Source organism: Prionailurus viverrinus, chromosome C1, assembly GCF_022837055.1.
Source record: "Prionailurus viverrinus isolate Anna chromosome C1, UM_Priviv_1.0, whole genome shotgun sequence".
Lineage (NCBI taxonomy): Eukaryota > Metazoa > Chordata > Mammalia > Carnivora > Felidae > Prionailurus > Prionailurus viverrinus.
The window spans coordinates 1354151-1885689 of NC_062568.1; the positions used below are offsets into that span (position 1 = coordinate 1354151).

The window sequence follows — 531539 nt, forward strand, 5'->3', positions numbered from 1 at the left end:
CCCACTAACAAGGATAACCGAAGACCAATTTCCCTGATGAACATGGATGCAAAAATCCTCAACCAGATACTAGCCAACTGGATCCAACAATACATTAAAAGAATTATTCACCACAACCAGGTGGGATTTATACCTGGGATGAAGGGCTGGTTCAATATCTGCAAAACAATCAATGTCATACATCACATTAATAAAAGGACAAGAACCATATGATCCTCTCAATAGATGCAGAGAAAGCATTTGACAAAATACAGCATACTTTCTTGATAAAAACCCTCAAGAAAGTAGGGATAGAAGGAGCATACCTCAAGATCATAAAAGCCATATATCAAAGACCCAATGCTAATATCATCCTCAATAGGGAAAAACTGAGAGTTTTCCCCCCTAAGGTCATGTACAAGACTGGGATGTCCACTCTCACCACTGTTATTCAACATAGTATTGAAAGTCTTAGCAAAGGCATCCAAATCGGCCAGGAGGAAGTCAAACTTTCACTCTTCACAGATACTCTATATGGAAAAGCCAAAAGATTCCACCAAAAACTGCTAGAGCTGATCCATGAATTCAGCAAAGTCACAGGATATAATCAATGCACAAAAATCAGTTGCATCCCTATACACCAATAATGAAGCAACAGAAAGAAAAATCAAGGAATTGATCCCATTTACAATTGCACCAAAAACCATAAAATACCTAGGAACAAACCTAACCAAAGAGGTGAAAAATCCATACACTGAAAACGATAGAAAGCTTATGAAAGAAATTGAAGAAGACACCAAAAAATTGAAAAATATTGCATGCTTTTGCATTGGAAGAACAAACATTGATAAAATGTTGGTACTACCCAAAGCTATCGACATATTCAAAGCAATCCCTATCAAAATAACACCAGGAGGAGGAGCCAAGATGGCGGAGCAGCATGGAAGTCTTTTGTGTGTCTCGTGTCCATGAAATACAGCCAGACCAACACTAAACCATCCTGCCCACCTAGAAAACTGATTGGAGGATGAAAACACAACAATCTGCACAACCTGAACCACAGAATTCAGCAGGTACGCGGTGCGGAGAGGTGAACTTGGGGAGAGAGAAGCCGCGGGAAGGGAGGTGCTTTTGTGGGTGGAGAGAGGATGGAGACGGGGTGGAGGGGGAGAATACGGGAAAAGCACCCTTCCCCAAAAGCAGCTGGAGAGAAAGTGGAAAATGGGAAACAGCCGCAGGGACTAAACTAAAAAGGGAGAAAGGAGAAAACAGAGGGTTTAAATTCCATTAAGACTGTAAACAAAGGGAAAGCAAACATTGCAACTCCGCAGCTCCATACCTGGCGGTGCTCTGGTGGGAAGGGCGAGTCCCCAGGAGCAGAGTGGGGTCCGGGAGGTTCTCGGGCCACACGGGGAAGAGCGGTTCCACTGCTGGAAGGGCATTTGGTAGAGACTGTTGAAGCAACCTGGTCCCGGCAGACCCCAGAAAACGGCCACATTCGCTGGTGCGGGGGCAAGGTCGGTAAGGGTGAAGCCTGGTGCCAGAAGTGTGTGGTGCTTTTCCATAATCCCTGAAAAGCTGCTGCTACGCTATCTCGTGAATTTTTTCTGGGGTGGGCTGGCCCCTGGCCGCAGTCTCGGGGCACCGGCAGCAGCAGGGTCCCACAAGCGTTCCTGGGCGCAGCTGACATTCGGCCATTGCTCATTCGGCCGGTGCTCGGTGAGACCCTCCCGCAGAGGGGCGGAACGGGTCAAAGCCGCGGTCCTTCGGAAGTAAGGGGTCGGGGAAAACAGCCGCGTCTGAGACAGGACTGGGGAGAGAGGTGCTGCCTGGGACTAGGTCACGGACAGCGAAGAAGCCGGGAGTGGACGAAAGCTGAAGACAGAGGACGGTTGAGCGATTGCTGATTGCAGAGAAAATTCCCATACTAGAGACTGAGGAGCAGGGAGACGCCATTTTCAGCCCCCCGCGCATGCGCATACGCACCTAAGAGCGCCGCAACCCTCCACCCCAGTAGGGTAGCAGCGCCATCTAGTGGAGAACGGAGCCAATACACTGAGCCCTGCCCAGCTGACTAACCTTGCTCTTCAAGAACACAAGTCTCACCGCCGGGTTAGTTTATGGACTATAAAGCGCTACATAGTCTGACTTCTAGGGGAAAACGAAGTAATTTCAGTCCTATTTCAATCTGTTAGCAGGTCCATCTATTCAATTTTCTGTCTTTCTTTTTTTTTTCTCTTTTACACTACTTTTCTTTGTCTTGAATACAAAAAGAGAAAAAATTCATTTTTATTTTCAATTGTTATTAAAATATTTTTCTTTAATTTTTCTACTATATTTTTTACTTTTGTGTAAATTTTTTTCAAATTCTATTTTACTTCCATCATTTTATTTTAATCTACTACAGTGTATTCACTTTTTCAAATTTTCAAATGATTTCCTTTTTTTCCTCTTTTTATCTTTTTCATTTCTTTTCTTTTTCTTGAATACAGAAAGAGAAAAAATTCATTTTTATTTTTTATTTTTATTGAAAATATTTTTCTTTAATTTTTTTCTACTAATTCTTTACTTTTGTGTAAACTTTTTCAAATTCTATTTTACTCCCATCATCTCATTTTAGTCTACTTCAGTGTATTCATTTTTTCAAATTCTCAAACAATTTCCTTTTTTTTTCTCCCCCCCCCCCCTTTTTTTCTCTAATCTGTCAAACCACTTTCAACACCCAGACCAAAACACGCTTAGGATCTAGAATCATTTATTCTATTTCTGTGTGTGTGTTTAATTTTTTTAATTTTGATATTTTTTAATTTTAATTTTTTTACCTCATTAATTCCCTCTCTCCCTTCAAAATGACAAAATGAAGGAATTCACCCCAAAAGAAAGAGCATGAAGAAATGACAGCCAGGGATTTAACCAACACAGATACAAGCAAGATGTCTGAACCAGAATTTAGAATCACGATAATAAGAATACTAGCTGGAGTCAAAAATAGATTAGAATCCCTTTCTTCAGAGATAAAAGAAGTAAAAACTAGTCAGAATGAAGTTAAAAATGCTATAACTGAGCTGCAATCACGGATGGATGCCACGGCGGCAAGGATGGATGAGACAGAACAGAGAATCAGCGATAGAGAGGACAAACTTATAGAGAATAATGAAGCAGAAAAAAAGGGGGAGATGAAGGCGAAAGAGCACGATTTAAGAATTAAAGAAATCAGTGACTCATTAAAAAGGAAAAACATCAGAATCATAGGGGTCCCAGAAGAGGAAGAAAGAGAAATCGGGGTAGAAGAGTTATGTGAGCAAATCATAGCAGAAAACTTTCCTAACCTGGGGAAAGACACAGACATCAAAATCCAGGAGGCACAGAGGACCCCCATTAGATTCAACAAAACCTACCATCAACAAGGCATATCATATAGTCAAATTCACAAAATACTCAGGCAAGGAGAGAATCATGAAAGCGGCAAGGGGAAAAAAAGCCCCTAACCTACAAGGGAAGACAGCTCAGGTTTGCAGCAGACCTATCCACAGAAACATGGCAGGCCATGGCAGTCTCCTTCAAAATAGGAGAGATAAAAAGTTGCCCAGAGAAAATAAAAATTAAAGGAGTTCGTGACCACTAAACCAGCCCTGCAAGAAATTTTAAGGCAGACTCTCTGAGGGGAAAAAAGATGGAATAAATAGATATATAATATACATACAAACATATAATATATATATTTATACATATTATATATAAACATATATAATATATATTTATACATATTATATATATATTTATATATATTATAGACATGTTTGTATATATAATATATATATATTTATATATATATATATATATATATATATATATATAGCAACAAAGATTAGAAAGGACCAGAGAACACCACCAGAAACTCCAACTCTACAAGCATCATAATGGCAATAAATATATATCTTTTAGTACTCACTCTAAACGTCAATGGACTCAATGCTCCAATCAAAAGACACAGGTAACAGAATGGATAAGAAAACAAGATCCATCTATATGCTGTTTACAAAAGACCCACTTTAGACCTAAAGGCACCTTCAGATTGAAAATAAGGGGATGGAGAACCATTTATCATTCTAATGGTCAACAAAAGAAAGCCGGAGTAGCCATACTTGTATCAGACAATCTAGACTTTAAAATAAAAACTGTATCAAAGAGATGCAGGAGGGCATTATATCATAGTTAAGGGGTCTATCCACCAAGAAGACCTAACAATTGTAAACATTTATGCGCCAAATGCGGAGCACCCAAATATATAAATCAATTAATCACAAACATAAAGAAACTCATTGATAGCGATACCATAATAGTAGGAGACTTCAACACCTCACTCACAGCAATGGACAGATCATCTAATCAAAAAATCAACAAGAAAACAATGGCTTTTAATGACACACTGGACCAGATGGACTTAACAGATATATTCAGAAAGTTTCATCCTAAAGCAGCAGAATGTACATTCTTCTCCAGTACCCATGGAACATTGTCCTGAATAGACCATATACTGGGACACAAATCAGCCCTAAGTAAGTACAAAAAGATCAAGACCATACCGTGCATATTTTCAGACCACAATGCTATGAAACTCGAAATCAACCACAAGAAAAAATTTGGAAAGGTAACAAATACTTGGAAACTGAAGAACATCCTACTAAAGAATGAATGGGCTAACCAAGCAGTTAAAGAGGAAATTAAAAAGTATATGGAAGTGAATGAAAATGATAACACCACAACCCAAAACCTCTGGGACGCAGCAAAGGCAGTCATAAGAGGAAACTATATAGCAATCCAGGCCTTCCTAAAGAATGAAGAAAGATCTCAGATACACAACCTAACCTTATGCCTTAAGGAGCTGGAAAAAGAACAGCAAATAAAACCCCAAACCAGAAGACAGGAAATAATAAAGATTAGAGCAGAAATTAATGCTATTGAAACAAACAAACAAAAAAGCAGTAGAACACATCAATGAAACCAGAAGCTGGTTTGTTTGTTTTTTAAATTTTTTTTAATGTTTACTTATTTTTGAGAGAGACAGAGACAGAATGCAAGTGGGTTAGGGGCAGAGAGAGGGAGACACAGAATCCAAATCAGGCTCCAGGCTCTGAGCCGTCAGCACAGAGCCCGATGTGGGGCTCGAACCCACAGAGCTGTGAGATCATGACCTGAGCCAAAGTCAGATGCTCAACTGACTGAGCCACCCAGGCGCCCCCAGAAGCTGGTTTTTTGAAAGAATTAACAAAATTGATAAACCACTAGCCAGTTTGATTTAAAAAAAAAAAAAAGGAAAGGACCCAAATAAATAAAATCAAGAATGAAAGGGGAGAGATCACAACCAACATGGCAGAAATAAAAACAATAATAAGAGAATATTATGAGCAATTATATGCCAATAAAATGGGCAATCTGGAAGAAATGGACAAATTCCTAGAAACATATACACTACCAAAACTGAAACAGGAAGAAATAGAAAATTTGAACAGACCCATAACCAGTAAGGAAATCAAATTAGTAATCAAAAATCTGCCAAAAACAAGAGTCCAGGGCCAGATGGCTTTCCAGGGGAATTCTACCAAACATTTAAGGAAGAGTTAACACCTATTCTCTTGAAGCTGTTCCAAAAAATAGAAATGGAAGGAAAACTTCCAAACTTATTCTATGAAGCCAGCATGACCTCAATTCCAAAACCAGACAGAGATCCCACTAAAAATAACTATAGACCAATTTCCCTGATGAACATGGATGTAAAAATTCTCAACAAGATATTAGGCAACTGGATCCAACAATACATTAAAAAATTATTCGTCACGACCAAGTGGGATTTATACCTGGGATGCAGGGCTGGTTCCATATCCACAGAACAATTAACGTGATTCATCACAGCAATAAAAGAAAGGACAAGGACCATATGATCCTCTCAATAGATGCAGAGAAAGCATTTGACAAAATACAGCATCCTTTCTTGATAAAAACCCTCAAGAAAGTAGGGATAGAAGGAGCATACCTCAAGATCATAAAAGCCATATATGAACGACACAATGCTAATATCATCCTCAATGGGGAGAAACTGAGAGCTTTCCCCCTAAGGTCAGATACGAGACAGGGATGTCCACTCTCACCACTGTTATTCAACACAGTATTGAAAGTCTTATCCTCTGCAATCAGACAACACAAAGAAATAAAAGGCATCCAAATTGGCCAGGAGGAAGCCAAACTTTCACTCTTCGCAGATGACATGATACTCTATATGGAAAACCCAAAAGATTCCACCAAAAAACTGCTAGAATTGACTCATGAATTCAGCAAAATTTCAGGATATAAAATCAATGCACAGAAATCGGTTGCATTCCTATACGCCAACAATGAAGCGATGGAAAGAGAAATCAAGGAATCGATCCCATTTACAGTTGCACCAAAACCCATAAAATACCTAGGAATAAACCTAACCAAAGAGGTGAAAAATCTATGCACTGAAAATGATAGAAAGCTTATGAAAGAAATTGAAGAAGACACACACACACAAAAAAAGGAAAAAGATTCCATGCTCCTGGATAGGAAGAACACATATTGTTAAAATGTAGATACTACCCAAAGCAATCTACATATTCAATGCAACCCCTATCAAAATAACACTAGCATTCTTCACAGAGCTAGACCAAATAATCCTAAAATTTTTATGGAACCAGAAAAGACCCTGAATAGACAAAGCAATCTTGAAAAACAAAACCAAAGCATGAGGCATCACAATCCCAGACTTCAAGCTATACTACAAAGCTGTAATCATCAAGACAGTATGGTACTGGCACAAGAACAGACACTCAGATCAATGGAACAGAATAAAGAACGCAGAAATGGACCCACAAACGTATGCTTTGACAAAGCAGGAAAGAATATCCAATGGAATAAAGACAGTCTCTTCAGCAAGTGGTGCTGGGAAAACTAGACAGCGATATGCAGAAGAATGAACCTGGACCACTTTCTTACACCAGACACAAAAATAAACTCAAAATGGATGAAAGACCTCAATGTAAGACAGGAAGCCATCAAAACCCTCAAGGAGAAAGCAGGCCAAAGCCTCTTTGATCTTGGCCACAGCAACTTCTTACTCAACACGTCTCAGGAGGCAAGGGAAACAAAAGCAAAAATGAACTACTGGGACCTCATCAAAATAAAAATCTTCTGCACAGCGAAGGAAACAATCAGCAAAGCTAAAAGGCAACCAACAGAATGGGAGAAGATATTTGCAAATGACATATCAGATAAAGGGTTAGTATCCAAAATCTATAAAGAACTTATCAAACTCAACACCCAAAAAACGAATAACACAGTGAAAAAATGGGCAAAAGACATAAATAGACATTTCTCCAAAGAAGACATCCAGATGGCTAACAGATGCATGAAAAGATGTTCAATGTCACTCATCATCAGGGAAATACAAATCAAAATCACGATGAGATACCACCTCACACCTGTCAGAACGTCTAAAATTAACATCTCAGGGGCGCCTGGGTGGCGCAGTCGGTTAAGCGTCCGACTTCAGCCAGGTCACGATCTCGCGGTCCGTGAGTTCGAGCCCCGCGTCGGGCTCTGGGCTGATGGCTCAGAGCCTGGAGCCTGTTTCCGATTCTGTGTCTCCCTCTCTCTCTGCCCCTCCCCCGTTCATGCTCTGTCTCTCTCTGTCCCCAAAATAAATAAACGTTAAAAAAAAAAAAAAAATTTTAAAATTAACATCTCAGGCAACAACAGATGTTGGTGAGGATGCAGAGAAAGACGAACCCTGTTGCACTGTTGGTGGGAATGCAAATTGGTATAGCCACTCTGGAAAACAGCATGGAGGGTCCTCAAAAAATTAAAAATAGAACTACCCTACGACCCAGGAACTGCCCTACTAGGTATTTATCCAAAGGACACAGATGTGTTGTTTCAAAAGGGCATATGCACTCCAATGTTTATAGCAGCACTATCGACAATAGTCAAAGTATGGACAGAGCCCAAATGCCCATAAACTGATGAATGGATAAAGAAGATGTGGTATATATATACAGTGGAGTATTACTCAGCAATCAAAAAAATAAAATCTTGACATTTGCAACTACAGGGATGGAACTAGAGGGTATCATGCTAAGCGAAATTAGTCAGTCAGAGAAAGACAAATATCATATGAATTCACTCATATGAGGAATTTAAGATACAAAACAGATGAACATAAGGGAAGGGAAGCAAAGATTATACAAAAACAGGGAGGGGGACAAAACCTAAGAGACTCCTAAATATGGAGAACAAACAGAGGGTTACTGGAGGGGTTGTGGGAGGGGGGATGGGCTAAATGTGTAAGTAACATTAAGGAATTTACTCCTGAAATCATTGTTACACTAACTAACTAACTAACTTGGATGTAAATTTTAAAAATTAATTAATTAATTTTTAAAAAACGCTCAACTGACTGAGCCACCCAGCCGCCCCTACACAAGACAGTTTTTAATTTTGTGAAAGAGAGTAAATTATGAGGCTCACCAAGAAAGTTTAGAAAAGTAGTGAGTATGGGGCTTGCCCTACCACATATTAAAACCTACTACAAAGCTACTATAAGCAAAATATGATACTGGCACATGAGTAAACAAATAAATTGAGAGAATAAAACTGAGAGTTCAAAAGTAGCTGCAAGGGCACCTGGGTGGCTCAGTCGGTTGAGAGACCAACTCTTGATTTCAGCTCAGGTCATGATCTCACAGTTCATGCGTTCAAGCCCCACACTGGGCTCTGCCTGTCAGTGCAGAGCCTTCTTGGGATTCTCTCTCTCCCTCGCTCTCTGCCCCTCCCCCATTCTCTCTCTCTCTCTCTCTCTCTCTCTCTCTCTCAAAAAAAAAAAAAAACTTTAAAAAGTAGATGCTAATAAATATGTAAATTTAAAATATGGTAAAGGTGCACTTCAGCTCAACAGATGAAGAATGGATTTCTTATTAAATGATGTTGGGACAATGGACTATCCATTTAGAAAAATAATGAAGTTAGATCCTTACACCATGTAAATTCCTCACGTAAAAAATATAACTATTAACACTGGAGGAATTAAAAACACTAAGACATAGTATGGAAAAAACTTTTCCAAGGTCGTAAAAACAATGAAAGTCTGAGAAACCTGTCACTATTTAGAGGAGCCACTAACTATAATATTTTATTCTGGATGGTATCTTGGAAAAGAAAAGGAAATTAGGTAAAAATTAATGAAATCTGCATATAATACAGACTTTAATCATAACTTATCAATATTGGTTCATTCGTTGTGACAAATGCATCATAAACAGAAGTTATTAACAATAGGAACCTGGACGCAAAATATATGGGAGTTTTTTCAACTACTTTTTGCAACTTTGTTGTAAATCTAAGTCTATTCTAAAATTAAAATTTTATTTTTAAAAAAGGAGACTCCACAGACTGGGAGAAAATATGAAAAGGTGTTCCACATCATTAGTCATTACAGAAGTCAAATTAAAACTATAATTTATTTGCAAACCTATTAGCATGGTTAAAATTTTTTTAAATTAATTTATTGTTTCTAATTTTTATTTAAACCTAGTTAGTTAACATACAGTGTGATATTGGTTTCAAGAGTAGAATTTAGTGGTTCATCACTAACATATAACACCCAGTGTTCATCATAACAAGCTCCTTCCTTAATGCCCATCACCCATTTAGCCCATCCCCCCACCCACCTCCCTCCACCAACCTTCAGTTTGTTCTCTATAGTTAAGAGTCTCTTATGCTTTGCTTCCCTCTCTCTCTCTGTTTTTTTTCCTTCCCATATGTTCATCTGTTTTGTTAACTAAATTCCATGTATGAGTGAAACATATGAGTTATTTGTCTTTCTCTGACTTATTTCACTTAGCATAATACCCTCCAGTTCCATCCACATTGTTGCAAATGGCAAGATTTCATTCTTTCTGATGCCTGAGGAATTATATGTGTGTGTGTGTGTGTGTGTGTGTGTGTGTGTGTGTGTGTGTGTGTATGTATGTATATATATATATATATATATATATATATATATATATATATTCTTTCTCCTTTCATCAGTCAATGGACATTTGGGTTCTTTCCAGAGTTTGGTTATTGTTGATAGTGCTGCTATAAACATCAGGGTGCATGTGTCCCTTCAATTCTGTATTTTTGTATCCTTTGGCTAAGTACCTAGTAGTGCAATTGCTGGATCATAAAGTAGTTCTATTTTTAACTTTTTGAGGAACCTCCATACTGTTCTCCAGAGTGGCTGCACCGGGTTGCATTCCCACCATCAGTGGAAGGTGCATCCCATCAGGTGCATTCCCACCTTTCTCCATACCCTCGCCAACGTCTGTTGTTTCCTGTGTTGTTAATTTTAGAGCACGGCTGAAATTTGGAAGATGGACCACACCAATTGTTGGTGAGGGTGCGAAAGAGCTAGACCTCTTGGATGCTGCCAGTGAGACCTTGCCATAATTTGGCAGTTTCTTGGGAATGTAAACAAACATACACCTGCCATATAACCCCAAGTTTGCCATTCCTAGGTATTTATCCATGAGAAAAGAACGCATACTTCCTGAATTGCTTATATTTTCCATTTTCCATATATGGTGAAGTTTTGACATCTTAAAAAACCTTCCCACACTTTCACTAGCACTAATTCTTAGAGATAGCAACGTGCCCAGCCCAGTGCATGACTTTAATATCCAAAGTAACCAATCTAGAACCATAGGAGGCAATATTCCCCTGCCATAATCATCCCAGGGCTAGAGACCAGGTAACCAAGGAATACCCCTATAGCTTATAGCCTACCAAAAGTATTCACACTAGGCAGTCCTAAGCTGTTTGCCCTGCCCTGCCCTGCCTTGCCATTCCATGGCCTGGGTCCTCCCCTGGCTCTTCTGCCTCCTGAACAAACCTGGTACTTCCCCCACGTAGCCCTGCATGGCATGCCTGTTTTCTGTAGGACTTGTGAGTATAATACACTTTGTTTTCCTGAGCTTCTCCTGTGTCTCCTCTTGTGGCCACACCTAAGAGAACACCATATAAGAGGACGCAGAACTCTGCCATACACAAAATGGCATATTGTGGAGTTATTTCTAGAGCCCTGTATCATGAGCCCTGGAGGGTGAATGGGGTCATAGCTGAAACGTCAACAATATTCTGGTCTCAAGGCTGTTGAACACAATATGCGATAGTGTTATGAGATATGGAGCCCTATGATCCCACAGAGGACAGTTAGATCCAAAACCCTCTGTAACTTCCTGACACTCCTGGGAGTTGCACATGCCCCCTGCAGGCTTTCACTAAGATCCTTTGTGTTCTCTTCCAAGACTTTGACACCCTCTAATACTTATATCTGATAAAATATAAAATAAAAGCTACATACAATCTAATGCTGCTGCTGCTGCTGTCTCACAGGGGCAACCCTGCATGCTCGCTCAGTCTAGTGTCTGAGAACTTTGTCTTCAGTGTGCGGCCACAAGTGGCCCTCTAACAGGGACCAGAAGAGTCTGACTGGTTCCTGGCCACGTACCTCGTCTCTCAAGTCTGAGGAAGGGAAAGGACGTCCACTCATCCAGGTGGGAACTATGGCACTCAATGCCTGTGATGAGATGATAAGAACATCCCTAATCTCTTCTGTTCCAATCAGGCGTGCAGAATCCCTTTTCTTGTTTCTTTTCCTTTCTCTTTCACGTCTGAAATTCTGCTTCTGCTCATCTGTCCAAGCTGACAGGCTTGAGCTCTTTCTCTGCCCTCTGGCCTTTTATCTGCCTCCAGGCTTCTTGGCAACACCTCACCTCTTCTGCCTTCCCCTCCCCCTCCACCTGTTTCTACATCATCTCAGGTACCACCTGCATAGCTCACTCCTCTACCATCTGGGTGTCCCTGGCACCGTGGGTTCCTCCTCTTTCTTCCCCTCACTGTCCAGGAACAAATAACACCCCCTTGGACCTACACCACCCACTTCAGATCTCCCCACCAATGTCCCAGGTAAAAATTGACAATGGTGAACAAATTTCTTGATTTTTAAATGGACACAAATGCAGCATATTTGGTATTGTATTTAAAGTAATTTAAGTTTGTTGGTTTAACTAAGACAGACCTGTCTTTAGAATTATCAACATTAAACGTAAACCTTTTTCTACCTATGTTTACTGAAGGTCAAATAAGCTCGTGTTATCTCTGTTGCAATTTGTTAACAAAAAGATGACTTAAAATGATGGTTAATTCTGTCTCAAAAGTTTTCATGGGTAATTGTTGAGATAGCTTTCAAGGTTTTTGGTAACCTGAAACTTTATGGTTTTGTTTGGATGATACACTAGATTAAATTCATTGGACATTTAGGCCTTTTCCAGATTGGATGGAATGCTGAAACGCTGATTATTAAACATAGGTTTGTATTTTTAACTTATTGCAGAAAGACTAAGGATATTTGCATCTGTTAAAAAAACATGCTTTGTGCTTAATTGATTCAGAAATTTGGCATCTAAAAAATTCTTTTTTTTTTTAATTTTTTTTTCAACGTTTTTATTTACTTTTGGGACAGAGAGAGACAGAGCATGAACGGGGGAGGGGCAGAGAGAGAGGGAGACACAGAATCGAAAACAGGCTCCAGGCTCTGAGCCATCAGCCTAGAGCCTGACGCGGGGCTCGAACTCACGGACCGCGAGATCGTGACCTGGCTGAAGTCGGACGCTTAACCGACTGCGCCACCCAGGCGCCCCGGCATCTAAAAAATTCTAATGCAGCAGACAGTTCACTATTGGTTACTACCTACTTTTCACTGGAGACTAAGGTTTCTAAGAGTTAAAATTCTGCCAAATGTAATTAAGACTGACGGAAATAAGGAAAGCAACTCTGCATGTAGAAAAGAAGGAGATATGTAAAAAAGATATAAGAAATGGGAACACATTTTTGTTGAAGATAAAGTAATTTTGTCCTAAATGAGACTGGCTATTTGGAGAGAAATGGCTTGGGACAAAATCTAAATGCAAAGGAAAGTTGTAGACATTTCATGAAGGGAAATCTTTGGGAAAAATTTTTTATATGTGGTTCAGATGGACTAGGGTTGACTTTATGAAGCATGGAGCCATAAAGCCCCTTGGAAATGTTGGCCCGATACCTTGCTTACTGAGTTCCCAGCAGCCTTACAAGGTGATAAAGAATGGCACTTCCTGGCAGGTGCAGAAACCTCAGGATATCTTGGTAACCTCACGAAGAGAAATTCACCCAAATCTACAGGTATTGCAGGCATGTCTGATGGCAAGTATTTGGCTTGGCTCCTGGCCTGGAGAGACTACTAAAAGTTCAATCTAGAGATTCCTTATAAAAAGTTCCAGCAAAGCAAACATTAAAAGATCTATATGACCAATCACCGTTCTTGCTAAGCTTATGTAAACAATGAGGCTGAGTTTGTTAAAAACTGGACTTGTCCTACAAACAAACTGGTCTTGATTTGGCTGTCTCTGGAAATGAGGGTTTTTAGAGAGAAAAACTATATTTCAATAATGCACATTTATGGATGTTACATTCTAGTTCTGATTGTCTTTAAATGTTTGTTGTTTGCCTAAACTAGACAGCTTGAGGTAAACTTCAGAAAAATATCCCAAAACTCACAGATAGACAATCTTTGTGCCCGTTGCTCTATGGGCCATTCAAACAGATCGCCACAGACATTTGAATTACAAGACCCCCCCCCCCAAAAAAAAACCCAAGAACCAAAAACCAAAAAACAAAACCATCTCATTACCTCTGCCTATTCACACTCCATCTGAGGATGCTTCAATACTGACATCTAAAACTTCTCGCTGGCAGACACTGGGTTTACAATTTTGCTCTAACCATTAACCCCTATTGTTCTTGTTTCTATTAAAGTGCCTCTTATTAATTACTTGATTGTTTACTAAACAAGACAGAGTCTTTATGATGGTTAACACCACCTACTACACAATGAAGGCCTTAAATGATTCTCAAAATAACATTCTATTATTAAACACTAAACTAACTCAAATGCATTAAACAGCCCTACAAACTAAAATGGCATTAGATGTTTTAAGTGCTACACAAGATGGAACTTGTACTCTCATAAAAACAGAACACTGTGTACACATTCCAGATTACCACAAGAATACGTCTAAGGTTTTAACTGACAAATATATAAATCAGTCCTTTAAATGATCCCTCTCTTTCCTTTAATAATTGTTTAAACTCCTAGACTAAAGAAAAATTTTTGCAACTGTCAAAGGACTCTTGTTTGAGCTTTTTCTTTTTGTTATTTTAATCGGGTTTTGCTGTTTTTTCCCATGCCTCTCCACCTGATGCCAAGACTCCTTCACTGGCACAACTTCAAGCCAACAGATGATCCTTTTGGCTCAAGAGAACACTCATATTATCAAGTCTAGATACAGCTGCCTGAGCCTTTCCTAACTCCTGTTAAATTCTCAACTGGCCAACCTTGGCCCATAGGTAGGGACATTTCTACACCCGCTATTCATCAGGAAGAAGCTAAAGAGGATGAGACCTTCCGCCTTTGACAGCCTTAAAGATTTAAGGGTCAAGGTTGTTCAGGGGGCAGAAATGATGAGGGAAACAAAGGCAAGAGAAACGTAACACAAATCAAATCTCCTTATAGCTCGCAGCCCACTGATACATGCAGAGTGTGACCTTGCTCAAAGAACTCATGGCTGCCTTACTTCCTTAATGTTTTTGTTTTTTTAGAGACTAAAAGTAACCTTATCTTAACATTAGCTAGCCCCTCAAGATCCTGAAAACCTTGCTTTCAAATTCCTTAGAGACTTATGCTATCCCCAGCCCCCACTTTATACAACAAGTCCTGGGATCAAATGCATGGATATCTTAATCGGGTACTCGATTCACCCCTAAATGTCTCCATTGATAACCTAAAAACTAGGTTACAAAAACAATTACGAGAGCTTCAACGGGAAAACCAACAAGCAGTGATTGATGCTGTCAATGACTTTTCTCATTGGATCAACCCCAAAAACTGGTTCTCTGCGTTCAATCTTCATTCTTGGTTTACTACTATTATAGTATTAGTCATGATTTTGTTTCCCATTGCAGTCTTCAAAATGATGACGTCTCTCTGCTTCACATCACCTAAGGTGTTCTTTGTCGATACCCAGATGCTCGCCCCTTCCTCTGCAACCCCTGTTCCTACAACCAAAAGACAAAAGCGGGGAGACGTGGAGTTATTGCTAGAGACTATATTGTGAGCCCTGGAGGGTGAATGAGGCAGTAGCTGAAACGTCAGCGATGTTCTGGGCTCAAGGCTGTCGAACGCGATAGCGTTATGAGATACAGAGCCCTATGATCCCACAGAGGGCATTAGATCCAAAACCCGCTGTAACTTCCTGACACTCCTCGGAGCTGCACGTGCTCCCTGCACGCTTTCACTAAGATCATCTGTCTTCTCGTTCCATACTTTGATACTCTCTAATACTTATATCTGATAAAATAGAAAATAAAAGCTACATGCAGCCTACTGTTACTGCTGCTGCTGTCTCCGGAGGCAGCCCTGCATGTCTGCTCAGTCTAGTGTCCGAGAACTTTTTCTTCAGTGCACGGCCACAGCATGTGAATATTCACAGCCACTTTATTTGCAGTGTGAAGAGCTGGAAACAGCCCAAAGGCCTATCAACAGGTGACTGGATAAACAAATTGTGGTATGTCCATAAATGAACTGCTTCTCGACAGTAAAAAGGAATGACTTCCCGATACATGAAAGAACAACTACTCTTTTATCCTAGTATTTCAACCCACTGTCTTGTCCTCTCCACTTTGGTGACCACTGGCCCACTCTGTATAAAGTGGGCATAAATGGGGGCGCCTAAGGGGCTCAGTCATTTAAGTGCCCAGCTCTTGACTTCAGCTCACGGTTCGTGAGTTCAAGACCCATGTCAGGGTCTGTGCTGACAGCATGGGGCTTGCTTGGGATTCTCTCTCTCCCTCTGTCTCTGCCCCTCCCCTGCTGGCTCTCTCTCTCAAAATAAATAAACTTTTAAAAATTAAAAAAAAAAAAGTTTGCACAAATGTTTTCCACGAGGTCAACAGGTGGTCGAAGACAGTGGCTTTCAAAGAATTTGGGTGAGGATTCACAGAGATAATTTATATATAACATTCAAACAGTACACAGATATGGATCTCCTCATGACTCTGTTTTTTTCCATCTAATCCCATCCTATGCTATTTCTTTTCTTTTCTTTTACCTCTGTCTCCTTTTAAATGTTGATTACAATCCCCTCTGGATAGAGTTTATAACCCACTAATAAGACATGACTTTCAGTTGGAAAGAACCTTTTTAAAAAAATTTTTTAATGTTTTATTTTATTTTTTGAGAGGCAGGGAGAGACAGAGCATGAGCACAGGAGGGGCAGAGAGAGAGGGAGACACAGAATGCAAAGGAGAGCCCAGGCTCTGAGCTGTCATCACAGAGCCTGATGTGGAGCTCAAACCCACGACCCGTGAGATTGTGACCCGAGCTGAAGTTGGACACTTAATCAACTAAACCACCCAGGTGCCCCATTGTTTGAAAAGATTCTTATTTATGGCACTGCATAACAAATACATTGTATAGTAAATGACACGGTGTAGATAAGGAAACTCATAATATGTTAAATAAAACTGTAAGTTTTTCAGGTCAGGGTCTTTTACCTGATGCCAACCATTTGGGGCAAAACTTCCAGAGTATTTGTAAAAGTAACTATGAATCTTGACAGAGCTGGCCTTAAGCGATTACTGCTTATATCTATTACTATATCTGTGGGATCTCTGTGCAGTTTCTGGCTGGGGTGGACCTCTAGGTGTGGTGTCATTCCACTGTATGCAGGATGCCCTGTTGGAGAATGTCTGTGGGCAGCACCCAAGAGGAAGAAAAACTTCCACCCACGCGCAGAATCAGGAATCTTGGGGGTTGGACCATAAATCGACTAACCTGGTGTTCTCCAATCCATGAACCAAAAATTCTCCATCCTCTCACACCCAGGTTCCTGCCTGTCCCCTCCCTAATAACAGCACTTAAGGCTCAGATCTAGTTCCTGATCAGTAGGATCTATGGAAAAGGCCTAGGTACAAACGTCTATCCCAGCGCTGTCCCCTAGAAATACAACATGAGTTACATACATAGTTTTACATTTTGTAGTAGTCACATTAAGAAAACAAAAGGAACAGGTAAAATTAATTTTAATCATATATTTTACTTAACCCAGTATATGCACTATATGATCATTTCAACATGAAATCAAATAGGAATGAGATGTTTTATATTCCTTTTTTCATACCAAGTCTTTTAAACCCATGCTGAATGGGGAGCTTCCTTGGGATTCTCTCTCTCCCTCTTTCTCTAATCCCCCTACTCTCTCTCTCCCTCTCTCTGTCTCTGTCTCAAAATAGATAAATAAACTTAAAAAATTAAATTATTAGCTTTTAAAACATCCTTTGCCACTATTTAAAGTTTTAGTGAAGAAAAGATTTTAGATGATTACTTGAAAACAAGTATGTAGCTTTGTAGCTCTGCCCATTGCCTGGACCTCCGGCCGACACATCAGCTGTTCAACCCACCCTGGAGACAACCTGTTCCATCTGTAGACATCCCAGACTTTGGGGAAGCTCTTTCTTATGCAAACAACTCAAAAACTTTTCCCTGGTCCTGATCTATATATTCTGGAAGTACAGATTAGACTCTAATGGCATTCAGATCCTACTTCACTAGCTTCTAAAATTTAGTCTATCCAACTCGCGATTTCCCTACATGACCTCTTCCTTCTCTTCCCAAGTTTCCAGGCTCAGTAATGATATTTCCATCTACCAAGTACTTCAGGTCACAAAGTGTACAAGCCCCACCATTCGCCCCATATCAGACAGGGCTCAATCAGAGAAGTGAAGCCACCAAAGATACATATGGTCAAGGATTTGTTACAGGGAATTGATTTTATACTAAGTGGGAGCTGGTTGGACGATTTCTATAAACAGTCCTCATGTCTGATGCTGGAGCTTAAGGACAGCAGGGTGGGTCTTCAGAAAGGGTGGATGGGCGTGAAGTGGGGGAAAGCAAAGACAAGCTGGGACACACAAAAATGGGCTGAAACCCAGAAGAAGGGACTAGAAACCTGCAGTGTGCTCAGTGCCTCCAACCTTGATGACCGGCGGTCCTGCAGGAGAAGCTCGCGTTCTTCCTCACAGAGCTAAACACACCTGTTCAGGCGTAGGAGGAGCCAGGGAAGGAGCTCACAGGCGACAACTTGTGGGAGCCACAAAGTCACCTGTCCTGAACATCCGCACATAAGAAGACAATAATGGCTTCTGTCTCCCTTCCACCCTGTAATTTCAGGCAAAAACATCGGGGACACATCCTAACCAGGAACATCCAAGGAAGGGAATTCCAAGAAATGAAATCCAGCCTGACCCGCCTGACTCATTACAAAGCCACCACACAACCCATCGCCGCGTCCTGTCCTACCTCCAAAATAGATCTCCGATCTGCCCTCTCCCGACCTCCACCTCCACCATTCTGCCACCATCACTTGCTTGGATGCTGGGAGTAGCCTCCTGACTGAAGGTCCTGCTTTCAGTCTCACCCTGAAGACAGAAATCAGAGGGGTCTTTTCCAACATCGATCACTAAGCTATCTCTTGCATAACACCATTGAATGCCTTCCCTTGGCCAAAAGGTGCTGCATGAGCCTGGCTCCCATCCACCTTTTTTTTTTTTTTCCATCCACCTTTTTTAACCAACTCCACTTATTCCCTTCGCTCAGCTTGCTTTCTGCATCTGGAACACGACAATTTCTTTCCCACCTCAGGACCTTAACATTTGCTTTTCTCTCTGCCTGGAGTCATCTTCCCTGGGCTCTTCATTTGTTAGCTCTCTTCCAAGAAGTCTACTCTGAGGACGACATCAGAAACAGCCCCCACCCTCATGCCAGCCACTCACTTTGTCACATCCCTCTATTGTCTCCCTGGAGCCATTTATCACCGTGCACAGCTCTCAAATAGCCTTTTCTCAGTTTCCTCCACTCAAAATTGAGCTCCATGAATGTAGGCACCTCGATATGTCAATCTTATTAATATTACATCTTAGATATTGAGCTAGCCCTGTGTTTGCTAGTGAATGCTTATTAAATATAGTTGATGCTTAGGAAATATTCATTGAAGAATGAGTGAAGGAATGAAGGAATGAATGGAAAAATAAAGGGCAACTCATCTCTCCTTGCCACCCTACCCCACCCCCACCATGCTCTTTCATATCACTCCATCTCATAACACCTGTTGCTGTCTGATGTGATCATGTTTGCTAGCTTTCCCAGTACTCTCGGTGGCCCAGATAATGTCAGCTGCAGCGAGAGCTGGCTTGTCAGGTGTGTCCATCGCTGGAGGCCAGCACACCTGCAGCCATGCCCAACACCCACAACCGCCCAGAGCGCACTTGCTGAGTGAAGGCTGAACTGTAGCGTGTGGGCCTGATCTGTGCAGGGGCATGGAAACAGGAGATCGAATCTAGTGGGGGGGGGGGGGGGAGAGCTAGCAGGACTGTGGTTTGAATGGGGTGGAGTTATAAGGACGGGTGTAGATTCAAGAATGGCTTCTGGGTTTCTTGCACAGGCAGAGGGAGAGGTGATGGGATCACTCACTAACACAGAAGGGAAGTCGATGGGGGCAGGGGGAATGGGGAGATGGATTTAGACCCAAAGGTGCCCACTGGATTTGTAATTGGAGGGTAACTGCTGCAGGGGCGACAGGGCAGATACGGCGCAATCCTTGAGTTGGAGACACTGACAAAATGATCATACGTGACTTCGCGAGATTCACGGGTTACAGGAGTGTTACACATAATCCCAAAGGCTTAGTGAAAGAAAATGTCATGTCGTGTTTAGAGAGATGTGGAAAACTTAATGGATGAGTCAGGGTTTGAGATGGGTTTTCATTGGAAGGGAGTGAAGGGAGGATCGGAGAGGACAGATATCCCTCACAGAGAGGACAACGTGAAGCAGGTCACAGAGGCAAGAAGGCAGACAGCACATCTGGAACACTTTAAGTAGAAAACAGGTGAGTAGTGAGAAATACAGCATGAAGGGTGCTGGGGCCACAGTGGACTACGAACATCACAATGAGGAGTTTCTAGAGTAGACACTGGGGAAACGCTGAAGCTTCTCGATAGGAAGTGTGACCTCAGGGTGGATCTCCTAGTGACATGTAGGATGGGATGGATAAAATGAGATTCCACTGAAAAGGCGGTCATCCTAATGCAGGTGAGGCTCAGGGAAGGTCTGATGGGCAGAGGGGGGGCATAGGAAATGAAAGAAGTATTGTCCAGGCAACACAAATGGTCAGATTCATGGACAAAAGATGAAGTTTCAAATATAGCTGCAAGACTCTGATGCTGTATGAGAAGGATGATGGTGTTAAGAAATCATTCATTTATTCAACAAATATTTATTAAAAGCCTGTGATGAGCCAGGCACTGTTGAGGTGGCTGGGATACACCTCTGCGGAACCAAGAGCCTGTGTCTTCACGGAGCTGACCTTCAGGCATTCATTCTGGGTCAGGGAATGGAAGTTTGAGGACTATCTACTTTTAGGAAAAGGAGGACGAAGCACAACAGACAAGGGAGAAGGAGTCAAAGGGCAGAATATCGCAGGATAGAATATCATGGAACCAGGGAGCAGAGTCATGAAGAGGAGGCTATCAAGGGGGCAAGGTTACCCAGTGATGACTGATGATAACAGGGAACGGCCATTCCCACTGTGGTTTCCTAATCTTAACCTTTAGCTTCCTCCCGCTGGTCCTCTGTCTCTGGTTCTTCCTCTATGAACACTCCCTGAATAGTGCAGCCACACTCATCTCCCTAAAATGTTCCAAGTACAGGGGCACCTGGCTGGCTCAGTTGTACAGCACATGACTCTTGATCTCGGGGTTGTGAACTCAAGCCCCACGTTGTGTTTCGAGATTACTTTAAAACACTAAAATCTCAAGAAAAAAGAAAAAGTTCCAAGTACAAATCCCTTAGGATTTACTTTGACACCCGCTTTGCCATTTTATCTATCACTATTGCTGTTCTCAATCTCTCAGACCTTCCTGCTGATGTAAAAACGGTGTTCTCCCTGTCTTCCTCGTTGATTCCTGGATGGAAGCTGGATAAGAGAAAGAAGATGCCAGAAGTAGAGCCTGAACAGGCTATTGAAATAGTCCACACTGAAGGTCTCCAAGGGGACGAGAGGGAAATTTTGAGGTTTTTACGTACTCCTGGGTATGCTACTTAGACTTGGTACAGACAAAATAAACACTGAGGATGTCATAAAGGTTTACGGTTATGTGACACATTTTTCCATGAAAGAGCGTGGCAAACTTGAAGCCCTACAGTTTCCAATGTGCAGGTAACTGGGAAATTAGCCATGCCAAAAGATTAGTTTGGATTGCGAAAAGCAGTCAATATAAGCTCTTAAAACGTGAACGCACGCGTGGCCGGCGGACCAAACTGACCCGCGCACACCTGAACAGATGGCATCTCCAACGTAGCCCTCCCACCACGACTCCAGAACTCTGCGGGCAAAAGACTACATTGCCCATAAGGCGCCGCGCGGCGGGCCGGCGCTCTCGCGGGGCGTCCTGGGAAGCGTAGTCCGCGCGTTGCATAAATCCCTCACGCTCCGGGCCGCGAGACAGCGGCCCACGCAAGCATGGCTGCACCCGGTTGGGGCGCGTACGTTTGTTTCGACCGTGGGTCTGGGCCGGCTCGTGGGGCTGGGCTTTAGGCAGTAAGTGAGGCTGGCGGCCGGGGTTCCCGGCGTGGGGACGTGGGAGGCGCACGGACGCTGTGGGTGGCACACCTGAGGTCGGCGAGGCGAGGGGGTGCCCGGGCGGCCTCGGGACGCGGCGCCCTCCTGGCGTGGCGTCAGCGGTGCGCGGCCGCGGGGACCCCTGTCTCTTTGCGCCCCTGGGCTCCGTGGTGGCGTGCAGGGCCTGAGGGCCTGGCCTCGGGCCCGGCGTGGGGGAGACCGGAATCCAGACCACGAATTCGAGGCCGGACGTTCAAGTTCCATTTTTTTGTGCTTTTTTTTTTTTTTTCTTCTTCTTCTGAGGAACGGGTTGAAAAAGGAATATATTGCATTTCAGCGCTTCCTGTCCCTTAGCAACTGTGCTAGGCGCTTTGTATTTCTCATCTCCAGGTGACCCTCCTCCACTCTCGAGGTGAGACCTTGAGCGGGTCCTGTAGGTTCCCAGACCTAATGTTGGCATCACTGGATACGTATTGGGGGGGCCTTTAGGCTCGTTGGTTTTAATGGCAGTTTTTTCTCCCAGTGAACCTCCTTCCCGCCCTCTGGCTTTGGGACCATGTCCTAAACTGCCGTAGAGATGAATTTGTTCCATTTAATTCCTTCGAGTGGCATAACTTGGTACAAGGAGTGTGAGAAGCTGAGATTTCAGGAGGTGGTTGAACGTCCCCGGGCCCTTATTAACTCGCAAGAGTCTAGGATTGGCTTTGCCACCCCAGCAGTAGATAGGGGTTAATGAAGGGTTTTCTTTCTTTTTTTCACTAGGGATTCCAGTATGCCTTTTTACTTTTTTTATATACATGTTTTTGTTTATTTAGAGAGAGAAAACAAAACGGGAGTGGGGGAGGGGTGGAGTCTCCAGCGGGCTCCAGGCTGATGGCTCAGGGAAGAACCGACCTGGGGCTGGATCTCACGACTGTGAGATCATGACCTGGGGCGCAATCAAGAGTCAGACACTGAACTGACTGAGCCAGCCAGGTGTCCCTCAATATGCCTCTTTTAAAACAGCTATTATTTATTGCGAGCCAAACCCTGTGCACCAAGTGCCTTTCTTAAATTCTCTCAATTGGTTTAAAGGACCTTGAGTGATAGGTGGTATCCCATTGTCTATGTAAAGAACACAGGTTAGGTAAGTTGCCTGCGGAAACACGGGCAGGGTGTCGTAGCAAGGATGAGAAAATCCAGGTCTTGCAGTCTCCAAAACCCCAAACTACTGGATAAATTTTGTAAGGAACGATTTAAAAGAGACATTCCCAAGCATAAGATAGGGAGATGTGTGGAAAATGTGTTTTAAAAATAAAAGCATTCGTGTAACCTGTCTTTTTTTTTTTTTTTTTTAAGGGTAGTATTTAGTGTCACGATGTTTGGGGATCTGTTTGAAGAAGATTATTCCAGTGTGTCAAGTTATCAGTATGGAAACGAGAAGAAGTTAAAGACCAAGGTTTTGGAGCCACCGGCTCCTAGAGAATTCACCAATTTAAGCGGAATTAGAAATCAGGGTGGAACCTGTTACCTCAATTCCCTTCTTCAGACTCTTCATTTCACACCCGAATTCAGAGGTATGCTGTGTTACATGCATTTGATTAGTCAGTAATATGCACCCTTGTCTCTACTTGTAATCAATTGTGCAAAATTACAAAAGTATCTTAAAGTTGCATTCCACAGCATGGGTGTATTACTGCTGCTGAAAGACGTAAATTGGTAATTCTCTCTGTAGAGAAATGTGAAGCTTACATTATCTTAAATATATTCTGTGTGATCACGGTAGTTTTTAGTAACAAAAACAAGGCAATGAATTGCTTTTCTGATTCCTATAATTTAAAATACCACATAAAGACAGTTTTGTCGTGAGTGCCAGCCTTCATTATTGTTATGCTATTTGTATTTTTAAAATTAAAAAAAAATTTTAATTTCACTAAAGTGATACTCAAGTTACCTAAAACAATTAAATCCTGCCTTTTGGAGCAAGGACGGGATGTCCCATTATCTACACAGTCCACAAACGTTTATCTGCAATTCTGAAATCCAGAACATTCCAATAACCTGGTCTGAACTTGTTTAGCCTCAGAACCCAACCACATGTGAGGCTGTTTATAGTCTTAGCTGTCTCACTTGGGTGGATATTCATACATTTATTCCAGGAATGTGAACTCCTTAATTAATGGATACTGTTTATCCCAGATCCTGCTGGGGATGTAATGTTAACATATATAATGCTTTCTTCTTATTACCTTTCTCAAAGCTGGAAATTCCAAAGACCCAAGATGTTAGACAAGGGACTATGTGCAAGGAACAGAAACACACTCAATTAGGTCAATTAAAAGGGGGGTTTACTACAAGAATATAAGGGAATCTCCTTGAAACCACTTACAGGGAGCCAGCCTGACCTCACTGGACCCTTGATTTCTTGCCACTGTATTTCTCTTTATGTTTGTACCATTCCCATCTCTGCAAACTAGCTTCCTCCACAAGGGTCTTAGTCTCTTGGTTTCAGTATGAACATTACCTTCACGTGGCCCCTACTGGGGCCTTGAACCACACAGCTGCATGACTGTGCCTCAGCTCTCCACAGTGTCTCCTCATGCTGAGGACAGACAACCTGGCTCATCCTGGATCCAGTATCTCATCCCCCACTTCCCATCAGTACCGAATTTAGCAAAATTTTTTGACATTTTCTGTTGCTTCTTAGCTTGGAAAGACTTCCTGCCTCCAGAGATTTAGTAAATATTTACCATCATCCCCTTCCCAGGGCCATTCTAATGGATGAAACTGCATGTGGGATTTCAGAGTGGAGCCATTTGTCCTTGACTCCATCTTCTCCATAAACATATCTCCCTAATGTATGCAGTTATTCCACCATTAGAGATTTTCAGCATAAATTTCAGCAGATTCCTAGGAGATTAAAGTCTTTCAAACTTTAATACAGTTGCAGTAGAAAAGTAGCCTTGAAAAGAGACTGAGGAAGGTGATTGGTGGGCAGGCAGTCCAGGTCATAGAGAGGGCACCTGAGCAAAGATAGGGCTGAATGGAGATGGCCACTGAGCAAAAGCCCAGGCCATCTTATTCTCAGCAAAGGAGGTCACTGGCCAAGCACATATCTTAGTGTGGACTGTGCATTCCTTATACGGCTTAGCATGGATCCTGATGCCTACTGAAGAGGAGATAACAGTTTTAGAAGGGGTAGGAATTGGCAGAGTACTGAGGGGAGAATAATTTTGGAACCTTCTGGCACAGTGTCTTGAGTAGGGCTGGATTGGTTTCCACTGTACTGGTTCAGGGTGATGGAGAGTAGTGGGAAATGATCAGAAAAGTCCTTGTATGGTTTTATGCTTTAACCTTTAGGTTTGTAGCTCATTTCTTCCCATTTCCTGCCTGGAGCTCAGAAGGAATGTAGCATTCGTAATAGTAATCACCTGGGCAGCAGTGGTCTGCAGAGGGAAACAATACCCATCCCATCCATTCTCTCCCTGGAGTAGATCAAAGTGTCCTAGTAGGGGTTCCCATGTGGTTTGAATGTAGACTTCCCATAAGATTCAGATATGCCCCATTGAGCGACATGCCTAGACTTGGGAGTATAAAACAGATGTGGAGATTAGCACTCCAGGTAAGGTCACTACCATCTGTTACTACCCTTAACACAGAAAAGACATTGTTATACTAAAAACGAAGGGTGTGATCTCAGAGATCAAGGTGGTCTTTCTCTTCAAAGATGGTTGAAAGCCTCACATGTGGCTTGTAAATGAACATGTGATACTTTTATATATTGTGTGTTTCCTCATGTGGCTTTTGGGACCCACTGCCATAGCCAATAGAAAACCCTCAAAGATTTCTGATATTACTGTTTGTACTTTCATAAGCATCGTTTTCCTTGTGTAGATCTTCCCTAATGAAACCTTAGCATGCCACTTTATAGAGTCAGTGGTTAAAAGTAATGTTATCAGGAAATAAAATGTATGGAGTCACAGTATAAACATTGCCACAACCATACTTCAGAATCTCTAACTGATTTTATTTACTGGAGGCTTTGGCTTTCTAAAACAGTTTTCTAAAATGAAATAATGACGTATCTCTATCACTGATTCTACCTTTTTGTTTAGAAGCCTTATTTTCCCTTGGCCCAGAAGAGCTTGGCTCATTCCAGGATAAGGATAAACCTGACGCAAAGGTATTAAATCTGTGATTTACAGGTGTTTTGTGGGTTTTTTTTTTTTTTTGGAGTATTGAGGAAAATTTTTTTTTTTAATGTTTATTTTTGTGACAGAGACAGAGCATGAGCAGGGGGAGGGGCAGAGAGAGAGGGAGACCTAGAATCCAAAGCAGGCTCCAGGCTCTGAGCTGTCAACACAGAGCCTGACGCAGGGCTCGAACTCGTCAACCATGAGATCATGACCTGAGCCAAAGTCGGAGGCTCAACCGACTGAGCCACCCAGGCACCCCTGAGGAAATGTTTTTCTGAGTAAGGAATTAAGTTCTTTGCTCATAGAAATCCATAATTTTATTAATTACTGAATATTAATCTTTATTTTAAGAAAAGTGATTTGGCTCATACACCGTACTGGTAAGGGAATCTTCCTCCCTAAAAAGAATTATTTCTCCAAATATAGTGCTGGAGCGGCTTTATAGACACAACCTGATCAAGAAGATATTCGCAAATGACCCACACCAGCCTACCAAAAAATCTACCTAATACATATGTAACAACAACAAAACTTAGACACTGGTGCTGTTTTAATTTAGTAGTCTGGAAATAAGCCACGTGAGGAATTGGTTTATTAAAAGTGCATTTCTAATCGTGTCCCTCCTTGCCTAAACACCATTCAGAAGTTTATTGCTTTCAGGCTAACATCTGCACTTCGTAATAGTCGTCTTCTGTGATCCAGCCCAGTTCTTCTGAGACCACCTGTGTTGCGAAGAGGCAGTTTTTACCTATTTCCTTTTCTTCCCCATCTCCTGCACGTCATACTTTGTAACATGTAATAAAAATGTGGCGGCAATGATGTCAGATTGCCATAAAGGTGTCTAAAGTAAGTGAAGTCTTACTCTCACTTTAGATACTTAAGTCCAGTCTGCCCACGAGGCTCTGAGCAACATTCTCTGCCTGCCCTAACCTGCCCCACACCAGATAAAGCAGGAAGCAGATGAGGTGGGTGCAGCCAGCCCTGTGAGGTGTCCGGACTCCAGAGTGAGTGAAAATCGTGACTGGAAAATTCCTCCTGGGGAGTGTGTCTCTGAGAGATTTTAGAGAGGGAGTGAACTAGTAGAGACTGAAACTGCTGTCAGTAATCGGGTGGTTTCTTAGAACTATTTGGGTGTTAGTAATGATCGTGTACCGTGTCGAGGTAGAAAACTCCAGATAGCTAAAGCTTTTTGGATTGAATTAGAATCTTAATAAAAAAGTGAATCTTAGTTCACTCTGTGTAATAGTTATAAACTTCCTCCTGGTTGAAGTGAATGGACTAGGAGAAAGGAGAAAACTGGTTTGCAGTTCTTTTAAAGCTCCCTTGGGGCGCTTTAAACCGACTGGGTGGCACAGTCGGTTAAGCGTCCGACTTCAGCCAGGTCACGATCTCGCGGTCCGGGAGTTCGAGCCCCGCGTCAGGCTCTGGGCTGATGGCTCAGAGCCTGGAGCCTGTTTCCGATTCTGTGTCTCCCTCTCTCTCTGCCCCTCCCCCATTCATGCTCTGTCTCTCTCTGTCCCAAAAATAAATAATAAAAAAATAAAAATAAAAAAAAAATAAAGCTCCCTGCCCCCAACGACACTTAAAGGACCTCATTTAGAGATGCAGACCTCATTTGCTTCTCTTTCAGGTTCGAATCATCCCTTTACAGTTACAGCGGATGTTTGCTCAGCTTCTGCTCTTAGACCAGGATGCAGCGTCCACCACGGACCTCACTGACAGCTTCGGGTGGACCAGCGATGAGGTACGAAGGTCAGCTTCTCCAAGGAACAGAGTTATCAGCAATAAAGAGTAAATGTTGGTTTAATAACAGTATCTGACTTCCTTTCATTTTGTCTTAGGGTCTCAAGAAATAGATGAAATATTTGCTTTTCACGTTCAATAATTACAAGCCAGAAATCTATTTCTAGACACTTGCTCTATGCAAGATTTTATGAATGGGTGTGATTTGGCTTCGGAGAGAGGGTTGTGGACACGGAGAGGACACAGGGAGACTTGTACCGTCCCTGTCCTTTATATAGTCTAGTTGAGATCATGGTGTCTATTACATGGAGATTCTCATTTATGTAACAAATTGCTAACCAGCTTAAAAAGCGGCCAACAACAATTCTGTCTGCCTTGATGGCATGCCTTTGTGTTTGAATCTGGGTTTTCTCATTGGAACATTCGCTTCAAGGAAAATGGTGAAAACATTCTTAGCTAGTCTTTTCATTTTTCTGTCCTGCTTCCCTCCTGACTCCTCATTTTCTTCCCGTATCCTACTGTGTGTGCACGTTCTCTCGTTTTCTGTTGGAGTTTCTAAAGGGTACTTCACTACATGCAAACACTAAACATGTCAGCAGCGAGTAAAGGTGCTTGTTGTCGATATTGATGAGCTGTGATTTTTTAATGGAGTAGATGTATTCTTACGAGAGACAGGTGTGGGAGACTATTGCAGAATTTAAAGAGGCAATGACCAGAAAAATGTAACATTGCCTTCAAAAATAAACTTCGAACTGTGGTCTTCTAATGACGAGCAACTCCTAAACCAGATGATGCTGTGAGGTTGAAGAGGTACGGCTTGGGTTTTGAAGTGAAGTGGGGTATTACGCAGTTAAGTTTCTGGGTTAGAGCAGGCGCTTAGGGTCAAGTCCTTCTTCTTTCCTTGTTTTAAAAATGACAGCTTTGTGGGACGCCCAGGTGGCTCAGTCAGTTAAGTGTCCTACTCTTGGTTTTGGCTCAGGTCATGCTCTCTCAGTTCGTGAGTTCGAGCCCCACATCGGGCTCTGCGCTGACCGTTGCAGACCCTGCTTGGGACTTCTCTCCCTCTCTCTCTGCCCTCTCCCGCTTATGCTTGCTCTCTCTCAAAATAAATGAATAAACTTAAAAAAATAATAATTATAAAAACATTTAAAAATGACCACTTCGTTGAGCTATAATTCACATGCCATAAAATTCACTCATAAGGGTACGAGTCAGCAGCTGTTCAGTATGTTCACAGACTTGTACAACCATCACTGCAGTCAGCTTTAGAACGTTTTCACCACCCCAAAAAGAAACCCCATACCCATTAGCAGACACTCTCCCCCCAGACCCTGGCAACCACTCATCTACTTTCTACCCTTATGGATTTGCCTGTTCTGGACATTTCACAGAAAGGGAGTCACACAATATGTGATCCTTTGTAACTAGCTTCTTTCACTTAAATCATGTCTTCAGTTTCGTTTGTGTTGTTCACATCAGCACTTCATCCATTTTTATTGCCAAGTGATATTGTACAAGAGGGATATGCCACGCTGTGTTTCAATCTAGTCATCTGCTGATGGATTTTCCTTATAGATCATGAGCTGCCACTGAGTTGCTGATTTCATACTCTTAAAGCAGTGAAAACCTTATTATTTATTACTTTCTAAATAAAACCTCTCAGGAAACCCTCTAGGACTGGTAGAGAGGGACTCTGAGGCACCTTTTGCAGCCTCAGAATTATTCAGAAACAGAGCCTGCAAACTTCCACACGGTCCCTTCAGAGCCAGTGATACTGGAGAAATTTACATGCTCTAGTATCTCAAAAAATCAAGAAAAAAGATCCTGGAGGGGCGCCTGGGTGGCGCAGTCGGTTAAGCGTCCGACTTCAGCCAGGTCACGATCTCGCGGTCTGTGAGTTCGAGCCCCGCGTCGGGCTCTGGGCTCATGGCTCAGAGCCTGGAGCCTGTTTCCGATTCTGTGTCTCCCTCTCTCCTGCCCCTCCCTCATTCATGCTCTGTCTCTCTCTGTCCCAAAAATAAATAAACGTTGAAAAAAAAAATTAAAAAAAAAAAAAAAGATCCTGGAGCCCACTTCTTGCTCCAGCTTTCATCCACTTTATCAGCTTCTTTTCACTCCCTCATGGTCTCTACTTCTGCATCTTTCATTTGTCCCTCTACCTCCTTTCTACCTTCTTGTCCAAGTCACTCATGACATCCACGGGCCAAGTTCCAGGAGACACTTCTCTGTTCTGAGCAGGCTCTCGAGAGCACTCCCTGCTCCCCCCCTCCCCCCTTAAAGCACCAGCTTCTGCTGCTTCCTGTGACTCTCCCCCGGCCCCGGCTCTTCCTCCTCTGCTCCACTTCTGAGTGTTGGCGTCCCCTTGGCTCTGGATTATCAGTTGTGCTTCAGGCGCTCGGTGTGTTCACACACAGCTGCATGACCCCTGGTGGAGTGAAGCAAGTTGCTTCAGAATTTTTCTCAGCGCTGTGTTAGTTGGTCTGCATGTGCAAACAGTAAATTCTGGTTCTTTTCAAATGCTGGTAATTCGGATCCCCTGATGTAAGGGAGATTTCGCTGTGCATACACTGCCGGCTCTTAGACACTGCTCTGTGCCTGCTGTGTTCTCCCTCCTCTCCTGTGGTGTGGCCGTGTGTGTGGTTTCCCACAAGAATGAAAGCACTTTCCTGTTTTCAAGTGAGTTGAGTTATATGTACACACTGAACACCCCTGTTCATGTTTTCATTTTGTAGTGAAAGTAAAAACTGGTGATCTCTTCACCTGCTCTCCGTTTGCTTAGCCCAGTCATCCTTGTATTTGATCAAGGCTTAACTTCGAATTTCTAGATAGATCTTATGTTTTGTAACTAATACCACTTTAAAAATCTGTTTTTAAAAACCTGAAGCACAAAATCACATTTAAAAGTTACCTGTTTTATAGGAAATGAGGCAGCATGACGTGCAAGAACTGAATCGAATTCTCTTTAGTGCTTTGGAAACTTCTTTAGTCGGGACCTCCGGCCATGACCTCATCAATCGTCTGTATCACGGGACCATTGTTAACCAGGTTGTTTGTAAAGAATGTAAGAATGTCAGTGAAAAGCAGGTGAATATATATACAAGAGTGTTTTAGTAATAAGTTATATCATAAATTATAATTCACATAATTAAATCTGTGATCTGTAATACCACATGAGGATTAAAGTGTTTGTTACTAGAAATAACTTTATCAGTTATTTTCTTTTACTCCAACTACACCTAAATCCTGAGTTTATGATTCAGATTTCTTCATATAAACTAAAAGAAGCAAATATCTTAAAACGTAGCTTTAATCTTTTCTTCAGTACTCTAATCTTTAGAAAATAGATTTGGGGAATGTTTATAGGTAGAGATCTGTGGCCTCATGAGCAGACCCAATTTCATGGTTGGTTGGAGTATTGTAACAAAAGTTAATTAAGGAAGTGATAGAAATAGAGAATACTAAAGAATGTTTACATTGACAAACACCTATAATTAAATATTGGATTTAGTTTATTAATATTCTTCAGAAAATTCATTTGTATGTGTGAGCTTATGTTGTCCATTTAATCTACTTGAAAATTAGATATTGGAAATTTGCTCCTGTAAATATAATGTCTCTGCTTGCTTTATAAATCTTATGCAGCACATAATTGCATCACTGAACAGTTATCCCTTAATAGCCTCTTTTTATTATGGCAAGAGTTCTAGAAAATTGCTGTATTTGACTGTATGAGTAAAATATTAAATGCCATTTTCTAAATGTTGCATTAATTGCTTCTTTGGATATATGTATATATTCTTTTCCTTTTTTTTTAATGAAAGAGTTGGGGTAAAAAAAAACCTTTTTGGTCCTTTTTGCCTGTGCTGATAGAGGATTTGGTCAGCTTAATTTGGAAATATGAAGACTTGTGTGTCTTTGGATTACCATATGATTGACTTAACTACACTGTAATAATTCACAAAATAATTTTAAGACATAATGTACATGAAGGCACCTAATAAGTTATAGACATCAACTTTTCATAGGTACATATTATAAACTACATATAGATGTTGCTTCTATTCCTTTAGATTTCCACCATGAGCTAGTTAGTACTGTTATTTTACAGTCCCTGTAATCCCTTAGGGCAATGCTGTTACACCCACAGAACTATGTATGATTGAAACTGATCAGATTTCACGTGTTTAGAAGTTGTAAGTAAGTTGCAATTGAAATGCAGTTACAGCAGACTTGACAGACTGCTGTTTGCAAAATACTGTCCTCGTTTCAGAAAAATACCTTTTATGCTGGCTCAAAATAATTAATTTTCTTACAACTCCTGTAAACCAGCCCTAGCAGAAGATGAAGAAGCGGGGTTTACATTAGAGGGTCCAGCCCTGCCTGTGCCATTCTAGCCTAGAGACGAGACAGAACTCGTAAGCACTGAACACATACGCTTCTCAGTCCAGATGTGTGTTCAGTGGCTTATTTCCAACTAAAGTAAGTTTCACTGTAGCTGCCGGGAACTTACAGACTAGTTCGTGACATATTTTAGGCCAAATTACAATTTGATTTAGGGTAATATTGTGTGATGAATTTCACAGTATCCAATCAGGCCATCTGTCCCCTCATACTACGTACAGTGTTTTAGGGAAAAGTTATCTCTTATTCCCAACATATGTAGGAGTTGGTGATATGTTTGTGAACCACTGTGAAATTGTTTTCTTTCAATATGACATTCATGTGTGTTTCAGGAAGACTTCTTAGATCTCACAGTAGCAGTCAAAAACGTATCAGGTTTGGAAGATGCACTCTGGAACATGTATGTAGAAGAGGAAGTTTTTGACTATGACAACCTGTACCACTGTGGGACTTGTGACAGGCTGGTTAAAGCAGCCAAGGTAAAGACAGACACCTGCCTTCTCTTGGGCGCCCCCTCCGCACTCGGCAGCACCAAGGTTTGTCAAGTGAAGCCAACTTGCGTGAGACAGTCTGGAGGATACACAGGAAGCCCCTAATTGCAACCGAGGAGTGAAAACACCTTTCCATTCCACAGATCTGTATTTAATTTTTTACAGTAAAGCATTTTTTTTTTAAGTTTTCAACCCAACAGTTCTCACAACTTCTTTCCCTCCCAAGAAAAATATATCTGTACCTCAGCATTTCTTAAAAACACCTTTTTTTTTTTTTTTTTTAAATAGACTGCCCATATCCTTGCTTTTGGCAAAGTCCCACTAGGAAGAAGGCGGTATGTTTTTGTTTCTGCCAAAGAGCTCATTGCGCTTTTCTTTCTTTGCCTCCTGCTGTGACAACAGACGGCCTCATTTCCTGCACATGCGGTTATTTTGCGATATTGACAGATAACACCTCCCTGACTCTAGCAAATCGAATAAGCCCTTTCCTCCTCCCACAGAGGAGGGAAATACTCAGCCAGAGTGCTTCCTTTCTCACTGTGGGGATGACAGGAAGGCTAAGCCGTAGTGACTAAGCCACTGCTGCCAGATGATGCCATAGGCTGCCCGGTCAGTGGTTACTGAGCACTGGCTTCAGGAGCCACCACCAAAGATGGGTCTTTGCAGGTATTCTGTGTGACAGAGAGCACCATCCCTAGAGCGGACAGTTCCTAAATTTTCCAACAAAATGAGGACTGATTTCGATAACACATAATACTGATTTGGCTCCTGGAGGTTGTAGGTGAGAAGGTAAAAAACAAAAAAAAAACCGAAAAACAAACTCCATGCCTGTAGCTTTTCACAATAGGATTTGAAACCAGTGTGAATGTAACATTCTTTAGTATGCATTTCCATCCAGCCTTTGCCTTTTTGTGACACACGGAGAGGTTCATTGTTTTGCTTATTTATTTGGTATTTCACCTTTGGTATCACAACTACAGTCTAGTAAAATAAATATAAAATTCAGAGGATGAAAGGTCTTGGAAAGATACGTAAACACGTTCTTTGTTTTGGTTGAACTTAATTAGCACATTAGTAAAACAAGAACCCTGAGCTCAACAAAAGCAGTTCTTGTATGTCAGTGGTATGTCATTGATTTAATTTTTTTTCAATGGAAATTTGTTGATCTTGATATTTTTTAAATTGCATCCTAAATTTCAGTTTGGTCGTGCTACCTAAATTAATGTAGATTTCCTTATTCTGAGCACAGTCACTTTTCTCAGCCTTGTTGTAGATGAGATACTCTGGTTTTTTAGGTGTATTTTTTTTTTTTAACTTCTTGGAAAATCTGCCATGTCATGTTGCTATTTTCTCACTTAACTTTTTTTTTAACCCCCAATTTGTGGAATTGTCTTAAATATATTTTTAAGAACGTTAGATATTTGTATGTAAGGATGATAATACCATTAACGATTTAACAGATGAGAAGGTTTTTTTGCCACCCCCTAGCCAGCATACCATTAGAGCTAAGACACTGGGGGGAAGCTGATGACTTTTAAATAAAAAGCAGCTTCATTTAGTGCTTTGTCTTAAAACAAGGAAACAAAAATATTTTTTTATCTGCTTTAAAGGGCATTCATTATAAAACCCCAATCATTGGGTCGTTTGTCCTGGGCGAAGGAGGAAGGTGAAACGCCAGGGCTCATGCAGGGAGGGAGCACTGTTAGAGTGGGGAGCACCAATTACAACACGTTTGTTGGACAGCTTTGATTTGGGGATATCCGCGCTAAAAACATGAACTCGGGTTGTGACTTTTTAGTTGTAAACATAAGTAAGTGATAAATCACCTTTGGTCCCATGAAATAGATGAGTTCATGTCAGCTGAATTGAATCCAAGGTGATGAATTTATGTGATTTAAGGACATTATCTCTCTTAAAACTGCATCATGGGTTGCCTTTTCAGATCTTAAGATATCTTACATATTCTTTTCTATAACTCTGCTTTTTAAAAAACTGTAAAAATTTTTCTTTTAACAGTCGGCCAAATTACGTAAGCTGCCTCCCTTTCTTACTGTTTCGTTGTTAAGATTTAATTTTGATTTTGTGAAGCATGAACGATACAAGGAAACTAGCTGTTACACGTTCCCTCTCCGGATCAATCTCAAGCCTTTTTGTGAACAGGTTTGAACTCTTTATTTTGAAATTTTTTCTTTTACCCTGTCAGGATTTAATCTTTATCGGCCTGGTTTTCAGTTGACTTACTGCAGAATCTTTCAACCTGGCTCTGTTAACATTTTGAGTTGGGTCATTCTTTGTTGTGAGGTCTATGTCCCATGCATTGTAGGATTTTAAGCTGCACCCCTGGCCTCTACCCACTGGATGACAGTAGCATCCCACCCTCCCACCCCACCCCTAGTAGTGACCAAAATGTCTTCAGACCTTGCCAAATGTCCATGTCTCCTGGGGGGAGAGGGTTGGTAAAATCAGCCCCAGCTGAGAACCACTGGTTTATTACAGTCCTTTTGAATTTCTGAAGTATGGTTTGTTCTCAGTTCTTTTTATTAAACTCTCCTTGGAAGATCTTTGAAAGGAAAATTTAAGAACAAAATTAGAAATGACCCTACATTAGGAGAGATTACCATTAATTAGTACTTTGCTATTTGGATTTAGTTTACATGAGATGCAGTAATGAATTACACATGTAGAAAGTGAACAGGTAATGGGAACTTTGCTAGAGTTGATAATCCTTGAGGCACGTAATTTGAAAACAAATTATTACAAGCAACCTACTTTATAAGCCATTTTAAACTATTGTCTATATAATCACTATACATGCCAACATCAGAGCCACGAGACTGCTGTGTTTCTTATTTACAAATCATTATTTATATGTTCATTAAGACCAGGACATTTATTAATTAACTACTGAATTTCTATGTATAAAAGTAATATTTCATTTATTCTTAGATTCAGATGGGCCTTCCTCTACTTCAAGCCTAATTTCTGAGCTTTTTGGGTTTTATTTTATTGGGACATACGGAATGAGCAGTTTTTCCAGCATAAGTTAATATACTTGTCCCCCTCCATTTACTGCCTGAATAAAACAGGATAATTGAGTTAATTCTTTTTTTTATTTTCCAGTTTTACTGAGAAATAATTGATAGACATCACTCTGTAAGTTGAAGGTGTATAGCGTGATAAGTTTTGATTTACGTATATTGTGAAATGATGGCCACCACAGGTTTAGTTAACAGCCACTGTCTCCTATAGAAAAACTTTAGGCCCTTTTTAAAAAAGTAGTTTGTCACATTATTTTAACATACTTTGAAATAACAGAAGTGAAATAGGTAAAACATTGAGCACTTAGCTAGGAAATTGACCATAATTTTACTTTTTGATTTCTATATTAATGAAAAAAATTATCACTTTGCATCTGTTTGTATCTCTCATCTTTTGCCTGAACCAGAAATACTAGTTACTTTCCAAGTAAATAAGTTTCTCAGATAATTGGCACCTTTCAAGTAAACTATCAATGTTTATGCTCTTTTCTCTTATAGAGTGAATTGGATGACTTGGAGTATGTTTATGACCTCTTTTCGGTTATTATCCACCAAGGTGGTTGCTATGGAGGACATTATCACGTGTATATTAAAGATGTCGATCATTTGGGAAACTGGCAATTTCAAGTAAGCATAGAAATTAGTTTAGAAGTATCTTTGCACTTTTTCCCTTTTTTGGTCTTACTGTTTTGGTGAAAATGACCTTTTGCCATTTATTATATGTATTTACCCTAGAAAATTTTTATAGGGAAGCAAAGTTAATAGTTAGAAGTTTTAAATTTTTATTTCTAAAATGTTTCATACAGAAGAAAAACCAGCATAGTACAAACACTTTCTATATATTCTTCACCTGGATTCTTTAGTTGTTAACAATTCACCAAATTTGGGGCACCCGACTGGCTCAGTCGGAAGTGCACGTGGCTCTTGATCTCAAGATCCCCACATTGAGGGTAGAAATTACTTAAAGAGGGACGCCTGGGTGGCTCAGTCGGTTGAGCGTCTGACTTCAGCTCAGGTCATGATCTCACAGTTTCTGAGTTTGAGCCCCACATCAGGCTCTGTGCTGACAGCTTAGAGCCTGGAGCCTGCTTCAAATTCTGTGTCTCCCTCTCTCTCTCCCCCTCCCTCACTCGTGCTCTGTCTCTCTCTGCCTCTCAGAAATAAAGAAAACTAATTAAAAGAAAGAAAGAAATTACTTAAACTTTAAAAACAACAATGGAGCACTTGGGTGGCTCAGTCGGTTAACCTTCTGACTCCTGATTTCAGCTCAGGACACGATCTCGCAGTTCGTGAGATCAAGCTATGCTTCGGGGGTCTGCGCTGACTGTGGAACTTGTTTGGGATTCTCTGTCTCCCTCTCTCTCTCTGCCCTTCCTCCCTCCCCGCCGCTCCCCAGCTGGCCTTTCTCTCTCCCTCTTTTTCAAAAATAAACATTTTAAAAACAACAGCAATTTGCCAAATTTGTGCAAACACACAGCTAACATCTTAGGAGTGCTGAACCATTTGAAATTAAGCTGAAGACATTCGGCCCCTTTACTCCTAAATACTTGAGTATTTATCTCCTGAGAACAAGGATGTTCCCTTACACAAGCATAGATCACAATCAGAAACTTTAACATTGAAACATTTCTACTCTCTAATAAAGAGATTCTACCAGTTGTCTCTTCCAGATCCTTTACAGCATTTCTTCCCCACTCTAGTGTCGAGTGCAGGTCCCACGTTATACTTAGTTAGCACATCTCTTAAGTCTCCTTTAATTGGTAACTGTTCCTCGGCTTCTCTGTCTTCCGTGGCACCAACCAAAGATGATAAGGATTTTCTTCTTGTATTGTCTTCTAAAAGTTTTATAGTTTTGCCTTATATATTTAAAACTTCTCAGTCTTGCGGCGCTTGGGTGGCTCAGTCAGTTAAGCATCCACTTCGGCTCAGCTCATGATCTCACAGTTCGTGAGTTTGAGCCCCGCATCAGGCTCTGTGCTGACAGCTCAGAGCCTGGAGCCTGCTTTGGATTCTGTGTCTCCCTCTCTCTCTGCCCCTCCCCGCTCACGCTCTGTTCTCTCTCTCTCTCAAAAATAAACATTAAAAAACTTAAATAAAACTTCTCAGTCTTCCCAGAATGGTTTCCTGTGAATGGTGTGTGACTTTTCCCCCCATTTAGGTATCTGGTTGTCCATTCCCATTTACTGAATAATCCATCCTTTCCCCACCAATCCCCAGTGCCAGTTTTGTTCTGTCAGTTATTTGCATATGAGTCCATTTGGGCATCTGTTGTGTTGATTGTTCTTTTTTCTATTGGTAGGCAGATACCACATTGTTAATTTCTGTAGCATTATCATTAAGTCGTGATCCAGGCAAGTCTCCCTGTGTGTTGTTATTCTTCAGGAGTATTGTTACTGTTTTGGCCTTTTACTCTTCTGCAGACATTCCTAGAACCAGCTTGTCAGTATTCTCACACATGTACACACCTTCTCAGAAGTAGTAGAGTTTTGAATCTAGATATGTAAACCAGATAGATGTTTTCATATTTTAGAGCTTCTTATAAAAAAGCTTTGTAATTTTCTTAAGATGTTCTGAAGGAAAGCACTAACTGAAGTCTTAGTTCCAATTAATTGCAGTGGGAAAAATCGTAAGGTGTAACACACCAACCCCAGTCTCTTGGCCAGCTTTCTAACGTGTAACTAGAACACAGTGAAATGTCAGTATGTAAATTACAAGCCATCACTGTAGGAATAGGATGCTTACGACAGCTTCCTGACGATCAGACAATTGGGGTTGTTCGTGAATAGTTGGCCACACGCAGTAGTATCGCTTCTCTTGGTGCCGGCAGTGTTGCAGATGCACGTTCTACCTGTTGGTGTTTGCTTTCCAGAGCACCTGTCTGCATTTCTGATGCTCTGTCAGTTGTACTTGGATATTAAAAAGCATTTGGATGTTTAAAAAGTCAAACTGTTCCACCAAGAAGATGTTCTGTGGGGCTGTGGCCGTACTTTGTATTTCTTGGACTATTTGTGGCTAGCGTACGAAATGCAATTACCATTAGTTTATTGATTTTTACAACCAACCATCTCGCTAAACGCCTCTTACATTGCAGACATGTTTGGAGAAGGACTGGTTTGTGTCCCCCTTTCCAGTCCGTTACCTTCCATTTCGTTCTGGGCCGAGAGCGCCACGGAAGCATCACTCTCGGGTGCTTGTGCCACGTTTGCCAAGACGTTAGGTGTTGGGCACGTTCCCAGTCAGGTGAAGGGAAGTTCTTCCGCCCTCATCTGCTCTGATTCAGCCCTCAGTGTGTCCGTACTTAGTTTGCGCTGATTCTTACTGTACTACCTTTCTTCATGCTGCTGTCTTTAGTGTCCGGGGTCCCGTGGCAGAGACCTCTGGTTCTCTAAGCAGCCGTTCTCCCCCCACCCTGTTCAGACAATTAAATTAGCTCAGTTCCCTTCTCTCTAAAAGATGATGGTGAAGGTTTTTCTTAGTTTCTGATACAAGCTTGAGGACAGATCCAATAAATACCGGTTGTTCGTTTATTTTTTTTCTCTTTGCCTTGCCCGCCGTGGTCTTGACTTCTTTTTTTCCAGCTCCACCCTCGTGTGTGTAACCTTGTTTTCCAGTGTTGCCCTGGAGCACTCCCACTTTCTGCACCGGTCAGATGCCAGGGCAGGGAGCGTGTCTCCGCTCCCCTCAATACCCACAGCAGATTTTCTTCAGCCGCTGTCTGATTTCCGGCACTTTTATAGTTGATGAGATTTATCATCAGTCTTTGTTCTTTTGCAGTTTCATTTTCAAGTTTATCGTGGAGGTCACACACAGAGGTGGACTCCTGCAGTGCTGAGGTAGTGTGTCTCAAGCATTGATTCTGTCTCCCGTGTCTTCGTTTTGGGTTGTGCTTCCCTGGATATCCCTGCCCTTTTGTGTTCATTTCCTCAGAGTTAATTAGCTCTTTTCTAGCATCATTGGGCTCTTCTCCTGGTTCTGTTATGTGACTGGGGAAGAGAGACAGGCATTCTTTCGTTTGGTTTTGCTCTCTGCACTGCCTCTCTACGCTTGACGCTTTGTTACTTTAGCAAGGTCTTTCTTGGGGCTTAAAGAACAATCAGAATGCTTCCCTTTATGCTTGGTATATTTTACTATTCATGCCTTCTGTGAAGCATCCCGTTTGTTAAATTTTTTCCTTTGTTCTTTCAGAATCACTAGTTTTTTCATCCAGAGCTTTGTGATGTTCAAATAATGATTAATGCTTTAAAAATTTCAACCTCAATACGTACATCTGCACACTGCTTATCTTTGTATTGCCATTATGCTGAGAGATTGCTTGTGCCTAGAGACATAGGATTCCAAATATTCTAATCATAGCTACATGTCCTTTCTGCTTATAGTTTGGCAATTTCTTCTTCCTTTCAAGGAGCCGTTCTCTGCGTTCATGGAGTTCTTTAGTAGCTGCTGTCTGCAAAGGAATAACTTTCATGACCAATCTGATATAATTTTCATGAGTTTAAAGTCAGCTTTCCAGGGGTGCCTGCCTGGCTCAGTTGGTAGAGCATGGGACTCTTGATCTTAGGGTTGTAAGTTCAAGCCCCACGTTGGGGGTAGAGTTTACTTTAAAAAACAATAATTATGTATTGTATGATATAATATAGTATAGTATAATAAAGGCAACATTTTAGTCTCCTTAGTGTATCTAGAAGATGATCCCTTTTCTTCTAGTATGGAGGCCATTAACTGCAAAACGTGACTCTAGATCTGGTTGTGAAAAGGAGCCTGATCTTTGCTTTCTGCTTCCTTTTTTTTTCCCCCCTGTTTATTTTGAGAGAGAGGAGGGGAAGGTTAGAGACAGAGAATCCTAAGCAGGCTCTGTGCTGGTAGCGCTGAGCCCAACATAGGACTCAAACCCACAACCCGTGAGATAATGACCTGAGCCAAAATCAAAAGTCAAATGCTTAACTGACTGAGCCACCCAGGTGCCCCTGCTTTTTGCTTCCGGAGAGACCTTTTGCTTCATTGATGGTTGTTGACATCACTTTGAATATTACCTTGCACATTTGAAGAAAGGGGTCAGAGAAGCCTTCACAACAACTCCCAGTAGGCAGCCCAGGGCTAGTTCCTACTGTCCGGACAAGGCCAAGGTTGGACACTGGCAGAGTGGAGGAGGACTGGGCCTAGCCTGTCGGTTACCCACACCAGTGAGACACGTAGGGGCAGTGCTGGCCTGCCTTTCCTCTTCTACCATTTTTAAACCTCTTATTCTTTAGTCATGTCTTTAAACATATTATTTTATTCTAATAATTGCAGTATCTGAAGACTTTGTAGGTCTGCTTGGATATCTACTGCTTCTATTTCCTTGGGATTTTGTTATTTTAGACTCTAGTCTTGCTTGATTGGTGGTTTTTTTAAGAACATGATTTACTGGAGTAATTCATGAGCTAGGTTGAAAGTGCCTTCCTCTGAGAAAGATAAGTTTTTGTCTCTACCACATGCCTAGGGTCCCTTCCAACCCTTAACTTTGACCTAGTGGTTTTGGAGCCATACCATGTGGTCCACAAACCCAAGTGGGGACTTGTGATTATAAATTTAGAGGAGGTGTTTTTCTACCTTCATCTAGTATCAAAGTAAAAGCAAGTTTCTCATTGTTTTTTATTGTGGGGTGGATTTTTCTAGGCCATGTTTATACTGAGAGGGTGGCTCTTTTCAGGTTTCTAGCATTTTGCTGAAGTCTGTCTATGTGGTATAATTAAAAAATACATATTTATATTCTGTCTTTGCCCCAGGTTCCTGGAATAGAGCTTGAAATTTCCTGAGTGTAGGCTTGTCTTTTGTTATTCGTAATGAACCCCTTTCAACCATATCCGAGTTCATGCTAATGGGGTGACTCTTGGTGGGAACCTAGATACCTTCGAAATGAGGGCTGATCAGCAGCAGAACCAACCACATGCTTAGAGGGTTGGTGTTTTTAGCCCCAGTCCCTGACCTGGGGAGGGGCTGGTGATTGAATTCAGTCCATCGGTAGTGCCTGCATACTGAAACTTTGATTAAAATTCTGAAGCAAGGAGACTAAGGGAGCTTGTGGGCTGGTGAACACATCCATGTGCAGGGAGGGTGCCCACCCCAACTCTACAGGGACAGAGGTTCCTGCTGTACTCAGGACCCTTCCTGACCTCACCCTGTCCACAGGGTGTATAAGTTCCTGAGTTCTGTGAGCTATTCCAGGAAATTCTCAAACCTGAAGTGGGGGTTGTAGGAACCCTAGAATTTGTAATCAGCCAGGCAAAAGCACAGGTGGCCTGGACCCTGCGCAGGACCCCATTTGTGGCTGTTGTCTGAAGTGGGGACAGTCCTGTGGGACTGAGTGAAGTTAGTATCAGAACTGGATTGAATTGTAGGACACCCAGATGGTGTCAGAGAACTGCAAAACTGGTTGTTTGGAAAACCAGTCATTCAACTCCATACTTTTGGAGGTCTTGAGGCTTTGCCTGCCAAACCATGTCCTGTATGAGCATCAAAGTGGCAGCTGCATCAGCCAGGTTGGATGGCTGGAGGCCTCAGCTCTGGATCTCCTCCCTGGATTCCCGTTTCACTTTTTCCCTCAGGATTTCCCTGATATTCTCTTGCTAATTCAGTGTGTGTTTTAAAAAGATGCCTTTGCTTTTTATTGTTGAGTTTACTTTATCCAGCATTTTTAGAAATTGGTAAAGATGATTATACTTAATGTACCATATTGTTTTACTCTTTCTGTATTTTGGTCTTGTGCTAATTGTTTAGGTCTATTTGTATTTATGGTTTTAAGTCAAATTAAAATGCTTTTGCAAGATGGCATGTACCAAAAATCCAATAAAAAAAAAAAATACCTTATTTTGATATGTTCCCAAATAACTTCATAGAATGGGGTGAAAACTTAAGACGACTGGGAAATAGAAGGGAGCCTGAAGCTGAGCTTGCTAGTGATTTGCACACAACCTGTCAAGATTTGTAGGGTGCAGCTGGGGTAGTGCTTACTGGAAGAATGTCAGAACCTGCCGAGCGTGTGTTGTGCTGGAGGCTTATCTCATAATTCCATTTGCAGATGATGATCGAGAGATTAAGTAGCTTATTCAGGATTATTCAACCAGAACTGGAATTCAGAGCCAGGTCTGCCTGATTCCAAAGTATATATAAGTTATTACGATGCTGTTACTATCCCTTCTCCCTCTTGAAACTTCCGTGGCACAAACATTTCTCTTTTGTTAATTACCTTTTAAGGGAGTAATGATAGAAACCTTTTTATTGTTTTCCTTTCTAGGAGGAAAAAAGTAAACCAGATCTCCAGAATAAAGAGGAGATTGACGATGATCCATTGATAATTCTAAAAGCAATCTTACTACAGGTAGAGTTTATATTTTCGTGTGTGTGTATTACAGACATGCACATAGGTACATGAAATTCCATTGATAGAACTGATTCTGGTACTGTTGACAGTCTTTTTCCTTTGGGACATTCTCTGTGTCTATTTTTATAATTTTTTTATTGGAGACTTTCTGGTTATAAAAAATTCATATTTGTGGTAGAAAATTTGAGAGAAAAAATACTAGGAAATATATCAAGATAATAAAAATATAAATCAAATATCCAGTTATTGTGAATACTTTGATGTATATTTTTTACATTCTGCTTTTTGTCTGTGTTTATGCATATATATATTGGGATTGGGTTATGGGGTTTTTTGGTACTACTGTCCTTTTGAATGGAATTGGGATTCACTTTACATATTGTTTTGGAATTTGCTATTTTCCCACGTTATCCTTCCTAATGCCTGTAATACCTGAAGTTATGTCCTCTTTTTCATTCCTAATACTGATACACTGATAATACCTCAAGTATGTGACTTTCAGCGTTTGCGTAGTGCTGTGTTGTGAAGGTGGTAGGTCTCCTTTTACGTATTTATTCATTCCTGTGAACAGTTTTTCTTAATTCTTTACCACGGACCTAGTCTGAGTCCTTTAACTGCATTGGTCTGTGGCCACTGTATTAGTTTGCTAGAGCTGCCGTAGCAGAAGACCACAGATTGGGTGGCTTAAACAACAGAAATTTATTTTCTCACAGCTCTGGAGGCTGGAAGTCCAAGATCAAGGTGCCGGCAGGTTTGTTTCCTCCCGAGGCCTCTCTTCTTGGCTTGCAGATGGCTGCCTTCTCGCTGTGTCTTCACATGGCCTCTCCTCTGTGCATGTGCATCCCCAGTGTCTCTGTGTGTCCATTATTTCTCCTTCTTATAAGGACACCAGTCAGATTGGACTAGGACGCACCCTAATGACCTCATTTTTAACTTAATCACTTCTTTAAAGGTCCTGTCCAAATATAGTCATAGTCGAAATCTTGAAGGTTCAGGAGTCAATGTATGAATGTGGGGGTGGGGAGGGGGTACATTTCAGCCCCAAACAGTCACTTCCTATTCCCTTTTAGAACTGGTTTATATCTGGAAACATTCAGAAAACATATTGATAATCCTTTTTTGCGCTTAAATATCTCTTACAAACATCCCATAAAATATCAGGAATTTACCAAACCTCAGAATACTCTTTGGATATTGGCTCCTTAAATGTTTGAACTTTGGCACAGGAAAGCGCAATTCAGGTTTTCTAAACTGAGGCTTAATCTACTTGTAAAAAACTTTTTTTATTTTGAAGTAGTTATGGTTAATCCACTTCCATGTTCAGCTGTCATAGGCACATTTAATTAGATATAATCCTATTGGCCCCTTTGAACTTGTAAATGTTACATTTACATCTCATCAGATTTTCCTAAATGATCTTGTGTTTCTTTCACAAGGAGGAGAGTAATCTGATTCCTGTTGATCAGCTGGGCCAGAAACTCTTGAAAAAGATAGGAATATCTTGGAACAAGAAGTACAGAAAACAGTATGGACCACTGCGAAAGGTAATACATGACATCTGTATAGGAGGTCCCATCCCGGGAAATTTTACTATGATCGCTTTGCAAAGGAAATTTGAATTAGGTGAAAATAAAATCACTTTTTTTATTTAATGGTTAAAATTCAGTTAAGTTACTTATTAAGTTATCAAATCAAATAATTTATAGAATCAAGAAGTAAGCAGAAAAAGAAGGGCTTTTAATACAACAGCATCATCACAAGTGCCCTCCTTAATGCCCGTCACCCATTTAGCCCATCCCCCACACAACACCCCCTCCAGCAACCCTCAGTTTGTTCTCTGTAGGTAAGATTCTCATGGTTTGCCTCTTTCTCTGTTTTCATCTTATTTTATTTTTCCTTCCCTTTCCCTATGTTCATCTGTTTTGTTTTCTTAAATTCCATGTATGAGTGAAATCATACAATATTTGTCTTTCTCTGACTGACTTATTTCACTTAGCCTAATATACTTCAGTTCCATCCACGTCGTTGCAAATGACAAGATTTCATTCTTTTTGATGGCTCAGTAGTATTGCTCTGTGTGTGTGTGTGTGTGTGCGTGTGCGTGTGTGTGTGTGTGTGTGTGTGTTTACACCACATCTTTTTTATCCATTGATCAGTCAGTTGACATTTGGGCTCTTTCTGCAGTTTGGCTTTTGTTGATAGTAGTGCTATAAACATTGGGGTGCACGTGCCCCTTTGATTCAGTATTTTTCTTATCCTTTGGATAAATACCTAGTAATGCAAATGCTGGGTCATAGGTTAGTTCTATTTATAATTTTTTGAGGAACCTCCATACTGTTTTCCAGAGTGGCTGCACCAGTTTGCATTCCCACTGACAGTGTAGGAGGGTTCCCCTTTCTCTGAATCTTTGCTGATGTCTATTGTCTCCTGAGTTGTTAATTTTAGTCATTCTGACAGGTGTGAGGTGGTATCTCATTGTGATTTTGATTTGTGTTTCCCTGATGATGAGTGATGTTGAGCATTTTTCATGTGTCTGTTAGCCATTTGTAGGTCTTCTTTGGAGAAATGTCTATTCATGTCTTCTGCCCATTTCTTAACTGAATTATTTGTTTTGGGGGTGTTGAGTTTGGTAATTTGTTTATAGGTTTTGGATACTAACCCTTTATCAGATTTGCAAATATCTTCTCCCATTCTGTGGATTGACTTTTAGTTTTGTTGATTATTTCCTTTGCTGTGCAGAGGCTTTTTATCTTGAGGAAGTCCCAAGAGCTCATTTTTGCATTTGTTTCCCTTGCCCCCGGAGATGTGTCTAGTTAAAAGTTGCTATAGCCAAGGTCGAAGAGATTGCTGCCTGTGTTCTCTAGGATTTTGATGGTTTCCTCCTCTCACATTTAGGTCTTTCATCCATTTTGACTTTATTTTTTGTGTATTGTGTAAGAAGGGGTCCAGTTTCATCCTTCTGCGTGTCGCCGTCCAGTTTTCCCAACACTGTTTGTTGAAGAGACTTTTTTCCATTACGTATTCTTTCCCACTTTATCAAAGATTAGCTGACAACATAGTTGTGGGTCCATTTCTGGGTTCCCTCTTCTGTTCCATTGGTCTATGTGTCTGTTTTTGTGCCAATACCATTATGTCTTGATGATTACATCTTTGTAATACAGTTGGAAGTCCAGAATTGTGATGCCTCCAGCTTTCGTTTTCTTTTTCAACATTACTTTGGCTATTCGGGATCTTTTGTGGTACCATACAAATTTTAGGATTGTGTGTTCTAGCTCTGAGAAGAATGCTCGTTCTATTTTGATCGGGATTGCGTTGAAGGTGTAGATAGCTTTGGGTACTATCAACATTTTAACAATATTTGTTTTTCCAGTCCATGAGCACGGGATGTTTTTCCATTTCTTTGTGTCTTCAATTTCTTTCGTAAGTGTTGTAAACTTTTCAGAGTACATATCTTCTACCTCTTTGGTTAGGTTTATTCCTAGGTATCTTATGGTTTTTGGTGCAGTTGTAAATGGGATTGATTCCTTGATTTCTCCTGCTGCTGCTTCATTATTGGTGTACAGAAATGCAACAGATTTCTGTTCATTGATTTTATATCCTTGCAACCTTGCTGAATTAGTTCTAGCAGTGAAGTTCTTGGTGAAGTCTTTCAGGTTTTCCACATAGAGTATCCTGTCATCTGTGAAGAGTGAAAGTTTGACTTCTTCCTTGACAATTTGGATGCCTTTTATTTCTTTTTGTTGTCTGATTGCTGAGGCTAGGACTTCCAGTGCTATGTTGAACAACAGTGGTGAGAGTAGACGTCCTGTTGTGTTCCTGAACTTAGGGGAAAAGCTCTCAGTTTTTCCCCATTGAGGATGATACGGGTCTGTTGTATATGGCCTTTTATGATGTTGAGGTATGTTCCTTCTGTCCCAGTTTTCTTGAGGGTTTTTATCAAGAATGGATGCTCTATTTTGTCGGATGATTTTTCTGCATTTATCGAGAGGATCATCAAATTCTGATCCGCATTTATCGAGAGAATATCAAATTCTCATATGAATTTAGTGCCATTGTATTACCTGTAAAGTTTCTGATTCTGTGGATAGCCTCTGTTCTTTTCTAGTCTTGGTTGCTTTTGGTCTCTCTTTCCCTGTCTAAGGGTCCCCTTTAATAATTCTTGCAGAGCTGGTTTAGTGTTCACAAACTCCTTTAGTTTTTGCTTGTCTTGGAGGCTCTTTATCTCTCCTTCTATTCTGAATGACAGCCTTGCTGGATAAAGGATTCTTGGCTGCATATTTTTCCCATTTAGCACATTGAATATTTCCTGCCACTCCCTTCTGGCCTGTCAGGTTTCTGTGGACAGGTCTGCTAACCTTATGTGTCTGCTCTTGTAGGTTAAGGACGTTGTGTTCCTAACTGCTTTCAGAATTCTCTCTTTATCTTTGTGTTTTGCAAGTGTTAATGTGGTATGTCTTGATGTTGACCTGTTTTTTGCTGATTTTTTTTTTTAAACGTTTATTCATCTTTGAGAGACAGAGAGAGAGACAGAGCAGGGAAGGGGTAGAGAGAGGGAGACACAGAATCCAAAGCAGACTCCAGGCTCTGAGGTGTCAGCACAGAGCCCAACGCGGAGCTTGAACTCAAAAACTGCGAGATCATGACCTGAGCCCAAGTCGGACGCTCAACGCCCAAGCCGGACGCTCACCCGACTGAGCCACCCAGGTGCTCTGAGTTTTTTTGCTGATTTTTGAGGGGAGCTCTCTGTGCCTCTTGGACTTGAATGCCTGTTTCCTTCCTCAGATTAGGGAAGTTCTCAGCTATAATTTGTTCAAATAAACCTTCTGTCCCTTCTTCCTGCTCTTCTTCTTTTTTTTTTTTTTTTTAATTTTTTTTTTTCAACGTTTATTTATTTTTGGGACAGAGAGAGACAGAGCATGAACGGGGGAGGGGCAGAGAGAGAGGGAGACACAGAATCGGAAACAGGCTCCAGGCTCTGAGCCATCAGCCCAGAGCCTGACGCGGGGCTCGAACTCATGGACCACGAGATCGTGACCTGGCTGAAGTCGGACGCTTAACCGACTGCGCCACCCAGGCGCCCCAACCTGCTCTTCTTCTGGAACTCCTATGATACGGATATTATTGCACTTTATGGATTGCTGAATTCCCCAAGTCTGTATTTGTGATGCAGTGGTTTTATTTCCCTCTTCAGCTTCATTATTTCCATAGTTTTATCTTCTGTGTCACCTATTCGTTCCCCTGCTGCTTTGATCTTCCTTGTGAATACATCCAGTCAGTTTTGCATCTCAGTTAGCATTTTTTATTTCAGCCTGATTTTTAGGTCTCTTATCTCTGCAGCAGGGGTTTCTCTGGTGTCTTCTATGCTTTTTCAAGCCCAGCTGGTATTATTATGACTGTTGTTCTAAATTCTTGTTCAGATATATTGTTTATATCTTTTGTGAGCAAATTCCTGGCTGTGGTTTCTTCTTGATACTTCTTTTGGGGAGAATTCCTCCACCTTGCCATTTTTTCTAGGTTTCTGTTTTTTGCATGTTACGAAAGCTTACATGTCCTGCTCCTGAGAGTAATGCTATGTTAAGAAGGTCATGTCCAGGCTGCCCAGGCCTAGCGCTTCAGGAAGCACTCTGGTGTATGCTGTGTGCACTCTGCTTTGTGATTTGGCTGCTCTTTCCCCCAGGTCAGTCCTACAGAGTTCATCCTTGCTTGCAGTGGGGAGCATTTGGACCTTTAACTGGGTGTGCTTTGATTTGTTTGTTAAAATAAGACTGATTTTTTTTAAAAGCCTGATTCAAAAAAGGAAAAGGAACAAAAAAAACAAACAAAAAACTGTAAGCCTAGTTCCAGAAAAAAGAAGGAAAGGGGGAAAAAAATAAAAAGCCTGATCCAGACAACAAGAAAAGGAAACGAAAAAACAAATGAACAAATAACTATAAGCCTGATTCAAAAAAAAAAAAACAAAAAAAAAACCTGGTCCTATTTCCCCCAGAACTGAAGGTGATGCTTCAGAGCACTTTATGTTCCATAGACTTGGTGCATGTGGGGCTGGGGGGCGTGCTGGTCCTCTGGGGGAGAGTCCTGCCGTGCTGGCTCACAGTCAGACCTGCCCTAGTAAAGCTGCACCTGCAGGGGCACCTAGGCACCTAGGTGGCTCAGTCAGTTGAGTCTCCGACTTTGGCTCAGGTCATGATCTCATGGTTTCAGAGTTCAAGACCCACATCAGGCTCACTGCTGGCCGTGCAGAGCCCGCTTCAGATTTTCTGTCCCCCTCTCTCTGCCCCTCCCCCACTTGCGCTGGTTCTCTCTCTCTCTCTCAAAAATAAAACATTAAAAAAAAAAAAAAGATGCACCTGTAGGGGACAGGGTATGTGGTTTGGTGTAAGCAGTTCCACCTTCCGCTGGTGGGGGCGCTGTGCTGGCCTTGCTGGTGGGCGGAGAAAGATGGTGTCACCTTGCTCTCTTCCCCAGAGAGGAGAGGGGAACTCACATCTGCCACTGTTCAGGGAGTCCTCACAGACCAGGGAACAATCTCCCCTTCTGTGTCCCAGGTTTCTGTCAGATCCCTGCTCTCAACCCTTCTGTGCCCAGGCCGTCAACACACAGCCTTTGGTTTATCTCTTGTGGTTATCTTTGGCACGCAGCTAGGATTCAGAACTCCATATTTTAAAGGACCCTGCACACTCCGGATCCACTCCCCTCCAGGGAGCCTCGCATTCTTGCAGCCCTGCGCCTGGTGCCGGCCTGTCCCAGAAAAGCAGTCGCATGACCAAGCAGGTGCCTGGAGTTTATGGTGAAACACAGCAAAAAGCTGCAGCCAGGCTATCCACCCTCTGTTTGCACCTTTGTCCCCTGGTGCTGAACGGCTGCGCAAAGGCGCCAGCCAGGTCTTTTGTCCTTGAAGAGGCAATATATTCTCTTCCTAATGCACTCCAGGAAATGGAACGTTCTCTCCCAGTATAACCTGGGGCATCCCCACACTCCACTGTCCTCTCCCAGGCCTTTGCCCTCCTCCTCCCCAGGAGCACAGCTGCCCACCGAGATCAACTCCTGTGAATGCTGTAGACTTTGATAACCTCCAACCTTGAGTTCCACTCTGCAGAAACTGGTGATGTAGTCCATTCCTCCTGATTCCCCAGTCACTGGGTTTGGAGGAGTGCTTTTCTTGCATGAACCCCATGAGGTCTCTCTAACCCCTCTCCCTTTCCTCTCCGCAAAAAGGGCTTCCTCCCTTCCATGCACCACAGCTCTTCTGTCCCCTAATTCATGTCACTGCACCTGCCACATTTTCTCCCTCAAGATGCGCAGAATGTTCTCTTAATCCTCCGATTGATTTTCTAGGTGTGAATTCAGAATCATTTGATGTTGATATAGCTGTTTTCGAGGAACAAGGCAAGGCCAGGTTCCCCCTACTACTCCACCATCTTAACTCCCGCCCCCCACCCCAGGTTTTCCTTGAAAACAATTGGGTCAGGGCCCCTGGGTGGCTTAATTAAGCTTCCAACCTCTGCTTAGGTCATGATCTCATGGTTCGTGGGTTTGAGCCCCATGTCGGGCTCTGTGCTGACAGCTCAGAGGCTGGAGGCTGCTTCAGGTCTGTGTTTCCTTCTTTCTGACCCCCCCCCCCCAACTTGTGCTCTGTCTCTCTCCCTCTCTCAAAGATAAATATTAAAAATTTTTAAGAAAACAAAAAACAAAAAATAATTGGGTCAGTGTCTCGGTATTTTACTCTTGAGTATGATATTAGTTGTGCAGATTTTTAAAATATATAAATACCCTGGGGCACCTGGGTGGCTCAGTCGGTTGGGCGTCTGCCTTCAGCTCAGGTCATGATCTCATAGTTCGTGAGTTCAAGCCCCACATTGGGTTCTGCTTTGCGCACAGAGCGCCCTTTAGATCTTCTCTCCCCCTCTCCCTCTCCCCTTTCCTCCCTCCCTCCCTCCCTCCCTCCCTCCCTTTTCCCCTCTCTCTCTCTCTCTCTCTCTGTTGAAAATAAACAGAATACTTAAAAGAAAAATATAAATACCTTTTGTAATTTTGAGGGAGTTAGCTTTTAATTCATAGTTGACTGATCATTTCATCTTGAGTAGAGGTTGGATTTTATCAAATGTTGACTCAGTTTTGTGGGGTTTTTTTGTCTTGTACACCTTTTTTTCTGTTAATGTGATGAATTCCATTGATTGACCTTTTTAATGTTAAACAAATCTTATATTTCTGAGAATAGTCCCACTTGGTCATGATACTCTCTATATTGCTGTCTTCATTTAGCTCATATTCAGGATTTTCGTGTCTGCATTTATGAGAGATACGAGTCTTGATTTTCTTTTTTTGTAAAGTCTTTGTCAGATTTTAGTATCAAGGTTATATAGGACTCAGAAGTTGGAAAATACTCCTTTTTATATATTTTTGGAGGAATTCTCTCAGATTGATAATTTTTTTCTTAAATGTTTGATGAAGCTATTGAGACCTGAAATTGTATTTTATTTAATTCCAGTGTAAGTAACATACGGTGTTAATATTAGTTTCAGCTGTGCAATATAGTGATTCAACAGTTCCCTGTATTCTCAGTGTTCATCATAAGTACATTCTTAATCCCCTTCACCTGTTTCACCCATCCCCCCAGCCACCTCCCCTCTGGTAACCACCAGTTTGTTCACTCTCATTAAGAGTCTGTTTCTTGGGGCGCCTGGGTGGCGCAGTCGGTTAAGCATCCGACTTCAGCCAGGTCACGATCTCGCGGTCTGGGAGTTCGAGCCCCGCGTCGGGCTCTGGGCTGATGGCTCAGAGCCTGGAGCCTGTTTCCGATTCTGTGTCTCCCTCTCTCTCTGCCCCTCGCCCATTCATGCTCTGTCTCTCTCTGTCCCAAAAATAAATAAACGTTGAAAAAAAAAAATTTAAAAAAAAAGAGTCTGTTTCTTGGTTTGTCTCTTTTTTTCCTTTGCTCATTTATTCTGTTTTTTGTTTTGTTTTGTTTCTTCAATTCCACATGAGTGAAATCATACGGTTTTTGTCTTTGACTGACTGACTTCACCTAGCATAATAGCCTCTAGCTCCATCCATGTTGTTGCAAAGGCAAGATTTCATTTGAATAATATTCCGTTGTATATAAGTACCACATCTTTATCCATTCATCTATTAATGGAGACACTTGGCTGCTACCATAGTTTGGCTCTTGTAAATAACACTGCAGTAAATACAGGGGTGCCTATATCCCTTTGAATTAGTGTTTTCTTATTCTTTGGGTAAATACCCAGTAGTGTGATTACTGGATCATAGGGTAGTTCTGGTTTTAACTTTGTGAAGAACCTCCATGCTGTCTTCCACAGTGGCTGTGCCAGTTTGAGCTCCCACCAACAGTTTACAAGGATTCCTTTTTCTCCACATCCTCGCCAACACTTGAGATTTTGATTTTAGCCATTCTGACAGGTACGAGGTGATATCTCATTGTGGTTTTGATTTGCGTTTCCCTGATGATGAGTGATGTTAAGCATCTTTTCATGCATCTATTGGCCATTTGTATGTTTTTGGAGAAATGTCTGTTCATGTCTTCTGTCCATTTTTAATTGGATTATTTGGTGGGGTTTTTTGGTGTTTGCATTATATAGTTTTTTAATATATTTTGGATATTAACCCTTTATCAGAGATATGTCAGTTGCAGATATCTTCTCCCATTCGGTAGGTTGTCTTTTAGTTTTGTTGGTTTTCTTTGCTGTGCAGAAGCCTTTTATTTTGATGTGGCCCCAATAGTTGATTTTTGCTTTTGTTTCCCTTGCCTCAGGAGACATACCTAGAAGGATGTTGTTACAACCAGTGTCAGAGAAATTACTGCCTGTGCTCTTTTCTACGATTTTTATGATTTCAGGTCTTACATTTAGGTCCTTAATCCATTTTATTTTTGTGTATGGTGTAAGAAAGTGGTCTTTTTCCCATTGCATATTCTTGCCTCCTTTGTCAAAGATTAATTGGCCATATAATTGTGGTTTTACATCTGGGCTTTCTGTTCTGTTGAGACCTGAAATTTTTTTGGAGTAAGGTTTTTTAATTATAGTTTAAATTTGTTTTATTGTAGAGTTCTTTAGATTTTCTCTTCTTGCATTATTTTGGAAAATTTTGTTGTTTAAGGAGTTTGTTCCTTTATCTGTGATGTCAAATTTTTAGCATAAAATTATTCACAATATTTTGTGTTTTCTGTAGTGTCTATAGAACCTGAAGTTGTTTCCTTTTTTTCATTCCTAATATTAGTAATTTGTATTTTCTCACTTTTTTCCATCAGTCTTGCTTGGGGTTTATCAGGTTTATTAAACTTTTTCAAAAACTTTTGCCTCTTTTGATTTTCTCTATGGATCATCTCTTCTATTTCATTGATTTCTGCTCTTGTTTTTAATTATTTCCTTCCTTTTTCCTCTGGGATTTAATTTGATCAACTTTTTTCTAGTTTCCTGGGTTGGTATCTGAGTTGCTTTTAACCTTCCTTTTTTAAAATGTTTGTTTACTTATTTATTTTGAGAGAGTGAGTGAGTATGAGCAGGGGAGGGGCAGAGAGAGAGAGAGAGAGAGAGAGAGAGAGAGAGAATCCCAAGCAGGATCTGCACTGCCAGCATAGAGCATGGAGCACAACTTGGGGCTCAAACCCATGAACCCATGAGAGTATGACCCAAGCCGAAATCAAGAGTTGGACACTCAACCGACTGAGCCACCCAGGCGCCCTTAAACCTTCCTTTTAATAGATGCTTTTAAAGCTGTCAATTTCCTTCTCAGCACTAATTTAGCTGCAGCCAAATCTGACATGTTTTCATTATCATTCTGTTCAAAATATTTTGTAATCTCCCTTGTGGTGTGTGTGTGTGTGTGTGTGTGTGTGTGTGTAAATGTGTGACTTAATTTCCAGATATTTGGGGATTTCTTTTTATCTTTTTGTTATATCCATAAATTGATTTCTAGTTAATTCCATTGTACTCTTGAGAACATGCTCTCCCTGATTTTAATTCTTTTGAATTTATTGAGATTTGTTCCACACCTCAGAATATGGTCTGTGTTGCTGAATATTCAGAATTTACCATAAAAGTTATTTTCTGCAGTTGCTGGATATATTTTGTAAATGTCAACTGTGTCACATAGGTTGATAGTGTTCTGTTTTCTTCTCTGTCCTTACTAATTTTTCTGTCTTTTGGTTGTGTCTTTTGGTTAAAATATCCAGCTACAATGGTGGATGTCTCCCTCCCCCTTTTACTTTGGACAGCTTTACTTCATGTACCCTGAAGTGATACCATTAGGTGCATACACATTTTGGATTTTTATGGCCTCCTGACATACAGTGCCCTTCCTTTATGTCTGCTAATATTCCTTGCTTTGAAATTTACCTTGTCTAGTATTGATGTAACCTTGCAAGCTTTTTTATATAAGTGTGTCTCTTGCAGTGTGAAGTTGGCTCTTTTTTATTTGGGATAATTGTGATTTTTAAGTAATCTCTCCTTTTATTTAAAGCATAATTTGTTAGCATAAAGTTGTTTGAAATATTACCGTGTTACCTTCTTACTGTCCATAGGATCCGATGTTCCCTGGTTCATTTCTGATCTTGATAATTTGGGTGTTTCGGCTTTCTCTTTCATCAGTCTTGCTAGGGGTTCATCACATCTATTAAACTCTTTAAGAAAGTAACTTTGTATGTGTTGATTCTTCTATGCTGTTTGTTTTCTATCAGATAATAGTTTGATAAGTTTCTTTTAATTAGAATGTGTAGTCCATTTGGTTTTAATGCATTAATATGGTTGAGTTTGAATTTACCATCGAGGTATTTGGTTTTTATTTGCCACCTGTTTTTTGCTCCGTCTTACTTACCTTTTAGATTAATCAGGTGATTTTTAGTGTTTCATCTTTATCTCCTCTGTTGGCTAATAGCTGTATTTCTGTAGTTTTTTTTATTCTAGGGATCATATTATACGTAAGTCCGTATTACCAATTACAGATTCATGGCACACCACTTCATGAACAGTGTAACATGCTCACAGTGGTGTAATTGCATTTCTGCTGTTGTCTTATGTTTTACCATTACAGGTAAACTCCACTCTACGTTATTTATTTTTATTATTATTAAATTTTGCTTTAAACACTCAGGCAGCTTTTTTTTTAATGTTTATTTTTTTGAGAAAGAGACAGAGCACGAATGGGGGAGGGGCAGAGAGCGAGGGAGATGCAGAATCTGAAGCAAGTTCCAGGCTCTGAGCTATCAGCACAGAGCCCGAGGTGGGACTCAAACTCAAGCACTGTGAGATCGAGACCTGAGCTGAAGTTGGAGGCCTAAGTGACTGAGCCACCCAGGCTCCCCAAGCAACTTTTTTAAAAACTGAATGAAAAAATCGTGTTTTATGCTTATCCATTCTGGTGTTCACTGGTTCTTGCACATTCAGCCGTGCATCTGGTATCACTGCCCTGGAATGTAATAGAACTTCAAGTCTTTTGAGAATGTCCCTCTTCGAGTCTTGGTGAAAATATTCTCGGCTCGTTTGATTGAAATTGTTATTTTGTCTTCAGTTTTTTTAAGGGATATTTTTGCAGGATATAAAATTCTGGTTTTATAGGTTTTGGTTTTTGTTTTTTCCTTTCAGTACCTTAAAGATGACACTCCATTATGTTTTGGCTTCCATTATTTTGGTTCCGTGACTTGAACGTAATGTGTCCTTTTCTCTGCCAGCTTTTAAGATTTTTTTTCTCTTTCTTTGATTTTTAGCAGTTTATTTATTTATTTATTTATTTTTTGTTATTTTTAAGATTTATTTTGAGAGAGACAAAGTGTGAGTTGCAGAGGGGCAGAGAGAGAGAAGGGAGAGAAAATCCCAAGCAGGCTTCACACTGTCAGGGCAGTGTTTTATGGCTAAGCTGAAACCAAGAGTTGGTTACCGACTGGGCCCCCCAGGCCCCCCATGGTTTTAGCAGTTTAACAATAATGTGTCTCAGTATGGTATTCTTTGTGTTAATTGCTTTGTATTTGCTAATTTTTTGTATCTGTAACTTAAAGTCTTTCTTCAGTTTTGGCCACTGTCTTCTTAATTTATCGTCTGCCCCATTATCTCTCTTCTCCTTCTGGGACTACAGTTACATATGTATTAGAACATTCTGGATTTCCTCACAGATGTTAGATAACTGGGTTTTTTTTTTTTCTTTTTCTGAAAATTTTTACCTCTCCTTCAATTTGGATAATTTACATTGCTTCATTTTCAAGGTCATTGGTTCTCCTGCTATATCTAGTCTTCCATTAAGCCCAGCTAGTGAACTTTTTGTTTAGGTACTGTATTTTTCAGCTTTAGAATTTGCACTTAGCTGTAATGGAGAGTGTCCGTTTCTCCACTGAAACTCCCTATCTGAACCCACTCTGTTCATCCTTTCTTATACATTAAATACATTTTTGAAAGTCTAATTGGCTTTATTAAGCTATATAAATTAAGTATTTGTAATAATTTCTCGGTATCATAATGTCTGGATCGTTTCTGGGTCTATTTCCATTAACTTTTTTTTTCTCTTGTGAATTGACCATGTCATCTCTTGATTATGAAAAACACTGTCCTGTTTGCATGTCATTTAATCTTATATTGCCTATGGGTGCTGTTCTCTAAAGAGTTTCACAGTATGTCATACCAGGCTGTTAAATACCTTTGAATCGTCTTGATCCTCTGGTAGCTTCATTTTACAGTTTGTAGGGTGGGCCTATTGCAGTGTTGCTATTAGTCCTGAGACACGCCTGGTCCTCCCTCTTAAGACAGAGGTTGCCAGAATATGGCCACTGCCTGTTTGTGTACAGCCCTGAGCTAAGAACTCTCTTTGCATTTTTAAATGGTTATTTATTTAAAAAGCTATATAGGTGCCTACATAATGTCCTCAAGTTTGCCTCTTAAGTTCACAAAGCCTAAGGTGTTTACTGTCCAACCTTTTACAAGTTTGCCAGCCCCCAACCTAAGGCATGGCCCTTCTAGGATTTCAGTGGAAAGCCCGAGATGTTTGTCATACTCCTCTAACTTGCCAGGACTTTAGTTTCACGTTCTTCTATCCAGCAGCAGGATGCTAAAGTCTCTGCTCAGATAGAATCTGCCAGCTGTTGCTTCCTGTGGGGTTTTGTGCATCTTGGATTGTGCATTTACTGTTCAGGAGTCAGCCAAGGATTCTAGGGGGATTTGGAGTAGATTTGAGGCTCCTTTATACGGCTCTTTCACTTTCTAGCCTCTCTGGCATGTTCAAATTCTGTTTCCTTGGCTCAGTAAGACTCCTGCCCTTTGCTTGAACCCCTCTACTGCTACAAACTGGGAAGCAGTGGGTTAATGTAAAACTCATCGAGTTCGCTTCCCTTTGAAGGATTATGTCCCCTGTTTTATGCCTGTTTTTGGTTACTCTCCAAACATTTGTTTTCATTATTTTGTCTAGAGTTTATCATTTCTTATCAGGAAAGTTAGTCCAATAAAAGTTCTCTGCTGTTACTGGGACCAGATTGTGCCAAGTTTGAGGCTTAAAAGAATTAATCCTCAATTATTAAACAAAGAAAAAAATGGCTAACCAGAAAGTTCATTACTCAAAGTGTTCAAACTGTTATTTGATTGTACCTAAACAAATTAGCTACAAAACTATTTTACTCTCTTTTATACGCAGTGTTAACAATACTGTCTGGGTCATATACTCATTCCCTTCTGTTGGTGGTACCATCCTACTTTGATGAGAGAGTTGGCATTGCTGCACATTCATTCTTTCCAAGTGGAAAATGAGAGAGTCACCTTTCCATATTGACTGATGGACTAAGCAGATGTTGTGCATACCTCCCAGGTGGTTTCCTGCATAAAGTAACTTTGTGCTGTGAGGCAAGAAGATGCAAGGCCACACAGCGATCAGGGAGTGAGAAGGGACAAGAGTAGGGCTGAAAGAGGGGATAGGCAATGAGGAAAGAATGGTTTTTTCTTTCTAACCCTTGAGCGAGAACTTGATTAATAGTTTTTAGGATTAAGACTTAAGCCTTCTGTGCTCTGATTTCCTGAGCTAACCTGTCAGCTTCCTGGACAGACAACATTCAATTTAGTCCATGTTAAATGACAATTTCAGCTTATGATTATTACTGTATTCCTTTATTACTCAGACAGAGTTTGTCTGAGTCACTAGTTTTGAAATTCTCTTCTGTAACGTTTCACTGTTGTGATTGCCTTTGTTTTATGCTCTGTTTATACTCTGTTTGAAACATCTCAAAAGTGTTTGTTCTGCCTAATCTATTTTAGTAAAGTACTTTTCAAAACTAGTGTTATTGAGGTATAATTAAAGTATTTTTTGGCTTGTGGCACGGCAGCTTTCTCCCTTGATGTGACTATTAGACTGTTTAAAGGAGAGCACTCTGATTGTTATTAAATGTCTCATCAGGACTCAAACGGATTTTTTTTTTTCCCTTCTTAGCTGGGTAGGCCAAAAATAAAGGTGAAGTTCAAATATTTAGTCACAGAAAGGAAGATGTAGTTTTTTACTTAAAAAAAATTTTTTTTATTAACCTTAGTATTTGTTTTTTGTCTCTCTGTAGTTCTTACAGCTTCATTCTCAGATATTTCTGCTCAGTTCAGATGAAAGTACAGTTAGTCTCTTGAAGAATGGTTCTCTCCAGGCTGAGTCCGATTTCCAAAAGAAGGATCAACACCTTTTCCAGATGCATACTTCAGAATCCCCAGGATTAAATGACAGAAACTCCTGTCCCCACTGGTTTGATATAAATGATTCCAAAGTCCGACCAATCAAGGAAAAAGATATTGAACAGCAGTTTCAGGGTAAAGAAAGTGCCTACATGTTGTTTTATCGGAAATCCCAGTTGCAGAGACCCCCTGAAGGTATGGAAAGAAAAATGTTCTATTTGTTTAAGTTGATGACGTTAGGTGATAAATATTTAATGCTGTTTGAATTTTTACCCTTTTAAAAGAAAGTTTACTCTTGGGCACCTGGGTGGCTCATCGGTTAAGCATCTGACTCTTGGTTTCAGCTCAGGTCATAATCTCACGGTTTCGTGAGTACGAGTCCCACATGGGCTCTGCAATGACAGCGAGGAGGGATTCTCCCTCTCCCTCTCTCTCTGCCCCTCCCCCACTCGTGCTGTCTCTGTCTCTCAAAATAAATCAATAAACTTAAAAAGTTGACTCTTGGAACATTTTTAAATATTTTCAAGATTAACAGGAGGAAACACATTATGCAAAAGATATCTAACAGTCATTTTATAATTATATATTTCTATTTACTTTTTCTCCTTTAATAATATGAGGCCATAGTTAGTATTTCAAAATCGGGTGCTTGGATCACATAATGGGTTCTTGTTGTGTGGACCGACTTGCTTGTGATTGCCCTATGCTTAGGCTTGGCTGTGTCGTTTGGCCATGTGTTTGTTGCCTTTGAGTTGTAAGGGGCCCTAGTCTTGTTTTCATATGTCCCCTTTTACTTCTTTTTTCCTTTCCCTCAAGATAATTAATGTAGTCTCTGAGCAATTGAAGTATCTTCAAAACATTCTTTGTTAAACCTTCTAAGACAGCTCATAAGACAGGGAGGTTAAACACTGAGACCCACAGTGATACATTATTTTAAAGTGTTTATTTGGGGGGGTGGGCAGAGAGAGAGAGAATCTAGTGCTCTGTCAACATAGGGCCTGACGTGGGGCTCAGTCCCACAAACCGGCAGATCGTGACCTGAGCCAAAATCAAGAGCTGGACACTTAACCGACTGAGCCACCCAGGCACCCCCACAGTGATACATTTTTAATTGAAAGCACTAACATGAATCAAAGTGTGTAGACTTCGGTCACTTCCCAAAGTCCACTCAAAAGTAAAAATCCTAACCAGGGAAGTTCCTTGGATTGAGGCAAATCTGTGGTTGCAAATGAGGACACTGTTCTTAGAGAATGAAAATAGTAATCGTTTTTATAAAGAACAAGAAGAGAGCAGTTACTAATTTGCACATGAGTCAAAGGAAATAAAATTTCTGGATCTAAAACTGTTACACAGTTATTCTGTTTAACCAGAAATTCTAGGCTTTATTTTTTTGAAGGGGGAAAAAATACAGTAATGGTTCTGATAAAAATACTGTGAAGGCAAAATTCACAGTTTTAGAAATACATATTAACAACAAAAAAGAACGTGTTCAGATGGAGTATTTCTTTTTCCCCAAATTGAATTTTAGTATGTGTATGATTTGACTAGGTACTAAATGATAGTTTTCTAGTTAGTTTATGAATTGAATAAAGATCTGGCTGAAATCTTAATGGACTTCTGGGGGGAATAAAGGAATGGAACATGGCAAAATGATTCTAAATTCACCTGGAGAGGTGAGTTAATGGAAACTGACGCAGGACCTACTGAAGGGAATTTACTCCATCAGTAAAAACCTGTTTGTAAAAGCTCCAGCAGTTCAGACAGCACAGTGCTTAATGTGGAGAGGTGGGCAGATCACTGGAGTAGAGCTAGCCCAGATACCCGTCCAGGGTTTTTAAGGTTTTAACCCGTGGTAAGGTAACTTTTCAGCTAAATGGGAGGAAAGGGAAATCACTTAAGAAATAGAGCTGGAAGTAAGCTACTAATCACTTGAATTAGCAGTCAGAGTAATCAAGTGACTGTTTTCATCGCTTGAATGAAATTCGAGTGAGTTCCTTTAATGTTTTTGTTAAAAGGGAACCTTAAAATGTATAAGCATATTTTCTTTTTCTTTCTTTAATTTTTTCAGTGCTCATTTGTTTTTGAGAAAGCAATAGAGTGCAAGTGGGGGAGGGGCACAGAGAGATAGAGAGAGAGAGAGAAAGAGACAGAACCCAAAGCAGGCTCCACGCTCTGGGCTGTCTGCACTGAGCCTGATGTGGGGCTTGAACTTGTGAAATGTGAGATCCTGACCTGAGCTGAAGTCGGTCGCTTAACTGACTGAGCTACCCAGGCGCCTCATATATTTTCTGATCTTAAGGTAGAGAAGACCTTTCTAAGCTTAAAAGGAAAAAAAGAAAATTTAAGGAAAAATGTTACAAACATTTAATAATCTAAAAGGCAAATGACAAGCCCTGTGGGAAACAGGAAAATATATGACATTTATTTCCAGTCTGCAGAGTGCTCTCGTGTATATTCCATTGTGCTTAATAGAAAATTGGGAAAAGGATATAAATAAGCAAATGCACAAAAGAAGAAAGAAGAGCAACCAATAAAGTGAAGGAAAAAAAAATTCAACCTAACTCATACTCAAAAAACAGGCATTGAAACGGCAGTGAGATGCCACTTTTTTCCTGCCAAGTAAAATGTTTCTGCTAATCTTGTTCTCCGTAGTTGGCACTTCGTCTGGTTAGGTATATAAAGTAGTATAACCGATTAGGTTATGTGTATTTAAAAACCTTCAACCAGTAATTCTACAAGTTGGTCTTGAAATAATCAGAGTTGTGTATAAATATTGATGTTCAAAGATGTCAGAGATGTTCGTTACTCCCATTATCTTATAATAATGACTAGAAATCACCCCAATGTCTAACAGAAAAGATTGGTAAGATTAATTCTGCTATTTATAGAATGGACTACTGTGCAATCATTTAAAACTTTGGAGAAACACAAATGTGAAATGAAAAAGCATGTAACAGATTTGTTAAATACAGTGCCACTCACTTTAAATAAGCGTGTGTATGTGCGCACATGCGTGTGTGCACGTACAGACACGTTGCGCAGGTACATAGAAGAGAGACCAGAAGTATATTTAATAAATTTTAGGAGTATCTCTTGGGAATGGGATTACAGGTAATAGCTATTTCTTTTATATTGGAAAAATACTTTCCAGAATTTTTGCAGTGACCAGTTACTACATTTGTTATCAGGGAGAAAATAGTGGGTGTTCTTTTTTAAAAGTGTATTTAAAGAGAATCAAAAAATGGACTGCTTCTATTAGCTTGGCTTAAAGAGCCATGTATCTTTCATTTGTCGTAATGTTTTCGTTTTTCAGATGGGAGAGCTTAGATCCATGAGAGGTTCGTGTTCACAGAGATAGTTAGTACAAGCTTTCCTAGCTCCCAGCACTTTCTACTTTTCCCTGCTGCCAGGTGTCCAGCAACCAGAGTTCGTGTAGTCAGCCCAAGTTAATGACGTTTTTTTCACAGCTCGAGCCAATCCAAGGTACGGGGTTCCAGGTCATTTGCTGAATGAAATGGATGCGGCCAACATTGAACTGCAAAGAAAAAGGTGAGTTTGACCTGCTTTTAGAGTTCGAATGTTTTTTCTGGAGAATGAGGATCTAATTTAGGTCTTAAGTATTCAATCAGAAAAATTAAAAAGGAAAAAAAAAGTCAATTAATGCCAGTGTCTGTGTAGCTGCTGAATTTTTATAGTGAGAGTATCTTCTGCTTTGAAATGATCCTTCTCTGTGACAACGAATGCAATCATGTCACACGAATGGCCGTTGCTGAGTAGGGATGAAGCCTGGGAACACTGGAGAACTTGGTAAACACACAGTCCGCTAAATGAATTGTATCCTAGCCTGTCAGGTGGTGCTCTAGGTACAAAGAGCCCGCTGTGAAAATCACCCCTCCTTATTTTAGTTGTGGAGAAGTGACACGTAGTGACAGAAGACCGAAGGTGGGTAAAAGGAAGGAATGTGGATTCTGCGAACTCTCCGGCAAAAACCCGTAACGGGTTATCCCAAGCGCGGTTTGTGAGAACTTGATGATTTCCTGTTCTCTTTTGAGGTGTCAGCTTGGACCCTGAAAAACTGGATCTTTAGTTGCTCTCTGACAGGGTCAGTGGGGTTTTGGGTTAGGGAAGTGGATGTTCTCGTGGTCTCCACATGGCTGGCTCATTATGTAGCAGGGATGTGTTCAGCATTTTTATCATTGACTTGAAGCTGGGGGGGAAAAGGTGGCAAATGGATTGAATGGCAAACCGCTGTCAAAGGAAATCAAGACACTAAAAATATACAACCTAGAGTAAAACATCTTAAACAGGAAAGATAACCTGCATGAATGGGTGCACATTAGCAGCGGGTGTTCAGAGCAACAGCAGCAACAACGTAATGGGTTTAGCCAGCCAGCACTAAGCGTTTTTATGTGACCATCAGAAAAGTTAGTGCTGTCTTTGACCACATTAATAGAATTGTGTCTGGAGAACCTGAGCAGTGGCCTCACCCAGCTCTCCCTTGGCCAGATTGCCAGGAGTGGAGTAGCCAGCACTGGCCTTAGGGGAGCCGAGCGGATTCAGAGAAAAGCAGCCAGCACCAGGCTGCAGCTGAGGACCTTCGACCTGGGGAGAGTAGACTCTGGAGGATCTTGAGATCCGCTCTAAATATTTTACGGAGGAGTCTACGGGGTCTAGTGAAAGTAAGGGTGAGGCAGAAGTTTAAAAATCTGGCACTTAACGCATTACAGGAAGAGGTTTCGAGCATATTTGCAACTGTAGTCTCAGGGTTGGAAGATTCTGAGCGTGGATACTTTTTCAGAATAATATTGCACAGTGTGTCTTAAAATTCGTTTTCCTTGGAATTCATGGTGGCAGAGCTGAAAACTTGCTATTCATTGAGAAACTAAAATGAGTTACTTTTGGAGCATGGAGGAAAAGGACATTAGTGATAATTAGGTAGAATAGAGAACTTATTTATATTGTAAATCAAGTATTTTTGTTTGGGGATGAAACAGTGTCTGTTATAAAAACTTAGCATTTGTGTATTTTTTATGCCTCTTTAAAGGGCAGAATGTGATTCTGCAAACAATAGTTTTGAATTGCATCTGCACCTGGGCCCTCATTATCATTTCTTCAATGGGGCTCTGCACCCGACAGTCTCTCGAGCAGAAAGCATGTGGGATTTCACCTTTGATAAAAGAAAAACTTTAGGAGATCTTCGACAGTCAATACTGCAGGTAATTTAGCCCTGCTTCCTCTTACTAATTTAGACATTAAGGTCCGTCTCAAGCTGGACTCTCCTTTTCAAAAACCCTGTTTGGGAGACAACTATTTCTTTTGCAAAGCCACTTAAAATCCTACGGCTGCCACTTCATGAGGGTTGCCCCAGATGTTCTCTCTGTGTACATCTTTCAGAGAGGCTTTTCTGCATGCCGAGACGCACACTGTCCTGCCAGCAGGTTTTCAGGGGGAGAATCAAGCCTGGTATATTTTATCTGGGGAGAAAGAGTATAAGACTGTCCCTTTTTTGGAAAATTATTTGTTAAAAGAGGAGAAAAAATAAAGATGAGCATGTTGCCCAAAACCAAGAGCTAAACAAACAAAAGCATCTAACACTTCTCCCTTTCCTAAGTAGCGTTTCCTAAGAGCGTTTTGTTGTTTTAAATTTTTTTTAAGAGACAAAAAATTTAAGGCAAAAGAGAAAGCCAGACAGTGCGCAAGCAGGGGAGGGGCAGAGAGAAGTGGGGAGAGAGAATCCCAAGCAGGCTCCACACTTGTCAGCACAGAGCCCGATGGGCTCAAACCCATAAACCGTGAGATCACGAACTGAGCCGAAATCAAGAGTCGGATGCTTGACAAACTGCGCCACCCAGGCGCCCTGAGAATAGCATTATTACTACAGCTTTTCAGTGAAGGAAAATCGCTCCTGGTGTGCAGTACACACGAGCCTCGTCGTCAGTCATTTCCTCCGAGTAACCGGTCCAGGTGTGCTTTACTGAGAACAGTGCTGCTTACTTTACTTCCAGTGCCTTCATGTAGATCATGCCCTCTGGTGCTTAATCTCACGGCAACCCAGGGTAAGCTAACTCCATATTACAGGTGAAAAAATTGTGGTTTGGGGACATCTAATGGCTTGTGTACGGTCGGCCTTCTGGTTGTGGTAGAACTAGGCCCTGGTCTCCTTACTCTTTCCTTCCTTTTAATCACACCTTTTCACCTTGTGCTACTTCCTACTCAAGGAAAAGGGAAATAGAAAATGTAGGCATTAATTTCTTGCAGGAATAAATGAATTTTCTGAAGAAATGTATCAATTCCCAGGGCACCTTGGTGGCTCAGTCTATAAGCATCTGACTCTTCAGCTCAGATCATGATCTCATGGGGCTCTGGCAGCGTGGAGCCTGCTTGGGATCTCTCTCCCTCGCTCTCTGCCCCTCCCCCACTCACGCTCCCACTCTCACTCTCTCTCAAAATAAATAAAAAAAACACTTATCAGTTCCCAAAATTATTCACTTTCTCTTGATTTTCCTCTTGTACAAAGAAAAGCAGGCCAATGTCTTTTTTAACTTTAGTGGATTTGAATGATATTTAAATGTTGGATTCGTATCAGGATTTCTGAAATTTCCTAGTGTTTCTGAATTTTTGCATTAAAAGTTCACTCCTGAGCCAGTCCAGGCAGTGTTGTTATAGGTAGGTTTGGGAAGGGGACACCATCTAGGGGGACCTTTCAGATGGAAAAGACCTCTTCACCTTCCTAAGTTTCAAATTTGCTCCAGTCTGCTTTCTGGTGTTTTAAGTGCACATCTCTGTTATTCTGGAGGTAAGACATTGGCAAGAGGCTGCAGGGTTGACTCAGTTAACTAATCACCTGTAAAGAGGAGATTTCTTTTTTTTTTTTTTTTTTTCCAATGTTTTTTATTTATTTTTGGGACAGAGAGAGACAGAGTATGAACGGGGGAGGGGCAGAGAGAGAGGGAGACACAGAATCGGAAACAGGCTCCAGGCTCCGAGCCATCAGCCCAGAGCCTGACGCGGGGCTCGAACTCACGGACCGCGAGATCGTGACCTGGCTGAAGTCGGACGCTTAACCGACTGTGCCACCCAGGCGCCCCAAGAGGAGATTTCTTTTTAAGGGAGCTACCTTGTGGTATTGTGGAGAGGAATGAAGTAGGACTGACCCTTACAGGCGATGTTATCCTGGTGAGATGACCAGTCCCCAGAGTCTTAGATCTAGAAACTTAAAAAAAAAAAAAATCCATGGTGATACTATTCTGTAAACTGGCAATGCTACTTTTTGAATTTATAGTGGGAAACATTCCTTTCAAGTTAACAAAAATGTTGGTGTGTGCTTTTCCCTGCACAGTGCTAGTGAAACGAATGATTCTTGCTCTTTGGACAAAGATTTTTGGGCTGGCATGCTATCAGTGTGCCTTCCCGTGGAAGTGGCCTTCCCCGTGAATTAAGTACAGTCGTTGGGGTGGTCATCACGTTCACTGTGTATGCAGCATTCTCCGGTCGCTAATGGCTGTGATTAACCATCCTTGGATTTGGCTTATTTAGCAACGAGTGATGCCTCCTTGCCACATTTTTGGTGCTGGGTGGGATGGGTGTATTCATTTGCTAGCTCCCCGTTTCATCTAAACACATGTAAAATTGCACAGTGTGATTCTTTCACCTGGAAATGTGGAATTAATGTTACTTCCCATCGTTCTGTTTTCTTCCACTAATATTCTGTAGCTGTTAGAATTTTGGGAAGGAGATCTGGTGCTTAGTGTGGCAAAGCTTGTTCCTGCAGGACTTCACGTTTATCAGATGCTGGATGGTAAGATAAATAACTGAAATACAACAACTCGTCGCGTACGTATATTTATATTTTGATCATCTCCTCTGTGATTGTCTTCTCTTAGCCGGTCTGTCCCCCCACTTGCTACTTCCTTAACTAGGCTATCATCACATTGTCGGTTTTCAAAGAACTAATTTATCTGATTTATGTTCTATGTGAATTCTGCTAGCACAGACGTGGTTTATATATTTTTTTTCAAATTAAGGGCACCTCTCCACCAAAACAAGTTTTTGAGAGGCTTTGGATTTTTGTTTTTATATTACCACAGATTTTGTAGCAAAGCAGACAAAAATACTTTGAGAACTTAAAAGTATTTGCTACCTGTGAATAACAACGAAACAATAGTAATAGCAGTAGCTGCAGTGACATTTATTTTGGACTTCACTGTGCTAAACACTGAGATAAGTTTTCTGTAAATTGTATCCTTTGATTTTCACAAAATTCTTTTATCTCCATTTCCTAAACAAGAAAACTGACGCTTGGGGACGAGGCACACAGGACAGATAGCTAATTAGTGCTGGGTCCCAGGCCATGTGATGCCTAAGCTCACTCTTGTACGGTGTTCATTACGGTCAGTGCTTCCCCTGCTCTCGTGCTCGGGAGGCTTACATAACAACAGTGCAGAAATGCTTACATAAAATGGAAAAAAAAAAAACAACGACCGTAAGAGTATGATGAGAAGAATAAAGATAAACGTAATATCGGGACACCTGGGTGGCTCAGTCAGTTAAGTGTCTGACTTCAGCTTGGGTCCTGATCTCGCTGTCTGTGAGTTCAAGCCCCACGTCGGGCTCTGTGCTGACAGCTCAGAGCCTGGAGCCTGCTTCAGATTCTGTGCCTCTCCCTCTCTCTGCCCCTCCCCTGCTTGTGCTATGTGTCTTTGTCTCAAAAATGAATAAATGTTTAAAAAAATTTAAGATAAGAGTAACGGTAAATAATACCAGTATAATATTATGACTGCCTTTTCCTTAATTTTCCTTTATGAGAATGCTTTTTCAAACAAATATTTAAGTGTCTCAGGTTTTTGTTTTTGTTCGGTTGTCTTTGGTGATCGTGACAGATGGTCTCACTGATGGCCTCTTCTTCCTAGGAGATAACCTGACACTGTGTGAAATGGAAATTGAGGATGGGGAAGACATCTTTGTATGGAATGGGGTGGAGGTAAAAACACATTGAAGAAATATTTGTGATGGTTCTGTTTTTTTCAGTTGTTGAATAAAACTTTATTCAGCATACGTGAAGGCAGCTAGATTTTAGAAAAAGTCTGAAATGTCTCATAAATTGTAGGTATAATCAGTGTTAGTTATATGCTAAAGAGACGTTTATTGAGTGCCATCGAACCAGATGCTCCATTCAAAAGTAAATAGTCCTTCATGCGTTCCGTGTAAATAATTGTACTGATCCGGGTGCTGAAGTAGGGATCTGTGCATATTCCCTGAGGGAGTTCAGAAGGGGGCAAATACTTACACTGAGTTCTAGGAGTTACCTACAAGAGCAGAGTGAGTTTTCTAAGTCAGGAAAGGGGCAAGGAGCGTCTCACCCACTCGGTGGACTGCCCTTGGTTCATCTCCTGTATTTCCAAGGCTCTTTTTCTGTTGTTGTTTTTTCCCCAAGGCTTTATTACCACTACTGGGGACTCATCCGTCTCTGTCTCCACTCCAGATTTCTCTCCTAGAAAGTAAAAAATGGCTAAGAGAAAGTTTTAATGGAAAAATCTAGAGTTGTTCTTCTGATATATATAAGACATTTGTGAAAACTGTATTTCACTTGAAAAGAAAAAGAATGAGAATTCTTCAAGAGTAGTCTTTTACTGTGTTGTTCTGTTGACTTGATCGTGGCAGATAGAAACTATACTCACACTTGTCTTGCTGTCATCGTAGGTTGGTGGCATCCACATTCCAACCGGTAGCGACTGTGAGCCTGTGCTCATAAATGTTCTTCATCTCGCAGCAAGCAGCCAGGGGGAAAAGTGTCAGCAGTTGGTAGAGGCCCCACGTGTGTTCCCATCCAATGCAGAAGTGCGGGCTGTGCTCACAGCCTTGGCAATGCCCGTAGCCGTCCTCTTCGTCAGCACCACCGACTCTGTCGGGGAAGAGAACTGGGTCGCCATTCCCGAGGAAGATCTGAAGAAGACGTTCAGAGAACAGGGCCTCGGGAACGGGAGCTCGGTTCTCGTTCAGGAGTCTAAAGATGATAAGAGGTAGCTTGCTGAAACATAAGAGAATTCCTTTTTAAGAAATTTTAATTATAGTTTTTCTATCTCTTAGAAGTCTAAAGCTTTATTTTAATAATGGTAAGAGTTCAGTATTTTCCTTTTGTTTCTAAACATCGTGTTCTGTGCACTGTATACAGGAGTGTTCTGGGTTAGGCAGCTTGGAGGAAAGATGATACTGAAATGGGTTGTTGTTTTTTTTTTTTTAATTTTTCCAGTAAGTATGGTCGATAATATAGGTGTAGATGAGATATAGTCTGGTTTTTTATAAAGCAGAATCTTCACAAATCAGTTCTGATTAGCACTCACTACAAAACCGAAGGCACATTCTCACAAAGTTCCTGAATTTTTTCATGAGGAGGATATTAAGATACAGCTAAATTTGTCCATTTTGTCACAAGATTCCCGGAAGGCAACTCCAGTTTTCATCACAATCCTTTTTCTGACTCCTGAGACCCTCCCATCTGCCCAGATATGGCACTTAATGTCGGGAATTATAACTTCGGTCCCCATGAGTCACACGGATGCTCCAAAGTGCCGCGTCTCTCCGCTTGTCACCCACGTCCGTTGTGGTGCTTTTCCGTGGTCAATGCGTCCTTCACTGTCACCCACCAGCTTTCCGTCTACTGAGGACTTGAGGTTGCCATCAACAAATGAGTTCGCTCCTTGACCAGTGCCGCGAATATGCTTACTTTACAGGCTCCGTATTGTCAGTAATGGTGGCCGTGACATAGGGCACTCAGAACCGCTTTTATTTTGTATCACATCTATTACTACCGCTCTTTGGGACGAGTGTTTTCCAGGCATTTATTTCCGCACTTTGTTGATTTAACTTAAAAGTTTATTGTACGTTCCTTTATAAAAAAATAACATATGTGTGTCAGGACTTGGGGAACGGAGAAGCGAAGACCGAGCCTCCGTGCCCTGGGCCGGCTTCCCTGGTGGTTCCAGGTGCAGGTCTAAGCGCTCTGACACTTCTCTTTGAAAACGGTGGCAACACACAAGACGAAAAACGTGGCACCAGGTTATTTGTATGAGCCAAAGAATAGTTGGAGTCCTGAATACAGGCCCTGTAGACCTACTGCCTAACGCTGCCCTAGAAGATAGTGTGCTTTCTTAAAGCCAGCTCCGTACGCCCTGGTTACCTGCAGTCAGTCACGTCAGAGATGCCTGCAGAATTTTGGAAATAGCGCATAAGGGAAAGTGTTAATTTTCCGATCCTTTCTGATCTGTAGAAGTGCTGTGTAAAAACCCATTTTTTTAATGTCTTTTTCCCTACAGTTTGCTGCTCAGACAAGGGAAATGGTTCACTGGTGCGAGTGAGACCAGCTGGCTCCAAGTTCAAAATTTATGCGAGGTGGAGTCTGAGGAGAAGCAAGTTAAAATATCAGCAACTGTGAACACAGTGAGTAGGTTACACCTCAAGTTTGGAGGACGGTTTTCTAGTCGGACAGAATTTGACATGGAAAGCAGTACCCAAAGTCTTCAGGACAGTTGTCTTAGTGGGCTTCTAGATCTAAAGAAATCAACTTTTGGGGGCACCCGGTTGGCTCAGTCAGTAGAGCATGCGACTCATGATCTCAGGGTCATGGGTTCAAACTCCCATGTTGGGCGTTGAGCCTACTTTAATAAAAAAAAGGGAGGGGGGAGGAAATAAAAATTTTATTACTAACATTTGATTACTGCTCGTTTACCTGTATCAGTGGCATATTTATTTCAAGAAAATATGGGCCGTTTTTTCCCTCTAGAGGCTGGAGTTAGAATATAGGATTTGCCTATTTAATTAGTTCATGGAATCTGCTGGCTTCGATAAATATAAAATGTTGTTTTCCTACGACCTTTTCTCTATTTTTTAAACCAGGCATATATGTTTTACTTTTGTGTTGTGTTGTTGTTGATCTTCATTTGCTCTACATTATACTCCGTGCTCTGTATAAAGCCAGCTGCTCTTAAAAGTGATTCTTCACTTTTCCACTTGAAGACCGTGACCCTCATTTCCTTAAACATCATTCCAGGAAACCTCTTTTTATGTTCACATATTCTCAGTTCATTGAGGTTTTTTTATCTATAACATCAAAAGAAACCTGTTAGAATGTTTTCTTTAAATACTCTAATTTCTTACGGTGCATTAATATTTGTTGGTACAGTAGAGGGGACAGTACAAGGCTGGTGCCCTGAAGCTCGAGAGACCTGCCATCCTGACCCTAAGTGAGGACTTTGGGGAGTCCTGGTTACTCAGTCCTTGTCCCTTCGTGGCACCTTCTGGGGCGCTGCTGGGAGGATCCTGTCCGTGATCGCTGACATCACTTTACCGCTGAATTTCCAGTTTTATGCCCTAGAGGCAATTAGCCTAAACCAAAAAGGAAAAAAAAAAAACCAATATAGATAAAATGATTTAAACAGATTTAAATAGTGCCCTTGGATTAGCATTGTACATTTTTATATTTTCTATGCTCATTGGCCCTGAATTCGTCATTCTTAACATAAATACCATTAACTTTGTTTTCTTTGTTTGCTCTCATTAAAAAGGTTAGTGGGTTTTCAGCTTTTTGCCTTTGTAGCTAGAATTGCTTTAAGTTTTTCCATAAGTGTCTTCTTTCTGCTCCAGTTAACATCAGTTTGGTAAAATCTTAACTATTAAGATCTGAGTTTTTATTTTTAACTTGGTAGAAGATAGAAAATGAATTTCAGGGATAGAAAAAAAAAATCTTTTTTCAAGTAGGCCGAAACCCTGTCCAGTAACTGGTAAGGCAGCTAACCTGTTTACGTGCACACTGATGACCTCATGCTGTCCCCTCCCGTTGTTCTCCCGCAGAGTCACTAGTTCATTTCTCTATTTTAGGTGGTGTATGAGATTCGAATTAAAGCCATAAAGGAATTAAAATTAATGAAGGAACTAGGTAATCATTTACGTTTGCTTTCGGGTTTTGGGGTTTAATTTAGTTTTGTTTTGATTTTTGGTTGAAAAAACTGTGGGAATACAAAAAGTAATTCAGGAGTGCCTGGATGGCCCCAGTCAGTTGACCGTCCGACTCTTGATTTTGGGTCAGGTCGCGATCCCAGGGTCGTGGGATCAAGCCCTGCATTGGGCTCCGCGCTGAGCATAGAGCCTGCCTAAGATTCTCTCTCTTGGCCCCTTCCCCCAGCTCGTGCATGTTCTCTTTCTCTCTCTCTCTCTCTCTCTCTCTGTCTCTGTCTCTGTCTCTGTCTCAAATAAGTAACAGGGAAAATTCATGCACCTACCACACAAAATGGACAATTGTTAACATTCTGTCATGTGTTTATTGTTGTTTGAAACATTGCAAATACAGTTAAAATTCTCTGTGTCCTGCTCCTCAGACCTAGTCCCTCTCCCTCCCCAGATGCAACCAGTGTATCTGATTTGGGTATGTGTCTAGTGTATGTGTTCGTATTGTACTTCTATATTATGCTTCCACATAGAGATGTTTGTGTGTATTTTCACATTTAAATTAATTCTGTCATACTGAATATAACATTCTGAAACCCACTCTTCACTCAGTATTAGGTTTTCTTTAACAGCTTTATCGAGGTATAATTTACATCCTATGAAATATGCATTTTAAGTGTCAGCGATGATTAGTAAATGTATGGAGTTGTACAGCCATCAGCACAGTCCAGTTTCCAAACATTTCATTGCTCCAAAAAGATCCCTTATGCCGGGTGCCTGGGTGGCTCAGTTGGTTAACCATCCGACTCTTGATTTCGGCTCAGGTCATAATCTCACAGTTCGTGGGTTCGAGCCCTGCATTGGGCTTTGTGCTGACGGTGTGGAGCCTGCTTGGAATTCTCTCTCCCTGCCTCTCTCTGCCCCTACCCTACTCTTGCTCGCTCGCTCTCTCTCTCTCTCTCTCTCTCTCTCTCTATCTCAAAATAAATAAACTTAAAAAAAGATCCCTCATGCACCTTTTGCATTCCAAACCCCGACAGCCGTTCGTCTACTTCCTGTCTCTGTAGACTTACAGAGACATATGGTTTGTAGTCCCTTGTGTCTGACTTCTTTCACGTAGCATACCATTTTTGAGGTTTATCCATGATTTAGCATGTACCAGAAGTGTGTTCCTTTATTGCCTGACTAAATACTCAGTGGTACAGATGGATCACGTTTTGCTTATTCATCTACCAGTTGATATACATTTGCATTGTTTCTAGTTTTAGGGTTTTATGAATAATGCCACTGTACACATTTACATCCAAGTCTCTGTGTGGACATGTTTTCAGTTCTCTTGGGTAGGTGTATAGGATTGTAACTGCCGGGTCATGTGGCAAATGTATGTTTAACTTTATAAGAAACTGCCATACTACTTTCCAAAGTGGCTGACATTTACATCCCCACTGGCAATGTATCAGCATTGCTGTTTGTCCGTATCCTTGCCAGTGTTTGTAAGTATCTTTTTGATTATAGTCATTCTAGTGGATATGAATTGCTGTCATTGTGTTTAATTGATTTTCATAATGCAGCAGTTGTGAGCACTTTTGATGTGCCTACTGTCTATCTAAAGGGTTCTACTAAAAAGGTACTAAAATTAGCAAGCTTAGCAAGAAGTCAGAATTAATACACAAAAGTCCGTTGTTTGTTTACTAGCAACAAAAAAAATGGAAAATGAGATTAAGAAGACATTTATAATAGCATGAGATATCATGATAAACTTGGGGATAAATTTAACGAAATATGTGCAAGACGTATATATATACTTACGACAAAAAAATTTTGTTGTGAAAAGTCAAACAACACCTAAATAAGCGGAGCACTGTATCGTGTTCTTGGATCAGAAAAGACGACATTGTTAAGAGGTGGATTCTCCCAAAATCGATTTGTAGATTGAATGCATCCTCCTCACTCAAAATGCTATTGGGTTTTGCTTGTGTGTGTGTGTGTGTGTGTGTGTAGAAATAGACAGGCTGATTCAATTTACATGGAAGTGCAAAGAACCTAGAGTATCCTGACAGTTTGGGGGTGGGGGTGGGGAACAGAGTTGGAAGAGTTACCCTGTCTGATTTCGAGATTCAGTCCGAAGCTGTAGGCATCAAGACAGTGGGTGCTGGCATAGGAGTAAACATAGGGCAGCAAGCTGCCTAAGCCTGTAACCTGTTTCTTTGCAGTCAGTGAGCCGAGAATAATTGTCATACTTTTAAAGGACTCTTTTAAGAAGAATGTGGAATAGAGACTGTATGTGGTTTTGAACTTAAAATATTTATATTGGGACCACATTGAGAATCCAGAAATAGGTACAAATATGTATAGTCCGTTAACTTTTTTTTTTTAATGTTTATTTTTGAGAGCATGAGGGGGGAGGGCAGAGAGAGAGGGAGACACAGAATCGGAAGCAGGCTCCAGGCCCCGAGCCGTCAGCACAGAGCCTGACGTGGGGCTTGAACTCAGGAACCACGAGATCATGACCTGAGCCAAAGTTGCATGCTTAACTGACTGAGCCACCCAGGCACCCCTAATCCGTTGACTTTTAACAAAAGAGCAAAAGTGTTTCCCTGGGGAAAACGAGTATATTTTCAAGGTAAGGTGCTGGATACTCTAGCTTTGCCTTATATCATGTAAAATACTAACTCTAAGTGGATCATAGACATAAATGTTGAAACCATTTCTATACAATTTCTAGGAGATAACTTATGAGAAAATCTTTGTTACTTTATCATAAGGAAAAGATTTTTTTAAATCAGGACTCAAGAGGCACAAACCATAAAAGAAAAAAACTAACAAATTGGCAACATTAAAATTTAAAACCTCTGTATTTAAAAGACATTTGAGGGGCGCCTGGGTGGCGCAGTCGGTTAAGCGTCCGACTTCAGCCAGGTCACGATCTCGCGGTCCGTGAGTTCGAGCCCCGCGTCAGGCTCTGGGCTGATGGCTCGGAGCCTGGAGCCTGTTTCCGATTCTGTGTCTCCCTCTCTCTCTGCCCCTCCCCCGTTCATGCTCTGTCTCTCTCTCTGTCCCAAAAATAAATAAACGTTGAAAAAAAAAAATTAAAAAAAAAAAAAGACATTTGAAAAGACAGGCCACAAACTGCGAGGAAAACAATTTGTGTAACACACATTGGACAATAGATTGGACAATAGACTTGCATCCAGGTCACATAAAATGTGCTTGTACCGTAATCAGAAGACAGCCCAACCCCACATTGGGAGGACGCTTTATAAAAGCACGTCTCTCTGTGGATGACCAGGAAGCCCGGGGAAGGATGCTCGGTGTCATCAGCCATCAGACTGCAACCGTGACAACACAGCACCGCACACCCAGCGGGATGCTTACGGTCACTGGCAAACCCGGTGTTGGCGAAGATGTGGGGTTTGTGCAGCCCCCGCTTGGTGCTGGTGGGGGTGTAAAGCGGTAGCCACTTTGGTAGAGAGTCCGCTTAGTATGAGTTTGAACGTTCACTTACCCGTCCTAGGTGCTTACCCAAGAGAACTCAAACCTATCCTTACAAACACTATACAGTGTTCGTAACGAAAACGGGATACTGTCCAGAAGCCCACGCGCCCGTGAACGGGTGAGCTCACTACGGTGTAGCCTTCTAGAGGGATGCTGTTCATCAGTAAGAGCCGCAAACAACCACCACCTGCGAAACATGTAGACTCTCGGAGTGCAGAGCAGAAACTAGGCGCGGAAGAGTTCGTATTCTTACGCTTCCATTTACATGAAGTTTTCAAAAAAGAAAACCTAAGCTGTAGTTACAGGGATGGAAAATCGGATTGGGGGTGGAGGTTGACTGCAAGGTAACATGAGGGATTTGAGGTATGTGGCTGATCTAGCTCCGTTTGCAGGTGGTTGCTCACTGTTTAAATCAGACTCTTTGTACACGTAAACTGGATGTGTTTTATTGTAACCTGCACCTCACATTGAAAGCATTTGGTTTATTAAAATGAATACTTCACCCTCTTCCGTGAAACCGGCCTCCCTTCCTTCACTCTTGCTCCCCTCCAAGCCGTTCTCCATTGAGCAAGTGATCTTCTTAAGTGGATGCGAATCCGATCGTATCACTCTCCGCCCAGCTCTCTGGAGCCTCCTTCCCCGCCCTCTCCTCCAAGACCTGGCCTCCTCTGACCCCGGCCTCTGACTTCTTTCTGGTCGCCTCCTCTGCTTATTCACAACACACTCCCCGTGCTGGCTTTCTGGGTTTCCAGTGCGCCAGCTGTGCCGCACCTCACCCAACTTCTCAGGGCTGTCTCCTCCCTCAGCTCTGTCCCCTTCCCTCCTCTTCACTCACTTCACTCAGTTACCCCAGCAGAAATGTTACTTCCCGTCATCCCGGAACACGCGGTCTGCACTGCTGTCTGTTTTGTCCTGATACCCCGTACCTCCCTTGTAGCGCTGGGGCCCTACCTGCACCTCTTTCCCCGGCAGCCGAGCCTCTGAGCACAGGCTCCATAGCTGTTCCGCTTCCCGCCGCACCGTCCGCTTCTAGAGCGGGTCTGGCACATAGGCGATGCAGCTCGTGGAATCAAATGGGACTATTTTAAGGAGGTGGTATTTAAAATGCATGTTTTGGGGCGCCTGGGTGGCGCAGTCCGTTAAGCGTCCGACTTCAACCAGGTCACGATCTCGCGGTCCGGGAGTTCGAGCCCCGCGTCAGGCTCTGGGCTGATGGCTCGGAGCCTGGAGCCTGTTTCCGATTCTGTGTCTCCCTCTCTCTCTGCCCCTCCCCCGTTCATGCTCTGTCTCTCTCTGTCCCAAAAATAAATAAACGTTGAAAAAAAATTAAAAAAAAAAATAAAATGCATGTTTTTAAGTTGAAGAACTCTCCATAAGCTGTTTCAGTTGTCAAGAAACTTGTGTTAGAATTGTTTGCTAGCTTCATACTACCACCGTGTAACATGGAGAACTCCAGAATTTCAGAGATTTGCTGTGGTCTGGCAGAGTGTGAGCTGGGAAGGCCCATGCTGTTCTTATCCTCCCAGCCCCCTACTCACATCTGGCCATTTAAGAATTCTGTCTGGACTCAAAACCTGGTGGGCTCCTCCCCACAAAGCAGGAATCCTCACCCCCACAAAAGTAGGGGCCTCATCCGTTTAATAAGCATAAAAGTCACTTAATGTATTTTACACGTAGGCAGTGGGCACGAGTGTCAGTTACCGTGGCTCATTACGTAACATCAGCCACCCGGCAACATGGTTCAAATGCCAGTTACACTGGACATTAACTGAGTAATTGCATGAAGTACGAACTTGGTACTCGCCCTTCATTGCACAGATCACTGCCTAAACAGCAGACGTGCCTCATGATCAGGGATTCATCTCACCGCAGCACAGCGTGCGATCTGTCCCCCCTTCTGTGGCGACCTGCGCGCTTTCTGCAGTAATGGCTAACCGATCGCTCCACAAAATGAGGGTGCAGCCAAGAAGGTACACAGAGGGATAGCAGTAGCTAACCGTGGGCACGATGGCACTGCGCAGCTCTAGAGACCAGATGTGCAGCCAGAGGACGTGAATGAATGTGAGGAAAGTGGTTGTGACAGAAAGGATGGCGACATTCCTGAGGACGTGGCGCTGGCAGAGAACCTCACGTTAAAGGAGCTCCTGGAGGGGCACCTCAGTTGTTTAACCAGCCACCTCTGGATTTTGGCTCACATCATGATCCCACGGTTTGTGAGTTCAAGTCCTGCATCGGGCTCTGCACTGCCAGTGCCATGGGATTCTCACCGTCTCCTCTTTCTCTGCCCCTCCCTCACTCAGGCTCTCTCTCTCAAAATCAATAGATAAAAAACTTCAAAAAAAAAAAAAAAAAAGGAGCTCCTGGAGGACTTCATGAGGTTGAGCACAACGTAGGAAATTTTGGAAGCAGATCCAACTTAGACTATGAACGTTTGCCAGGGGATAGACCAGATGCCCCCTCCGGATTGTAAGCTCTCCGACAAGAAGAGAGCCCTGTGTAAACTCGTCTTGCTATGTTTTTTACAAAAAAAAAAAAAAAAAAAAGTATTCTCAGGGTCTCTAGTGTTTTATTTTTTTAAAAAAAAATTTTTTTTTCAACGTTTATTTGTTTTTGGGACGGAGAGAGACAGAGCATGAACGGGGGAGGGGCAGAGAGAGAGGGAGACACAGAATCGGAAACAGGCTCCAGGCTCTGAGCCATCAGCCCAGAGCCCGACGCGGGGCTCGAACTCACGGACCGCGAGATCGTGACCTGGCTGAAGTCGGAGGCTTAACGGACTGCGCCACCCAGGCGCCCCTCTCTAGTGTTTTAAATATTAGTTTTACTATTTGTTTTAATTTCACTATACACTCATAACCAACAGAGATTTAAATGTTTTTTGTTTTTTGTTTGTTTTTTCTTTTAAATTTTTTTAACGTTTTATTTATTTTTGAGACAGGGAGATAGAGCATGAACAGGGGAGGGTCAGAGAGACAGGGAGACACAGAATCTGAAACAGGCTCCAGGTTCTGAGCAGTAAGCACAGAGCCCGACGCGGGGCTCGAACTCACGAACAGTGAGATCGTGACCTGAGCCAAAGTCGGACGCTTAACCGACTGAGCCACCCAGGCACCCCTTTAAATGTTTTTTAAACGACAGTGCTGAAAGGTCACAGGACGTCTGCAGTGGCCCTCATGGCTACTAGGCTGGCTTTGCGCTGTTTCAGCTTGACCGGCACTCCCTTGGTGCTCGCTCCCGCGAAGTGAACGCTGCCTGTACTTGGGGGGTTTTGTCTTGTAGCTCATTGTACCTTTCTGCTAATTAACACAGTAGAGCATCTCTCCTTAGTTTGGTTTGGTGCACTAACCAGCTTCTTTTTATTTTTAGCTGAGAACAGCTGTTTGAGACCTATTGGTAGAAACGGGAAGCTTCTCTGTCCAGGTAAATCGCGGGAGCCTTCAGAACCTACGCACACTTGTGCCATTGGTCCTTCTTAACACTTAACTTCCGGTAATGCTTCCAGTGCTTAACATCCTTAAATTTACCTTTTGGAAACTAATTTTTAGGACATTTTATGGTCCCAGTGCCATCTTCACATATTACAGAAAATCTTAACCAGAAATTCAGACACTTGTGTCGTCTAAAGGAAAACGCCTGCCTTTCTGATAAGCTGATCCTCATTTTAGGCTGTTGTTTTGATCGAGTCCTATCTTTCTAGATTTATTGTCAAAGTGTTTTATTTGTGTTGCTCATTTTATCGTGAGAGCAGTTGTGAAACAGTTTTTGCTCTCGCCTCTGTAATGCACCTTGTCATTCGACTTAAATAATCAATGGCGGTCACTACAGCAGCTTTAAATGTGGAAGAGGCTGGTCCATCACTCATGAATCAGTGGGGAATATCTCGCTTTGAATCCGTGTAAACAGTGGCTTATAGATAGCTGCCTCTTATCTCTTAGCATTGTTGTACAGATAACTCTAGAGTGTGGAAATTGAAAATCAAACTTAACTATCATATAGGTAATCTCTTTGCATGGAGTGCACCTCATTTTTTTTCTTTCTTGACACTGTTGATTTGCAAAGAAATACTGATTTCAGTATGTTATTTTTCCCAGAGAGGTAGGAATTCATAACACTCATCATGTTGTCCACATTCTTTGTAGTGCCAGACAGCTACACCGTGAAGGAAGCAGAACTGAAGATGGGCAGTTCATTGGGACTGTGTCCTGGGAAAGCACCAACTCCCTCCCAGGTACAGAATCAGCCTTCCCAGAGTCAGAAGTTCTTTTTCTGTTTTTAAAGTTTATTTGTTTTTGAGAGAGAGAGCAAGCGAGCGTGTGCAAGGGAGGGGCAGAGAGGCAGATACAGAATCTGAAGCAGGCTCCAGTCTCTAAACTGTCAGCACAGAGCCCGACGCGGGGCTCGAACCCAAGAACCACGAGATCATGACGTGAGCCGAAGTCGGACACTTAACTGACTGAGCCACCCAGGCATTCCCAGAAGTTCTTAATTTCATAATTCTTACCTTAACTACAGCAGTAATTGTTTTTCATAGAAGTTTCTTTCTTAAATGGTACCTTTTATGTTAGGCATACATCCATATGGTTCTTCGTGTTTAAATCAAGAATATCCTGTCAGAATATATTCATAAAGTTCTTTTTCTGTGGAAATTTTGTGTTAAGGGGGCATCTAAAGTTGAGTGGCCACCTATTTGAATCTAAAATGCACCCTTTTCCCCCTGCATTTTGACATCCGTGAGATTAGGATCCATCTCACAATCTGTAGCACCTGTGATTGCTTCTGACACTGTTTCTCTGTTAGAGGTACAGAAAGTAATGAGTAATCGCCACGGCTTCTTAGATTGAATGAAAACAGCGTATTGACCTTGCCCCGAGTTACTCTCTGCAGGAGTCTAATAGTCTCATAGCAGTTCTCTTTTTAATCAGTATTCATTTTCTGTGTAAGATATTAGGTCGACCTTTGCGAGAAGCCCTACCTTTTTTAATAAACTTTTATTACCATCCAAAAGTCAGTGTTCTTACTGTTAAGACTCTGTATCCAGGGAAGCTAGACTCCTGTCAGGATCCCTGTGGTTCCTGGAGCCACTTCATTAGTGTCCCAGCTCCCTCCTCTTTAATTCGTTCCTACCGTGAACTTTAGCACGTCGGAGTGCATGACAAGCTTGTGGCGGGGGAATGTGACAGGTAAGATTGAGTCTGAAAGGAAATGAACTGACAGATCAGATTCCCTGGACAGAAAATAAGATCACAACCAAATGACAGAGAAAAAACCCAGCTAATGCTTACAGTGTGTAGCAAATCCTTTTGAGGAGTGACTGAGAAAGAAGTGAAGATCATAGTGAAATAAATAATGCCTGTGACAGACAAACATTGACATAATAGTACCTACAGGAGTAAAAACAATGGTGTGAGCATCTTACGTTTCTAGGTGGTTGAGATTATTGTTTAAATTGCATCTTTATTTGTATACAATATGAGTTTTTTATTAAAATTCCATGGGCCATTGGCTTGACTTTTCTGGAAGAAAATAACACATGTATAAAATTTTAAAATTTAGATTAAATCGCATTCATTGATCTTAGCTGTTCCTGTTTTTCACTGTGGGGAGTGATGTTCAGCCTGGTACAGAGATGGAGATCATCGTAGAAGAAACAATGTCTGTGAGAGATGTAAGTAATTTTACTATTTTGGGCGTGGGGAAAGGTCTGTGGGCGTTTGGTCTAGGGAGCTGTGGGAACCCGTGTTTGGGTTTTGAGGTCCTAAGGTTAGGATTCACATAATAGATTTTAAAGAATTCTGTGCATGCATTAAAAGAGTAATTTGGGGAACTCGGAAATTGGTGAGCCAACCCAAAGTTTTAAAATAAGATGATTATTTTTTTTCTTTTTTGATTACCAGTACTTGTTTATTACAGAAATCTGGGAGGACTTTAAGATACAAAACAGGTGAACATAAGGGAAGCAAAAATAATATAAAAACAGGGAGGAGGACAAAACATAAGAGACTCTTAAATATGGAGAACCAACAGAGGGTTACTGGAGGGGGTGTGGGAGGGGGGATGGTCTAAATGGGTAAAGGGCATTAAGAAATCTACTTCTGAAATCATTGTTGCACTATATGCTAACTAACTTGGATGTAAATTTAAAAAAATAAAAATAAAAAATCTGGGCTATGTAGAAATGGATTAAAAGAAAAAATTAAAACCTCATTATCCTTTATCTCACTAATGTTAACATTTTGGCATATTTCCTACTGGTGTTTTTAGGTTATATTCATACATAATGACACGCACACTCATGAATGTGTGTGTGTATAGGGTAAAGCAAACGGAGAATTGTATTAGTGTCACTAAGAACTAGGACTTTCGGTGTTGGAAAATGGAAACACACATGACATTGGTGTAGTTGCATAGAGCCCGCACTCCTGCATTTGGATCAGAAGAGACAGAATGATCTTGGTGTTTTTTAAATTTTTTTTCCTAGCTCAGTCCCCTAGAACAGCTTAGACACAGTGACTGGCCAGGCGGGAGTGAGCCCCAGCGCCCAGATTGCAATTACTAAATACCATTTCCTACTAGAAGGAATTAGGGCTTCTTGAAGTAGCCATTGGTTCTGTATCTAGGTCAGGAACATGTCTGGTGAGCCTGGAACGTCTTGTGCTCACAGAAGCAGTAAGCTAGCAAAGACTGCTGGGAGCAGCAGAGAAGTTCCAGGGCCACCTTGGAAGAGGCTTCTGCTAGTCACAGATAAGACCGTTGGAGCTTTTGTGGGAATAATCGTAAAGCTGATGAGTACACATACCACATACATAAAATTCATGAGTTGAGAGTGATCCTAAAAAGACCGTCTTCATTGGTTACACAGAGTGGACATGAGTGAGCCATAAGGAAAGGGATCGAGCATTCTTCCCCTTTTTCTTTTGAAAACAATACTGCAGGGTAACCAAATAGGTAATGAGAAGGTTTTTTTATAGACCTATCTCAACTAATAAAATGAAGAAAGAATTTTAGACTGTCACAGTTTTTTTTTAACTCCTAGGGAATTAATGGATCTAAACAATGATCCTGAAAGACCGCTAACAACCTAGACATTATAGAAGTTCCAAATTGATACCCATGCTCTTCTGGAAAAAAACAAAACAAAACAAAAAAAAACAACAACAACCAGAAAAAAATAGTGGACCTGAGCTTTTAGATCTGAGGAGCAGTGTATAAGGAATAAGGGGACAGAGGGATGTGTTCCCGCACCGCAGGGCTACCATCTGCACAGTCCCAAGGTGGAAAACTCCTCTTCATGACATCGGTGGCAGGATGAGGTTAAAAGGGACTCGGGAGACTTAGGGGGAGCAAGGGCAAACCACTAAAACTTAGTCCCGGTTTAAGAGAAACTCAGGGAACGTAGGGATGCCTCTGCTGGCTGTCGGTGGAGCATGCGACTCCTGATCTCAGGGTCATGAGCTCTTGCCCCACGTTGGGCATAGAGCTTATTACTAAAAAAAGGAAAAAACGGGGGAATGTGAACACCAACTGGGTGTTTGTTATTAAGGAATTCCTAAGTTTTTCAGATGTCATAGTTGTTCTCGGTTCACGTTTTTTTTAAAGAATGTTCATCTTTTAGAGATGAGTACAGAATATTAATAAATGATACGATGGCTGACATTCTCGCTTCAAAGAACCTGAGGGGAATATGGACACACCAGCCGGGCCAGGGCAGGCATGGAGATCGGGGGCTGGGTGTGGGCGGTTCGTGTTTACCACCCCTGCACGTGTTTGAAATTGTCCGTGGCAGAACATTTTTTGTTACCTTTTGTTACCTGCTGTAAATATTTTCCTGGTTTTTCATTTGCCGTGTAGCTTTTTGGTTCTTTTTAACTTCAAAGGAAAGAAACCACAGAACTTTCCAAAGTAGGGATGTGATGTGCGTATCTTTCCGCTGTGTTGAACCCGCTGCAGTCAGACTCCTTCCCTCTGTGTTGCTGTGCCCGGGGAGCAGTTCTCACTTGTCATCTTCCTGCTCTCCATGGCGTTTTGACACGATTGATGCCTCTCTGTTCCTGTTTTTTCTTTAATGTTTGTTTATTCTGAGAGCACGATCAGGGGAAGGACAGAGAGAGATTCCCAAGCAGGCTCCATGCTCAGCAGAGAGCCCGGTGTGGGGCTCGATTTCACAAACCTTGAGACCGTGACCTGAGCCGAAATCAAGAGTCAGACACTTAACTGACTGAGCCCCCCAGGCGCCCCAGTGACTCTGTTCCTTGAAACACTTTTGTCACAGGCCTACCCCTTCACAGTTTGCTCTATGCTCTTTCTTCCCCTCGTCAGCACCCCAGCACTCAGTTCCTAGACTGGACCTTGCCCCAGAGCTCCATGCTTGGGGACCTCGCCCCAGAGCTCCAAGCTGCTGCCTGCTTGTCTGACCATCATCCCAGATCACCACACCCCTGCTCTGTACACCTGTCCTCTCACCTGTCTCCTGGCCTCAGTCACCCTTCCAGCTTCTGTCGGTTGATGGTAGCGACTCCATTTTTCTACTTGCTTGCGCCAAAACACCTTGGAGTCGTCCTTGATTCTTTTCTTTATTTCACATCCGGGTCTTCAGGAAGTCTTTTTGGTTCTACCATCAAAATTTATCTAGGATCTGGCTATATCTCATTCCTTCCACTGCCACACCTTGGTCATCTCTCATCTGGATTATTCCAACCGCTTCCTGATGGATCTTTGTCTTTCCAGCCTTGCATTTCCCAGGGTCTGTTCCTACAGAGGAGTTGAGTGATCCCTTTACTGTACTCAAAGCCCTTCTGTGCTTCCCTGTCTCATTCAGAGCCACGGCCAGAGGCCCTGAGTGTTCACTCTGCTCAGCCACATTGGCCTCCATGCTGTTCCCCAAAACGGCCTTTACATCGGCCATTCCCCTCCTTAGAACACAGCTAAGGTGGATGTCTAGCTGTTTGTGTTTTTGTTTGTTTGGTGGTGTTTTGTTTTGTTTTGTTTTGTTTTGAGTGTGCACACAGCGCACGTGGGTTGGGGAGAGGCAGAGAGAGAGGGAGAGAGACTAGCAGGCAAGCTGCACGCTCAGGGTGCAGGGTCGTGGGATCTGAAATCAAGACTCTGAGCCCCCAGGCGTCCCTGTTTGTGTTTCTTAAATAATGCCCGTTGTGAAGACCGCAGTTTGCTTTGCAGCTTCGCCCCATTCCCTGTGTGTTAATGTGATGTGTTCTCTTTGTCCTCCTTTTCTAAAAAGTCTTTGTTATTTTTAGTCCTACAACTACTCGGGGATTCCCTGGGGGCGGGTTGGGCAGTGCTAAAGATCCTCCTTGGTCACCAGCCTGTGCTGGTCCCTCAGAAGTCACCATTGTCTTGGGAAGGTGTGATCTGACCACACCCGTGAATGTGTGTCCTTCCAGACTTTGGACATGCACGGACCAACATGGGGAGGTGTGTGTGTGTGTGTGTGTATGTACAGACGAGGGGCTGGGCTTCTTCACATGGTTTCTTTTACATCATAAATGGGATCACGCTGCATGTATTATACTAGAATTTTCACTTCAGATATTTTAAAGATCTTTTAAGACCAGTGCATATAAATCTCCTGTATCCTTTTAGCTGTTTTAAGACCTCTTACAGCTTATTTAAATGTTCCCCTGTTGGGGCGCCTGGGTGGCGCAGTCGGTTAAGCGTCCAACTTCAGCCAGGTCACGATCTCGCGGTCCGTGAGTTCGAGCCCCGCGTCGGGCTCTGGGCTGATGGCTCGGAGCCTGGAGCCTGTTTCCGATTCTGTGTCTCCCTCTCTCTCTGCCCCTCCCCCGTTCATGCTCTGTCTCTCTCTGTCCCAAAAATAAATAAACGTTGAAAAAAAAAAAATTAAAAATAAATAAATAAATAAATAAATGTTCCCCTGTTAATGGATATTTTGATCCTTTGCTCTTTTTTTTATTCCTTATTCTTCCTTCCACTCTGGTGTAGTATAAATCACGTTTTATCTACTCTTTCGTTCTCAGTTAATTTGAGAATGTTTTTTTCCGTCAGGAAGTTGGGAGTTTCTATTTTTTATTATTATTTAAACTTGGATTAATCACATCTCGCTTATTGCGTCATGCTGTGGGGTCGCCACCTGCACAGATCTTTCTCTGTGAGTTTATAGATGACCAGTGGTATTTCTTGAGTGCTACATAAAGACTAATTTCTCTTTGTAAGATTCAGTTCAATGTGTATCTGTGAAATCAGTCTAATCCTATCTAGTCAAAACCGTGGTGTTGGTCCTCACAAGCAGAAGAAGGTCACACTATAGACCTGGGTGCATCTAAGTCTCAGATGCAAACACCAGGAACTTGTTTTTCCCTCCTGGGTTTGCTCCAGCTCTTAGGAAGCAGAGCTTGCTTAAATCCTCTCCGTGGCTATGTACATCCTGATCTCTTCGGGAATTATTAAATGTAATAAAATAGGCCCAGGGTCCAAAAGGGGTATCTCTCACAGTACTGTAACTCAAAAACAGAAAACTAATGAACATGGTTTTTCTATGTGTGTCTGTGTGTGTGTGTGTGTGTGTTTTTTTTTAACAGTGTTTAAAGCTCATGCTGGAGAAGTCTGGCCTACCAGGTAAGTTACAGACCACGATGATGCAGTCTTATCTATATCCTTAGAATAAATTACCTGCAAGCCTAATGAAAGCTTTTCAGACATTTTTGGGCCAGGTCTGTTACACTTTACACCTCTGTGTGTACATAGTGAAGTCTCCTGGTTCATATTTGCAAGCTCGAAGAAGTCTGGCTGTGGGTTAGCAGACACTGGCACAGTTAGGATTTATGCCCTCCAGAATTACCCAGGCTTTTCACTGATGGGTTTTTTTTTTTCTTTTTCTTTTTAACGTCATGGATTCAGAATTTCAGCGCATTGTGCTTCATGCCAGGATTTTTGTGCTAGAGACTAGGGAATGTAATACAAATGAAGAAAATAAATCTTTGAAGTAGGTACCTAGGTGGAATCACGCGAGCCAGCTCACAGGGGCATCACGCAGCTCTTACAGCATTTGTGGTCCTCAGACTTCACCAGAGGGTAACCTGTGGTTCCGGTAGCCGGGAGGGAAGCTGACGGGCCTGCACAAGGGGCCCTGTCCTCGGAGCTTACACTCCTGTGCAGGAACAGTGCCCGTTCCCGTCTCACAGGTGACAGACAGAGGCTGAGACTGGCTGCAGGGTTTACTCAGAGTCACATGGCAAGTAGCTGGGCCTCTCTGCCCACAGAACCCGAGTTCTTCCTTCCGGGTTATGCTTGGAAGTAATGGTGTTCACTTTCAGCTTCCTGGTGGTGTTTGCTTGTTGTTTTTAAAACACACTTGGATCAAGTTAAATATTGCTGTAATTCTTACGGTATTTAAAACTAGAACTAATGGCAGGAGAGGGTCTGCAAAGAACAGTATTGTAAGGACTCAAACCTGTGGCCTGTGCAGGTGAAGTAGGAGATCCAGGTTTCCTCCTTTGGCTGCAGCTTCTCTGGGTGGGTGGCGTGGCTCACTCCTCACAAGACATGGCTGGTGCGTTTGTTTGTTTTTTCATAACCAGGATTTCCAGCTCTGGCTCTATTCAGCTTCCCTCTCCTCCTCAAAGAATTTCCCATTTCATCTCAATATAGGAAGCATACCGAGAGCCAGTAATCTAATTAAAGAATATTTTACATTTTTAAGTGTTCATTTACAACAACTTCATTAAAATGCTATTTCAAAAACAATAGTTTGTGCATGTTATCAGTTGCTAAGAGACACGAGCATATACTTTCAACCAAGACCATGAAATAAAACAACTTCATCATGATTTTAGAAGAGATTCTGTACTTGGGTATACGTGTACATATATGTGTACTTGTGTGTGATGGGTGTGGACATGTAAGTAATACAGGTATAATGTAAATATTGTGTAGTCACAGCAAGCGTTATTTCTGTTCACAAGTATGCAGATCTTAGTGGGATGGAGAGCAAATTAACCAGATTGGAGGAACAACTTAATTTTTTTCATGACTGGAAGAGATCATTTACTTTAAAAGTTAGTTAGTAGTTAGTAGACCAAATCTCATTTGATATTCATTTATCCAAAAGGGACATCATTGACAAACTCTTAAAATATACTCATCATTTTTTTTCATACTGATTTTGATTCCTTCACAGGAGACACGTGGCATTTACGGAAAATGGATTGGTGCTATGAAGCGGGAGAGCCTTTATGTGAAGAAGTAAGACTATTTCTACACATTTTGTTCTTTAAAATGATTGTTTATTTTGTGTTTCATGCAGGATACCTATCCCCCTCATGAATACATTCGAGAGAAAACTTTAATCTTTTTTTTAGGACACAAAAATCTGTACCTGGGTCTACTTTTACTTCTTTACTGTGGGCTTTTGACACAGAGGGAAAATCTCAGCCTCGTGGGAATGTTTCTAACAGCTGTGTTAGTCCTCTTTTGACTTCAGAGAGTTTGTCCCTAGAAATAATAGTTCCCCATTGAGAGACAGAGAACTTCAGAGAACAGAAAACATGTGAGCCGGTGAAAGAATGCAAAGCTACACTCTGAATTTGGAAACCTGAATATTTTAATCTCCGTTGCTCTGAACGTTAACGATGGCAGAATTCATCTTCCCAGCTGGTCACTTAGGCTTTGATCAAAACTGCATCTCAGGATCCATCCAGACTCTTCCGGTAGCCTTAGAAACAGTGTTATCACAGGCTAGTTGGAATCTGGTCAACCATCTTCTTGCTGATTCAGGTAGCATCAAACCATGGCTCTAAGGAGCCCCAAGATGAAGCTCTGTGAGAAAGCTTAGGCATTTGTGACCAGCCACTCTTCCCGCAGTCTGCCTCTGCGTGCTCTCTGTTCAGTAACAGGTAGTGGCATTGAACATCATCAGAAGGTTGACTCAAGCAGGTGGACTGGGGCCCTCCCACCGGAATACTCTTCGCTGTGCAGGGCTGAGCGAGTCTGCACAGAGAGGCCCCTCTGAGTCTTGGCCAGGAATCTGACTGCCCAGAGTAAGAAGTGAACCTCAGAGAATCTTGGGGACACACGGTTCGGATGTCAGAGAGCGTATCTGGTCATGTGGTCTCTGCGTTTTCTTCTCTGTTAATTCCCACATCGGTATCGGTTCGTCTAAAAGCCATCTCAGTGTCCTCATGACTGGCTCCTCCTCCCAGACCTGCTGTCTCCCAGCCTGGTGTCTTCAGCCCACAGTGGCGCCTCCCCTGCTTACCTGCCTGCTCCGTATTTGGTCTTGGCCTTCGGAGACCTCTCAACTCCTCCACTCCTTCCTGATTCTTCCCACCACTGGCTGCCTGGGCCAACTTTTTTTCTTCTTTTTTGGCCTCTTACCTAAATTACACCAACCGGCTTCCCCAAGTCAGGTGTCCCCCACTTCAGTATGTCGTTCTGTGGCAGCCAGACTGGTCTTTAAACACCCTTCTCAGAAAACTTGAGTGCCTTTTTTCAAAGCACCTAAAAACTCCTTTATTTCTAGTTCACAGCCCTTCCACCTGTGACTCCCCCCCCCCCCCCCCCCCCGCCCTCCGATCAGTTCCCTCTCCAACTGACACTCTAGTCGGCCCATCTCTCAGCTCTTCTTGGATTCTTGACATAACCTCTACCGTAACCCTTTTCTTCTCAGGAGAATTCCTTCTCTCGTTTCCTCCAGCTTTTTCCAAATCAAACCCATCCTTTAGGCTTAACTAGAATTTCATCCTGTGTAGCTCAGGCTCTCATCCTTTCTCATTCTGTCCACCTCCCCCCTCCCCTAATCTTCTATGATACCTCCGGTTCATACCCGATAATTTAATACGTAATGATACGCTGTTTTACAGTCTCAGTTTATTTCCTGTCTTCCCCCATAGCTGCCTTACTGTTTCTTTCTTTCTTGAATGGGTAGTAGAGGCATCTGGTGTAAAGAAAAGAACCTAATCTCTGTTGCTGTCAGAACTCATAAAGGAATTTCTTTCCCCAGGACGCATCCCTGAAAGAACTTACGATATGTTCTGGAGATACCTTGCTTTTAATTGAAGGAAAACTTCCTCTTCCGGTAAGATTTCGCTTCTGAATTGACATTTTATAAATCACAGTTACTGCTTTCAGATTACAAAGGTGGTATATTCTCATCGTGGGGAAATACGACCCATCATGAAGAGAATGATAAGATTTGGGGTAAGTTCTCTAATCAGACAGCTGCCAGATTCTACATCTTTATAGATTTCCCTCTTATAAAATCAGTTTGTATACAATGTTATTTCCTACTTCTCATATTTCATTTTTTAACCTGACTACAAAATCCAAAAATAATCATCATAGCCAGTGTATGCCTTACCATGGTTTAATTCATATATATTCCCGTTTTAAATTTTTTAATACTTAAATACAAATCCTCCTTAAAATTGTTCCAGAGTCAAAATCAGCAAGTCAGAAGGTACGAACTTTTACAGACTAGACACTGTCTGTATCTTGCCACGTTGTTTTCCCAGAAAGGTGCACCACATTGACATCCCTAATCAGCCACATCTGAGAGCTCTTAAATAAACACTGCATGTTACCACTTTTTTTTTTTTTAATGTTAGTGCAAGTGGAGGGGCAGAGAGAGGGGGACAGAGAATCTGAGGTGGGCTCTGCACTGACAGCAGCGAGCCCCAGGTGGGCCTTGAACTCACAAACCGTGAGATCGTGACCTGAGCCAAAGTCAGATGCTCAACTGACTGAGCCACCCAGGTGCCCCCGTATTACCGCTTTTTAAGACCATTATTTATTTCTTTTTGGTTTTTTTTTAATTTTTTTTTTAACGTTTATTTATTTTTTTGAGACAGAGAGAGACAGAGCATGAACAGGGAAGGAGCAGAGAGAGAGGGAGACACAGAATCCGAAACAGGCTCCAGGCTCTGAGCTGTCAGCACAGAGCCCGACACAGGGCTCGAACTCACGGACCGTGAGATCATGACCTGAGCTGAAGTCGGACGCTTAACCGACCAAGCCACCCAGGCGCCCCTATTTGGTTATTTTTAATGTGGACACATGTAAAGGCAAAAGTTAAAAAAAAATGATCCCAGATTCCAGCACTGAGATAACCATTTGGTTATAATTAGAAAATTCAAATACCATAGAAGGCCATAAAATGAAAAAGGTTTTCCCATATTTTTCTCCCCAGAGAGAGAATGAATTTACTTTCCCTTGTATATCCTTCCAAGAAAAAACTGATGCCTGTTTGTATGCAGAATGGTACAGAAGGATATGTGTGTTCCCTTCTAACGTTTACGTGAAGGGGGTCGTATTCTTTGCATTGTTTTACACTTGGTTTTTGTTTTTATTCACTTACTGTATCTTGAGGATCTCATATCAGCACACACCTTATTCTTCTGCATCACTTCTTAGAATTCTGTTTTATTCCATGACCTTTAAAGTGAACTTTTTAATGGGTAATATTCATAATACAAAATTTAAAGTGTATACAAAGCGGGGCCAGGAAAAGTAAGCATCCCTCCTGCCCTCCAGCTGCTCAGTGCCGTCCCTCTGTAGGCAACCAGTTTCCACTGTATCCTTCCAGAAGTATATACTTTGTAATGCACACATATATATGCACACACGTGTGTATGTGTATATACGTAGCACATACATACATGTTTTTGTGTACATGCATGTTTTTCTTTACACAAAAGATCATATGCAATTCTTTTTCTGTACCTCCCTTTCTTCATGAATATTTTATCTCCATATATATGTTACGTTAGTATACATACAGCTATTTCATTGTTTGATGGCTGTGTAATATAGTCCATTGTGTGGAGGTACCGTGGTTAATCCAGCCAGTCTCTTTTCAAGGTTTTAGGTGGTTTCCAGTCTCTTGTTGATACAAATAACACTGCAAAAAATATCGCATATGTGCCATTTGCACGCATGTATCTACGGGATAAGTTCCTAGAACTGAAATCACTTTGTCAAAGGTTATGGCCTACCATAATGTAATCGGTTTGTGGTTTTTGCCACCGTAAACAGTTTGCATCTGTGGCTTTGTGTACGTGGACTAATATATCAGCTTTATTTCCTGTAGTTTGTATATAGGAATCCAACTTAGAGCAGTAGGTTCTTCCTTCTTTATAAAGTTCCTTTAGGAATTTTAATGAGTGAAAACTGCTTCTAACAGGTGCATTGTACTAGTGGAGCTCTTACAATGCCTGAAAATATTTGTACAGTTTACTCTGTTAAATATTTTGTTATCTTGTTTATACTTGTCAGTTATCGTGGTAAGATACTACAAGTAAGTGTATCTACTAAGATACTTCTAAGCAAAGAACACTGGGTCCCAGTCATCCATCCCAAAGACTAATTTTTATGACTTTAAACTCTTTTTTTTGGGGGGGGGGGGAGAGAGCAGGAGAGGGGCAAGGAAGAGAGAGAATTCCAAGCAGGCTCTGCGCTGATGGCACAGAGCCTGACGCAGGGCCCGATCTCATAAACCACAAGATCACGACCTGAGCCTAAATCAAGAGTCTGGTGCTTAACCAACTGAGCCACCCAGGAGCCCCGATCTTAAACTTTTAGATGTAGCGTATGGCAGTTAGTAATCTAAAAAGAAAAGTAATACATTCAGGAACATTTTCTGTTATCAAGATATTTCTCTCTGTGGAAGTAGAAATTCACTCCATGCATGTACGTCACAGAAGTTAGAAATGCTCCATTCTTCAGGGTTTCCTGAAGGTGCCCATCTGGTGGTACCAGCCTGGGGGTCCCTCCGGTCATTGGAAGAGTCATCAGGACCAGGTGGACGGTACCCCTTCTCCAAGTGGGGTCTGGACAGCTACTTCCACCCAAGGTGAGAACAGTGGCAGCCAGTGTGTCCTAAAGAAAAGTAAAGTGACAAAGGAAGTGTGTGTCTTCAGCGTAAGGCTGAAAATCGAAACCTGTTTATTCCATAACTCATGCCATGATAACACTGTCCTATTTTCCTACAGTGCTTTGTAACCCCTGTAAAGTGCCGGCTCTTATTATCCTTATTAATCAGTGTATCAGATGTTTTCACCCCACAAGATCCTCATGAATTTAGCCCATTTATTGTAACAGATTGGGACACTGAGTCTTTAGTCCCCGCAGGGGCTCCTCCGCGGCCCCCACGGCAGAGACCACACCTGCCGGCTCCCTCCTTCCTGCCTCCCCCGCCAGGTCCCCGCCTCTCTCCTCTGACTTCTGAGAAGCCCGAGTGCGAATGCTGTTTTACTCTAAGTTGTTCTCCACGGACAGAATTGAGCGCGCACATCGTGATGAGCAAGAAGTCACTAGCAGAGAGCTGGAATGTGTCGTAAAAAGATTTTCACTTCATTACAGAGAAAACACAAGTTAATTTTCCTTGTAGCTAAATAAAGAATATATTTATGGTAGGACCAACTCTTTACATATTTTTTTCCTTTTGTTGTGTTTTACTTCGTTATTTAGCGGTTCTAGTGCCTTGAGGTATTACACACTTAATATTTCTTTTTACCTTTTAAAGCCTCAGTACTGAAATGAACACAGATGAGTCACGTTGTTGTCTCCTTACTCTGAAGTCAGGATTATACGTAAGGAGCAATAAAATACTTCATGTTGAATTACCTCTGAAATTGGCATTAAGTTTTTTTGTTGGGGTTATATTACATACGCACTAATTCTAAAAATGCTTTGGCGGTAGAATGTTAATTACATAGAGAATTGGATACAAACTTAAAAAGCAGTGTCTTTCTCCATGAAAGTAAAAGTTGTGTTTTTTTTGAATGTTTATTTTTGAGAGAGATGGAATACGAGTGGGGGAGGGGCAGAGAGAGAGAGAGAGGCCCAGAATCTGAAGCAGGCTCCAGACTGCAAGCTGTCAGCACAGCACCCAACTCAGGGCTCGAACTCCGGAACCGTGACATCATGATCTGAGTCGGTCGGATGCTCAACCACCCAGGCGCCCCCAAAATAGTTCATTTTTTGATAGTCCTTCTATATCACAATATATGGGAAATATGTTTTCGTTCCTGAGAGTTTCCTAAAAGTATCTTCTGGTGGCATCAGCTCATGGTGTACTTAAGACAGAAGAACCACTCACAAAGAGCTTTTTTACTTAATTTACTTAATCTGATATCTTACTGTGTATTAGCACTGTGCCCAGCAATCAACAAAGCAAAAATGAGTTTTAAATTTAGTTACCAACTTTTGTATCTAGAGTTTTAGATAAGAGAACATTTTGGTTTTGCCTTTTTAAAACAAATGTAGAAAGTCCTTCTTACTGTCAAGGAAATTTTAGTCAGTAAACATTTACTGGCCATTTACTATGTGGCGTCCACCAATCCCAGACACTGGGAAGACCAGCAGGATAGATGGAGAATGCCTGCCCTCTGTGGAAAATGACCATCGTCTTGGGGAGACAGAGTAGGAAAGCCATACACACAAGAAAACAGACAAAACGTGTTGGGGTAAGTGTCACGAGAGAAACAAGAAGGTAAAATAGCAAGGGCTGAGGATCCTACCAGTAAAGTCCTCTCTGAGGAAGGAGAAAATGTGGAGAAGAATATTCTAGGAGGACATCACAAGCGTGAGACTCCTCAAACCCACTGCAGTGAGAGAACCGTGGCATCCTCCCTCCCTCCCCACAGCATCCTCCCTCCCTGCCAGTGTACCAGGCGTGGCCTCCTCCCTTCCCAAGTCCCCAGGGACCCAATTTGAGGAACTTGGATTCATACTTTCTTGAATGGAGCTATACTAACCCTGTTTGTAATATCAAAACATGGCGTGTATTTCAGAAATAGGAAGCGAACACACGGCAAAGCTCCTCTCTAACCTCCAGCTCTGTCCCTCGTAGGTGCTCCAGGTGACCTGTATGCAGAGGCTTCCCTCCGCCACGTGGGGGACCTCGAGATCTCAGAAGAGGCCACCTTGCTGGAGCTGAAGTCCCAGGTCAGACTTGCTCCCGTGGCGCACGTTAGTGGTGGCGTGGCTTCTTCCAGTGAGATATTAATATCTTCTTCTATTTCCTTTTGCCTCACTTACAGTCTGTTCTGATATGGCATGTGTTATATGCCATGTTCAGTGGTAAGTACCCAACAGGCGACTCACACATATGGCTCAGATGGCCCCTGGTGTTTGTTTCTGCCACTGGCCTTGTGCCTTTCATTTCCCCCCACTCTGACAGGCATGCTGTGTGCTTTCATTTCAGTTTGTCCTCAGTGACTTGCAGCTTATGTTCATTTTGATGTCTGTAAGGAAACATGATTTATTGAAACATCTGTAAAGCATTCACTTTACCCCTTTATTTACATTGTTTTTGTATCATCGTGATCCATGTGTTAAGTGTTGTCCGTTAAAAGACGTGTTATCTGTCTCCCAGGTCCAGACATGAGCTTTACGGTAGGGTGTCAAACTGGATACTGTATCATTTTCTTCTGTATTAACATTAGTAGAGAAAGGGCATTCGATCCAAATGGAAAGGCTGGATTGAAAACAACACAAAATGCTTAAGAAGCATCTTACTGTTACTGGGCATCCCTTTCTCTTAAAAAAAAAATCGGGGTGTCCAATTGAGTATCAGTGGCTGATCTTGACTTTCCTGTTGTGTCCTCGGCGTATGAAATAACCTTCCTCAGAAGCAGCAAACGGTCTTATTCCCATGAGGGACAGGAGGGGAGACTTTTTTGTCTTATATTGGATTGAGAGATACAAAATTGCTGTTTTTAGATAAAAAATGAATACTAGCCATTTTATATACTACAACCTAAATCTATAAAATAGTTCTCAGCCCCTGCAAAATTAGTGCAGAAGTTGAGGCCTAGCAGTTGCCTCCAAAGATTCCGAAACATTTCAAATTCAAGTTCTTTCACTGACTGAGGAAACTCTGAAGAACTATGTTAACGGTAAAGAAAGCGGATGATGAACCCCTTGCTTTCATTGGAGCTCTTGTGAGTTATACTCATAGAAATTAATTTCTAAGTTTCATTTTCTAAAACATGATTTAAAAGGAGCTTATGGCTCAATAGAAAATTCACTTATCCCACAAGCTGGTTTCCCTAGAGAGGAATACAACAGTAACTGGACTGATTTCATTCAAGCGATATCCCTGAGATTTTTTTTTTGATAGATTTTATCATTATGCAAGATACTCTTTCCCTCAGATGGCATTGTGTAGGGCTTCAGTTCGTCCAAAACAATACATATTGCGGGAGTGATTTTTCACACCATTGGAGAAACGTCTTGTTTCTTTTCTAGGCCATGACCTTGTCCTCCTCTGATTTCGTCATCCCGTCCCCAGCCTTCCTTAGAGCCTGGACCTTGGAAAGTAAGCGCCCCAGCAGGCTTTTACGGACCAACCTGCAGCAACTCAAGTAGGTTCCCCCTCGACACTCTGTCTTCCGTTTCCTCCACCGCTGTGGTACCAGGTGGTGAGAGGCCGTGGGAGAAGGCAGGTAGCCTGTTGTCAGGTAGACGCTTTGAAGCAGAAACTCTGGGCCTTTAGTTTGCCACATTAAGCATAAATGTAGCTCTGTGTGTTTTTACTGTGCTTCAGCTACCGTGAACAGAATTTTGAGGTTTTTTTCTAGCTTTATTGAGATATAATTGACATGTTAGCACTGTGTAAATTTAGAATGATTGCCACCATAGCGTTAGCGAACACCTGCGTCCCATCACAGAATTACCATTTCTTTTTCATGGTAAGAACATTCAAGATCTGCTCTCCTAGCAACTTTCAAATATGGGATACAGCACTGTGAACGGGAAGAGCTGGGCTGTACGTTAGAGCCTCAGACCTCACTTGTCTTCCTCCCGGACGTTTGGACTCTGTGATCAGCATCTCCTCTTTTCCTGCAGCCCTAGAAACCGTCACGTACTCTCTGTTCCTAGGAGTCCGGCCTTTTCAGATTCCACATCATATTTGTGAGATCGTACAGGATTTATCTTTCTCTGTCTCACTCACTCCACGTTACTCGCATAATGTCCTCAAGGTCCATCCATGTTGTCACAGACGATAGGCTGTCCTTCTTTCTCATGGCCGAATGATAGTCTGTTGCTTACACGTATAGACACCACGTCATTGTCTGTGATGGACACTTAGGTGTTTCCAAATCCTGGCTGTTGTGAATAATGCTGCTGTGAATAGTACCTATTTGAGATTTTGTTTTCATTTCCGTGCATACCCAGAAGTGCTAGGTCATATTGGCAATTCTATTTTTAATTTTTTGAGGAACCTCCAGAAAATTGGCTTCACCAATTTACATTCCCACCAACAGTGCACAGGGCTCCCTTTTCTCCACACCCTCGCCAGCACTTATCTCGTCTTCCTGATGCTAGTGGGAGGTGGCATCTCAGGGTGGTTGCGATTTGTATTTCCTTGATGAGGAGTGATGTTCACCTTTTCACGTGCCTTTTGGCCACCTGTAGATCTTCTTCAGGAAAGTGTCTATTCGGTTCCTCTGCCCATTTTTTTACTGGACTGTTTCGGAGGTTTCTTGCTTTTGAGATTTCTGGGTTCTTTCTTAACCCTTTATCACATAGATGATTTGCAGGTATTTTCACCCATTTCATAGGTTGCTTTTTCATTGACTGATGGTTTCCTTTGCTGTGCAAAAGCTTTTTAATTTGATGCAGTCAGTCCCACTTATTTTTGCTTTTCTTAGCTTTTCCTTTTGGTATCGGTACCAAATCCAAAAAAGTCATCGCCAAGGCCAATGTCAGGGAGCCTACCTCCTGTGTTTTCTTCTAGGAGTTTTGTGGTTTGTGGCCTTTCATTCAAGTCTTTAATCCATTTTGAGTTGCTTTTTTTTTAAGTTTGTATTATTTAAATACACCATATTAGAGCACATGTCTCTGAAAATATCACAAATAAAAGATTTTTTTTTCTTGTTTCAGCAAATTAGAAGTAGGGGGAAATTTCTACACAGTAGCTGCTATGAGCCTGATTTTTTTCCAATTTTTTTTCTTTTTTTTTCCATTCTTTTTTTTTTTTTTCTTCTTTGCCATGGAAGTAGCAACCTTAGGACGAGAACACTTACATGCATACGTACGCTGTGTTTTACGGAGACACAACAAAAGCGTTTGCGATAGATAGAGTGTTGCAAACGCCACATCTCTTTCCTTTATCTCATGTTCGGTTTTGATTGAAACACATTTCCTTACAACGCTTAAATATACAAAGAGCAAGTAGAATGTTGTTAAGGTAAAACACAGGGTACAGACTCTGGCCAGTGCCCTAATTGTTAATGAGAGTAGAAAGCAGATTTGAATTCTCCTCTTAATTCTCCTAATTAGCTTCATGAGTCATTTCCCTCCTCCCACGCTCCCCCCACCCAAGATGTGCCCCCGTGGATCTTTTTTTCATTTTCTCTACAGTCTCTCCATCAGCCCAGGTTCGTGGGGTGCTTAATGTTCGTATTCAGTCATTTTAATACACCGGTAATGCGGGAAGGGCGGTCAGGTCTGACGGAGGTGCGGTGGCGTGGAGCTGGCACTGGGGCTACCAAAGCGACTGTCCACTGAAGACAACGCGGGATCCACCGTGACGAACGCGGTCTGAGTTGAAGGCACGCATCTGGCATTACTCTGACCTTCCAGCAGCCCGGGTCTGGCAGTAGTGGATGGCACTGAAGTGAACGTAAATGGCCACTGATGAGAGTTGTGGGTCTATCACGTCCACAAAATAAGCTGCCACTGATGTAGTGAAACCGATCTTCTGGGACCACGTAAGACACTGAGATGATGTGCATCGCCTCGGGCCCAGTTCGCGCGCAGGAATCGACTGTCCTTAAGTGCTGCAGGCCCCGCCGTTCCCAGATCACCGACCATAGTCACTTGTGCACGGGACCACACCGCCCTCGGTGTAACAGGACAGGGCTGATGTCGCCCCACTGCGCCCGGCCGCAGGGGCACGCGAGGCTCCAGCTGTGCCAGTAGCTCTCCGTGGCACAGAGCAGACAGCGGCCCGCACCTTGCCCCCCGCGGCCGGCGCACCGCTTCCGGGGGAGCTGCCACCTGGCTTCACCACGGCCTGCTTTTCCCCTCGAGGTGGCGGCAGAAAGCGAGCGAGGCCGCTTGGCTTCCAAGGAAGAGTTTTTGAGCTGATTTTTGTGTGCAGCGTAAGAGAGCGATCAGTTCCGTTCTTTTGCACGTGGCTGTCCGGTTTTCCCAGCACCGTCTGTTGAAGAGACTCTCCTCTCCCCAGTGCGGAGTCTTGGCTCCTCTGTTGTAAACTCATGGGCCGTGCGTGCATGGGTTCATTGCTGAGGTCTCTGTTCTTCTCCATGGGTCTTTGTGTCTGTTTTTATGGCAAAACCATATTGTTTTGGTTACTGTAGTTTGAAGTCAGGAAGGGTGATGTCTCCAGCTTTGTTCTTTCTCAAGATTGCTTTGGCTCTTTGGGATCTTTTGCGGTTCCGTACAAATTTTAGAATTGGTTTTCTGTTTCGGTGAAAAATGCCATTGAAATTTCGATAGAGATTGCATCGAGTCTATAGATAGCTCTGGGTAATGTGGACATTTTAACAATATTCTTCCAATTCACAAACGTGGAATTTCTTTTCCACTTACTTGTTTCTTCAGAGAGTTTCTGTCATCAGTGTCTTCAGCATATCGATCTTTTGCCTCCTGGGTTAAAATCTCTTCCTGCGTATTTTATTCTTTTCAATGCTCGTAAATGGGACTGTTTTCTTTTTTTTTTCAACGTTTATTTATTTTTGGGACAGAGAGAGACAGAGCATGAACGGGGGAGGGGCAGAGAGAGAGGGAGACACAGAATCGGAAACAGGCTCCAGGCTCCGAGCCATCAGCCCAGAGCCTGACGCGGGGCTCGAACTCACGGACCGCGAGATCGTGACCTGGCTGAAGTCGGACGCTTAACCGACTGCGCCACCCAGGCGCCCCGGGACTGTTTTCTTAATTAGTCTTCCTGATAGTTCACTGTTAGTGTGTAAAACATTAAATGATTTTTGTATACTGATTTTGTATCCTGAGACTTTACTGAATTCATTTATTTTAATAGTTCTTTGGTGTTTAGGGTTTCCTATATATGTCATCTGTAACTGGAGACAGTTTTACTTCTTTCTTTTTGATCTGAGTGCCTTTTCTACTCCATGTTTCATTGCTCTCGGAAGGACTTCCAGGACTGTGCTGAACGAGGGCAGCGAGAGCGGGCGTCTTCTTACTCCTGATGGTAGAGGAAGGGCTTGCAGACTTTACCACTCAGCATGTTAGCTGTGAGCTTGTCATATATGGCCTTTATTATGTCAAGTTGCGTTTGGTCTCTACTCATTGTGTTGAGAATGTTTATCAGGAAAGGATGTAGAATTTTGGTCAAATGCTCTTTCTTCCTCTATTGAGATGATTAGATATGTACCCTTAGTTTTGTTACTGTATCACATTGATTGATTTGCAGATATTGAATCGCTCTTACATCCCTGCAATAAATTCTCCTTGATCATGGTGTAGGATTCTTTTAATGTACTGTTGAATTTGGTTTGCTAAGTCAGGTTTTGTATCAGGGTAAGGCTGGCCTCATAATAGAAATTTACAAATGTTCCCTATTCTGTTTTTTGAAAGAGCTTGAAGAGGATTGGTATTAATTCTTGAAATGTTTATTAGAATTAACCAGCGTGGGGCGCTTGTGTGGCTCAGTCGGTTAAGCATCCTACTTTGGCTCAGGTCATGATCTTGCAATTCGTGGGTTTGAGCCCTGCGGTGGGCTCTGTGCTGACAGTGTGGAGCCCACTGTGTCTCCCTCCCTCTCTCTGCTCCTCCCCAACTCATGCTTGCGCTCTCTCTCTCAAAAATAAACATTAAAAAATTAAAAAAAACACACACACACCAGTAAAACCATCTGGTCCTGGACTTTTCTGATTCAGTTCCCTTGCTAGTAGTTGGTCTGTTCAGATTTTCTATTTAGTACATACTAAGTCTAGTATGTTCCAAGACTTACCCATTGTTTTCCAGCCTGTCCAGTTTGTTGGCATCCATTTGTTCATAGTTGCCTCTCAAATATTAGAGTGTTCTTTTTAGTATATTCTTTTGCTCAAGAGAAAACTTAGAATTTTCCCCCAAAAAATCTAAAAACTTACATGTCACTCAGTATTTTGTTTCATTTCTTTTATCAGGGAGTATAAACTGGGAAGGAAAACGGAGATCTGTCTAGAGCCCCTTCAGAAGGAAGAAGACTTGGGGTAAGCCATCCTATTCCATGTACATGTCTCGTCAGGTGGGTAGTCTCCTGAAAAACTTAACAATGTGATCAGTAATGAAGGGTTTTCTCCCACTGTTTGAGTAGCATGGCAGCTTAAACCAGATTGTGTTCTGCAGATATGTCTGTATGTCTGGTGTCTGGAATTTAGAACTCAGTTTTCCATGAAAACAGTGAGTCACAAATGCATACTGACTCCGTAATGATCTCAAAGTGTAGGAAGCTGCTCATTCCCAGCTCTCACCAGTGCACTGAGATAGTCTGTTGTCAGACTGACTTAGCACAGCACCTGTCACTGCCCCCCCCCCACCCTACTTTTTCGTCTTCACAGTGCCTGACATATACGTACTGAATTATGTGTTACTGGTCTCCCACTGCTGGGATGTAAGCCTTGTGAGAACACATCCTTTGTGTTTTGGTCACTGCTCTTGCCGCAGTACCTAGAAGAGTGCCTGCGTCGTGGTCACTAATTATTGAATAAAGAAACACCCCTAAGGTGTCTGTAATCAACCTTCCTATTTCTTTTCTCATTTCAAGAAAGTCTTTTAGGGGCGCGTGGTGGCTAGTCAGTTAAGTGTCCAACTCTTGGTTTCGGCTCAGGTCACGATCTCACAGTTTGTGAGTTCGAGCCCCACGTGGGGCTCTGTGCTGACATTGTGGAGCCTGCTCGGGATTCTCTCTCTGCCCCTCCCCCACTCACTCTCTCTCAAATAAATTAAAAAATATAAAATATCTTATAAGACCTTCTATCAGTATCATAAAATAGGTTGCTTCTACCTGATGTGATGGGAACACCATTCCTGCTGTTCATCCTGCTGTGTAGTAACCAGGAGCCCTCCATCGACAGGACTTTCATTTAACCCCTCTGCGTTTATAAAAGTGCATCCTTTTTTTTTTTTTAATTTACCATTTTTTTTAATGGTTATTTTTGAGAGAGTGGGAGGGGCAGAGAGAGAGGGAGACACAGAATCCGAAGCAGGCTCCAAGCTGTCAGCACAGAGCCCAACGTGGGGCTCAAACTCATAAACTGTGAGATCACGACCTGAGCAAAGTCAGAAGCTTAACCGACTGAGCCACCCAGGTGCCTGTAACAGTGCATTCTTAATACAAACCATATGACCAGGAGTAGTTCCCTGGAGGGGGATTTCTGGATCAGATGGTATGGATATTTTACACTTCTTAAAAGTTAGGGTTCTTTCCGGGTGAGTTACACCAATTGCTGTTCCCACAGGCCGTGTCTATGAGTAGTATTACTTACTTTGCCCTCAGTTGCAAGTATTCAGTGTTGGTTTGAATGTTTGCTAAACTGATAAATGAGAAATGGTTGTCTTCTCTCACTTGCTTCAGTTCTTTGATTGCTGGTAAGACTGGGTATTTCTCAAAGGCTTGTAATAAGCCATTTGCATTTTGCGAGTGTGAATTAATTCATATATTTTGTGTGATTTTATAACGGGGTCATATGAAAAAGTGGTTTGTGAGTGCTTTCTCAGTGACACTGACCCTTGGTCACATCTGTTGTAAGACCAGGCCGTGCACTTGCTAGGACCCCCTCCCTGGCGGCTCCCTGTCCTTGACCAGCCCCCAGAGTCCCCTTGGTCACATCTGTTTGCAGACCAGGCCGTGCACTTGCTAGGACCCCCCTCCCTGGCGGCTCCCTGTCCTTGACCAGCCCCCAGAGTCCCCTTGGTCACATCTGTTTGCAGACCAGGCCGTGCACTTGCTAGGACCCCCTCCCTGGCGGCTCCCTGTCCTTGACCAGCCCCCAGAGTCCCACACCCCCCCACCCCCAGCCTCACCACACCTGCACCCTCCCCGTGCCGCTGCCCCCAGTTGTTCCCCCATCATGTCACCCCTTCTTTTGGTGAAAGCACCCACACAACAGAAACGTGTCACTTAAAATCCCACATGGTCTCAGCACCCTAAACGCCCAGCAGTTGTGCCCGCTTCTCCCCTCCCCACCTTCCAGCTGGAACCCCATGTCCCGTACCACCCCACATGCCCAGCTCCTCCCATCCTTCTGCGTTTGTCTCCCTGGGCCCCTCTTCCCCGCGCCAAGCCTTTGCTCGCTTCTCCCTGGCTGCCCCGCAGCAGCTCAGCCTTCGGGCACCTGTTCCATACCTCTGTCTGGCGACCTCGGCACACTGGCCCGGCCCGGCCCGGCCCGGCGTGGGAGCTTCGCCCCGCTCAGGGCCGGATCGGCACCGAAGGAAGTCAGAGTAGGGAAGAGTATTAGAGGGTCTTGGGAAAAGCCAGGAGAGTGGGAGGGGAGGCTTCGCCCGTCACGCTCCCCCATGGATACTGCGTTCTCACTTTGTTCAGTCTGACACTCGACTGTTTTCTGGCACAGGCCCCACGACGTGGTGCTGAGAACACAGATGCGCATCCCCGGCAAGAGGGCATACGCCCCGCACGTGGACTTGGTGTGGGACACCGCCTGCGGCTGGACCGCCGGCTCCTTGAGGCAGCGCATCGCCCACTTCTGCTCTCTTCCCGTGGAGAAAATTGAAATCGCCAAGTACTTCCCTGAAAAGTTCGAGTGGCTTCCAGTCTCCAGCTGGGTAAAGTTGTGGGCCTTTCTCAGAGAGCCTGGGCCTCGCCGGTGTAGTCACTAGGCCACGTGCGCTTTCCCACAGGTAGGGAACTTAGTGAGAACCTGAGATTGACTTTTCTTTATTCAAGATGCTTGATTTCTCTATAGAACCAGCAAATTACCAAGAGGAAGAAGAAGAAAAAGCAAGATAATTTGCAGGGAGCACCTTATTACTTGAAAGATGGAGACACTGTTGGTATCAAGGTAAGTTACTTAACAGCAAATGTACCACTTCAGTAAAACACCAAGATCAAGTGATCTTATAGAGAAGTTGTATCAGTTCTTCAAGGCTCAGATAATCCCGTCTTCTAGAAATTGTTTCAGAGAATGGGAAGCAGAAGAGAGAAAGCCAGGCAGCTCGTTATGAGGTCAGTAGGACCTCAGTATCAAAACCTTAATCTGGGTTTGACTCACATGAAAAAAATGCTTTTGAAGTTGTGTCGCTCAGTGCGTTGCCGTAGGTTTTTGTAGGTTCCTTTCCTTCCGTTCCTCCTTTGCTCCTTTTCTTTTCATCCCGAATGAGCGCTGTGATACCAAATCCCTACTGTGTCTGCACCTGTTGAATTAGCTTCACAGCTTCCCACCTCTCATCTGGTGTCCTGTTCCTACATAAGTGACAGAGCCACCTGGCTTGCCTCGGACAAACCTACTTTTCACACTGTAATATTTCTAGGTTAAGAATTAGTCATTTCGACCCTTGATTTAAGAATTAACTTCCAGATATTAAGTTGACTAAGGATTAAATTGCTGACTGATATTTTCACATCAAGGAACCAGTATTCCCTTACCCACCACTTGCATTCAGCATTGTAATAAACAGTGGGACCCTTCCCAAAGAACAGTAAATAAAGAAAAAATTGCGAGAGAAATAAAGGAAATTCTAAAAGGAAAGCATGAAACCGTTACGTGCAGTTCTACAGAGGAGATTCAAGAGACTGTACAGATAAACCCTCAGATCAAGAGAGTTCAAAAGACTGCAAGGTCGGTATACGTAAAACTACAAGGTACCCGGGAATGCATCCAGGCAAGAGATTTCGAAGACCTCTCCAGAGATCACAGAAACATTGAGCAGTATTGAAGCTTCAGTTAGACACACAGCAATATTCCACCTCACAGTACAAAGATAGCAGAATGCTTCCCACGTCTGTGAAGTTCGTGCTGGTCAGTAAGAGACATAAACTCACAAGCAGGAGCACAGGGCAGAGAGCTGAGGTGTTTAAAGACCACGGTCCAGGGGCACCTGTGTGGCTCAGTTGGTTGCGTGTCCAACTTAGATCACGATCTCACGGTTCGTGAGTTTGAGCCCCGCGTCGGGCTTTGCGCTGACAGCGAGGAGCCTGGAGCCTGCTTCAGAGGCTCTGTCGTCCTCTCTCTCTGTCCCTCCCCCACTCATTCTCTTTCTCTCTCTCTCAAAAATAAACCAACAGTAGATAAGTAAATAAAAGACCACAGTCCGGGTGCTCACCTCACCAGGTACAAAGTGACAAGGGCAGGCAGGAGGGGGACACTTGAAACGACATTAAAAACGGATTATTCAGTAACTGGTACTGGGAAAATGGGTTATTCGTGCAGGAGAAATTCTCATAAAGAGGGTCCCCAAATTTATTTGAGCTTCAGGCCCCGGAAAATCTGTATCCAGCTCTGCTCACACCAGATACATCAATATGAAAACTCAAATGTGAAAGGCAGTGATTTCCAACCTTTAGAAGATGTAAGAAATCCTTCTTAACCTAAGTCATAAGGATTTTCTCAACATAAGAAACAAAAAGCACAGACCAAAAGAAAAGGATGGATAAATCTGCACTAAAAGTAAAAATTACAGGGGCACCTGAGGGGCTCGGTCAGTTGAGCGTCTGACTCTTGAGCTGAAATCAAGTCACGATCCCAGGGTCGTGGGGTCAAGCCCCACACTGAGCTCCGCACTGAGCGTGGAGCTTGCTTGAGATTCTCTCTCTCTCTAAACAAAGAGTAAAAATTTTAGTTCATCAAAGGAAATGACAGTGAAAAGGCAAGCCACAAAGAGGAACAAGATCGGTCACAAGGATGATGGTCCAGAATGTGAAGGACATTTGTAAGTCAGTTACAGAAAGACAGCCCGACAGGGGAGACCAGGGCGAGGATGAACACACACACACACACACACACCCGCCCCGTTCCTGGGAGGAGACTGGCCAGGAAGCAGGGCCTTTGAGGTGAAGCAGCGGCCGCCTCTGGCAGGGGTGCACGCGGGCTGGCACCGGGGACAAGTCCACGCCGGGCAGGACGATGCTTGTGCGCAGCAAACCCCGGCCATTCCTAGACATAACCTGAATCAGCTCACACACAAGTGAGGAGACGTGCGGAGGGCTCACCTCAGCATAGGTCGGAAGAACTTCAGTGATCCTCAGAAAGGGGACCGATAAAACAAAGAAAGGTATTAACGTGGTGATCTAGAACACGGCAGTTAAAATCCGTAAATCAGGGCAACGTATGTCAACGCGGACAGACCTCCAATTAGGGTTGAAAACAAAGTCACAAAGTGGTCATTTACAGGAAATGTAAAACCCTGTAAAGTGCGGAGGGTCCCAGAGGGCCACAGTCCTGGGTAGTAATCGGGGCGGAGGGAGGACGGCAACAACCAGGCTCACCTCCACGGAGCACTGGCCTCTGACGGGCAGGGGGCCAGCGGCGGAATAGGAGTTTTCCTTGGAAAACAAATGTGCAAATGTGGTCAAAGGTCAGTGGTGTTAATAGCGGTCACTGAGCAGCTTTTTCATCTACCCGGCACCATCCACGTGTATACATTCACCTCCGTTTTTCCCCGTGACCCCCCGTAGGAGTAGGGGTCTCGGGGCGCACTTAACGTAACTGGCTCCAGGGCCACACGCCTGCAGTCTTGCAGGTACCGCTCTGAGGACGTGGACATCGGCCCGTTACCTCTGTATTTCCTCTTACTTTGCAGTCAGCTTTTCTCAGTTTTTAAAAAGCACATCATACGCCACTTACCCGAATAAAGGTTCCTCGTGCAGCACTTACTGGAACAGAAATCGTATCGTGTTTGTTACTTTTTCTCACCTGAGAGCTACTTGTAAAAGCAGCAAACCCCTCCTGCGTGTCCTCAGTATCTTAGCACGTAGCTGCCCCTCCCAAAGGCACACGACGGAGGTGGTCAGCCACACAAGACGGTGGCAGGTGGCGAGCGTCAGAATGGCCACTTTGGGATGCACGTGTTCCTGTGAGCACTGCTCAGCGTCAGAGCCGTGTGCTGTCGCACAAGCGACGTGTCCCCATGTGCTGAGCTGGGACGGCGGGGGGGGGGGGGGGGGTGGCCAGGGCTCATGGCGAATGATGTCCACGTATGAAGGCGATGGCACGTGCCAGGAGTGGAGAGGTCTGGTCTCTCGGGAGAACATGGGAACAGCATCTGGGGACACCGGAGAGTTAACAGACGCCCACGGTGTCACTGTGGAGGTGTGCAGGTGGCTGCTGTGACAGGATTTCTGAAACAGCTGTGCTCCTGGCCAGGGAGGACCCTGTGCCTATGTCGTCCTCTGTCCGAGCCCCTGTGCCGGCCGTCGGTGGGGCTGTGTGCTCAGAGGCCGGCGCGGCATTTCCACTGCTGGCTGAGCATATTTCCAGCACCAGCATGTCTTACGTTCGTTGTTTAATTTACATCAGTTCAGATATCCTTCTGTTGATGTATTTTTTTGCATACGCCTTAAACGTAGGCTAAGAAGAGATCCGAAAACATTGTTCCTTCATTATTTTGAAATGTAGAATCTCCTGGTTGAGGATGATGAAGATTTCAGTACCGTCAGAGATGACCTGGGAAAAGAAACACAGAAGCAGCTCGCTCTGGGAAAACAGAGAAGGTACGGCCAGTTTCTCTCACGCGGGCAGCGTCCCCTCGAAGGCCCTGATGGCAGCTCTTCCCACCTGTGCTCTTGATCAAGGCTCGGACAGGGATCCTTCTCCACTGTCCATGCTTGTACATGCTCCTCTGGTCACCTCCTGACAGGCTTTCCGGGAACAGGGACACAGCCCGGGCGACATGGGCAACAAGTCACTAGGAGGAAACCCTCCCCCTGCACCCTGGTCTGGTCTCCCGCCTCCTCTCTGCCACTCGCTGGGCCTTTTCCTCCAGACGCCGGCACCCTTGGGTCTCCTGGACAGATGAGCACCGCTGTCACAGAGCGGCTCCAGCCTCTGCCTGCCCGCTCACTGCCCTTCATCCAGCACCTCCCTGTTCACTCCAACCCCGCGCCCTCCCCGCTCTCTCCCCACTCTGCCAATGTGGACTCTCTCCTTCCTCTTCGTGGAGCTCACCTCTCCCCCCGATCCCCTTCCCCCCACCCATAAACCAGGTACACTTACCAGAATCTGCTGGAATGTTCCATCAGTATTGATACTTGAGACTCCATGTGCCTGAACAGGGCTCTCACCCCCGTATCCGTGTCACCCCCATGCAGGCCCTATCAGGGGCGCCACGGTCCTCCCGATCTGTTCCCTGCTTCCAGGCTCCTGAAGTCTGAGTCCTCAGCTGGCTTTTCCCTGTTCTGATCGCTTCTTACCCGAGTCACTGCCGCAGCCTTCGACGTAACCCACCTGCCCGAGCCCCTGCTCACCTCCTACTCTTCACCTCCTCCTACCCGTCCCCACCTTGGGTACCGATGTGTCAGGCATGCTGCCAGGGGCACCCGGCAGGGCCGGAACAAACCACAGGGAAGAGAGGGCCAAGCGGGAGGCAGTGTCACTCTGGCACCACACCCACAGCAGTCCACGGGGCTGGACGTTTCAGATCCTTGCGTCTGTTGAGCTTAACACGTTGATTCAAAAGGTAAAGATCACTCTGCCATGAGACGTTTTCATCTGGCAGATTGGAAAAGGCCCCAAGTCTGACCCGCTGTGTGGACAACATGCAAAAGCCCATTGTCCTGACACAGGGTTGGCGAGGCGGGGGCAGGGGAGGCGTAAATTGAGGTCCTCCGGCTGAACAGTTTGTAAATACCTGTCAAAATTGCAAACACGCATCCCTGTAGCCCGTCGTAACTTAACCCTAAGAAGTTGGAACGGGGGTCCCTGGGTGGCTCAGTTGGTTAAGCTTCGGCTCAGGTCATGATCTCACGATTCGTGGGTTCAAGCCCTGCATCAGGCTCTTTGCTGACAGCTCCGGGCCGGGAGCCTGCTTTGGATTCTGTGTCTTCCTTTCTCTCCGCCCCTCCCCCGCTTGCACTCTGTCTCTCTTTCTCTGTCTCAAAAATAAACATCTAAAGTTTTTTTTTTTTTTTTTAAAGCTGGAATGAATTTCAGAGTCATTCCAAATCCCCCAACCCGGTGAGGCCTGTGGTGTCCACGACCACGAGTCTATGACAGCCTCTCCTGTCTCCCGCAGCCAAGAAACCCTCCGTGTGCAGAGCACTGACGTCTTCTCTGGTGTCAAGACGCCTGCCCGGCCCCGTGCACCAGAAGCGTCTCTTTCCATCCACGTCGGGAGTTTCAGATAGTGCGGGCAGCCAGCGATGTCCCCGTGGCCTCTGCACCCCAGCGGTGCCGGTACCGGCGGGTGGTGGGTGTGGGCGCGCTGCTCCCCCCACAGCTCACCGGGTGCTGCCGTGCGCGCACGCGTGTGGTTTTCCGCCTCCTGCGGATGGGATTCCAGACCCTCCGTTTATTACGGGCAGAGGGACGTTCCATCCCCGGCCAGACAAGCGTGCTTTATCACGTGGCCGAGCTGCACCCCCGCCTGGGGGGCTTGCACAGACCTGGCGGTGTCCCACAGCGGCTGGTCACACGCTGCCCTTGCACCACACCTGACCCCGGCTGCCATCTGTACGAGAAAGTTCACCCGTTCCCCGTTAACTGCAGGCACGGATAAAGCGGCACGTCGCTACCCTCCGACGGGTCCGCCGTCTGAAGCACTCACGTTCTTCTGTCTTCACGGTTCAGACGAGGTTGCCCCTGCGTCCACAAGGATTCTGACAGCTCAGCTCACGCCGACGGGCCGGCCAGGCTCACGCTGGGACACAAAGGGTGTTTCTGGCCCCCACACGGCACGTGATCCCCTCTTTGACCGGAGTTAAAACCGATTCTAAAGCGTTAGCTGTCTTTCCAGGATGAGGAGACAGGGTGGCCTCTCGGGCTCGGTGGACGCTGCTGAAGAGAAGGAAGCCTCGGGTGTGGCCACACCGGTGGCAGCTCGGCAGCCCTGAGGTGCCCTCCGCCCCGTGTCGTCGGTGATCAGAGCCTTCTCGCTGTTGCTGCGAACGCCGGAGCCTCTGTGTGTCCAGAAGCCCGGCCGCGGCAGACGGGCCTGGCGTGGGCTGATGGTCCCGAGTTTCCTCAAAACAGAAAACCTAAACCAGGATTCCGTTCCTCCTAATTAAGCTTGGCTAATAAAGACCTCAGCGGTATCTGTGACAGACCTACATCTGTCCCCGAGCCCGTTGACCAGGACACTGGGATGGTGCACGCAGACTCCAGCTGGGCCCAGCAGGGTTCCTGAGAAGGTAACGTGCTCTCTTACCTCAGATGAGGCTTTGCGGCAGCTCTCGTCGCGAGGCCATCGCCTCCCCTCCCCGCCGCTGCCGACACCGCACTCGGTGGCGGGAGGACAGGTGCGGGCCAGCGTCCCAGCCGCGCATGAGCCGTGTGTCCACAGAGCTGGCTGCTTCCGAGCGGCCCCACCCCGCTCCTAGCACGGTCCCAGCCGCCGTGGGAGACCTGGGCCTCCGTGCACGTGTCTGGCGTCGGGCCCCGGGTCGCGTCCCCGTTTGGACTAAAGCGGTGGTGCCGTGAGAAGCCAGACCTGGGCCGCAGGCTGCTCTCGGGCCCCAGGGGCTGGATCTGCCCGAGGGTGTAGACGGGCTCCACGGAGGCACCTTGCGCGGCCACCAACGCTAGACGCGAGGGGGGCCGTGGCTGGAGGCCCACCCCTCGGCGTAGAAGCTGTTCCGTTCACATGAGCTCCGTGGTCGGTCCCTTCGTGGTAAGGTCATAAAATGGTGACGTAATAACTAAAGAGCTTGGCTGTGGAGAAGCCCGAGCCCTCGCCAGACGGTGCCTTCGTGGGCCCGCCGTGAGCCTGCCTGCCTTCTGTCCGTCCTTCCACATGGGGGTGGAGTGGGGCCCCAGGGGGGCTGTGAGACCTTGTTCAATAAACCATTCTCCACCATCATCTCCACATCTGATGTGCACCTGTTGTTTCCTGCTCCAGCCGCTTTTGTTCCCAAACCCACTTCAGAGGCTAAATAAACGTTTATATTTAGAAATGGTGTCTCAGTCCTGCCTCAGAAATTTAAATTCTGGGGACTCCTGAGGAAGACTACCAGAAGAAACTGCAAGTTTCTGGAGAAGGGGCAGTGGTGGTTGCATTACAGAGAACATTTATTCCACTAGGACATTTTTCTGGCAAAAGGGGAGGGGAGTGGGGCACCAGAATTTCTCGATGATCAAAAATCATGCCTTCGAAGATGGCAGTTTCTCTCTGGAACAGACTTCATCGCGAAGGACCACAGAGGCCACCGACAGCCCCTCACATTCTGTGCTCTGTGACATGCCCATCCGGGGCACGGGTCAGCAAAATAAATTCACCACGGGTGTGTTTACATCCTGGAAATTCGCTCACCTCCCAAGGCAAAGTGTACCCGAAAGGAAGAGCTATTTCTGACTCCATTTCCTCCTGTGCCCCCCACTCACCATGGTGAGAGCAGCCACTCACCACGGCGGCCCGTGTCACTGGCTGTGCGGCGTAGTGGCCGGGACCCTTCACTTCCGGGTGACTGAACCCAGGCCAGGCTGGTTTGGGCAACGCCAGGACCCCTCAAACGGAGCCGAGATCAGGCCCACAGAGGGGAACCGCTGGATGGTTCGGGGCTGACGGCGCCCCACCTAATACCCGTGATTCCTCCACCTACGCCCAAACCACACTCGCGTCCCCCGACCCCATCCCGAAGGGAGGCGGCTCGGTTACACACAGTCCCTGCTCCTGTCCCACGTCCGAGGCCTCCAGACTTCTCACGGTTCGGCAGCTGGTGCCTAAAAGAGCCCTGGAAATTGGGGCGGAAAGTAGTCTACATGGGGGGGGGGGGGGGTGAGGAGGACCACAACTGAGGCTCTCTTCGGAGGCCACGAATGCATCGGGCAGGACCCGCGCAGCTAGACAGCGACCCGTGAGCTCCCCGTCCTGCCGAGGAGGCAAAGCCTCGCTCGCCCTGCCGCGCTCCGACCTTGGGGTCAGCTGTCCCCATGGGCACACCTGACCTGGACGTTGGAAGGGCTCTCCTTTGGGGTGACGCCACTTGGGCACTCCTTCCTGAGTGTGCACGTCCTGGAGGCCTGGCACTGATGACCTTGGGGCCGAGCGACCGCAGGCTTTTGCCGGCCAGCGAGGGACTTGGCGACACGATTTCTGAGAGTGCTCGGAAGGCTCGTGGTCGATGCGCTTCCATCAACAGCGTGAGCGACAGAGCCTCTGACTCCCAGCCAGCTGCTTTTCCTCTACGAATTTTGCAAACCCGGTTCGCTTTTGGGATGAAAACTGTGAATGGGCTGTGCCTCAGTTCCTGCCTGATACGGACACACCGTCCGACACCGCGGCCCGGGCTGGTGGGGTCAGAGCGGCCTCCCCTGGCGTGAGCAGGTCCCCATCCAGGCCACGCTCTCGGACCCCGGCTGCAGAGAGGCCTCCACGCCCCACAAACACCCGCCCTGCGTGCGCACCAGTCTGCCCCAAAGCTTTCTTCGTACCACTTCACCCATCCCCGGGGGTCCCCCTTCTCTGGCCTCACACCTGTATAATAGGTGTAACTCGTGTCTATATGCTTTCGCTTTGGCCTTCCAAATACAAAATCTTTATGGGAGGAACGCTACAGAGATTAGGTTCAACATAGAGACAAGACACATGCAGTTCTCACTCACATACAAGAAGTGTGGCAGGTACAGGGAGGGGGTTGTCCAGGAGCTTCGTGGAGACCACGGAGATGCGAGGAGTAGGCTTCCAACCTCGTGGCCCAGGCTGGCTGCTAGAGCTCCACCCATCAGGTCCACCCTCCAGGCCAGCAGCAGGAGAAAAAAGACAGGCATCCGTGTTTTAAAGGAAACTTTCTGGAAACTTCAGTTAATATTTGTATGTCTTTCGCCCAAGCTTGGTCACATCACTAAGGTCAACTGCAGAGGAGGCTGGAGAATGTGGTCACACTTGCAGGGGCGCATTTGGGCACAACGCGTCACCCAGATGGCGCGGGGATTCTGTTAGTAGGGCAGGAGACAGGAAACTGATGTTTATAAGCATCAAGCAGTGGCTTCTACAAATGCCAAGAGAGTCTGAGGTCTAACGTTCAAGATTAGATTACATGACAGAAGGGTTGGGACTTGGGAAAGTGGAAGCCTCGGGCACAAAACTTGAAGGTGCCCAAAAAACTCAGTAATCAAGACAGAGCGGTACTTAATAACATTTTTAGAAATCAAAATTAATGCAGAAAAATCCATAATGAACAAAGTATTAAAATTTTAAACCAGGATCAATACAAGTTAAAAGTCCTGCCAGCCTAGGTATTATCTTTAGAACAAACTCCGAGTCCTGCCAGCACATGCCCAACCCGCCGTGCCGGCTGCGTCCCCAGTGCCTCCCCTTAGCGGGGAGGACGAACTCAGTCGGGGTCAGAAGAAACCACGAGACTCCAAGTTCTCCATTCCATAAAGGATTGTCGGACACACAAGGGGGGGGACACAGAAGGGGGGGGGTGCAAGGTGCTTAGATGTGCCTCAATTTCCTCTCTAGCCCCCCTGCCCAAAGCTTAATTTCCCCCACGTCACCCTCCGCCATCACGGGGCGTAGACGTGGAGCTGGGAGCCAGCAGCGTGGCCCCGGTGCCTGTGCCAGAGGCCGGAGTTCAGGGGATCGAGGCCACCCAACACAGAGCCACCGGAAACCAACCACCAGAGACAGTGCCTGGGGCCAAGGACAGCCCCTGGGTCACAGATGTCAACCTCCGGTACAAGGTCAGCATCCCGGGCAGCGGGTAAAGGCCACACCGGCCGACGGAACGGAACGCTGCCGACCGGGTGTTGCCAAGGGTCAGCCTGCGGCTGGAGGGTGCCCTTCCTCTCCCCTCAGGGACACGGGCCTCCCTCCTTCCAAACACCTGGAAACCACCTGAGGGAGGAAAGCAGGGCGAGGTACGTGCGTTAACGGAGGGGCCTTCAAGCAGAGCGGACCCAGAGCTGAGTCAGCTGGTGACAGCGGCCCGCGGCCCCTCCCCCCGCACACCTGGCGTGGCTGGGCTCCCGCTTCCAGGTGGGCTCAGGAAACCTCACGCGCACTCGTCCGCGCTCCCCCCACCCTGGCAGGAAGGTGACCGGAGCCACCGCGGCCACGTGGGCCAGACCCCCAAGTGACACGTGGAGGGGGCCGTGGCCGGGGTACCCGAGTGCCTGAAGCACAACCCCCCGTGACTGTTCTGGGAACCAGAAATACACTTGGTTTGAGCCACTGCACTCCAAGGCTTACTTGTTTAGGCAGCTCGCCAGCTCACCAGGAGAGATGGCATCAGCCAGACCGCGGAGAGCACGGGGGTCTTGGCGACGAATTCCGAGCCGGGAGCCGCTCCGGTTTAGAACGACTGCTCCGCCCTCTGCACACACTTGCGATCGGATTATACTCGAGCCCTCCCCCTCGTTGCCCTCCCGGGAACCGGGAGAGGACAGAGTGACCTTGACCTTGGAGAGGCCACTCCCTTGGCATAAAGGTGCTGGGAGTAAACAGAAGAGCTTGTGGTCTAGTTTTATATGAAAGATTTAGGAGGATGAGACTGTTTGCTTCAATGACCCTCCCTCAGTAGGCTGGGCCAGGCTGCCTGTGATGAAGTCTGAACCTCTGCCCTACCCGCGCCCCGCCTCCTGGCTGGGTTCTTCATTCCACAGATCCGAGTGGCCACACCCTAAGAGACACAGTGGCTTTCCATTTTGCTTTTCAGCCACGCCAACTTACTTCCAGAGTAGCTAAGATACAAAATCCTGAATCCAGTTTGGAAAGATCTGGGCGACGAGGAATGACGACAAGAAATCTGACAACGGCAGGTTTTATTTATACACAGAACAACCTATTTACAACCCCAGATTGGGTCTGTACACAGCAATACAGGAGGCATTTGCTTCCACGGCGGGCACCGTATAAATTAAGATCATAAATATGAGGGGTAAGCCCCGCCCGAGGGCACAAAACCTTTTGTCCAAGACTCCCCAGGACCCTTCCTCCCTCCCTCCACGCTGACGGGACCGGGGTCCCCGCGGGACAGCGCCCAGCCTCGGCAGGGACGTCGGGGGGCAGGCAGAGGAGCGGCCTCACGGGAACCAACACGGCCACCGCAGCAGATGCGGCACCGGCCGGACGCCAACACGCTTCCATGCAACACTCACGTTTACTCCATTCGCCTCTAACTTACTAGAATCAGAAAAACGGTTTTTACGTAAACAGTGTTGTTTTTATCACTGACGACATACTAATTCTAAACACCATGCTTCACCCAGCCCTCGGGCTTTCCCAAGGGAGGGCGCGGAGGGTACGGGACGGCCCCACAGCGTCAGCACCGGCCGCCGCTCCCCTCCTCACCGAGCACGTGCCTGTCCCCGGCTCGCCCCGAGGACCTCAGAGCCCAGGGCCCGGCCATAGGTGACAGAGCAGACGCCGTTCTGGTACCACGGGCTCAGGACCCCACGGTCTCCTTTGTCAGCCTGTTCTACCTTGAAAGCTGGTGACTTCCAGTGGCCAGATGATCCCTCTCTGCCTTCCCGGGTCCAAAGCAGCCGTCTGATGGCACAGGGGGCGTCGGGGTGGGGAAGGCCACGCACAACAGCTGAGCACGCTGCGGAGCACAGGCGCCCCCCCCCCCCCCCGCCCTGTCGCCGCCACCACACCCTCAGGGACAGGAGCAGGCCAGGTGCCCACCAGGGCCCCAGCAGGAGTGCCCCCAAACCGGCAGCAGAGGCCCGGCCAGGCTCACGGGGGGTGGGGGTGGAGGGGCCACCGTGCACCCCAGTGAGGGGGAGGGGCTTGCAGAGGGAGCAGCAGGCAGATGCTGTTCAGCGCCCCAAAGGTTCCCCCAAGGGTGACCGGATGACACCTGCAGCCCCCCCCCCCCCCCGCCTCACGAGGATGAGGGGTGAAGCGAGCTACAGGGTAGGGGCACGGGGCCCCGGCTCACAGCTGGGCCGGGTTACAGAGCCCTGCAGGGTGGGCTGTGGTGGCGACGGGGGAGACGGGGAGGGCTGGGGACGTGGGCGAGAGCGGCCCGAGGCAGACGGCCGCCCACAGGGCCAGAGACGGTCGGTGGGGACGGTCCCCCAGGACGGGGCGAGGCATCGCCCCAGCGCCCGGGACGCGCTCGCGCCCGCCAACACCGAGCTCACGCAAACACACCCTCTGTCTGAGGGGAGACGGGAGGCTACGGCATCTCGGGGACAGAGGGACCACGTGCCCACGCCAGCAGCTCAAGAGGAGGGCGCCACACGGACGAGGCCAAAGGCAACCGGAGAGGGGATCTGTCAGCCCAAGATCGTCACCGTCCGTCCACTCGACTCGAGGAGGGCGAGCCCTCTTCGTCCTTCGTCTCCACGCACCGCGAACACGGGCGGGACGGCAGCGCGTCCAGGCCGCTTTCAAAGCAGGAGAGGCGGCGTCTCGGCCAAAGACTCCGCAATACCCGGGGGACATCAGGCGGGGGCCTTGCAAGGCTGCCGCGGAGAACCAGGGTGGCCCGCGGACACGGAACTTGCTGGCGCGGGAGGCTGCCGGCCAGGCCGGGGTCCGCACGCCTGGGAGAGGCCACGCGGCACGCGGTCACGGGGCTCGCGGCGGGGACCCGCGGGACGAGCTCGCGTGGCCCAGGCGGGCCGCCTCCACGGGACAACCCGGCGCCCGGAGGCCGGGCCCAGCCCGGGTCCCGGGTCGGCAGGAGCAGAGAGGTGGTGGCGGTCCGCCCCACGCGGTGTCGGGGCCGGGCGAGGCGTCGTTTCGAAGGTAGCTGTGTTGGTGTGCGCGAGACCCCGGGACGGTCACGGAACGGGCGTCCGCGAGGCTTCCCGTCCGGAGCAGGGGGAGTAGCACCATGAGAAGGGGCAGCGGGTCCCCGGCCTCAGTCGCGGGGCGAGCGGGGGACGCAGGCCGACAGGGCCACGGCTAGGCCTCGGTGGCAGGAGCGCTCCGGCTCAGCTCCTTGATGCCACACAGGATCCGCTTCACGTGGCCCACCTTGGTCACGCCGAGGTCCTGCAACGAGAGGACAGCACCCTGACGCCGGGCAGGGAGCCGGGCCCCCGCGGGCCTTCCCGCCCGACCTTCCGAACACAAACGCGGTGAGACGGACGAAGATGGTGACGCGAGGTGAAAACGACACACACACAGCCGTGCAGACGCCCGCCACACCCCTCCCGCGAGCCACAGAGTCGCCGGCGCCTTCGTGCCAGACAGACACAGACCCCGCCCGGCAGCAGGTGGAGGCAGGTGACTCGAGAGCGCGGCCTTGAGGACGTCCCGGGGGGGCCTTTCGCCCTCTCAGGGCGCGGCAGGCTCAGGCAGGCCCCAGGGGACTCTGCCCGCAGTCCTGGCGCCTGGTCCCCCCGGGGCTCAGCGGCCACAGGCGTGCCTCGTCTCACTGCCCCCGCCGCACCGTGCCCCGCACCTCAGGGTTCCTGACAGCCTGCGTCCAGCAGGTACCCCCGGGGCCGTTTTCCCAACGGCGCGAGTCTCTGTGTCACGTGTTGGTAATTCTCCCAATACTTCAGACATTTTGGCCATTAAATTTGTTACGGTCACCCGTGACCAGTGATGATGGCTCACCGAAAGCTCAGATGACAGCATTTTGCAGCGAGCAAGTATTTTTAGGCTAACGTGTGCACGCTTTTCAGACCTAATGCCGCTGCACACGTAGGAGCCTACAGCGTGTTAGAAACCTGACCCTCACGCGCACCGGGAAACCAAGGAGTTCACGGGACTCGCTTCCTCGCAGTGCTCTGCGGCAGCTCGGAGGTGTGCCCGTGTGTGGGCTCCAAAGGGAGAGGGACCCACGCACTGGGGGCCGTCATCACACACAGCCCTTCGCTGGCCAATTAGCACAGGGCTGTGTCCCACAACAGGCTGTTTTTTTTTTACTTTTAAGTAGCCCCCGCCCCCGATGTGGGGCTCGAACCCACGACCTTGAGATCAAGAGTCACATGCTCCACCTACTGAGCCAGCCAGCACCGAACCCCCCCCACACCGGCAACAGGGTTTTTAATGTTAAAATAGTTCATTGGTCCAAGCAGGTAAAGAAAAGCAAGGTCCCCTCCATTACTTCTGCTCTGGCTTTGTTTGGCTGTGGTGGGTTGGAGACATCACTGCTGGGGGGCAGAGGTGGCCTCTCAGCCACTTCCGCGTGTCACCCCGAGCCATGCATGAGGAGAGTCCGACGACACCGGAGCATGGCCAGGTCAGAGGGAGGGACAGAGAAGGGAGTGCAGGGAAGCCCGGGATGGGTTCCCAGGAGCCGCTGTGGAAGTACCTTGAGGTCCCTCCGCTCCAGGTGCAGGAGCTCGGAGCCCCGGATGTCGTGCCGCGTGAAGATGTCCTTATACTCACAGAGACTGAGGTGCTCCAGCCAGGCAGCAACCTCCTCTGTCCCCCAGAGGTGAACTGTCGGAGATGGAAAAGCACGAATGCAGTGAGTGCCCAGAGCCCAGTGCGAGGCAGGTGGCAGCCGGCACCCGAGCCACCCCAGTAGCAGGCACCCAGATGCCCCGGCAGCCAGTGCCCAAAATGCCAGCAGCCGGCTCCCCAGATGCCCCAAGAGCCGACTCCCCAGACGCCCAGCACCCGGTACCTGAGACGCCCATCACCCGGCACCCCAGACACCCCGGCAGCAGGTACCCACACGCCCCCAAAGCCGGCACCCAAGATGCGCAGCAGCCGGCTCCCCAGACACCCCGGCACCCGGCTCCCCAGATGCCCTGGCACCTGGCTCCTGAGACGTCCCAGCACCCAGCACGTGAGACACCCCAGCAGCCGGCTTCCAAGATGCCCCAGCACCTGGCTCCCCAGACGCCCCAGCAGCCGGCACCCACCACTCAGCCACACGCACCACCCAGAGCTCTGCAGGAAGAAGCAGGGGAGCCACCCGCATTCAGGGGACATGAGCCACAGCAGGAGCTGCTGTCTGTTCCTGCCAGGTTGGCCATCAGCCTTCTGGACATTTGCCATGTGTCCCAGCGGAGACTGGATGCCACCAAATAAGAGGAAAACGCCAATCTGACTGTGCAGCTGCAGTCAGCTTGCCCTCCTTTCTAGAGGGTTCACTTCGCTTCTGGTCCACAGCAGGAAGGGAAACAGGCAGAGATTTCACGTGGTCAGAGCGACCACTGTTACAGAGCCACTATCGTTAAAAGAAACCCAACTGCTGGGCAGACATTCGAAGAAGAAAAATCAAAGGGAGTGACCACCACCTACAAATCCAAACCTGGGCTGCCGGGCACCGGAGGGCACTGAAAACAGCCATGCTCAGAGCCGACCTTCCAGACAGAGATTTTAAGGCCCAATCTACTGACTCTCCCTCAAAACTGTCCTCGAGTGCCATGTTCTATTGATTTGGCCAACCACAGTCGCTGCTGGCCTGGACTCCAGGCCTGGGCTCCAGCCCGGGGCCCGGATCAATGACTCGTTAGCCGGGGAACGGCAGCGCCTCCCAAGAGGCAGGCCCGGTGGGTCCAGCACAAGACCTGAGTGTGAGCTCTGTGTCTCCGGGTGTCCTGTCACCTCTGCTGCCCTCCTCCCACCCTGCAGCCCCGATCCAGGGCGGGCGGGCAGCGTGGTGCCAGCCGCCAGAGGAATCTGCATGGGGAGTGACTCCAGGCAGGAGCGACCGCCTGGCATGGGACTCAAGAAGGCGCAGTTCTCTAGCTACAGACGGACGCCGCGGCGCAGGCGGGGACCCTGGGGAAGAGCCACAAGGCCACGGACAGAGCGGAGACCGGGAGGGCGCACGCAGCAGGCGCACACGGCCAGAGGAGAGCGGGAGGGCAGGTACCCGGGGCTCCCAGGCTACTGCGGGCTTCTCTGTTCTTGCTGTTTTTCTTAAACTTCGTCACCAGGCGGAATTTGCCACTGCGGCTGCGTTTGGAAAGCTCCAGCATCACATTCTGTGGGGAAAGCGGGAGACACGGAGAGTCAGACCCCGACCTAGTCAGGCCCACTTCTCAGACAGGCGGGGAGCTTGGCAAAGGGGCTGCGGTCCCTGCTACATTTACTCGGTTTCCCTCAGTTTCTAGTCTTGGCATTTATTGATCTGTGACGCCTTTTAAAAGCGGTTGTGCAGTGACTGCACAGTGTCTATTTTCACATTCGGCTTTCATTTTATAACGTGTTTCTCATACGATTAAAAAGCTTCATAAATAGGGGCACCTGGGTGGCGCAGTCGGTTAAGCGTCTGACTTCAGCCAGGTCACGATCTCGCGGTCCGGGAGTTCGAGCCCCGCGTCGGGCTCTGGGCTGATGGCTCAGAGCCTGGAGCCTGTTTCTGATTCTGTGTCTCCCTCTCTCTCTGCCCCTCCCCCGTTCATGCTCTGTCTCTCTCTGTCCCAAAAATAAATAAAAAGTTGAAAAAAAAAATTAAAAAAAAAAAAAAAAGCTTCATAAATATCACCTAAACGTCAGCACGTTGTACAAAGATCATCCAGCAGGCTCCCAGCCGACCTAGTGCTACACTGGCGGGCGGGGACCATCGGTACTAGAGTATCTTTCTAAACAAAGCTTTTCGGGCCCTTGGCGCTCTTTCCTTGGGACCGACTCCCCGAAGCAGCGAGGGGGGAGGGGGCCAGAGGGACAGGGGCACTGGGTCCCCCACTTGGCAGCCGCCTCCCCACAGAGCCGCCCAGGACACGGGTGGAGCTAACACTGCCCCTTCCCAGCTGGTCTGTGGACCTTCTCGGAGGATGTTCTCACGCCAGGTAGGAAGGGGGTCTCTGCAGTGAAGGATGTTTGCACACACAGTGCACTTAACTGTATTTATAACCTGTGTGCTCGTATCAAAAGCATAATTTCCTTATTTTTCAGGTGTGCCTGTTTCTTCCTGCCCCAGAGCCCCGTCTACCGACGTCCCCACATCAACCCACACAGTCAGCCTTTCGGCTTTACGGCACTTCCAGATCCGAAAGGGATTTTCATTAGACTGAGCAAACCTAGACGGGGTAATAATCCACAGCCTCACGTCTGGAAATGTGCTCTGTCGTACCTCCAATTTTCCTTGTGCCCCTGATGGCCCCTTCATGGATCTCTTAATCAGAAGCATTTCATGTTTCAGGTTCTTAACTAACAAAAGAAACCTCTTACAATTTTCTAACCAATGACTGCAGCACTCAGGAACCATTTTCACAAACATCTTACGTTTGGCAAAACTCTCAACTGTCAATTTTAACAGCTCCATTAAAGACCTTCAGCTCCCACGTGACCAGGCTGTTCTGTCCTGAGACTGGCTGGCACCCACCTTGCTCCCCAACACTTTCCGTGGGGCCCGGCGACCGCAGGGACAGGCAGCTGTCCCGCAGCACGGCCCAAACAAAATCCTACTCCTAACTTCAAAATTTCTTCTTTTTTTTTAACGCATACAGGAGTATTACATTTACTTCTAACTTTTAGTAGGAATATTTTCATCCATGCATCAAATGGGGAGACCAGCAGAACAAGCCTCATTATCAACATGTGACCTTACTTCGGCTCCCTTTTAAGACCTCAATCTGCTCCCCTCACAAATACTTCAACAGCCACCCATACAGATGGGAATACTCTCTTCTTAAAGCCTCTAACCACGACACCATCGCCACTCGTGACACCAGCAAGAATTCACTTATAGTTAATAACATCAACTCTCCCCGACCACTGCAAAGGTTTATCCTCATGGCTGGTTTGTCTGAATCAGGACCGTCATGAGAGCCACAAGTGACACTCAGCTGTTGTGGCCCTCCAAACCAGCTGTCTGTCCTGTAAGACAGCTCCTACTGTGACCTCTGACCACCTGCCGGCTCTGGGGAGCGGCCGCGCTGCCCCCTGTCCCTCCCGCCCACACATGGAGCTGCCGATTCCATCCGGCTTCCCACTCTCAGGCACGGGGAGGTCACCGGTGGTGTTGCCACTGCCCTCCTCCCCACAGGGGAGACATGCTGTCCTCTCTCGGCGGGGGGACACCACAGGTAGAGCTACCCACCGAGGATCCCCTGGAAATCAAGCACTTCCCACTGCAGGAGTGGGGGGGATGGCCTTTCAATCCCTGTGCACGTCCCAGCCGGAAAGCTTTTATAAAGAACTGCTTTCAATTATTTGACTTAAAGAAATTATTCTTACAAATCTCCTGATAATACTGAATTTTGAAATCAGATGTGCTAAGCTTTTAAAAAAATGAACTGTTTGAAAGTTTCAAAGATTTGCTTCACAACATTGTGAACATACTTAATGCTACTTAAACCATACACCTAAAAACAACAAATATGGAAAATCTTTTTTTTTTAATTTTTTTTAATGTTTATTTATTCTTGAGGGAGAGAGAGAGAGAGAGAGAGAGAGAGAGAGAGAGACAGAGACAGAGTGTGAGTGGAGGAGGGGCTGAGATAGAGGGAGACACAGAATCCGAAGCAGGCTCCAGGCTCTGAGCTGTCAGCACAGAGCCCGATGTGGGGCTTGAACTCATGAGCCGTGAGATCATGACCTGAGCTGAAGTCAGACGCTTAACCAACTCAGCCACCCAGGCACCCCAAATCTGGTAAATCTTACGCGTTTAAGAATTTAAAAAAAGCGGGGCGCCTGGGTGGCTCAGTCGGTTAAGCGTCCGACTTCAGCCAGGTCACGATCTCGCGGTCCGTGAGTTCGAGCCCCGCGTCGGGCTCTGGGCTGATGGCTCGGAGCCTGGAGCCTGTTTCCGATTCTGTGTCTCCCTCTCTCTCTGCCCCTCCCCCGTTCATGCTCTGTCTCTCTCTGTCCCAAAATAAATAAACGTTGAAAAAAAAAAATTTTTTTTTAAGAATTTAAAAAAAGAACTGGAACAATGTCCATCGTTTCCTAGCTTTGACACTCTTCCTTATATATAGAAATCACACATTCCTTGACATTTTTCTTTTGCAGATGATACTTATTTCTTCAAGTTGTCCTGTGGCTATTCTTTTTAAAATGTCTTCAGATTTCAATCTGTATAGTTTAAATTTTTCCTGAAGACTCAACAGTTTCATCAAGATTTTTAAATTAGCATTTCTTTGAAGATAGTATAACTTGATTTATTTTATCTATTCTTACATGACCTTTATCACTTCATTTTTTCAAACTTTCCTTGATTATATTTGCCACAGGCTAATTAATTTCTTGCACTTTACGGGGAACCTCTGAACAACGTAGAAGTTACGGGAGCCAACCCCCACCCACGAAACTGAAACTCCAGTGTAACTTCTGACTCCCCAAAGAGTCTGAATGATCTGATTAACACATATTTTGCATGTATTATATACTGTTTTCTTACTAAAAAGCTACAGAAAAGAGAACGTTAGGAAAATCATAAGAGAAAATACATTTACAGTACTGCACTATGTAGTATGTATGTAAGTGGACCCACGCAGTTCAAACCGTATTATTCAGGGGTCAGTACTTTCAAAGAACTAGCTCACAGAGTTGTCAACTTTTTTTTGCTCTCAAATAAATAATTTTCCTATTTTTATGCCAGTAGAAATGTGGCACCGTGCCCTGCCCCTGCTTCTCTCTGCCCACTGAACGCCACCCCAGAGCCGGAGTCCCACAGGGCGGGAACGCGGAGCCAAACGGCAGCCGGCAAAGAAGGCCGGAGAAGGCAGGAGCCCTGGGAGGCCCAGAAGGCCCCAGGAGCCAGCGTGGTTTTCCTTTCTTTCCCAGGACACCTGGCTGCAGGTTCGACCTTGGGCTACACAAGATGAATGCCTGCAGGAACACTACCCCAGCCCTCCCTGCTCTGCCCTGGCCAGCTCCAGAGGGTTTCTGTTTTGCAGCTAAACCTGCCCCTGGAGTCATCTATACAACTTCCCGCCTGTTACTCTGCACCGTCTCATGAGCTCACAACCAGGAACCCTAGAAACCAGGGCCCCTACAGACATGGCTTGAAGGACTCAATAGGTCAGACCTCTGGGGGGGGGAGACTCACGCTGCTTTGTTTCTGCAGTGGCTGTACATTTGGTGATAATTTGTTTTGAAACATTTTTATGTTTGAAGCTTTGGAACCGCAGTTCGTGAAATAAGAGCTTTTAGTATTGAGACCCAAAAGTCCCCAAACAAACCAAGCTGACTGGTCACCCTGCAACCAGGCACTAGGCCACGAGCCTCCTGCTGCAGCAGCAGCCACAGTGCCCACGAACCAAGGAAAATCCTAGCCCTCTGCTGTCTTCAGAGGGAATCTGCACGGAGAGGGGGAGCTGCCCACCACGGGCAGGGCGTGGGAACACAGGGCCCACAGCTGACGGCTATGGTACCTGGTGCCCTAGCACTGGGCTGCTGAAACCACTCTTGGAAAGGAACCAACTTTAACAATTTCCAGGCCACAGTGGACTGGTACTCCCATGAAATGCAATAAAATAAACTACTAAAAAAATGAAACCGAAAAAGGACATATAAAACATAAACCTCAATTTTTTATTATTTTCAACAGAAATATAATTCTGTTAATTGCCTAAAAGTTTCTAAACGCTCCCTCTCAATTTCTAGAATAACAAAGAGATTCCTACTGTCAGTACTTTTTAATGTCCTATGGGCAACACGAAAAAATATATGCCCTCTTTACAGAGTGTAAAGTTCTCTCTCTGTAGACACATGATATATATATGTTCTATACATACATATTTTTCCAAGTTTTTGTTGTTGTTGTTCATATGCTATAATTTATTTCATTAATCATGGACTGGTAGTGATGGTCCACACTACAGTTTGATTTCTGTCCCTTTCTCTCATTTCAAGAAGTTTTTGCTTTACAGATTTTATATAAATTAAAATTTGGAAGGTAGTCACTAAAAGAATAGACAGTATATATTCCCAAACTACTAGAGGGGACAAAGAGAGTTGTGTAGGAGGAAGGAGAGACTTCTCAATCAAAAAGGAGAAATTAAACAAGAAAAGAATACAGAACACAAAATATGGCAAAATACACATATAAATACATTAATAATCACAATAAATATACATAGACCAAACATTCCAGTTAAAACAGAAAATAACAGATTGGATAAAAATCCAACATTTGACAATATGCTAGTTATAAGAGAGACACTACAAATAAAGCTTGAAAGTAAAAGTATAAAGATGAAAATACCAAACAAGTAAACTTAAAAACAATTACTAAGGGTCTTTACATAATGATAAAATCTATATGCAGCCAATAATATAGCCTCAAAACACAGAAAGCAAAAATAAGACCACAAGGGTAAACTGAGCTATCTACATTCACGGTCAGAGACTTTAGAAATAACTGATAGATCAAGAAGACAAAAATAAATTTTATTATTATAAAAATATATTTTGCCAATATCAAGTGATCGGTTTTTATCATTTATTGCAATTCTATTTTTATATTAATATTGTAACTTCAGATTTTATGTGTTTTCTTGAAATTGTTTTGATCTTTTTGTGTCTAAGTTTTTGCTGGGGGTAGGGAGAGAAAATTAGGCTCTTGTGATTGGTATATGGTTAGATTTCCTTTTTAACACAATCTTATGATAATTTGGTTTTCAGAGGAGAAGCTACACCATTTTTTATCTTTTACACTGTTAGCTACATCTTTATTGGTCTCTTATTTTTTCACAATGTAGATTATATTTTGTTTTTGTTTTTAGAAAACTGATTTGGAAAAACATACACCTTTTCAATTTTGTTAGAAACTACCTTTAAGTTTTTAAAGATATTACTAACTCTGCATTTCCCTAATTATCAAAGTCAAGAACTTTTTTTTTAAACCTTCCACCTTATAGGAATTTAACTGCCTTCATTCCTCTGTCCCTGTCTTCTTCCCAGCCTCCCATCTCACTGTCCACTTCACCGGCTTTGGTAACTTAGTCTGGAACTACAGGCTATGTTATCATTACATCTATTATTTTATATATTATTATTTGAGGAATTTTCTTTTAAATGAAAATTTTGTATTTATAATTCACAATTTAACTAATTTTGATGAGCTTGGCCTATCCCTTTAAACCAAAATGTCCTCTGCATTTGTCAACAAATGCCTGCATGTTCAGAGCAGAGCAGGACAGACTGTTGGAACTTTCCTTTGTACCATCACCTAACTGCTGCCAACAGGTTCTAACAAACAAAACTGGAGATAGGAGTGCCAGACGTGTAACGTCTAACAGTTACTTCTCTGGCAAGACTGCAGAACCCTAGCCTAGGATGAACTTTTCTCCAGGCCCACCTCTGCTCTACCCCTGAGAAGAAAGGCAATCCACGGTTCGTCTTTATCAGGATGCTGCCCACAAAACTGACCCTCCAACAAGCACCTCTCCGGGGCTCTTCCTGCCTATCCTCCTGCTGCAGGAGGCAACAACATCCCAGGCTGCCATATGCCTGGGGTCCTGTCTGTCCTGGCTACAGGACCTATGACAAGCTGGAGTCTCTAAATACGTGCAAAACAAAAACGTGATTGTGAGCGAAACACACCGACTCCATCCCTGACGACGACAAACTTAAGACACTGCCATTTATCCAACCGACGTGTCTTCGCACCAGGGGCAAACAGCGGGGCCAGGCTCAGCCTTCTAGGGACTTCCTGGCCAGCCCTGCCATTCTGTTTCTGAGGATGACGAGTGCCCCAGTCATCAAGGATTATGCTCAGTACTAACTCCCAACCTTCTCGCTGCCAGTCTTTTTCCACGCCTCCACAGCGTTTTAATAGAGGAGTCTTGAGAAGCCTTATCAGGGGCTGCAAGATGGCCACCAACTTAATCTCAAAGCCGCACAGGTCACGGTGATTACAGGTACTGAAGGGAAAGCCACTGCATCCCGCGGTGCCCAAGCTGAAGCCCCAGGACCCCCTTACCTCCTCATCACCGGGCTCCACGGGCTGGCACAGCCAGGGGGTGTCCGCCAGCTTCCTGAGCTGCTGGTCCATCTCGGCAAGAGCGGCCCCGAGCCGCTCTTTTTGAGGGGGATCCAACTGCTGCTCCGGGCAGAAAAGAAACACAGCTGGTTATCGGCGGTGAGGAGCTGGGGCCACGGCAAAGCCCCCATGCAGGCGTGCAGGCTGCTCCAGCCGAAGTGGTCTGTTTGTCTCAGAGAGTCCTTACAAGAACTCCTACAGAAAGTCAGTCACACAGCACTGGCTAAGGGGCCAAGCTCAGAAGCTCTCCTTCTAAGTAGGTTGAGATGCAGGAACTAAAACTCTCCTCTCGTAAAGAGCGGAATGAACCAAGCTTGTCTGAAAATTGCAATGGCAGAGCTGACGTCTCGCCTACTTTGGTTGACCTGGGGACCCCTGTGTCAGAAAGAGGACAGGCCCAGCGGGCCCATGTCAGAGTGCAGGGAATGCTAGCAGGCGGCAAAGGGGCGGCTGTCACACCCAGAAAAGCAGAGTATTTGGGGATGAAGAGCAGAGGATGGGGTGGTTCTCCAGATGTGTGATCTTCAGCAGCTCGCCCCACCTCCTTGGCCTCCACGTCCTTATCTTTGAAGCAAGAAGGCTGGCCAGACCTTCCCTCAGGCCCTCCCTATTCTGGCTTCTGCGATTCAGTGAGACCCGACCTGCCTGCCCGCCCAGGGCGGACTCCTCGCCAGGTCCGCAGGGCTGAACGAGGAAGGGTGACAGTGCCGCGTGTCTCAGAACAAGGCCCACGTGCCTGGTCGCAGGCAGATGGCTCCACACCTGCAGATTTCTAAGGCAGAATTCTGAGCAAGCGACAAAGGCGGTCCTGTCCACAGAAGTCTAACACGCCAGAGATGACGTGGTTGAGATGTGGCCAGAGAGTTTGTTTGAGAACCAACCATACGGCCAGATCGGATGACCTCCAAGGCCCCTTCCTACACTGAGTTTAGAACTCCCCCGGCCAGGAGTTCTAGACTAAAACGTGCTGCCCTGGGTACCACAACGGTCACTGCACGCAAAGCGCGAGGCCAGCCTGCCCCAGCTTACCAGGGCCATCTTCCCAGCCAGCAGCAGTTCGGTCTCGCTGCGCAGAGCTTTGATGTTATTCACCATTTCCAGGACAAAGCTGCAGTTCAGCCCCTGAGAGGAACCAGAACGACAACCATGTACAAGGGCCCAGGGCTACAGGACTCCCAGGGAGCGAGACCTGAAAAGCACAGGCACCTCTGTGGCTCTGGGCTTGCCGTACACCCGGTCCATGGACTTGGAGCTGGCATTGACGGCGTGGGCAAGTTCCTGCTCCATGTCGTGATGGGACTGAGCTATCTCCCGGATACTAGAGAAAGACAGAGAGACATGGCACTCATCAGAGCAGGCGAAGGGGCAGCCTACGACGTCACCTCACTCGAACACGGACCCAGGTTCAGCCCAGGGGGCCAATGCAGACACAGCCCAGCCATGAGAACGAGCACAGGATGACCCCGACCGGCATTCCCTCACCGATGGCAAACAGAGAAGGTCTTAAACGGGAACCATGACATCGAAATCCAAGTTTTTCCAGAAACTTGACCAGGGAGGAAAATCCCCAGAATGAGACTCACACCCTGTAAAATAGCAAGCTGGCAGCTGATCGTCTGTGAGAGGGGACTTGGCCTGCCCCACTCTGTAAGTGGGAACGACAGGACCCTCCCCTGTGGGGACCATCCTGCTTCAAACGGCTCAGATCCCAGGAAGTAGCCACAGGCAGCAGCCTGTTGTCCAAGGGACCCAAACGGGCAGGGAGGGGGCGGTGACAGGGTCAGACGGAGCATGAGAGTCAGGGAAGCTGGCCAGGGAACCACTCGTCCTGCCCTGGGGAAAACGAGGAGCAGCTGCCAGTCTTCAAACAAGACAGTGAGATGCAGGGCGCCATCTGTGGGGCTGCCACAGGCTTTGAGGGGACGAGAACAAAGACAGAAGGAAGCCAGAAGCGGGTGGCACACCAAGGAACCGAGAAAAAGTGTAAGAAGCAAAGCCATCAGGCCCGGATACTGATTTGGTCACGGGAACGGGGGCTGCAAAAGTGGCGCTGGCTGCTCCAGACAGAGAACTCAGCACGGGGCGTGCTCTCGGGGGACCCAGAAGGACCCCGAGAACCAGAAGTGCCCACAGCATTCCCGGGAGAGCCGCGGGCCAAGAGCCTGACGCCTGGGGAAAGGGCAGGGGAATGGCCCCAAAGGGCGCACAGAGCCCAGAGCCCGCAGGGCAGCGATGCTCCCGGCGAGGACAGCGGAAGAGGAAGCCACAAATGGCACCACCGAAGATGGCAGGATGTGGCGGCCGAGAGACCCCTCTGGAGTGAGGCAGGCCAGCAGCAGGCACACCGGGGAGGTGGGGAGGATGGAGAGGGGCAGAGGGACCTCTGTGCTCCAAGTCTCATGGTCCCAGGAGCCACTTCTCCAAGGCAGAGTAAGAGCAGGAAATGCCTCTGGCTGTTGTCTTTTTTTGTTTTTTAAATACCTACAAGGTGTTTTAATAACAAACCTGCTGTCTGGGATAAAGGAGAAGAGGCAGTAAGTGAGCGATTCTGAAGAATTCGGGATAGGTTTTAAAATCTGTGAGCTGGCTCTGAAAACGCCTGGGGGTTTTAGGCCTCCTCTACATACACCCCGAGCGATCTCGGAAAGTCACGCGAAATAAACCCCACCCGAGGGCCAGCGGAAACCCCAGCCGGGCCCTCGAGGCGGCGGTGGCGGCCCAAGGAAGACCCGGAGGGAGGCCCAGCAGGCAGGGAAGGCGAGGGCCCACCTGTGGATGAGGGCTCCCGCCGCCTGCCCGAAGTGGTCCATCTGCGTGGCCTCTTCCTCAGACAGGATCTCCGGGTGCAGAGAGAAAGACGGAGGGCGAGGAAGTTCACACTTCTGCTTGTCTTCCCAGGACTTGAGGGTGTTCTCAAACGCCTAGGGCACAGAAACCTGGTGTCACACTGTGCGACCCTCTCTCAAGAGGCGAGCACGTGTTCAACCGCAAACGCTGCTGGGACACCAGCCGGACGACAGCCAGAAAAGGAGACACAGACTTCTTTTTTACACTGAGGAGGGCGAATCGTCCTGGAAATTACACCCCTGCTCACTTAATCTCTGCGTCTGAAAAAAGCAAATTCCCAGAACAAAACACTGGAAACTCCAGGTCTCCCGACAGGAGGTGCACAGGTGTGCCTGCAGGTGAGCCCCGGGACTCACACAGGTGAGTCCCTCTGGGTCTCCGCACGCAGCCCTTCTTACCCTATCTCTGGTGAGCGTCTGAGCCCGGTTCTTGTGGATGATCCGAATGTATCCTGGAGGCTGGACCCAGGCCTCTCCGTCCACTTGCACAGGTACGCCCTCATCCCCCAGGATGGAAATCTTCACCGTGCGACACTGAGAAACCACCACAGCTGTGACTCGTGCGCCGCGCTGAGCCAAGGAGCTAAGGCGCTAGATCTCAGCCCTGCAGGAGCCTTCCTGTCCCACACGCCCCTGCACGAGCCAGCTGACATCTGGGGTGATGCCGTGCTCACGGCCAACCACCACTGCGGCCAGAGCATCCCTGTCCAGGGCACAGCTCATGAAGCCCAAGGATCTGTCCCTCCCCACCATCCCCTCACCCAGCACGGCATCTGTGACCGCAGTGAGACCTCGGTGGTCAGACACGAGCACCAGGCCCAGGGTGGGGACTCACGACCAGCAAGAGCCACAGGGCCCTGCTCAAGTGCAAACACTCCCAGAACAGGGTAAACCAGTCCCAACAAGTGGTTAGCGATGTACTGTTTCTCTTTTCAACAGAGAACACTGCCAAAGAGTTCGATCATAAAATTCAAACACCCTACGCTCCGCAGGGACAGACTGAGGCAGGAAGGGCCGTAACATCACAGCCTGGGACTTGGGTGGGCTAGGGAATCAGCCTCCCTGCTTCCTTGTGCCTAAGAACACTGCCCTCCCCAGCCCATCACCAGTAGCAGGGAAGCCCCTTCCCCTTCTCCCCTCTCCAGGTGGGCCTCAGACCAGCCAGGCGAGGCCACACTTTCTCCACCGCTCCCGTAGGCTCGGCCTCCATTCCCAAACTCAGGATGCAGCTCCCGAAAGCTGCAGCCACGAGCCGAGTTCAGTGGGGCCTGTCTCATCTCATCCCACCTCAACATCCCACCTCAATACGGCTGGCACCCGCAGAGAAAGTCATGGCAGGGGGGCTCAGGCAGGATTCAAGTTGGCCCCCGTTTTGTAAGAGTGTTTGTTAACTGTCAAATACAGCAGGTGGGGCCGTGGGCGGTCCTGGAAAAGCACCCCTTCTCCCGGGCTCTGTGCAGCAGGAGCCTGCTGACAGAGGAGACTGGTTCTGGGCCAGGCCCGGCCTTTCCAAACATGCGTGAGCCACGCTGCCTCCCACGTCCCTCCCACCTGCGGGCCCACGGCCGATACCTGGGCGATTCGGTGATGCTGCAGCCTAATGACGCGAGAGACGGCCATCTGCATACTGCCAAATACAGCGACCACCTCCAGAATCTTATCATCGAATGACGGAGCTGCAAAAGTCTGAAAGGGCCAGTGTTAGGAGCTGACCCCTGCTCCAAACCTCCCTGCACAGCCCTCTGTTGTTCACTCTCGGGGCTGCTGCTCTGGTTACAGATAGGTGCACGACTCGGCTGGTGTGTCCTGAGAAGCAGCTGTGGTGTGACTGTGTCATTGAGGGGGTTTCTAGTGAGACCTTGACTAGAACCAGCTGCCTGGGACCAAATCTCTGATCTGCCACTTTCTAGCAGTATGACCTTGAGCAAGGTACTTAATTTTCTCATCCTCGGTCTTGGATAAAATTAGCGTGTTCCCCGAGAGGCTCTCAAGAGGACTGAGTTAATGCACGCACAGTGCTTAGAACGGCAACCGAACATCTTTCTTGTTGTTAATTTTCAGTAATCTCTACACCCAATGTAGGGCTCAAACTCACAGCCCGAGATCAAACCACTCCACTCACTGAGCCAGCCCGGCACCCCGGCAACCAGAACATCCTGAGTGCGCAGTTCACGTTCATTATTTTGTTAGCTATTACGTACAATGGAAGCTGCATCCGTGGTTAAAAGCAAACACTTTCCAAAGTTAAGAGTAATCCCAGACTTCTTCCGTGGATTACACAACCCCACGTGGGCTCGGACTTGTCTGCACTCCGCCCACTACACGCCGTCAGAGAGCTTCCTCCACACCCGTCTCCCCGCTAAGCCTTCACATGTGCTGTTCCAGCAATTACCTGGAACAGCCTCTGCACCCTCCCCTGACCGGACCCGGCCAATCCTGCGTCTCCCTTCAGGTCTCAGTGCAGATGTCCCCTCCTCTGAGAAGTCTGCCCAGACCACCCCAAATCGGAGTCGGGCCTGGCTGCTGGCATCACACCTGTGCCCCTGACCACATCTGTCCTGCCCGGCCTCTCTTCTCACGAGCGGGGGACCATCTCTGTCTCGTTCTCCACTGTCCTCTGACCACTTGCACAAGGGAGGAGTTCTACCCACACCTCCGCACCACCCTCAGAGCCCCAAGAGCCAGAAGGCTCCATCAGGGCCTGAAGTGGTGGACACTCCTTGAAGGGATTACCCACACCCAGCTTGGGCCCGGCCACCCAGAACCCCCATACGTACATCATCTTCCTTGGTGCCCCCCCAGAAGTTGGTCCCTCCGGCATAGCTGGGAATGTTGAGGACAGCAATCCCCTGGAGACTGGGGAGTGGGATGGGTCTCCCGTCACACTGTGCGGCAGAAATGCCGGAGAAGGAAACAAGGGAATGACAGCATCAACCTGGTCCTTCTTCACCAGCAGCCCGCCCGCCCGCCCGCCCGCCCGCCCGCCCGGGGCGGAGAAGGCCACCACCACAGCTGGGCTCTCACTGAGGGACCTCAGGGCAGCGGGACCCCACACCCAGCGAGGAGAGGGGCTCACAGGAGACCAGGCGGGCCCTGGCCTGCCTGCAGGAGACCCTCTTGCTCACCTCCAGCAGGACCTTCTGCTCCAGGTTCCTGTAGGTTCTGTGCAGCAGCTCTTTGGTTCCAAGAACTCCGTACCACATCATGTTCTTGGTCCGGCTCCTGGAGGTGGAAAGCAAAGAAGTGACAGGACCCCCGCTCTCTTTATACAGCTAACGGCAGCCACCACCGCAGCCGCAGGAAGACGTCCCATCGCACAGCAGTCAGACTCGGCAACCACTCACAGCCCCGACATCTCAATAAGGAAGGGCGTTTCCTCATTATGTGCCGATGTAAGATGTGCATAAAGAGACGTTTAGGGATAGAAAATTCTGCTGAAAAGTAACATTCCCAAGAAAGTAATTTTACCTAAAAAGGTAAAAAAGACATTACAGAACCTCACAAAAAACCGGTAATGATTTTTTTTCCAGCTAGAAAATTATGCTTAGCATAGAAAATTTGGGAAGTGCAAAAAAGCACAAAGGAGAAAAAAAATCCTCCTAATCCCCACAGCTGTGCGTCCTGATGGTAAAAACTTTGGTGTATTTCTTCAGTCTTTTCTAAGTCTTTGACTCACGGGGGAAACAGCCAGTTTACAGTCTGTTGACCGACTCTGCTCACTTGGCCCTGCACCCTGCGTCCAGACGCCGGACTGATCACAGCGGGGCCTTTCCCTACGGGCCCTTGTCCACTTAATCCCTGTGACTGGACCCAGCCAGTTCCCAGTCCCAGGCTCCGTAAGTCACGTGGCAGTGGCCCCTTTGCACACACCTCTTTGCAAATGTTTCGTTACTTCTTAGGATAGACTCGTAGAAATGGAATTCCTCTTAGACCTTTTCAAAGCTCTTGATACAAACTCAGGGATTATCCTAGCAGGGGCCCACAGTTCTAAAAATGTATTGCACGTGGCTTTGTCACTCACTATCTTACTCTGTTAAATTGCACGCATTTTCATGCCTTTTCAGTTATTTTTGAACTAACGGGGGCCTTTTTAAAGGAGTCGGGCTCGCCATCATGTGCTGAACAACAGAGATGTCCCTGGGGGGCTCCTGAGACACTTTCCTCCACTCAAGAACCCCAGCATTCAAAGGTTTCTTGAATTCTTAAGCTTGATTTTGTTTTCTGAGAAATCTGCACCTACAGAGCACCTGGGTGATCACCAGGGCAACTCCTTAGGTGTGTGAGCCCCTCCCACCCAGCTCTCCCAGCGTCCCCTTCCAAATGACAACGGCACCAAGGAAGCAGGGGGCACATGGACGAGATGGGACGACGAACAAGTTTGTAGGCTCTCCAGCAAGGGGCCCCGACTCCTGCATCAGCGGCTGTCTCTGGCCAAACTGCACATCAGCTTCTCCTTTGCCAGTTCTAGAATGTCAAAGCCGAACGGTCTCCTCCTCCAGGTGATTACTGAAGGGTGGGGTGGGAGGCGCTAACTCCCTGCTTCACTTCTCGTGTTTTCCCAGGGGAGACGGAATCTCCACCTCAACCCAGGAGGAAGCTGCCCATTTCTCTGCATCCCCTCCCCAGGCGGGGAGGGATGAGTAGACGTCATTTAGGGGGAAAAAAGGAACATCCCCAAGGACACCCCTCGGGCCTCTCACGTGGCTGTCTTCCTACAGAGGGGTCTCTCCTCGTGGGCGTGGTGGGGAGGCAGCCGGGCCGCCCCCAACGCCGCCGGGGTCTCACGTACCTGGCACAGTACCCTCCTAGCACACTTTGTCACCTGTCCCTCTACAGCACCACCACGACTTACGACGCAGACCCTTCTGACTGACTGCAGTCACTCGACCACACCAACCCTGAGGGCTGGAACCCCCCTCCAGGCTGGCCTCCCAGACCCCCAGCCTGGTCCCACCCACATCTCGTGCAAGCACCTCTCTTTCCAACAACGAGGCACCTGGTTTTCACATGTGCCTTCTGCCTCCGCGCTCTGGACACCCACTGCCTCGCTGACTCTAGCGGTCCCCTCGCTACCCGGAAGGGGAAGCGAGGACGAAGGAGCAGTGTGCACACAAGCCCGCCACACCGCCTACCTGCACTTCTCTGGGTGCTCGTCACGCTTGTTGTTGAAGTCCAGGGATATCTTCGCATCCAGGCCGATGCCAAAATAATTGTTCATGACGCACTTCTCCGTGTAATACTCTCTGCAAAGGGGGTTTTGGACCCATGAGAACCGCAGGTGGCTTCACAGCCTCCCCCTCCAAGCATTTCTCCCTGAGGGCAAAACTCATGGCTTTTCCTTCAGTAGCAGCTTTACTGAGGCTCAACCTCACATACTGCCTGAGGCGCCCACTTAAACTTAAGACTCTGATATTTGGTTGAAATTTTTTTTAATGTTTATTTATTTTTGAGAGAGTGAGACAGAGCATGAACGAGGGAGAAACAGAGAGAGAGGGAGACACAGAATCCGAAGCAGGCTCCAGGCTCTGAGCTGTCAGCACAGAGCCCGACGCGGGGCTCGAACCACAAACCGTGAGAACATGACCTGAGCGGAAGTTGGACATTAACCGACTGAGCCACCCGGGCGCCCCAGGACTCGGTGATTCTTAACATATTTGGTTGTGCACTACTATGCATTTTAGGGCATCTCATCACCCCAACAGCAAGTCCACAGCCCTTCGCCATCAGCTCCCAAACCCCCCCACCAGACCTGGCAATTCAGATCTGCCGTCTCCATGGTGTGCCTACTCTGCCAGGTTCGTATAAACGGAATCCATGAGCATAATGTTTTCAGAACGCATCCGTGCTCAGGACCTCATCCCTGTTGATGGCCAAACAGCACTCTGCCGTAGACACGTGAGCACCAACACGCACGCTGTCGTGGACATGTTCTCACTCCTCGGTCGTGGCCCCCCAGGTGCTCTGAGCCGCGTGGAAACCGTACCGTGAGGAACTACCAGACCGGGTCCCAGAGCAGCCGCGCCATCTCGAGCTCCCACCAGCAGCGTGAACCTGACCATATCTATGGCACACGCGCTCTGGCGTCTTCAACCCAAGGCCTCCCAACACGCCTTCCTTCCCGAGATCCGATCAGAGCAGCGCATCCCAGGCCCGGGGCCAGCACCGCCCTTTCCCGAGTCTGCTGCCCACGAGACTCATTTCATTCCAGCTTCTCGGCCTCCCCCGCAATCACTGTGGCCACCAGGGCTACACTGGGGCTCCAGGGCCCTCCTTTCCTTCCAGGAGGCTGGCTGAAGGAAGGAGTCCCTGAGCCTCCACCCAGAGGAAGCAGCAAGGAGGAAAGTCCATGCCTGGCACTCCTGGGCTCTGCAGGGAACACGTCTGGGGTCAGAACTCGAGGTTTCAGCTTAATTTCAGGTTAATTTCAGGTTAACAGGCATGTGCAGCCTGATTTGGGAAGCCATCACCACATGGACGTGTTTTTAGGACACATCTAATCCGAGTGCCTACCAGCTTAGTGAGAACAAAGCTCAGGGAGAAACTGTTTTCTGAAAAGACGACCACGTGCTGACCAGTATCTACAGGTCCTGGGAAAACGGACAGGTCCAACTCACAGAACCAGCATGGGGACAGGGGAAGGGGGATGAGGAGACCGGGCGCAGGGGCCTGGGAAGTGGGGGATGGCCAGGCCCCAGGGGCCACCACAGGCAAAGGCAGAATGACCACAAGTCTAGGGGCCCCAAGCTACAGCCCCAGCACACCGCCCTGCGCAGAGGGAGGAGAGCAGCTGGCCTCCCCGGGTTAGGCTCCCGCTTCCTGAAGCAGAGAGGAGGAAAAGACACCGATGCTGCCAGGTGCGGGACTTCTGGTCTCAGGGGAAGGGAACAAACGAAATACTTGGCTCAGGGGGCCCTGTGTACGCTGCTCACGGAAGGCTGCGGCTCTGGCCTAAGGAAAACGGCACCAGGGAGCGTCAGGACCAGAGCCCCGTGGGGCAGGCAGGAGGCAGTGCTGGGCCCGGGACAGGGACACTGAGGTGCCCGGGCAGGCCAGAGGCTGGCAGCAGGTAACTCCACTGAGGCCACCCTGGCAAATCGGGGTGGCAGAAACGGCCACTCTGCACACTTCCAGCTCTGCTCTCAGAACCCACGGAGTCCGTGCAAGCTGCGCATTTCTGTCCCCTCCCCCAGCATACCAGACACACGCGACTGGGAACATGCAACCCACTGCCACCGGCCACACTGCCCAGAACTTGCCATCAACCAGCAGAAAGGGAAATCTAGAAGACCAGATTTTCAAAATACCGTTTGTCTCCATAACGGCCTCCATACACACAAGAACGAAGTCCACTAAACTGCCTCGTCAAAGTCCCCACCACCTGAGAAACAGGGCAGAGGACATAGCACCAGCCCACAGAGCAGCATCGAAACTTCTTCCCTGTGATGGCAAACCTGGGACGGTATCTCCCAGATTTAGCCCACTGCAGCACCAATAGGGCAGAGCGGGGGAAGGAAGGATGTCGGGACAAGGTGCCAACGCAGCACTAGCTGGGTACGGGAGAGCGACAGTGAGAACAAGGACCAAGTCAGCTCCCAGCAGGAGTTTCTGAACCTGCCAAAAACCTCAGACCAGGAGAGATGTTCAGGAGCCATAGACGTGTGACCTCATGGGAAGCTGGGATGAGCCGGGACAGGCTATGCCCATCACACATTTCCAACCAGACTCTTAGCTGAGGCATTTCTAGGTTTTCCTTATCAGCTAACCAAAGCTAGAAAAGGACAACCTAGTCATCTGTATACAAATTCCTCTGGCCAATGCCAAATCTATTTTCTGGGCTCCAATATTCTTTTTGTTGTTGTTGTTGTTGTCTGTTTTTAACATTTATTTATTTTTGAGAGAGAGAGAGAGAGAGACGAACGGAGACAGAGGGTGAGGAAAGGAGGGGCAGAGAGCGAGGAAGACACAGAATCTGAAGCAGGCTCCAGGCTCCGAGCTGTCAGCACAGAGCACGACGCAGGGCTCGAACTAAGGAACCATGAGATCATGACCTGAGCCAAAGTCAGACACTTAACCGACTGAACCACCCAGGTGCCTCATGGCCTCCAACATTCTTTTAACATCGCGCTCGCCTGGTTTACCCCCATACTCACAGGTTTTCTGATTCCGAGTTAAAGGGATCAGCATTAATTAACAGGCGACTGATGACTGAACCTCCAGGCAAGGAACCAGACATCCCAGCCCGAACGTCTGTAGAGGAGAGAACAGGAAGAGACAGCAGGTTGGGATTCGATGAATTAAGAGAAGCTCATGTCTTCAAGGCTAAGGGACACATACTCTAAAACACTATCGTGACTAAATATTTCTACATAACGTATAAACAGATCCAAATTTTGACATCTAAGTGTTTCAGGTCAAAAATCACCATCATAAAGCCATATTCATGGAGCAAAATCAAACACGGTAGATAGTAGAAACCATCACCTAAAAGTTCAAAAAACAGCTTAAAAAGACGGTTCTCATTACGTGTAAGAAGCTGCATCAAAATGATCGCTCAGTACAAGTAATCTTAGCGTTCAATCCTACAGCTGCGCGAAGCTAAATTCATGAGACAGAAACATCAAGGAACACCCCAGGTGGCCAGAACCCTCAAGGAACCTGCACCCTTAAGTCACAGGGGTGCCTGAGTGGCTCAGTCGGTTAAGCATTCGACTTCAGCTCAGGTCATAACCTCGCAGAGTTCATGGGCTTGAGCTCCGTGTCAGGCTCTGTGCTGACAGCTCAGAGCCTGGAGCCCCTGGAGCCTGCTCCAGATTCTGTCTCCCTCTCTCAATCTCTGCCCCTCCCTTGCTCGTGCTCTTTCTCTCTCTCTCTGAAATAAACATTAAAAAAACTGTTTTTAAGTTTTAAAGGCAGAGACAGAACCCTGCTTTTAAACCTTCTGCCAATCCACCCCTTCCAGTAACATCTATGTCTCTGGTTAACCAAATATGCCTCGTTAGCCTCGTCGCCCAAGGACTTCTGGACTTTTCTTTCGCTTCAACTGAGATTCACCAAGAAATTGCTAAACCACCACGGGAGCGGATGGCGTGGGCTCTGCCAGGTCCAGGAGGCCTCAGGGGGTCACCTGAAGCTGGTGAAGGGGCTCTTACTGGCAATCTCGGCCCCTGGTGCTACTCCTTCCTTCTGCCTCAACCCTATGCCGGGAATGCTGGGAAAAATGAAGGCAAAGACAGAAAAGTGGACTGTGCCCAACTCCCCTGGTGGCCAGTTGTGCCCTCCCACCATCATGCTAGAAACGATGGGATGACTCGACTGGCTCCCCGTCACAACCCTACCCTCCCCTCTTTCTCAGGAGAACTCCTACTCATCCTTCAGTACCCAGCTCAGGTATTACCCTCTCAACGACATCTTCCTGGGGCCCCAAGCAGCAATATGGGTGCTTGCTGCCCTTTACACTAAATAAGGGCACTTTTCACACTACGACATAACTTTGGAATCCTGTCTGTTTGCCACAGGCCTGTATATAAACTCTTAGAGGACAGGGACCCGGTCACATTCATTCTCACAACTCAGTGCCAAAGCAACAGATCCTGGACCTCGCTAGTTGGCAGCTTATCGCCCCACGTGCACGGCCCACAGACACACTCGGCCAACCCACGGGGGACACTCACTCGAGAACAGGATCTTGGTGTTCAGTGCGGGCAGCCCATCCCGGTTTCCTGACTGGGGAGGAAGAGAGGCAGAACTGCCCAGTGTCAAACTTCCTTTGCTTATCAGCTTCTCACATGGGGATCTGGACACTATAAAATTATAAAACAGAACCCAAACCCATAAAACTGTCCAAAACACAACATTACTCAAGTACTGGAAATGGTCATTAGAGAAACAACCGTTCCGAGGGCTGAGGGGACTGGACAACAGTTGCCAGCCACTGGTCAGCCCCCTGCGGAGTGTGCAAGAGGAAAGAGGAGGGGAACGGGAAGGGGGACAGAGAGGCAAGTGGGCCTGGACGCCCTCTGGGGGGAACACAGGTGCAGCCGAGGCTGGGATGGGCAGGAGGGGCTCGCTCCCGGTCACAGGCGGGGCCCAGTGGAGCTCAGAGCAGATCAGAGCAAACCCCCCCTCCGGAAGACACCTCCCAGCAGCTGGTACAGGCTATGAGGGAGGGGGCTGCACACAGAGGGGAGGCCGTGTCTCTCCACAGCGGCAGTCTGCGCTGGGGGCCGGTCCAGGAGGGAGAAGCATCCCCAGGCAGAGCGCCCAAAGGGCTAGGTGGTGCCCCGGCCAAAATGCCTGGCAGCCTGGCCTGGAGCAAACTGCACAGGTGCACAGAGCTCGGAGGCTGCAGCCAGGAACGCCTGGGCCCCAGGTCGGGAGCCGCGGTGCGCAGAAAGGACCACGGGCCTGAGCCCTGCTGGGTCTGGGGTACACAAGCAGGTTCTGAGGAAAGCGCACGCCTTCCTACGGGGGTCCGACTGGGTCTCCCCCAGGCCAGGGAGGTGGTGCACGGAAACAGGCCATGTGTCTGCGACTTTTTATACTGCCCGTGGCCAAAGCAATTATGAGAAGGCACCCTAAAACTTCCGGGGCAGGCTTTCCCACTACTGCAAACCCAAGGGGCTGATTGATGATGGCACTGGGATCAGGACCGGCCGGTACCTTTGCGGAGGCTCCTGGTCTTGGCAACCCCACAGCTCTCTGTGGGACACACTCTGTCATCCTTCGGGTCTTTTCTCTCTTCCGACTCAGAGAGACCTAAGGTGAACCCCTCCTGTTCTTGGGTCTGGGCGTTCTGCTCATCGACAGCTGCAAGGAAAGAACGCCCACAGCTAAGCACGCAGCCACGGAGTGCGCAGACGACGACGTCTAGTGACACGGCGCCTGCTGTGCACAGGCTCCTCTTGGACTCGGTGAGCTTTCTTCCATATCCTCTCAGCGGAAGGCTCACAGCCCGACACTGCCACCCCGTCCCCACTGTTCTCCGAGTGCCCGTAAGAGTGCCAGGCACCTGGGCATCCATGCGGACGGGCTGGGGAGAAGGGGGAGAGCCGAGGGCTGGAAGACGTGGAGAAGGGGAGTGGAGTGAGGGCACACAGTGCCCAGAGGGGACGTGACAAGGGGGCCTCCGCCTGAGGGTCACACCGGTGCGGGGTCACAACCCGTCATTCTCACTGGAGGACAAAGATGGAGTGAGTGGGAACGGGGTGGGATCTCCGAGGGTAACGTGAGCATACACAGACGGAGAAGGAGACAGTCCGAGTGCGGCTGGAGGCAAGGAAGCGCCCACATCACCGTGCGCCTGCAGCGTTCCCTTCAAAGCTCAGAAACCAAGTCTAGAAAAGGAGTGACCAGCCGGCAAGTCTTTAATCTGACCCAGCCGGTCCCCACCCCCCCCCCACCCCCCCCCACCCCCCCCCCCCCGCCACCGCTCGCGGGCTTGTCGTAGAGTGAGCAGCCTGGCCGCCAGGCCCCGAGTACCATCGGCACCACAGCCTGGCGCCCGCCACACATCAGCCCCCACGGTGCCGGTGCTCCCACGGCTCCCCCACTGCTCCCCCACTGCTCCCACCACCTCCGGCTCGCCGGCCTCCCACCCCCGCCCTCCACTTCCCAGCCTCTCTCTCCATGTCTCAGCTGACAGCCTCAGCCACGGCCCCGCCCCCGCCCTCCTCCCACAGGGCCCGCCCCTCCACAAAGTCTCTGAAACGCTGGGGCCACCGCCTGCCCGTTTCTGCCAAGCTGCGCCCGGGGTCGGGGCAGTGACAGCAGGGCCAGGCCCCTTCCAGGGAGCGGACCCCCACCCATGGACCGGTCTGCATCTTCCCCAGTTGGGGACGCTCTCTGCTCCCTCCAGTCCTTCCATCAGAAGCGAGTGCAGTGCAGAGGGAGAATGTTCCCCAGCAGGCTCTCGGATAACAAGGTACTGCCAGTGACCCCTGGGCACCTGGTTTCGTCCTACACAGTGGGTTGTCTGTCACCGTGTTTGGGGGGAAAGAGAGTGCCAGCGCTTGCCTAAGAAAGTTACTTCATCATTAAGCGACCTACTACCTTTTTCTGTGTGTTCTATGATCTGCCGGATGGCTTTCTTCAGGCTATTGGCTCTGAGCATGAGCTGTTCCCGTGGACGGAATATCTGCGGCCGAGAGGGGCACGTCGACCCCACCGAGCGCTCCCCAGTGGAGCCGCAGCCGCTGCCCGCCCCGTCTCCATCTTCCACCTCCTCTGCGATGGTGGGAGGCGGGGTGGGCAGGGAGGACGAGGCCTGGGACTCATCGTCCAGGGTCTTGAGGAGAGAGTCCAGCTTCTCTTTCAGGACAGAGCACTGGCGGGAAACAAACGGAATGGGGCGGAGTGCTTCTCTGTCCTACACCCTCCCGCCCAGGAGCCCAGGGACAGACCTTCTTGGCCATGACCTCTGACTCCTCTGAGCTCTCTGTGGTCTTCTCGTAGGCCTTCCCCACCCGAGCCACAAAGTCCTTCACCGTCTCGCAGAGCACTCTGTGGGAGGAAACATGGAAAGACACTTTCAGAGAAAGTTCTGGCCGGGAACCAGGCACCCTGCGAGGTGGACCCCCGGCTCCCCCAAAGCCACCGGGCACTCACTTGGCTGAGGAAATCACCACCGAGTGCTGGTCTGAGGTCAGGATTTTAGAAAGGTGGGCCGCCACTGAGTCTTCATAGAAGAGGATTTGTTGCACCTGCAATTACGCCCAGACAGGGGGTGCGGTGACTGAATGCTCCCAGTGAGTTCCTCGCCCACTCTCCCTGCCAGCCCGGGGCCTCGGTCCACTTCACACGCCAACCTGAGATTCGCCAGTGCCGGCTCAAAGATTTCAAAAGCTTGCCCAAGCTGTGGACAGACAGATCTTAACAAAAAAGGCCACGCCAATAAAAGCCTGCAAACAGCTCGTGCTGCTTTTAGTCTGATTCCACACGGCCAGCCTGTGCTGGTCACTGCAGGCTTTCATCGCAGCCCCTTACGGCAGCAAGGCGGACAGGCAAGGCCTCACTCACGGAGGTTCCATTCACAGCGGACAACACGTTTCTCATTCTGGCTGGGAACTTGGCCCTGGCCCCTCTCCTTCTCTCGGTGTAAATTACCCCCTTCGCCACTGAGCGCTGCCTGCTGAAGCGGGATTACTGTGCGACAAACAGGCCCTAGCCCGGGGCGAGCCAGACGGTAACTATTTTGGTCTTTGCACGTGCATCCTTCCTCTCTCAAAACCTACAAACCGTTCTCTGCTCATAGGCCCTAGCCCAACGTCCCTAACCCTCCCGATAGGGAGACAAATCTTGGCAGAGTGTTCTCTCCGCTCCGCCAGCTCTTCGAGTGGGGAGGAGCACAGCCGAGGGCGCCGCGCTGCACCAGCCTGGGCAAAATCTAGGCCCTGAGGGGACCGTTAAATCCGCAAAATGAAGAGAGGAGTTGAACACTGAACGAGCACAGCCTAACTGCATGGGCTGCAGGAGGGAGGGTGGCCACAGAGGATGTGGGACTAGAGAGAGCGCCTGGGGCCCGCGGGGGACAATGGCAGTGGGGGCGCAGCCTAGGCAGTGTCCAGTGCAAGAGCAGGAAGTCCTAGGAGACTGTCATGAGGGCCCCCAGACCCTGGGGTAGCGCCAGGAAGCCCCCAAGCGACCCCGAAGCCCGCGAGGCAGTCAGGATTCACTCAGGTCCAGCGCAGCCCTGGGCTGCCCCTGCCCCCCTGCGGGTCTGACCTAGGGCAGGACGTTTAAGGAGCGGCTCATCACCAAAGGGTGGGGGAGGCGGCGAGAACCGGCGAGCGGGCCGGTGAGATAGTGCCGGGGCGGGGGGGTTAGGGCGCGACAGCAAATACCTCAGAGCTCTCGCTGAAGTCCTCAGTGCCGGTGGAAGAGGAGGCCGGCCGGGGCAGCTTGGTCTCGTAGGCCATGACGCTCCACCTGCACACATGAAGGCGGCTCTCAGCAGGTGGCCCGGCCCCCAGGCGAGCCCACGGCTCGCCCTTCCTCTCAACTCTGCCTCCCTTCCCTTAGCTGACAACAACCATCACGAACAAGGCCCCGCAGCATCCCTGAAGGAGGGGAAAGGGATCCCACAAACGACCATCTGCCTCTGCGAGGAACGGGCTCCCCTTCTGCAGGGTGCGAACACCCCTCGGCCAGCGGCCAGCTCGCCGGGGTGTGAGCGCTCCACAGGCACCGAAGGCACACACACCTCCCTAAAGAGAGAGGACGTGGCAGGGGCAGCCAGAGCGTGTGCTCAGACTCACGCTGTGAATCGCAACTACCAGATCCTTCCTGAGACCTCGAAGTGTTTTCGGTGAAACCAATTCGCCACAGGCATGTAGTTAGCAGGCTTCCCCACAGCTAACTCAGAACTAAAAGTAGCTCGCTCAAAAAGGATGCCGAACTATTTTTAAACCCACACAGGACAGTCACCCAGAACTTCAGATTCTTCTGGGAACACAATACGGGAACGTGGGACCACTCAGCCATGCGACAAGGGCGACTCTGCCGACAGGTGTCCGAAGGGGGCAGAACCGCCTTCTCCAAAGCCCTGAAGGCCTCTCGAGACCGGACCACTCACAAGCGCTCGCTTCCTAATCTGTTCTGTTGGCTTTTACCTTCTGCTTAATCTGATGAAAAGTTAAAAACTATTAGAAAAAAAGAATTCCTACTCAGGTCCAATTTTTTCTCTTTTCAACAACAAAAAAAAATATTAGAACTGACCAAACGAACGAACTCTAATCTCTCAACAAGAGCTGGGATTATTTTTCTTTTATTGACAAGAAGAGTAAACTGCTCAAGTTCACGCAACTCCCTGTGACAGGGCAAGGATTTACATCTCAGAGCTGTTTCACTTTTTTTTTTCTTTTTTTTTTTTCAACGTTTATTTATTTTGGGGACAGAGAGAGACAGAGCATGAACGGGGGAGGGGCAGAGAGAGAGGGAGACACAGAATCGGAAACAGGCTCCAGGCTCCGAGCCATCAGCCCAGAGCCTGACGCGGGGCTCGAACTCACGGACCGCGAGATCGTGACCTGGCTGAAGTCGGACGCTTAACCGACTGCGCCACCCAGGCGCCCCCTTTTTTTTTTTTTTTTTTTTTTTTTGTTTCACTTTTTTATGTCTTTTACTGAAGTATACTTAGCACGCACTGTTATGATAGTTTCAGGTGTACAACATACTGATTCAACACTCCTCATTCAGGTCCAATTTCTACAAACAGTTGCACAGGACCCATATTCAAGCATCCGACTGGATGGCTCAGTCGGTTAAGCATCTGACTTTCACTCAGGTCATGACCTCATATTTCGTGAGTTCAAGCACCATACTGAGCTCGCTGCTATCAGCGTAGAGCCTGCTTCGGATCCTCTGTCCGCCCCCCACCCCACCCCCGCCTCTGTCCTTTCTTTTTGCGTGCACTCTCTCCCTCTCTCAAAAATGAAAGAAAAGAAAAGACAAGACAAGACAAGACATACACCTGGTCAAGGTGGCCTGCCTTGTTCAGCACAAGTACGCCCTCCACTCACCGGTCCAGCATCTTGGTGCTGGCTCTTTCTAGCTTTTCCAAGATCTGCGGGAGCTGGGTGTCATCATCACAGGCTGAGCCCCAGCCTAGCACACGAGCCAGGTCGTTCCCTGTGCCGAGGGGCAGCACTCCCAGCTGACACTGACAAGACACAGAGGAGAAGACACAGCATTGAACACCCTCCTTCTCTGGTTACCTACAACGGTGGTTAAATCCAGCAAGAGGTCTCGTCTACAGTGGCATGGCGCTCAGGCTCTAGGCAGAGCCCGCTGGACAAGACAGGGGATCTTCTAACCTGAGAGATGATTCCAGAACCATCTGACCCACCCTCTCCCACACCCATTTCTCATCCTGACACTTAATCCTCTAGGACCTCTCTGACGTAGATTTCCAAAATCTCCTCCCTTCCCCTTTTCACTGTTCTGGCCACAGTCCTGTCCCTCCCTGTGAGTATCTGAACCCCACAGAGAATCATTCTCTGAGTCAACACCACCTCTCCATCCACTACATCTTACTAATGCCAAGTTCATCTTCCAAAAATATCACTAGTGTCCTTTCACCCCACTAAACACACCTTCAGTGCTTCTAAGTTCTACCAAAAACAGGTGCCAGAGCACCCACAGTCTGGTCGCCAAACCTGAACATGTGCCAACGCCCTGCCTACAGCCTTCCGCCAGACCCTCCCCCGAGCAATGGTGGGTACTGCTCAGGCCCGACCTCCACCTGGAACTCTCATCGGGCCGGTTTGGTCTCAGGGAGCCCCCCAGACACTGGATGCCCAGAATCTCCACCTCCAGCCCCACCACGCAGCCTGTGAAAGAGCTATTGGTCCTCCCGAAGCACAGCCTGTGGCCACCCACCCTGACCACCCTGCCAGGGCCAGCAAGTCAGACAGAAGGCCCCGCATGCCCGAGGGTGAGAACAAGGAAGCCCAGCAAGCCACGAGGAGGGGACCTGGCACTGGAGCCTTAGAGAAAAGGAGCGGGCAGTGCAGTGAAGGCACAGCGGTGTTCTAGGCGGAGAGGTGACCCGCCTGCCAAGTCAGGAGACAGGAAGTCAGGGAAGCAGAGAAGGAAGAAGGAGCCACACCCAGGGGGCTCTGATAACCATGTTAAAGTCTAGACTTTATCCTCAAGCCAAGGAGGCGTCAAGGAATGTGGAGGGGGGGGGGGGGGGGTGGTGAGTGGCACTGCCCCTGGGGGAGGTCCCCGTGGAGGAGCAGACAGACAGAGGCCCAGGGTCAGCTGAGGTGTACCCAGCAGCACACAGTGGGTGGCCTAGACACTCTGGGGTAGCAGATGATCCCAGTGATTCACTAGAAATGAGGGAGGGCGAGGGAAGAACCCAGAGCAACTGTCAGATTTCCGGCCTGAGTGCCTGGTGGATGAGATTTTCAGACTCCAAGGAAAGAAATGAGGGGTAGGTGGGGCTGTGTGGTAGGCTCGGTGCTGGAAATGCCAGGCTTGAGGCACTACGAGGCATCTAGGAAGGCAGGAGGGCAGCCAGGAAAAAGAGAAGGGTGAGAGTGGGGTCTCAGGGAAGCCAGGAAAGTGAGGGACTGACCAAGTGCCACAGAGAAGCCGAAGGAGCTGAATGCTCACTGAACTCAGCATTCTGAATGGATGAAAACAAATGACTGGTCCCCCCCCCATCCCCCCCCATCCTCTTGACTAGTGATAATGAACTGACAAATAATCCTAGAAGTCACAAAACTTAAAATTGGGCCAAGTGTATTAGTCCAATTTCACCACTAGGGAGCAGTATGTGCTTGAGTTGAGCAATTCACCTGCACAGGCCTGGTTCAGACTGTCCACTTTCCAACATCATCCTGAGCCCAGGGCTAAATACAGACCACAAAAAGTTCAACCAGAGTCAGGAGAGAAAGCTAAGTCTCTGAAAAATATGCTCAAGTCAGGTAGAAGATCTGGGAAAAAATTATGCTGAAAGCAAATGACAAACTAGGAAAAATATGACCAACAAGGAGTTTATATCTCTAATATAACAATCCTTAGAAATCAATTTTTTAGGGCCACCTGGGTGGCTCAGTCATTGTGCATCTGACTTCGGCTCAGGTCATGATCTAACGTTCAGTGAGTTTGAGCCCTGCATCAGGCTCTGTGTGGACAGCTCAGAGCCTGGAGCGTTCTTCAGATTCTGTGTCTCCCTCTCTCTCTGTCCTTACCCCGCTCACACTCTCTCTCTCTCAAAATAAATAAACATTTTTTAAAAAATAAATATTTAAAAAAGACAAATACCCAATAGGAAACTAGGCAAAAGGGGCACCTGGGTGGCTCAGTCAGTTAAGTGTCTAACTTCAGCTCAGGTCATGATCTCACAGGTTTGTGAGTTCAAGCCCTGCGTCAGGCTCTGTGTTAATAACTCAGAGCTTGGAGCCTGCTTCCAATTCTGTGTCTCCCTCTCTCTCTGCCCCTCCCTACTCTCGTTTTCTCTCTCTCCCTCCCTCCCTCTCTCTCTCTCAAAAATAAATAAAAATTTTCAAAAAAGAAACTAGGCAAAAAACATGAACATGTGATGCATTTAAAAATCCATGTATATTGGGGGCATCTGGGTGGCTCAATCGGTTGAGCATCCGACTTCAGCTCAGCTCATGATCTCACGGTTCGTGGGTTCGAGCCCCACATTGGGCTCCGTGCTGACAGCTCAGAGCCTGGAGCCTGCTTGGGATTCTGTGTCTTCCTCTCTCTCTGCCCTTCCCCTGCTTGAAGGTACACATGCTCTCTCTCTCTCTCAAAAATAAACATTTAAAAAAACGTTTTTTTTAAATCCACATGTTGACTTCAACAGTATTAAATAAAAATAAAACATATCTTTGCTTGTCTACTTAGGCAAAACTAAGAAGGTGAACAACACTGAAAGGGAAAGGCTGGTTTCTGTGGCACCAGGAGCGTGAAGGGGCGAGGCCCCGGTGGGGAGCAGCCTAAGGCACGGAGAAGGAGCCAGAGCGGGTAGGCGAGCTAACCCAGCCGCATGGCTCTGCCTGATGGAAAACCGTCGCTGGGCTATTTACAGACGTGGATCACAAGGCAAAACACAGTAACAGAACAGCATGGGTAATGGGAGTGTGTTTACATTAAAACCGCATCCACCTTCTACCCTATGTACACACATACATATGTGTATGTGTGTCGATAGGAGGTCTCAAAGACCGTTCTCAAGACGTTAGTGGCAGTGGTTAACTTTGGGGAGTGGGTTGAGGATGACAGAGCAGAGAGTGGAAAATGAATGAACACTTTTCCAATCAGGAAAATCTACTTTTAATTTAATAGCAAAACAACAACAACAACAAAAATCCTAAGTCCCGACTTGATGCCCAAGTCTACCTCCGCCCCCTCCCCCCTGGCAGGAGGCACGAGGCAGCAGATCTATCGCCATCCAACAAAAGCCAGCGGGGGCACCTCGGATGGCAGCCCCAGCCCCACCCAACTTGCTCCTGCCTGGGACCTCCGGGGACAGGAACACTCTCTGGTAGTTCCCTGTACTTCTAGCTGTGAAGTTCCCATCCCCACTTCACAGCTCCTGGGCCCTGCGAGGCCACCAAGCTACCTGCCCTTCCCTCGGAGCCCTTGGCTGTGCCCTGCCGAGGGCCATGGGGCATCCTGTCACCGCAGCATCCCTCTCCCCTGGCTGGGCCCCTCCACGTCCACGCACCTGTTTGTGAAGATTGAGGCTGTCAATCTCAGAGAGCACCCAGCCAACGCTGCCATCCCCACCACAAACCAAAATCCGGAATGTGTCAAACTTCTGGAATAAGCGTAAGCTGCAGAGAAAAGAGAAAGTCAAAGAAATGAGGTGCGTTCTAAAGGACAAATGACGGCCAGTCAGTCCTGCCCCGAGAGGCCCCACCTGCACTCGAGGCCGACCTGCACCCCTGCCATGAATAAGCCTCGTGGAGCCCGTGCCCACATGTGCTGAGGCTCAGCCCGCAGGGCCGCCCACCCACACCTCTGCGCCCACTGCCCCTCACTCACATAGCTCAGGAGCCCCAGGCTGCAGGACTGTATGGGCCCCTCCGTCCTGGGCAGGAGGCCCGTCCCACTCCCCGCAAAGCTCATCTCCGTCTCCCTCCTGTGTTCATCTTGGTCGCCCCCCCCCCCCCCCACGTGCATGGCCCTTCAGGACACCCCACAGCCTTCTGCTGATGCCCCACCCTCCTCCTGAGACTTTATCCACGTTTCGGCTTTCAGGGGCCACACAGATAGCGATGACCCTGAATGATGGCCTCCAGGCCTTCCTGAAGGACGATACCGGCACCTGTCTACCAGAATGCACCAGCCAGTGTCCCATGGGCACCTCCTCGTCCTAGGCTTCCTTCCTCGGGGAATGGCAGCACCATCGACCTCGGTTACAGGCCTAGACCCCATCGTCCCTCGGAGTGCAGCGCCTCTCTCGTAGTCGCTACAAGAGCCTCCGACCTACCTCATGTCTCCTTCGGGCACCTTCAATTCGTGCCACCAGCATGACCTTCCCAAAACAAGTCTCATCCAGGGTCTAGCTTTAGAAGTTGCCACTCGCTTCTAGGAAAGGTTCAAACCTCTCAGCCAGTGCCACCTGCCCCCACTCCACCAGCCACCCCACCACGTCCACACCCCCTACACACACAGCACCCTCTGTCTAGTAGGTACCCTGCCTCCCTCTCTGCCATTAAAACACTAACTCTCCTCAAATGCCAGCTCAGCAGAGAAACTGAGACTCTCCAGTTTAATTTATATGCTTCTTTCCTGGGTTCCCAAAAAAGGTGCCCATCAGCCTGGCCAGGGACAGACTGCCCGGTCTTGTGACCTTGACTACCTGTATGTGTGCCGTGCACCGTGAAGACAGGGACCCCACCCCACTCAGCCTTGCGTCTGACACAGAGTCCAAGCCAGAAGTCCCCCAGAAAACAAGCAGGGGTGAGTGACACTGCACAAAACGGGTATACACAACAGAGCTGAGGTTCTGAAGCAACAAGGCTGCACCTGACCTTCAAGCGAAATGGGCAGGGGGCGTTGCCTTGGGAACACTGGCCTCTCTCGGGCCTTCTTTCTCTGGAAAAGACGTGATACGTCCAGGTTGGAAATCAGAAAAATGAAGCCGTATCTCCAAGTTTCATGGTGAGGAACAGGAGGTCAAGGCTGCTTCCCAGCAACCGGAACTTACTAAACCAACCCCCGCTGCACCTCTGCGGGGGCTTCTGAAGCCGCCTCATCTCCAGCTGACTCCTGCGGGGGCTTGGGGGCTCGCCAAGACGAGCACACGGCCGTTCCCTGATTGTGCCGTACGGCTCACCGTGTCCCTCGTCACCCCCCAGCACCCACCCAACAACCCTGGGGCCGTGCTGGGTAACAGCCGGCCCTGTCTGGGATACAAGGGCTTGTGATCCTGCGCCTGTCCCCTTTTTAACCAAAATGACTCTTTTTTTTTTTTTTTATGACTCTTTATCAAGCCAATAGTGAACATGCCCCCGCAGTCCATCGGTCTATCCGCAGAAACCTACGGAGCACCGCCTCTGGGGCACAGGCTAGCAAGCTGCCCTTTGTGACTGTTCCCCAACAGAGACTTGCTCCCAGGGGGCAAAAGCAACATGCCAGACCCCCACGGGCCAGTGGGCACGTTCCTCTCCTCCGCCAGGCACCCAGGCTCCTGTTCCAGCAACATCTGGCTGCAAAGTAGCACACTCCGAGGAGCCTCGGAGGCAAATGCACACCAGAGAACGCGTTCTACTTTCCCCGACAGACTTCCTGGACAATCCCCCTTCCAGGCAAGGCTGCCTCTTAGAGCCGCTACCTTGAACTGATGCCGCCAAGCACAGAGGCTAAGAGTTCATTCAAATGACACCATTTACAGCAGCAGATGTTCTCCACAAACTGTACAATGTGCACAAGTAGGAAGAACACCCATCAGACCTCCAGCTGGCAGATAAAAGGCATCAGTAGTTTGCCCCATACACTGGACTTCACATATCTGCATGCGTCACTGCACCTGTAAGGTAACAGACCTCTGGTGCCCTCCCACAATAAGGGATCTCCCTGTGGCCTCACCGGAGAAAATATCCTCCTTAGTACTATGCACCATTAAAAAGAACGAGGCAGATCTGTAACCAGTGACATAAAAACATGTCCATGCCGACACACGCAAGGAGCAGGCGGTACACAGGAGGCAACGGTAGGTAACCCGGCTTAAAAGTGCGTCTGCACAAGTGAAACACGCTTTTGAAAGCTGGAAAGCCCCGCAGCTGTACTCGCTGTTAAGCGTGTGTGCCTCCGCTGATGGAATCTAGGGAGGGGATGGTTCAACAAAGACTATTTTCATCTCCTGTTTAAATTTTTCTGTATCTTTGAATGTTTTCTTCATAAGCATGCATTATCTTCAAAATTGTTTTGAACTCCAAGAGAGATCGATTTTGTAAGCTTCCTACCCAAGGTGTGGTCCTCCGTTCATGAGGTCAAACACTTGGGCAGGGTTCAGCAGCTGTTTGAATCTTCTGAGGAACTTCACACCCTGGTTATCCCCACTTTTGGAGTTGACAAAGACCAACAACGGGCTCGTGCAGGACGGAGGGCACGTGGCCTTCCAGAAGCCTGGACATGAGAATGGAAAGGGAGGGGAGAAAATCAGAGGGCCATCAAAGACTCCGGGAGCACAGTCAATCATATAAAAAGCAGCAGACACCCCAAAGAGACCTGTGACTTACACATACACGTCCAGTCACCAGCAAGAGAGCAATAAACAGATCTCCACATCGCCATTCCCTACGAAGAAGGACGGGAGTCCCATCCGGTTTGACCTTACGTTTACATGACCGTGCACCTCACCACTGTCCTTCCCTCTTGCTCTCCGTCTGGAGGAGCTAGTTCCCCCAGCTTCCCACCTTTCTACCAACACCTGCTAGCATACATCATCATCTCCCATCTGGACAGTGAGCAGGTACGGAACAGCACGCTGACCACTTCTGCCGCCGGATAAGCCAGCACATGGGACAGCACGAGTGCGCCGGCTCCCGTCCGCGTGTGGCCCGCAGCCATCAGGACCCCGTTTACCACCTCTGCACATATCTTCTCCCCACAGCGGCCCGGCCTGACCTGTTCCTGACCACATCCCCACATCACCAGTGTGACCAATGCTGGCATGGCAGAGGGGAGAGGGCATGGAGAAAGAAGGCCAAGGAAACAGGTGAGCCAGGAGAGTGTGAGGCACCCACCGTCAGAATCGATGCTGTTGAGCGCTGTGGGCGGGATGACCGACACCTTACACAGGCCCAGCGGACACTTGGTCTGTAAGGACTCTTTACATGACGTGTGCACCTGAAACAAGAACCCACGCATGACAAGGGTCACCGCATCCCCCGCGACTGTCCCTGCCACCATGGGAGTGGGCACTCCAGGACCGGCTGAGCTGCCGACCCCATCCGGGCGTGTATGGGATCGGGCACGGGGCCTGCACGCACTCACCATGGCCTTGCACCAGAGACAGCGCCAGTCCTGCAGGCGCAGCACGCTGCCGCACGTCTTGTCGCACACCGTGCACTTGGCGCTCACGGGCAGGTTCCCTTCCAGCCACTGATGCGGCATGGCGATCTGCGAACCGCAAAGACGTGGGCGCTCAGACGAGGAAGCCCTCAGGCAAAAACGTCCTCAAATAAACTCAACTGCAGCCTCCTCCACAGCACAAGCAGGGGCGGGGTGGGGCGGGGCCTGCAAGGGTCTCCTGCAGGAGCCGGCCAGGAGCAGGGGCGCGCTGGACCATGCCGGGCCCCCAACACGCACGAAAGCCTGCGAGCCAGAGGAGCGAGCGCGGGCCTGGGGACGGGGCTCCCTTTGGCCGGCGCCGGCACAAGGCGGGGAGGTCTGCGCAGGGTCGGCAGCCCGGCACAGGGCCCCCATGCGTACCCCGTCCTCATCCTCAAGGATGTCCTTCCCGATGGAGGCCAGCGTGGTCCACTTGCAGTTGTTGGTTGCACGCACAGCACACCGTTTGTGGGCCTTAAATTTGCACACTGTGAGAGAACAGACACGGGACCTTCAAGCCCCATTCGAGACGGCGCTTCCCATGCTGGAGGAGGCGGCTGCCCTGCTCCTCCAGGACCGTTGGGACCGAACACGGAGCGCGCTCCCCATGCTGTAAACTGAACAGCCGGGGCGTGCACAGTCTGATCACAGTGAGACCGGCATCCAGGACAGGCTCTGACCCAACTCCCCAACTCCCCAACCCCACCCCGCAGCACGAGGGCCACCGCGGGCCATGCCCCATGTACAGACACCGAAATTTAAGTGTGACAAGATCCCTATGTCACAAAACTGTCATCTTTTGATTTTTTTCCACTTAACATGTACAAACCATTCTTAACCCCACAGGTGGTACCAGAACAGGCGGCAGGTGGGAACTGGTCCACGGACCAGAGCTCGACCACCCCTGCTCCTGCCCCCTGCTCCTGCACGACCGCTGTAACCCGCCCTCCGCATCCGGAAGACCAGGTTTCACCGTTTATCCACAACCTGGTTTACCCACGGCGGGTATAACCACCTCAGGGCCGACAGAGACTTTTAACCTCTTTTCCCTCTGTCCCTTTAATGTTTCTCCTTCGTGTGTCCTTACCACTTCCCTTCTTTCCACTTTGTCTGTTACTACCCAAGATCATTTATCAAACTCCTCAGTAGGTACAATAAGTAAGCACGGAGTCCCAGAAATCACTTTACACGGACTGATTCGTGGTGACCATGCTAAGGTTTCTAAGGCTTCATAAAGGCAAACATCAGGCCACGCTTCTCACGGCACCCCACGCCATTCGCACCTTCACAGGACAGTCCGTGCGACGTGACCCCAGACAGAGCCTCGCGACACACGTTGCAGTAGGTCGGCCGCGCATGGGAACACGCGTACCAGTTGTGCATCCCTGAGAAATGGTCCATGCTGTACTGGGAAGGCTGCAAGAACAAAATAAAGATGGCAAAGGTAAGCTGTCCCTCTGACACTCTTGAATGGGACTCAATGAAGTATCCAGGGGAGGGGAGGGGAGGGGAGGAGGGCAGGCTCAGCCAAAAGGTCGAGCAGCAAGCCTAAATTTTACAAGGAACACACGAGAAAGTGAGTTCCAGGCTGCTCGGTCCACACGTGGAAATACTGGGACGGCAGAGTATTCAGGGGCGGGCCCCAAGGAGGGACATTTGTCTTTCTGAACCTCAAAGTGCTCCCTGTTCTGGACGGTCTTCAGCGCTGCAATCCAGTCTTCCATCTCTTTCCTGTGGTCAGCACATAAGATGAGCTTCCTACATGGAGTGATGACCTGTGGGACGAAACAAGAACCAGGCGGTACAGCGAGAGCAAAGGACAAATGCTAACCGCTGCAAAACTCTCCACATCTCCTTCTGTTATGTGTGTGTGTGTGTGTGTGTACATTTTTATGAAAAATGACCGATTCGTTCAGATTCTCAATTGAACACAACACAAAAATGATTATCGTGGGTCATTAAAAATCAAGAAAAATCTCAAACCAAAAAGACAATCAAATTCAATGTATACATTCACCAAAAATCAAGTAAGTGGGCATTCACCAACCACCTGCTACTCAGACATGGTAATAAGCCATAGGAAGCGTTTAAAAAGAAAAAAGAAAACACAGTTGCCATCACTCCAAAGAGCTCACAAACTAAGGTCCAGCACATGACCAGTTTAGGGAAATTGGTCCAAGTTACTCTAGGAATGGTGTACTTCAAATGCACCATACATGATGTCCTTGTACAAAACCTTGTGATATGTGACAAGAGAAAAAACAACCAGTTACTACACTGAAGGGCCTCAACAATTTAACTGGAAATGAGGTCAGGAACCTGGTGATAATCAACAAATGTAAACTGTATCTACAACATATAAAGAGTTTTTACAAACCAATAGAAAAGTCTTTCTTACAAAAAGAGGTTATAAACTTGCATTTCAGAGAAGAAGTACAAAAGGGCTAACAAATAAAAGATGCTTAAGTGCTCTAGTCATTGGGGAACACGAATGAAAACAGCCAACAGTCTGCCAACAGACTGGCAAAGTTCTGAAAGACGGTAATCCAGTGTTGGCAAAAGTACGGGAGAAAAGAGTTCTCCTCAAGCAATGATAGAAACTCAACAGGATATATATTTTGGGGAAAAAATTTGATAGTGAATACCAAAATTTTAGAAAAATAACCTTTTATGTACTTCCGTTTTACAGTGATGTAAAATATCTGCATGGTTCTAAAGTCAAACCCACAAAACAAGGTATAGTCAGAAGTCCAGCTTTTCCTTCTGTCCCCTCCACCCTGGGTCCCTCCCTTCCCCATATGCAGCTTTAAAAAAGTAAATACGAGTATGGTTTATCCCTCCATTTTTAAGACACATGCAAACACATACATATATATTCATATTCCCCTTCTAAAACAGGAGTATATCATACACACTTTTCTCCATCTCTGCTTTTTCACCTAATTATCTATCTCGCCCACCTCTTCTTCGCAACATGGAGCATCTCTCTACTCTTTCTTAGGGCTGCACGGAGCTTTGCTGGGCAGGAGCACGAGAGTCCATTCAACCAGGTCTCTATTAATAGAAATCTTTTTTTTTTTTTTTAATGTTTATTTTATTTTGGGGAGAGACAGAGGGTGAGTAGGGGAGGGGCAGAGAGAGAAAGGAAACACAGAATCGGAAGCAGCAGGCTCCAGGCTCCGAGCTGTCAGCACAGAGCCTGACTCTGGGCTCGAACTCACAAGCCATGAGATCACGACCTGAGCCAAAGTTGGACACTTAACCAACTGAGCCACCCAGGTGCCCCTCTATTAATAGAAATCTTCTGTTGTTGAAAATCCTTTCCTATCTCAAACAGTGCCGCAATGAATGGCCTTTGCACAGACCTCACGTGCTTCCCAGTGTATGTAGGGGAGAAGTTCCTAGAAGCAGAACTGCCCTGACAAAGAACAAGCGCATTTGTAATTTTGCAGCTGAAATCCCTCCCCAGGGCTTGTGCTGTCTGCATTCCCACCAGCAGTGTTAGGAAAATGCCTGCTTCCCCAAGGCTGCACCAATAAAACATGTTAACTTCTGGATCTCTGCCCATCTTCTAGCTTTAATTTATATTATTAGATGATCATGTTTCTGGCTCAGAAAACTTAGAAATGGTGTTTTATAGATTATCTCTTTGGTGATTTCTATAACCACCTATAAAGCTTAATCACAGAAGGGGCTAATTAGAGCTGGGTCACAAATGCATGGTTCATTCTCTCACGTCACCAAGGTGACAGGGATAACTACACACAGGGGCCAAACTGGGTGTAGAAAGAAGGGAAGCTAGGGGAGGGGGGAGGGGAGACTGGAGGACAGAGAAAACAGAACCAGAGAAGCTGGGTGCCCTCCTGAGGGCGGGGGTGAGGGTGACAGCCACACTCCTTTACACCTGGACAGTGCCACGAGGAGCCCACATCCCAGCATCTGCTGGGCAAGTGCATGATGAGTGTCTGCTCCACACCTGAGATTCTAAGACTATACAGGCAAGCTTCCCACTCACAGAGAACTTATACTGGGGAAAGGCAGAAACAAGAAAACCATTTCAGACACTGACACGGGCCCTGAAGGCAAAGCGGTAGTGTGAATGGGGCTGGTGGGTGCTTTGCACAGAAGGCCATGGGAGTGCTGGCAACTGCCAATGGCCTGGGGTCGGTGCTTATGGAATTTTCATCAGTGACCGTCTATAAAATCTCAGCAAACATTTCTCTTCATTCATTCTTGGGTGGGTTTTAATATTTAAGCATTTTTATCGGTGTAATAAACATAGTTAGAGAAGAGAATATATTTTTTATAACTCAGGGATTCTATGCAGAGTTATGCAACATGACAGCTACAGAAGAGAACAATGACATTTTTTAGGTCCGTTCTATTTCAGGTTTTGTTTCTGCTGGTCCGGTAACAATCTTTACAAGATGAAGTACCCACATTATTCCAGAATTCAGCTATGTCATCGAATCTTTGGGTCAACCATCTTCCACGTGCCAAAGGAGAGAGGTTTCGTGGAATAGCTTTGTGAGTACTGGGCACCACTGGACAGCAAGTTACACACAAAACTGTTGTGTTTAAGTTAATGAAACAAAAGACAGATGACCTCACTTCCTCAATCCGTGTGACTGTTTACAGGGAGTAAACACTGATGGATGCATATCCAAGAACCTGGTTTCAGCCTTTTTAAAAAAACTCCTACTTGTGCATGTTTGAAGAAGCCTCAGACAGACTCAGATCTGAACCCCACCCAGCCACTGAGCAGCCAGGAAAAATGGGCAGACTGTCTTCATTTCTATTCTGGAAAAGGGGGATGATAAAGTTACCTGGCCTGGGTTGTTATGGGATCGAATGGGACCAGCATGCACAGGACTCGCATAGGGCCCAACACACAGCTTTTAAGACGCACCTCCAGGTCTGAAGCCCTGACGAGCTGGGTAACTGAAGCAGCTGACTCCCCTCGCCAGGCCTCCACATGCCCCTCTGGACACTGGGGCCGTAATGACGGTGTCACGCCCCAGGGTCATCCGAGCGTGGAAGCGTGTTCTCACGTGCACGCACCTGCCACTCACTCTCGGCGTTGCTTCAGACTCTAGAGCCTGACCTTGGGGCATTATCTGTTTGATAGGACCACGTGACACCTCCCTCCATTCAAGTTGACACCATTCAAGTACCAACAGTCCACGTCCCAGATCATGAGATTTGTCACAGAAGATTCTCTGCTTCTCCTGCTCCTCTCCCAGCACATTCTGTCACCTTCGAGACAGAGTCCCTATTTCTTAGCTACCCGCAAGACTGGTCAATCTCCTCACAAGGCTCCTCCTCACCCTGGTCCCCTGGCAAGGTCCTCAACGGCCTTCCGGCCGTGGGGGAAGCTTCCCGAACACCGGCTAGCAGTATCACACGCCCCGGCAAAGGCTCCCGCCAGTCCCTCTTTGTTCCCTGAACAGCAGCCTGGGACCAATGCACGAGAGAGGTGAGGGTGGAGGGCCTCTTCAGTCGAAAGGAAAACGAGTGACTGTTAATGAGAGCTGTCTTGGGCGGGGCTTCTCATTCAATCCCTTGACTTTGGAGACAGAGTGGGCAGGACAGGCCCCAGGAGAGAAGCAGGTGCTGGATGAGACCTCTCCCGGCGGCTCATCCAGCTCGGCAGGGCAGGAAGAAGGCGGGAAGGAACGTTCCTACAAATATTAAAACTGTCCTTCTGTTGGACTGTAGCCAAGACCATCCCTCTTAAAAATCAAGGAACGGTGCAAAAAAAGGTAAAACCGTCCCCAAGGATAAGACTTTACAGACCAAAAAGGCTCTGTGTTTTTCTTTTTTCTTTTTTTTTTTTTTTTAATTTTTTTTTTTTCAACGTTTATTTATTTTTGGGACAGAGAGAGACAGAGCATGAACGGGGGAGGGGCAGAGAGAGGGAGACACAGAATCGGAAACAGGCTCCAGGCTCTGAGCCATCAGCCCAGAGCCTGACGCGGGGCTCGAACTCACGGACCGCAAGATCACGACCTGGCTGAAGTCGGATGCTTAACCAACTGCGCCACCCAGGCGCCCCGGCTCTGTGTTTTTCAAGCGAAGAAATGGCTCACGTAACTCAATCAACTGAAATGATAAATGCGAATTAAAAGCAGGGTCATACATGAACTTGATAGGACCAATCAGTGACACCACAGAGATTCGGTGAGCCAGGACCCATGACTGGAATGAGCAGGCTTGGTACCAAGGGACAGGGCAGAGTTAATACCGCAGAGCAAGGTGACAGACCACAACACGCAAACCCACGAGCTGGAGAGTGAAAGCACACGCAGACCTGGACGCTGGAAGGATGAGGGAGGCTGAAAGAGAACACAGGTCACAGAGGAAAGAGTGGAAGCATGTCTCTCCTACTCCTCGGAGGCAGGCTAGGAAAGCAATAAACAGGTGTGAGTCCTTAGTCACTCAGCGAAAGTCTCCTGAAGGTGAAAGAATTTAAAAATCAATAAGAAAACAGACCAACTAACAGAAAAATGGACAAAAGCCTCGAACGCTTATTTCACAAATGACCAACAAGGCACACGAAAATGCATTCAACTTTGTCAGTCATCTGGGAAGCGGGCATTAAAACCCCAGCACGGAACACCTTTCCCAGTGGCTGGGCTGAAAAGATGGACACACGTGAGTGTTGGTGAGCATGCGGAGCAACTGAACACTTGCTCGGCACCAGCGGGAGGCAGTCGGGCACAGCTACTCTCTAAAACAGTAGAGTTGAACTCTCGTACACCCCATGGCTCGGCAATTCCACCCAAGCGCCCATCGGAAACACAAACACGTATCCTCCTCCTCAAGGCACAAAAACATGTATAGCATCACTACTGCTAACAGGCCTACAATGGACACAACCCAAACACCCAGCACTGGTAGAGTGTGTAAATGCACTGTAATGTATTAATTTGGGGACGATGACAGAACAACAACAAGGAACCATCTGCTGCTAATCCAATAATACAATGTACTTTACATGCTGAAAGAAAGAAGCCAGGCACAGAAGAACATAAATATTCATATAATTTCATTATGCATATATAAAGTTAAAAAAAATTAAAAAACAGGGGCGCCTAGGTGGCTCAGTCAGTTAAGCGTCTGACTCTTGATCTCGGCTCAGGTCACGATCTCACGGTTCATGAGCTCGAGCCCCACGTCAGACTCTGTGCAGAGCCTGCTTGGGATATTCATTCGTATCCTCTCTCTCTCTTTCCAAATAAATAAACATTTTCTTAAAACCATATAATCATTTCAATAGATGTAGAAAAAGCATTTGACAAAGCACAACATCCATTCATGATTAAAAAAAAAACCCTCTGCAAAGCAGGTCTTGAGGGAACATACCCCAACACAGTAAAGTCCATATATGAAAAACCCACAGCCAACACCATACTCAACTGGTGAAAAAAATCAGACAGCTTTCCCCCTTATCAGGAACAAGATAAGGACATCCGCTCTCACCACTTTTATCCAACACAGTACTGGAAGTCCTAGCCACAGCAATCAGACAAGAAAAAGAAAGAAAAGGCATCCAAAGCAGTAAGGAAGTAAAACTCTATTTGCAGATGACATGATACTATATACAGAAAACCCAAAGACTCTACAAAAAAAACTACCAGAACTGATAAATGAATTCAGTAGTCACAGAATACAAAATCAATATACAGAAATCCGTAGCATTTCTATACACTAATAATGAAGCAACAGAGAGTGATACTAAGAAAATAATCCCATTTACAATTGCATCAAAAACAGTAACCTATCCAGGAATAAACTTAACCAAAGAGCTGAAAGACCTGTACTCTGAAAACTATAAAACAATGGTGAAAGAAATTCAAGATGCAACAAAGAAATGGAAAGACATTCCACGCTTATGGGTTAGAAGAATATTGTTAAAACATCTATACTACCCAAAGCAATCTACACATTTAATGCAATCCCTATCAAAATACCAACAGCATTTTTAACAGAACTAGAACAAATTAATGCTAAAATCTGAATAGAACCATGAAAGACCTGAAACAGTCAAAGCAATCTTGACAAAGAAAAAGAGAACTGGAGAGACCACAATTCCAGACTTCAAGTCATATTATAAAGCTGCCATGATCAAAACGGTATGGTACTGGCACAAAAACAGACTCATAGATCAATAGAAAAGAACAGAAAACACAGAAATAAATCCAGTGATGTGGTCAATTAATCTTCGACAAAGAAGGAATGAATATCCAATGGGGAAAAGTCTCTTCAACAAAAGATGGGAAAACTGGGCAGCTACATGCAAAAGAATGGAAGTGGACCACTTCCTTTCACCATCTACAAAAACAAACTCAAAATGGATTAGACCCATAAAAATCCTCGAAGAGAGCACAGGCAGTAATTTCTCTGACATCGGCCAGAGCAACATTTTTCTTGATTTGCCTCCTGAGGCAAGGGAAACAAAAGCAAAAATAAACCATTAGAGCTACAGCAACATAAAAAGCTTCTGCACAGTAAAGGAAACAATCAATAAAACTAAAGACAACCAACCTACAGAATGGGAAAAGATATTTGCAAATGACATATTCAATAAAGGGTTAATATCCAAAATATACAAGGAACTGATACAACACCAAACCCAGCCCCAAGCAATCCAATTAAAAATGGTCAGAAGAGGGGCGCCTGGGTGGCTCAGTCGGTTAAGCGTCCGACTTCAGCTCAGGTCACGATCTCGCAGTCCGCGAGTTCAAGCCCTGCGTCGGGCTCTGGGCTGATGGCTCAGAGCCTGGAGCCTGCTTCCGATTCTGTGTCTCCCTCTCTCTCTGCCCCTCCCCCGTTCATGCTCTGTCTCTCTCTGTCTCAAAAACGAATAAACGTTAAAAAAAAAAAAAAATTTAAAAATGGCCAGAAGACAGCAGTCATTTCTCCAAAGAAGACATCCGGATGGACAACAGATCTGGAAACATGAAAAGATGCTCAACATCACTCATCGTCAGGGAAATGCAAATCAAAATCACAATGAGATACCACCTCACATCTGTCAGAATAGCTAAAATCAAAATTATAAGAAACAACAGACGTTGGCGAAGGTGTGGAGAAAAAGGAACCCTCCTGCAATGATGTGGGCATGCAAACTGGTACAGCCATTGTGGAAAAGAGTATGGAGGTTCCTCAAAAAGTTAAAAACAGAATTACCCTAAGATCCAATAATCACACTACTGGGTATCTGCCCGAAGGAAGAATAAGAAAACACTAATTCGAAGGGATAGTGCACCCCATGATTACTGCAGCCTTATTTACAATAGCAAAGATATGGAAGCAGCCTGTTTCCATTGACATAGAAAGGGATAAAGGAGCTGTGGTATTTACATACAATGGAATATCACTCAGCCACAGGAAAGAATAAAATCTTAACCCTGCCGTTTGCAAGAACAGGGATGGAAGCAGAGTACGTTATGCTAAGCAAAATAAGCCAGTCAGAGAAAGGCAAATACCATATGATTTGGTGGAATACGTGGAATTAAAGAAACAAAACAAGTGAGCAAAGGAAAAAAGAGACACAAGACTCTTCTCTCCCAACTATAGAGAATAAACTGACGGTTGCCAGAGGGGAGGGGGGCTAGAAGGATGGGGGAAATAGGCGTTGGGGATGAAAGAGTGGACTTACCACGATGAAAAACAAAATAAAGCCTTAATATATGCTAAAGACTCTAAAATAGAGCCTTAGAAGTTTTACTTGAAACGAGAACTTTTGCTTCCATCCTTTCATACAAATGGTCTTCCAGGAGGTATGCGGAAACACCTAGCTACTCCAAACAAATCTGAGACGCCCCCGCCTGACAAAACCATCTCCCGGTGTCTGGGGGAGAGTTAGCCAAGGAGGTTCCTAAACTATGGGCAAATGGTCTTTGAGAAATACAGGTGAAAAGGGAGGCATGCCAGAGAACAAAGAAGTAATGCTCAAATGAAGAAAGCTGAAGTACTCCTGAAGTACACACACACTAGCTCTTATGACAGGGACAACAAAGAGGGTGTCACATGCCAGTGGCAGGCTCCAACGCCGGGCACTTGGTAGTCTCGGGAAACCTGCTGTGTATTTACAGGTGTTTGCACACCTTGTCTTCTCCACAGCCTGATAAAGCAGGTGTCCAGAGAGGAGACTGAAGCCCCGAGACCCACGGCTAAGGAAGCAGGGGCCGGGACGCCAGGCAGACTGGCTCCTGACCTCTACCCAAGGGCAGTGTCCCTCCTGGATTCCCGGCAAGACTGCAATAGAATAAAGCCAGCACGGAGGGCCTGGGGTGGGGGAGGAGCTGGCACTCACCAACAGTCTTCCCGGGCTCTCAGAACAAGCAGGGTCTGGCACAGTGCGTTTCCTTTTTGGCAGGGGCACCGGACTGGGCCACCAGTGCAAGGACGACAGGGACATCTCACTGAGTCATCTGCCCACTGCCCCGCCCACCCCTCTTTGACCAGGTTCCCCAAGAGCTTGAAATGAGAGGGTGGAGAAAGGAGATCTGGAAGATGATGACAAGGGCAGTCCCTGACTCACCAGCCATGTTCTGTCCAGCAATTTCTAATCACAGATTTATCTGGACGTGCCTCTCGTTCATAAAAGTGACCTTAAATGACAAAAAGATCAAGAGCCTGCAGACTCTGTCGTGCTGGAACCACGGGCCAAACCAAACCACCTGAACACTGATTAACACCAGGCCCTGGGCCTGAGATGGTCCAAAGGCCACGACGTGCAGGCGGGGCAGACATGCAGCCTGGACTGAGGGCCGCTCAGACACGCTTTGTCAAATCTGCGGATCCAAAAAATAAGAAAAGTAACAAGCAGACTTCTGCTTCCAGGAAGAACCTTAGACATACTTCCTCCTACTCCTCTGGCTCAGTACCACTAAAACCCTGGACATTAGATATTTAAAAAAATATGAAAAGACTCTGAAAGGTGGAGAGAAGCAGGCAGACAGGGGCCCAGGGCCTCAGAATGACACATGGTGCAGCTCTGTGGGTTCTCTGCTGACCCCGGACATCCTAGAGCGGGACTGAGAAAGCCAGCAACCAGAAAGAGCAATGAGCCAGGAAGAGCTAAAAAGCCTATCAAAGGCCTGCTTCTCCCTAGGTGTGGGACCAGGAACGGGCAAACAGGACAGAAATCAATAGCAGTAGAGTTGCCAATGACCACGTTACTCCAGTCAAACACCACAGAAAACACTGTGGCCCCCACCCCCACAGCACTGGGCAAAAGCGAGGCACTCCAGCACCCCACCAGGTAGTGTCCAGAGAAGGCCAAGTAGAAACGTCCATCCCTGCAGACCACACCCCGGGCTGTCAGGAGATATGCAGAAGCAAATAAGCACAAAGAAAGGTATCCCACCTCATTAGCCACGAAGGAAATACGGATTAAGATCACAATGCACTATTACTAGATACCCACTAAATGGCTTAACATAAGAAACAGTGACAACACCAAATGCCAGAGAGGATGCAAGGAAATCAGCTCACACTGTTGGTGGGCATGTAAAATTGTACAGCCACTCTGCAAAACAGTGTAGCAATTTCTTAAAAAACCAAACGTGCAGCTACCATACGACCCAGCAATTCCATTCCTGGGCATTTATCTCCAAAAAATGAAGACTTGTGTTCAACACAAAAAACGTGTCCATGAATGTCCACAGCAGCTTTATTTGCAATCACCAAAAACTGGAAACAACCCAGATGCCTTTTAGTGGCAAATGATCAAACACACCACAACACACCCTTTCCATGGAATACTACTCAGTAATAAAAAGGAACAACTATCAAATACACAACAACCTAGGGGAACTCCAGGGAGTTATGCTGAGTGGGAAAAAAGCCAATCCCAAAAGGTTACATACCGTATTCTCCCACGTATAGATCATTTTTGAGAAAACAAAATGGCAGAAACGAAGAACAGACAGGGGTTGCCCCAGGTTAAAGAAGAGGGTGGGTGTGGCTATCAAAGGGCACCAGATGGATCCCTGTGGACATGGAAACATTCTTGACGGTATCTATGTCAACATCCTGCTTGTGATGTTGTACTATAGTTTCACAAGACGTTACCGCTGGGGAACTGGGTAGAGAACACAAAGGATCCCTGTATTCTTTCAATTCCATGTGAATCTACAATGGTCTCAAAATAAAAGGCTTAATTAAAAATAACCGCAGTCAACATTTTCTAATATCTAATATGTTTAAATTGGGAAAACAGGGAGTAACTCCAGAACAATGTTGCATTTCTTTAAGGACAAGTGCATCTGTGGTCTCACTCGGCATAAATTAAAAGTGTAATCTTATCTTGTTAAAGTCATTTGTAGGTAGTGCAAACTCATGAAACATCTGACTTGCCTAGGAAATATGTGGACACACCTTCAGTGCACATTCTCTAAGAAATCCAAAGCAGGTCCTCTCCGTATACCTGAGTGCAGGGAAGCACATGTGAAGGTCACAGAGCTCACGGTTATCCGGCTGTGACACGTGGCCTGGAACTCAAGCCTCCACAAAAGAGAGCACCGGAAATGGCAGGACTCATTTTGACACACGACAGTGCTTGAAAAATCAACGAAGCTGTGTCTCGTTGCAGCCACGGAAGGAGGATGTCAGAACCACACACAGCACCGCACTTCCTGGACGGGGCGACCCCAGCGCCCCCACCGCAACTGCAGGTGCGCTTGGGGAGCAACCACAAACCCCGCAAGACAAGCCACTCCCCCAGCTCCAGACCCACAGATCCCACCGCCAACCAGACAGGACCCTCGAGGTCCCCGCTCCCACTTAGACATGTCCTTCTGCTGACAGTCCCCCACAGGCCAGCTTCACCTCCTCTCCCATGCCCCACCCTCCTGTTTGGGCTCCAAGTTCTTCCTTTCTTCTCAGAAATAAATTCAAGCAATCTTTCACTTGAACAGACAGGTGAAACAGATAAGACCCTGCTCTCATGGAGCTTACATTCAAATGCAGACAGGAAATGAATACTAAATACTATAGTAGATTATACAGCATGGGGAGTAGTGGCTGGTGATAAATCTATCGAAAAAAGACCAGACAAAGGAGGTCGGGGTTAACACGGGCCTCGCTGGAAAAGACTGGAAGGACCTGGAAGGGAAGAGGTGGTCCAGCTGGTGGCTGGAACAAAGTGAACAGGGGCAGAGGAGCCAGGCATGAACTTGCAGGAGGAACTGGCCATGGAGCATCAGGCAGGCACCACCAAGAGCTTTGGCCTTTATGCCAAGTGAAATGGGAAATGGTGGAGCTTTTGAGCAGAAGACGGACATGTGACTTAGGTTTAAAAAGCAGCATTCTGGTAGCTTTATGGAAAACTGAATGTACAGGGCCGGGCAGAAGTCAGGACCTTTGGGGGAGGGTGCGTGGCACTGCCATCCAGAGAGAAGGGAAGGGGAGTGGCTGCACTCTGGCGTCCTGAAGGCAACAGGGTTTCCGGACACGCTGGACAGGGTACAGGACAAAGAGGAGCCAACAAGCACCCCTTGAATAGCTGGCAAGATCAGCTCCCCTCCTGGGATGGAGGAGGCTGAGAACAGGCCTTGAAGTGGGGGGAGCAGTCTGTGGCTCAATTTCAGACACGCTGAGGTTGAGGTGTCTATCGGTCAAAATCTTGACCGTGACCAATGCCTTACCACATCCATGGGGTCTTCGCCTTGCTGTGAGCCTGGCTACATTAAGAAAAGAAATGAGACCGCTCATAAATTACCACTGCTGGTGGGAGTTTTAAAAAAATTAAGTTTTAGAGAGCAACCTGACAATATCTCGTCAAGCTGAAGATGTTCACACCTGACAGCTCGATCCTTACAGCCACACTCTAGAGACTCGTGTCCGGGCACCCGGGGAGGCAAGCGTACGAATGGCAGTGCTGTTTGTAACGGCCAAAGCTGGGAAGACACAGGTCGAGTGTGGGATGCTCCGCACGCTGGGCCACTACGTAAGCCACACACTCACAACTGAGCACATGATCCTCAGACGACAGCCGTACCCATCCAAAGTTCTGAGGTTCGTGCCCCACTCCCCAGAAACTGACTTAATTCCAGGAATCAGGAATCAGTCATTTTAAACCTGGAGCCACTTAACTGAAGACAAATGTGTCCACACTGATAAATCTTGGAAACGCAACGCTGGGGAAAAAGGGCACGTTGCAGGAGATACAACACGGCATGATGCCATTTACTCACAACTGTAAACCCGGCCAAATATGACATGCTGTTTATACCGACATAGGGGAGTAGAAAAAGGATAAAGAAGCACGCACACGATAAACACCAAACTCAGAACTAGGGTGACCTCTGGGGAGGGAGGGCAAGGGGGATGGGTAGGCAGGATCCGGACTATAAAAGACTTCAAATATATCCGCACAGTTTCGTTCTCGTTCTTGGGCTGGGAAGTATACACAGTTGTCCACCGTGTCACTTTTTGAAAGCCTGAAATATTTAATAATGTTTTAAAGGTTAAACATTTTGGCACACACCTATGCTAAAACCCCTAAGCCAGAGCTTGAGATTACACAGTATGTCTTACATTTATAGCTTATCGTTTATTGTATGTGTACATATAAAAATACACACGCACGGTGCACACAGTTTAAGTACTTAATAGCGTATGGTCTAGCCTCGGAGAAGGGAATGGCTCGGCCCGAAAGCATGCCTGCGGACAGATTCTGCCCCTGAAGCAGAACCGTCAGAGCGCCTGAGCACGCCGTGCTGTTCTCGCACACGATCACGCAGCGACGTAATGCCCTCCTGCAGGCGCTCCTGGGGCACTGCGCACCCGGCTGCCTCCGCTGGCTGCTGTGCCATCCGCGGCAGACACAATTATTCCCGATTTGCCCTCCAGCTTCTCACCCTAGAACAGACTCCTGCATTCTAAAGAACTGGCTCAGTGTGTGAAAAGAAGGCCGACAGTTTATGGAGGGAGGAAGGGGAAGGTACCGGTAGGACTGTTGAGAAGGAAGCTTTTAGAGACCAACAAAAACACCTCTCCAACACGCCCCTTTCCGTGAATCTTTAGGATGGCAGCCACCGGAAGCTAATATCAAACCCTAGAAACTTCCTTTTCGAGGATTATCAAAGCACACGGAGATACACGTCCTGCTGCTCGAGGACAAGCCCGCTCAGTAAGCCTGAGTGAGGGTACGGGCACGTGGCAGAGAGGGCGGTACCACACAGCAGACAGACAAATATCACAGTCCCCGGTGCAGACGACCTGTCCCTAAGCCTCAGCTTCTCAACCTGCAAAATGGGCGTCAGCGCCTGTCACTCGGGCTCATTCTAGGGGGAACGCAGCAGGATGCTCCTGCCGTTGGCAGCTGGGGCCATCACCTGCTGTCCTCCAGCAGGAAGACGCTGGTCGGTCCGCAGGCCAGCACGGGTCAGAGTGGACAAGGCTCCCCAGCTGCCCGTACGGCGAGATGGCAGTCACAACGGACAGCTGGGCGCAGGGGACACTGAGCAGCCCACGTGGGCATCTGGTCAGCAGCTGCCCAAAGTGCGGTCCAACAGCACTGGGAGAGAATCACTGGAGTCAACGGCACTTCAAACAAGGAGTGAGCACTCCGCCTGGACAGACAAGTTTCCAGGCTCCGTACTACTTGTCTCAGGGATGGTGGGGTGAAATCTCTCCCGTGACAACGTTCAGACAACGGAAATTCATCAAAGAGAAGTCTACCCGACCTGCAGGCTTTCTGCCTGACCAGGTGGAGACCAAAGAGGTTTCTAGCATGTGGGTGAAGTCACATCACCAAGCCTATGGCTTTAAGAATCCCAGCCTTCCACTTCTAAGAAATACGAGACAAAGATCAACCCTCTAGGGATGCTTACAGTAATCTTCAATTCCTTCCTCTTACTTCGTTTTAAGCCCTTACTTCTCAGCTGCCTTCCCACACAGCATCACCTGGCCCTACTGCCCCCCAACACCTGGGACTCTTACCTGCCCTCTTGGAGAACATTTTCCAACTGCTCAAAACTGGGTCGGAACTGAAGTGGCCCAGCAAGAACAAAACTTGAGCTTTAAAACTGACGGACAGACAAGACCCCGAGGGTCACCGTGGTAGGCCAGAGGCACCAGAGTAACAAATCGGCACCTCAAAGTTCAGCCACTGACCAAAAGAGGAGCAAAGGAACAGTGTCCGGGCAGGATCAGGAACCTGGAAATACTGTACTAAATATAGCGCCCCAGCCTGCGGGACTCGGAAAGGTGGCCAAGAATAAGTATCTGGCGCATTTGGTAATTTCTGTCACTTCCTGTTACTCACATCCTGCTGTTCTGATGCTGCCCAAAACTCTGGATTCGCCACACACAAATCCCTACCTTGAAGCCCCCTGAGACCCGGACTATTCAAAACAGCTGGGATGTGCGTAGACAACGGACTTCCTCACAGAGTGCCATACGCAACACAAAAATAGCACCATGCAAACAAGCTCCTGGAGGTGCCTGGGTGAAAGCAGCCCCAGGATGCAGGTTCAGACCCCCAGGTATCCAACTGCTGTGGCCAGACCCCCAGAGAGGAGCCCAAGCGCAAACTGCTCACAGGACACTTGCTCTCTAAAGCTGCACTGCTCTCCAGTCTCAGGACAGCTTTGGGGTCAAAAGGAGGCCCCCAACCACAACTATGCCACCTGCCCAAGGGCTCAGAGCACACAGCCTAAGCCAAACACCCCCTGCCCCACCCAAGCCCCCAACCCGTCTCAGGATACCAGTCCCCGGGAACACAGGATGCTCAGGTAGGGAGCAAAGCCAACCGGGCCAGAGGCCAAAAGCACATGTAATCCATCAGACGGTACATTTTTAAAAAGGAACAAAAAGCAAGACGAAGCAAAAAGTAAAAGTTATACCTAAAACAGAAATATGACAAACACTTGGGATTATTTCTTTATTAAGCTTTGAAATGTGCTCCAAGTGTGGAAAACTTTACAGACTGGAGGACACCCTGAGCAGGATGCTGGAGGCAGTGGGCCCTGGCAGGGGAGGGAGGGGGCACTAACAAAGGGCACCCCAGGTGTGCAGGTGGTGCCCACACTGCCTCCCCCGACCCCAACAGTGGGCAGGAAACAAGCAGCGGAGGCACAGAAGGCAAAATACAAACAAACAAAACCTAGCGTGCTTCCAGCGGCAAAACACTACAAATAACCTAAATCTCCAAAAACTCATGCCATGATCACACAGGGGAATACCATACAGCCAAGGCTTAAAAGCACAACGTAAGTGTATATTCATGGACACAGATGTTCATAATATAATACATTTCAAAAACAGGTTATAAATTAGTATGTGTAACTAATCGTACTGTTTATAAAACTATTTACTAATATTCGTAGGAAAACACCTAAAGAACTATTTGTCTGAACTGGTGCAGCCATCTGGAAAACAGTATGGAGGTTCCTCAAAAAACTAAAAATAGAACTACCCTACGACCCAGCAATTGCACTACTAGGTATTTATCCGAGGGATACAGGTGTGCTGTTTCGAAGGGGCACATGCACCCCCATATTTAGAGCAGCACTATCAACAATAGCCAAAGTATGGAAGGAACCCAAATGTCCATCGATGGATGAATGGATAAAGAAGGTGTGGTATATATACACAATGGAGTATTATTCAGCAATCAAGAAGAATGAAATCTTGCCATTTGCAACCATGTGGATGGAACCAGAGGGTACTATGCTAAGTGAAATTAGAGAAAGACAAATATATGGCTTCATTCACAGGAGGACTTTAAGAGACAAAACAGATGAACACAAGGGAAGGGAAGCAAAAATAACATAACAACAGGGAGGGGGACAAAACCCAAGACACTCTTAAATATGGAGAACAAACAGAGGGTTACTGGAGGGGTTGTGGGAGGGGGGGATGGGCTAAATGGGTCAGGGGCATTAAGGAATCTACTCCTGAAATCACTGTTACACTACATGAAAACTAACTGAATGTAAATTTTTTAAAAAATAAATTTGAGAAAAGGGGGAAAAAAGAATTAGTAAAATAATAAAATTAAATAAAATTAATTAAATTAAATTAATTAAATTAAATTAGTAAAGTAAGTTTCACTGGAACAAAGCCATTCCTGTTTATTTACATATTGTCTCCAACTGCTACATATGGCCAGAGAGACCCTACAGCCCACAAAGCCCTCTACAGAAGTTTGCCACTAGCCTTGGACGTATAAACCATTCGTCACGTGTATGTGAGGAAGAGCATAAAGAGAATGTGGTGTGGGGGTGTTAAACGCAATGTGCCACAAAAAAATGGAATTTGCACCTTGTCCCTCTCCCTGCCTCTGGCTCCACAAAGGAAGGGTCTCCATTCTGTCCCCAGAGGAATCCCTGGGTGCCTGGCAGGTAGTACGTGCTCGATGAATACTCACAGAATCAAAACCTCCCCATCTACACGAAGGGTCACTCACTACGCAATTTAGGGTGAAAACCCTCGTGGACGTGGAACATACCACCGTGACGTGTCCTTGAGCACAACTCCCCTAATCCATCCTGTCCCCACCTCATGGGGAACATTTCCAGGTGGTTCACGCTGCGCATGGAGGAGTCCCACGCTCCCCCATCTTCCTGCGATTCAGTCTGGGAGCCACGCTGTCTGTGAGAGGCCCACACCCCACACTGAGGCCACAGGGCGACATGCATGGGAACGCGCTCAAGTCTTGCTCCCAGCAAAGCCAGAGGCCAGCAGGAGCAGGAGCGGAGATGTGGGTCCTGTCCACCCCTTACCACGGCCCTCACAGTCTGCTCCCAGGCAACCCACCTCCTCCCCCCTCCAGGACTAACCGAGGAACATGGCTTCAGACATGTTACTGACACTACAAAGTGAAGGCTTCAAATCTGATGGTCGTGATGCGAAGCTGGAGGAGGAGGAGGAGGAGGAGACAAAGACGGCTGGATGTGAGCCCTTGCTCTTCACAGCTCACAGCTGTCGAGTGGCCCCGCTGTGGTTCCACCGGAAGCTGAGGTCACAGACTCACGCACATGCCTATGACTGGGCGACCATCTGTCCTAACCCCGTTTCACGCGCTGGGACGCAGATACCCGGAGAGGACAGATGACTCCCCAAGGCCACATGCTTGTAGGAGGCGGAGTGAGGGCCAGAAGACAGTTGGCCATCCAGTCACATCCAGGGCACAGTGTGGCCCTTGAGGGATGCTTGAGGGATGGAGCGCCTGCTCCGCCCCACGTGGTCTAGGGGAGCAGCGAGAGCCAGCAGGGGCCCGGGAAGGACATGGGACCAGGAGGGGCACAGCTGTTGCTCTCAGCTCCCTCACCCAACCTCTGCAGCTGCTGGAGGTGCACACAGACCCAGCCCCCGAGATGCAAAGGAGAGAGGGGGGCACCGGACCTGAACAGGGTCACGTCCTCACAGAGATGCCCAGTCCAAATCACCCTGTCCTGTCTAACCCCCCGAGTGATCCCTGTCTTCTCTAACCCTGAGTGATTAATATACTCAGTCCGGAGCTGGCATCTGTAAGCAATCCAGGGAAGGACATCTCAGACCACGTTTCCAGTCAGGCAGGTAAATCAAACACTACGTCAACCGCCTTTTGGGATCATCTCGCCCCACGTATAACCCCCCTTCCTAACTTTAAACAATTCATCCCTTTCCTCTGACCAAGCTTCCTGCAGTCCTCTGGTATTTCAAGTATATTTCAAAACTGAAAAGAGTAATTCTAACCACAGGATTTAACATTTTAAAAAACCAAAACAGAAAAAAAGTTGAAAATATCCCCCCCCCCCCCCCCCCGGCATGTCCTGACTCAGAGGTCTGTCTACCAGGGCTGTGGGACGCATCACCAGGTTATTTGAACAAGCCACCGTGGGAGGGCATGGCATGCGGGTTGGCTGAGGCCAGCTGGCCTGACTCAGGAGCCACCTTCCTTTGTCATGGCACAGCTATGACACAGGCCCATGTGGACGGAGAAGACAGGAAAGCTTCCCAGAGATGCCAAGTGGCAGAGATGCAGGAACAGCAAACCAGTTAACCCAACGGATATTTACAGAATGCCTACTTTGTGCCAGGCATATGGCTCTGGGTGCTGGAATAAAGAGAGAGTCAACAAGCCCCAGGACATCCCTTGTCTCACAAAGTTTACAACTCTCCCTCCAACAAACAGAAATCAAGAGTGGGAAAGAAAGGGTGCGTATAATGTTAATGTTGACATAAAAAACAGAAACTCTAAATAGACTACATCCAATAAAAATTTTAATTCATAATAAAAAATGTCAAAAGGTATTATCAAAAACGTTTCCCAAAAGAAAACCCCACACCCAGTGGCACTGGTAAATTCTAGCAAAACTTTAAGAAAGAAGTAACACCAAATTCCATCAAAAATGGGGGGGGGGGCACCTGGGTGGCGCAGTCGGTTAAGCGTCCGACTTCAGCCAGGTCACGATCTCGAGGTCCGTGAGTTCGAGCCCTGCGTCGGGCTCTGGGCTGATGGCTCAGAGCCTGGAGCCTGTTTCCGATTCTGTGTCTCCCTCTCTCTCTGTCCCTCCCCCGTTCATGCTCTGTCTCTCTCTGTCCCAAAAATAAATAAATGTTGAAAAAAAAAAAATTTAAAAAAAAAAAAAAAAAATGGGGGGGGGGACAGTGATATTGCCCCCTTATATTATGATGCTAGTTTATGTTTTATAAAGCCAGCTTAACCCATGTACCAAAACCTGGCGAAGATAAAAGGAAAGAAAATTCCAAATCAATATCTTTCACGGATATAGATGCAAAAATCCTTAACAAAATAAAAGCAAATTAAATTTAACAATAAATAAAAACGATAATACATCATGAGGAAATAAGGTTTGTTTCAGGAATACAAGGTTGGTTTAACATTTGAATATCAATTTAATTTGCCCTTTTAACAAAATTAAGGGGGGGGAAAAACCATGATCACTTCAATAGATGCAGAAAAGCATTTGACAAAATTCAGTACCCATTCATAATAAAAATTCTCAGCAAGTAAGAAAATCCTCAAACTGATAAAGGGTACCAACAAAAGGGCACCTGGATGTCTCAGTCAGTTGAGCATCCAGCTCTTGGTTTCGGCTCAGGTCATGATCTCACGGTTCGTGGGTTTGAGCCCTACACTGGGATCCATGCTGACACTGCGGGGCCTGCTTGGAATTCTCTCTCCCTTGCTCTCTGCCTCTTCCCCACTCACGCCCTCTTTCTCTAGCTCTCAAAATAAATTTAAAAAACTTTTTAAAAAAAGGTGCCAACAAAAAGCCTACAGCTAACATCATACTCAAAAGTAAAAAGCTGAATTGTTTCCTATCAAGATTAGAAGAAATGAAAAAATTCCTGTTTTCACTACTTCTATTCAACATTGTCCAAGCAGTCCTAGCTTTTGCAATGAGGCAAGAAAAATATAAGGCATTTGGGTAAGAAAGAAGTACAGCTGTCCCCATTTGCAGATGATATAGCGGTTTATACAGAAATTTCTGGGGAATCTACAAAAGAACTACCAGAGTTAATAAGTTGTTTTCCAAGGTCACAAAATCCATTGTATTCTTATATATTTGCAGCAAACAACGAAACATATTTTTAAATTTCATTTAACAGGAACAAAAATCAAACTACACAGGCATAAATCTCACAAAAGACATGAAAGACATCTACCCTGAAACCACAAAACTTTGATGAAAGAAATTAAAATAAGATCTAAATAAATTATATCTAAATAAATTATATATCACGTTCATGGAAAAATTCAATGTTAAGATATCAATTCTCCCCAAACTGATTTATAGATTCGATGCAATTTCAATGAACAGTCCAGCAGGGGGGTGCCTGGCCGGCTGAGTGGGTGGAGCACGCGATTCGATGTCAGGATTGTGAAATCCAGCCCCACGGTGGGTGAAGAGATTACTTAAAAATAAAAGCTTGAGAAAAAAAAAAGATTCCAGCAAACTTATTTTGTAGAAATGGACTAGTTACTCTTAAAATTTACATGAAAATGGAAAGGACCGAGAAATAACCAAAGCAATTTTAAGAAAGAACAAAAGTTAGAGGACTTGCCCTGATTTCAATACTTACCACGAAGCTATGATAATCAACCAAGTATGGTACTGGGGTAAGGTTAGATGTATAGATCAATGGACCAGGAGAAAAAGTCGGGAAACAGATTCACAAATATATGGTCAATTGACTTGTGACAAAGGTGGCAAGGTGATTCAATGAGAAAAGGAAAGTCTCTTCAACAATGCTGCTGGAAAAACTGAACATCCGTAAGGAAAACAATGGGTATCAACTCTTTCCTCAGACTACACACAGAATTAACTGTACATCAATCATAATCCTAACTTTTAGCAAAAAACCTCTGCGGTGCTGAGGTAGAAAAAGGTCTCTTGGATAGAAAAACAAGAAGCATGAACCATGAAGAAAAAAACTGATGAATTCGATTTCACCAAAAAGAATGACTCTATTCTTCTAAAGATGCCATTAAAAAAAAAAAAAAAAAAAAGGCAAGCCACAGATTGGGAACAACATTCATAACACATGTCACACACCTCAACAATAAGACAACCAATTCAATACAAAAATGGACAAATGATTCTACCATATACTTCACAAAAAATGACAAAATGTCAACAGGCGCATGAAAAGATGCAGACGTTATCTGTCATCAGGGAAATGGAAATTAAAAGCACAGTAGGATACCACACCGCTACCCATCTATCGGGACCGGGACCGTAAGATAAAAGACAAGCGCTAGTGAGGATGTGGAGAAGCTGGAACTCACATGCACTGCTGGCGAGAATGGTAAAGTCCAAGCGCTTTGGAAAAGAGTTGAGCGGTTTCTTAAAAAGTTAAACATACACCTACTATATACTAAATACCCAGCAATTCTTCTAGGTATTTACACCAAGGTAAAAGAAAACATGTCCACACAAAGACTTGTATACAAATGTTCATGGCAGATTTACGTGCAATAGTTCAGAACTAGAAACTGCTCAAATGCCCACTAACACGTACACGGATCAACAAATTGTGGGAAAAGAACAAACGGTGGTTATACTCAATGTGGAAAATTTCAAAATCATTATACTGAGCCAAAGATGCCATAAAAAGGGGGACATACTTTCAATTTACAGTGAATTATTATTCAACTCAATTTACATGGGATTATTCAATTTATATAGAATTCTTTAAAAAACGCAGAATAATCTTAAAGACAGAAAACAGATCCATGTCTGCCTGGGGAGGGGGTAGAGAAAGGATGGATCCCCAGGAAACCTTCAGGGGGACGGAACCATTCAGGGGATGGAAATGTTTGCTGCCCTGACCGGTGACCATTTCAACAGGGGTGGGGGCGGGGGTGTGAACACCCAACAAGCCTTACACTTTAAAGAGCGCAGTTCCTTGTACCGCAACGACACCTCAACTAAGTTATAAAAAGTACATCTAATGCACTGGAATAGTCTTTAAAGGACAGGGTGAACCTTTCTCCGAATGACTGGGGTGACCATATAGTTTTATCATCCAAGCCAGGAAATTCGTGCAAGTCAAAGTGAGTGCTAAAAATAATTAACGGGTGTTATCTCATCTACAACAGGGTGTGTGAGCTGGCAGTGCCCTGCACAAAACAGCGCTTACGGCTTTGGGAACAACAAATACCCAGTCTATCCCTCGGTGTGATTAGATACTTGTTACATAAAGCAAACCGCAACGTTCACTCCTCAGAAGACAGCCAGAGCTGGCAACGGCCACCTGGAAAGCAGTCACGGAAATGGTGCTGGTCTTCAGTGTCGCGCAGGACAGATGCCAAGGCTCCCGCCTCAAGGTCAGTGTCCCTCCGGCCCCATCAAGGACGGGGTGGGGCCCAACCCACTCCTAACTACTCCCCAAACGTGTTAATTACTCTGATCTACAATCTCTGGACTTTGGCAGCCAGGGACCATCAGGCAACAGTGGAGAGGACACCTGACACGACCAGGTTGTTGCTGTTGTTGTTGTTGTTTTAAGTATATTTTGAGAAAGAGAGAGAGACAGCACAAGCAAGGAAGGAACAAAGACAGACGGGGGGAGGGAGGGAGGGAGTGAGAGAGAGACAGACAGACAGACAGACAGAGAATCCCAAGCAGACTCCGTGCTTTTAGCGCAGAGCCTGATGCGGGGCTGGAACTCATGAAACCACAAAATCATGACCTAAGCTGAAGTGGGTCACTCAACTGACTGAGCCACCCAGGCACCCCATGAACCAGTTTTTCCAATGCAAGTCCACCAGGGGACACCTGGCTGGCTGAGTCAGCAGAGCACAGGACTCTGGATCTCAGGGTCATGAGTTCCAGGTTGGGCATAGAGCCTACTTAAAAACTAAATTAAATGTAAATGTAACTGTAACTATAACTATAAAATATAAATATAAATGGTACAGAAGGGACAGCCAGTGAACAGCCCTGTGCAGGGGGTGCTCCCAGACTTATGAGAACACCTCAACACCGGGCTGAAGTCTCAAGGTTTAGCTGAACATCCTGCAGAGAACTGGGACAGCAGTTCCTACAGTCCTCCTCCTGACTAAAAAAAAAAAAAAAAAAGAAAAAAGAAAAGCCAGGGGTTGGGGGGGGGGAGGGGGCTGGGGATCATGTGTTTCATTCTTGAGTTTACATTTCAAAGCAGGTGCTTCAACTGTGGAGAGGGAGGGATTATTGAGTCAATAAACCAGAGCCTCCCCACCACAGGGTAGGGAATTATCTTAATTTGATAACAAGTCGTTTCAAGGAAATAAAAGGATTCTATTCACTACTCTACCTGCTCTGAAATACCAGGTTATCCTGGGACAGAAAAGTAGGGGTTTTTCTAAGAAAAAATATAATATCCTACAGAATGATTCCATTTTCCTAACTTTCAAGGGGAAAGAAAAAAAAAAAAAACAAACAGGACTTGACTCAATCATATTCCTGGCACATGTACCAAAGAATATTGGGTAAAGGATGACTGAAATTATTCCTTTCCTAGACACCCTAAGAAAAAACTCATGCACATCCACATACCTTCTCCAGTGTTTGTCTTCCCGAAAAACTCTAAATGTACTAGAGTCAAACTATAGTCTCTCAACTGTCCATTCTGGTTGTTTCCTCTATCATTTGTAAATAAGAACAATTAGAAGCATCAACAACTCTCTCTCTCTCTCTCTCTCTCTCTCTCTCTCTCTCTCTCACACACACACACACACACACACACACACACACACACACACTCTGAAAATGGCTTACATTTCACCAACAAAACCCCTCCTGGACAACACCACACGGCCCAGACCAGTGAGAGTCCTCCTACACCCCCACCTCTAAATACACCTAAGAGACCACCACTGGCCCCAGCACTCACCACAAGGTTGTCAGGAAACAGTGTCCCCTCCCTCTGCCTGCCTGGAACAACTGTAAGACCTGAGTCTGAACCCCTGCCGTGGAACACCTGGCTCTGAGGCTCCAGAGGCAGGCACTGCCTACAGCAAAACCCCACACTTAGCAAACACACGCTACCAATTTGGCTCAACGCCTGCTTCTTCCTGCTTCTTGAAACTGAGAACACAGAGTGGCTTATGAAGCAGAGGGTTTGCTGGATTCACTTCCTCCTGCAGCTGCTCACTCAGTCCCATTCCACCGCCCAAAGGCTGTTTTAACAATCACAGCCTTTAATTCACTAAGCACCTACTAAGTGCCGGGCACTTGCCCCACCAGCATACGTGAGTACTGTGACAATGGGAGGACAAAGCGACAGGTGTTGAGAAGCGCAGGTCCCACAGCTGACAGCTGGCACAGCCAGGACGTGAGGTCAGCTCTCCTGGAGCCCTGTGCTTGAGCAGGAACCAGGGTGGGCTTGCTCGTGGCAGGGAGCCCAGGTGGCAGGCGCTGCTGTCCTAAATACGTGGGGCTTCCCATCTGGCACGTCTTCTAGCTTAAGGGGACACATGGGACACCCTCAACCCACGAGAACGACCTGCCCCACCCCAGCTCCAGGCCTGCAGTCACAGAAATTGGGAAGAGTTTTTCCATGAAGGAAATTTGCCAACTATATATATAGCTTTTCCTCTCTCCAAGCCAAAGTGACTGGCGTAGGGGTTTTGCCCAGGAAATATCCGAACTCCAAACAAGCTGAGAAGGAAAACTGATGTTGAAATCTGGATAAAGGTCATGGTTCCTCGGCAAAGGAGCAGCCCTGATCACCCCACAGGCTGACGTCGACTGGAAACAGCTGAGAAAGTCAGGTCCAGGGTTCCACCCTGTGCAGTTCTACTAGGGAACGTTCATTCATTCAACAAACATGAATGCCTAACAGACGAGATTTAAAAGCACTAAAAATATTACTTAAAATCATTGCATAGCTTCTTTCTTACTTGAAGTTATTAGGCAATAACTACTAAAAACAGGAACCTTTTATTTCTCCTGTTTTTAGTAGTTATTGCTTGATAATTCTAAGGATAATAACTCTCCCAATACCTACTCTTCAGCAGCAGATGCTATTTTTTAACACTCTCTGGACTCCATCTAAAATTCCTGTGTATCAGAATAACTGCTAAGTGTGCAAGTTGAACCCTATCACCTTCTTACTATCACTGAGGAGTGCCAGTGGAGATAGAAATCGGGAAACCCTCAGAGGGCACTTTTTTGCCAACCCAGTGACCTAGGAGAGGCTATCCCCATTTCACAGATGAGAAAATGGAGTCACACAGCTAACAAAGAAGACCACCTTTATAATAGACTTCATAAAACCTCTGCATACCATTAAATATTTCAATAATAACAGGGTACCTGTCTGGCTCAGTCAGTAGCACATGTGAGTCTTGACCTCAGGGTCATGAGTTCAAGCCCCACATCGTGCATAGGGCCTACTCAACAATATTACTTGGGGAAAGGGAAGTCACAAATACAGACTTGACAAATTACTCCTCTCTTTGCAGGGCACGGTTATCCTCACACGGTCATTTCAGGGCAATCATTAGGAGGACACTAGGAGCAAAGCCTGCTGGATCAATCCCCATCCCAGCAAGCCGTGCGGTGTGGAAACATGACCAGGCAGAGGTGCGCCACGATACTTTGGGGAAGCCAGGTGAGATTTCAATATGGCATTCTGCAGAAGCAGTCCTCTAAACACGTATATCCCACATGAGAATACAATTCCCAATTTATAGGAAATTACACTGAAATATGGCACATCTTTTTTGTGCCATGGACCCCTCGCGACAGGCTGGTGAAGCCTATGGACCCCTTCTCAGAATGTGTCTAAATACAAAAATTGAAACACTTAGGATTGCAATGGAAACCAATTTTAATAAAATATAGTCATGTCCACAGACCCCTTGCAGGAATCCGAACGTAAGTTAAAAGCTGCTACCAGGCAACACACTTTCTTCTCTCTTCCCTCTCTCTCCTCTCTCTAAAGGAGATACGAGGGGTGCCTGGGTAACTCAGTCAGTTAGGCATCTGAGTTCTGCTCAGGTCGTGATCTCACAGGTCGTGACCTCACAGGTCATGGGCTCTAGCCCCGCATCAGGCTGTCGGCAGGGAGCCCACTTGGGATTCTCTGAACACCCCCCACCTTTGCCCCTCCTCCGCTCGTGTTCTCTCTCTCTCTCTCTCTCTCTCTCTCTCTCAAAATAAATAAACTTAAAAAGAGAGAGAGAGAGAGAGAGAGAGAGAGATAAAAGGGGACTGGCACTCTGGCACTGATCTTGAGCTAGGAGAACCAAATTCTGGAAGGACCCAGATGACTCTGTGGAACTGCCATACTGACCAAGGACTGCCTTCTTTTGCATGGAATAAAACTTTACATGTTCACATCATTCTTATTTTGGCATTTTTTCTTATAAGCAGATGAAGAAGGATGAATGATGGCCTCCAAAATGATATGTGCACATTCGATCCCCTGGAACCTGTGAACATCAGCTTATTTAGAATAAGGATCTTTGCAAATGTAATTAAGGATCCAGAGATGAAATCATCCTAGGTTATCTGATTGGGCCCTAAATCAGTGACAAGTGTTCTGAAAACAGACAAGAGAGGAACCAGGAAGCAGGGGACAGCCATGTGGAGACAGGCAGAGACTGGAGGGATGTGGCCACAAGCCCAGGAGAGCCAGGGGCTGGGAAGGGCTGGCGTGGAGTCTCCCCTAGGCCTCGGGAGGAGGCACAGTCCCACCACACCTCCGTCTTGGATTTCTGACCTCTAGAAGGGTGACAGAATAAATCTCTGTCGTTCTAGTCTGTCCTGGCAGCCCCAGGACACTAACAGTGCAGCCAAACCCTCTTCTAAGAAACACATCTCTATGATTTTCTAAACATTAAATACTGGGAATTCAATATAAACTCCCTTTTATGCATGCAGTGTTATATATGGCATGATGCAGAAGTGGCCCTCTAAGCATGAATATCCTACACTTAATTCTCATCCAGTTCATACTGAAAACCCTCTTTATTGTCCATCCCCATTATTTGCAATCCATTTTCCTGAAATTTAAAAATAAATTTAAATTTATTTAATAGGGCCTTCTCCTTCCCTTTACTCTGTTCTCACATGATGCCAACAGACACTGGCGTCTCGCTTCCAGCCCTCTGCCCGTGCCCCCTCCGCTCCCTCTCACACCCCTGCCCCTCATGCCAGCGTGCACTCACTCATCCTCTGCCCTTCTCCAGCCCACCCTTCTGCTCTCGCTCCTTCCTTGGCCAGCTCAGCTCGGTCACTTCCACCCAGGGCCCCTGATCTGCCCGCTTCCTCATCATCAACCCAGCCTCGCCTCTATTCCTTTATCACAGGCACGTGACACGCTCACCAGAGATTCTGGGGAATCAGGACACAGTACAGCCCCAACCATGATCCATCTGAAATGAGGTAGACAGAAGCCGAGGAAGCTGTGAACCAGAACCAAGCCCGAATCAAATAGATCAGGCAACAAAAAGGACACAAGACAGAGCGAAGGCTGCCCTCTCAAGGAGAACTGCACCCTCTCTCGGGCAGGGGGCTCAGCACAGGGGCTGCTCTGCAAGGGAGACCACACTCATTTTCCCAAACGTCCCTCCTGCGGCCTACGATGCTTGTTCTAGCCGTACCATCTGCACGAACACCTGAACACACATTCTGAGCCCCCAGTGCTACAGAGCGAGGAAATAGAGTTTAAATGATCAACTTTGCCACATCTACAGATGAAATGTCACACTTACACAAGTGATCGTTATAGACCCATGACGTGGAAGGGCTTACGATGAAAATGTAAAGTTACACACACGCTGCTCTGCGTATAACATGGGAAAAGCAGCATACGCCCCCGGCAAAAGCCTGAAGGGACTCGGAGAAAGAGAAGAGCTGCTGAACTGTGACCTTTCCTCCCCTCACTTTAAATCTCCTCTAGAACCATTATTATGATGTAAGCACTCTGCACAGTAAGGGGGTAAGCTGCCTGCACGGGTTCCGGTCCCGGGACGCTCCTGGGGCCCGCCCCCCAGCCCACTCACTCGCCCCTTCTCAGTGGCCAGATCAGCCCCCGGGCCCACAGAGATCTGCCCCACGCTCGCACTGTGTTCTGCCCCTTCTGCTGTTACACCTGTCACGGGACACTATAATCACTTCTTTTCACGTCTAACAGGCTGTGAGAAGTCCCTGAGTGCAGGGGACATGTTTATCCATGTCCGTCTGCCCTCAGGCATTGGGCAGAGAGAGTACCTCCACGCTGGATGCTTGAAAGAAGGAAAAACAAGTCTGTCCAAAACCTGCGTCTTTTCCAATTGGTTTCTGTTTGTTTTCAGAAATCAGAATGCCAAGGTACAGCCGGAGTGTTGTCAAATTGTTGCTGGGCTCTCCAGGGGTAGATAAGAAGTTTTCACACTGTCAAACTTAAGGGAAACACACACACACACACACACACACACAAGTGGACACCACCCAGAGACACACAGACAGACACACACATGGACATACATACATGAGCGTGCGTGCACACACACACATACACATACACACACACACACACACACACACACACACACACACACAGAAAAAGGAGCCGGGCCCAACCCATAGCTGCTCATCAGAATCCAAAGACGCACAGCTCCCAGCAAGCTCTCGGCCCAGTATGAAGGGCATTTGTAAGAGGGTAACAGCAACCCACAGCATAGTCCACTGCGACGAATGAACCATTCAATATCCTCTCTGAAGAGAAAGAAGCAACAAAGCCTCCTTCCTGGCTCACGCTCGCCGGCACAGAGCCCATGTGCATCCTGCACGGGGAACAGCAAGCTTCAAAGAGAACCCCTGGCCTCAAGTCAAGACCTAAGAAAGTGTGACCAAGTGCACAGATTACTAAGGAGCCTGTGCGCATCTGGCATCACAAGAGTGTGAGTCCCAAACGTGGCTGCACTGCAAAATCATGGAAAGCACCGAAAAGTCACCCACTTACAAATCGGCATCAGAATCTCTGGGGATGGTGCCGATATTTTTTTCCCAAAGGGTGCTCAGGCACAGCCAAGTTTGGGAACCGCTGCCCTGAGTAAGCAGAAGGTGGCAACATGTTACCTTCTGACCACGGCATGAACACGAAGACCTCCCAGAAGAGACAGTTGTCACCCTACCTTTGAGGAATGGACAGGTCTGTAGAGGGAACTTCAGCAAAGGGCCCCCATACTGAGGAGCCCCACCAAGACCAGGGTGACCTGTGCACAGGGTACTGGTTCCCTACAAAAAGCAGGTCGGCTGGAGCAGGTCCGTGGCGAGGCGAGAGGCTGGGACAGCTGGGGAGCGCCACATCCCATGGACTGGAGGAGGTAAGAACTGAGGTGGCCCTTGATGATTTACACTGCTTTTAGAAATGGGCAGAATGTGACTCTTTTTAATGGTTTTATATTTCAGGCATATTCCAGTCAAACTTGTCTTTCCTCTTCAAGGTCCAACTCAAGTGCGGTTGCTGCCAGGACCCCAGGGATAAGAGTAAAACAGCCCGACTGCTTTTAGGGCCAGTGAAGTCTAGAATAATCCACAGTGATTTTAATTAGAAGTTATTATTCAGCAAACAGAGAAAGTATGAAACATTTCACTTAAGAAGTGTAAGTAACTCAAACTAAAAGAAAAAGGTCTAGTTAAGTACCAAAGGATGTCATACATTAATTTGGTCCACTGCTTTCAATTTACCCACTGAATAGATAGGCAGTGAGTGCCTATAATCATGTTAACAACAGCCAACACTTACGTCATGTCTACATTTTATCAGCTCATTTAATCCTCACAGCAACCCCATAAGTAGGTACTATTATTATCCCATGTCTCAGATGAGGAAGCTGAGGCTCAGAGTTGTTCAGTGACTTGCCCAGGGCCACTCAGCTAGTGAGCTGAGATTCATGACCTGGCTTCCCAGTCCTTGTCTCTGAGCCCTGCTGCTTCTGCACAAGGTCCCACGCTGGGTACTTTCAGCAGTGAAAAAAAGAATATAACCTAGTTCTACTGTCTAGGTTCTTACACTTGAGGAAATATAGATCCCAGACGTTCAAAGACAGAGTCCCTGATTCCTCTGGGAAAACCAGAACATGGAACACCACATAGCACATCATTTTCCCCAAAAATGAAGTAAAGGGTAACCGAACCTATTACAGCCTGAGTCCCTAACACACAAGCTGCGTAACTTATAAAGCCCCGTCCTTTCCTTGGGATCCTGTTCCCCCACAGCGCTGGCTTTCTCGGTCCCTGATGACGTCAGCGTCCGTCCCCGCCCTCTGGCTGCTCAGGGGGGACCCAGAGCCCCACCGAGGGAGGGTGCCGTGGGCACCCCCACCTACCAGCCTGGGGAACGGGACGTGCACCTGGACAAGACCAGAACTGGCTGCTGGTCCCAGGGCCAAGGTACCGTCCAACACCAGCACCAGAGCCCAAGGGGTTCGAGGCGGGGGGGTCAGGCCTCAAGCTCGTGATGCTGGGACAGCAGATGACCTCCCCGACAGAGGTAAAGGGCTCCAGAGTGCGGAATGAACTTCCAGAGAGCCACCGTCCTCTCCCAGGCAATGCGGGTGCAAACGCCTCGCAATCCCCGTGGGCTCCGGGCTCCCTGCCATCCAAGGGACACGGGCCAGTACTCGGCCTGCACCCGCCTGCAGTCAGCCCTCAACCTGCTTCCCGCTGTCCATCAGCAGCACCTGTGTCACCCTCCGATGACGAGTCCCTCGGTCCTACTTAGCTTAGAAAACCTTCACTAAATTCACCTCGGTTCATTCTACCTCCCTCAAAAGGGACAGAGCCTCTGACACCAGCAACCATGAAGTCAGCCTCTGAGGTGAAATTTCCAGAACTGGAGGGGTCAGTGATGCACCCCTGGTAAAGGGAGGGCGTCCACAGCCACCCCTGAGTCTGGCCCTGCACGCATGTACCGTGGGGCCTCGTGCAGAGCTGCTTTCTGGGAAAGCAGCAATTACCAACTGCTCAAAATCCCACTTTTCCTCACCACCCTACTGAATTCCCAAGTCATGCAAGACAAGGAACAGCATGGTACCAACGAGAAGTGCCTAGCCAAAGCGCCTGCAACCCTGCTCTCCATCCGGCCCCTCCTCTCCACAGTAGCTCCATCGAGGCTTCCACACGTCCCACTGGGCCACAGCAAGGCCACCCGTCCGACCTCCACACAACCATGCTGACCTCCTCTTCCTGCAAGACCTCGTCTTCGGCAGCAGCCAGACTTGTAACAAAAACAGTCACCAACCCCGGCTTTGGTGACTTAGAAGAACCTTAACGGCTTCCCAGCACCCATGACAAAAAAGTCCAAACTCCGCACGGCGTGGAAAGCACTTCACCTCTGACCTCTGCCCATCTCGCCGCCCTCACACGCTCTGCCCTCTCTGGCAGGAACCACTTCCACTCCCTGGACACTCGCATTGCTGGCCAGGGCTCCCTCTCAGCCTCAGGCCTCCAAGACTCTCGCCCCTGACACCTGCCCCCCACCGCAGCCCCGAGCTGGCTCCTCCCCGGCCCGCTGCGCCCACGGAACCACACACCACGTGAGGGCAGACCTGCCCAGCCGCCCGGAGTGCGCACTGGAAGCGTTCTGCTGGTGAGATCAGCCAGAAGAACGGGGCGGGGCCCAAGTCATCCTGGAGTCAGTGGCAATCAAGTCACCCTTCGAGCAGTACTGTGTGGGGGCTCTCAGGTACAGCAGTGAGCAAAACTAAACCCTTGCTCTCGCGCAGGAGATGCTACAGCCCTGTGACAAGCAGACCCAAATGGACTCAGAGGAGGGGCTCTCAGGGACGGGGAGGGGGGGCAGGGGGAATGGAGCTGTGCCACGCCCCACTACTTGGACTTGTTTTTGCGGCATTTTGACACTTCAAGTAACATTAAAGGAGGTGATGACATTTCATCGCATCTTTATTAAAATAGGACAAAGCTTTAAATGATGAAAACACTGACTTGGCAAAATAAGTAAGAGCACTAAACTCTGCTCCTCCGTGCACACTCTACAGCTCTATGCCGCTCCGGGAAGGTCATAAAAGAAGCCAGTGCGGGACTGGAAGACAAAATCACCACCGAAAACTCAAAGATAAAGAGATCAGGCAAGGGGGAAATCCAAATCAATGAAAACATTTGGAAGCCCAAGAGAAAATGGAAAATCTTCCCCGAAGCAGAAAATGACATTAAACAGAAAGAATTTTTAGATTCTCTCTCTATCTGGGTGCCTGGGTGGCTCAGTCTGTTAAGTGTCTTGATTTTAGCTCAGGTCATGATCTCCGGGTTGTGAAATTGAGCCCCACATCGGGCTCCGTGCGAAGCGTGGAGCCTGCTTAAGATTCTCTCACTCTCCCTCTCCCTCCTCCCCAACTTGTGCTTTCTCTCAAAATAAAGAAATTAATTAAAAAAAAAAAAAAAAAAAAAAAAAACTCTCTATCAAATGAGAATTGACCAGGAGATAAAAACAAGGCAAAAATAACATGAAAGCTATGCTGGATGGGGGTAAAAATCATAAGGAAATGCAATAGGAAATAAAATTAAAACTTTCCTGAATAGAATCTGGGAAAATCAACAAATTTAAATAATGCAGGAGAACTCGACAGACACGGAGATACAGAACCCTCCTGGACAAAACCTGACACCTTCATCCGCCTCCACGGGGCTGTGCCGATGGCACCACCTGTCCAGTGCCCGCCCTCTGTCCCCCTCCACTCAGAACCAGCAGCAGGTGGTCTCCCGCCACCTCCTACATACCCTCTGCCCTCTCCCTTCCTCCTTCAGGTCACCCTCCACATTGCAACCAGAGTATAACATTCTCACACTGCAAGTCTGGGAAATTCACCAAACGGAACGATTCAATGGTATTACCTGGTGAAGGATGAAGCCTGGAGCCCTCCCCCTGGTCTCTCTCTCCCCCTCAGGCCTCAGCAGCCACACAGCCCTTCTTCCGCTTCTTCACACAGGCTGTGCCGTGTCCTCCATCACGAGGCCTTTGCACACACTGGGCCCCTGACCTGCCCCATCCTAGGGCGCCTACAGGCACACACACCTGCACACACTTTCTTCAGCTGATTTACCACTAACAGGTCTTCACATCTCAAGGAAAATATCACCTCTTCAGGGGCAGTCCTCCCAACTCCACCCCAGTACCAGTGGGGGGGGGGGGTGGGGAGTCCTCACTATGCAGCCTTCCTTCCCTACCACCTGTTTCAGCTGTCACCTCTTCCTGCGTGCTGCTCTGAGGCCCGAGGAGGACACGAGCTTGACGAAGAGCCCCTCTTTTCTGCTCACCAATGAAACTCCACCACTGAGAATGGTGCTCCGCCCTGGGCAGGCCCTCAATAGACATATTCTGAACCAATAAATGAGCAAACAACAAAGTTCCCAAAGAACAAGACAAAGCACATGAACCAGAACTATACAGAAAATAAAAGGAAAAAAAGATCTTTGTAAAAGTTGGAAAACCAAAAGCAAGTCTGGAAGACAGAAGATTTAGTATATACCAGACAAACTAGTAAGCAAAATCCAACAGCACAGAAGAGAAAAAGAATCCCACAAGATTTCAAGCAGAAATGTACAGATATCCTCGACGATAACGACAACAGCAAGGCTAGCTTCAGATGCCTCCCCTCCAACACCAGGAACAGAAAACATGATGTCGTTGGAATTATCTAATAAAAAAAACAAACAAACAAACACCATATTTTGTTTCCTTTGTGGAAAGCAGAACATTCTACATTATTTTTCTTTGTTCCTCGATGCCTTCTCATTTTCATTAGTGTAATACAAACAACAGTTGGTGAAAGAAAGCACTGAGAAGCGTGTTCTATGTGACTAAACACCCTGTCAGTTACAAAGGTTGACCAGAAAAGGACATCACCAACTGGGCTGGCTATAAGCAGATACAGCATAAGAAAATCTGTGAATTATAAATGTATTTTTTAAAGGAATTTTAAACTCAAATCATTAACAAATATCAACAGTGCACACCACTCACAAAAATGCCAAACAGAAGAGAGGTACCAAGGAAGCATCCAATCAAGAAAGCACAACAGTCAGCCACCAAACACGGGAGTCCGAAGTGCACAAACCCTGACAAGTAGAAAATGTCTAAAGTCCACTATTACAGGCAAAGAGCTCCAGACTGAAGTAAAACAACTTCTAACCACATACTGCTTACAAGAATTACAATCTAAAATAACAAGGAAAAACTGAAGCTAGAAGTGAGGGTGGGAGAGGGAAGTACACATTCTTAAATTCTGAACAAAAAAAGATGGCAATATTAGTATCCCAGTTAGTGGTAAGAACTATTCAGTGTAAAAAAGATCGTACCTTGGGGCGCCTGGGTGGCGCAGTCGGTTAAGCGTCCGACTTCAGCCAGGTCACGATCTCGCGGTCCGTGAGTTCGAGCCCCGCGTCGGGCTCTGGGCTGATGGCTCAGAGCCTGGAGCCTGTTTCCGATTCTGTGTCTCCCTCTCTCTCTGCCCCTCCCCCGTTCATGCTCTGTCTCTCTCTGTCCCAAAAATAAATAAAAACGTTGAAAAAAAAATTTTTTTTTAAAAAAAAATAAAAAAAAAAAGATCGTACCTTATTGACAAATGGTTACTCAGGAATGGGGGTATTAACATCCACGCGCTTTTTTTTTAAAAGAGCTTCAAAAATGATGAAGGTGAAACATGTTGCAAATATAAGAATAAAATGACAAATATAATTGTCCTGAAATAGAGTAATTCTTCATCAGTCTATGGAAGATCAGGTAAATTAAAAACAGGATCATAAGAAGACCTAAACAACAAATTTCATAAATGACAAAGGCCAAACATTATTCCCTTTGGTAAATACATCATCCTTCAAGTAAATGGTATCTCACGTTTTATAATCGGTGATCTTAATGTCAGACACCTATAAATATCACTGAGTGACAAGATGCAGAAAAAATTAAACTAGTGACAACTGCAGATTCATTCATAAGTGGATTCACTCATAAGTGGAAGAGGCTGAGACGCTAAACAGAGCTTCTGGTAATACCACAGGACTGGTGGGAAAAACACAAATTCAGAGCCCAATAGAGAACGAATACCTCAAATTTATAGATGAGACTTCTGAAGGAGTATCCCATAAGGAGTGCAAAGAGACCGGCCAATGGAAAAAGTAAAGCCCACATTCAAATTAGCTCTATCACAAACTGGATTTAAGATAATCTGCTGCTACCCTGCTTACCTAACTAGAAGCAAAAGTAAATGCTCTCTAAGGGAAGACACCATCACCTGAGCATAAAATTATCTTGACGGTTTTCCAACAATATTTGTCAACCAAAATTAATAGGCATGCAAGAAAAAAAGACTAAAAGAACAAAAGCCAACAGAAAGGCCAGACAATAGAAGAAGACCCATAAAAGAACCAGATATTTGAGTTTTCAGACATAGACTTTAACATAAATATGCTTAATATAGGGACTTTGGCAGGCAACTAGAAATCTTTTTTAAAAAATCAAATGAAAATTCTCAAGCTGAAAGACAAAGGAACTGAAATGGATTTTTTTAAGTTCATTTATTTTTGAGAAAGAGACAGAGAAAGCAAGGGAGGGGCAGAGGGAGAGAGAGAGGGAGGAATCCCAAGCAGACTCTGTCCGGACAGCACAGAGCCCAGTGTGGGGCTCAAACCCACGAACTGTGAGATCATGACCCGAGCCAAAACCAAGAGTTGGACTCTTAACCAACTGAGCCACCCAGGTGCCCCCTGAAATGGATTTAATAACAAACAAGAAAGACCTGAAGAACATCAAAAGATAATAATGATAATAAAACACCCCGAGAGAAAAGAATAGAAAATACTCTTTTTAAAGAATACAAAAAACAAATGGAAGAGAGTGAAAAGATCTAACACACAAGCCCCAGAATAAGAGGAAAAAATGAATGGGTAGAGGCAACACTTGAAGAAATAATAACCAAGACTTTGCCCAAACTGACAATAAAAGGAATCTAAATCCATAGATTTCAGAAGTGCTAGGAATACTAAGCAAGATAAATACAAAGAGCTGTGCCTGGAAAAATCGTAAAAAAAATATGAAAATTTTTAAAGTAGTAGGAAGAATATACTACTCCATCCAAGGAGCAACAATGAGCTGCTAATGAGTTTCTAAAGAAATAATGGAAGCTAAAATACAAGGACTTTTTTTTTTAATGTAAGCTATCTGTGCAACGTGGGGCTAAAACTCATGACCCTGAGACCAAGAGTTGCATGCTCCACCAACTGAGCCAGCCAGGCACCCCTACAATAACATTTCTAGATTGCTCTAAGAAAATAACTGCCACGCTAGAATTGTGTAACAAGCAAAAACATCCTTCAAAAAGGTGAAATAAAGGTATTTCAAACAAAAAGAGAAACCTATACTAAAGAAATACTGAAGGGAGTTTTTCCACACAGAAGGAATATTACCACAAATGCATCACAGAAATACAAAAAGAAATGAAAAGCAACAGAAAGGTTAAATACCCATTATAAATCTAAATGAAGGTCCTATGAGGCTTCAAATATTTATAAAATTTAAGAAACCAGCAGAAAGGCTAGAGGAGAGTACAGAGATGGTTGTTTTTTATTTAAGTACCACAACTTAATTGTAATTTCAATTATGACTTCAGTAGCAATGAAGAGTATAGAGAGTGGAAAGGCTCTAGGGTCCTTGCGTTATCTGGGAAGCACTAAAAGTACTTCTTTAGTACTTTAGTACTTTAGTACTCTTACTAGAATTTAATTAAAGTCAAGGATGTATTTTGTAATCTGTAAAATATACACTAAAATCATGTATACACTTGTTTTTAATGTTTGTTTATTTTTGAGAAAGAGAGAGCATGAGCAGGGGAGGGGCAGAGAGAGAGGGAGATACAGGATCTGAAGCAGGCTCCAGGCTCCAAGCTGTTAGTGCAGAGCCCAATGAGGGGCTCAAACCCACGAACCGTGAGATCATGACCTGAGCCAAAGTCAGACGCTCAACTAACTGAGCCACCCAAATACCCCTAAAATAATGCATACAAAACAAGCCATAACAGGGGCACCTGGATGGCCCAGTCAGTTAAGTGTCCAACTTCGGCTCAGGTCATGATCTCACGGTTTGTGTGTTTGAGCCCCACATCCGCTGGCTCTGTGCTGACAGCTTAGAGCCTGGAGCCTGCTTTGGATTCTGTGTCTCCCTCCTTCTCTGCCCTTCCCCTGCTTACACTCTGTCTCTCTCTCCTTCAAAAATAAATAAACATTAAAAAAAAATTTTTAAAAAATTAAAGAACTGAATCTTAAAAAAAAAAAACCAAGCTATAAGAGAAGGTAAAAAGAAATAATTAATCCATTTAAGAAAGAAAGAAATGTGTGAAAAAATATAAAAAGACAAAAAGAATATGTTAGATCTATACCCAAATACAAGAGTATCTAAACTAATCACAGATTAAAAATAATCCAACCCAACTGAAAATATAATCCAATTAAATAATACAATGGTTAATTTTAAAAACCACAAAACCATATGTTGCTTACAAGAGATACACCCTATATATAAACAAAAAGGCTTGAAAGCAAAAGAATCGAAAATTATGTACCATTACTTACAAAATAATTACCAACCACAAAAAAGCTATTGCAGCTATAGTAACATCAAAGTAAGCTTTAAGGCAAAAAAATATGAAGAGAACAGAAGGTTATTTCATAAAAGGCTCAATCTAGTAAGAATATAAAATAACCCTAAATCTATATGCACTTAAAAATAACCCTCTACATATATAAAGCAGGACTAGCAGAATGAAAACAAAAACCAGGTAAGTCCAAAATCACAGGAGATTTTAATCAATCTTAATAACTAATAGGAAAAGTGGAAAAACAAATCAGTAGGTTATAAAATATTTGAGAAAAATAACTAAACCTTTGTCCTAATCAACTGCATACAGAAACTACTGAATCTGAGTTACAGTCAAATGCACATGCAACATTTATGAAAACTTGTAGGTGATAAAAAGTCTCATCAATTTCAAAGGTTTAAACTCACAAAGTATATTCTCTGATCATAGTAAAATTAAGCTAGAAATCAGTAACAATACGACAAGAAAAATCCCCCAAGTGCCATGATATTAGGAAATGTACAGATCACAAAAGATACAAAATAATATACATTATGAGTCCCATTTATATCAAATATCTAAAACCATCAAAACTAATCTACAGTATTGGATGGTCAGGATAGTGTTTACATTTGGAGAGGGGAGGGTAACCATGACTGTGAGAGATCACGAGCGGAGCCTCTCTGGGCCTGGATATGTTCTATCACTCAATCTGAGTGGTCATTACACATCAAGCTTGCACTTATATTCATGTATTTTTTGGTAGGCAAGTCATTTTTCCATTTAAAAAACTTATCTGAAATATATAGTTTCAGTAAAGTGGAAATTCTGCATTGATAAATTCCTTTGGAAAGTTATAGTAGTAAAAATACACCTTCAGTATAAATCTGTAATTTTATGATCATAAAGCTGAAAATAATTTTAAAACATGTTAGAAAATGAGAAGGAAAGAAGCATGAAGGTAAATGAGAATTTTTACCTGGTAACTTCAGCCCCACCATTACTAGATGAAATCTACTTTAAAAGAAAAAAAAAAAAAAAAAAAAAGACAGGGGTACCTGGGTGGCTCAGTCAGTTCAGCATCCACTTCAGCTCAGGTGGCGATCTCATGGTTCATGAGTTCGAGCCCTGTGTCGGGCTCTGTGCTGACAGCTCAGAGCCTGGAGCCCGCTTCCAATACTGTGTCTCCCTCTCTCTCTGCCCTTCCCCCATGCTCGCTCGCTCGCTCACTCTCAAAAATAAAAAAGACAAAGCACTAAAACTATCACAATCAGTGAGGGCAAATTTAGAGAAAGCCAATGAGTAAGGTAATTTGAACCCTAAAAATACAGTGTCTAACTATCTGAAAGCCCATGAAAAAAAAATAATTCATAAAGAGAGAAATTCAAATAGCCAATGTTCAACCTCACTTTGAGAGTTGAAGAAACAAATCAAAACAAATTACCCTTTTTATTTGAGAGAAAGAGAGAACGTGAGCAGGGTAGAGGGGCAGGGGGAGACAGAGAATCTCAAGCAGGCTCCACATTCCGCGTGGAGCCAGATGCAAGGCTCAATCCCACAACCCTGGGACCATGACCTGAGCTGAAATCAACAGTTGGACGCTCAACCGACTTGAGTCACCCAGGCACCCCAACAAATTACCATTTTTTAAACTATCAAAATGGCAAAGATATCCTAAAATGTTAAAACATGGTGTTTGTAAAAGGATTTAAAAAAAGAACTTTTAGGGCGCCTGGGTGGCTTAGTCAGTTAAGCATCCCACTTAAGCTCAGGTCATGATCTCACAGTTTGTGGGTTCAAGCCCCACATCAGGCTCTGTGCTGACAATGCAGAGCCTGCTCAGGATTCTCTCTCTCCTCTCTCTCTGCCCCTCCCCTGCTAGAGTATGTGCACATGTTCTCACTCTCTCTCTCTCACTCTCTCTCTAAAAATAAATAAACTTAAGAAAAAAAGAACTTTCATGAAGTCCCATTGATAGAAGTTCTAAGGGCAAGTTGGCAATGAGATATGAAAAGCCTCTAAGTTTTCAGAGATTAGTATTAACATGTTTAATCATCAGAAACATATAATTTCACATTACAGAGGCTGGAACCTAAAGCTGGCAAATTCCCTTCTCCTATTCACGCCACTTTTTTGGCCTTGTGAGGGGGCGGCCCCACCTGAAGGTGAGAAGGCAGAAGACACCGTGAGCTCTACTCCCCATCTTCTGGAAGCTCCCGCTGCCGCCACGCCACCAAGGAAGAATCTGAAGGCAATCTCTACGTCTCCAGCCTCACCCCAGCCTCACACTGTTCTTAAAGAACAGGACGACAAGCAGACCCCCTCTAGTTACATGAGCCTCGTTTGTGACACCTCCTCCATCCAGCCTGTCTAAAATCTCTCCCTTCCCCACATACCCTCCCCCATCTCCCTTGGCAGTCTCTTGTCCTATGGGCCCTCATTTCTTAACGTTCTAGCTCTCTGGCCATCCGGGGGAGAAATAAAAATGGAGCCTTTTGTACTGTGGAGTAAATGTACTCATGCTTCTCAGCTACAAAAGGTTTCCAACTGCAGCAGCTTTCACGGACTGATTGTAGCAGGCAGGCAATTTAGTAGACATTGTGCAATTGGGGAATTACTCCAGGAATAGCTGGAAAACCAAATGAGATGTCCCAGGAAACGTAGCAGCTTCTGGACAAACGCATTCGGCCTGCACTTGCTCCTGGCGCACGTGTGCCAAGCACTGGCCAAGTCCACGGCTGGGCCCTGCCTTTCGGGAGGGCCGACTTCAGACAGACCCACACAGGGACTCGGGCAGTTGGCTGTACGGTAAGCACCAGGTTCGGGGTGCGGGCGAGAAATACTGCAGGGGTGACTGACGGGGAAGATCATCAAGTGTGAATTTTAAGCCAAGAAAATACTTCTATTGCTCACAGCTCCGGAACTGCCAGACTCTCTACGGAAGCATGACTGGCGGGAAGCGGGCCGTGAACTCGCCCCGTGTATCTCCATGTTCCATACGCCATCACGGGTCACTCATGGGAGAAGCTTGCCTATCTACGCATGTTTCTGGGTAACCTCAGTATTAATCTTTCTCTTGTCCCCTCTCAGTACATCCTCAGGTGAAAAGGCAGTTTTTAAAGCACTAACGAAATCAAAAATAAATGTGAGAGAATCGGTGCCTCGTCCCTGAAGGCTGGGAATCGTCCATGACTACCTGACAGAGATGTGGTTCCAGAGGTTTCTCCAACACAGAATGCCTCCACATCTGCAAGTCCAGTGTGGGCACTCTGAACACATTTCCCATAGAGACAACATACAAATCAGGGTTCACTGTCGGAGCAGGCTGACAGAGCTCCGTGTTAACTCACGTGGTACCAAAAGCATAGTGCCATCCTATTGTTTCCATATTTTTACCAAGATATAATTCCCACACAGTTCACCCTTTTAAAGTGTACAACTTAGTGGCTTTTAGCATACTCCCAAAGTTGGGCAACTATCACCTGTATCTAATTTTAGAACATTCTGTCACCCCCTGAAAAAAGCCTGTACCTCCAGCAACCATTCCTCCCTCCTCCACAGGCCCCCGCCCCACCACTCAGCTACTTTCTGTCTCTACAGATTTGCCTACTGTGACATTTCATATAAATGGAATCATCAAATATGTGGCCTTTTGTGTCTGGCTTCTTCCATTTAGCTAACGTTTCCAAGGCTCGTATAAGTCGTGACATGTATCACCCATTTTTCAGAGGCCTTTTAACAGCTCCTAATTTGTACCTCAAATGGAATTCCATGTCCAAGAATTTAAAGAAATAATCAGAAATGCACCAAAGGATCTGTGTACAAGTGCATATCACAATATTACTTACGATAGGAAAATACGTTCAATATAGGGACTGGTTAAATTTAACAGACATATACGCTGAAATACTATGCAACATTAATACACAAGATTTTAGAGGATATTACAAATGAAAAGGCTCACTGTTAACTAAAGAAAGAAGGTTAATGGGGCGCCTGGGTGGCGCAGTCGGTTGGGCATCCGACTTCAGCCAGGTCACGATCTCGCGGTCCGGGAGTTCGAGCCCCGCGTCAGGCTCTGGGCTGATGGCTCAGAGCCTGGAGCCTGTTTCCGATTCTGTGTCTCCCTCTCTCTCTGCCCCTCCCCCGTTCATGCTCTGTCTCTCTCTGTCGCAGAAATGAATAAACGTTGAAAAAAAAAATTAAAAAAAAAAAAAAAAAAAGAAAGAAGGTTAAAAAACCATATTTTATAAAATGTATTTGGTGGGAATGACATCAGCCGAAATTATTACCAGTTATCTTTGGGTAATAGGAATATGGATTGTTTTAAATTTCCTATTTACATTTACATACTTGAAAATTTTCTTCGATAACTGGATCAGAAAAGTGTTTTGTCTTTTTATTTTAAATTTTTTTTAATGTTTATTTTTGAGAGAGAGAGAGAGACAGAGCATGAGCAGGGGAGGGGCAGAGAAGGAGGGAGACACAGAATCCAAAGCAGGCTCCAGGCTCTGAACTATCAGCACGGAGCCTGACACAGGGCTCAAACCCACGAACCAGGAGATCATGATCTGAGTCGAAGCTGGATGCTTAACCGACTGAGCCACCCAGGCACCCCTGAAAAGTATTTTGTCTTTAATCACACTCTTCTACTGGGAGAAAAAACAACTTTCAGAATGTGAACAGAAAGACACTCAGAGTTCAATTAAGAGTCCCTCATGTTTTCATCACATAGACAATTTCATTGTGTATATAATTATATACATACACACACACATAACGAAAACGAGAATAAGCTAATCAGTAGGTTGTTTTTAAAAGTTGTGAAAAGCAGAAAAGAGACAATGAATATAAATGCAGAAACTCAATTAGGTGCCAGAAAAAATGGAACTGATCAATAATCCAAGAACTGGTTCTCATATAAAACAACAAAAGTGATGGAGTTTAAGAAATCTGACAAGAGGGGCGCCTGGGTGGCGCAGTCGGTTAAGCGTCCGACTTCAGCCAGGTCACGATCTCGCGGTCCGTGAGTTCGAGCCCCGCGTCAGGCTCTGGGCTGATGGCTCGGAGCCTGGAGCCTGTTTCCGATTCTGTGTCTCCCTCTCTCTGCCCCTCCCCTGTTCATGCTCTGTCTCTGTCTGTCCCAAAAATAAATAAACGTTGAAAAAAAAAATTTAAAAAAAAAAAAAAAAGAAATCTGACAAGAAAAACAAAAGCTAAACAAAGGAAATTAGAAATACAAAAGGGATAAAACCAGACACACTGATGTTTCAAGTGCAAATAATATACGCCACTGAATTTGAAGGTGCAGGATAAGGGGGAAAGTAAAATACAAAAATGGAGTCAAGCAGTAAAAAAGCTCCAATCATCAGAAAGCAAAAACAAACCTTTTCATAGCCTTACCTCCCTGAAGAGTCCTTATGACCGAGAATTTAAAGTGATTTCTCTCAGCTTTTCAAGAAACCATCAATTCTAAAGCCATATAAAGTGTTCCAGAACACACAAAGTTATGGAAAGTTACTAAATGAATTTTATGGGGCTAGTCCAACTCTGAGATCAAAACAGCAAAGGCTACCTACCTCCTACTCCAGAGGAAATGTCCATCCATACACATTAGATAGGAAAAGCCTAAACAAAACGAGGTTGTAAAATCTAACGTGACCAAGACCAACTTATTATTAGGAAGTGTGTAAATACCTAAAACCAACATGATCAACTAAATTAATGCTCAAAACACCCCAATAAAAGTCAACACCTCTTCCTATTAACACTCTAAAAGCCACATATCACAGAATAATCCACTTACATAGTTTTCAAAGTATCTCCCCAGCTAGTAAGTAGACAATAAAATTGATGGTGAAAAAGTAAAAACGTTCCAAGTAAAACGAAGAATCAAGTAAGAGAGACCACCAGGGAAGTCTGACTAATTCGATAAGCCATGAACCAGAACCAAGAGCAGTTAGATATATCAAAACAAAATAAATAGAAGTTTAAATGGAGGAAGAAAAATCCCATTTGCAACAGCAACATCAATAATCAGCCCATAAATAAATAAAACAAAACCTGAAACTATCCGAAACTAACATGCAAAATGTCAGATCCTAAATGTAAAGAAAGTTACGCACTTTGACGGAGTTACAGAAGAATGGAAAAAAAAAAAATATCAGATAGCATACTTTACTTCCAGATGGACTAGCTTAATCATAGAAACATACTTTTAAATACTCCACTCCTGCCCTTAGAATCACACTTTATACAGAACGATTTTATTTATTTTTTTTTTTTTTTAAATTTTTTTTTCAACGTTTATTTATTTTTGGGACAGAGAGAGACAGAGCATTAACGGGGGAGGGGCAGAGAGAGAGGGAGACACAGAATCGGAAACAGGCTCCAGGCTCTGAGCCATCAACCCAGAGCCTGACGCGGGGCTCGAACTCCCGGACCGCGAGATCGTGACCTGGCTGAAGTCGGAGGCTTAACCGACTGCGCCACCCAGGCGCCCCTACAGAACGATTTTAAAGTCAGCCCCTGAAACCAAAATTACAGTCACACCAGAAATGCTATCTATATAGTGATTAAAAAATATGAGGAACATTTAGATCAACTGACATGGAAAAATGTCCACCATAAATTCTCGAGAGGGGGGGAGGGAAAAAAAAAAAAGCAAGTGTAAAACAAAAGGATCATAAAAATCTCATGGTGTATGTGGGTGAAGGCACACATATTTAGAAATAAAGATAGGGGCGCCTGGGTGGCTCAAGTTGGTTAAGCATCCGACTTCGGCTCAGGTCATGATCTCACACTCCGCAGGTTCGAGCCCCGCGTCGGGCTCTGTGCTGACAGCTCAGAGCCTGGAGCCTGCTTTGGATTCTGTGTCTCCCTCTCTCTGACCCTCCCCCGTTCACACTCTTTCTCTGTCTCAAAAATAAATAAACATTAAAAAAAAAAATTTTTTTTTTTTAAAGAAATAAAGACAAACACTCTAGAGTGAGCATCTGGCTACCTCTGGGCAGTGAGGTCACATGAATTTATGCCCTTAGAACTTTTGCAAAAAGTACAACATAACTGCTAGAAATTGGGCAGGCGGCAGGGGGTGCGAGGACAGTCTAAAAGTAAAGAAGAAATACACCAAAATATCAACAGTATATGTCTTGAGGTAGCTGAATTATGGTTACGTGCTTCAACATATTTTCCCGTGTTTTCCAAATTTTCTACAATAATCATAAGAAACAAAGCTCTGTGCAAAACCTAGAGAAATGTAACAACACGTTAAAAACAGTTCACTTGGACCCTCTTGTTCTTTCGAGCTTACATGTGCCAAATTCCCAGTTTTTCTCCAACCACAGTATGATTTTCAACATTAAATTCAAAATTTACCAGGAAGCATTCCAATCAGAGAAAAGAACTGCTCACACGCACGTGTTCAAATTAAAAAGGAAAGCTACACATGGTGAAGAATCGAGAAAGGTGTGGTCTGGAGTCTTACCGTGAAACTGTTGTTGACGTTCTTGGTGCTGGATTCAGCCACGCTGGCATCTGTCAGGTCCACCTCGTCAAATATGATGGACTGCAGAGAGGCACAGGCACCACGGTCAGTGCGCGGCCAAGGCACCCAGCCCAGCATTGCCCCCCCCCCCTCTCCTCAACCCTAGTCAAACATCCACAGATGCCCACGTGCCTGGAACCCTGGAACCTTGGAACCTTGAGCACTTGACACTTGAGGACTAAAGGTGCAGTGACTATACACGGAGCCCACAGGTAGAGCTCCGGGTGTTAATCCAGGAGTTCATTAGTGATTGCATTCGTGGAAACAAAACAAAACACTGTGATTTCTGTATTTAACTTTTGTACTCCTCAGCATTTTTTTAGATGTGAAATATGCCTTCCCACAGAGTCCACCTGAGGGAACAGGGGTCCAGACTGAGGATCTCCTTTCCTTCCGGTTTTGGTTTGTCCAGCCAATGCACTTAGCGGGAAAGGTCCTGGCTGAAATAAGTGATTCTAGGAAGAGAGACCAACCCAAATAGAAGGGATGTGGCCATGAACAACAACAAAAAAAAAAAACAAGGGAGCAGAGCAGAAGGAATTCAGTCCTGAAGAGAGAGACCACCAGACTCCAGGAGGAGGATGGGAGAATGAGTCCTGGGACCTTCTCCCCAGCCCATTTCCACCCTCACTCTCCCACTCCAAATCCCCTCATCAGTCCACACCTCCCACTTACCTTACCGTCCCCTCTAAGAGGAGTCCACTGGGAACCCTGGAGGAAATGCTAATGACTTAGAAAGACTCAGCCTTTTAAGTAACCTCCTCCCCCCACTCCATACACACAAAGAACTAAAATAACTATGAGTGTTTTGTTTTGTTTTTTTAAATGAGGGATGTGGTCAGAACCCTATCTAAACAAGTTGTTCTGTTCAACTTCACATTTGAATGCACTCCCTAGGGATACATCTCCAACACAAATCTGGAAGCTGAATCATTTACATTTTAATACCAAAATATAAGTATTGACAACAATACTAATACTGGTATTCAGAATACCAAAAACTAGCTTTGCATTTACTGCATTTATGTAAACACAGCTGTAATTTAGTAGGTTTGACTGGCTCCTTGTCTTCCACTAAGCTGCCTGGCGGCTCTCACGGTTAAGCTCACATACAAGATTGCACATGGAAAGAAGGACCACGGCTAGAAGCCTAGAGACAGAATCTCAGTTCTGCTCACACACCAAGAAGCCCAACATACTTCAGAAACACTTTCAATCAGTTTCACAGATATTTACTACCTGTCTCCAAACTAAGCTGTACACGTTAAAGTTGTACAGATTTTGCTTGCCAATTATACCTCAATAAAGCACTTTTTTTAAAAAGACGTTTTAATTTTAGTCCGTAATAAAAGAGTTCTAAGGCTGTGACCCCCCGATCCTTCCGAAAGAAGGATCTCTAACTGTAATTTGATTATTTCTGTGACATTTCCCCTTTTCTTCATTGGTGACATATGACATTAAGGAAAGAGAAAAATGAGTAAAAGTCAGTGTCTGTAAGAAACAGAACATGGCTTGAGACGAATTAAAGCCAGCACCCTAGAGTATTGCCAAACTCACTGGAAGTAACAGATCCAGGAAGCGAAGGTTTCTCCCAAGACACGGACCCCGTAGGAACCCTCTCCCCGGCGGCCCCTCCACCGCATCTCACCTTGGCCGTTTTTGCATAGTACAGCGTCCGCCCCCGCAGCTTGAAGTATCTCCTTTTTGATCGCTGGAATGAATTGTTCTGTTTGGTCAGCATCCCCTCTTTGATGACAGTCTGAAAACACAGAAATGATTCATGAGCAAGCGTTTGCATGGTGCCCTCGGGCCCGTACGGCAGAACTGCACACAGACGGGCCAGTGCGTGCATGTCCCTCATGTCCCTAACGGGCCAGTGGCCTAACTGAAGGAGGGATTTCCCCCACTCTCCCCAGACCCTGACTACTTATGGACCGGCCGAGCACGCTGCTTGGGGCGGGGGGGGGGCGGGCTACACGATTCTCTGAGGGACACCAGCGTGCCTGAGTGGTGAGGTTGTCTGGGGCCCAAGGTGTGCCTGGCTATGCCCTGGGGATCAGCAGCAGGGGACATGAAGGCTTGCAGGCCAGCAGTAGGCAGCAAGGGGCCAGAGCATTTTCCAACTTCAGCGTTTGGTATTTTTCAGCTATTCTTGGCCCCATCTCCGTGTTCTCTGGCTTCCTGCCATTTCTCAGGATCCTGTTGCCAAAACTGTCGACGTAGGTTGCTGTGGGGTTCAGCGTAGCTCCAGGCCTGCACCCCACTCAACCGTCACCCCATTCACAAGCTAGGCATGTGCCTCCGCCCACGCTGCAGAGAGAAGTTCCATGACCAAAGTCACGAAAACTCCTCTCATCCCATAAATCTGATGCATCCGCAACAAACTGGAGTTCCCTTAACAATCTAGGTGGACAGCACTCCACTCACCTTGGCTCAATTAAAGCCAAGAATGGGACATGCCTTCTCCTGGACCTGCTTCCCTCTTGTGCTGTCCCCTGTGCTGATCTGACAGGACAAAAGGAGCCCTGCAGAGCACTCAGAAGTTAAAATGCTCAAGGAACCACTTGATCATTACACATCTGAACCGCTGGGAGCCACTAAGAGTCAAAACGAATAAACAACGTGCATGAAACAAGAGACTCGCTCTCGGCATGTGCACCCCGTTTTCCCCAGCTGACAGAAACGGCCATTCTCCACAGAGTCCCACCATGGAGTCAGGCAGAATGCACAAAACTCGGCTCAAGTACACAAATATGGTTCAGAGGAGTTTGGGTTGAATTACCCAATCCCACATTGCTTTGCACTCTAAGTAACTTCTTTAAGAGAGTATCTGTCGGAAGCACTTGGGTGCCTGTGGCCACTGAAGACGATGTAAGACAAAACCAGACACAGAAACTTCACGTAACCCAAACACATCACAAGGCGAGAGTGGAACACCGGCGCTGCCCAGTCCCAACATCAGCCAACTCCAGACAGAGAAGTGGGGAGCTTGGGACGCAGTCACCCCCCACCCCAAGAAGCATGACAAAGAAAGCCTCCCGTCCCACACACAACACTAACACCGGGTCAGGCACCAGAACCCCAACCTGAGCAGCCCAGGGGGGGCCTGGGATTGCGGGCCGTTGCTCTCTCCTTACCCTGCCACAGGGCATCCTCTCCATGGGCCTCCCGGGCAGGGGAGCCGCACGTGCCGGCTCCCGACCACGTGCCAGGTACCGTGGGGTCTGTGCGGGCAGGGCTGGCCTAGCAGGACGAACAGCAACCTTCTCCGACTCCCAGGAGAAAAATCACTGAGGAACCTCCTTCCTCAGGTAATTAAAGAGTGCCGGCAGGAGAGAGAGGAACACAGCATCACCCAGTGATCAAAGAACAGACTACTGACGACAGTCACAGAATGCAAACTGCCATCCTTAGCTACAGGACAGCGCTGGCTTTTCTGAAGTGCGGGAGCATGTGCTGAACCAGAGGCTGATCCCAGGCGGAGAGAAAGCCCCACCTCTGAACCCAGGAGCTGCAGGTAGAAACCAGTCCTCGGTACGGAAGGACTACCAGGTTGTCTCCTCACATTGTTTTCAGACCCAAGTACACATGCGACACTCATGTCAACGTGCTCTTCAGACACCTGATGCAGACCCACGGGCGCCAGCACTGCGCTCCGGGCCAGCCTCTCCTCCTTGGCCTCAGAGGCCTCGCTCACAGACGAAGCACCTCTCCTCGCCCCCACGCCTCTTGCTTACCTCTGCAGGGGGGGTCACCACTTCCATCTCTTCCCTAAATGCAAAGTTAAAAAAAAAAAAAAAAAAAAGACAACGACGACAACAAAACCAACAAGCTCCGACCCAGAAAAGTTATAATAAGTTATCTTTAAAAGATAAACGCTGCAGTATTTTTTCTTGCATCTCCCGCCACACATCTCACACATAAAAGAAAAGAAAAATTAAAACACAATCCAGTCCACCACACACACACACATCTTTCAGAAAGCGGATGAGAGCTGCGCTCTTGGGCTACCCGAGGAGGGCCGCTGTTCTATTTATAGAACAAGAGCACTCAGAAAAAGACTCTGGTGGGTTTCAGCGGAAAAGGCTGGGGAAAAGATAAAGACCAGTATTTCTTTGAAGCTTTCTCAGAAACTGCGTCTCTTCTCCTGATTCGCTGCTCGAGAATACTACAGATATGCTGCAGAATATTTTTAAACACTCAGTCAAAAGCAATGAACTAAAAGTGGTCAAGAAAATAACACCCCTGAATAATCTGCTATGTTTTGCATTTGGCAGCTTGTAACTGGCACCCACAGGAAACACTGCTCAGCTGGCAGGGCTCCTCCTCATGCCCAACAGAGCGGAGAACCAGCAGTCAAAACCCCAGACTCCAGCACAGCTCGCTCAGGGCGTGCTGGGCGGCCAGGCTCCCAGAACCGTTTGGTCAAGTTCCGTGCACAAACAAAAGGGCCCACTCTGTCCTTCCAGCCATCCAGGGCACCTTCATTACCATCATGAACAAGAAGGGACAGATTTGAAACACACTCAGGCACTGAGAATCAGGTAGAGTGCGAAAGCGAGCCCCATGCCCACCTCCAAACAGGGAGCAAGGAAATCCCCAGGCTGGACTCCAGGGATGAAACCAGCAGTCTTCGGCCTGGGCGCCACGGCCACCCGCAGTGAGCAGACAGACCGCTCCTGGCCCATGGGCGAGACTACTCGGGCACCTGCTGTTGGGGAAGTTCAAGTCTCCAGTCATCCTGCCCGGGAACAAAGGGCTGAGGAACGCAGCTCTGGAAATGCCCTTAAAGAGGCTTCAAACCGGTGGGCAGGGAAAGGCGAGAGCAGGCCCCACAAGCCCTACTCAAACCTGCTCTCAGATCACTGATTGTCAGGCCTGTCGGTCTCCGGCCCTCATGTACACTTTGGAAAGATGGTTCTGGCCGCAGTGTGGAGGAAAGGGGGAGGGAAATCTGGAGGCATGCAGAACACTCCAGAAACTCTCACAAGAGGGCAACCGGCAACACTGAGCATCTGGGAGGGAGACAGGAAGAAGACGGCCACAGACAGGGGCAAGGAGGACTCAGGTCTCATGGGGGGGGGGGATGGGGGCCTCGTCTGGGGCATGCCACAAGGGCCTCGATGCTGCCAGGGCCAGCTGAGCGGAGAGATGGCTGCGGCTAAGAGGTCAGGGCGTGAGAGAAGGTTTAACAGGGAGGTGCTTCAATGAGGCCCGTATGGAGGAGCAGAAGGAGAGCAGGCGCGGGGAACAGGGAATCCCAGGACACCGGCTCGGGTGCAGAAAGGAGGCGGGAACCCAAACGGAGGATAGAAGAAAGTGGGCACACGGCCAGGGGCGAGGAGAAAAAACCCAAGAGGACACACTGATGATGCCAACTGGGAGGAGCCGGAGGAGGACCTGCCAGGGCGAAGCCAGAGTACGGCACCCCAAATGTGACCAGGATGGGAGGAAGCAAAAATGGGAGGTGGGTTTTTTTTTTAACCTGCACGTTTCTTAACTTTTTATAAACGTGAAATCATAGTGCACATACCGTACTTTAACTTACTATTTTTTCTGTCGAGATATATTGTCAACACCCGTCCATATTAGTGAATCTATCTCTGTCGGCTGCAGAGTATCTCCCTGTACTGATGTGCTTTATCACTCAGCTCACGCCCTGCTGCTAGAACAGGTGGAATGCTTCCTTCCCCCCTCTCAATACTACCAACAAGGCTATTGCTACAACAAAACACCTGCACGTGTCCTGGGCTATTCCTTAAAGCAAATGAGAAGCAGCAGCATTTGGGGCTCAGGACAGCCCAGAAATAGATGCTCACAGATTGGAAAGTGTGACATGTGACAACAGCAGCTTCTCCAGCTGGGGGGCGAGGAGGGACCAGTCAGTGGCCGGCCTAAGACAGCAGGTCACCCAAAGGGAAGGACGCTCGCAGTCCTCTACCGCACACGCCACAGACACAAGTCAGCCCCGGGGGGGGGGGGGGGGGGGGTTAGGGTTAGGGTGCTACAGATGCGACGCAAAAGGCAGAACTTGAAGTTTCAGCAGACAATACAGGAGAACTGCCTTATGACCTTGGGACTGAGTGGCAGTGGAAGAGGGGATGGATTTCTTAAATAGGATTGAAAAAACACTAAACACAAACTGTAAGACTGCTAAAGCCAACTACATTCCAACTGAGAACTTCTGTTCATCAAAGACACCTTACAAAGAAAGGGAAGGGTGAAGTCACACGCTGGGAGAAGATACGCGCGACACTGCCAACAGCCAGAATATTCTATAAGAACCCCTGCAAAATGGTAACGAAGAAAAAGAAGCTGCCAAACGGTAACCTGACAGAAGGCATGAACCAGGGTTAAGTTCAATGGCGACTGAGAGATGCTGAAGGGCAGCGGGCTGGACAGAAAGGAGCCCTGAGGGTGACATCCCAATACCCTGCTGAAAGCCTGGGTTCACACGTGCAGTTTTGCCACGTGCGTTTATGCTGCACTGACATTTACACACATGTTCTTTAGTATGTAGAAAGAAAGGGGAAAACAAAGTCAATAAAAGGACAGAGGTAAAACCTCAGGCAGAGCTCTGCTGGTGCCATCAGCGTCTCGCGCACTGTAAGCGTAAGAACTTCCACACGTTCCTTGCTGGCCAGCCTGCCTGAGAGGACAGGGCTAGGGGCTGCAGGCAGGCCAGGAAATAAGGAGGGTGGGGAACGAGGCGGGGGAGGATAAAGAAAAGAAGAGTGACTGGGGCGCCTGGGTGGCTCAGTCGGTTAAGTGGCCGACTTCGGCTCAGGTCATGATCTCGCGGTCCGTGAGTTCGAGCCCCGCGTCGGGCTCTGTGCTGACAGCTCAGAGCCTGTTTCAGATTCTGTGTCTCCCTCTCTCTGACCCTCCCCCGTTCATGCTCTGTCTCTCTCTGTCTCAAAAATAAATAAACATTTAAAAAAATTTAAAAAAAGAAAAGAAGAGTGAAAAATCTAGCCAAATGTTTCACATCAGCCATCGATTTGTCCTTAAGCCTTTTGGGTCCTTCAGCAAAAACCTACATAAACCTGATTACACTAAGTCCACGCCATCCAAATTCACAAAGTTAAAAAAAAAAAAAGTGGAGCTATTACCATATAAAGTTAATAAACAAAAGAACTATTAAAATGTTTCTGTGAGGGGCGCCTGGGTGGCTTAGCCGGTTAAGCGTCTGACTTGACTTCGGCTCAGGTCACGATCTCAAGGTTCGTGTGTTTGAGCCCTGTGTCAGGCTTTGTGCTAACAGTAAGGAGCCTACTTGGGATTCTCACTCTCCTCTCTCTGCCTCTCTCTAAATAAATAAATAAACTTAAATTTTTTTAAATAAATAAAATGTTTGTGAAAAAGAAAGGTTAGTAAAAGTTATTACCGTAAATTTGCATATCGCTTGAAATTCTCTGGAGCATTTGTATCTATTAGCTTTCTTAACAGAACAAATACATGCTAATATCCCAACTGACAAGACCACTGGCCACTGACAGACTGAGGAACTTCTCCACAATTAAATAGCTAATAACAGACCACAAAGAAACAATCAGGCCTCCTTACTCTTACATTGAACCTTCTATGGTTTATAGTATCTGAATACCATAAACAGTATGGTTTGTTCACAAACCTAAAGACCTAGAGGTTATTTTAAATGCTTACTGAGTGAGTACCCACCATACCTACTACGTTCATGCAAGACATTTTTACCTTTTAACCTTCACATCAACTTCAGAGGTATGTAATAATACTCCCATTTTACAGATTAGGGGACTGAGGGTCTGAAGAATTAAGTAGGTCATTCAAGGCCACGTAACTATAGACAGAAGACCTGTAATTCAAATCTAGGGCCTAGATAGTAGGCAAAAAATATTTGTTGGCAGAATGAAACATAAAAGTCTACTGATAGCTCTGATTTAAAACAAAGTAAGCAAAGGTAAATTCCTTCATCAATTCAAGACACCACCCACAAATCCATCCCAGTTCATCCGGATTTAGAACTACCTGCAACTTACCTGCAACTCCCCTCCCTACTCACTACCACCCGGTCTTATCACATCCTATCAGAAACTGAGGAAGTGTGCACACCTCAGGCCACAACTGATTATACACATTAAGTGTCTCCACGGCACCAGCAACCCCCAGGAGAGAGAGGGTACCTGCTGGGTACACATGGGTACCTGCTGTGCTGGAGAATTCCTCCCAACTCTGCACAGCCAGAACCCATATCTGAAGCCAACAATCTGACACAAAGGTGCCCCACATGAGTTTTCTAAAGACCCCAAAACCGCTAACTCGTGAAAAAAGGACAGCCTTGTTTTCTACCAATCAAGAGAACCCAACTTCCTCTTTGCCACTAACTACCCTGGTTTTCCTCCTTCGATGCACTGCCTGCAAGATGAAAAGCAACCATGTCCTCACGCCCCCGTCACTTGAGAGTTAGGGAGATGTCCCATTCCTGTCCCACTAATATGAGGAAGGGCCAAAGCAGAAAAGCCAAAAAGTGGCCGGCCCCAAAGCATAATGCCCAAATCCCCCCAAAGAGCCGCTCCTCAATCTGCCCTTCCCTTGGTGTCCACACCCACACCCCCTAAATCTGAGGGCTCTTCTATCACTGCGGGATGGCCCCCCCCAACTCCCTGCCCTCTCAGCTAATGCAGTCTCAGTTCTGAGCGGGCTAGTTGTACCGAGTGTGACCAGCATCACAACGCTGAGCACGCTTCCCCAGCCCCAGCCACAGGATTCAGTCTTGGTCAGACAGACCTACTTGAACATCCTGCGGGGGCTGCGAATTGCTTCACTGATGTGTGAGAACTCGTGTGGCTTCAGCTCCCCGCTTCCCCCTCCCTCTTGTCTTGAATGCGGACACCGCGTGTAGACCTGTGGCAGCGATGCTGAGACCCCGAGGTGGGAGCCAGCTGGTGAGGCAGAAAAGCACAAACGATGTAGGTCGTAAGGCATCATCGATCTGCCAGATGCACTCCCGTCTAGTCAAGGTGGGCTGGCTGAGTCAGCTCCTGCTCCGTCACCATCAGTGGCTGTTCTACTACCAAACACTGGTGTCCCTAGGTTTCCGAGGCCCCGCACCCTAAATGTGGTTCACGTCCAACCAGCCTCTTCATCGGCCCCCCACTTTCTAACTTGCTCCCCCCCCTCGCTACTTCCTCTTAACAGCACCATCAACGCTGACGGAAGCACGAGGCATATGCCGTTCGTTCCGCCTCCACTCCCCGCCCCTCACTGGTCACCCCGTACCGACTCCACGTGTTAAGTCACTCGGGACTCCGCTCTATCTTCAGGCCCTCTGCCATAGCTTAGTTTGGACCCCCACCTCGGGCTTCAATTACTGTCCGTCTCTGTGTCTCTCAGGGATGACCCAGGCCACCAGGGTCAGAACCCCCGGAACACTCACGAAACCCACTGTTCCTAAACCCCCGGAATGTGAAGACGAGAGCCCCGGCGGTGCCTGAGCACACCGCAGCGGGGGGAGTCCCTGCCTTCCGCTCTCTACCACCGTGCACCCTCCGGCCTGCTGCCAGCCCTCTGCTGCCTCTCAGGTCCACCACCAGCAGCATCACCTAGCAAGTTCTGAGACGCTGCCGGCCGCTCCCCAGCAGGGGACCAGGTAGCCACAGAGTGCAAAAGCTCCCCTGAGGATTCGGATAAGCACCCTGCCCTAACCAAAGCGTCCCTGGCCCACTCGCAAACATCCCCTTGTTTTCCTGCGTCTTGAGGGAAGCCAACTGTGGCCCTTCAAGGCTCTTTTCAATCCCTCCCACCCACCCCAGAGCCTACTGCCTCAGCCCCAGAACCATCCGACCCAAACACACCGGCTCCTTTGTAGCCGCCTACTTTTGGATAGATCCTTCCTCTGCTTGGAATCTTCCTGCGGATAGAAAACTCCTGCGCCTGAGACCCAGGTCAAATGCCACCACCCCAGGAGCCTTTCCAACCCCCAGGCAGAGCCGGCTGTCGTGTGTCTTGCGAGTCTATGACCCTCCATCATGTGGCTGACTCCCTGACCGTCCCAAGTCCCAAGGGCGTCCCAAGCGCTGAGGCTGTATTAGCGAGCTGCATCATCCCCGTGCCCAAGCACAGCACATTCTGAGGAAACTTTCTGTAAAATATCATAAAGGGCTAAATCCCCAATCTACAACAGCTTCTAAAATTTGTGAATAAACTAACAATCTGATAGAAAAATGGGCAAAAAAACATGAACAGCCGTTTCATTCATTCATAAATAAATAGATAGATAGATAGATAGATAAATAAATAAATAAAGAGGGGTGCCCGGGTGCCTCAGTCGACTTTGGCTCAGGTCATGATCTCGCGGTCTGTGAGTTCGAGCCCCATGTAGGTCTCTGTGCTGACAGCTCAGAGCCCGGAGCCTGCTTCGGATTCTGTGTCTCCCTCTCTCTCTGCCCCTCCCCCGTTCACACTCTCTCTCTCTCAAAAATAAACATTAAAAAAATTTTTTAATAAAATAAGTAAAAATGGCCCTTAAAACACATTAAAATTTGCTCAATCTACCTTTAAAAAAAAAAAGAAAGAAAGAAAACTAGGGGCACCTGGGTGGCTCAGTCAATTGAGCATCTGGCTCTTGATTTTGGCTCTGGTCGTGATCCCAGGGTCATGGGATTAAGCCCCAAGTCCGGCTCTGTGCTGAGTTTCTCTCTCTCTCTCTCTCTCTCTCTCTCTCTCTCTCTCTCTCTGCCCCTGTCCCCCCTCACTCTCTCTCTCTAAAATAAAATTAAAAAAAAAAGAAAACTAAACTAAAATACATTCTCACCGTCAGAATGACAGAAAAAACAAACAGGCACTGTGGGCGAGGCTATGGGGAAACCAGTACTCTCAGCACCGCTGATCCAACTGGGCATGAGGTGAGCCCTGAGCACAGAGACCTGCCAAAACCTAGCAAACCCACACCACCACCCTTTTACCCTGCACGCCCACTCCAGGAAACCTAGCCCACAGATACTATGGCAAAGAGCATAAAATGAAGTTCGTACAGGGCTATTTGCTGCAAAATATCATGGCAAAAGACTGAAAATAACGCAAGTCCTTGAATAAGCTATGGTACACTAAAAAAAAAAATACTATACAATTGTAGAAGGAATGAGGGAGAGTTGTATACAGCTATGGATTCTATGAAGTAAAAAAAAAGAAAGGTGTAGAACATATAGGGGGCATGCTACCTTTGTGTAAAAAGGATATCTGTGTGTGTGTGTGTATGTGTGTGTGTGTGTGTGTGTGTGTGTGTGTGTGTGTGTGCAGAGATAAAACTTAAAGGCAAGTATGTGCATACAGTATCTTTAAATTTTCAAACAACAGTGGAAGAATTAACCAAAATAATAAAACAATAAAAATGGTTAGGTGGTTACCTCTGGGCGGGGGAGGGACAGGGCAGACAAGACGGGGAAGGAAGTGAGCCAGCCGTCTGGAAGGTACGATTGTATAAGGACACAGAAGGGGCAGCCGCCGCCGGACGCAGCACCCCGGACAGCTCTCATGGCCCCCGTCTAAGAGCTTCCACAGATGACCCCACTTTGTCTACACAACCCGCCCAAGAGAGACACTGCACCCACTCCCATTTGCCACAAACCAGGCAAGAAGAGAAAGACAGGGTCGGTATCTGTGCAGGGCCTACTCCATACCAGGACAGGAACTTAATTATCAGAACCTCATTCAATCCTCACCGCACTGAACACTTACTACCCCATCTCACTTATGAAGACACTGAGGTCCATCCAGAGAGGACCTATGTCCACAGAGAAGGGACAGACATGGGGTTCAAACCCATGTCTGTCTGATTTCAGCTCTCCACATTTCAATATCAAGCGAAAAGATTAAAAAGCATGCCTGAGGTAAGGTTTTCTTTTGTTCGTTTGCCTTTACAAGTAAGACTAAAACTACAGCCATAAACTGCTCCTCCCACTTCTTGGGGTGAGCGCGTGGACAAACGTGCATGTCGAGGCACAACCACCCCCCTGCACACCACGTGGGCAACCCCAACCACCAACAGCAGGAGCGACTTCCAAATACACACACGCTGTGGTTCAGTCGAGGCACCAAAGGCTCGCCCGGCTTCTGTGAGCCTCCAGAGGAAAACCCGTCTCCCCACGGACCTGTGGAATGAACGCACTCTGTGTTTCAACAAATATTTATTGAACACTTAAGTGCGAGTACGGCTGGGAATATGATGATGAAAGAGACAAGACCCTTGACCTTTAAGGAAACTGTGCAGTGAGAGAGGGATACTTTTACAAAGTAAAAAGTACGAGAGAAATTTGCTTTAAATACTCAGAAGAAAGTGGGGCTCGGGGGTGGGGACAGACAAAATATGAAAGACACAACACTGACGACTGTTTACACCCAGTGACTGATTAAAACCCCTCTCCTTACTTTTGTGTATGTTTGGAAATTTCCATTAGAGGTACAGACAGGGTGCTTTGGAAACTCAGACGTGAATGAAACACACCAGAGGCTTGAATGCAAGGCCCGGAGCCGCTACCACCGGGGCTAAAGGCAGCCACCCCCCACACCCCAGTTCCTGACCTGCCGATCCCACCTCAGGGGTGCTGCACAGAGCAGGAAATCCCTGAGAGAAAGGCTCACACACGCTGCAAAGCGCCACACAAACATAAAGCAGTGTCATAACCATCACTACTCAAATGCCCCTTCCCTGGGTTCCACAGCCCCTCTGTCTCATTTTCAGACATAAGGTAGAAGTAAAGTCTCGTGTTAAGCAGCCAACCCGGTCGACGTGCTTACGGGAAGTGCTTTTTCTTCACTTGAGAACATTCAGCCCAGCCATGCTAACACCTGCCACTGACATCCCGCGATAACATCCTTCGTGTTTTCAGTGCACGAATAAAACAGAAAAGTGGGGTTATGTAATACACAAATTATTTAATGACCTGCTTTTCCAAATATATTGTGACCAGATCTGTTTTTGTGTTTGTTGCTCTGTATCCTATTTCTGGTTCATCTTTTCAAATGTTTAAGGATACTGAAATAACTAGGAACAAATCTAAGAAACTGACAGCATTTCATACATGAAATAATTTCAATGTCAGGCTAAAATATATCTTCTTTAAAAACATATCTTGGGGTGCCTGGGTGGCTCAGTCGGTTGTGCATCCGACTTCGGCTCAGGTCATAATCTCACAGTTTGTGAGTGTGAACCCTACATTGGGCTCTGTGCTGACAGCACAGAGCCCGCTTTGGATCCTCTGTCTCCCTCTCTCCCTGCCCCTCCCCTGCACACACATGTGCACGCACACGTGCACTCACTCGTGCTCTCTCAAATATTCTTAAAAATATAATAAACAAATAAATAAAAGATATCTTATTTAGGGGCATCTGCGTGGCTTAGTCAGTTGAACATCTGACTCTTGATTTTGGCTTGGGTAGTGATCCCAGGGTCGTGGGATCGAGCCCCATGTCAGGCTCTGCATTGAGCATGGAGACTGCTTGGGACCCTCTCTTTCTCTCCCCCTGCCCTTCTACCTTACTCTCACTCTCTCTAAAACAAAAAATTTTTAGAAAAGCTTGGGTGGTTCAGTCTTAAGCATCCAACTTCGGCTCGGATCTCACACTTCATGAGTCCAAACCCCACATCGGGCTCTGCGCTGACAGTGCAGAGCCTGCTTGGGATTCTCTTTCCCTGCTCCTCTCTGACTCACTCTTTCTTTCTCTCTCAAAATAAATAAGTAAACTTTACAAAAATTAAAAAATTAAAAATTAAATTTTTTTAATCTTATTTATATCAAGACCTTTAGTTCTCTGTTTAGGTAAGTTTAGCATTATTTTCAACACAGGAGTTAAAAGTTTAAACAAAGGGGAGGTGCCTGGGTGGCTCAGTCGGTTAAGCATCTGACTCCTGATTTTGGCTCAGGTCATGATCCCTGAGTTGTGGGATTGATCCCCATCAAGTTCTACACTGAGCATGGAGCCTGCTTAAAATTCTCTCTCATTCTCTCTCTCTCTCTCTCTCTCTCTCTCTCTGTCTCTCTCTCTCTCTCTCTCTCTCTCTCTCTACCTCTCCCCCACTCATGTGCTCTCTCTAAAATAAAAAAAAATGTAAGTTTAAACAAAGGGGGACATCACTAAGATACTGCATATAATGTACACATTTATTAGGATACTCTGGAGTTTAAATCCTATGTTTTTGCAAGTCATGCCCTTCTGTATTATCTGGCTCCTTAAACTTCATCTGTTTTGATCCTGAGAGTTGGAACTGTTTCAGCTGTGTTTCAGGACATTCCAGAGAAGAGACTAAGGACAGACTCTTCTCCATCTTCTGCTACCAGCACACAGCATCCTACACCATCCGTGTCAGGAATTCTCAATTGAAGGACAGCCCTGTTTCTGTTTCCTTTAGTATAAAATAATGCTCATTTTAGGAAATTCAGAAAAGTAGAAATAGAAATAATCCAAATTGCACCACCCCTGGTATCAGGGCACAATCCATGGCATTAGTTTGGAAACTTTCTTCATCTTACTTCCCATGCACGGTGTTTTGCACAAAGCTGAATGGCCTTCTGTACACAATGCCTCTCTGTTTCCCCAGCATCACAAAGTACTGTCCATATTACTGCCTTCCTCAATCACCTGAATGGCTGCTGTACGCACAAGAGCAGCAACTCGCTCTGCCACTTCCCAGTTCTGTGGCCTGGGTACTTGGCCACCTCATGGCAACCTTCTCACACTCCCAAAGATAAGTAAGACCACCTATGCATGGTGCGGGGTGCCAGCACACAACAGTTGTCAGCCGTGGTCATTAACTCAGTGAGTTGTTAAACTGGAGTGTCTTCTGGGCTTACAATTTTTATGTTTAATGCTGCAATAAACACAACATCCTCTGTGCTTTTTCATATTTAAGATTATCTCCTTGGGACAGGATCCTACCATGGAAATTACTGAGTCAAGAGTAGGGACTTTCTTGGAGTTTTTCAAACATGTCACCAATTGCTTCCCCAAATGGTTGTACCACATGTGCTGCTGGAGGGTGAAGAAGCTACCAGGTTTCTATAAACAGCAAAATTCCAGCTCATACACAACACTGGCTGGATATAAAAATACACTTAGACAATTATGACTAGTCGACAGTAAAAAAATACACTTAGATAATTAGACTCATAACTCAGTATTGACAAACCTGGGTTTTTTACTTGCCCTCTTAAACTAAATGAAAACACAGAGAAAAGAGATAACAATTTCTGACTTCCTTTTCACTCAGCTTCTGAGTACTAGTCCCTCTTTATCAAAGAGTTTAAATACAAAGGCTACCAAGTGGAATTAGACTTAACGAGATGAGTATTTCAAATTTTCCCAAACCATATAAAGAATGAGTCTGCACTCCCAAACTTGAAATATAGAAGAGTTCTAGGATAATAAAAAGTCAGAAATACAGATATTTCCTTTCAAACCCTTCAAATACGTAAATGTCTCATAACCATCCATAAGACTGATTCTATCACGCATCCCTCTATGAACTCCACTGAGACCAACCCAAAATGTCCAAGAATACCAACCAATTCTGAGAAGTTCATAGCCGATTTTAAGTATTACAGCGTACGTAGCTTGAGAGGCCAAATCCAGATGGAAAAAAGTGGTCCTCTCCAACAAACAGTGCTGGAATATCTGCATGGGAAAGGGTGAAACTGGACCTTTTCCTTCCACCACATACAAAAATTAACTCAAAATGGATCAAAGACTAAATAAAAAGATAAAACACTCTTAGAAGAAAACACTAAAGTACATCTTCGTGACCCTGGATTTCTCAAATATGACACCAAAAGCACAAACAAGAGACGGAAAGCATAAGGCGGACTTCATCAAAATTTGTAATCCTTTTGTGCTTCAAAGGACACTATCAAGACAGTGAAAAGAGAACCCACAGAAGGGGAGAAAATATTTGCAAATCACTGATTTGATAAGGGTCCAATATTTAGAATATATAAAGATTTACAACTCAACAGAAAGATAGCCCAACTTAAAAACGGGCAAAGGACTGAAATAGACATTTCTCCAAAGATATACAAATGGCCAAGAAGCACATGAAAAAACACTCAACAACAAAAAGAAAGACAGACAGACAGACATGCCCAACATCGTTAGTCACTAAGGAAATGCAAATCAATACCAGGAGATACCACTTTGCACGCATCAGGATGGCCCCATTATTTAAAAAAAAAAAAAAAAAAAGTGCTGGCAAATGTGGAGAAACTGGAATCCTTCTCTATTGCTGTTGTGTTGTTGGAAATGTAAGATGAACAGTTTAGATGTTCTTCAATAAGGTAAACACAGAATTACCCAGCAATTCTACTCCCTGGATAAACACTCAAAAGAACTGAAAACAGGTATTCAAACAATAACTTGTCCATAGCAGCTCTATTCATAACAGCCAAACAGAAGTGATTCAAACATACATCAACATATGAATGGATAAACAAAATGTGGCATACCCATACAATGACATACTATTAGGCCATAAAAAGGAACGAAGTCCTGATACATGCTACAACATGGATGAACCTTGAAAACACTATGCTAATGGAAAGATGCCAGACACAAAAGGCCACATGTTATATGATTCCATTTATACAAAATATCCAGAACAGGCAAACCCGTGGAGACAGAAAGTGGACAAGTGGCTGGGGAAGAGGAGGGAATGGGGAGTGACTGCTCAATGGGGAAGGGGTTTCCTTGGAGGGGAAAAAGTTCTGGAACCAAATAGTGGTGCTGGCTGCACAACACTGCTAATGTACCTAATGCCACTGAATTGTATACATTTAAAATGGTCAAACGGTAAATAAAAAGAATCGGAGTATCCCTCTTCCATCTCGGCGCAAGGGACAAAGCACTGCTCATCTTGGAGCATGGGGTGTACCTCACCACGGTGGGGCCAGAGAAGCCGGCTCAGGAAAACCACCACTGCCCAGACACCATCACCTTCAGATGAGGAAGAGCAGAGCCAGCCAGAAGTGGGTGACAGGTGACCCAAGGCACCTCACTGCTCAGACCGAGGCTGCAGGGATGGCCCGGCCAGAGCAGCAGGCACAGCGCTGGACCTGTGGCCAATATCAGGCGGGACTCACATTCCCTCTGGCACCCAAGCACACAGCTAATGGCAGTTCAAACCCGTAGACTGGCAAACACATTCTAGGACTGATAAATCAAAACAAAAAAGCGGAGGTAAGAGGCTGAAGCTACACTATAATGCACATGAATAAATCTAAATGAATTTATTACAGAAACCGGAAGACCATTTTAGAAACTATGCGCTTCTTGTTGTAAGATTACAGGAAGACACTGACTCTATTAAAAAATTAAAGTTTTTTCAAGGACAGGGTGCACCAGAATGAGAACATGATGAAATTAAAGTACAACAAGCTGCGATACAGGCCATGATTAGAAAAGGAAGCAAAAACAATCACTCCAGCAGAATTAAAACCCACATGTGAAGGGCTAAAGGGAAAAATGTACACTGCAGAAAATGTCACTGGTCATGAACAAGACAAAATTGAGACACAGAATGCTGTAGCCTACAGTGGAGAGAAGAAAAGACAGGGGAAAGCTCTCCAACAGATTGATAAAGGGACAGATCAGCCTACAATAAGAACCATCCAAAAGAACACAAAATAAGCAGAGATGCAAAAATCTGAAGTACAAACCCAAAAAAGAAAAGCAAAGACCTGCTAGGCTGATGTGCCGAAATTCCAGGCGCAGGAGGGAGGAGGGCAGCCTCCCTCAGCCCAGACTGGACGCGGTGCCCCACAACCCCACCTCGGGGCTCCGGCCCAAAGATGAAACAACAGATTGCAACACAGCAAGCAAATGTTCAAAGGCCAAAGAGCCAGCTTGAAGGGGCTCTCCTGGGGAAATGTAGACAATTTGAGCATCAAAAGGAATGACTGTGACTGATTGTAAAACACTGAACAAAAATAGTGAATCCATAGGGAGAGAGAGAGAGAGAAAAGAAAACATCTGCCTTCTGTTGGGAATGACTCTTCTACCGAATCCTTACTTTGAAAATTGGTAATTAAACAGAATCTAGCAATTACCCTGCCTTTTTTTTTTTTTTTCAGGAGAAACTGTAGTCCTTCCCCAGTTGAAGTGGGTAAATTTTACAGAATACCAACAGATACACATGGAAGAAATGACAGAAAGGGGCAGGCGGGGCGGCGGGGTGGGGAACTCTCCATTTTGCAAACTCTTAATGTAGCTGATTCAGGCAAGTATTATGTATAAATGCTCAAGAAAGCAGCCGAGCAGATTGTTAAAGAAAAGGGTATTTGCACGGTGCCCAGGAAGCACCGCACAGGTTACCTCCTAACTGCCAAGAGGGAAATCTACATTTTCAGCAGGAAGATCTAGCATCTCCACATAAAGCAAATGATGACACAGCAGAGGGGACAGCCTAACAGGACACTGAGAATCCCAGATTTAGGAGATTTGCCCAAAACATCAACCTGAACGTATTCGAGTCTTCAAACCTCTCACTTCCAGTTTACAGCAAATAAAAGGATCAAAGAAACCACAAGGAAACAATCAGACAAATCCAGACACAGATTTAACAAGACCGCTTCCCTGGTCTCTTCACAGAGTCAGTGTCATAATGGGGAGGAGAGGGAGAAGGTGGCTATGGGGAGCTGTTCTAAGCTGAGGGTCTGAAGAGGTACAACAACCAAACACAATGCATGTGGGGCGCCTGGGTGGTTCAGTTGGTTAAGCATCCAACTCTTGATTTCAGCTCAAGTCATGATCTCACAGTTCATGAGTCTGAGCCCCAAGTCAGGCTCTGTCTCTCTTCTATCTTCATAGAATATATGGTACAACCATTACAAGGGATAAGAATAAAGAGATTTTATTTTTTTAATGTTTATTTGTTTTTGAGAGACAAAGAGAGCAAGTGGAGGAGGGACAGAGAGAGAGAATCCCAAGCAAGCTTTGAGTTGTCAGCACAGAGTCCGACTTGCGGCTCAAAACTCATGAACCACAACATCATGACCTGAGCTAAGTCAAGAGTCTGACGCTTAACCGACTGAGCCACCCAGGTGCCCCAAGAATAAAGAGACTTTAATAACACGAGAAATGCCTGTAACATGAAAGTGGAAACTTACATATACGTTCATTCCAACTCAATTAAACACACCCAGAAACACAGTCTGGAAGGAAATACAAAAGTAACGATAATGATAGTGCAGATGGACCTCTGGGTGCTGAATTCAGGAATTTACCTTCTTCCCCTCCCCTCCCTTCCATCTTCTTCCTCACCAGCTTCTCACTTCCTTCTCAGATTGGTTCTCCTGCTCCCCCCCACCTCTGAAAGCCAATGGCCAGAGCTAAGTGGGCCCTCCCACTGTGCCACTGTTCCCTCTCTCAGCCTCCAGGAACCACCCCCACTGTCAAGGGGCTGGGTAGGACCCAGTAGGAAGAGGTGTGGTATGGAATCTACAAGGCTTGGGTGGCACACTGGCGAGCCACTTAACTGCTCTGAGCCTACATCCCTCTGCTGTAAAGTTGGGATAGTTGAGAATAAAGAATCCAGGGTACCACTGCAGCAGGGCACAGTGAGGGGAAAATCCCAAAGCTGGTCCCCACCAGTCCTCAAGCAGACCTCCTTATGTCAGAGAAGAGCTCCAGTTATCCCACAAGCCTCCTCTTCCCCAACACCCACACCAAACCATCACCAAGTTCTCACAATGTCAAATCCAACTAAGTCTCCCTATTACCACCACCACAACCTCGGCCCAGGCTACCAGCACTCACTCGGCCAACGACAACACAGCCAGAGCAACCTTTCCAACATAGATCAGATTATGTCTCGCTCCTTCCTGAAATCTTTTATTTATTTTTTAAATGTTTATTTATTTATTTTTGAGAGAGAGCAAGCAGGGGAGGGGCAGAGAAAGAGAATACCAAGCAGGCTCTGCACTGTCAGCACAAAGCCCAACACGGGGCTCGAACCCATGAACTGTGAGATCATGACCTGAGCCAAAATCAAGAGTCAGACACTTAACCAACTGAGCCACCCAGGGGCCCCTAAATCTTTTTTTTTAATGTTCATTTATTTACTTTTGAGGGGGGAGGAGAGGCAGAGAGAGAAAGAGAGAATCTCAAGCAGGCTTTGCACCATCAGCACAGAACCCAGTATAGGGCTCAAACTCACAAACTGTGAGACCATGACCTGAGTCAAAACCAAGAGTCAGATGCCAACTTTTAGCCGACTGAGCCACCCAGGCACCCGTTTTTTGGTTTTGTTTTTGTTTTGAGAGACAGAGCACAAGTGAGCGAGGCACAGAGAGAGAATCTCAGGAGGGGCAGAGGGAGGAGGGGAGACAGAGACAGAAGCAGGGCTCACCGGAAGAAGGGCTCATGGGGCGCAAGCTCACACCGGGTGGGGCTGGACCTTACTAACCATGAAATAACGACCTGAGCCAAAGTCAGATGTTTAACGACTGAGCCAGCCAGGTGCCCCTGTCTTTTTTTTAAAGTAGGCTTCACGCCCAGCATGGAGCCCAAAAGGGGGCCTGAACTCAAGACCTGAGCTGAGATCAAGAGTCAGACGCTGGGGCACCTGGGTGGCTCAGTCGGTTAAGCCTCCAACTGTGGCTCAGGTCATGATCTCACAGTCCATGAGTTCGAGCCCCATGTCAGCCTCTGTGCTGACAGCTCAGAGCCTGCAGCCCATTTCAGATTCTGTGTCTCCCTTTCTCTCTGCTCCTCCCCCACTCACCTTCTGTCTCTCTCAAAAATAAACATTAAAAAAAAGAAAAGAAAGAAATAGAACACTACCAGCACTCCAGAAGCTCCCTCTCTCATGGGCCATCCAATCACTACCCATATCTTCCCACTGTGCAAACTTCTCTGGTAATCATTTCTTTGCATGCAAACTTAAAGACACAGGCAGGCAAGACTAAACACCTTAGTATCCTATCCATTCTGAATTTGATCTAAATGGAATCACACATAACCTTCTTTAATGTCTGGCTTTTTTGGCCAGACTACATTAATGCTGTAATTAATCCTTAACTCAGCAGGTTGCAGTTCATTTTCATTGATGCATAGTATTCTCTTGAAAGAACATACCATGATTTATTCATCCATTCTACTGTTGACTGACATTTGGCTTCTTTCCACTTTTGAGCTACTACCAAAACTACACTAGTAATATTCTTGTACGTGGTGCCTCTTGAAGTACATTAGCTTGTATAAGCTATTAGATACACACACCTACAAATGGAATTGCTGAAATACAGGATACACATTTCTTTAAGAGACTTTAAGAGACACTGACAAAATGTCTTCTAACATGGTGTCACCAACTTAATATTCCCACCAACGGCAGGTCAGTTTCCCCTTGCTCCACATTCCTACGAACACCTGGAAAGAGACACCACATGGAAGAGATGTGCAGGGTAAGTATGGGAGTGGGGAGGAGCAGAGCTTCCATGCCCTCTCTGGGCATGCCAGCCCCCGCCCCTGCCCCACACCCACACCCACGCACACACACTAGTATGTTCACCAGCCCAGCAACTCCTCGAATCCCCTTGTTAAAGAGTTGTTATAACTCAATCTCCGAACCCCCTCTGCTCCTAGAAGTTGGGAGTAAGGCTGAAAGTTCACATCTTGAATCACTTGTTTGGTCTTTCTGGTGACCAGCTCCCATCCTGAAGCTATCTTGGATGACTTCAGCCCCGCCCTGAGGCACCTCGTTAGCATAAGTTCAGGTAAAGCCAAAAGGGGCTCATTATGAATAACAAAAGACACTCCTATCACTCCTGTTCCAAGTGAACATGAATTTTAAGGGGACGCTCTTCCCACTACAGACCCCATTACTGAACTCAGGGGACAAAGCAGGCAGCCCCAAATGCCAGCTCACTTCCACAGACCTTCATCCTCCCTGGTTCGCAGCCCTGTGCTACTGCACTGTCTCATCAGCTGCCTCCTGTTAGCAGAAGCTTGCAGACAGCTGCTCAGTTACCTGGCCCACCATCACCAGAAGCAGAAGTCACTTTTTTCCCACTCATCTCTCCCTACCACCACCCTCCCGTATCAGGTCAAATCGCCCTATTGTCTCCTCCCAAAGCACTCTGGCTGTCGCCTGCTTAACGCTCATCAGTGTCATAATGCCACACTAACTGTGCGATTATCTTACCCACGTCTGTCCTGTCTTCAGACTATTAGCTCCAGGAATGTTTTTTGTTGTTGTTCGGTAAGGCACCCCAAGTGCCTAGCACACTTAACAATATTTGCTGAGTTAAAAATGAATCTGTGAAACAAGAAAAATAATGACTAGCTATGATATTCCCACTAGGATTCCATAAATTAATTTTTTAAGAAAGATCTGCATAGCTAATTGTCTGCCAGATTCACTCTTACTTGCTCTCCTGGCCGCTGGAGACGAAGAATCACCCAGCTTGAGCTGAGGGAGGAGGGGTTTGGGGAGAATGACCAAAAAGGCAGAAATAATCCTAAAAGAAACCATTTACTGAATGCTGACGATACACCAGGCACTATGCTAGCTAGCTAAGTGGACACAGACTGTCCCATTTACTTCTATGACTTATCATCATCACCTCTGTTTTAGGGTTCTGAGAACTACTATTATCGTTTCTATTTTGCAATTTTGCAGATATGGAAACTGAGGCTCAAGAACACACATCTCACATTTACTGGTATCTTCCCTGTTTCAGATCCGGAAACCAAGTCTTAGGAGAGGAGGTTTGGAAACCTGTGATCACGTGTCTCATAAGTGGGAGAGCCAGGTGTGAATCAACTTCACTTGACACCAAAGTTTAGGCTCTTAAAGTTTAGGCTCACACATGAGCTTGAAAAACCTTTCATACCACCACATACCCGCTAGGATGGCTACAGTCAAAAGACGTAATAACTGAGGACCTGGAGAAAACGGAACCCTCACACACTGCTGGTGGGAATGTAAAATGGCACGGCCACTTTGGAAAACAGTCTGGCAATTTCTCAAAGGTTAAGCACAGAGTTACCTTGTGACCCAGCAAATGTAGTGGTAAGTAGATACCCAAGAGAAATGAAACATTCGTCCACAAAGAAACATGTACATAAATGTTCACAGCAGCCTCATTCAGATTAGCCAAAAAGTGGAAATAACCCAAATGCACACGCTCTAACATAGACGAGTTTTGGACACTTACGCTAAGCGAAAGAAGCCAGACGCAAAAGGCACATACTGCATGCTTCTATGGATGTGAAATGTCCAGAATCGGCAAATCCTTACGACAGAAAGGAGATTAGCAGCTAAGGTTGACAGAGTTGAGAAGGAATAAGGAACAGATGCTAAAGGTTATGGTGTTTCTTTTGGGGGTGATAGAAACGTTCTAAAATTGACTGTGGTAATGGTTACACAACACGCATATACTAAAAACCACTGAGCTGTATACAGTTTAAGTGCGTAAACTGTATGGTATGTGAATCATATCTTTATAAAGCTATGTTTTTAAGTCTTTTACATTTTGCCTAATTTCGACTAGTTTTCATTTCACAATGGGAAAAACGCTTTGTTTAAATTTGAAATCAGGGATGTAAGCACTTTCATGCACAAAGCCAAAATGTTAACGTTTTTAAAACCTAGAAATAGATTAAACTCAGTCTTAACTGATATACTTCACAGAATCACACTGTTCTTTACTCAAATTTCAAAAGAACCTATAATGAGCTGGTGAATTAATTTACCAGTGTTATTTCTTCCATTGTCTTTTTCCCACTCTTAACTACATGGTCCTATGGAGTCGTTATTGTGCACTAGTTAGGAAATACAAACGAAGTGATGTGTTTGCTAGGGACATGCATGAAATGCTAAATAAATGACCATCTCAAATCTCCCCTCATCAAGTTTTCAGTATGCTAAAGACTCGGGGAAAAGTTTTAAAAGAACTTTATTAACTGAAGACTGACTTGGAGTTTTGGTAAGGCTTCTCTTTTTTTTAAATTTTTTTTCAACGTTTATTTATTTTTGAGAGACAGAGAGAGACAAAGCATGAGGAGGGAAGGGGCAGAGAGAGAGGGAGACACAGAATCTGAAGCAGGCTCCAGGCTCTGAGCTGTCAGCACAGAGCCCGACGCGGGGATTGAACCCACAAACCGTGAGATCATGACCCGGGCTGAAGCAGCTACAGCATCGCCTGAGAGTTGACTAGAAATGACTCTCAGGCCCCACCCTAGACCTAATCGACCAGAATCTGCATTTTAACAAGATCCCCAGGGATGTGCCTGCACATTAAAATCTGAGAAGCACTGGACTGCTATTTCAAAAACTTGAAATACATACAGCTCTGGTCCTGGGCCAGCTTGTCCTCAGTTCCATTCCTTGACCTTCTTCTGCTCTGCACCGAATTGCAGGGGGGCTGATCCCGAACGCGCTGGGGTTCCCAAGCAAGAGGCGGGTGGGGTTAGACAGCAGCTGCAGCAGCGCCCTCCAAAGGCTCCAGGGCCAGATGACCTAGGGCAGTTCAGCCTCTGGCAGGTGGGAGTTGCTCCTGGGGAGTCTGAAATGCCATGCCCTCCCCTGTCCTCCAGCTTAGGGGTGACAATGGTTTCCTGTTTGTTGCCTCATCTCAGGGTTGCTTCACTGCCCACTGTTTGCATCCCCAGTCCTTCACCGCCTGGGAGACCACCCCCCTACATTGAATTCCCTCTGCTTTAAATGAAGTGGTTTCAGCTTTCCCGTCTAGACCTAGAACGATACCCCATACCATTTTGGATCTCTCTCTTATGCACCACATAATCCCAGTGCAATTTTCTGAATGGCTTATCTGCTTAAAAAACGGGGCGGGGAGGGGGGGCGGATAGCTAGTGCACACAGAAAACCTCACACTTCCCACATTCAGGCAATCTCTAACAACCCGAAAGAAAAATTAGCCTGAAGCTATTTGTACAGCAGATGTGACTGTATTCAGCAACTCAAGTCGTCAGGGTGTATTTTTAACACTCTACCCATCACTCCTCCTCAACCACAACAGCTGGTAGGTACAGCAACTATTGTGTTGGGGAATGGGGGGGGGGGGAGGGAATGCCTCCTAAAGAACAGAATTCTGGACAAACACTGGAATCTCTGAGAGATCTAATCTTAATCACACTTGTAAATCATATGATCTACCCCACACTGGGCACATACCATGCTCCAGGACCAAACAACAGGGGAGAGCAACTCTTATCAGTACCATTTAGGGCTACTTGGAGATCTTCCTAAAAGCACATCTGACTGGTCACTCCCATGCTCTGAATAACCCTCAGTGGCTCCCTCTTGCCCAAGGCCAAAAACCCAACTCCAGGGTTGGCCCTTTAAAATCCAGCCCAATCTACCTTTCCAGCCTTTTCTTAATCCCCCTCAAGTTGACCCACTCACCTTCTGACCATTCCCAGCTGTGCCTACACCTTCAGCTACAATGTGTGTCAGTATCTGTCAACTATGTGGAAAGCGCTTCCTTCCCCAATTAGCTTGGCAAACTTTTTCTCTCAAGATCATGGTAGCTGCATTCTCTGTCCCCTGAGCTTCCACAGGACTTACTATGTCATACTGCCACGTGCACAGTTTCCATCTTCTACACAGTAGGATCCAGACTCCTACTGTCCATCTTGGGATCCTGACCATGGTTCCGATCCAGATCCACATTTATTACCTGTGACACCCTGGGCCAATGCCATCGGATGGGGATGATAGGTAACACCCAACTCAATGGGTTCTCCCTAGTACTACATGAATTAACCCACATAGAGTGCTGTAAAGTTAACCCAAGAAAAATGCCTGGCACCTTGCCTGGTAAGCACTGAAGAATTGCTACCTTACAATTAATTGCCATTACTGCTATATCTGGAACAAAGGAGGGGTTCAATCACCTATTTGCCGAATACCTGGAACACTATACAATAAACCTGTTTGTAACATGCTAAGCCCAAAGACTACCCCACCACAAGTATCAAAGGCTGACAAAAGGTAAAGCAAGAAATGGCTCCCACGGTGAAAGTACCAGCTGAACCTAACTGGCCCCGGAGGAAAAGCGCACTGCAGCAGGGTGAGAGTCTGTGCCAGCTGGATCCGCCGGGGCTGCCCACAGACCCGGCATGCCCTCAGCCACCTGTCCAGCCACCTGCCTCAGGCAGCCGTGTTCTAACAGAGAGGGCTCACCTGTAGCAAAAACCATAAGCAGTTTTCAACGGGAACCGCAATGGGAAAACAAAGGGCGCAACTTTCCTCCCGCAGAAAGGAAATGCGTCTTTCTGCAAGCGAGTATTTGGCGTCTGGAGTTCTCCACCGAGTTAGGTGCCCAGCGGGTGCGCCGCCAGGGAAAGCCCCCCTCTCCCGGCTTTCCCGAGGGAGGGTGAGCTGGTCACAGAACGCGCATCCCTTCCCCTAGGGCACGAAGACACAAGCAAGTCAAGTCACACCCGGGTCCTGTTGAATTTCCCGGGGGACCACAGGTGAGTCCACAGAGCACCCGGCGGGAAATGACCTGGCCAGTCCTCAGAAACGCGGGGCTCGGGGAGCGTACGCTTGCGGGGCGCAGCCAGCAGCCCCCATTTCTGGGGCGCTCGCCCCCCGCCTCTAGGCCTCAGTTTCCTCCGGGTCCTCGCGGCGCGGGGCTTCCTCGCGGCCCACTGCGGCTGGCGCCCCTGGCCCCGGCGCCCCGCCCCACTCGCCCGGCCCCGCGCGGCGCCCACCTGCGCCCCCGGCCCGGGGTCCCCGCCGCCGCCTCGCCGGGAGGGCGCGCTCAGCCCCGGCGCGGGGCGGGGCGCCCGGCCCGTTACCCCGTGGGGCGCGCTCCGCCCGGACAGCGGCGCCCGGCGGGACCCCGGGCCGGGCTGGGCCGGGCCTGGGCGGCTCTCGGGCCCGGCCGCGGGCCTCACGGGGCTGCCGCGGCGTGAGGGGCGCGCGCCCGGGCCGCCGCCGCCGCCGCGGGCTCACCTTCTGACGGATCTGGCCCGACGTGGACACCTTGCGGATGAGTTTCTGCGGGGAGCCGGGCTCCGCCTCGGGTTCGCTGTCGGACGACTCTTCGGGCGGCGGCGGCGGAGGAGGTTGCGGCGGACCCGGCGGAGGGGCGCCCGCCGCCGCCGCCATGCTGCCGGGCCAGCGCGCGCACAGCGGGCGGGGGCGGGGCCGGGGGCGGGGTCTGGAGGGCGGGGCCTGTTCGGGCGGGGGCGGGGCCGAGACTGGGTGGTTCCCCCCGCCCCCCGCCGCGCCCCCTGCCGGTCACGCGCGCAGCCGCAGATGGAGTCGCGCTCTGGCTCCTCCGCCTCCACCCACGGTGTCCCCTGGCCCCTGGTCTCAGCATCTGTTTATTTTCTGTCTAGGGCACGATTTGCGTCATTTTGTTCCTGTGGTCACTTTTTTTAAAATCTTCAGTCTTTTCGTTCAAGAATGTAAGTGATCTCCAGGAGGCCCGAGACTCTGTCTTGCCCTGCATTTTGTCGCCAGCGTCAGAAGCAGCGTCTGGCATTTAGTCGTTAGTTGCACCATAAACAATTCGGAGTGGAGGGATGCATGCATGAATGCAAGAAAGAAAGAAGAAAGTACTTGGACGGACTTCTGGGATGCCAGAAGAGGGGTACATGATTCCATCTGGTAAGGGTTCCTGGAGAAAAGATGCCCAGGAGAAGGAAAAGGCTAGCAGGAGTTATCCCTGACAGGAGGGAATTGTGTTCTAAGAGGAGGGACCAGATTGTGCAAAGGCCTGGAGGCAAGATAACAGTGTCCAGGAAAAAAGGAAGTTGTAGCCTAAAGGGAGGAAAATAACACAAAGAGATGAGCCTGGGGGTGGGCAGGTCAGATAGAGCTTTGTAAACCCGATAAAGAGGTTAGTCCTGAGGGCAACAGGAAGCCCTTAAGGGATTTTAACCCTGGGTGGGGCTGGGTCACAAAGCTGGAGCCTGTGATCCAGGCTTTGAAGTAATCAGGGCAGGTGGCTGCCTGGGTCATTGGGAGGGGCTGCAGAGATAAAGTAGACGCAGAAGTAGGTGGAGGCAGGAGGCACAGGTGACTAAGAGGCCCTGGGTGCTAACCAGGGCTGCCGGATAGTAGATGAGGTAGGTGGAGCCCTTCCCTGGGGGGAGCAGGAGAATGCATTTGTTTGGGCTGCCCTTTGAGACGTACAGGTGTTTGAAAAGAGCTTGGTGCTACCTGAGAGGGGCAAGTCCTTAGGGGACTGCGTGACTGTCCCCTTGCTTTCAGAGGGCTGCTGCTAGAGACTCAGTGGCCTCTGGCCTGCCTGCTGCTCAGCATGCTCTGGCCCCTGCTCCTCTGGGTGATACTTTTCAGAAGCAAAACAAGTGAAACCCCCTCCCCCCCACCGGGGGACACAGAATAGCATCTAGCATGGGGAGGGACATGGCCAGGGGAATGGACGCAGAGCCAGGACAGAGCATGTCAGGGCCTAATGCAGGAACACTCTGGGACAGGCCCCGAGCCCCTGGCTGCACTGCCAAGTGCCACAGCCACTGGCCACATGTGGCTACTTCAATTTCAATTTCAGTTAATTATAATTAAATTTTCAGTTCCTCAGTCACACTGGCCACATTTCAGGTACACGATAGCCGTGTGTGGCTTAGCAGCTACCACAAAAGACAGCGGAAATATACATTTCCATCCTCACCGTGAGTTCTGATGTGCACAAAGATAGCGATGGCCTTCGTACGCTGCCCGCCCAGCACACACCAGACACTTGAGCAGTGATTTTAGTCTCACACACCAGCCCCACAAAGCAAGCTCGCTGGGCCTGTTCTGGTGATGGAGACGGTGGCCTGGGGTTCAGATACGTCTTCCAAGGAGTGGAAAAGAGACCGGGTTTGGACATGGACCATGTGTCTTCCAGGCTGGCTCTCCCACAAAGCTGGGCCCAAAGGAGCTCGTAGAAAGCAAGAGGGGAGAAGGGCCTGTTCTGGGTCAAACTGTGTCCCCCCCCCCCCGCCGCCAGCGTCCCCCCAAACGTTCATAGGTTGAAATCCTAACCCTCAGTACATCAGAATGTGACTGTGTTTGGAGATAGAGCCTTTAAAGAAATAATCAAGTTAAAACGAGGCCATTAGGATGGGCCTTAATCTAGTGTGACTGGTGTCCTTCTAAGAAGAAGAAATTTGGACACAGACAGTCTCAGAGGGAAGACCGTGTGAAGACACACAGAGATGCCATCAACAAGCCGAGGAGAGAGGGAGGCCTCAGAAGAAACTGGCTCTGCCACACTTGACTTCAGGCTTCTGGCCTCCAGATCTGTGAGAAAAGTATCTATTGAAGTCCCCCCAGTACTTTGTTATGACAGCCCAAGCAGACTAAGACCAATACAGGCACAGAGGAGAGGGTGTCCCGCATCCCCATGGAGGTTGGTCATTTTGTATCAATTAATTACAAATAGTGTGATACGTAAGTGCAAAACCTAGGGGAACTGATGATTAACGCCGTCAAGGGTGTTGGAAGGCTCTCCGGAGGAGGGGTGACCCCAGCTGGGTTTGGACATTTGAGAACAAAGGTAAGGGGGTGCAGGGACTCTCCCGGGGAAAACACAAGGCAGAAGACTCCCGGGCAAGTTGAGAGAATGACAAGGCTAGCCAGCCGTTGGTGAGGAAAAGAGGAGGCCAGGAGGGTGTGGAGCTGTGGCTGGCCTCGGAGCACCCTCTGTGCTGGCCGGGAGCAAGGACTCTGTCCCTCGGGCACCGGAGCCACTGAAGGGTGTTTAAAATATATCTGGACAGACAGCGATCCGGAGGAGGAAAGACTAGAAACAGAGAGGGCATTAAAAAGCGATTCGCCAATCCAGGCAATCTTGATTTGGAGCAGAATCAAGGCCGTGGTCACAGTGGTGGAGAGAGGAAGTGACACGCAGGAGACACAGCAGAGATGGAAAGGGAGCGGGTACCCTAGTCGGGAGATTTGGGATGCCTCCCGGGGACACGGCTTTCAAGGAGGATGCTGTCCCCAGTGACCACAAGTAGACCTAGTGGAGGTGAAGATCAACTCGGTTTTGAACAAACGGAGTTTGAGGTGCCTGGGTGAGCTGTTGCCTACACCCGAGAGAAGCTCAGGGGACATGTGGGCTCCAGAATCCATCATCTTAGAGGCAGGAAGCCACAGACATGAATGTGAGCTGGGAGGTAGCAGCTGAGGCTGGATGGGAGTGTATCTACAATCATGAGAAAATACTACAGATTGTCTCAGCAAAGAGGAGCCTTTAAGAAGACAGAATGTCACGTGGGATCCTGAAACATGAAAGGGATATTAGGCAAAAGCTACAGACGTCTGAATAAAGAACGGGCTTGAGTTTAATAATAACATGTCAATATGGGCTCATTAAGTGTGGTCAACGTGCCAGCCTAGTGGAAGATGTTCGTAATAAGGGAGATGGGTGTGGGGGAATTCACTGTCCTATCTGTGCAAACCTTCTGTAAATCTAAACCTACAGGACTTGGGGCGCCTGGGTGGCACAGTCGGTTAAGCGTCCGACTTCAGCCAGGTCACGATCTCACGGTCCGTGAGTTCGAGCCCCGCGTCGGGCTCTGGGCTGATGGCTCGGAGCCTGGAGCCTGTTTCCGATTCTGTGTCTCCCTCTCTCTCTGCCCCTCCCCCGTTCATGCTCTGTCTCTCTCTGTCCCAAAAATAAATAAACGTTGGGAAAAAAAAAATTAAAAAAAAAAACTCCATTGGGATTTAAAAAAATAAGTAAATAAATACATAAATAAATAAACCTACAGGACTTGAAAATAAAAGGTGTATTTTTAAAAAAGAGCATTCGGCTCGTTAAGAATCGTATTATGTTCCTCAACCAGCGAAACATAACTCTGGCATGTTTTTCTCTGATGAGTGAAGAAGGTTTTCTGTTCTCGGGTGACTGCAGAGCACAGTTCCCTCCGAGAGCCCCCCCCGAAGTGCTGTGCCTGTAAGAGCACACTCCCTCCGGTGCCTCTTTACGGCATGAGTCACGCTGTGAATCATCTCTAACAATGTGCAGCTCCCTGAGTTTACCCCACCTTAAGGGCATATCAAGGTGGCAATAATAACACACTTCACATCCAACCTAATCTTTCTTGACCTGTCAACATAGAAGTGCACGCACCTCCTGTCAGGAAAACCCGCTCCCATGTTAGAATAAATGATGCGGTTCAAAACATGGTAATTTTTTATTTTTTCTTGGAGAGAGTGGGGCGGAGGGAGAGAGAGAGAGACAGAGAATCTTAAGCAGGCTCCATGCTGAGTGTGGAGCCCGACTCGGGGCTCAATCCCATGACCCTAGGAGCATGACCTGAGCCAAAATCAAGAGTCAGATGCTCAACCGACTAAGCCACCCAGGCACCCAAATGTGAGAATAATCTGATTTTACCTTGAACTAGGGTTATGATTGACATTTGGAGCAGGACATCGCTTCTCTCTGTGGGACATATAATTTTCCTGGCCCCCAAGCATTGTGACAACCAAAAACCACCCCCATATATTTCTAAACAAGCCAACAGGGGCCCCCCACCTACCCCAGCTCCCCAAGGATTAGTGAGGTAACCGGTATGGGCTGTGGCCTTGGACTAGGATGGGAGCACCGGGTAGAGTTACCGGCATAGGCAAACAGACTCTCTATTTAACTAGCTACACGCATGATAAAATTGTAGCGCACCAAATACGCTCACCTCACAAGGACAAGTAACACTGGGGAAATCTGAAGCCGATGGGTGGGGTGTACCAGTGTCGAGGTCCTGGTCGTCATAGCAAACACCATAGTTTTGCAAGACGTTACCCTTGCGGAAAATGCAGGATCTCTCTGTATTATTTCTTACAATTGTATGTGAATCTACAGGTCTCTCCATAACATGTCAATTAAAATAAAAAAAGAACTTACAGGCAGCCAGTGCTGAACCATAAGCGCTAATCTCCCCCTCTGGCTCTCCAAGGTCTCATATACTTATTCAGCATCAGAATGTGAGCAAAGGTTGGGGTATAGACTCAGGGAAACCAGAGTTCAACTCTCGACTCTGACCTCTCTGAACTGCAGTTTCCCCACCTAACGACTGGGTATGACGGGACCCCCTCACAAGCACAGAGGGAATGATGAGACATTAAGGTACTCAGTGCCCCGCGCAAGGCAGGCGCCCAGTCAGTAGCAGGGATTCTGCTTCTCCAGGCTTCTGCTTGCCGGTTGCAGAACTTTCTCCCAGGTTCCCAGCCCCCACTTGCCTCATGTGGCACGCTCAGTTCCTTGGTACCCTGTTTCTTCCAAATGCAGCTACCTGGAAAAAGCCCCGGGCCACACAGCCAACCTGCGCAGGCACATCCTCCCTCCCGACATGCCAGCAGACCCTCGCGTGCAGGCCCAGCCCAGGCAGGGTCCCCATCCCATTCGCAGCAGCCGGCTGCTCTCTTCCTGCTCCTACCCCCAAGCCCCTCCCCAGGGTGGCCAGCTGCAGGCTGTATTCCTGCCAGCACCTGGAAGTCTCGGAGTTGGGCATTTGGGGACTAAAATAACCTGGAGGGCAAGAGCTGTTCTGACCTCTGGTGTGCAGGGACTGGCCTTCCAGCTCTGGTCTCCAGCTCTAACCCACACAGTTCCAAAGGTCAGGCCCACTAACGTCCACCCTGACTGAGGATGTCCCGGGATCAAGCGATGCAGGACCCAACAGGCTGGTCCTCTGGCCAGGCACTGCGGGGCTGACTCCCGGGTGCCGGCTCGCCTAGGATCTCTAGTGGGAGCCGAGCACAGCTGGCCTGTGGGCTTGGGTGGAAACAGAAGAGGGGCTCGGATCCCCAGAGTGGCCTGCTGCCCTGATCCTTCCTGAGTATCCTGAGAGGGGGCGTGGGCTGGCATGGGAACGTGCTCTTCTCTTCGAATCGGAGAAACGCTAAGGAGAAATTGTGTCTGACCCCGCAAACCCACAGGCCAAAGGCCCAGTCTTCTGCCTATTATTATTATTACTATTCCTTCTCCAGAAATGAATCCTCATCCCTGTCAATATCAGAATGGCTCAAACTTGACACATAAGTCCACACCCTCCTTTGTGTATATGGGAGCCTCCAGCCTAAATCCCAGTCCCCAGGACACAAGCCAGCCTGGAATCCTGCTGAACAAGCCCAGATGTGGGAGCCTTCGTGTGCATGGAACCCAGGCTGCTGTGCAGCCCTCTGCCACTGCTTGTGGTCCTGGAGACCCCACCCCACGTGTCCACCCCACCCCTGTCCCCTCCTTTCACCCTCCTACCTTCTGTGAGGGGTAGACCTGTGCAGAGCTCTGCAAACCTCTTTGTTCCTACTCCCTTGAAACATGGACCAGAGCCTACACACCCCCCAAAGCCCCTCCATGGCCCTAGTGGCCCCCAAGCTGGCAGATACCACGGGCCAGGAAGGGGACTCTGAAGGACACCACCAGGCACCACCTACAGCCCCCCTGCTCTCCTTTAGCACCCCCCTTCCTCCCTGACACAGAGCAGCCTGTCCCCCACCTAGTCTCAGGGAAGACACCCTGAGAAGTGCCCCCTTCCAGGACAAGCCATTCCTAGGGCTGGGTTCTGCCGTCATCGGCCGCTGGGCATTGACCGACCTGACCAAAGCTGGGCCAGCCAGATTCTCCGTCCCAGGACCTACACACTGGAACCAGAGACCCCGAGGCTGAGGGTACCTGGTGCCAGGCCACCACTACGGGAGAATGGCTGCCCAGAGGGCAGCCCCGGGAGCTGCTGATTCCTGCCCACCTCAGATTCTTCCTTTAATTCCATTCTCTGAGCCCCTCCAAGGTCCTTCCAGTGCACTCCCTGTTTTCCCTTAAACCAGCCAAATCTGATTTCATTGCTTGCTTTCAAGAGAGACTCGGGGCGCCTGGGTGGCGCAGTCGGTTAAGCGACCGACTTCAGCCAGGTCACGATCTCGCGGTCTGTGAGTTCGAGCCCCGCGTCGGGCTCTGGGCTGATGGCTCAGAGCCTGGAGCCTGTTTCCGATTCTGTGTCTCCCTCTCTCTCTGCCCCTCCCCCGTTCATGCTCTGTCTCTCTCTGTCCCCAAAAATACATAAACGTTGGAAAAAAAAAAAAAGAAAAAGAAAAACGCCTTCTTGCGATAAAAAAAAAAAAAGAGAGAGAGACTTAACCAACAACCCAGAGCTCAAACAGGGACTTGGAGCAAAAGTTAAGCGAGTGATGAAGAGTGTTTTGGCCACATTTGTCCTCTGCTCTGTTCATCTCAGGAGGCTCTTCGGGGGCCGTGGAGCTAGGATTGGTCAGGTCATTAGAAACATTGCCTCCCCCCCACCCCCCCCACCCCCCCACCCCCACCGCCTATATGTTTCCAGGGAAACTGTTTACCCCAGGCCCCCCGGTGAAAGCCCTGGACACACCAGGCTCCACCAGGTGAGCACACCACATCTGGGATGTCTTCCCACCTCGATGAGCCAGCGCTGAGCAGGTCGGGCTTCCTTTCTAGATCCTGCCCTCCCCCACCTGAGACATGGGGACTCTGATGGCTGCAGCTTGCATGTGGGTGATGTCACCTGGGCCCCTCAACAAGCCAGCCTGAATCAGAGCAGAACAAACTTTATTTCTGTGAGTAGACCCACGCTTCGGTATTTAGCATAACTAAAGGACTAAGTGTGGAGCTCCGCTCATCAGGCTGTGAACTACCCCGCTTCCCCAGTGCCAAGGGCGACCTCTTCACTCATCCGCGGCCTCCCGGTCTTTCTTCCCTTCCTCAGTATCTCCCGAGTCTTTCAGATTTTGGCGAGCAAACTCCTCGAAAACCAAATTTTCATCCTGTAAACTACAATAAAGCAAAGGACGTTTCGATCATGGCATGCTCTTCGAAGCTTGCAATGAAATCCCAAGCAAAGCAAGATCTTTGTTCTTCCTTTTGCAACAGATGAACTGATCAAGATTTTTCTAAATGATGGAGCAGGGCATCAAGCCATCCTCCTCACAGCTTTTCACATAAAATCTCTTAAACAAAAAAGAGACAATGAAGAAACCCACAAGGCAGACACACATACCCAGTATAACTGAGCACGCACACATGCCATAGTGCTAGGGAGCAAAAAGAAAACCAGGGCCTGAGGTGGTGTTGAGAGCATGGGGTGTGTACAAAAAGAACCCCAGAGGGGTTTGGACCCAAGGAGGGAGTCACAGAACAAAAGGGACACTCAGAGCAATGGCTCACCTGTCCTTTGCTGTAGCGGTAAGCATGGAATAAAGGAGAGAGAGAGAAATCTATCAGAATAAATTCTGTCTGACAGTTGCACCTGAAAAATTTCTTCCTTACTTTGGTGACTTTATAGTCGGAGGGATAAGAAGCCCAGATACGCGCATTTCACAACAACCCCACGTAATCCCCACCTCTCTGTCTTTTCCAGCTCCCGGAGCCCTTCTCCCTGCACATTCGAACCACGGCCTCCTTTACAGAGCGCCTGCCCTCACCTCCTCTGCCCTCACCTCTAGGATGCTTTCTCCCTTCCTGTCCTTTGGACTGCATCTAGAGCAGAGTCCCAGGTGCTGTAAGGACCCGCTCGCCAGGCCCGGCTCACACCTTCTCCTCCGGCTCGCTACGGGGGTGTCCTGGGACTGGATGTCTAACCAGCGCCTCCCGTGGTTGGGGTATTTGGGGTACGCGCTCAAGCTTGGGAACCACGCCCGGGCCCCTCAGGGTCTGATTTCTCCGTGAACAGGTTAATCATGTTGTTGTTGTCATTGAGTTATGTTTTCAGATACGTTTTGCAGCCCCTGATTGACTGCTACTCGTTTGAGTGGTCCTTTGCTCTTTATTTGCTCCTTTCGCTTTCTGCCCATTTAGTAAGGCACTGTTGTAACCCTCAGTGGTGAATCAGCAAGAGCTAAGTGAAGTGAACAACTCCAGAGGGTTTTTCTGAGAGCCCAGGAGTGATGGAGAGTCACTGCTCTGGTCTCTCAAGCACAGGGAGGGAAGTGTCTGTGCGGGCTGCTGACCACAGGAAAACAACAGAGAGGCCCCTGGGCAAGAACCATCCTGGGCCCCCATGGTGCTAGCATGATTATACTAACTGGGACCATCAGCCTTAAAGAGAGTCAAATCAACCCCTGCCTTCCATGTGGATGCTCTTAACATGGGATAATAAAAACTTGGTAGCATTTCCGTAGTGTGTATTGGGTACAAATCACTTGGCCCCTGGTCCTGGCAAGGCTTCTTAGCTACAAGTTACACCTTTCCTGCTCAGTCTACCTGTCTAACTCAGAGCCAGGAACTAGACAGGTAAGATGTGTGCACTCCTGTGAATGAAACATCTGTCACTCAAATCAGAATCCAGACCGCAAAGTCAGAATTTTGAGGCCATGGCGTGATTTGTCCTTTCCCCCTGAAATCTCACAGCATAAAAGATCATTGTGTAGTCTTGATGTTGTGATATGTTCAAAGGGAGGGCCCCAATGACTGAAACACAAAAATGTCATACCCAAAAAAGGAAGAGCCCCATTTTCCCCCAAGTGAAGTTGAAAAGTCTGTTCACAGCTCTAGAAAACATTCTGGCATAAATGGTGACATTCCCTCAGGTCATAGTTTTAAAATATTCTTTTTAAATGTCCTTGGAAGGGACCAGAATGCATCTCAATCTCACAGAGTTAAAAAATAGTATCTGAATGATGCCAGCATATAGGAATAAGAAAAATGTGGCCAGACCACTTTTTCCCCCAAGTACATTGACTATTTGAATCCAAAACATTTGGAAAAAAAATACCTTGAGACAAAATATTTTTGAGACCAACCCAAAATGAGTACGGGGGTGGGGCTCATTCTAATGTCTAAATGCCGTTTCATGATCAATATTTAAAAACCTAGAAAGTGTAAGAAAAATAAATCTTCCTTGTTTATACCACTTTTGTTTGTTTGTTTGTTTGTTTAGTAATTTCTACACTTAGCATGGTGCGTGAACTCACATCCCCAAGATCATGAGTCGTACGCTCTACCGAATGAGCCAGCCAGGCGGCCCTGTTTATAACACTTTTACTTAAAATATTCTTTGTTGCTCTAACTAGGGAGGGTTCTCATTCACCCAAGTCTACTTTCCTTTCCTGCCAATTCAGCCACCTTAACATTAACACAGTGGAGAATTTTCCCCCAGAATTTCTGAGCTCGCGCCTGTGTGCTGTTTGCTGCTCCATTTACTTCCTTTAAAAGAGCCGTGTTGAGATCTAATTCCTATACCACACAATTGACCGACTTACATGCACACTCCAGTGGTTTTTAGTATATTCACAGAGTCGTACAACCCTGGCTTCCTTTTCTTCAGACAGCCATACAAGAGCCAACAGATTTGCAATTCAAAGGAGAGCCAAGGTGTCAGGAACTCGGCCTGACACTCTTTTCTAGTATTTTCAGTGCTCCCACAATAATCCTGTCAAAAATCACTGTCCAAAATACTTGTCAGGCATCTTAAATGCCTGTTAATTTCCCATGAAATGCAAAAGTCTCAGCCTCTTAAATGCGTTTTTTGCCTACATTTTCTTTCAATCTCAATCAGGTTCTATTCCCACTTGAGCTTCTGCTTTTAAATCATTCCTGATCAGGGTGCCTGAGTGGCTCAGTCGGTTAAGCATCCGACTTCAGCTCATGATCTCATGGTTTGTGGGTTCAAGCCCTATATCGGGCTCTGTGCTGACAGCTCAGAGCCTGAAACCTGCTTCAGATTCTGTGTCTGGCTCTCTCTCTGTCCCTTCCCTGCTCGTGCTCTGTCTCTGTCTCTCAACAATAAATAAATGTTAACAAAATAATAATAATAAAAAAAATAAATCATTCCTGACCCAACCCAACAAGAGAGCCCATGTCCAAGAGGAGGGATGCCCTGTCCTCCGCGTTCTAACTGAAGGTAGACAGCCCATGGCTCATGGATGAGGGGATAAATCCTCCCCTGTGGGCTGGCCCGGGGCACCTTGAGGATGGCAAACCATCACCTGTTGTACCTATGCCCAGAGACACCCAGAGACTCGATCAGGAATGACTACCAATGGATAAATAAGAAATCTGCAAACAGTAAACGGTTAGAGAAAACCACGACAACGTGTGACTGACCTGGGTCCTCGGGCCGGGGGTGCATGAGGCGGAAAGGCACCTCAGAGGCCACTTCACTAGAAAAAAAGAATGCAGATAGGTGAGAACACGTGCACGATTATAAATCACGCGGAGAAGAGCTGTGGCTGCAGAGATTCCCAGCTGGCAGAGGATTCAGCGTGATTCGAAACAAAACAAACCAGAAATCAGGAAGTGGTCAAGTAGGAATCTTAAATGTATTCCCTGGAATGTGGTCCAGAAAGTTCACTTAGGCCTGGCAGAGACAGCTAGGATTTGTAGGCTCCCCATCCCTCCTGGTTTCTAGTTTCAGTGACATGATGTCGTGGGGAGAGGAGAGGTGAAATCCTGGAGAAAGGATGGTTTTGGAAAAAATCTGGCAAAACCGTACACGACTTTTTAAATGTTAACTCCACGTTAACAGTCACATAGTCGCTTGCTAGAGAGAACAGAGCTGAGCAGGGCCCTCCAAATTCCAGAAGCTGAAAGGCTTCGGGAAGACTTGGAATTTATACAAAAAGAAGGGAGGAAGGGAGTCAGGAAGGAGAACAGAAGGGAAATCTGGACCAAGGAAGAATGGAAAGGAAAGGGTGACAAAAAAACAGGGGTCTCTCCTTGCTTCACCCAGGACCCATGGCCTCCCCCTGCCAGCTTCCATCAAAGCCCATCTGTTTATAAGGCCACTCTCGTCAGTCCCCAGTACAGGTGAGGTCTGGGAGGAAAGATGTACCCTGGGTCCCGTGCGAGGGATGGAGATGGTAAGGGTCTGAGGGAAGGACTGTGTAAGGTCAGCGCCTGCCTCAAACATCCTTTACCCTGCCTCTGTGGGCACGATTTATAAAAGGTAACGTTACCATTCACAACACCCGGAAGGCAGAAACCACCCAAATGTCCGCCCCCTGATGAACAGATGAACAAAACGTGGTGCGTCCACACAGTGGAATATTGCTCAGCCACAAAACGAATGAAACACTGACACGGGGTACTTCACGGATGAATGGCAAAACCATGACGCTCAGCGACGGCAGCCAGGCACAGAGGGACGAATACCGTCTGATTCCGTTTAGGAAATACCCAGAGTAGGCAAGTCCATAGAGGGAGGAAGATTGGGGGTGGCCAGGGACCAGGAAAAGGGGGAAATGGGAGAGCCCACTTAACAGGGCTGGGGTTTCCTTTTCGGGTGGTAAAAATATGAAGGAGACAGATAGTGGTAGCCATGGCACAACATTCTGAAGGTCCTCGATGCCACTGAATTGTACATTTTAAAATGGGTAAAATGTGGGGCGCCTGGGGGGCTCGGTCGGTTAAGCATCCCACTTTGGCTCGGGTGGTGATCTTCCAGGCCATGAGGTCAGGTCCCACATGGGGCTGTGTGCTGACAGCTAGGAGCCTGGATTCTGCTTGGGATTCTGGGTCTCTCCGCCTCTCTCTCTCTGCCCCTCCCCCCCTCAAAAATGAACATTAAAACATAAATGCCTAAGTAAATAAATAAATAATAAAATAAAACCAAATGGTTAGCATGGTCAGCTTTGTGTTACGCACAGACACACAGACACAAAGGCCGTGGCCTGGAGCACGCCAGCTCTCTGAGTGTGTGTGTGTAGCTGTGTGTCGCTGCCCGGGGGAGGCCCGGCTTGCAGTCTCGGGGGGAAATATCCCCAGCCTCACACCGACAAGGCAAGGTTCACACGATGCATCCTAAAGGCAAGCGGGCATCATTTCATAACACCTCTGAGCATAACTGCCAATAAACCGGATTTCACTGCTACTGTTTTGAACCTCAGATTTGGTCCCCTGCGATATCCTGGGAATCGGGCAGGGAAGGAAGGTGACGAGGCTTACCTGGAGGTCAGCTCTCCAAGAAGGCTAGAAAACACAAAAGCAAACAGGGCTGGTGACTGTCCCGATGGTAACGTGACCTTATTTCCCATTATTCAGTGGTGGACCTGTCCCAGGCACGCTCCTCACTCACAACCTACCCGTAGGTTAGGGATCGTGCGTCCCCGCAACAGGCAACTCAACTAATCCTCTCTACTTGTGTTTTCATCTCTTTCTCAGGCGGATTAGCGAAAAAGAGGAATCACTTGGGTCCAAGCCCTGATGTTCAAGAATAAACCACAAAGGTCATTGCGAAATACCTGTTATTCACTTATCTTGACTGCTAAAAGAAACTCTGTTGAATGCTTTAGATCCTCTCAGAGAAAATCAAAGAAAATGCTACACACTTTGAAAAACACTACACATATGGACACCGTAGTAACAAAATTTGTGAAATCAACCCATGCTCTATTTTGTGGTCCAAAGCAACATTTGGGCAGCTCTTTATCGACTTAGATTTATGGAAAATATGCCCGGACTTGCCTTTGATGGCAAGCGAAAGGTGATGGCCAGGTGAAAGGCCAGAGCCTTTGGCAATAGATTTTGAAAGGAAAAGGAGAATTCAAAGTTTTTCCTTTTGATGAGATTTTTTAAATAGAAGTTCATCTCATTAAAAAAAGGGAGGGGGGAGGGTGCTGCCTGGGTGGCTCAGTAGGTCCGACTCTAGATTTCAGCTCAGGTCATGATCTCGCGGTTCGTGAGTTCGAGTCCTGAATAGGCTCCACACTGGCATTGTGAAGCCTGCTTGGGATTCTCTCTCTCTGTCTCTCTCTGCCCCTCCCTAGCTTGCTCTGTCTCTCTCTCTCTCTCAAAGTAAATAAAAAATGTTTAACGTGTATTTATTATTTTTGAGAGAGAGAGAGAAAGAGAAAGAGTGCGAGCAGGGGGAAAGGAAGAGAGAGAGGGAGACACAGAATCCGAAGCAGGCTCCAGGCTCTGAGCTGTCAGCACAGAGCCCAACGTGGGGCTCGAACTCACGGACTGTGAGATCATGACCTCAGCCGAAGTCGGATGCTTAACTGACTGAACCACCCAGGCGCCCCCTCAAAGTAAATGAATTAAAAATAAATAAATAAAATTTAAATTTAAAAAAAAAAAAAAGGAAAATCAGTTCCCCAGAAATCTGAGGTATCTGTGCTCTCGTTATGAGAAGGAGACTCCCAAATCCTGTGATTACATGCTGGGGAGGAAGAAAAGGTGTTCCCATTATGGATGGTTGCCTCCTGAGATGCAGGCATGAAGATCTGCCCGGAGTGTGTCTGCAGTGGCCATTCCCTCCTGCAGGGTGATATAGTGCGAAACTTATTTCCCTTTTTTGCATATCAACTTCCACCGCGTGAGCATACCATGCTCACTTTTGCCAAGCAGTACTAACAGACAGGGCACATCCTTCGTAGTTCGCTTTTCTACTTTTTTCCACGTGCTGTCATATCAGACAGAATTGACAGCCAGACGGGTAGGATCTCTCCAAACCTCTACTTGGTCAGCGATTGAATCTGCAAACCTTTCTTACTTTCTGGCCCCTAATCAATCATTCAAGGAAGGGTCAGTTCAGACTGGGAAAGGCCACGACAGCAGACAGCGTTGCATCTTGGACACTCACCCTGACACCGTGAGCTTCACCTTGATGTGGTAAGACACCAGGATGCCCAGGACAGTCCGGTCTATGCCCTCCTTCAGGCTGCTCAAACAGAAGGGAAAAGGGGAAGGATGTAGTGCAGCAGCAGAAAGCAAGAGCCGGATGGATGAACAAAGCCCTCACCTCCAAACAAGCCTATTATAAGGGGGGCATCTTCTCAAGGAACCGGTGAACTCAATCAAGCTGTCAAAGTCCTAGAACTTTCCTTACTCAGGGAAGGGGATTCCTTTCCTGCATTGTAGCCTGGCATTTTCCCCCTGGACGTTCAGAGGCTTCCTGGTTCTCCCTGCTCTGTCTCCACTAATGCTCATCCACCGGCTTATCAGCCAGAAACCCCTGTTCTCCTCGGCTCCTCCCTCTGCCCCACCTGCCATCTACTGAGTCCCTCCCTGGGCCAACCAACGAGTCCCTCATTGACCTTTCCTGCCTATATTATCTCAGTAACTTACCTCCCACAGGCCAGGCTCCTTCCCTGAGCTCTCAGCCACCCTGCAGCCAGAGAGCTCTCCCAGGGTCAAGTCCTAGCATGGCCTGGGAGGCAGTCTGGGGGCTGGCCTTGCCTGCTTTTGCCACCTCAGGCCCTGCTATGCCTCAGTGTCTCCCATGTGCCCACCTTGCCAAACATAATGCCTTCCTCCTCTGCTCTCTAAGATCTCAAGTTGAAGTTGAGCCTCCTTTGTGAAGTCTTCCTGGACACCCACCAAGCAGCTTAGGTCTCTCTCCTTTGTGCTCTGGCCCTGTGTCCCCAGCACCCAGCACCGTGTTGAAGCAACATCGAGTGAACGCGGTGCGTGGGACCATCACGTGTGCCCCAGAGACAGTGCCGTCTAACTTTCCTCAATGGAAACTCCATTTCAGGTTCTACTATCAGGTGCCGAGCTCCTGCTGTCTGATAGGCACCGTGCTGGGCATCGGCAACACGGATTATCGTCTCATTGGTCTGATGTGGGGACATTAAGTATTCCCGGATGCCCAGTCACAGGAGTTATGGTCTGAAAAACATCATGACATGCTAACTGGAACAGTGTGAATGACAATAGATAACGTGGCCAAGAAAGCTGAAGGCTTGAGGCAGAACGCAGGGGGAATGGTTGTGCTGACAGGTGTGAGAAGGGTCTGAGAGAGTGCAGGGCACGTTCTGGGCCCAAAGACCCCAGCCCAGGGATCCGTCTCACGGGATGGGATGCACCTTGGACGTTGCTCCCAGAGCTGTGATGCCCCCTGAAGACTCCATCGGCTCATTAGTGCCTGGAGCTCCTTGCAGAGGGCAAATGCCTTTGTCTGGAACCATGGATGTGGTCACTCAATAGAGAGAGGTTGCCACCAAAGGGGGCAAAAAGGGATACAAGCCTGAGACCCTACCCCGTTGCCAGGACTGACTCTCTAACTTGTACTGAATGGGGTCAAATAGCTGGGGAAGAGAATGTGCTTCGTCTCATGCCTGAGAATATCCTGCAGACTCTCTCCCCTGCCATTTTCCTTGAATGCGTTAGGCTGTCGGCTCCCCCCTAGTCTCTCTATCTCTATCTCTGTGTCTGTCTCTCCCTGTGTCTGTCTGTCTGTCTGTCTGTCTGTCTCTCTCTCTCTCTCTCTCTCACACACACACGCGCACACACACACACACACACACACACACAGATTGGTTAATCTGGGTTCTGCTGTGGTTGTCGCTTTCCAGAGCCCTGGAAGACAGCCCTGAAGGTGGGGGTTAAGTAAAGGACTCAGGTTTAGGGGTGGACTTTGCTGTGTCATCAACTGACCAGGTGACCTTAGTCAAGCTGCTCCCTTCTGGCTGAACTTCAATTTCCTTATTCAAAAAATGAGTATAAACTCACCTTCCACACAAAAGTGTGGACGAATTACATGTTTGTGAAATAGCCCATGAACCCTAAAACATTTTCACAAAGGCGGCGTGCCATTGCCGATGTGGTGATCACACACCCTGGAATAAGTTGACCTAGCGTCAGTCTCCTAGACCTTCACCAAAGCGCCTGAGATTCCAACATATCAACTCGGCAAAGTACCCTCAGAAAATCCTTTGACTCCTGTGATGCTGCTTTCTGCCAAATGTCTGCTGACCCACTGTTGTCTCAGAGAACGTGTGCTACTGAGCTATGGGGTCATGGAGGTCAAACAGGCGATCCTCTGCCCGACGGCATCACCTTGGAGGCAGCCTGCTGGGGCCATGGAGGGAGCCCCAGCACGCCACACGGGGGACGGCAGCCGGTGGGCCTTGAGCCTGGGCCGCGGCTCCGCCCAAACACTCAGGGCTCCCCAACAGACATGCTCCGGGAGTGGAAGCCTCCAAAGATGGCCAGAAGTGGCAGTGGAGAGTTGACCTTGAGGCCTCACTCTCGGTTTTGCTAGATCCGCTGGCTGAATGCAGCCAGCGGTTCTTTGAGTTGGGGTCAGCAGATCAGTGAACTTCATTTAAATTTAATTGACATCTGTAGCTACCAGTACTTCCTGTTCTTTACCTTTTCCGGTAGAAATGAATAAATGACATTTCCGTCATTCGTGCGGCCAACTGCATTACGAAGTTGATTATATGCGAAGGGCGCCACACTAGCCAGTGATACTTTCAGAAGGGAACGGCTGACATTTCTGGAACGCTCACTGCGTCCCAAGCACCACACTGTCCATGGATTGTCTCCCATAATCATCCTAAACCTCTCCAGGAGGAAAGGCAGCACCCCCCCCACCGCACAGACAGGAAAACTGAGGTTCTCAGCTCGCGTAATCTGCCCAGGGTGGCCCAGACTGGACGCAGTGGAGCTGGACAGCCATCATGCCACACGTGGGCCCGTGAGACCAGGGGGTGAGATGAGGAGGGAGGCAGACGGGCACCACCCCTGCGCTGAGTCCCAGGGGCCCGTCTCCTGAGCTACAGGGACTCACATGGTGCTGGATGCCAGGTTCGTGTCCTCGTGCTTGATCTTCCCATCCAGGGCGATCCCCCTTCTCTCACGGTTGTTGGCCAGCAAGGGCAACAGTGTCAGTCTCGTGGTCAGAGTGCTGTTTGGTAGCACTTTCTCTCTGCAGGAAGAAAGACAGGATATTTGGCCAACTGTTCTTCTGGTCATGAAGCAACCATCGGATCCAAGTTCCCTGCAACCCACAGGGAAGACGGTGCAGGTATCTGAGCACTTGCTTTCCGACAAGCATTATGGCAGCTCAAAATGGGCTAGCAGTTGGGGCGCCTGGGTGGCTCAGTCGGCTAAGCGTCCGACTTCGGCTCAGGTCGTGATCTCGCGGTCCCTGAGTTCGGGCCCATGTCGGGCTCTGCGCTGACAGCTCAGAGCCTGGAGCCTGCTTTGGATTGTGTCTCCCTCTCACTGCCCCTTCCCTGCTTGCGCTCTGTCTCTCTCTCTCTCAAAAATAAATAAACATTAAAAAAAAAAAAAGGCCGCCAGCAACATTGGGACATTCCTTCCTCATCCTGTTCTGAGTCGCTGAATTTCTGGAGTATTTTGTGGGGTTAAATGAGACTGACTAGCACAAGGGTCAGGGACCACACCAGGAGGTGTGGCACGTGTCCAGGGCAATGGATCGCTGAGGAGGGTGCGGTGCCGCCCTCTGTGAGCCCCACAGACGGGACTGGTTTGGATTCGAGGCACACGTGCTCTGTCTCTCCCAGAGCTTCCCTGTCACTGGCCGGGTGGTGAGTTTCTCAGCATCTGACAGACACAGGGAGCCCATGACAAACCGTGGGTCTGCAGGTCGGGGATGGAGCTGGGGACACAGCAGCAAGGGGTCTGGAGCATCCCTGGCTCATGGAGCGAGAATGTGGAACTGAGGCTGCAGGATTGGCTCTGCCATTCACCCGCATAGCGCACACCAGGCCTATGCCCAAGAGCGGTCACACGGCCACAGGGCCCCGCGGCCGCAGGGCCCCGCCAGCCCGCAGCCTGTGTCAGTGCTCCTGGCACACCCTCCATCCTTGTACCCAGCCAGGAGAAGGCAGAGAGGGGCCCCGAAAACACAACCCAGGAGTCGGCCCCCAGGGTCCTGGGTGCCCCAGGGTTCAGGGACAGTGACTCAGGCTCTACAGCCTTCTGAGTGGCTTCTAGTCAGAGACCCGTGGGCACCATCCGACCCAGGTTTTTCAGTCTCCCTGCCTCCCACCCTTGGTGGGGGGGGGGGGGGGGCGGGGGCTAGAATGATGGCCAGTTTCCTGGGAATCATTTGCTCCAAAATGCACCGAATTGCTGAGAAGAAGACCAGATAATGGGCTCTCTGAGAGAAAAACTCGGCCAGGGGCCATTTTCTCCTCTCATCATTGAGCATGTGCCAAAGGTGAGCCCGGGAGACTCCGGGACTCGAGGATGTACGAGGACGCACCTGCAAGGGAGAACAGGCCCCGCCAGCCCAGCACCAAGGGAGCAGCTGGTGACGTACAGCTCTTTCCTCCTCCCTCCCCTCTGGATCTATATTTAAACCTGAGGCCAGATCTGCTTTGAGGAATAGTTTATTCCAAAGTTGTCTTTTAAACTTGACGTCATGTTCTCTTGCTGAATCAGTCTGTCTTTCCTCACCAGTCCCCTTCCTGTAACTCTGGTAATATTTTTTGCATACAACGGTGCTTAGACACACCAGCAAGACAAAGAGGAACAGGCCCGCCCAAGCGACACGCTCTGGGGGAGGCGTCACCCCAGTGGCCTGTGTGGGAATGAAAAGCGGGGAGCAAAACCGGGCGGGTCTCTCGCTCCAGCGTGAAGACGCCATCACAGGACTCTCATCCGTTTCTGATTCTAATGAAGGGAGAGAAATGATTCACGATGCCGGGCTCAGAACTGATCTATCATTGGAACCGGCTGTCACTGGTACCACATTTTCAAATTGAGTCGAAGATCAAAACACAGAGAACCTTCGCTTGAGCTGAGAGATCATTTGCTTATCTGCTCTGGGGGCAGAAATAGGATCAAATTCCTACCAACGTATTCCAAGGATCAACAGAAAGTCCCACCTCTTCCCACTTGGACATTTGGATCTTTATTCCTCTCCTTTCCATCATCCCTTGTGAGCGAGATCTCGCAGAACTCTTGTGAGTGAGAATGGAACTGAGATGCTAACTTTCTTTGCAGCCCTTGAAGTGAGAAAAAAGGAAGGAAGCGAAGCATCCTACTTCCCTCTTCAGCGTGAATGAAAGGGGAACTTGACAAAGAAGCCTGAGCTGTCCAGGAAGTAGAAACCCAACAAGCGACTCACTGTGTTTCCTCCTCGGCAACCGGCTTGGTGTAATAATCACTCGAGTAGAGAACCACGTTGGCCACTTGTTCCACTGCAAAGGAGGGACAGGGGTGGTGATTCGACGTGGGGTCCTCCGCACATGTGCACGGAGCCTGCAGGGGACACGGTTGGTCTCCCTCTCCAGTGGCTCTTGGACTGTACTTCTCAAGCTTGGCTTTAAGGCTGAGGTTTCTGGGTTCTGTGCTCAGGACACTTCTGTTCACCAATCACCTGCTCTGTGGCAGCTCCCAGCCATGGGCCAGCCTCCCTCAAATGGCACCTCTTGGGAGACCCCTCTCTGCAGAGCCCACAGCATACCCCTGGGTATCCTTCCAAGTGTTCCGGAACTCACCAATTGCTCTGTCTCCAGACCCACCTTTTTCCAACACTATCTTATTTAATGAGCACCTCCTTCTAGTTGTTCAAGCTAGAAACCACCTGCCGGCAGCATAAGACTGACAGGAAGGTAGGCTCTGGAGCCAGACTACTTGGGCTCAAATCCCAGCTTAGCCATGAGCCGCAGGGTGAGTTACTTAGCTCGTCTAAGCCTCAATTTCCCCATCAGCAAAATGGGGGAGATAATTGTATCTAACTTACATGGTGGTTGTGATGATCAAAAAGATAATTTTTAATCTCTGTTAAAACCAAATTTGAGGATTAAAAGAAACAATTTGCGTGAAGCACTCAGCACAGTACCCAGCATATAAAAAGCTACTAAAGGGGCCCCCGGGTGGCTCAGTTGGTTAAGCGTCCGGCTCTTGATTTGGGCTCAGGTCATGATCTCACAGTTTGTGAGATTGAGCCCTGCATCGGGCTCTTCGCTGACAGTGGAGAGCCTGTTTAGGATTCTGTCTCTCCCTCTCTCTCTCTCTGCCACTGTCCTGCTCTCTCTCTCAAAATAAAAAAATTAAAAAAAAAAAAAACACATGAAAAAAATGTTTTAAAGCTACTAACATCTTGCTTCAGAAAATTCAACCTTCTTTCAAAAATTAATGGCTTCGATATTAGAATCCATAAAACTTTGAGAAACAATTTAAAATCAAAGTATCAAGTGATATGGGGCTGCCTGAGTGACTCAGTCTGTTAAGCATCCAACTCGATTTCGGCTCACGTCATGATCTCACTGTTCATGAGTTCGAGGTCCGTGTCGGGCTCTGTACTGTTAGCACGGAGCTTGCTTGGGATTCTCTCTCTCCCCCTCTACCTGTGCCCTCCCCCCACTCACCCATGCTCTCTTTCACTCTCAAAATAAATAAATAAACTTAAAAAATAAAAAATAAATTAAAAAAACAAAACAAAAAATAAAGGATCAAATGATACTTTCTCAATCCTGCTGCTTTGTGGAACACTATGTTGGATACTACACACAACAGATGCTAAATAACCCCAGGTCCCACAAAGACTAAATGCAGACGAAATAACCAACATAAAACAAAGCTGTGAGCATTCATATTCATATCAGGAAAACTCTATAATTCCTTAGTATGCGTTCATCAAAACTCCTGAACCTCCTTACTGATGAGGGACACACAAACACAGAGGAAAGTGGTGTATGTATGACACGAGCGATCAACCATCCTGATTTTCCTAGAACTCGCCCCATTTAGCATTGAAAATCCACACTCTGCGTCTAACTTAGTCACTGGGGGTTTGAGTTAGCAGTGAGCTTACAGGTCACCCTCCCTGGCCATTCTGCTGTGTCTTTTTTACGTAGCCCCCGTAAGACCATGACATCAGACCATCCCCTGCACTTTAATGCCCTCTGAGCTGAAGAGATGTGTAGAACAGCAGGCAGGAGGCGCCCTGCTGGTAGCATGAGGCCAGGCGTGGTCATCACCTCGTGCTGTTGCCACAGCAGCAGAGACGGTAGGGCTTTGCCGTTCACAAAGCACCTCCAGTGTGACCGGTCCCTGCAGCCTCATGAAATCCAGGCAGGTAGACCGGGAATCAGGGCCGTGGATCGCAGCTGGGATTCAGAGAGGACTCACACGGCTTGAGACCACAAATCAGGCCTCTGGCTGTCAGTCTAGTGCTTTGCCCACTGCACTGTGCGGTATCTACCAACAAAAATTCCTTCTGATCTGAGAGAGAAAACTCCATGCCTTCCCCGGAGATCTGGCAAGGGGCTCCTCCAGGAAGGCATGGCATGGAAAAATGGAAGATGGCCTGTCAGGGACGTTGTTTCAAGACAAAAGACAGCCCTAAAGCAGACACAAGGTTTCAGGAGGTGATGCTGAAGGTCTCGCCTCCAGCAAGTCCCTGCTGTCCATGACAACATAGATAAACAGGCAGTTCCAAAGACCCAGGAAGTCCTTATCCAACCAGAGGAGAGACCCTTGGGAAATAGGACCAGACTGAGAAGTTCTAGAAGACACTACCCTCCCGTTTTGAGAAGAGGGTCCTACCTAATGCTTTAATCTTCTTCACTGTCTTGTCTGTGTTGTTGGTCACAGTAATGGTCACAGTAATGGATTCCCCATGGAAATAGATCTGTAAAAGTCAGCAGACAAGTCAGAAAAAAGGAACAGAGGGTGGTGGTATCTTTAATCTCATGGCTTTTTCTAGGTTTATCTCAACCCTTTAACTAGTGTAAAAGTGACTGAGTTCCCACACTTTCAAGGAAGATAAAGTGACAGCAACATGTTTCCTTTGGTGACAGTCCAGAACACAGCCTGCCTTGCGTGTGGCATAAACTGAGGAAGACTATGGTGACCAACGTGGAGGGGAGCGAGGGTATTCCCGCCTGGAACACCCAGTGCAGAGGGTCTGAGGGTCACGGCAGAGGTGGCCATGGGGGTCCTGAGCGGAATTATAAGGCCATTTTGGGGCAGGATGAGTGCAGTGACTGGGAATCACTGGGAGCCCAGTAGCCGAACTCCCGTCCGCAGTGCTCCCCACATGATCTAGGCCCAGGTGGGCACACCCGGACATACATGCGCACACACGGGAATGCGCGTGCACACACACGCACACACACACACACACACACACACCACGCAGTATGTTGAGCTTTTGCCCATGTGTGTGCCCAGCTCTTGGCAACCAGAGGACCAGAGACGGCCTTGGCCGGTGCTTCTTCGCCCTTTTCCACTGTGACATACTTGAGTGATGACATTCACATGATTCAGTCACCCCTTCCTCATGATGTTGAAACTTAAATTTCCCAGGGGAAGTAAACCATTTGCAAAGCTGCACCCACTGGTGCTACACTGGTAAATGAGGCCCGTGGGGGCAGAGGGGGCGAAAAAGAGTCTGGGGCAGGGGGATGTGGAGACCACCACCCCTTTCCCTAGTTGGTCGGGACTGGCGGTGTAGGGGAATGTGGCCAGCAGGACGCTATTCTAAGGGTCACCTCCATGAATTCCAAATTATGAAAAATGCCAACTGCTCACAAATGCTGGTGCTTTAACTGTGCCTAGAAACAAGATCGTGTGCCACACACTCACAGCAGACGGGGGCCCGGGGCCTGTCCCCCAGGCCTGCTCCCACATGGGACACACCTCTTTGTCACCTGCTCACCTCTTTGTCAAGGGAGACCGCGAGGTGCAAGGGCTTGTCGGACATGAAGAACTGCCAGGCGGCCTCTGCTTGGGGCTGGGGGCCCATCTTCAGGGGCGCGTGCTGTACTTTGCGGATCAGTAAACGCACGGAGCTCCTGCGGATGAAGATTTGGGCTCGGGTCATGATTTCACATGTTGTGAGTTCAAGCCCCGCGTCAGGCTCTCTGCTGACAGAGCTCTCCCTCTCTCTCTGCCCCTCTCCCACTCTCGCTTATGTGCGCTCTCTTTCTCAAAATAAATATACTTAAAAAGAAAGGAAGGAAGGAAGGAACGGAGGGAGGGAGGGAGGGAGGGTGAATCTGGAGTCTTTCAGAGGCTTATGTGAACCCCTGAGGTTGCTAACTCCTCTCCATCACCCCTCAAATGATCAGCCACTGACCCGCCCCGTGCGTAGACAGTCTTTCCTGACTGCCTGGCCACGCAGCCCTGTGGGGAGAGCTCCTGTTCACGGAGCCAAAGCGAGGGGTGGTTTTCTACCCCAGTTCCTTGCACCCCCCCCCCCCCAGCGCTGCCCCTCCTCCCACAGCTACACTCTTACTTCCTGGGCACTTTGTCCTCCTCGTCCTCCGTGCTGTCTCTGGCGAATGCTTTGACCTCAAAGTCGACCCCACAGCACTGCAGGGGGGCAAGAGAAGAGACAAGGCCTGAGTCAGCACCTCCCTTCCTGGGGGCTGGGGTCACACTGCCCACGGGACGTTATGTGGCACCTTCTCTTTCTATCTTCGCCATGTCCTTTTTGGGGCTGCCCCAGTGAGGAGAGATTTGCCGTGTAAGGAAATAATGACATCAGCACGAGAAGCACACCGTGGTCCCCAAGCCCCCAAGGTGATCATGTATGGTGTCCACCCCCCCATTTAGTTGTCCCTCTAGATGTGACCCTGCGTGTGTGTCACACTACCTACAGTGGGGCCAGACTCAGGTGCTCACGGAGCAACAGAAGGCCCTCGACGGCCCATGCCGGCCACCAACGCCCGGCCCAGGGTGGGGGAGGGGGCAGGGAGGGGCACGGTCAATGGCCAGGCTGGACCGGGGGGTCTGGTGCTGGCGGCTCTTCCAACTTGTGCTGAGAAGCTGGAGATGGAATTTGGAGCAAAGTCTGCTAACATTGAAATGAACTACCTAACGGTATGTTGCGTGGGTAAAGCAAAAGCGTCCCCCACACCTTCCGCCCCCAGCCCCACGGGGCCCCACCCCAGCCTGCTCGTCTCTGCACATTATCACTCGTGGGGGGCATGGGGGCCGCACCGCCCTCACCCACTGCCCGGAGGGAGAAAGGGCACGAGGCCAGCTGCGTTGATGGTGGCATACCAGCCACAGCCTCATTGGCTCTACAGCTGTGGAATCGTGGCGAGTCTGAAATCTAGGTCGCGAACACACCGGCACCACTACCCACCATCACGCCGGCACTGCTTAGTGGCATGACCGAGCCCTCTCTGTCCCTCCTCGCTCCCCCTGCACCCACTTCGTTAAAGATGCTGCCTATACAAGCCAAGCCCTCGCTCTGGTCCACCCTGGACACATGCTGTTCCTTCTGCCCGAACGCTTCAAGCCTCTCTGTCTCCCTCTTTTTTATATTTGACAAACTCCTTGGTGTTCTTGCCTTTCCAGCTCCAGGGTCTCCCCAGCTCTAGGGTCCCGAGGCCCGAGGCCGTGCAGCCGCTCCCCTCCCGGGCCTCCATGGGCCCAGCTCACGCCCACAGCCCTGCTGCTGGGATGGAGTAGAGGGAGCACTTGGGTTGGCACAGGGTCCCCCACTCTGATTTAGTGACCTCGTCTTCCTCCATCTTGGCCACCCCCATCTGGGTTTTCCTGGACCAGTGGCTTTCAAATGTTTCAGGCCACCCCCACGGTAAGAAGCAAAGTTTATAATGTGGCCCAGTAAACAGACATGCGTGTGTGAAATGGCTCGGGAAGTAACACTGAGCTTTGTGCAGATTCCCCATTTTATCCTATTTCATTCTATTCGATTTTTCTCAAATGCTCCTTCTGGTTCACTGCACCGATTTCACAAACCACCAGTGGGGCAAGATCCCCACATCGGAAATCCCTGCCCAGATTGTGGCGTCTGTCACCGTGCCCCTCTGTACTCCGGGATCAGCCTCGCCACTCTGGTCTTCACTTCACTCCTGTCTAGCCCTCTCGCTCATGACACCTCCGATTTCAGGGCCTGTAATCCCTGGGTCCTGGCACCTTTCACTCTCACCTCCTGTCCTCACCACCCTCCTTCAAGGCTTAGAGCCTCTGCCCACCACTTAGAACCCCCTGGCCACTCCCCCTCATACACACTCAGCCCCTTTGCTTCTCTCTTCCTTTGGAGCTCATGCTTGACCCATCCAGCCCCTCGCAGTGCAGTGGCCAGATTCATTAGAATGTCTCTCTACTTTTGTATCTATTTGAAATTTTCCACAATATATGGCTATTTTTAAAAGTCTTTTGAGGGGCACCTGGGTGGCTCAGTGGGTGAAGCGTCCGACTCTCGATTTCGGCTCTGGTCACGATCTCACCATTCATAGGATGGAGCCCCACGTTGGGCTCTGTGCTGGTAGCACTGTAGCCTGCTTGGGACTGTCTCTTCCTCGCTCTCTCTCTGTCCCTCCCCTCTCAAAAAAAAAAAATATATATATATACATAAAGTCTTTTGAAGGAATGAATTAATCCATGGCATTTCTTTTTGAACTAACCTTCCCCGTATCTTGTGGAGCAGGCTGCAGCATCACTGAACAGGGCAAGTAGTCAGGAAACTGTGGGAAGAAACAAATCATTTTGTTCAGAGGGGGTTCTTCCACGTGTAATATGCATTCAATGTACAAAAATTGGAAGATGATGACGAGCAAGCAAAAACCACAAAACCAAACAAACAAAAACGCCGTGGTCACCCAGAATAACATCACAGACACAAACTTGCAAGCGTCCTATGGGCACCCTTGCCCACAAACACATACGCAGATGTGTGCTCTACAGAAATGAGGCCAATGATGCACATGTCCTGTCCTCTGCTTTGCTCACATCGCCACCCTAGCCCTACTCAGAATGCGTTATGACCATTTTTCTATGTGCGAGCTCTGCACCACTGTTTCTGGGGCTTTGTTAACACCACATTTAATTTCGCCCGCCCCCATTCATGAAATGGTGCTTTGCTTTTTTTTGCCATGATAAACAATGCTGCAATAAACCTCCTTCTTCATCTACCTTAGCACAATTTTCTCTAATTAAGTCCAGAGGCTATGCTGCTAGAAAGGGAACCATCAGGTCAAAATCACATTTCAAAGGTTCTTGATACATGCTGGTTTGTTATCTCTAAAAAGTTATGGCAATTCAGGGACGCCCGAGTGGCTCAGTCACTTGAGTGTCCGACTTCGGCTCAGGTCATGATCTTGCGGTTCATAAGTTCAAGCCCCACGTCGGGCTCTGTGCTGACAGCTCGGAGCCTGGAGCCCGCTTTGGATTCAGTGTCTCCCTCTCTCTCTGCCCCTCCCCTGCTCGTGCTCTGTCTCTCTGTCTCTGTCTCTGTTTCCGTCTCTCTCTCAAAAATAAACAAACATTAAAAAAAAAAAAGTTACGTCACTTCAAACTCCCAGTACAAGATCACGAGGACATGCACGACCACAAAACTTTTTTTTTTAAGTGATTAAAAAAAAAAAAGGTTGTGGTAAAATGCATAATGTAAAATTTAAACATTTTAAGTGTATAGTTTATTGGCATGAAGTTCATCCAACCTTGTTCTGCAATAATCCCCACCATCCATGTCCAGAACATTCCTCTTGTCCCAAACTGAAACCCTGTACCCAGTCAACACTGATTCTTCCCCCCGCTCCCGGCAACCCCCCCCCCCCCCCCCGCCGCCATTCCCTGGCACCTGCCATTCTACGTTCTGTCTCTATTAATCTGACTGCTCCAGGCCTTTCCTGTCGGTGGAATCATACAGTCTGTCCTTTTGTGTCTGGCTTCTTTCACTTAGTCTGATGTTTTCAAGGTTCGTTCGTGTTGCCGCATGTGTCAGAATTTCCCTTCCCTTTCGAGGCTGAGCCGTGTAACTTTGGAGCAATAGATAATCGTGAGACACACAGACACGCTCATAGGGATGGCAGTAGCTGCTTTGGCTGTACTGAGTTCACGCCCAAGTCTTCAGAGGCACGCAGGCTGGCACCGTGGGTCACCAGGTCTCACCAGGTGGGACAAAGCCCCAGGAGAGGTGGAGCCACTCATCTGCCGTGACCACTGAACATCGGTCAAGGCTACGGACGACTTCCGACTTCAGTAAGCTCTCCCATCCTGCAGGGAGCCCTTTCACATCTAGAACGAGTCCAGGCCAAACGAGGGGCACTTCTTTCTTTTTATAGATCAGCAAGTGAGGGAATAACATGCCTGTGTAATTAGCTGGTCAGATGAAGGGAAATATTTAAACCGTGGGTTGAAATGGTGCCTTCAAAGGCTGAGAGGCTATTTTCAAGGACTTAAAAAAAGACAATCACAGCCCGTGCAATCTAGAATTTCCTCCAAGGATGCAATTTGAAGGCCCACAAATGTGAAGTCATTACTCTGTCCCCTCCTCCTTCGCTCCTGGTCGCACTGTAAGGTGAAGGAGCTGGGGCAGGGGAGAGGGGAGAAGGGAGAGGAGTCACCCACCGTGAGCAGGAAGGGGTATGTGTTCTCCCCCAGCTTCTTCATCAGGCTCTCCTGAAGCTTTGTGGGGGCCCCCACGGCCCCCACAGGAGGGAACACTTGGACCTGGGAGAAGTACAGGTCCCTGCGGAAGGTCAGGCCAATCACATCGATATCTTCCTGGCCGTACCGGAAGGCGCAGGTCAGAGAGACGTACACTGGAAGGGAGACAAGAGGAGGATGGGCTTGTCCCACTGGCGTGGCGCCTCTGCCTGGCTGAGTGGGTGTGGGGCAGCCACCGAACATCCACCCATTAGCATCTAGAACCACAGCACCCACCTGTTTCTGCAGATCCGGCACCTTCCCTGGGGCTTGTGTTAATTACTCTAAAGCGTATCTCAGAGGACACAGAGGCACCTTCCATGAACTGCCTATTTTGCCTTCGGGCTCCCCTGTGTCCTCTACCCTATCACCCCCTCCTCTTGACTCGCCTGCTCAGGGACCTCAGGAGGTGCGAGGTCGCTGGGCTTCTGGGGACAGGATGTCTGCATGGAGTTGAGAATGAAGGTGATAAGCAGAGGGAAACAGCACTAGGGAGCAAAACAGACCTGTGCCAGACAGGGGCCTGCCAGAGGCGCTGGCCAGGGCCTTATGGACCAAGAGGACAGATGAAATCAGATCCCAGAAAAGCTTCTTTCACATCGCTCAGAAACCCATCAAGCATTCTCTAAGCCAAAACTTCTGCAAATTCAGGTTAATCAAACAGATATAATCTGTGCCTCCAGTGAACCAAAAGGATTATGTAAAAACTATACGTTTTGAGGGAGGACTATTTACAACAGTCTTTAGTGGGGTAAATAAAAGCATGCAAAGCTCATTATTCTTGAACAGGAAGCATATCAGAAGTGGTGCCCCCAAGTCCTAGAAGTCATCGGTTGTAGATTTTGTCTGTGTCCTCCCCACTAAGCTCAGAAGAGCCAATGATCACTTGCCTGTCCCTCATCCAGTGTTTGTAAGAGAAGGTGCCCAGAGATGCCCGGGCGTTATGCCTCCCTCACTGGACAGTGCTTTCCCTCAGAACGGGAGGCCTTCTCCGGCCAAGGGTGTGGGCTGTCAGGGCTCAAACCAGGATCCTCCTGGTGCCAGAGGGAAGCAGGATACCCAGGAGGAAGTCAGAGACAGCAGAAGGGGTGGTTTTCAACCCCATTTCTGCCATGACCCCTGGGTGCTGATGGCCCCACCTCTGACGTGCTTCCGTGGTCACATCCAGGGGTGGGAATGACGCCTTGTAGTTGCCAGTAGCAACCACTCTAAAAAGCGTATTCATAATGGAACAGACTCCGTAACGTTATCATAAGGAGAACTGAGGTCTGCCCTAATTTAGTTCACACAACTGTTATTAGCACCAAATTACTTGCCACACACACCACAGCTGCCAGACGTTCTTCAGGGATGCTGTGATGCTGTGGTTCAGAACCACCACAGTCAGCATTTAAAAAAATGAGCCTTCCAGCAGGGCTCAATTTCCCATCAATTTCCCTCCTGAGTTTGCCTCCAGCAGAGAGCCACAAGGCACAGGGTGACCACAGAGCTGATGGAGCCCACAGACCTGCTCTCCACGCTCCGTCCACCATTTACCTGTCCTGCCACCCTGAACAAGTGACTCCCTTGGGTCTTTACCTTCATGTGGGAAATGAGGACAATGAGCTCTGACGTGAACAGGACAGGGTCCTGAAGATTATACCAGGGAGTGTGGGCGACAGGGCCTGGCAGCGATGGGTGTGAGAGAGCACCAGCGGACTCCCCGACCCTCCGCCCCCAGAGCCAGCCAAGACCAGACCAGACCAGGTCCTCAGAGTTCAAGAAGCCTGCCTCACCTTTCTTTCCCTTCACAAGTGCAGGATCCACCAACACGACACCATCTACACGGAAAGGAAAAGAATAATGAGGGCGGAGAAGATGAAAGAGACCAGAGGCCTTCTTTATATATTTACCTGCGGTTCTTTAATCACACAGTAATCCATGTTCCGTATAGGAGAATCAGAAAGGAGAGTTAAGCAAAGAGCAAACAAAGTCACCCAAATTTCCACCATTCAGAGATACCCATTGTCAAGATATCGCCACAGGTTTTTTTTTCCAGACGTATATACACTTATATGGATGATTTTACCGAAAAATTGAGATCCCACTCTATATACTATTCAGTTAACTGCTTTTCTCATGCAACTATATATTGCAAACATCTATTCTTACACACACACACACACACACACACACAATGTACTAATCATTTTAATGACTATACATTGCTATTGCTTCATTGAATGGATGCACCATAAATTATTTAATTAACCCCTTCTTGTTAGGGCATTTAAGTTGTTTCCAGTTTTCCCCCTTATAATGAGTATTGTGAGGACCATCCTTACTACATACATCTTTGATCTATCAATGGTAGAACCGGATTTGGCTTTTGATGACATATTGCCAAGTGACCTTCCAGAAAACGTTCTGCTGAGGGACATTCTCATCCTCAAGTGCCTAAAAATGCCAGGGTTGTTTTTTTTTTTTTTACAGTCTTTTTAAAAATAGCTATTTTACTTGAAATAATTATAGATTCGCAGGAAGTTGCAAAGATAGCACAGAGAGTCCCTGTGTATCCTTCGTTCAGTTTCTTCCAGTGGTTACATCTTAGATAACCGTCCTGCAATATCGAAACCAGGAAGCTGACATGGGTACAGGCTACAGTGTGTGTATAGTTCTAAAGTCATTTTATCTCATGTGGAGGTTTGTGTAACCACCACTGCAATCGATACAAAGAGGTTCCCCCCACCATAGAGCAATCTCTTGGATCATCCCCTCCCCCACCATCCTCTGTCCCCGGGGAACTACTCATCAGTTTATCATTTCTATAATTTGGCCATCTCTAGACTGTTATATAAGTGAAATCACACGGTATATAGCCTTTGAGACTGGCTCTTCCCGCTCAGCACAATGCCCTTGAGATCCATAAGCTGTGGCGTGTATCAGCGGCTCATTCTTTCTCATTGCCCAGTAGAATTTCACGGTATGGATGTACAGTATCTTGCTTAACCTTCTTCACATATTGAGAGACATTTTGGTTCCTTCCAGCTTGGAGCTGTCACACATAAAGCTGCTATAAACAATCGTGGACAGGTTTTTGTGTAGACGTGAGTTTTTGTTTCTCTGGGATGAGTGCCCGGAATGCAATTGCTGGGTCATCTGGTAAGTGTATGTTTAATTTTTAAAGAAACCCCAAAACTATTTTCCAGAGGAGCTGTTCCACTTTACATCCCGGCCAGCGATGTATGAGTGATCCAGTTCCCAGTATCCTCACCACCATTTGGTATGGTCGCCATTTTTAATTTTAGCCATCCTGACAGGTGTATAATGATATTTCAACTCACCGTGCTTTAATTTGCATTTCCCTAGTGGCTAATGATGCTGAACATTTTTCCATGTTCTTATTTGCCATACATACATCTTCTTTGATGAACTGCTTTTCATGTTTTTTGTGTGTTTATTTTATGTAGAGTTTTACTCTATTGTTTTTAAGATTATTATTTTTTTTTTAATTTTTTTTTTTCAACGTTTATTTATTTTTGGGACAGAGAGAGACAGAGCATGAACGGGGGAGGGGCAGAGAGAGAGGGAGACACAGAATCGGAAACAGGCTCCAGGCTCTGAGCCATCAGCCCAGAGCCCGATGCGGGGCTCGAACTCACGGACCGCGAGATCGTGACCTGGCTGAAGTCGGACGCTTAACCGACTGCGCCACCCAAGCGCCCCAAGATTATTTATTTTTGAGAGAGAGAGAGAGAGTGAGTGAGTGAGCGAGCAGGGGAGAGGCAGAGAGAGAGGGAGAGAGAGAACCCCAAGCAGGCTCTGCCTGTCAGCTCAGAGCCCGACTCTGGACTCGAAATCACGAACCATGAGATTAGGACCTGAGCCAAAATCAAGAGTCAGATGCTTAACTGACTAAGCCACCCAGGCACCCCTTTGTGCATATTTTCTAATTGGAGTTTGTTGTTCTTACTGTTGAGTTTCTTTATATATTCTAGAAATGAGTCCTTTGTCTCCCCCACGCTCTGAAATTGTTTCCAATCAGCATTGCACCTCATGTTTTAATTTGCATTCCTACAATTAGATTATTAGCAAAGCTGATTTGAACTGACTTGAAAGAAATACAAAACTAGCAGTTGTCTGATGACTTAAAGGAAACCCATCATTAAAATTACAATCTTGGGGCGCCTGGGGGGCTGTTAGTTGAGCTTCCGACTTCGGCTCAGGTCATGATCTTGCGGTTTGTGGGTTCAAGCCCCGTGTTGGGCTCTGTGCTGACAGCTCAGAGCCTGGAGCCTGCTTCGGAATCTGTGTCTTCCTCTCTCTCTGCCCCTCCCCTACTCACGATGTGTCTCTGTCTGTCTTCAAAAATGAATAAATGTTTAAAAAAAATTTTTTTTTTTTAATTACAATCTTACTCCAAACTCAACTTACCCACAGGCTCTATTTGGTCAACATGGTCTATATAGTCTCTCTTCCCCAGGTAGATGGTCACCTGTGGGAAGAACACATGTGGATTCCAAGTGGCCAAAGAACACTAAAGCACTAAAGCGTTCATGTTAAAAATCAGCAACAACCAAAAAAAAACAAAAGAAAACAAAAAAACCAAAACAACAACAAAACAAAAAAACCAAAACCAAACAAGCAAAACCCCTGGCCCCACAACAGCTGGCACATTTTGATTCGTCTTGAGCTGCTGCCTGGCCCTGCAGCTTGCCCATCACCCACTCTCTCCCTGCTTGGCTGTGGGCAGAGACTATGGATTGCAGGCAAGGTGTGCTCTTTCTTCAGCCCCATAAATCTGCTCCAAGGGATTCTTCCCACCCCCTTGGATGGTCCCCATTCTCCCACCTTTTCCAAGAGCCTGGAGGTCTGGGAAACCCAGATCTGACATCCCAGGTCTGAGATCATCCAGGTAACCTTGTTGAATTCACTGATAATACTTCCGTGGAAAGTTATGCTTATGCACATGAGTCTCCTCCCAACACTTAAGCCTCTTACAGCTGGCTGTTGAATGAACCAGTTTCCCCTCCTCATTAGAGGAATTTCTGAACTGAGTAAAGAGGCAGGAGGAGTTCCATAGTCCCTGAAATCCTACCAGATGAGCTCCTGTATGGGGAAACCTGAACCCATGCCCTGAGAAAGAGGGTGTGGGGAGTTGGGGGGCAATGACCATGGTTTTGGTCCTCTTGCTGTCTGTTTCCATGCCCCTGGTGGCAAAGGTCTCTGCCAACCCCCGTTATGGAAGCACATAGGTTGTGTTCATCAAAGCGCATCGCTCTAAGCCACAGGGTTGTGAGTGCCTTAATGGTAAGAATTCTTTCACCTTTCAGCCGTCCAGGTTTCCGCCACAGTGTCTGATACACTGCAGGGATCTAATCAGCATTTGCTAAGGGCCCCAATGAGTGAGTTCACGCACCCTTCCTAGCCCCTTTCATCCCTAAGCCTCTTAAATTCGTATTTTTATTTCCATGAGCCACCCAAAATAATTTCTGTTGGCATTCAATCATCTCCTAGATCTACTCCCTCACATCAGATACTCTGGAGTGAATCCCCGTGCCTTCTACGTTATTTGTATTATTGATGAAACACCCGAAGGACTGCATAGTCAGGTGGCTGGGAAGGATGGTGTGAGGATGTTTTCTGGACAAAACAAACATTAGTGTATACAAAGCCCAGAACCAAGAGAATGCTTCTGGAACCAATGGTTTCATCTGCAGGTGAAGGGCCACCAAATGGGGATGCAGGCTGATGGTTCCAACCTTAAGGCTGTTGAAGCATTTTAAGCAGGACGAAAGACTGAATAGCATTTCGGTGCTTATCATGTCCCAGGTGCCAAGCTAAGCACTGACTGCAGTATTTCACTGAATCCCCACAACTACTCTCTGAGGTAGGAATTAGCCCCATTTTATAGAAGAGATGACATTGGCATAAAAGTGGAGAATGGATGGACAAGAGGAAAGCCAGTTGGGCAGCTGACTGAGGTAGGGAGGAGAGAAGAGAGAAGGTAGATGGAGAGAGTGTGTTTTCTTCTTTTTCAAGCTTTAGCTTGGAGGAAGAGGAGCTGGAAAGGTGGTAGGTTAAGGGGAGTTTGTTGGTTGCTGTCTTTAATACACCTGAGGTCCGGGGGCGCCTGAGTGGCTCAGTCGGCTAAGCATCGGGCTTCGGCCCGGGTCATGATCTCATAGTTTGTGAGTCTGAGCCCCACATCTGGCTCTGCGTTGACAGCTCAGAGCCTGGAGCCTGCTTCAGATTCTGTGTCTCCCTCTCTGCCCCTCCCCCGCTCATGCTCTGTCTCTCTCCTTCAAAAATAAATAAACATTAAAAAAATGTTTTTAAAATATGCACAAGGTCCATCCTTGCTTTTACGTTCAGACAAAGTACTGGTAGAGAGGGAAGCTGATGGTAAGACTCTAAGGAGGAGGTGGACCGAGAGACGTACGTGTAAATAGCATGAACCTTGGATTGTAGCAAAGGCATGTGTTCTGCTGCAACTGGAAAGGGAGTGGGGGAAGGGACAGGAGCAGGTAGGGAAGTGGGGCCGAACAATGCAGAGGTGCAGCCGACATGTTGTTTGCTCAACCAACAGACCCATGTGCCCTTCTTCCTGGACAGAAGTTGCCAACTGCATTCAGGGTTCACCATCCCCATGGGGCCCAGGCTAAGAGGAGGCCAGCCCCAGAGGATAATTCTTGATTGGCCTGATCCAATGATGATCATCCAATTCCTTTGGCTCAGGATTGGTTTAGGGTGGGCATGTGAGCCAGTTTTGACCAATCAGATATGACAGAAGTCTGCTGGAGGCTACTGGGAAAATATGTTCCCACTCTTAAGAAGAGACACCAGGAAGGCAACAGTCTTTTCCTTTCTCAGGAAGGAAGTGAGGATGAGATGGCTGGAGCTAGGGCAGCCATCTTGCCACCAGCTGGAGGATGAAGACCACAGAAGAGGGCAGAGTGGAGAGAATCACAGAGAAATGGGCCCAGGGCTCCTGGTGCACCCTGCCTGGGGCCATACAGAGCCTGCAATTGGAATAATCCTAATATGTGAGACATTAATTGATAGATTTGCCCACACGCACAAAAATTCTAAATTTCTCAGTTCAAAGGATGTCTATCTAGGTGTGAGGAATAAAATAGTGGGAAAAACATATGGCCCAGCAGGAGTGGTTTCTCTCTTCTTCTGCCAGAAGTTGGGAAGACACAAGTGGGAAAGAGTTTGGAGAATAAATGGTTGAGGAATCCCCAAATTATCTATCACCCCACAGTGGAGTTCCTCAGCTGGGAGCAGAAAGGGCAGAGTGCCCTGTGCAAACCTGTTTCTCTTGTGTTGCACTATGAGGGTCAGAGAGTTTCCTTTGGGCCCAGGGAGGCTTAACATTTGATAAACCCTGAAGGAAAAATCCAAAGTTCAGTTTTACAAAGCACAGAAAATAGAGCGCTGAGAAGTCCCTGGCGCACCTGATTTCAGAACTGCATGTGCTGGCTAAGCGTCTACTTGGGCCGATGATGATGATTCTCTGTGTCCTGCACATAGACTCAGTGTCGGAAACAGTCTCCAGGTCTAAGCTGCTTGAGTAAAGAGTGGACTGATCCAACTGTATCAAGAGCCTTTGAAAGGAAAATTCTCAACCACTTCCGCGGGAACCCCTCAGAAGTCAACTAGAAGAATGATCTAGATCTACACTGTCCAGTGCAGTGGCGACTAGTTACAGGGGACTCCTGGACACTTGGAATATCATCCCAAACTGACATGTGCTATAAATGTAGAATGCATACCAGACTTCAAAGACTTAGAAAGTGAATGTAAAATGTCATCAATAATTTTGATATCATTTGCATGTTGAAATGATAGTTTTTTGGCTATATCGGGTTAAATAAAAGTATATATGAAAATCAATTCCATCTGTTTCTTCTTTTTTATAAATGTGGCTGCTAAAAACTTTAAAATAACATTTGCAGCTTGAATTGGACAGTGCCGAGCTAGATTGCTGGCCCCTAAGAAGCCATCAGGTGGAGCAAGGAGACCCCGTCCATGGAGGCTGTGGTGTAGACCTTCCATCAGGCTTCCCTTTAAGATAGTGTTTAAAATTTAAGTCATTGGTTCAAGGCCAGCCAAGTAAAATGGGGGGTAAGGGGTGGGGACCGAGAGATGAGGAGAAAATGACAGGTCTCAGGACTAAATTCTTGATGAGACTGAAAAGAAGTTGTATTTGTACAATTCACTCATTCATTCGTATCTCATTGTCACCCATAGAGACAGAAAATAGACACAGAGCTTCCTCAACCTCACAGGGTTTTGATGTTGATTGTGTCTATTCTTTTTGTTTTCTTTTTTCTTTTTTCTTTTTTGAGTAATCTCTACACCCAACGTGAAGCTTGAACTCACAACCACAAGTTCAAGAGTCGCATGCTCTGCTAAGCTGGCCAGGTATCCCTATCCCCATGTCTATTCTTGAAAAAGCTCCTTTAAAAAAACTGCATCAAGTTGCTCACTTCTGTACTACTTACCGATTTGTCCCGGGAGATCTTCTTGAAGATAACATGGTTTGGTGCAGCCTTGCCGGTCTTCCCGATGGCCGCCATGTTATCTGTCCCTGGAAGCTTCTTCCACCGAGGGATGTAAGTCAGGTGTTAGAGGCTGGGGAAAGGTAAAATGATCCTCAATATACAGTCAAGGACATTCTTGGTATAAAACCAACTTGTGAGATGCTGTGGATCCATTAGACATTTCTTTGGATCTGCTTGAATATCGGTTTGATTAAATAAGGTCTTTGTCTAGTTTCTATTACACAGTGGTGTGCTTTTTTAAAAACGTGTTCTATTTTTCTTGATAAGCCTCAAACATTTCTTAGAAAACCTCACTCAGAAGCCCAGCTAGATTCCAATGAGAAGGTTTTACTTCCTGATTAGCCTTTGGTATCATAACACTTAGCCAGGTTGGATTTAAAATTCTATCCTCACGATGTCTTATGGTAATTAGAATAGAGAAAGTTCCTGAAGACCACTATATAACCACTTCACAAATATTATTTTCAAACTATGTCAAGTCCCCAGAAGTTCTTTTTTTTTAATTTTTTTTTTAACGTTTATTCATTTTTTGATAGACAAAGCATGAGCATGGGAGGGGCGGAGAGAGGAGGAGACACAGAATCCGAAGTAGGCTCCAGGTTCTGAGCTGTCAGCACAGAGCCCGACGCGGGGCTCGAACCCACAAACTGAGATCATGACCTGAGCCGAAGTCAGACGCCCAACTGACTTAGACACCCAGGTGCCCCAAGTCCCCAGAAGTTCTGCTCAGCAACTCATACTCAGCTGTTTTCCTATCCTGTTCTCTCATTGCTCCCCAGCTTTACCCACAGTGGAAAAGCCATCTTAGCTGTCCAGAACTCAGTGAACTGAGCCTCTTTAGCAAGCAAAGTCCCTGAAACCACACGGAGAAGGCAAACCTGGGACAGACTGACCACATGAAAATGCCCATCGTCCTGAGCCTTGCTCTTCCCTGTGCTTGCCCCAGGTTTCCGAGAAGGCTTGTGCTGGGGATGGTCATGTACCTTGTGCAGCCAGATGGGCCCGGGAGGCGAGGAGAAGGGCTCTGTCCCTCTGGGGTGAGCAGCCGGCCCTGGCTCTGTGTAACCAGATGACCCCACCGAGGTCCCTGGCTGATGTGCGTGGGGAATTTGTAGGGAACTTGGGGAGGGTGCCCACACCCGGGTCTCAGTGTCTAGAAGCCAAATCCCATTTAAGGAGCAGGGTGGAGAAGGGATTAGGGTTGAGACGGGCGAATTGGTGGTTTCAGCAGTTCTAAGCATTAGGCAAAGGCACGAGTCTCCGTCCAGAGGGGCTCACAGGTGCGGGAGCGCCAGTGGGGAAGGCGTGGTGCGGGGGAGGATAGCTCAGGAAAAGCTGCTTTTTATCCTAACCCTCTTTGGGTTCTGGAAATAGACTGATTAGCCCTTCACCCCCAGTATCACCGGGACAGGGGATTTTCGAGTGCTCAACAAACTTGATTAAACTCAGCAGGTGGCTAATGCAACCTTGGGCGTGGGGATAGAAACAAAAAGGTCAAGGAGAAATGTCAACCTCGAGATGAATCCTGGTGTTATTCAAGCCAGACCAGATGGGTGCCTCCCCTCCACCCCTTGCCCTCCTGATTATTGTCCCCAGTCTTGTCTGTTCCTCCCCCCACCTGCACCCCACCTCCCCCCCTTGTCTCTGGAATCTGTCCGCATCTTATCCCCAGAGCCTCCTCCTGAGTCCACACCACCCCCTCTGCTTCCTTGGACCATAATGTCTCCTGCCGTCTGACTACCTCCATGCCCAGCCTCTGGCTCCTTGTCTGCAGTGGAAGAGGGGCCTCCCAAACCCTGACCTGTCCCCTCCGTTTAGTATCTCCCACTGTTGTCAGGACATGGGCACCATCTTGAAATCTCTACCTGCTTTCCACATTGTCCTGTGCCACATTTCCCCCCACCCCCCCCCACCCCCACTGTTTTTTGCCTGGAACAATCCTCTTCTCGGGGCGCCTGGGTGGCTCAGTCGGTTGGGCGTCCGACTTCGGCTCAGGTCGTGATCTCACAGTCCGTGGGTTCGAGCCCCGCGTCAGGCTCTGTGCTGTCAGTTCAGAGCCTGGAACCTGCTTTGGATTCTGTGTCTGCCTCTCTCTCTGCCCCTCCCCCACTCACGCTCTGCTCTGTCTCTATCAAAAAATGAATAAACGTTAAAAAATTAAAAAAAAAAAAGAACAATCCTCTTCTTCTGTCTTCAACTTGCTGACTCGTTTCACCCTTCGTGCTGTAAGTGAGGAGTCCCATCGTCTGGGGAGCCTTCCCCAACTTCCGGGGCTGGGTTGGAGGCACAGCTGCATTTGATGCTTGTGTGGTTATCTTATGATCTTTCTTCCCTCACTTGACTCTTGGCTCCAGAAGGGCAGGCACCCATCCTGTTGTTTCCCTCACCTCTGCGTTCCCGGTGCCTAGAACGACAGCTGCTCACAAGAACACTCAGGGAATGAACACATGGGACACTGCAGACACATTTACCTACTGGACTTGACCTTGTGTCCGGGAATGAAGCCAAGTCTAAGCAAAAAGCATGTTCTAACACTTTGGGGTGTTAGCATCTATGGAAACATTCCAGGGGCTCCCCCTCTGTCTGGACAATGCCTGCAAGGCCCTCCCAGATTTGCTCCCCTGTTACCTCTTGTGAGAAGTAAGGGAGATGACTCATTTTCAGAAATACCAAATAAAAGCTACACTGTCTAGTTAACAGGTTTATAAACTATCGGAAGTATGTACAACCCCCCCCCCCCCATGGAGTCCCAAACCCTTACACACTTCACTTCTTGGTTCTTCTTCCCCTCTCCCTTTTGAGCGCTTATTTCCAGAGGCCAAAGAACATGCGTCAAAGAACAAAGGGAGGAGGGAATGAACATTTGCCCCAATCAGACTACTTCACTTCACTTCACTTCACTTCCCTGTGTGCTGAGTCTCCACATCCCTCCTTTGAGTGGGCCGATGGGCTTATTTCTCACTACCTCACCCACTTCTCCGGCCTATTGGTCTCTTCACTTTTCTTTAAAGCTGCCACAGGGCCTTTGCGCTTAACTGTTTCCTGTTCTGGAACACTCCTCTCACAGAGAGCCGCTTCCTTTGGGTCTTTACTTCAATGTCACCCCATTCACCCCACAGCCTATAACGTACCAGCTCGCCCAGAACTTGCAGCCTTCTCTGCATTATTTTTCTTGTCACTTATCACTGTCTCACGTACAGGAGAAGCTGTGTGCCTTGTTTTCCTGTCTGTCCCCAGCCCCATCGTTCCTGGAATGCATGCTCCAGGGGGGATAGAGACTTCCGACTACCTATCCCATCTCCAGCACTTAGAAGAGGGATCTCACTAGCCTTGAAGCAGCACATCGATGAGTCTCTGGATTGCAACAGTGTAATAGCTGGCAGAAACTTTTTAAATTTCTAAGGGGGAAAGCTTTTTTTTGTGTTGTTGTTGTTTTTTAAACCAGAGGAATGCCAGCAGTAGCTGGCAAAAGGAATGACAGAATTAGAAAAACATCATTTGACAAACTCTGATTCCATTAGCCAGCCATGCCTTTTGATTTTCTGTATTTTAGTATGTATGTATGTATGTATGTATGTAATCTCTACAGTCATTGTGGAGCTCAAACTCACAACCCCTCACAACCCCTCGATCAAGAGTCACCTGTTCTTCTGAGCAAGCCAGGTGCCCCATATTTTCCGTTATTTCTGTTGCCTTGACATCTGGGGCTCTGCCGCCCCTGGAGACTGCTAGCCCTTTCCTAGAGACAGCCTTTCACATGCAAAGTAACCAATTCAGAGCCCACACACCTTGGAGGCCTCCTTTCCTCCCTGGTCAGGCTCTCACACTGAGCTACTACTGCCCTGCCCTAATTATCCCCAGACCAGGATTCAGACACTGGAGAGAGCCCATCACTAAAGAGCCGGAAGAAGTTATTCAAACTCTCCCAATCTTCAACCCACATATCTTGCCTCATCAGCTCTTTCCTGGGGAAACCACAGAGACTCTTGCCCATGTTTTCCCCTCCATCCCTCTGCCCCCTGACGGAATCTGGTGCTTCCCCATGTGGCCCCACGTGGCATGGACTGTCCCCTCCTTTTGGGAACTGTAACAGATTATCTTTTCAGTGGCCGTTGTCTCCTGATCTGTTGGCCTTACTGTGGCTGAATGATAATGAAAGTTACTATCAAATACTGATGAAATGATTGACTCAGACAATTATTCATTGGAGTCAAAGGCCTCGGGTGAAGAGGTGATGGGGAAATGGCTGCTCCTATAGCACCAAAGTGATGGCATTTGGATCCTGGGCTTATCACAAGGTGCAAGCCTCACAGTACTGGGGGGACCAGGCATGGTTCATGGTCAATCTCAGAATTGGCAATGATGCCAACCAGATGTCACATGTCACCTTGGGTTAACTGGAATCCATTAAGCCTTCAGACATCACTTCTAGTTTATAGAAATGCAGGGAAGAGAGGAATGAGCTCGATGGCACGAGAGAGTGACTAGATGAATGGAAAAGTGGCTGATGTCTTTTCATGAGTCAATGTCACAGAAAAGGGAGGTACTAGATCAAAAAACGTAAGGGACCCAACCTCCAGATCCAACGTGTGGTCCCAGACTGCATATCTCCAATCGGAAAAACCGGATCTACAGGACATTTTGGGTCTACTGGGAAAATCTGGATATGGTCTAGGTGGCAGGTAAGACGGAAATATCTGGAATAAGAAGGGAGAGCTAGTGACTGCACAAAGAAGATCATAGGATGGCATGCGTAATATGATCACACCTTGCAAACACACACCTATGCACCTATGCAAACTTGTACCTATATGTGTATACACACATATGCATGTTTAATATGCAGACTCTGAAAGGATACGTATAAGGAACTAACAGTGGTCTCTGTGTGGTGGGTATGTTAGGTTTCACCTGTTTTAAAAATTTTTTCTCCAAGAGTCATTTACTTCTCCCATAGCGGAATGGTTAAAATATAACACTGTCATAAATTTAAAAGAATCTCTGATTTTTTTTTCCCCTTAAAAACACGCACATAGGGGCGCCTGGGTGGCTTGGTCGGTTAAGCGTCCGACTTTGGCTCAGGTCATGATCTCGCAGTCTGTGAGTTCGAGACCCGCGTCAGGCTCTGTGCTGACAGCTCAGAGCCTGGAGCCTGTTTCAGATTCTGTGTCTCCCTCTCTCTCTCTGCCCCTCCCCTGTTCATGCTCTGTCTCAAAAATAAACAAACATTAAAAAAAAAAAAAAAAACCCACGCACATAAGAGAAAGGCAAATGACCAGGGTGCTTCTTTTAGCGTCTGCATCAGAAGGGCTGCCCTGAGCAGTGGCCGCAGCACCTGGGACCCGCCTGCAGCTGTGGGTGCTCTTGGGACGCCCATTCTCTTAGCACCAGGCTGCTGGGAGGGTGCAGATCGGCAGACTTCAGTTGCTGACCTGCCAACGCCTGGCAGGTGGGAAAAACTGGGGGTGGGCCGGATACCAGACCTCATTTTTTGGGAAATGGAGTCTCTGGTAGTCGTTCCCAGCCTCTGGTCTGTGATGAATTTTTCTCTGCTTGGCAGAAAAATGAGAAAAAGAAGGGCGCTGTTGTAAGTTTTGTCATAGAGCCAAATGCATTCAATGTAAATTATCCTAAGGTTATGAAGTTCTCAGCTTTTGGATATTAAAATGTCCTTTTTCTCTCTCTCTTTATTGAGGCACTCTTTACACACAAGTAAATCTGCCCATTAAAAAAAATTTTTTTCAATGTTTATTCATTTTTGAGAGACAGAGAGAGACAGCACGAGCTGAGGAAGGGCAGAGAGAGAGAGAGACACAGAATCTGAAGCAGGCTCCAGGCTCTGAGCTGTCAGCACAGAGCCCAATGCAGGGCTCGAACCCACAAACCACAAGATCATGACCTGAACCAAAGTTGGACGCTTAACCGACTGAGCCACCCAGTTGCCCCAAATCTGCCCATTTTAAAGTGTGCCGTTCGAGGAGCTTAACTACCACTATGGTCAAGACACAACATTGCCATCACCCCCAAAAGTTCCCTGGCCCCTATTTCAATCAACTTCTCCACCAACCTCCCCAGTCCCCGGCAACCACTGATCTGCCGTGAGTTTTGCGTTTTGTGAAATCTATTAAGTTTAGAATGTAGGGAAAAGCTGGAATAATACAAGCGACACCCACACAGTCAACGGTGGGCTTTGACAACGAACCCTTCCCTGTGTGTGCTTCACCTGTCTATTGCTTGTTCCTTTGGAACCCTTTGAAAGTAAACTGCAGACATCATGACACTTTACTCATAAATGTTTCAGAATGCAGCTGCTAAGCGTAAGAACAAAATGTCCTCTCTCTTATAAAATAAAGATTAGAGTAGATGGTTAGTTCAGAAAAAAAACATCCTTACTTGGCCCAAAGAAAAAGTTGTCAACCTTTCTCTAGTTATTTTGGAAACTGACTGCTCTTTGAACGCTCGCCGTCTGGGAACCACTGGCGACAGCAATGCCAGCTTCTGTGGAGTCGGCGTCCGGTGCCACGAAGCTACAAGCCCTGGGCTTCCCCTCCCAGTACCAGACGCAGCACCAGGCTGGGGATGTTCAGCTTAAGAAGCTTATGGGCTTTGGGGCTAGGTTATCGTGTTAGGGTTTTACGAGGGCACATGTGCAAGGAACACTGGCATACTCCGCTAAACGTCAACTACAACATGAAAACCTTGTGTCCTCATTGCCTTGGTTTCACCGAGGCAGAGAGGACCCGAGAAGACTGGGGTCTACTGGATTTACGAAGACTGCCAGGGAATCAAGAGCTTTTAAAAGCCACCTTAATTCCAACATGCACCTCTTGGTCAACTGACCTAAAGAACAGACAGCTGTTCTAGGTCAGGCTGGCTTAGAGCATCTGAAACCATAAATGGAATCCTGTGGGTTTGGGCAGACACCTCGGAGAAGAACGTAGTCCAGGGGCACCTGGGTGGTTCAGTCGGTTGAACGTCTGACTCTTGGTTTTGGCTCAGGTCATGATCTCGTGGTTCGTCAGTTCAAGCCTTGCATCAGCCTCTGTGCTGACAGTGCGGAGCCTGCTTGGGATTCTCTCACCCCCTCTCTCTCCGCCCCTCCCCTGCTTGCTCTCTCTCAAAATAAATTAAAAAAAAAAAAAAAGGATGTAGGCCACACTCCACCCCTAGCTTGGTTCTACTCTATATCCACAATAAGAAGTGGCTGAATGCTTCCAGGGATGGGGAAATCATTACCATCTTTCTTTCAAACTGTGTGTGACCCATGGGGAAATTGTTAGGAAGGACTCAGCTTCCCTTCCACCTCTCTTCATTGCTGCAAGTTAATCCAGTATCTTCTACGTGTGACTCTTTCATGATCAGGACACAGATGGTCATTCCTCATGGGCATTGAAACCCTCTCACCATGCCGGGGGCCCACCCTTACGCAGATTTCAAATGCCCGTGCTGAGGCGTCATGTAGGGAATGGTACCTGGCGCTCCAGGTTTCCATGTAAAGGAGACATGTGGTACAAACAGCCCCAGACTGGAGTCCTGGGCTCTGTGGCCTACGGATGGGTCCACTGCGACCTTGGGGAGGTAGCTGGGCCTCGGCCTGCCACCTACAGACTCCTGACTTGCAGAGTTGAGGAGATGCATCGAATGTGCAGGTGAGTCCTATAGAAGGAGACTCCCGTGCAGAGTGGAGGCAGGGGGATCCTGGCCAACACTTCCCTTTGTCCTCTCCCACGAGAGGCCAATGACATGTGCCTCGGGGGCTTCTTCACCCTGACCACGCCACATGGGTCCCAATACCAGAGGGTCCTTCAGGGGTCATGAAGCTGCCTCAACACAAGATTTTGGAGCCGACCACAAACTGAGCAGCTTCCTTGTGACGCGGATTGCACGGAGGAAGATGCCTTTCCGAGGGGAGTACTGTTATGGATTGAGTTTGTGTCCACCCCCCCACCCTGTGTGATGGGGCGCTGGGAGGTGATCAGGGTTGGATGAGGCCATGAGGGTGGGGCCCTGATCTGATAGGATTAGCATTCTTGTAAGAGACACCCACTCTCCACTCTGCAAGTGCAGCAGGAAGTCAGGCGAGCACGCGGTGCACGTCAGTGACCTGCAAGCTAAGGCTGCAGGACGGAACCCACCTTGTCGGTGCCTTGACCTCAGACTTCCCGCCTCCAGAAGTGGGAGAAAGGAGTACCTGTTGCCTGAGCTGTCTGAGCTGGTCTGTGGTGTTTCCTTAAAGCAACCTGAGCTAAGACAAGGGCGCACGCTTTTATTCAGGTAGATAAACTGCTCTAGATCAAAAGAGTTTGGAAAAAAGGACACAAACCTGGTTTCAAAAATGCCCCCTTTTTTGGTTGGAATTAGATAGGGGTGGTGGTTGTCCAGTGTGAATCTGTTTTAAAATGGCTCATTTTATGTGAATTTCAATACATCTAAAAACAGTACACATTTTGCACTGTGACCCCAAACCTACACCTACGTGCACACAACAGCTTCTACACAACACTTCCACTTCCTCTGTGGTCTATTCCTAGATTTTAACTACTCTCCATCCCTCCTCCTCTCTTGTCCCTTTGGCCCCCCTTTGGGGGCTGTCTGGTTTGCTTTTTGCTGACTCAATCCTACTAAATAAAAACGTGACCAAGTGCCCACTGTGCCAAGCACTGCCTGGGGGTCCAGGATACGGCTGCTCCTGAGACTTTACTCACAGGCTCTTGGAACCATCTGGGCATGTCCTCTAGGGATCAACACACTTCTGATTCCCGACCAGAAACCAGACTGTGTCCAGCCTGCGTGCTGCCTGGCCTGACTTACAAGCATAACTGTGGTTTCCTAGGTCTGTTTCTCTGGGAGAAGGAAGCCCAGAGCCCAAATTCACCTGCTCTCCTCTCCACATCTAGGGCCAGAGCAAATCCACAGAAGCCTGGGACACAGCGACATGCAGGGCTGCTTGCTTGTTCCCACGTGGGACACACGTACTGCCTCTATGAGCAAAGTCAACCAAATCCAGCATGCGGCATAGAAAGAAGTCTGCAACAGATACTGTTCTAGAATAAAAAAGACCGAAGAGGAGAACAGAATGTGGCCTTACTGTGGACAATTAATTCCCTTTCCTGTCCCCATGCGGCACCCCACACTCAGGCAGATGCCTGTGCCATCTGCTCTGGCCAATGGGATGTGACAAAGGCGACCCAGGCAGAGTGACAAGTGCTTGCACACTGACGCATGCATGCTTGGTGCGTCATCCGTGTTTTCCTAGCTGCCCGCTAGACGTGAGGCCACCCTCTACTATTCATCCTCAACTGGGCCAGCCCAGCCCTCTCACAGAATCGGAAGAAATAATGGTCGCTTCAGGCCATTACTTTTTAAAGTAGTTTGTTATGCAGTGAAAGCTAACTGGATCCTGATCCAAACAAGCCAATCATAAGAAACCCATTGTTGAAACAATCAGGAAAATTCAAATATAGATTGGATAGTCAGGGACATGGAGTTCCCGTTAATTCTACGAGGTGTAACTTATGGCACAGTGTCCTGGTTAGCTTGGGATGATGCATGCTGATTTATGGGGAAAATGACATGCTTTAAGTTTGCTGTCAAATATTCCGGCAAAGCTGTGGGGGGGGGGGGGGGGGGGACAGGCAAGGGGAGGGGCACCGGGACTTCTTCTAGCCTCATCAGGTTCTGGATCCACCCGGATGTGGGTGTCTTCACTGTGCCCTGTGCCAGTCAGGGCTAGATGAGGGCCGCATAGCCCTGGGCAGAATAGAGAGAGACGGGGAGTGTTCGAGGAGCACAGCCCAGCTAGAGCACAAACAGTATGGAAAAAGTATCTGGAAGGAAGACAGGGAGGGGTTGGGAGGCACAGACAGAAACCAGTAGGGCTGTGCTATGAAAGCCAGAGCTTCCTGAGGTACGAAAATCAAATTTTGCCGAGATAAAGCAGGTTAAGAATAATTTTTTTGATCAGAGACCAATCTTACCGGATCGCACCAATTTCCCTCCATTTTCTAACAAATGGGTACATTTCACTTAACTCAAGATTTCCAAAGTTTATTATTGGCTTGCAAATTTGGGATTTCTAGCGAGTGGGAATTACAGTAGGGCACAAGAGGAAAGACGTAGTGGAGTAAAGGCATCAACTCGGCCAGCCTGGGGCCGAGCCCGCGGGCCTGGAGGAGCAGGCAGGTTGCAGGCAATGGCGCCCACTAGGGGTCAGGACCCTAGAACAGCTTCTTGCCAAGCTGTGAAACGCCCCGACTTGGGACACGGGATGCGGTTGGGAGATCACAGAATCTGAGAGCCACAGGCTCCTGATGACCACCCAAGATCTCGCAGAAATCCAGAAACGTTTGTGGTTTCGTGTGTGGGGCGTTTCATCATGGCTGCTCTCTCTCCCGGTGCCCACAAGGGTGAGGAGTTTCAAGTGCACCTTTCAAAACGTCCAGTTCTCTAAGAGCACGGGTCGTGCTACGTACGCATGTGAAGACCCTGGTACACTCAGCAATGTGGAACTTCCCAAGCTGCTCACCCCTGGGGGCAGGCAGGCCCCTCCCAGCTGAGAGCAGCTTCGCCCACTCACGCCGGCATCCATACAAAATCTGTGAGCCACGACGTGAAAGGTGAAAGACGCAGAGGGGCTTTGCAAGATTTCTAGGACAAAGACTAGCGTGTACATAGTATGTGCTTTACGAGTAAGGCACCGAGCTTGATTTATCACACTATTTGGGGAAACGACCTACGGAACAGAAGTTCATCTAAAAAATATGTCAAAACAATCAACTTCTGAGATATGTTAATGTCCAGGTCAAAGCCGACACCGCTTCCACAGGAGCGTACCAGCTCCGACCACCCAGACTCACCTGGGAAACGGGAAAACTGCGCCCACCCCACACCCCTGCCAGCAGAAGCCGCAGCAGTGGGGCAGGGCCCCAGATCTGACAGATGGGAGCATCAGGACTGTGAACTGGGTGCAAATCCTATTCCACTGCAGTGGGCGCCTGCACACTGAACAGCTCAGCCCTGGCAGTCAAGGGACCCGAAGAGAGCTTCACAGTGTGGACGGACCTCAAACTGAAGCATCTCTGTTCAAAGTAGAGAGCAGCCAAGCTTCCCTGCAAGTTCAAAGAAAACAGGATAACCGGAGGCTACTGCAATGCTTACTTGAGGCCTCTTCTGAGAACGACTCACCTCCTTGAAAGTGAGTACAGGGGCACCTGGGTGGCGCAGTTGGTTAAGCGTCCAACTTCAGCCAGGTCACGATCTCGCAGTCTGTGAGTTCGAGCCCCGCGTCGGGCTCTGGGCTGATGGCTCAGAGCCTGGAGCCTGTTTCCGATTCTGTGTCTCCCTCTCTCTCTGCCCCTCCCCCGTTCATGCTCTGTCTCTCTTTGTCCCACAAATAAATAAACGTTGAAAAAAAAATTTTTTTTTTTAAAAAAGTGAGTACAAAGAGCTACAAAGGGCTCTCTCAGCTCTTTGGAGACTGCCGGCTGCCTCTGAGACTTCAGATCGTGATGGAATCCCAAGCCCAGCTGCTGGGCTAAATGGACTTTGGCAGGCCCCTCAGTAAATGCAGCGGTAAGCGGACCGGACAGCGGTCTCTCAGGGAGGGTTCCGGAACGTCAGGACTCGTCCTAGCACTAGGCTGCTTGCTAGAGACCAGAGTGCCCACGAACAAATCACTCCTCTGTGAGGTAACTCATGCCCCTTCAGCAAAGAAGAGGCCAGAGACCAACAGGAGACAGGTATAGCTCATCGCCAATCCTACAGGCAAGGTCTCCGGTGAGGAACTTGGAGGCTCACATCTGCCACAGCACTGAGCTGACGGCAGGAGTTTCGTCGGCGCGCTGGGCTCTCGGAAGGACAGATGCCCAGATGGAGGAGACCTTTTGTCGGGTTAAGACTCACATGTGACGTGAAACCGGAATGCTGGTTTTCAGGCAGTGGCAATTTGGGCTTAAATGCTGAATGACAAGGAGAGATTCCAGAAGAATACTAGCTGTTATTTACAAATGAACAAACACCAGGAAAAGAGATAAAAGAAACAGCTTTTCCTCTTAAGGACAGAAGAGAATAAAATAACCACCAAGAGACACAGAGTTTGAAAAGTATAGAACAGATTTCTTTTTTTATTTACAATCAAGTTCTGTTGGGCAACATAATTAAATAAATAACAGCTGCGCCCTGGCCTATGAATTCCACCTCCCCTTGAGCTCTTGGAGCAAGCTGAAATGGGGGAAGGAGGGCCAGGGAAAGAGGGAGGACGGCGGCGGCCCCCCTCCTCACCCAGCTCCAGCTCTCGTCACCCACAGCTGTCCAGAGAACAAGTGCAGAAGGAAAAATATAAAGTGCAAATTAAAAGGTGATAAAAGTATTGGTGTTTCAGTCACTCAAAAACTAAAATGATATACACAGGTAAAATGGTAAGGATAAATGTGTAAAACAAACAAACAAACAAACAAAAAAGAAAGCCACAGGCCAGTTGCCCCCGGCCTTGCTCATAACTCCTGAAACCTAAAGATGACATTCCCATGCTTCTTGGAATGGGCTTCTCGCACTAAAGCACCGAGGGACTATTGCACGTAGGCTTGGCAAAAGGGCAGTGACCTGGAACTACCAACTCCAGGCGAATACATTCGAGGCCTCCAATCCCTCGTCACCCGCGGGTAGAAGCGAGGCACCCCTGGAAGGTGGCGTGCACCCACTTTCTGGGAGTCTACAGACGGACACAGGAATATACTCTGCCCCTGCAGCACACTTTCCTGGAAGAAGGTTTGCACCCTTCCTCTCCCGCCTCCAAAAAGTATTTTTTAACCAAGTTGGGATTTCTCTCTTGACTGAGAAATTAGTATATAGCACTGTTGGGGAGAAAGGACGCTCGAAGCTTTGACGAACAGAGGCTTTCTAAGAACAGTTTGGGAGAGCTAAGGAAATTCCAACAGTAATCAGATGAGATCAGAGTGAGAGCCTCGTAATAATGACACAGACCAACGGGGAGGGACCACAGTCCTGTCTCCTCAGAAATCAGGGCAGCCCCCGCAGCCGAGGACAGGGGTAATCCTGTTTGGGTTTCTGTTAATCCAATGATTAAAGCGAGTTCACCAGGAAAATGACCCCAGGGTGACAGGACATGCATTCGGCCAGAACCAACCGTAGAAGGTCGGGAGAAAGCCTGGAGGGAGAACCGACCCCAGGCGTGTGGGGTGTTCCCGGCACTGCCGGCCTGCGAGGAAACCGGTAGGTGTCCCCGCTCTCCCCACTGAGGTATGGAAGATCAGAGCCAGTAGTGTTTCCCACCGAATCAGGGCAAGAACCCGCACCTCTGCTAAGTGACTACAGGGTCAGGTTCTCGCACTGTTATTCCTTCAGGCCGTAGAGACCTCAGCCCAAATCCTCGGAAATCCCGTGCAAAGGAAGCCACTGCGCCACGTGGCTCGGGCTCTCCATTGGCGGTCAAAGCTACACCCAACACACCCCCCGCCAGGACAGAGCTGCGGGAGCCTGCGTGCGTCTCCGGCTTCGGCTCTGCTCTCTCTCGAGGAGGTGCCGTCAATATTCTGACCACAGCACAGCTTTGCTTCCTTTGTCCACACTGACCACGTGGGAGCCGGAGGGGGACCACGCCACTGCATTGATGGACGAGCTTCAAAGGGAGAGGTCGGAACATGTGTGAGATCTCGGTGAACTGAACACTAGGTCCCCTTCACGTTCAGGGAGCAAGGCCTGTTCCAGGGCCTGGTTTACTTGGCAGTATTGCTCCCACTCACAGGCAGGCCCTTACTAACGTGCCAAAAAACCCGAAGGAACCCTGCGTTGTATTTTCGGAAGCGGTTTAGGAATGAAAGGAGCCAGGCCTTATCAAGGCTACTACCCCAAGGGGGCAGCTCGTACCCTCAGACGAGAGCCTCAGGGGGCTGAGGGGCAGGCAGTGGCCACTGCTCTTGGGGGCGGAGAGAGGTGGTGACGGAGGAAAGCCCGGTGTCTCACTAGCAGCGAGCTTGGGTGGAGAACAAAGCTAAGACATAAAGGAGGCCGGGGGAAGACTGAAAAATAGCACGCGAAAATCAGTGTTTACAAGCAGTCAGTTTCCTGTGCAAAGGGGCTGAGAAGGGAGGAGAGGCAGAGAGGAGGGGCCAGTTAATGAGGAAGGCAGACTGTCGCCCCAACCTCTCTCCGGCAGCCACTACTCGAATGGCTCTAACTGAAACAGCCCGTGACACCAATAAGCAGAACGCCGCCCTCCGCTGTACTGCACAAATGGCCCCAGCTTCTCTCCACCGACCCAGCTCACGGCAGAGCAAGCGAGCGCACGCTGCCCTCACAGGGCTGACTCAGGTCCGTGCCCGAAGAGGAAAGGACCCCTGGGATGAAGTCACAGGACCTGCTTACGACCGCAGAGGGTTAAGAGGGTTCACCTTACCCATGCTGCTTTGAAAGGACCTTCTCCACTTTCCCCGAGAGCACGCTCCAGACGTAGAGGGAGCCCTCAGCCGAGCCCGCTGCCACGTAACCACCGTCAGGGCTGGAGAACACGGAAGACCAGATAAGGTGTCAACCGCCCACCCCCGATTCAGCGTCCTGCGGGAGAAGCGCCACACAGGCAGAGCCAGAGCTAGGCAAAGGGGCTGCCCTTCTCCAGAGAGCCTGCCCGGCGCTGTCCCGGGGAGTCGCCCACCCTCCCCGGAAGCCTTCAAACAGTTCTTAGGACACCAGAAAGGAAGGAGATGGTGATAATGACCCCTAGTGATGAGCTTACATACAGGTCACTCTTGGACACTCCCTCAGGGTGAGAGGGTGTGCAAAGGCCCCCTGGGGATGCACTGGGTGGGGGGGTGGGACGAGGGTCGAGGCGGGAGGAGCGCCACCACTCACCTGAACACAACTCTGGTCCAATCAGAGCCGCACTTGAACCCAGGGGCGCTGCAACCAACAAAGCACTGTTACCCCAAGAGCTCACCGCACTCGGGACTTATGAGCAGGGCCAGGGCCTCTGGTGTTCACGTGACCCCCCCCCCAGGAAACTGGCAAGATTCAAATGCAACCGAAACCAACGGGTCCAGTTACCTAAACGTCTGTCTGACGGCGTTTACTCGAAGATCGATGATTTTTAGAAGATCATCGCGAGAGCAGCTGAGGAGTTCGGTTCTCTCCGGGTTTAAGTCCAGGGCAGTGACCTTGCCCAGCAGCTCCATCTCCCGGACGATGCTCTCCGATCTACAAAAGGGAAGGGAAGTCTGAGAAAACGGGACACAGAAGTGTCAGAACTTGCCCATTTTCACCAGGATGCTGTGCTCCACGGAGAAGTGGGGAGAAGAGAATTCGACTGGACCACGGTAAGAGTACAGCGAATGTGTTCCAACCTTATAGAAGTCGCCTCAGTGGCTGCCTTTGTTATTTTTTCTGTTAGTAAATTCTACAGTAATATTTCAAGTACCAGAACTCTGAATCTGGGAAGAACTCGTTTCCTTGCTCATTTGGGGGATGATGTGAGTGCCAATCAGAGCTCCGGACCGGCACAAACCGAACAGGGCTATCGTGTATTTAAGGCTCTTTCAGGGATAACACTTTGCCGAACCCAAGGGCTCAGAAACTTGCTCTGGTGGGTCCGGGATGCTGTACTGTGAGTGGATGCATGTGTGGCCTCTCCCGGGCTCCCTGCCTTACAAAGTTCGCCTCCGGGACCCCCAAGTCCGGCTGCGTGATTCCAGGTGTGGAGCTGGACTCCAGGGCGGAGTCCCCGGCCAGGGCTGTGAACGGCAATCCTACAAGGCCCCGTCGGGTGATACAGCCAAAGGAGGTGTGGACCCTTCTGCAGTCACTTTGGCGTAGGCTTTCAATGAAATGATGTCCTACCCCAAACCCACGCTAAGTAACAGTGTTGATCTCATCGTCACTAAACATGTGGCTGGAGGCAAGCCGATGCCCTTCCCTGCACCTCAGGGTCTGTCTTCACCTGTCCAATCAACGGGTGGACCAGGAGATTCCCGATACCCAGTTCGACACTAACACGCCATGTTTCAGGTTCAAAGAGGCTAACCAGGGGGTATGAATACAACTTGGAAGGGCTGCCCAGGAGGTGCAAGCTTCACACCAGGCCTTCCTAAGCATCATCTAGAAGCACAGGCTCCTCGTCCCCCCCCCCACCCCTCCACAACTGTCCTGCATTCACTGGGACCAGTAGCGACCTCCCTCCTGACCTACCGGCCTCGTCCCACCGGACTCCCCTCGCCCTCAGACTCCTCTGCTCCCCCACCCGTGGCCCAACAACAGGACCCTCCGGCTCCCTCCCCATCGGTGACCACCCTGCCTCGGTGGCTCCCTAAAACGCGGTCTCCTGTTTCACGGGCCACCGCTGAGTAACTCTGTCCTCACGTCTTTGGAGTCCTCCCGCGAGGACTCGTTTCCCAAAAATTCTGCTTCGGTTTACCCAAATGTCCCTTGGAAAGCACAAACGTCACGTCCTTATCTGAACGTAGAATCTGTCGATTGTTCCCCACGTGGCTTCAACTCTCCCCTTCCTCACCCCCCAAATGCAGATTCTCCCTCAAATCCACTCCCCCGCCTGCCTCCCACGCTGCTGGAGGAGGTCCCCGTTCCCAGGACACCGTCCAGACAGCACTAGCACCGTCTGCTCACTCGTGCGCATGAGGAGCAGTCCTCCCTTAAACACCCGATGGCTCAGAGGGTCAAGTCATTTACAAACACTGATCTGCTCCCAACCCACCACCTGCTGGTCCTGTCTGCCCACAGCCCGATCTGCCGTCTCAGCCACACCAGGCCGTCCCGCTGTCCTGTCTGGAGAGTCTGTCAGTGAGCTTTTCTGCCATGTGACGCCTGCTCACTGCTCCAGACTCATCCTGACCGGTGTTTTCTCACATCCTTGGACAGAGGTGCCCAGCTCTACTTCAGAACACTGCAGGCTTGCGTGTCAGCTTTAAACCACCGAGCTGTCCGTCTTCGCTTACGCGGCACTTGGTAAAGGGCCCAGTGAGTGCACAGGGCACGCTCGTAAGCGACCGCTGAACGCAACGGTCTGCCTCATGGTAAAGAATTATGGAACTATTACGTAAGTGTGCACTCGGAGCTCATTTCTGCCACTTCCAGGGACTTTAAAAAACACAACCCAGAAACAAAACATCACCAGAGTTCCACCACAGACAGACCCTCCCCTCAGCCGCCTCCACCGAGCTCTCGGGTTTTATACCGGATGTCCCAGAAACGAATTTTCTTGTCGAAGTGTCCACTCATCACACACTGCTCTGTGCAGACGATATCGTTGCAGCTGGATCCTGCAAACACGGTCTTTATGCCTGTAGGAAAACCATACGTTAGTGATCAGGCAGCGGCCCCTCGGTGGCCGTGCGCATAGCAGCGCTGCCCTCTCGCCCCAGCTAGCCAGAGCTCCTCATTTAAACAAAATCTCAAACGTGAAAAGCTGTCACTACCTCAACGCCACTCTGAGTATGAAACCGGACTTGCAATTCAAACTGTATCACACTAAACGCAGGCTTTCAGGTGGAAACAAACACCTCGCGGTTAACGTCTAATCGTACATATATTCAGAGAGACTGATTTCCTCACAGACTTTGCTGCGGAGATCCCAGAGCTTGAGGGTCCGGTCATGACTTCCGGAAACAATGCGCGCGTTGTCCAGCAGGAACTTGGCAGACAGCACTTTGCCGCTGTGTCCTGTGAGCGTGTGCTAGGGGAGAGAACACAGCAGGGGTGAGCCTTGGGGGACACACACACCACGTTGGGAGAGCCAGCTTCTCAACACACCCAGAGATCTGGTCAGGAAGACTCAGACCAAAGGATACGCCATGGAGTGCAGCAAAACATCCAGAAAGTCTGTCTTTCGGTGCTGCCCAGGGGTGAGGTATCCAGAGGAAGAGGAGAAATCTCCCAGCACATTCCAAGACAAAACAAAAGCAGCACAAACGTCACACGCCTCCATCTTCAAAACAATGGGACAGGCAGCTGGAGTACCTTTTTGACATAAGCCCTGGGACAGATGCCACGAGTCCGCAGTACTCTCGTAGCTTTTCTGTAAAGCTGGCTTATATCAAATTACAAAATTCTAAAAGCCTGGGTTTTACCCAGTGCCTCCGAAAGTCCAGACCCCTGCAGGCATAATTTACAAAAGGAAACATCAGGACTCTTTAAATAAACAATTAAAACCCCTGGGGGTTTTTTTCAATCAGAGGTCTCAGCTTGAAAAGTCAGCTGGGAACCACAGACACCAGCACTCCCGACAATCAAACCCCTTTGTGGCTGGCTGTCGGGTGCCGGCCACGGAGCCCAGAACTGAGGCCTCACCTAGGGCCAGCAGCCCCCCTGCCCATCACAGCACTATCGGAGCCCCACGGGAGGCCAAGGGTTAGGGGAGGGGAGCCGGGGAGTCTGACTGTTCACGACTCATTGGTGACCTCTTTTCAGTGTGGGCCAACATGCTTATGTGTGCAAACTGTCAAAGGCTCACTGGTATTCATTGGTTTTTTTTTTTTTTCTAACCATCTAACTAATAAAGAAGAAAAAAGAAAAGAAAAGAAAAGAAAAGAAAAGAAAAGAAAAGAAAAGAAAAGAAAAGAAAAGAAAAGCTTTAATATGCTTACTACAACTGGTAACTAACTTTACTGGGTTTCAACCCCAACTCCCAAGGAGGAGATCTCAGTTTTGTGTTACACGTTTAGTGCTGGAATTTTTCAAACCAATCTTCCCACCCTGCTCAGCGGAGCGGCGCCACTTCAGCCCAGGAACAGAAGACGCAGGCCTGCGCGTCTTCCTCCCTCAGGAAGGGAGAAGCTGGCACGGATTCCAAGACTCCTCTCTCCCACTCTGAGGCTGCCACGGCATCGTACGACTGCTGCCAGCCAGGGGGCAGCTGTGCTGTGGCTGCGGCTGTGTAAAAACCTCCCACGGATCCTGCTCGTAAGATCAAGACAACTCCAGCAACGAGGCTTCCATTCACTACGGTTCAGGAGCGACGGCGCCACTCGGCACACACCATCCCGTCTGTACGAATCGTGGGGAGACAAAACACTCGGGAAGGTCCTCCTCACGCTACGGAAATTAAGTTCTTAGCAAAGAACTATTTCAACAAAGTACCCAAAGTTTAGGGCACATTCACTGATTTCCTTCTTACTACAGAAGTAAAATCACAGCTCACCAACACTGGAGAGACCCTGCTCACGAATGGGCTGTGCGAGCGCACCCATTTTTGTGAACTCCACGTTCGTAATACTTTCTTCTATTTCATGCCAAAGTACTCCTAGAAGTTTACCCACTGCTCTTTTCACATTATAGTGCAAGCAGTTTCTCACATGACAGCTGAAGGTGCACGGGCTTTGGGGTCACAACGCTTTGGCTTTGAACACCCGGGGGCCGGAACAGCCGGAAGACCACCCTCTTCCTCACGCTGTCCGGGTAAGGACCAAACAAGGTGACCTGAGCACAAGGCCCCACGGCCGGGGGCCCTGGCGCTCATCCCTTCCGCACCCCCGAAGAGTGCTCACGGTTACACGGGACGGTTAGAATCACTTTAGAAGTCACGAGGTCATCGCAAACGATGCTGCGACGAATGGCTACGCGCACACAGCTTTCCCCTAATTTCCCGGAATAAAACTCATGGACTCCTCGAAGAAAGAAAAGGGATACTGTTACTTCCTGGCTCTTCGTACGTAGGTTGGCCAAGTCTGGCCCGCTGCAAGCCTCGTTCCTGGAGGAAATCCAGCTGACAGGCCACATCTCCATGCTCTCTGGGGTACGGAACGTAGCTTCCTACAGCATTTGCTCTTTTGCATAATTTAAAACGTCCTTCTCTTAAATGGATCAGTTTTACATAAAATGTTTATCCTTTCGGTGTTTTTGATGTTTCTTTTCATTAATTTTAACACTTTTAGCTTTTATCATCCTCTTCTCAACAGGGACTCCTAAGAGATGGGGCAGTGGGTTCAGATGTCACAGCAGCCTGAGCCTCCCTCAGAGCAAGGGCTCTGCCAGGCGCCTCTGTGCTTCAGGGCGGACTCGCAGTCAAGCCGGCACCGGACCCCAGAAAAATGCACACCTTGAGGAGGGAGGTCCTGAAACAAAGCCAGTCCTGTCACTGCGGTTACTTTCCCACGTCAACATTAGGGAAGCGAACAGGTGGGTTCTTCAAATCCATTTGCTCAAGTCACATTGGAGTTTTGCACTGACCTTCCGGATTTTTAAGGGGGTCTAAAACATCTGCTTGATTGAAGGGAGTCCTCTGTCATGGACTCCTTTCAATACCAGGCTGTTTCTAGGATACCCTTGCTACAAGGATTTTACAGTAAACACTCAACCGATTGCTCCCTGCATTCTGGTCTCTCCTAAACACCATTCCCTTATCATAAAAGCTAAGGAGATACCGACCGACCAAGGCCTGGATCCTGAATTTCGGAACGTGGGGCTCCCTCCATTCATGTCTTCCGATATCTTCTGTTAACTAGGGTCTATCTATGTAGAAGCCAGAACCTCCTACAACAGGGAGCCCGTTATTTCCTGGAGCGTGGTTAAGAGTTTCATGTGGTTTTGCTGGGCACAGACAATCTTTAAAAAGGCCTCCCGATCGTCACCACACATTTACCGAGAGCTGACCAGAGGCCCTCAAAGCCAGCTAGCTCAGCGAAGGAGGCTAACCATCCTGGCACCAGCTCCCCAACCTGTCAGCAACCCCAGCTTAGGCTTGGTGCCCCAGCACCGTGAGCATCTCTCCAGTGGAACCCAGCCCACCTCTGTAAGCTAGCTCACTTGAAAAGAGTGTGCCAACATCGTGACCTCTGTCTTCCAGGTCTAGCTCCTGCCTCCAAGTCCCTTTCTTATTTCCGCCCACCTGAGCAGAACTCTTCCACCAATGAAAAATATCATCCTACGCAACTGGCTGACAACTCAACTGTTTGCTTTTCTCCTCAAGGGCCTACAATGTAAGGAAGACTGTATGTCCCTCTTCACTCTTAGACAGTTTTGCTATACCTCAGTCTCCAGAGGTACTAGAATAATCCAGGTCAATCAAACACAGAGAAGAGTACAGGCTTCAGTTCCAACTCGCATCTTCTCATCTGTTAACTGTGTGACCTTAGGCAATTTTGTGGGCCTGAGCCTCAGTTTCCTCACATACCTACTCACCTCACCTTGTGCCCCTGGCAGTTAAAAAGCAGTAATGTATATAACATATCTCAGTGCTGGGCCTAACACGTAAGAGCCACTCCAGAAGAGATCCCTTTTCCTTTAGGCAAATTAAGGACTCCAGAGGTATTCAACCCTGTCCCAAATGTCCAGTAAGTGATCGACAGGGAACAGAGTAGAGCACACGGTATGTGGATTACAATGCTGCCACGAGAACAGGCTAGGCCGCGTTGAGGGGGCAGAACTATAGGGCCTGAACTAAAAGCTTGTTCAAACGCCTGAACGGCAGCGAGCACTGCTTGAGCAGAGTCCAGCCCCGTCCACGGGCGCCCAGCTGCCCACCTCCCTGTTCTTCCATTCAGTCGAGAACATGCCTGAAAGCTCTCCGGCTTTCACAAGGGAACATCATCTCTGTCACCTTCACATCCCACACTTTGCACATGCAGCCTTGGGTCTTCTTTCAACTGAGAATGACGAATTCTCACCCGGGAGGTCCCGACTACCATCTAGTACTAGGGATTTTCCATACAGCTCCTTAAAGAAAACGGACAGCCTGCATGATACGATAACCGTGCATTTCTGAAGATTCTTCCCGCCGCGTGGCTGCGTCTTCAAATCAGACGACCAGCACCTACCCAATGGACCATTCTGCAGCAGCTCCCCACCTCTCTGCGATTTATCTTGAGGTTATAACATCATGTCCTACTTTTCATGGGGGCTGACATACGAAAGCTTGAATCAAGCCTTTTTCTTCATAAAAAGTGCATCCTCCACCTTACCTGTCAACAGCCTTTCATGAGCTCATGTGAAAACTGCTTCAAGCTTAAGAAGAAAAACGGAACGTCTCCAAATTAAGCTACTTGTTTTTCATTAGAACAAAAGCGAGACAGGGGCTCCTGGGTGGCTCCGTTAGTTGAGCGTCTGACTCTGCGTTTCGGCTCATGATCTCACGGTTCGTGGGATCAGGCCCTGCATCGGGCTCTGTCTCCCTCTCTCTCTGTCCCGCCCCTGCTTGTCCTCTCTCACTCTCTCTCAAATATAAATAAACTTAAAAAAAAAAAAAAAGAACAAAAGCGATAGAACCATCAAGTTTTGGTCTTTGTTGTGGAGGCCAAGCAACTTCTTGGCAACTCTGGGTTCCAGGGCAAACCCCTCCACGCCCAAACCTGTCCTTCTCCCTCTCTCTCACACCTGCCTCCCAGCCTGGTTATGATCGCTGTCCTCAGTGCATCCATATGCATTCCTACGTCCTACTTTCAGCTATACTCTGTGAAGGGATTATTCAGTTTTAGAGCCCGTAACAAACACAACTTATACAATGGTGTCAGGATCGCTGAAGTTCAGCTAAAAGTGACACGTACCCAAGGCACCTGTTCTGAACAGGAACACGGAGACTTTCATGTGAAATGTGAGGGTTTCCTGCTGCAAATATTCTGAAACTGCATCTTGGACTAAGAAAGAACGTAATGTGGAAATGTAAATTTTCCCAAGGGAGAAAGGGAAAAGGGCAGAGGGAATCAAGTATGATTTTCAGGAAAATACGATTCTCCTCATTAATGAACCTGCCATTTCCTACATTTTGTCCCTACAGAACCTCATGGAAGTTTGGAGATATTAGCTTTCTTAATTGAGTCTTACCCGTAACCGATAATCATCCACAGTCCAGATTCGACTTGCAAAATCATTTGAAGCTGCTAAGAGGTAAGATCCCTATGGGAATGAGGGAGAGTGGGGAGGGGGGAGACAAATTTTGGACGAATTAGAAGATCTCAGTCCACACAATACAAATTCCCCAAGAATCAGGTCCAGGAAAGGTTCAGATGCCTAAAAGCTGCACACTTGATGTGGAATACCAACCGTTATCCCCAGGATTCTGTCAACCCACCAATTTTGGTAAATCCACTTTTCTCCTGAGTCTGCTCAATCCCATCCCATCAGAATGCTGCAGACCCTCCAGCTCAGCCTGGAACTTGTCCTCTTGAGTTCACCAGTGCTCCCACCACCCCCTTCAGTAACCCCAAATACCAATGCTCTCTACACACTGTCCAAGCTGCAGAGCCCAGAGGCCCTGGCTCTCCCCTCCCTCAATCTCCTAACTACTCTCCTCGGAGACCCACGCATCTCTGATACATCTGGTCAGACCCCCTCTCCCCTCCACCTGCACCGCTGGGACTTCAGCCACGGCCTTTATCAAGTCTGCAGAGACAATGACAGGCCGGGGCACAGCAGACCTGACCCCCCCGCCCCCACATCTTCATCATAGTCACAGCCAGCAAAGAACTGATAATCTACCTGCATCCTGACCTATCACTGATATCACTTAAGATAGAGAACAGCAGACAAACCATTTGAGTTAAACTCCAAGAACCAGATGTCTTACATTTTTCCTAAGACCTTCTAAACTCACCCATTTCCCCGGATACTATATACTTACAGCACTGTCAAATTCAATGCTTGTAATTCCTGCATTACTGCCGGACAGGGAGCCCTTGAACTCACATTTATCTGGAAAAAAAGAAAGATTGAGGAAAGAAATGAAAGAAAGAGTAAAGCCAATACTGAAGTTACAATGGGGCACCTGAAACACAATGGAAACCAATTACAGGCTCATAACAGCAGCTTTCCTGCACTGACGCAGAGTCTAAGAATAGCAGGACAAATACACAGTTAGTCAGCTGGAAGGACGATGCATGTATACATGGACGCAGAGCTTAGCAGTTCGCATGCATTCAGTTGGTCTTTTCAAGAAATTCAGAGTCATTAATTCCCTTTACAAAGAGGTAGATGCGGGAATTTTAAAGACATGTCAATGCACCTAGAGACTGAGTTTTAGTTCTGGTACTTCTGAGTAAAATGTTTCTAATTCAGATAAATACGTCTTTGGGTTTGATTAGTATTCGTGTCAATTGAGCTATCACTTCTGTAGAAGCTGACCACTAACTTTTCAGGATCCATGTGATAATTCTCATTCGGAGCTGAAAAGAATTTCTTTTTTTAGTTCTGTGTAACTGGCTAGTCCTCAGAATGCCAGTAAAGCTAGTTTGGAGTTTCTGGAATTTGTCCTTATGCTTACTCTGTCTCCGGGAACCTAAGACTCTGGCAATCCCACTGCCTGCCAATGCTCCCCTCTCCCCAGCCACCTTCACAACAGGCCCAGCCACGTGCCCGGGTCCTGCTTCCACACAGCTCTGGCCACCCACGCAGAAACTTTAATGCTGCAGGCACAAACTTGTAACAGTACGAATCTCAAGATGATGTGACTGAGTTCCTTTTTTAAAGAGCAGCTTAATGATGGCAAGTCCAGAGAAACAATTAGGGAACCATTCAAATCAAATTCATAAAAGGGGAGCACAAAATAGGGAACATTACAAAGAACAGCCTTTTCTCTTACTGGTAAAAACTATGATATAAATACTGGTCTGGAGCTGTCAAATATTTAGGGTCAGGATTACTGAGGGCTTCGCGAATCCCTCCTTCTGAATTTATCTGCAAAATACCTGTATAGCACATTTAATGCCTTTTATTGATCCTAGCTTTCATTAGATTTTCAAAAGTCAAAAAGAGGCCAACATCCACTAATTAAGGTCTTTATTTAGATTAGATCTTTACAAAAATATTACTGTAAATTCTAAGAAATATCTCTTTGGCTTATGCCCAAGATATCGGTCTATTTCTCTGGCAGTTGACACAGGCCAAGATGTAAGAAAGGATCAATAAATGCTATTCTACATGATCTCAAATGACCAAAAAGACCTTACCAAAGCTCTTTTATCTAGAAGACACCAAGGGACGCTATGTCAACAGTATTTATATAAATAATTCCCAATGGAGCTTGTGCTTTTTATAGAATGAGCAAGGACAAATGTTCCTACTGGGCAGAAACTGCAGTTATTCTGATATTTTAAAAGGGTAAAAAACAGGACCCCCTCAAACTATTTCATAATTTCCATTAGCGTTTACTTCCTCTTCGGCAGCAAAAATGTAACACTGTTACTAAAGGTTGGTTCTCATTTTCTTATAGGTGCTTTTATTGACTCAGAAGTAAAAAATATTTCTAGGGTGATTTTTATTTAATCACAAGGCACATTCAAACCGGACTACTGGGGCGCCTGGGTGGCTCAGTTGAACATCCGACTTTGGCTCAGGTCATGATCTCACAGTTCGTGGGTTTGAGCCCCGCATCAGGCCCTGTGCTGACAGCTCAGGGCCTGGCGCCTGCTTCGGATTCTCTGTCTCCCTCGCTCTCTGCCCTTCCCCCACTCGCACTCTGTCTCTTGCTCTCAAAAATAAATACACATAGGGCGCCTGGGTGGCGCAGTCGGTTAAGCGTCCGACTTCAGCCAGGTCACGATCTCTCGGTCCGTGAGTTCGAGCCCCGCGTCGGGCTCTGGGCTGATGGCTCAGAGCCTGGAGCCTGTTTCCGATTCTGTGTCTCCCTCTCTCTCTGCCCCTCCCCCGTTCATGCTCTGTCTCTCTCTGTCCCAAAAATAAATAAACGTTGAAAAAAAAAAATTAAAAAATAAATATATAAATAAATAAATACACATAAAAAAATTAAAAACAAAAAACAGCTGTTTTTTTAAAGAGATTTTAAAAAACCAAATCTCATAAAATTTCCATTATTACTCTATAGCTTTACTGGGGTCTTCCCAACAGTTCCCACAATTATCATTCATAAGGTGTTTCTGGGTAAAACAGCACAAATCTTGATGGCCTTCAAATAGCTGTAACTGCCAGGAATTCAATTAGTCACTTTCTTGTGGGGGGGGGGGGGGGGCAGAGCACACAAGTTTGGTGCTTTATTGATAATCTGTTATAACCAAAGGGATCAATAGATTGCTCTTGCTCTGAACACACTAAAAGCAGCAACACAGGCTTAGCAGCTCTACAGCTAAAGGGAGGCCGAAGTGGGAAGAGCAAGGGCTCCGCAGTCACAGGACCCAGGTCAGGTCCCGGATGTGCCCCTCCCTTGCCTCTCCGATCAGTTATCAGCCATGTAAACCAACAACGCAAATCAAGTAGGGTCTCTGAGTCTTCCTGTTTTCGTCTTGTCAAGTAGGGGCGACACGTACCTTTCAAACTGCACAGGGCTGTTGTGAGGATCGGGGAAAACGATAGAGACCAGGGCATCCTGGAGCTACTCACTGCTGGACAGCGAGCGTGCGTGTGCTACAACTGCAGAAACTTGACAAACTGGTTCTTACTAACACCTTCAGCCTTATCCCTTGACCTTGCTTTATTTAAAAAAAAAAAACCAGGAGTAGCTAACTAAATCTCAAAATGCTGAAATTGAGCTATCCCCAGCTTCAGAAGTCTAAGAGATGGTTTCATTAAGCCCCATTTCCTGTTCTAATGCCACTGCATTTCTGAGTACTCAGAGGTCACTTCGGAAACAAGGTCTAATCAAAGAGACTGGGTGTTGATCTTTGGGCTCTTGATGATAAGCTGCTCCTTAAATACATTTTTTCCTGGGAGATACACCCCTCTTTTTCTTCCCAAGCTTAGATATGACCTCAGTCATTTTCCCCCAGGCCAAGGCCACTTGTGTTATTAAATGCACACACTTTAGCTCAATGCGTAGTTTAATTATAAAGTCTAAAACTTTAAGACTTATTTTCCTTCTAAAACCTGTGCTATCTTGGAAAATATTCTAGTACGTACCTGAGAAAATGCAAACACGAACGTATCTGTAACTTAACAGCATTTTCTAGTCACTACTTAAAAACTCAGAGCAACGGCCACTTGGCTGTAATGTCTGAGATGGTAATGCTGCTTTGGTCAGATGATCCCTTACACAAAATACTGTATATTTTGAGAAGATGAACAATTCAAAGATTGCCTGAAAGCAAGGTCAACCAGATGTCCCCAACACAGCCTCCCTCTCTCACTCTTCAGGTCTCACCTCCAAACACTTCCCAAAGCTTAACTCTCCGATCCATGCCTCCTGTGGCCAGCAACCGGGAGCCTGGACTGAACTGCACAGCGTTGACTTCCCCATCATGAGCGTCCTGCAAGACAAGCACCCTGCTTCAACCCCAATCACTGTCATTCTCGAGAAGAGCGAGCCCAATACAAACGAACATTCTGGATGCCTAACCAAAGGTGTTAGACATTTATCCATAAATAAAGGAGATCACTCATAAACTAACTTGGATTCCTAGCCTAGCGTTCCCCGAGACTCTGCTACCATTTTATTCTTGTAAGTTACAGTTCCATTTTTTAAATACAGAGCAACCTTCTTAAAAAGGAATCAAAATCTGTGTAGATTCACCGCCTAAAGTTTGTCTTTGCCTTAATTTTATTTCTTCTTAAGAAAAATGCAATTTCAATCTATATTCTATGATCTTCATAGCTTAAAAGTAGGCCTCTGATTTTAACTGCCTCTTTTTTGGTCCAGATTATATTAACGCCACACACTAAACTCTTTACCTAGTGGAAGTACAGCATGACTTCTCATGATTTAAAAAAAAAAAAAAAAAAAAAGCCTTTATGGTTTTCCTTGTAGGAGTAATCTGAACATGGAGTCCTGATACGAGTGGATGCCATTCCTGCTGCTACAACACACATCAGTGTAACAGGGGGATTCTATTCAGTTCTGGAAACACGGCTCTCTAATGTGTACTAGCAGGGTGTCTTCGGCCAAGTTTCTTAGCTTCCCGAAGCCTCAGTTTGCCCATATACAGGAAAAGACTTCCGCAGGTTTTGTGACCTAGGACCGTGCCTGACCTCGAGAAGGCCTTCAATAAAATAGGTGTTACTTTGGGAGAATTTAAATTCTTCACAGGGAAATTTTTGAGACTGGCATTCAAACTAGAACAAATAATCTGAAAAGGTGGCATGTTTTCTGTGTTCAGGATGGGAAGGGAAGCGGAGTAAAAAGCATCCTCTCCTAAGATGGAAGAAAAGAATATGAGAAGATTCACTAAAACCTCTCTTAAAAGACTACAGACGCTGCAACCTTTGTGGGTGAACTACGATGTCTGCAATCTGCTTTAAAGTGCTCCGGTAAAGTGTGTGGGCGAGAGAGTAAGACTGGCAAACGTGGCTAACTAGAGCTGCCTGACAGATGATGGTACCGGAAGTTCTTTTTCTGGATTTGAAAATCTCTATACTTAAAAGGGAGAAAAAAAAAAGACTGGAAAACACGGATTACAAGTAGTAGATCACTGGGGTGCCTGGGTGGCTCAGTCAATTAAGCATCTGACTCTTGATATGGACTCAGATCACGATCGTGTGGGTCGTGAGATCAAGCCCAGCGTCAGGCTCTGTACTGAGCACCGAGCCTGCTTGGGATTCTCGCTCTCTGCCCCTCCCCCTTTGTCTCTCAAAATAAATGAATAAACTTCAAACCAACCAAACAACCAACAAACAAGCCAAGTCATTAATCACTTGCCGAAAACATCATTTTGGGAAGACAGAATCTGTCACATTTGCTTGGGACTGAAAAAGATGCTTGAAATATTATCAGAAATATGACCATTAACTGATGGCGATAGAAACATCACTTTATTACCGTCTTACTATTATTCTCCCTGGTGATGACACCCCCACCTCAGCCCTTCTGAATTGCTGAAAAGCTGTAGGGGGACCAACCTTTTTTGCCTCCATGTGACTCCCTTCCTTTTCCTTCTTTATGCTTTCTACTTGGGAGGTCTCAGATTGAAAACTTGAGATCATGCACCATCACACCCATAGCTGCCACTCTTCAATCTCCTGCACGGCTGGTTCTGTCGGATCATTTGTCAGCTGTGAACTGTCCACTCTCAGAAACACACACTGACAGAATCCCAAACTATCAGCTGCTCCATTACCCCGTACACATGACTTAAATGTGACAGGAGGAAACAATGGGCTGCTGGGAGGTGAGGGCAGGGAAGGGGCTGTGATGTTTAGTGCAATCAGACCTTTTACCAATCATCACTGACCTCCACAGGGTGCCTAGGGCCTGTCAGGGAATCACAGGAGTGGAGGAGAAACCGAAGGGGTCTTGACTGTCTCAGTTCAACTCCTCATCGAGAGGGAGACTCCCTTGACAACATACAAGGTGGTTAAACCACTCAACCAGTTTGCGGTGTGGAAACCTCCCGAGTTCCTCCTTATGCCTGGAACTGAAAGTTTCCCCCATATAAATTTCATCCCATTTTGACAGCCAGTCTTTCTCTACCCTGAAAGCGAGCTCCTCTAACTCACCCCATGCAATCCAAGAGTCAGCCCAGCTACCTGGGCCCTGCTCTGCCTTTCGGTCCCCACCAGCCTCCTGCCCGCTGGCCCTGAGCCAGGTACTCTGTGTTTCTCCAAGCTGGGCCCAGTGCTGCTCAATCACCCCAGTGGGGACCTAATTACTCCTCGGTACTAGCACCCAGCTCTGAACTACAGCTGACAGTCCGGCTATCGAGTGGCCTCTGCCCAGGACAGTCTCCTGCTTCCAACCTTACTCCTCCTAACAATCGCAAGTCACACGGGTTTGGGCAGATTCATGAAGCAAATAGCTGCCCTCATCAACCTTCTAAAACAGACTACTGACCAGAATCTCCATTCTAGATGGAAGCCAACTGGTGACGACAATTACATGCATGACTGTAACTTCTCACCAACCCTAATCACTTCTCCCTTTTCCCATCTCTCATGTTACCAATTTCTCTCAGCCAGTCCTATATTAGAGAATGGTTACAATAAATCCTGCCCCCTGAACCTAAGCAAAATGTATCAATCCCTTCCTTCAGACAGAGCCAACAGGCGTAAGAGCTCGCTATTGCTACAAATAAAATGGTAGGAAACTTAGCTACAGCACAGAATGGATCCTTTAACTGTCAGGCTCTGTTACCATACAAAGCTTGCTGGGAGTGGGGTTAAACCATACTTACAAAGACACATATGGCGGTCGTTGGCACCCTCACTTCTTTACTAGAACCAGGATGAGTATCCACGTTATCCTGGGGAACTGGAAAGGAAGAGACAGAGCGCCTCCTAAGAAGTAACATAAAGGAAACTATTAGGACTGCACAGGGTTTAATGTCCACCAAACGCCCAGAAGGGCTTCACAGACGACTTTTGGCAGTAGCTTCTTCTCCCTCCTAGACTCTCCAAACCACAGAGTGATGCACCCGATCAGAAGCACCCTCACCCAAATGACACCCGGACAGATCTCCAGCACATACCTGTACTCTCCGGCTTGCTAACTCATGGACTCCAAAACCCAACACCGAAAAGCAATCCCAAACTATTGCTTCCCAGTCAATAAACTGCTACGAAACGTTTTCAACATATTGTAATTGCCTGCTCAGAGGGAGCTCATCTGTATTTTTGTAAGATGACTTCAAGGTGACTCTATGCCTACTTATAATCACCCTCAACGTACACCGTGGCCAAGGAGGAGTCGAATGCATGCCAAAGGAGAGAGGGATGAGAGCGTGACTGCTGGGTAAAGAGCTCAACCTAGCGCCTGCTCAAAAGGGTGAAGCGCTCCTGGGAGCATGCACAGCGGCCTGGGTGCACATGCACATCCGACCATGGCGGGGAGGGGTGGGCGGTGGGGGATGGTGAAGCGGTGATCAGCACGATTACGATTATCAAGGAGCCACGCTCGCATGCCGGGCCAAGAGAGGGTAGTATTTTCACCTGGCAGCATCAGAAGAGTGATGTCCCAAAAGGGGAGACTCGGACAGACTAAAGGAAAGGCCAGAGATCAGCACGCAGCGGGAGTAAGATACAGAAAATGGAGGAGAAAAGGAAGAAGCTAAGTGAAAAGCTGAAATTAAAGCATCTGTCTACTCAGCACCACTGAAATTTTGGTGTACATTTAAAATGGTGATAAATCCTACATAATACTTATGAATATCCACACACATTTAACAAGGAAAGGTGAAGGTTTTCTAACCTACCCAAAGATATTAGTGATAGAATCCAGAAGGCCTCCAGCAGGCTGCGAGAGTCGCTTACTAAAGAGGAGGGGAGCATAGGTTTAAACCTTAGAAACATTTTGCCCAAATCATTCATCAATAAAACACAGTCCACAAAAATAGACATCTGGGAGTATGTTTCCCATGGAGTCCCCAAACCCCAGCTGAGAAATCCTTCAGAGGAGCAAACCACCAGAAAACAGTGGGAAGGCAGGAGGGAGGACCTAGCTTCCAAGTTTTAAAAGAAACAAGGTTCCCACACATTAACTGTCCTGGAAATCGTGCTTTAGACAAGGACACAGTTAATCTGACCTCAAGGGGTCTGTAAATAACCAATCCCCACCCTTTCAGTTCTGCTCTAGCAAAGAGAAAAAATCCTGGAACCCAAGTAAGAAGTAAGCAGTCTGATCTGCCCAACAAGGTGTCCCTGTCCCTCCTGCAGAAAGCCACTACACTCTTTTCTGCCTCCCCTCACAGCTAGTGGCAGCACGAAGGGACAGCTTGTCTCCCATTAAGAGGTGACCTGAGGAAGACGGGGACACTCAGGAGCCTGCACGCTCCACGCCTAGGACGGGGGGCCAGGCGCTCCAGCGAGGGCCCTGGAGGCATCAGGCTGCTCATGTCCTGGCCACGAATGTGCTGTCAGACTGTGGCTCGAGCTCTCCTCTCCCGGCCCACCCCATCCACTTACGTGGCCGCTCTGCTGATGGCTCGCACAGGAGAAGTCTCCTCGGCGTGATCAGAGGTTTCATCCACGATGACTTCAATGTCATCATCCCTGGAAAGAAAGGCAAGGGGCAGAGTCTTTGATTCTGCTCACCAGGAGCTCCGAGGCGAGTCTGCTCTACGAATGTCGTCACCATCGCCTAGTCACGGCCTGTGCGCCTCGGAGACAGCCAAGGGTTATCTGGCGGACCAGGGGCGGCCACACTCTGAACGTACTAAGAGAAACATTTAACCTGCTGAAATCAAATCCAGAATTGCAGCTGGAAATAACTTGAAAAGCGATCTTTTGATCCTGTGAGGTGTGAACGCAGCTCTCACTCAGCAGGCAACGACAATGGTTTAGTAAGTCTGCAACAACATGGCATGCCAAGGGACAGTCTTTCCAGAAGTCTGGCTCACAGCTGCAGGGCTCCCGCACACTGAACTGCAGTGCTCCCGATACAGTCCCGTGAGATGGGCTGAGCGGCACAGAGGACGGCCGGGGCAGGTATGGAGAACAAGAAAGAAAAGGGCAGTGTAGGCAGGAGGCCCAGGGGGACACGAAGGACTACTGGAAGAGCAATGAAATCAGCGGCTGCGTTACTATCAGGTTCAAATAGTGCTTTCATACTAAAAAACGGGAAAGCAAAATCTAAACCCAATTCATTTTTGACTCTGGGTATTTTGTGGTTGTGTTCAAACACTTGGTCCTTCTGACATCTTGGGAGTCAGTCTACCGCATGTCCCACAAGATAATCAAACCACAGAAAGGCACTGTTGTTTATCCCACTGGATACAAAGTGCCTCTGGAAGGCACTCCCCTCCCCTTCCTGGTTCAGGGGAAGGCAAGTAATTATTTTGGTCTTAATGACCTCCTGCCGAGTTGCAATCTTCACGGAGAAGTAAAGTAATAAAACCTAACAACCCAAGACTTTATCGCCTAGTATTTGGACTCCTTAGAACTTGAAAGCAAGATTTTTCCATGATTATCTGGATTATGTAAATATATACTTAACTTGTTACCAAGCAAATTAAACCAAGTCAAAGTAAATTCATTTTCCTTGGCTATTGATTTTAGGACTCCATGCAACTGACCCCAGTCTTGGCAGGGATGTCGGGAGACCAAAGGCAGGCCTGAAGAAAGAGAACAAGGCTGGCCTTTCTTTTCTTCGAGGTTGTGGGTTGGGGGAGTCACTCGTGTTCACACAAGGGCGACAACAGAGCAGCAAACGTGAGCTGACCCTATGTGAATACTTTCAGATACTACAATGTGAAGACACTCAGACGGTGCAAAGGCCCAGGGCCCTAAGAAAACACCAGGATGTGGCAACTGGTAATCGAAACCCTTCAAAGATAGACACGGCCTTTGACCCAGAAATCCTACTGAGTGGGAAGCACAGAGACTAAGAACAGGCCTCTATAGTCAGACACCCCTAGGTTAGGTTTGCTCAGCTCTGTTCTGTGAGATCCTGGGCAGTATGCGGGACCTGAGTCGTGTCATGCCCAGCCACCTCTTTATGCTGCAATCAGGAGGCAGCATAAACAGCCTCCATAAGCTGTCATTTCTAGGTCAATCATTTTTTGTTGTTTCTGGAAAAGCTGTCATTTCTAGGTCAATCATTTTTTTGTAGTTTCAGGAAAATACACTGCAGATTTATTTTCAACATCTGGGAGTACAGAAGAAATGTACATATTCTAAATCTAAAGCAGGGCCTCGGTATGAACACCTTTCTCCTACAGGAGTCACCAACCAAGAATGGAGAGCAAGAGATAGAACCCCAGCCCGGCAATACAGGGCAACAGGCCCGACGAGGGGTAGAAAATGGATCAAAGTGTCGAGAGGAAAGCAGCAGGCAGGCAGCAGTCACCTGTTCAGAGTGAGGGAAGTCAGACCTCGCGCTCATGGCTGATGAGGAGCATACACTAGAGGTGCCTCCTGGGAGGTAACGAGTAGGTTCTTATCGGCTCCCTTAAATCTTTTAGTTTTCTTTCCACTAATCCATAACACGGTTTTATAGAAATAAAAACATTACAAGGTCATTTAAAAAGAGTGAATCAAATTACTAACAGCACAGTTTTGACGGGAATATCTCTACTTACTGTTCAACGGGTAGAGGTTCCTTTGCCGCTTCTGCAAGCTCTTTCTGCAGCCGGGCTTGCCGCCGCCTATTAAAACAAAGCCCACTGGTTATATCTGCTTGAAGAAAGCATGGGGTTTCGGCTCTCAATAAACTTCTAGCTCTAATAACACATCTGAATATCCAGCGCATTTAAAATAACTGCCCTGGGGGGCACCTGGGCAGCTCAGTCTGTTCAGCGTCTCTTTTCAGCTCATGTCATGATCTGACGTTCTCGAACCCTGCGTCGGGCTCTGCGCTGACAGTGTAGGGTCTGCTTGGGGTTCTCGCTCTCCCTCTCAAAATAAATAAACTCAAAAATAAAATACAGTAACATAACTGCCCTGGGCAAAGCTACCAAAGTCCCAAGCCCACACCAGTAACATCAGTAAGGAACCCTATCTTAAGGGATTCCAGAGCAAAGCCCAGAAGAGGGATTATGTTCTTAGAGAAAGCAGTGAATGAACTGGCAAGGGAGAAGCCTGCCTGTCATGACCCGGGGCCTCTCAGGACATAAAGGCACACCAGGTTTATCCAGGGTTAGTGGTGGTCTAGAGCTGGCTTTCTGCAGCAATGTACCCAGAGCATGAATGGTAACAGTTAAGATTTACTTAGAATTTACTTCTGCTTGGCTTGGTATTATTACTTCCAGGTTTTAACTCATTTAATCGTTAACAATGCTTTGAAATTAAGCAGTATTTTACAGATAAGGAAACTGAGGTAGGAGATTCTTGAACTGTCAGAACGCACATGGCTTCAACTGACCAGGGCTGGACACAAGATGTCTCGGCTGCAGACAAAATTTAATGTGGTCAGCAGCTGAGTCCACTATTTCCTTTTCTCAGAACAATTCTTGTCTTTCCCCAAGTCCTAAATTCAAGATCTCCCTAAATTTTAACCTTGGCCTCGTTTTCTTTTCCACGGCAAGTTCATCTCTTGTGGTTTTTACCCTTTATGTGGAGATCCCCCAATGCAGAATTCTAACACTGCTATCAAGCCCCAGCCAAGAATTCTGCTGGAACTTCTCGTAAAGCTTCAATCGCAGCGCTAATTCTCAAAACAGGGAAAAGTTCCCTAGGTAGCATATCTGAATCTTGGGAAGGGATGACGCTGCAGCTTAAGAAAGTGCATCACACTCTTAATTTTCTACCTGGAAGACGAGAACAGGACAAATGACAAACTTTAATAATTTCTTCTTAGCTGGAAGAGATACCTTTGAGGGAAACTGGGATGTCAGGGTGGGGTGTGTGACCCTCCTCTACTGGAAAGGCACCTGCTGCAAGCAAGGGACATAGGACAGACTGAGGGTCACAGGGAGGAGAGAACACCAGCAGCCCGGCCTTCATTAGAGGAGCCAAAAAGAAACGTCCTCCTTGGATACCCCCCGAGTGTGTGTGACACGGCAGCCGCTGTGCCTGACCATGAGGACAGACCTCAGCAGAGCATGAACAGCTACGTCAGAACATGGAACGGGCCACGCTATCAGGTAAACAAAGGCTGCTAGGAGGAGGACATCTAACCTGGGGATTGGCAGGAAGGAGGGAAAATTTCTAAGGAGTAAAGTCTAAGCAAAGTAATGAAAAGAAAGCCCGGGCCCTGCCTACGCAATCAGATGGTAATACCCCCGACAGCATATCCGCAGGAGGACATTCCAAAGGAAGGAACTAGAGCACACATGTAACATGCTCTCATCCCACTCTCAACCGAAGTCTGTATTATTCTCCCATCTGCTGTAATGACCAAGCTCCTCATCCCGCCTGCCTCTCCCTGGGCAGGTGTTCAACGGGCAACACTATGACTTCCAGGCATCCCAGGGGAGCTCACCACCCTGAAGCTGCCTACGGACTCCACAGCAGAGGCCGAGCTATTTTACTTAAAGTGAACACGGGGGCACCTGGCTCGCTCAGTCGCAGGGCATGTGACTCTTGATCCTGGGGTTGTAAGTTCAAGCCTCATGTTGCCCATGTTGGTTGTACATATTAAGAATAAAATCTTACAGGGGCGCCTGGGTGGCGCAGTCGGTTAAGCGTCCGACTTCAGCCAGGTCACGATCTCGCGGTCCGTGAGTTCGAGCCCCGCATCAGGCTCTGGGCTGACGGCTCAGAGCCTGGAGCCTGCTTCCGATTCTGTGTCTCCCTCTCTCTCTGCCCCTCCCCCGTTCATGCTCTGTCTCTCTCTGTCCCAAAAATAAATAAACGTTGAAAAAAAAAATAAAAAAAAAATAAAAAAAAAATAAAATCTTACAAAATCACTGTTGCACTATATGCTAACTAATTTGGATGTAAATTTAAAAAAAAAATAAAAAATAAAACAAGTTAAAATTTTAAAAAAAATTAAAAAATAAAAAATAAAAACGAAATAAAAATAAAATCTTACAGGAAAGAAAAAAGTGTATGAGACAGAATCCAAAAGGACAGCTCAATTTTCTTAATGCAACAGAAACTTAAAGTTAGAAAATACAGAAAAGTATAAAATAAGAAAACAAAAGCCACATTCTCACCACCCAGAACTAAACACCATTAACAACATAGTTCCTTTCAATCATCTGATTTCATTCGAATTTTAGATGTTCTATGAAAACACTTCCCATCCTATTTTTAGTTGCATTAATTTTATCCATTTTCTCACATAACTAAGTATTCCTAAAACATGTATTTTTAGATGACTTTGTAAAATCCCACTGGAGGAAAATATCCCTATTTATTTCTCCCCCAAGGGCTCTAGTGCTTTTTCACTATGAGTAATGTGCCGTCACAAAACAACATCCGTGACCAAGTCTCCGTACCAGCTTAGGATAAAGCCCAAAAAGTGGGAACACTTTTCAGGTCCTGCCGGGTGCCCTTCGGGAGGTGGTGGAACGGGCTCGCCACGAGCAACGTGAAGGCGCTTTTCGTCTCCTTCCCAAGCCCGTGGGGGGCCAGGTGGACAGACCACACTCGCTCGTGCTTTTGCGAACCCCCTGCACTTCCCACCTGTGCAAGGGCTCGCCTACTCCTTAATCCAATTCCATATCAGGAGATTTACTTGACAATCACATGTCCCATTGATTGCTTTTGTGTTCTCTGACTTTAAGAAATCTGAAAATTTTACACAGTCCACTTTTTGTTACTTTTAATGTTTAGAAAGTCCTCTTAGGAATTTTTCATACAATAGCAGATAACCAGGTTTTTTTACTTCTACTTCATGGTTTCAGTTTTTACATAGATTCTGAAATCTACCTGAATGTTATTTGGTAGGAGTAACTATCACTATTACTCTTTAAGACCTTTTCCTATTTTCATTCTTTTAGATTATTAACGGGGGTTTTCAAATTCTAAACTACTGACCCAGGGCTTTAAAATCCTATGTTCCAAGCTCTGGTGAACACTAAGTGCTAGTTTTTCTCAGGGGATTTTCTTAGGCTTTCTAGGTGGATCAGCATGACCCCTCTCCCACCCCCACCCGCTGCTTCCAGTACCTTGCGTTCCGTGTCCTGGTTCTGATGTGTTAGGGACTCTGTGGGAATTTTCAACACACATTTCCCTCCACTGAGACGGACTCCTGGGGTCTGAGATGGGAGGCTTCCCTGTTAAGTACACCATCAGCTACCGGCTGCAGACAGGTGTTTTTATTAAAAGCTTCTGTTCCAAGTTTAAGGGTTTTTATCAGGACTAGGAACTGAGTCTGAACAAATGGCATTTTGGGGATCTACTAAAGTGGTCATACTGTTTACCATGCAAGGTGATAGACTTAACCGATCTCCTAATGAACCATCTTTTCATTCCTGGGATAAATCCTAGTAGGAAAAAAAAAAGTACCAGTGAAATTTGAGACTTTGGAATTTCCCATCTATATTCATGCGAGATTAGATCGTACCCCTCTTGTATACTAGCCAGAACCTCATATGGGTCTGGACAGTTTTAATGAAGTTAGGGGTGAGGGAAATTCCAATCTTTTTTGAATTCTGCTTTACCTTATACTGTTCAAGAATTGGCTTTTCTGGGGCTCCTGGGTGGCTCAGTTGGCTAAGCATTCAACTTTGGCTCAAGTCACAATCTCATGGTTCATGAGTTCAAGGCCTGCATCAGGCTCTGTGCTGACAGCTCAGAGCCTGGAGCCTGCTTCGGATTCTGTGTCTCCCTCTCTCTGTCCCTCCCTTGCTCACACTCTTCTCTCTCAAATATACACATTTAAAAAAAAAAAAAAAGAGAAAGAATGAATCAGCTTTTCTCCTAGAAAACTGAAAGAAACTGGCAAAAACCGTACAGGCCAAAAACCCTTCTGGAAGGTAATCCTCTGCTCAGCCACAAAAGTGTTCTTATAAATGCAAATCTCTTCTATATCCACCACTGCTATTTCTAATTTGACTAGTGTTTTCTGACTGTCTCATCCTGTCCCCCATCATCAGAGCTACAGATTTAGGTTTTTTTGTTTTCAGAGAACTAGGCTCTACTTCCCCCAAAACGGAAACCACTAACAGTGGACTGATGTCTCACCTTGAATCCTTCTCATTCTCTGCATTGAGGCGGTTGGCTTCCTGGGCTTTCTCGGCCATCCATCTGGTGACCAGCTCCTGGTTCTCTTCAGTAGTTTTCCTCAGTTTCTCCTCCAAGGCAGTAAACGTGATCTGCAGGGCATCATACTCATCCTTCAGGGTCTGGTTGGCTCTTTCGAGGTCCTGAAGCTTACCACGCAGTTCTTGGCACTCCGTCTCCAGGTCAGAGATGGTCTGCAAGCACTCTGCAATTCTGAAAGCAGGACACAGAGAGGAGGAATGGCACCACGCGAGAGCCCTGTGCCGGAGACCCTGGCCAGGTACGTGAGCATGGGCCGCCAACAATCACCTCAGCCAGCACACCTGGTGCCATGGAGGACTCTTACTTAGCCCAGCCCAGCCCAGCCCCAGTGGTTTCCAGGACAAGTCCATTAGGAGAGGAAATATGTAGGGTGAAATTCATCCAGATGATGAATGACTACAAAAGCAGGATCCCCAGAGGGAGCTTTGATGCCTAAAGTGGGGGCTTAAGAGGAGGTTGGAAATTCTGCACATTCTATTGATTCTATCATTCATGGAGCAAAGATGCCTTTCTAAGCCTCTGGAGACCCGTGTCTGCAGAGAAAGGGAAAAAGGCACAGATGAAAGACAGGCTCCCCTCCAGCTCAAACGTCCTAGGACTGGGAATCCCAGGCTTCTCCCTGATCAAGGATAGTCCTGCCCACAAACTCATCCCTGTTCCCAAGGGCCACACACTCACATATGCTGGCCGCATCTCCACCACAGAAGACACCGGCTGCCATATGCAGTGCCCACAGGGAGAGCCATGAATGCTTCAGGAACACTCCAAGGGCCAAGGGTACTTCCCAGGGGTGTGCTGGGAACCTGGGAGACCGAGGGCACTGTCCTTGCCTTTGTCTCCCTTAGAGCAGGTAGGCTGTGCATGCACAGAAATGACACTCTTGCTGAGCCCGGTGTGGCTCCCATCCACCAGCCATCACCGCCGGCCCCGCCCACCGGCCGACAATAAAAGGACAAGTGCAACCCATGACCAGTCCCAGAAGGGTCGCCTCTACTCACTTTGCTTCATTCATCTGCATCTCCCTATCCTTCTGCTGCATTTGGTTATTCAGGTCAATCACCAACTGAGCTAACTGGGGAGGAAAGAACACTTTCATCAGTGAGAGATTTCGGGACCTCGGCTGGAAACTAAACAACAGTGGATTACTCTAGAAAACATGCCCGTGGGATTCAGCCCAGGCACCAAGAAGAAACGAGCTAGGTGGCAGCGAGGAGCAGAGGGGTCAATGGGGACACTCATGGGAACGATGTGGGCTCCCCGCCTGCCGACAGCAGCCGTGGGCAGACGAGAAGTGCTACAGGTTCCCTCTGAGGACACCTGTCTGCACCCCCCACCCCTGCTGGCCACCTTTTCAAACCCTTCAGCTGATAAAATGATCAACTGAGATGAACTGATAACTTTTTCTTTACAATTTGCCATCAGACCACCACCCAGCATAAACACACCCCAGAACTTTTTCATTCTTTCTAATGAACTTTTCTGAAATTGCAGGGTTCACTCTCAAATGCTTTAGGAAGGTATTAGACCTTCGGTAGAACAAGCAGCAAGCTCTTTCCTTCGAGGTTTCTCCACTTATACCTGTCATGCCACCTGTGAGTGTGGCAACCAGCAGTTATCCCACGGGCTCACCCTTCTGCTGGTGGAGGGGAAGACCTCACCTTTCCCGATGCTGCGTTCTCAGAGACAGGCCGATGCCACAGGCAGCTGGGATGGCTGCTAATTCTAGTGTGCCTGCCCACCTGTTCCCCCACCACAGGGCCCGCACAGAGCAGAAGACAGATGGGGAGCGGCTATCGGTACCTCCCCACGTTTCTTGTGTAATTCAGTCAGTTCTTCTTGGTGTTTAATCCTCAGCTGGGCCATTTCTTGTAGCTGACTATCATTCCATGCACCGTCGTGGCCAGGACTAAATCCCCAAACCAGGAAGACGAAGAGAACGTGCAAAAAAGAGAGGAAAGGAAAAAAAAAAATCAGACCTCAAACCTCTTCGATCAGGCAGTGAACAGTAACTTCAGGATTTCAAACCTGCACATGACAACGTAGCCAGTAAAGCAGTTCAGTTCCTCCAAGCAATGGAGTTCTAGAAGGCAGGAAACATGAGACACTTGGTAAAATAAACCAGCCACGACCCAAACACTGGTCGTGTCAGGAACAAAGCATGGGTTCCAGATGAAGTTTAGGTAAATATGGAGAAGACAAGGTCCATTTATGCCAGGCACTGACCTTAGAGCTGGAAGAAGGAAGTGAACACAAAGCTTTGCTCTCATGCAAGTGAAAAATTTTTTTGAGAGAGAGGAACAGATCGTGAGCAGGGGAGGGGCAGAGAGAGAGGGAGACACAGAATCCGAAGCAGGCTCCAGGCTCTGAGCTGTCAGCACTGAGCCCGATGCAGGGCTTGAACCCACGAACCCCGAGATTATGACCTGAGCCGAAGCTGGATGCTTGACTGAGCCACCCAGGCGCCCCCTTGTGCAACTGATAAACAGTTAAGAGCAGACAACAGACAAGTAAATACATGAAGTCAGATGGTCAGATGTGAAGAGAAACTAAGGGTAAAGAGGGGAACACAGCAACAGGGGTCCTGTTCTATATAGGGCACTCGAAGGCTTCTGGGAGGCAACACATGACTGCAGACTGGAAAGAAGTGAGGAGCAAGCTATGCAGCCCCCAGGGGCTGGAGCCTGACGCACAGAAGAAACGTCAAGTGTTGGAAAGGCTCGGAGGCAGTGGCACAACTGGTGTACTCGGGAGAGTGTGAGAGGAGCCCCGCGTGCAGGAGGGTAGAGAAGACGGTCAGGGAGGAGGTGGGGCCATCATGCAGTGCCTCCCAGGCCCCTCTTCGGACCCTGACTTTTCCTAGGCATGACTGGAAGCCACTGTCGTGCTGTGAACAGAAGAGTAACGTATGCTTTAAAAGCACAGCTATGGTTGCTGACTGCAGGGGGGCAGGGGTAGAAACAGGGAGATCAGTTAGCAGGCTGTTACACAGTCCAGCTCACGTCGAGGTGGTAGCAGCAGAGGGAGTGAGAGGTGGTCAGATCCTAGATCCATTCCGAAGAGAGTCCTTGGATTTGCCTTGGACTTGGCTGTGGAGTCTACGAGAAAGACAGCAGTCAATGAGGACTCCAAGGCGTTGGGAGCAACTGATAAAACACGGGTGCCACCTACTGAGATGGTTAGGACTAGGGGGAAGCAGGCTTCGGGGGAGGCCTGAAGAGTGCGGTTTGGACACCCAAGCTGGTGTGTGGAGTGGAAACCGGGTGTCAGAGTCTGCACGTCACGTAAAGAGGTCCAAGCTCAAAGAGAGCAAGTAGAAGCTGTCAGCAAACAGATTATATCTGAAACCACAGAACTGAGTTCAGATTCTCTCAGGGTCAATGTGGTTTTGGAGACTTCACAAGGGTTTACATCCTCTCTCAGAAACAGCAGATGACTGAACTGTGGGCTTCCAGTTCAGGGCTGGGGTCTCTGTTGCGGCTACAGATGAGAACCATCAGATGATAGACGTTTAAACCATCACCCAGGAAAAGCACAAGATGGAGAAGAGGAAGATGCTGGAAAAGTAGGACACCAGCACCCAAAGGGAGGGGGGAGAACAGCCTCCTCTGTCTGCCCTGTAACAAACCAGAGGGAAAAGGGAGCAGCAGCATGACAGTCCCTCCTAACTTTACTCTTGATGTCTAAAGCTATTTCTATCACATGTTCTAAGCACATCCTAATACCTCATCCTTTGAGGCAACTTAATCCTTCCCCAATTTTAGCCCATGAAGTCGAAGCCAAGAGATTAGAAAGTGGAACACTTTACAAGAAACCATCCTAAACTAGGCAGAAAGACTAGAAATTATTTGTACTAAATCCTCTTATTTCAATGCAAAGCAATGTGCAATATGCAAATGTAAAACCAGTCCCTTCTTCTAGGACGCTAGCATCAGGCCACTCATTGTACCCCTCAGGTGATGCAGCTAGCTGACAAGGACTCCTGGGCAGCCATGGTCTAAAGCAGTGGTTCTCAGGATCACCTAATTACAGATTATGGTGGCCCTTACCACCCTCATCCCTGCACCCCCAGTTTCTGAAACGGTCAATCTGGTCGGGGGCCCAAGATTCTGCATTTCTGACAATTCTGCCAGATGCTGCGGTCCAGGAAGCATACACACACACAAAGACAGGACTGAACGACTTCTGGGCTGAGGACTTTAATGTTAACCTATTCAGAAAGCAAAGGGATTAAAACACTTCAGAAGAGACTCAGATAATTGATCCAGATAAAGCTTTTTAAGCATGGGCAGTAGCGTTTTAAGAATAACTAGGATGAGACAGGCAGAACTTAAGGAGACAGAAGGCAGAAGGAAACAACCAGGCCCGTCTTCTGCAAACACCCTTACGACACCATCAAACACCCCTTGAGCTAGTCTCCCCACCGGATGAAGGGACAGATGCATTAAGAGGCTGTGAGTGAGAAAAAAAAAAAAAGAGGCTGTGAGTGAAAAATGAGCACGCCTGAGTGGGTGACTACCAACAAGGAGGGGCAGTATACTGAGGGAAAAAGGAATCATAGATGACTTGTGGAAAATAAGAACACCATTAATAGAAACAAGGCGGTCAGGAGGAGAGGCTTGATTAGGGGCTCAAGTTTGTAGGAAAGGAAGGACCTCCAATTAAATTACCACTCCAGTGATAGTCAAAAGAATTACTGTGTATTTGTTTACTGCACCTTTCCAAACAAATAAGCTTGGCTGACCAATAAAGAATAAAGAAGTATAATCACCCAGAATCTAACTACATAGAAACAAAGTATTGCAAGTTTTCAGTTGACTGAATTTAGATGAAAAAGGTAAAATGGCATTTTCTACACCTAAAATTGACCAGAACACTGCAACTAACATTTTAAATACTACAGTAGCCCCCCCTCCGCTCACGCCCGCCGCCCACCCCCCACCCCGGCCACAGTCAGGCAGGATCTCTTGAATTTATTATTAAGCAAGGACAAACCCTGGGCTGGGCCATCTGTTCCTCTTGCCCACTCTGGTGTGCTGGGAGACCATCTTGTGAAATGAGGAAACATGGATGGCAGATGGTTATACAGCAGATTTAGCTACAGAGATAAATAAATTCAGCCACACCTCACATTTCTGGGTTTTAAAAAAATCGCTGAATTACTACCAACTTGTTTTTGTTGGTAAATGTTAACGGATAGGCAAAAAAGTATATAGATTTTAGAGCAATAATGGGAACTATTCCCATACAAACTCTCATATGTAATATGCAAACGTGATAAACATGGAAAAAATAATAACGCTACAGAATGATTCTATGGTAAACTGCTTTTGCTTAAGTCTGGCTATTAGATTTTCTTGGACCTTACCCCCCAAAAAGAAATACAGTTTACATGAATAACCCAAGTAAACATATCAAACTTCCCATTGTGAACACGTATTTGCATGTTTAATGAAACAACTTACCCTTTCTGTTAAAATGCAGGTTTCTCCTAATCTTTCTTAAAAAAAAAAAAAAAAAGCTTGTTGCCACCAGCTAGCTTAATTTCACACTCTATTAAAATATGTTGAAATCCACCGAACTAAAAAGGATCAAATAGACCTGTACTATATACGAAGCACTTTATATGTTTATGCACCAGGATATAATCCAGTATTAACAAGATTCGTGTAAATCTGCTCAAGAATGCTTACTGATGTGATTATTCAGAAAAAGTGGACCCCCGAGGCCGAAGAAGGAATTGGCACAGTTACCTGCCTTGAGCAACTTCTCAAGCTCACAGCACCTACTGCTAAGCCTTCTGGGTGGGCATATACCTTCAGAAAAGAATTTTAGGTACTTGGCTTCAGAAGTTCGTATTTGAAAGGAGCAGACACAAACTGGAGCACAGACGCGGTATTCTGTTCGCCTCTAAACGGGCAGTGACAACTAAACGCAGACACGTTTCTGCTGAAGAGACACAGCGATACAGGATAGTTCCAAAATACCTTATCTCATGCCTGTTGGGGACGTCATGCTTTTCAGCTTGTAGCTTATGGGCCAGCACTGAATGAAGATCTGACTTTTCTAGCAACTTGTTATCTGTTAAAAAAGAGAAGAAAAAAATTTTTAACGGTGCACACCTTATTACTACTTATTATCCTATAAAGATCTGGACCAAAAAAACAACCAGAAGACTAGATAGGTTTCATTTTCAAGAGGCCTCAAAGTCCTAGGTACTGCACTTTGACAGCAATGGTAGCAACCGTTCAACACCCAGGAACATACGCTCCTTCGATGCTTCTTGGCCTGAGCATGAGCAACCAAGTCAAAGGAACCCGTGGAAACTTCACTGCAAGAATGTCCCCCACTTACCTATTTTTAATCATAGGAGTAAAAAAATAAAACGAGACAAAAACCACAACCAAATACAATGGAAAAATGACACGTTACACACCTCTAAGCAATGCGAAACAGCTTTACCGTATTATTACCTTTGGAAAATTTAATTTTTAGATCTGGGCACTAGAGATACAACTATGAAAAGTCCTTGACCTCAAGGAGCTCAAGTATAACAGAGGGTCAAGCATAAAAGGGAACAGAAGAGTGATCTTCCCTCATTTGCCTGGGTGGTTTTACGGGTGAAGATGGTGGAGTCCAGGCAGGAGGGCAGGCAGTTATCTGGTTAAGAAATGAAAACTTGGAGCCAGCCAACACATGAACGAGCAGAATGAAAAATTCAGACCTTTTCTTACTGGCAGTGGTGAATTAACAGATTTGAAAAGCAGGCAGTGACATGAATGGAGATTTACTAGTAAGAAGTCAAAGATTATCCTGAAATTCCTTGCTCAGGCGACTGGCTGCAAGATGCTAACGTGTCAAGAACACACGAGTGGAGAACTTAAGAGAGAAACTGAGTTTTCTTTCTGAAAAGTAACAAAAGTGACAGGAAGCATGGCGCAGGAATTCAAATGACAAGTAGTTAGGAATGACAGTCCACGGGGACTAGCAAGAGGGGAAGGGGCACTGAGCAGAACAAGAGATTGATCGTGGGACACTTGCAGAATAGCTACATGTGATGGGGGTTGTCACAAATCCTACAAGTGTGAGATCAGAACCGCTCTAGAACAAAATTTCGATACGGTTCGTGCCAGTGAGTACTCCTGTCGGAAGGGCTTATCTTTCTTCTAAAAGAGTCTTGAGCCCCACTTCTCCTTTACATGTGGAAAATGGAACTCCTGGACAGAAACAGAAATACTCTTGGTCTAGATTAATTTCATCCATCAGTTCAACAGAACATGGAAATGTGATTGCAACCTTGGGTGTTCACTCACATCAAAGGGCTCTAATAAGGTCTTTAAAGTGTCACACCAGAGCTGGGTGCCCTGGGATCGTCAGGTCTTAAAAAGGACAGGAGGCATTCCAAAGGGATCCTGCTTGAAAGTTCTTCGCACTAAAGAGAAGGATCCAGGGGCACCTGGGTGGCTCAGTCGGTTGAGCAGCCGACTTCGGCTCAGGTCATGATCTCACGGTCCGTGAGTTCGAGCCCCGCGTCGCGCTCTGTGCTGACAGCTCAGAGCCTGGAGCCTGTTTCAGATTCTGTGTCTCCCTCTCTCTGACCCTCCCCCGTTCATGCTCTCTCTCTCTCTGTCTCAAAAATAAATAAATGTTAAAAAAAAAAAAATTAAAAAAAAAAAAAAAAAAAAGAGAAGGATCCAGCTGAGGGAGAGCTGCCACCTGTCCCTACAGTCTCTTTTCATCTTTCTCTTTAGGCTCAGGCAGGAACTGAACTTGACTGGCCTGGGAAGGCAAGAAGGAGTGGAAGGTGTTCCACAGGCAAACTGGAAGTGACCTCCCCAATGTCCAAGAGAAAAACTTAACAGGCAAAGGTTGTCTTGCTCTCCAGCCCTCTACCTACCTCTCATCTCAATCGGGGCTCCTAGCCCCTCAGGCACGCGCTACTGACTACAGCTATTTAATGATGGGTTCCCTCTCCAGGATGGTCTCCTTCCGAGTTTCCTCCTACATCCCCCCCACCCCACCGAAATGTCCACTGTCAATGCAGAAAAACCATTCGATCTCTGTCAGTACAATTACAAGCAACTTTTATTTATGGGCTATTATTATGTAGATGGCTTTCAAAGCACTCACACACACACAGTTTTTATGAAGCAGACAGGGCAAGCTTCACCTGCATTTTATAGATGCAGCAAACCAGACCCAGAAAGGTAAGTGAAAAGTTCAGCAAGGGGTGGAGTCAGACTTCCAGTCCCATGTGACCTTCGGTATGTGTTAGCTTTTAAGATTAAGCATTCAATAAATACCTGACCACCTGAATTTATGTGACCCACGTGCATTTGACTTGGAAGGGTTTCCTGTGCTTCTGGTAGCCACATCTCTTAGGGTAAAAGGAATTCGCACGACAGCACATCACCTCTCTTTCCTTCCCATCTTTTTTAAGAGGGTGGATTCAGCGAAAGCGAGGAAGGGTCATTTCTTGGGGGCTCCAGCGAGAAAAACAAAATGCAGGGGCTCCTGGGTAGTTCAGTCGGTTAAGCATCTGACCCACTCAGGTCATGATCTCACGGTTCGTGAGTTCGAGCCCTGCGTCGGGCTCTGTGCTAACAGCCCCGAACCTGGAGCCTGCTTCAGATTCTGTGTCTCCCTCTCCCTCTGTTTCTCCCTCGTTCATGCTCTGTCTCACTCTCTCAAAAATAAGTAAACATTAAAAAAAAAAAATTTTTTTTTAATGCAAAAGTTAGGACCCATCACATCCGTGTTCAAATCCAGACTCCAACACGAATCTGCATGCCTCCCCAAAGAAATACTTAATCTCTCTTAGCCTGGGTTTCCTAAGGCAACACTAGGACCTGCCTCATAGAATTTTCAAGAAGATAAAGTGAAATAACACATACCACACATTTACCACAGCACTCAAACTAGCCCACATATGAGAAATACTTGGGAGCACCAAAAACCACTCACTCCCCTGTCCCACCCTAAATACTGCAATTTAATCGGTCTGGGCTTTTTAATTCTTAAAAGATCCACGTCATACCAACGTGCACATAAGATAGGGAACCACTGATCTAGCACAGTCAGAATTCAATATCTCTATCGCTTTGAACCTCATCATCGACATTAACTCCAGACTTTTCTCCAAAGGGCAGATGGAACCATAGGACTGAAAAGGGCCCATTTCTTCCCCCAAATGTGTCATCAGTTAGGTAAAATTGGGAAGGGGGGCAAAGAAACGCTCATTAGGACTCATCTAAGGGTACAAACACTTTTGCCCTCAAAAGGCTACCAGGGGTGGAGAGTGGAGGAACCCACCTCTTCCATATTGAAGTTTTCAGTAATAGTAAAGACCACAACGTCCCACCTAAACAGTAAGACTCAAAAACCTGTAACGGTTAAAGAACACCGAGGTGGAGTAAAGACAAGAGGTCTGAGGACTCCAAGGCTGAACATTTCATTACACTAAGAGGACATTAGTTGTGCGAGTTAAGGCTTAAAGTCGGTGACCGTTTCATAACACGAGGCCCGAAACGGGCCGTTTCCGGAGCCTATTCAAGTACACAAAGCGCGGCTGCTGGATTTCCAAGCACAGGCACGAACGGTGCCTGCCCCTGGAGAACACTCAGTTTAGTAGGGAAACCGTCTACAGTGAAAGAGAATAAGATCCAAAAAAGGGTTGGGGTGGCCACAAGGCGCGCGGGCGTCGCCAGGGCTCGGCCTCGGCTTCCCGCCGGCTCTTGTGGGGCCCCGCCCGCCCACTCCCCGCACCCGCCCGCCGCTCACACTGCAGGATGATCTCTTCAAATGCCTGCCTCTGCAGCCGGTCCCGCCGCCTCAGCTCCTCCGAAATGTGGCGCTTCCAGCGGGGGAAGTCGGCGGCGCGGAGGCCCGACGACATTTCGCGCGCTGTCGCCCCGGCGCCTCAGCACCGCCAATGCGAGCGGGGACTGGCGGCCGCAGCCCGCGGCATGGGGCGACTAGCCGGCGCGGGAAGGCCGGCGGCCCGGCGCTCGCTTCCACACACAGGCCGCCCCGAACGCCGTCCGGGACGGTCTTCCGGCTCCTGCAGGAAATGGTTTGAATCTGGGCCGGAAGACCCGCCTCCTCACCCGACGCCTTACGCCACACGCACGCGCGAGGCCGATGGCGGCGCGAGGCGCTGGGTATTGACGCCCTCCCGAGGCCGGAAGAGCAGGGAGCAGGGAAGCGGCCGCTGGGAGGCGTGCGGGCTACGCTAGAAGTTCAGCTGCGGGCGGGAAGGAGACCGGGAGGGTGCCGCCCGCCAGTTTAAGTTAACTTCTCTGCCTCCCCCCCGCCCCCCGCCCCGCGATTTATATTTTTCTTGGCCTGCCTCCCTTTTCTTCATCGCGTCGTTTACAAGCAGAAGTGGGAGCCACTCCCCACTTAGTAGCTGAGTGACTGTAGATGAGCGGCAACCTCGCTAAACCTCAATTTCTTAATCTGTAAAACGGGGACCCTGCTGATATCTACCTCACAGGGTTGCCGTGAGGATTAAAAGGAATAACCTATGTAATGCAGTGTGCACCGTACTGTACCTGGTATATTGCAAGCCTAACTTCACCTACACCGCCGGTATCTTCCAAGGCCTACCCAAAGTCTGGCTGCGCTATACTTTAGCAAGCGTGTCCCGTTGCCCTTGGGAACTTTTTTTTTTTTTTTTTTTTTTTTACAACGAAGACATGGAATGCAAAGAACGGTTAAAGAAAAATGTAAATAGATTGGCTATGTTAAAGATTAGAAGCCTAGAAATTATCTATGATCTAATAGTAAATGGGTTCTTAGAAGATAATCTAAGGGTGCAGAGTGTAAACAAGGGGAAGAGGCCAGTTTGCCAGTAGGTACTGAAAATGGTCAGTGGAAGACAGTTTCTTGAGAAGATGGCATCTGTCAACTCAGAATGGAAGTGGCCTGTAATAGAATCGTCTGAGCTTCATTTGCCTTTAACAAGTTAGCGAATTTACTGCATGAAATGGAATTGGACAAAATAGGAGGCCAGGGGAGAGGAAAGGAGTATCAGAACCGGGCTTCTCTTCCAATGTCTTAAGTCCAGTGGAAGCTCCTTCAGAGACAGATAAAAAAGCCTTTCCTGTGGAGCCCGGGAGTAGCTCAGTCAGGCTTCTACAGCCTTGTTAGAGATACTTCATCGGCAGTCAGCACTGAGTGATCTGAATTTGTGGAAAGGACAAGGAAGAAGCAGAAATAGAAGGAACTTTCTCACATGCTGAGGAAAATGAGAGAGCAGTTTTCTGAAAGTCACCAAAAATGCCTCCAAATGTAACAGTGGTACTAACCTCAAAAGACCATAGCATCACAAAGCATCAAATCTTGACAGTTGAATGTGCTTATTTTCCAGATAAGATTATCATCAAAACATGTTAACAAGTTTGCAGAAACAGCAATTCCACTTGTAGAAATTTGTGTTACATATTTGGACAAATGTCCATATATAAAAACGTCTTTCACAGCATTGTTCATAACTGGAAAATTGGAAACGATCTGTATTTTCAACAACAAGAGCTGGGTTAAATAAGTGTGTACTTATTGTTCAAAAAAATGTCGCTGGGACACCTGGGTGGCTCAGTTGGTTAAGCGTCCGGCTCTTGGTTTTGGCTCAGGTCATGGTCTCACAGTTCGTGGAATCGAGTTCTGAGTCGGGCTCTGCTCTGAGCGTGCGGAGCCTGCTTGGGATTCTCTCTCCTCTCCCTGTCCCTCCTTCTGATCATGCATGCATGCACACTCTTTCTCTCTCAAAAGAAATAAACTTTAAAAGAAGTCCCCGATAAAAACAGTGTATGGTATAAATCCGCTCTATGTAAGTAAGTGCATCCCTGGCTCCTCACAGGCAAAACTTGTCAAATGCGTAGAAGGTATAATTTCTAAACTAAGGATACTAAGCTCTGCTAGGTGTGCCCTCTCCCTAACTCACCAGCTTTATCTGGTACACACTTCAGCCTGCCATTCACCATACTTCCTCCCACAGGAGGGCCTTTGGATTTATGGCGCTCGTGTTATGCACACTCTTCCCTTCTGATTTCTCTGAGTTGATTCCTAGGAGTTAATCCTCAGCTCAGTAATCACTGCCCCAAACTTCCAATAACAGACCTTCACAACCAGGTCAGGTCTCCCTACACACACACCTCTCCTTTATAGCAGTGATCACAGTTGGAGCTTTTTTATATAATGATACATATTTATATCATTACTTGACGAAGACGTGTCTTCCAGACTGTAACCTTTGAGGCAAGAGCTGTGTCTCTTTTTGCTCAACATCATAGCCAGCAAGAGCAGGAAGCTTGTTATGTATTCGGTGCTCAGTAACTGCTGTTTAATCATTGAGTGGAATACATGAAAATGCTGAGAGTACTAGCTCTGGGGAGTGGCATTGCTGGTGTTGTTTTTTCTTTGAGTATAGTTGACACATTTTTTGTTTTATTATGTTTTTTCTATGTCTTAAGTGTTTTCTAATTATTCCACATTACACCTGTACTTCGTATGCAAGAAAAAGCTATAGAAATGAACACATGTGTACAAAACCATTTCTTCCTCAAGATGTACGTAAAACATCCCAAGATTCTTGTCGTCGTGGGTTGAGCAGCGCATATTTGCTCATGGAATGGAAGAGGCATCATTCACCGAAGAACTTTCTTTGTGTAAGGTTTAGTATCACCGAAGGAAAGTACAACTAGACTTAACGTAACAGCATTTCCACTGTTAAAAACTTCCCGCAGGGGCGCCTGCGTGGCTCAGTCGGTTAAGTGCCTGACTTCGGCTCGGATCATGATCTCGCGACTCATGGGTTCGAGTCCCGTTGGGCTCTGTGCTGACAGCTCAGAGCCTGGAGCCTGCTTCGGATTCTGTGTCTCCCTCTCTCTCTCTCTGCCCCTCCTCCACTCATTCTCTCCCTCTCCCTCTCTCTCAAAAATAAACAAAAAACATTAAAAATAAAAACCCTTTCCAAAGACTTTCACCTTAACCATCAGCCTGTACACCTCACCTGGGAGGTCCTCTAGTGCTGCCCCAATACTGAGGACTTCCAAGTCCAACTTTCAGACAACTGTCCTCTTTACTCTTGTCCTTCCCCTCTAGGCCTTTCCGATCCCCTTCATCTTTCAATCAGCAAGTGCAAACAGTTGGGTCCTAGTGTGGGTCAGGCACAGAGGTGAGTCCTATGTGGGGGACAGACAGCCCAGGCTTGGATCCTGATCTCACAGGGCTCACTCTTCAGGAAGGGAGATGTGAAGATGCATTATTTCCAACTGTAAGGAATAAAAGTAAAAGTGGGCTGGCCAGAAGGCAGTGCCGGGGAGATTTGACTCTCTCCCATTCTTTTTCCTTCTTGCTCTTACTCTCTTCTAAAATACAATCTCTCGTGGGCGCCTGGGTGGCGCAGTCGGTTAAGCGTCCGACTTCAGCCAGGTCACGATCTCACGGTCCGTGAGTTCGAGCCCCGCGTCAGGCTCTGGGCTGATGGCTCAGAGCCTGGAGCCTGTTTCCGATTCTGTGTCTCCCTCTCTCTCTGCCCCTCCCCCATTCATGCTCTGTCTCTCTCTGTCCCAAAAATAAATAAACGTTGAAAAAAAAAATTTAAAAAAAAAAAAATAAAATACAATCTCTCGTTAAAACGAAACACTGGTGATTCTTTATTTCCACTCCTTTCCAGCTCTTCCCAAAATTAGATCACTAAAAGTGAAAGTAAGCTAAGTTACCCATGCTACTGTGTTGTCTACTGTATAGACATAGAAGCTCCTAGAGTTAACCAAAAGATGGCTAAGAAGCCAGCCAACATAGGTTTTCAGACATACTGATGATCCCTCCAAATACCGCCTTTTTTATGACAATAATCATGCTCGCTTATAGACATGTGTTGCTTGTGTTTGCCTATGTATGGACACTGCAGGAAAACGTCATTATAAGGAATTTCTAGATTCTGTACCCAGACTAAGCCACATGCGGGTCTGGTCATCTACTCTCTCTATATGTTGACACTCAGATGTCATATTTTAAATATGACAGTGTCTGAGGTGAGTATCATCCTCATACTCCAATACGAGCTTTCCAGCAAAGCTCAATTTTCTTAGGACAAATTTATCCCTCGTCTATATTGGCAGCCAAGCATCTGGAATGGTGGCTGGTCGTTTCAACATGGCACATCTAACAAGCTGGGAATATGATCCCTGGCTAGAGAGTGTGTTTGTGGGAAGTTACTCTCCCGTGGCTTGCTTCTTTGATCTTTAAAGAGATGATTACATTTCTCCCAGACACTCCTGCCCTACGGTGCCCTACTGTGCCCTACTGTGAATAACAGCTAATATTGAGTGGTTTTTGCGTGCCAGGCACTGTGCTCTACATGGTTTAACATTCCTTTCCCCCCCACCCTACACGATCGCAGGTGCTGTTAATATTTCCTTTTACAGGTGCGGAAACTGATGCACAGAGGTCAAGTGGCTTGTGCGATGTCACGGAGTTAGTACGAGGCAGAATTTGGATTCATTCGAGGAAAACTGATGCCAGACCCCCCCCCCATACACACACACATGCACACACACGTGTGTGTTTAATCATGCTGTTGTGCCATATGTCAACGCATCAGGGTTGTGGCTGGTTTTTAGGGTGAGAGGGAGATCAGAGTGCTTTTAATTACAAGCAATAGAAATGCAATTTGTGCTTCCTTAAGGGAAAGGGTGTTGCACCGAGTTGGCACCACGGATGTGGCTGGACACCAGGAATCACTGGAACCAGGATGCAAATCCCATCAGAATGCCCAGCCCTTGGTGTCTACTTCCCTGTGTAAGTTGCTGCTTCCTTTTCCTCTCATCTGGTGCCCCGGCTCCTTGCCCACTGAAAGTGAAGAAATGTCCCTTCCAACAGCCTCTCAGTACAAGCAAGCCACAGACTGCTCTGGCTCCTCCGAGCCCCAGTTCTAAACTCCTGGGGAAGGACGCTGGTGGACTAGCAGGTGCCCATGTCTAATGATTGATGGGGCAGCCTTCCAGGATGCCTCCCTCTGGACAGAAGGAAAGGGACAGTTCTCAGAGGAAGGAAGATATAGGACACATCTTCTGTTCAGACTGCCCAGCCCCCTCTTCTTTTATGAACACATTCTGCCCTCCTGACTACATTCATGGTATTTCCCTGCCCCTCCACACCACAAATCGATCCCAAGAATGGGCATAGAAACCCCTGCCAATCACTGTCCTCCACAGGAATTTTTTACCTGGATCTGGGAGAGAGGGCCCCTTTTCTCCTTTGGGTAGAAAGTCTGAGGATATGCATCAGGATCCGCTAGTGGCTGTGTCTCATGAAAAGTTTAATCTGAAAAAAAAAAAAAAACTGGGGCAATCAGAAGGGGAAGAGGAGACAAGAAACCAAGAATGTCGATGCCATTGGAGTCCCTGGTTCCAGCCACTCCTGAAACTAGCCCAGCCCTATTCTCCTCCCAGTCCAGTTACTTGAGCTAATACAGTACCGCATTTCACTGAAGCTGGTTTATATTGGGTTTTTATTTCCACTTGCCATCCAAGAATCCTGATTAATACACCAGGCAAGCCCAAGAAAAAACTAGGGCTGGGCAGGCAAAATGGTACTCCCCCCCCCCCCAACACACATACACAAGGTGGGCACTAAGGGAGGGTTTTCCCTTTTACAATCTTGACACACACGTTTCTCTTCTCACCATGCACTTTTCGTGTTAATCGGCATCCCATTTCCAGACTTACTGGGGAAGAGGGTCTAGATCTGAGATCTCCTAAACTTTTGAGTGAGTTAAGCTCTGTTCTAAGTAATCGTATCTGCCGGTGAGAGAAAATCTTAATAACCCAGAAGTTACAGTTAGAAATATTAGAAGAGACCTGGAATATGGGAAAATACTGTTGCCATATGTTAGAACTATTTTCTCTTCCCCCTCAACGGAAAGTGAAGGGACACCATTTCAGGCAGCACTGTTGGAGTGACTCACGGGGTATTAATAACTCTGCGGAGCGCCTACCAACATCGCAGTAGAACCACAGAGAAAGCAGGCGGCGGTGGAGTACGATTCTAAGTAAATAAGTAAATCCTGCATGTCACGAGATATGGCTCTTTGCTGAGGTATCGAATGGATCTTTTGTCTTTAAAAAGGTCTAAAGTTGAAACAGCAGTCTGTTGGGTTTGCTCTGCAAATCTGAATGCCCAGGCGCTTCACTTCCGGGAGGCAGAGCCCCAAATAAGAAGGAACGAGCCAGGGACACAGTGTCCAACAGAGACGGGGCACAGCACTGGCCACGCTGTGGTGTATGACGCATACGGGTTCCAGCTTTTTTGTCCTGAGCCTCTTCTTTCCGATAAGCAAATTTTTCTATCCCAACGTGTGCATTGGGCCTCTGTCTCTTAAGCTTCCCCACAGTGAAATTGCAAAGCTCCCTTAATCTTGTCAAAGCCTGCACATGGATAAATGGCTTCTCCAACTCCCTGGGTAATTCCAGCACAGCCCTTGTTTCCGGGGATGTGTGAGGCAGTCCGGTCCAGGGCAGAATGATCCAGCCTGTGAAGTCCAGGTAGGATCTTGGAAAACATTCCATCATCCTTCCTCACAGGTTCAAGTGATCCAGTCCAGCTCTTACAGAGTCTGCATGGAGGTAGAGATTCAGGAATGGCTCCTCTGGTCTTTCCAGCTTGCCTCTGAGATCTCCCATGGGCCTGGGCCCTGCCCTAGACCTTGGGGATGCACCGTTTGATCACACCCTGGTGGGCAAAGTGGCCCACACCCTCTCTTCCACAATCTCTCTCTGTCTCACTCTCTTTCCCTCTGTCACTGTCTCTCTCTCCCTCCCTCCTTCCAGTTTCTTTCATTCTCTTTACCTCTTTTCTCTCAAAGCCCCATCTCCTTGGGGCCCAACTTGACCTCCATCCCCGTGAAGGCTGTTTTTCAACCATTCTCAGCTCTGTATCCTCATTTAGGAGTGTGTGTGTGTGTGTGTGTGTGTGTGTGTGTGTTGGAGGCAAGAGTAAATGACCCCTCTGCTGTGTTTGGGATTGGGATACCAGGGAAGCATCTAACAGATCTTGATTCCTGGTAGTGAGTCTCCTGTGCCTTGGTAAACTCTAAGAGTACCTTTCCCCTTGCAGGTCTCTTACGGAAGCCCTACCCCCCCACTCCACACCTGTTACTTTACCCTCGAGTTATGCAAGCAGTAAAGCGAGGCATGGTCTGCATATTTGTAAGCCTGAGTGTCAAGAATGAATTTACACTGGGAATTAGAACGGCAAGCAGCCTTACATCAGCATTCTGGTGTCAGCCGTATTTACCTCTTGTGGAAGTTAGGAGGATTTCAGCTGCGAGCAACAGAAACCTTAATCTGTAATTTAAACCAAAGATCAGCAAAATATGGCCCTCAGGCCACATCTGGCTTGTCACCTGTTTTTGTACAGCCTTCAAGCTAAGTAGTTTTTGCATTTTAAACTCAAGAAGGGCCTGTGTGCTGGCCTTTGAACTTGTGCCTCTCAGCTCTCCTACTGGGGAAATGTAATCTACTAACGGCCCCAGCTGCTGCACTCTGAACCCACCAGCACATCCAAACTGTGTCCGCACTACCCACGGATACCCCGGCCGGTGACCAAACACTGCAGGGGTACTGAGGTAGGGCAGCTCCTGAGCCATGGGAGACTCCTCTTCCGACTTTGCCTCCAGAGCACTGTCACAGACTGAATGTATCCTCCTGAAATTCACATGTTAAAGCCCTAACCCCCAGTGTGATGGTATTTGGAGGTCTTTGGGAGGTGATTAGGTTATGAGGGTGGGGCCCTCATAAGTGAGATGAGTGCCCTTTAGGAGGGGACACCTGAGAGATGATCGCTCTTTCCCCACAGTTGTCTGCAAACTAGGAGGAAGGCTCTTGCCAGACATAGAACCTCTGGAAGCTTGATCTTGGACTTCCCAGACTCCAGAACTATGAGAAATAAATGTCTGTTATTTAAGCCCTCCAGTCTATGGTATCTTGTTATTGCAGCCCGAGTGGACATCTCGGAGAGGACCAGCCTTGTCCCGTGACCTTCCCATCTTCCCCCAGAGGCATCTCCCTCAATAAACATCTCACATCAAGTCCTCCTCGTCATGTGCTGCTCCTGGAACCAGAGGAGGTGGTGATGGAACCCAAATACCAGGAGAAGACTGGGGAGGGAAGGAGCTACCACTTCTGCTGTAGACATTCAGAGGGGGTGTCCTGTCCCTCCCAAGTCCACTTTTCTTTTTCCTCTGATAACATCATGGCTCTGGTGGCTAAGGTTCTACCATGTGACTGGACCTTCAGCTCTTTGGGCCAGCAATGGCCCTTTGACCCAAGCTGGGCCAAATTCCTCTTCCAGGGGTCCTAGAGTGGGGAGCTGGGCCTCAGGGGTCTGAGCAGCCAGGCCAAGACAAAGCAAAGCCAGGGAGACCAGGAATGGGCAGAAGAGCCGTCTGTGGACAGGAGCAAGGAAGAGGTGGGCAAAGGAAGTGTCTGGAGAGAGCAGGGCCCAGGGTGGGGCAGCCCTCTGCGGGACAGCCCTGTTCCCACCACCAGGGTGTGCTCTTCCTCAGCTCTCCATCTGCAGCTAGTTTCTCTTCCTTGTAAGCAAAGAGCCTTGACTAAAAGGGAAATTTAGAACTTTAGGGCAGAAAACCCTCAGGGAAAGACTCTGGGGCCGAGGGAGAGGGGCCTTTCTGTGCCCTTTCTCAGGCCCTGATTCGTGACCATGACCACGGAGGTGATGGCCCTTCATGCTGCAGTGTGTGGGGGAGGGGGACCTGTCCTTCCTGCCACACCCCAGGTGACCTCTCTCTCACAAGGCCAAGAGGGCAGGTCTCCTGCATCCAAGTGAGTGCAACCTTCTCCACCCCTCCCCCCAGCAGTCCGTATTCCCATTTGTGGTGATTTCACAGCATCCTTAAGGTGGACGGACAGGGATTTGCTCTACCTCCCGGGGACTAAACAGGGCATTTCTATTAATTTTTCCAAAGTAAATGAAGTCTGGGTGGATATTTTTAGGAAGTAATAAGGGAAATCTTTTGCTACAGAAGCACCACCTTCAAAAACTGGAAGTTGCCAGCAACCTTGTAAGCAGCTTTCCTGCTAAAAATTAAAAAAACAAAAGCTTAAATTGTATTTTGGGTGAGTGCCTGTTTCATGGGCTAAAGCTATTTTTTTAATAATTTTTTAAAATAATTTTTTAAGTTTATTTATTATTGACAGAGAGACAGAGAGCACAAGCTGGGGAGGAGCAGAGAGAGAGGGAGACACAGAATCCGAAGCAGGCTCCAGGCTCTGAGCCGTCAGCACAGAGCCCGACGCGGGGCTCGAACTCACAAACCGTGAGATCATGACCTGAGCTGTAGTCGGCCGCCCAACCGACTGAGCCACCCAGGCGCCCCAAGCTATTTTTTTTTTAATCAGTGAATGTTTTCCCTGAAAAATAAACTATCCATTGTTGATGAGTCTATTCTAGTGGAGACAGAAAAACTCCAATTTTGGTTGATTTTTAGTGAGTGAAGTTCGAAGAGAAAGAATATGAAGAGACTTCAGAAAATGTTTTTTGGGGGAGAGTTTTGAATTTTGAATTATTGAATTTTGAAAATAAGATAGTTATTAACATGGCTCCAGGTTACGAAAAGCCATGTGCAGACAGAAGTTTCCAGAACTATGGGAAACATGATTCAGCTGTCAAAAGTACACAAAATCAACAATTCCAATTATAAGACTAAATTCCTATATTTGTTGGGCCACAGGGTAAACGTGACAAAAGTTGTCCTTGTGCACACACGCACACACCCTCACTCGAAACGACGCCCTCACGCACCATGCTTTCTGAAGCCCGTCTCTGCCCTGGCTGACGTCTGCATCTCAGGTGGAAGGGTTTACATATTTTGATGCCGGATTCAGCTCTATTATCTGACTCAGGGGCAAAGTCAAGTTATATGAAGAAAATGTGTACAAATGGCATTTCAGCCTGAGTAAATAGAATGTTTTTGACAGAGCAAATGACCTTTTGGTCACACATTTATCTGAGGATTTATAAAATGTCTGAGAGACCTGAAAACATGTTTGTCACCAGAAGCACAATTTCTTTTTTTTTTTTTCTTAAGAGAGAGAGAGTGAGCACAAGCGGGGTGGGCAGAGAGAGAGAGGGAGAGAATCTTAAACAGGCTTCTCGCCCAACACAGGGCTCTACCCCAGACCATGAGATCATGACCTGAGCCAAAATCAAGAGTCCGATGCTTAACCAACTGAGCCACCCAGGAGCTCCCGGAAGTATAATTTCTTTTCTTTCTTTTTTTTTAATGTTTATTTGTTTTGGAGAGGGAGAGAAGCAGAGTGTGAACAGGGGAGAGGCAGAGAGAGAGGGAGACACACAGAATCTGAAGCAGGCTCCAGGCTCCGAGCTGTCAGTGCAGAGCCCATGCAGGGTTTGAACTCATGAACTGTGAGATCGTGACCTCAGCTGAAGTCAGACGCTTAACCGACTAAGCCACCCAGGTGCCCAAAAGTATAATTTCCTAATAGAGTTAAGAAAAGAAAAGGAAAGGAAAGAGAAGAGAAGAAAAGAAAAAAGAAAAGAAAAGAAAAGAAAAGAAAAGAAAAGAAAAGAAAAGAAAGTTGTCCTTGTGATAGAAAGTGAGGCCAAAGAAAACGTTTAGAGAATCTATTGCCCACTCACGCAAGTAATCTGCTTCTCTCCCTTTCTCTTCCTGCCATTTTAGTCCTGCTAGAAACCCGAATGGCTGGTTTCAAAAGGCCTCCCTGCCTTCCACCATCTGAATTTCAGATTCTACCGAACAGGTTTCCAGCAGGGCTCTGACTCTAGTAGGTTAAAGATGATGAAGATAGCAAAGTCTCTAAAAACAGCTGGCCACGCACTTTCCATCAGCCTTCACCACTGTACCTTCCACCCGTGCTGCAGAATGTTCGTTGTGACCACATCTTCACCAGTTTGGGTAGTACAATAGAAAAAAAAAAAAAATCTTCTCAGTTTGATAGATGATAATCACATCCAACTGTTGTTTTACTTTGCATTTCTTTGGTAACATTAAACATTTTCTCATCAATTCCTCTATTCATCATCACTATCCTCTTTGGGTAATATCTGTCTAAATTCTTTGCCCCTTTTGCCCAGGCTAGGGGTAGACAATTACCTATGTGTTCTTTGGGGGGAAGGCTGGAAAGATTTGATTTTTTTATATATATATATTTTTCAAAGATAGCTTTTTTTATCAGGCAGATAGAACGTGGCTATTGGCCTGGTCACTTAACTCTGGCAAGCATCCTCCCAGGAAGGTGTGAAAATTCCTCATTTCCTGTTTATGAGGCATTGTCGTATCTTTGAATGAGAAGTTCTGCTAAGTAAGGTATTATCAGGGGGACCACAGTTTTCCCAAGATGCAACTTCTTTTTTTTTTTTTAAGGTTTATTAATTTTTGAGAGAGAGAGAGAGAGAGAGAGAGAGAGAGAGAGAGAGCAGCAGAGGGGCAGAGAGAGGGAGACACAGGATCCGAAGCAGGGTCTGCACTGACAGCACAGAGTCCGATGTGGGGCTCGAACTCATGAACCACAAGATCATGACCTGAGTCGAAGTCAGATACTCAACCACCCAGGCACTCCCCGAGTTGCAACTTCTGAGGGAGAGTGAAAACCAAGTTATTTCAGAAGGGTAAGTAGAAGCTGAAGTCCTCCAGCTCAGCAGCTGTGTTGGGCGGGACCCAGAGCATATTGTAATGGTGACTTTACATTCATTTGGACCCAAAAATGATATCATCCATGTATTCCTGGAAGTCGGGGTACCCCTCCTGCAGGTCCCAGTGGGTGGAGAGGTATAGAGGTATAGGGCCTACATTCCCAGTGGGTTGGCTAGAGCCCTTGTATATCATCTCCTTCCTTAGGCTCTTGACTGCCTCCTTTCTTTGGGTCAGGGCCCCTTTGAGACTTAATTAGTGAATTCAGCAAGAATTTATTAAATGCCTAATATGTGCCAGGCACTATTCTAGGTGAGATGGCTAGACCTGTATTTCTTTCCTTAAAGAGTCTCCATTCTAATGGGGAGAGACAAGCCAAAAAAAACCTGGGCATGTGAAAGAAGCAAATTATGTATGCGTGTGGGCAATGGGAGCTATGGTCAAAAAGAAAAGGTTGAGCAGAGTAAGGATGATGGTGGGGGGTAGGGGTACAGTTTGCGTGTCGATAGGGTGGCCAGGATAGACCTCATTGAGAAGGTTAGATTTTGTTTTTTAAATGTTTTAATGTTTATTTAATTAAACATTAAATAAGACAGAACACAAACAGCAGAGGGGCAGAGAGAGAGGGAGACACAGAATCCAAAGCAGGTTCCAGGCTCTGAGCTGTCAGCACAGTGCCAGATGAAGGGCTCGAACCCATGGACCACAGGATCATGACCTAAGCTGAAGTTGGACACTTAACCAGCAGAGCCACCCAGGTGCCCTGAGAAGGTTAGATTTTAGCAAAGACCTTAAAGAGGTGAAGGAGTTAGCTAAGAGGTTATCTAGGGGGAGAGCATTCAGGCAGAGGGCCCAGCTAGGGCAGGCTCCGTAGCAGGTGCAATTGGAGCCCACCCAATGCTCTGTAGCAGCCTGTGCCCCCGTCCCCCTGTTGTAGTGGCTATTGGCTGTTAAAGGCTCACACTCGTCCCCTTCTCTGGAGGATTGCCATAGGCTGACCTCCCTTCCTAGAGATGCCTGGGAGGTGGCCAATGACTGATAGGAGGCGGCATAGGTGTCCAGTGTCCTAACCTCTGCACAGGACAACCTCCATGGTGTGATGTACGTCCCTTCCCAAGCTGCCCAGGGGACAGGCTTAGGCTTGACTTCTTCTAAAACTACAGTTCTGCCTAACTTCTTTGACCTATCCTGCTGCCCTCAACGCCTCTCCTGATGCTTGGATTGAGAGCATTTCCTCAATAAATCCCTTGCACGAGAACCCCAGTCTCAGGCTCTGCTTCTAGGGAACCCGGCCCAAGGCAGCTCTAAGGCCAGAGCTTGCCCGATATGTCCAAAAACCAGCAGGGAAGCCTCCGAGGTTAAAACAAACCTCTCTGGGAAATGTACCATTATGTACGCATTTGCATACAACTCTGCCTGAGACACTTTGGAACCAGATTCAGAGTTCTGAATTTTCTCATGCTCTCCCTAAGGGCTGGAAATCCCGCATGTTGACTTCCTGTTACACCATCCCTTTCTCCACCAAAGGGTTGGAAGGGTACCTTCTCAGACAGGACTTTGTGTCTTCATTTAGGAAAAGCTTCCCACTTGCACCTTTCCAAAGTTGCTTTCCTGGAAAATGACTTGACTCCACCTCCTATCAGCTGACTTGGGTCGTCCCCACAATTTGTGTGCTGAATCCCTAACCCCCCAATGTGACTATAATTGGACACAGGGCTTGCAGGAGACAAAGTTAAATGAGGTCATAAGTGTGGGGCCCTAATCCAATAGGAATGTTGGCCTTATAGAAAGAGGAAGAGGAGAGAGATCTCTTTCCCTCTCTCTTGCCATGCACGTGCAGACATTGAGAAAACTGCCGTCTGGGGACCAGGAAGTGGGCTCTCACCGGAAACTGAACGGTATGGTGTTTTGTCGTGGCAGTCGGAGCAGACCGTCAAAACTACAAAATCGTGCAAACCGCAAAAGACGAAGGGAAATTCTAGAGGTAGGTTTGTGAGGATTGCTCTCCTGATCCCGCCGGGATGCGGTTCCATCACCCCGGGCCATTGATAGTGGGCTTGAAAATGTGAGGCAAACCAGGACTCAACTTGCTTTTCTGTTTTCACTCCTAACCAAAAGATGGAAGCATTGTAAAAGGTCTGAAGATAGAGACTGAAGGAAAGTTTTCTTAGAATTTTGATCATTTCCTGTGTCACCGCTGTTCTGCGAATGCAGAATAGTCTCCTCTTGCATAGAAAATTAATTCCGAGAGGTAATTAGCTTATTTTTTCTGTAAAATGCTTAACCCACCTCTACGTATCCTAGCAATACAACCGAACGCTTGACAAGGAGTTGGAAAGCATGCATTTGAAGACTGAAGACAGTTTGAAGACTTGGTTCTCCACCTTTCTTCTGTGGACTTGGCCAAGTGCCCTGACCTCCCTGAACCTCAGTTTCCTTCTCTATAAAATACGGGCAAGACTCACCCTACTGAGTAGTGAGGATCAAGCAAAGAACGCGTATGACTGTGTATTTTTATTTGGCCTTAAAGGCAACTAGTATTAGAACCTCTCTTAGCAATCCTGAGATAGGTAACCCGCTAGATGTTCGTAAATTTACCCTGTTTGTGATTAGACTGTCATGTGGCCAGGCCAAGAGAAGTTCAAGAGCCGAAGGACGGTCCTTAATCCTAGACACACACCTGCCTCCAGCCCGGTGCTGAGAGGATGCCACGTTCAGGAGTCTGCCCCCAGGTGAGGGAATGGGCAGGTCCCCCAGGACAAATGGACTTGTTACATCAGCCAAGCAGCTACATCAGCATCACCTGGGAAGTTGATTAAAATGCATGTGCCTGGTTTCACCTGGCCCTGTCCCCAAGGGCTACTGAATCAGATTCTCTGTGAGTGGCCCCCAAACCTGCATTTTGAAGCGGGTTCCTCAAGTGATTTGTATGCACTCCTAAGTTGGGAAGAATGGTTCTGGCGGAGCCACTTCAGATATCATAGTCACTAACAGGTTACTGTCGATGTTGTCCCTAAGTTCTAAGTGAACGTTTTGAATGGCTTGCTTTGAACAGCCTGCGGTGTAAATTTATTCCCCATAATACGCACTATTCATAGGCTGTTTATTGACCAAAAAAATTGGAGCTTATCATATATCATCAAGGATTAGTAGATTATGTAAACTATTCAAGTCATAGATGATCACATACTCATGTCCAATTAGGGTGATTTAAGAGGAACAATTGGAAACTCTTGTTTGCATGTATTCACTGAAGGTCAGTTACATAAAAGATCAGGAAAGTCCCACAGTGGTAGTTAGAGGATCTGGGCACAATCAAGACGGTTGCATTATGAGGTCTGATTCTTGTTTTGGCGCTTGTGGGTCTGATGCCAAGACGCACAGCCAATTAAATGGCAACGAGCTGTATTTTGCAATGAACGAGAGCAAAGGTTCACTTAAATTTAGCATTCTGACTTCATTAAAATCTTTTATGCCAGCACATAGAACATGCTGTGAAAAAGAAATCACAGAATGACATAAAACAACCCTTCTGTCATCTGGGAATCTATATTTAGAATCATTTCTAAATGGTTCTGCACCATCGGGACTGTGCGAAAGATTTTCCCTTTCGTTATGTTACTTTATGAACCAGAACCAAAAATCTAAGATGGCTAGTTTTAATATTTTTTGTTAACACCATATTGTTGGATGGTATAATGCCAGCAGCAAGAGAGATTGGGTAAAAACCTGTTGTCCGTATGCTGCGGGATGAATAATAATTTCCTGAGTGGAAACAAGGAAAGAGTGAGCCTCGAAAACTCTGAAATGTATGAAATACGCTGTCTCAGTGATGTCCGTTGAATGCAAGGACACAGCGCTGGCCATCAGATCCGGCACACCCTATAGGTGCCGTCCTCATGGGTCTTGTAAGGTAGGACTCCCAGAACCCAATTATCTTGAGAAAGGCTCAATCAGGAAGCTTCTGGGTACAAACAGTGAGCACCATGATGTATTAATCATGACTTTCACTTTTCATTTATCACTTCCAAGCATATGTATATTTATGTATATTTACTCATGTGTATTTATCATCCTTTTCGCAAATGAAGGAGAAGGAAACTGGTCTCAACTAATCAATGGCAAAGTTGGGATTTGAACCCAGCTCTGACCCCAAACCATTCCCCCGCTTCATTACACCACTTTGCTTCCTTTGTGCATGACTATGTGCAGCAGTTTGAGCAGCAGCTCCCCACTGAAATTCAGATTCCTAGGCACCATCCGGACCAAGGGAACCCTGCACTCTGGTGGGCCTGGGAACATGCATTCTTGCAGGTTGGGCAGACGATCCTCACCCATGGCAAACTTTGAGTGTTATTATTTTGGGGGGGGGGGGTGGAATCCAGAAGAAGCCTGAGACACAGTAGCTGCCCTTCACGCTTCTGCAAACCAGCTGGAGAGAGCAGCTCCTGGGAAAGCAAAGCAAAACCTGCCATTTACTTCTGCGCCGTTTGTAGCAAATTGTGAAACCCCAGGCTGTCTTCCACCTGGTGCTCAGTGTGCGTTTGAGCCGTCCCGCTTTGTGATCAGGTGGTATTTACTTGAGGAATCAAATCCTCGTATTAACAGAAGCAAAACATAATTAGGAAAATCTGTTATAAAAACCATTCTGCTTTCCAAGCCAAATATAAATTACTTTGGAGTAAGTCATGCCAGGAATCCCACTCCATTAGCTCATGTAATTAAGAGCGGCTGTCATGCCAATTACTGTCACTGTCTATTTTTATTAATTGTTTAAATATGTGCCCCCCCCCACCATCTTTTACTCCCAATGTATGTCTAGTTTGGAAGAGTTGCTGGCAAAAGTGATCTTATCCGTTTTTGTAGCGGATTTTGCTGCTGATTTTGGTGCCGTTGTCCGCTCACCTCCTCCATTCTTTGCGCTTCTCGGTGTGTTCCCTATCCAGAGGCTGACCCCCCCTGCGGACAGTGTCGTCGCCCGAGCTTGCTTGCCTTCTGGCCTCTGCTTTGGGTTTGGGCAACGGAAGAACCAGCGCGGGATAAAAGAGGAGAGGGGCGCCTGGGGGGCTCAGCTGGTTAAGCGTCTGACTCTCGATTTCAGCTCAGGTCACGATCTCATGGTGCCTGAGATCAAGCCCCGCGTCAGGCTCTGCACGTAGCGCCTGCTTGGGATTCTCTCCCTCTGCCCCTCTCCTGCTCGCTCTCTCTCAAAATAAATAAATAAAACTTGAAAAAGAGAGGAGGAAAAAAGGGAGGGAGGGGTGCCTTGAAGCCATGCCCTTCTCTGCTCTTCCTGGTTTCTTCTATGGCTACAGCTTCTAGCAGGGACCCCCTCGGGTTAGAGTCAGGGATAGAGGGTTAGAGTCAGGGACCCCTCGTTCTGACTCTAACTCTCACTGCCTTAGATAACTCTCACTCCCTCACTAAGGGAGGTAGTGTCTTCCTGCTGTGGCTGGTCCCTGGGTGCCTCAATACCCTTGCTGGCTCTGTCCACTCTGCCCGAGTCTCTGTAAACAGGGTCTCATTTAAGGTATCCCTTGGGCATGGCCTTTTCCCTATACGTTCAGGTGTATCTATTTATATTCACAGCTATGTGCTCACAAAGAGGTCCAGTCTATCCCAATTACTGGCTTAACTGGAAATGCAATTCCTGTGTGAACTCTTGGATTCACTTTAAAACATACACACACACACACACACACACACACACACACATATATACAGCTGACCTTGAACAATGAACGCAGGAGGTGACAGCACGAAACCCCCTCATGCAGTCAAAAATCGGCAGATAACTTTTGGCTCCCTTAAAACTCAACTAAGAATAGCCTTACTGATAACATAAACAACCGATTAACCTCTGTTTTGTACATGTCTTACCTACTGTCCTCTTACAATAACGTAAGCTAGAGGAAAGAAAATGATATTAAAAATCATAGGAGAAAATACATTTGCAGTATATTCTGTATAAAAATAAAATCCACGTAGGGGCGCCTGGGTGGCTCAGTCAGTTGAGCGTCCGACTTCGGCTCAGGTCATGATCTCGCGGTCCGTGAGTTCGAGCCCCACGTCGGGCTCTGTGCTGACAGCTCGGAGCCTGGAGCCTGCTTCCGATTCTGTGTCTCCCTCTCTCTCTGCCCCTCCCCTGCTTATGCTCTCTCTCTGTCTCTCAAAAATAAATAAATGTAAAAAAAAATTTTTTTTTTTCAACGTTTATTTATTTTTGGGACAGAGAGAGACAGAGCATGAACGGGGGAGGGGCAGAGAGAGAGAGGGAGACACAGAATCGGAAACAGGCTCCAGGCTCTGAGCCATCAGCCCAGAGCCTGACGCGGGGCTCGAACTCCCGGACCGCGAGATCGTGACCTGGCTGAAGTCGGACGCTTAACCAACTGCGCCACCCAGGCGCCCCTAAAAAAATTTTTTTTAATAAAATAAAATAAAATCCACGTAGAAGTGGACTCCTGCAGTTCAAACCTGTGCTGTTCAAGGGTTAGCATGAAAAATACTAAAGGTGACTACCTAGCCTCACTCCTCCCCCCTTCCCGAGGCGGGAAGACTTCGTTGGTTCCATTGAGGAAATTGCCAGAGGTGGATTACAGGGAAAGGGAAAACATGAGCATCTAAGTGTAGCTTGGTGTAAGAGGAATTGCAGACAGCAGAGTGAGGAAGACTGGGCGGCAGTCCTGATGGGAGGAGGGGGAGGGGAGGAGGGGGAGGGGAGGAGAGAAGCAGCAGGATGCCCTGATCTGTGGGGAGAACTGGCAAGGAGGATGTTAAGAGGCTTCCTGTGGATTATGCGGCCCAGTTATCAGCAACATTTCTTTTCAAGGCTGTGGGGTTTTAAACATGTCTGTGAGGGGCACCTGGGGGGCTCTGTTGTTGAAGCGTCCAACTCTGGGTTTCCGCTCAGGCCGTGACCTCAGGGTCATGAGATTCTCTCCCTCTACTGCTTGTGCACTCTCTCTCCAAACAAAAACAAGGGGCACCTGGGTGGCTCAGTCAGGCTGAGCTTCCGACTTCAGCTCAGGTCGTGATCTCGCGGTTTGTGGGTTCGAGCCCCGTGTCGGGCTCTGTGCTGAGCACTCGGAGCCTGGAGCCTGCTTTGGATTCTGCGTCTCCCTCTCTCTCTGTTCTTCCCCCGCTTGTACTCTGTCTCTCTCTCTCTCAAACATAAATAAAGATTTTGGGGCGCCTGGGTGGCGCAGTCGGTTAAGCGTCCGACTTCAGCCAGGTCACGATCTCGCGGTCCGTGAGTTCGAGGCCCGCGTCAGGCTCTGGGCTGATGGCTCAGAGCCTGGAGCCTGTTTCCGATTCTGTGTCTCCCTCTCTCTCTGCCCCTCCCCCGTTCATGCTCTGTCTCTCTCTGTCCCAAAAATAAATAAACATTGAAAAAAAAAACAAACATAAATAAAGATTTAAAAAAATTAAAAACAAAAACAAAAAAGTGAGTTCTTTGACACTTCCCCCAACAGAAGGTGAAGCCTGGTTCCCTCCTGGAATGTGGGCTCGCCTCACCTGGAATGCAGCACAGCAATTCAGAGCCTGGGCCATAGACGTTCGCACACCACTGAGGTCCCAGCCGACAGCCAGCATCAGCCACCAGGCCTGTGAACGAATGAACTTCCAATGGGTCTGGCCCCCGGCCTTCCAGCTCACCCAGTAACGGTGATGGGAGCTGAGACCAGCTGTTTCCAACCAGCCCTGACCAAATTGCAGATCTGTGTGCAAAATGAGTCTTGTTCAAAGCCACTGGGTTTTGGGGTGCTGTGTTACATGGCAAGAGATGGCTGGCACAAAGTTTTTACAGTCAGATTTGGGTGTTTTAAACTGGCTTTCGGGTGGCCCTGTGTTTGTCAGTAACAAGGAGATGATACAGAGAAATAGCAGATACTAGGATTTTTTTTTTTATTTTTATTTTCTAAGGAGGCTTCTGAAAAGCCCTTCTTAGGGAGGGTTGTGTATGTGACAAACACTGGGTGCCCAAGGCGTAGGCGGTGCTTCATAAATTGATATTTTGGATGAGCACATAAGCCAGATGGGGAGTGGGATCCCAGAGGGGACACTTCAGTACCAATAGCCAGTAAGGGTGAGCTTTGATGCTTTTAAGGCGCTTGTTTGGCTCAGGACCTGGATGAGTGGATGAGGCAGGTTTGCGCTGGAGCTCATTTGCTCCGTTTACTAGAGAAGGGAGCCAGGAGACAGCTCCACAGTGTTATCTGTATGTAGGAAGGAAGGAAAATAGGTTTGAAAGCTAGTACTGGAGTTTTTCAGAGAGGAAACTACTTTTCTGTAGCAGGACATCTTGGAGGACCATGCCTACTGTGAGGTGCTGACCCCCAAGGCGTGGCCACGATGGGCTTTGAACGAGATGCAGAACATGTTACCCAATAGGACAAAGCGGGAAGATCGTGGAGGGCAAGCGTGGGGGCAGGGGGTCCCGGGGAAAGGAGATCAGGGAAAAATTGCTGGTGGCCGGGTAACTGAAGACTTGTAAGAACAAACCTGTCTAGGGCCGCCTGGGTGGCTCAGTGGGTTAAGTGCCCGACTCTTGATTTCGGCTCAGGTTCGTGGGATCGAGCCCTGCATCAGGTTCCATGCTGACAGAGTGGAACCTGCTCGGGATTCCCTTTCTCCCTCTCTCTCTGCCCTTCCCTGCTCTCTTTCTCTCTCTCTCAAAATACATCAATGAACTTAAAAACAAAAAGAACAAACACGTCTCATAATTATTTGTAAGTTGCTGGCCAGGATGTTCTGTGATGGACCAACCATCCGTTGTCTTACATTTTCACTGAAATCCGTCTTACTTGTGGACTTGCAGCAGTGCTGTTTTGCAGAGCAAAGAAATCAGGGCAGCGTTCAGCATGGGACAGCAAAGGGTCAAAAAGCCAGATGTATGGAGGGAATTCAGAGGTGGGACCAGAGACCACTGGAAGAAGTTCCCCGAGAATCCCCTTCTTCGGTGGTGACTCTCGAGATGCAAATACGTGTGTTCAGCCCTTCACAGTCTATTCAGAATTAATATTGTCCCATGTCAAGTATAATGTCTAACATTTGCAAGCATATAGCTTCATTTTCCACCCTCTTCTATTCTTTTTTTTTTTTCCAACGTTTATTTATTTTTTTGGGGGGGGACAGAGAGAGACAGAGCATGAACGGGGGAGGGGCAGAGAGAGAGGGAGACACAGAATCGGAAACAGGCTCCAGGCTCCGAGCCATCAGCCCAGAGCCCGACGCGGGGCTCGAACTCACGGACTGCGAGATCGTGACCTGGCTGAAGTCGGACGCTCAACCGACTGCGCCACCCAGGCGCCCCCCTCTTCTATTCTTTATGACACTCATTGCAACCACTACGATAAAATCCTTGTAATCATTGCTTTACGCAGTCGTATTTTAACGAAATTAAAAGAGAAAGGGGGTGTTTTCTGTTTATCCACATATTATCACTTCCGATGCTTTATTTTCCTTCTTGAAGATCCGAGCTTCTACCTACTGTTATAACCCATCAGCCTGAAGAAATTCCTTTATCCTTTTTTTGGTGGTAGATCGGAGAGCAAAGTTTTCTATTATCTGAAAATGACTTTATTTCACCTGAATGCTTTTTTTTTTAAGTTTACTTATTTGTTTTGTGAGAGACAGAGAGAACATGAGCAGGGGAGGAGCAGAGAGAGAGGGAGACAGAGAAGAATGTGCTGCCAGCACAGAGCCCAACTCATGGCTTGAACCCACGAAACTGTAAGATCATGACCTGAACTGAATCCAAGAGTAAGACACTTAACTGACTGAGCCGCCCAGGCACCCCTATTTCACCTTAATTCTTGAAGGATCTTCTCACAAGGACTAGAATTCTGGGTTGACTTTTTTTAAATGTCTTTCTCTGCTGAGATTTTATCTATGTATTTCAGGAATATTTTTCTTTTAAAAAAATTTTTTTTAATGTCTGGTTTTTTTTGAGAGAGAGAGAGAGAGAGACAGCACGAGCTGAGGAAGGGCAGAGAGAGAGGGAGACACAGAATCCGAAGCGGGCTCCAGGCTCTGAACTGTCAGCACAGAGCCCGACGTGGGGCTTGAACTCGGGAACAGGGAGATCATGGCCTGAGCTGAAGTCAGACGCTTAACCCACTGAGCCACCCAGGCACCTCTTAGGAGTATTTTTCCTGAGGTCCTTGGGTATAGTTTCATAGGTGCTTTAACATCTTTGCTAAATTTTTTAAATATTTATTTATTTATTTATCTATCTATTTTGAGCAAGAGAGAGAGAGACAGAGTGCAAATGGGGGAAGGGCAGAGAGAGAAGGAGACACAGAACCTGAAGCAGCTCCAGGCTCTGAGCTGTTAGCACAGAGACCGATGGAGGGCTCGAACTCACAGACCATGAGATCATGACCTGAGCTGAAGTCAGATGCTCAACCGACTGAGCCACCCAGGCGCCCCGTTTTGTTTGTTTCGTTTTGTTTGTTTGTTTGTTTTAGAAAGAGAGAGAGAGAGAGAGAGTGGGGGAGAGGAGCAGAGGGAGAGAGAAAGAGAGAGAGAAAGAAAGAATCTTAAGCAGGTTCCACACTCAGCCACCCAGGCGCCCCCCTTCACTAATTCTAATTTATGGAATGGGATTGATCTCTGCTGCTTATCTTTTCTCTTGAGATAGGTCACGTATTGCAGATTCTTTTTATATAAATCCGTCTTGGAGAGGGTGCTGGACATTGTGAATGATAAATTGTGGATTCTCAGAATTCTATTCTGTTCCTCTGGGGAGTAGGACTGTTTCAGTTAGTTTTTGAGGCAGGTGGTGTGGCTAAACTCACGGCAAATTCTGTCCCTCCTGAGGTGCGGAATAACTTGACCAAAGTAACACAGCTAGCTTAAGAGTGAAATAGAGCTTTTTTTAATTTTTTTTTTATTCTTGAGAGACAGAGTGAAACAAAGTGAGACTGGGGGAGGGGCAGAGAGAGAGGGAGACACAGGATTGGAAACAGGCTCCAGGCTCTGAGTTGTCAGCACAGAGCCCGACGCGGGGCCCAAACCCACAGACTGTGAGCTCGTGACCTGAGCCGAAGTCAGATGCTCAACCGACTGAGCCACCCAGGCACCCCGTGAGTGAGATAGAGCTTTGACAGGGGATATATACTTTTCTCAATTTTCATCTAATGCTTAACAATTCTACCCTAGGGGCATCTGGGTGGCTCAGTTGGTTGGGAGTCTGGCTTTTGACTTTGGCTCAAGTAACAGTCTCATGGTTCACAGGATTGTGCCCCATGTTGGTCTATGTGCGCCAACAGCATGGAGCCTGCTTGGGATCCTCTCTCTCCACCTCTCTCTCTGCCCCTCCTCTGCTCGTGTGTGCACACGATCTCTGTCTCTGTCTCTGTCTCTCTCTCAAAATAAACAATTTAAAAACAAACAAACAAAAAGAATTCTACCCTAAAATGAGCACTCCCTTAGCTTTGATTTGGTTCTCTTTGATGGGAAACCAGAACTTACAATCCAGTCTGCAGTGAGTGTTATTTCCTATTACTCCTCTTTGCTTGCTACAGACGTGTACCTGAGAGATTTGAAGTGCCTCATTCCAGCTGTGGAAGCACGGTAGTCCTCCTGCTCTGGGGGATGGGGTCTTGGAGTCTTCATGGGCTCCTCAGATAGATGGAACATCCCTAGGGTTGCCAAATAAAATTCAGGATACCCGGTTAAATTTAAAATTTTTTTTTCAACATTTATTTATTTTTGGGACAGAGAGAGACAGAGCATGAACGGGGGAGGGGCAGAGAGAGAGGGAGACACAGAATCGGAAACAGGCTCCAGGCTCCGAGCCATCAGCCCAGAGCCTGACGCGGGGCTCGAACTCCCGGACCGCGAGATCGTGACCTGGCTGAAGTCGGACGCTTAACCGACTGCGCCACCCAGGCGCCCCTAAATTTTAATATCAGATTTAAAAAACCCTGGGTGGCTCAGTTGTTTGGGCATCTAACTCTTGATTTCAGCTCAGGTCATGATCCCAGGGTCATGGGATCAAGCTCCGCATCAGGCTCTGTGCTGAGCATGGAACCTGATTAAGATTCTCTCTCTCTCTCTCTCTCTCTCCCTCCCTCCCTTCCTGTGCCCTTCCCCAACTTGTGTGCCCTCTCTCTCTCTCTAACAAAAAAACCCATACATTTTTAGCGTGAATTATTTGAGACAGACTAACTGTAGAAGTAAGTGAAGACCGATCAAATGAGAAAGACCAAGGCCATCTACTCAGAATTTGCTAGAGCGAGGGAGACAGCCACAGTCCCTGCCTTGCAGCAGAGCCTCAAAGGCAGGCAGGGAGTGGGGGAGCTCACAGGGGAAACGGGGAGTCTGTAGGTGTGCCCCGATGGGAGCCTGGGGCCCAGGAAAGCTTGGAGACAGGCTAACTAGAAGCGAGTGGCTATGGGACTGGTTGTGGGGGGCATATTTGGCTCTCTGGTTGGTCCTACATTGGAAGCAGGCACAAAAATTAGGGAAGCTCTCAGTTATTAATAGAATCCTGGCTATTTGGGCCAGTTGTTAGAAATGCTGTTGATCTCTGGGGGCTGGCTGGACTGTCACAAAGAGACTGCAGGCTGCCCCCCTGGGCCGGTGACTGTGGAGGACGGCTTGGCTTCCTGGCAGCTTGCGGGTCAGAGTTCTAGTTCTATGTATGGTCTGACCACTGTCTGTATATTCAGCCTCTCGTTATATTATTCGGGACACATGTAAGCTAAGTATCTCTTCAGACAGTGTCTCTGAGCACTCAGGAGTATCAGCCCAAAAGCACAGAGTAGAAACAGGAGAGGCCAGCGGGCACCCTGGTTGGAGTGGAGCTGGTGGAGCAGGTACGTTGGTGCTCCACCATGACACGCTGGCCGCCGGAGTTGTCTTGGCTGCCCGGGCCAGAAGAGCTGAGGCATCAACACCTCCAGAGGCGGCCCTTCACCGAGGCTCATGGGAGCCGGGGTGAAAGCCCCCAGCTCTCTCCTCTGGTGGGATGATGCAGGCGTGGGGCCCACAGAATAAGTCCCACCTGGCCGCAGGGGCCGCCTGCTCCCACGGCGTCCTTCATTGGCTTCCTTCCCTCCTTGGTCTTAATTCCCTACTTTGTCACAAAGACTGTTTCTGGGGAACCCAGACTACTAAGACAGGTGGAGGTTAGCGGACCCCAAATGAAGCTCTTGGAAGTGTTAGACGTAGGACATACTGAGCGAGGGCTAGGACCGTGGGCCAAGCAGAGACAAGAAGCAGCAGAGTGGTGAATACGGTGGCTGGCATCCGATGGCATCTCAGGACTGGGGCCCCGGGGCTGACCCTGGGCTCACACGGGGCTCGGACCCCAACGGCCGTTCCTGCTCCCTCCAGGCACGGCTGTGAGACCTCCTCGCTTTCCAGACACCCTGGTGCCAGACCCCATCCCCTGAGGTGACCCCCACATCTTTGTCCCTTGAAACGGGAGGAGCCTAACTGGCCTGGTGCTATTTCTGCAGATGTGTGGGGAGAGCCTCCTTCCGGGTCTGCTGCTTTTGGCTGTTGTTTTTGGGTGTCAGAGAGTGTGTCCTTATCTTCCCCAGAAGGAATAACTTTCTCAGGGGAAGTGTGGGACGGGAGTTATTCACTTCCGGGGATGATTCTGCCCCTCCCCCGTCACCCACTGGGACATTTAGCAGCGTTGGGGAGGGGGCGGGGTGTCCTGGCATCTGGAGGGCAGAGGCCAGGGATGCTGCTAAACACCTACAACGCCCAGGACGGCCCCACAACATTGATTTGGCCCCAAGTGTCAGTGCTGCCACGGCTGAGAAACTGCTCTAGGGTGAGCAGCCCTTATCTTTTTTTTTTTTTAAGTTCATTTATTTTTGAGAGGGAGACAGAGACGGCATGAGTGGGAGAGGGGCAGGGAGAGAGGGAGACGCAGAATCCCAAGTAGGATCTGCGCTGCCAGCACAGAGCCCTATGTGGGGCTTGAACTCACGAACCATGAGATCATGACCCGAGCTGAAACCGAGAGTCAGATGCTCAACTGACTGAGCCACCCAGGCGCCCCCCGCCCCCCCCCCCCCCCCGTCACCTTTATTTTTAGTTCCAGATGGGCTGGTTCCCCTAGGAGGTAGCCCGCAAACGGGGGCTTGTTGGCACCAGGTCTGCTTTGTCCAGGCCATCCAGGGCCGAGCGGGTTCGGGAAAAGTGTGGGAGGACCAGGAGAAAGGGTGAGCGGGCTGGTGTGGACGGAGCCTTGCTGGCACCGGGCGCCGGAACACGGGCACGGGCCCCACGCCCCTGCTGACGGGCCCAGGCCACTAGCTCTCCTGTCCCAGGTGTCACGGACACGTGTGGCCCTGGGCGTGACCAGGCCAAAGCCATGCAGTTCGTCAGATCCGGAGCCAGGACCCGGCCCAAGAACCCGGGATCGAAGGAGTCACCGGGAGAAGCGGTCGTGAGGGGCAAAAACTCGGCAGCTTCCACACAAGTGGGCTTTCTGGCAGCTGAGGCTGAAATGGAAACACGAAGACCTACCCTGCTTTTGTCAGATCATCACTCCGGCTACAGCAGACGTTCGTTGAGGGTTCGCACGTAGCCACGGTTGATTCGTCACGGTTAGGTCTCTCCGCCCTCACGACAGCCCGAGTGCATGACATCCCTCTCTTTTTGCAGGTGGGGAAAAGGAGGCGATGCCAGGTGAAGCGCTTAGTCAAGGTCATGCGGTGGGGCGGCAGTGGGACCAGCGGTGTGACCCCAGAGCCCGACATCCTCACCACCGTGGTAATGGCCTTTCTAAGTGCTAAGTCGCAAACTGTTTCCCCAGCTAACTCCTGAAGGAAATTCAGAGCACGGGTCTGTTGTCCACACACCTCTTACCACATGGTGATATAGCTGTTAGCCCGCAAACGTGCCTCCGCTCGAAGCTGGGAGCAGCACTGCCTTATTCTTTGGGGGTCCTCCCAGCCTGGCATGGAGCCTGGCCCATTGGGGGCACATGCAGGCACTCTGGCTCCAGAGTCTGTGCTCTCAGCCACTGCCCATACCGCAAGCTGGTTTGTAAAATAACCCAAGCAAGACAAACCGTGTCTGGGGATATGCTCAAAATTAGACGTGAACATTCTGTTGACATCCCATGCACTAAAACATGACTCCACAGAATTCCAAGGACAGCCTCTCCTGCCTGCCTCTCCACCCCTTCCCTCTCCTCCCCGGGGCCCCTGCTTGGGGCCGCAGTTTGGAGCACTGCCGACCATCACTCCTCCTGGCATCCGCGGGCAGTGCTCACACCCCCCCCCACCCCCCTGCCCCCCCTGCTCCGAAGGCCGGGGCCGCGCAGAGGCAAGACCAGCGCTGGGGCGCTACATTCAGGTGGTGCAAGTTCAGGTGGCCACCTGAGAGTGAATGCCCCTGACCTTTTACTCCCAGGAGCCTCACTTGCTCTACTCTGTCCTTGACCTGCCTCAACGCACGAGCAGCACGTCACTGTCTGCTTGAGTCCCTGTGGCCCCCAGTGCCTGCAGGATGAAGCACGGGCTGTGACTCATTCACTTGGTTAGGGAAGGAGGAAGAAGCCAAATGAGAGAGAAACAGAAGGGCTGGAGCAGTCTTCCATGGGACGGGGCGATCCAGAACGGCACAGGCTATGCGGCCACTGGGACTGCCAACATGTCCCAGATGGAAAGGAGGGCGGCCCTGTGAGGTACGGCTGGGTGCCCGCACAGGGACGTCCTCGTGTCCTTGAGGCCTGTTCCACTGGCTTAGGCAGTCTGAGTGACTCTGGTCTGTGTAGCCAAAGCAATCCAACCAGAGCCCTGGCCTCGACTAGCCCTTCTCCTTGACTTCATCTAGCCCAACTGGCCCCAGCCAGCCCCGTTCTCAAGGCTTCCCTACCCCCCGCCTTGCTTGTCTAGTCATTCTCTTGCCCGGATGTTGGAGGCCTTTACCCACCACCTTCTAGGACATTCCTATAGTCCCAAGAAGCCCAGCTCAGCAACCTCCCTGATTTCGGCCTGCTTCCCCAGTGTGATCTCTCCAGAGCCCTCCCATACCACTGTCTGGTCTCCTAGAAAGAGGGAGAGGCTAATGTTAACGTGCAGTGAAACCCACACCAGGGCGGGCCCTGAGTCTCTGCAGAGCTGAGCTCACGAATCTGCACAACTGCACCATGCAGATGGCGTCCTTCTCCCCATTTTATGGACAAGGAAACCGAGGTTCAGAAAGGCTAAGGCCCAGTATGAGATTATATTTTTAGGAAACGGAAGACATTTAAACTCCATTCTGTCTGACCACCCCTCCCCCTTGAGGTCCCCTTTAATAAGCGTGCTGACCCCCGAGGCCCTGCACATGCCACCAACACCTACGTGGCTGGGGGAACGAAGGCAGGCCATGAGCTGCGCACACGTAGCATGTAAGCACTCACAGATGAGTCCAGTGCACAGACGGGTCTGCGGTGACCTGAGAAGAGGGGTCTCAATCAGCAAAGAACAGGAAACAACCTGCCAGTGTCGTTCCGCAGCAGTGCAGATTTCCCAAAATGAGATCTTTTTGGGTGGGAGACGTCCCTCTTGGACTGTGGGTGGGGTTGTCTGTGGGGGTGAGACCAGGCATTTGCATTATAAAGGTCTCTTTCCATTGCGTTTGCTGCCTTGCAGAAGCCTCCCAGGCCTTCAGATGGCTGGATCTCCATGGAAATTAGTTTGCAGAGAGAAAGGAGCTATTTTAAGGACCAGCGAAGATGAGGACCTGTAGGCTGGGGTTAGGGAAGGTAGCTGTGGGAGAGAGCTTTTCTGAATGACTCACTAACTTCCCTCTTATCGAGGTGGAAAAAAATGGCATGGAAAAAGAACGGAAACCCAGGAACAAGGAGGAGCAGTGTGGCTGACCCCCTCCCCGCCAGGGGGGTCGGGAAGGGGGGTTGGCACGGAGCTGCAGCAGGTGCCCCCCAGGCCGCGCTGGGGGTGGGGATGCTGGGTGTGAACTGCCATTAGAGAATATCCATTGCGATTATACCTTCCCGTCAGCATAAACTCTGCCATTTGAACCAGCTTTCATACAATCATACAAGGAAGGAAAATTTTGCTTCTTCAACAACAATGGCTGGAGCAACTTCTGCCATCACAGAGGGCGACAGCATGCATCTTCGGGGTAGGGGCACCCTTGTAGGAAAGCGTGTTAATCAACCTGTCTTCTCGGTTAGGGAGCCTGGTGAAGGCTAGCTGAAGCTAAACATAGGTCAATTACTCAAGTGACAATGAGGTGGGAATTTCTGGGTCCCCGATCATCCTGCCAGAGGACGGGGGTCGGCTGTTTGGGAGCACGGCAGACGCGGCAGAGAACTCTGGCTGGAGTGGTCCCCCAAAGCGGTGGCAGGACAGAGCCCAGGGAGAAGGTGGTCAGGGACCCTGGGGGGGGGGCACGCAGGGCCGAGTGGCCAGGAGGACAAGGGTGAAGCTTACGTTTCAGTTTCCAGTCCCAGACATCAGTGGCCTCTGTTACCCATCAGCTGACAGAGCCTGGTCGGTGCTCTCGCAGCCTGTGGCGGAACTTGGGGAAGACGCATGAGGGGCATTGCACTTGCTCAGGCAGTGGCTAGAACGCAAAGATGATGGGGAGTCCAAAGCACACCCCCCACTGCTGGTCCTCAACTCACTTCCCCTGGGAAGCCTCAGAAATGGTGGGGAGGGCCTGGACGTCCATCCTGGGTGGGGGTGGAAGCTCCAGGTCTATGCGCTTCCTCTGAGTGGGCAGCTACAGGTGGCTCGCAGAAGGCCCACCCATCCGGGCAGCCAGTGGGTCCCTAGGAGCCACAGGTATCATGCCCAGGTCCTCAGTCGTGGGGTGATGGCTAGACGGGGGGGTTGCCCTAAAGGATGCCTGGGTGTCTCCAGCGGTCCTTCCACCTTGGCCCTTGGCCTATCGAGTCAAAGGCTAGTACCTGGGGACTCCGGTGTTTGTGTGAGGAGCAGGAAGTGAGCCTGCAGGGCGAGGGGGTCCCATCTGACTGCAGGGAGGAGATACAGCTGGGATAGGCTTTCCCACTCCATGGGTGCAGAGCAGCAAATGGTTTGCTCCACGGCTGCTGAGAACACCACTCCTTCCAGCTCCAGGCCTGGTGTCCGTGGACCTGAGCAGAGGCTGGGTAGCCTGAGGTGGTGGGGACAGCAGCCCCGGGCCAGAGCACCCTGGAAGGGGGGGGTTGGGGGTGGGTCAAACACACCCCCACCGGCCCTCCCTGAATGCAGGGAGCTGGAGGCCCACAACCTAGGGACTGTCTACATGTGTTCACGGTCTCCGGAGCTCAGCCACGAACACTTACAAGAGCCAGCAGGACCTGGCGGCTGCAGGACAGCAGGTGGTGGTGGTATGTCCGGGGGGGGGGGGGGGGGGGGGGGGGGAGTACGACACTGGTGGAAGCTGGCCGGCTGCCTGGGGCCTGGAATCCACAAAGCCGTGTAACATCTACTGGTCTCTGCCCAACTTCAACCCGGTGCTACAAAGTCCCCTCTAGTCAGGGTAATGAGTGCCCCTCACCACCACGAACCCCAACCTCCTCTCCTCCCGTGCAGGCCGCTCTGCAGCCCCAGCAGCCTAGGAGCATGTCTGTGGCTGAATGTCAGGAAAAAATGCCACACAGATGGGAGAAAGGCACAATTTATTGGTCACACAGTGACAGTGAGTGAGAAAGGCACAATTTATTGGTCACACAGACTGACACACACGGGGACGTGGGGTGCGTACCCATTCTCCTGTACTCACGCTTCTGGATTCGGTTTCCTACACTAATTCTGTATGTCAAAAAAGCAACACAAGAAAAGACGCCACCAGCCTACCCTCCCAGTAACCAAGGAAGCAGAGCCAAAAGCCACGGAGTTCGGGAGGAGATGGCTACGCTGTCCTGAGAGCTGGAACGGAGAGGATCACCCTCGCTTGGCAGCCAGGCAGGAGAGCTCGGCTTTGGGAACGACGGCAGAGACTTTTCTCTTAGCACAATAAGTGCTGGGGCGATTGGCTCAGCCCACCGCCTGGTGATAGCTGCCCACCTCGAGGAGGGCCTGGGTGTCTCCAGCACAGGTGGGAGCAGGATGTCTCCGCTGTAGAGTAGGAGCTGATTTTCCTTCCCTTTCCGACTGAAGAACTGAGATCCCTTCCCTCGGCGCCAGCTCCGCTGGACCCCCCAGGGCTTTAGCGAAAGCAGTGGGCATCACTGAAGCTAGACAAGGCCAGGTTTGTTGTACCCTAAATTAACCACTCACTCTTCAGCTTCCTAAAGGCCAAGCCCTGTCTCGCTCCAGGAAGGCACTGGCCTTAATTTTTAATGCTTTGTCCAAACCACTCAGAACACACTGTTTTGAACTGGGGGTCTGGGATGTGGTTTCGGTTGGCTGAAGAAGACACAACTTATGTTTGTAAAGCACTTAGCACAGTACCTAGCATGTGGTGAGTGCTCCAGACACGTAGCCATTATTATTATTAATATTAATATTATTATTATTATCTTATATCTCCACCTGCAAATCAGCGCTTTAGTTCCTTTCTTCAAAATGATGACCGGAACAAGGCTCATGGGTCCCAAGTACCAAGATCAAGCTGGGGGCCCAAGTACACTTTCCCTTCCAACCTTAGCATTTGGTGCCAAGTTTCACAGCCAGAGCACTCTGTGACCACACAGAAGCTAGGCCCTCTCCTGAAAAATAGGAAGCCTTGCACAGGAAGCTAGGTAGGAGGAGTCAACAGGGGGTCCTGAGAGAGGGTCCAAGTGGCTTCACGCTGTTCCTCTGGGCTCCTGTCTCGCTGGCAGTTCACCGGGGGCTTTACTGTGGGACAAGAACAGAAGACTCTCAATGCCAAAATCTCCACCAGGCCAGATCTAACTGAAGGTGCCCACGTCCTTACACAAGGTGGGCTAGATCGGGCTTCCTTTAACATGGTGCTAGAAAGAGCAAACACACTGTTTTACGGAATTGATTTCTAATATATACGCACATGTTATATGCATATGTGATCATTATAGTATACGGAAGAAATAATATGTAATGTATGATATATAGTTAATATGTAAATTATAACATAGCAATAACATATAATAAAATGCAACCCTCCCTATAAACCTATGAGGCAGATTCCATTAATAGCCCCCTTTTACAGATGAGTAAACTGAGGCTCAGGGCACAGAGCCAGAAAGTGGGAGAGCTGGGATCCAAACCCAAGACAGTCTGGCTCCTGAGGTAGTTCTTAACCACTATTAGTTTTGCTAAAAAATCTATTTTATAGGAAGGAAGGGGACAGCACATCTGAAGTCTCCAAAATACTGGGAAACATTTAAGTACTAACACTAATGATGGCGACAGTGAAATGTAAACGATCCGGGGTCTTTGTGTCTGTGGAGCCTGAGTTCCTGAAGGCCAGACACAGGAGGGCTCAGAGAGTTTGTCCCCAGCGCCTTATTTAGCCCTTTTAGTGTTGGAGCAGGGACTGGAGGTCTGGGTTCAAATTCTGAGATTTGAACAGGGGCCTGCTGTCTTATCACAGGCATGCACAGGCACCCCTGGGCACGCCCGCAGGCACAGAGGGGCCGGGGTGGGGCCGGGGACACACCCACACCCCCACTCCCTCCCTGGGCACGCCCCCAGGCACGGCGGCGGTCTCGCGCGCCTGCGTACACGCACCCTCACCGCGCACCTGCATGGCCGCCCGGCCGAGCGGCGCGTCCTCGGGCCGGTGCTTGCCGTGGTGGGGCAGCTCGGCGTTCTCGCGGTAGTCGCGGCCCTTGGAGTGCTGCAGGTGCAGGACGGCGGGGCTCTTGACCGGGAGGGGCGGCCGCTGCGCCGGCGCGGGTGGGGTCTGCTGGCTCAGTTCGGACCTGGAAGGCTTGATGGGCCTCTTGGCCGGCACCGGGGCTTGGGAGCCGGCGGGGGCCTTGGCCTTGCCCTGGCTCTTGTCCCCGCCCGCGGGCCAGCTCTCCGCGGAGGACGAGCAGGTGAAGGAGCGGAGCCGGGGCGTGGGGCTGAGGAAGGGCGCGGGCGCGGGCGCCGGCTTGCCTGTCCCCTTGGTGCCCTCCGCCTCCTGGGCTTTGGGGAGCAGGATGCTGGGCGACAAGATTCCCGGGTCCGGGCAGGGCGGCGGCTCCTTCCTCAGCATTTTGGGCGATTCCTGCTCTTTCCTGGGAAGCAGCTTAGGGAAAGAACTCACAGACCCATAAAGCGGGTTCTCAAACATCTCAGGCTTGGTCAGCTGCGGGTCCTCCTGAGGGGAAGGTTCTGCTGAGTTCTTGCCCATGTCGCAGGGCCTGAAGGGTGGCAGAGGGGAGACACAGAGAAGCGCGTGTGAACAATGGCTGCTTAATTCCGACGGGGTTTTCTTTTGCGGGGATCAAAACGTTTGGAACCAGATGGAGGTGATGGTTGCCCAACTTTGTGATTGTTCTGAATGCCCGCGAAATGTTCACTTTAGTGTATGTGCTGCCGATGCGTCTCTCTCTCAAAAATAAAACATACAAAACAAATAAACAATAAAATGGTTAATCTGAGGGCAAGGAATGGGCTAAATGGGCGGTGGGTATTGAGGAGGGCACAGTCTTGAGCACTGGGTATTATATGTAAGTGATGAATCACTGAATTCCAGTCCTGCAGCCAGTATTACACGAAATGTTAGCTAGATCTTAAATAAAATTGAAAAAAAGAAAGAAAAAGAAGCATCCAGCAATGATTTTCCTGGAGTTTCATATAAAAGATTTCCTTCAATTTTGACTGCGATGAGAAAAAAATATTTCTTTTTTTAACGTTAAAATAAATTTTTTTAAATGTCTGTTTTTGAGAGAGACAGAGTGCAAGTGGGGGAAGGGCAGAGAGCGAGGGAAACACAGAACCTGAAGCAGGCTCCAGGTTCCGAGCTGTCCAGCACAGAATGCAAAGTGGGGCCCAAACTCACGAGCCTGGGCGCCACCAAAACTGAGTATTTCTATTCTTTAAAAAAAAAAAAAAGTTAATTTTGTTATGGGCATTTCACTTCAATTAAACAAATCTAAAAATGAGAGGAGACGGTGCCGTGTTGCTCATCTGTTGATGATCTCACAGGTAAGCTCACCTCTTGCCTTAGACCTTTTCATTGCTCACACTGGAGCACTAGGGAGCAAGGTGGGGGCTTCGCTGAAGGTTTCATAGGAGAAAGGGAAGGGAGTTCACTTCTATGGCACCATCAATGTCAAAGGCACCTCTTCAGTCCTTGTCAGAGAAGCCTGCCCTCCACACCCCCGCGCCTCCCAGCAGCTAACGGACCTCCTTTCCTGGACTCCCCTCCTAAGAACCCCACAGCCTCTATGTTGTCTCTAGCAAATTCTGTTCAGACCCTCAGAACAGAAGCCTGCGGGGGACCGCACCCCCTCAGCGACCTATCTGTGCTGCTCCAGGGCCCCAGCTCAAGGAGTTCCGTTTAACAGACAGCAGGAGCCCCCAATGTGTGGGATGCTGCCTCAGGCACAGGAGGGGGCCACGAACCAGACAAAAATCTGTGCTCAGGGGACCGATGCTCCCAATGAGCATAGCATTCTTCCCAACCACACAGCCCTCTCTCCCTGGAGAGGTCCTGGTTAGTGTGGTTTCCTTCACTCAAAGAGGGAAAGAAAAATGGGGTGGCCGTGCCAAAACTCAGAGGGAACCGGGAGAGACGTGGGCCAGCGCCGGGCAAGCGGACAGGCCTGTCTGACTCTGGGCAGCGCAGACACTCCGGGTTCCAACTGCAAGGAGGGAAGAGCTGCCTGTGTTGATGTGTTTCCTGAATTGTTGCTGCTTTGACTCGAGGTGATTTCCTGCTGAGCGAATTATAATCCGGAATGGGAACACGTTTTACTTTCTGGCCAACAGCACAGTCTCCCTCCCGGGGGTAGGGGTGGGGGGGGAGTGTTCTGGGTTCTGCTTTCTGCAAAAAGGGGAAGCTGTCGTGAACAAGCAGGTCCCTAGGAAACCAATGAAGTGTTGAGGCCGCGACGCCTCTTACTGATGGAATGTGCACTGAAACACTGTTCCAAAGTCGCGGAAAGGCCAAGGCTAATAGGCTCTTCAGGGAATAGGCGTGGGCTCCAGGGACAGAGGCAAGATGTCACCCTCACATGGGTCCTCATGAGACGAGAGGCCACGGGTGTGGGGGAGGCGAGCCTCGGGGACATGCCAAAGGGGGCTTGACTGTTGACTTGGGGTTTTTGCTCATTACTCTTTGGAAAGACCTAGAAGCAGTTGCACACTCAGAATTGTTGGGGCCTTGAACAAAGACTTTGAAAGCTGCCCCTCCACGTCAGGCCACCCTCTGTATCCCTGCTGGATCCTCAAAGATCTTGGCTATTGGTGCAGGGAGGAAGGTGCAGGAAGGTACAAGCAGCATCGACCAGACGTTTCTGATAGAGTCGAGAAGCAGGAAAGAAAAATGCATGGCCTGATTCCTGGCAGCTGAAATGACAGACAGGAGGATCAGGGGCAGGGCCGGGAAGAGGCCACTGGGGGTGAGTGTTTTGGTGATTCCAAAGTTCCTTCCCTGGGAAAAGAGCAGGAGGCAAGTTAAGACTTCCACCTGAGGAGGCTCTTGTCACTCCGAGAGAGGGGTCTGGTGGGGGCAGGGCGACTGGGGAAAACCACAAGAAATTCAAAAAGTCTTATATCCCTGACCGCAGGTTATAAGAAACCAAGTTCCAGAGGAGGCCATGGCTGTGGAATGAGTGAACCAATATCCAGGGGGCAAAATAACCCCACTTGTCAGATTCCAGAATCTTCCTTTCTAAAGCGAAGCACTGAGCAGGGTCTGAGACGGGCCCCCCTTCCTCACCACACGACTTCAGCCCAGAGATATGTCCCAGCTTGCCCAGGATTCGAGAGTTCCCTGAGACGTGGGTTCCCAGTGCTGAAATGGGGACAGTCTTGAGCAAACGGAAACAGCTGTTCACTCCACCTGGGTGTGGGGTGGAGGTGGCAGGGAACAGAGGGTGCTGGGGACACCCCCCCTCCAGCCTTTCACTCAGGCTGAGCCGGGGGTCTGAGTAGTGGAGAGGGTTGCCGCCAGGCATGGGAGCTGCTGGCTTCTTGCCTAGAATCACCTCGGTTGTGCGAAGTGAGCTTAGAACCCCACCCTGGGGACCCCTTCCCTACAGATGTGCCCGTTCTGAAGCTGTCACCCGTGGAACCAAAGAGAATACATCCCCACCCAGTTCCAGGCTGTGTGCTGTGTTCAAGTTGTTAAATACAAAGATACACTGACTTTGGCAACTTAAAATCATTACACTTAAAGAATCAGGGCTGCCACAGAGGGACCTCAGCACCCGTCAAACGGTAGCTTTTGTTTTCATTTCCCAGGGAGAAACCTCTTCCAAGGCTCTTACAGGATGACCACAGTCCAAAAATATTATCAACAAACCCTGAAGACTAGGGCCACAGAGAGACAGGGTGAGGGTCAGGGGCCTCGCGACTGCTCCTGTCCTATCACATCCTCCTCCCCTCCGTGCATCTGTCCAATTTGTTCTTAGCAAAAATGCTTGAGAAGCAAACCTGTAAAGTACCCCTCAATCCAAAGGAAGCTCCTGCCAGGCCAGGTGTGCTAAGCAAGAACGATGATGTGTGACGACGGTCCCTTCCCTGGCTCCTCATAAATGATGGAAGGCACCATTGAGGAACAGAAGACCTCAGAGGGGAAGAGAGGTCCAGAAGCGGCCCCCTGAAGTCATTACCAAGACAGCGACCAAGGAAAGACGGTGCTCATGATATTTTGTACGTCTCCAATCATCGTTAATCGGGATTTGCACTTTTAATTTCCCGGTCATCCTGTGCTTACTGGAAAACTCGTAGGGCTCCCTCTTCGGCATTTCCATGAGGTGCTGAAGGATGGCTTCACGTGTTACGTGGCACAAGTGAGAAGTGGATGGAGATTTGGCTGCCTGGCCTGAGCTCCTCCTGGCTCTGTCCTCCTGGCCCAGTTCGAGATGCAGGCCAGCTTTCTCTGGGCTCCTGGCCTTTCCCAAAGTTTTTTGGCCAAACTCCTTCTGCAGGCCGGCTGCCCTCCCACCCTTCAAAATCCATGCCCCCACCCCCCACCCCATAGCTACTGCTTTTTCTTACTGGCCTCAAAAGGAGAGATGGAAAAGTTGTAGATGGGAACAGGACCCTTGTGGCTGAAAAAGCAGGGGAACTCAGAAATCCCCACCTGTTCCCTGAGAGGTTGCATGAAGGCTCGCTGGTGATAGAAACATATTTTCCAATGAATGTAGTTTTTACGGGAAGTTGTTTTTTGGGGCACTATCTTAAAAAATGTTCTATTTTTTTAAGTCTTTCCAATTTATAGCAATAGGGTAGGACACGGCGATTTCATAGGCATTTATTGAGTGCCTACTGTGTTCTAGGCCCTGAGGATGAGTCGATGATCAAAGTGGACACGCAACCCTAGCTTCATGCAGCTTCTATTCTAGGGTCAGGTTTCCCGGTGATGAAAAGCCAGGGAAGGGAGAGGACTTGATGAAGAGGACGCTCACCTTGACTCCTGTGTCCTGGGGCAGGGGCCCCGGGTTGTTGTGGAGGACGAAAACTTCTTCGGTGATATGGGTGCCTGGGACGGTGGTGTTGGGGGGCTCTCTCCCCTTCCAGGCCCCAGGGATGAGTCCTTTAGTGGCTGGTCATAGCTCCAGGCCGTGGGCTGCTGGTCAGGGGACAAGGACTGCTTCATGTGTCCGAAGGGCACCACCCCCATGTAGTTGGGGTTGATGATTTCCGTGATGCTGGAGCCACTGCATGGAGGGACCCTGGAGGGGAAAAACGCCCAAAGTCACACCCCAGGGCTCCCTTCCCTTCTCCAGGTCAGCACCCCGTGAGGCCAGCATCCTCTGATGTCCCTCGGGGACCCCAGGTCCTCCGCGGTTCCTTCACTCTTTGGACAGTGGATTCATTCATTCATTCATTCATTCATTCATTCATTCATTCATTCCTACAGCAAAATAGTTATGGAGTGCTTAGTAAGTACCAGGCCCTGGGCCAGAAGGTAATATGGGTGTGAACAGAGCAGCCAGTCTCTGTTCTCATAAAATCCACGTCTGACAGGCAAGAAAACAAAAACACAGTGACTAAGAAACACGGTGTTCACATAGTGCTGAAGTCTGAGGGAAACAAAGGAGGCAGAGACAGACTAGCTGGAGGGCTGGGATGAACTGGGCACAGGGCGAGCAGAGAAGACCTGTCTGAGGAGGCAGGTAAGGAACGGAGGGAGACGGGGTGGGAGGCCCTGGTAGGAGGGGCTTCATAGTCCTGAAGGGCTGTGAGCAAGTGGGGCTGTGAGCAAGAGGCTGGCGAGGTCAGGCTGCGTGGGTGGGGGGGTGGCAGGGCTGGGGAGGGGGTGGTAAATGAACGGCTGGCTCCATCTGGAATGTGTCGGCTTGCACCACTGCGTGAGACATCAGAATGGGGACGGCCATGCAGGCATTTGGAACGATGGGCGGGAGGTCACAGAAGTCAAGGCCGGAACCTCGAATGTCAGGGGGAGTCAGCTTAACACTGTGGAGGGCTGAACACTGAAGTGGCTGAGGTGACCCCGGGAGACACACACACCGTGCTGCCTCTCGGCGACAAGAGTGTCGTCCTTCCTTGTGAGAGAGTGCTCTTAGGAGAACCAACTAGTAGAGAGCTGAGTATACGGGTTCCGAGCAAGGCTCCCCAGCTCTCATCTGCTCAACCAGCCTCAGTCTATCTCTTCTCCATCCGTCAATGCCTATTTAAGAAGCATTAGTTCGGGGCGCCTGAGTGGCTCAGTTAAGCCTCCGACTTTGGCTCAGGTCATGATCTCATGGTTCCTGAGTTCGAGTCCCACGTCGGGATCTGTGCTGACGGCTTGGAGCCTGGAGCCTGTTTCAGATTCTGTGTCTCCCTCTCTCTGTGCCCCTCCCCCACGCAGGCTGTCTCTCTCTCTCTCTCTCTCTCTCCCTCAAGAATAAATAAACATTAAAAATTAAAAAGAAGAAGAAGGAGAAGCGTTAGTTCTAATACTAGCCAAATGGAAAAAGAATTTGTTGACCCTCACTGATCCTGATTCTGGAACCAAACAGACATCTGAGAGTTAGGATACATTCATTGATGGGATAACATTGGAAGAAAAAGATCGAAAGGGAACATTATATGGCTCTGAGGGCCAGAAGGTGCAAGTGGGCGAGGGACTGGCTGGGAGAGGGGAGACCTGGTGCATGGGTGGGGCAGATGCGAGGACCAGGGCTGGAGGGACAGTGGCCTGGGGGTCCGAAGGAGGGGACTAAGCTGGGCTCTGCAGCAGCGTCTGGGATTTCGCGTTGGCTAACCGGCATGGCTTCGCCCCCTCAGCAGGCAAGCGGGCACAGGGACCATGACGACGCCGTCTGGCTTGATGCTAGGACTCGGGACCCCAGCAGTGAGCTGAGGCGGCCCTGCCAGTGGGGACTCCTGTCCCCTGGTCACATAGACTTTAATGTCTGTGTGATTCCCAGTCCAGGCTCTGCCAAGAGCAACCCGTGTGCACTTTCCTCAGTGATTGTTTTCCCCTTAGCAACAGGATGGGTTTGTTGACCACAGAGCCGCTGCTGTCACGGGTCCCCAGGAGACGCGGGAACCATTCCCCGCAGTCACCTCTGCAGTGGCTTCCCCCTGGACTGGGCATCTTGCTGCTAGGCCGGGAGATCCCAAATCAGGGGCTCACCTACTTTGCCTTGATTTCTCTGGACTCTGACACACGCCAAGGGCTCGGCCAATGTCAGTGAAGTCCACTGCTCTCTGACACGGAAGCGTCTCCCAGGCCGCACACAGACAGGCACACCCACCTGCCCGGGGCTGGCAGCCGGACAACGCCTCTCCCTGGCCAGAGCTCTCATTCCCTCCCGGTCCCTGGTTTCTCTGTGCTCCACTCACCCTCCCCTGGGTCCTGGGTCTGCATAATCACGTTAGTTGGTGGGGAAGCCCTGGCAACCCCCCCTGTTCTACCTGTTGGCGGCAGGTTCCCACTGCTTCATGGGGTCATGGCTGGTGAGGCTCTTCAGGGACTTGGGCCCGCTGGACTCATCTCGCTCAGTCTTCACAAAGTCTGCAGGGTGAGATACAGCAAACAGCACGTGAGGGCCAGAGCGCCCAGCATGGGCCAGGATGGTATAGAAGTTTCCATTGGCAGCCGACACGGGACAGTCAACCGTGGCTGTCTGGGAGGTGGGCCAAGCAAGATTCTGAGGCCTCACATGAGTTCAGTGATCGAAGAAGGATGCGTGCCCCCGCTCCACGGGGAGAAGAGTCCACACCCAGAGTTGTCTTGTCATGTGACATGTCCAACTTATTGGTCTCACAAGGGGCAGGGAAACATTTCTTGGCAGATCCGAATGAAACAAACATTAACAAGGTGGCTCCGTAAGAGCATCCGAGACCAAAGCCAAGCTCGTCTAAAGGGGAACTGGGACGCCACCTTCCTTTCGGACTCTGGCTTGTGCTTGCACAGGAGGCAAGTCCCTCTCCCCGCAGCCTGTGGTTCTGCTGGAGAAAGGAGCTCCCACGGGGCAGAAGAGGGAGCCCCATCCACAGGAGATAGTACCCCTGGGGGCCCAGAGCCCTCCCAGAAGCAGGGAGTGCTGACCGTCTACACACGGTGAGCCCTGCTCTCATTATCCATGTGAGACTCAGGCCCCCGTGGTGTTTATGAATTCCACCTTAGCACCCTGTGAACCTGTACTCTCACCCTGGGCTAGGCGCCTGCTAGATATATGACCTTCAGCCAAACACTGAACTTCTCTGCGCCTCAGTTTCCCCATCTACCACACAAGGACGAAACCGGGCTGTCAGGGCTACTGCAAGGCATTAATGGGATGACATTCAGAAGACCATCGTTTCCCACATTATCCAGCATCAAGTTCAAGTCCAACTCATTTTAGGCATTGTTGTTAGAGGGCTTTTGAATAGGAATTAAAGGCAAAAGGAAGGAAAAACCACCTGTTGTTGGTGTGGGAAGCAAGAAATGCTTGATTAACACATTTTGAGCAGCTCTGTATCCCTCAAATCATTTATTATTTCAAGCACAGAGGTTTTAATGTGATGGATACTACTGAGGACTCTACACGCTAGTTTCCAAGTTTAAAATTTTGGGGAAGGATTCTGAGAAAATTACAGATTTGAGTCTAGAAACGTCCTCGTGTTCCCGGCTATTAAGGTCTCTTGGCCGCGTTTCAATATTCCCCAGAGGAGCAGTGACAATTCTTATCTAGAGATGAGGCATCTACAATTCCCTAATGAGTCTCCTTTGGGGACAGACAGGAGAGGACTCCCCAAGGCTGGGACATCACGTGGGGTGAAGAAACACTGTCAATGAGCATTTGTTCCCAAGCATGGCTGCACAGTGTCCTTTCTGAGAGCCACGAGAAACATGTCCTCCTGACGGCCAGCAGAAAGAAGCAAGTGTTTTGCAGGACACAAAGAGTTGAGGTCAAGCCGGAAGAGGTGCTGGGGGACCTTGCCAAGGAACAGAGGAGAAGACGCCACTGTTTGGGGCGGTGGGTGGGGCCTAGGTGGGGAAAAGCCAAGGAAAAGTGCAAAGTACGAGGATGGGGCCGTTTTTTAGAGCACAGGGTGTGTGACGGCAATCTGGAAGGCCCAGAAGCCCTGACCGGCACCATGAAGGCAGGGCGTAGCTACGTAGGTATGTATGTGTGAGCTGCAGCCTGGAAAGAACTATTCAGAATCAGGCAGGTTTATTGTATAATCGTGGTCTTTCTGGTGGAGGTGCTAACTGGGAGTGACAAGGCCTAAAAGACTAACAGGAGACAAGAGCAGCAGAGCATCTGGAAAATTCACGAGCTTCCCATCCTTACAGATGGAAGGTGACTGGGGTCAGGGAACGAAGACGTGCGGCCGTGGGATGTTGCGGTTCTGTAGGGACATTCTTGAGTCCGTTAAGAATCGGGCCAGATGGTCTCTGACATCCCTTGTGATGCTGGATTTCTGTTCTGAGGCCACAGCAGAGAGAACACGCAATGGCTGAGGGGAGAGAAATGTCTTTCCTGTCCCTAAGCCAGCAGCACTGAAGAGTGAGCAGGGGAGGGCTCGTGCCCACTCACCATAGAGCTTTTCCCTTGTCTTGCCCTGGGACGTCTGCAGCTTAATCTCCCCCCGGAAGTGGCCTGTCATCTCTCCGTGGTGGGTGAGAGGCGTGTAGATGGGGAGCAGAGTTTCCGTGGCCTCTAACCGTAAAGCGATGCAGCCTTCGCCTGGGCGGGTGGGGAGAACAACAGTCATGTCAAGAGGCATTTCACGGGAGAAACACCATGCATTCAGCCTGGAGATTAACTCCACCGTCCAAAGATGATCCTTCGAAACAATGTCCAAGGTGGGGATTATCGAATAAAGCTTTTAGAACAACGCCTCAGCAATTTGGGAAAAACATTTCAAACCTTACAGTGGAATGAACTCCACGTGGATTAGTTGATGTAAAAAAAAAAAAAAGAATTAAATCCTAGAAAATCCAGCAGACAAGCAGACTTAACCACTAATCTGATTGCGGGAGCGAATGATAACTTCCTAGGGCTTGAGGCAATGTAAGAAATGGCAAAACAGACCGACAGGTAAGAAGATATAAAAGCTTAAAACTTCTGCACAGAGACAGAAAGGAAAATGTGAAAGAGACCGATGGCTTCGTGAACCCCACAAGGAACTCCTCAAAATCAAATCCCAGCAGATAACTGGGCATATAACCCAAACAGGTATTTCACACAAAAAGAATTGTAACTGGTTAATTTCAATGAATGGAAACTAGTTCAGTCTTCCCTGCCATCAAAAATGCAAATTAAGGGGCGCCTGGGTGGCGCAGTCGGTTAAGCGTCCGACTTCAGCCAGGTCACGATCTCGCGGTCCGGGAGTTCGAGCCCCGCGTCAGGCTCTGGGCTGATGGCTCGGAGCCTGGAGCCTGTTTCCGATTCTGTGTCTCCCTCTCTCTCTGCCCCTCCCCCGTTCATGCTCTGTCTCTCTCTGTCCCAAAAATAAATAAAAAACGTTGAAAAAAAATTTTTTTTTAAAAAATGCAAATTAAGACAGCACTAAGGGACTCTCTTACAGACAGGAAATTAGTACAAGATGGAAGGAAGCAAAAGAATCCCCAGAACCAGCAAGGATCTGGGGAAACCCGTACCCTTGGACATGGTGAGGTCAACATGGCAAGACTTTTTTTACAGCAGTTTGATAACGAGTGTCAGGAATCACCAATGTATTTGTGCCCTTTGACCTGGCACACGTGGGAACTTATCCTAAAGACAGGATTCGAAAGAATAAAAATGTAGCTGAAGGAGGATCAAAAATGCTCACAAAGACATCCATCTCAGCATTATTCAGAACACGGACAGGAATAATCAACAGCAAACCCATGGGGTATCATTAAGCCACTAAATGCAGCCGTCGTGAAGGCCGTACAGGAGGATGATCACGAAAACGTGTATCGTCTGACATGTCTATCACTGGGGGAGAAAGAAAATTAAAAATGGCACCTCTGTGGTGGTTGTAAATATAGAAATCTATGTATGCCTATGTATGAGGATAGAAGTATGAGACCAAAATAAACATGGTTCCCGTTGTGGGGAATGAGACTGTGGGCTGGCTTTCTTTTCCCGTTATTATTACGATATGCTGTTTGTGTGGATACCAAGAGGCAGAAACAAAGGAAGAAGACAGTATTTGAACAAGAAAACGGAACCATCCTTCCTGTGCTCCTGTGTGCTACCACCAAAACTTCAAACATTCGGACTCCACATGGATCCGTTCTCTTTGCTCTGACATGATGGATAGGGGTTCCCCCATCCAGGGCCGGTACAATCCTCAGGCTCTGGCCACCCCTGCCTGGCTCGGGGACCCTCTGTCTAGTGCTGTGCTAGGAGGGGGTGAAGGGCAAGATTCTGGAGCTGGGTTGCCGGGGTTCAAGTCCAAGGTCACACGGTAGCCTGTCAAAGTCACTCCGTGGCCAAGGACAAGTAACCTTGGACAGGTCACTTCATTTCCTCACCTCTGCAGCTAAGGTAGCCATTGTACCTACATTCCAGGGCTTTTGGCGAGCCTGGACAGTAGGCCACCAACACATAGACATCCTTGTGTCTTCGGCCTCTTTGTTTCCTGACTTCCCCCAATTAGCATTTGAACACCTTCAAATTCCTTCCATTGAAAACTGAACACCCTCCTGGGACCAGGATTCATTTTTGTCTGCCTCTTGCAAGGAGCTGCTTGATCTGCTCCTGCCTCCAGCCTCGCTCTGGCCACCTGCCCCTCTTATCCCTGTGTTCTAACCACAATGAGTGTATGGAGTTCGAACCTGACATTGGGCTGGAGCCACGCACTGGCTGAAGAAAATGTCATAGAAGATGACGTCGGTCTAGTTGGTGTCTGCCCAGTATGGGCACTGACCAACGCCAGACAGACATGGGCTCAAATTAGGGCTCAGCCAGTTTCTACCTGTGACTTAGGCAAGTCCCTTAAGCTCTCTGAGCCTCAGTTTACTCACCTACTGATTGACAGAATAGTACGTGCTTTATAAGGTCCTGTCAGGATTAAATGACCCCTGCAAAGCACCTGCCACAGACTCTTGACGCAGGAAAGACTCCATAAACGAGAGGGGCTGTGGCTGCTGGCTATTTATTCCTCCCAGAAGCCCGACAAGGCAGGAAGGGTGAGTTACCAGTAACTGTCCCTCCGGCAGCCCTGGGAGGGGGAGAGGGGGGACAGGAGAGCAGGATGGGGAGCGGGAGCTGGGCTTTCTGGAACGGAGATGCCAGTGCCTCCCTTACATGAGAGGCCACCGGCTAACAGCAGGTGCAGCAACCTTTCCAGGGACCCTTACCATACGATTCGTCGCTGTCAGAGGACTTAATGCTAATCAGGATGTGCTGGTCCAGCAGGTACTCGGGGTCAGAGATAATGGGCTTCAGCTGCACAGAGAAGGGGACAGGGTTAGAGCTGACTCCCAGGGGACACGATCATCGTGGTGGGAGTGACCGTAGAGCACAGGGAGCTTCTGTCAGGGTGCCCTGGTGGGATTATAGAGGGTACAGAGAGGGTGCCGTCAGGTGACAGGGATGGGTGGAGGGTCAGGGGGCCCCTTAGGTGCTGTGGGGGCAGCGGGTGAAGCTGGAGAGTGAGGAGGGGGCTGGGAGCCAACTAGATAAAGAGGGGGAATGCCAGGACCAGACAGGCATTCCAGAAAGTTCCATCAGGCTTCAGGATGCCTCAGCAAGGAGGCGGGTGGGATGGAGACCCTGAGGGAGGCGGCAGTGAGGTGGAGAGGAGGGACAGAGGCAGGAGGAAGAGCAGGTCTTGGTAGCAGGGAGGATGTAGGGCCAGGGTACCCTGGAGTCCCCTGAACCAGACGGGGGTACATGTGTTATATGGACGGGGATGCTGGCATCTTTCACAACTTGACCGGAGGAGGAGATGGGCCATTTGGTTGCCACATGGGGCAGCCGGGAGGGGAGGAACGGAAGGGTCGGGTGGGTGGCTGAGGCAGGATGTCACCTTGGAGACCTAAGCCACAGGGATTCAGGTAGTGAAAACAGCCCCATTATGAGGACTTTTGACAGCTATGGCCTTGTGGAGGACCCCGATCAGAAGTGCTCTGCAATTAGGAGACCCTGTGACGTGGCCTAAGAACGGGTTCCAATCAACAGCCCCCCAAAACTGCCCATGTCCCACCCAAGCCTTAGGAGAGGATGGGTCCTTCCGCCTGTTTAAGGCCATCTTGTAAAGCTCACCTTAGGTGTCACCTCTGAGGGAACCTTCCAGGACAGCCCCTGGGACTCTTGCCGCATACAACAGATCTGCCTGGCCTGAACTCCCCTCTGCATACCCTTTCCTCATTATGTGACAGAAAGCCCCACAAGGTCCTACTCCGCCGCGCACCCAGCGTGAACACCCAGACGTGGCCACCGTCAACTCAACGTCACAAAAGCTTTTCTGGGTCCCAGGTAGAACACCAATTTTTTTTTCTACAAGAAAGAGGAACGTGTTGCCAGTATGGTCGGTCTGTGTGTTTTCAATTCCACCCTCTGCTATCACGGGGCCATGGACACGTCAAGTGCTTTCTGAACCCAGTGTTCAGGTAGGAGCAATGAACTCCTCTCTGCCCCTTCACTTGATCCCCCAAGCTGGGCTGAGCAGGTGAAAGGCCACTGCAGGAGGATCAGGACCTCGGGGCCTGGGGCCTGTCATCGCAGCTGTGTGGCTGTGTGACTGTGAACCAGCCTCTCTGGGATCTGCCTCAGTTTCCTTCTTTGCAAAGTCACATGGTCAGACAATTCCATCACTGGATCTCTTCCGTGATCCATTAAGGAATGCTGGGGCCACAGGGGCTGGCGAATGCCAAGTTCTCCCCGGCCACATCCTGTTCTTGACTTACCTTTGGAAGGGTCTCGCCAAACTTCACCACCAACTCCCCCTCGCTTCCTTCTTCATTTTCTCCCTCCTGACTCTTGACAAAACCTGACAGAGGACAAGAAGGCTGGTTTTCAACGAACAAACAAGAGCCAGACAGAGAAGACTCCTAGGGTCGCCCCACCCAGACCGAGGAAGATATTCTCCCTCTTTCATCTGTAGGGGACACAGCACTGCTTAGGAGTCAGGCTTGTGGGGGATTCTGTTTTGATGCAGGGGATGGTCATTTGCCAACACGGTTGGATTATTTTTAGGAAAAACTCAGAGACTTCCCTCCTTTTCAGCTCCTTTTTTGCAACAAACCAGGCAACAAAGAAATCATCACATCACAGGCAAGGAGATTAGGAAACATGACAGCTTGTCCCACGCCACTCAAGATAGCAGCCTTTCGAAATGCTAATTTAAGCTTCCTAATATGCTGTTTCCATAGAAATGTATGCAAATGTCTCGATAGTTTATTAAAAACACCCGCACAAAAATCCTCATCATTTTTGGAGGTGCCTTGCCCCTGCTTGGTGACTCGGGACCTGGAAACTTCGCGGAGAAGGCAGGTCTGTCAGCAAGACTGAGCCCGGGCTGAGTGGGAGAAGGAAGGGAGGGGAGTGGGGCAACTCCTCTTCTGGATTTCTGGAAGCGGCCGTCATCCTGTCCCAAAATGCCTCCTTCGATGGAGTTGATTCTGCCCCCCTCCCCCCCCCCCCCCAGACCATCTCGGCGAGGGGAGCTAGAAACCACCCAGATCTTGCCACAAAACAGCTTTAGACAATATGCCTAGAAATGTCACCCGGAAATGGTGTTTGCTAAACACAGTTTGTGCTAACTGCTGTCGGCTGGGAGCAGGCCGTCCATCTCTCGCTTGCCTGTGGATGCTCCAGAACACCTGAGAAAGATGCCCGTCGTGTACCAAGGAGCAGAGGACTCCGGAAGGAAGGACAGGTGGCTACCAGCGGCTGGTCAGGCCCGCCACTGGCCTCCGCGAGCTCTGGACCTCCGCCCAGGACCCTCGGGTTGAGTCAGAGCCCCAGCTTGGGGAGGGGAGGGACCCTCGGGGGCTACACTCGAGGGGCAAGGAGAGGAGCCAGCGGCCCGGTCACCTCCAAGGGCTGACGACGGGTCAGTGTTTCAGTGACTGTCCCTGCCTCTGAGGCTGCAGAGGCAGGATCACAGGCCGCCGGGGGGGTGCCCCCACAGTAACCACAGACTCCAACGCTCCCCCTGCAGACCCCCGTGAGGCCCATCTGTGAATCCTTCCCAGAAAGAAGAGGGGCGAGGCGCCACCAGTGAAAAGGCACCTAAGAGAAAGAGTCCTGCCTGCACGGCCAACAGGTAGCAGCTCGGCACCCACTTACTCTCTAAGCAGCTTGAGTGGAACTCCAGGTAGAACTTGGTCTGGGACTTGGTCTTCAGCGTGGCAAAGCACCTGAGAAACTCGATCTGCCCTTGGCTGTCGACGGTCCCGGGGCCTGGAACAGGTGACAACGAGATGTGGCTCCACAATGTGCCCAGAGAAGGTGAGGTCCAGGTGAAGGAGAGGTTTTCCTGAATCCCACCACGTGAGCTGAGCAACCGCAACGGTGGGAACGCCCTCTCTGATGTGCGGAGAGCAGGGTGGGAAGAGCAAAGACTTCAAGGAGCCAAGAGCCCGACGCCCTTAGCCTCAGTGCCTCAGTCTCCCCATTTGTTCTGGCAAAGAGAGCTTGTATAAAGGCTCTGGTCGATACCCAAATCTGTGTCGTTTCTAGGTCCGGGTAGCAAGGGCTCCCTGCTCTTTCTGCCTCTGGCTGACCTCCCTCCACTCCTTCTTTACCCTCACCCACAGTTGGCTCCTCATGGCATTCACGGAGGGGACTGTGTTTGCAAGTGTCCTCAGGCTGGCTTTGAACAAGGTCCATCCTTCCGTGTAAATTCTGAGCCACCCGAGAGCAAGGACAGACATCCCGGTCCTCCGTCCCACCCGTGCGCCCTTCTTTCCTTTCTATTCCTTTTCCCCCAGCTTTATTGAGGAATAACTGGCAAATGTGATTGTGCACATTCAAAGGGTGCAGCGCGATGCTTTGATACACATATACGCTGTGAAATGCTTACCAAGATCAAGACAATTCACACATCCGTCACCCACATAATTAACTGGTTTGTGTGTGTGTGTGTGTGTGGTGAGAATGCTTCAGATCTACTCCCAGCAAATCTCCAGTTTACAATACTGTATTATTACCTGTAGTCATCATGCTATTAGCTCCCCAGAATTTACTCATCTTGTAACTGAAAGTCTGGACCTTTTGACCTCCATCTCCCCATTTCCCGCTCCCTTCAGCCCCTGGCAACCACCCTCCTACTGTTTCTACGAAATTGGCGGTTTCTTCCAAGATCCCGCGTAGAGGTGATACCATACGCCTATGGTACTTTTTCTCTCTGGCTTATTTCACTCAGCTTTCTTTTATGTTCTTAAACCCCACAGCATCTAGACCAGGCTCTGCTCAGGAAGAGTCAACCTATGCTCAATCCAGGTCATGGGCCTTTGTGTCTTCTGTGTACTGGGTGCCAGTGGAGGGAAGGCAAGCCTGATACCGATGATGTGATGAGGGTCCTCACCGAGGGTGTGATGGCATCAGCCACCCCATCAAAGCTGCAGGAACTCAGAGAGATGGGAGATGGGTGAGAGGCCTGGGAGAGATGGAAGGTTCTGGAAAGACAGTGCTCAGAGCTAGCATGGAGACAGGGTGGTGGATTAAGGCTGTGTGGAGAGGGGAGGTCACGCTGCTAGAGTAGACGTTAGACCCAACAGCATGCAGAGGAGTGTCCCAGAAAGACAGTACTCCAGTCGTGCCCACGTCTTTCATGGCACGAAGGACACACAGTAATACAGGCTTTTCCTACCTGCATTGAGCCCCCCACTCAACCCTCCTAAATTAGCCCGGACTGTCTGCTGACCACAGAAGAGGGGTGGGGGAGGGTTACAGAGGAGGTGACAACATGGCTCCCCAGTCACCCAGGCCCAGGCTGGATGCACCACAGAGAACACCAGACCCCTGCTGGGATGACGGTGGCCTGGTGAGCCGGGCTGAGCTGGATTACTTGAAAATTTACCTGCAGATCTAAGTATTATTTACTCTAGCATTTCCCAAACTCAGTCACCACATCCCATCCTTACAATGTTCACCATCTCCGCCCACCGTGCACCCACGTGAATGCTGACTTAATATTTTCTTTAAATAGACTCACTGCTTAAACTTAGGCAAACATGTTTAAGTAAGAAAGGACACCACGAGACTGAATGAAAAACCAGCGTGGCTTGCCTTTACACAGAAGAGACAGATGCAAAACATGTCAAAATAAATGCATTACTCTCGAATGTTCATCCGTGGCCCACCCGGAATGGCCTTTGGTGGTGGACATGCCACACCTTGGAAACACGTTCACTTACTCAACTTTTTAAATTTTGTTTTAAAAAACATTTTAGGTTTATTTATTCACCTGAGGGAGAGAAAGTAAGCAGGGGAGGGGCAGGGAGAGAGGGAGAGAGAAAATCCCAAGCAGGCTCCAGGCTGTCGGCACAGAGCCCGATGGGGGCCCAAACCCACGAACCGTGGGACCATGACCTGAGCCGAAACCAAGAGACAGACTTGGCGGCTTAACTGAATGAGCCACCCAGGTGCCCCTCGTTTACTCAACGTTAAGGACTGCATTCAAACTGAGGCTCAGAAAGCTGACGTATCTGCCAAAGAGAACGAGCAAATGCTCTGCACTGAAACCATGATATGGCCTGACGTGGACTGTGGACTCGTCTGGAAGGATGAGCCCCCATCTACCACGGACAACAGATTGCTGCCATCAGAAGATGAGTGCCCGAAGCCTCTTGTCATCGCGGACGGCAGAGGGACGGACACCATCCACCACTTACCATTCTTGGAGACAAACTGGGAGGTGACTCCTGCCTCAAATGTGGCAAAAACAGGGCTGTGGTCACTTGTCATGATGTCGCTGGTGCTGCCTGCAGGGGAGGGAAGGCATTTCTGAGCAGGGAAGGAGAAGCCCTTTCTGGTCAAACCCATGGTAGAAATCAACTTGTACCTATGGAAGCCTCCAGAAATTTCATGATTTTATGCCTGTTAGTCCACTGGCCTTCCACAACCACGCTCAAAAGTCTCAGTGGAAGTGGGTGACACTCTCTCCTCCGTGGCAAAAATGTGCCTGTGCTAGTTTTTCCTCGAGACACACGAGTTTTTAAATAGATCGTGGAGCGTTCCGACTTTTCTGGTCTCAGCACTTTGTTGCACCGATGAGCTCACGGCCCAGTGTGGGATGGGGATTCAGGTCACCGAGCTCATCAGCAACTGACTTGGTGCCTTCCCCCATCCCACAATGCCTCGTAGGATTGGGAGACAGTGGAACGTGCAGTGTAGACAGAGAGTAGACAACTCTTTTAAGGAACATGGCGCTTGGAGGGAATGCAGTGAGGCATGTCTGGAGGGCGTAAGGGAAAGAACACAGCTCTAGAAATACCGAGTCCTAAGTGCTTATAATAGAGCCACGTGGAGCTGTCCAGCTGGGTACTCAAGGCTGGAGATTTATCTTTAGGTTTGGAGTCACGATGTTAGGTGGAAGCAGAAGCCATGAGGATGTTTGGGCTCCACAGGGGAGGTGTGCAGGAGGCCCGAGCTACACCGGCCAGTCATGGGCAAAGAGAAATAGCACAGGAGACCAAGAAGGCAGGAAGGCGATTTACATCCTTTCCTATAAAGTGTTTATAGATCAGCAAGACAAAGGGAAACATCTCACCCTTCAACCAACCAAAGGACACGGGCAGAAAATTCCGAAAGAAATATGGATGGCTACCAAACGTGGAAAATCATGCTCACTTGCTAACAACCATCAGAAAGACAGTTGAAACAACGAGACAGAATGAAAGAAGAGAACAAGGAGGAAGGCGGGGGTACTGGTCTGGGGAAGGAAGAAGGGATGGAGGAGAGGGGCCAGGAGAGGGGGAGGACACCCCTTCTCTGAGACAGAAGGGAAAAGGTAGGAAGGGTGCCAGCCTGAGTCACATTTGGATGTAGACAGGAAGAAGTCAGGGAGGGTCCAGTGCTGTGTGAAGCAGGGAGGCGGGGGAATCAGGACGAGCGTGGGGTGTTCTAGCGACAAGTTAGAGGGTAGACCAGCATTTTTAACAATATTTACATACGTATCAAGCAGAACAGCACTAGCAGTATGATGCCTGTGCCCCGAAAACTGGGAGGGCGATGGTTACCTGGGTGGCCTCTCTGTAACCACATACTGTATGCCCCCCTCCCACAGTGAGTCTGGGCTTGGCTTTGTGGCTTCTTTTGGCCAGTGGGACATTAGGAAATGTGAGACAAGCAGAGACTCGAAAAGCTCTTCCACATCTGGGACCCCCCAGGACCAGGAAGAAGCCTGGACTAGCCTGCTGGGTGATGAACACAGCCGAGTTACCACCATCGCCCCTGTTGACAGCTAGCTAACCGGCCAACCAACCCCCCAGTTTGGGTGGGCTCCTGGCCTGAGTGCGCCCGCCCAACACCAAAGAGAGCAGAGATGAACAGTCCCAAGTCCAGCCCAGAGAACTGTAAGCTGTCAAGTTTTAGGGTAGTTTGTTACGCAGCAGATTAACTGATACATCTTATTTATGTTAATCACCATAAGACTCAAGCTCCCAGCTGACCCCCATTTCCTGAGCTCTGGACATTCATTCCCTTCTCTTTCCTAATTTCTTGCTCACCCCCAAATCATTAAACTCTTCCTCCGCACCCTCCGGCCTTCAGTGAAATATCATTAGCAAAATTCCCTACGTCTTCAACTTTCCCTTCACATTCTATACCTGGTCCTTCCTCGGAAAATACCACAGCATCTCAACTAAGGGCTGTTTGTCTGCTTTGTCCCCATATGTGGGTCCAGAAAGTGGGAAGGTGTGTCCCCTTTGCTCCTCAATGCCACTTCCAGACCAATCTCCCTCTGTTTTCCTAAAAATCTCCACTATGGAGTTTTTTTGGACGCCAAGCTTAAAGAGCTTCAAAGCGCAGTAATGCTACAAGCCAGTACTTTCTCCTGAAAGCTCTCCAGAGACCTGCTGAATAAGGCAGATGGTGGCATCTTCCTAGAGACAAGGATTGGCAGGACTCATGGAGTTGCAGGATGTGGGAAAGAGGCACCACTGAGAAATGGGATGATTGACAATGGGTGGGATAGGAGTCTTCATTGGTCTTGAACGCGGAATAATTCTTTGGCTGTGGCTATGGGGGTGGGATGCTTTTCTGCACACCTAAAGGTGTGAAGTTTGTCTAGTGAAGTCATTTCTGGAGACAGAGCTCAGGTGCTAGGGGACTGTGGGGTGCATTCCTTCCCAGGGTAGTCACTTTGCTCCCCTCTGGGCATCAGGAGGCATGGACAAAAAAAAAAAAAAAAAAAAAAAGGAATGGAAATCAGTTCAACCTGTTGGGACCGGACTTAAACATGGGTGTTTGCTGGTCCCCAGAGAGAGGATGGGAGCCACAAAGGTGGCCACTGGGCAGCAGCAAGAACCTCCCTTTGGTGGGTGGTGTAGGGGTGAGGTCATGAACAGTCCACCAGGGGTCTCAGGCCAGTGACTTGGGATGGGAACAAGGATGGCCCTCCTTTGGATGTCACTGCCTGAAAATCTGCACTGTTTCAAAAATAATATCACAATGGTCAATCAGTAAAGTGTTCAAGGTAGTTCTGCTCTGAAATTTTAAAATTTATTTTGTATTTATTCTGAAAGGGAACGTGAGCGGGAGAGGGGCAGAGAGAGAGAGAGAGAGAGACAGAGAGAGAGACAGAGAGAGAGGGAGACACAGAAGCCAAAGCAGGCTCCAGGCTCTGAGCTGTCAGCACAAAGCCCAACATGGGGCTCGAATTCACGAAACCGTGAGATCATCACCCGACCTGAAACCGAGAGTCAGACGCTTAACTGACGGAGCCACCCAGGCACCCCTGCTCTGAATTTCTAAGTACACAGTGCAGAAGAGTTCCAAATAATAGGAATTAAGAGGTAGCTTTTAAGAATGAGCACTCAAGCAATTACGAATTCCTTCAGTATATCTTAAACTTCTAGAGCCAATAATTATTGAATTGTTTTGCTAACTTTTTCATAATTATTCATTTTAATATTGTATATTATAACTTTCTCATCAACGTAACTCAATTTATCTTTAAATCTCCATAAATACATACGCATATACCCATGGTATATGTTAGGTTGAACCATATGAATTTCCAATAGCTGACTATTTCTGACCTACAAAAATACCACTTTCGTGTGGTTCAAACCTAACGCGTTTTCAGAACAAGTCTGGGTTTCTTTTAAGAGGGGCTCCTTAATTCTGGTGTTTCCCAAATCAGAAGACACTTGTCATGCTGCAGCCTGAGACACGAGAGGATACGTCAGCTCCTTCGGGTCACCTGACCAGGGCTGCAGGGACTTCTCCCATTTCACAGAGACGGACTGCAGCCCGTTAGTTTCAGGGAGCCGAAGCTCCCAGCTTGTCACTCACCATAGGACTGACAGACCACATGCACCAGCGGGTAAGACTTCCAGAGGACTCGGTCACACCAGGAAGGCAGGTTGTATTTCATCTGTAAATCACAGTCACGAGTTTTGTGAGATGCCTGCTAGTTTGTTTAATAGGTAAGTCGGTAAAAGAAAAGATTATCATGTGGCCTCTGTAATCCTTGAATTCATGTGCTGTTGGAGCTTTATAGATTTTCCCCATAGGTGGCCTTCAAGCCTTTTCATTTGCCTTAAGTCCTGAGTCCACTGCTGCCCCCACACCGTCAGACGCCTTGGATTCCTGCTTTGGAAGATCGACTCACTTGGCCATGTGCTCATACCTATCCTCCGCATTATTTCAGAAGTTCCTGTTTTTATCTTCTCTTTTTTTTCCGACTCAGATGAACCCCACACATGGGTACTTTCAACCCAGTCTCTGCTTATCTTCTCCAGCTCCTTACTTTAATAACACACTCCAGCCACCCCTCCCATTCACACAGTCATCCACCTATCCACTTATCCAGCCAGCCAAGCATCTACTTATCCATCCATCCATCCATCCATCCATCCATCCATCCATCCATCCCTTTCACACAGCCATCCACCTCTCTACTTATCCCGTCAGTCAGCCACCTACTTATTCACCCAACTAACTGCCCATCTACCCATCCACCCACCTACCTACTCATTCACATATCCATCCACCCATCTGCATATCCATGTAACCATCCAATCAGTCAAACAAAATGTATTAAGACAAGCCCTCTCCCGGGCTACACTGGCAAGCGAGATGCTCACTGGGTGTGATAGACAAGGCACATTGGCAATATCCTTTATCCCTTTAAGTTCTAGCCCTTTCTGCTCTGCCTATATATATATATATATATATATATATATATATATTTATTATTGAGAGACAGACACAGAGCATGAGCAGGGGAGGGTTAGAGAGAGGTGGGAGACAGAGAATCCGAAGCAGGCTCCAGGCTCTGAGCTGTCAGCACAGAGCCCCAAGCGGGGCTCGAACCCACAACCCGCGAGATCATGATCTGAGCCGAAGTCGGTCGCCCGACCGACTGAGCCACCCAGGCGCCCCTCTGCTCTGCCTATAAATGTAAAGGCACTCACCATACAAGAGCCTACCCCTGCCATCTCTTTCAATTACTTTCCTCTTTTTATCAATTTTCTTTCAAGAGTGTTCTATTCTCATTGCCTCTACTTTTGGACCACCCATTTAGTTTCTTAAACTTGAGGTACAACTTACACACAGTAAAGGGTACTAACCTCACGTATACAGCTTGAGGAATTTTTATATTTGTACACACCCGTTTAACCACTACCCAGATCAAGATATAGAAAATCTCCATCATCTCAAAAGGTTCCCTCATGTGCCTCTGTGTCCACACCACCACCTTGTAGAGGTGAACGTTATGGTGACTAATGCCTCTACTGATTAATTTTGCTTAACCTTGAACTTATAAATGGATTCACTCAGTACATATCATTTGATGTCTGGCTCCTTTCACCTATACTGTTGTCTGTAGAAGTTTATTTGCTGCCCTGCTGTGGTTGTATTCCATTGTATGTATATACTGCATTTATCTACTCTACTACTGACAGAAATAGGGCTGTTCCCAGTTTTTGGACATTGTGAACAAAGCTGCAATAAACATTCCTGTATCTTCCTCTTAACAAACAAATGTACTACTCCAAAGTGGGAATTACCAGATCACAGGGTAGATTAGTTTCATAGATGCTGCCACACTGTTCCTCTTAGCGTTACAGTCCTCAGCACTGGCTGCCTCAAGAATGACTAGCGGAACTTTACAAAGATACAGAAGGCGGGGCCTGCCCCAGGGCTCTTGCATCAGAGCCTCCGGGGATGAGGCCCAGAGAGCTGCATTTCTGGAAAGCGGCACCAGAGTCCTCTGCACCCACTTGGTAAAAAGCGACCCTCATCCTCCTGAAGTCTGGATTTCACCTCCAAGACTCTGCAAACTGTTTTTCAAGTCCAGTAAACCTTCTGGGCCACAAAGCCAGCTCCTCGGGCACGGTTCACGTGCAGGGCACATGCTCTCCCAGACTCACACTCCACACTGGCCACCACTGATCCTTGACAGTCTCTCACCCCCGGCTTCTGTGGTGCTGAGATGCCTGGCTGGTCCTCCGGCCACCTATGCGAGCACTCATGTCCCATCTCCTTCCTTGTGTCTGCTTCTTCCTCTCGCCTTCGAACACAGGTGGCCCCCAAACCTGCCCATGGTTGTTCTCTTTGCATCCTTCACTTACTCCCTGACAACTCACCCACCCCCACGGCTGTGCCCATGTTCTCTGCGGGCACAACTCCCCATCTATGACCCAGTCCTTGTGTCTCCAGCGTCATCTACTATTCTCAACTGTCTTCTAGAGGTTTCCTCTGAGATCGTCGGCTAATATCACACACTAAGTCTGAAGACAAGCTCTATTTACCCCTCCGCGCCTGCTCCGCCTTCTGATTTTCATTTCTATCAATGGCAATCAGATCTGCCAACACGTCCTTTCTTTCCTCTTGCTTTTCGTGGTCTGTTCCCGATTCTGACTCAGGCCCCGGTTGCTCAGCTGGAAGGACCATACGGCCTCCTCGCTGGTTCCCTGTATCCTCATCCTCTACACAGAGGCAGACCGGCCTGTGCTGTAGATCGCTGCCATGCTGCCAGCCCCCGGCAGAACTTTCAGTGGCTTCCTGATGCCCGTCAAACAGATTAAAACCTTAACTTGGCATCTAGGACCTCCCTCACCCCAGCTAAACCCCCGTCTCTTTCTCCGCATGCTCGAGTCAACCTGGACACGGTCTCACTGCCCCCCCCCCCCCCATGTCCCCACGGACCTGCCCTGACAGTGCTAGGGGGCTGCAGGTACACAGCAGCCAGTGGACAACTCACGAGCAGGTGTCTTTCCCTGCAGGTGTCTTTCCCTGCGGGTCTCGGCCTCATTCCTGATAGCAGACCTGGATCTCCTCTCGTCCTCCGTCTAGTTTCCTCCATTGGCTCCTGCTTTGTTTTGGCATCACCCTCCCCCTTGAAGTTCTCCTCTTGCCCCGAGCCCTCTGGCAACATTCTGAACTGCTCTCCATTTCCTTAGGTCTCCAGTAACCCCAGAAACTGGAAAGCACGCCATTCCGCACCTGTAACCCCTCAGGGCCTGGCCAGGGCGCTGGCTTCCCTCGGTCAGGACCCAGAAGGTGATGGATGCCAGAATTTCCTGTCTCCCTATCTGTCCCAGCAATTCTTTCAAATGGAGATGATAAGCCTCATCCCTTGTCCTGTCCACTTTGGAAATCCAAGCCGTCCCTCAGGCACCAGCCCTGGGCCCTTTTGAGAAGCCTCTCCTGATCTTTCCTTGCCCGGTAGGTCATGTCCTTCTCTGACTGCTCCTCTGTGCATTCGGCAACATCATGTTCTATCTCTGGTTAGTCGCTGTGTGTTGTCTCATCATCTTTGATCTCCTACCACCTAGGAGAGTGCCTAGCCCATCACAGGTCATCAGTTAAGTATCTGCTGAGCAAGAACGAATGAAGGTTTTATTGCAGCTTCCCTGAAACACCGTTCCTTGGAACACGAGGGGCCTCATAACATAATTAGTATTCCATGACCAATTGAGTTTGGCACACAAATTTCACTGTGGAGAACCACAATGCTCACAAACCTGTAAAGGCTCTGGTAAGTCCTGCAGCAAAGAAGCTTGTTTACTGATGATTCACTTGGCAGATGAGCAAATAGATTTGATCACAGAACTTTGGAAAGAGCTTCAGGACCCAGTTATAGAAATACTTTAAACCCTCTCAGAATCTTAGACTATCTGGACAGAAGGTAAATCCTCAGTGTCACGAGTCCGGTTCCTCGTCATGGGCAAGTGTGGCTGCCCAGCCTCTCCTTAGAAGAGGTTTTTGCTCAGTGATGCCAATCAACACACGATCGCTAATTTTCCTTTTTTTCCTGTTGCCTAGTGGACGAGGATGCTCAACGGTTTCCTGCTCGTCTTTGTGGGAACGGACACAAGAGGGGTGAGCTCTGCAAGGAGGTGGTGATGGAGGGTCAGGGTGACGTCTGTGAAGAGAACTCACTCACCCCTGTGGCTTTCTGCTTAGTGTAGGCGTATTTGTCCCGAGTCAGTCTTTCAAAACGGTAGGTGGGCGCGAACGTGATTTCTTCCTCCTCTGAAATCAAACAAAGCCTTGGTTTCTGCTGTGATCCCTGTTTCACGTCTGGCCACACTGCCTTCCTCTCCAGGCATAGTCCTTCCCCGCACCCCACCCCACCGCCAACCCCGGGAGGATATTCCGGGAAAAGGGGAGATGGCGATGGCTGGAGAGGGCCCAGGAACAGAGAGCCGCAGCTCTTACCAAAGTGCAGGAAGACTTTCTGCTCCTTCCTCTCCATCAGCAGCTGGTCGTGGGACAGGAGGTCTGCGTACTGCTGCTGCTTGATCTTCTGGACAATGGTTTCTGCCTCCTGGAGCAAGGACACAGCCGGGCCACTGGTGAGACGTCCCCCGTCCCAAACAGGAGGAGGCCCATCACCACCCACCTGCCTGGAGCCGCGGACTCTGCACCAGACCCTGGTCCTGCGGCAGCCCGGTTGGCTTTCCTTAGCACTCAACTGTTTTTTGCTTTTTTTTAAACGTTCATTTATTTTGAGAGAGACAGAGAGAGAGAGATAGCGAGCGCGTGCGCACGCAAAAGCACGAGTGGGGGAGGGGCAGACAGAGAGGGAGACAGAGGGGGAGACAGAGAGGGAGCGAGAATCCCAAGCAGGCTCCGTGCTATCAGCACAGAGCCCGATGTGGGGCTCAAGCTCACGAACCGCGAGATCACGATCTGAGTTGAAATCAAGAGTCAGACACTTAACCGACTGAGCCACCCAGGTGCCCCTGGCACTCAACTGTTTATAAGGAAAACTCCACAAAAGTAGTTAACTGTCAACCTGATAACACAAGCTTTGGCCGTTCCAAATTTGTAGAGGGACATTTTACTTTGTCACACGGATTTTTAGTATTCTTTTTAACACTTCATTAGCGGGTAGGTATGTTTCCCTTGCTGTCTATGGGAACCGAGGCAGCTTGTTGTGAGGCCACGGAAGGACTTGAAACCCCAGCCCCTGAATCTGTGGGCATCAGGACTCCCTGATCCGGGCCTGGACCTCCAAGAGTCAGCGCAGCATCAGTGGGATGGAATCCAGCCGTCCTTTCTCCCCGGACTGTTACCTCTGCTCTGGTGAGTGCCCTTGGCAGACCTCCCGGTGAGGAAATTTGTGGGGTTCCTGCCTAGTCCTCTCCCATCTGCCAAGATGGAGGGAGCGGTGGGGACGTAAGGGGCATAAACAGACCCTCAGTTCCTCCTCAGTCTCTGCCGAGCCTCTGGGGCAGCAAGAGGGAGAGGCGAGATGCTTGGGGAAACGTGGGGGAAGAGGAGTGAGAAGGTCTGGGCTCAATCCCAACTCCCACTGGTCAGAAACTGACTCCAGGCTATTTCTTAGCCTGTCGGTGCCCCAGGGTTCTTGCCTCTCTGCTTCTGCCCTCACGGGATGTGGTATGAAGTTTCTCCATCCCTGGCAGGGACGTTCAAGCTGTAACCAAGGTCTCTGGGCAGACTGCACAGCTCTGCGCCCAGGCCTGCGCCCCCCACCTTCCCAGAAAACACTTTGCACTGCCTGAGCGAGCGAGGCATGTCTGTGTTAGGTGGCCCTTCTGACCACTGCTCAGTGGACCGTGCCTGGGCATCCAACGTAAGTAACTTCTTCCTTAGCTGGCCAGTGACCAACACCTAGGCAGAAAATTGTGCTGGTCTCCTCAGACCTTAACAGTTCCTGGAGATCTGGGCTGAGCCACTAGAGGACCAGAACGGCTGGGGCAGTTGTGTGGGAACTAAGTGTGAGCAGAGGTAAAGTGTAAAGAAAGGCAGGGGTTCCATGACAGAACAGCAGAAGAGTGTTGAGTCCCAGAAGGGGAGTAGTTGCCTTGGCCCAGCTCAGTCTGTGCCTCCATGGCCCCATGCCCTCAGCTCACTCAAGGGAGCCTCTGTCCCATGAAGCCCCAGCCCCAGCCCCAGGTGGGCAGCTCCTTCCCAGGCGGGTGGCCCCTTCCCCAGGTGGACAGCTCCTTACCCAGGTGGGAAGGTCCACACGGTAGTTCAGATCACCAAGCCAGAAGAGGTGCGTAAAGCGGTGAGTGATGTTAAAAGGACTCAGTTTTTTGTCTCCCAGAGCCAGAAACCGGAGAATGTTCATATAGTTTTGGTTTCGCCTATTTAAATGAAAAAGCAGCTATGTAGCATGAGGCTGTTGGTCCCTTACGTCACCACGGTAGCAGGAAATCAGAGGGAGCTTGGGGGGACTGAGCCTTAACTCTCCGGCCCCTGCTGCAGCGAACCACCTGCACGTGCAGGTGGGGCACAGCCAGGATGCAAAGGGCCTTTCAGGCAGAAATGGGAACACATGGCAGGGAGCCTCCCGGAGCATCCATTTAGCAGGGAATTGGAATCATGATTATTCTAAATAGCTGTCTTTGTGCCTGGGCCAAATGAGCCACATGGGCTTTGATCTGTAAGGATGCCCGGATGAGGCTTTTCCCTTTAGAAATGGAGCGGGATTTAGGCATCTATCAGATGAATGACATAAGGAAATGTGTGTTCCATCCTCCCGACAAAATTCACCCACACGAGAGGTCCCTCCTGTGCCACAGTTACGGGAAAAGCCGAGGGCTGAACAGTAGTTCTGGTGTTTAGGGATGTGAGGTCTGCCTGGGCCTCCCGGGAAAGGAGCTCCGTTACCTGAGTTTCTTTTCGCTTCCAGAAGTCAAATGGCTGTTAACAAAGCCCAAGGAGGTTCCGTTGAACATAAATGACACCCCCACGGCTCCCTTGTTCCCTAAAGGGAGGGGAGAGGGAAGAAGTCAGTCACACAGGCAAGTTTACCAAGTGGCGGGAAATCAAGGTGAAGCAATGTTCTTAATAAAGAGGGAGAGGGGCGCCTGGGTGGCTCAGTCGGTTAAGCGTCCGACTTCGGCTCAGGTCACGATCTCACGGTCTGTGAGTTCGAGCCCCGCGTCGGGCTCTGTGCTGACAGCTCAGAGCCTGGAGCCCGTTTCAGATTCTGTGTCTCCCTCTCTCTCTGCCCCTCCCCTGCTCATGCTCTGTCTCTCTCTGTCTCAAAAATAAATAAAAACATTTAAAAAAAAATAAAGAGGGAGAGAAGCAGGCATGGGAAAGAGATGGACAAAGGCAGAACAGCTCCATCTGGAGTGGGAGATTCAGCAGGTGGCAGGAACTGGGGTGGGGGTGGGGGGTGCAAGACATTCCTCCAGGACAAGAAAACCCGGTAAATGGCCTGCAGCCTTGGGAGATTTCAGCACAGTGCAGGGAGGAGGCTGCTGGTCTGAGCTGGCCTGGTATCTCCCTCTAGGGGAGTTATCAGTTACCCCAGAAAGAAGCCTTGGGAAGATTCAGAAAAAAGAGCCCAGGGCTGGGGGGGGGGGGGGGGGGGGGGGGGGGGCTGACCTTCCAGGTTCCTGGTGGGACCAAAACTTGAGACCACCTCTTTTTCTTCAATTTTTTTTTTTTTAATGTTTATTTATTTTCGAGAGAGAGAGAGACACAGAGAACAAGCAGGGAATGTGCAGAGAGGGAGACACAGAATCCGAAGCAGGCTCCAGGCTCCGAGCTGTCAGCACAGAGCCCGACGTGGGGCTCGAACTCACAAACTGCAAGATCATGACCTGAGCTGAATCGGACGCTTCACCGACTGAGCCACCCAGGTGCCCCCACCTCTTTTTCTTAATTTCAATCTATTCTAGACTAGCGGTTCTCAAAGTGTGTTCCCCAAACAGCCACAGCAGCATCGCCAACAACCGTCAGAAGTGCAAATTCTCAGGCCCCACCCCAGACGTGCCGAATCGGAAATTCTGGGGGTGGGGCCCAGGAATCTGGGTTAAACAAGCCCGGTAGGTCAGGGGTAGGCAAACGCTAGCCCACTGCCAGAGAAAATGATCTTTACATTTGTAAAGAGTTGGGGGGAGAAAAAAATCAAAAGATTTGGTGACACAGTAAAATGATACGAAGTTCAAATCTCAGAGTCCATAAGGAACATTTCATTGGAACACAGCTATGCCCACAGAGCTGAGTAGTTGCAACAGAGGCGGCATGATCTGCAGAGCCTGAAATATTTACTGTCTGGCCTTTTAGAGGCAAGTTACCCAACCCCTGCTGTAGGACATTCTAACACACACGGAAGCCTGAAAAGCTGCTCTGGCCAATACCGTAGGCTTGAGCTGTGCGCACACTGAACACTTGGACTGTGGCTGGTCCCAACTGAGGTGGGCTTGAATGCAACAGAGGCATTGGAATTTATAAGCCTCAGTAAGAAAAACAGAACGTAGGGGCACTTGGGTGGTGCAGTTGGTTAAGCGACTCTTGACCTCGGCTCAGGTCATGATCTCTCGGTTCGTGAGTTCGAGCCCCGTGTCGGGCTCTGTGCTGGTGGTGCGGACCCTGCTTGGGATTCTGTCTCTCCTCCTCTCTGCTTCTCGCCCACTTGTTCTCTCTCTCTTTCCCTCTCTCAAATAAAGAAAACTTAAAAAAGAATTAAAAAAAAAAAGAAAAACAATATAAAATACTCATTTTCATATTGACTATCTATGGAAATGGTAACATATATATATTTTTTTAAGTTTATTTATTTATTTTGAGAGAGACAGCCAAGTTGGGGAGGGGCAGAGAAACAGGGAGAGAGAGAGAATCCCAAGCAGGCTCCACGCTGCCAACGCAGAACCTGATATGGGGTTCGAACCCATTAAGTCCAGAGATCATGACCTGAGCTGAAACTGAGAGTCGGACACATAACCGACTGAGCCACCCAGGTGCCCAGAAATGGTAGTATTTTGAGTGAATGAGGTTTGATAAAATGCTAACTAAAACTGACTTCACCCGTTTCCTTTTACTTTCTTGAATGTGGCTCCTGGCAAATTCGTAACCACCTACACGGCTCACCTTCTGACTGGGCTGGACAGCGCTGGCTGGAGCCCAAGTTGAAGAACCTCAGAGACCCTGCGCCCTGCCTCCTCTGGACCAGGGTCTGCCTTGGCCACGATGGGTGGCCCAGCTCCCCTGCCCCCCAGGGAGCCTCTCTTTCCAGCTTTCTCCCCATCCTGCAATGTGGCCTGGGCTTAAATCCCTGCTCATCACTTTCCTGCCATTGTGCTAGGGACAGGTTAAGAAATGTCACTGTAGCCTCCAGCATCTTGTGAATGGGTCCAACGACAGTCCTTGTCCCCACAGGGCATTTATCTTATGGGATAGTACTCCTGAAGCAGTTAGCTCTTGGCCATGAACATGTACGTTCTCAAAAAGGCCTTAGTTCTTCTAAGGTGATGTCCACCAGCATTAGCCAACGAGCATTCCCTGAGCTCTGCCCCATGTTAACCATGGCTGGGAGCCATTTGAGGGGAGCAGTAGAGAGAGTAGAGGCCAGCCCCAGGGTTGGGGGAGGAAGGGAGGAGCTGGTGCATAGGAACCCCTTGGCCTCCAAGCTACCCACTAATGGCCACGAAGCTCGGACTCTGCCCAGACCTCATACCTCCCTCTCTGGCCTTGCCCCCAACATCCACTAGAGCTGTGGCCCAGGGGCCTCAGGGCCTTTGCTTCACTTTTCCTGCTGTGTGAACACTACCCATACTGACCCTTCCTTACCTCCGGGACTTGAGTCCCTCTCAGAGAGACCCCTGGACCCACCCCCATCTCAAGTAGAGCTGGGGCCTCACTGCCCTGTGCACCTTGCCAGCACGCTTACTCCTAGAAACCATCTTATTCTCTGTCTATCCATGCAAGCAAGCTGCTGTCTGCGTGGTCACTTGCCCAGTGCATAGCTCCGCACTGGGGGACACGGTGTCAGCTCTGTAGTGATGAATGAGAGCTGGGGCAGCAGCCGGAGGCGAGGTCTGGCTGAGATGTGGTTTTATCTTGTAGCAGGGGGTCCGAGCGCCTTACGTGAACTTGGGAAGGGGCCGGGGAAGGGAGACGGGCAGCCCAGGCAGGATGCAGCAAGGAAAGACAGGTTCCTGGGCAGCAGAAGGGCGTGGGCTTTGACAGGGCAGCTACGGAGACAGGAAGGAAGGGGGCAAGTGGGTGTGGACACGGGCAGCTTGCGGTTTGTCAGCAGAAAAGCCGAGAGAGCTCTCAACATCCTGTTGTCTCTGGGACTCTGTCCTGTCCCTGACTCCAACCACCAGAAACCACTAGCCTTGCCCTCAACTCCACCCACGGCCCGCGTGGGTGCATCTGCCCACACACACTCACCGACAGACTCACACATGCACTTGCGAACAGACCTGCGTGTGCACTCACACACACAGACTCACACGGACTCGGACTCGAACACGCAGACTTGCACACACACTCAAGCACAGACTTACACACATAGACTCGCATGTACGCTCACACACACGTACTCAGACTTGCGTACGAGGTAGACTCGTACATATAGACACACACACACTCACACCTTTACACCCACACGAAGACTCACGCTCACAAACACACTCCTGAAGTCCCCGGCTCTTAATTCAACTCTCTGAGGTGCCCTGACAGGTCCCCACAGGCTCACCGCTAAAACCAGCATTTCCACATCCAACCCGAGTCCTTCTAGAACTATACCAGGGGTTGAAAACATAAAGCCCGTGGGCAGGGGCGCCTGGATGGCTCAGTCGGTTAAGCGTCCGACTTCGGCTCAGGTCATGGTCTCACAGTTTGTGGGCTGGAGCCCCACATCAGGCTCTGTGCTGACAGCTCAGAGTCTGGAGCCTGCTTCACATCCTGTGTCTCCCTCTCTCTCTGCCCCTCCCCCACTCACACTCTCTCTCTCAAAAAAAAAAAAAAAAATTAAAAAAAAATAGTAGTGAGAGGGGCACCTGGGTGGCTCAGTCGGTTAAGCATCCGTCTTCGGCTCAGGTCATGATGTCACGGTTTGTGGACTGGAGTCCTGCGTTGGGCTCTGTACTGACCGCTCAGGGCCTGGCGCCTGCTTTGGATTCTGTGTCTCCCTCTCTCTGCCCCTCCCCCGCTCGTGCTCTGTCTCTCTCTGTCTCTCAAAAATGAATAAAATCGGGGGCGCCTGGGTGGCGCAGTCGGTTGAGCGTCCGACTTCAGCCAGGTCACGATCTCGCGGTCCGGGAGTTCGGGCCCCGCATCGGGCTCTGGGCCGATGGCTCGGAGCCTGGAGCCTGTTTCCGATTCTGTGTCTCCCTCTCTCTCTGCCCCTCCCCCGTTCATGCTCTGTCTCTCTCTGTCCCAAAAATAAATAAACGTTAAAAAAAAAAAATTAAAAAAAAAAAAGAATAAAATCGTCAAAAAATTTTCAAAAAAATGTAGGAATAAAAAATTTGTTTAAAAGCCTGTGAGCCAAATTGAGCCCCGACCTGTGTCTGCAGGCAAAGCTTTCTGGAACGCAGCTACTCCCATTCAAGTTCGTGCTACCCACGGTTTCTTTTGCGTCGCGGCTGCAGGGTAAGGAGCAGCACGGACCCATAGAGCCTAAAACATTTGCCATCTGGCCCTTTACAGCAAGTCCAGCAAGCCCTGTCCTAGGTCCTGGACTCTCAAGGTGGGGGTCTGTGGGGCCAGCAGCATGACACCACTTGGGAGCTGGCTGGAAACTCAGAATGTCAGGCTCCGCCTGAGACCTGCTAAGTCAGAGCCTGCATTTTGGCCAGATCCCCAGCCGCTCTGGGGTAGACCCCAGATGGGCTTAGGCTGGAGGAATCAACCGTTCCGGCTGCCCGGGACCGAGGGGATCCCAGGAAGTGAGGCTCAGTTTCCCACCCAGGGATGTTGCTGTTGGTGGGGACGGGATGGGCACACGAGTGGAGCCGGGGACACGCAGCGGGGGAGCCCGGCCCCTCCCTGCTCACCCAGCGTGTTGGCGATGCCCGTCTTCACGTTGTCGGTGCAGATGTGACTGATGCGGTTCTCATGCTCCGGCTTGGCCAGCACCACGATTCGGATATTCCAGAGGGTGTGGATGGCAACCTGGAGGGGAGCACAACATGGTGACCCTTGGCCCGGGCATGGTGCTTGACCACCCGGCAAGGGATTCCCACCCAGCCCTCACCCCCGAGGTGCCGGGAACCTGTCTAGGACCCCCAAGCTTCACGAAGCCTCCTAATGATGCCTTGCAGGTGCAACAAAGTTGAAGAACCAGGACTGGTAAGATTTCAGTGAAGCAAGAGTGACCTACAAGCAGGGGCAGGGAAGAAGGGACGTGCTAGTGATCTTCAGCAACGCCCACGGACCCCAATTTCAGAACAGGTGCCCCTCTCTGGCCCTGGAAGGTAACGGTGGTGGTGGAGAACGACCAAGGAACATTCAGGCATCTTTGGAAATTGAGAGAGGAGACAGGCTGAGCCCACCCTTGCCTCTGAGATGCTCCTGGCCAGCCTCGCAAAGCCCACTGCCCCTGAGTCCCACCCAGCGCCCTGGCCAGGTGCTCACTGTTTTAAAATTCATGCTGGTGATTTCTTGCAGGGAGTGTCTGAGTATCTCCAGCCACTCCTTCTCTCCCAGGGGGTCCTCCTGGGTGCCGATCACGTAGATGTCATGGGGGATGTAATCGGCAGAATCATCCCGAGTCTTTCCCTGCCCCTTGGAGAGAAACCAGGACGTGATCTTCTTGGGAGGGGGGGCGTTACCTTCAACAGCAAAACCCAACACCAAGTGAGTCAAAGGCACATCAGGAGAATTCAAAACACAGGTGGGGGAAGTATGCAGGGCAGGAAGTTCACACAGTCACTGAAAACCATTTGGGTCACCCAACAAAGTACTGTAGATAGAGAATTAGGTACTAATTGTTCCCAGGATGTCAGGTAGGGTCAGAGTGCAGTAACGTTTCTTTGTAAAGATAACACGAACTTTTAAAGATGAGAACTAGTACCTGAAGATTCCATATGGTGCCTTGAACGAGTGGCACAAGATGTCAAACACCGTCCTAGTCTTTGGGGCTAACTTAGTGACTGAGACAGTCCTTGAACAATGTACATTCCATTGGCAATGACAGCCCAGCAGGCTGGCAGGTTTGGGATGGGGGCTTTTAGCCCAGGGTTGGGAGACAACAGGGACTTCCTTGCAAAACAGAGACATCTCAGCTGAAAACTAAGAGCCAAAGAAACAGGAAGAGTGTGGAGACCTCCTCCATTTTCATTTCAAAAAATGAGTCAAAGCAACTCAATAAAGAAACGATGAAAGACATTTCTCCTCGAAACACCCTTCAAGATTGAGTAAACTTTTCCCCCAAGGAGATAACCCTTTTGGCTCACAAGTGCCAAGAACCGACGTGACCTGACTGCCATCATTCTGTTCTCTGCTATGGTTCGTCGTGGGACTGTAGACCCCGGGGCCGGTGGTCTCTGCTTGGGGAAAGCCTCCCACCCAGCCAGCCAGCCAGCGAGCTCCTTCCACACTGTCTTCTGTGTGAAGGGCACTCCCTCCAGTTGGGAACAGGACGGGCTTAACCACGTCCAGCCAAATCTAAGACCTCCATGCTCACAGAGGAAACACGAGAGGGACAGCGTACCCGCATACACGAACCCGAGTGGAGAGCTGATAGAATCAGGCGGCCAGCAAGAAATACTAGAGAGGACAGAAGAGGACACAGGTCCCCAGGCATGGGCCAGAGTTCTACTTCAGGGTTACTCTGGCCCCTGGAAAAAAATCTGGGCATGAAGGCCTGGTGGCTTGTGGAATCAGGGTCAGCGGCTCTCTTGACTTCCCTGTTGGAAGACTAGCCCACTCTCCACTCAGCCGACAGTCCAGGACTAGCAAATTACATTCTCATTTCCAGATCACTTCCTGTCCCTCCACGAAGGGCTGCCACTCACCCTAATCCTCCCAGAGGACACTTCTAGGTGACTACTAGCCGTGTCAGATGGCGGAGGCTGACTCCGCTCTGGACAGTGCGGGGAGGAGAGACACCCAATTAAATTAAAATATCAGATAAACAACAGATAACTTTTAGAGGAAGTCTGTCCCAGGCAATATCTGTTTAACTAAAATTCAAAATTGACTAGACATCCTGTACCTACTTAGTTTTTCTCTAGCTGAAAACTTACACTAAATAATTAGTATGACTTATATTTAGTGTGATATATTTAGTATATAAATATGTATTAGTATTTAAGTATATAGTACATGGTTAGTAAATATATATATATATATATATTTGGTGCATATTTAGTACTTATTTCTAGCTGAATACTTACACTAAGTAATTAGTATACTTTACATTTAGTGTGATATATATTTAGTGTATATATATTAGTATATAAGTATACAGTGCATGGTTGTAACTATATATTTGGTGTATATTTAGTACTTATTTCTAGCTGAATACTTCCACTACCTGGTACAACCTATATTCAGTATAATATATATGAACATATAATATGTATCCGTATATAAATACATATAGTATATATTTAGCATGATATATATTTAGTATGTATTTATTTCTACCTAGATACCAATACTAAAAAACTGTGCCGTTTGTATGAAATTCAAATGCAATTGGGCATCAGAGCTCTCTCTTCCTCTCTCAGTAAATCTGACAGCGAGGGAGTTCTCTCTTCCAGGCCTGAGGCCCCATGGCGAGCTGCCTAAGGCTGGCAGGTGCCCAAGAGCCCTGTCACCCATATATGCAGTTTCCCTAACACTTTCCAGCTTACACATGCCAGGTAACCCAGCCCAGCTGCTCTTGGGGCATGAGAATCCCAGAGCTCCTTTCTCTCATCCATTGTCTCGGGAAAAGTCCACAATTCCCTAGAAAGGAGGCTGCGTAGATGGGCTGGGGTGTGGCGGCGGGAAGAGGACAGGTGTCCCCCACCCATCTGCGGATGCCCGCGGCAGCAAAACAGAACCCAGACGGAGGGGATGGGAGGAAGCGGATGGGGGTGGGGGGCATGTGGACCCACCCATGTTCCAGGTGCCGATGAAGATGGTGATCATGTCCGGCTCCGCCTGCTCCGAGTGCTTATTCTTCATCTGCTGGAGAAGCTGACAGAAGCCTTCTCTCTTCTAGGGATGGAAGGGCAGACAGACTCAGAAAGGCCTCCACCTCCCTGCACATTACACTTTCAAAGGGCTTGGTCAGCTTCAAGAAAACTGAGAGGGGCGCAAATCAGTACGAACTTGCAGGAGAGCAATCTGGAAATGTGGGTCCAAAGTCTTAAGGAGGTGGCTTCTGACTGCCATTCCTCTGCAAGGACCTGACTCTAAGAACCACCAGGAAACGTGCAAAGACCCAACTGTGTCACGGGGACCGTAGCGCGCACTTCAACACAGAAAAAATTACAAACGACCTCAGTGTCCGATCCTGGGAAGCAAATTAATAATCGTATTATGAGTCATCCACATGCCAGATAGAATACCGTAGGGTTTACATATTTTGGTGCAGAAATACTTCCTCAACAAGCATAGATGTCCAAACTATATTGTTAGGTGGGAAAAGTCAGTTGGCCAAACAATATGAACAGCACTGTTGCATTTTTACAAAAACACAAGCAAAAACCATCCAGAAAGACAGAGTCCAAAGTCTACTAGTAGCACAGGTGTGTTTTCATTTTAAATGTTTTGCTTATTTGTTATTTTTCCACCAACGAGAATAGATTACTTATTTATTTGCTTGTTTTCCAGTTTATTTCTTTATTTAGGGAGACAGAGAGAGAATCAGCAGGAGAAGGGGCAGAGAGAGGGGCACAGAGGATCCTGAGCGGGTTCTGTGCTGACAGCAGAAACAACAGACAGCAGAGCCCCAACGTGGGGCTCGAACTCACAAACCACAAGATCGTGAGTGGAGCCAAAATCAGATGCTTAACCGACTGAGGCACCCAGGCGCTCCAAGAATAGACTACGTATTTAATGAAGGAAAATTTAGATCAAGGAAGCTAACAAGAAAAGAACAGATGAAAGCTGTCAGAGTCTCCTTCATAGTCTTCACTGAGTTGTCCCGGGTACCTGGGTATACAGCAGGGGACAAAGCAGCGCAGCTCTCTCAGAGCGTGCCGTCAAGGGCAGGCTGAAAAAGCACACACACACATATTTCAGGTTGTACCATATGAAATTACCAATACGTGCCTGTTTCACACCTGCAGAGATGGCAATTTCATTCGATTCACCCTAATAATTGCAAATCTCAGGTAATCACTTCTGAAGAAACCAGCTCACAAGGACGTTGTGAGGACTGTCATTATGGAAACCTGTCTTTAGTTACGTACGAATGGCTCCAAATTTGGTGCCTCGGTTTACTGCTGTGTCTCAATCCTGAGCTTGCAGCAACGGGCAGAATTGGTTTTGGGATCGATGTCCCCGTACGCAGAATGACGCCCAGCCACGCGTTCTTTCTCTCCACCTCCCCCCGCCCCTTCGCTGTCATGCCTCTGAGTTCTTCCCACCCTCTCAGCCAGCTCTGGGCACCTTCGGGCCTCCTACTGGCCTCCCACCAGCCCACCCCTGCCACTTCATCCACGGGGCACGTGAAAGAAGCCAGGTCCTGGCACTTGGTAAGCTAAGCTGGGAGCCCTTGTCCCTCAGTCTTCCTGTGGTGCTAACACACAGTCAGCCAACAATCTGATGTGATTAGAGCGCTTTGCGCCCTGCCTCACGTGAGCCATATATTAACGGGTGAACAGTAAGGCCAACGTGGAGGGTTTCCGTCCCTGGGTGCCATGTCGTAGCAGAGAGATCAGATCATAGAGAAGCTGGACTCTGGCTACACAGAGGCCCCCCACAATGCCCAAAGACCCTGAGGATTTCCATCAGCTGGCACCACCTCCTGCTCCAGGAGCCAGTCCTGGTGGGACGTCTCACTCCTGCAGAGTGGGGCAAAATGCAGACACGGAAGGAGTGCTGGCTGGCATTGGGAGTTAAATCTGAGGTGCCCCAGAGGGCTTCTGAGTCCAGCCCAGAGAAGAGCAAAGGTCTCCCAAGTGGGGCTCAGGGTGGGATAAGGCACAAGTGATCAAGGACGCGCCCCCTCGGGGGCAAGCTGTTCAAATCCCAGCAGACCTGGGACGTGTCCCAATCTCCCCGGGACTGGTTTTCCCAGGTGGGAAGGGGGCTGTGAGAACCAAGGGAGCTAATGGTGCAGATTTCCAGGCACAAGCAAGCCTCAAAAGACACATGTCCCTCACTCCCCTCCTGACCCATCTAAGTAGTTTGTCATCACTCACTTTGGAATCAGCAAAAACATATTCCTTCCGCAAGGTCTTCTCCTTCTCAGTTTCCACCAAAATCACCAACTTGTTCAGAAACTTCTGAGACTTGATGAGCTGCAGGACTTAAGAGAAATGAAAGTTAATTTATTCACTCATCCACTTATCACACTACAATATGTAGAGTCTACGCTATATTCTGCCACCTGATCAACAACAATCCTGACTTCCCATCCCCAGGTGAGCACCAAATTTATGCCTAGTCTCCTAGATCCCTTTGCTCCTGGCTGTTCTTCTGGACAAGGGCTCATGCTTGAGAAGGGCGGTGCTTTGTACAAGCAAGAGGCAGCCTGGCCAGAGCAGAGACAGTGTGAAGTGTCACCTTTTCATGTTCCTCCTTTGCTTTCTCTCCTCGTCCCTACCTCCGTTCCTTCCTTCTTTTGCTTTGCTTTTAGTGTCTAAATTAAAATTGTTCACTTCTATCAACAACCAAGACTCAAATTGTTCTACAAGATTTTTTACAAACATTAGTATCCCCCCCACCCCACCTCCCTCCAATGTCCTCCTACCGACAGGCAGCCACGTTCAACTCCCTTAATGGATTCTTTGGGAATTTTACTGTGTCTCTAAATAACATGCTTATATTGTCTTGGTGTTTCAGTTTTAGATATTTCCTATTGCATATCGACTTCCCACTACAGAAGATGAAGGTTTAGATCTCTTTCAACCTGTCTCCCTTCTCACACTCCTCTCCCCCTACTAATGCATAATTTCAGTCCCCTCCTCATCTTCCAGTAATTTTGGCCAAGTAAGTACTCAGTGTATTATTAGGACTATGGAAGGGCTATTGACAGATAAACCTCCACTGCTTTCCTTTTCCTACACAACTTTGTTTTTCCTGGAGTTAATAATTGCCATGGTTTTTTTTTTTTTTTTTCCATTGGTCCTAACCCTCCTAGTATGTAACTCTTTTTCCTATAATTAAACACTTTCAACAGGTTTGCCATCCTGGGAAAGCCTCTCCCAGAGCTTCTGGGCCCTCTCTTCTCTGGGCTGGGGACCTCTACGCCTCATGCATAGCCATTACCTTAGAACTTCCCTCTCCATCATTCAGGAATTCACTCACTTGTCTCTCTTGTACTGGATCCCATTTCTCAGCTATCATGTCTTCCTCTTTCTTGCTTTATGCCCAAGTTTTGGTAGAGCAACATCTCTAAAAGTTTTCCAAAAGGGAATGGGTAATAACTTTTGGAGGCCTGGCATGCCTGAAAACCCTACCTGCACACTTCAGAATAATTTTCCTCAGGACTCTCCCTTTGGAGAACTTGCTCTATCATGTCTAGTTTTGGGCACTGCTGCTGAGAAACTCCAAGTCATTTGGATATACCTGTCTGCAGAAGAGTTAACCTGAGAAGCCTGACCACCATCCTTGGAAAGATGCTTGCAAGGTGGTTGTTGAAGGGCATCTGGGAACATGGATTTGGGAAGGGTCCCAGCATGTCCTGACTGATAAGAGCAGCTCACTATCCCCAAACTGTTTCTAAAACAGTATGGTTTACGCTGAACATCCGCTTTCCTCCTGGAAGTCTAGAATTTGGGTATGTGCCAGGCAGAGAGGGTGCCTATGTGACCAGTCGCCAGTAAAAATCCTGGGTGCTGACTTTCTAATGAGCTTCTCTGGTAGACGACATTTCACATGGATAGTCACAACTCACTGGGGGAGTAATTAAGCGTGCCCTTTGTGACTTGTATTGGGAGAGGACTCCTGGAAGCCTGTGCTCGGTTTCCCCATGGAATTCTTCCCATGTGCCCTTTCCTTTTGCTGATTTTGCTTTGAATCCTTTCACTGTAATAAAGCATAGCTGTATGACTTTATGCTGCATCCTGGGAGTTCTCCTGGTGAGACACTGAACCCAGAGATAGACTTGGGGGGAGCCCTGCCACAGTCTGTAATCTTTTACCTTGAAGATTTTAGGATCCTTTCTTTGACACGAATGTTGTTAAGAATTTCCAATGCTGTGTGCGCCTTAAGGTGGAACAAATTTCCTCTGCTATGCTGGGCACTTTGTGGGCCATTTTCAATTTGGAAACTGGTGTTCAGCTCTGAGAATTTTTCTCATTGTTTCCATTTTCTCTTCCTGACTTATTTTGGTGTTGGACATCTTGGACTGGTCTAATTTTAAATAAGCTCTTCTCTTCTATTTTCCCCTCACTTTGTTCTTTTGTTCTACTTCTGGGAGCCTTCCTCAACTTTATCACTTTACCCTTCCATTCTGTTTTTATTTTTAAAACTTTCTGCTGTAATGTTTTAATTTCCGCTTCCTTATCGTCTTCCCCTCTCTTCCTTCCTCCTCCTACTTTGTTCTCTGGACGTTCCTTTTAAAATAGCACTCTGTTCTTGTTTCACGGTCCAATTTCTTTCAAACTTCATAATTTGCTCCCTCCAAGTTTTTGGTCTTCTTGCTTATTTTTGCCTTGAGTCTCACTGCCCATCCCAGGCTTCCCTTCAATGTCTGGTGATTCTCGGCTGTGTCTTCCAACAGTGACAGAGTCACACTGGGCTTCTGTACTGGGTGGTCTCATGGGCTGACTCTTGGGGAAACCTCTTGATTTTTGCCCCTGGGCTGGTCATGTGCTCCAGAGAAGAATCTTTCAACCTCCTGCCCACAGCGTGTGGACCTGGCTGGCAGCATCCGGGCCAGGCAGGGATGAAGGCTGTGGGATCAACATTCAGAAGTAACTGCTATTTAGTCCTGGGTTTCCAGTGGGTTCCTCGGCCCTTACTGGGCCTGGTGTCCCCCCAGCCTTTATCTTCTCTGGAGAACTAACATCCAGTCTTCTAATGAGTGAGGGGGCCTAGAGGGGAGGCTGTGAGGAATGGAGAAAGATCTGGTGGGTCTAACTCTTTCAGAAGAGATTTTCTTCCAATCCTGATGTTTATAATCTCACCTTCACCCCCACCTCTAGGGGCCCCTCACAGTATCAATTCCTGTACCCTTTGTGGGTTCTGTGGTGTGAGTCAGGTGTCTCAGTTTTTCCTACTACCTGCTTAAAATTGAGTTTGGGTTCCTATAAGTTGGTTATCATTATCCATCTGTTTTTCAGCACTTAGAATTTTGTTGCCATCATTTTCTCACCTGGTCTCTTTGTCCCTGTTGAGTTTTGCTTTTAGGAGGGAACTGACAAATGTGTATGTTCAACGGCCATCTTGACGGAAATCCCACCCAAGGGAAATCGTGGATGTCCCGTATGCTCAGAAATCCCATCAGCCTTGTCGGCACCGTAAATACCCCATGGTGTGACTCCCACTGCTACCAAGTGGGATCCCCTCAGACTCTTCCTAATCTGCTACTATGAGGCCATGTCTCCTTCCTTCCAAACTCCTGGTTTTCCTTGACATCCATATGCAGGATTGTGTGGCTGCTTCCAAGATGGGGCATCTTGCTCGATCAGGATTAGTACTCTACCAGGGCTGGTATGTGGCCCACTTGTCCCCACACCTAGTTAAATAAAACCAGAAGCTCTTTGTGGTTCTCTTCTTTGCCCCTCTACATCCTCCCATGAGCAGGTGTGAGCAGTCCTACCTTCAAAACATTCCCAACATCCATCTTTCAACATGTCAAGCCACCACCATGGCAACTGTCTGGCGACTGTCAAGGCCTCCTAATTGGTCTGTCTCCCTGTCTCCCACAATCTACTTTTAGCACAGCAGCCAGAGTTCATCTTCAATGGGATCACACTACTCCCTTGCTTCCAGTCTCCTAACAGTGGCTCACGGCCCTTAGAACATACCCCGGCTCACCAAGCCCAGGATCGGGGCCCAATCTCCGCACCGTCTGCGCTCCAGCCACTCCAGCCTTCGCACACGCCAAGCTTGCTCCCATCTTGGAAACTCTGCTCAAGGGCCGCTGTCCTGGTGTCTGCATGGCCAGCATCTTCTTGACACTCAGGTGGCAGCTCAAATGGCACCCCTCCATCATTGTCCTATCATCCTGCTTACATTCCCAGCCTAGAGCTTATCACTCCCTGACGCCTTACTGGTTTATATATTTGTGTACTTGGCTATTTTCTCCTCGACCCTTACTTGCATGGAACCTCCCTAAGAACGAGGACCCCCCCTGCCCCACCCCGGCTTATTCACCTTTGCATCCCCAGCACCTGACACATAATACACCTAGTAACTGCTCAGTGAGTGAATACATTATGGTTTCCTCATACAGCAACTGGCTTTTCCTATGCACAGAAGAGCTCAATGCCAAAGCTACACATGAACATGGTGACTGGAGCAGGGCAAGGAAGCTCCGACACCTGCAGCCGAAGATTTCCTTCAAATGATCAGCACTTTACAGAACCATGATTGGAAACTGTGCCAGGACCGGCTGAAGACACGCCTTATCCCACCAGCGCTCACAATGACCCTACAGGAATTCGTTTCATGGCCATGGACATGGAGTGTGAGTGGTGAAGCCACTATTCAAGGTCAAACCACTACCAAGCTGTGGAGCAAGGATGCAGACACAGTATGTGAATCCAGTCTACCCAGAGCTCCTCGCTGCTGAAGCACCCTGCCTCCGGTGCCAGTTATAGACAAGTCCCTAAACACGCGGCCCCATGGACTGTGTTACCGCAATGGTCTTGAACTCATTTGTTCATTCACTCACTCAGGGATTCACTCAGTATGTATTTATCAATCACTTACTCTGTGGAAGTGTGGCTGTAAACTCTGGGGATTTAGCAGTAAACAAAAAAGCCCCAGTTCCTGGCCTCTGTGGAGACCACATGTTTCTGGTGGGCGGGCGTGGGGGGTGGGAATTGATGAGCAACATTGCAAGCGCCTCAGTCAATTGGCAACCCCTGACTGTGCACCTGCTGGGTACCTGGTCCTGTGCAGGATTTCAGAGGGTGTAAGATAGGGACTTGGCCCACTTAAGGGAGGGAACTTGTGAACAAGTAATTGTGTCCTGATGAGACAGATGCCATAACAGAGGGTGAGCTGGGCTCCACGGACTGAGAGGACAGGGACCAGGTAGGTGCGGCCCGCAGGCGGTCTGGGCCGGCAGGCTCTGGGCATCCATGCTTCTCCTTCAAAGGCTCATTCGCCTCCACGAGCTGGGTTTTCCCGGGGCCGCTCTTCTCCAGCTTGGCTCGTTCACCCATCCCTGATCTGACGGCAACTCTCACACCGCCCATAATCCCACCAAGGGGTATATTCACCCCTCTAGGAGGTCAACCCATCTATCAGTGCTCTCCGTTCCACAGAACGTCTCCAACTTTTACTTTGGCATTCAGGGCCCTGTCCACATCTGCGACCCCATGCCCCACTGCTCCTCCCCTTGGGGCCACAAGTAACGTGAGATTTCCCTAACACCCTGCTCCGACATATGCCACGCAGTCCTAGTGCCCTCTCCCACCTTATGCTTGGTGAACTCCTATTCATCCTTCAAAGCCCTAGACAGAGCCATCTGTAGTATGAAGCCTCCCTATATATCCCACAACAGAGCTAATCAATTGTCCTTCCAGGCTAACCTGGCATCTGACACACGTTCTAATACGTGCTCACAAGTCAACTTTCCTTCTAAACTGCTACATCTTTGAGGGAGGACTATACTCGGGACTGGTCCGTGGAAGATACTCCAAGGAAAAATGTCCACTGAATTAAACTGACAAGGGTGAATAGTGCTTCCCAGAACCCTCGAGTCCAGAAATTCGAGATCTTTACTTCAAACCCTCATACGCCCCATGTCTCTGGCCCTGCCTCAACACTGTGACCCCCACTCTGCATGATCATGACAGCCTGTGTCTGTGTCTGTGTCACGACACCCCCGTGTCTAGGGACTTTCTTTTCCTGGTCTTTCCTCACTGCTGTATCCTGCCCTCTCCATTTCTGCCTTACCTTGGAAGGATGATTAGAACAGCCACGGTGTTTTCACGAGCACCTACTACTTACTATAAGTTGACCTCTTTAAGGCTTGTGGCAGCCCCACAGGGTGTGTATCCTTATGACAAGAGCACACGGAGAGAGGCACTAGACCGAGGTCACGAGTGGCCAAGCTGGGATTCCAGGCTGGGCTTCTACCGTCTCCCCTGCGCCATCTACGCTCTTCCCCTCCCTGCACCCCACTTCCTGCATGGGGCTGGTCCCCAGACCCCCACCCCACCTGCTGCCCTGAGAGCATCCCTTGGACCTTGGTGCCACAGCCCAGATAGGAGCAAGAGGTTGCAGGCCGGAGTAGGCCCACGTGGGGTTGACCTCTCTCCCCTGGCCTCTGCCTGGGCACTTTGCCATGGGGCCGGTGCTGCTGCTGGGCACAAAGGAGGTGCTCTCAAATGCCGCAGCTCATCTACTCCGCATGACAAACCTAGGAGAAATCCATTATTGTTATTACTATTACTATTATTCCCATTTCACAGATGAGGAAAATGAGGCACAGCAGAGGCCATAAGTAACCAGGCCAACATGACATCACTAGCAAGTGGCAGGGCCTTGATCTACCCACACTCCTCTCTGTCCCCTTGTGCCCAGCACAGTGTGGCACCAAGCCAGCACTGAATATAGAATCTCCCTTCCTGCCAGTCTGCAGGCCCAGCTGTAGGGGACTCTGGGGGATGTTGCTGTAGGGCTTGGCTGTCGAGCCAAGTATCTGCCATCTGAAGAGACAGCTCAGGTGAGTGTTCTTGATGGGGTAAGGCTGCTCTTGATGGGTAAGTCTAGAGATCCATGTGAAACATGCCATGAGATGCTGCCTCTGCCATCTCTGTTGATGCTTACTCAGGCCCAGAGCAGTTGGGCGATGCGTCCAGGGTCACACAGCTGCTGAGTGGCAGAGCTGGGATATGAATTCAGGCAGTTTAGTTCCAGAACCCACATGCTTGAGCACATGCTAAACTGGGTCTCAGTCTACGCTACACTTCAAGATGCTGACTGGTCCGGCAACCCTTCCATGTGCAGGGCTCTGTATGGGGACTGTGCCGTGGCCTTTTGCAACAGCCTGGCTCCTAGTGGGGAAGTGCACATTCACAAAGAAGTGCCCCCCGGCCCCCGCCCGGCGCCGAGCATGTAAGTTCACTTCCCCAGGCTTTGGTGGAAGGCAGTGGAACAGACGGAGGGCCTCGTGAAGGAGGCACATGTGAGGTGGGCCTCGGAGCTGGGCGGGGGACCCACAGGCAGGGTGAGGGGTGGTGAGCATCCTGGCACAGGGGTGGGCGTGCCTGGTGGGACTTCCTCTCTGGCGGTCCGCTACTGACCGGACAGCCAGGGGTAACGGCACCTGCAGAAGGGGAGCGTCACGGGTGTGGGAGGGGGTCTTACTCTTATTGTGGCTGTAGAACTTGTCCTCTGAACCATCCTTGGACTTCTTAATTATCAGTTTCCCAGACTCCACGTCGACTTTGAGCTGCAGCTTCTGAGGAATCCCCAGGGATTCTGACTTTACCTGCAAGGAGAGGCGAGACGTGGGTCACCCTCTCTCTCTCCAGACTCTCCCAGAGCCTGTGAGCCCTTCGTCCGTGGGGCTGCACAGCCCTTGGCCACTCCAGCCCTGGTGTCCCGTCGGTGCCATTGGGCTCCTACCTCCCAGCGTCCCTCGCCCCAGAGCCCCAGTCCATGTTTCTGCGGGCAGCCCCCGAGAACCTGGCGATCGTCGTGTGCACATCAGCTGCTCTGCCAACAGGTTTGGCAGGGGGAACAGGTGAACTCCCGGAAACTGATTCATTTCGCTGCTTAATTTGACAACACTCATTGATCTGATGTGTCATCTATTCCCAGAAAGGATGTTCATAACAGATTTAAGCTCCTGGGCCTTGTTACAACCAACAATTTAACATTTACCGATAACAATTAGGAAAAAGACAATTGCCTAGGCATGCTCAGAAGCTGGAGATGGAAACAGAATTATCATCAGGGCCAGAAAGGGCCTTTGGGGCGCATCTCGTCCTGTGTTTTGGAATGTGGCACCAGGGCTGGGCTGGCTGCACCAGAATCTGTGTGGATCGTTAAGAAAAACAAATTTCTGTATCTGAGCTCGGAGGTTCTACGTAAGTCACGCTCGGGGAAATCATGGAAACTGTATGTTTTCCTGCTCTTCTCTTGAGGCACTACTTTGCTGCCAGTTTTGGGGGCCCCTTTTTGATGTCACTGACTGCCACGAGTTGGAAGATACAGTTTAAAGCATCTTGGGCCGAGGAGCTCTCCCCTGGGGAGCCTTCCCTGAAGGGGGTTCGCACACCTGTCTGGGTACCAGCTCCACACGTGGCCCTGCCAACCAGCACTCTCAGTGTCGGGCTCCTTGCCTTCATACTGTTGAGCCAAAAGGCTGTCCTTCCACAGGGACCAGAACGGCCCCCGGCTTCCTGGAATACAAGGGCACAGCCACTCACCTCAAAGGTGACCGGGGGGATGAGGGAACGTCGATGGGGAGACTCGGTGCCTTCATGCAGCAAGGCCTTGACCTGTGGGCATGAATGCACAAGGCTCTTCAGGTTGGGGGGCACAGGGAAAGCAGCGTCTTTGGGGACAGAGTGAAAGGGAGCACAAGCGTGCACACTGGGGCATTCTCTAAGCGAAGAGAGGACGAAAGAGAAGCCCAGAGAAGCCGCATCCCAGGATGTCCTAATACCTTGTCTTCAATGGAGGACAGGAGGCTCGTCAGTTGGCTGAGCTTGGCCACCATGTTGACTGGATTGGCCTCACCAGGCGCCTGAGGAAAAGAGCAAGCGGGGACAGCAGTCACAGAGTGTCACCATCCAGAGGCATTCCGCTGGGCCCTTTCCACGCTCTCTCTCATTTCGCTCTCCCCGCCGACAACCCCCTAAGTGCTATCACCCCCCTTCGCAGACAAGAACATCAGCTATGCAGCATCACCTCAACATTATCGTAGCCAAAGAATAAACCTTCATCTGCTTCTCCAATTTCCTGTCACCTCAAGTTGCTCAAAAAACATTCTGGGATGGGCCTTGATTGTTACCTTTGTTCCCCCTACATCTACAGCACTGGTGTTCCTCCTCTACTTCCAAAATATAGCCATCTCGCTGCTTAAAACCCACCACCGGGAGAAAATTATTTGAACTCCTTACCCTGCCCTCTGAGGCTCTGTATGGTGACCCTTCACCCCCAGCCGCTCTCCTCCTCACCTGTGACCTGTGCGTGGCCTGGAGCTGCACTCCCCGAGGAATTCCCAGAGATGTGGGGGGTCACCTGGGAGGACCACCTCCTCACTCAGGTCTCAGATCCACAAAGGGGTGTTCATGGACCACACTAGCTAAAGATGACCATCTCTCTCAAATCACTCTGCTTTGTTCCATATCAACCACCTAGGTCATTCATCTGTTCCTTGTGTTTTCCCTGCCAGAACGGGAGCTCTGTAAGAACTGGGGCCATGAGCATGGCATGCAGGACTAGCACCTGGCCATAGAAGATGCTCCATGAAGTTGGTCAACACGTACAGGAGGCCCAGAGAGCCGAAGTTCCTTGTCTGAAGTCACACAGCCAGTGAATGGCAGAGCGGGACTTGAATCCATGACCGTCTTGAGACCAAATCCACGGTCTCAAGCGTTTATTCCCAGAACCGACATTTACAAGGTATCTACTCTGAGCCAGATGTGCAGTCACACATGTGGAATTAATGATACCATCCCTGCCTTCCAGAAGCTGGAGGAGAAAATCAGACATGTGTATGGAGTGGAGCGAGGGTTATTGCCAACCAGGTGAAATCCCTTCACCTCACCCCTTGCTTAGGAAGTCAGCCGCCCTACACTTTTGTTTGACATCCAATTCCACCCCCCCCCACTTTAGTGTACTACCTGTCCCATCACCTCGGCCACCACCCCCACCATGGCCATCACAACTGCCCCCAACCACCCTCATCACCCCCCACAACCCTCAGGACTTTGTCAACACCTCAAACACATCCTATTTGTCAACATTTCTCTTTTGGTTTTGCCCTGCTCCTTAACAAAGCTCAAGGTCAAGCCTCAGGTGGGGCGGGGTGGAGGGGCCTCAGGGGGGGCGGGGTGGAGGGGTCTCAGGTGGGGCAGGGTGGAGGGGCCTCAGGTGGGGGTGGTGCAGACCAGCTGATCAGCAGAGGGACAATTCAGGATCCCTTTGTTCCGGGTTGTTTTTCTCATAAAAAATTTAAAAGATAACAGATTTGACCTCCTTCTCTCCTTCTTGGACACTTGGAATGACCTGCTGGCTTCCCGGGGCAGTCACCTGGTGGATTTAGGCTGCTGTCTTCTTCCCCTCTCCTGTGTCTTATGAGGCAGGCTTGGCAGAAACTTACCGAGTGTAAACAAAGCTATTGACAAACTGGGGGTTGGTTCTCAGGACCAAAGGGATTAGCATGATGCCTGCACTTGTGGGTCCCAGCCCGCAGAACATACGGGAGAATCTGAGGAGTTCTGCTGCTGCCAAGCACATTTTAAACGCATCCATTCATCTAATCCTAGCATGAATCGATTCTTCTAACCCTTGTTTTGCGGACGGGAAATTGAGTCACAGCTGGTGAGTCAACTTGTCCGAGGTCACACAGCCAGTATAGACCTGAGACTTTCAAGTAGATCTGGCCCAGTGTTTCTCAGCTGGTGGTGATCTTGCCCCCCAAGGGACATTTGAAATGTCTGGAGACATGTTGGGTTGTCACAACTGGGGGATGCTAATGGCATCTGGTCAGTAGAAACAAGAAGGCGTTAACATCCTACAATACACAGGACAGTCCCCCACAACCAAGAATCATCTGGCCCCAAATGTCACGAACGTCAAGGCTGAGGACATAATTCACAGCTTAGCCTAGAAGTGAGCGAATTGGTCTGAGTGACACCTGCGGGTTCCCATAACTGGCCCAGTTATTTTGCTTTGCTTTTTAGTTGCCCTTTTAAAGGGAGGATGTGGGTTCCAGGGTTAACGACTCTCCCTTCTCACCCCGGGCAAAGCTACGTCTCTCCTAACCCTGAAGTCCGCAGTCATTTTGGTAACGTTGCACCTCCCATCAGTTCTCAACTAAATTCCACACACGGGTCCAGGTGTCCCCAGCAGGTCTCGCCTACCCGAGGAGAAGGGCCTAGTGCCATGTGATCTCGCACAAACATTTCACTTACTCCTTCAAAAACCCTGCAGTATCAGACACGCTATATCCATTGCACAGATAAGGAAACGAAGGGCCACCAGGGGCCCGTCAGACGTTGAGCTCATCTGTTTCTGAGTGTTCTTTCCTCTACTGCTGGCAGCCTTGGAACTTCCTCCTCCATTTGTGAACTTCTGAAGGCAAGAACCACCTTTCTGCATTTCTTTGTGGGTCAGGGTCTCATAAGGGAGAGTGGGAAGGAGAACCCCCTCTCTCCAACCTCATCTGAGGTTTCTCTCCATCCTGTCCCAGCTCTGTCCTGCAGCACCCCAGCTTGGCTGCTGTCACCTTAACTTCCTGGGGGCCTCTACCTCCTCTGGTCCATTTCAAAAATGTGGGCGTGGTCTTCGGTTCCAACTACGTAAATGTGAGGGCCTGGCAGGGCCCCTGTTCTGCCTGGATTTGCTTTTACTTCCCCAGAAATTAACGTATCATCCTTCACTTCGAGGAAAGCAAAATCACCTTTTTAAATTTCTGGTGAATTCTTAAGCTGTATAAATAGCACATATACATTTTCTCAGTAGAAAAACCTCTTAGCAAACGGTACGGTCAAACCCAAAGTCCCCCTTGGCCTACCCCATTCTCCCTCTGTCCATCCCCCCTGGGGGTGACTAGACTAGCCCTTTGGGTATAAATCCTTCTGGTCTGATTTCCACATATAGATGTACCTCGGAGTTTATAGATTGTTTTGCCATTTGCTTTTTTCCCCTAAGACAGCTGCCTAGGAATAGAACCGGGTGCTTTAAGGATGCTTTAAGGATGTGTGCAATTAACATGGTCGTTGCAGATAAACAATGTTTCAGAAACCCCGTTTCTACTCCCAACTGCACAGCAATGAACGCAGAGTCCCTGACCCCAAAAGCCCGGCCAAGCCCTCACTTCACCAATCAACTTTTTGCTCATCTGATAGGCAAGGTTATGAATGTCATTTGCCAGTTACTAATGAGGTAAGGCTAAACAAGTTTTTGTATATATATATTGGTTGCTCCCACCCCTCGTTAGTAAGAAAGCCTTTTTTTATAACCTCTCCCCATTTTAAAAATGGGGTTGTTTTTACTTAATTATTTGTAAGAAGTTTTACTTTCTTTCTTTCTTTTTTTTTTTAAAACATATTAATCCTTTGTCCCTTATATTTGTTGCAAGTACTTTTTCTGGAGATGCTGCTTTTGCTTTTTAACTCTGCTGGTAACACCTTTCAATATGTAGATCTTTGCTCCCTAGATGACTTGGCCTTGGCTCCTGTGAGTCTGTGAGCCTGTGTGTGGATGGGGGCAGGGAGCATCTTCACCTTAAGGGGCAAGAGGCAGGATCCAGCATCTAGGCACCTCGTGTTTTTCTTTCTAATAGTTTCCGATGAACAATGATGAGAAAAGGCCGTGCGTACTCCCTTATTCAACACTAACAGGCAGTTCTGCTGAGTATGTAATTTGAAATCTTTACTCAAGTCAAAATCAGGCATCAGGGAAATGCCTTACTGGTGGTACAGGGTCCTGAATCTCCCACCCCCACCGGCCACCCCATGCTCTGGTCCCCCAGCCAACTCAGGGCGGGAGTGGATGGGGGGCTCCCTTCTGAGCCCTGGGGACTCGGGCTACCTTACCCCCCACACCCCTCACCTCCACCCTAGTTTATCAATCTCTTCTTCCCAACCCCAGAGCCTTTACCTGAGGCCGTGGACGGAGGCCAGGGGAGAGCTGCTGGTCAAACAGCCTCTGCAGAGACTCCAGGGAGGGGAGGGTCCGGGTGATTTCGCTGGGAGCAGGAGACAAGGTGAAGGTCAAGGATTAGTGAGGACCCAGGGAAGGCTTGGCAGGATCCAGCCAGAGGCATGGCCACACCCAGTCTGGCAAAAGACAAGCCCGGGCAAAGATCCAAGCCTGCCAGTGCTGGCCCCCCTCCCCCCACCAAGACCCCCACTCTTCCCATCCTGTCGCCCACCCTGGGCCAAACCGGAGTCGCAATGCGTAGATCCGTAGATCTGATTTACCTCTGGTTAGCCATACTCACAGGCTGCGGATAATTCGAATCTAGGATCTCGAAACTACTATGAAATCACTCCGTAATCCCTGGTTCCCAACCTCGAGTGTTTAGAAGAATTGCAAACACACCCGGGTGTTAAAAATGCAAATTTCTGGGCCCCAACCCGATTTGGTCCAGAATCTGCATTTTAAATGTGTGCCCCAGGGGCTTCCTGTGCTAGCAGTCGTCTGCGCCTTCTAGTTCAAATCCCCTCCCCACCCCCGAGACGGACGCCTGGAGAGATTTTTTTCATTGTCTAATTCCTTGACAACTCCTACCCATTCTTTGCTCCTGTCTTTTTCTATTGTTTTCACATTGTTTTAAGCACAGTGGCAGACAATTCTGAGTTCTAGTTCTCCCTTATTTCACCCCAAACTTCATGTCTTTACATGTTTAACGCTCTAATGGTGTTGAAATATTCTATCGAGTAAACGTGCCAAAACGAATTGCTAGATACTTGGGTTATTTTGAGATCTTGGCGATTACAAATAAAGGCTGCTCTGAACAGCTTTGTTCCCATACCCTTTCTTTTCTTATTTTCAATTAAATTTGATGATAAACAGAGATTGTGTCTCTTGAGCAGTATTGCTAAGCCTTTGAGTGATGGTACCCATCACGGGCCAGGGGCACTGTCTGAGCCTGCCCATTTGATGTGCTGTCCTCAGTCTAGGATTTTCTTCCCCTCTCTCGTTTAGTGGATATAACACTGCATTTCAATATTGATGCATTGTTTGCATACCTTTAATTTATTGTCATTAAATATATTTCTACATAGTTGGTTTCTACTGTATTTCTTTTTGTATAAATTGTTTGTGTCCTTTGTCAGTTTTCTGTTGGGAATTTTGCAGAATTTTTGGACATTGGTATAAACGTTACATCCCGCTTTGCTTTTTATTTAATCTGGATGTTGCACTTTTTTCCCCATTCTGTTATTTTCATCCTGGGCAGGTTGGATTTCATTGCAAAGTGCTTTATAATTTTTTGTTCTATTTTTCATCTTTTCCTTGGTAATTCTTTGCTTCCCTTAGTTAAAAATTTATCATCAGTATTTACTAGTAAGCAATTATTAGCTCATTTTAATTTGGTTTCTTGCTTTTTTTTAAGTTACATTACATATGGGTTTTTCTTGTTGATATTATATTTTTTAATCCCTTACCTCATCTAGATTTTTTTTTTTCAACGTTTATTTATTTTTGAGACGGAGAGAGACACAGCATGAACGGGGGAGGGGCAGAGAGAGAGGGAGACACAGAATCTGAAACAGGCTCCAGGCTCTGAGCCGGCAGCCCAGAGCCCGACGCGGGGCTCGAACTCACGGACCGCAAGATCGTGACCTGAGCCGAAGTCGGATGCTCAACCGACTGAGCCACCCAGGCGCCCCCAGATTTTTTTTTTTTTTAAATATGGGGTGGAACTAGGTTCATCTTTCTCCATATTACTATTCAGTTTCACTCAACAGCACTTGCTCTGTTTTACATACTTCTTTTGGGCTCATCGAGCATATACGCTCTTCTAGAATATGGTAGGATTTGTTTCCAGGCTCCATATCATTCATTTAACTACAAATCCAGAGCTCCGCATGTGTACCAGGCAATGCCAAGATGGCAGATTTACAACGTCTCACGGTTTCGGGGATGGTGTTTTAACCTGCTGGTTTTGAAGGCATCACAAGTGGGTCTACTCCAGGGACCAGGAAGGGTGTGGAGGGAACTGACTGGCAAACCAGAGAGAGGGGAAGGCTGGGCAGGCAGGTTCTGGGTTTCCCCAACCCCTCCACCAGAGTTCATTCATCTGTCCATGCAGCAGTCTTCCCTTTATTTATCTTTAATATTTATGTATTTGTTTTGAGAGAGAGCGCACGTGAGCAGGGGAGGGGCAGAGAGAGAGGGAGAGAATCTTAACTGGAGCCTGACATGGGCTGGATCCCACCTCCCACCACCATGAGATCACAACCTGAGCAGAAATCAAGAGGAAGAGGCTTAACCCACTGAGCCACCCAGGTGCCCCAGCAGTATTCCCTTTAAACTATCATCTTCATACAAGAATTCTGGGTTAAAATAAAAAAATTTCCAAGGCACTAATTCTGAACATGTTTTAACGTCAAACAGATGTCCCTCATTGTTCTCCTTTTTAAAAATGTTTTCCTAAAAACACAAATACACATACACAAGCTGAATCCTTAGGGTTTTCTAAGAATGATGCCGGTTTTCCTTCTATTTTTAAACTGTAAAATCTTGACAAATCTGACTGGCTCCCAGATGTGTCTAGAAATGTTGGTTAGGGTCCCTTCTTTTTCTCATCTTACTTTGGCCAAAATTTCCCATACAACACAAAACCAGGTGATAAAGGGCACCTTTTTCTTCTGTTAAAAAAAATTTTTTTTTTTAGTATTTATTTATTTTGGGGAAAGCACAAGCAGGGGAGGGGCAGAGAGAGGGGGACAGAGGATCCAAAGCAGGCTCTGTACTGACAGGCTGATTGATGCGGGGCTTGAACTCAAACTGTGAGATCATGACCTGAGCCAAAGTCAGCAAAGTCAGCAAGGTTGGACGCTTAACTGACTGAGCCACCCAGGTGCCTCTCTTTCGTTAGAATGTTTAATAGAATGATTTTACTGTTTCCCTGTCGAGTGTAATTGGTTTTACATTGACACCTATTGCATTACTAAGGAAGTAGCCCTCTATTCCATTTGTAAAATGCTTTAAAATTAGAAATGACTTTTTTTTTTTTTAATAGAGAGAGTGAGTGGGGGAGAGGGGCAGAGGGGGAGAGAGAGTGAGAGAGAGAGAAGGAGAGAATCTCAAGCAGGCCCAAGCTCAGAGAAGAGGCAGACTTGGGGCTCGATCCCACAACCCTGGGGTTGTGACCTGAGTCAAAATCAAGAGCTGGATGCTCAACCGAGTTGAGCCACCCAGGCACCCCAGAAATGACTTTTTAAAAATCACACATCTGTTAGGATACCTATGCAAATGATTCTTTCATCTTTTAATCTACTAAATGATGGTGTTTTACGTTGACTTTTCCTTGAAGTGAGCTCTTTATCTAAGCCTCCATTTTTCATATTACTAAATTATATATACTAAAACATTACTGAAATATTAAACATTTATATTAATAAATGGATACCGTTTTATTTCAGGCTGCTATCTTGACTATTGTATTTTTCTTGAAGACTGAATGAGGTGATTTTTGCCATTCAGGAATAATTTATAGATTATGGTCCTCATTTGCTTCTTGAAATTTCAAAGGAGGGCACTCATGGTAATTTTTATGTTTCATATTATATGTAAAATATTTGTTCCATTTAACTATAATATGAAGATCTGTAGCCATGTCAATGTGTATCATGTTCTTTTTTAATTAAAATTTTTTTTTCTTTTTTAATGTTTATTTATTTTTGACAGAGAGACAGACAGTGTGGGCAGGGGAGGGGCAGAGAGAGGGGGAGACACAGAATCTGAAGCAGGCTCTGAGCTGTCACCGCAGATCCTGATGAGGGGCTCTAACTCAGGAACCTGCCAGATCATGACCTGAGCCGAAGTCGGACTCAACTGACTGAGCCACCCAGGCGTCCCATCCCCGTGCACTGTATTCTTGATTTGCAAATCTTTAATGCAGATTACTAAGTCTCTTATGCTTCCAAATTTTTTTTTAATTTGTTTAATGTTTATTTACTTTTGAGAGAGCGTGCACGTGAGCGAGTGGGGGAGGGGCAGAGAAAGAGGGAGACACACAATCCGAAGCAGGATCCAGGCTCTGAGCTGTCAGCACAAAGGTGGGGCTCAAACCCAACCCAAGACCTGGGAGATCACAAGCTGAAATCGGATGCTCAACCGACTGATCCACCCAGGCGCCCACCTAATATTTAAAATGGTAACTGACTGTTTTCCTAGTTTATTTCTGATTTTATTTTGACCATACCCCCTCTAACAGTTGTTGTTATTGTTTATTTGCTAGACAGAGACCTCTTAAAAGACTCTGTGTGGGTCACTGCTGTGTCTCCATCCCTGGAACAGTGCATGACACATACTCAGCACGCATTCAATCTCCGTTCATGAGCACTGAGTAAACACATGTTTCTCGTACTTTGCTGGATGTGGGAAATAGCAAGGCTATTAGGACTTGACCCACGATAACCTTCAAGAGACTCACAGTCTGGATTCAGTTTGTGTGTTTGACTCATCCTACCCCCTTTTTCCTAACAGAGCATCTAAAGCTATGGCTTTTCCTCCAAGTAGTGCTTTGGCTGTGCCATACAGAGTTCTCCTACGCGGTGGTCTGATTACTCAGTGCCCCCACACTACCCATAAAGGGTACCCCTTGTGTCGGTTCTTTCCTTAATTTAGCTGTGATTTAAGAGGCTATCTGAAAGTGTGCAGATGGTTGGGTGGTTGTGGCTAGTCTTCTTATTTATTTCTATTTTTGTCATGTTGTGTTCTGGGAGTATAGAATGAACACTTTTGCTTTGGGTGTATTCATATCCAGCTGCTCAGTAAGCTGCTGGGCTCTTATTTTTAGGACCACCAGCCCTCTAAGATTTCTGGAAAAAAAAATTCTCAGATCCTTTTTAAAGGAAACACATGTGATTAGAACATTTTTACAAGTTTTTAAAATCTGCAAAGACTCCCTGTGCTCTTTTTATTTTTAAGCTTATTTATCTATTTTGCGGGGGAGGGGCAGAGAGAAAGAAAGAGAGAGAGAGAATCCCAAGAAGGCTCCGTGCTGTCAGTGCAGAGCCCGACACGGGGCTCAAACCCACAAACTGTGAGACCATGACCTGAGCCGAAGTTAAGAGTCGGGCGTGCAACTGACTGAGCCACCCAGGCACCCTGACTCCCTGTGCTCTTGAATGACATCTATGTTCTGTTAATTCCAGGTCAGTAATCTTCTCCTTGAAGATACTGCTTCAGAATTTATATTGTATTATCAGGCAGTGGGAATGATATTACATATTGCCATTTTTTAAAGTAAGGGTGCTGTTTACAATTATTTACTTTCTGAATTCATCTTCCCTTCTAGTTTGGAAACTCTGTAAGAAGAGATTGAGGGACTCCTGGGTGGCTCAGCCGGTTAAGTGTGGGGCTTCAGCTCAGGTCATGATCTCATGGTTCGGTCTGTGAGTTCGAGCCCCGCGTCGGGCTCTGTGCTGACAGCTCAGAGCCTGGAGCCTGCTTTGGATTCTGTGTCTCCCTCCCTCTCTCTCTGCCCCTTCTCGGCTCACGCTCTGTCTCTGTCTCTGTCTCTCTCTCAAAAATAAATAAACATTAAAAAAAAGAGAGAGAGAGGGGCACCTGGGTGGCTTAGTCGGCTAAGCATCTGACTTCAGCTCAGGTCATGATCTCACAGTCCATGAGTTCAAGCCCCACGTCAGGCTCTGTGCTGACAGCTCAGTGCCTGGAGCCTGCTTCGGGTTCTGTGTCTCCCTCCCTCTCTGCCCCTCCCCTGCTCATGGTCTGTCTCTCTCAAAAAATAAATGTTAAAAAAAAAAAAGAGAGAGAGAGAGATTTAGATGGTGCTATTTGGTTGTTCTGCTAATTGGATCTTTATGAGGCTTCTCAATACCTGGATTTAGGTCCTTTATAAGCCTGGGAATACTTTTTTCTTTTATATACTTAGCCATTGATTATGCATTGTTTTTTCCTGCTTCTTCGAGAGCCCATCCTACCAGCTCTAAGTTGAATCTCTATGAATGCCCTCTTTCCAAAGACTATCACAATTTTTTATCACACATTCTTTCTATAAGCTTAGTTAGCTCTCCCGTGTTTTCTATATATACTTCCCTGACATTCTGCTGTTTTGTGACTTAATTTTCAGATTTGATAGGAAAACTATGGGCTTATTTTTATGGCCTCCAATGAAGCAGCTGTAATGTGGGTGACGTATTTTTGTTTCGGGTTTATTTGCCTATTAAAATCTTAACCCTGCTCTCATTAATAGATAAAATACCCTCTTCCACATCTGGACATTTTACTTTAAATGTTTTTTTTTTTAATTTTTTTTCAACGTTTATTTATTTTGGGGACAGAGAGAGACAGAGCATGAACGGGGGAGGGGCAGAGAGAGAGGGAGACACAGAATCGGAAACAGGCTCCAGGCTCCGAGCCATCAGCCCAGAGCCTGACGCGGGGCTCGAACTCACGGACCGCGAGATCGTGACCTGGCTGAAGTCGGACGCTTAACCGACTGCGCCACCCAGGCGCCCCAAGGACATTTTACTTTAAAACTCCACTTGGAGTTCTTCTCATTTCTCCATTTTAAGCATTACCAAATATTTCCAGACTCTGGTGACGTTGTTCTCTCTTCTTTTTTTCTCTGGAAAAGTTTCTGTCTGGTTCTAGGGGATCTAACTTGGGGTCACAAATCGCCCCCGAGCCCTCGTGCCGCTGACGTTCAGACGCGCACACTCAGCGTGACGTTTTGCAGGGGAGGCTCTGGCCCTGTTTCTCACTCCTCAGTTCTCTGTCACCTTCCCACTTAGGGACGTTCCTGTCGGGCCAGGCCGTCTGAGTGGATGGACCCAGTCACCTTCGGTGCTACCCTCACTCAGTCCCTCTTCCGGCTCCTCCTTCCTATACCCCACATCTAAACGTCCAACCTGGGTCCCCTTCTCCTCCATGCACCTTCCCCCTGTGGTGACCTCACCCCACCTGTCTCTTTAAGGCTTTAAGTGCCAACGGCACGCTAATGAGTCCCAAATGTAGATCCTGCCCTGAGGTCTCCCGGGTTCTAAGCTTCTGGCATAACTCCAAGGTTGGTGGTTCAGCTGGCGGGACGCCTAATAGTGCTTCAAGCCCACTGCAGCTTGAGAAAGGTTCCCCCCCCCCCCAGCTCCACACCCTCCTCCTCAACGTCCACTTTTAGTAACTGGCATCCCCATCCACTCAGCTGCTCACACCAAAAATCTAGGGGTCGCCCTCCGTTCCTCTCCCCCGATCCTGCATCCAAACAGGCAGCAAATGTATACCAGCCCCAGCATCCACACATGCCCCAGGTCACACTACTGTCAGTGCCTGCACACCCCCACGTCCAGGGTCATCATACTGAACTAACATCTATCAGCCATTTCCACGTGCCAGGCATTGTCCCAAACCCCGGGACTCAGCAGGAAGCAACCCAGACGCATCCCCGCCTTCCCTTCTCAGGAGCTGCCCTCGCATCACAGCCCCTGAGCTTGGAACTGCTCTCCTGCTTTGTGTCAGCCTCCTGAGATCCATTCTCCGCAGCCGGAACTCAGATCATGGCACAATCCTGTAAAACCTCGAGAGTCTTGTGAGGTGTACCTGCTGTGGCTCCTGCCTAACGCCGCCAGATAAGACGCAGGAGATCCAGTTGAATTTGAATTTCAGATGAATAATGGATAATCTACTCGTATAAGTATATCCCAGCACTGCATGGCATACACTTACACTAAAAACGTATTTGTGATGTATCTAAAATTCAGACTGAACTCAAATTCATCCTGTGTCTGGCCCACCCCACACCCACCTGTCCCCAGCCTCTGCCGCTAACACTTTCCTTCCCTCATTGTGCTCCAGCGACACAGACTTTCTGTCCCTCGCAGGCTGGCCTCATTCCTGCCTCGGGACCTTTCTTCATGACATCCCTCCACTAAATTGCTGGGTGGCTAACTGCCCCTTGTCACCAAGGTCCCAGCTCTATCACCACCTCAGAGAGGCCTCCTTAACCCCCAAAGGACACTGACACCCTCCCACCCAATGTCTCTGTCACTTTTACCTGTTTTATTATGTCACAATGCTTATTAAAATTATCTTTGTTTACAGACTTAGTCTACTATGGTGCTCCTGAGACGTCAGCTCCAACAAGGTCTCAAAGAACAGAAGGCTTGTGCATTGTGTTTTTACTGGATCCTAGTACCCAGAAGTTCAGAGGGGGGCCCTCCACACACATTGGTTAAGTAAATGACTGACAGACAGGATGAATGAACTGAAGACCTGGTCCAGACAAAGCAGTTTGAAACCCACACGTTCAGAGGTGTGGAAGGGGAAACATAACTTTGCTTCTATGTAAGATTTTCTAAAATTCCATCCCCCAGTTAACCAAGTCTTCCAATGCTTTTGCCTCTGAGGGTGAAGACAGACAGGTGTGCAGTGAGATACATCACAGTGTCTCTAATTCTAGCCGGAAGTTAAGTGTTCAGTGAAGAGAGACGGGGAAAGCAGGAAGCCCAAGGAAGCTTTCCCACCAGCGCAGAGAGGCAGGCACGCCGGGGAAGTTGCTGTGTCCGGAAAGGGAGGCGACCCAGATCCAGGAAAGTGCAGGTGGCAGTGAGGTGGGGAAGGTGTAGAAGTGACTGGGGTGGGGGGGCGGGGGGAGCCAGCAGAGAGACTTGGAGATGTACTTCCTCCCACACAAGGAAGCAGCAAAGAACAGGATCTCCGCTGGAACAGAAATAAAAGCTTGTTCCCAGTCGTCATGAATCTGTGTCTCTTACAAAGAAAAAGTGCCGTGTGTGTGTGTGTGTGTGTGTGTGTGTGTGTGTTTCCTAGTGAGACATGATTTATAACAACAGTATCAAGTGGAAAAATATCTCTCCAAGCACATCTATAAAAATGGTTCTAGGTCCACTTGGCTGAAACTACATGAGTTGAAAGCCAATTCACTGAAACAAAACCCGACTGGCCAATCTGATGAGTGTGCTCCATTTGTCAAAGAAAATTATTTGTTAAATTTACCGAATGTACTCACTGTGCTTTTAAGAGCCTTTCAGAGGAAAGTTCAATTTGATTACTGATGATGAAAGATTCTTTTTGGCATATTAGCTAAGCTAAGATGGATATGGCAGCAGAGAAATTGACCAGAGAGTTCTGGAGCTGCTGTAAGTTTATAATAAAATACACAGGAAATGGTATAGGCTGAAAAAGACTCACCCACATGAAATGCCATTTTTCCCACCAAAATGTTGACCCTTCATTTAAAATGGGATTGTTTTGGGGTGCCTGGGTGGCGCAGTCGGTTAAGCGTCCGACTTCAGCCAGGTCACGATCTCGCAGTCTGTGAGTTCGAGCCCAGCGTCGGGCTCTGGGCTGATGGCTCAGAGCCTGGAGCCTGCTTCCAATTCTGTGTCTCCCTCTCTCTCTGCCCCTCCCCCGTTCATGCTGTGTCTCTCTCTGTCCCAAAAATAAATAAACGTTGAAAAAAATAAAATAAAATGGGATTGTTTTGGCTCCTTATGATTTCTTGTGAATGGTATTTTCTGGGTTTTTTTTCCCCCAAGTATTTAAAATAGCCCTCTGTCAATTCTTCAGATAGCACAGCAGCCTTAATTTTGTACTTCTAACAATTAAAATGTACTGAAGCTTGAAGTTAATTTTAACATTAAGTTAAACCATAAAATTTTCAAAATCTAAAAGAAATCAGAATTTTTCCTAATTGGTCATTCAATGAATTCAATATTGGAGAATGAAAGTTTTGGAGACCTGGCTCCCTTAAAAAAAAAAACAAACTGGCGACCCTGGGCCGTCCCCACCCATGCAGAAGATTGGCTGACTTTAATTTCTTTCCTCTCAGAGCCCTTTTGTGCTTGTCTGAGGTGCTGGCTGCAGCAAGGAGGGACAGTGCAAAAGTCTTACTGCTGGATCCTGAGCAAGTGTGAAAGGGCTCCCACTCACCCCTTCCCACAGCAACTGGCCTCAAATTAACTTCAGTTAAAAAAAAAAAGGCCACAGTTTAAATACCATGAAAACAAAACCTTGAAACAACCACAAAGGTTTCTAACCTCTGCCAACTCTGCCCTATTATTCTGAGTACAGCTGAGGTATTTGGACAGCCAGGCGGAGAGCCCGGCTCACTCTAATGAGCTGAATCTCTTCCCCGGGACTGTCCCCACTGTCCCCGCCCCTGGGGGATGGCCACACCCACGGAGCCATTACCCATAGAGCTCCTTGCAGAGGAACATGGTCAGTTTCTTCAAATGAGGGAGGCTGTTGGAGCCTGTCTTCACAAAGTCAGAATCCAGGGCGAGCTGAGTGGTTAAATAATCTTGGATGGCTTTAAGATGCTCTTCGGGAAGCCTGAAAATAATAGAAAGAGAAACATACTGCTTCTGTTCCTTTAGCTGCAAAGCCCAACCGTAAAGGAAGAAATCATTCTCTGCATCTCGGCCGAGATGCCGTCCTTCAGAACATGTGTACGCTCCTGGATGGCATCCCTGGTCTCAGGGAAAGGGTCGAGAAGCAGGTCTGGGCAAGTTTAAGGGTCGGTAAGGGAGGATGCCTCTTCACCCTTCCATAAAGGCTTTTTCCCAAGCCCATACTTGGAAGGAAGTGATACTGGTTGGAAATAAACATTTCCATAAACATGTTTATCCTTTAAAAAGGAGACAAAACAACTGGAAAATGTACAGCTGACTTGTTTCCCTACCTCCTTTGCCTTTAAAGACAGCACCTGGGGGCTGAGTGATGCTTAGTGTAGAGCTGGCAAATGGTTCTAGCTCACCTCCCAACTCCAAATTCACGGTCGAAGGCCACCTGGAGCTCTGTGTTTAGGATGTTCTGAGCTGTGCTGGGCTCCAAGGGGAAGTCTCGGTGGTGAGTGATGGGCTGGGAATAGGGTGCCCGGCTCAGTGCCCTGCCCTCGCCCTCCCGGGTCTGGCTCCAGGCCCCTCAATCTCTGGGCGACGCACATGCAGGCAGGACTCGCTCACCGTGCATGACGGCCCAGCAGAGGCAGGGCCCAGGCTGTGTGGCACCAGGTCCATCACGTGAATCTAATGGTCCCTCTGTATCCTCTCTCCCAGCACATTCCCCCTCCTGCCACCCCCCTGCCCCCGCCCTGGGTTACTTTATTATATATATTTTTTTAATTTTTTTTTTTAACGTTTATTTATTTTTGAGACAGAGAGAGACAGAGCATGAACGGGGGAGGGTCAGAGAGAGAGGGAGACACAGAATCTGAAACAGGCTCCAGGCTCTGAGCTGTCAGCACAGAGCCTGACGCGGGGCTCAAACTCACGGACCGCGAGATCATGACCTGAGCCGAAGTCGGACGCTCAACCGACTGAGCCACCCAGGCGCCCCTGGGTTACTTTAGAGTCTTTGTTCCTGTAATGATTCAAATCATAATCACAGCAAATATTTCCTGGGCGTAACATAGCACTCACTCTGCTAAGCACTGAATGCCCCATTTCCCTGTTAGTCTCCAAACCAATGTTAGGAGGCAGTTATTATTATTATTATTATTGTTATTGTTATTGTTATTATTCCTATTTTACAAATGAGCAAGCTGAGACTAAAGGTTGTTGATCTGCCTGTGTGAAAAAATTATCACAAGCTTTAAAAATCTTTGTTCCAGCCTTGACATATAATCAAGTTGGTGCCACAGGACCTTTGAAAGACTGGAAAGCTGTTGCTCTTAAGCTTTCCTTAAAGCTGGAAAGGCCCTCGGCCATTGGCCATTCGGACTGACTCAGAGTGAGAAGTCAGCAACTATTTACACACCGGCCGTCATCACATTGAAGGTTAATCTACACTCATTCTGGGTCTTGACATCATAAAAATCCAGTTTCTGCCTGAGTCTGTCTCTGAAAAGGACCAAGCCACTCCCACGGCAGTAAGGCACGTATTTTAACGGTTCCAAAGACTACGACTCAGAATTCTGAGACCACGAGTGCTCGTTCTAGGAAGCTGTATTTGTTAGGACGTTTGTCGTAGGAAAGTGTTCACATAGAGATGCGAACTCTGTTTACCAGAGAAGCCTGATTTCACTCAGCAGTCGCATAATAACTATTAACTATGGCCTGATTAGATTTAATTAACTTGCACAAAAGACTGTGCGGGCTGTCTTATAGCGAAGAATAATCAAAAGGCAGTCCTTCATGTAAAAAGCTATTCTCCATGCAAAACAAACTGACTTTATTATTTACTTTTTTAATGTTTATTTTATTTTTGAGAGAGAGACAGGGACAAAGCAAGAGTGGGGGAGGAGCAGAGAGAGAAGGAGACACAGAATCCGAAGCAGGCTCCAGGCTCTGAGCTGTCAGCACAGAGCCCAACACGGGGCTTGAACTCACGTACCGCGAGATCATGACCTGAGCCGAAGTCGGACTCACAACCGACTGAGCCACCCAAGCACCCTAATACAGACTGACTTTAAAACACAAGGCAGAATCTCAGTCTTCCACGACCCAGAAGAGCACAGAGGACAAGCCCTGTGTCACTGCTTCCGTGGTCCCACCACCGTGCTCCGTTTACTCATCCCCAGCTCCCAGCAGAAGTGTGAGGAGGGCCCCACTGCCATGTGTTAGCTGAGGAGCAGAAACAGAGAGCACACAAGCCCCCAGCCGCCCCCTGCCTTCTCTCTCGAGGCTGCACACCTCGTCCTGTGTCACTGTACCGGGCGGCCCCAGAGAGCACCTGTCCCTAGAGAGGAGGGACTGACCAGGACATGCCAAGGAGTCGGGAGCCTATTTCCCCAAGGAGCTCAGTCCACTTAGCATCTAACCCTGGAGAGAAACAGACCCTCGTGGAAACTGCACGATGGCTCTATACGGAATGGTTTACTAAGTAGTTGTTATGTGCACACAAGGAGGGAGTAGGGGTGATAACACCTCGACAGGTTGAAAACATTGGGGATTTAGCTATTTCAGGGACAACACAAGTCATTCATGGAGTGCACGCAGGATGTGACCTGGTGGGCCTACAGAAGAATCCAGGGGTATTCAAAGTGGAAATATAACAACACCAGGTAGCTTAGCAACCAGGCGGCTCCTGTGTACTTTCAGGCATTTCCTCTGTATTTTGCCAAATCGGATGGTGGGAGAGCTGTCCTCACTGATCCTTCAGGCTAGAGAGATTGCATTAGCCCTGAAGCTAATTAGCCCTGCATCAGCCCCTCGATATTCTTCGAGGGGGCCTTTTTCCCACAAAGAAACAAACAAAAAAACATATTTTTAAGATTCTTAATGCACGGAAGTCACCGCGTACTAACTTATTAGCTCATTCAGCACCACCTGGGCAGTCCTCCTCCGTGCCAGGCAATGTGCTGGGCACTGGGGCATCTTTCCCCGCAGAGAACTCCCTCCTGTTAAGGCCACCCGCCCTGGCCGGTCTTGTACTCAGGGCCTGTGGTCTGTAACACAACTCCCACCCCTCCCACGCGATACCCCCACTTGCCACCATCCAGCAGGGGAAGTGTTGGGCCTGCTAAGAGAGACACAGGAGGACACAGCAAGGAAGCTGCAGGGTCTCATCGACACGGACCCGTAGGAGCCAGTGTGGGCCTACATACGGGACAAGATCCCGGGAGCCTGGACTCAGATCAAGGAGATTCTAAAGAATTAGAATGACTGCATGTCCCACGGAGAAAGGAGAGGCGTGCGGTGTAGATCACAGCCCATACCATACACAGAGACACTGATCTGGCCGATGTACGGGTGATCCAAGGTGGCCCCCTCGGAGCTGGGCCCAGAGCAGGAAAGGGCCACATGGCAGGTCCAGCCTGCAGTGAACCCTCTGTGGCCCATCGGACTCCATGGACCCCACGGCAGTCGCGATATTTGTGATGGGGAAGGATGCCACGTGTGGTTCACGGCGAGCCCCGGGCAGGGGATCACAGCATAGGCCCCTGACGTCTGGACCAGGCCTCTGCAGCGGAGGACCGCTCGTCCGTCCATAACCAGCTCCTGCCAGGCAGCCGGGCGTGGTGGGGACGGAGGCGGGCCTCTGAGACGCGAGCCACGTGGTGGAGGGGACTCACCCACTAGTGTCTATGCTCTGCAGTCGCTGAAACAATAGTTCGGAAAGGCTCGACCAGCTGACCTCGGTGGCTCTCGGATTCTCGCTGGAAGCAGGGGCCTCCTTGGCCTCACATGGCCCGGCAGGTAAAGGGATGTTTCTCGGTGGCAGCTCAGGAGGGGACAGGACACCTTCTACTCAAGAGAAGAGCAGGAACGCCATTTGGTCTGAGCACTCGCTTCTCTCAGGGTCACCCCCCGCTACAGAGGGTCTCTGGCGTAGTGACCCCTCCCGTGTCGGGGAGGGGGGTCCAGGCCGCTGCGCCCAGTTACAGACCCCATCTGTGCCTGCATGGTCCCCTCTGTCTCTGCTCCCTGACTAGATGGGGGGCCTGCTGATGGCAGGGGCCCGGTCTTAGAAGTCTTTGGCCGTGCGGCTAGGTTGGCCCGTTGAGGCGCTCAGCAAACACCCGCCAGCTGGGCACCGGGCAGGGCTGCTGGCCTTGGACAGGTGGAGCCAGCAGCCTCAGCGGGAAGGCCAGCTTTCAGGGCTGAGGCAGGGGCCCTGGATGGGGCACAGGCCCAGTTCCCCAGACAGGAGGCGCAAGGGTGGGGAGCAAGCAGGCCCGGCTCCTCTCTCTCCCACCCCGGCCTCCCTTCCTCTGCTTTCCCTCCAGCTTCTGCTGTTCCTTCTCTCCCCACCATACCCTAGGAGACAAATAAAGAAAGCGAGGGCCTCCTTCACCCAGAGAACTGAAGTATAAAACAAACAACTTGAATTTGGCCTGGGAGAAAGGACTCCTGCACATTCACCCTCAGGGGAACTGCTCTCCTGTGCACAGCACAAATGGACGAGGGATCCGAGCCCCTTGGGTCCAAGACCTGTCTGGGGCCTCCTCCCACACCGAATGGCCACACCAGGGCCCCCTGCCACAGAGCTGCCCCGGGGACATTATCTTTAAGGGATGAGCTCGTCATACTCTCTGTGGCCTGGGGTTGTTGCGGTGATATGAGTGTGTTTGGAGCCCTGGGGGACTGGCAGCACCTTGAGACCTGAGCCAAATCAGACCCCTGGACCGGGCGGAGGGGGTGACTGTCACACTGCTTGGGTTCAAGCCCACAACTGCACCGCCTTTGGGGAAGTGAAGCCAGCCGTCACGAGACTGGGTTTCTCTTCCCAGCTGCTAGTGAGGGTGCCGGGGTCTTTCTCCAGACGGCCGTCCCCGGAAAGCCATCAGGTGTGCGGGGAGTGAGGACACCAGCGTGTGAAGGGCATTTCTGCAGGACGGCTTCTCAGCATCAAGGCCGAGGCCTTGGGGACAGCCGGGGGACATGTGGCCGTGGCATGGGGCAGGTGAGTGACCCTGGACTCATCCGGGAACACGTCATCTGGGGCTATTTCAGATGAGGGCACCTCTTACTCGGCGGAGGGAGGTGAGAAGGGACACGGGCTGCCTGGGCCTCGTCTCAGTCTCCACGGAGCTTCGGTCCTTTTCCAACACTCTGCCTGGCCCTCACCTCCTCCACAGAGAACTCCACTCCTCAGAGTTTATCCTCTGCTGAGGCGGTCTATGAACTGTGCAACCACTCAGAGTGGGTCCCCAGGAAGTCAGGAGGAAGATGGGCCCGTGGCCCACAAGCCAGACCGTGGGAGTGGGGTGAAAAGGGCGCCCAGCACATGGCGGGCAGCAGCCTGCAGGGACAGGGTGGGAGCCAGCCCAGGGACCTCAGCATCTCTGGTCTAACCTGCCCCCTCTTAGGGGGGGCAAGTCCAGGGGACCTGTTTCCAGGCCCTGGGACTTAGGAGGAACCCTGACCAGTTGAGGGGCTCAGTTACTTATCTCAGGTTTTCTTTTAGGAAGTAAACTTTTTTTTTTTTTTAATGTTTATTTACTTATTTTGAGAGAGAGAGAGAGTGCGCTAGCAGGGGAGGGGCAGAGAGAGAGGGACTGAGAATCCCAAGCAGGCTCCACACTGTCAGCGCTAACCCACAAACCATGAGATCATGACCTGAGCTGAAATCAAGAGTCGGACGCTTAACTGACTAAGCTGAACAGGTGCCCCAGAAAGCGAACTTTTGAGGCGAAAAGGGTGCCGTCCAGTTGGGGTTCTGTGCTGCAGGGTCCTCTGCCGGGCTCCTGTTTGACTAGTCTGTGGCCCTCCACGGTTTTAAGGAGAGGCCTGACTCTCACAGACTTTTTAGGGGCTCTACTGTTTTTTCCTTTTAGAGATGACATAAAGAAACGCCTCTCTCACAGGCCTTCCAGTTGGTCACAAGTATTTCCTCATCCATTCTCTTTACAGTGAAATGCAGCTAGTTATTTTGATGAGGATGGGAGTTGCATATATTGAGTGCTTACTGTGTACTACATTCATTGACTCATTTGGTGACACCCCGACAGGTACATATTATTTTTACTGTCTCTTTAAGAGAAGTCTGTGGTTCAGAGAGGTTAAGTAGTTTGCCCAAGGTCACACAGCTATGAAGCTGGGGAACAGGAAGTCTGACCCAGGTCTGTCTGACCCCAGAGCTACCTTGCTAGCTCGTCCTTAGCCACCACGTCACCCTCTCTCCCTCTGATAATCAGACTCACTTAATCTACAAGGCCTTGTAGTGAAAGAAACATCCCGGGGCTTCTCCCCCCATAGTGCTTAGAGGGTCCCTGTTCCCCTTCTGCCTTCCCTTCCACCCCTTCCTACCTGTGTCCTCCTCTGGCTCATCACCTGCGTCCTCCTCCTCCAGGGGCACTGGATATTGCAGGTGGGTGACCAGACCCATGTTTTCTTTCTTGTAAAACTCGATGAGCTGGTCCAGCTTGGTGAAGAACCGCATGGGGACACCTTCGGACGCCTGAGGACAGAACCCCAAACAGAAACACATTTGAACTGGCTGGGACATCACCTAACCACAAAGGCCACCTGTAGCAGAGACCAACAAGGCCGAGGGAGTGACCTCGATCCAGAAAAAGCCCTGGGCTCCCACGCAGTGTCTGTCCGCCACGCCCACACCCTCACATCCTGGAACCAGCAGCCCCAAGAGCCAGTCTGCAAAAGGCACAAATAGGACAGTTTTAAAGATTCTTTTTCTTTGTTTGTTTTTTTTTTTAACTTTTATTTTAAAAAGCATTTGGTTATACAAGGAATACATTTTCATTATGGCAAAATTAGAAAATACAGACTTTTTTAAAAAAAGAACTCACCTGTAGTCCCAAACCCCAAGAGACCTACTTTTTTTTAATTTTTTTTTTTTTTTTTTTTTTTGAGAGAGAGAAAGACAGAGTGTGAGTGAGGGAGGGGCAGAGAGAGAGGGAGACACAGAATCTGAAGCAGGCTCCGGGCTCCTAGCTGTCAGCACAGAGCCCGCTTAAACCCATAAACCATGAGATCATGACCTGAGCCAAAGTCGGATGCTCAACCAACTGAGATGTCCAGGCACCCTAGACCTACTTTTAATACATGGGAATACGTTTTTCTAGACTGTGTGTATATGTGTGTTCTGTTGGGGAATTATTTTTGTTTCCTCTCACCACCCCCACCCCCCGCCCAAGATAATTTATCTTTAAACACAAGGCAATCTATTCTGGCAATTGTTTTGCTTTAATTTTAATATTTTCATTTGCTAAAATTCTGTTTTATCAAAACTCAGAAAAATGGTGAGGCAGCACAGTATTTTTCCCTGATTTATATCTCTGTTGCTGATGACAGAGGAGCCAGCAGGTGATTCTGCAGTGCTGTTCAACTGCCCTGGGGCCAGGTCTCCTTCCTCTTGCTTGTACAGTGGCTCCAGCAAAAAATTCAAGGTGGGCCTTGGGCAGCCAGCATTGCTAATGGAGGCTCCACCCACTGAGGCCCCGCCCATACCAAGAAGCTATCAGGCGCCAGGGCTGGATGTGAGAACCTCAAGGAGACTCACCTTCTCTTGAATGCAGTACCCCACCCTCCTAACCCACCGTGTCCCCAAGTCCTGTCCACCCTTCCTGTCCAGTACCTTGCCTGCCTCTCCTCGTGCTCCCTGTCTCAAGGAATGGCAGCATCATGTCCCCACTGGCGTAGCCAGAAACCCAGAGGCATCTTGGACTTCTCCCTCCCTCTGGCACAGAGGGCAAACGTGGACAGTGTGAGGCCGGGTGTTCCGGATCCAGCCAAGAAGCGGTTGAGTGGGGTTGCTGCCCTGGGTGGAGGAGGGAGATGTAGCCGGGCTCTGGGGAGGAGCAGTGAGCCTGGTGCGGCTGGACAGGGGAAAGGGACCAGGCTGTTGGTGGGCACAGGGATGATACAAAAGGATGCCCCTTTCTGGGCGGGGCTTCCCTGGAGTCAGAGCACAGCCATCTGGGTCCTAACACTAAGTTCACCCGCGTTTTCATAACACCCATCTTGTCCACGGCAGCCATGTAATTTTATTTATTTATTTTCAAAATGTTTATTTATTTATATTGGCAGAGAGTGCACACAAGCAGGGGAGGGGCATAGAGAGAGGGAAAGAGAGAATCTCAAGCAGGCTTCATGCTGTCAGCGCAGTGCCTGATGTCGGGCTCGATCTCATGAACCGTGAAATCGTGACCTGAGATGAAATCAAGAATCGGGTGCCTAACCGACTGTACCACCCAGGCGCCCGCTGGCAGTCATGGAATTTTACAATAAGCTGAGAAGGTGCCATCGCTGGAGTTTGAAACCAGAGGTCCAAATGCTCCCCTGGGGGCTGCCAGCAGCCTTCTTGCTGAAGGGGCTGGGACTGACCACAGGTGGGAAGGAAGGCCAACAGGACAATAGGGTGGGGGATGGAAAGCCTGCCAGGTGGGCGAACGCAGGGGGTCTGGCTTAGTGTGGCCGGACCGTCCTGACTTGCCCACCTCCAAGTCAGGTACCCATTACTCCAGCATGGTTGGGACTGACGTGGGAGGCTGGGGGTGGCTGCTTGGACTGGAGGTCTTCACGAAGGGCTGCAGGTAAGTGGGATTGGGATAGCAAACGAAGCAGCATGACCCAGACCGGGACAGACCCAGACCTCTGGGAACAGACCAGGACTCAGACCTGTCCCTGAGGCCCTGCTCCTGGTGGTTAACCCCATGCTGTAGTGAGGATGCATTTGCCTTCAACAAGAATCCACCTGACTTTCACCTCGGCTCTCCACGTGGCCTCTCTGTCTCTCCAAGTGTGTTCGTTTGTGCATTTGCACCACACGCGTGTAAATCTGTACGTGAGGCTATGTGTGTGTGACTGTGCTGTTTAAGCCAGTTAGTAAATTTATAGTTTAACAAAGGGTTTTTTTAAAAGATTATTTTCAATACATTCCCTATTGTCGCAAAGCCCCATGTTAAGCAATCTCTTTCAAACATTACGGAACCAGAAATCTCTGAGCAGCAGACCTTCTCAAAAGCAACAAGAATAGGTTCAAAACCAAAAATGAGCAGAATAACAACAATAATCTGACATGATGCAAGGTCGATGGACTCACTTCCATTAAAGCAGCCGTGGTGAGTGTCACCTTGCCAAAGAATTTGCAGCTAATGGACGACAAGCTTTTAGGCGTATCGAACAAGGATATGAAACCACTAAAGAAAGCCAAAGGGAAACGGCTCATATGCGAGTGTGGAAGAGGGTTCTCTGCCGGGAATGTGAGTCTGAGGGGGGCACGCTGGAGGTGGGACTTAAGAGGCATCGATGCTAAGATACACGTTATTACGCATAGTCCTAAAAAGGCTAACGTGTAAACTATGATCCGCCATTAAGCATGGACACGTTTTATTTCAGAAACGTTCAATGCGAGAAAATAAGCGTCTTAGAACTGATGAAATACAGTGTCTTAAGCATGCAGAGGAACAGGACCCCCTAACGTGAATCTAATCCCTACAGATCCCGTGAGGCAGGAGGCAGGCGGGAGGACCAGGCAGCCAGAAGCAGATGCAGAGTGCTGTTGGCGGGACAGACATGCCGGACACTGCCTGTGTTTGGACGGTTCACGGAGGCCAGGGAGCCAGGGCCTGGCAAACCCAGGAAGGCAGACGGTGAAGGTTGAGCCCAGGCCTCAAGGACTGTCTTCGGGGACGGGTGCGCAAGCCAGTGAATGGTCACTGAAAGGCACTGCTTCCTGGGGGGAAGGGATGCCTTCCCGCACCTCCCCCAGCACTCCTGAGAGGGAAGCACCCAGGAAAGGCATGGGGCGCTCGCCAGGGGGCAGGTCTACATGAAGATCCCACGCGGAGTGAAGACACGCTGTGCACGTGTGGGTCAACAGGGAGCAGCCTGTCTCAACAGGCAGCACAGACGCAGAGGAAACGTGGATGGCAGGATGCCAATTAGGCCAAAGTCAGGGTCTCTCCGGAGGAGGAACTGTTCTCAATCAGTATTTGCTCTTGGCACTAAGATTTGAAGGGGTTCGCAGAGACTCCTGGAATAACTTATGTTCAAAGCACATTCTAGAACAGCAACAGGAAGAGAAAAAGGTCAGGGTGCCCAGGATTCTACAAGCTCCTGAGCTGGCCCAGGCTGAGGGTGGGGTGCAGGGGTGAGGAGTGCAGCGCAGACAGGAGGTGGGCGTCCCCACCTGGCAGGCACAGACAGGAGCAGCCCAGCTGTGGCCTTCCTGCTCCTCAGCCGGACCTAGAAAGGCTCTCCACTCAGGTAGGGTGGCCAAGAGGGTGGGGTGGTGTGGCCAGCAAGGGGATGGGGCTGCTCAGAGGAGAGCCAGACTTGGGGGCCACCTAGCAAACACTGTCAAGTCAATGACAGGAGCAGGGAGTCAGCAGTCGGGGCTTCCAGGTGAACAGGGCGCTGACCACGGGCCAGCGGGAACACTGAGGTCCCTCGGGGACAGGGGCCAGGTCACGTTCATATCCACGTTACCACGTACCCTGTGGACAGGGGCCAGGTCTGGGGGCCCTGACAGTGGGAGGTCCCGGCAACCAGTGGCTGGATGGACTTGCTCTGGTGGAGTCGGGGTAGGAGCCGGGTATCTGGAGCCAGGAGAGATGGTCAGAGAGGACCCGATGTGGGTCCGGGGCAGGGGGATGCGAAGAAACGGGGTGGGGCGGTGTTGGCAGTGGGGAGGTCCCACCTCTCACCACCCAGGACCACAGCCCTCCCTCAAAAGTGCTGCCTTTCCAACAACTTGCACCTACAAATGCTGACAAGAAGTCTGTTGTATGTATCACTCAGGTCCTGGCAGGAGCCGGATGTCACGTGACATCAGGGCCTTGGGGGAGAATTTAGTGGATGGGGGTGCAGGGATACCAATGAGAGGGGCACAGCCTTCCGGAGCCAGCAACAGGGGAGCAGCTGCCGCCCTGTGGCACCACCCACGAAGGGGGGCAGGTGTAGGAACCCCAAGAGGGCTGTCCGGCAGGAGCTGCGGCCCTCTGTGGCCAGGACAGGCCGTCCTGCACCCTCACGTGGCTGTGCCTCCCCTCCACCAGCTGGAAACCAGGGCTGGGGAGGGAGCGAAGGTGGGCTCTACCGGAAGAGCCTCGGCACATGCAGGCGGTGCTGGCTGGGCCCCCAGGGAAGCAGTGGGAAGGCAGCACTCGCACGGGCAGAGGGAACCGGCCGCGCTTTCGGGGAAGGGGGGCTGCCCTCCATCCCTGACTGTTGGGGCCTCCAGACTTTGTTCCGCATTCCGCAGCCACTGCCTTCCTGAGGAGATTTATCGAGTCATTTTGAAACAGAGAAACCCTGAAGCCCCACGTTAGACTTGCACTGAGAGCGTGAGCCCCACGTGATTATAGACCCTCCCCAGGGTACTGCCAATGGATGGCCGGCTTTCCGCTCTGTGGTGACTCCCCTGCCACCAGGAGTGAGTTCCTTCCCTCTTCGGCAGACACCTAGAGCACATACCAGGTCGGCTTTGAAAATGCAAAGAGCGAAGCATCTCCCGCGCTAGGTCAGCCTGTCAACTTACGGCGTGTGGGCACAGAGCAGACAGGCGCCTCTCGGGACTTGTGGGATCGACAGAACGGACATGAATTTATGTTCATCACCAAAAGTCACGCAGGAAAAAATATGGTAGGGGGTAGTTCAGATGGTGAAACAAAACACCGGTCTCTTCTGTCTCCGTTACAATCTCGTCTCTGGAATGTTCCAGGCACTTTCCAGCACTAGCATTTCCACAAAGCCCTTGTCCCCACACCCAGCGATGCCTGCCTCCCCACAAGTTTCTCAGTCCTAGAAGGAAAGGGACCCTGCTTGGCTCGGCCTCAAACAGTCCCTGAAGCCCCTTCAAGGGTAATGACCCGCCCCACCTCTGTTTGGGGAGATGTGCTCATGGCATAAAACAGGCCTCGCGTTTGAAAAGTTGCAGAAGGAAACAGAGACGCGGGTTGCCAGGCTGGGCCTTGCAGGGAAAGGCCTCTTCCCCCACCATCTGGCCCCTGAGCTCACCCAGGTACAGTGCTCCTGGGGAAGGTACAGCAAGGGAAGAGGGCCAGCCCCAGCCCCAGGGCTCAGGAAGAGACCGCCACCAGGGTCTTTGAGACAAAGGGCAGCTGTATATCCAGTCTGTTGGAGACTCAGGGCTGTGCACTCTGAGAAATGTGGTATGTCCAGAAATAACTGCGACTTTCAGACACCCTCCGGAGGAAGGGTGAGCAGGGCAGGGAGGCCAGAGCGCTGGATGGGCTAAACTTTCCCAGGGGGTAACTTTAACTTCAGCACTGTCTGGGATCTTAAATGGGGAACCGAAAGAGCCCTAACACACAGGAGGAAGCCAGCACAGGGAGCAGAGTGGGTTCCGACGGGGGGGGGGGGGGGGGGGGGGGGAGCCAGGAAGCCACTGCTGCAAGGCACCCCCTCCTCAAGCTTCCGCCAATTAACAAGCATATACAATCGCTTTAAATTAACAAGCATATGCAGTCACCGTGCAGAGGACGAGACAGTACTACGGAGCGAGCGGGGGAAGAAGCCCCAGACCGTGTTCGTTATCCCACTACAGCAAAGCATTTCATTTAAGTTCAGGGGGAAAGTCACTAGAGGTTCTTGGGCAGGTGACGATACCGTTTGGCTGCTGTGAAGAAGGGGCCGGGAGGGCTGTGGGGAGGCCGGTGTCACTGTTGTCCCCATTTTCCCTTGGAGGCTGGAGAGGCGTTGGAGGCCTCAGAGGGGCAGTGGGGGCAGGGCTGGATTCAGCCCAGGCCTCGTGGCCCCCCAGACCCGGGGCTCCCACACATCCCGAGGCACCGTGCCAATGGAGCAGAGGGAGGGCTAACGTCCAGGCCCAGCCTCCGTTTCTGGGGCATCACCTCCTGACCTCTGAGGTCCAGCAGTGTTTACTCAGAGAGGAGCTCAGCAGGGGAGCTGAGCTGTCCCCTCTGCTGCCAGCTGCAGCTGGGACCCACCTCCCTTTGGCCACCACCTCTGCCTCCCCTCTGTTTTCTCTCCTGGCTTCCTTCTGCCCTCGGGGTCGCTCTCAATCCCTTACAACCTTCTCTCTCTCAAAACCTCTTCTTAAGAATTGCAGACTTGGGGGGGGGGGGGGCGCCTGGGTGGCGCAGTCGGTTGAGCGTCCGACTTCAGCCAGGTCACGATCTCGCGGTCCGTGAGTTCACGATGTCGCGAGATCTCGCGTGATCTCGCGTGAGTTCGAGCCCCGCGTCGGGCTCTGGGCTGATGGCTCAGAGCCTGGAGCCTGTTTCCGATCCTGTGTCTCCCTCTCTCTCTGCCCCTCCCCCGTTCATGCTCTGTCTCTCTCTGTCCGAAAAATAAATAAAAACGTTGAAAAAAAAATTAAAAACAAACAAAAAAAAGAATTGCAGACTTGGGTGAAGAAGGAGGAAGCAGAGAGACCTTTGGGGCTTTGCAGAGTTTGGATTTTGTTCTAAAATTGATTTGGAGCCACTAAAGACATTTAAAAGTGTGTGCGTGTGTACTTGATCAGATTCACATTTTTGAAAATGTCAGTTTGGCTAGTTAGTGTAGGGCAGGATAGAGTCTGCGGGGCGGGGAGCCTAGCAGCCCCACTCTGGTGCTTAAACGGGGGAGGTGTGGTGGAGGGCCGGGGGCCGGGATGGAGCCAGAGCTGTGCCCGGAGCAGCCAGGGAGGGTTCGGTGAGGGACAAGGGGCCAGGAAGGACGCTCCAGATCTCTGGTTTTAGTAACTCGGTTGATGTCAGTGTCCCTTAATGAGGAAAAAGGAGGGGTTGTCCTGTTTGGGAAGAGCTTTGGAGGCTAACTTCAGACCTAGAAATCCCTCTTCAACTATATGGCCTAGGAGGGACCCCAGGATGTGTCTCCTTAAAAACCAGTCAGCCCTGCCCTTCCCTCCCTCCCCTTTTCTTCTTCTGTTTAATTTTTTTTTTAATGCTTATTTATTTTTGAGAGAGACAGAGACAGAGAGAGAGACAGAGCATGAGCAGAGAATGGGCAGAGAGAGAGGGAGACACAGAACCCGAAGCAGGCTCCAGGCTCCGAGCTGTCAGCACAGAGCCCGATGCTGGGCTTGAACCCACAAACTGCGAGATCATGACCTGAGCTGAAGTCGGAGGCTTAACCCACTGAGCCACCCAGGTGCCCCTTTTCTTCTCTTGAAGACATAATCATCAGAGGGCGCCTGGGCGGCTCAGTTGGTTAAGCGTCTGACTCTTGATTTCGGCTCAGGTCATGATCTCACAGTTCGTGAGTTTGAGCCCCGCATCGGGCTCCGTGCTGACAGTGTAGAGCCTGTTTGGGGATTTTCTCTCTCTCTCTCTCTCTCTCTCTCTCTCTCTCTCTCTCTCTCTGCCCCCCCCCCCCGTTCCTCCTCTACTTGTGTTATCTCTCTCACTCAAAATAAATAAAGAAACTTAAAAAAAACCATATTGATGGGTTTGCTTCCTTTCCCTGCTCTCCCTTTCAAGGGGCCAGGGCCAGCAGGGCTTTGGGGCCTGGGGCCAAGGAGGTGATCAACAGGCAGAAGACACAGGTGGGACAAGGAAGTGGCCGGGACCTTAGAAGGAAGTCTGACGGGGGCCCAGGGGCACAGAGCAGGAGACTGGCTACGCACGGGGAAACGGACAAAGGGCGAGAAATACAGAGACAGGGGAGCGGGGCTTCTCGCTGTCAAAGGAGTCAGGCTAGAATGAACTCCGTAGTGTCGTATTGGACGGGGATGTATCAGGGTGAACTCCGGGCGAGTTCACCTGTTTACAGGTAAACACTGATGCCCGTGTGAGCGTGCATGTGTACCCACACGCGTCCCAGCTCTGTCTGCTGACGCAGCCTGGAGGCAACGACAGATGCCGCGGTTGCAGTCAGTAAACCCGGAGCTCAGGTCTCGGTCGCTAAACACCACTCAGCGCTAAAGAGAGCCGGGCTCCCGGGAGAGAAGGCCGATTCCAGGGCCCGGCAGGAAGGGTTTGCCATCGACCTGGGGCATCCGTTGTCCCAGAAAATAAGGAAATGCTCAGAGAACAAAGAGGATTATCTGAGCTCCGTTGGAGCAGCAAAACGAATACTAACAACAATTATAATTCATGGAACAAACGCGCACTTGGCGAGTCTATTCTGATGGAAACAAATGAGACGGAGACGCTCTCCCTCACGGGAGAATGCCAGTTGATAACTGCTGAAGGAATGACGGAAATCGTCACTGTTTGCCAACCACCACAGTAACAGGAGATTCAGGCAAGCACGCACAGACGCTAAATATGCTGACGCCAGCCGGGAGCGTCTGGAGAGGAATGGGGTGTACAAGTGGCCCAAAATGTACCCTCGTAACATAGTGAGTAATTTTAAAGGCAGAGAGAGTAACTTTGTGTGGCGCCTGGGTGGCTCAGTCCATAACACTACCTACGCTTCATCTCCGCTCAGGTCGTGATCCCACGGTTCCTGGGATCGAGCCCCGTGTCGGGCTCTGTGCTGATGGTGTGGAGCCTGCTTGGGACTCTCTCTCTCTCTCTCTCTCTCTCTCTCTCTCTCTCTCTCCCTCTGTCTCTGCCCCTCCTCGGCGTTCTCTGTCTCTCTCTCAGTCTCTCAAAATAAAGAAATAAACTTTAAAAAATAAATAAATAAAGGGAAGGATGGTAACTTTACAACTTATCTTAAGATTAATTTATCTTACTCCGCGCCTCGGTCACATGTAAACGCTTTTTTGAGCTATACGCAGTAATTAAATAGTTTTTAAAATCTGTTTTTGTAACCTAGCCCATTTAACACACACACGTGCGCACAAGCAGACGCACACAGAGGAGAGGGATTTTGAAAAAGTTGGATAAAAACGTTTCTGGAGGCTTCTGTACAAAAACTACATCTTGGAAACATCTTTGACGCTCAGAACTGTAATAATACTAACGTACCAAGAATGGGAAGACAACCGTAGGGGGCCACACGGCACGAGCGGACAGAGGCAGGGGCAGGGACCCTGGTGACCTCGGGGTACCCAAAGGGCAGCACAAACTTCTCCAGGGGTCTCCCCTGCCACAGCCCCTCACAAGCGGGAGCGGATGAAGGAGAAAGGGACAATGCTCGGTGCCGGCGGAGGGCACACTGAGGGGTCTTCGAGGGTCTCAGAACTATTTGTGGGACCTTTCAGAGGCGCCACTTTCTGGCAGTCAGGCTCCAAGAAGCTGGAGCCGCCAAGTTTTATTTTTTTAATTTTTGTTAACGTTTACTTATTTTTGAGAGAGAGAGAGAGAGAGAGAGAGAGAGACACACACACACACACACACACACACACACACACACACTCAGAATCTGAAACAGGCTCCAGGCTCTGAGCTGTCAGCACAGAGCCCGACGTGGGGCTTGAACCCACAGACCCGAACCCACGGAACCGTGAGATCACGACCGGAGCCAAAGTCCTCTGCTTAACTGACTGAGCCACCCAGGCGCCCCTGGAGCTGCCATGTTTTGTAAACAGCCTGGTGTTGTGAGTTCAAGGGGCTTGGCGGGTGGGAGCTGTGGGAGCACTTGGAGGGGAACAAGGACTCTCCAGGTGCAGGGGAGAGGCTCTACGCCACCTTTCCTCGTTTAGGAGCCGTGAACAGTCCAGGCGTTGGCCACGGGAGACAGAAGATAAGTTCGTGGTAGCGAGAACACCGTTGCCTGCTGTCGTCCTACGCCAGGGGCAGGGGAGGGGTCCCTGTGAGGGGTCTCCTGGTACCTCTCTGGGGTGACGACCCCACCCTCCCCAAAGGGAAGAAACCGAAACCGGGCCAGGTATGTTAGGTATGTCATCTGATTTACAGTAAACCTAATATCACAGGTGGGTGCCATTGCCCCATTTGACAGCTGAGAAAACAGACTCAGAGTGGGTAAGCGACTTGTATGGGTGACGCCGTTGGAAGAACAGCACCCAAGGGAAAGTTTCAAGACAGGGGGGGGGGTGTCACGGACTCTCTAGCTAGACAGGAAGGAGGAGAGCAGACGCAGGGAGCTGCCAACTCGGGGTGGGACCAGGTGGCTGGAGATCCTCCGGCACACTTCAGCCCCCAGCGGCGCAATGGGCGGGCTGGGTGGCATGAAACCCCGCGGGTGGGAGAAGCTCATACCCTGGGTGGCAGCGGGCCTGCCCTCCGAGCTGTGGTGGGCGGCGATGGGGGTGGGGAGGCTGGCATCTGTAACCCGTGGGCACGGTTCTGTCTCCGATGGACCTGCCCCGTGGCAGGCCACCCCCCGCCCACCCCGATCACATGTCTGAAGGCGCGGAAAGCATGATAGCCAACGCGAGGCTGGTTCGGTCTCACGTGTGGCAGCTCTGTGAGGAGGCAAGAAGCCCAAAGGAAGAAAAGGGCGGACGGCCAAGCCTGCCCCAGCCCCACCCACCAGCTGCAGCCAGCAGGGCGCACGGCTCCCAGCTCACGCCGTGCTCACCCCCAGCTCCCAGGCGGGCACCAGGCTGCCCGCTGGGTCTGGTAAGCCCACAACTGCATGGGGTGGGGGGCTCTGTCTCACTCCCGGCCATCAAGCTGGGGTCTCCCATCTACCTTGTTCTAACCTGTCCCCACTTCCTGAAGCTGGGTTCTTTGGCTTTCCTCTTGCCTTGTCTTGGGCAGACTTCCCAGAACGACTTGGCATGAGTTCTGCTCCCTGCCAGTCTGCACTTACTTCTAAATCCACATCCCTCCCCGGTGCTCCGAGCCAACATCTCCATTTCTCAACCCATGCCCCTTCCTCAGGCTGGGAACCCTCCGCCTCTCGGTTCCCGGCTCCCGCTTCTGTAGCAGCCAGCCCCCTCCCAGACTGCCCCGTGCCCTCACCGACACAGCCAACAGCCCTGCCCACTGCACTCTCCCGCCGGGGAAGCCCCGGGTGTCGGGTCAACAGCCCTCGCCCACCAGGCGTTCAGCAGCTTGTTCAGCTTTATCGCTCGTGAGCTGGCATCCCCACTGGGATTTGAGATCACGAGGTCCCAAATCTCTGCCTCTCGCTCTCTGATATCTGTGCAGGGGGAGTAAGCCCCGCGCTCTCCTCGCAGACTTGAACAGCTTATAAAGTGCTTTGAACCTCTCACATCAAAGGAGCTGCAGCTTGAATGGTAACGCGGTGCCTCTGGCTGGTTCTGAAATGACAGTTCTGAGATGCGTCGTCTGAGGTCTCCGTCGGTGCCACCACCGTCGGGGCCAGGGGTCAGGCAATGACAGCGCTCTGCCTGCCAGCATGTGGTCTGGGTGTTTCGATGGGGGAATCCCCATCTGGAGACTTCAGGCCCACAGTGCAGACCCTGGGAAAGGCTGGGTCCTTTGTCAATAGTCACAGTTGACAGCTAGAAACTATGCATCATATACAACATCCCAGTTAGGCTGCCAGGCCCTGTGGGAAAGGTTTCATGCTTTCTCTAGGATCTCACATAAACCGAAGCCCGGACTTCACTCTACTTGGGAAGGAGGGCTGAGGCTGAGTGGCCCTTCCCTGCTACAGAATTTCACAGCCACACCCCTCATCATGGCATCTTGCAACACCTTGCACTACAGTGTGAAGAATTTACTTCTTTGCCCACCGATGTTGGGTCAGGCCACATGACCTGCTCTGACCAACGCAATGTAGGCAAAAGTGCCAGTTCCAAGCTCAGGGCTTAATGGGCAATGTGGGGTTCTGCTTGCCCACCCTGGACCCCTGCAATCTGCCATGAGATGACGTGCCCTAGGGAGCCTCTGGCCCTTCAGCGTGGGCTAAGGATACAGGCATGAGGAACAGACCCGGAGCCGATCAGAAACGTGGAGTCCAGCCCAGCGTAGCTGGGTCCAGGAGATCCCAGCTTAGATCAGCCACCCAGCTGACCTGCAGGCCCAGGACCGGGAAAGAAATGTTTCTTGTTGTGAACTGCTGAGATTTTTTTTCTGAGTTTGTTACGCAGCAAACACTGACAGATACAAGCTTGAAGGGAAGAATGAACTTTTCCCGAGAGTCTTCCTTTTATTGAAACTTCAGGGCAGAATTATCTCCACTTACCCAGGAGGAAGCTGAACGTCCAAGAGATTAGGTCAATTGCCCACCGTGACACAACTTGTTTTATCACCAGGACCTGCCACAGGGACGACTCCTTCAGTTCATGCCCTCATTCCCACAATGTCTGCTCTCCAGCCTCCAAGCTTGTCCTCTGCGCAGGCCTTCAGGCCCCTCTGGGCTCCACCATCTTTCCAACAAGCCTGCAGCCCTCTGTGGCCACGAGAGCTCCTGGCGCCATGGGACCACCCCCACCCCCGCCCCACACCTCTGCAGGCCCTGCCCATCCAAGCCGCTGTCCAGGATCAGCAACCCAACCACCTTCTGTACCTGAGCATGACTGGAGTAAACCAGAGCCAGGAAGCTCGTGGAGCCAGCAGGCAGCACTCACACACATTTGTTAACCTCTTGCCGTGGGCCCCACCCAGGACTTGGCCGCAGGCTTTCACCAGGGACCAACACAGACCCAGTGCGGGTCTTGTCCACAGTCTGGCAAAGAAGTGAGATATGGTACAATAAACAAGTAAATAATTCCAAGGTGCAGAGGCTGCGAGAAGACCGTGGTGCCCTGGGAGGATCGTACAAAGAGACTTCGTCTGGTGGGTCAGGAATTATTTCTCAAAGAAACAACACTTGGGCTGGGGTGCAAAGGGTGGATGGCAGTTGATGAAGCGAAGAGAGGGGGACATCATGGCAGGCAGAGGGAGCGGCTCGCGCCAAGTATTTGCGTGAATACAAATTATGGTTTCCGAGCACAGCTAGGTCCTTAAACGGAACGCTATTGGTGTCCTGCCCCGTTCTCCCAGGATCCCTTCACCACTCTGCTCCTGTCCCCACTCTCCTGGGGGCTCTGTGCTTTGCTGCTGAAGGCCTGACTCTGCAACCTCAGACGATTCCGCTTGGGCGCTGGAGCCACCTCACTCGCACGGAGATTCGGGAGAGACTGGGGAGCTCTGTGTTCCCTGTGCCCACCCAAGGTGGCTGACGTGTGCTTTGGGGTGGGTGTCAAAAGCCCAGCTCCTTGCCTCCTTGTGGGACAACACCTGAGATGTAACTCACAAACCAGAGCTCTTAGCGGATCAGGCTGGGTCTCAGGCTTTACCCACACCGCTCGGCTTCACCCCTTCTCTCTCCTGCATCTCCCACTGCCTTCCAGGCTTCTCCTGGGAGCTCTTCTCTAGCGCGTCACTGGTCCTCAAGCTCAGGGTGTACTTCTGGGAGAATGTGACCTGTAAGGCTCAACTCCCCAACCGGGTCCTTGTCCATCTTGAGCCCTCCCTCGACAGCCGACCCAAGGATTCTCCCTCACGCCCTGCACCCAGGCCCCCGGCCAACAGCAAAGAATTTGGAACCCTGCCCCCTCCCCCTCCACTTAATGGAGGAACTGATCAGACCTGAAGCCCTTAGCTTCCTCTCCCCCCCCAAACATGGCTGCCCATGAGGACCACTACCATCCCTCCCTGCTCCCTCCCTCCTCCCCTCCCTGGGGCTCAGCACACTCTCGTATACACCCTGCCTCGCCTTCTGCGCAGACTAGTCCAAAACCCTCTTGGTAGCTGGGCCTCTGGTCCCGTGAGTCCCTGAGTCAGCTAGACTCAATGCCCTGATGAGACTGAGCACACTCAGAAACTCAGCATTTGGGTGACAAAACGCATCACGTATTTACTTCAGGGCTGAGAATGAAGGAAGGAAGGATGACTATGTTTCAAGTACCCAAACAACTTTCCTTAAGTTTCTGTTGGTCTTCCCACTTTGCAGAGGAAGAAACTGAGGCTCAGAAGGGCCAAGTGACTTGGCTCGTAAGAGGCAGCACCAGGACTTGAACCAGGTCTCAGGTCCCTTACTTCAGGCTCTGTGCTCTTGCACTCCGAAAGGGGGCTACCCTCCAGTTTCTCTGCCTGTGTGTTCTGGTTCCTTTGGTAGGAGGCAAGTCTGGTTGTTTTTTGTTTTGAAAGATTCTTTATTTATTTTGAGAGAGAGAGAGAAAGAGAGAGAGCACAAGCATGCAAGTTGGGGAGGGGCAGAGAGAGAGGTTGAGAGAGAATCCCAAGAGAGGCTGGGGCTCAATCTCACAAACCGCGAGATCATGACCTTAGTTGAGATCAAGAGTCAGCACTCAACCAACTGAACCACCCAGGCGCCCCGAGGCAAGTCTGTTTTGAACTCCATCCAAAAGGCCTTATTTACTAACGGATAATATGTATTTAACAGCCCCCTCTCCCTCTACCCCTCCCTCCGCGTCTGTGTTATGTAAAGGATCCAGGTAGCTCGCCAGTTCTGCAGAACCATCAGATGCAACTGTAAACATGTGTATAGTCTATGACACAGCGTTTTCACCCCTGGGCATATGCCCCGAGCGTCACCGTGGGCCACCTATTTGGATGGCCATCGCAACTTCGGCGGCGGCAGAGATCTGGGTGCCCAGCACTGGGAGAGTGGACGAGGTAAAGTGCAGTCCCAGTGCATGTGAGGAGTCACACAGCAGCCAGAGGCAACATGGAAGGGTCTTAAGAAGATCCTTTGGTGAAGAAAGTAGAAAATAGACTGAGCGCTATGATATCGTCTCGGCAAATTAAAATTGTACACGAACGACAATATACATTTCACAGGAGCATAGTCAAACAAAAAGACAACCCACTCAAGTGGTTGCCTATTAAAGGAAGGGTATGCAGGTGCATATGGGGACAGAAGGGACCCAAGCCGTTGGTAAGACATTACTTGATAGCGAGAATGCACTGCGGTTTTGATCGTGACACCTGATAGCGAAAGATGGGTTCTTTGCTGTGTTGTGGCCTTTCTGATTTGACCTGAATTAATTACCTAAACCTTCTGTGTCTGTTTTTCTCTTGGTCAAGTGGAGAGGGAAAGGGGCAAGGGGAAGTAACTGTTAGTCACAAAGCAATATGGCCTGTAGGTAAAAGCACAAAATCTGAAGCCTGATGTGAGTGAAGCAGGCAGGGTGGGAGGCGCTAGGGAGAGGTGGGGACTGTGGCACAATGGAAAAATGTCCCTTTGAAGGGACCAGCTTCGTGTAGCTCCGATTATATCCCTGTGGGGTGACATGGGTCTAAAGTTGCCAGAACTTCAGAATATTCAAGGGAAGTGGGGCGCCTGGGTGGCTCAGTCAGTTAAGTGTGCTACTCTTGATCTCAGATCAGGTTGTGATCTCACAGTTTGTGAGTTCGAGCCCCTCCCTGGGCTCTGCGATAACAGCATGAAACCCACTTGGGATTCTCTCTCTGCCCTTCCCCCGCTCACAGTCTGTGTGTGTGTCTCTCTCTCTCTCAAAAAAAAAAGAAAAACAAATATCTTCCCCAAATACGATAAAAAGGAATGGGTGAAACTGAGTTAAAATAACGTATAAATAAGGGTTTGGGGATTAAAAGGACTTTAAGTAAAGCAGAAGTGATTATTAATCTGGCTGACCCCTAACAAGCCACGGGAGTCTCTAATAAAGACGCCTACTGTCCCAGAGGCACGCAGACTTGGCCAGGGCAGGAGCAGGTATACATTTATAATCTCATGCCAGCTTGTGCCAACTCATACTGGCCCAAAGCCCAATTTTTCCAGAACCCCAAGAGCTGGGTATTACATGTGGCCACTATGGTGAGGTCACGGTGAGTGTATTTACACCACAGGAATTGGCCAGCACTGCAAACCGGCATCTTGTCCTCTTCCCTGGAGAACCTGTTGTCTTTGCCACTGCATGGGCCCCGGCGACATTTACAGCTTTGGCAAAATCATCCCTTCAATTCCTAGAGGCCTCACAGACGCACCTGCCTTTCGCACTGCACGGCCCCAACCTCTGGAAGCAACACCGGATCAGGAAACAGTATCGTTGACAGAAGATGGCTGGTGATTCACTGGGTGCGGGGGGGATGTGGAGGGGGAGTGACCTTTCAGCGAGGAAGAGCATTATTTTCCCTTAAAGACGGTAGAGATCCAGGTCAAATCAGGAAGCTTCCCACCTGCCTGCTGGGGAGGTGAGACTGTCTACAAAGGACGGTAGCAAAATGTTCTGGTCGGCCAGATGCAGGGATGAATGAACCCTCCAGAGCCCCCTTTCTGGGGGTAAGAGGCTCAGGTTAGGTAAACAGCAGTGAATGGGCAGCCTAGGGTAAACATATGCTCTGCAGAGGAACCGAAAATCACCGTGCGCAGGCTCCCGCTGGCTCTGAGGGACCGATATAAGCACCTGTACATCACGGGTCCGAAGCCCCAGACGGAAACGGGGAACACAGCCGTACCTGCTTCTGCAGAATCCAAGCCTCCCCCAGGGGAGGAAGCGCAATCGGGGTGGGAAGTCAACCACACAGTACTGACCAGCTGGAGGGAAGGGCAGAGAAGAAGGCCAGATGCCTGCGGGCAGGCCAGGCCAGTTGTGATTTTCACAATGGGTCAGGCGGGTTCTTCTGTAGCTTACAGTTGAGTGAGCTTTGTGCTCATTTTGGGCAAGATTCTAGATCAGATTACTAACGGCATGGTTGGTAAGACGTGCCAGAGCAAGGAGCGATCCTGGGAGCCGGCAGGAGTCTGCTGGGACCAGACCAGGTCAGGTGAACCTGTTTTTCTTATTTTATTTACACAGAAGGCTGATGTAGGTCTGCTAGCCTAAAGAATTAGATCGTTGGTTGTATCTGATAGAGGTCACAGCTCCGCTGCCCACCGAGGCCAGGCAGCCGGTATAAACAAGGGGAACAGGCTGGGAAGTGAGGCAGTAGGGAGAGGTGGGGACCTTGTCACGTCAAAGAGAAACGCCTCATTAAAAGGGGGAAGCTTACCGTGGGGTAAGACAGGTCTAAGCTTACCAGGTCTTCAAGTTTTTCAAGGAAAGTGAAAAACTCAGGATATTTTATGAAATCTCAGAATTCCTAAAACTGCTTTTAGCTGGTTCATAATTTTTAAAAACATATGTCAGGCAAGGAGAACACTAAATCCAACACAGCAGGGGCTGTGTGCCAGTCTGTGATCTTCGATATAACATACATAGTTCCAATAAAACATACTGTGATATTCTTGCATGATGTTTTGTCGAGAGCTACGTGGAGGAATATGGACCGGGGTGAGAGCACACCCCCGTCCGCCTGGGCATGGCCTCTGGTGCTCTTGGGCTCTCCTCCTCGCTTACACCAGTGATTCAGACTAGGATCCGGGTGGTGGGCTCACCAACGTGTGGCCACCTCCAAGCCCTCCGGCTTCTCAGATTCGCTGGGTGCCAGACAGAAGCAGGTGGAAGCAGAGCTCCGTGATCTGAGGCAGTGGGCGAGTCAGACGGAAGGCCATTGGGCACCAACCACCTGGCCCTGCTTAGCTTAGCTTCCCATCCGCTGCGTCTTTCCCGTTTGGGCACTGTGTGGCTGATACCCTCCCCTCCGCCTCCCCCTTTTTATTCCTTGTCTTTGATTTGCACCCTCCATCTGGAGCAAAAACGTCCTCGGAAATCAGAAACGAGATGAGTAGTACCACCGTAACTTCCCTAGACATCAACAAGGCCCACTCGGAAAATCACGGAAGAGGACGGATTCTGTCTGCCAAGGTAACCAAACTACATTACGTGTAAGAACATAAGGCGTAAGAACTACAGTGAGAAAATATAAAAGACAGCACAAAACGGACATAAAAGGAAATCTGAACAGAAGAGGTGCTACGCTCTCGGAAGGACTCAGTAGTGGAAAGGTACGAATTATTTTCTAATTAAGCTATAGATTCAATGTAATTACATGAAAATGCCAACGGATTTTGCAAGCTGAACTTTGCAAGCTGATTATACAATTCATCTGGGAAAGAAAATGTACGGAAACCCCCAAGGAATAAAAACAAGCTCGATAAATAGGAACTTAGCCCACCGGATGGGAGCACAGACAGCAAAGCCACGTCACGTGGACGGGATGGAACCAGGGCAAGAATAGATTCGTCAGTCCGCGCATCCGAAGGAAGAGCCCAAAAGCATTTTAGCGGGATGTGGGACTTCGTGTGTAATAAGATGGTGGGGTGAATACTGTCTAACATACGGTACGGCTATCCATTCGGAGGCTGGGGTTACTGCTCCTGTTTTATATCAAGTGTAAAAATAAAGAGATAAACATAAAAGCTTATCATGGGGGCACCTGGGTGGCTCAGTCAGTGAAGCATCCGACTCTTGGTTTCGGCTCAGGTTATGATCTCACAGTTCGTGGGTTCAAACCCCACATTGGGCTCTGTGCTGACAGTGTGGAGCCTGCTTGAGATTCTCTCTCTCTCCGTCTCTCTCTGCCCCTCCCCCACTCATGCTCACATGCGCTCTCTCTCTCTCTTTCTCAAAATAATTAAATAAACTTTTTAAAAAAGCTTATCATGAAACTGTTAGGAAAAACTAGTATTTTCCCTGGATAAATAATATTGAAATGAATAATTCGCAAAACGCAGAATGCATAAGTGAAAACATGTGACTGCATAAAAGTTGTTAAAATTCCACATGACAAATGAACTGCAAACAAAGTTTTTAAAACATGACAGGTTGGGAGAAAATATTTACATCATAACTAACTAACCCAAAAATTAATATGCAAAACATATAAAGAGTTTTTTTTTTTTAACCAGAAGGATTTTTTAAAAGGAAAAAGAACTGACAAACTATAAATAGGCAATAACAGGAAAAGAAATATGAATGGTCAGTGAACATAGGAAAAAATGTTTATCCTCATTTATTTTCTTTAATGTTTATTTATTTATTTTGAAAAAGAGACTGTGAGGGAGAAGCAGAGAGAGAGAGGGACAGAGGGAATCTGAAGCAGGCTCCACTCTGTCATGCATAGCCCAACACCCATGACCCTGGGATCATAACCCGAGCCGAAATCAAGAGTCAGATGCTTCACTGACTGAGCCATCCAGGTGCCCCATATCCTCATATCTAATGAAGGAAATGCAGAATAAAATATTGAGATTGCATGTTTCACCCCTTGCTTGGTGAAAATTACAGACACTGATGTCTAGTATTGAGAAGCTGTGGGCATCTGGTGGGCACCAAGTGACATCAGGTGGGAGGGCCACTTGGTAGCAGTTTCTGGCAGGATGAGCAGACTGTATCTATGATAATATGCATTCCTTCAACCTACTGATACCATCTTGAAGAAAACTTGCACATGTGCACAGAGGCCAGCGCAAGCCTGTTGACTGCACCACTTGGTTTTTGTACTAATGACAACAAGGACACTTGTTGTGAGTGTAAGTGTGTAAATGGCTGTCCACAGAAGGATGGACTGTATGGTACAATGGTTGAAAAGCACAGAGGTACGTGAACTGAATGGACAGATCTCAAAGACAAGGTGTTACGAGAAGAAAGCAAATTGGGCAACAATATGTACAGCATAATCCATTTAATTTTTTTTTTAATTTTTAAGAGAGAGAGAGAAACAGCCTGCAAATGGGGGAGGGGCAGAGAGAGAGGGAGACACAGAATCTGAAGCAGACTCCGGGCTCTGAGCTGTCAGCACAGAGCCTGTCACGGGGTTGGAACCCATGAACCATGAGAGCATGACCTGAGCCAAAGTCAGATGCTTAACGGACTGAGCTACCCAGGCGGCCCACATCATCCCATTTATTTTTTAAAAAGCTATATATTTGTACAAGCTCATATCTCTATGTAAATGCACACCACATCATTGGCAATGGTTACCCCCACAGAGGAGAGAGGGGTATGGCAATGATGAGGGCAGAATTTTGCTTTCTACTCTCTGTGCTTCTGTTTTGTCTGAACGATTTTAAGTATTTTTTTTAATTATTATTTATTTTGAGATGGGGGGGGTGCAGAGAGAGAGGGAGAGAGAGAGACTCTCAAGTAGGCTTTGCACTGTCAGCACGGATGCTGAGTTCGATGCTGGGCTCGAACTCACAAATCGTGAGACCACGACCTGAGCCGACGTCAGACGCTTAACAGACTGAGCCACCCAGGCGCCCTTGTCTGAACACTTTTTTTTATTTCTTTATTTTTTTTTTAAATTTTTTTTTAATTTTTTTTTCAACGTTTATTTTTTGGGGGACAGAGAGAGACAGAGCATGAACGGGGGAGGGGTAGAGAGAGAGGGAGACACAGAATCGGAAACAGGCTCCAGGCTCTGAGCCATCAGCCCAGAGCCTGACGCGGGGCTCGAACTCACGGACCGCGAGATCGTGACCTGGCTGAAGTCGGACCCTTAACCGACTGAGCCACCCAGGCGCCCCTGAACACTTTTTTTTAAAAGGTATATTCACACTTCATTTGGGTTGAAAAAGAAAACAAGAAAAAACAGGCAGGAAAACGAGAAAGAACGGGAAGGAAAGAGAACAGGAGCACTTCCCTACAAGGGTCTTGATGTCGGGGAAACGGGCGTAAGGAATAACTGGTAATTTAAAAAACAACAACTCACTTTCAAATGGTTACTCTATGTGTCTGGGGGTTTATGCTGGAATGATGAAAATGTCCAGGAACTAGACAGAGGTGGTGGCCATGCAGCCAGATGCCACAGGACTGTTCATTTCAAAACAGTTAATTCCGTGGGATGGGAATTTCACATCAGTTACAAACAACCCTCCATGACTCCCTCCTACCCACAGAACCATCTCTGACCTCCCCAGCCCAGCATTCAAGCCCTTCCTCAATCAGGTCTCAGTCTGTCTTTCCCCAGCCTCTATGGGGACTCCCGTTTGGGACCCCAAGCTACAGCAACCTCAGCCCCAGATTTTCTGAGACGATCCCATTTCCTGTAGTAATAATTTTGAAATAAAGGCAAGAAGTGAAATATTAAAAAGAAAAATAATGATTACGGGAGTTCCACCTCAGCCATGGTTAAAAAAAGAAATTAAAATGGTACTAACGGCTGTAAATTGGAAAGTAGAATCCCTTTCTCTTGTTGGCAACCCCCCCGATGGCCCGAAAATGCCCCTTTTCGTTCCACCGTGAACAGTTTCTCAGACATCTTTCCTGTTATTCTGATGCATGCGTAGCTTTGTGTATATAATCTATCCCCTAACAAAGCAATTGTACTAGAATACATATCATCCTGCAACTTTTTTAACATTTTGGAGAGATTTCCAGCTTATTGTACACAACCCTGCCTTAATTTTTCAAATAACTGCAAAATCTTCCACTGGCCAGGCCACAATTCACGTATCGGTTCCCTATTAATCACAGTCAGGTTGTCTGCCGTTCTCCCTGGTTCCCTGCTTGCAGGGATGGCTGCAGTGAACGCCCTTGGGTGTATCTCTGACCATGTGACCTGTTGGATGCATTCTCGGTGGCTCAGCCATCCTCACGGGCCCAGGCGCTATCTGTGCTCTTGGATACTGGTGATTTGCCCTCCCTCTCATCGTGTGTGAGACCAACTGCCATCCCTCCCTCCCCCCACACACACATGGTCTTCAAACTTGGCTGTCGCTTGAGGATCTTGTTTAAATGCTGCTTCTGAATCAGTACCTCTGGGCCTGATGCTCTGCATTTCTAAGAAGCTCCCAGGTGATGCTGGTCTTTGGCCCACACTCTGGGCTCTCCAATAGAAATACAGCTCGAGCCTTATATATGATTTTAAATTTTCTAGTAGTTACATTAAAAAGAATTTTTTTACATTAAAAATAATTTTAAGGGCACCTGGGTGGCTCAGTCATTAAGCATCTGAGTTCGGCTCAGGTCATGATCTCACAGTTCACGAGTTGGAGCCCCACTTTGGGTAAGCCTCACTTCTCTCTCTCTCTCCCTCCCTCTATCTCTCTCTCTGTCCCTTGTGGGATTCTCTCTCTCTCTCTCTCTTTCTCAAAAAAAAAAAAAAAAAAGAATTTTACGGGGTGCTTGACTGGTGGTGCATGCAACTCTGGATCTCAGGGTTGTGAGTTTGAGCCCCACATCGGGCACAGAGATTACAAAAAAAAAAAGTTAAAAAAAGGTTTTAAAAAATCAGGCAAAATTAAGTTGATGCATATATTCAACCCAATAGAGCAAAATAGGAGGATTTCAATCTGCAATAAAAAAAATCATTATGAGATATATTATTCTTTTCTTTGTCTCTTAAAATTTTCAATTTTCTTTTTTTGTACTAAGTGTTTGAAATCTGGTGTGCATTTCTCACTTTGCACATCTCCGTTCAGACCAGCTGCAACCCAAATACTTTATGTCCTCCTGGGGCCAGCGGCTGCCTCATTCCCCAGAGCTAGAGAACCTCTCGGGCTCTACCAGGGAGGGAACCAGGGGACGGCACAGGGCGAATGGGGCGGAGGCAGAGGAAGGGCACTCGGGGGGCACTAGTGGGAACATTCTTTGGCCAAAGGGAGTGTGGCCTGAGGCTGCCTCAGGACTGACAGTAGCAGGAGGTCCGGATGGCATAAGGACTTCAAGCAATGATGCTCTTATTACTACCAGCACTATCACTGACCTGTTCCTAGGCAACATTTCCAATAAACTCTTTTTTACATTAAAAAAATTGAGGGGCCCCCGGGTGGCTCAGTCAGTTAAGTATCCGACTCGGCTCAGGTCATGATCACACGGTTCGCGAGTTCGAGCCCCACATCGGGCTCCTTGCTGACAGCGGGGAGCCTAAATGGGATTCTCTCTCTTTCTCTCCCTCTCTCTCCCTCTCCCTCTCTCTCATGGGGTTCTTCTCTCTTTCTCCCTCTCTCTCTGCCCCTCGCTCACTTGCGCCCTCTCTCAAAAATAAAGAAAAACATTGAGCTGGAACTGACATACAACATATTAGCTCAGGTGTACAACATGATGAGTCGATACAAGCATATGTGTTGCAAAATGATCACCACGTGTCTAGTTAACATTCAGCACCACAGTTACAATTTTTCCCCCCTGTAATCAGAGCTTTTGCCATATACTTACTTTTTGCAACGTTCAAATGTACAATACCGTTCCATTAGCTACAGCTACCATGCTATACGTTGCCTCCCCACGACTTACTTATTTTATAACTGAAAGTGTGCACCTTCTGACCACTTCCACTTTTAAAGGGAATCAGAGCACACTTAAAATTGTGTTTGCTCTAGCTGACCGGGCACAACACCATCGTTGCCAAATTTTTGCAAATCTCTCCCCCACGTATGGGAGGAGTGTCACCATTTAAAGAGTGCGTTAATGAGCACTCAAAGTACTTTTAAGACTATTTTTAAGACGGCAAATATGTCACAGGTTCTAAAGTTACATTTTAGAGAAACACATTTACACGGACGGTTTCCCAGGAAGCAAGGCATGGCTCAGGGGCAGGGGATTTCATTTCTGCTTAGTGTTTTCGGTTTGAACTTCCTCACCGTCACTTACTACTTTGCTAAGAGCAAAAGCAGAGATAACACACATTGGTCCGCAGTAATCCTTCTGAATGCAAAGAAAGAAAAGTTAGCCAACAGAGTGATCGAGTGGTCCTAGCCGGGCTGTGTAAGCAGGAAGACAGGAAGACATCGCTCTCAGGACGTGCTCCTGATTTACCTTTCCGCTCCTGCCTGCATAACCATTTTCACCACGGGGTCCAAATGTGTTCACCCGCACCAGCAGGGGTACGTCCTTTAGGTGGGAAGCATGGGTGGGGCTGAGGGGGGCAGGGGGCTGGGGTGGGGGCACCTGCGGGCCCAGCACAATCATGGGCTCCGCAGCCTGGCTCAGTCCAGCTCAAGACTGATGGGCCGGGAGGCAGGGGAAGGCGGGGGTGCTGCCGGGGGTCTCTTCGTCTCCCTCCACCTCCAGTATTCGACATTCGCCTTCGGAATCACCATTTCCTTCTGACGCTTGCAGAGAAGGAAGCCCATCTTCTCCTTCCCTGTGTCCAGTTCCCCTTTTGTCTCCTCCCCAAGCAAAGGTTCTGCATTTAACATGCCTCACGCTTCAGTCCTCCCCGTCAGGAAGTTAACCACATGTCTTTTGGCACTGCTTGGATATAGGTGGCGTTTCTAATTGTACAAGCTCATCCATACCAACAACCTGTGCTAATCATGATCTTTGCAAACCCCACATGGTTCCCCGGGTCCCCGGGACGGGGGCATTCTCTGTTTCTCCGCTCCTGGGAGGCGAGGAGGGATATTTTTATCCTTAATTACAGGTCCCTGAGATGGTCTTCTTTCCAGCTTGCTTCATTTCTCTTTGTGAAGCTCTCAAGGTGCTCCGGGGGAGACAGAAATGACAGCTGGCAGACAGACTCTGAGTCCTCAGCCTGGAGAGGAGCTGCCTGGGGGGGACGCCGCCTGGGGCAGCTCCCTAATGAACTCCGCTGCTCGCCCCCAAACTCCCCTGCTGCCTTCACTTTGTTCCAGACCCAGCGCCTGCCACGCCCGGTGTGCCGCCACACCCCGGAACAGATTATGAAACAGCTGCTCCGAGCACCCCTTCTCCTAAACCTTGGTTGAGGTCATTGATACAGAAGGAATCGTAGACTTTTAGAGCACAGAGGCCTTTGATGGTCCCTACCCCACTCCCCTCCACTGAGAGGTAAAGAAATGCAGGCGTCTCCTCCCACACTCATGTTACAAATTGACCCCTTCATTCAGCCATTTAGCAAATATTTAGGGTGAACCGCCTATGTGCCACGCGCTCTCCTAAGAGCTGGGGATACAGTGGTGAGCAAGCCGGCCAAGGTCTTAGCTCCCCTGTGGGTTTCATATCCTCATGGTGGAGACAGAGGACAAACAGGGGAGTTGGTAAATACCAAAGACAGTCACTGGGGTGGGCTGAACAAGAACCCACCAAAGAAGGCCGCGTCTGGATCCCAGACCCCTGAATCCCATAGATAGGTTTTCTTGCATGGCATTGGGGCAGGTGGGTGGGTGGGGGGGCGATTAAGATGCAGAAGGAATTTCGCTGATGTACTGACCTTGAGATAAGGATAGCGTCCTGAACTATTCAGGTGGGCCCAGTCAAATTCCAAGGGTCCTCAGAAGGGACAGAGGGAGGTAGGAGAGTCAGAACCAGAGACATGGCATGGGGAGGAAGCCTTGACTGGCTGCTGCTGACGCTGAAGATGGGAAAATGGGCTGTGAGCCAAGAAGGGCAGGTGGGGGGCACCTGGGTGGCTCAGTCGGTTGAGTGTCCGACTTCAGCTCAGGTCACGATCTCGCGGTCCATGAGTTCGAGCCCCGCGTCAGGCTCTGGGCTGATGGCTCGGAGCCTGGAGCTTGCTTCCGATTCTGTGTCTCCCTCTCTCTCTGCCCCTCCCCCGTTCATGCTGTGTCTGTCTCTGTCTCAAAAATAAATAAACATTAAAAAAAAAAAATTTAAAAAAAAAAAAAAAAAAAAAGAAGGGCAGGTGGCCCCCAGCAATTGGAAAAGGCAAGAAGAGAGATTTCCCCCTACGTCTCCAGAAAGGACCACAGTCCAGCCAATACCTTGATTTTAGCCCAGTGAGACCCATTTCAGGCTAGCAGCCCCTAGAACTGTAAAATAATACATATGTGTTATGTTTTTTTTAATATTTTATTTTTTATGATGCTTATTTATTTATTTTGAGAGAGAGAGTGTGTGTGTGTGAGCAGAGGAGGGGCAGACAGAGAGAGGGAGAGAGAAAATCCCAAGCAGGCTCCATGCTCTAAGCACAGAGCCTGATGCAGGGCTTGATCCCACAAAGTGTGAGATCATGACCTGAGCCGAAATCAAGAGCCAGATGCTTAACCGACTGAGCCAGAGCACCCAGGTGCCCCTAAAGATTTTAGTTTTAAGCAATCTCTACACCCAACGAGGGACTCCAACTTACAACCCCAAGATTTAGAGTCACGTGCCCTACCAACTGAGCCAGCCAGGCGTCCCACATTTGTGTTGTTTTTAAATCACTACATTTGCAGTTATTTGTTACAGCAGCAAAAGGAAACTAATACGGTTGCTGACAGTGATCAGGGCTATGAAGAAAGGGATATAAATAGAATGATTGTCAGGGCAGGGCATGACTTTAGACAGGAAGACCTGGGAGTAACTTTGGCGCAGTTAGCTACATGGTAATCTAGAGGGACAGAGTCACAGGCAGAGGGCAGGGCAAGTGCAAAGATCCTGGGGCAGGAAGGAGCTTGGTACTGGTAGAAGTAACTATCTTTACTACCTCCTTGATGCCTTCCCACGAAGAGAGAGCCATTCTGTTGTCCGGTTTCCCAAGCAGTCAATGGTTTTTCTTGCAGACTTCTGAGTAACCTTGAAATCTGCTTGTTTGAATGTCTGGTTTCCCTCCTTAAAGCCTGGGACTGTGTCCCTGTGTCCTCTCCTTGTCCCAGTATGAGGTACTAAGGCCTCTTCTTAGGGTCTTAAGAGTATATATATTTGCCAGATGGGGCGCCTGGGTGGCGCAGTCGGCTAAGCGTCCGACTTCAGCCAGGTCACGATCTCGCGGTCCGTGAGTTCGAGCCCCGCGTCGGGCTCTGGGCTGATGGCTCAGAGCCTGGAGCCTGTTTCCGATTCTGTGTCTCCCTCTCTCTCTGCCCCTCCCCCGTTCATGCTCTGTCTCTCTCTGTCCCAAAAATAAATAAACGTTGAAAAAAAAATTTTTTTTAATTAAAAAAAAAAAAAGAGTATATATATATTTGCCAGAGATACTGGATTTTGGAAAACACATTTGTTCATTTCAAAACTTCAGAAACTTTCCCCCCAAGTCATGAAGGAGCATAAGTGTGGAGGAGAGATGGGCAGGCACTGAGGGTCTCTCGACTTGGACTGTCAGGAGGAGAAGAAATGAAGGGACTTTGAGATCTTCCTACTCTCTTATGGTGAATTTCTTTATAAAAATGACTCACGGATTATCTATTAAGTCATTCAATACTCAGGAAGAAATTTGGATTTTTCCTTCTTGCGGTTGGTCAAAGTAGGGCACACCTCTGCCAAGAAATGGGGGGATTAAGATTAACCTCCAGAGGTTTTGTGAGCCCTGAGTGGTAAACAGAGGCACCATTTTCAAGCTAAGTCCAACCGGGCCTTTTGCTGGACAAATGCTTATGAACCTTCTGTCTTGTGCCAGGCTCTGGGGCAGCACAGAACCAAACGAGCCCTCACACATGTTCGTGAGGCACCCACGGTTCACCAGAGCGGGGGGCGGGGGGGGGGACAGACAACAGAGCTGAGGACCACCCACACGGAGAGGGCACGGTAGCGGGAAAAGGGGGAGTGCTATGGCAGCACAGAAGAGGGAGTGATGATATTTTAGGGGCATTGGTCGGGTCGTTCATCTCCTCCCATTTGGGGCGGGCTCCTTTTGCTACAGAAACACCTGAAACACCTCTACTTCAAGCGATATAGATCTCGGTCCAGGGGACAATCTTGATGATTGCTTGTCATCAGTCTCTAGGGTGAACATCTGTTCCATAAGGGCAGGAACAACGCCTAGGAAGTTGGCTAGCTATTGTACCCCCAGCGCCCAACCAGAAGTTGCCGCGTGAACAAGCAGATGTACAAATGGGGCATCTCTGAGCTAAGTCATTCTGGAATGACAAGTCATTAAGGAATATGGTCAAGAGATATGGCTATAGAGCTGACTGGACTCGGCTTAAAAGTAGGGTCATCTCGAGCCTCCTTCAAGAAGGTTAAAGGCTCAAGTGCCATACAACTCACAGCTGGTTCCATTGCTAGGGCCAAAGTCCAGTGGTTGGGAAACCAAAGGTCGACAGCCATACATGGTGGCAGCAGTGGACTCAGTCTGGCACTTACCTTCCAGCCGGAGGCCCAGGCTGCAGGGTGCCTTAGTGACTAAGAGCCAAGCTAAGAAGAGAGGGAGGGTGGCCTGGCCAGAGCCAGAGCATGGCCGGTCAAATAACAGCCTTATCCTGTCACTGACTACTTGTGTGAGCCAAGCAAATAGTATCAGCCCCTTGGTTTCCTTGTATTTAAAGTGAGAATAATGATAACGATACTCCCTTCCAGGATTAAACTAAAGAACATATGTCAAGTGGCTGGCTCCAAGAAGGGCTCAATCGATGGGGGGCAGTGGTGAGAAGGGACGATGAGGTAGGACCCAGGGGGAGTGAGAGGACCCTCCCTCTGACCTCTCCGGTATCCTCAAGGCTCTCTGAGAGCTGCCTAGCGGGGACCCCAGCCACCAGCTCCTGCCCTGACCCCCTCCTTCTGTCTTCCCTACTGCTTCAAAGCTGGGAATGAGCAGGCCTAGGCCAATCACAGTTCTCGAACAGGTCCCCTTCCAGACAGGACAGAGAAGCCCAAACTTGGTGCCTCCCTCCCCTCTCTGCTCCTGGGCAGTAATCTGGCCAGTCAGGATGCCTGGCCACTCACACTTCTTCCCAAGCCCCTCTGACTGTCGTGTACCAATCCCAGGACTCCTGAGTCTTCTGTGTCCCCAAATGTCTGGACTTTCTGCCTCCCCTGCAGCTGGCATCCTTAACCCTTGGCAGGCCTGGGCTTCTGCCTGGGGGTTGCTTAGCTGACGGGCCTCCCTGCTTCTCTCCCCCGTTCCTTGTTGTTGTAAATCGATCATTCATGGAGTCACACATATATCCAACACTGCACTGCGTGCCTCACATAAACCATCTCCCTCCACCCTGGAAATCTGCCTACGAGACACGTACTGCCTTTATCCCAGTATTTCAGAAGAAGAAACAGAGGGTAGAGGGAAGAAGACGGGAAGGAGCCTTCTCTGAAAATGCTGCGGCAGAAACTAGGAAAACACCCTGGGAAGCATCTGATGTCCTCACACAAATGTAGAAGGCGGGGCCTTTAATACCCAGGAGTGAAAACCCACAAGAAGAGGACGAAGGGAAAAACCAACAAATGACAGGGCCAGCTAAAGAGGGAGATGAGCCAGATAAGGCAGGCTTGCAGCAAAATGAAAAACTCAATGGTGAACTTCTAATCCACATGGGAGGGAGTGGCAGCCAAACGGAGACTGTGGGACAGAGGCCCCTGCCCAGAATGCAGAGGAAATTGGCATTCCGAAGGCAACGAGAAACAGGGCACGAAAAACAGGAGTGAGTAGTCAACAGACAAAGCGGATCCCGTGGAGACCCAATTTAGGACTGCTGAGTGCGGCTAGGGCAAAACAAGTTGTAACTGAAGTATGTAGCTCTTTCTGTATTCTCAAGGGTGGCGGAGAATTCATTCATTCCATAAATATTTACCAAGTGGCCACTGCATGCCAGAGACAGTTCTGGGACAGACAATACATGAATCAAGTGAGAAGTATATAAAATCAGGTAGTTACAAGTGCCACATGGAAGATATGGCAAGATATGGGGACGGGGGTGCGGGTAGATATTTTTATGGAGTCGTCAGGGCAGGCCTCTCAGGTGAGGGATGTTCTTCGAGGAAAGACTCCCTTCTGTTGGGTAACACTAAGTGGCCTCTTGCATGTGCCACAGCTAGACCCAGGACCTCATCTTGAAAGGCAAAGTCCAGAGGAGGGGCTAACCCATCTGCCGTAAGCAGCAGCCGAGGTGCCTTCCCGGGGCAGAAGCTGCTAAGATACGGATTGGTTTCTGTGCTTTTTTTGTGGTTACAGCTGGAGAAGGGGACCCTGAACGCCAGGATGTTTGGCTTGGAGGTGCGTCACAGGCAATATTTGGGGGGAGGGTTGGGGAGTGAGTCCAGGAACACGGTGCAGGCGGCAGCTAAGGACAGCGGAAAGGCAGAGACCACATGGGACACGTCGTGGGCTTGTGGGCTTGTGGGGCAGTGAAACTGGATGTTCAATTTAAAATTTTCGTTTTCTGCTTTGAAATTCCCCTTAGGGAGCCGGAACCTTTGCATGTTAGGACACTTTTGGCTGCAGGTGACAGAGACCCTAATTCAGTTACTTGAACAGAAAGAAAGACTGGAGGCAGGGCGGTGACCAGGTTGGCTAATTGCGTTCAGTTCATTTAATGGCATCATGGGGGATGGTGGCCTCAGATGCATTTCATTTTTCTGCTCTGCCCTCTGTGTATTGGCCTCTCTCTCCAGCTGCCTCTTGGGTGCGGGGGGAGGGGGGGGTGGGCAAAAGCCCCAGCTACCACACACTATGACAGCTTCTGAAAGGAAAAAGGGGACCATTCCGTCTTTGTGTCTCTAAGACAAATCAACCTTTCCCAGAAGCCCCCACAGAACACTTCCCTTCACATTCCACCGGTTACAATTGCGTCCTATCCCCGTGCCCAAGCCTGCCAACCACAGCTGGGGATGGCCCTAGGGAGCTCTGCTTTGGGCAACAAAGAGGAAACGGGCCCATCTCGGGGGGCAAGGTGGACCAGAAGGCTCAGAGCACGAGAGGCAGGGACAGGACAAGATGTCTGGGGACAGGGAGGGGGGGTGCGTAGAGAAGATAAAGACAGTCATGTAGAAGTTGACATGACAAACAGAAGTCAGAAGAGCTGGCATAAAAGCTTATTCAAAGACCAAACAGGAGAGAAGTCTGAGCCAAAGACAGACCCAAATTTGCAGAGCAAACAGGCTGAACACATTCCAGGAACTACTGACGAAAGGAAAACGACAAGGGTAGAAAACAATTCACGCCAGCTTCCAAGCAGAGAAATTAGAAAAAACGGATTCCCCATAATGGAACCAGCCCCAGGATGGCCTTGGGTTTTGCACTGGGGGCTATTTTCTGAAGGCACTGGAAGGGTACCTCTGTAGGATTTTGGTCCTCAAAAAATTTTATCCCCATCAAATTTCCTTTTGAGTGTAAAGGCAACTGGGGACGTTTTGAGATGTTCAGAAGCTTAGAAAACTGGCCTGCGTTCTGCAGCAAGCAGAATTTTAAAAATTCACAAAATCAATTCAATTCGATTCAGTTCAAGCCAATTCAATCCAATGTAAAGAAATGCAGGCTTCTAGAATGTGGCCTTCAAGGCCTGAAGGGACTGCTGGGCCCCCACCGGGCCCACTGCCCTCTGCATGGCCCCGGGGTGTCTTTTGCTGCCTGCACCTTCTCTGCTCCCTCTCGTTGTGCAATGTCAGGAAATGTGTGTTAGAGCCACATCCTTCGCCCAGCAGCTCAGATGGAATCTTTGCTGCACTTGGTGACCACTCAGAACAATAACAGCTACCACCCTCTTCCTGAACTTAATAACAATGGCTCAACCGTTTACCCTCCGGGACACTGTGACGAATGAACAACTTTTAGAAAGTTGTTTTGTTTTCTGTCTCCAAAAGCCACACTGCCCAGAGCAACATGACAGCCACTGTCAGGGACCAGGAACTGAGTCATGAGCCTCTCACCCGAGCGGCTTGAGCCACTGGGCTTTTTCTTCTAAATCAGGAAAGAAGACCGAAAGAGCCTATGAGGCAGAGTTTCAAATTCATTCCGTCTTCACTTAAACTTGCGTTGAAACTCGTGCGTGTTCCTGTCTTAAACAGTCCATATCCTGGATACGGTCTCAACCATGAGAAAAGACAGGAAGTTCACCGCAAACACTGATGTGACGGGGACCAGGGGCCGTTTTTATTTTCTGCTTTATTCTTCTTGGTAGGAAGGATGTCAGAACAAGGGCAAAGGTTGAGGGGTTGTAGGAATACAGCTGAAAGGACTGTGTGGACTTCGACTGTGGTGTTGGCTTTGGGACAGCCACTTATGAGCCATGTCGTGAGCCTCCTCTCTCCCCTTGCTCACGCTCAGGCTGGCCCATCGGGACCACTCGCGCCGCTTCAGACTTGTCCGTAATCTCCCACGGAGGAGGGCCATTTTAAAAGCCACAGAGGCCTAACAGCTCATTCTGGAGTCAATGCTCCTCAGAGGAGTGTCGCTTCCCTTTCCAAGTCAGAAAAGGAGTTTGGGCTTTATAAGAAACCCAAGCTCTGGGCCTGGGAAACTCAGGCGTGAGGGGCTGAGCTGGTGTGCCTTCCTCTGGCCTCACACAGGGCTCTGAGCACTGCCCACCCCTGAGGACCAGAAGGTTCTCAGGCCCTGGGGGGCAGAGAGGGTGTTGAACACCCCTCTCTCAGGCCCCTGAGGTAACTGAGACACAGAAATCCACAGCCCAAGGAGCAGAGCAGAGAGAGACTGGTCACCACAAGATCTGGCCCCTTCCCACCACCCCTAGGCACTTGCCTAGAATCTTCTAGAATACCGCCTCCCCTTCTCCCTACCTCCCGTTTCCCTGCTGGCTCTGCCCCACACCTATTTCCACGCTGTCTTCTGTCAAAACAGCCCCCCACCCTCACCCACCTCTACTCCTCCCCCTTCCTTCCTTTTTTCTTCCTCTTCCTCTTTTTCTCATTCATTTCTCTTTCCTTCTTCCCTGTCTCTCCATTGTCTTTCTCCCCCCATCTTTCCATCTCATTTCCTCCATTTTTCCTTCCCTGCCTCACCTGAGCATAAGGTAGGACTGACTTACGCTGGTGTCCTCTCAGCCAATAAAGACAGCAGTGGCGGAGGTGATGGCTCCCCCACGTCAGCCGGTCACCCGGGTGGGTGTTCTACACGTTTAAGGCTTTCCTGCCTTAGTGCCAGGTGCCTCATTGATTCGCCACGAGGCCCAAATGCCAGTGACGACCAGTGTCGTCAACAACCGTGGGAAGGAAGAGAGGCCTCTCTCTCTGAGAGGCCACATGGCCCTGCCTCCTCATCCTCCCTTGCCAGAGTCCACCCTTCCCAGGGGGCCAACACCCAGCCAGGTCTGGACACGCTTTTGGGGTGGAGACCCGGGTCTGAGCTCCACCGTCTGTACGCGTCAGCCACGCTTGTACTTAACAGCAGGGGTGGGGGTGGGGGGGCGTTGAACGAAGTTAGTTTACATCCGTCCCTCCCCTCTCTGATGATCTGGAAGCCTGAGAAAGGTGGAGAGAGAGCAAGGTCACAGAGGGCCAGGATTGCTTCCTCTTGCGGGTCATGATGCACTCATCATGAGGTCCCTCTACAAAGAACGGACGGATGGACCAGGAGTGGCCCTTTGGTTTTGCCAAAAAGACAGACGCCCCAGGAGAAGAGCGGACGCAATTAACATGAGAAAGCCAGTAAAGCCTTTGCCGCTTCGCTTGGCCAAGTTTTTCAGGCCCGATTCTTATTTTAGGAGCCTCACATTCTGGTGGCACCGAGCAGACTCAGGTGTAAGGAATGAGTTATTTAGAAACTGTGGCTCGGCTCAGAAAAGAGTATGAGGTTTTGCCTCGACATGAAAAGAGGAACCAGAGTTAAAGTAAGCGGCAGTTGGCGAGGACCGAGGCCCCGTCGGGTCTCTGACTTCACCTCATGGCGCACGTGCTTTAACTAGCTCCTCAGCAGCCAGCTACTCTCGTTACTTCGATAAGGTGTTGTCTTTTTATAGGAAGGTGTATCCTTAGGCGTGGAAGCTTCCACAGGCTGCCCAGTCCTCACGGATCCCCGCACCCTGGTGACCTGCTGTTGGCCACCAAAGAGGTCGCAGGCCCAGTGCCGGGGTCGGGAGCACACGTGTCCAGCAGGGCCCCAGCTCTTCTAGGGAACCTGCCCGCCCATCGCCCTGGCTGAGCGTGGTCTCAGGTAACCCTCTGTCCTCACACTCTGACTGTGGGGCAGGTAGTGGCTCAGGCAGCCCATTCACACACAGGCCCGTGGCCCCCGAGTGGCCTGTGCAGAGAAAGCTGTTGGTGGCTGAGCCACCCAGATTACCTCTGGGGACTGGAACTGAGAAGTGCACCTGTTGGTGGGAGAAAGAGCGGACCCACAGAGAAGGGCTGAGTCGCGGCAGGCTGCACCCGGGTGCAGGGCCCCAAACCCTCTGGTCCCAGGCCAGGCCTTCTCCCTCGGTGCCCCGCCACCCCGCCACACACAGCCACACAGGCCACCCAGCAGCAACGGCGTGAAGGTGAGTGGGGGGGGGGGGGGGCGGGGCACACTAGACGCAGTCTATTCGTGTTTACAGGTCGTGGGTACCGCTGTATATACAAGAAGCCACAAAGTCGTGTCTTTTCCAGCTTAAGGCCTAGTCATATTTAAAGTCTTCTGCCCTTTGAAGGAAAAGAAGAAACCACAAGGGGAAAAAAAGATCAAAAGCATTGACCAACTTTTAACTTAAGAGAGCGTAGACTCCTTTCAGCAAACCACCTGTCAGGGATGCCAACCCGGCCAGGAAAGTTCACATGGTCCTAGACATACGGAAAGTTGTAGAGGCCGCTGAGGCCCACTGCCCGCCCCACACGGGCCTCCCCGAGGGCCTCACCCTGCAGGCGAGGAGCCCACGTGAGAGACAACCGTACCAGTGGTCAGCGGCTGCCAGGGACATGAACGGACAGTCTTAGACTAGATGTGCTACCATTCATCCCTGGTGACCGAGCCGAGACAGGGGGACACCCCAGGCTAGACAAAACTCTTCAGATGGATACTCTTCAGATACTGGTGTAGGTGCACATGTGGAAAAGGACGAAGAAGCCAAAAGCGGCTCTCAGCCTGACCTCTACCGGGTGGAGTAATTCCGAGCGAGCCCAAACTTGTATCTCCCAGAAGCCCCTGCACCAAACAGCCCCAGCTGCCTGAGGAGGCAGCTTCACAACCCCCTGGGTGGGTTCAAGCATGCCCTTAGGACATCACTCTCTGACAAGTGGCTCATTGAAGTGATTCCTTTGACCCTGTAAATAGGCTCCCCAGAGGTGCTCCACTCCACACAGCTTCTCCCCAGAGGCGCCCTACTCCACACAGCTTCTCCCCAGAGGCGCCCTACTCCACACAGCTTCTCCCCAGAGGCGCCCTACTCCACACAGCTTCTCCCCAGAGGCGCCCTACTCCACACAGCTTCTCCCCAGAGGCGCTCCAGTCCACACAGCTTCTCCCCAGAGGCGCTCCACTCCACACAGCTTCTCCCCAGAGGCGCCCTACTCCACACAGCTTCTCCCCAGAGGCGCCCTACTCCACACAGCTTCTCCCCAGAGGCGCCCTACTCCACACAGCTTCTCCCCAGAGGCGCCCTACTCCACACAGCTTCTCCCCAGAGGCGCTCCAGTCCACACAGCTTCTCCCCAGAGGCGCTCCACTCCACACAGCTTCTCCCCAGAGGCGCCCTACTCCACACAGCTTCTCCCCAGAGGCGCCCTACTCCACACAGCTTCTCCCCAGAGGCGCTCCAGTCCACACAGCTTCTCCCCAGAGGCGCTCCACTCCACACAGCTTCTCCCCAGAGGCGCCCTACTCCACACAGCTTCTCCCCAGAGGCGCCCTACTCCACACAGCTTCTCCCCAGAGGCGCTCTACTCCACACAGCTTCTCCCCAGAGGCGCTCCAGTCCACACAGCTTCTCCCCAGAGGCGCTCCACTCCACACAGCTTCTCCCCAGAGGCGCCCTACTCCACACAGCTTCTCCCCAGAGGCGCTCCACTCCACACAGCTTCTCCCCAGAGGCGCCCTACTCCACACAGCTTCTCCCCAGAGGCGCTCTACTCCACACAGCTTCTCCCCAGAGGCGCTCCAGTCCACACAGCTTCTCCCTCTTGACACGTTTCCAGTGACCTGTGCCCCAGGGACTCGCCTGCTGTCCTGCCCTCTAGTCCAGCCCTGTTTCCACAACTGCATCTAGTTCTGCGCAAAATGCATCCTTCCCTTCACGTTCTGGAATCAACGATAGGGCCCCACCTCTCTTCCTCCACTTTTACTTTCTTTTCAATTAAAGGAAAGACCCCCAGACCCCGTTGCTGCTCCTACATGACACGGTGTCCCAGCCCTGCTCTATTCCTCCGCTCTGCTCCACACACAGGTGCACCCCATTTGTGGGTGCCTCTCGAGAACTGAGCATGACTCCTCTGTCCCTGCTGAGGACACTGAGAGCATCACCTCCTTTGTTCTGACCGCCCCCATGCTCTCTTAATGCAGCCAGATAAAAATAGCTCCCCTGGCCTCCACCTCACTTGGTTGTCATGCACTGCGGTCACACAGAGCCCGTGGTGTTTGTCATGCAAACTATGTGTAGGGTGGTCTTTCCAGACTTGGAAAGACTTGTGCAGCTGATTCTTTGTTAACATTTAACGGCAAATTTTACACACTTGGACTTTACCTGGTGCAGCCAGATGCCATGAGCATCAGCCTTGGGCAGAACAGGCGTCTGCGAAGTGCAAGTTACCATCTCACGCTAACCCGCCGGGCAATCATCTAGTCCCTCAGGAAAAACGGTCTGTTCTCCTGGAAGTTCCCCCTCCTCTCCTCCCTGGCCCACTGACCTTCACTCAGCTGAGCTCACTGAAGGAAAGAACTGACAAGCCACAGTCCCCTTCCTCTGTCTCTGGGCATCCTTCCTCACCATCGTTCTCCTTTGCACTCAGGAACACAAGTTAATGTCTGTCAGGCCTGCTTCCTCGTGTCACAGAGCGGGGTTACGCTGCAGGGTCATAGTTTAGCCACTAAGCCACCCCCAACCACAGACTTCTGGGGGAGAAAGAGGCTCAGCCGGGCCCTCATGTCCAGGCTGTCTGGGGCACAGGCTTTTCTTCTCTTCTTCTTCTTCTTTGTCACCTACTTCTGCCAACACGGGCTCCACGCAGGGCCAGGTGTCTAGGCTGATAAAGGGCTTACCTGGACAGTGAATTTATCATCTTCATTGGGCAGAATCCTGTACGTGTAAACACAGTTCCGATACCTGAAATAGACCAAAGACTTTATCAGAACCCATGCAAGAGAATTCATTTCTCTGGAGAATTCCTGACCTGTCTGGAGGAATCTGGGCATGATGTCTCTGAACTTTGGAGCTGATCATACCGAGGTGGAGATCGGCCTTGACATAGAGCAGTCCTGCACCAAGCCCGCTTCCCCGCCCCCTCCACACCCAAGGAACTTTAGGAAGAAAGGCAGTGGGGTCTTTTGCACGTGATTTATGTTGGTGCTTGACAGCTTTGTGGTCTGATTTAAAGGAATCCGCCATCAAGACATAGCTTCGTTACAGGAGTTTCACTTACTCAGCCCCTCCTGGGTGCCTGGCACTTTGCTCAACATTTATACGTGTTGGGTAACTAGATCTTAAAATTATACCCCGATTTTTAAAAATTTAAAACCATGCAGAAAGGTAAAGGATGAAAAATAAATGTCTCCTTCTCCTGCTCCTGTGGAGCCCCACTTCTTAGATTTACTACTCCTTTTTGTAAGCCATTCCGGAACTTTTAAACATACATGCAAGCTTATATGTCCCTGTCTTTTTAAATGCAAATAATATCATAGTATACATGCTGTTCTGAAATTTGCTTTTCTCACCAAAAAAAAAAAAACCTTAGAATTCTTCCCAACTCATGTTCCACCATGTGGTTGTGTGATCATTTATTTGACCAGCCTATGATGAGAGATGAGTAGTTACTTCTTAACTTTTTATCATCTCTGTGCTTACATCTCACATGCACTGGTGAAGTCACAGATTCAGCCTCCCCGTCAGTACCACGGGGACAGTAACAACACCTGTTGCTGTGTCGATTAAGTGAGTTAACGTACGAAAAGCATTTCTTCTCATTTTTTAATGTTTACCTATTTATTTAGGAGAGGGAGAAAGCACATGCACGTGGCCGGGAGAGACAGAGAACTCCAAGGAGCACGACGTGGGGCTTGAACTCACGAACTGTGAGATCATGACCTGAGCCAACATCAAGAGTCAGATGCTTGGCCGACTGGGCCACCTGGCACCCCTGAAAAGCATTGGAATATGCCTGGAGCATGCTAAACCCTGCACGTGCTGACATTTACTAGCGGTTGTGGGGAGGTCGGCTCTAGATTTTGAGACAGGGACTACCGATTGCCTTCCCGTGAGGCTGTGTCACTTTTTTCTCCCACTAACCGGATATGTCTGTTTCCCCACACCCTGCCAACTGGCTGTTATCAGACATTTCAATCTTTGCAAATCTGAGAGGTGAAGGAAAAATGATCGCTTACTTTAATCTGCCTTTCTTTACGAGGAAGGTTGAACGCGTTCTCTTGTGTTCCGTAGTTGTCTTTCTTTTTCTGCGAATTTCTTTTTACCAACTGACATTTTCTGCGAATTCCATTTTTTAAGATCATCTTTTGTTTACTTATTTGCCAGACTTTGATAGATGCTACACTATTTTGGAGTTGTCATTGACAGTGCTCATGGGACTTTTTTTTTTTTTTTTTTTTTAGCTGTGTTTTACGATTTTATGTGGTCAACTTTACAATCTTTTTTGGCTTTTGAACCAATGGATATTTCAAGAAAGTTTTAGAGAATGTTTTGCGTGATTTCACTTCCACCTGGTTCAGTTCTCACAGGGAAGTTTCTTTTCCTGTCTTGTCTCATCTCTGAATTCTCAGCAACCTGCACCCTGTCTCCAGAGCCTGAGCTGACAGCACACCTGGCTTATATCAGAGATGGCAGGGATGACTCTCGAGGCCACTGCCACGTCACCTCCCGCACAGGTCCCAGAAACGGAGGGCGGCCCCAGGACCCCAGTCCAAGCCCCCCCGTCGCCATCCGCTCCAGCCTCAGCCCCCTGTGCAAAGCCAGCAACAAATGCCAAGAGTGGCTCCGCCCTGCTACCCCCTTATCTTCCACTGCTGGCTCTCGAGACACTTCCTCCAGTAGATATGCAAATGACACCAGGGCCAGAAGAGTCTCATTTGGCTGAGGGCAGCTGGTTTGTGCAAGAAGTTCAGCAGGCCCAAAACACCAGCCCCTAGAGCAAAAGAACAGGGTCCCAAGGAGAGGGGCGCAGACAGCTGCACGGAACCGGAAAGGCCCTTCAGTTAATCAAGTGTGGCAGACAAGCCGTTATGGCCTTTTCAGAGAAGTTCTAGGAACACCGAAAGACAGACTCAGTTCCATGTTGTTCAAACAGACCAGGATTCAGAAGCTAGTCCGATAGGAAGAGAGGACATTTCCCCTTAGACAGTGATATCTCAGCAGCCCCGGTGCACGGGGCCAGACAAGCCAACCCCGGAGCCGGGTCATTTCAGGTCTTTGTGGGGAAAATGTACAACGTCACCACCACCACCACTCATGCCACACACACACAGCCCACAGGAGATGAGTCGTTCCAGACTGCATGCTGTGGGGCTCCGGGGGCTCCGCGAGCAGGTGGAGGGGGGCACTCCTTGGTCTCCCGCGCTCCTCAGCAGCTGCACCGCATTCTGGTCCCAGATGCACAAACGTTGTACAAATACACGCATGTACACACACACAGCACACATATACATGTACATACAAGCGTATATCCACATACAGACGTGGAAGCGACATGTACACACACAATCTCACATGTAAAATGCTTCAAGTGAAGATTCCACGACTCTATCAGCTTTGACAACGACCACACGGGAACGCAATCCAGACAACGTGCTTGGCTGCGTCATCCAGCCCTTCCCAGCTCTTTTGGGGTGATTCAGTAACAATTTAGGGTGCTAACACAGGCCCTCGACTGCTACTGCTTCCAGTGAGCGAGTCGCATTTCAGGGTGACTGTGTTAGGAACAGTCCCACTGGAGACCCACGTTGGGATGGTGCTGGGCTGGGTATGGAGGAGGCTGTCCCGCCTCAGATGACGTGGGGCTTACAGCAAATTTCCCGCATGACTCCCGACAGCTGCCAGGTGACAGCAGGTGCCCATCCTGTTCTAAGAGGGAAGATGCTTCCCGGGAAGGGCATTTCCTGATCAATCCCAATATGGTTGGGGAAGTTATACGTAAATGCAAGAGGACAAGCGGGGGCACCTGGGTGGCTCAGTGGGTTGAGCGTCCAACTCAGCTAAGGTCATGATCTCGCGGTTGGTGAGTTCAAGCCCCACGTTGGGCTCTGTGATGACAGCTCAGAGCCCGGAGCCGGCTTTCGGCTCTGTGTCTCCCTCTCTCTCTGCCCCTCTCCGGCTCGCGCTCTGTCTCTCTCTTTCTCAAAAATAAATAAACATTAAACAAAAATTTTTTTTAATGCAAGAGGACAAGGAAACAGAAGTAGGAAGAAACATCACAGCACTTTTATTCTCTCAGATAAACAGCACTCTAACTGTATGACTATTCCTAGCCAAATAAACACTGACGAGCATACCCAGAAACATCCTTTGCCACGGCGAGCCCCATGGGGGGAGAAAGAGAGAGAAAGAGAAAGAGGCAGAAATCAAACTCTAAAATTCAAGAACCTCATGAGTGTCTCTGTCTCGCTTTGCTGATTGGCTTAGCATGCCCTATAATTGTTTTTAAGTCCCTTTGTAACTCTTGTTACATATCAGTTCAATTTCTAGTGCTGTTTGTACATGTGTTGTTTTTCTTGCTTAAGTGTTGTAGACAAGATGGGGTGGGAGAACAAGGGGGGGAAACCTTGTGTTCAAAAAAGCCACTTGGACCCGTATAGAAACAAGGGAAAATGTGGGTCAGCCCTAGGAACCAACAGTGTTTGTTCACCGTTCACCACCAGAACCTCAAAGAATCCCAGAGAAAGAGAGTAAGAAAATGGATGAATTACAAGAAGCCATTAGTTCAGAAGAGAGAAGGTGAGGGAAGGCCAGGTGGCCGGGTGAGAGGCAGAGGGGAGGCAGCCAGAGTGCTGTTGGGGGTCTGCTGACCACCCTGCCCCAGCAGTCTGGGGGTCCAGCACATTGTTCCTTATATGAGACCCCTGGGAGGAAGCCCACCTATCCTTGAGGCCATACCACCCCTCATCACTTACTCCCATCAGCTAGATCTCGGATCAGGGCTCCCACCCCCATCCTTGCTGGTCCTTTTTTTTTTTTTTTTTTTGCTGGTAAGAGGATTTGGGCAAAAACCCACTCTGATCTCCAAAAGAATCTGACTCGACGTTTCCTGACAGTTCTTTGTCAGAAAAGAAAAACCACCAGACGTATGAAAACATATCGCCACTCAAAAGAAGGGCATCGTTTTTCTAAGGACTCAAAGGCGTTACCTCCATGTTTCATAGAATCACTGCGAAAAGAATAAAAGACATTCTGGAGAAGTCTGATTGTGAACTCAGCACACCATTGCATTGCTGGTGTGGAAAAGTCAGTTGTGAGAACTGAGCAGCATGAGACAAAGGAAAAGTGATCAGAAGTGGAAAACGTGGAGTTCATGAGTCAGCACTAAATACCACAACAGCTCGTGTCCTGGGGAATGTTAACGGGGAAGAAAAGTTCGAGAAATTCAGTACAGAAAGAAAAGACAGGGAGAGAAGATAAGTGACAAGAAGGATCTCTGTCCTCATGCACGCATAAATAGGGGTTTCTGAAAGCACAGATGCTTTTTTTTTTAAACTTTTTAAAAAAATGTTTATTTATTTATTTTGAGAGAGAGAGTACACGCACGCAAGTTGCAGAGGGGCAGAGAGAGGAGAGAGAATCCAAAGCAGGCTCCATGCTATCAGCACAGATCCTGATGCAGGGCTTGATCCCATGACCCGTGAGCCGAAATCGAGTCGGACGCTTAACCAACTGAGCCACCCAGGCACCTGAAATATTTACAAATTATCTCTGGGGCACCTGGCTGGCTCAGTTGGGAGACCATATGACTCTTGATCTTGGGATCATGAGTTCAAGCCCCAAATTGGGTGTAGAGATTGCTTAAAAATAAATTTTTTTATGGGCATGCAAGCTGGTGCAGCCACTCTGGAAAACAGGATGGAGCTTCCTCAAAAAACTAAAAATAGAACCACCCTATGACCCAGCAATTGCACTACTAGGCATTTATCCACAGGATACAGGTGTGCTGTTTCGAAGGGACACATGCACCCCCATGTTTATAGCAGCACTATCAACAATAGCCAACGTATGGAAAGAGCCCAAATGTCCATCGATGGATGAATGGATAAAGAAGGTGTGGTATATATATACAATGGAGTATTACTCGGCAATCAAAAAGAATGAAATCTTGCCATTGGCAACTATGTGGATGGAACTGGAGGCTATTATGCTAAGAGAAATTAGTCAGTCAGAGAAAGACAAAAATCATATGACTTCACTCATCTGAGGACTTTAAGAGACAAAACAGATGAACATAAGGGAAGGGAAGCAAAAACAATATAAAAACAGGGAGGGGGACAAAACAGAAGAGACCCATAAATATGGAGAAAAAACTGAGGGTTACGGGCGGGGCTGTGGGAAGGGGGATGGGCTAAATGGGGGAGGGGCACTAAGGAATCTACTCCTGAAATCATTGTTGTACTATATGCTAACGAATTTGGATGTAAAGTTTAAAAAATAAGAAATAAAATTTAGGGGCGCCTGGGTGGCGCAGTCGGTTAAGCGTCCGACTTCAGCCAGGTCACGATCTCGCGGCCCGTGAGTTCGAGCCCCGCGTCGGGCTCTGGGCTGATGGCTCAGAGCCTGGAGCTTGTTTCCGATTCTGTGTCTCCCTCTCTCTCTGCCCCTCCCCCGTTCATGCTCTGTCTCTCTCTGTCCCAAAAATAAATAAACGTTGAAAAAAAAAATTTATAAAAAAAAAATAAGAAATAAAATTTAAAAAAATAAATAATTTTTTAAAATAAAAAATAAATGAAAAATAAAAATGATCTCTCTAAGTGGCTCTGAGGAAAAGCACCTCTGTCCAACTTTTTTTAATAATGATGATGCCACATAAATGTCTCCATATTTTATAAAACTTACATGACTCTTAAGCCACAACCTGACCCAAATCACATAAATCGATCTCCCCTATGCACATATATACAAAAATCCTAAATAATTCAGAACACAATCAAAAGTTATCATGATTGGGGCGCCTGGGTGGCTCAGTCGGTTGAGCATCCGACTTCAGCTCAGGTCATGATCTCGTGGTCCGTGAGTTCGAGCCCCGCGTCGGGCTCTGGGCTGATGGCTCAGAGCCTGGAGCCTGCTTCCTATCTGTGTCTCCCTCTCTCTCTGCCCCTCCCCCATTCATGCTCTGTCTCTCTCTGTCTCAAAAATAAATAAACGGTAAAAAAATTAAAAAAAAAAGTTATCATGATCAAAACCAGTGAATTTTAACCATGCAAAAATGGTTAATGTCAGGGACTTTATTTATTTATTTATTTATTAAAAGTTTTTTTTTAACATTTTATTTATTTTTGCAAGACAGAGAGAGAGAGAGAGAGAGAGAGAGAGAGAGAGGGAGACAGCACGTGAGCAGGGGAGGGGCAGAGAGAGAAGGAGACACAGAATCCGAAGCAGGCTCCAGGCTCCAAGCTGTCAGCACAGAGCCCGATGCGGGGCTCAAACCCACAAACCATGAGATCATGACCTGAGCCGAAGTCAGATGTTTAACCGACTGAGCCACCCAGGCGCCCTAATGTTAGGGACTTTATAAAATTAAGCTATTATACTGAAATAAGGGAAACGATGTGTCATCTCAATAGATACTAAAAAGGCATTTGATAAAATTCAATACTTAGTCATTCAAAACTATTTACAAAACTAGGAAAAGATGGGTCCTTGTTTAACGTGACAATGAGCAACAACTAACTTTTATCAAGTGCTAACTCCATGCGGGTATTGTACCAAATTCTTTCCAGGAACTGTCACGTTTGATTCTCATAGAACTTCCTGAGGTAGATATGTGCTCTTCCCAATACCCTCCGCTGCAGTGTTTTAGAAATACTGGCCAATGTAATAAATTATGAAATCTAAATCAGAGTTATAAGTATTTGGACAGTAGACCACAAAATGATCACAATTTACATACAACAGGATTGTCCATCAAGAAAATCCAAGAGAAGCAAAAGAAAAGCAATTTGAAACAAGGAGGAGTAAGGTGACAGAATAAAAGGTGAATTCATGAAACCTGTAACTTTCCTGTATGTTCTCAGTTACCACAAAAGGGTAACTGCAGGGGGAAAGCTATCATTTACAAAACTAACAAAATTGTAAAGTAATCAGAAGTAATCATAACAAGAAATATGAAGGATCTGTATGAAGAAAATGACACAATTTTAAATAGGGGTAGCTATACTTATCATTAAGACTAATACTAAAATGTCCTTTTTTGCAAGTTATATTATGGATTTCATGCAATTCTAATTGAAGGTGCAACTGTCTTTTTTCCCAACTCGACAAAATTATTAGCTGGTTCGCCTGGGAGGATACTTGAAAACAAGAGATGTGAAAATCCTAAAATAAAATCGTTTGTAAAATTGTGGTGATGCATTTGGCATGATAGTGATGTAAGAAAACAGACAATAGGCAGAACAGGGTTGACAGGCAAGAAAGAGATATATAAGACTTACTATACAGTGAAGGATGAATCAGAAAAGGAAAAGAAGTAAATCATTCAGTGAAAGTTCTTGAGAAAGATGATGGGCTACTTGAAAAAAATAGGCCCTGTCCTAACCCTCCTGCCTCCCACTAAAAAAAAAAAACAAAAACAAAAAACCCAGAATATCTTGAGCGGAGGGACTCTCTACATTTAAAATACATCCTTGGCTTATGCTACTCATTAAATTAATTTCAGAGAGATTAAAGTGTCAAATGTAAAAAACAAAACAAAACAAAAAACAAAAAACTGGGGGCACCTGGGTGGCTCAGTCGGTTTAGCATCCCACGCTTGATCTTGGCTCGTCATGATCTCACAGTTGGTGAGACTGAGCCCTGTGTTGGGCTCTGTGTTGACAGCATGGAGCCTGCTTGGGATTCTCTCTTTCCCTTTCTGCCCCTCCCCCTCTCTCAAAATAAATAAATAAACATACAAAAATGAAAAATTTATCATCTCTCCATCTGTTTTTCCCAAATACTTTGCACGTAATGTACACTTAAATTCAATCCACCCAATGAACTACTACATAGGTATTCTTTAAACAATTTTTTTTAAACGTTTAATTTTTGAGAGACAGAGAGAGACAGAGCATGAGCAGGGGAGGGGCAGAGAGAGAGAGAGGGAGTCACAGAATCTGAAGCAGGCCCCAGGCTCTGAGCTGTCAGCACAGAACCTGATGCGGGGCTCGAACTCACAAGTGAGACCATGACCTGAGCTGAAGTGGGACGCTTAACCGACTGAGCCACCCAGGCACCCCAAAAGGTATTCTTAGCCTGGTTTTCAGATAAGGAAACCAAGGGCCCGTGGAATTAGACAACTTGCTGGAGGTTGGACAGGCAGAGTCCTCCTTAGCCCCTCTATCAAGTTCCAAAGGCCCTGTCCTAACCCTCCTGCCTCCCACTAAAAAAAAAAAACAAAAACAAAAAACCCAGAATATCTTGAGCGGAGGGACTCTCTACATTTAAAAGCAAAGGAGAAAGAGAGAAAAAAATCACAAAGGAAAAAGAAGGAAAAAGTCTCTGAATGTCAAGAAAATCACAAAGTTTAAAGGGAAACCACAGTGAAAATATTTGCAACAAATGTGATACAAAGACTTTATGCAAACAGATAACAGAAAAACCACACGGCAGCTTCAAAAGCAAAATATCAGAGAGAATGGACAGACCATTCTCGGAAGAGGAATGATGAAGGTCAACGCACCTGTCAAACAAGTTTACCACGACTGCAATCAAGAAATGCAAAGAGAAATGAACAGGTATTTACCACCTTTCACCTTGCAACTTAATGATGTTTTTTTAGGAGCAAAGATTCAGCACACGGCCGCTGGAATGAGGTAGGCACTCTCTTGTACAGCCGACCAGAGCACAAAGTGGAACCACATTCTGGAGAGCCGTTGGTCTTTCTGTATCAAGAATCTAAAAAGTATTTCTATCCTTTGATCCAATAATTCCACCTCTGGGAATCTATACCCAGAAACGTCACAAATCTGCACAAAGACCTCCATCACCATCATATTTATAACAATAAAACACTGCTGGCGACTTAAATGTCATATCACACAAGTCATTTCGTCAATTGTGGCACATGTTGTGCTAGAATCTTGGCGCCCGTTAAACATGATATTTAGGAAAATTTTTAACCAACTGAGGAACGTTAATGTAACACAGACCAAAATTATGTGCGTATAGCTAGACATAATATTACAGAGATTTCTACATCCCTGGAGAAAGAGGAATAAAGAGAATGAGAAGGTACACGTACAAATTAGCAGTAGTCACGTTTGTCTCTCAATCTGATGCTTACCTGACTGAGCCACCCAGGCTCCCCTTAACACTATTTTTTTTTTTTTAAGTTACTTGAAAGAACACTGCGCTGTTTATCAGAAGATCTATTTCTGCATCGTCACTGACGCCTGTGATGTCCTCAACAAGCCTCGCGACTCTGGAGGGCAGGGTCCTGGCTACGAGTGCTAGGCCGGACCAGCTGATGCTCTGGGGACCAGCCCTGTCTGGGGTGATTTTTACAGCGTAGTTGAACCCAAGTTGTTTGGGTCCTGGTACTTGTTAATACAATGCTTTTCTTCCTTTCTTTTTTTTCATTTTTTATTATTTTTTTTTAACGTTTATTTATTTTTGAGACAGAGAGAGACAGAGCATGAACAGGGGAGGGGCAGAGAGAGAGGGAGACACAGAATCGGAAACAGGCTCCAGGCTCCGAGCCGTCAGCACAGAGCCCGACGCGGGGCTCGAAGTCACAGACCGTGGGATCATGACCTGAGCCGCAGTCGGACGCTTAACCGACCGAGCCACCCAGGCACCCCGATACAATGCTTTTCTAATTAACGGACAACGGGGGTATGAAATGAGCACAGGAGAAAGGAAAGATCTGGTCCCCAGAGCTGCAGGCTTATTCTACCCGCTCTGCTCCGGCAGGGCCCGCTTCGGCCACCTGCACTGATCCCCAGCCCGTCCACATGCTGGGCTGGTTCCCTCTGTAGAGCCTTAGGACTTTTGTCCCCTCAGTAGCTCCCTCCCAAATGGGAACTAGTCAATCCCTCTTAAGACGGCCTCCATGCCTTGATTTTATCTTCAATCTGCCTGGTGCTTCTTCCTGGCATCCATGCCCCAGACCCTTCTCTCTGTCAGGCTTCCGGGAGCTCAACCCTGGCCCCAGCGGCCACTGGACACTCATGCGCCATTCAAGTGCTCTTCCTGCCTTATCTTTTTGAGCACTTCCTCTGAGGAGGCCCCACATGACAGCTCACTGTCTCCCGGAGGCTCCTACGGGGCTCCAGGAAGTTCTAGAAGTGTCACTCTGCCGGTGCTCTCTTTCCTTCTGCTGTGGAACTTTCTCCACAGAGGGGCCCTATACTCCTCTGCATCTGAAATGTCACTACTCACTTTATGAGTTGTAAAAAATAACGGCCAGGGTTTAGTGGGTGTTGACCGTGTGTGCCTGGCCTTGGGTCACACATTTTGCCCACATTCTCCCATTTTTACCCTCTCAGTAATCCAATGACAACAACAGAAAGACAAATAGGCCGACTTTTAAAATGGGCAAAGGATCTGAAGAGACGTTTCTCCAAATAAGATAGACAAATGGCCGGGGCGCCTGGGTGGCTCAGTCGGTCGGGCGTCCGACTTCGGCTCAGGCCATGATCTCACAGTCTGTGAGTTCAAGCCCCGTGTCGGGCTCTGTGCTGACGGCTCGGACCCTGGAGCCTGCTTCGGATTCTGTGTCTCCCTCTCTCTCTGCCCCTCCCCCGTTCGTGCTCTTGTCTCTCTCTGTCTCAAAAAGAAATAAAAACATTAAAAAAAAAAAAAAAGATAGACAAATGGCCAATAAACACGAAAAGAAGCTCGACGTCGTTAATCATTTAGGGAGATGCAGCCCCAGGTCACAATAAGATGCCACTTCACAGCCACCAGAATCATTATCACCAAAAAGATAGTAATGGGGGTTGGTGAAAATGTGGAACAGTCATGGCTGATGGGAACGTAAAACGGTGTAGCTCCTGTGGAAAACAGTGTGACCGTTCCACAGAAAGCTACCATTACTATTTCACCCAGCAATCCCACCCAAGACCATTGAAAACACATGTTCGCACAAAACCTTGCACATGGGGGCGCCTGGGTGGCTCACCCAGCTAAGTGCCTGACTCTTGGTTTCAGCTCAGGTCACGATCATGGGCGCGGTTTGTGCATTCGAGCCCCACATCAGGCTCTGTGCTGACATTGTGGAGCCTGCTTGTGATTCTCTCTCTCCGCCCCCCCCCTTCTGCCCCTCCCTCACTTGTGCTGTCTCTGTCTCTCTCAAAATAAATAAACTTAAAATTTTTTTTAAATGTTTATTTATTTATGAGCACGAGAAGGGGAGGGGCAGAGAGTGAGGGACGCACAGAATCCGAAGCAGGCTCCAGGCTCCGAGCTGTCAGCACAGAGCCCGACGCGGGGCTCGAACCCACCAACCGTGGGACCATGACCTGAGCCGAAGTCAGACGCTTAATCGACCGAGCCGCCCAGGCGCCCCAATAAATAAACTTTAAAAACAAAACCAAACCACAAAAACCTTGTACATGAATGTTCACAGCAGCATTTCTCATAATAGCCAAAAAGTGGAAACGACCCCAACGTCCACCAACTGATAAATGGATGATTAAAATGTGGCCTAGCCACACAATGGACTATTATTTAACTGTAATCATGCTACAACATGGCTGAACTCCAAAAGCATTATGCTGGGTGGAAAAAGCCAGACACAAAGGCCGCATATTGTATGATTCCATTCACATAGAATATCCAGACCAGGCAAGTGTCAGCAAGTCTATTAGTGGTTGCCAAGGGTTGGAGGGTGGGGAAATCCCGAGTGAGTGCCCGTGGGTACAGGGTTTCTTTTTGGGATGATGGAGTTAGACAGTGATGATAGTTGCACAACGCTAAGGATGTCCTAAACACCACTGAATTGTACACTGTGCAAAGGGTGATTTTATGGGATGTGAATTATACCTCAATAAAAACAAATTAATCCCAGGAGTGGGCACCTCACCAGCCAGGACGCTGGGTGGGCACAGGCAGGTTAGCATCTCGCAAACACCAGAACTCACATCGAACGCAGCCAGTCACAGAGGGCTGTCCGCTAAGCACTGTGTCCCACGGCATGGATTGAGGCGGGAAGGGCAGACCGCCTGTCACCCCATCTCCGGGGCAACGAGGAACGCCTGGCCAGGAGCACCGCAGCCATTTCACCACGTGTGGGTTCACACTCCAGGAGAGCGGACCCTTCGACGGGGAGGCACCAGTGTCTGTGCCCAGGTGAAGTTAACCCGCCAAGCAGGCCAGCTTGCAAAACACACCGAAGCCAGAGCCTACGCTGGTTCTGGAAGAGCTGCCCTGGTGTGCTGGACACGGGCGCAGAAAGTCTGGAGACCGTCAGCTTCACCGGGTTGTTCTGAGTCCCTCACCGTGCACAGAAGACGCCAGTGAGCCATTGAACGCACAGGCCTTCACGGGCGCTCCCACTCTCTCCCGTCTTGCGCACAGAAAGAAAACTCAGAAGAAAAGAACACTTGGACCAACTCTGACGTAAACTGGGTTTCAAGAGCCCGTGGTCCTCCGGCCTGGCTAGAGGCTACCGTCTGGACCAGTATCGGGCCCCACTTTCTGTCAACACCAGCTACGAAAACCAGTGTATTTCTTTGCATTGCACAAAGATAATCAGTGAGCAGTGCAAACCTGACTGAAACTCTGGAAGCGAATTGGAGGAAAGGGGGTTACATCCATGCGTTCACACCACAGGAAATGGCTTTATGCCTCTCCTGGACATTTCTGCCCTCCCAAGTCCCTTCTCTGTGTCCCCCCTTTCCGGGCCTACCCGATCCCACACAGCCCCAGGCTTGCTGGCTCCCCTCTGTTTCTCCTTCCTGAGAACGGCCCGAGTTCAAGTCCCGACCCTGCCATTTATCGGTCCTGTAAACGTGGCATGCTACCTAACCTCTCTGGGCCTCAGTTTCCTCGTCCTTAAAGTGGGGATAATAACAGGACTTCCTCCGAAGGTCGCTGGCGATGGTGAGTTAATACATGTAAAGAGCCTGGAACAAAGCCTGGCACACAGTTAGCCTTCGTGAATCTCTTGCGGTTATTTTTAGGCAGAACAGGTTAGCAACCACCTTCTGTGAGGGGAGCGAGGCTTAGGGCCTGCTCTACCCCAACTGGCCTGTCACACTTCCTAACGAGAAGGCGGCCTTCTCTGAGGGAGCTTTTGGTGACTGAATGTCGTTCCTGTGCTTCTTCATCTTTGGGGCCGTGCTGACGAGGCCACAATCCAGGCTGCCTGGCCGCCGTCCCCGGGAAGGAGGCCGTGGGTGGACCTGGGCGTCTCGGGGAAGGCTGTGTGTTGAGGAAACCGAGATTACTTCCCCACCCCCCCCGCCCCGCCCCCCCAGCTGGCTGGACGAGGCAGCACATGTCTGCCCCTCCTCCAGGAGGGAAGCCAACTCTAGTGTGCTACAGTGGGAACGCCACCCCACTGGGCAGACTGTATTCCCAACCACGCTGGGCCATTGTTCTGGTTCTGCCTGTGTGGCCTGAGCCAGGGGAGGCTGGCCCTGCTGACTCCTGGCTCTTACATCGGGGGGACCCCCATCCCCAAAGGTATGTATCTCTTTTCTGTAGCATAAAGCACCTAACAGGTGCACTGGTGCCACGTGGGGGTGCTGTCCTGGCCGGAGAGGAGGGCGCAAGCTAGATGGCCTCTTAGTATGCCCATCCCAGCTGGGCCGGATGCCCCCTCCAGCCTCCCCTGCGGTGGGACTGAGTGTGGTCAGGTGAGCACGACGGAGGCCCCATCTAGAAGAGCACACTGTCGCTTGTGTTTCCAAGCCCCCTTGCCCCAAGACGGCAGAGCTGCCTGGGGCCTTCCCCCTCCGGCTCTCACGGCCCAAGACGGGCCTCCAGGCCTCCCTAAAGCGGGGTTCTCTGAGCTGCTGAGGAGAGGCCTGAGCTTTCCTGCCCGGTGGCAGGTGGGCGGTAGGGCTGACCTCTCTGGAGGAAATGCGGGTTTGCGAGGCCTGGGGTGAACGTGTGCTCTCATCACGTGGGTGGCACTGAATTGCAGCCTTGTCTTTTGGTGCCTTCCTCACCCCCCTCTTCGTTTCATTTAAATAGTCAAATCCTGTTCTCTTTCCTGAGCACCAAGGCCACTGGGGAGGTTGTCCTCAGTTCCTGGTGCTCTGAACACAGCTGCCTAAACCAGCCGCTGGAGGCCCCCTGCTGTCCCCTCACTCAGCAGAGGGGACTGGGGACAGGCTCCAGGCAGTGGGCACAGGCAGAATGAGGCCTGCGCACGCAGGGCCACGAGGTCTCTTTCTGTGGATATTTCTAGAGCAGGAGGGGAGTCTTGGTGGTCTCCTCCTGCAGTCCTGGCTCACTTTGAGAGCCCTGACCCCACACCTGCACCAGCTGGGTCCCCGTACTCCCAGCTGACTTCCAGAGAGACAGCATAGGGGCGAAGCCTGTCGCTTGTGAAACCGAGGACGTTTCGCCCAGTTGCTTTTCACCCCGCAGGCCGTGGACAGGACGGCGTGGGGCAAGGTCTGCACCGGGCCACGGGGAACAGAGAAAACTAAGGATAGTGGGCTTTGCTTCCCAAGAGGTTAAGTCTATTCGATTTAAAGGACTGGTGTTTGCTTTGTTTTTTGTTTGGTTGGTTTTTTGTTTTGTTTTTAACGTTTATTTATTTTTGAGAGAGAGAGAGAGAGAGAGAGAGAGAGAGAGAGAGAGAGAACATGAGCAGGGGAGAGGCAGACAGAGAGCACAGAGAGCCCCCGATGCAGGGCTCAAACCCACGAACCAGGAGATCACGACCTGAGCCGAAATCAAGAGTCAGACCAAGCTTAACCAACTGAGCCACCCAGGCACCCCTCTTTTGTTTTGTTTTTAAGAGTACACTCTTCCTGCTTTTCGGTGTTAAACGACGCTTTCTTCCATGAAATGAGCCTTTGGAAGGTCCAGTTAGTTGTCACGCGTTTAGTCAGCTTTTCATTTTTAAATCTCCTCCATTGGCAAAATGAAAGGTGGCAGCAGGATTGTGTCTCACAGGTTTGGGGAAAGTTTGGTGGTCCCTGGCATCCCACAGCCTGGAGTGGCTCCTGACCCTGCGGGAAGGATGGCTTCCCTTGAAAAGCACAGGGGCAAGGGGAGCCCCTGGCCTGGCCGAAGGGCAGGGTTCCCAGGGAAGGATCCAAGCCCTGGGGTCTAGACCTGAAAGGGTTTCGAGGACAGGAACTTGATGACAAGTCCAGGCCTCAGTGAAGAGGACAGTAGACAGCTGGGCACCACGGGCGCCCTCCCTAAGATGCAGACCCCGAACTCTCTACCGCTCTGAGAGTCACTCCATGCAGAAGAGGGGATGGGGGTGGGGGAGGAGGAGCGGAGGAAGGACTACGGGAAACCAGGCCTGGATCCCAGCCTGCCGCCAGCTAGTAAGGGCAGTGGAGACATAGGCCTCACCCTCACCCTCCGCTCACTCGCAAACTCAGGGGTCATTGGACGAGAGGTTCCCAAGGCCTCCACTCAGCCCTGGCTCTGGCCTCCATCATGCTGCCCGTTTGGAGTCAGAGATTGCATTGTAGCCGGGGCACAATCAGAGCCCCTTGACCAGAGGGCTGCTGCACCAGTTAGCCCTGGAAGGTCTCAGCCGGGGCTCAGCACACAGCAAACACCCAACAGAATCGGCCGCCCACTGGGGCAGGAGACCGGTCCATGCGGGCCCAGGGGAGTCAATTTGGAGTCTCCCCGCTATTTCCCAGGCCCTGTTGGTGGGTCCCCACGGGGGCACTGCCTGTGGGGAGGTCCTGGGTCCCCTCCCCTGAGTGTGAGACTGGGGGGCATGGGAAGCTGGCCTTGGGAGGTGGGCCTCTGGTGCCATCAACACTCAGGCCTGTTTAGGAGCATTTTCTAATACTCCCAGCTGGTCCTCGTAGACACCTTGGCTTCTCCTGCCGTATCACCCGGAACCTAGGCTCACAGCTTGACAGGGTGAGGAGTGGGGTGGCCTGGGTGCAGCCTCTGGGGTCAGCTGGCCCTGGCTTCGACCGTCGTCCGTCACGTAACCTATCTGAGCCTCAGTCTCCTCAACTGCAAAGGAGGGGGGTGACACCAGCACCTGCGGTTCAGGTTGCCGTGGGGACGAAATGGGATAACGCCCCGACAAGTACGTAAGCTTAATGCTCAAAACGGGTCTGCGTTCAGTGACCTGCCTCCCTGCTGCCTGGTCACAGGGAACTTCCTGCAAGCCCGGGGATGCTACCTGAGAAGTGCAGGGGGACAGCCCATCCCCTGCTGTGCCCTGGTGCTGCCCTAGGTCGTGCAGGGGTGCTTAGATGCCAGGGTTGCAGGGCTGAGGGCCTTCTTCAGACATGGGTCAAGAAGGGTGTTTTAAAAAGGAACCTCCAGCAAGTGGCTGGTTCCTCCATTGTTAAGAGAACCAGAGCGTTGGGCGATCTCCCGGAGCCGGGAGTGAGGTGAAGCGGGTAGATGAGGGTGGCCGAAATGGGTGGGGGACACAGCCCGGTGCCGGGGTGAGGAGGGAAGAGGCTCTCCCCGTCAGTGATGGTGACTTCCTCTGCTCTCAGGGCCCCGAATGCAACTTCCAGGTGAACTGAAAGGTCCTTCTTGAGCGAACCCACCCCACATTCTGGCTCCAGAACAACGGTGTCCTCCGGGGACCCAAAGCCTAGGCGCCAGAAGGGTCCCCGCTCGCCACGCCTGCTCCCCAGAGGTCTGCACCAGGGTCTCCGGGCTGGGCATCTGTGACCCACACCTGAGCTGAGCCAGCCGCTGTCTAACACGGGCACCACCTTGGAGCCCCGAGCTCCCGCCTGCCTCCCAGAGCCTGGAGACCCTCGACCCGGCCCCTGCCCCTGCCCCCGCCGCTCCTGTGTGACCAGGCCCAGAGTGGCTCTGGGGGGTCCGGCGCTGAAAAACTTGAGCTCCAAGGCCACGCAGGCCCACAGGGGGCCTCAGCAGGACCCACCAACAAATCCGGGCAGCACACAAGTGGGGCCCACGCATCGCGTGACCCGAAGCCACCCTGTCCCCCGGCGGGCCGCGCCTCCTCCCGTGGGCCCGGCGCACTTACAGCACGCAGAGCGCGTAGGCCTTGGAGATGGACTCGCTGGCACGCACGAGGAAGCTCCCGTCCTTGCCCGTCCTGGACAGCAGCTCCTCGGCCTTGGAGCGGGTGATGTTGCCATGGTTCCAGCAGGGGACCATGGCGGCCACGGGCCTCCCCGGGCCGGGCGGGCGGCCACCCCAGGACCCACACGCCACCGAGGGGAGCTGAGGCCCCCGCACCGCGAGCCGCCGTCGGTCCCCTCTCGGTTGCCCCGCTGCTGCCACCAGCTCCCTGCCCGACTTCCTGTTTCAGGAGCTCAGCGAGGGAAAGGAAGCCAGCAGCGGCAGAGAACTTCCTCATTGCGGAGACCGGCCGGGGGAGGCCGCGCTCCACCTTCCCACCCCGCCCACCCACCGGCCGCCCCTCCCGCTGCGCCCCCAAGGCCTCCCCGGGGCGGCAGCTGGGTCGTCGTCGGGGTCAGGAGGCTCATGGCCGGCTTCCGGAGAAGCGTGGCCTGGCAGGTGGACGGGCAGGACAGTGGCCACTGGAGGCCTGTCTGGATGCTCACGTGGGATGGCCACGCCCTGGCCGGATCCCTCGCCTTCGGCTTTACCCTACTCCAGGGGCTACTCAGCTGGGACCACCGCCTGCCCCCCAGGGCCAGGCGAGATTGAGGGAGAGGGGCGCAGTGGAGCCCCCTCCCAATGTGAGAGACTCAGGAAACCACCACACAGCCTTGGGTGCTGGAAGGACCTTGAGGGACACCACCCTAGGGCTCCAAGGGCCCAGGTGACAGCTCTGTGACACGTTTACACTCGTCCCCAAGGGCTTGGTGGGTGTGAAGGAACCCTGTTCTCCATGGCGGTCCAGCTTAGCCACACACGAAGGGGGTGGAGGGCTTGGGGACGTTGACCCTGCACAGAGAGAATGCGGGCTGGGTTTTCCCCTCTGGGTCTTTCCAGGATGCTCGGAAATGACACTTCCCCACAGGCTGACCACCTGGCCAAGGATGAAGAACATGGCTTCCGGTGCCCTTTATCCCAGGAGAGTCGGGGTGGCCAGTGGAGCGCCTCCAGGCTGCCATGGTTGCACTTGCCGGTGGCTCAAAGGAGAGCTGCCCCCATGGGGTCACCATCCCGGACCAGCAGATTCTGAGGGCTCCAAAGCAGACGTCCACTCGTGGGGTGCACTCCGTTCTTGGGTCAGGCCCAGCAGGGTCAAGGGGCGCTGCTGACCCATCGCACAAGGCTGTGGTGCCCCCCCCCATCCCACACCCAGGCCTCGCCCCACCCCCCAAGACATGACAACAGACCCCCTCCAGAGGCCCGAGCTCAGTGAGCCTCTGTCTGAGCCCCCCAGCTCTACATCAGAGCTTCAGGAGCTGATCAGACGTCTTTCTCTCAGCTGAGGTTTCCTCTTTTCTACCTTGAGGAAATAACCCCTAACGGAACTCGCCTATGCTGATGAGCCCTTAGCACCTCCACCTGCATGGACCTCCACACGGCAGGTGATTCTGAACAAGCATGTCCTGATTCTGAGGCCAGAGTGTGGCCTCTGGGCTCCAGGTGACATTCTTTCTGGAAACTCCAGCTCAGTGAACTCCCCAGTCCTCACTCCCACCTCCCTAAGCCACTCTGAGCTTCCTCTCCCCTGACCTCTGACCCTGCCCGGCTCCTCCCACTGGACTAACAACTCAACTCCCAAACTCTCAGGACATAGGAAGCAAGGGTCCTCTGGGCAGGCCCTGAGCTAGGCGTGGGGACAAGAGCTGGCCTCCACACTCCAGCCTTCTGGAAGCCAGCTCTACGCTCCCATCACCACCATTTAGCACCCTTCTTGCCTCCCTGCTGACCCTCCAACAACCTCCTCCTTGGTCTCAGCCTCAAGGCCCCTTGGTTTCTTTAGGGCCCATCAGAAGGATCCGTCTGCAGTCCTGACCCCTTAGTACCTTGACCAGACCCTCCACCACGTCCAAGACTCTTGCACTTATCACTGCCTTCCTGCCACTTTCTCCAGCTTCCCACACTCCCTCTCTCAGGCCTCTGTCCCTACCGAGTCCTGCCTTTCAGCAGAGTCGGGGGGCCAGTGGGACCACCTTTGCCCTTTACCCCTGTGATTTCCCTTGGACACACAGGACACATACATGACACACGCATTTCCCTAATTTTTAAGGCCCATCCCATTTCTACTTCCATCCAACCCAGCTGCCTGAGCCATCTGACATGGTCAGCTTCCTGGTCCCCCTGTCCTTCTGCTTCCCTGTTCGGAAAACCACAGCACTTAGACCAGGGCTGCCCTCTCAGCGGGTGGGTGGGGACCGGGTGAATATTTTTTGCGGGGCCCCTGTCTATATAAACAACGTACTAAAAATTTGTATTATAAAATTCATGTACCCACGTGAGGTGCAGTGACTTATCATTGAAGATTTAGTATAATGGATAGAGAGGAGGTAATTATCTATATGTTCAGTGTCCAGTCAGTGCACTGAAGAGTCTTTTGTGATGTCCAGGCTCTTGCTTCCTGTTCAGACCCTGTATTTTAGTGTCTTGGGTTCACGGAAGCCCTTTGCTGTACCTCAGGGCTCCCCACGGCCCACCAGCCTGGGCAGACAGTCACCCACTGATTCCTACTGGAGGGCAAAGGAATGAAGGAGTGAAGGAAGTGTTGACTCACTGAGTCACCAAAAACAAAGGGAGCCGTGATAGTCAATTTTCTGCAACTTGGCTGGGCCATTATTCTAGATGTCTCTGTGAAGATACTTTTAGACGAGATTAGTATTTATGTTATTTAAAAATTTTTTAGATTCTATTTTTTTTAGTAGCCTCTGCACCTAACGTGGGGCTCAAACCCACAACCCCAAGATCAAGAGTTGCATGCTCTGCCAACTGAGCCAGCCAGGTGCCCCAAGGTTAGTATTTAAATCCGTAAACTCTGAGTAAAGCAGATTACTCTCCATATGTTGGGTGGGCCTCATGCAATCAGTTGAAGGCCTTTATAGAAAAAGACCAAGGCTCCCATAAGAAGAGGCAATTCTGTCAGCAGATTGCCTTCAGCTTGAACTGTAGTGCCCCCCGCCCCAGCCTGCCAGCCCACCCTGCAGATTCTGGACTTGTCAGTTTCTGTAATCACATGAGACAATTCCTTAAAAATAAAGCTCTCTCATATATATGTACATACACACACACATCCTGTTGGTGGTGTTTCTCTGGAAAACCCTGACCAATACAGAAGGCTGCCCGCGGGCTGGTGTCATCAGGAGTGAACTTCCCTCACCCCCCCCAGACCTGAGAAAAAGGCATCTTGGGCTGAAGAAGGAGATGGGGTGGCCATTCCCAGAAAACCGGGATAGGACCAGGAGGCCTGAGCCTCCTGTGGTCAAGCAGCGTTGCTCCCAGTGCCAGGGGGCCCAGGGCAAGTGGGTCAGCGCCCCCATCAGGAAAGAGTGACACCCTCTTCTGCCCTGAGAATATACCCTGCCCCCATCGGCCCCTCCCAAATCAAAGGTCAAGGACACTTATTATCAAGATGGGGAAGGGCTTATTCACTAGAGTGAAAGACGACGGCCCAGCAGAGATCTCCTGAGGGCTGAGACACCTCCAAACATAGCAAGGATCATCCCCCCGACCCTCTGCAGGGAAGGAAGGGTGCCTCCTTCTTGGGCCCTCTCTCTCCCAGCTTCACCTCTGTGGGTTCTCGAGCGCTATCAGGGTGCCTGGCTCCACCTGCCTGCCTTCTCACAGACTCCCGGCTCCGCGTCGGCTATGGCATCTTCAGGTGGCTTTTCCAGATCCTCCCCCCAGGCCCCTGCAGACATAAATTCTGCTCAGCAGTCCTCTGAATGGTGGGCGGGGCTTCTCCCGGAGGCCGGAGCACCCCGAAGGGTGGGAAGGCAGGGTCTCCGTTCACGGCGTGCCCACACTATTTTCCCTCCAGTCTCTAGTAATTCCATTTCAGGGCTGGAAATCAGACCCCGAGGCACACACCCAGGAGCAAGGCCGGGTCTGAGCCCCAGCTCTGCCCCAAGATCCCTCCGCTACAGAGTGTCTGTGAAGTCACTAAAGGGTCTGGTGCGAGGCAGGTGCTCTCCGATGAGACGGCTCCCTAGGGGGCCCTCCTGACCGGTGGCTGGACGACAGAGTCCTGGGGGGCCCCAGCCAGCCGCCAGTGCCATTGACGCTGGCCACTGATTTAACAACCCTGGTATGAAAGAGAGGATTCTATAAAAGTGCTCTTTACCTACAACTAAAAATAACCGAAAATAGGTCAGATTCTGAGCCTTGCGACCCCCTACCACCAGGGGGAGCCTTCAACTCTTGCCTCCATCCATGAGTTCCTGTGTGGGGGAGGCTGTTCCTTTCCAAGAGTCCCGCCTCTGCCGTTCCCATAGTAACGACGCCTAGGGATGGAGGCTATTTCCCAAGGGGTCCAGGGGCGGAGTTCATCATTGTGCTCAAGGATTTCCCTCGAATACCGAAGGCCTGGCAGCGAGCAGCTCTCCCCTCGCCAGAAGATCAAATAGGCCTGAACTGCAACCAGGAGAGTAGGACTCGATTTGGGGGAAGAATTGGGTAAGAGAGAAAAATCACATCCACAAAAATAACTTGTGTCTTTTGCCAAGACTGTTAAGGACACGGGGACATATTCAAAATACAATGGTAAGTTAAAAAAAAAAAAAAAAAGGAAAAAAAATCAGGAAACCGAGTTGAGGATACAGCATGAATCCAGCTGTGGAAAAAACTTTATCCTGGGAAATCACCGAATCTGAAGAGTGCTGAGTTAAGTGCCATATCCACAAGCGATTTTTTTTCCCTCCTTCTAGTTTCCCAGATTTCCTTTAGGACCACATGCGACTTTTATGTAAATAGGAATTAAATAAATACAAAGACAACTAGGGTTCCAGAAGTTTTGCGTGAAATCTTTCTGGACAACTTGGCTTTGGGCTGGTTGCATCCCAGGTACATGTCCCTCTGGAATCATAGGGAAGAGAGAGGAACCAAGGCCTCCACTTTTTTTTTTTTCTTTTAACCCTGTCATACAGCTTACTTTTTTCACTTCACAATATTTCTGAACATTTCATGGAGCTTTTTTGTATCTACCATAGTCTTTGAAAAGCTAGCATACTAGGGCCACCGGGGTGGCTGTAGGTTGAGCATCCGACTTTGGCTCAGGTCAGGATCTCGAGGTTCGTGAGTTCAAGCCCCACACTGGGCTCGCTGCTGTCAGCGAAGAGCCCGCTTCCGATCCTCTGTCCCTCGCTCTCTGCCCCTTCCCCACTTGTGCTCTCCCAGAAATAAATTTTTAAAAAAACTTAAAAAAAAAAAAGCTAGCATACTATTATATGCTGTAGCATCATGCATTGTACCAGTCTCCTACTGGTGGCCCCTGAGAGTGTTTCCAATATTTGTTATTACAAATCCCAGTCAGTGTGTCTGCTGGATATAGATCCTCAGAAGGGCGACGGGGTCCAAAGGCAGTGCACATTTTTCTTTGGGGTTAATTATGCCATATTGTCTTCTATTTTAAAATTTTTTTTTCACGTTTTTACCTATTTTTGACATCTCCATGTCACCTCCAGCCTCTGTCCCAGCCCCGAGCGCTTCCCCATCCTCCCTTGCCTGGGCCTGTCGCTGCAGTTCCCAAATGCATTTTCTGCCAACAGCCATCAGCTTTCCGTGGCGACTACACGTCAGCTCCTTCCTGGCTTCGTGTTCGGTCGGTCTTCCTCTTTGCCTCCACAGCCAGCAAAGCTCTTCACCAATGCCCAAACCAAAAGCAAAACCATGCTGTTGGTTCTAACTTCATTCCCATCAGCATCTTCTGCCCGCTGTTGTCTTGTGAACTTCCTCCTGCGCGGAGGCCCCTGGCTGGGAAGCCCTGGGATTTCTTGACCACATCCCTGCTCCCCGAGGGGGTCCCCAAGCTGTGTGAACGTCGTCTCTGAAATGCCCCTCTGAGGACCCTCTTCCTGGCTTGCAGATGGCTGCCTTCTCGCTTCCTCCTCACGTGGCCTGTACGAGATGGGGGAGGGTGGGAGACTTTCTCTCTCTTCCTTATTTTTTTTTTAAATTGTTTAATGTTTATTTATTTTTGAGAGAGAAAGAGAGAGAGAGAGAGCAGGGGAGGGGCAGAGAGAGAGGGAGACACAGAACCTGAAGCAGGCTCCAGGCTCTGAGCTGTCAGCACAAAGCCCAATGTGGGGCTCAAACTCACAAACTGTGAGATCACAACCTGAGCCCAAGTCAGAGGCTTAACCCACTGAGCCACCCAAGCGCCCCACTCTTCCTCTTCTTATAAGGCTACCAAACCTCTAGGATTTGGACCCCATCTTGATGAACTCATGTAACCTTACTTACCTCCTAAGAACCCTATCTCCAAATACAGTCACACTAGGGGTTAGGGCTTCAACATGTGAATTCAGAAGGGAAACGATTTGGTCCACAGCAGTACCTACTAAATATTTGCTGCATTATAACAAAAGCTAATATCTATCTACCAGCTACTATGTGTGAGACACTGTGCTAAGCTCTTGGCATATGAATTGCTTCATTCATTCCTCGTGATACCCCATAGGGGGTCTCATTATAATCTCCATTTAACTGGCAGAGAGATGGAGAACCAGAGACATTAAGTAAATAATTCATCTGCAAGTTAGTGGCAGATCGGAGAGTCTAGCTCTTGTCTGCTTGACCTCATAACCAGTAGGCACATTGCACACTTTGGGTTGGATGAGACTGAAATTCTGCGTGGACTCTGGAATCCTTAGGTCGGAGCCTTTGGTCCATTCACCTAAAGGCTCCCCTGCATTGTCTGTGGAAGCCACATGGGCTCCCATTGTTGGGAGTAGCACAGGTGAAGGAGTAGCTGGGTTCCAGGCAAGGGTGCTGGTCTCCTGCTCATAAGAGTTTCAGAATTAGAACACGTTCCTTGAGAACAGAAGTTTGGTTCACACTCAACCCTCCAGGTTTCTTTTTGGTTTTGTTTATTTATTTATTTATTTTGAGAGAGAGAAAGTGCATGCATGCAAATTGGGGGGGAGGAGGAGGAGGAGGAGGAGGAGGAGAGAGAATCCTAAGCAGGCTCCGTGCTGTGCAGAGCCCAACACAGGGCTCCATTTCACGAACCGTGCGATCATGACCTGAGCTGAAATGAAGACGCTTAACTATCCGGTGCCCAGGTGCCCCAGATTTCTTCCCGTGAACTCAAGTGTGGTGTGATGACCACCGGTAGGGGGCACTGGGGCCTCGGCCGCTTGTTGAACCTGTCGACCTGCAAATCCCGTCCCGTCTGGAGGTCCCTGTTCTCCTTGTAGTAGTGGCCAAGCTGATCTCCCAAATCTGCAATTCCAAGCCCTGGGCTACAATCCAGACTGCAGACAACCTCCAGGGTCATCTTCCTAAAGTCTTCCAACTGAAAATCCTCTGATGGCTCCTGGCTGTCCGTGGAACAAAGCCCCTGCAATTGCAAATCCTGCATTTGCAAAAACTCTAAGCGGGCTCACCAAATTAACCTGTGTCCCTTCGTCCCTTCTTCTTTCCCGCCCCACCTTTGGGGACTTGGTAGGAGCCCTCCTGATTCCATGTCTGGAGGGGCATCTACTCCCACGCCTGTCCATTGTCGCGGTGGCTACTGGAATGTGTACAACCAAATCTTGACCTCCAGACCTTGCTCTACCTCTCAGACCACCACCTCCCTCCCTTCTGTCTTCCACAAACCTCAGTCCTTACCCTTCCCCCCTTCCCTTGTCCCCATGACGGGCCTCTCTCCACCCTCAACTCCGCTCCCCGCCCCCTCCTCCCACCACCCCTCCCTGAAAGCCTCCAGTCAGGTTCTTCCCTCGGATGGGGTGCTGACCTTCCCCAGGAAAACCCCTTACCAGGCAGCTTAGCCTGGACAAATGCCCAGCTCCCAACCTGCATGGCGGCCAGGCTCTTGCAGACATGCCCTCTGCCTTCCCCACTGGCCGCCATCCCAGAGCCAGTGTTTTCCCCGCTGGCCTACCTCACCTCCCCATGCTCCTCAGAGCAGCTCACCCAGAAGCCAGAAGCCATCAAAAAAGAAACCCCTCACTTTTCTGCCCAGGTAGCTGGGCCTCCCAGGACACCTTCAAATGCATCTTCATCCGCCTCTATCCTCACCATTCTGGGTTCCCGTGTCACCTTGCTGGGACACCAGCTCCTGAAGGCACCCTGCCCCCCCCCCCCCCAGATTTTCTCTCTCTCTCCTCCCCCTCGTCCCACAAGGAAGCTTAAAATTTTTCTATCTTAAATCAACAACAACCCTCCCTGCCAAGGGTTCCCAGCCTTGGCTGTGCGTTTGAAAGGCTCCACACCAACCCAATTAAAAAGAAATCTCTCAGGAGGGTCTGGACACCCCCGGCGAGTCCAGTGGGCAGCCGAGACTGAGAGCCAAGTCCCCACCTGCTTCCTTCGTGCCTGGGTATTGCCCTATTCTGTGCCTTCACTGGCGATCCTTTTGAAGAAACCGTCCTTGCTGTCACAGTGTCTTGTATTCCCACTGAAAACCTCTTGTCAAAATTCCAATCGCTCCCCTCTCCCAACATTCTCGCCGTGGCGTGCCGCCTTTCTGGAACCCTGACTGCTGCCCCTCTGCCTTGCTGTTCCTCCCTCCCAGCCTGTCTCATCCCCATCCCCTGATATACGGGTGCTTCCCCCACTTTTGTTCCTGGCCTTCTCTTTTGTCTGTCTGCTGCTCTCCCAGGGCCCTTTCCCCACAAGGGCTTCCAAATCTGCCTTTCCAGACCTGACGTCATCCCTAAGCCTCGTCCACGCTTCCCACTGCCCAGGTGGTTTTCTTACGGGCACTACAGCCCTACTTCACCTGAGTTTCCCAGTTTTACGCTGAAAACCTGTTCTTCCACGTGGTCGCCCAACTACCCAGTCTCCCAAGCCAGAATCCAAGTCTTCATCCCCCCTCCTTTCGCCACCTACATCTGATGAATCACCCAGCTGTAGAACCCTCCGGAATATCCACTCCCTTCGATGCAGCCTCTCTGGTCCTGGCTTCGTTCACCCTGACATCATTTGCCCCCTGGACTTTTCCAGAGGACTGTCACTAGCCTGTCCTCCTTCAGGATCCCCCGACCCCCAAACACACACACACACACACACACACACACACAATCTCTCGCTCTGTCCTCCAAATGTCTACCAAGCTCTTTCTGAACTGAGTCTGCGTCTCTTCCAGATCAGATCTCCTGACGCCTTGCTTTTATCACAGGATGAAAGGCAGGCTCCCTGGCGGGTTGTACCAAGCCACTCAAGACCCATCATGGAATTGCCTGATCGTCTCATCCCCTACACTCCCTCTGGGCTCCAGCATGACCACATTGGTACCTCGATGTGTTCGTTCGTTCATTCATTCACTCACTCGTTCAACACATAATGACTGAGAGCTCCCATACACCCAGACACTGTCTTAGACCCCACGATGTAGCAGGGAACACAGCCCCTGTCCTCCTGGACTTGCACTCTGCATTGGGATTTCTCGCTCTGTGCTATGATACTTGTTCATGGTTGAACTCCTCCCCAGCTGTCATTCCCCTTCGGCCACGCAGGACAAGGGCAGACTCGGGAACCTGACCACCTGGCTCGGCCACTTACCGGCTCGTACGATCCTGGTCAAGGGGCTTCATCTTTCTCTGCCTCAGCTTCTTCCTCTGTACAATGGGGACAATAATAGTAACCTGCCTTATAGTTTCGGGATGAGGAATAAATGAGTGGACACCTGCAAAGGGCTTGGGATAATGCCTGGCGCACAGTCAGGCCTCAAGGGACATTCACTATTGTTTTCTGCCATCAGCTCAGTGCCTGAGTAATGAGTACTCGATACATGTTTTCTGGCTGGATTAGAGACGAAAACAGTAGAAGTAGTTAGCACACTGGAAGTTTGGTTCTCAGTGGAAACCAGGTAGCCCTGGTGTTACAAAGCCACGCTCTCATTAAAAGATCTAGAAAGGAGAAAAATGCTACCCACGGGGAAATAACCTGACTCAGGTACCAGTCACTGAGCTCCCACTGACCTAGCACCTCCTTGGGCAGAAAGGAGGGCCTGCATGTTCAACCAGTGACCCATTGGGCCCGAAGAAAAGTAAAGGAACTGACGGCCATCAGGATTCCACCTGCTTTTGCTGGGACCCTGGAACTTCTGGTCCAGAGCAGTAGGAGGGAGGTGGGGGGATATACAGGGGCCTTTGAGCAAGTCATGCCCCCGTCCCAGGACTTTTTCCTTCATCAGATGAACACAGTTAGACCAGAGAATATTCGGGGAAGGGCTTTCTTACCTCTGTGATTCTAGAATTTCCTGTATGTGTGCCTACCACTGGTCTTTAAGCCAGATCATAAACCATGTAGGGAGAGAGTAGGAACCATGACTTATGAATTAAGGAACAAATACGTGACTTAATTCAATTTTTCCAGGAGCTCAGAATACAAATATAAAAATATGAAAAATATAAAAGAAAAAAGCCATTTCAAGACATTTTAATTCATAATGAAGAGTTGCACTTTACATTTGCAAACAACACATCTCAAGGGATTTCACACGTTCATCTTCGACTCAGTAATTCCTTTTAGAGGATTCAGTTTACAGAATGATCACAGATAAAGACAGAGGTTTACTCACAAAGATGTTCATCTCAGTGTTTTTATAACAGAAAAGAAGTCAAAGTACCTTCAATTTCTAATACCCAAGAATGATTGCATAATTCACAGTATGTTTCTTCGACATATTGTCTTTTGCAAGAATATAACATGGGGGAAACGCTTCGGGTATAATGTCAAGTGGGGAGGAAAGGCACCATCCCACGTTGACTCTGCAGCATGATCTCAGCAAATCTCACAGATAGAAGACCAGAAGAAAATGTGCCTCTGCCTAGTGGGATTACGGGTGGTTTTATCCTGCCTTTTTGTACTTCCAAATGGTTGGCATCTATTCCCTTGAGATCCTCCCCTAAAAACCGTACAAAAATGGAATTTGAAAAAGAAACACCTTGCCAAAAGTACAGTCAGCTTTCTCACCTTGTGAGCAGTGTGATTAAAGTATCACATTTAAATACTGGATTTCTTCCTTTCTTCTTCACGGGATGGGGATTTGTGTGGGCGGTGGTGTGGTGCTGGCTCTAAAATCTCACAGCGCAGAGCAGGGACTTGGAGCACCAAGCTCTCCGACGCCTCTCGGCTCTGCAGGAGGTGCTGCCTTCCCAGACGCCCGGGCTGGCATCTCTCCGCCCTCTCTGGTGAGGCCACGAGGGAATGCCAGCGAGGGAGGCGTTGCGCCCGGGGCTAACCAAGGGCACAGGCTCCAGAGACAGGCCGAGCAGAGCTCCACGTCCCAGAATCTGGACACACAGACCCCTTTGTACTCCTTGCATGGTCAGACAGGGACAACGGAGACAACTCAGAACAGAGGTGGGGACGCTGGTCAAGGGTCAGAAACCCACTTGCTTTCCCGGCCCTGCCACGGGCTGTGTGGTCTTGAGGAAGTCATTGGACCTCACAGAACCTGCTGTCACCTCCTCCCGTCCCTCAGTGAGGAGGCTGGACTTAAAATCAAGTTCACTTCCGTCTCTACAGGCTAACATGCTGTGTCTCACCACATGTGGCCTTACCTCTAAGAATGGACAAGTTCCAGTAATTCTCTGTGGCTACTGTGTTGCCCTCAGCTCATCGCTCTGTGCAGAGAGTCTCTCCTGAGAGGGGCAGATCTTCTCTACCGGCACCACTGGGTTGAGCAGACCACCCTGCCTGCCCTCTCTGCGGGGCCAGGCTCTGGGCCTTCCGAGGCGACCGCCCTGGACGTGCCCCAAGCCCTCTCGTCTCCTCGGCCTCACACGGCAGGGGAGGGGCCGTGTATCGGTCTGTGGATACGTGTATGTCTCCATGGACACAAATTATAGTAAAAATTCAGTTTCACTAAATGTACTAAATGTATCCTGGATTGGATCCAAGAACAGAAAAAGGACATTAGTAGAAACACTGGTGAAACCCGAATGAAGTCTAGAGTTTAGTAATAGTGCATCAACGTTAATCTCTTAGTTTTGATACATGTACCACAGTTACATAAGATGTTAACACTAGGGGAAACTGAGTGTGGGATATATGGGAACACTCCATACTATCTTCGCAAATTTTCCGTAAATCTAAAATGGTTCCCCCTAAAAAAGTTTATCACAAAAATTCATTTCTGGGGCGCCTGGGTGGCTCAGCCGGTTGGGTGTCCGACTTCGGCTCAGGTCACGATCTCATGGCTCGTGAGTTCGATCCCCGCATCGGGCTCTGTGCTGACAGCTCAGAGCCTGGAGCCTGCTTCGGATTCTGTGTCTCCCTCTCTCTCTGCCCCTCTGGCACTCATGCTCTCTCTCTCTCTCTCTCTAAAAAATAGACATTAAAAAAAATTTTTTTAATTAAAAAAATTCATTTCCAAAGTTTTATTACAACCCAATATAATATACTGATTTGGAGGTTTAACTAGCAAATCCACTATTCAGTTGAACTTTTAAGGTACACAAATCTTGTGTGTACAGCTCATCGAATTGTCACATGAGAATTAGCCCTCCTAAGCTGCACCAGATCAAAGAGTAGAATGTTTCCAGCACCCAGAAGACTCCTCCTAGCTCCCCATGAACAGCTATCCTCCTCCAGAAATAGCTACCTTCCTGATTTATACACCACGGATTTGTTTTGCGTGTTCCTGAACTTCATATAAATAGAGTCATCGAGTATGTAGTCTTTTGAATCTGGCTTCATTTGCACAAATATATAATGTCTGGAAAACCACCTACACTCTCGTGTGTAGCAGTACTTCATTCTTCCATTATCGTGAAATATTCCTTTGCGCGAATATTGCCCAATTCGGTTATCCATTCTGATATCGACTGACATTTGGATTGTTTCCCCTTTGGGACTCTTACGAACAAAGCTGCCAGAAACATTCTTAATACGTGTCCTTGGCAGCTATATGCATTCATGTCTTTTAGAGACGTACTGCAGAGAGGAAGTGCTGGGTCATGGAGTATTTGCATGTTCAGTTTTAGTAGATACTACTGAACAGCTTTCCAAAGTGGTCACACCAGGTACGCTTCCTCCAGAAATGCATGAGAATTCTGGTTGCTTCACGTCCTTGCCAATACCTGCTGTTGTCCATCTTTCTCACTGTAGTCATTCTGGTGGGTATCTCATAGTTCTAATTTGCATTTCTCTGACAAACATGTTTAGCAGCCTTTGTGATATCCTCTTTTGTGAAGTGTCTGTTCAAGTCCTTTGCCCATTTTCGTTGGATTGTCTTTTTCTTATTGGTTTGTAGGGCCTCTTTATAGATTCTGGATACAAGTCCTTTGCCAGACATGTGTGTTATAAATATCTTCTCCCCATCTATGGCTTTTCTTTTCACTCTCTTAGTGGTGTTTTTCAATGAGTGGATAAGTCCGACTTTAACCAAATCAACTATTGCTTTTTTTCACTCAAATCAGAAGACTTTGATATTTGCATACATTTAGAAGTAGAAGGAACTTTAGAGATCATCTGTGCTAGCAGTTCTTGATCCTTAAGTTCACTAGAATAACTTGAGGAGCTTTTGAAAAAAACACTCCTCCCTGGACGCCACCACCAGAGATCCTGTATCAGTTGGTCAGGGCTGGAGCCCAGGCATCATCACTGGGTTTATAAGCTCCCCAGGGAATTCTAAAAAGCAGTTGTAATGGAGACCCACTGACTTGTGAACGGAGAGAGTCTAAGGGAATAATTTTCTGAGCTTCGCAGTGTCCGGATGTCTTATCGTATTCCTGACTCATCTCAAGACCCTTAGCAGATGATTGACTTTTCCAGAGGAGTTAGCAGAGGCCAGCTCCCGATACAATCCTCGATGGATCTTTCTCTCTTAAAGCTCTCAGTTTATCTGGGATGGTCCTAGCTGATGCCCACTGTCTTGGTGTAATTATTAATAACATTCTCCTTTCACTCTCAAAAGTGTCCTGATTTGAATAACACACTGTGGCACCACCCTACCTCTAAACCTCTTAGTGCACTGCTCCTGGCCTGTGTGGCCCTGACCTCGTTCTCCTGACCAGGCCTCTGGCCTCTGCATAGCTAACTTTGCAGGGTTTAGAAGACAGCAGGTGACATCCCCAACGCAGAGGAGCTCCACTTTCCGCCCCAGCAACGAGCAGGCCCTAACTCCTTATCCTTCCGGCTGGATTTCACAAAACCCCACACAGAGAAGTAGCACCCAGATAGGAGGCCAGGGCCGGGAAACACCCAGAACAAAAGCCACACCTCCAGCTCCCTACCCTGTGAAAATTCCATTTAACCACTGCCTGGCCACACGGAGACTCGGCTCCGTTGCAAGAATCCATGACTGTTGTCATCGATCCCTGCCATCAAACTATTAGACTGATCCAATCAGTAGGAGGGGCTCTGGTGGGGGGAGGGGGCGAATGGACTTGGGACATATGACAAGAAGCGTCAGCCCCCTCCACCCGGGTCGGGCCCCCTCTCAGGTTATCACCCTCAGGACAACCAGAAGCGGCCTTCTCCCTGCTCTTTCTACACAGCAAGATCTACACAAGCACATCCCTGCCCCCCTCTCTTTCCACATGGTGACATACCTGTCATGGCAAAGGCTGAACGCCCCGGAGCAGCTTTGTGCCACAGACGCACATCCAACAGCCCAGCCCCTCTTGCCCACTTCCCTCTTCTGAATTACCTGATTCATCTGAATTTCATTCCTACCTTTAGCCGCATCACCTGTACAAAAATAACTTAGGATGGATGACTGTAGCAGGTTGAGTGGTGGCTCCAAAAGATAGATCCACGTCCTAACCCTCAGAGCCGGTGAAAGTGGCATCCTTTGGAAAAGAGTCTAGGCAAATCTAATTGAGTGAAGGATCATCCTGGGTTACCCAGGTATGAAGAGAAAAACACAGGGGAAGGGGAGAAAGCCATTCAAAGACAGAGGCATTAAAGGGAGGTAGCCGTAAGCCGAGGGCTGCCTGGGGTCACCAGATGCCGGAAGGGGCAAGGAAGGGTTCTCCCCAGGTCCTGCTGACACCTTGATTTTGGACTTCCGGCCTCCAGAACGGTCAGAGAATGAATTTCTGTTGTTTTAAGCCACCAAGTTTGTACTGATTTGCTACGGCAGCTTGAGGAGTTACCTTAATTTTCCTAGCCCCCCTTACCTCCCTGCAAAGCTGTCTCCCATGCTGTCTGCTCTAAAGCATCATCAAACACACACACACACACACACACACACACACACACACATGCACACGCACATGCACACTCACATGCACACACACCCCTCTGCTAATTTGCATCTTTGTCTCCGTCTCCTCCCAGGAACATGATGAGCGTTTACCAAGAAGAAATGGGCTGGACTCGACCATTTATCAGGACCCACACGGAAGCCGGGGCTGGGGGGGCAACAGGCAGGCTGAGCCATGCAGAGCGACGTCTCCCCATCTTCCCTGTCGAGGGGCCGTGGGAAGCCGGGTTCCTTCAACTTCTGATTGAAAACCGAATCCCTCGGAAGGACGGAAACATCCAAGCAGGAAGAGAGCCAAGAGGCACACAGTTTCAGTGAGCGGAGCCGAGAGCTGGCCCCCAGAGTCCAGAGGGAAACCCACGGGCCTCTCACTCGGGGTGTTCAGGAGGAAAGGGGGCCCCAGGCCGGCGGGAGTCCTTCCTGGGTGGCACACAGCTGGCTCCCACAGACAAAAACTCAGCTGGGAAGGCTTGTTTCAGGGTGAACGTGAGGAACATGACCGCCTCGTAATCGTCCGATTCGTACAGACACCCGAACTGCGGTGACCCGTCAGGGCCGGTGCCCATGCTCTGGAGGTCTGAGTAAGCGCAGCTGCCCGTGGCCAGCAGGGCGGGCTCCGACCAGGCCGCGGGGCCCGGGCGCGGCTTGCTGAGGTACGCGCCCAGGTGGGCTCTCTGCCGCGGGTCGGTGGGGTGAGTGTAGAGCAGCCATCTGTCCGAGGCGTCCGTCCCCGCCCCGGGGCCGGGAAAGCTGACGATGCTCCCTTGGCAGCCGTGCGGAGGCTCCACGAGCTCCTCCACTAGCTGGGCCTCCTTGAAGTCGAGGCCCTCGTTGGTGCTCTCGGCCTGGACCCTGGCTCTGAGGGGGCTCCTCGCGTTCAGATACACGACCCTCTGCTCCGCACCCCCGACTTCGGCCACCTGACACTCCACGGTGTCCTGGGCCACGAAGTTCCCTCTCTGCCACGTGTGCCCGTGGTCGTGGCTGACGAAGCAGAAGGCAAACGGCGAAGGCCGCCGGTGGGGGTGAAGGTTCCGGTAAGCGTAGGCGGGCACCAGCAGACTCCGCGTCTTGTTGCCCAGCTGCAGGCAGTGCCCCGGCCCCACCGCAAAAGTGGCCCACTCCTTGTGGGCTGTGCCGATGGCGGGGCCAGTGAGGTCTCGGGCGGGGCTCCAGGACCTCCCGTGGTCGGGGCTGGTGACCTGGCACAGCCGTGTCACGTTGACCCTCGTGTGGAGCTGGTGGTGCTCGGACACCTGCCCCGGGATGGCGATGAAGAAGAGGAAGAGGGTTCCTGTCTTCTCGTCGTACAAGGGGCTTGGGTTCATGGACCGGTGGCCCTCCAGCTGCGCCTGGGCCACCACCTCCTGAGCGTGCCACTGCATGCGAGGAGACAGGAAGGAGGAGAAGAACGACTTTGAAATGGCCGGTGACAGCGGCAGTGACAGGAACTGCAGTGTGGGGAGACCGGCAGGTGGCGCATCCCACGGGAGAAACGTCAAAGGTCGCGTGGCACGCGTCCACCCGCGCAACGTCTCCCCGGGGCGCTGGGAGCCCGGCCCCTCCGTACTCCCTCCCCGGCGGCACACTCTTCATTCGAGGGGCTACCGCTGCCGTTTCTAGCAACATACGTTACAGAGCACCCGCAGAGTGCCAGACCACAGCACGCGAAGAGGATGGGGGCACAGCCGTTCCCAGGTTCATCCCTGTCCCTTCCACTCACCAGCCCGGTCCAGTTTCCCATTCTTGAAAAATAAAGCCTTAGAGTAGCTCCGGCAGTCTGACCATGACGGGGCGGAGTGTGACAATCACCTCCCATTTGCCACACATCACAGTCTATTAATGCAGCCTAGGAGGGATAGCACCACAACACCGAGGACTCACGAGGAGTTTCCACGGTTCCTGAGGCTGTGGCCTACATGCAGCAGCTCTGCCCTCTATCTCCGTCCATTAATAGCCCTCCACCAGTGAACGGTTCGAGGGGGTAGACACCATGCCCAGAGCACGATGTCTGTTATGTCGTCTAACACTCATCCCTGACTCCTGGGGGACAGGTGTCACCAGCTCTGTCTCCCGTCTGGGGAATGAGAGGCTTAGACAGCATGGGTGAGTTGCCCAAGCCCATGCCTCTGATAAGTGGTAGAACCAGGACTTGAACCCAAGTCCATCTGCTTCAGACCCCATGCTCTGGCTGGGTACTGTGTCATAAAGACCATGGAATAATGATAATAGTATATTAGCCCCTTCAAATGTGATAAGCCAGCCTTGGGTGTCTTCATCAAAATTAAATACTTGGTCTACGTGCTGCAATCTCAAGACACAAGTTCCAACCTTTACCTTGCTCCCCAGGTTAATTTTACTAAAAGGATACACTCCCCCCCTCCCCCCACCAGTTATGTGATACTAAACTACCCCTCCCTCAGGTTTTCAGGGATGCGGGGAGCTGTTCGAACATCAGTTTCCCTGTCTGACTTGTCCTGTTATGCAAGAAAGCAGAAGCAGCCAGGCCAGCTGAACTTGCTCACGGTGACCCCATGTGGGTCACCCTCACTGGGGACACCTTCTCTGCCCCACCTCTGATGGGTCTCTGGGCCCCTCTTGGGATTCAGCGTGTCTTGTCCCTCTGTTCCCCAGACGCCGGCCATCTAAGCATGTCATGGCCCCTGGATTCCCAGCACTTGTAGCCTCGCCCTGCCTTACCTGGACCTGATGGGTGGATGCGTCATAGCTTCCTCTGCGCAGGACGATCAGCTCCGCGTGCTCATCCTTCTTGCTTATCCGCTGTTCCGCGAAGGCCAACACTGTCTTCTGCTCAGGCAGATACAGCAGAGCGGGGATCCTGTAGGCATGGGCTCCTGACTGGAACACTCTCTCCTTCTGCAGGATGGGGCACGACTCCATGGGGCTTGGGGGAGGGCACAGGACAGGCAGGTGAGTCTCTTGCATTCACATCCTGAGACGGGGCCACGGCCACCCTCCCAGGCAGGGGCTGCTCACCCCGCGGGCAAGCCACCCGACGTTGGGGTGGCCTGTCCTTCTTCCCAGTGGGGGCTCATCCCCCTCTATGACATTCCAAGACCCTTTCTGCCAACTGTGCACATGCCCCTCGTAGGGCCTGGCAGCCGTGTATGCGTGAGACATGGGAGACGAGGTCTTTGGAAAAGGGTATTCTGTGCCGTATTTTTATTATAAGTTAACAAACCTCCTTACAACAGATTCGTGATAACCTTCAACTGCTTTTCCCAAACCCAACTCATCAATCAAATGCTAAACCCTGAGTGGGAAAGAAGTGCTTGCCGAGGGGCTCTCCGCAGCTGTCCGGCTGCCAGAAAATGACACATGGGAGATTTTTTTATAACTGCAGAGCCCTAGAAAGTTGCCTTAGCAAAAAGAAAAAAAAATGTGGGAAAAAAAACAGGCTCCATTCTCAAGGCTCTCGTCCCCAGGCTGCCTGAGGGGAGGCCCAGTGGCACCCACCATGGGGGCTCCCCGCCCCCCCCCCGGGGCAGGGAGGGGGTGCAGGCAATGGAAGACAGAGGCTCCTGACACCCCACCCGGGCTGGAAGGGTCTTCCGGACATATAAGAAAATAAAAGAAAAAAAAAAATATTTGGCCAGAAAGGGTAGGGAGAGCTGGAGGTAACTTGGTGATGGTGGGTGACAGTGGTCCCTGTGCCGGGCCACCTGGTTCCCCCTTCAGGGTGACTTCACCCCCAGCTTCAGGGAGTGCTGGCTGCAGAACAGATGGGCCTCAGCTGTCAGCCCAGGGGAGGGACAGGACTGCCAGCAGCTGAAAAGAACCAAGATCATACCCCAGGAAGGGCTCCACCTGCCAGCCAGCCTGCCCAGAACGTAAAGACTTGGCTCCCTCGTCCTACCTGGGATGCTCTCAAGGACCAGCCCAGCTCCAGGGCTCCCGTGGGCCCCACTGAGGCTTCCCAGACACTGCATCACAGCCCCCCTTCTCCTGCCTGCTCCTACTGCCCTCCCCTCCCTTCCACCGAGCTGACCCCAGGAGGCGCCCCCACAAACCTCCTGTCCATTTCGGAGCCTGCTTCCTGGGGAGCCCTGCCTGCAACAGGCCTTCGGGGAGGGGAAATGGAAAGCGGGGTGAGCAGTAAGCAGCACACAGCCTCTCCTCTGCACCCTTTCCTACCACGTCCGGGGATTCTCTATTTAAAAGTTAATTCAACGTTTCTGAGAAACGAGTGTAATCTACCGGTATTCTATTCAATCCACAATGAATATTATTGCTAGGCCAAAATAACAAAATAAAACTAATGAGGGCAAACACTGCACAAGGTAAAAATGTGTGATTGCCTAAACGTGAGCAGAAGAGGTAAGTCTTCATGGTAAAATCTGGACCGGGAAACTGTCATCCAGGAACATGGAGTTTAATAGACAGAAGGGTGGCTACGTTGAAACTTTGTTATGAAATGTAGGTGGGAGGGGCGCCTGGGGCGCTCAGTCGGGTAAGCCTCTGACATCCCCCACGTCGGCTCAGGTCCTGATCTCCTCGCGGCTCGTGGGTTTGAGCGTTGGGGCTCTGTGCTGAACAGCTCAGAGCCTGGAGCCCGCTTCAGATTCTGTGTCTCCCTCTCTCTCTGCCCTTCCCCCGCTCACGCGCTGTCTCTTTCTGTCTCTCAAAAATAAATGTTTAAAAAAAAATTTAAAAAATAAAAGAAATGTAGATGGGGAAGAATCAAATATGATTAAAAATAAAAATGAAATGGGGGAGAAAGAGGCAGGGTAAACAGTGTTCTCCAGAAAACCGATCAACAGTTTATTGGGCGTGTATCTTGGGTAATGTACCTAGGAGTGGAATTGCTGGGTCACATGGTAACACTAACTGCCTGACTGTTTCCACATCAGCCGCAACATTTTACATTCCCACCAGCCAGGTCAAGATTCCAATCTCTCAATGCAACACTGGTTATTGTGTCTTTTTGATAACAGCCATCCTACGGGGTTAAGTAGCATCCCACTGTGGTTTTGATTTGCATTTCCGGGATGACTAACGAGGTTGAGCTGGTGCTCACTGACCTTCAGAGTTGGATTTTAGCCTGGAGGCAATGGGAAGATTTCGGATTTGTTTAGGCAAGGCAGTGATCTAACCCCATTTATTTTTTAGGAAGTCCCTCTTTTGGCCCCAGGGAACTGTTGCTGGGGCGGGGGTGGGGGGTTGGTGGGGGTTGCAGAAGATGAATTTGTTACAAGCTTCCAGGTTTGCACTGTTTTCCAGACACCTTCCTTAGACTCTGCTCTCCTTTAGGGTGGGGACAAATTTTTCCATTCAAATAGCAAATATTTATTGTGCTTCTACCTTGGGCCCTGCATTGTTCTAGAAACTCAGGATGCTTTGTGAATAAAAACAAATAAATAAATAAATCCGTGGACTGGTGGAGTTTGTGTTCTAGTGAGGATGGGAAGGGTTTAACTTTATTGCCAAATACCAATAGTGCTCGCTAGGACCAGGACCTGTCTGAGCACTCGACAGGGATGGCCGTACCTGACCTCACAAATGCCCGCACCAATGCCTTGCCCTCTGAAAACCTGTGAGGCTGAAAGCCACACCCCTGTGGGAAAAGAGCCTGGCATGGAGGGGGAGGCTGTGGACATGTGCTAACCCTGTCCCCTAGGGGCTGCTAGGCTAAGTCTTTGCCCCATGTGTATTTTGAGCCAAAGCAGACACAGGAGGGCAGGTTCGAGGAAAAAGAGAATCTGGAGGGCTCGTCTCATTTTCGGCAACTCAGCACCCGCCCGAACTGGCACACCCACCGACAATACCGATCCAAAAATGTCTTCCTAATCATCATAGCCAACACTTACACGGCCTTTACGAAGGGCCGGCACTCTTTTAAGTGCTCTGCTATATTTTAAAAAGTTTTTTTGTAAATTGTATTTATAAACTGTATTTTATTTTTTTTTAAGTTTATTTATTTATTTAAAGAGAGAGAGCTCACGCGCACACACACGCGGGTGGGGGCCAAGGGGTAGCGGCAGAGAGAGGGAGAGAGAGAATCGGTGCAGAGCCCTGCATGGGGCTCGATCCCAAGAACCGTGGGATCATGACCTGAACTGAGACCAAGAGTCGGACACTCAAGCGTCTGAGCCACCCAGGCACCCCTATAAATTTTGGTATTTACAATACGATTTATAAATATTCACTTATTTAATACCCGTGACACCCTTACGAAATCGCCACTTTTTTAATCCCATTGTACAGATGAGGAAACTGAGCTCACTAACACTGAAGTGCCAGAGGTGGGACTAAAGACACTTCTAACTCCCCGCAGTACTGACTCTGGGAGGGGTTCTGGAAAATGCCATCTTCCGGCACCTCGTTACATTTCTGGTGCTTTATAGCACCTCGTGTTGGTAGCTGGCCCATCTGGACCCAGCTCTGGCTCCCATATCATGGCAGCAGCTTGAGAGCAACATAGAGAGAAGAGAACTGAATTAGGAGTAAAAAAAAAATCAGATTCTAGTCCTAGGTCCCCTCCTTGTGTATCTTTGGGCAAGAACCTACCTCCCTGGGTTCCATCTCCCCACTTGACAAGAAGGGAGCTATAGGAGGTGGCCATGCAGGCCCCTCCATCTCCAGCGGGGGCTGACTCCTTGGGGGAGGGGAGGGCAGGGGGCCTCAGCATAACCCAGCCTCAGATGCCACCATCCAGGCAGTCAGCCAAGTGACAATGTCAGGCTGAGCCATGAGAAACCACCACACTGTAGGTCAAAAATGGTTGAATTGCAGTGATTTCAGACGGTCCCACAAAGGAACCAGCGGCTGACATGGCTTGTGGTCTTGTGGGGCCCAGGCCCAGAGCAAAGCATCTTACATAAGGAAGCTCACTTCTCCCCACCCAACCCGAGAGGCTGGCTTAGTGCTGCCATCTCGGAGGTAGGGAAACTGAGAAGTGGAGTCAGGGGGGCAGGAGGTGGCCTCCTGGAGTGGGTGGCCCCCCAGGTGCGAGCCTGGAGCCGCCAGATTCTAGAGCCCACACCCTTAACCACGGGGCTCTGCTGTCATGGGACCCATAGCTGAGACTCAGATCGAAAAGGCTTTCCTAGAAAACACAAGCAGTCCGGCCTGCCTTCTCTCTCTTGTTGAGAGGACAGCCTTATGGGTGCCTTTCACATCCAGAGGCCTCCATGTGCCCACTTCAGGAAGATACCTTGGCAGCTTAGATTTGCACTGAGCACCCTCTAGGTGCCAGGAAACAGATCAACAGATAAGTGCTGGTCCCTGCCCTCCAGGAACCTCTAGTAATAAGAGAGAACCAATAATTTTGGGGACAAGGCAAGAGGCACTCGCTGCAGCTTTTCCCAGGGGAATAGCCCTTGTTCTTGGGGGTTATATTTGGGGGTTAGATTTGCCTGTTGGCTGCCATGTTGAAATACCAGCTCTCCAAAGAGCAGGAAGCTGCCCGCATCTGGACTGCCCACAGCACCAGCAAAGCAAGCATGTGGGGACCACAAGACTGAAGTTCCAGCAGCTTCTTTTCCCAAGAAAACTCTGTTTCCAATGGGTTCAACAACTCAGCTTGGGCCCAGAGCATTGCTGGGATTCCTACCCCGGGCTGAGAAGAACTTTCTTGATTCCCATGCCAGTATAGGACCACTGAGCTGCCTTCTCCAAGTCCAGACCAGCTATATAACTTGGGGCCAGAATGAGGAGTTTTCCTGAGCTGACCAACTAGAGCCTTCTCCACATCTTTCTCCATCCGGCAGGTACTCTGGGCTCCCCAAGAACAGAGTGGGTGCCAAGACAGGGGGTTGAGGGTGATGAGCTGTCCTGCTCTTTAGGACTGCCATGGTCTAAGACATTCCCATATCGCTGTCACTTCATAATTACCTTGCACAGAAGAGCTCTTGCTTATGTTAACAAAGGAACAGGTAGGTCAGTTCCAAGAAAAGCTGTTGGTCAGCTTTTGGAGAGTGCTCCGAGTCAGATCCTGGCGTCTGGGTGGGAAGTCAGAGTATGTAGCAGAGGCACTGGCAATCCAGCTTCTAGAAGAACAGTGGGGCTCCTGAGTTCCTCTGGGCTCATCTCGAGTCTCAGGGCCTCCTCTATTGTGCCAGTGCCTATATATATCTAAGGGAGGCCCTATTTCTGTCACCCACTCATCTGCCAATGTGCTCCAGGGCGATGCCAGTTTCCAGGCCCAGCCCTGGCCCAGTTAGGACGCTGGTACTCATTAACCAGGAGGAAGTCTGTCCAGGTCCCTGCACAGTCATAGTGAATCAGAATGAGCCACGGACAGCCTGAATCAAGCTTGCTTCTGAAATGGCTGCTACGAGCAAAATGTGTGCCCAGCAGGAACCAAGCTTCCCAAGGCCTGGGACACTTTGGAAGTACAGGGAGGGCAAGAGCAAAGGCTAGAGCCATGCGGGACTCGGCTCCTTTTCTGGCTCTGCCAGGGCCAGCTGGGTAAGGAAGGCAGCTTTCTTGACCTCTCGGACCCCAGTTTCCTCCTCTGAAAAATGGTAGAAAAAACATCACAGTAGATTCCAAGCTGCGTGAGAGCAGAGACTATATGCCTCATCTGCTACTATAACCCAGTATCGAGAGAAGTTTCTGGTATATCATCGGTGCTCCATCAGTGCTCATCAAACGAGCAAACGGATGAGGTTACCTTTCCAGGCAGGGCCAATGCCGTGAAGATCATACAAGATAAACCCATTTAAATCTCTTAGCCCAGCATCTGGCATGTGGCAAGGACTCACCAGGTGCTAGTACCTGGCAAAGAGCCCTTTTCTTCTGCACCCACCATACCCAAGCCTAACTCACGGACCGTGAGTTCATTCCCAGAAGGATGAGTCATCCGCGTGTGCACAGCCAGAAAATACAGAGCTTCTTTAACTTATAATGGGGTTACATCCCAATAAACCCATCAGGAGTTGAAAACACCACACACTGAAAATGCATTTAATACACCTAACCTACTGAACATCCTCGCTTGGCCTAGCCCACCTTAAACGTGCTCAGAATGCTTCCAGTAGCCCGCAAGTTGGGCTAATCGTCTACTGCAAAGTCGTCTAACACAAAGCCTATTTTGTAATGAACTGTCGCTTAACTCATGTAATGTATCGAATGCTGTGCTGAAAGTGACAGGACGGCTCTGCGGGCACAGAACAGCTGTCCGAGTACCAGTCGTTGACCTTGGGGGTCGCTGGCTGGCTAGGAGCCCCTGCCGACCCGCCGTCACGAGAGAGGATGGGCTGCACATCACTAGCCCGGGAAAAGATCCAAATTCCAAGCGCCATGTAGGGTTTTCACTGAATGCATACTGCTCTCACACCATCTTGAAACTGAAAAATCCTAAGCTGAACCGTCGTACTTTGGGGACCACCTGCATAACCCACCTCGCCTCAGCTCACCACCAGACTGTGTGGCTGAGGCTGAAGGAGCTGGAAAAATCAGAAGGCAGTCCAGCTGGTTCAAGGTGCGCTTTCTGTTGTAGTCTAGGACCGGGGGCTGAGGGAGGTCTTCCTAATCTGTTCCCCTCCCGTCCACTGACCAAAGTCCTTTCTTTCACAGTACCATGAGCTCCAGACGGGTCCGGAAGCTCAGAGCCAGGTGCAGCCACACCTTGGCACATTCTCTCCCGGGGGTCAGCTCTCTCTGGCTGCCTCACAGCAGAGGTGTCCCCTGGATGGCACGTTCTGGGCTCCCTGTCCTGCTCTGGTCTAGAGCCCTCTCAGTGTTCTCGGAGAGACAGTCGTGGTCTGACCTTGAAGTTTTCTTTGAAAAAAGCCACGCCCGAAGGCCAGCCTATGTGAAAAGCCCAGTAAGCCCAGCCTCTTGGCTCTGACTCATACCCCATGTGTGGGATGTCTGGGAATCACCTTGAAGCTGATGCCTTCACTAAGTTCTTCTTGTCTTCTGGCTAACTCACTGGGCCACAGAAGAGGTGTTTTAAAAGTGGGTTAATAAGCGTAGGCATAGTGACTGGTGAATGCAATTGCTATCCATCCATACAATGGAATATTAGGTACCAATTAATTAAAATCATGTTTTAAAGGGGAACCTGGGTGGCTCAGCCACTTAAGCGTCCGACTGCAGCTCAGGTCATCTCGTGTCTCATGAATTCGAGCCTTGCGTTATGCTCTGTTGCTGACAGCCCAGATTGGGATTCTGCGTCTCCCTCTCTCTCTGCCCCACTCACACTCTGTCTCTGTCTCTGTCTCTCTCCAAAATAAATAGACATTAAAAAAAATTTTTTTTTAATCATGTTTTAAAGATTAGGTAATGCATGAGAAAATGCCAGGATGGTGGGAAGTATAAAAAGCAGGATACATGGCATACAAGGTAGGATCCCACTTTTGTAAATGTGTTTCTTGTACACTCAAGAATCTATATAAAAATAAACAAAAATTATATCAAAATACGTACTGCTCTACCCCCCAAACTTAGCACACTGCATGGAACAAAACTAATTAATTTTAATTAACTTTAACTAGTGGGACTACAATGATATTTATTTACTTCCTTGTATTCTTCCAGCTGCATATGAATATTATTAGTTTAAAAAGGTATTATCTTGGGGCGCCTGGGTGGCTCAGTCGGTTGGGCGTCTGACTTCGGCTCAGGTCATGATCTCACAGTTTGTGAGTTCGAGCCCCGCGTCGGGCTCTGTGCTGACAGCTCAGAGCCTGGAGCCTGCTTTGGAGTCTATGTCTCCCTCTCTTTCTCTGCCCCTCCCCTGCTTGCACTCTGTCTCTCTCAAAAATAAACATTAAAAACAGTTAAAAAAATAATAAAAAAATAAAATACTTAAAAAAAACTAAAAAAATAAAAACGTATTATCTTAAAAACAATGGTAAGCAATATAATGAAAGACTTTAAAATGTGGCTTAAGGGTAGCTATTAACTCTATCCTGGCCAGACCACTGAGTGCAGAAGTATGGTTTTAAAAGGACCTAAAGAGCATATAGAAATGAGCTTGGGGCACCTGGCTGGCTCAGTCGGTTGAGTGTCTGACTCGATTTCGTCTCAGGTCATTATCTCATGATTCGGGAGTTTGAGCCCCGTGATGGGCTCTACGCTCACTACACAGAGCCTGCTTGGGATTCTCTCTCTCTCTCTCTCTCTCTCTCTCTCTCTGCCCTGCATCCCCCAAAATAAATAAATAAACTTTTTTAAAAAGTTTAAAAATGGGTTTGATTCAGCATTCAAATTTAACTTACATTTGACTCCAAGGGATCAATTGATTAACTGTTCAAAAGTATTCATCGAATACATCCCATGTAGCCAACACCATGCTGACCGAGGAGATGAAGAGAGGTCATGGATGAGGTCCCAGAGCTCCAAGTGCTGATTATCTATCTGGGGGGAAAAGGCAAGCACACGAGCTACAGAGGCCAGAGAAGGTAGATATATTGCTCAAATGACCAAATCTAAAGTTGTGTCTATCTAAGCTTTTTTTTTTTTTTTTAAGATTTTATTTTTAAGTAATCTCTAGACCCATCATGGGGCTCAAACTCACAACTTTGAGATCAAGAGTCACATGCTCTACTGACTAAGCCAGCCAGGTTCTCCATAGCTAAGCATTTTTTAATGCAACATTTTAATATTTCTACAATTTCTATTTAGTTCTTCTTTGACACTACTTTTTTTTTTTAAATTATTTTCTTCCACCCTAAAAACAAATGAGCTATCAAATCATGAAAAGACAGAGCGTATTACTAAGTGAAGGAAGGCAATCTGAAAAGGCTCCACACTGTGTGATTCCAAGTCTATGACATTCTGGAAAAGGCAGAACAATAGTGAGAGTAAAAAGATCAGTGGTTGCCAGGGATTGTAGAGGTGGGTGAGTAAGTAGGGGAAACATAAATGATTTTTTTTTCCTGCAGTGAAAATGCTCTGTAATGTACCAAAATAATAGATACATGTCATTATATATTCATCCAAACCCATAGAATGTACACCATTAGGAGTGAACCCCAATGTAAACTATGGACTTTGAATAATAATGATGTGTCTGTGAAGATTCATTTATTGTAACAAACATACCACTCTGGTGGGGTTGGTGATAGTGGGGGAGGCTGTGCATGGGTGGGGACAGGGGGTAAATGAGAAATCTCTGTACCTTCCTCTCAATTTTGCTATGAATCTAAAACTGCTCTAAAAAATGAAGTCTTAATTTAAAAAAAAATTAATTTCCTATTCTTGTTTTATATAGTTTACTACTTTACCTCTTTAAGCACTTGAAACAGACTTATTTTTTAAATGTCACTTTTTATATTATTCCATTGTTTTCATCTCCTCCTATGTCAACTCTCATTTTTATGGAACGTTTTTCTTCATATTGGACTTTCTCAAATGTTTTATGATTTGTTACACTAACGTTTTAATCATTTATATTCATTTATTCCATCATATTGGTCTTCCCCAAATGTTTTATAATTTTTATGTATGAGCTCATCCTCATTGGGGATTACCTTTTGGGGGTGGCGGTGGAGATGCCCCCAGAATTGCCCCAGATTGTGGATGCCTCCCCACAGTTGTCTCAACCTAAGTCTTAAGGGTTCACAGTTTTTTAACTTTTTCTTAATTTCTATCTTAGAGTATCTGTACTTTGTAAGTGGCAAAAGCTTTAACCCCATGTACAAACCCAGCTTGTTCTCTATTTTCTTTTCAGCGATTCTCTTTCTACCCATGGCCTGGGACTTCTTTTCTTTTTTACGTCTGAGACATAATTCCTTTCTAAACTTTCTGCTGTATTCAGGTCCAGAGTATTTATTCTTGTGCCCTCACTGCTGGGAACTTAAAACAAGCATATACCCTGGCTATGTCTGTACAGTCCCTAATAAACTAGCTCACCAGCTAGTAAATATAAATATAAATATAAATATAAATATAAATATAAATATAAATAGGTAAATATAGAATTACCTATTTATTTATGGCACCTGGAGGTTTACCTTTCTTACTTTTGAGATCAAATATGTATTTGAGATCAAATATGATATATGTAATATATATATATATTTTTTTCCCAGCATTTCTGTATGTTCAGGAAATTTCACGTGACCTTGGGCAAGCTACTGAACTTCTGTATACCTGGCTCTCTCATCATAAGACCGTAGTGATGATTAAACAAACTAATTCGTGTAAAGTGCTTAGAACAGAGCCTGGCCCAGAGGTGGTCAATAGATATCATGGTAATTATTCATGCTTCTGCTCAGTTCTTTTCCCTGATCAGGCCTTTATATATTTCAAATGTATTTTAAAAATTTTTAACATTTTTTTAAATTTATTTTTTTGAAAGACAGAGAGAGACAGAGCACTAGTGGGGGAGGGGCAGAGACAGAATCTGAAGCAGGCTCCAGGCTCTGAGCTGTCCGCACAGAGCCTGATGTGGGGCTTGAACCCATGAACTGGGAGATCATGACCTGAGCCGAAGTCAGATGCTTAACCAACTGAGTCACCCAGGTGCCCCTCAAATGTATTTTTAAAATAACCACTACAATTTTTTAAACTTAAAACATTGAAATGTCCTCTCCTCTCTCCACTCCCAAGAGCAAACTCAACACAGGAAGTTAGATAATCTTAAAAGACATTCTCTTAATAAGGAATTCAACTTCATACGCTTGAACATTCAATTTCTGCCAATGCACATTTATAATAGTCATTTTAAAATGATTATTTTGTGATTATTAAGCCCATTAGTGATGTATCAAAAATTATCACCCAGAAAACATCACAAAAGCTTCTGATCAAGGACACCTCAGGTTTTGAAAGGGATTTCTCAGTGCCTTAGTCCATTTCGGTTCCTATAACAAAATACCATAGACTGGGGGTGCTTATAAACAACAGAAATCTATTTCTCACAGTTCTGGAGGGTAGGAAGTTCAAGATCAAGGCACTGGCAAACTCAGTGTCTGGTGGGACCCCTCTTCCTGGCTCATAGATGGCCATAGTGGAAGGGCACAGGAGCTCTCCAGGATCTCTCTTGTAAAGACTTTATAGGTTCCTCAGAGGCAAATTCTCATGACTTAATCACCTTCCACAGATCCCGCCTCCTGTACTATCACTTTGGGGGTTAGTTTTCGATATACGAATTTGGAGGGAAACAAACATTCAGTCCATGGCACTCAGTATCATCCCAGAAGATGTTACGGGAAGTAATAGCTGGTCATTAAAGAGTGAAGGACTCCAACGTGTGCAGAATTGGAAAAACACCAAGACAACATAGAACAGTGTGAACATGCTGTGACCCCACCTAAGGAAAATACAGATGTGTGTGTGTGTGTGTGTGTGTGTGTGTGTGTGAGAGAGAGAGAGAGAGAGAGAGGTTATATACAGACAGAACATTTCTAGACTAATGCTCATGAAACTGTTCTCAGAGGTTATGTAAAGTGTTTTTGAGAAAAAAAGTGACAAGATCAGGGCTGTTAGCAGATTCACAAGGCATACGGAGTGGGATGGAGTGGGAAGGACTGGAAGTAATTGAGCCAGGAGACCTGTTTAAAGGACGTTGCACTAGTCAGGATAAGAGCTGCTGGAGGCCTATTCTGAAGCAGTGAGATGGAGTGGTGGAGAAAAAAAAAAAAAAAAAAAGAAATCAGATTCACCTTCAAGATGCTACCAATGGTATCCCCAGTGCCTAGCACAGTAACTGTACTTACTAGATGCTCACCAAAGGTATGAAATAAATTGTCTCCCATATGAAAGATTTGACAGTTCCTCTCCCAAGACATCCACTGGCCACCTCAAGATGTAAATCCCACAGACCTCATCATCTCTCTTAAGAGCTCACTCACTCAGCCCTGGGCCCTGGGGAGCAGGGTCAGGAGATGGGGACATAAGCAGGTAGGGCCAGGGCCCACATTCCCCTTGCGCCCCTCTGGCCCTGCCCACCCAGGAGCGTAACCTTCCTGCTCTACCCCTGCCCTCACTCCACCAGGCACCCCACCAAATGTCTGCTTTACTGCAGACACAGCCCTGCACTGGGCGTATGTGGCAGAAGGGGTGTCTCCAAAAAGCTTCAGGCTCACTTCCTTTGGGAGCTAAGGGAAGACAAGAAAACTGCTAATGAGGAAGGGGGAAAGCATGCCAAGAAAATCAGATGGAACCCTACACAGATGCACTCACACACACACAGGCATGCCTGCCCCGGCTACCATAACACTTCACACGTAGGATATGCTTAAGATAAGGGTTTTTAACAAGTGCAACAATGAAAGGAGAGTGAGCACGAAGAAAAAGAGTTGCAGAAGTGTAGCATATAAGGACCAGTTGAAGGAAAGGTGCTCCTGAAGAATAGCTTGTTCGGCGGACACTCCCTGAAATGCCTGTATATGTGGAAGCCCAACCAGGAGCCTTTGGTGGTGGGGGACAGTGAAGGCGAGTAGGGATAACTGTATTTATTCTGATATCTTCTGAGCCTAATAATGTGGGGTCTGGCTTAAAGTATCCTGCTGAAATGTTTGTTAATTGAATGAAGGGATGTTTGGATGGATGGATGGATGGATGGATTGGTAGATGGGTAAATGGGTGAATGGATGGATGAGTGGATGATGGATGGATGGATGGATGGATGGACGGATGGATGGATGAGACTACTTCTCTCTGGTTTTCAGAGGCAAAACTGAAACCAGTGTTTGTGGTAATCAGGTGGCTGTGTAGATAGCTTTTCAAGAATGGCCTGCTTTTTCTTTTTACTTTTCTTTTCTTTTCTTTTCTTTTCTTTTCTCTTTTCTTTTCTTTTCCTCTCCTCTCCTCTCCTCTCTTCTCCTGTCCTTCTTTCTTTCAGCGATCCCTACCTACCGGTATTAATGCCTTTGTGTAATCCCCTACCTTTGATTGTAGGCTGTACCTGACGGCTTTCTCCTAATGAGTAGAAGGCAACAAAAGTGATGGGCTGTTACTTCTGTGAGTAGACTACAAAAGACAGTGACTTCCATCTTCCTGGTGACAAGGTGTCATAGTGGAGAGGCCCATGTGGTGGCCTTAGGCCAACAGTCAGTGAGGAGCTGAGGCCCTCAGCCCAACAGCCCACAAGGAACTGAATGCTGCCAACAACCTCATAAGCAAGGAAGGAGACCCTTCTCCAGTGGAGCTTTGATATATAATCCCAGCCCCACCAGTACCTGGATTACAGCCTGTGTGAGGCCCTGAGCAGAGAACCACCTAAGCTGTGCCTTGATGCCTGACCCACAGAAACTATGAGACAACAAATGTGTGTTGTTTCAAGCCACCCCGTCTGGGATTAATTTGTGGCCAGCAAGAGATAGCGAATACAATGGCTGATTTGAGTTTACAAAAATGAACATTCTGACAATTAAACTTGGCAAATGATGGTAGTGGTTAAGAATCCAGGTTCTAGAACCAACTGGGCTAGTTTGAATCCTGGATCCCCAACTTACTAGCTGTGTGACCTTCGGCAAGATGATCAACTTCTCTGAGCCTCTGTTCTGGCATTCTTAAAATGGGTATAAGTCTCTGCTCATAGAGAATACACAAGGATTACTTGAAGTGCTTAAATAAAGGACTTAGCTCGGTACCTGTCACCGAATAGAAGGTAGGTGCTAGCAAGAATGATAATGGAGCAAGTTCCCTCACAAAACGGCGAGTGTCCCACACCCGGAAGTGATCAAGCTGAGCAAGAAGTGAACGGAACCCTGGGGGACCCCAAGCCCATTCCCAAGCTTCAGATTCTAGTGCTGTGTGGCTGCCTAGCTACTGCTGAGGGGTGAGGGATCAGGTGTGCCACAGGACCATTGGGCCTGTTACCTTGTACCAGGGTTTGATAACAGCCGTTGCCGGCCTTGACCATGGGTAAGCACCTGCATTCCCGTATCCTCTGGCCAGGTGTTCAGCCTCCACCCTGTCTGGGCCCATGGAGCCCAGGAAGGTAAACACCCAGCTAGGAAGTGATTGTCACGGGCACGGGGCCAGCTCTGAGCCGACGTGGGTCAGAAATGCTTCACAGGGAGCCTTCTCCAGGAGAGGACAAATTACCTGGCTGCAGGCTCTCTGAGACGGGGTGAAGGGTGCACAGATCTTGCTGGGGACACGGCGGCTTGCTCTGGGGCCCCGGACAAGACAGAGGAGAGGTGAAGGAGTCGTCGAGGGGGGCCCAACCCCCCAGGAGCACCTCATTGGCAGGTGAGCAAATGATCTTGGTATTTTTAATGAAAGAAAATGAAATAAGAGATGGAATGGGGGTTTTGGCAGGATTGGAGACACCCCAGGCAGGTGCGGGAAGGGGAAGGAGGCCACCACCCACCCACTCATTGAGAGACAGCCCCAAGAGAGAAGACAGCCCTAGATTTCACTGTGGAGACCAAGTCTAGTCTTGGCTTCACCACAGCCTCCCGGGACTCAGTTTCCCCATCTATGAAGTGGAGTAATGATCCATTCCAGGCTCCTCTCCTGTGATGGCTCGGGGGGGGGGGGGGGGGGGCGGCAAGTGAGATTAAAAAAATAATAACCCAGGACTGGCTGCATAATTTGCAGGGCCCCATGAAAAATGAATTTGTGAGGCCCTAGGTTCAAAATTAATTAAGAATTTCAAAAATTAAGAATGAAAAATTATTAAGAATGGCAACAGTAGAGCATTAAACCAAGTGAGGGGCTTTTCTAAGAGCAGAGCCCTGTGTGGCCGCCTAGGTCACTTGCTCGTGGCTCCAGCCGTAATAAAAAAACGTGTATGTAAACCGTGAAGGGCCAAACCAACCGTGATTACTATGTGCCGTGGCTCAAATCTCAAGGTCAGGAAGCACACCTGGGAACGGAAATCTTAGCCCCGAAGTGGTAGCCCATCGCAATGCTGCCCCCTCTGCCGGGGCCTCTGCTGCTCAGGGTCCCATCTCAAAAGGACAAAAGGCCCGCTCCCCCCAACCTTCCAGACTTGCACACCTGTCTGGCGTCAAGCCAAAGCATGGTGTGACTCAAATGTCTGGGGACACCGTGCTCTTGGGTGTGGTGGGGTAGTTTCTTTCATTCTCTCTCTCGGTTTGAAATTCGGGACGTTCGCGGTCATTGGCAAAGCTCAGGTAGGACCCGCTGCTCCCGTACGCGTGACCGTTCTGCCGTGTTGTGCCGACTGCCCACACGCGTGTTTGCCTTTCGGGCAAAGGCTCGTGTCAATGCAGTGAGACCATTGGTGGGAACGTCCCAACTGCCTACCCCCTCCCCGCCCACCATCACATCTCTATCCTCCCTTCTCCGTTTCTCACTCAGGCTTTCTTCTTCCTTTTTCATTCCTGCCCCTTCTCCAGTGCCCTTGGCATTGCGTAGCTCACAGCACTGGGAACCGGTGTCTCCGTGGGTGTCCTAAGCTTTCTGGGAAATCAGACATCAGACCATCTCCTCAGCCCCACCCTCAACCCCGCCCCTTCCTGGAGTCCCAAGTGTCGTGTCTTGCAAACCCCTCCCTTGGGAGGACCCCCTCCTCCGGCCCCTGGAGAGGGGGGCTAGAACCAAGGCAGTGTGAGTAGGGGGTCACAGCTTTGTCCCCGGTGGCCCGAGATGGAGGAAGACAATTGCCTGGAGAGCCCACCTTGCCTGTGGGAGGCCTCTCTGGCCTCAGCTGGGAGGCCCAGGGGGCTTACATCAGCGGACAAAGCAGCCCAGAGGCCTCACAAAGCAGCCCAGAGGCTCAGCGGAGGCCGACCTAACAGCCCAGCCTTACTGGCTCCACTGCGGACCCTGTCTGGGCAGCCAGCGGGCCCGCCAGCCCGAAGTCCAGCATCCCCCACGCACACGAGCCCTTTGCGCCCCCAAGTAAGGAGTCAGCTCTGTCGCCTGGAGTTACCCCTGGCACCACCACAGAATGACACAATTCCTTCCTTTCTTCCTTCATCAAACAACTGCCGAGCACCTTGGGCAGGTGAGGCTTCCCAAAGGGGCTGGGGGCACAGATGCGACCAGGGTGGCGGAGGAGAATCAGAACCCCAAGGCCAGGTTAGGGGCCCTCCCTCCAGGAAGGGGGCACAGAATACCCTCCTCACTCCAGAGATGGGGATGGATTGTGGGGCTCAGAGGCATTTTGGTGTGCTCAGCCAGGAGGTTACATCTCTGAGCCTACCGGCGTTTCTTTCCGGAACTCTCCTTGGTGTCTCAGGGAGCTCCCCTCGGCCTCCTCACCTTGGGGTCACCTTCCCCCAATTTGGGAGCTGTGGAGCTCCAGGCATGGAGGAAATACCCAAGGGAAGACTGTCAGCCTGCACCCCTTTCCCTGATTGGCAGTTGTCCTTGAGAGTCCCCAGAGGCCACACTGGGTCAGGGCAAAAGACTGAGCACTAGGGGCGCCTGGGTGGCTCAGTCGATTGAGCGGCCGACTTCAGCTCAGGTCAGGATCTCACAGTCCGTGAGTTCGAGCCCCACGTCGGGCTCTGTGCTGACAGCTTAGAGCTGGAGCCTGCTTCCGATTCTGTGTTTCCCTCTCTCTCTGCCCCTCCCCTGCTCGTGCTCTGTCTCTCTCTCTGTCTCTCTCTCAAAAATAGATAAACGTTAAAAAGGGGGGTGGGGGGCATTTGCCTGGAACATCTCTTCGTGTGTTTTTTTTGGGAGAATAGCTCAGGTGGCTAATTAAGAACCTGGGTGTCTGGGAACCTGGGTCAGGCCACGTCTCACTCTTTCTCCCTCAACTGGCCCACCCTTTGGGATGGGGGAATGAAGGTGGGGCTTATCATCAAAGGGATGCGTGGAGAAGTGGCCTTGGAGCTGAGTATCATTAAACAACCTTACATCACTTCTTAATTATTTACAAGAGGAGAATTGGTGGGTAGGGTTTCATGTATTATAAAGCAGGCTCTCTAACTTGAAAATAAGGTCATTTTTTTCACACTTACCCTAACTGAATGTTGCAAGCCCTTCAAATAGCACACTCTCGGGAAAGGGACGGCAGAGTTTTAGCAAGGTGGAGTGGGAGCCCCCCAGGGCACGGGGGTGGGAAGAGGCAGAGGTGCGGACCTGGTGAAGCCTGAGGACAGGTGTGCTGGAGAGGAGGGAGGGTGGCTGGAGGGGGTCCGCCACCCACGATGCCTGGACCCCAAAGCCTCCTGGAGATCACAGTGGGGCGTCTGTATGGCCAACACGCCCCACGGGGATCTCACCCTGCACTTGTACTCCAGCACTAGCTGGCCTTGCCTCAGTCGCCTTCACTTTCGGCTGGAGGTTCACACACCAGCCCCGGTGTCTCCCACGGCTAGAAGCTCTGCCCGTCAGTTTTCCAGGTCTTTGATGAGTCTAAAAATGGGGCGCTGATTCATTATTATTTAATGAGTATGCTTCCTCCAGAGACAAAGCCTCCAGAACAGGCTTCCCAGAGAACAAGCATCTCGAATGATGCCTTCAAAGGCTCAGAGAAGCTTGGGATCCCCTGGGGCAGGGACCGGCCGGGATACGGAAGGAAGGCAAGCTGGGCCTGAGGACCCTGACCCCCAGGTCCTATCTGGAAGTGGCAAGGGTTTTTCTCTGTGGCTGACTCAGGAAGTGTTGCTCAATCCCGAGTACAAGTTCATACGACCTGCTTGTGTCAGTGTTTCAATCCCCCCCGCCCCGCCACCAGCAGTGAGCTCCTGCCACACTGACCTCTTAGCACTGCCTTCAGCCAGTCAGTGTTTGCTGCACGCCTGTCCTGGGCCGTTAAGATGGGACAAAGATGGACAGCCCCTGCCCCTCTCCCAGGGCCCCTCGGCCGCCTCTCCTCCCTCCTTACTGCTGTCCAAACAGGTAGGTTAAGAAAACCCAATTTCCACTCACAGCTGATTCACTCGGCATCGCTGAGCCAGAACAGATTCCCATTAAATCCCACTAATGGGACAAAAAACTTCCAAGCATCTTTTACGTTTATAAAACCCTGGCATAATGGGCTTTATTTTTCATGATGTTCTATAGACCTAAATCCACTCATGAAAGTGAGTATGTCTATGAAGATATTTTTTTTTTTGCTCTCATCTGAGTGATAAAAACATTCCTTGGTGGATTCTTGAATGCCGGACAGCCTTCTTTTCTTGAAGTTCCTTTTTAAGGCAGTTAGCTTTGAACTTCAAAATGATGGTAAGGTTTTTTGTTTCCGGAGTGAAAAGGCAGCTGGCACTTGGACAATTTTTCCTAGTGCCTGCGGTATCAGAACTGTTCCCTGGAACGTTCTTTCTACAGTTTTCTGGCCTCTTGGGAACCTGTCCAGAGGCAAAGATCGAAGTCCCTTGTATTAGGCAAACTTGGGTTCCAAGTCAACGGTGAGACACGGAGAGATTCTAGCTGGGGGTCACAAGGAAGCCATCTTGATGCTCAATCTAACATAAATAGACCCACCCAGGCTGTGTTTGGAAAAACATTATTATGTGTGTGTCCCTTGGAGAAATATCACAGAAATTGTCAAAATAAAGGAGCATGGGTACATGTGCATGCATCTTTTAACTGGGGGCGGGGCACAGGCTTTGGAGGCCAAGGTGGCCATATCTAACTGCTTGGCCCCAGGCTGGGTCACTGTCTCCTTTTTATCTCTCTCTGAATTCTCTATAATCTTACAAGGCTGTTTTCTCAGGAAAGGCTGTTTGCTCCACGTCAGAATGTCCTAAGTGAGAGGTGGCAAGGAATAGTTTAGAAATCCTGCTCTTTGCCAGAGCCGGGCTGCCTCCGCCACGTTCTGGCTGTGTGACGTTCGCTGAGCTGGTTGACCTCTCTGAACTTCTACGTCCTCCATGGTACACATGGAGGACATGGGGCAAAGGTAGTAATGATCATTAGGACTGCCCTGAACGTTCCGTGAGATGATGACTCTATCGGGCTTGGCTTTCACTGTTATCCCAATAGAGAAAAAAAAGAATAGATCCTCTTTTCTAATATAAAAGTTGACTTAAAGCAGTAGAGATGTATCAGTTCACATAGAAAACTGAGCACTCAGCACGAAGGTGTACATGAGAACCCTCAAATGTAAAGAGAACTGATGTCCTCGGACGAGTCTGCCCTCCTGCTACAAGTGCTTGGAGCCCAGCCAGCTTTGGGAAACTCCCTTCCCCTGGTGGCGCCACTCAGGTCTGCCTGTTGTCCCCGGGGGAGACGGTACACCTGCCCAAGGTCTCAGCTCATCTGACCCAGTAATTATTTCCCTCCAGTGAGTATTTCTTGACAAGTGAAGGTCCTTTTTCTGGCAAAACCATGATGCTCTCATCTTAAAAAACCAAGTCTGGTAACTGCTGGTATGGAAACAGTTTGAGGATGGGGCATCCGAGTGGCTCGGTCGGTTAAACGTCCGACTTCGGCTCAGGTCATGATCTCACAGCTCGTGAGTTCGAGCCCCACGTCGGGCTCTGTGCTGACAGCTCCGAGCCTGGAGTCTGCTTCGGATTCTGTGTCTCCCTCTCTCTCTCTCTCTCTCTTCCCCTCCCGGCTCATGCTTGTGCTCTGTCTCTGTCTCTCTCAAAAATAAACAAACACGAAAGAAAGAAAAGAAAGAAAGAAAGAAAGAAAGAAAGAAAGAAAGAAAGAAGAAGGAAGGAAGGAAGAGAAGAAAGAATTTGAGGAAATCAATGGTGGGTGAACCTCCTGGATTTAGGGCTCCACTTGGAAAGAGAGTGTATTAGCTTCACGTTGCTGCTATAACAAATGAGCACATGCTTAGTGACTTAACAACAATATAGACACATCACCTTTCAGTTCTTGAAGACAGGAGTCCAAAATGGGTCTCACTGGGCTAACATCAAGGTGTCATCTGGGCCACTTTTCTTCTGGAAGCTCCTGGGGACAACATTTCCTTGTCTTTTCCAGCCTCTCGAGACCGCCCCCGTTCCTTGTCCCGTGGCCTCCTCTTCCCTTTTCAAAGCCACCAATGGTAGCACCTGCAAATCTCTCTCTGCCCCTCTTGCTCTCCTCTTATAAGGACCCTGGTGATTACACCGGGGTGGGGGGGGTGGCCACACAGCAGTGGCCAAGTTGGAGAAGCAGACCCTGGTCTGTGATTTGAGCATCTGTGCTACATACCAGGCTCTGCAGGACCAGAGAACCCCGCCAGGTGGAGTTTGGAGTGGGGGCTGGCCAACTGTAGCCCCAGGAGACCTCAGCGTGGCCTATAGTCGGGTGCTATGACCATCGGACCCACTCATCCATCACCGCAGGGCCAGGGGCAGGTGGGTGCTTGGCAGTTGCTGGATAGAGGAAGGGGTCAGTGGATGAACAGGAGTCTCTGTGGGCTTCACTGTGGACTGAGTGGGCCCGGCCCTCGGGTGGAGCCCTGGACGACGGAGCTCTGAGGAGCTAGATGGCGGGACCACGTGGGGCACCAGCATGGACCCAAAGGTCGGTCTAAGCTGGAAGTCACACCCAGAGCCCTGTCAGGAGGAATAAAAGGAGCAGCCCAGATGGACAGACAGCATGGACTCGGGAAGGGGCACAAACACAAAGAGACCCAGGCTCTGCGGAGACAGTGCCAGTGCTGCTGTGATTTGGGGGGTTTGGGCAGCCCCGGGTTAGGTCCTCGAGGGTCTCCTTGGGGCGGGGGGGGAGGTCCCACGTACCCACCGGCCATTTTGTTCATGCTGGATGTCCCTAGCCGATGGCCCAGCAGGGTTTGGGTTATTTATGATTAAAGCGCACGGATTCACGAACACGGCAATAAGCGGCAGAGAAATGGGGTGCAGGAACATCAGAGCAGTGGTCTTCGCCCTCTGGGGGCCTGAGGAAAGCCGTGGACGGCCCCGCCCCACCCCACCCCGCGCAACGTACAAACACACCCTCCTACCCTCGGTTTCAAAAGACTTTCAGCCTCACCGAGGTCCTGTCTCAGAAGGCTGAAGAGGAGAATTTCTCAGAACCCCCGGAGGGCTTGTCACCACACAGCGCTGTCCCCACCCACCCCAGCCTGCCCAGGGCTGCTGGCTGAGCGGGTCTGGGGGAGAGCCCGTGATTCTGCACGTCTCAAGAGCTCCCAGATATCGAAGCTGCTCAGAGTGAGCCTCGTCCTGGGAAGCCCTGCCATACTAGAGAGGGAAGAGAGCCTTAGGTGGGAAGACAAATGAATTCTGTGGTGTCTGGGTCATCCAGCTAATTTCAATCCAGTGTTTCTGGAATGTCGCTCATCTACCCTGCACGTTTACGATTGTTAACATAGCTGCGTACCACCTGTGCTGCTAATGTTTTCCACAGATTGGCTTTACAGGATATTCTCTATTTATTTTCGTCCTAAGTATGAATTCCTATGAAATCGCAGGTCTGATGTGCTAACTGGAATTTTTCTAAGGTGCATCAACTCTGTAGCTATTAATTTTTTGATGTTTGGTTGCACTTCTAAAAATCAGCTCACAGCCACTGGTTCGAAATCCCGTGCAGTGGGAAGAAGAACAGGGGACTATCTAGGTTCATCCCAATCCTCTGAATATTTTAGGGGAGAAATAGTTGAAGGAAACCAAAGGCCCCTCAACTTCTCTGCCACTATTGCTGTTTTGTTTTTGGTTTTGTTTTTGTTTTTTTTAAGATCTCCCTCTTGAATAACTCATTTACCCAAACCAACACAGAAATCCTAGCCCTGGGGCTCCTGGGTGGCTCAGCTAAGTATCCGATTCTAGATTTCGGCTCAGGTCACGATCTCACGATTCTGTGTTGACAGTCGGGAGCCTGCTTGGGATTCTCTCTCTCCCTCTCTCTCTGCCCCTGCCACATTCATTCATGTGTGTGTGCACGTGCGCTCTCTCAAAATAAATAAATAAACTTAAAAAAAAAAAAGAAAGAAAGAAAAGAAGGAAGGAAGGAAGGAAGGAAGGAAGGAAGGAAGGAAGAAACAAACAAACAAACCCTGGCCCTTATGCCCCTGTTAGCTCACGGCTCTCTCACCTTCCACATGCCTCCAGCATTCTGCAATTTTTGGCTATTCCTACTCCCCTCTCTGCCCAGGCACAGGCAAATGGGTCTTAGTTGTGACAGTGCACACCTCCATAAACCTCAGTTTACCTAACCTCCTCGGTAAACCTTCCTCAGGGCCTGAGTCACCTCCCTCCCACTTGCAGGCCTCTGGGGAGATCACAGGACTTACCAGGAGGCACACAGAGTCGCTTAGAATGCTTCCAGCACTGCACGGATGACAGAAGGTTCTAGAAGGAAAAGAGAAGCCAGAGGAGTCATGCTTGGAATGATGAGCCATGTTGGGGAATTCCCTGCTGCCTGCTCTGCCGGGGCCCCAGGGCCTAGCACTGTGCGGGTACTAACGTGTGGGTGGACAGAACCCACCCGCGACCCAAGGTCACAATGGACCCAGCTCAACCTCACGTCCTCAACCAGACACACCACAGATAGGGCATCCAGTGTTGGACCACTGGGAAGTGATGCATTAGAATCCCTTCAAACCAGGGTAAGAAAACAACTTTAAGAGATTTTACTGGGAAAATACAAGGAACTAAAGGGCAAAACTAACACCCAGCCTGCCGAGGGCTGGGAACCAGAAATGGGAGATGGGAATGCCACGCATGTCTCTCTCCCTGGGCTTTCATCCTGCCTTGCACACTCTCTCTCTGTCTCTCTGTCTCTGTCTCTGTCTCCGTCTCCGTCTCTCTCTCCACATTGGCTGCACTGCTACACCTATATATGACTTGTCCTGGACAATTAAAAATGCGCCGCCCCCCACCCATGGCCATCCAGCCCGGAGCCCCCCTGCTTAACTGGCCTGGTCCTCATCTCAATCTTCATCACTGGGAGAGCAAATCTGATTGGCTCAGCCCAGCCTCTGGCTTGATTCCTCCTGGGTCAAAGGTCCACTCTCTTCCGGGCAGCTGTGGCCAGGGGGCTGGCACCAGGGGCACTCAGGGTCCTCCCCTTCCAGGGCTGAGGATGAAGCCAACTCTCTAGGAAGGGGTTCTAGAACAGGAGGGAAGGACGGCCGCTTTCTGGCAAAAGGACTGGATCCCCGGAGCCGTTTTGATCGCACCCCCCTTTGTTCCTTTGCCAGTTGTTATGTGCCGAATATTCATGTTCCCCAAAACTCATGCTAAAGCCCAAACCCCCAGTGTAATGGCATTTGGGGATGGGGCCTTTGGGAGGTCAAGAAGGTGGGGTCCTCAGCCTTAAAAAAGTTTTTTTAAAGGTTGTGGGGGCTGGGTGGCTCAGTCAGTTAAGCACCCAACTTCGACTCAGGTCATGATCTCATGGTTCACGGGTTCGAGCCCCGCATCAGTCTCTGTGCTGACAGCTCGGAACCTGGAGCCTGCTTCGGATTCTGTGTCTCCCTCTCTCTCTGCCCCTCGCCCACTCGTGCTTGGTCTGTCTTTTTCAATAAATAAATGAACATTAAAAAAAATAAAAAAATAAAAGAAGGTGGGTCCTCATGACGATATTAGTCACCTTCTAAGAAGAAGTCTCTCTCCCTCTTCCCTTCCTCCTCTGTCTCCTGGGCACACACCAAGAAAGGCCATGTGAGGACATATCTAGAAGGTGGCTGTCTACAGGCCAGGAAGAGAGCCCTCACCAGAACCCCGCACCCTGATCTCACACCTCCAGCCTCCAGAACTATGGGAAAAGAAATTTCTGTTGTTGAAGCCACCCAGTCTGTGGTATTTTGTTAAGGCAGCCCGAGCTGACTAAGACATCAATACCGGTCTTGTCATTTTTAGCAGGCCTTTTTATAAATCCTCTCGAATGTGGGTTGATAGATGAGTTCACAGCAACTCCAACATGCAAATGGCCCCACAACTAGAACTCCACAAAGACCCAGTGTTGAGTGTGCAACTTCCTGCATATAAATATCCCTGTTTGGCTACGGAAATGACATGCCCACTTTTCTGTAGCGTCTGCTTTGCTCTGTGACGGGGAGCCTGGCTGCCCTGGCCGGCGTCCCTCTGGCTGCGTCCAGCAGACCTTGGCCCACTGGCGGGGCGGGAGCTTGCCAAGGGCGGTGGCCAGCTGAGGCCACTCACCCCGAAGGAGTGGTCCTTGTCCCCAGCTCACTCCCTCCTCTCGCTCACAGCCTGTCTGATGACTGGATTTGGAAAATAGTGAAAGAGGGTCAGCTTCCATTAATTAGGTAAAAGTTCTCTTAATAAAGGAAACACTCCAGGAGCTGCTGGGGCTTTGAGAAAGTAGGTTGAGCCCTCTCCTCCCCCAGCCAGCTGAGAGTGACTGCTGTCACCAAGGTGCCCAGAGGGGACAGGACTCTCAGGAACTGCCACCAGCCAGTCCCCAGGGACAAGGCAGAGATTTCACTCACTGGGACACAGCCAAGGCTCTGATGACCCCTGCTTCCTTTTTTCCAAACCCTATCCCTGCTTTTTATATTGAAAACTATAAACATTTTACCATCTTGAATTTTTTTTTTTTTTTTTACTAAAAAGTAAAGACAATTTGAAGAAGTGGATCAGTCCTTTACTCTTTACTTGGAAAGAGTAAAAAGCATAGCCTTTTTAGGGAGTGTCACTAACGCTTAGGCATGTTGATGTGATGGCAGGCACCCTAATCTCGTTGAACGCTTGCCTCACCACCGCACAAGTGAGAGATGTTTCCAGAGGGAAAGAGAAGCCTGAGGATGGGGTGCTCTCATGTTTCGGATGATGGCAGGTGTCAGAATATGGCCCCCGCTTGCTCCCCTGGGGCCCTGAGCAAGGGAGCACGTCTGCCTCCTGACCCCGGGCCCAGTGCAGAGTCAGACAGAGCCACGCTCAGCGGGTGAATAAATGGAACCCACCGAGGACAATGACTGACCAGTTCAACCCCGTGCCAGCTAGGTATGGCCCACCCTCAGATGGGAAGCTGAGGATCGAGGCTATCTCAAGAGCCCAAGGAGACCCATCCTGAGAGCCTGCCAGGGAGAGCCACACCTTGGGGTCCCCTCCACTCCCGGGTCCCTTGACTTCAGCCTGACTTGGGCTCTACAGAAGGAAGACCGCCCAACACTTGCTGGGCTGTACAAGAGGTGAGCTGCTCGGGTGGCCACCCACCCCCACTCACTAGTAAGCCTGGGACTGGCCGTCATTGTCACCGGGATACCTGCAGGCCACAGGCACTGTGGGGAGGACCCCTGCACCTGGCCTGAGCCCCTGCTGCCAAACTGCCCCGGGCTCCCCATGAAGAAGCCACCATACCATGTGGAGGGAGGGGCTTGCCAGACAGGCCCCGGGAACTGATAGATCAGCCCCCAGAGAGAACAGGGCTGGTCTGGCCTTGCTTCTGGCTTTGTCTCCTGCCATGTGCCCTGTCTGATCTTTGCTCTCTGATTAGGGCTGCGCTGCTTCCTAAGCTCATGCCTGGCCTTCCCCTGTGTCTACCGCAGTCACTCCTTTCCCCTCAGCCGTGGGGCAGGGCCCTGGGACCGCAAGACCCGGGTTCGAATTCAGCCTCGGCCACTTACCGGCTGTGTGATCTTAGGCAAATGACTGAGCTTCTCTGAGGAGGGCATGGCCGTGGGAAACGGTTAAACCCCTGAAGCAGATGAGGCCCTGAGAGCAGGACTGGGAAGGTCTGGCAGAGGACCCAGGCTAAAAAACAAGGGTGTATGATACACGGTGCAGGGTGAGGGGCAACACAGAGGAAGGGCACTGGGGGCCTTGCCCGCCTGCGTCTGAAGCCGGAACGATGGCAGACATTGGAAAGAAGAAGAAAGTGAGCCCGCTGGTGCTGTGCGCAGCTGGACCCTGGGGCCTCTGGTATCCGACCAGTTTATGTTCTGGAAGCCCCCACCGTATCCTGCCCACTCCTGAGGGAGCCAGAGAGCCCTGGCGAGGCCACAAGAATTCAAATCGTTAACAGCCTCCTGTTAGGCACAGGACAGCAGAGAAACTAAATCCTCTCTGACCCCAGCTGACCACTGACCACAGAGGCCAGCGTCAGCTCAGGACAGTGTCCTGGGTTCCACCCTGGCCCTGGGAACGCCAGCTCCGGCCTCCACCCCACCCTGTCCCTCCACCCCTCCTGCCAATCGGTGTTGCCCCTCAGTGATTTCTGGAAACAACAGTAACAACAAGCCCAGACTCCTTTTCCAGAGGAAAGGGGATGTGCCCAAGAGGTAGTTCTCAAGGCGTGCCAAGCGGTAACAGCTGAGAACGTGCTAGAAATACAAACTCTCTCTGGGGCGCCCGGGTGGCACAGTCGGTGGCTCAGGTCACGATCTCACGGTTTGTGGGTCCGAGCCCTGCATCGGGCTCTGAGCTGACAGCTCAGAACCCGGAGCCTGCTTCAGATTCTGTGTTTCCCTCTGTCTCTCTCTGCCTCTCCTGCTCGCACTCTGACTCTCTCTCTTTCAAAAGGAAACATTAAAAAAAAAAGGAAGAAATACAAACTTTCGGCCCCACCCCAGCCCTCGTGCATCAGAAGCTCTGAGGGGGGCACCCAAGCAATCTGTGTTTTAACCCCCTGAGGCCCGCTCCACTGTGAGAATCACTGCTTCCCAGCCATGAGAACAAACGCTCCAGCAAAGACACGAAATAACGTGGAACAGTGTGGACGGATCTCACAAGCCGGTGTCACGAGACGTCAGACACAAAAGAGAACATTCTGAGCTATTCTATTTACATAAAGTACCGAACCAGGCCAGGAGCAATCCACACTGTTAGAAATCAGAGGTTACCCTTAGGAGCAGGGCAGGGGAAAGGGCAGAGAGACTGTCTGGAGCGGCAGTGACGTTCTCCTTCTGGGTGCGGGTGCTGGTTACACAAGGGAATAATTCTAGAATTATATTAAGATGTTTTTGGAGGGCGCCTGGGGACTTAGTTGGTTAAGCGTCTGACTTCGGCTCAGGTCATGATCTTGAGGTTCATGGGTTCAAGCTCCACGTCAGGCTCTGGGCTGACAGCTCAGAGCCTGGAGTCTGCTTTGGGTTCTGTGTTTCCCTCTCTCTCTGCCCCTCCCCTGCTCACACTCTGTCTCTGTCTGTCTCTCAAAAATAAATAAACATTAAAAAATACTTTTTTCTTGGGGCACCTGGGTGGCTCAGTCGGTTAAGCGTCCGACTTCGGCTCAGGTCATGATCTCACGGTCCGTGAGTTTGAGCCCCGCGTCAGGCTCTGTGCTGACAGCTCAGAGCCTGGAGCCTGCTTCAGATTCTGTGTCTCCTTCTCTCTCTGACCCTCCCCCGTCCATGCTCTGTCTCTCTCTGTCTCAAAAATAAATAAAACATTAAAAAAAATTTTTTTTAAATACTTTTTTCTTAACTCCATGAAAGGCAAAACAGAACCACTACCTGCCTCTTCTTGACTAGCCTAACGCTCGGTTGCAACCGCACGGGGATAACCCGGAGTTCTGTCCCTCTAATCCAGAGAGTAGAAAGCTGGGCTTTCTTTTATCCTTGGCCAAAAAGGTCTTATGAATTCAACCTAAAAAACGGCCTCAACAGACGTCAGAAGAAGCAGGCTAATTAAAACCAGAAAGAACACATCCACAAGTAACGCTGCCATATTTGGTAAATGCTGTTGCCTTGACCTTGTCTCGGGTTTAGAGATAATGTTTTCAGAGAACAAGCCGCCTCTTTCAATTACCTTGGTGGCTATTTCACAAAGGGTTTACCTTGGAAGGGATACCAGGAAGTAATGTTGCACAAGGCAAGACATTCTGCGGATGTTTGACTCCGGTGTTGGGGGTGGGATGGGGGCCAAAAGAAGAATCTCATCTCACTTGCCAAGGAATTTTTCCAGGCCAGACGTTTCAAGGCCTTGACGCCACAGCATGGAGCTTTGTGGCTCCATTGTCTATGTGCCTGTGGGCTAGAGTAGATTCGTAACACTGTCCCTTATGAGGAAAATCTTGGCCCACCTGGAGGGATCCCGTGGGCTCACTTTCCTTAAGGATGTCAATTCTCCCCCACCCCCAGTCTACTCGGAGTGAGTAGTTAACAGGCAACACACACACCACCCCTATGCGGCTTATCTAGGAGCTCTGTCCCAAGATGATTCCACCAGAGCTTCCCCAGAGATTCCACGGGGGAGACGGAGAATCCATGTTTCCTTCCTAAACCCCTCTAGAGCCTCCCCTGCTCAGGCAGAAGCCTGAACCACATCATCCTGCAGAATGACCTGTGCTTGGTTGTGTTTTTTACGTGAAGCCATCAGTTTACAGCAAAGGAGGCACAGAAGAGTCTTAAGCCTGTTGGCGTGTGCCTGTGCAAACCTTGTGGGTCCAGGAGAGAGACTCTACTGGATGGAATAGACTAGGGTCCATGTATTACCTGGACTTCCTCTACAATGCACGTTCCTGGGATCCACTTTAGCCTTGCCCCAAATGGGACATAAATCCGGGAATCCATGTATTTAAGGAACTCTTTAAAGTTTAAAAATCACTGCACGAAGCTCCTTCTTCCATAAAAGCCCTTGGGAGAGATCACTTAGCTCGTCCTAGTGCCAATGCAATTTCTCCTGAGCACGTGGTCAGTTTTTATCCCCGACTGCAGTAGAATGAGTCACTGACACATTCCCCCTTTTCACCTTGGCTCCTAGGAAGCTTAGGCATAATTTGACCACGCCCATAGCAAAAGTCTTTGTAATAGGAATTCTTTAAAATGTATCCCCCATTGAGTTTCATGTCTCCACTCCTTCATTCTTCTTTCTGTTGTCCCCTTTTTGATTTGTGCCATGTTGGATGAGCGAGACATAAGTAGGAATATTGTTGTTTTTATAGATGGAAATATTACCTGTGTTGATTTGCATAATAATTCTTAGAAAAAACAGCGACCACACATTGTGTGCCAGCACTGTGCATCCTCACATCAGTCCCAGTACTTAGCGAAGATCTGTCCTGCCTCCCTGACAGTAGAGGAACAGGAGGCCCAAGGGGAGGAGACGTGTACTGCCCATGCGACCCGTAAGGGACTGAACAGGGTTGACAGCCCGTGCTTGCTTGGTGCCAGGGAACCACGGTGCTTAGTGCCTATACTGCTTTCCCCAGCGTGCCACAGCAAGATTTGGAAACCGTGGACTTCCTTCTGCAAATGTTCTATTTTCTGACCCCTGACAGGTGGAGGGGCCTGTCCCCACGCTGCCTTGACCTAGTTTCAGCCTTGTGTATCTTTTCTTCAAGTAACCTGAATAACTGTCTCTTTCTCTAACCAAAAGAGAGCCTAACTTAAACACACATTAAAAAAAAAAAAAAACAATGAAAACAAAGCAAATAATAGTAAAACAAAGGAAATAGAAATGATGTATCGGGGGCGCCTGGGTGGCGCAGTCGGTTAAGCGTCCGACTTCAGCCAGGTCACGATCTCGCGGTCCGTGAGTTCGAGCCCCGCGTCGGGCTCTGGGCTGATGGCTCAGAGCCTGGAGCCTGCTTCCGATTCTGTGTCTCCCTCTCTCTCTGCCCCTCCCCCATTCATGCTCTGTCTCTCTCTGTCCCAAAAAAAATAAATAAAAAATAAATAAACGTTGAAATGATGTATCGTAGAATATTATGCAAATATTAAAAGGGGGATGTATGTACCTAGTTCATCGGAATGCCACATTTTCCAAAACTAGTTGTTTAAGGGGAGGAGAAAGTAATGAAACCATATGCAATTTTTTTTTAATGTTCTCTAGTTTGAAGAAAATATTTAATGCTTTAATTCTGTTGCTGTTTATTTAGGGAATTTATTTTGAAGATCTAAACTCAAATGTTTTTCCCAAACTGCTTACTAGCATTCCAAACTTTTATTGACGTTCCTCCTTTCTTAATAACAATTTTATGGAGATATAATTCACATTCCACACAATTCACCTTTTTAGAGCACACAGTTCAACGGTTTTTAAAGTACAACCACCACCACAACCAATTTTAGAACATTTGCATCATCTCAAAAGAGATCCCGCCCCCGTTAGCGGTTCCTCAACCCCACACCCCACCACCCTTCCAGCCCTAGGCAAACACCAATCTATTTTCCACCTCTATGCATTTGCCTGTTCTGGACAGTTCTTACACATGAAATAAGACAATGTGGTGTTTTGTGCCTGGCTTTTTTTCACGTAGCAAAATGCTTTCGATGTTTGGTTCATGTTATAGCATGTGTCAATATTTAATTTATTTTGAGGGCCGAATAACATTCCATTGTGTGGAAATATCATATTTGTTTATCCGTTCATCAGTTGGTAGACACTTGGATTATTTCCACTTCTTGCCAGTTATGAATAATGCTCCTATGAACATTCATGTACAACTTTCTGTGTGGACATACGTTTGCATTTCTCGTGGGAGTACACTTAAGAATGGAATTGCTGGGTCATATGGTAATTCCATGTTTAGCCCTTTGAGGAACTGCCAGGCTATTTCCCAAAATGCCTGCACCATTGTATGCTCCCATCAGCAGTGTATGAGGGTTCCAACTTCTCTATATCCTCACCAGTATTTGTTATTATCTGTCTTTTTATTATAGCCACCCTAGTGGATATAATGCAATGTCCTAATGGATATAATGCAATCTCATTGTTGTTTTGATTTGCACGTCCCTAATTAGTAGTGACGTTGAGCAAATTGTCATGTGCTAACTGTATACCTTCTTTGGAGAAATGTCTATTCAGATCCTTTGCCATGTTTTGGTGTTATCTGAAACACCATTGTCTAATCTGATGTCAAGAACATTTACACGTATGTTGTCAGCTAAGAGTTTTATAGTTTTAGCTCTTACATTTAGGCATTTGATCCATTTTGACTTAATTTTTGTAGACGGTGTGAGGTAGAGATCCAAATGCATTCTTTTGTGTGTGAATATTCAGTTGCCCCAGCACCATTTGTGGAAAAGAATATTCTTACTCCACTGAATTGTCTTAGAACTTTTGGCATCTATGGCCAGAAATCAACTAATCATAGGGGCACCTGGGTGGCCCAGTTAGTTGAGCATCTAACTTCAGCTCAGGTCATGATCTCACAGACTGTGGGTTTGAGCCCCACGTCAGGCTCTGTGCTGACAGCTCGGAGCCTGGAGCCTGCTGTGGATTCTCTGTCTCCCTCTCTCTCCCCCTCCCCTGCTTGTGTTCTGTCTCTCTCTCTCTCTCAAAAATAAATGAACATTTAAAAAACATCAACTGGCCATAGATGTATGGGTTGATTTATGGATTTTCAATCCTATTCCATTAACCTATAGATATATATCCCCTTATGTCGGTCTTGATTACTATTGCTTTGTAGCAATTTTTGATATCAGGAAAATGGGTCCAATTTTACTCTTCTTTTTCAGGGTTGTTTTTGCATGGGTCCCTCGAATTTCCATATGAATTTTACAATCAGTTTATTAATTTCTGCAAAGAAGCCAGCTGGGATTTTGATTTTGATTGTGTTGAACCAATTTGGGGAGTAATACCATCTTAACAATATTACTTCTTCTGCTCCACGAAAATGGAATGTCTTCACATGTATTTAGATTTTCTTTCATTTCTTTCCATGATATTTTATAGTTTTCAGAATATGTTTTGTGCTTTTTCTGTTAAATTTATATTTTGAAATCTTTTTTGACCTCATCAATGGAATTCTTTTCTTAATTTCACTTCTGGTGTGCTCATTCCCACCATATAGAAATACAGTTGATATTTGCATATTCATCTTATATCCTGAAGCCTTGCTGAATTTGTTTATTCCCAACAGTTTTTTGGGAGATTCCCTAGGATCTTCTAAATACGAGACTATGGCATCTGCAAATAGAGAGAGTTTAATTCCTTCCTTTCCAATCCTTTATTTCTCTTTCTTGACTAATCATCCTGGATAGACCTTCCATTGGATGGGCATTCTTATCATCCTCCTGATTTTATAGGAAAATACCCAGACTTTCATAATTAAGTATGATATTAGCTGTGGGGTTTTCTTTTGTTATGATTGTTATTACTATTATTATTATTTTATCTTTTATTTTTTAAACTTTACATCCAAATTAGTTAGCATATAGTGCAACAATGATTTCAGGAGTAGCTTCCTTAGTGCCCCTGACCCATTTAGCCCATCCCCCCTCCCACAACCCCTCCCGTAACCCTCTGTTTGTTCTCCATATTTGTGAGTCTCTTCTGTTTTGTCCCCCTCCCTGTTTTCACGTTATTGTTCCCCTTCCCTTATGTTCATCTGTTTTGTCTCTTAACGTCCTCATATGAGTGAAGTCATATGATTTTTGTCTTTCTCTGACTAATTTCACTTAGCATAATACCCTCCGGTTCCATCCACGTAGTTGCAAATGGCAAGATTTCATTCTTCTTGATTGCCGAGTAATACTCCATTGTGTATATATACCACACCTTCTTTATCCATTCATCCATCGATGGACATTTGGGCTCTTTCCATACTTTGGCTATTGTTGATAGTGCTGCTATAAACATGGGGGTGCATGTATCCCTTCGAAACAGCACACCTGTATCCCTTAGATAAATGCCTAGTAGTGCAATTGCTGGGTCGTAGGGTAGTTCTATTTTTAGTTTTTTGAGGAACCCCCATACTGTTTTCCAGAGTGGCTGCACCAGCTTGCATTCCCACCAGCAGTGCAAAAGAGATCTTCTTTCTCCACGACCTCGCCGACATCTGTTGTTGCCTGAGTTGTTAATGTTGGCCCTTCTGACAGGTGTGAGGTGGTATCTCATTGTGGTTTTGATTTGTATTGCCCTGATGATGAGTGATGTTGAGCATTTTTCATGTGTTGGTTGGCCATCTGGATGTCTTCTTTGGAGAAGTGTCTATTCATGTCTTTTGCCCATTTCTTCACTGGGTTATTTGTTTCCTGGGTGTTGAGTTTGACAAGTTCTTTGTAGATATTAGATACTAACCCTTTATCTGATAAGTCATTTGCAAATATCTTCTCCCATTCTGTCAGTCGCCTTTTAGTTTTGCTGATTGTTTCCTCTGCTGTGCAGAGGTCCCAGTAGTTCATTTTTGTGGGGTTTTCATAAATGTCTTTTATCAAGTTCAAGAAGTTTTCTATACCTGGTTTGTTGAGTACTTTTATCGTGAAGAAGTGTTGAATTTTGTCAAATGCTCTTTGATGCCAGATGTCTACTGAGATGATCATATAATTTGTGTCCTTTATTTCATTGGTATAGTGCATTATATTAATTGATTTTTGCATGTTAAACCAACCTTGCATTCCTGAGATAAATTCTACTCGGTCATGGTGTATAATCCTTTTATATATCAGTTTCCTGACATTTTGTTAGGGTCTTTTCATCTATGCTAATAAGAGATAGTGGTGTGTAGTTTTCTTGTGATGTTTAGTTTGCTTTCTTAATCCCCCCATTTTTTATGTTTGTGATGCCTCTTCTATAAGAGCGTTTTTATAGATAAGAATTCATTTCTGGGCTGGCCATTCTGTCCCACTGATTGACTGCCTTGGGTTAACACCACATTCCTTGTATTATTGTAACATTTCATGATATTTAGGAGAAGTAGACTCTCTCCACTACATATATGTCTCAAAATGTTTGAGCTAATCTTCCCTGTCTATCCTACAATGAATTTCATAATCATCTCATCAAAACATTCCAACAGGTTTTTCGTAATTGGATTTTTTAATTGTAATGTCACTAAAACTATATATTAACCTGATGAGAATTGACATGTTTTTAATTTTCCAATCCAGGAAAAACCCATGCTTCTCTAAAGATGTGAGTCTCCTTTTATCTCTCAAGTTTTTCCTTTATACAGGTTGTTTGCGTTTATTAGTATGGTTATTCTTTGTTTTCTGGTTTTGTTACTCCTATGACTGATAACTCTCTACTTTCTTGTTATTGTTGACATGTAGTGTATCTATCCTATTCTGGCTCCAGGATGAATTCTCTGTAATTTCAATAGTTTCAATTGGTTCTCTTGGGTTTTCTAGGCGCACAAATCATATCACCTGCAAATTATGATTATTTTTTAAAATTCGCTTAACATTTATTTATTATTGAGAGACAGAGAGAGACAGAGCATGATCAGGGGAGGGGCCGAGAGACGGGGAGACACAGAATCCGAAGCAGGCTCCAGGCTCTGAGCTGTCAGCACAGAACCCGACGCAGGGCTCGAACTCACAAACCGCAAGATCATGACCTGAGCCGAAGTTGGACGCTTAACCGATGGAGCCACCCAGGCACCCCCAAATTATGATTATTTAAACTTCTGTTCTGATAACATTTGTTTTATGTCTCATTACATTGGCCAATCCCCATGAAACATGTTAATAATGAGGAGAGCAGGATCCTGCCTGGTTTTCCAGCATCACTGTTTTTTTGATCTGCACAGTACTCTTTATCATGATAAATTTTCCTCCAAGTCTTGGGGCGCCTGGGTGGCGCAGTCGGTTAAGCGTCTGACTTCAGCCAGGTCACAATCTCGCGGTCTGTGAGTTCGAGCCCCGTGTCGGGCTCTGGGCTGATGGCTCAGAGCCTGGAGCCTGTTTCCGATTTTGTGTCTCCCTCTCTCTCTGACCCTCCCCCGTTCATGCTCTGTCTCTCTCTGTCCCCCCAAAAATAAATAAACGTTGAAAAAAAAATTTTCCTCTGAGTCTCACTTTTAAAGGTCTTTCTTAGAGATTGGTATTCAATTTTGTCACTAACCCACGGATGTGCTATATTGTATTAAGATTACCTAATGATTACAAAATGGCCACTTTTATTTAAATCACCCTGAGAACATTTTAATTAGAGAATTAAAAGATCGCATATAACCATTTCTTCTGTATCTGATTTCTGGGGGGAAAAATTTGGATTTTTTGAAGGTATAAACATAAAACAGCTTTATTTTTTCCCATCATGGCTACCAGTTTTCCTGTCCAAACTCACTACCCAGCTGTATAGCAGGATTCTTAGAGGCCCCTTGGTCAGATTCCATAACTTCTCTGACTCCATTTTCAGAAGGGATTCCTTGTTTTGTTTTTTTAGTGTTTATTTATTTATTTTTGAGAGTGAGTGCAAGCGGGGAGGGGCAGAGAGAGAGGGTGACAGAGAATCCCAAACAGGCTCCATGTTCTCAGCCCAGAGCCGCCACTGGGCTCCATCCCACAAACCGTGAGATCATGACGTGACCCGAAAGCAAGAGTCAGACGCTTAACTAAGCCAACAAGGCACCCCAGAAGCGATTCATTTCCGCATTTAAGATCTATCCTATTCATTTTTCTTCTCAAAAGATTTATCTATTTAATTTATGAATACATACCTTTAAAAAAATAAACAAATATTAAAAGGTATGTACATTAAAGTCTCCTTCCCTCCCAGTCCTGTTTCCTCACCTGCCCGGGCTCCCTCCTCTAACTGATTGTTGACACATTTCTTTTAACTCCTTCCAGAAGTTTTTAGGCACATCCAAATATATTTGAATATATTTCCCCCTTTACACTGATGGAAACACACAAATACATACTCTTCTACTCTTCTTTTTGTTTTCTTGAAATATCCTAGATCCTTTGTTTTTTTTCTTTTTAAGTTTATTTATTTATATTGAGACAGAGAGAGAGCATATGGGGGGCTTGGGGGTGGGGGCAGAGAGAAACTGAAAGAGAGAATCCCAAGCAGGCTTCCAGCTGTCAACACAGAGCCCGATTTGGGGCTCCATCTCATGAACCGTGAGGTCATGACCTGAGTCAGACACTTAACTGGCTGAGCCATCCAGGCTCCCCTAGGATCCTTTCTTTATCAGAATTTAGAGCTCTTTCTTGCTTCTACAACTGCATCTTATTCCATAGATGGAAATGTTTAGAAATTTTTTTTTTTAATTTTTTAAATCTTTTATTTATTATGGAGAGACAGAGACAGAGCATGAGCAGGGGAGGGGCAGAGAGAGAGGGAGACATGGAATCCGAGGCAGGCTCCAGGCTCTGAGCCATCAGCCCAGAGCCTGACGCGGGGCTCGAACTCACGGACCGCGAGATCATGACCTGGCTGAAGTCGGACCCTTAACCGACTGAGCCACCCAGGCGCCCTGGAAATGTTCAGAAATTTCTAATTGGCATGACCCATTCCTTACTGAGACATTGTAGCGTCTTCAACTGCTTGCTGTCAGATACCTGCACAGACCCCTCCTCACTTGTGCGAGCAGGTCCTTGGGCCAAATGCCTGCAGGCGGGAGCTTTGATAGGAATTGCCAAACTGCCTGCATAAAAGCGGAATCCTACAAGATCCTGCCAGCCATTTCGGGGGGGGGGGGGGGGCCTGCCCCTTGGCTTCACCAATCACTTCTCAAACTTCTGATTTTTTGCCAATTTAATAAGTGAAACATGGGATCTCAGTGTGTTCTGGATTTCCTCTCTCCTTATGAGACACGAGGTTGAAACTTTCCCCGGTTTTTGAGAGTGATTTGTATTTCAGTTTCTGTGCACTGTTCATAGCCTTTGCCCATTTGTCACGTGCAGATTTTCCAAAATCCAACTTCACGTGATTCCAAGTTTTTCTAGCACAGGCTAGGGTATCTGGAGGGTGGGAGACTTGCCCTAGAGAAACCACCTCACCCTCCTCCCCTTCCTCAGCCGTGGGGGAGGGGGCAGGGATCAGGTGTCCTTCCATGGCTGCCTGTGCATCCCTGGTCGGAGGCATCCCTCTGATTCAGCCTGGCTCTGATGCCTCCTCTGATGGGGTATTTAAGGTTGCCCTGGGCCAGAGTTCACCTGCACCTCTTCCCCTTTCCCGCCCTCCCCCCACTGGAGACCATCCCTCCCAGAGAGGCCACCGTATGTCTGTCTGGTCCTAGAGGTACATACATGCTCCCAACCCTTTCTCCAGCTTGGGCAGCCCCTGGGCACCTGGCCACCTGGGCAGCCCCCTACCCCTGGCACTTGCTAACCTCTGGGCTCCAGGGAACCTCAAGGAATTCTGGGCTCTTCTTTGCAAGGGCTGTTCTGAAGGCCACAAGAACAAAGATGAGGTCAGTATGCTTCATCTTCTAGGGCACACCAGGCCATACTCCCCTCAAACCTCACAGCATGAAGTCCCCCAGCAGGCCCCTGCCTTCAGAAATTCTTCGACGGAAAGAAGCACTAGTCCCATATTCAGTGTATCCCAGGCCTTGAGAAGCATGGGGAAGGGGGAGCACAACAGAAAGGACAAGACACCCTAGCCTCTGCTCTCCGAACCCTCTCCCAGGAGACTTGGGAGCGGGCCTACAGGCTCCACAGCCCTGTGACTCCTGGCTGGAGCCTCCGTTCTTGCAGGAGCCCAGGGATTTTTCCAAGGAACCCTGGGAACCACTGCCCTCTTTGCATGGAACATGGCACCCCCAAAACCCAAGCTCCTCCCCACTTCCCCCTTATCTTTTATCAAGGCAGGGTGCAGGGAGGGGGCCGCCCTAAGCTGCAGCAGAAATTTGAATAGAACCTAGCAGCAATTCCAGAACAACTGGAAAAATCCTGCTCTACAGCCTCCGAGGCTTTCATCACCCTGTTTGGAGCTTTCTCCTTTATATATTCCCCTTCTAATCATGCCTTTTGGTTTATAAACCATGTGCACAGTTTTTCAAGAACTTCAAAGTAAAAGTCAGTCATCGGCGATGCTTCTTAATCTTAATTAGTATATTTAGTGGATGAGCCTGCTGGCATTGCTATAGCTCGATTCTTAACTTCAGCTTCTGGTGCAGAGGTGGCTGTCACTGGTTTGTTTGTTCGTTTGTTTGTTTGTTTTTAATTTACAGCCAAGTTACTTAGCATATAGTGCAATAATGATTTCAGGAATATATTCCAGTGACTCATCCCCTATGTATAACGCCCGGTGCTCACACTTAATGCCCCTTACACATTTAGCCCATCCCCCCCACCCACAACCCCTCCAGCAACCCTCAGTTTGTTCTCCGTATTTATGAGTCTCTTCTGTTTTGTCTCCCTCCTTGTTTTTATATTATTTTTGCTCCCTTTCCTTTATGTTCATCTGTGTTGTAACTTAAGTGCCACATACGAATGAGGTCATATGATATTTGTCTTTCTCTGACCTGTCACTGGTATTTTAGTGGGAGCTGACAGCCGAGGGTACCTCACCCAAGAGTTCACTCTGGTCTCCTGCTGATAAAGGACAAATGCTCAAACTCCCCACACGGGCCAGACAGAGAGCAGGAAAGTACACACGGAGTGGACATCAAGGAATGGGGGAAGGTTCCGTTCCTGGTTGTGTCAGTTCTGTGACCTCAGCAAGCCCCTGTCCCTCCGGCAAGCGGGGATAGGCTGGGGGCTCTTGGGCGCCTTCTCAATTCTCCCCACCCACTCGCTCTGACTTTCACATCCTAATTCTTTGTTGCTTGCTTCCACTGAACACCTGCTGTGTGCAGAAATGGTGAGGCCCGGGGCACCTGGGTGGCTCAGTCGATTAAGTGTCTGACTCTTGGTTTCAGCTGGGTTCATGACCATTCAGTTCATGAGTTCAGGCCCCATGTCAGGCTCTGCGCTGGTGGCACAGAGCCTGCTTAGGATTCTCTCTCTCCCTCTCTCTCTATCCCTCCCCAGTTCTCTCTCTCTCTCTCTCTCTCTCAAAATAAATAAATAAACATGGCACAAAAACAGACACTCAGATCAATGGAACAGAATAGAGAACCCAGAAATGGACCCACAAACGTATGGCCAACTAATCTTTGACAAAGCAGGAAAGAATATCCAATGGAATGAAGACAGTCTCTTCAGCAAATGGTGCTGGGAAAACTGGACAGCGACACGCAGAAGAATGAACCCAGACCACTTTCTTACACCAGACACAAAAATAAACTCAAAATGGATGAAAGACCTGAATGTAAGACAGGAAACCATCAAAATCCTAGAGGAGAAAGCAGGCAAAGACCTCTTTGATCTTAGCCACAGCAACTTCTTAGTCAACATATCTCTGGAGGCAACAGAAACAAAAGCAAAAATGAACTATTGGGACCTCATCAAAACGAAAAGCTTCTGCACAGCGAAGGAAACAATCGGCAAAACTAAAAGGCAACTGACAGAATGGGAGAAGATATTTGCAAACAGCATATCAGATAAAGGGTTAGTATCCAAAATCTATAAAGAACTTACCAAACTCAACACCCAAAAAACAAATAACCCAGTGAAGAAATGGGCAAAAGACATGAATAGACACTTCTCTAAAGAAGACATCCAGATGGCCAACCGACACATGAAAACATGCTCAACATCAGGGCAATACAAATCAAAACCACAATGAGATACCACCTCACACCTACCAGAATGGCTAACATTAACAACTCAGGCGACAACAAATGTTGGCGAGGGTGCAGAGAAAGAGAATCTCTTTTGCACTGCTGGTGGGAATGCAAGCTGGTGCAGCCACTCTGGAAAACAGTATGGAGGTTCTTCAAAAAATTAAAGATAGAACTACCCTACGACCCAGCAATTGCACTACTAGGTATTTATCCAAGGGATACAGGTGTGCTGTTTCGAAGGGACACATGCACCCCCATGTTTATAGCAGCACTATCAACAATAGCCAAAGGATGGAAAGAGCCCAAATGGCCATCGACAGATGAATGGATAAAGAAGATGTAGTATACATATACAATGGAGTATTATTCAGCAATCAAAAAGAATGAAATGTTGCCATTTCAACTATGTGGATGGAACCGGAGGGTATTATGCTAAGTGAAATTAGTCAGTCAGAGAAAGACAAATTCAGATGACTTCACTCATATGAGGACATTAAGACACAGAACAGATGAACATAAGGGAAGGGAAGCAAAAATAATATAAAAACAGGGAGGGGGACAAAACAGAAGAGACTCATAAATACGGAGAACAAACTGAGGGTTACTGGAAGGGTTGTGGGAGGGGGGTGGGCTAAATGGGTCAGGGGCACTAAGGAAGCTACTCCTGAAATCACTGTTGCACTATATGCTAACTAATTTGGATGTAAATTCAAAAAATAAAATTAAAAATAAATAAATAAACAAACAAAAAAAGAAATGGGGAAGACCTCCAAATGATTAAATACTTCATCTTGTTCTCAGAGTGCTTTGGTTCCTTGAAGGGCTGCTTTAAAAATGCCATCATCCTCAACTTTTCCAGAAATCTAAAGTAAAAGGCTTATTTATTTATTTATTTATTTATTTTACAACAGCCGAGGTTTTCCTGCCCTCCCTTGTGCCTGCCATCACCCGCAGGCCTCTTCACCTGGGGTCCTTCGAGACTACTTTCTCCTTCCTCCATCACACACTCTGACACGGCTCAGTCGTGTTCTGGCCTCTGCCATCTGTTCTCCACGGCCCTTCTCCTGGTGCTTGTCATTTACCGCTTTTTGCCAATAGGAACATCTAGTTTGTCCTTTGGGCCTCTGGCTTTCTTTTTCTTTCAAGGGCTTTCTTCATGTTGTAGATTCTGTACATGATAGATAGATGGTAGATAGATAGATAGATAGATAGATAGATGATGATAGCTATGATAGGTAGATAGACAGAATAGATAGGTAGGTAGAGAGATAGAAATATAGATGAATATCTCACCACTCTGTCATTTGAACAACTGCCTGTGGCAAAGAAATGTGCTCAACCCCTCTTTATCGCTGCCTAGTTTCCAGGTTTAAAATTAATTTCACCGATTTCTGTTGCATCATCAGGGAAGCAGTGCTGTTCACAGTTGGTCCACCACAATCGATTTCGTCTTAGGCATAGATCCTGTCTCAGGACCTACCCCCCTTCCTGTCTTCTGTGCGAGTGTGCCGGGCTGCTAGGATGTATCGCTGACAGGTGGCGTGGCGGGAAGCACGTGGCTCCAGAGGACTCAGGGCCCAGCTGGAACTCAGCAGCTCCGTGGCCTTGAGAACGTTCCTCATCTCGCCTCTAAAGAAATGTTGCTTGGGTTAGAAACTCACTAAGCCGATGCCCAATGAGCTGTCACTGTAATTGGTATCTAACCTTCCAGGTTCTGGTGGGTTCAGACCCTGTTACAAGGACCGTGTTCAAATCTAGCTTCCTGCCAATGTGCCACCTCTCCCTGACCTCTGGCCCGACTCTCCCCTCGAACTCCTGCTTCCTTTCCCACCGTATCAGCTCAATAGCCCTAAAGGAAAACCAGGGTTCATCTTCACTTTTCTCCGTCTCGAGCCAAAAGCAAACCAACAAATCCAGTCTGGAAGTTCTGCCTCTGTCATCCCCCGGGCCTTGCTCTCTGGCTTCCTTCAGGTCTCTGCTTCCACTTCCTCTCGGAGAAGGCAGCCGATTGCGTCTAGTACCCTCCCTCCCTTCTCTTTCAGTTATTTGTACCCCCTCCGCATCAGTTAATCATTTGGAGGTACACCATTTCTGCTTCAGTAGGTGTTCGGTGTAAGCAGACAACCAGGAATTAGGATGTGAAAGTCAGGGAGCGTGGGTGGGGAGAATCGCGAAGGAGCTCAAGAGCACAAACCGTGTCTCCACTTGCTGGAGAGACAGGGGCTTGCTGGGGTCACCGAGCTTACACACGTGGGTTGCTTCCCGATCTTGGCTATGGTAAATAACGCTGCCAAAAACATAGGACTGCTTATATCTTTTTGAATTAGTGTTTTCATTTTCTTTGGCTAAATACCCAGTCGTGGGATGGCTGGATCATAGGTTAATTCTGTTTTTAATTTTTTAAGGAAGCTCCATTCTGTTTTCCACAGTAGCCGCGCAAGTTTGCATTCCTGCCAACACCGCACAAGGGTTCCTTTTTCTCCACATCCTCGCCAACATTTGTTGTTTCTCGTCTTTTTGATTCTAGCCGTTCTGACAGGTATAAGTTGATATCACATTGCGGGTTTGATTTGATTTCCCTGATGATGAGTGATGCTGAGCATCTTTTGACATGCGTCCGTTGGCCATCTGGATGTCTTCTTTGGAGAAATGTCAATTGCCCATTTTAATTGGGTTGTTTGGTTTTTTGGTGTTGAGCTGTATGTGTTCTTTATATATTTTGGATACTAACCCTTTATCAGATGTGTCATTTGCAAATAGCTTCTCTCGTTCACTAGATTGCCTTGCCATTTTGTTGACACTCCACTTTGCCATGCAAAGGCTTTTTATTCTGGTGTAGTCCCAACAGTTCATTCTTGCTTTTGTTTCCCTTGCCTGAGGAGACATATCTAGAAAAATGTTTCTACAGCCAATGTCAGAGAAATTACTGCCTGTGTTCTCTTCTAGGATTTTTATGGTTTCAGGTCTCACATTTAGATCCTTAACTCATTTTGGGTTTACTTTTGTGTACAGCGTAAGAAAGCGGTCCAGTTTCATTCTTGTGCATGTAGCTGTCTGGTTTTCCCGGCACCATTTATCGGAGATTGCCTTTTCCCCATTGTACGTTCTTGTCTCCTTTGTTGTAGATTAATTGACCATATAAGCATGGGGTTTTTTTTCTGGGCTGTTTATTCTGTTTCATTGGTCTAGGTGTCTATTTTTGTGCCAGTAGCAGACTGTTTGGGTTTTCCCCTCAGTTACTTCTATCCCCCTCCCCCTCAGTTATTTCTATACAGTTATATTTCCTATTCAGCCACCGTCTGGGTTCCACAAGAACCAGGGCCTCAGAGAACCCCTCCCCTCACCACCTCTGAAGCTAGTGCTGCCCCCGTGCGGCCATGATGCACTGGGGCTTTGCCCCATGTGCAGAGCAGGCTGGTGCCTGTGCCTTGCCCCCCCCCCCATCGCCCTTCTGCCCTTCCCGCCCTTCCCACCACTGACTCCCCAATTTCCGAATTTCCACTTCAAAATTTCCTAGGGTCCGTCTCTCCTCTGTTTGGGTATTCCATTCCCTTCCTCTCCTTTGTTCCTGCTGAAAACACCTAAATGTTCCCAGCGGCACGTCCACAGCAGGGCAGCCTGTGTCTTCCTCCTGGTCTCTGCTTTTCTACGTTTCCTACAACGAGCGCACGCGTGGTGGCAGGTCACCCTGACCGCAGAGCGTCTTCTAAGGCAGCTTTACGAGCTCCTTCTCTTGCTGGGGCTTTTCTACCAAACCAGAAACTTCATCGTTTTCCCTCTATTACCCGAACCCCTCCTCTCTGGCCTTCATACTTTGCTGGTGGGGGTGGGGTTGTGGGAGTGCTCACAGAGCAAGGCAAGCACGGCATGTCCTCGGGATTCTAAGATACAGATTCTGGGACCAGGAATAACCGCTGAAATGGCGCAGCTGACCTGGGAGAGGCCGGGCCTGCCTCCCTCCTAAGGAGCCCATGTTCTCATGGAGGCCCACCTGTCCCTTGTGACGGCATTCAAGCCCTGTTCCCTCTAGGCCACCTCCTCCCACCCTCTGCCTGGATGGCTGACACACCCCACAGTCACCAGCACCCTGGGTTCCTCCCTGAAGACAAGGCGGGGTCTTCAGTGGGGTCCTACTAACAATCCTCCCCAAGTGTTTCTTCCGGAGTTGCCGGGGCCTTCTGCTGGATAACCCATGCTCCGCCCCCAGCTCCAGGCAGTGACCTTGAACTGCCCTCTGTGATGTTCTGATTGACCAGGGAGCACAGCTCCCCCACTCAGGGCTCCCCATGATCTGCTGCTCACCCCAACCCTTCCCTGCAAATACCCTCCCCCGCCGGCCCTGTGCGTAGTTTGCCTTCTCTTCTTTGTGGTACTTGTCCTCCCCTGTGGCCCCTACTAGCCACGCGAAGGCCAGGCCTGGTCTTCCAGGCTGTCCCTGGTGCTCCCATGGGTCTGCTTCAGAGCAAGTGCCCAGATGACTCATTTGGATGGACTGCATGCCCTCAACCCTTGTAGAACATTCTTCCCTACAGCACTTGCTTCCTCCCCCCTCGACTGTCTCCTGACACCCCCTCCTCTCTCCCACCCAGCTCTGCTCTCCAGCAAGACTTCTGTCTCCGACAGGCAGCTGACATGACCCAACCTGGCCAAAGCGAGGGGCAGCATGGGGCTGAGCTCCTGGGTGGCCCCTGCCCCCACACCTGCTGAAGATGCTGCAGTTCTGCTCCTCCATAAGGATCTTGCTCAAGGCTGGTCTGCGGACTCACCGTGTTGGCATCCCAGGCCTCACCCTGGATGTCTTGAGTCAGACTCTGTGTCTTAACAAGAGCCTGAGGTGACTCCTTGCATGAGCATCTGAAAAGCCCTGGTCTAGGGGACGTACCTGCCCCTGCCCACCGTGCCATCACCCTCGCCCCCAGCAGCTGGTTTGGGTTGCCACAGCTGGGCTTGCAGCCAGCTTTCTCCTCCCCTCCCCACCTCCGTCTCCCATGTGCCCTGACCTCCCAGGCTACTGACTCATGGGGGAGGCCCCCTGGCCCTCAGCCTAACGCTGGGAGGTTTAACAGTCACCCTTGGCTCATGTGCCCGAAGCCACACAGCTAGCACAGAGAACAGACTAGAACCCCCACTCCTGCCTCTGATTCATCCCTGCCAGCCTTCAACCAATCTTTACAACAGCATCTTTTAACCACATCACATGGAGTCCAGGTTCCCCCAGCAAACAAGTCAGACAGATGGGGGTGTGGTCCTCACCATGCCATTTACTGGCTGTGTGATCCCAGGCAAGGTGCCAGAGCTCTCCGACTTGCGGCTTCCTTATCTGTAAAGCAGTGGTAATTAGCACATGGACCTCAGGGAGGTAATTCATCCATTTGTTCATTGCTGTGAATGACCACGGTTTACAGGGTGCTGTTGTGTGCCTAGCACCAGAGACAGCACTGAGCAGAAGAGACCATATCCTGTCCTTCAGGAGCTTCCTAAGAAGGAAATGTGGGCAGACGCGGAGCAAAGACGTGTAAACACTGCCAGCAGGTGCCAGGCATGGACAACACATCAGCAGGGCTCAGTTGAGTGAGTGAGTGGATGAATGAATGAATGAATGACACAAATACAGCTTCTCCACAAGCCCTCCCTGTTCCAATCACAAACGTACCCCATGCTCGTCCACCCTGAAGACACCTGGAACAGAGAGATGTGGGCTTAAGGCCACTGAGGAGTTTAAGAAAATCATGAGGAGATGGGAGGAGGGCTGCCGGGCTCTCCAGCAGTTAATGGATCTAGAAGAATTGGAGTCATTATAAAAAATATTTCAGATGTAGAACACATTGCCTGAAATAGGCGATAATTGAGGTGGAATCAGAGTTGTTTTTCAGAGTTCCACAATTTTTCAGTGTGTGTGTGTGTGTGTGTGTGTGTGTGTGTGTGTGTGTCTTAAAGATGGAATACATTTTCTCAGGGTTTCAGAGACCTGCCACTTACAGACAATGATACGGATGGTTTGAGAACAACCCCAGGGCTCTTACCATGCCATGAGCTTCCCTCTCAGGGCTCTCTGAGCCGCCCTGGATCTCAGATTTGGAGAGCCAGCTAGGAGCCACAGCAACACGCACCTGCACCCACGTTTTCTGGATGAGACATTGAGGCCCATACTTGCCCAGTGTAAGCAGGTGATTACAGGCAGCAGAAAATGGATATTCAAACCCAAGTCCCCTGCTTCCCAGCCAAACGCCCTTCACTGGACATCGTGCAGGCTTCTGTGAGCTCACAACAACGCCCGGCCAACACTGGCAGTCAGCACTGATACAACCAGGCTGAATCTCCAGTGGATCGTGCCAACCAAAGGGAGCCAGACGCCCGAGGCTCTCTGCCGCGTAGTTCTATCTCCAGGACAGCCAGGCAAAGGCAAATGGGAAATGTACACAGATGGGTGGTCACCAGTGGGTGCGGTGGGGGGAGGGGGGGTGCCGACTGTAGTGGGACACAGGGAACTTTTGGGGTGAGAATGTGTCCTGTATCTTGATCAGGGTGGTGGTTACACTAAATGTACACATTCGCCAAAACTCCTAGAACCACACATTAACGAGGGCCAAATCTACTGTGTGTAAATTATACCACCATTTTTAAAAAAGCAACCTAGGGGCGCCTGGGTGGCTTAGTCAGTTGAGCGTCCAACTTCAGCTCAGGTCACGATCTCGCGATCCGTGAGTTCGAGCCCCGCGTCGGGCTCTGGGCTGATGGCTCAGAGCCTGGAGCCTGCTTCCAATTCTGTGTCTCCCTCTCTCTCTGCCCCTCCCCCATTCATGCTCTGTCTCTCTCTGTCTCAAAAATAAATAAATGCTAAAAAAAAAAAAATTTTAAAAAGCAACCTAAAATAATACGTGGTGATGATAAGAATCATCATCTTCAATGCCAAAACCCGGTCTGTGTTCAGGGCCACGACGCGGAGGCCTTGGAGATGCTCTCGGTCAGAGCAGGGAGATGCCCTGCTCCTAACAGTCAGCTTCAGACACTCTTCCCAGGAGGTTTTTCAACCGCACACCCCCAAATCAGCGTGCCCCAACCCCAAGCGGGCTTTGCTTCCTCTTACCTCGCAGGCAGTGAGCGGCATTGACCTGCCCCGTTGCCCTGGCCCATCGCCTGCCTTTGGGACGGCCCCTCCCTGCTGCTCCCCAAACCTCCGTGTGTCACCGATCCTGTCATTCCTCTTGCACACCTTCCCCGCCCCAGCATCGACCTGCCACGCCTGGTGATACCTGTGTGATACCTGCCCTCTGGCCTTGGGCCCCCAGCCCAGCCTGCCCAGAGCTCCTGGGGCCCTGCCACCTCCTCACCCACGGTCAGCAAGGACGCACTCAGAGCTCCCTGACCTGGTTCAGGGACCTCCACGGACTGGCCCCAGCACACAGTTAACTCCTGCACTGCCTGCTCCCCTGCCAACTGCAGCCACAGGACCTCTGCCCACTTGCTGCCCCCAGATCAAGCTGAGAACAGCCTTGGCACCAGAGTCTCGACCCTTAGGAGGCATAAAGGCAAGGGAAAGGGGGGAGAAGGAGATGTCAGCGAGTCAGGCGTCTCCTAACATCCTAAAAACCTCAACGGCTTCCGTCTGGACGCGGCCAGCAATGGGCAATTCACTGCCCCTCGCCACCCCCCCAGAGCAGCCGCTCGCCTTCCGCCAGCTCTGAAATCCAGAGCTGAAGTCTGTCCTTGCCTGTGGTCTGAATTCGCCCCGCTCCCTGCCCCAGACCGCAGAGAGCAGTTGTGTGACGACCTTGACCTCAGCCCTCCTGGGTCTTCTCTCCCAACCCGAGCTCAGAGCAGACGGCCTCCCCGTCCATTTGGCCAGAACAGAAGCCTCTCATTCTCTCTCTCTCTCATCCCCTTGCTGGGAATGGAAACCGCCCCTCCTGCCTGCGGGCTGTGGGTTCCTCGCCACGTTTGTAATAAACTCTGCCCTCCCAGGTACTCCTGAGAGGGATGTCCCTCCAGATGTGACCTCTTGGCCACTCGTCTCTGGCCACCTGAAATCGCAGCTCTATTGTCTGAGGCAAAGGATTAGCCAGCAGGATGGGACCCCTCCAATAGATCCCGCAGGGCGTACCTGGCATTTAGGGATCGGGACATGAATGCTGGGACTACTGGGGGCTTGCTGGGGTCACGCAGCTGGCCCTGGTGCCGAAGGAGCTCCCTAGGCCCCCACAAGTCGGGTCAAGCTGCCCCAAGGCAGGCCCTTGTCTTCGTGCTCTCTGACCTCTAACACCTTAACACTTGTTTCGCTTGGCTGATTATTTATGGGCAGGGTCATTAATCAAACATCCTCAGACTTGCAGGCAGGTAGGAAAGGAGGCAACATCCCAGGACAAACCTCCTGTATCTGTGTCATTAGGCAAAAAAAAAAAAAAAAAAAGATTTAAAAAGATATGCTCTGCCTGGAGCAAGGGAAGCCACCCTCCTGAATATTCTAAGATCACGTGACCACCTGCCCTGAAAGGGATTTGGACTGAGGTGAAGGAAGGAGAAGGGGGTTGGGAACTCACCCATGAGGAACTTGGAGGGCGGGGCTCGGGGAAGCCGAGCACTAGCGTGAGCAGAGGGGGGCGGTGGGAAGTGGGGTGCCTCAAGTCCAGGTCCCCATTCTTTACGTTTTACAGAGGAAAACAGAGGCAGAAAAGGCGGTTCTTAAGCTCTCCTGAGTCTCTAAAGTCGTTGACCACTCAATAGAAGTTCTGCACCTGTAATCAAGAAAGATGTACCTGCACATGTACCGCCTCTGCATACAATTTAAGGACCACTTGAACCTCCACAGAGTCCGTGGGACCCCAGGTTCTGAACCCTCGGAGGGATGGGAAGCCACAGAGATCTCGAGCGTGCTTTCCCGTTTGCACACCGTCCTAACCGGCGTATGCTCCGCTCAAGGAGCCACCTGGTCCCTCGCCACTCTGAGAGCCCGTACCCTAGAAGGCCCATGTTGGGAAGAAACTGGGGTTTGCCTGGACAGTCCTGGTGTAATCCTATCACACCCCTTTTCCTATGAAGAGGGCCCTGGTTCAGATGATATCCACTAATGGTCACCCCAGAGGGAGGGAACCGTTCTGTTACCCAAGTCGGTGGGGTGGGGGAGGGCTTGTCCCCACAGCAGCCATACATCATCCTATCAGAGAGGCCACTAACCCACAACTAGACCCAGCCGCCAGAGGATGGCAAGAGGTTTGTCCTCGCAGGATTCAAGTTTTGCATCCCCGAATTCACTGTTGTGTGACCACTACTCGCTGATGGCCCTTTTGAGTTTCCCCAAGACTTTAGTTTTGAGTCTGTTCATACGTCTTCCCTTTCTTTGCTT

The 531539-nt window shown here is 48.5% G+C and overlaps 5 protein-coding genes, 1 long non-coding RNA gene and 2 other non-coding genes across 31 annotated transcripts; 2 read left to right on the forward strand and 6 right to left on the reverse strand.

Annotated features, from left to right (window-relative positions):
- Positions 1-21629: 21629 nt before the first annotated feature.
- USP40 (ubiquitin specific peptidase 40) lies at positions 21630-110009 on the forward strand. Of its 8 annotated transcripts, none has more exons than XM_047871413.1 (33): positions 21630-21782; positions 23142-23359; positions 25898-25965; positions 27609-27722; positions 30641-30805; positions 32455-32601; positions 34630-34773; positions 36150-36278; positions 42925-43008; positions 44448-44555; positions 58547-58847; positions 62120-62201; positions 63697-63868; positions 66366-66450; positions 67562-67632; positions 68352-68671; positions 69965-70088; positions 71526-71583; positions 78453-78506; positions 79226-79314; positions 80665-80751; positions 85640-85676; positions 87238-87302; positions 89059-89133; positions 91779-91905; positions 93907-94001; positions 95307-95422; positions 100178-100243; positions 102608-102818; positions 102959-103054; positions 106607-106701; positions 108222-108382; positions 108695-110009. In XM_047871413.1, the coding sequence occupies exons 2-32, from the start codon at positions 23161-23163 to the stop codon at positions 108331-108333; spliced, it is 3696 nt and encodes a 1231-aa protein (XP_047727369.1). In that variant the 5' UTR covers positions 21630-21782; positions 23142-23160; the 3' UTR covers positions 108334-108382; positions 108695-110009. The 8 variants fall into 8 exon arrangements, with proteins under 8 accessions (XP_047727369.1, XP_047727370.1, XP_047727367.1 ...); XM_047871412.1 differs by adding an exon at positions 22107-22215 and having other exon boundaries at positions 21658-21782; positions 108222-110009; XM_047871414.1 differs by having other exon boundaries at positions 108124-110009.
- A 3882-nt stretch (positions 110010-113891) lies between these two features.
- Positions 113892-225515, reverse strand: DGKD (diacylglycerol kinase delta). Of its 10 annotated transcripts, none has more exons than XM_047871420.1 (30): positions 225339-225515; positions 200037-200147; positions 198329-198409; positions 153476-153580; positions 153089-153221; positions 152187-152293; positions 151749-151874; positions 151499-151601; positions 150716-150878; positions 147970-148078; positions 144302-144441; positions 142625-142709; positions 141390-141484; positions 141185-141284; positions 140835-141108; positions 139446-139592; positions 138458-138586; positions 136937-137033; positions 133919-134029; positions 131912-132008; positions 131564-131671; positions 130359-130472; positions 129186-129320; positions 128710-128861; positions 127147-127258; positions 126970-127062; positions 125881-126000; positions 118882-118993; positions 117364-117494; positions 113892-116093 (listed from the first exon to the last, which is right to left on the reverse strand). In XM_047871420.1, the coding sequence occupies exons 1-30, from the start codon at positions 225492-225494 to the stop codon at positions 116004-116006; spliced, it is 3636 nt and encodes a 1211-aa protein (XP_047727376.1). In that variant the 5' UTR covers positions 225495-225515; the 3' UTR covers positions 113892-116003. The 10 variants fall into 10 exon arrangements, with proteins under 10 accessions (XP_047727376.1, XP_047727381.1, XP_047727380.1 ...); XM_047871425.1 differs by lacking the exon at positions 225339-225515 and adding an exon at positions 220557-220575; XM_047871424.1 differs by lacking the exon at positions 225339-225515 and adding an exon at positions 207159-207496.
- Positions 181783-194371, forward strand: LOC125172837 (uncharacterized). Its single transcript, XR_007154853.1, has 3 exons — positions 181783-182577; positions 192925-193650; positions 193758-194371. It is a non-coding gene; the product is annotated as an uncharacterized LOC125172837 (long non-coding RNA).
- Positions 225516-232906: 7391 nt separating the features above from the next.
- On the reverse strand, positions 232907-310436 carry ATG16L1 (autophagy related 16 like 1). 7 transcript variants are annotated; one of them, XM_047870377.1, is made up of 18 exons: positions 310164-310436; positions 306371-306464; positions 302187-302292; positions 301385-301458; positions 300306-300557; positions 295814-295879; positions 293700-293786; positions 292991-293047; positions 291974-292076; positions 289012-289117; positions 285544-285614; positions 284748-284819; positions 279546-279666; positions 279169-279274; positions 277029-277178; positions 276837-276884; positions 276385-276486; positions 261927-262041 (listed from the first exon to the last, which is right to left on the reverse strand). In XM_047870377.1, exons 1-18 carry the CDS (start codon positions 310276-310278, stop codon positions 262035-262037), a joined length of 1737 nt encoding a protein of 578 aa, XP_047726333.1. In that variant the 5' UTR covers positions 310279-310436; the 3' UTR covers positions 261927-262034. The 7 variants fall into 7 exon arrangements, with proteins under 7 accessions (XP_047726334.1, XP_047726335.1, XP_047726336.1 ...); XM_047870375.1 differs by lacking the exon at positions 261927-262041 and adding an exon at positions 274065-275607; XM_047870376.1 differs by lacking the exons at positions 261927-262041; positions 292991-293047 and adding an exon at positions 274065-275607.
- Positions 280167-280391, reverse strand: LOC125174288 (small Cajal body-specific RNA 6). The gene has a single exon (XR_007155400.1). It is a non-coding gene; the product is annotated as a small Cajal body-specific RNA 6 (non-coding RNA).
- On the reverse strand, positions 290760-291035 carry LOC125174287 (small Cajal body-specific RNA 6). The gene has a single exon (XR_007155399.1). It is a non-coding gene; the product is annotated as a small Cajal body-specific RNA 6 (non-coding RNA).
- A 30240-nt stretch (positions 310437-340676) lies between the features above and the next one.
- INPP5D (inositol polyphosphate-5-phosphatase D) lies at positions 340677-465295 on the reverse strand. Of its 2 annotated transcripts, none has more exons than XM_047869461.1 (27): positions 464999-465295; positions 447741-447804; positions 410731-410881; positions 408054-408225; positions 404231-404371; positions 393986-394073; positions 389820-389900; positions 389581-389652; positions 388514-388637; positions 381223-381329; positions 378967-379069; positions 376496-376692; positions 375916-376033; positions 370787-370883; positions 370122-370260; positions 368363-368471; positions 368088-368176; positions 363986-364067; positions 360361-360450; positions 357812-357925; positions 356428-356510; positions 354877-354964; positions 352118-352267; positions 350007-350106; positions 347546-347812; positions 342708-343327; positions 340677-341855 (listed from the first exon to the last, which is right to left on the reverse strand). In XM_047869461.1, exons 1-27 carry the CDS (start codon positions 465130-465132, stop codon positions 341755-341757), a joined length of 3681 nt encoding a protein of 1226 aa, XP_047725417.1. In that variant the 5' UTR covers positions 465133-465295; the 3' UTR covers positions 340677-341754. The 2 variants fall into 2 exon arrangements, with proteins under 2 accessions (XP_047725417.1, XP_047725416.1); XM_047869460.1 differs by having other exon boundaries at positions 342721-343327; positions 464999-465293.
- Positions 465296-480618: 15323 nt separating this feature from the next.
- Positions 480619-483151, reverse strand: NEU2 (neuraminidase 2). The gene is made up of 2 exons (XM_047868963.1): positions 482951-483151; positions 480619-481629 (listed from the first exon to the last, which is right to left on the reverse strand). Exons 1-2 carry the CDS (start codon positions 483149-483151, stop codon positions 480619-480621), a joined length of 1212 nt encoding a protein of 403 aa, XP_047724919.1.
- Positions 483152-531539: the final 48388 nt, after the last annotated feature.

Excerpts from the sequence above, each read along its gene's own strand:
- INPP5D (XM_047869461.1), bottom strand. The coding sequence starts at position 465,132 with ATGGTCCCCTGCTGGAACCATGGCAACATCACCCGCTCCAAGGCCGAG. Across the intron at positions 350,107-352,117 it reads GACAAGGGAAAAGCTCTATG|ACTTTGTGAAGACTGAGCGA; the intron begins GTGAGTGGGCAC and ends CTCACCCTGCAG. Across the intron at positions 341,856-342,707 it reads CATGCAGGTGCGCGGTGAGG|TAAAGCCCCCGGTGAACTGC; the intron begins GTGCGTGTACGC and ends CTTGTCCCACAG.
- ATG16L1 (XM_047870375.1), bottom strand. The coding sequence starts at position 310,278 with ATGTCGTCGGGCCTCCGCGCCGCCGACTTCCCCCGCTGGAAGCGCCAC. Across the intron at positions 289,118-291,973 it reads CGACCGCCATATGTGTCTTT|GACGCTCATGATGGGGAAGT; the intron begins GTAAGTATGGTT and ends CTTGTCTTGCAG. Across the intron at positions 279,667-284,747 it reads TGGATGATTATCGGTTACGG|CACACGCTCACAGGACACAG; the intron begins GTAAGACTCAAT and ends TCTCTCCCCTAG.
- NEU2 (XM_047868963.1), bottom strand. The coding sequence starts at position 483,151 with ATGGAGTCGTGCCCCATCCTGCAGAAGGAGAGAGTGTTCCAGTCAGGA. Across the intron at positions 481,630-482,950 it reads CATCCACCCATCAGGTCCAG|TGGCACGCTCAGGAGGTGGT; the intron begins GTAAGGCAGGGC and ends CCTCGCATGCAG.
- DGKD (XM_047871419.1), bottom strand. The coding sequence starts at position 225,494 with ATGGCGGCGGCGGCGGGCGCCCCTCCGCCGGGTCCGCCGCAACCTCCT. Across the intron at positions 151,875-152,186 it reads TCCTTGAGGATGAGGACGGG|ATCGCCATGCCGCATCAGTG; the intron begins GTACGCATGGGG and ends TGCGGTTCGCAG. Across the intron at positions 127,063-127,146 it reads GCAAGCCCAGAGCCACAGAG|GGGCTGAACTGCAGCTTTGT; the intron begins GTGCCTGTGCTT and ends GGTTCCTCTCAG.
- USP40 (XM_047871411.1), top strand. The coding sequence starts at position 23,161 with ATGTTTGGGGATCTGTTTGAAGAAGATTATTCCAGTGTGTCAAGTTAT. Across the intron at positions 25,966-27,608 it reads AGGATAAACCTGACGCAAAG|GTTCGAATCATCCCTTTACA; the intron begins GTATTAAATCTG and ends CTTCTCTTTCAG. Across the intron at positions 58,848-62,119 it reads GTTGCAGAGACCCCCTGAAG|CTCGAGCCAATCCAAGGTAC; the intron begins GTATGGAAAGAA and ends TTTTTTTCACAG.